At 42.5% G+C, this 576,716-nt stretch overlaps 3 protein-coding genes across 3 annotated transcripts; 2 read left to right on the top strand and 1 right to left on the bottom strand.

The window, feature by feature from the left end:
* Nucleotides 1–78,467: 78,467 nt before the first annotated feature.
* col27a1a (collagen, type XXVII, alpha 1a) lies at nt 78,468–360,921 on the bottom strand. The gene is made up of 61 exons (XM_036977752.1): nt 360,371–360,921; nt 354,884–354,954; nt 343,293–344,761; nt 337,623–337,676; nt 310,551–310,604; nt 294,150–294,203; nt 293,996–294,049; nt 274,175–274,219; nt 258,285–258,338; nt 257,508–257,552; nt 252,174–252,227; nt 251,332–251,376; nt 245,523–245,576; nt 238,744–238,788; nt 236,600–236,653; nt 236,185–236,229; nt 232,893–232,946; nt 232,609–232,662; nt 227,946–227,999; nt 227,797–227,850; nt 225,467–225,520; nt 225,055–225,099; nt 213,033–213,086; nt 212,677–212,721; nt 212,509–212,562; nt 207,841–207,894; nt 200,662–200,715; nt 199,896–199,949; nt 188,137–188,190; nt 181,672–181,716; nt 181,192–181,236; nt 180,760–180,813; nt 168,907–168,960; nt 152,297–152,350; nt 151,883–151,936; nt 151,717–151,770; nt 151,188–151,295; nt 148,911–148,964; nt 148,616–148,723; nt 147,199–147,252; nt 142,262–142,315; nt 140,008–140,064; nt 139,856–139,909; nt 127,630–127,683; nt 115,778–115,831; nt 115,446–115,499; nt 108,462–108,569; nt 103,942–104,049; nt 103,540–103,647; nt 103,302–103,355; nt 102,800–102,862; nt 101,406–101,459; nt 101,282–101,317; nt 99,934–99,951; nt 99,782–99,808; nt 96,837–96,863; nt 96,581–96,637; nt 96,314–96,482; nt 96,093–96,202; nt 85,389–85,607; nt 78,468–79,127 (listed from the first exon to the last, which is right to left on the bottom strand). Exons 1-61 carry the CDS (start codon nt 360,421–360,423, stop codon nt 78,981–78,983), a joined length of 5,250 nt encoding a protein of 1,749 aa, XP_036833647.1. The 5' UTR covers nt 360,424–360,921; the 3' UTR covers nt 78,468–78,980.
* A 131,172-nt stretch (nt 360,922–492,093) lies between these two features.
* On the top strand, nt 492,094–504,378 carry psmd5 (proteasome 26S subunit, non-ATPase 5). Its single transcript, XM_021603238.2, has 10 exons — nt 492,094–492,591; nt 493,673–493,817; nt 499,321–499,434; nt 499,521–499,649; nt 500,020–500,129; nt 500,267–500,409; nt 500,594–500,785; nt 500,915–501,024; nt 502,166–502,306; nt 502,600–504,378. Exons 1-10 carry the CDS (start codon nt 492,419–492,421, stop codon nt 502,855–502,857), a joined length of 1,515 nt encoding a protein of 504 aa, XP_021458913.2. The 5' UTR covers nt 492,094–492,418; the 3' UTR covers nt 502,858–504,378.
* A 7,407-nt stretch (nt 504,379–511,785) lies between these two features.
* Nucleotides 511,786–513,386, top strand: LOC110522957 (putative UDP-GlcNAc:betaGal beta-1,3-N-acetylglucosaminyltransferase LOC100288842). Its single transcript, XM_021601390.1, has 3 exons — nt 511,786–511,791; nt 511,978–512,684; nt 513,002–513,386. The coding sequence occupies exons 1-3, from the start codon at nt 511,786–511,788 to the stop codon at nt 513,384–513,386; spliced, it is 1,098 nt and encodes a 365-aa protein (XP_021457065.1).
* The last annotated feature ends 63,330 nt before the right edge of the window (nt 513,387–576,716 follow it).

Below are 576,716 nucleotides of genomic sequence, written 5' to 3' on the forward strand. Positions count from 1 at the left end.
GCTATAGACCACCCTCTGCCCCCAGCTGTGCTCTGTACACCATATGTGAACTGATTGCCCCCCATCTATCTTCAGAGCTCGTGCTGCTAGGCGACCTAAACTGGAACATGCTTAACACCCCAGCCATCCTACAATCTAAGCTTGATGCCCTCAATCTCACACAAATGATCAATGAACCTACCAGGTACCTCCCCAAAGCCTTAAACACAGGCACCCTCATAGATATCATCCTAACCAACTTGCCCTCTAAATACACCTCTGCTGTCTTCAACCAAGATCTCAGCGATCACTGCCTCATTGCCTGCATCCGTAATGGGTCAGCGGTCAAACGACCTCCACTCATCACTGTCAAACGCTCCCTGAAACACTTCAGCGAGAAGGCCTTTCTAATCGACCTGGCCGGGGTATCCTGGAAGGATATTGATCTCATCCCGTCAGTAGAGGATGCCTGGATATTTTTTTTAAATGCCTTCCTAACCATCTTAAATAAACATGCCCCATTCAAGAAATTTAGAACCAGGAACAGATATAGCCCTTGGTTCTCCCCAGACCTGACTGCCCTTAACCAACACAAAAACATCCTATGGCGTTCTGCATTAGCATCGAACAGCCCCCGTGATATGCAGCTGTTCAGGGAAGCTAGAAACCATTATACACAGGCAGTTAGAAAAGCCAAGGCTAGCTTTTTCAAGCAGACATTTTCTTCCTGCAACACTAACTCAAAAAAGTTCTGGGACACTGTAAAGTCATGGAGAATAAGAACACCTCCTCCCAGCTGCCCACTGCACTGAAGATAGGAAACACTGTCACCACTGATAAATCCACCATAATTGAGAATTTCATTAAGCATTTTTCTACAGCTGGCCATGCTTTCCACCTGGCTACTCCTACCCCGGTCAACAGCACTGCACCCCCCACAGCAACTCGCCCAAGCCTTCCCCATTTCTCCTTCTCCCAAATCCGTTCAGCTGATGTTCTGAAAGAGCTGCAAAATCTGGACCCCTACATATCAGCCGGGCTGGACCCTTTCTTTCTAAAATTATCTGCCGAAATTGTTGCCACCCCTATTACTAGCCTGTTCAACCTCTCTTTCATGTCGTCTGAGATTCCCAAAGATTGGAAAGCAGCTGCGGTCATCCCCGTCTTCAAAGGGGGTGACACTCTTGACCCAAACTGCTACAGACCTATATCTATCCTACCATGGCTTTCTAAGGTCTTCGAAAGCCAAGTCAACAAACAGATTACTGACCATTTCGAATCTCACCATACCTTCTCTGCTATGCAATCTGGTTTCAGAGCTGGTCATGGGTGCACCTCAGCCACGCTCAAGGTCCTAAACGATATCTTAACCGCCATCGATAAGAAACATTACTGTGCAGCCGTATTCATTGATCTGGCCAAGGCTTTCGACTCAGTCAATCACCACATCCTCATCGGCTGACTCGACAGCCTTGGTTTCTCAAATGATTGCCTCGCCTGGTTCACCAACTACTTCTCTGATAGAGTTCAGTGTGTCAAATCGGAGGGTCTGCTGTCCGGACCTCTAGCAGTCTCTATGGGGGTGCCACAGCGTTCAATTCTTGGACCGACTCTCTTCTCTGTATACATCAATGAGGTCGCTCTTTCTGCTGGTGAGTCTCTGATCCAGCTCTACGCAGACATCACCATTCTGTATACTTCTGGCCCTTCTTTGGACACTGTGTTAACAACCCTCCAGGCAAGCTTCAATGCCATACAACTCTCCTTCCGTGGCCTCCAATTGCTCTTAAATACAAGTAAAACTAAATGCATGCTCTTCAACCGATCGCTACCTGCACCTGCCCGCCTGTCCAACATCACTACTCTGGACGGCTCTGACTTAGAATACGTGGACAACTACAAATACTTAGGTGTCTGGTTAGACTGTAAACTCTCATTCCAGACCCATATCAAACATCTCCAATCCAAAGTTAAATCTAGAATTGGCTTCCTATTTCGCAACAAAGCATCCTTCACTCATGCTGCCAAACATACCCTTGTAAAACTGACCATCCTACCAATCCTCGATTTCGGCGATGTCATTTACAAAATAGCCTCCAATACCCTACTCAACAAATTGGATGCAGTCTATCACAGTGCAATCCGTTTTGTCATCAAAGCCCGATATACTACCCACCATTGTGACCTGTACGCTCTCGTTGGCTGGACTTCGCTTCATACTCGTCGCCAAACCCACTGGCTCCATGTCATCTACAAGACCCTGCTAGGTAAAGTCCCCCCTTATCTCAGCTCGCTGGTCACCATAGCATCTCCCACCTGTAGCACACGCTCCAGCAGGTATATCTCTCTAGTCACCCCCAAAACCAGTTCTTTCTTTGGCTGCCTCTCCTTCCAGTTCTCTGCTGCCAATGACTGGAACGAACTACAAAAATCTCTGAAACTGGAAACACTTATCTCCCTCACTAGCTTTAAGCACCAACTGTCAGAGCAGCTCACAGATTACTGCACCTGTACATAGCCCACCTATAATTTAGCCCAAACTACTACCTCTTTCCCTACTGTATTTAATTAATTTATTTATTTTGCTCCTTTGCACCCCATTATTTTAATTTCTATTTAGCACATTCTTCCACTGCAAATCTACCATTCCAGTGTTTTACTTGCTATATTGTATTTACTTTGCCACCATGGCCTTTTTTTGCCTTTACCTCCCTTATCTCACCTCATTTGCTCACATCGTATATATACTTGTTTATACTGTATTATTGACTGTATGTTTGTTTTACTCCATGTGTAACTCTGTGTCGTTGTATGTGTCGAACTGCTTTGCTTTATCTTGGCCAGATCGCAATTGTAAGTGAGAACTTGTTCTCAACTTGCCTACGTGGTTAATTAAAGGTGAACTAAAAAAGTAAATACAAAAAAATAAAAAAGTATTTAATAAGAATTATTAATTCATTCAGATCTAGGATGTGTTATTTTAGTGTTCCCTTTATTTTTTTGAGCAGTGTATATATATATATATATATATATATATATATATACTTTTTTATTATTATTCGGAGAGCCTGTTTCTGTCCTGCCCTTTACTGTGGTGGAGGGCATGTGATGTCCACAGCCTCTTCATCGCAAAACTCTCTGATCTTCTCAAAAATATAAGTTTGTCTAGCTGTGTCCAGTTGGTGCTTGTACAGGCAGACAATCTCTGGGAGGAAGGATGTCAGCATTGCGCAGCAGCTGAAACCTGGTCCCGACTGAGTCCGAATGCTCCTTGGAAACAACAACACCAGGCTCCAGAGCATTGAAGCTGTAAAACAGGAATTAACAGCATTTCTTTTGACATTACATCCTTGTACAACGTCAACTCAACTCCCAGGTTTAGATACGAAGAATAACCTCATACAATACAATGAAAATTATATTCACCTGAAGTGCTGGTACTAATTGATCTGTTGCAGTGGCCTGACGTACGGAGTCAGGTGTTGTTGCCAGCCATAGCTCTCCACCAGCATCGTACCATGCTTGATGAGGCCGAAGCACCAGTCGGGGGCAAACTCATTATTAAGGAGGAAATGTTGATTACGTGTTGAGCAAAATCCCAGCTGTAATGCATCCTGATGTCTTTGCTTGCTGGTTCAGTAGGGCCCCCCAGAGGCAACTGCAGGTCTTGACAGGTGGTCTTGCAGTCAGCAACCATCTTCTGGTAGACAGACCGCTCACTCTGAACAAGCAGGAGATGCTGCTCTTGTTTCTTCAGCTTGGCTGACTTAACAGCTTCTGGCAGATTGGCAGATCTGAAGACCTGATAGTTGTTCCTCTGTCACTGCCAGCACAGGTCTGTCCTTGGCATGGTGCTTGAGATGGGGGGCAGCAATTTTCTCCACAGATTCCTGAAGGAAGACAGCCTGACTACACATATCTCTGGAAAATACAGAAACTATGTGAGAACAATAAAAGTAGTGCCCATCATATTGGAATAATAAATGTGTTTATGCTTTAAATACCAAGTGTTGTCCTCAATTCCTTGTAGAGACGCCACACTGCTGCTTTTGTCACATGGGATGGCAGCAGCTTTCCACCAAAGTGTTTGGGTCCTGGGTGGCATCCTGGTAATACTATTGCATTATCCTCTGCATAGTTGTTGAAGTTCACCACTTGCTGCACATCCTCATGCTTCAGGTGTAACCTGTGTTAGCTTGGGCCAGCTCTCTTTTTGATGGGAGGCATTATACCATTCTCCTTGTATGACTGGTGAAGGAAAGTTAAGTGTGTTCTACTGATGCTGAAAGATAAATTCCAGATATTAACGTTACACACACTTCATACATATAAGTTAATGTTAGCTAGCAAGCCAGCCACTTATCCTCCGCTAACAGCAAGCTTTAACTTGGGGTCTTTTGTTTAGACATGAAACGTTAATGTTAGCTAGCTAGCTAAAAAATGAAATAAAATCCCAATCCATAGAGTAACGTTAGCAAGTCAGCCATCGAACTCCATTTGGCTAGCTAACAGCAAGCATTAACTAGCAAATACACACCGATGGTCATAGCTAGCTAAAGTTAACCAAAATAGGTTCAATATTAGATTCTTACCCGTATACATGGATGAAAGCTTCATAGCAAACCGCAACCCCTTTTATTAAATAAGATGTGATTTCCGTTTAGTTTGAACAGCTTGTTTGACCCGTTGTGTCAAGTCACTCTGGTTCACACTGACCGTGTGCAATGCCATGAGAATCATCAGATCTTTCTTCCTCTGTCACCGATGCCATGGTTTCCCTTAGTTTGAAGATGCAATCCGGAGACGTGTTTTATACAACAGTCTTCTGTGTTCTCTTTTTGACTCCCTATGCATTTGCAATCAAATGGCAGAATTATATTAATCTCCTTATCATACTCTGCTTCTACCAGACATTCTACAGATTTCAAAACTCGGTCAACTTCTTCTGTGACAACAACACTGTTGATTTTCTCCATCACTGTCAACAGAAGACTCTTCAATGTCTTCTTCAATTAAAATTATTTTTTTAACCTAAATATGAGGTATTTCCTCATCATCTGATTCATTTTCAGAGTCAGAGAGTCAGCATGGTACGATCGTCCTCCAGAAAGTAGTCCATCACAACGTTTCCCACTGACCTTTGTTGATAGAGCCTGATAAATTCAGGGCAGCAATGTTATTGAGAGCATTAGCAACATATTTGCAGTTCTCCATGGCTAAGGTTATATATTTCGAAAACAACTGCAGTAGAGAGGACTATCTACGCATTACGAGCAGCTGATTTTATAGACTATAAAAGATGCTACACCGCAGACCAAATCAAATCAAAATGTATTTGTCACGGGCGCTGAATACAACAGTGAAATGCTTACTTACAGGCTCTAATCAATAGTGCAAAAAAGGTATTAGGTGAACAATAGGTAAGTAAAGAAATAAAACAACAGTAAAAAGACAGGCTATATACAGTAGCGAGGCTATAAAAGTAGCGAGGCTACATACAGACACTGGTCAGTCAGGCTGATTGAGGTAGTATGTACATGTAGATATGGTTAAAGTGACTATGCATATATGATGAACAGAGAGTAGCAGTAACGTAAAAGAGGGGTTGGGGGGTGGTGGGTGTTGGGACACAATGCAGAAAAATATCCCGGTTAGCCAAAGTGCGGGAGCACTGGTTGGTTGGCCCAGTGTACAGTAAAAGTGACTATGCATACATGATAAACAGAGAGTTGCAGCAGCGTAAAAAGAGGGGTTGGGGGGGCACACAATGTAGCCGCTTGCCATGCGGTAGTAGAGAGAACAGTCTATGACTGGGGTGGCTGGGTTCTTTGACAATTCTTTGGACCTGAGTCCTGAGGTCCTGGATGGCAGGCAGCTTAGCCCCAGTGATGTACTGGGCCGTACGCATTACCCTCTGTAGTGCATTGTGGTCGGAGGCCGAGCAGTTGCCGTACCCTGCAATGATGCAACCAATGTTCTCAATGTTGCAGATCGTAGAACGTTTAAAAAAAATATATATATATTTACCCCCTTTTCTCCCCAATTTCATGGTATCCAATTGCTAGTAGTTATTATCTTGTCTCATCGCTACAACTCCCATATGGGCTCGGGAGAGACAAAGGTCGAAAGCCATGCGTCCTCCGAAACCCAACCCAACCAAGCTGCACTGCTTCTTAACACAGCGCGCATCCAACCCGGAAGCCAGCCACACCAATGTGTCGGAGGAAACACTGTGCACCTGGCGACCTGGTTTGCACGCACTGCGCCCGGCCCACCACAGGAGTCGCCGGTGCGCAATGAGACAAGCTGGCACAGCTAGCTCTGCATTGCAGTGCCCTAGACCACACCGCCACCCGGGAGGCCCAGCTGTAGAACCTTTTGAGGATCTGAAGACCCATGCCAAATCTTTTTAGTTTCCTGAGGGGGAATAGGCTTTGTTGTGCCCTCCTCACGACTGTCTTGGTGTGTTTGGACCATTCTAGATTGTTGGTGATGTGGACACCAAGGAACTTGAAGCTGTCAACCTGCTCCACTACAGCCCCGTCGATGAGAATGGGGGCGTGCTCGGTCCTCCTTTTCCCGTAGTCCACAATCATCTCCTTTGGCTTGATTATGTTGAGGGATAGGTTGTTATTCTGGCACCACCCGGCCAGGTCTCTGGCCTCCTCCCTATAGGCTATAGGCTATAGTCTCGTTGTTGTCGGAGATCAGGCCTACCACTGTTGTGTTGTCTGCAAACTTAATGATGGTGTTGGAGTCATGCAGTCGTGGGTGAACAGGAAGTACAGGAGGCAGGTTTCCTTAGTTTTCTTGGGCACAGGGACTATGGTGGTCTGCTTCAGGGACATGTTGAAATGTCAGTGAAGACACCTGCCAGTTGGTCAGCACATGCCCCAGAGCACACGTCCTGGTCATCCGTCTGGCCCCGTGCCCTTATGAATGTTGACCTGTTTAAAGGTCTGACTCACGTCGGCTACAGAGAGCATGATCACACAGTCGTCAGGCACAGCTGATGCTCTCATGAATGCCTCAATGTTGCTTGCCTTGAAGCTAGCGTAGAAGTGATTTAGCTCGTCTAGTAGGCACTGGGCAGCTCGCAGCTGTGCTTCTGTAATAGTTTTCAAGCCCTACCACATAAGATGAACTTTGGGGCTGGTGTAGAATGATTCAATCTTAGCCCTGTCTTGGCACTTTGCCTGCTTGATGGTTCATTGGAGGGCCTAGCAGAATTTCTTATAAGCTTCCGGGTTAGAGTCCCACACCTTGAAAATGACATCTCTACCCTTTAGCTCAGTGCGAATGTTGCCTGTTATCCATGGCTTCTGGTTGGGGTATGTACGTACATTCACTGTAGGGAAGACGTCCTCGATCCACTTATTGATAAAGCCAGTGACTGATTTGGTGTACTCCTCAATGTCATCGGAAGAATCCCGGACCATGTTCGTCTGTGCTAGCAAAACAGTCCTGTAGTTTAGCATCTGCTTCATCTGACCACTTTTTTTATTGACCGAGTCACTGGTGCTTCCTGCTTTAATTTTTGTTTGTAAAACAGGAATCAGAGGGACAGAATTGTGGTCAGATTTACCAAATGGAGAGTGAGGTAGAGCTTTGTATGCATCTCTGTGTGTGGAGTAGAGGTGATCTATAATTTTTTTCCCTCCGGTTGCACATTTTTCCCTCCGGTTGCACATTTAACATGTTGATAGAAATGAGGTAAAAATCCCCAGCCACTACGAGTGCCGCCTCTGGGTGACTGACTTTACGGAATTCAGAAGTACAATTCTAGTCTTTCAGAATTTGGTCAGATATACAGTATGTTTGCCAATCAGTTGGGCTGCCAGACTTATTTCACATACCTTTAGCCTCTCAACCATATTCTTCAAATCCTCATCAAGGGGATTTAACCGTTTTTACAGTCATTTTCTAAATGGGTGTGTGCTTATTAGTAAGCACATACCCATTTAATGTTTCATTTATCATAAGTGCAGCGTCTGGTTGCTCCTCATTACACACCACAGACCAGCAAATATTCTTTACATCATGAACATATGAATCACTACAAAACTTATTGCACAACCTCCTATACACTATATTAGGCCCAGCCTTTGGAACTTTGATTTTCCTAGATATGGCTACTATATTGTGAACACTACATCCTATGGTTTTGGTTACTGCATTAAAGCAGCATTGGTAAGGATGTGATCAATGCATGTTAATGATTTCATTTCTGTGTTGTTTGTAAATATCCTGGTAGGTTGACGGAATGAATCATTCATTACAAAACCCACTGATATTGCCAACTACTTTAATGATTTTTTTCATTGGCAAAATGAGCAAACTTAGGCATGACATGCCAGCAACAAACGCTGACACTACACATCCAAGTATATCTGACCAAATTATGAAAGACATGCATTGTAATTTTGAAGTCCGTTCAGTAAGTCTGGAAGAGGTGAAAAGCCGGAGATGAGATGAGAAGCAGGGACAGTTTGTCAACATTTAATAAGGAACAGACATGAAACAAGACAGGTACAGCATTAGCACACGGTCAAAACAACAACATTCGACAGTCAATGCAGCAGCGGGGAACAGAGATGGTGAACTGACAAATATAGGGGAGCTAATAAACAGGTGATTGAGTCCAGGTGAGTCCAATAATACGCTGATGCGCGTGATGGGGAAAGGCAGGTGTGCGTACTGATGGTGCAGGAATGCATAATGCTGGGGAGCCTGGTGCCTTCGAGTGCCAGCGAGGGGGAGCGGGAGCAGGCGTGACAATTGTCTTTCAATAATGATTAGCCACTGGGGTCTTGCAACTTAGATGGAAATTACCTAAGATAATAGTGGATGATATTACCACTCCTATTTGCCATATCTTCAATTAAAGCCTACTAGAGAGTGTGTTCACTCAGGAAGCAAAAGTTATTACCCTACCTAAGAATAGTAAAGCCCCCTTTACTGGCTCAAATAGCCGATCAATCAGCCAGATACCAACCCTTAGTAAACTTTTGGAAAGAATTGTGTTTGACCAGATACAATGCTATTTTACAGTAAACAAATTGGTAACTGACTTTCAGCATGCTTATAGGGAAGGACATTCAACAAGCACGCAAATTATTGATGGTTGGCTGATGATGATAAAATGATTGTGGGAGCTGTTTTGTTAGACTTCAGTGCGGCTTTTGACATTATCGATCATAGTCTGCTGATGGAAAAATGTGTTAATGCTTTACACCCAGTGCTATATTTGTATTTGTGTTCATTAGGGATCCCCATTAGCTGCTGCTTGCAAAGGCAGCAGCTACTCTTCCTGGGGACCCAACATATTAAGGCACTTACCTTACATATAAAACAAAAGATAAAACTGTGCATCATAAAACAATATTACACCACTACATAGCTACAATACAAAATGTATAATACCACCATACAACAATATTACGTGTGTGTAATGCAAGTTTTATTTTACCTTTCTTTAACCTGTAGTGACACCTCATCCCGTGAACGGGACCGTTGTCATCATCTGACACTAATTAGCATAACGCAACGGACGTAAATCTTCCTAGAAAATATTCCTATTCATGAAAATCACAAGTGAAATATATTGGAACACAGCTTAGCCTTTTGTTAATCACCCTGTCATCTCAGATGTTCAAAATATGCTTTACAGCCAACGCTAGACAAGCATCTGTGTAAGTTTATCATAGCCTAGCACAGCATTATGCCTTTCTAGCAGCAGGCAACGTTGTCACGCAAATCAGAAAAGCAATCAAATTAAATCGTTTACCTTTTGATGAACTTCGGATGTTTTCACTCACGAGACTCCCAGGTAGACAGCCAAAGTTCATTTTTTCCCAAAAGATTATTTTTGTAGGCGAAATATCTGCATTTGTTCTTCACGTTTGGCTGAGAAATCGCCCAGAAATTGCAGTCACGAAAACGGCGAAAAATATTCCAAATTAGCTCCATAATATCGATAGAAACATGGCAAACGTTGTTTAGAATCCATCCTCAAGGTCTTTTTCTAATATCTATTCGATAATATATCCGTCGGGACAATTCGTTTTTCACTAGGACCGATTGGAGTAATGGCTACCTTTGTATTTTACGCGAGAATCTCTCTCGGAGCCACCATGTGACCACTTACGCAATGTGGCTGCCTACGGCTATTCTTCAACAGAAATGCGTAAAACTTTGTCACAATGCTGTAGACAACTTGGGGAATACGTAGAAAGCGTAAGCTCGTTGATGGTACATTCACAGCTGAATAGGGAGTCATTGGAACGCAGTGCTTTCAAAACCTCGGGCACTTCCGGATTGGATTTTTCTCAGGCTTTCGCCTACATCAGTTCTGTTATACTCACAGACAATATCTTTACAGTTTTGGAAACGTTAGAGTGTTTTCTATCCAAAGCTGTCAATTATATGCATATTCTAGCATCTTTTCCTGACAAAATATCCTGTTTAAAACGGGAACGATTTAAAAAAAAAAATGAAAATACTGCCCCCTAACACCAAGAGGTTAACTAGGCAAGTCAGTTAAGAACCAATTATTATTTTCAATGACGGCCTAGGAACCGTGGGTTAACTGCCTTGTTCAGGGGCAGACAGACGATCTTGCGGTTACTAGTTCAACGCTCTAACCACTAGGCCACACTGCCGTCTGTGTGTTTGTGTGTGTCTCTTCACAGTCCCACTGTTCCATAAGGTATATTTTTATCTGTTTTTTAAATCTGATTATACTGCTTGCATCAGTTACCTGATGTGAAATAGAGTTCCATGTAGTTATGGCTATATGTAATTCTATGCTCCTCCCATAGTCTATTCTGGATTTGGGGATTGTGACGAGACCTCTGGTGCCATGTCTTGTGGGGTATGCATGGGTGTCTGAGCTATGTGCTAGTAGTTTGAACAGACTGCTCCAGGGTTACTCCAAGCACTTTAGTCACATCAACTTGCTTAATTTCCACATACATCTTGTGTCTGAGCCACTGAATTGCCACTCCTCTTTGTTTCTGTATTGACGTTTTGCCTGTTTGATTGCCTTACGGAAGGCATGACTGCATTGTTTGTATTCAACCATATTCCCAGTCACCTTGTTATGGTTAAATGCGGAGGTTTGTGCTTTTGAGCGAAAGCTGCCATCTATCCACAGTTTTCGGTTTTGGCAGGTTTAGTCACAGTGGGAACAACATCCCCTATACGCTTCCTGATGAACTCAGTCAGTGTATACTACAATGTTATTCTCAGAAGCAAACCGGAGCTTATCCCAGTTGGTGTGATGAAAACAATCTTAAAGCATGGATTCCAATTGGCCAGACTTGTTACATGGCACCACACAGGTGATCCCAAGTGCAGACTCAGACGAGTAGACAGGGATAAGGTAACAAAGGTACTGGGTGTCCCTCAGCCACGCTCAAGGTACTAAACGATATCATAACCGCCATCGATAAAAGACAGTACTGTGCAGCCGTCTTCATAGACCTTGCCAAGGCTTTCGACTCTGTCAATCACCGTATTCTTATCGGCAGACTCAGTAGCCTCGGTTTTTCGGATGACTGCCTTGCCTGGTTCACCAATTACTTTGCAGACAGAGTTCAGTGTGTCAAATCGGAGGGCATGCTGTCCGGTCCTCTGGCAGTCTCTATGGGGGAGCCACAGGGTTCAATTCTCGGGCCGACTCTTTTCTCTGTATATATCAATGATGTTTCTCATGCTGCGGGCGATTCCCTGATCCACCTCTACGCAGACGACACCATTCTATATACTTCCGGCCCGTCCTCTGACACTGTGCTATCTAACCTCCAAACGAGCTTCAATGCCATACAGCACTCCTTCCGTGGCCTCCAACTGCTCTTAAACGCTAGTAAAACCAAATGCATGCTGTTCAACCGTTCGCTGCCTGCACCCGCACGCCTGACCAGCATCACCACCCTGGATGGTTCCGACCTTGAATATGTGGACACCTATAAGTACCTAGGTGTCTGGCTAGACTCTAAACTCTCCTTCCAGACCCATATCAAACATCTCCAATCGAAAATCAAATCAAGAGTCGGCTTTCTATTCCGCAACAAAGCCTCCTTCACTCACGCCGCCAAACTTACCCTAGTAAAACTGACTATCCTACCGATCCTCGACTTCGGCGATGTCATCTACAAAATTGCTTCCAACACTCTACTCAGCAAACTGGATGCAGTTTATCACAGTGCCATCCGTTTTGTCACTAAAGCACCTTATACCACCCACCACTGCGACTTGTATGCTCTAGTCGGCTGGCCCTCGCTACATATTCGTCGCCAGACCCACTGGCTCCAGGTCATCTACAAGTCCATGCTAGGTAAAGCTCCGCCTTATCTCAGTTCACTGGTTACGATGGCAACACCCATCCGTAGCACGCGCTCCAGCAGGTGTATCTCACTGATCATCCCTAAAGCCAACACCTCATTTGGCCGCCTTTCGTTCCAGTTCTCTGCTGCCTGTGACTGGAACGAATTGCAAAAATCGCTGAAGTTGGAGACTTTTATCTCCCTCACCAACTTCAAACATCTGCTATCTGAGCAGCTAACCGATCGCTGCAGCTGTACATAGTCTATTGGTAAATAGCCCACCCATTTTCACCTACCTCATCCCCATACTGTTTTTATTTATTTATTTTTTCTGCTCTTTTGCACACCAATATCTCTACCTGTACATAACCATCTGATCATTTATCACTCCAGTGTTAATCCGCATAATTGTAATTATTTGCCTACCTTCTCATGCCTTTTTGCACACAATGTATATATAGACTCCCCTTTTTTCTACTGTGTTATTGACTTGTTAATTGTTTACTCCATGTGTAACTCTGTGTTGTCTGTTCACACTGCTATGCCTTATCTTGGCCAGGTCGCAGTTGTAAATGAGAACTTGTTCTCAACTAGCCTACCTGGTTAAATAGAGGTGAAATAAAAATAAAAATAAAAAATGTATTGGAAAGTGGGGGGGGGGGGGGTGGATAGGATTCAGGCCAAGGGAAGCTTGGGCAGGTAGCAGGGGGCCAGGAACTGAGGCTGGGACAAGGGGAGTAGGGGCAGGGTAAGCAGGTCCGTAGCAGAATCCAAGGAAGCAGTAGAGCGGGGGTCCAGGGCAGGGAAGTAGGACTGGCGAGACGAAGGACTGGCGACAGGAACCAGTCAAAGCAAATGGAACTGTAGTGGAGAGAAAAGCAGCATCAGGCTAGGAAAAACAGGATAACAAGATCTAAGCAGGAACAAATGGCTTGAAAAGCAGACTGACTGAGCAGAGGCTATGATCTGGCAGCGTCGAAGTGGCAGGGCTTGATTATGGAACAGGTTGCAGCTTGTAGGGATCATCTTTGCCTCCAGCACACCTGTCTCCACTCACACAGAGAGGGAGAGAGCACTGGGGGAGTGGTGGCAGGTTAGGAAGACACAGGATGAGAAGTAGAGGGTGTGGCAGGAGCAGATGTAACAAGACCAGCGTGGAATAGACCTTAGCATGGGTACATACTGTCTGAGTTTCTGCCTATAGGAAGGGAGGAGCAGAATGGAGTCGTGATCTGATTTGACCGAAGGGAGGGTGAGGGAGGGCCTAGTAGCCATCCTGGAAGGGAGAGTTACAGTGGTCGAGAGTTTTTGAAATGCGAGCACTACAGGCAATGTGTTGATAGAACTTTGGTAGCGTCTCCCTCAAATTTCCTTTGTTAAAGTCCCCAGCTACAATAAACGGCTGTGACTATAACCGAAGAGAATTCTCTTGGGAGGTAATAAGGTCGGCTTTTGATTTTGAGGTATTCTAGGTCGGGTGAACAAAAGGACTTGAGTTATTGTATGTTATCACAATCACACCATGAGTAGTTTATCATGAAACATACACTTCCTCCTTTCTTCTTCCCGGAGAGTTCTTTATTCCTGTCTACGTGATGTATTGAGAAACCAGCTGGCTGTATGGATGGGAACAGTATATCTGGAGAGAACCATGATTCAGTGAAACAGAGTATGTTACAGTTCTTGATGTCTCTCTGGAAGGAGATCCTCACCCTGAACTCATCTACTTTATTGTCCAGGGACTGAACATTAGTGATTAATATACTCGGAAGAGGTGGATGGTGTGCGCACTTCCTGAGTCAGACTAGAAGTTCACTTCGAATACCTCTTCTCCACCGACAGCATTTTGGAGGAGCCTCTGCGATGAGTTCAATTGCATTTGGAGGTATAAACAAAGGAACCAATTCGAGAAAGTCCTAATTCTGGTCAGAATGCTGGTGAGTTACCGTCGCTCTGATATCCCAAAGTTATTTCTGGCTGCATGTAATAACACAAAAAATGTTCTGTGCTAATAATAGAAATAACTGATAACAAAAAAATACTGCAAAGTTGCTTGGTGTAACGAATGCGCTGAGAGTCAGGATGCAAGTTCAGGGAGTGAGTGTTTTAATAAATAAATGCAACTAAATTACAGAACAAGAAACACAAACAACGCACAGACATGACACAGAAACAATGAATCCTGGGGAAGGAAACAAAGGGAGTGACAAATATGGGGAAGGTAATCAGGAAAGTGATGGAGTTCAGGTGAGTCTGACGACACGCAGGTGTGTGTATTGATGGTGACATGTGTGCACCATAATGAGCAGCCTGGTGACCTAGAGGCCGAAGAGGGAGCACATGTTACACTTAGGAGCTAGAAGCAGAACTGCCATGTCTGTTGGTGCCATCTTACTTCAAATCAAATTTTATTTGTCACATACACATGGTTAGCAGATGTTAATGCGTGGGTAGTGAAATGCTTGTGCTTCTAGTTCCGACAGTGCAGTAATATCTAACAAGTAATCGAACAATTCCCCAACAACTACCTAATACACACAAATCTTAAGCGGTGAATGAGAATATGTACATGTCGGTATATGGATGAGCGATGGCCGAGAGTCGAGGTGCAATAGATGGAATAAAATACAGTATATACTTGTGACATGAGTAATGTAAGATATGTAAACATTATTCAAGTGGAACTACTTAGAGTGCATTGTATAAAGTGACTAGTGATCCATTTATTAAATTGGCCAGTGATTGGGTCTCAATGTAGGCAGCAGCCTCTCTGAGTTAGTGATTGCTGTTTAGTAGTCTGATGGCCTTGAGATAGAAGCTGTTTTTCAGTCTCTCGGTCACTGCTTTGATGCACCTGTACTGACCTCGCCTTCTGGATGGTAGTGGTGTGAACAAGGCAGTGGCTCGGGTGGTTGATGTCCTTGATGATCATTTTGGCCTTCCTGTGACATGGGGTGCTGTAGGTGTCATGGAGGGCAGACTGCACCAAACTTGGAGAGCCTTGTGGTTGTGGGCGGTGCAGTTGCCGTACCAGGCTGTGATTCAGCTTGACAGAATGCTCTCGATTGTGCATCTAAATATTTGTCAGGGTTTTGGGTGACAAGTCAAATTTCTTCAGCCTCCTGAGGTTGAAGAGGTGCTGTTGCACCTTCTTCACCACACTATCTGTGTGGGTGGACCATTTCAGTTTGTCTGTGACTTGTATGCCGAGGAACTCAAAACTTTCCACCTTCTCCACTGTTGCTCCCTCTGCTGTTTCCTGAAATCCACGAGAATCTCCTTTGTTTTGTTGACACCACACTCCGAGTGCCCTCACCTCCTCCCTGTAGGCTGTTTTGTCGTTGTTGTTAATCAAGCCTATTACTGTTGTGCTATCTGCAAACTTGATGATTGAGTTGGAGGCGTGCATGGCCACACAGTCGTGGGTGAACAGGGAGTACTGGAGGGAGCTGAGCACGCACCCTTTTGGGGTGTTGAGGGTCAGCGAAGTGGAGATGTTGTTTCCTACCTTCACCACCTGGGGGCGGCCCGTCAGAAAGTCCAGAACCCAATTGCACAGGGTGGGGTTAAGACCCAGGGCCTCCAGCTTGATGATGAGCTTGGAGGGTATTATGGTGTTCAATGCTGAGCGGTAGTCAATGAACAGCATTCTTAAATAGGTATTCCTTTTGTCCAGATAGGATAGAGCAGTGTGCAGTGTGATGGTGATTGCATCGTCTGTGGACCTGTTGGGGCGGTATGCATACTGAAGTGTGTCTAGGGTGGCTGGTAAGGTGGAGGTGATATGATCCTTGACTAGTCTCTCAAAGCACTTCATGATGACAGAAGTGAGTGCTACGGGGCGGTAGTCATTTAGTTCAGTTATCTTTGCCTTCTTGGGTACGGGAACAATAATAGGCATTTTGAGGCATGTGGGGAACACAGACTGGGATAGGGAGCAATTCAATATGTCTGTAAACACACCAGCCTGCGCATGCTCTGAGGATGCGACTAGGGATGCAGTCTGGGCCAGCAGCCTTGCGAGGGTTATCATGTTTAAATGTTTTACTCACATAAGCCACAGAGAAGGAGAGGGGGGAGGGCGCAGTCCTTGTTAGAGGGCAGTGACGGTGGCACTGTATTATCCTCAAAGCGGGCAAAGAAGGTGTTTAGTTTGTCTGGAAGCGTGACGTTGGTGTCCGTGACGTGGCTGGATTTCTTTTGGTAGTCCGTGATTTCCTGTGGACCCTGCCACATACATTTCGTGTCTGAGCCTTTGAATTGAGACTCCACCTTGTCCATGTACTGGCATTTGGCTTGTTTGATTGCCTTGTGGAGGGAATAACTACACTGTTTATATTCTGTCATATTCCCAGACCTCTTTCCATGTTTAAATGTGTTGGGTCGCGCTTTCAGTTTTGCCGCCATCCGTCCACGGTTTCTGGTTAGGGTAGGTTTTAATAGTCACAGTGGGTACAACATCTCCAATGCACTTCTTTATAAATGCACTCACCGAGTCAGCACTATAGTTCGATGTTGTTCTCTGAGGCTGACCAGAACATATTCCAGTCTGCATGATAAAAACAATTTTGAAGCGTGGCTTCCAAATGGTCGGAGCAGCATTGAATGGTTCTCTTCACTGGTACATCCTGTTTGAGTTTCTGATTATAAGACGGAAGGAGCAAGATCGTGTCATTGTCGAATTTGCCGAAGGGAGGGTGGGGGAGGGCTTTCTATCCATTACGGAAGTTAGAATAGCAGTGGTCAAGCGTATTGCCCATGCGCGTAGCGCAATCAATATACTGGAAGAATTTAGGTAGCCTTGTTCTCAATTTTGCTTTGTTAAAATCCCCAGCTACAATAAATACAGCCTCAGGACATATGGTTTCCAGTTTGCATATAGTCCAGTGAAGTTCCTTAATGGATATTTGGATTGACGATAAACTCTCTTTTAAAACGCACGTTGAAAAAATGACAAAGCTGAGAATTTAGATTGCTTTCTTTAACTTGTTATGGCTGCAATCCCGATATCGGGATAAGTGTCATCAACAACTGCTGAATAGCATAGCGCTACATACAATAAATATTACTATACATATTTATATTCATGAAATCACAAGTGCAATATAGGAAAACACAGCTTACGCTGTCATGTCAGAATTTGAAATTATGCTTTACAGCGAAAGCAATCCAAGCGTTTGTGTAAGTTTATCGATCGCATGATAAAACATTAAGTACACTTAGCATCAGGTAGCTCGGTCACAAAAATCAGAAAAGCAATCAAATTAATCGTTTACCTTTGATGATCTTCGGATGTTTTCACTCATGAGACTCCCAGTTACACAACAAATGTTCCTTTTGTTCCATAAAGATTATTTTAATATCCAGAATACCTCCGTTTGTTTGTCGCGTTATGTTCAGAAATTCACAGGAAAGAGCGGTCATAACAACGCAGACAAATTCCAAATAGTTTCCATAATGTCCACAGAAACATGTCAAACGTTTTTTATAATCAATCCTCAGGTTGTTTTTAAAATATTTAATTGATAACATATCAACCGCAAATGTCTTTCACAGTAGGAGAGGGAAAAGCAATACCTATCCAAACTCTGTTGCGTAAGCAAAATTCATGTGACCACTTGACGCGATGTTATTGTTCTGGCTCATTTTTCAAAATAAAAGCCTGAAACTATGTCTGAAGACTGTTGATACTTTGAGGAAGCGATAGGAAAATGAATCTGGTTCATATCCCTTTAAATGGAGCAAAGGGAGGCTATGGAACATGGAGTTTTCAAAATAGAAGCCACTTCCTGCTTTGATTTTCCTCAGGGAAATTTCGCCTGCAAAGCAGTTCTGTTATACTCACAGACAATATTTTGACAGTTTTGGAAACTTTAGAGTGTTTTCTATCCAGTACTAATAATAATATGCATATATTAGCAACTGAGACTGAGGAGCTGGCCGTTTACAATGGGCACCTTTTATCAAAGCTACTCAATACTGCCCCTGCAGCCATAAAAAGTTAATGGAAATTAATCCTGACTCACTTTGGAAAGTAGAAGAAAGATTGTTCAAGCAACGCTTCTCCCAGTAATTGAGTATGGTTATATAATCTACACTACAGTATAGTACACCTACTCATTCAAGTTTATTTTATTTTTACTACTTTCTACATGATAGAATAATAGTGAAGACATCAACACTATGAAATAACACAATGGGTCACGTAGTAACCAAAAAAGTGTTAAACAAATCAAAATATATTTGATATTTTAGATTCTTCAAATAGCCACCCTTTGCCTTGATGACAGCGTTGCACATTCTTGGCATTCCCTCAACCAGCTTCACCTGGAATGCTTTTCCAATAGTCTTGAAGGAGTTCCCACATATGCTGAGCACTTGTTGGCTGCTTTTCCTTCACTCTGCCGTCTGACTCTACCCAGAAATTCCACAAGTTAACATTTAACAAGGCACAGCTGTTAATTGAAATGCATATTCCAGGTGACTCCCTCAAGAAGCTGGTTGAGCGAATGCCAAGAGTGTGCAAAGCTGTCATCAAGGCAAAGGGTCGCTATTTGAAGAATCTCAAATATAAAATATATTTTCATTTGTTTAACATGTTTTTGGTTACTACATGATTCCATATGTGTTCTTTCATAGTTTTGATGTCTTCACTATTATTCTACAATGTAGAAAATAGTACAATAAAGAAAAACCCTTGAATGAGTAGGTGTTCTAAAAATCTTGACCAGTAGTGTACATGAATGTGTCAGCCTCTGTTTTAAAACCTTTACATTCAGTCTATCATTCAGCACTGCGTTTTATCACTGGGGACAATTTTCCTAAACATCACTGCCTTTTGTATCGTTTTGTTGGCTGGGACTCTCTGACTACCATAAGGGACCAGCATTGGTTACTTTTTGTATATATAGCAATTCTTCAGAGACTCCCCCGCTACCTAAGCTCATGTATTAATAGTCAACCCATCCATTTTCAGACCTGCTCTCTGGACTGGCTGGTTCTGGAGGTTCTGCGGGTCTCCACTGATCTGGGAAAATGTAATTACATTGATAATTCCCCCAGCTCGTTCAATGACCTTCAGGCCACCTTGAAGCTGAACTCACTGGTCTCCGTTGGACATTTTAGATCAATTTTGAGGGAGATCAAATATTACAGTTGTGCTTGTTTAGATTAATCTTGTTGTATTTATTGTATTGTGTCAATGTGGCTATTTTGCTTAATGTTGTATTGAATTGTGTGTTCATGTTCGCAGGACTCCAAGTCGGCTCCTCTCCTTGTTCGGGCGTCGTTTGGCGGTGGCCGTCACTGCTCCATTTTTCATGTATCCATTTGTTTTGTCTTGTTCCCTACACACCTGGTTTTCATTCCCCAATCAATCTACATGTATTTATTCCTCTGTTCCCCATCATGTCTTTGTGTAAGATTGTTTGTGTTACGTGTGTATTGTTGACGCGCCAGACTGGCTTGTTTTTTCCGTGTTATTTTTCACAAAGATGTTTATTGTTAAACATAATTCTTGTGACTGTTTGGCGCATTTTGCACTTTTGCCTAAATAAAGTGTACGCCTGACAAATCTCTGCTCTCCTGCACCTGACTTCGCTACCAGTACGCACACATCTGACAGAATCTTATACCTACAATGGAGTCAGCAGGAGCAGGTACCCCGGTCAGAGGAGTCGAGGAGCGCATCCAGGAACACGCGGCAATGCTACGTCATCTCGGTGCCCTGATGTATCGCATTGTCCAGACCATGGACCGCTGGGAGAGACAGGAAGTCTCTCCAGCGCCTCGCCTCAACCTGTCCTGTTCGGAACCAGCTCCAGTGGGACTGAAGGGGAGCGGGCTCTGTACGCAACGCTCGCTCAATGTCCGCATTCAGCTCCCACACGACCGGCGCTACCAGGCAGGAGGCCGGGAGTTTGGGAGTCTGATCCATGGGCCGCTCCTCTGTTTCATACAGCCGGGAAAGTGCATCTGCCTTCGTATTCTGTAGGATAGGGTAAACACAAAACGGGTAAAGAACATGGCCCACCTTGCCTGACGAGGATTCAGTCTCCTTGCTGCCTGAATGTACTCCAGGTTGCGGTGGTCAGTCCGGATGAGGGAAGGGTGTTTAGCCCCCTCAAGCCAATGTCTCCACGCCTTCAACGCTTTAACCACAGCCAATAGCTCCCGGTCCCCCACATCATAGTTCCGCTCTGCTGGGCTGAGCTTCTTCGAGAAGAAAGCACAGGGGCGGAGTTTTGGTGGCGTACCCGAGCGCTGTGAGAGCACGGCTCCGATCCCAGCCTCGGAAGCGTCCACCTCCACTATGAATGCCAAAGAAGGATCCAGAGCTCTTAGTTGCCCAAAAGCACTGTCTGCCTCAGCCGACCACTGCAACAGTACAGGACCACCCTTTAGCAGTGAGGTAATGGAAGCAGCAACCTGGCCAAAACGCCAGCTAAATCTCCGGTAGTAATTGGCAAACCCTAAAAAGCGCTGCACCTCCTTTAGCGTAGTGGGATTATGCATGGCTGCAATGTGGTCACTCTCCATCTCCACCCCTGATGTGGAAATACGATACCCTAGGAAGGAGACGGACTGGTGAAAGAACAGGCATTTCTCAGCCTTGACATACAGGTCATGCTCCAACAATCGTCCAAGTACCTTGCGCACCAAGGACACATGCTCGGCGCGTGTAGCGGAGTATATCAGAATGTCCTCGATATACACCACTACACCCTGCCCGTGCAGGTCCCTGAAAATCTCTTCTACGAAGGATTGGAAAACTGATGGAGCATTCATCAACCCGTACGGCATGACGAGGTACTCATAATGCCCTGTGGTGGTAGTAAACGCTGTCTTCCACTCGTCTCCCTCCCGGATACGCACCAGGTTATACACACTCCTGAGATCCAGTTTTGTGAAGAAGTGCGCCCCATGCATTGACTCAATCGCACTGGCGATAAGAGGTAGCCGGTAACTGTACCTCACCGTGATTTGATTGAGACCTCTATAGTCAATGCACGGGCGTAAACCTCCATCCTTCTTCTTCACAAAAAAAAATAACTAGAGGAGGCGGGTGAAATAGAGGGCCAAATGTACCCCTGACGCAAGGATTCAGAGACATATGTATCCATAGCCACCGTCTCATCTTGCGACAGGGGATACACATGACTCCTGGGAAGCGCAGCGTATACCAGAAGATTTATCACACAATCCCCCCGTCGATGAGGTGGTAATTGAGTCGTCTTCTTTTTACAGAAGGCGAGAGCCAAATCGGCATGTTCTGGGGGGATGCGTACGGTGGAGACCTGGTCTGGACTTTCCACCGTGGTAGCACCAATGGCAAACCCTACACACCTCCTCGAGCACTCTCGCAACAACCCCGGGAGAGCCCTCTGTTGCCAGCAAATGGTAGGGTGATGAGCCAACCAGGGAAGGCCAAGTACCACAGGAAATGCAACAGAGTCAATGAGGAAGAGACTGATTCTCTCCTCGTGACCCCCCTGCGTCACCATGGCCAAGGAGATGGTGGCCTCCCTGATTAGCCCGGACCTTAATGGTCAACTATCCAGAATTTGTACCGGGAAGGGTCTAACTACAGGGAAAATGGGAATCCCTAAACTAATGGCTAACACTCTGTCAATAAAATTTCCAGCTGCACCTGAATCGACGAGCACCTAATGCTGGGAATGTGGGGAAAACTCAGGGAAACAAACAGGTACAAACATTTGGTCACCTGAGGACTCTGGATGAGTGTGGTGCAAACTCACCTAAGGTGACGCCAGAGTGCCCTGCCTGTTACCTCGACTTCCAGAGGAACCGACACGGTACCGACCAGCAGTGTGTTCTCTGCGGCCACAGATGGTGCACGAGACCACCTCCAGTCTCCCTACGTAGCCCCTCGGGGGTGCTGGAGGATGGCACCGACAGAGCCCCCTCTGGACATCTGCGGGTGACCAGCAGGTTATCCAACCGGATTGACAAATCCGTCAGTTGGTCGAAAGAGATGGTAGCATCCCTGCAGGCCAGCTCTCGTCGGACGTCCTCTCGCACGCTGCACCGATATTGATCGATGAGGGCCTGTCGCTCCATCCTGCTCTGCCGGCCAAGGTCCGGAATTCCAGGACATATTCCTGGACGCTCCTCGTCCCCTGCCTCAAATGGAAGAGCCGTTCTCCCGCCGCTCTCCCTTCGGGCGGATGGTCGAAAACAGCCAGGTAGTGATGGATGAACTCCTTGAAGTGGTCCAATGCCGTGTAATCTTCTCTCCATACGGCGTTTGCACACTCCAGAGCTCTGCCTGGGAGGCATGAGACGAAGGCTGACACTCTCTCCCTTTCCGAGGGAGCTGGGTGCACAGTGGCCAGGTAAAGGTCCAGTTTTAATGAGAATGCCTGACACTGTGTGGCTGTCCCAATATACTTGCTGGAAGGGAGAGACGTATCCCACTAGGACTGGCTCCAGATGGGACGGGTACAGGCAACCCTGGTTGCGCTGGTCGAGGCACTGGAGACTGCCTGTCTCTCCCAGCGGTCCATATTTAACGCGATCCGTCATGGTACCAAGATGACGTATCATAGCCGAATGTTCCTGGATGCGCACCTCGACTCCTTTAACTTCTCTGGGACATGTGGGACGGTAGCGTCCCACCTCACCAACAGCCAGTGAAATTGCAGGGCGCAAATTAAAAACAACAGAAATCTCATAATCTTATAATTAAAATTCCTCAAGCATACAAGTATTTTACACCATTTTAAGGATAGACTTCTTGTAAATCCAGCCACAGTGTCCGATTTCAAATAGGCTTTACGGCAAAAGCACGCCAAACGATTATGTTAGGTCAACACCTAGTCACAGAAAACCATACAATCATTTTCCAGCCAAGGAGAGGGCTCACAAAAATCAGAAATAGCAATTAAATTAATCACTAACCTTTGATGATCTTCATCAGATGGCACTCACAGGACTTCATGTTACACAATAAATGTGTGTTTTGTTCAATAAATTCCGTCATTTATGTCCAAGTACCTCCATTTTGTTCACGCGTTTAGCCCAGTAATCCAAATGCATAATGAGCGATCACTTGTTCAGACAAAATGTCAAAAAAGGTATATTACAGTTTGTAGAAACACTTCAAACGATGTATAGAATCAATCTTTAGGATGTTTTTTAACATAAATCTTCAATAATGTTCCAACTGGAGAATTGCAATGGAACGCAGTTACCTCTCACAGGAGCGCGCGTGATCAGCTCATGGCACTCTGCCAAACACCTGGTTGAAACAGCTCTCTTTCTCTCCCCCTTCACAGTAGAAGCCTCAAGGTTCTAAATACTGTTGACATCTAATGGAAGCCTTAGAAAGTGCAATATGACCCCATAGACACTGTATAGGCAATGATAGGTAATGACTTTAAAAACGACAAACCTCAGATTACCCACTTCCTGGTTGGATTTTTTCTCAGGTTTTTGCCTGCATATGAGTTCCATTTTACTCACAGACAACATTAAAACAGTTTTAGAAACTTCAGAGTGTTTTCTATCCAAATCTACTAATTATATGCATATTCTAGCTTTTGGGCCTGAGTAGCAGGCAGTTTACTCTGGGCACCTTTTTATCCAAGCTACTCAATACTGCCCCCCAGTCCCAAAGAAGTTAACTTGTTATGGCTGCAATCCCCCTATCGGGATAAGTGTCATCAACAACCGCTGAATTGTATAGCGCTATATTCAATAAATATTACTACAAATATTTATATTCATGAAAGTGAAGTGCAATATAGGAAAACCACCTGTCGTGTCAGAATTTGAAATTATGCTTTACAGCGAAAGCAATCCAAGCGTTTGTGTAAGTTTATCGATTGCACAACAAAACATTAAATACACTTAGCATCAGGAAGCTTGGTCACAAAAATCTGAAAAATAATCTAATTAATCGTTTACCTTTGATGATCTTCGGATGTTTTCACTGACGAGACTCCCAGTTAGACAACAAATGTTCCTTTTGTTACGTAAAGATTATTTTTATATCCAAAATACCTCTGTTTGTTTGTCGCGTTATGTTCAGAAATCCACAGGAAAGAGCGGTCACGACAACGCAGACAAATTCCAAATAGTTTCCATAATGTCCACAGATAATCAATCCTCAGGTTGTTTTTAAAATATATAATCGATAATATATCAACCGCAAATGTCTTTCACAGTAGGAGAGGGAAAAGCAATACCTATCCAAACTTTGTTGTGCAAGCAAAACTCATGTCTGAAGACTGTTGACACCTTGAAGAAGCGATAGGAAAAAGAATCTGGTTCATATCCCTTTAACCTTTCTGATCTCCCCATCCCGGATCCGGGATCGTGAATACAGACTCAAGCTCATTACCATAACGCAACGTTAACTATTCATGAAAATCGCAAATGAAATGAAATAAATATGCTAGCTCTCAAGCTTAGCCTTTTGTTAACAACACTGTCATCTCAGATTTTCAAAATATGCTTCTCAACCATTGCAAAACAAGCATTTGTGTAACAGTATTGATGGCTAACGTAGCATTTAGCATTAGCATTCAGCTGGCAACATTTACACAAAAAAACAGAAAAGCATTCAAATAAAATCATTTACCTTTGAAGAACTTCAGATGTTTTCAATGAGGAGACTCTCAGATAGCAAATGTTCAGTTTTTCCTGAAAGATTATTTGTTTAGGACAAATCGCTCCGTTTTCTGCGTCACGTTTAGCTATGAAAAAACCCCTGTATCCAGGATTGTGTAAATCTATCAGCAAGCTCATTAGCATAACACAACGTTAACTATTTATGAAAATCGCAAATGAAATGAAATAAATATGCCATCTCTCAAGCTTAGCCTTTTGTAAACAACACTGTCATCTCAGATTTTCAAAATATGCTTCTCAACCATAGGAAAACAATCATTTGTGTAAAAGTAGCTAGCTAGCGTTAGCATTTCGCGTTAGCATTTCGCGTTAGCATTTCGCGTTAGCATTAGCGTTAGCATCCAGCAAGCAACATTAACAAAAACATAAAAGCCTTCAAATAAAATCATTTACCTTTGAAGAACTTCTGATGTTTTCAATGAGGATACTCTCAGTTAGATAGCAGATGCTCAGTTTTTCCAAAAAGATTCCTTGTGTATTAGAAATAGCTCCGTCACATTTGGCTACCAAAAAAAATCTGAAAATTCAGTCCTCAAAACGCGAACTTTTTTCCAAATTAACTCCATAATATCGACTGAAAACATGGCAAACGTTGTTTAGAATCAATCATCAAGGTGTTTTTCACATATCTCTTCATTGATACATCGTTCTTGGACACATGCTTTCTCCCATGAATCAAATGGTGAAGTAGAAGCAGCTGGCAATTGCGCACCGAATTCGACGCAGGACACCAGGCGGACACTTGGAAAATGTAGTCTCTTATGGTCAATCTTCCAATGATATGCCTACAAATACGTCACAATGCTGCTAAGACCTTGGGCGAACGACAGAAAGTGTAGGCTCATTCGTTGCGCAATCACAGCCATATAAGGAGAGAATGGAAAACAGAGCTTCAGAAATTCTGCTAATTCCTGGGTGATGCATCATCTTGGTTTCGCCTGTAGAATGAGTTCTGGGGCACTTACAGACAAAATCTTTGCAGATTCTGAAACTTCAGAGTGTTTTCTTTCCAAAACTGTCAAGAATATGCATAGTCGAGCATCTTTTCGTGACAAAATATCGCGCTTAAAACGGGAACGTTTTTTATCCAAAAATGAAATAGCGCCCCTAGAGCTCTAACAGGTTAAATCCAGCAAAGGAACATGGAGATTTCAAAATAAAAGCCACTTTCTGTTTTGATTTTCCTCAGGGTTTCGCCTGCAATATCCGTTCTGTTATACTCACAAACAATATTTTGACAGTTTTGGAAACTTTAGAGTGTTTTCTATCCAATACTAATAATAATATGCATATATTAGCAACTGAGACTGAGGAGCTGGCCGTTTACAATGGGCACCTTTTCATCCAAGCTACTCAATACTGCCCCTGCAGCCATATGAAGTTAACCGGGGTACCTGCTCCTGCTGACTCCATAGTAGGTGTGTAATTCTGTCAAGGGGTGTACTAGAGGCGACGTCAGGTGCAGGAGAGCAGAGTAATGTTAACAGGCGCCCTTTTATTTTTGTTCCAAAAATGAGAGCATTACATAAATCAAACGCGCTCAAAAACACGGAACATAACAAAAATCAAGCGCGTAATAAAACACCACATATCATGAAACAATTACACAAAAAGACATGATGGGAAATAGAGGGTTAAATACATGTAGATTGATTAGAGAATGAAAACCAGGTGTGTATGGAACAAGACAAAACAAATGGATATACGAAAAATGGAGCGGTGATGGCTAGAAAGCCGGTGACTTCGATCACCGAACGCCGCCCGAACAAGGAGAGGCGCCAACTTTGGCAGAAGTCGTGACAATATTTGAAATAGTATTTGGACCAAGGTCTGGTTGCAGTCAGTCAAATATATTCACCTAACCAATATGATAAATAGGCATTGGAAGATGACCATTCCGCAAGCTTCACCCCACCTCTCGTTATCCCAGCACAGTGACGAAGGGCCCTGGTGAGAAAAGAGATCCCCTCAGGGTAGGGGAATGGAGAGGGGCAACACTAACTTATCTGAAAAGGAAACGGGACAGGGAGGGGATAGTCTGGGGTTCTTATCATTGAACCCAGTGAAAGAGATGTAACATGGCCAAAGATAATGGTTATGCTGTGGAGAGCTGACTAGAGCAGCCCACTTCAGTGAAACTGAGCACCTTCTTTTGTCTGCCAAGCTTTATTAGCATTTATATTGGTGATGGCAGGAACAATCTGAATAATCATGGCTGTTTTTCTGGAGTGTGTGTCTGTGTGTGTGTTTGTGTGTGTGTGTTGTCTTCTGTCCCACTGAGTTGTGAATTAGGGTGCGTTTCCTGGGGTGAGTAAAGCCAAGATGACACTCTTCTCACCATGGCCTATTTAGAAAACAACAGTGTCAACTCCTTGGGGGAAGGAAACACAATGAAAGTGCTGTTTGTGTGTGCCTTTGCTGTAGTCCCCATGGTCTGACTGGAGCCAGGTCCTTCCTGAGTTTCATTGTCCTGCATCAGAACATTGTTAGTCAGCTGATAAAAGACACACACAGACACCCCCCCCCCATCCCCCCACACACAGTCTTGTTTTACTAACTTTGTGGGGACACACAATTGATTCCCCTATTTTCCCTAAAACCTAACCCCAAAACCTAACCTTAACCCTAATTCGAACCCTAACACAAATTCTAACTCTAACCCTAAACCCCCTGAAATAGCCCTTTTCCTTGTGGGTATCAGCAAAATGTCCCCAATTGGTCGAATTTTGGTTTGTTTACTACCCTTGTGGGGACTTCTGGTCTCCACGAGTATAGTTAAACATGTCCACACACACACACACACACGCACGCACACACGCACGCATGCACGCACACACACACACACACACACACACACTTCACCACGCAAAGACACTGCACAAACTGTAAAGAGCCTAGGGATGAACACTGCACATTGCTCTAATCAGAGTGGCGGGTGCAGGCAGTCAGTCAGTTTGAAGATGTAGCCTGCGCGCGGGCAGGCAGTTGGGCTTTAGTGGTTCAGTGAGCCATGCGTTAATGGCCGCCTGGCCGGGTCGGGGTCACACAGTTAGAGGTCTGTCCTCTCCCTCTGAGGACCGCCGGTGAGGCACGTCCTCCCCTCCCTCCCCGGCCTTTTGTGTGCATCTCTCCGTCCCATGGGTCCTTCAAGTGGCACGGCGGTGTGCGGCTACCCTGCCAGCCAAACGCCACGGCCACACTGGACCCCCACTCATTGGGCCAAGGAACAAAGCTGCTCTCTGTCCTGCTGTAGAGACCAACCCCACCTCCTACCCACTCCTCTCCAACCCCCCCCCCCCCCCCCCCCCCCTGAATCCACACTGAAAACACTCAACACACTACACTCAGCCATTACACCAAGCCCTGCTCTCTGAGCAGCTCTCTGAACAAAGCCTAGGAGTTTGACCTGTGTACTTTAATTAGAAGGACATTGAGAGTGAGGGAGAGGAAATAAAAGAGAGAGAGAGAGAGAGAGAGAGAGAGAGAGAGGAGAAGAGAGCAAGGGAAAGATACTTTTTTACCACCAGCACAAATTACTAGCTGGAGACCTGCCAATCCACAGCAGAGAGAAGAACTGAACCAAGACCTCTATCTTTCTAAGTAATCAAAGCCCATGTCTCACAAGCAGGGACAATTGATGTCCTGTTGATGGCTTATAGTGTTGTGTGTTTGCGCGCGTGTGTGTGTGTGTGTGTGTGTGTGTGAGGGGTGAGAATTTTCACTTAAGAGAGAGGATATATTTGTTCAGCCGAAGACTGATGAGATTAGGCGCTGTAGTTCTGGTGGGTGGCGGAATGTAAACAAGAGACAAGCTGGGAGAAAGAAAGAGGACTTCAGTTTAAAGTAGGTTCAGCTGCTCTCACTCTATATCTCTCACACACACACACACACACACACACACACACACACACACACGGGTTGAACCCGGGTCTACTTGGAGCTAACACAAGCCTTCAGATGTCAGGCAAAGTTACTCATCACGTAAGTGTGGTTCACTGAACCACCTTTGTTACATTAGCTCCACAATAGCAGAGCCAGAGCCATAACACAGTCCTTTCCCTTTAGTGCTACATGCATATACCTTCAAACTATGTTTTGACCTGGTAGGACTCTGCTATTTTGATTAAAAAAGTTTTAAATTGCAATTAATGTGGTTGCTTTTACCTACAATAGTTGAATGCACTGACTAAAAGTCGCTCTGGATAAGAGTGTCTGTTGAATGACTAAAATCTACTGGCACTTCCCAGTATGTGTGTGTGTGTGTATATATATGTAGGTATATATATATGTAGGTATATATATATATATATGTATATGTAGGTATGTATTAAAAATAAAACTCTGAAATTTACATTTACAGAAGTATTCAGACCCTTTACTCAGTACTTTTTTGAAGCACCTTTGGCAGCGATTACAGCCTTGAATCTTGTTGGGTATCACGCTACCAGCTTGGCACATCTGGACTTGGGGAGTATCTCCCATTCTTCTCTGCAGATCCTCTCAAGCTCTGCTAGGTTGCTTATAACCTGGCCAATATAATCCCAAAGGTGAAGCATGGTGGTGGCAGCATCATGCTGTGGGGATGTTTTTCATCGGCAGGGACTGGGAAACGGGTAAGAATTGAAGGAATGTTTCTGTCTTCCAGAGATTTGAGACTGGGATGGAGGTTCACCTTCCAGCAGGACAATGACCCTAAGCATACTGCTAAAGCAACACTTGAGTGGTTTAAGGGGAAACATTTAAATGTCTTAGAATGGCCTAGTCAAAGCCCAGACCGGAACCCACCCAACTTGAAGGTGCTGGAGCAGTTTGCCTTGAAGAATGGGCAAAAATCCCAGTGGCTAGACGTGCCAAGCTTATGGAGACATACCACAAGGGACTTGCAGCTGTAATTCTGCAAAAGGTGGCTCTACAAAGTATTGACTTTGGGGGGGGTGAATAGTTGTTTTTTATTTGTTTCACAATAAAACATATTTTGCATCTTTAAAGTGGTAGGCATGTTGTGTAAATCAAATTATACAACACCCCCAAAATCCATTTCAATTCCAGGTTGTAAGGCAACAAAATAGGAAAAATGCCAAGGGTGTCCAAACTGTGTCCCATCTGGAGGATGGATCTGATTTTGAGGGTGTCTGGTCCAGTTTCCCTGCTGTTTATTTTAGGGTGCACCCTTGATATGATGCCTGACCACTGAGGAGCTGCAAAGCATGCAACCAGGTCTGAAGATTTTACTTATCACCCCATAACCCGTAGGGAGTTTGTGTGAGCGTGTGTGTGGCTGGATGCAACAAGCTCGCAATAAACATGATTGGAAGAGTTATGGTGATGGGACGGTTGGGTCAGTAATGAGAGAACCACCTGAACGCTGTCCCCTGTCGTGTCTGGTATTTGGATATTCACTGAATTTATTTTCATGACCATTATAGATATGCAAGAAGGGTTATTTGCATAATGTACTTCTTACGGATTGCACTGTTCAGTTTTTTCAATGCGGAAGGTGAAATTCACAGTCACAGTTTATAAGACTGTAGGAATATTATCAAAAAAAGTACATTGCCCCTACTAATTATCTCAGGTCAGTTTTTTTTGTTATCCCCTAACTTCCCAAACTTTTCTCTTCTGGGGACCTGTCAGAAATATGTGTATAGGTGGCAGGGAAGTCAGGCGCAGGAGAGTCAAACGGAGTGTAAAATGGAGTCTTTTAATAAATGTCCAAGTAACATGCTCCATAACACTAAATAGAAAAATTAATATAAACAAATATGGGTACGAAGACCCGTCGCGCACCTATACAAAAAAACACTACACTGACAATAAACAATCTCTGACAAAGACATGAGGGGAAACAGAGGGTTATATACACAACAGGTAATGAATGGGATTGAAAACAGGTGTGTGGGAAGACTAGACAAAACCAATGGAAAATGAAAAATGGATCAATGATGGCTAGAAGACCGGTGAAGTCAAACACCGAGCACCGCCCGAACAAGGAGAGGCAACGCGTGACAGGACCACAATCTCACTGTCAAAAGCTCTTTAGGACCTCCATAAGAGGAATCGTTCATTTTCTTTACATAACAATCTTAGTGGTAGTCAAGATAGTTAGCTTAGTATAGGCCCATAGCACATGGTCTGGTGTATTTTCTCGTATTCATTTCTATGTATTCTGTGTCTGTTATGTCCTGTTTTTATCCTACACTGAGAACCACGTTGTTTTTTTTGTGTCATCCTCTGAGATAATTTTACATAGCTTTTTACTGTGCAAAATGTTTTACCTAAAACTCAACCAATGTGAATGTGACAGATTAAAGGCCTATTATGTGCATTGTGAAAAATCCAACTATCTTTTGGAAAAAAATATAATTGTGTACCACCTGCTGTATGCTCCCTCGTAGACCGGATTGCAGGTTGGGAACTGCTGGCACATGGCTCTCCCCCACAGTGCGTTTTTCTCCACTTTGTTTTTAGTTAATTTGATGTTAGCTAGTTAGTTTAGCAGCTAAATATTTCAAATAAATTTGGTAATATATATATTTTTTATATATCTGATTGTTCAAATCACATTTTATTGGTCACTTAAATAAACGTGTTTAGCAGATGTTATTGCGGGTGTAGGAAATGCTTGTGCTTCTAGCTCCGACGGTGCAGCAATATCTAACAATTTCACAACAAATACCTAATACACACAAATATAAGTAAAGGAATGGAATTAAGAATATATAAATATATGGATCAGCAATGTCAGAGTGGCATAGACTAAGATACAGTAGATAGTAAAGAATACAGTAGATACATATGAGATGAGTAATGCAAAATATTTAAACATTATGAAAGTGACAAGTGTTCCAGTTATTAAAGTGGCCAGTGATTTCAAGTCTGTGTATGTAGGCAGCAGCCTCTCTGTGCTAGTGATGGCTATTTAACAGTCTGATGGCCTTGAGATAGAAGCTATTTTTCAGTCTCTCGGTCCCAGCTTTGATGCACTGACCTCGCCTTCTGGATGATAACGGGGAACAGGCTGTGGCTTGGGTGGTTGTTGTCCTTGATGATCTTTTTAGCCTTCCTGTGACATTGGGTGCTGTAAGTGTCCTGGAGGGCAGGTAGTTTTCCACCGGTGATGCATTGTACAGACCGCACCACCCTTTGGAAAGCCCTGTGGTTGTGGGCTGTGCAGTTGCCGTATCAGGTGGTGATACAGCTCGACAGCATCTGTAAAAGTTTGTGAGGGTTTTAGGTGACAAGCCAAATTTCTTCAGCCTCCTGAGGTTGAAGAGGCGCTGTTGTGTGGGTGGACCATTTCAGTTTGTCAGTGATATGTACGTCGAGGAACTTAAAACTTTCCACCTTCTCCAATGCTGTCCCATCTATATGGATATGGTAGTGCTCCCTCTGCTGTTTCCTGAAGTCCACAATCATCTCCTTTGTTTTGTTGACATTGAGTGAGAGGTTCAACCACACCTCCAGGTGTGAACTAGATTCACTTTTTGCCTTTTAGGGGTTTGAAAAATAATGGAAAGATGGCTGTGACGGCCCCAAGGGGAAACATCTGGGGTGCTCTATCTTCTCAGGGTCCATAAACCTACCTCTGTTCCAAATGTAGTGCCTTTATCCCAAACAGGCCAAAATCTCAGGTGGCTCTATATCTAAAACTCCATTTCCAATAGAGTAAATTTGAATTCAGATATAAACAAAGTGCTTATTTATTAAATCATTTATGGGTTCTAGTAGGCCTACAATGTAGTTAATAAAATCTGATTTTGATTTATTTGGCTGTTTTCATAAAATAGTGTGAAATATACAGCCTAAATTGCCTAAATGTAGGCTAATGTTTTTGTGCTGTAGAAAGACGAACCAATTGCTTCAGGGGAGATTAACCAATTGCTTACTAGGGGGATTCCACAAAACAATCTTGTGAAATCTCCCACAGAAAATTCAGACCGTTTAGTCTTTTGGCTAGGAAGAATTGATGTTGTCCGTAGCTTGCAAATGCATTAAATCGGATGTTGTTGATCCTACCACACTGTTCAACTTATGAGCTTCTGTTTTTCATGAACGATCTAACGTCCTAGATCTGTGCTTTAGTGCAACTTCTGCTCTGAGTGTTAGTATGCAAAAGAGAGGACTAGGGAGTAGAGAGAGAAGGCGAGAGATAAAGATGGAAACTCACATACTCTCATATACCACCAGCCACATTCATTGCCAGAGAGAGTATGTAAAAACAGTCCAAATTAACCCTCAGAGCAACTCAGGGAGTGTCAGCTGTCTGCTGTGGTATCACTTTCCTTCCAAGTGGCATAGGGGGGATCTGACAACTGCCACCATGACCTTGTCCCCCCCACCCCCCCTGTGGTGGGACTGGACAAGGTTACCTGCGTTCACAATCATCTCACTTTCCGAAAACACTGGCCCCCTGCCGTCTGTCAATCAAGTGATGATGAAAAGTGATGATGTTGGTATGACAGGGCCTGAACAGATGGCCAATGGTAAGGCAGAGGCTAGCATGTTAGCATCTTAAAGACAGTGTTTCTGTGTGTTTGTAATAGGCGGAATGCAGACAGAGAGCATCTCTTTAGAAAAATACTAGACTGGTGCCTGAGTTTGCCTGAGTGAGTAAACCCAACCAACTATAGTCCATATCTTATCCCCGCACCGGAGACTGGGGTTCACTTTCTGGTCCAGGTTGACCATTTCTGGCCTGCCTCTCTTCCGTCATCTGTCTCCTGCTCTGTAAAAAAATGTATTTAAGACTTGATTTGCTAGATAAGAATTTCGAAAACATGATGCAGTTTCAACCACAACGACCCTCATCTGACCAAACTTATTTGGTGTCAATCTGAATTATGGTGGAGAATAACACACACCAATCCAGGAATAAGTCTGATAACTAAGTGACCGATCCCTGAAGCCAAACCCACTACAGCACAGGGCATGGAATGGAATCCAAATGTGAGACCAAAATGGCACCATGTTCCCTACATAGTGCACTCATTTTGACCAGAGCCTTATGGGTCCTAGTCAAAAGTAGTGCACTACATAGGGAATAGGGTGCCATTTGGAATGGATTCTAAATGTCTAAATGTCACAGATAATTTCTCACATACCTCCATCACATACCCCGCCCCGCCTCCTCTTCCTCATCTCCATGTCTCTCATCCACTCTCTCTCCTTCTCTCTCTCTCCCTCCCTCCCTCTCTTTCCTTCTCTCTCTCTCTCCTTGTCAGGTGGTTAATGGAAGTATGCCCGGCCTGTGGCAGGAGTCCTTTAATTCTGAGGGCTGTTTTAGATTCTGTGAAGAGGTGACCTTAGTGTCACTGAGGTCGAGAACGTGAAAACTACTAATGACAGACAAGCCACTTCTGTGCCGGCATACATTATCAGCTGTACCATGGACATTAGAAAATGTAAGAGTGAGGTCTGCGTGTGTGTGCCTGCACGTCTGTGTGCAATCACACATCATGGACAATAAGTTGAAGAGCAAGAAATGCCTGGCTAGGGGGCCCATAATGGAAACAGAACTCCCCGATGATAGCTCCTGCTGTGTCTTCACATTAGGACTGATATGTGATCCTAAATGTACTGCTGTGCCTGACCTGGAGAAGGTCCTTGGGGATCCTTGGAGGGTGTGTAGAGCAGCGGCCTGCATGCCGTCGGCTAAGCGCCAGTGGGGAGGGCACATGGTGCCAACAGCTGCCACGCTATAACGCTAACTCCAATAAACGCTCATCCAAGGAAACACCGCTGGGCCGAAGCACATTCCAGTGGGTGCCAGGGGATAGAGAGACACATACACACACGCACACACTAACTATAGTGTATCATACCAATGGGGGGCAGGGGGGTGGACCAGCTGACGCCGTGGAGAAAGGAAAATCGACCCTTGTGAAATGGCCTATTAGAGTGCGGTCGGTATCCACGGGGTGAAAGGATAAGCGTGTAAAGGGAAACTCATCACCTACTTCAACATAAACAGAGCAGGCATAAAGATCCAAGGATATTTTCAGAGGACTTTTATTTCCACTGATGAAACTCCTTATGGGATTTAGGGAGGGAAGGGACTTTATGTTATGTGTCCTGAATGTGTAATATGTGGGGAACATTTTTGACATGTTTCTGAATCCTGAACAGAAAAGCAAGGGATTTTTACCTTTGCAGACCCTGCCCACTGGCCAGATACACCAATTCAACATCTGGTTTTGATATCTGATTGAGTTAACTATTGTGAAATCGATGTAAAAAAAAAAACTGTCATTGCAGCAAAACAAAGAGATGGGAAACTATGTCAGCTCAACCGGAGGATTCGACTGTGAAGATCTTCACAAGTAAAACTTGTCTCAACCTTTCTCTCCTGCATTTAATTTTAGAGAATGGTTTAAGATACTGTATGACTGGCTCTATGTCAAGTCCACTGAGTGGATCTTCCCTCCCTGGTTATGCTGTTGAAGATCTAGAGGATCTGAAGGCCATACGTATCTCGCCTGTGGCCTGTAGTCCAGATTCCAGAGTTACCATTTTAGGTTGTTCGGAAATCAGTAGCACGAGTGCCACAGTCTGTTAACTCAATTGTGTTTTCAGATGTTTGCACAAAGGTCAATTATTTTGAACCTGTGTGTAGTTTCAGGGGGTGAGATTGGTTTAAGGTGCTTGATATGCTCCAACAAGTGCAGAATCTATTTCACCACAGACAAAATGGGCACCGCTGGTCCCTTCTGAACACAAGACAAAACTTTCCCTGTCCTTCTAGAAGGTTGAGCAACGGCAGAGGCCTTTTGAAGCTCCCATGCAACAGGCAATATATGAAGATTTTGAGCTGGACAGAAGTCTAGAGACTGATGGAGCTGGTGGAGGGCTTGAGGCGAACAGTGGTGTCACGTTACAAGCAGCCACTGGAGACTTTTTCTAAGAAAGGAAAACAAATTTACATGTAGTAAATAGTAATAATCTGTATGCTCTATATAAAGGTTTAGTAATAAATATTAGTGCCATAGTTTCATATTGTTTAATATAATATGTATGCAAAAATTGTTGGACACAAGGTTTTCAAGAGAATATAAAAAAACATGATCATGTTGAAACTCTTCAGGTTTTGATGTATCTTCGGGTGCTCGGCGGTTGTCATCGCAGACCTACTAGCTGCCACTGATTCTTTCCTCCCCCATCTTGTTTGTTTATTGGTTACACCTCTTATGTATTGTGTTGATTAGTTGGGCTTTATTAGCCAGCCGGCCCGCCTGTTCTTTGTGCGGGATTGTTTGTGTGACATTTGTGCATGTTTGAGACTAACAAGTTTTTTCCTGTTCGTGGGTTTTGCTGGACTGTTTTAGTCCCTGTGTTTGGGGCATTTGTTTTTGTGAGCGCCCAGTGTTTCGTGGGGTGGCCTAGGTTCCATCACCTCACTGCTGAAGGGGGGCCCGGTGCGTTTGCGGTGGTCAGCAGTGGCGGACAGAGCTTTCAACAGGTTGAAGGCGCTGTTCATCGATGCGCCCGTGTTGGCGCACCCGGACCCCTGCTCGGGTACTCCACCAAAACTCCGCCAATGCGCTTTCTTTTCGAGGAAGCTCAGTCCAGCTGAGCGTAACTATAATGTGGGGGACCGGGAGTTGTTAGCGATGGTCAGGGCTCTGAAGGTGTGGAGACACTGGCTTGAGGGGGCTAAGCACCCCTTTCTCATCTGGACCGACCACCAGAATCTGGAGTATGTTCGGGCAGCTAGGAGACTGAACCCACGTCAGGCAAGGTGGGCCATGTTCTTCACCCGATTCCGTTTTACGTTGTCATATAGACCAGGCTCCCAGAACGTAAAGGCTGACGCACTGTCCCGTCTTTACGACACAGAGGTTCGGTCCACTGAGCCTACTCCCATTCTTCCCCCCTCGAGGCTGATGGCACCAGTGGAATGGGAGGTGGACTCGGACACCGAGCGGGTATTACGTTCGGAGCCCGCGCTTCCTTAGTGTCCGGCTGGGCGGAAGTACCTGCCGCTTGGTGTCCGGGACCAACTGATTTGGCGGTCGTCGTCGCCGGCCTACTTGCTGCCACTGATTCTTTCCTCCCCCTCGTCTGTTTATTGGTTACACCTCTTATGTATTGTGGTGATTAGTTGGGTTTTATTAGTCAGCCAGCCCGCCTGTTCTTTGTGCAGGATTGTTTGTGTGACATTTGTGCATGTTTGAGACAAACAAGTTTTTTCCTGTTCGTGGGTTTTGCTGGACTGTTTTAGTCCCCGTGTTTGGGGCATTTGTTTTTGCGAGTGCCCAGTGTTTCGTGGGGTGGGCCTAGGTTCGCCGTGTGTGAATTAAAGAGCATTACCTTGAACTCTCTGTTTCCTGCGCCTGACTTCACACCCACTACACCCAGATCGTTACAGTCCATGAGCAAATTTATCTAAGAGGATGTCTGCTTGGGGTTAAAGGAAAGGATAGGTCCACAACGTTATTAATGACTTGGCCCCCCAAAATACGCAAACATCAAACGTATCATCTATACTGAACAAAAATATAAATGCAACAATTTCAATTTTTTGTACAGTTACAGTTCATAAGGAAATCAGTCAACTGAAATAAATTCATTGGGCCCTAATCTATAGATATCACATGACTAGGCAGGGGCACAGCCATGGGTGGGCCTGGTAGGGCATAGGCCCACCCTCTTCGGAGCCAGGCCTACGCACTGGGGAGCCAGGCCCAGCCAATCAGAAGTAGTTTTTCCCGACAAGAGCTTTATTACAGACATAAATACTCAGTTTAGTTATCTCTCCGGGTGGCAGGTCTCAGATGATCCTGCAGGTGAAAAAGGCGGATGTGGAGGTCCTGGGCTTTTGTGGTTAAACCTGTTCTGCGGTTGTAACGCCTGTCGTCGGAATGAGTGGACCAAAGCGCAGCGTGGAAAGCGTTCATGATTTTATTGATCAAAAAACACTCGAACAAAGTAACAAAATGATAGCGAACAGTTCTGTCAGGTAAACAGAAACTAAACAGAAAATAACTACCCACAAAACACAGGTGGGGAAAAGGATGCCTAAGTATGATTCCCAATCTGAGACAACGATAGACAGCTGCCTCTGATTGGGAACCACACTCGGTCAAAAACAAAGAAATAGAAAACATAGAATGCCCGCCCAAAATCACACCCTGACCTAACCAAATAGAGAAATAAAACGTCTCTCTAAGGTCAGGGCGTGACAGCGGTTGTGAGGCCGGTTGGATGTAATGCCAAATTCTCTAAAACAATGTTGGAGGCTGCTTAACATGAAATTATCTGGCAACAACTCTGGTGGACATTCTTGCAGTCAGCATGCCAATTGCACACTCCCTCAAAACTTCCCTCTGTGGCATTGTGTTGTGTGACAAAACGGCACATTTTACAGTGGCCTTTTATTGTCCCCAGCACAAGGTGCACCTGTGTAATTATCATGCTGTTTAATCAGCTTCTTGATGTCCTACACCTGTCTGGTGGATGGATTATCTTGGCAAATGATAAATGCTCTCTAACAGTGATGTAACAAATTTGTGCCCAAAATTTGAGAGAAATAAACTTTTGTGAGTATGGAACATTTCTGGGATCTTTTATTTCAGCTCATGAAACATTTTATGCTGCTTTTATATTTTTGCTCAGTGTACAATGAGGCATTTGGGGCATTTTCTCTATGAAGCACAGGTTCTGTCTATGAAGCAATTAATGATTGAAACGATAATGAGCGCCTCAAAGCCTCAATCTAATTTGACCCTCTAAAAAAAGCAGCCTCTTAACCCCTTTCAACCAACAAATCTAGAAGACCTAGAGAAAAGCTAACTTATCAGCTAAAGAGAAGCTTTGAATCTTTTATTTCTAATGGATTAATTTGAATGTAAGTTTAATATACATTTGATTTAATAATGATCCCTGACATGCATGTTGTATCCCCAGTGTGTGACAATAAAACATTTTCTTCTTATAGTTTAAGTTTTTAATATTGAAATATATTGTGTGTTTGTGTGTGTGCTTAAATGAATGCTATTTATACAAATGTTATCAGGCATGTTATAGTATATAATATGTTGATTTGTTGAACTGAAATGTTTTAATTGTTAAATTGCTCTCAGTACAGGCCCTTGTACTGAGAGACTGTGGAGACAAAGGAAAAGCATATGTCATGTCTGTGCATTACAACCGCAGCAAGGGTCTACTCAAGAGTAGACCAAAAATGCCCTCTAGTGGAATTTTAGTTGAAAAACATAACTGACAGTCAATGCAATTTTCAATAGAATTGTGTATGCTTGTGTGTGTGTGTGTATGTATGTATGTGTGTGTGCCAGTGGAGGCTGCTTAGGGGAGGTTGACTTACACTCCATTTCAGCCATTTATGAGCAATCTTCCTCTCAGCAGCCACCACTGGTGTGTGAGTGTGTGTGTTTTAAATGAAAGTTCTTTAAGATTTTGGTGGAAAGGAATAAACAACCTGTACACCAGGTCTAAATCAGTCACTAATTAGAGGGGAACAATGAAAAAGCAGGGGAACTGGCTTCGAATCCAGACTTAAATTTGAGCGTTGTAGACCTCCCAAAAAGTCCACTTTTGGAGCTTGAGTTATACCATTTGAACAATGTGAGTATTGTCTATCAATTTCTAAATTCTGTTGCTAAGAAGGATACCATGTGGCAAAGTGTAGAAGGGGGCATATTTCGGTTTTACCATTGTAGTCTGTGGATGATAGAAACATCTTACACATTCCCAATTTTTTCAGTTGGTCCCCAGTTGAGCTTGTGTCACAAGGATGATGCTGGAGAGGTGAAGCAGGTACAGGGAGTCAAACATTTAATCTGGAACGAGACAGGAACAGCATCAGCACACGGGTAACACAGACAAACAACAATCAATGCAGCTGCGGGGAACAGAGCTGGAGAACTGACAAAAATAAGGGAGGTAATAAACAGATGAGTGAGTCCAGGTGAGTCCAATATCGCTGATGCGCGTGACGAGGGAAGACAGGTGTGCCTAATTGATGGCATGAGTGCGTAATGCAGGGCAGCCTGGCACCCTCGAGCGCCAGGGGGGAAGAGCGGGGGCAGGCGTGAGTTATAGCAAAGGGAAATCATTGGATAACAAAATGTATGAGCTCAGATCAAGGATATCCTACCAACGGGACATCAATTATTTTATATCTTCTGTTTCACAGAGTCATGGCTGAATGACGACATGGATAACATACAGCTGGCAGGGTTTTCGGTTCATCGACAAGATAGAACAACTGCCTCTAGTAAGACAAGAGGTGGCGGTCTGTGTCTATTGGTAAATAACAGCTGTCTTATATTAACCTCTTGAAACTCTAGGGGCAGTATTTCATTTTTGGATGAAAAACGTTCCCGTTTTAAACAAGATATTTTGTCACGAAAAGATGCTCGACTATGCATATAATTGACAGTTTTGGAAAGAAAACACTCTGACGTTTCCAAATCTGCAAAGATATTATCTGTGAGTGCCACAGAACTGATGCTACAGGCGAAACCAAGATGAAATTTCAAACAGGAAGTGCCCCAGATTTTGGAGGCGCTGTGTTCCAATGTCTCCTTATATGGCTGTGAATGCGCAATGAATGAGCCTACACTTTCTGTCGTTTCCCCAAGGTGTTTGCAGCATTGTGACGTATTTGTAGGCATATCATTGTTACAAACTAAAGCAGGAAGTACCAGTGACTCGCTCAATAAAGAAGTGGTCAGAGGATGCAGATGCTAAGCTACAGGACTGTTTTGCTAGCACAGACTGGAATATGTTCCGGGATTCTTCCGATGGCATTGAGGAGTACACCACATCAGTCACTGGCTTTATCAACAAGTGCATTGATGATGTTGTCCCAAAAAATTGACAAGCACTCCAGCCACACTAGCCATAGAATGTTCTCTTGTCTACCACACGGCAAGTGGTACCGGAGCACCAAGTCTAGGTCAAAAAGGCTTCTAAACAGCTTCTACCCCCAAGCCTTCTTGAACAGTTAATCAAATGTCTACCCAGACTATTTGCAATGTCCTCAGCCCACCCCCCATTTTTACGCTGCTACTACTTTCTATTTATTATCCATGCATAGTCACTTTACCTCAACCTAGTATATATTACTTCAATTACTTTGACTAACCGGAAGTCAAGCCAGACAGAGTAGTTATTTGTTCTGATTCACGTGCAGTGTTGATGAGTCTCCAGTCCTTTAGCTCACATAACAGACAAGACCTGCTTTATGAGGTGCCACAAACGCATTTCAGGATTAGTCAAATGAGTATACAGATAAGATTTACTTGGGTCCAAGCCCATGTGGTGGTGGAGGGGAACGGGGTAGTTGATGTACTGGCTAAACAAGCACTTACTAAGCAGGATTTTGAGGTTGTAGATTCAGTTAGCAAGGGAGAGGCAAAAGGCCTGATATGGACAGTGATGGTGCAGAGATGGCAGGAGCAGTGGAATAGAGATACCAAGGGCAGGCATTTATTTCAAGTACAGAGGAAAGTCAGGGAGGGGAGGATGGTAGGAAGAGAGAAGGCTATTTTTAAAAGATGAATTAAGGGTGGGACACAGCCAGTTGAATAAGTCCTAAAATGTGATTATTGTCAGGAAACACAGAACGTGGAGCATGTATTGCTACAGTGTGGGCAGTATTAGAGGGAAAGAGAGAGACTGAGATCTAGTATGAGGGAGAATGGGATACAGGACATTTATTTTTAAAATATGACATGTTGCATTTGCGGTGGGAGTCATGAAGTCACGTCTTCCTAATGCCGCACAAGGGTGAAAGAGAATGAGGTGGCCAAAGTCAGGGTTGTACAGAGCATTTTATATGCAGCAGCTGTGAAAAGGGTAGAGGGGTTGAATGGTGCATCAGAAGTCGATGGTGGTGGATAGGCCTACACTGCAGGTTGCAGGGGTTGACTTTCACCAGCAGGATCCTGACATTTTAAAGGTTAAGAAGGTGGACTTTGTGGCATTTATAGCTATGGTAATTAATAGCACTGCCAAGGTGGAGAGAAGGTCCAGGAAGATAGATTGCGATTGCGACAGAGCGGTTCCTGAGGCTGAAAGATTTCTCAGCGAAGGAGTAACATGCAATATTGGCAAAAGCCATAGCAGGGAGGTATGGAAAACTAATTGGGAGTTACATTTGACAATGTACTATTTTTATTCGGGTGTATTAAGTTAATTTCACTATTAAGTATGGATTTCTAAAAAAAAAGTTATTTTTTTGTGTCAAACTGTACAGTTGGTTGCGGCAATGCACTTTTGGTTGTAGTCCGCCATAAAACCTACAACAACAAAAAGAATGAGTGAAATAAGTAAATGAGGTGAGTGAAATAAGTAAACAGCAGACAGCAGATATGAAAGCACCTGATAGCAATCTATTCAATACCTGTTTGGCACACATAATATGCACACAGTGCTTGCTCCTTACTGTCACGCCCTGACCTTAGTTATCTTTGTTTTCTTTATTATTTTGGTTAGGTCAGGGTGTGACAAGGGTGGTACAGTGCCTTGCGAAAGTATTCGGCCCCCTTGCGACCTTTTGCCACATTTCAGGCTTCAAACATAAAGATATAAAACTGTATTTTTTTGTGAAGAATCAACAACAAGTGGGACACAATCATGAAGTGGAACGACATTTATTGGATATTTCAAACTTTTTTAACAAATCAAAAACTGAAAAATTGGGCGTGCAAAATTATTCAGCCTCCTTAAGTTAATACTTTGTAGCGCCACCTTTTGCTGCGATTACAGCTGTAAGTCGCTTGGGGTATGTCTCTATCAGTTTTGCACATCGAGAGACTGACATTTTTTCCCATTCCTCCTTGCAAAACAGCTCGAGCTCAGTGAGGTTGGATGGAGAGCATTTGTGAACAGCAGTTTTCAGTTCTTTCCACAGATTCTCGATTGGATTCAGGTCTGGACTTTGACTTGGCCATTCTAACACCTGGATATGTTTATTTTTTAACCATTCCATTGTAGATTTTGCTTTATGTTTTGGATCATTGTCTTGTTGGAAGACAAATGTCCCTCCCAGTCTCAGGTCTTTTGCAGACTCCATCAGGTTTTCTTCCAGAATGGTCCTGTATTTGGCTCCATCCATCTCCCCATCAATTTTAACCATCTTCCCTGTCCCTGCTGAAGAAAAGCAGGCCCAAACCATGATGCTGCCACCACCATGTTTGACAGTGGGGATGGTGTGTTCTGTGTTGCTTTTATGCCAAACATAACGTTTTGCATTGTTGCCAAAAAGTTCAATTTTGGTTTCATCTGACCAGAGCACCTTCTTCCACATGTTTGGTGTGTCTCCCAGGTGGCTTGTGGCAAACTTTAAACAACACTTTTATGGATATCTTTAAGAAATGGCTTTCTTCTTGCCACTCTTCCATAAAGGCCAGATTTGTGCAATATACGACTGATTGTTGTCCTATGGACAGAGTCTCCCACCTCAGCTGTAGATCTCTGCAGTTCATCCAGAGTGATCATGGGCCTCTTGGCTGCATCTCTGATCAGTCTTCTCCTTGTATGAGCTGAAAGTTTAGAGGGACGGCCAGGTCTTGGTAGATTTGCAGTGGTCTGATACTCCTTCCATTTCAATATTATCGCTTGCACAGTGCTCCTTGGGATGTTTAAAGCTTGGGAAATCTTTTTGTATCCAAATCCGGCTTTAAACTTCTTCACAACATTATCTCGGACTTGCCTGGTGTGTTCCTTGTTCTTCATGATGCTCTCTGCGCTTTTGACGGACCTCTGAGACTATCACAGTGCGGGTGCATTTATACGGAGACTTGATTACACACAGGTGGATTGTATTTATCATCATTAGTAATTTAGGTCAACATTGGATCATTCAGAGATCCTCACTGAACTTCTGGAGAGAGTTTGCTGCACTGAAAGTAAAGGGGCTGAATAATGAAGAATGTATTCATCTCAAGCTGCGCCTTGGACTCATCGTTATGACGAACGTGACACTTACCTTATTTTCCTTGATCTCCAGTATTTTCCACAACTAGTCACAACTATTTCACTCCACGTCCCGGGCAACCCGTTTCAAGTTTATTTGTCATGTACTCTGCATCCATTTTGCAGTCACGTGTTACAGTGTTCAGTTTGTTATAACAAATTTATTGATGTGATATGATATACTATAGTCATGGCCTGCCCGCTCATGGCAGCAGATTGACAAGGGTGGCATTTTCTGAGCTAAATTGACCAAGACGCACCTCCAACAACAATACATAACCTACATTTCTCTCAACCAGTGGCATGTGGGCTTTTTAGGTGAGCGTTGATACCGCCCTTTGATAAACAATTCCCACTTTGTCAAAGACAGGGGTGCAAAATATCTTGCTTGTCCATTCCCAGCGTGCCTCTCCAGAGTGCTGTTGGAGAGACACATCTCTGCAGCGCTCCACCAACATTCAGTAATAGAAAAAAAAATCTAACATAGCTTAAATCATGTAGCAGATATAGGATATGGTAGAAAGAGTATGTTGCCTTTTTTAAAGCCTAGAGATAAAATGTATGACAATGTAATGAGACGAACACTTTTAACATCATGCAGGTTTCTCCGATCAAATAGCCTAACCTAAATGGCACTCAATCAAATAAAAAAAATTGCTGTCATGTTAACAAAGCAACATATCCTAAAAACAGGACAGATCAAGGTAAAATGGACATTATGGAACGGACAATCACAACTGTAGTCCAGGAGTTTCACCCAATTGTCATGATCAGTGGTTTAAGTTTGTATACTTCAATTTTGTGACAAGCTGATCATAGCAAAAAAGAAAATACCAGCCTTGATTTGGTCCAAGCGTAGACGTCTATAAATTACTTATTTTCTACTTCCATTCAGAACCTAACATTTGCCTGATATCAACATCTGGAAAATCTGTATTTTTTAACGTCTGGAATGTATGCCTTTTCAGCATCCAGGAAAATATATATTTTAAACATACAGAACATGCCTTTTCACCTTACATTCAGAACCTAAATTGAACCAAATGCATCAGTAAAAAATATTGAGCCTATTTAATGGCACCATTCCTGTTAACTTGTTGAATCTAGGGGTCTTTTTTTTTTTTTTGAAAAATAACGTTCCCAAAGTAAACAGGCAATTTTTCAGGACCAGAAAATAGAATATGCATATAAAAATGACAGCTTAGGATAGAAAACACTCTGAAGTTTCCAAAACTGTAAATATATTGTCTGAGAGTATAACAGAACTGATATTGCGGGCAAAATAATGAGAAAAATCCAATCAGGAACAAAGCGGTTTCTAAATACGAGTCCCTTCCTATGCTTCACTATTGAGCAGTTAATGGGATATCAACGAGATTCCTTTTTCTATGGCCTCCTCAATGTGTCTAGTATCACAAGACATAGTTTCAGGCTTTTATTTTGAAAAATGAGCCTGAGCGACAACATTGTGTCAGTGTCCACCTGATGGCTCTTTGTGTATTTCTCGCGCAAAAGACAGAGGTAGCCATTTTTCCACCCGGTCTTACTGAAAAAAGCTCTGTTCCGGATGATATATTATTGAATAGATATTTGAAAAACACCTCGAGGCTTGATTATAAACTATGTTTGCCATGTTTCTGTCGATATTATGGAGCTAATTTTGAATATTTTTCGCCGTTGTCGTGACCCCAATTTCTGGTCGTTTTCTCAGCCAAAAGTGAAGAACTAACGGCTACAAAAATAATTTTTCTGGAAAAAAGGGAGTCTCGTGAGTGAAAACATCCGAAGCTCATCAAAGGTAAACGATACAATTTGATTGCTTTTCTGATTTTCGTGACCAGATTGCCTGCTGCTAGCTAGGCATAATGCTATGCTAGGCTATCGATAAACTTACACAAATGCTTGTCTTGCTTTGGCTGTAAAGCATATTTTCGAAATCTGAGATGACAGGGTGATTAACAAAAGGCTAAGCTGTGTTTTAATATATTTCACTCTTGATTTCATGAATATGAATATTTTCTAGTAAGATTTTTTGTCCGTTGCGTTATGCTACTTAGTGTCTGTTGATGACAATTCTCCTGGATCCGGGATGTGTAGATACAATATTAATAGATCGCAAAGCAGCAGCATACAACTGACCTTAACGTTTGGAAATTAGAGGTTAGCTTTCTCATCCATAGCCTTAAAATCCATCTCAAGTGCAATTGCACTGTTTAGCTACACCGCAGCAAGTCTGAGCCCGTTTTAAAAATGTCGACCAGTCGATTTAGTCGGAGACAGCCATACTCCTCTCACTCTGTTCATTTAGGTCAGTGAAAGTGAGGGAAGTGATGTGGAGAATCAGGGCTCAGCAGCAAAAGGTAGGGAGGAAGAGGAATTAGAGATGATTGGATGGATAGAGATGTGGAGCAAGGAGGGAGGTTGAGCGTGAGGAGAGTGTAGAGGAGAGTGGAGGGACAGGAGGACAAAGCAGAGGGAGGGGAGGAGGACACCCGAGTGTATCTGCCCCATGTCCCACCATTCACCCTTATACCACACAGCCTGGGCCTAAAGTGACAGTGGCAGGGGTTTTGGAGTTGTTTTTAAAAGTGGTAGAAACTTGGATCTGTTCCAGAGCTTGTAATGGATTACAACAAGAAAATGGGCAGGGTTGACCATCTTGAAAAACCGAGGTGCTATTACAATGTTGGACATACAGGCAGAACATGGTGGAAGTATGTGGTTTGGGGGATGCTCAACATTGCTATAGTAAATAAGTACATTGTGTTGGGGACCCTGAAAAGGCCCCTTCACAGAAACCACATGCACTGGTCCCTGAAGGAATTCGAAATGTAGCTTGTGCATTCACTTTGTTACAAGGCTACAGTGGCAGGAAGACGGGAGCCAAGAGTATGCACCAGGGTGTGTGGACTGAGTTGTAACTCATTTGAAAGCATGTGAAGAGAGGACCTGAGTGGAGGATGTTTAGAATCCTCCTTTGGGTGCTGTATGTGTTCTGTGCCACTTTGCAGGATGGAGCAGTGCTTCCAGAAGTTCCATGACATGTTGGCTAAAAGCAAACACTAAAGTGACAGTGTGAATTAAGAATATGTCCTACAAATATTTTATTGGCTTTGAACAGCTGTTTAAAAAAAAATCTTATCTCTTAATCTGTCTCTATCTAATACTTGTTGCATTCACTGAATTGTTGTCAAAGTAGGCTACTGTTTCTACATTTTGTCAGGCCTGGTATGTACTAAATCTTATTGAGAGAGGTTACCTACATTTTGAAATAGTCTCTGAATAGTTGTTTGCATTTTTATATTGTCACAAGTAAGAATTGCTGTCAATCGAATAGCTTACTTTAAATGGATTAGCCTCTGTAGTGCCTTGCGGTCGGAGGCCGAGCAGTTGCCATACCAGGCGGTGATGCAACCAATGCTCTCGATGGTGCAGCTGTAGATCCTTTTGAGGATCTGAGGACCCATGTCAAATCTTTTCAGTCTCCTGAGGGGTATCGGTTTTGTCGTGCCCTCTTCACGATTGCCTTGGCGGGCTTGGACCATGTTAGTTTGTTGGTAATGTTGTCATGAGGTGACCCTTTCTGGGTATAGATCGTGGCATCCCTCTCTCACTCTCTCCTACACCCAGGTTCTGTTATCTCAGATTGTAAATTCCTGGAGGAGAATCTCTCCTCCTGGCCATGCACTATAGAGAGAGAGAGAGAGAGTTTTACAGTAGAACAAGGGAACTTTTACATCACAGAACAGGAGAACTGAACAATATCCACGTTTTGGAGAATTTGTAAACGGTCGGTGGAGAAGCCAGGTACGACCCGGTCCGTTTTGTTTCATGTTTGTGACCTCATGAAAGACAATACAGCTACATTACCATAACTCTGTTCATACAGGTGCCTCCGTTAAGAGGTTTGCATCTAATTATTGTATAAAAGGAATGAGTAAAGATTAAACTATTTGTGAAATGACGTAATGTTAGGTTTAACCGTTAATGTGAGAGAATAATATTCCCTTTAAAGTTTAACTAAGTCATTGGCCAGCCCCCATGAGCACAGACATGATCTGGCTCATAGGACAGCCCTTTTCTACTGTTACGAATAAAAACCCCTCCTGAAGAAATCTTCTTCAGACCACGCATACCTAGATGGACACAGAGGGGGCAAAGGTTTGAGTAGAGACCACAAAAACCTCAGTATAAGTTAGGTTGTAATGGTTGTTGAATTCCTAACCATACCACATGGAGCATTGGCTACACGGCGGGTAATGGTTAAACTCTGAGACTATTGATCCCAACAGAATAAGAGCAAATCTTCAATACTAATTACTAGTCTGCAGCTAGAAATTATGTCAACCTGGGATGTGAAGACCGACAACTGTCGAAACATCTATTCAATGAGAACATTTCTGAATGGTACTCTGATGTATCCATTCGAACCATGACAGACTTCAGGGAAGCAGAGAGAGAGATGCTCGGACGAACTCTCCAACAGAAAGACGGACGATTCCAACAGATCACGATGACACACTGAGCGTAAATATATATTGATTGCAATTACTCCCGAATGAGTGAGCGTTCATGTGCAAAGGATTAGCATTTAAATTAATATAATGATCAACTGTGTAGTGACTCCTTTGTGTCTTTCCCGCCCTTCTCAGTCCACACCCACTTCCCTTTGTCCACCAAGCCGTCATATCGGCTTAGCCCACTATGGAACCTCCCCTATCATTTCCTTATAACCATATCTACTGTTTGTTTGTTTATGCATTTCTGTGATTATTTAGTTTGTAAATAAATGATTAAGACAATTGGTATATGGATGATTTCTGGTTTCGTGCAGATAACCAACATTTTACGACATTTGGAATGAGACTAACGTGAGAAAAAATAATTCATTAATTAGAATTAGAAGACTAACTGATCAGATAGAAATATCTGAGTTTATATTAGCAAAATTATAACTTTGTAATCTGAAGACTTTCCTTGGTGCACCGACTTCCTAGTTAATTACATTTACATAATTAGTTTAATCACGTAATATTAATTACAGAGAATTGATTTGATAAAATAACAGTCTTCACTTTAATGATGCCAAAGACATAACAATGTGGATCCCAAGGAACTTGAAGCTCTCAACCTGCTTCACTACAACCTAGTCGATGAGAATGGGGGCATGCTTGGTCCTCCCTTCCCTGTAGTCCACAATCATCTCCTTTGTCTTGATCATGTTGAGGGAGAGGTTGTTGTCCTTGCACCTCCTCCCTATAGGCTGTCTCATCGTTGTTGGTGATCAGGCCTACCGCTGTTGGGTCATCGGCAAACTTAATGACTGTGTTGGAGACGTGCTTGGTCGTGCAGTCTTGAGTGAACAGGGAGTACAGGAGGGGACTGAGCACACACCACTGAGTGGCCCCGTGTTGAGGATCAGCGTGGCGGATGTGTTGTAACCTACCCATACCTGGGGGCCCGTCAGGAAGTCCAGGATCCAGTTGCTGAGGGAGGTGTTTAGTCCCAGGGTCCTTAGCTTAGTGATGAGCTTTGAGGGCACTATGGTGTTGAATGCTGAGCTGTGGTCAATGAATAGCATTCTCACGTAGGTTTTCCTCTTGTCCAGGTGTGAAAGGGCTGTGTGGAGTGCAATAGAGATTGCATCATCTGTGGATCTGTTGGGGCGGTATGCAAATTGGAGTGGGTCTAGGGTTTCTGGGATAATGGTGTTGATGTGAGCCATGACCAGCCTTTCAAAGTACTTCATGGCTACAGACGTGAGTGCTACAGGTCAGTAGTCGTTTAAGCAGGTTACCTTAGTGTTCTTGGGCACAGGGACTATGGTGGTCTGCTTGAAACATGCTGATATTAAGGACTCTAAATTATCAAAATAAAGTCGCACAATCCATGTTTAATCTCCCAGCAATTTAATGGGGATTTATCAACGTTTCGGCATCACTGTGCCTTCTTCAGGATAATGTCATGAATACTTGAACTAGGTTATGTATGACACACAGTACAATTAGTGTAACCAATGACACTAGTGAGGGGTGTGTCATAATGATTAAGTTAATTAAAATTCATTAGTGTAACTGTTAAAAAAGAATATATGGCATATTAAATATATGATGTTACTGTTATCATATAGAAAAATAATGGAATATTGTATATAATATTAGCATCAACAGATCAAAGTCAATATTCAGACCACTAGGGGTCAATGTTTTTAGATAGAATATCCAGTAAGCTTCCCTTTTGAAGTAGTAGGATCTCGATGTTACCTCCTCTCCTTGGTAGAGCAGCATGCTCAATGCCTGTGTATTTGAGGGAGGAGATGGGATGGTTAGCTTCAACAAAGTGAGCTGCTACTGGATAGTCAATGTTCTCATACCGGATTGAGCTGCGGTGTTCAGCTATGCATTGTTTTAATTGTTTTTTCGTTTGTCCTACATAGCCTTTTCCACATGAACAGGTGCTGAGATAGATTACTCCCTTGGTCTTGCATGAGATGATACCCCTAACAGGGACCTTTCGACCTGGATGTGGGTGTCTGAAAAAATTTGTTTTTACAGTGCTATTGCACTGTGCGCATGAGCCACATTTGTAGTTCCCATTTGGGATAGGTGTCAAGAGTGTCTGAGTGGGCTCAGGGGTCATGTCAGATCTCACCAAAATATCTCCAATATTGCGACCATGCTTATAGTCCACCACTGGGGGTTCCTTGAAGAGGTGTGCAATTTTTGTTGTTGTTGTTGTCTGATTGCAGAATATGTCAGTACTTTTTCAGGATTGCTTTCATTTTTTCCGAACCCTTGGTGTACTTAGTGCAAAAGGAGGTTGCGTTGTTTTTCTGTGGTTAAGTTTTTAGCAATTCCGCTCTTGGTTTTTGATATATTTTCATCATTGCAGCTTCAAGAGTTTTGTCCTTGTAGCCTCTCATTTTGAATGTATCTGTCATTTTTTTAGCATTGCTTTCAAAATCTGACTGGTGGCCACATATTCGTTTAACCCTGCATAACTGGCTATATGGTAGACCATTCTTGAGGGGAGGGTCTAACTATGCAAACCTGTATGTGGGACAATTTGAAGAAGCATTCCTTTTTAAAACAGAGACACACCACTTACTTTCTAAAATTCTTCTATGGAAGAGATACATAGATGATGTCTTTGTGCTCTGGGAAGGAAGTCAGCAGGAACTAAGTGAATTCCAAACTCTACTAAACGAGAGCTCTGAATATCTCAAATTCACCATGCAAAATGATGAGAAAAAAATAAACTATCTGGACTTATGGATTATCAAAGATAATGATGCATTACACACAGACTTATACACAAAGCCAACAGATCGCAATACCTTGCTATGTGCAGATAGTATGCATCCCCTTCCCCTTAAGAATGGTCTACCATATAGTCAGTTATGCAGAGTTAAACAAATATGTGGCCACATGTCAGATTTTGACAGCAATTCTAAAAAATGACAGAAATTCAAAATGAGAGGCTACAAGGACAAAACTCTTGATGCTGCAATGATGAAAATATATAGCTAAAGAGATGGAGGAAACACCTGTCTCTGGATTACGTCTTCAAACTAAGGACAACCGTGGCATGACATTCCTGACAAGGAGACACATCAATGCCCGATGATGTAAACAGGTAAGATAGTCTTGCTAGCTACATTTTTCAGATATTACATGATTTCTAATTTTGACAGAAAGTGCTTTCATTTCAAGCTAAAGTGTACTGTTAGATAGCTAGCAAGCATTAGCTGGCTGGCTCCCTAGCTGATGTTTATTTGTTTTCCAGAGCCATTTGCTGTTCTAGTTAGAGCCTAATGTTAGCTAGCTAACATTGAACATGGTTGGTTAGCTCCCAGCACTGTGGCATTGTTGGCACTGTTTATTGTTTATCTAGCTAACGTTGGCTGGCTGGCTCGTTAGGTAACTTTACGTGATGTGTGTAAACACCAGTTGAATATGGCCGGTATCAGTAAACTGCAAAAAAGCGTAATGAAGTTGTTGCCAGCAGAGCTGGTTTGACTGCTTTCTTGTTAGAGGTAAACAAATCATTGGCGTGTCAAGTGTGAACTCCGAGAGAGAAACGAGATGGGTGGGGCTAAAGCTTAAGAAGGTGAGAACGATGATGAATGGGTGTAGACAAAGAAGACCTCTTCACTAGATACCAAAGCATTCACGTTTGCAATTGCAACAAATAATCTGCTCAGACCCCAACCAAGGAACATCAAAAGTATTGCTGTAAATTCACAGACAACACAAAGATTCCTTGATGTCCTTCCAGACTCCCTCTGTCTACCCAAGGACGCCAGAGGACAAAAATCAGTTAACCACCTAACTGAGGAACTCAATTTAACCTTGCGCAATACCCTAGATGCAGTTGCACCCCTAAAAACTAAAAACATTTCTCATAAGAAACTAGCTCCCTGGTATACAGAAAATACCCAAGCTCTGAAGCAAGCTTCCAGAAAATTGGAACGGAAATGGCGCCACACCAAACTGGAAGCCTTCCGACTAGCTTGGAAAGACAGTACCGAAGAGCCCTTACTGCTGCTCGATCATCCTATTTTTCCAACTTAATTGAGGAAAATAAGAACAATCCGAAATTCCTTTTTGAGACTGTCGCAAAGCTAACTAAAAAGCAGCATTCCCCAAGAGATAATTGCTTTCACTGCAGCAGTAATAAATTAATGAACTTCTTTGAGGAAAAGATCATGATTATTAGAAAGCAAATTACGGACTCTTCTTTAAATCTGCGTATTCCTTCAAAGCTCAGTTATCCTGAGTCTGCACAACTCTGCCAGGACCTAGGATCAAGAGAGACGCTCAAGTGTTTTAGTACTATATCTCTTGACACAACAATGAAAATAATCATGGCCTCTAACCCTTCAAGCTGCATACTGGACCCTATTCCAACTAAACTACTGAAAGAGCTGCTTCCTGTGCTTGGCCCTCCTATGTTGAACATAATAAACGTCTCTCTATCCACCGGATGTGTACCAAACTCACTAAAAGTGGCAGTAATAGCCTCTTTTCAAAAGGCCAAACCTTGACCCAGAAAAATATAAAAAACTATTGGCCTATATCGAATCTTCCATTCCTCTCAATTTTCTTTGAAAAGACTGTTGCACAGCAACTCACTGCCTTTCTGAAGACAAACAATGTATATGAAATGCTTCAATCTGGTTTTAGACCGCATCATAGCACTGAGACTGCACTTGTGAAGGTGGTAAATTACCTTTTAATGGCATCAGACCGAGGCTCTGCATCTGTCCTCGTGCTCCTAGACCTTAGTGCTGCTTTTGATACCATCGATCACCACATACTTTTGGAGAGATTGGAAACCCAAATTGGTCTACACGGACAATTTCTGGCCTGGTTTAGATCTTATCTGCCGGAAAGATATGTTTGTCTCTGTGAATGGTTTGTCCTCTGACAAATCAACTATAAATTTCGGCGTTCCTCAAGGTTCCGTTTTAGGACCATTTATTGTTTTCACTATATATTTTACCTCTTGGGGATATCATTCGAAAACATAATGTTAACTTTCACTGCTATGCGGATGACACACAGCTGTACATTTCAATGAAACATGGTGAAGCCCCAAAATTGCCCTCGCTAGAAGCATGTGTTTCAGACATAAGGAAGTGAATGGCTGCAAACGTTCTACGTTTAAACTCGGACAAAACAGAGATGCTTGTTCTACCTCCCAAGAAACAAAGAGATCTTCTTTTGAATCTGACAATTAGTCTTAATGGTTGTACAGTCGTCTCAAATAAAACTGTGAAGGACCTCGGTGTTACTCTTGACCCTGATCTCTCTTTTGAAGAACATATCAAGACCATTTCAAGGACAGCTTTTTTCCATCTACGTAACATTGCAAAAATCAGAAACTTTCTGTCCAAAAATGATACAGAAAAATGTATCCATGCTTTTGTTCCTTCTAGGTTGGACTACTGCAATGCTCTACTTTCCGGCTACCTGGATAAAGCACCAAATAAACTTCAATTAGTGCTAAGTACGGCTGCTAGAATCCTGACTAGAACCAAAACATTTTATCATATTTCTCCAGTGCTAGCCGCCCTACACTGGCTTCCTGTCAAGGCAAGGGCTGATTTCAAGGTTTTACTGCTAACCTACAAAGCATTACATGGCCTTGCTCCTACCTATCGCTCTGATTTGGTCCTGCCATACATACCTACAACGACGCTATGGTCACAAGAAGCAGGCCTCCTAATTGTCCCTAGAATTTCTAAGCAAACAGCTGGAGGCAGGGCTTTCTCCTATTTAGCTCAATTTTTATGGAACGGTCTGCCTACCCATATCAGAGACGCAAACTCGGTCTCAACCTTTAAGTCTTTACTGAAGACTCAGTGGGTCATATGATTGAGTGTAGGTGAACGGAAAGGCTCTGGAGCAACGAACCGCCCTTGCTGTCTCTGCCTGGCCAGTTCCCCTCTTTCCACTGGGATTCTCTGCCTCTAACCCTATTACAGGGGCTGAGTCACTGGCTTACTGGGGCTCTCTCATACCGTCCCTGGAAGGGGTGCGTCACCTGAGTTGGTTGATTCACTGATGTGGTCATCCTGTCTGGGTTGGCGCCCCCCCTTGGGTTGTGCCGTGGCGGAGATCTTTGTGGGCTATACTCAGCATTGTCTCTGGATGGTAAGTTGGTGGTTGAAGATATCCCTCTAGTGGTGTGGGGGCTGTGCTTTGGCAAAGTGGGTGGGGTTATATCCTTCCTGTTTGGCCCTGTCCGGGGGTGTCCTCGGATGGGGCCACAGTGTTTCCTGACCCCTCCTTTCTCAGCCTCCAGTATTTATGCTGCAGTAGTTTATGTGTCGGGGGGCTAGGGTCAGTTTGTTATATCTGGAGTACTTCTCCTGTCCTATTCGGTGTCCTGTGTGAATTTAAGTGTTCTCTCTCTAATTCTCTCTTTCTTTCTCTCTCTCGGAGGACCTGAGCCCTAGGACCATGCCACAGGACTACCTGACATGATGACTCCTTGCTGTCCCCAGTCCACCTGGCCGTGCTGCTGCTCCAGTTTCAACTGTTCTGCCTCATTATTATTCGACCATGCTGGTCATGTATGAACATTTGAACATCTTGGCCATGTTCTGTTATAATCTCCACCCGGCACAGCCAGAAGAGGACTGGCCACCCCACATAGCCTGGTTCCTCTCTAGGTTTCTTCCTAGGTTTTGGCCTTTCTAGGGAGTTTTTCCTAGCCACTGTGCTTCTACACCTGCATTGCTTGCTGTTTGGGGTTTTAGGCTGGGTTTCTGTACAGCACTTTGAGATATCAGCTGATGTACGAAGGGCTATATAAATAAATTTGATTTGATTTGATGATTCGATCCAGCAACCTTTCGGTTACTGGCCCAACGCTCTAACCACTAGGCTACTTGCTGCTCCAAATGAGCTAATTTCAACAATACGGGTGCTGAAGTCACTGTATTACCCATATCTTGCCCGTTTACTGTGTCCTCAGTACACGGGCAAGAAGATGAGAGCAACAGGAGTGGGAGGGAGACAGATATGAAACCGACCAAACCATTATCAATTTCTATTGATCCAATGAAGATTGATGCAGGGGTGTGGATAGGCTCATTTGAACAACCTATTTTAGGCCTTGATGTTATTATGCAACTTGACTCTACATTAAACATTTCTGAAGGCAAGGTAATGTGACAAATCAGACAACTGCAGGGATCTACAGTTCAGAACCATCCTATTTGGACTACGAAGAAAAATTTGTGTGGAACTTTGGATATGGAACCAGTGTGCTTGACAGGTGTTGCCCCACCTTGCACAAAACAATATCCCATTAGCAAGGAAGCTATGGTCGCTACTAAAGTAGTGATTAAAGATCTATGGGACATCGGTATAGTTGAAAAGACACATTCAGCCTCTAATAGCCCAGTATGACCGTAGTGACAGGGACTACATGAATGCAAATGAAGCCATCTCCAAGCTCACTCCACTCCACTCCATTTTTCCCTCATTGTCACCTGTTCACTCTGTGTTCTCAGTCATTGATATGGCTAATGAGTTCTGGTCAGTACACTTACATCCAGAGGTCCATCCATGGCTTCCCTTTTCTGTGGATGGTCAACAGTATCAGTGGACTAAGACTCCTATGGTACTTCATAATAGTCCTTCAATTTACCATCAGGCATTGCGGAGACCTCTCCAAGTTCTCCCTCAGATGTTATCTGTTGTCATACAATATGTTGATGATATTTTGTTGGCATCAGAAGTTGAGGAAAGACATGCTAAGGATCTAAAATCACTGTTAGACCATTTGCATGCCAAAGGCCATAATGCTAGCCCTAAGAAGGCCCAACTCATGCAATCACAGGTTATCTATCTTGGTCAACTGGTCTCACAGGGAAAAAGAGAGATGACACAAAGTCGTACGGTTGCCATACAAGCTGCCAAGGAGCTCACTACTATTAAAGAACTTCACTCCTTCATGGGCTTGTGCAATTACAACAGATACTGGATACTGGGTGGACTCTTCGCCGAAATTGCACAAGCCCTTAATAACCTAAAAGGAGATCCTGATTCAAAAGACTGTAGTCTTCACAGAAGAACAAACTAGCTTTGTCATCAGTACCGGCTTTGGGCATTCCAGGCCAACCATTCACCCTCATTGTAGCTGAAAAAGATGGATACATGATCTCAGTGCTGGCGATTGTCAGAAATCTGTAGGCTACTATTTGAAGAAACTGGATGATGTGGCGTTGGGATGGGGTCCCTGTCTCAGACCTATGCAGGCTACTGATGTCGTTGTGTCGATGGTGGCATTGCTTGTTCTCGACCAACATCTTACCATCAAGTGTCCCACATGCTGTTCATACTCTTTTGACAATGAATCGAGCTGCACAGGTCACAGATGCTCGTTGGAACTGATGGGGTCAAATTGGGGTCATGATAGGGGCTGCACCAAATGTTTGATGTATTATAATAATTAATTATGCTTATGTTGTATTAATATCAGGGGAAGGGCTAAAATACCCCTTCCCCACTACATTTATTGGGTCATAGACTACACATTAACAATATATATACATTATAAGGTTTAAAATTGTTTCACAGTTCTTTTCTAGCCTCTGCCTCTTATAAAGAAACGGTCTGAGAAAAACACGTCAAAGATAAACACAGAACCCTGCAGGGGAAATAGATAAGTGACTACTCAGACATACCACTATAAATCAACTTGGGGAGTGGACATTTACTGCTGAGCCTTTAAATAACACTGAAACTATGTTTGTATAGCTGTGAATGCATGGGCTTGGTGTCATGAGTAGAAGGTAATGACATAGGCAGTTACATCACAGGGGGTTGACTAGAAGCATGATAAGCATCTTAGGACTTTCCCTATTTTGCAGAACTCAGGAGAGACATCAGTTGTATGTGTGATGTTTGACCTTTGGCTTCTGTCTACAGCTGTATTTTGATTCAAATTGTTATGATTTATAAGTGCACATTTTGAGTGTTCCTTATTTGTTAAGTAAGTAAAACGGAGCACAGAAAAACGGAACCAACAGAATAAATGGTCAACTGTGTTAGAGGCTCCTAACATCATCATACAACGTTGCACACCATGTAATGCAGATACTCTGATGCTTCCTTCAGATACCACATTACTTGAACACGACTGTTGTGAGTTGGTTTTGGATCAGCTCTTGATGGGTTTATTAAAACTTCTTGGTGACGGGGCAGTATTTTCATGTCCGGATGAAATGCATGCCCAAATTCAACTGCCTGCTACTCATCCCCAGAAGATAAGATATGCATAGTATTAGTGGATTTGAATAGAAAAAACTCAAGTTTCTAAAACTGTTTGAAACTGTGAGTATAACAAAAGTTATTTAGCAGGCGAAACCCAGAGGACAAACCATTCAGATTTTTTGTTGTTGTTGAGGTCACTTTTCAATGGGTTTTCATTGGGAATCCAGATGTCTTGCAGTACCTATCGCTTCCACTGGATGTCAAGTCTTTAGACATTGGTTGAGTTAATTCCTTTGTGTAATGAAGAAGTAAGGCCATCTTGAACGAGGGTCACTTGAAGTGTACTGTTAGATAGAAGCGCGTGACCAGAAAGCATGCTTCAGTTTGTTTTCTTCCTGTATTGAACACAGATCATCCCGTCTTCAATTTTATTGATTATTCTACGTTAATAAATACCTATTACAAAAGTAGTTTGAAATGTTTTGGCAAAGTTTACAGGTAACTTTTGAGATATTTTGTAGTCATGTTGAGCAAGTTGGAACCTGTGTTTTTCTGGATTAAACGCGCCAAATAAATGGACATTTTGGATCGACAGAATTAATTGAACAAAATGACCATTTGTGATGTTTATGGGACATATTGGAGTGCCAACAAAAGAAGCTCGTCAAAGGTAAGGCATGAATTACATTTTTATTTCTGTGTTTTGTGTCACGCCTGCAGGGTTGAATATGCTTCTCTCTCTTTGTTTCCTATGGTGCTATCCTCAGATAATAGCATTGTTTGCTTTTGCCGAAAAGCCTTTTTGAAATCTGACATGTTGGCTGGATTCACAAGTGAAGCTTTAATTTGCTATCTTGCATGTGTCATTTAATGAAAGTTTGATTTTTATAGTCATTTATTTGAATTTGGCACTCTGCATTTTCCCTGGCTTTTGGCCAGGTGGGATGCTAGCGTCCCACATATCCCAGAGAGGTTAAGAGTCATCAATTGGGAAAACTCTGAGTTTATCTTATACACAGACGGTTGAAGCAGTGTGGAGGGGGCTGTGAGGAAGGCAGGATGGGCAGTTACTGCAATGGACAATCAGATTGTGACAGGCACGCTACCTGCAGGAACATCAGCACAGGTGGTAGAATTGGTGGCTTTGACAGAAGCATGTAAACAGGCTGAAGAAAAAACAGCTAATATCTACACAGATTTGAAGTATACTTTTGGTGTTACTCATGGAAAAATATGGATAAACAGAGGATTCATGCGTCAATGCGAGCTCCTGTGAAGAATGGACCAGAGAAGTGATGGCTCTACTGAATGCTCCCCAGTTACCTGGACAAGTTACCATTTTTTTTATGAAAGCACATGGAAAAATCTTTACAGACGAGAGTAAAGGTAAGGATTTGGCTGACAGAGCTGCCAAGAGAACACCTCTGTCACCTAAACTGATTAGGAGATACAACTTTGAGATATGCAAAGCAGTGCTCCAAAAGATGAAGTGTGGGAATGGATGGCTGCAGGGTGCAAACTCAATCAAGAAGGTGTGTGTACCTGAGATGAGATGTGTAGCGCCGAATGCACTCTTACCCTTCTTGGTGACACAGATCCACTCTTTGTGACACATTGGTGTGGACAAGATAGTTTATCGTTTTGTCGACAAATGGTGGAATCCTGGTGTTCGGAAAGAGGCTCAGGCTGTTGTGGCGAATTGCAACATTTGTATGGATATCAAGGTGAAATGTCCAATGTTTTCCTGAAAATCGGAACATGCTTACTTAGGGAAATCGATGTGAAATATCAATTTCTCTTGAAATCAGGACATTTTACTTTAACTTTTTTGTTTCCTTATTACAGGTTATGAGAATCTACAGTCTGAAGCTGAAGCAATATCCCTTGATCCAAGGACTGTACTTGAAATGATACAAGATTCATTAGAGAAGTCCTTGTCAATCAATGGAAAGGCATCGCGCCGACAGAAACAAGCATCTTTCTGGTAAGAAGAAGGGCGGGGGGGTATGCCTCATGATTAACGAGCCGTGGTGTGATCATAACAACATACAGGAACTCAAGTCCTTCTGTTCACCTGACTTGGAATTCCTCACAATCAAATGTCGACCACATTATCTACCAAGATAATTCTCTTCGATTATAGTCACATCCGCATATATTCCCCCCCAAGCAGACACATCGATGGCCCTGAACAAACTTAATTTGACTCTATGTAAACTGGAAACCACATATCCTGAGGCTGCATTCATTGTAGCTGGGGATTTTAACAAGGCTAATCTGAAAACAAGACTCTCTAAATTCTATCAGCATATCGATTGTGCAACCAGGGCTGGTAAAACCCTGGATCATTGTTATTCTAACTTCTGCGACGCATATAATAAGACCCTCCCCCGCCCGCCACAACTCAATTTAGTTGCTTCCAGCCTATAAATTGCATCCAACAACAACATTGACAAATACGCAGTTTCGGTGAGCGAGTTTATTAGTAAGTGCATCGGCGATGTCGTACCCACAGCAACTATTAAACCAGAAACAGTGGATTGATGGCAGCATTCGCGCGAAACTGAAAGTGCGAACCACTGCTTTTAATCATGGCAAGGTGACCGGAAACATGACCGAATTCAAACAGTGTAGCTATTCCTCCGAGCATGCTCAGACCAGCTGGCTGGTGTGTTTACGGACATATTCAATCAATCCTTATCCCAGTCTGCTGTTCCCACATGCTTCAAGAGGGCCACCATTGTTCCTGTTCCCAAGAAAGCTAAGGTAACTGTGCAAAATGACTACTGCCCCGTAGCACTCACTCCGTCATCATGAAGTGGTTTGAGAGACTAGTCAAGGACCATATCACCTCCACCCTACCTGACACCCTAGACCCACTCCAATTTGCTTACCGCCCCAATAGGTCCACAGACGACGCAATCACACTGCACACTGCCCTAACCCATCTGGACAAGAGGAATACCTATGTGAGAATGCTGTTCATCGACTACAGCTCAGCATTTAACACCATAGTACCCTCAACTCGTCATCAAGCTCGAGACCCTGGGTCTCGATCCCGCCCTTCGCAACTCGGTACTGGACTTCCTGACAGGCAGCCCCCAGTTGGTGAGGGTAGGTAACAACATCTCCATCCCGCTGATCCTCAACACTGGGGCCCCACAAGGGTGCATTCTGAGCCCTCTCCTGTACTCCCTGTTCACCCACGACTGCGTGGCCATGCACGCCTCCAACTCAATCATCAAGTTTGCAGACGACATTACAGTGGTAGGCTTGATTACCAACAATGACAAGACGGCCTACAGAGAGGAGGTGAGGTCCCTTGGAGTGTGGTGTCAGGAAAATAACCTCACACCCAACATCAACAAAACAAATGATTGTGGACTTCAGGAAACAGCAGAGGGAGCACCCCCTGATCCACATCGACGGGACAGTAGTGGAGAGGGTAGTAAGTTTTAAGTTCCTCGGCGTACACATCACGGACAAACTGAATTGGTCCACCCACAAAGACAGCGTGGTGAAGAAGGCGCAGCAGCGCGTCTTCAACCTCAGGAGGCTGAAGAAATTTGGCTTGTCACCAAAAGCACTCACAAACTTTTCCAGATGCACGATCGAGAGCATCCTGTCGGGCTGTATCACCGCCTGGTATGGCAACTGCTCCGCCCATAAACGTAAGGCTCTCCAGAGGGTAGTGAGGTCTGCACAACGCATCACCGGGGGCAAACTACCTGCCCTCCACCACCCTATGTCACAGGACGGCCATAAAGATCATCAAGGACAGCAACCACCTGAGCCACTGCCTGTTCACCCCGCTATCATCCAGAAGGCGAGGTCAGTACAAGTGTATCAAAGCAGGGACCGAGAGACTGGAAACAGCTTCTATCTCAAGGCCATCAGACTTTTAAACAGCCACCACTAACATTGAGTGGCTGCTGCCAACATACTAACTCAACTCCAGCCACTTTAATAATGTAAAAATGTATGAAAAATGTTTCACGAGTGTTAAGGGAATTTTTTATCAATGATGACTAATTATGTATACATTTCAATCAGGACTGACTAATCAGCATACTATTATGTTACTGTATATGTATGAATTTTCTTTTAATTCTTAGTACTGAATATAATGTGTGCAAATATAATGAAGAATTAGAACAATGACTGACTGTACCATGGTAGAAATGAATGAACTTATAGTCAGACTGGCTTCTACACCAGCTGTCCTAAGCTTAGTCATATATCAACTTAATAAGGAGAGACGATGTGAGAACCATACAGTCTTTGTACTAGAACGGAGATGGCACGGGTTGGTACTGAAACTAATGACGTCATTTTAAGTTTATAACCTGTGGTAAAATGTGTAAGGAGCAGTACTCTCGTGAATAGAGGCTGCTTTAATACTGGGCTCTGTCCATTTTTATACTAATAAGTGTCATACATATCCTTATGAATTGACAGAGTGTTTGATTTTAATTGGGTATTAAAACAGAGGAATTTAATTCCTGCAACTACGAGCCACTTTAAACAATGCCACTTCATAAAATACATACCCTAACATACCCTATATTACTCATCTCATATGCATATACTGTACTCTATACCATCTACTGCTTCTTGCCATCTTGATGTAATTCATGTATCACTAGCCACTTTAAACAATGCCACTTTTATATGTTTCCATACCCTACATTACTCATCTCATATGTATATACTGTACCCGATACCATCTACTGCATCCAGTCTATGCCGTTCTGTACCATCACTCGTTCATATATTTTTATGTACATATTCTTGATTCCTTTACACTACATAAGGTAGTTCTTGTGAAATTGTTAGGTCAGATTACTCGTTGGTTTTTACTGCATTGTCGGCACTAGAAGCACAAGCATTTCGCTACATTCACATTAACATCTGCTAACCATGTGTATGTGACAAATACAATTTGATTTGACGGGCGGTACACTGTAACACGTTACATTATACCTAAGTTACCCCTTTATGGGTGGTAGACTGTAACACAGAAAATGTTTGGTTTTATTCATTTCTATGCACTACACCTGGGCGAAGAATAAGAGAGAACCCCTTCTGATGATAATAATGACTCTGTTCAATTTGTTGACTGTTCACTCTGTTCAAATTATTGAATGGAATGGAGTGATGGATCTCTAAGTAGTCCACATGTAGCACAAGTGTATGATTAAATTGAAACTTTAGCTGGAAGAAACTCCAACACGGGTTATGAGGTAAAGGATTAAATTGAAGCTTCAGCATGGAGAAAACTCAATCTGTAGCTCATTTATGAGTTGGATGGTGCGGTTGCTGAGGTGAAAACTGTGTTTGAGGAATTGTTGCATTTCTATTGTCGTTTTTGTTGCACTTGCATTCAGTAGCATTTATGAATCATATATAGACTGAATTCAACAGCAAGGCCCAGTTCTGTCTTATATTCCTTGCACGGGGCTCTAATATGCTGTGACTTTACTTCCATTCATCTGATGATTGTTATTTATTTAATCCACTAACTATGGTTTCATTGTTACCTGATTAAATTAATCATGTAACAATTAACTCATTAGGATCTGGGGCACCTCGGAAGAAGTTATTTAGAGAGTTACCATCTCCCGAATTAAACTCTATAATGTCTTTACCCATCACATCTATAAACAGTCATCTTATTAATCATTAGCTCTTATCAAAAACTTATTCTGAACAATCTTAATCTTCTTGGATTTGCAAAAACCCCAGCCTTGCACATTATTCAGTACTACACAAATTGGTTTAATCATTTATTTACTAGCTAACTAAATAATAACACAGAATACACACACACGCTTACATGAGACAAAGGTCCCTCGTGGGCTAACAAGATATGACAGCTTGTTACAACATAGATAGGGAAGAGGGGGAGAAAGAGAGAGGAAAAAGGGACACATTCTATAACTATTATCCCATTACTCATATACCTCGCACACAAACCACTGCCTGTTTGGAATAAGAAATCATTAATGTATTTATGTGTGAAATGCCTTTGTTCGTCGTTTAGAACTAGGCCTTGCTATTGAATTCAGTCTATATGAATTGTGCAGCAGATTACGTTATACATCATTAGAGCAGTAGGCAGGATTTGTTGTTGAGTGGTGTGTGTGTTTCCATTTGAAAAAGATAGTCGAGAGATTGACTCAGGTGTTGTATATCTGACAAAGAGTCAGAGTGTGTAGGGTGAATTAATTAATTCCTAGAGCTAGGGCCTGTTGATTTAGGAGAATTGAGAAGATATATTTGTTGGCCAAAGCAAAGCATTATCTCTCTGTCTATCACACTTAAAAATGTGAAAAGTGACAGCGAATATTTCATTATGTTATTGCGTGTTCTGTGAGGTTCTGTGTTATACACTATAGCCCTTACCATATCATATGTGATGGAATATTATTTGCTGTTGGCTTGTGTGGGTATATGTGTTATGCAACATGGCTGACTTGAGACATTGTTAACAGTTTCAGGGCCATGGGCCTTTCTCATGATGGAAAAATACAGAATAACATGAAGACAGGACCTGTGCAATGAGTTGGGGGGCACATTCAGAACGTAGTGTTGTGAGAACAAACAGTCTTTTGTTAGTTAAAAACTTCTTGATACTACCCATCCCGCATGCGGCAGCGTAATCATAGCCTCAAACTAATTAGCATAACGCAGCGGACATAAATATCCCTAGAAAATTGTCCTATTCATGCAAATCACAAATGAAATATATTGAGAAACAGCTTAGCCTTTTGTTAATCACACTGTCATCTCAGATTTTCTAAATATGCTTAACAGCCAACGCTAGACAAGCATTTGTGTAAGTTTATCATGGCATAATGCTATGCTAGGCTCTGCTACCAGCAGGCAACATTTTCACGAAAATAAGAAAAGCAATCAAATTAAATCATTTACCTTTGAAGAACTTCGGATGTTTTCACTCAGGAGACTCCCAGTTAGATAGCAAATGTTCCTTTTTTCCCCAAAATGTTATTTTTGTAGGCGAAATAGTTTGTTCTTCGCGTTTGGCTGAGAAATCGGCCAGAAAATGCAGTCACTACAACTGCAAACTTTTTTCCAAATTAGCTCCATAATATCGACAGAAACATGGCAAACGTTGTTTAGAATCAATCCTCAAGGTGTTTTTCACGTATCTATTCGATAAAATATCCACCGGGACAATTGGTTTCTCATAAGAAGCGATTGGAAAAATGGCTACTTATGTACTTTACGCAAGATTTTCTGCGGGAGCCATCATGTGACCACTTGCTCAATGTGGTCCCTTACGGCTATTCTTCAACATAAATGCGTAGAAAGACGTCACAATGCTGTAGACACCTTGGGGAATACGTAGAAAGTGTAAGCTCATTCGTAGCCCATTCACAGCCATTTAAGGAGTCATTGGCATGCAGGGCTTTCAAAATATGGGGCACTTCCTGGTTGGATTTTTATCTGGGTTTCGCCTGTAACATCCGTTCTGTTGCACTCACAGACAATATCTTTGCAGTTTTGGAAACGTCAGAGTGTCTTCTTTCCAAAGCTGTCAATTATATGGATAGTCGAGCATCTTGTCGTGACAAAATATCCCGTTTAAAACGGTAACGTTTTTTATCCAAAAATGAAAATACTGCCCCCTAGTTACAAAAGGATAACAGGAGCCAGGTGCCTGATAACTGTATATTCTACACAACTACAACGACTGACAGCTGGAGCGCCCGGGGGATGGGACCAGCTCTGCGCCAACAATCAACGATAGGCTGGGTGAGTCTAAACCACGCCCAGTCTCTACTCTGACAGGCCGCCTCGGAAGCAGGAACTATTTCTGCCAAGAGTATATTATAATATCTTTGTCAGGAACAAGTCAGTTCTCTGTTTGCCCTGAGAGGTGGGACAGAGAGTCTGTATATACGAAAATTGCATTTACCACTTATTGCTTAGCTAATAAAAAATACATAGTATACAGTCGGAGACTCAGTGTCATACTTATCCTGATACCAGATTCGAAATGACGCAACCCTAACAGTTCCCATAATGTCGCTAGAAAAAACACCTATTGGATTGAACACGAATCGTTGTTAGTAAACCCCTGGTCCCGTATTGAAGGGGACCCTGTCTGTGCTTGGAAGTGAACATTCTTGTAAGAAAACGGCTAGCTTTGCATTCGATGTTAAGCTAACAAAGAAAGAGCAGCAATTTTCATTTGTCACAGAAAAATCCTGCGCTTTGCGGGATTCCCGTGTGATTTCAGCTTTCAGGGCAAAACCCTGTGTATTGGGCAAGGGAAGTCCCGCCTCTGCTGGAATCCCTTGTGAGTTAATAACAGTCATCAGATTAATGCAAGTAAAGTCATGACACTAGTATTTACAGAACAACTGGTTCCGAGAGATAGGATCAGGACCTGCAACTGTAACAAAAAGGATAACTGCAGTTTAGCCATTATTAAATTAATGCTATGTATTGTCCTTTTTTATGTATTTATTTATGTAATTCTGTACCTGTCTATTAATGTTATGTATTATGTCATTTTATCTTGTTCTGTCCTTCAGCTGTAATTGTTGTTTTATTTTTTATTTTTTTTATTGACAGCCTAGGAACTGCCTTGTTCAGAGGGCAGAATGGCAGATTTGTACCTTTTCAACTCGGGGATTTGATCTTGCAACCTTTCGATTACTAGGTCAACACTCTAACCACTAGGCTACCTGCCGCAATTAGGTAGCCTAGTAAAGGCAACATACTCCTATATTTTCATGTTTCCCTTTTTAAAGTTCATCATTCATCAAGGACGATTGTGTCTGACTTCTACCCGCTCAAGGCCCCTGTGGTTCTTTGGATTTTGTTTGAGTGACCACTTGGACTTGAGACAATGTTTAGAACTTGGCTAACTGGAGGGTCAGTTTTGTCTTGTGTTATGATTTGGCTAGTAGCTAAGGCCCTTTTATACTAGGTGAGCTCTGAATAGTAGCTTTAGCCCTGTTGGACAAGATGTGCTCTGGCTTGTAGTTGTAGCCCTGTTGGACTAGGTGAGCCCTGGTAAGTACCTGTAGCACCTGTTGGACTAGGAGAGCTCTGGCTTGTAGCTGTAGCCCTTGTAGGACTAGGTGAAATCTGGCTTGTAGCTGTAGCCCTTGTAGGAAGGAATAGGTGAAATCTGGCTAGTAGCTGTAGCCCTGTTGGACTAAGAGAACTCTGGCTTGTAGCTGTAGCCCTTGTTGGACAAGACGTGCTCTGGCTAGTAGCTAAAGCCCTGTTGGACTAGGTGAGCTCTGGCTAGTAGCTAAAGCCCTGTTGGACTAGGGGAGCTATGAATAGTAGTTATAGCCCCTGTTGGACTAATTGAGCTCTATCTAGTAGCGGTTGCCACTGTTGGACTAGATGAGCTCTGGCTAGTAGCGGTTGCACTTGTTGGACTAGGTGTGCTCTGGCAAGTAGCTGTTGCCCCTGATGGACTAGATGAGCTCTGGCAAGTAGCTGTAGCACCTGTTGGACTAGGAGAGTTCTGGCTTGTAGCTGTTGCCCCTGTTGGAATAGGTGAGCTCTGGCTAGGACCTGTAGTCCTGTTGGGGAATAGGTGAGCTCTGGCTAGTAGCTGGGGTCCTCTTTGGAGTATGTTAGCTCTGTTTAGTAGCTGTAGCCCCTGTTGGAATAGGTGAGTTCTGGCTAGAAAATGTAGCAGTGTTGGAGTAGGTGTGCTCTGGCTAGTAGCTTTTGCCCATGTTGAACGAGGTGAGCTCTCTAGTAGCTGTAGCCCCTGTTGGACTAGGTGAGATTTCTCTGGTAGCTGTAGCCCTGTTGGAGAGGTGAGCTCTGACTAGGAGCTGCAGCCCTGTTGGACGAGGTGAGCTCTGGCTAGTGGCTGTAGCCCCTGTTGGACTAGGTGAGCTCTGGCTAGTGGCTGTAGCCCCTGGTGGACAAGGTGAGCTCTGGCTAGAAAATGTAGTCCCTGTTGGACTAGGTGAGCTATGGCTAGTGGCTGTAGCCTCTCTTGGACTAGGTTAGTTCTGGCTAGTAGCTGTTGCCCCTGTTGGAATAGGTGAGCTTTGGCTAGTAGCTGTAGTCCTGTTGGACGAGGTGAGCTCTGGCTAGTGGCTGTATTCCCTGTTGGACTAGGTGAGCTGTCTGTAGTAGCTGTTGCCCCTGTTGGAATAGGTGAGCTCTGGGTAGTGGCTGTATTCCCTGTTGGACTAGGTGTGCTCTGGCTAGTGGCTGTTTTCCTTGTTGGACTAGGTGAGCTCTGGCTAGGAGCTGCAGCCCTTTTTGAATTAGGAGGTGCTCTGGCTAGTAGCTAATGCCCCTGTTTGACGAGGTGAGATCTGGCTAGTGGCTGTAGCCCCTGTTGGACTAGGTGAGCTCTGGCTATTGGCTGTAGCCCCTATTGGACAAGGTGAGCTCTGGCTAGTAGCAGGAGTCCTGTTGGACTAGGAGAGCTCTGGCTAGTAGCTTTAGCCCTGGTGGACAAGGTGAGCTCTGGCTAGAAAATGTAGCCCCTGTTGGACTAGGTGAGCTCTGGCTGGTGGCTGTAGTCCTGTTGGACTAGGTGAGTTCTGGCTTGTAGCTGGAGCCCTTGTAGGACTAGGTGAAATCTGCCTAGCAGCTGTAGACCTGTTGGACAAGGGGTGCTCTGTCTAGCAGCTGTAGCCCCTGTTGGACTAGGTGAGCTCTGGCTAGAAGCTGTAGCCCTGTTGGACTAGGTGAGCTCTGGCAAGTAGCTGTAGCCATGTTGGACTAAGAGAGCTCTGGCTTGTAGCTGTAGCCCTTGTTGGACAAGCTGTGCTCTGGCTCGTAGCTAAAGCCCTGTTGGACTAGGTGAGCTCTGGCTAGACGCTAAAGCCCTGTTGGACTAGGTGAGCTCTGGCTAGCAGCTAAAGCCATGGTTGGAATAGTTGAGCTATGACTAATAGTTGTAGCCCAGTTGGACTAATTGAGCTCTAGCTAGTAGCGGTTGCCCTTGTTGGACTAGGTGTGCTCTGGCAAGTAGCTGTTGCCCCTGATGGACTAGGTGAGCTCTAGCTGGTGGCTGTAGCCTCTATTGGACTAGGTGAGCTCTGGCTCGTAGCTGTTGCCCCTGTTGGAATAGGTGAGCTCTGGCTAGGACCTGTAGTCCTGTTGGGGAATAGGTGAGCTCTGGCTAGTAGCTGGGGTCCTCTTTGGAGTATGTTAGCTCTGTTTAGTAGCTGTAGCCCCTGTTGGAATAGGTGAGTTCTGGCTAGAAAATGTAGCAGTGTTGGAGTAGGTGTGCTCTGGCTAGTAGCTTTTGCCGATGTTGAACGAGGTGAGCTCTCTAGTAGCTGTTGCCCCTGTTGGACTAGGTGAGCTCTGGCTAGTGGCTGTAGCCCCTGGTGGACAAGGTGAGCTCTGGCTAGAAAATGTAGTCCCTGTTGGACTAGGTGAGCTATGGCTAGTGGCTGTAGCCTCTCTTGGACTAGGTTAGCTCTGGCTAGTAGCTGTTGCCTCTGTTGGTATAGGTGAGCTTTGGCTAGTAGCTGTAGCCCCTGTTGGACGAGGTGAGCTCTGGCTAGTGGCTGTAGTCCTGTTGAACGAGGTGAGCTCTCTCTAGTAGCTGTAGCCCCTGTTGGACTAGGTGAGCTTTCCCTGGTAGCTGTAGCCCTGTTGGATGAGGTGAGCTCTGGCTAGGAGCTTTAGTCCTGTTGGACTAGGTGAGCTCTGGCTGGTGGCTTTATTCCCTGTTGGACTAGGTGAGCTCTCTGTAGTTGTTGTTGCCCCTATTGGAATAGGTGAGCTCTGGCTAGTAGCTTTTGCCCCTGTTGGACGAGGTGAGCTCTGGCTAGGAGCTGTAGTCCTGTTGGACTAGGTGAGCTCTCTCTAGTAGCTGTTGCCCCTGTTGGACTAGGTGTGCTCTGGCTAGGAGCTGCAGCCCTTTTTGAAGTAGGAGGTGCTCTGGCTAGTAGCTAATGCCCCTGTTGGACGAGGTGAGCTCTGGCTAGTGGCTGTAGGCCCTGTTCGACTAGGTGAGCTCTGGCTAGTGGCTGTAGCCCCTGTTGGACTACGTGAGCTCTGGCTAGTAGCTGTAGCCCCTGTTGGACTAGGTGAGCTCTGGCTAGTAGCTGTAGCCCTGTCGGAATAGGTGAGCTCTGGCAAGTAGCTGTAGCCCTGTTGGACTAGGAGAGCTCTGGCTAGTAGTTGTAGCCCCTGTTGAACTAGGTGAGCTTTCTCTGGTAGCTGTAGCCCCTTTTGGACTAGGTGAGCTCTGGCTAGGAGCTATAGACCCTGTTGGATTAGGGGTGCTCTGTCTAGCAGCTGTATCCCCTGTTGGACTAGTTGTGCTCTGGCTAGTAGCTGTAGCCCTGTTGGACTAGGTGAGCTCTGGCAAGTAGCTGTAGCCATGTTGGACTAAGAGAGCTCTGGCTTGTAGCTGTAGCCCTTGATTGACTAGGTGAAATCTGGCTAGCAGCTGTAATCCCCGTTGGACTAGCTGTGCTCTGGCTAGTAGCTGTAGCCCTGTTGGACTAGGTGAGCTCTGGCAAGTAGCTGTAGCCATGTTGGACTAAGAGAGCTCTGGCTTGTAGCTGTAGCCCTTGATTGACTAGGTGAAATCTGGCTAGCAGCTGTAGCCTCTCTTGGACTAGGTGAGCTCTCTATAGTAGCTGTTGCCCCTGTTGGATGAGGTGAGCTCTCTCTAGTAGCTGTTGCCCCTGTTGGATGAGGTAAGCTCTGGCTAGTGGCTGTAGCCCCTGTTGGACTACGTGAGCTCTGGCTAGTAGCTGTAGCCCCCGTTGGACTAGCTGTGCTCTGGCTAGTAGCTGTAACCCCTGTTGGACTAGGTGAGCTCTGGCTAGTAGCTGTAGCCCTGTCGGAATAGATGAGCTCTGGCAAGTAGCTGTAGCCCTTTGGACTAGGAGAGCTCTGGCTAGTAGTTGTAGCCCTGTTGGACTAGGAGAGCTCTGACTAGTAGCTGTAGCCCTGGTGGACTAGGTGAGCTATGGCTTGAAAATGTAGCCCCTGTTGGACTAGGTAAATGGTGGCTAGTGGCTGTAGCCCTTGTTCGACTAGTTGAGCTCTGGCTGGTGGCTGTAGCCTCTCCTGGACTAGGTGAGCTCTCTGTAGTTGCCGTTGCCCCTGTTGGAATAGGTGAGTTCTGGCTAGAAAATGTAGCCCTGTTGGAGTAGGTGTGCTCTGGCTAGTAGCTTTTGCCCATGTTGAACGAGGTGAGCTCTGGCTAGGAGCTGTAGTCCTGTTGGACTAGGTGAGCTCTCTAGTAGCTGTTGCCCCTTTTGGACTAGGTGAGATTTCTCTGGTATCTCTAGCCCTGTTGGAGAGGTGAGCTCTGGCTAGGAGCTGTAGCCCTGTTGGACGAGGTGAGCTCTGGCTAGTGGCTGTAGCCATGGTGGACACCGTGAGCTCTGGTTAGAAAATGTAGCCCCTGTTGGACTAGGTAAACTATGGCTAGTGGCTGTAGCCCTTGTTCGACTAGGTGAGCTCTGGCTAGTAGCAGGAGTCCTGTTGGACTAGGAGAGCTCTGGCTAGTAGTTTTAGCCCTGGTGTACACTGAGCTCTGGCTAGAAAATGTAGCCCCTGTTGGACTTGGTAAACTATGGGTAGTGGCTGTAGCCCTTATTTGAGTAGGTGAGCTCTGGCTGGTGGCTGTAGCCTCTCTTGGACTAGACTAGCGGCTGTAGCCTCTCTTGGACTAGGTTAGCTCTGGCAATTAGCTGTCGCCCCTGTTGGAAGAGGTGACCTCTCTAGTAGCTGTAGCCCCTGTTGGACTAGGTGAGCTTTCCCTGGTAGCTGTAGCCCTGTTGGATGAGTTGAGCTCTAGCTAGTGGCTGTATTCCCTGTTGGACTCGGTGAGCTCTGGCTAGTAGTTGTAGCCCTGTTGGACTAGGAGAGCTCTGACTAGTAGCTGTAGCCCTGGTGGACTAGGTGAGCTCTGGCTTGAAAATGTAGCCCCTGTTGGACTAGGTAAATGGTGGCTAGTGGCTGTAGCCCTTGTTCGACTTGTTGAGCTCTGGCTGGTGGCTGTAGCCTCTCCTGGACTAGGTGAGCTCTCTGTAGTTGCTGTTGCCCCTGTTGGAATAGGTGAGTTCTGGCTAGAAAATGTAGCCCTGTTGGAGTAGGTGTGCTCTGGCTAGTAGCTTTTGCCCATGTTGAACGAGGTGAGCTCTGGCTAGGAGCTGTAGTCCTGTTGGACTAGGTGAGCTCTCTAGTAGCTGTTGCCCCTTTTGGACTAGGTGAGATTTCTCTGGTATCTGTAGCCCTGTTGGAGAGGTGAGCTCTGGCTAGGAGCTGTAGCCCTGTTGGATGAGGTGAGCTCTGGCTAGTGGCTGTAGCCATGGTGGACACCGTGAGCTCTGGTTAGAAAATGTAGCCCCTGTTGGACTTGGTAAACTATGGCTAGTGGCTGTAGCCCTTATTTGAGTAGGTGAGCTCTGGCTGGTGGCTGTAGCCTCTCTTGGACTAGACTAGCGGCTGTAGCCTCTCTTGGACTAGGTTAGCTCTGGCTAGTAGCTGTTGCCCCTGTTGGAAGAGGTGACCTCTCTAGTAGCTGTAGCCCCTGTTGGACTAGGTGAGCTTTCCCTGGTAGCTGTAGCCCTGTTGGATGAGTTGAGCTCTAGCTAGTGGCTGTATTCCCTGTTGGACTCGGTGAGCTCTGACTAGTGGCTTTATTCCCTGTTGGACTAGGTGTGCTCTGGCTAGTGGCTGTATTCCCTGTTGGACTTGGTGTGCTCTGGTTAGTGGCTGTATTCTCTGTTGGAGTAGGTGAGCTTTCTCTGGTAGCTGTAGCCCTGTTGGACTGGATGAGCTCTGGCTAGGAGCTGGACCCCTTTTTGAAGTAGGAAGTGCTCTGGCTAGTAGCTGTATCCCCTTTAGGACAAGGTGAGCTGTAGCTAGGAGCTGTAGCCTGTTTTGGAGTAGGTAGTACTCTGGCAAGTAGTTTATGCCCCTGTTGGACTAGGTGAGCTCTGGGTCGTGGCAGTAGCCCCTGTTGGTCGAGGTGTGCTCTGGATAGTAGCTGTGGCCCTTTTTGGAGTAGATTAGAGCTCTCTAGCAGCTGTAGCCCCTGTTGGACTAGGTAAGCTTTCCCTGGTAGCTGTAGCCCTGTTGGATGAGTTGAGCTCTGGCTAGTGGCTGTATTCCCTGTTGGACTCGGTGAGCTCTGACTAGTGGCTGTATTCCCTGTTGGACTAGGTGTGCTCTGGCTAGTGGCTGTATTCCCTGTTGGACTTGGTGTGCTCTGGCTAGTGGCTGTATTCTCTGTTGGAGTAGGTGAGCTTTCTCTGGTAGCTGTAGCCCTGTTGGACTGGGTGAGCTCTGGCTAGGAGCTGGAGCCCTTTTTGAAGTAGGAAGTGCTCTGGCTAGTAGCTGTATCCCCTTTAGGACAAGGTGAGCTGTAGCTAGGAGCTGTAGCCTGTTTTGGAGTAGGTAGTACTCTGGACTCGTAGTTTATGCCCCTGTTGGACTAGGTGAGCTCTGGGTCGTGGCAGTAGCCCCTGTTGGTCGAGGTGTGCTCTGGATAGTAGCTCTGGCCCTTTTTGGAGTAGATTAGCTCTGTCTAGTAGCTGTAACCCCTGTTGGACTAGGTGAGCTCTGGCTTGAAAATGTAGCCGTGTTGGAGTAGGTGTGCTATGGCTAGTAGCTTTTGCCCCTGTTGGACTAGGTGAGCTCTGGTTAGTAGCTTTTGCCCCTGCTGGACTAGGTGTGCTCTGGCTAGTGGCTGTATTTCCTGTTGGACTAGGTGAGCTCTCTCTATTAGCTGTTGCCCCTGTTGGACTAGGTGAACTCTCTCTAGTAGCTGTTGCCCCTGTTGGGATAGGTGAGCTCTGGGTAGTAGCTGTAGCCCCTGTTGGACTAGGTGTGCTCTGGCTAGTGGCTGTATTCCCTGTTGGACTAGGTGAGCTCTCTCTAGTGGCTGTAATCCCCGTTGGACTAGGTGAGCTCTCTATAGTAGCTAATGCCCATGTCGGACTAGGTGAGCTCTGGGTAGGAAATGTAGCCCTGTTGTACTAGGTGAGTTCTGGGTAGTAACTGTAGACCATGTGGGACGAGGTGTGCTCTGGCTAGTATCTGTTGCCCCTGTTGGACTAGGTGAGCTCTGGCTAGTAGCTTTGCCCCTGTTGGATGAGGTGTGCTCCGGCTAGTGGCTGAAGCCCCTGTTGGACTAGGTGAACTCTCTCTGGTAGCTGTTGCCCCTGGTGGAATAGGTGAGCTCTGGGTAGTAGCTTTTGCCCCTGTTGGACGAGGTGTGCTCCGGCTAGTGGCTGTAGCCCCTGTTGGACTAGGTGAGCTCTCTCTGGTAGCTGTTGCCCCTGCTGGACTAGGTGAGCTCTGGCTAGTAGCTGTAGCCCCTTTTGGACTATTGGAGCGCAGATGCTATCAGCTAGCTGCTGTCCTATCTTTTTGAACAGTTATTGGCAACTAGCCTATGGACCAATGTCAGGAACCAATTTTAGGAACTCAGTCGGTGTCTCAACTTACTGCTGAGAGTTATTATAATAGACTGCACAAGGTGCAATTTCAAAATTTTGTTGTGCATCAGCAGTCACTCAATTAGCCCATGTCAGCAATTTTTTTTAGATTGGCCAGCTGTCTAAACTCGTAATAATCATGGTTGAATTACCGACCAGGATCGACCCGTTGATCATCAGTTATCATACTAAAATATTTTCCTCCACAGTCTGGGAAAATCTGTGGAAATGCAGGAAATTAGCTGTAAATCTGCACATTTTTCTCTCCGCCCTATGGCAAAATGAGTAGAATTGCAAGAAATGAGTTATACAATTGTAAAATCTTCTCTTCGCCCCGTGGCAAAAACTGTGGATTTGCATTACACAGCCATCCTAAAAACCCAAATCTGATCATTATTCATATTCAATATTTTTTTCTGACTGTCCACACTCAGTTTTACATATCAGATTTGTGCATTCACACTGATGTAGCCTCTGAAGTAGCACACAGATGTAATGCTCATTTCGTGTCACTGTTCCTCTAAATTTGGGGGTGGTTGTCGTGGTAATGGCAGGCCATGTGCAAAAGAAATACGTAAGATAAAAAAAATGGATGTGAGTGTCCAGACTAAGGTCTAGATGCTTGAAATTCAAAATATGAAACACCGAAATTGTATCAGGTTTGAGTGCCACGTATGAATTTGGAATTAAAAACATCAGATTCAATGTGGTTGTTGCTTAGCACCTCTGCTTAGCACCTCAACTGAGTGCCAGCCATAATTTGCAAACCGATTCTACATGTAGAAACAGGCGAAAATGACATTTGTCAGTCGCCACCCTAAAAAACACAGCACCTTCAGCAATCGAATGAATGGCAAATGAACGGCAAATAAACGGCAGACGTCAATCGGTGCGATTCCACTAGGTTGAATTAACGTTATTTCCATGTCATTTCAACCCATGAAATCTATGTGATGACGTTGAATCAACGTGGAGAACTGATTGGATTTGCAAAACGTAATCAATGTAAAAAAAACTCTAAATCTAATGACACGTTGTTGTTTTTTTTATTTCACATTGAGTTCACATTTGTTTACAACTCAATCAAATCAAAACTAGACGTTGACCTGACATCTGTGCTCATTGGAATGTGTTTTCTCCTTAAAATGACAATTAGTTATGTCAAACGAAGGTATGCTGAACAAAAATATATATGTAAGTGTTGGTCGCATGAGCTGAAATAAAAGATCCCAGAAATGTTCCATAAGCACAAAAAACGTATTTCTCTCTAATGTTCTGCTCAAATTTGTTTACATGCTTGTCAGTGAGCATTTCTCCTTTGCCTCGATAATCCATCCACCTGACAGGTGTGGCATATCAAGAAGCTGATTAAATAGCATGATCACTACACAGATGCACCTTGTGCTGGGGACAATAAAAGGCCACTAAAATGTACAGTTTTGTCACACAACACAGATGATTCAAGTTTTGAGGGAGCATGTAATTGGCATGCTGATTGCAACAATGTCCACCAGAGCTGTTACCAGATAATGGAATGTTAATTTCTCTACTATAAGTCACCCCTAACATTGTTTTAGAGAATTTAGCATTACGTCCTACCTGCCTCACAACTGCAGACTACGTATATGGCATCGTGTGGGCAAGTGGTTTGTAGTGATGTCAACGTTGTAAACAGAGTGCCGCATGGTGGCGGTGGGGGTATGGTATGTGCCGGCATAAGCTACAGACAATGAACACAATTGCATTTTATCGATGGCTCTTTTGGAAATTACCTTTAATGAATGGGGCACTGCCAAATGCGCTCCACAGATTGAACGCTGCCCTTTTTGCGCAAATTCCAAACATATCGCTGAGCGTGCTAGGATAGAACTGGTTTCCATGGGTTTGATGCCATTCCACTCACTCCATTCCAGACATTATTATAAGCTGCCCTGCCCTCAGCAGCCTGCACTGATGCCTACGGTGGAGGCGCATGTGAACGCACAAATCTAGGGCAGAGTAGTGAGAGGAAGGGACTGGTTCCATTATCGTGACCCCTGGCGGATATACTGCAGAATCTAGAAAATATATTATTGGGTATGCAAGTGTTCAAACCCAGATCCTAAATATTTATTGAAGAACTGAACATTAAACATGGGGAACTGCAAGGCAAACAGACAGGTGAAGGCAAAAGCATAGATCTTGTTTGGAAATGCATGAGTCATTGGGCTGATATTTTGTATGTAAATATATATATTTACAGTTGCAGTCGGAAGTTTACATACACCTTAGCCAAATACATTTAAACTCCGTTTTTCACAATTCCTGACATTTAATCCTAGTAAAAAATCCCTGTCTTAGGTCAGTTAGGATCACCACTTTATTTTAAGAATGTGAAATGTCAGAATAATAGTAGAGAGAATGATTTCTTTCAGCTTTTATTTATTTCATCACATTCCCAGTGGATCAGAAGTTTACATACACTCAATTAGTATTTGGTAGCATTGCCTTTAAATTGTTTAACTTCGGTCAAAATTTTGGGTAGCCTTCCACAAGCTTCCCACAATAAGTTGGGTGAATTTTAGCCCATTCCTCTTGATACAGCTGGTGTAACTGAGTCAGTTTTGTAGGCCTCCTTGCTCGCACATGCTTTTTCAGTTCTGCCCACAAATTTTCTATGGGATTGAGGTCAGGGCTTTGTGATGGCCACTCCAATGCCTTGACTTTGTTGTCCTTAAGCCATTTTGCCACAACTTTGGAAGTATGCTTGGGGTCATTGTCCATTTGGAAGACCCCATTTGCGACCAAGCTTTATCTTCCTGACAGATGTCTTGAGATGTTGCATCAATATTATTAACATAATTTTCCTCCCTCATGATGTAATCTATTATGTGAAGTGCACCAGTCCCTCTTACAGCAAAGCACCCCCAACAACATGATGCTGCCACCCCCGTGCTTCACGGTTGGGATGGTGTTCTTCGGCTTACAAGCATCCCCCTTTTTTCTCCAAAGATAACGATGGTCATATATGGCCAAACATTTCTATTTTTGTTTCATCAGACTAGAGGAAAATTCTCCAAAAAGTACAATCTTTGTCCCCATGTGCAGTTGCAAACCGTAGTCTGGCTTTTTTTTATGGCGGTTTTGGAGCAGTGGCTTCCTGCTTGCTGAGCGGCCTTTCAGGTTATGTCGATATAGGACTCGTTTTACTGTGGATATAGATACTTTTGTACCGGTTTCCTCCAGCATCTTCACAAGGCCCGTTGCTGTTGTTCTGGGATTGATTTGCAGTTTTTGCACCAAAGTACATTTATCTCTAGGAGACAGAACACGTCTCATTCCTGAGCGGGTGACGGCTGCTTCGTCCCATGGTGTTTATACTTGCATACTATTGTTTGTACAGATGAACGTGGTACCTTCAGGCGTTTGGAAATTGCTCCCAAGGATGAACCAGACTTGTGGAGGTCTATAATTTTTTTCTGAGGTCTTGGTTGATTTCTTTTGATTTTCCCCTTGATGTCAAGCAAAGAGGCACTGAGTTTGAAGGTAGGCCTTGAAATACAGCTACAGGTACACCTCCAATTGACTCAGGCTAATTGACATCATTTATCATAAGCTTCTAAATCCATGACATAAATTTCTGGAATTTTCTAAGCCGTTTAAAGGCACAGTCAACTTTGTGTGTAAACTTCTGACCCACTTCAAAAGTGAAATAATGTCTGTAAAAAATTGTTGGGTAAATTAGTGGTGTTATGCACAAAGTAGATGTCCTAACCGACTTGCCAAAACTATAGTTTGTTAACAAGAAATTTGTGGAGTGGTTGAAAAACACATTTTAATGACTCCAACCTAAGTGTATGTATACTTTCGACTTCAACTGTATGAACACCTCTAAAACACCTTGCTCACTCTTTTAGGTGAGGAGTATCAGCCGAAGGTAGTGACCAGGGCCCAGTTTCCCAAAAACATCTAAATAGTTCTTACGATTAACTTAGCCATAAAATGGTTTTGGGAAACTGGGCCCTGATCCCTTATCTGACTGACATTCAATACAGAGTATGCAGGCAAGCATGGTCTTGAAGTGTGTCCTAAAATGACCACCACCCGACAGTATATCAAGTCTAATTGGTGTGATATACGCATTAATAATTATTATAGGCAGAAGGTCTGAGACAATATACACTGACTGGTTGCCACTGATATCCTTTATGGCACAGAGACTGAGAGACGTGTCGGTCTCATGTTTGGGACTATGAGTAAGTGCTTTAAAAAGAAAATCAAGTCAAGCACCAAAGCACACAAAAAAAGCCTTCAGCATTATCGAAGTCTAAAATATGAAATGATCATCTAATTTTCTATTGCACTTGAAGATTATTTCTTTACATAAAATATACATGTATAAAAGTGACGGAATACGCATATATATGTACAGTATGTTTAATATTGTTCCCCATTACTTTAATTAATCTCTTGGACAGACTGTTGTTCCTTGGTATTTATTAAGTACACACTGTAATTCCAAAAGAAGGGGAATTGGCAGTATCGACTTAGTCTGGATGTCCCTTAACTTAATTGTTCATGAGAGACTGTTTGGCAAAGCCTTTTCTCCAAGAAGATATCCACAGCTTGTTTTTAGTTTAAATCATTCCTGAAGAGCAAAAAATAACAAATTGTCTTCTTTAGGAGCTATTAGTGTGAGAACTCCCCCATTCCTCCTTTGCTCTTCTCCTCATTCTCCCCCAGCATCAAAATATCTTCCCTTTATTTCTGCAGTCTGATGAGAGGGGTGATAAGGGGGTGTTGAGGGAGGGGTGCAGAGGTCCTTCTTGGACGGTGCTTGAGGAAGGGAGTGGACTGTTCCATTCACCCCAACTGCATGGAGGTTCAGAAGTGAGGGTCCCTGCACACACAGCACCACACAGACATACACAACCTTACAGGAAACACACAGGGCCAACCTCCAGGTGGTAGTGTGATCCGAGAGTGGTCTTGGGTAAGTTATAGATGTTAACCACAGGGAGCAGGTTAGGATCCTGGGTGTGGAACACAAAATGGGTGTGGTGCCAGCGTCCATCCTTCATCTGTAATAGAGAAACAAAGAAGTCAAAGTAAAAGAGTTTCAGATTTTATGATTGATATGTCATTATTCTATTACTGTTCATAGTGCAGAAAATGGAAGTTGAGAGACTGGAGTAAGAAGAAGTAGCACCTTTCTGATAGCCTCACAGATACAGACCAGGTAATGGTCAAACACACTCCCCTCCATATGCATTTGGACAGTGAAGCTAAAACATGTGCCTCTATACTCCAGTATTTTTAATTTGAATTCAAATGTTTTATATTAGGCGACAGTACAGATTGTCACCTTTTATTTGAGAGTATTTTCATACATATCTATAAGCACATTATGCATCTAGTCCTCACATGAAGAATTCACAAGAATTTGGACAAATTCAATTAACCCAGGATTCCTGAAATGTGACACCTGTGTTATGTTGACTGTAGTGATAGAGGAAGAATTTACTGACTTACTGTATGCACTTGTGAAAAGTGTAAACAACTAGTTTCCTAAAAAGACCAGATCATTGAACACCTAGTGAGAGGAAAAGGATCCTAAAAGAACATCACGCTCTGGCTAAGAAGACTTCAAGATCGCATGCTGTTTTTGATGTGACAATTTTAAATGACCGAGAGGGTAATACAGGGTTCTCTATGAGATTGGAATCCTCTGCAGTTGCTTCTGAGGATTATACCTTGGACCACTTTCCTGTATTAACACATCCCACCGACGAGAAACAGAGGACTACTGCGTCTTGCTCTACACCATCAGAGGCAAAGTGGAATCGAGTTAGAGCAAAGAGAGGAGGAACATTCCAACGTATTCTCCTTCTGCCCTTTCATCCAGACGTGCGGCTCTAACAGTTTTACGGCTCTGGGCCCTCCGACACACTCCTCTGGACCTGGTCCTGGGTTACTGAGCCGGCCATCCCCTGGATCAGCCCCCATAGCTGCTGAGCCTTCTTCACCATGCTGTGTGGATGGACCGTTTCAGGTTGTCAGTGATGAGCACGCAGAGGAACCCTCTCCACTGTGGCCCGTTGATGTGGAGGGGGCTTGCTCTCTCTGCTGTCTCCTGAAGTCCACAATCAGCTTGTTTTTGCTGTTGTTGAGGGAATGGTTATTTTCCTGGCACCACTCCGCCAGGGCCCTCACCTCCTCCCTGTAGGCTGTCTTGTCATAGATGTTAATCAGGCCTACCCTTGTTGTGTCGTCAGCAAACTTGATGATTGAGTTGGAGACGTGCGTCCTGGGTGAACAGGGTGTACAGGAGCCCTTGTGGGGCCCCCATGTTGAGGATCTGCGTGGAGGAAGTTTTTTTGCCTACCTTCCCCACCTGGGGTCGGCCAGTAAGGAAGTCCAGGACCCAGTTGCACAGGGTGGGATTCAGACCCAGGGGCTGGGCTTAGTGAAGAGCACTATGGCGATGAAGGCTGAGCTGTTGTCAATGAACAGTATTCTTACATAGGTATTTATCTTGTCCAGATTGGATAGGCAGTGTGCAGTGCGACGGTGATCGTATAATCCGTTTATCTGTTGGAGCAGAATGGAAATTGTAGTGGGTCTAGGGTGTCGGGTAAGGTGGAGGAGATATGATCCTTAACTAGCCTCTCAAAGCACTTAATGATGACAGAAGTGAGTGCTACGGAGTGATTGTAATTTAGTTCAGTTACCTTTGCTTTCTTGGGTACAGGAATAAGAAGGGACTTGAAGCATGAGGGGACAGCAGACTGGCTAGGGAGAGATTGAATATGTCCATAAACATTCCTGCCAGCTGGTCTGCGCATGCTCTGAGGACGCGGCTAGGGATGCCATCTGGGCTGGAGAATGAGAGCTCACTGTCCTCGTGAGCGCCAGTGGCCGGCATCGGTGGCTCTGTGTTTTTTTATTATTTATTTTTTATTTCACCTTTATTTAACCAGGTAGGCAAGTTGAGAACAAGTTCTCATTTACAATTGTGACCTGGCCAAGCAAAGCAGTTCGACACATACAACGACACAGAGTTACACGTGGAGTAAAACAAACATACAGTCAATAATACAGTATAAACAAGTCTAAATACGATGTGAGCAAATGAGGTGAGATAAGGGAGGTAAAGGCAAAAAAGGCCATGGTGGCAAAGTAAATACAATATAGCAAGTAAAACACTGGAATGGTAGATTTGCAATGGAAGAATGTGCAAAGTGCAAAGTAGAAATAAAAATAATGGGGTGCAAAAGAGCAAAATAAATAAATAAATAAAATACAGTAGGGAAAGAGGTAGTTGTTTGGGCTAAATTATAGGTGGGCTATGTACAGGTGCAGTAATCTGTGAGCTGCTCTGCCAGTTGGTGCTTAAAGCTAGTGAGGGAGATAAGTGTTTCCAGTTTCAGAGATTTTTGTAGTTCGTTCCAGTCATTGGCAGCAGAGGACTGGAAGGAGAGGCGGCCAAAGAAAGAATTGGTTTTGGGGGTGACTAGAGAGATATACCTGCTGGAGCGTGTGCTACAGGTGGGAGATGCTATGGTGACCAGCGAGCTGAGATAAGGGGGGACTTTACCTAGCAGGGTCTTGTAGATGACATGGAGCCAATGGGTTTGGCGACGAGTATGAAGCGAGGGCCAGCCAACGAGAGCGTACAGGTCGCAATGGTGGGTAGTATATGGGGCTTTGGTGACAAAACGGATTGCACAGTGATAGACTGCATCCAATTTGTTGAGTAGGGTATTGGAGGCTATTTTGTAAATGACATCGCCAAAGTCGAGGATTGGTAGGATGGTCAGTTTTACAAGGGTATGTTTGGCAGCATGAGTGAAGGATGCTTTGTTGCGAAATAGGAAGCCAATTCTAGATTTAACTTTGGATTGGAGATGTTTGATATGGGTCTGGAAGGAGAGTTTACAGTCTAACCAGACACCTAAGTATTTGTAGTTGTCCACATATTCTAAGTCAGAGCCGTCCAGAGTAGTGATGTTGGACAGGCGGGTAGGTGCAGGTAGCGATCGGTTGAAGAGCATGCATTTAGTTTTACTTGTATTTAAGGGCAATTGGAGGCCACGGAAGGAGAGTTGTATGGCATTTAAGAGTCGATGGCAGTTAAGATATCATTTAGGACCTTGAGCGTGGCTGAGGTGCACCCATGACCAGCTCTGAAACCAGATTGCATAGCAGAGAAGGTATGGTGAGATTCTAAATGGTCGGTAATCTGTTTGTTGACTTGGCTTTCGAAAACCTTAGAAAGGCATGGTAGGATAGATATAGGTCTGTAGCAGTTTGGGTCAAGAGTGTCACCCCCTTTGAAGAGGGGGATGACCGCAGCTGCTTTCCAATCTTTGGGAATCTCAGACGACACGAAAGAGAGGTTGAACAGGCTAGTAATAGGGGTGGCAACAATTTCGGCAGATAATTTTAGAAAGAAAGGGTCCAGATTGTCTAGCCCGGCTGATTTGTAGGGGTCCAGATTTTGCAGCTCATTCAGAACATCAGCTGAACGGATTTGGGAGAAGGAGAAATGGGGAAGGCTTGGGCGAGTTGCTGTGGGGGGTGTAGTGCTGTTGACCGGGTTTGGAGTAGCTAGGTGGAAAGCATGGCCAGCTGTAGAAAAATGCTTATTGAAATTCTCAATTATGGTGGATTTATCAGTGGTGACAGTGTTTCCTATCTTCAGTGCAGTGGGCAGCTGGGAGGAGGTGTTCTTATTCTCCATGGACTTTACAGTGTCCCAGAATCTTTTTGAGTTAGTGTTACAGGAAGCAAATTTCAGCTTGAAAAAGCTAGCCTTGGCTTTTTACACTGCCTGTGTATAATGGTTTCTAGCTTCCCTAAACAGCTGCATATCACGGGGGCTGTTCGATGCTAATGCAGAACGCCATAGGATGTTTTTGTGTTGGTTAAGGGCAGTCAGGTCTGGGGAGAACCAAGGGCTATATCTGTTCCTGGTTCTAAATTTCTTGAATGGGGCATGTTTATTTAAGATGGTTAGGAAGGCATTTAAAAAAAATATCCAGGCATCCTCTACTGACGGGATGAGATCAATATCCTTCCAGGATACCCCGGCCAGGTCGATTAGAAAGGCCTGCTCGCTGAAGTGTTTCAGGTAGCGTTTTACAGTGATGAGTGGAGGTCGTTTGACCGCTGACCCATTACGGATGCAGGCAATGAGGCAGTGATCGCTGAGATCTTGGTTGAAAACAGCAGAGGTGTATTTAGAGGGCAAGTTGGTTAGGATGATATCTATGAGGGTGCCTGTGTTTAAGGCTTTGGGGAGGTACCTGGTAGGTTCATTGATAATTTGTGTGAGGTTGAGGGCATCAAGTTTAGATTGTAGGATGGCTGGGGTGTTAAGCATGTTCCAGTTTAGGTCGCCTAGCAGCACAAGCTCTGAAGATAGATGGGGGGCAGTCAGTTCACATATGGTGTCCAGAGCACAGCTGGGGGCAGAGGGTGGTCTATAGCAGGCGGCAACGGTGAGAGACTTGTTTTTAGAGAGGTGGATTTTTAAAAGTAGAAGTTCAAATTGTTTGGGTACAGACCTGGATAGTAGGACAGAACTCTGTAGGCTATATTTGCAGTAGATTGCAACACCGCCCCCTTTGGCAGTTCTATCTTGTCTATCTTTTTGCTTGAAGCGGGCGAATAAGTTTTTTTTAGCTTGTCCGGGAGTGAGGCGTTGGTGTCCGCAACGTGGCTGGCTTTCCCTTTATAATCTGTGATTGTCTGGAGTCCCTGACACATACGTCTTGTGTCTGAGCCGTTGAATTGCGACTCCACTTTGTCCCTGTACTGTCGTTTTGTCTCTTTGATTGCCCATAGCTGGTCTGTTTGTTCACCTTGCCGTGGTTAAATGCGGTGGTTCGTGCATGCTGCCATCTATCCACGGTTTGTGGTTTGGTTAAGTTCTAATCGTCACAGTGGGAACAACATCCTCAATGCACTTCCTGATGAACTCTGTCACAGAGTCAGTGACAGTCATCAATACTTTATTGTCCAGGGACTGAACTTTAATGAATAATATACTCGGAAGAGGTGGATGATATGCACACCTCCTGAGTCTGATTAGCAGCCCAGACCTTATTCCTGTTCTCTGTCGACGTTGCAGCCCCAGGATGAATGGAATTGCCTCTGGGAATTCAAACAAAGGATCCAATTCAGGAAAGTCGAATTTCTGATCGAAATTGTGACGAGTGACCGCCGATCTAATATCCAAAAGTTATTTTCAGCTGTAGGTAATAATGCCGGAAATATTCTGAGCAAATAATGTAAGAAATAACAAAAAATAAAATACAGCAAAGTTGGCTAGGAGCTAGAAATATGGCGACATAACTAGCCAACTTTGACTCATCTGAAAATAATGTTAGCTAGCTATTAACTTAGTAACAGTAGCTAGCTTGCTTTTGGTGGAAGAATTCAACATTTTGTGTGCTGAACTGGTTAGCAGCATCACTTTGATGTCATATGGCTGGCTGGACAAATCATCCTATGCTTTCATGACATTGTCAAACTTCAGAAATACTGCTCATTGGTTCACAAAACACCATGTAAAATGGTATGACTAAGACTTCCTCATCAAATGTCTACATTATTTACAGATGTATTGTTTTAACTTTGATTAATTCGGTCTGTTTTAGACAGCAGAAGATGGAGTCCTAAAGATGGCACTGCAATGCTTTGTTATGTCACTTGATTATGAATCTATAAATTTTTTTGCTGGAATGGAATGTTCGTATACTGTATATTCATTTTCTCACCAAGTTTTTTTATTTAGTACAATTTTTACTAGCTATGCACTAACTGCAAGTTTCTCTAGATAAGAGCATCTGCTAAATGACTAAAATGTCAATGTTTTACATGCAGATCTCATATTACTATATTGATTAATTTCTTAATGTTTTTTATTTTAATATTGATGTCAAAGTATCATTCCTACAGTTATTTACTAAAAATGTAGTTACTTGTAGATGTGACTGTAAAACCTAGCAGTACTACTTATTTATAGTGTTTTGCAAAAAAAAAAAAACATTTGTCCCTCTGAAAGGAAGCGAGTGATAGATTTCAAGCAATCATTGAACAACCCCTCTTTAATTTTTTTTAACAATAAAAGCTAATTGACCATATCTGAAAATGGATATAGTGTATATAGCGTTTTGGAAAGAAACTTTTCATATGGAGGGGAGTATATTTTCCATACCCCTAATGGTTAGAATCAGGGGTAGGGTAGTGTAAATCGATCCTAGATCTGTGGTGAGAGACAACTTCTACCTCAAGCTCAGAGAGTGCACTCCACTGAGAGAAAATGGCAGCCGTACCCAACAGGAGTCCTCGATGACGTGAGGCTCCATCTCTCCTCCTGCCTCAATGATCTCCCCACTCCACGCCCTGAAATGCACAGACCCCTTTGAAGGAGGCTGGTCCTCAGAGGTCCTCCAGATAGGTACGTTCAGGCAGTGGATGGTCACATGTTGCACCGCCTTTGAGCTCAAGAGATGCAGGAAGTTCATCTGGACACGCCCAACACTAATCTCCAGCTGCATTGTCAATAAAGAGGATGAAAGTTGTTCAAAACAAATATAATATATCATAATATATAAATATACAGTTGAAGCCGGAAGTTTATATACACCTTTACCAAATACATTTCAACTCTGTTTTTCACAATTCCTGACATTTAATCCTAGTAAAAATTCCCCGTCTTAGGTCAGTTAGGATCACCACTTTATTTTAAGAATGTGAAATGGCAGAATAATAGTAGAGAGAATGATTTCTTTCAGCTTTTATTTCTTTCATCACATTCCCAGTGGGTCAGAGGTTTACATACACTCAATTAGTATTTGGTAGCATTGCCTTTAAATTGTTTAACTTCGGTCAAAGTTTTGGGTAGCCTTCCACAAGCTTCCCACAATAAGTTGGGTGAATTTTGGACCATTCCTCCTGACAGAGCTGGTGTGACTGAGTCAGGTTTGTAAAGCCTCCTTGCTCGCACACACTTTTTCAGTTTTGCCCACACATTTTCTATTTCTATTTTCTATGGGGTCAGGGCTTTGTGATGGCCACTCCAATACCTTGACTTTGACATCCTTAAGCCATTTTGCCACAACTTTGGAAGTATGCTTGGGGTCATTGTCCATTTGGAAGACCCATTTGTGACCAAGCTTTAAGACTGATGTCTTGAGATGTTGCTTCAATATTTCCACATAATTTTACTTCCTCATGATGCCATCTATTTTGTGAAGTGCACCAGTCCCTCCTGCAGCAAAGCACCCCACAACATGATACTGACACCCTCGTGCTTCACGGTTGGGATGGTGTTCTTCGGCTTGCAAGCCTCCCCCTTTTTCCTCCAAACAAAACGATGGTCATTATGTCCAAACAGTTCCATTTTTTGTTTCCACAGACCAGAGGATATTTCTCCAAAAAGTATGATCTTTGTTCCCATGTGCAGTTGCGTAGTCTGGCTTGATGGCGGTTTTGGAGCTGTGCCTTCTTCCTTGCTGAGCTGCCTTTCAGGTTATGTCGATATAGGACTCGTTTAGCTGTGGATATAGATACTTTTCTACCTGTTTCCTCCAGCACCGTCACAAGGTCCGTTGCTGTTGTTCTGGGATTGATTTGCACTTTTCGCACCAAAGTATGCTCATCTCTAGGAGACAGAACACGTCTCCTTCCTGAGCGGTATGACGGCTGTGTGGTCCCATGGTGTTTATACTTGTGTACGATTGTTTGTACAGATGCATGTGGTACCTTCAGGCATTTGGAAATTGCTCCCAAGGATGAACCAGACTTGGAGGTTACAATTTATTTTCTAAGGTCTTGGCTGATTTCTTTTGATTTTCCCATGATGTCAGGCAAAGAGGCACTAAGTTTGAAGGTAGGCCTTTAAATACATACACAGGTACAACTCCAATTGACTCAAATATCAATTAGCCTATCAGAAGCTTCTAAAGCCATGACATCTTTTCTGGAATTTTCCAAGCTGTTTAAAGGCACGGCCTTTGTGCATTTGTGTCATGCACAAAGTAGATGTCCTAACCGACTAGCCAAAACTATAGTTTGTTAACAAGACATTTGTGGAGTGGTTAAAAAACGAGTTTTAATGACTCCAACCTAAGTGTATGTACATTTCTGATTTCAACTTTATATGCCATTTGCCAGACACTTTTATCCAAAGCGACTTACATTTTACGCAAGGGTGTTTCTTATTATTATAATGTACCCTACCGTTCAAAAGTTTGGGGTCACTTAGAAATGTCCTTGTTTTTGAAAGAAATTGATCAGAAATACATTGTAGACATGGTTAATGTTGTAAATGACTATTGTAGCTGGCAACGGAAGATTTTTAATGGAATATCTACATGGGCGTACAGAGACCCATTTTCAGCAACCATCACTGATCATTGATCATTAGAAAACCGTTTGGCAATTATGTTAGCACAGCTGAAAACTGTTCTGATTAATGAAGCGATAAAACTGGCCTTCTTTAGAGTAGTTGAGTATCTGGAGCATCAGCATTTGTGGGTTCGATTACAGGCTCAAAATGGCCAGAAACAAAGAACTTTCTTCTGAAACTCATCAGTCTATTCTTGTTCTGAGAAATTAAGACTATACCATGTGAGAAATTGCTAAGAAACTGAAGATCTCGTACAATGCTGTGTACTCCTCCCTTCACAGAACAGTGCAAACTGGCTCTAACCAGAATAGAAAGAGGAGTGGGAGGCCCCGGTGCACAACTGAACAAGAGGACAAGTACATTAGAGTGTCTAGTTTGAGAAACAGACGCCTCACAAATCCTCAACTGGCAGCTTCATTAAATAGTACCCGCAAAACACCCGTCTCAACGCTAACAGTGAAGAGACGACTCTGGGATGCTGGCCTTCTAGGCAGAGTTGCAAAGAAAAAGCCATATCTCAGATTGGCCAAGAAAAAGGAAAGATTAAGATGGGCAAAAGAACACAGACACTGGACAGAGGAACTCTGCCTTGAAGGCCAGCATCCCGGAGTCGCCTCTTACCTCTTAACTAACACAACGTGCCATTGGAACACAGGATGGCGCCGACAGAGATGATGGCCTCGCTTCAGGTCCTTAGTAAACTATGCAGTTATTTGTTTTTTATGTATTATTTTATGTATTATTTATTGACTTATGTAAGAATGCTGTTCATTGACTACAGCTCAGCATTTAATACCATAGTACCCTGAGTCTCGACCCCGCCTTGTACAACTGGGTTCTGGACTTGTCGGGCCGCCCCCAGGTGGTGAAGGTAGGAGACAACACCTCCACCCTGCTGATCCTCAACACTGGGGCCCCACAATGTTGCGTTCTCAGCCCCCTCCTGTACTCCCTGTTCACCCATGACTGCGTGGCTATGCACACTTCCAACTCAATCATCAAGTTTGCAGACGACACTATAGTGGTAGGCTTGATTACCAATAGCGACGAGACGGCCTACAGGGAGGAGGTGAGGGTCCTCGGAGTGTGTGTCAGGAAAATAACCTCTCCCTCAACATCAACAAAACAAAGGAGATAATTGTGGACTTCAGGAAACAGCAGAGGGAGCATCCCCTCCCCCCATCCACACCGAAGGTACAGCAGTGGAGAGGGTGGAAAGTTTTACGTTCCTCGGCGTACACATCAAACTAAAATGGTCCACCCACACAGACTGCGTGGTGAAGAAGGCGCAACAGCGCCTCTTCAACCTCAGGAGGCTCAAGAAATTTGGCTTATCACCTAAAACACTCAAAAGCTTTTACAGATGCACAATCGAGAGCATCACTAACATAGAGAGGCTGCTATCAACATACAGACTCAAATCTCTGGCCACTTTAATAAAAACTAGTCACCTTAAATAACGCCACTTTAATAATGTTTACATATCCTACATTACTCATCGCATATATATATATATATATATATATATATATATATATATATATATATATATATATACAGTGCCTTGCGAAAGTATTCGGCCCCCTTGAACTTTGCGACCTTTTGCCACATTTCAGGCTTCAAACATAAAGATATAAAACTGTATTTTTTTGTGAAGAATCAACAACAAGTGGGACACAATCATGAAGTTGAACGACATTTATTGGATATTTCAAACTTTTTTAACAAATCAAAAACTGAAAAATTGGGCGTGCAAAATTATTCAGCCTCCTTAAGTTAATACTTTGTAGCGCCACCTTTTGCTGCGATTACAGCTGTAAGTCGCTTGGGGTATGTCTCTATCAGTTTTGCACATCGAGAGACTGACATTTTTTCCCATTCCTCCTTGCAAAACAGCTCGAGCTCAGTGAGGTTGGATGGAGAGCATTTGTGAACAGCAGTTTTCAGTTCTTTCCACAGATTCTCGATTGGATTCAGGTCTGGACTTTGACTTGGCCATTCTAACACCTGGATATGTTTATTTTTTAACCATTCCATTGTAGATTTTGCTTTATGTTTTGGATCATTGTCTTGTTGGAAGACAAATCTCCGTCCCAGTCTCAGGTCTTTTGCAGACTCCATCAGGTTTTCTTCCAGAATGGTCCTGTATTTGGCTCCATCCATCTTCCCATCAATTTTAACCATCTTCCCTGTCCCTGCTGAGGAAAAGCAGGCCCAAACCATGATGCTGCCACCACCATGTTTGACAGTGGGGATGGTGTGTTCAGCTGTGCTGCTTTTACGCCAAACATAATGTTTTGCATTGTTGCCAAAAAGTTCAATTTTGGTTTCATCTGACCAGAGCACCTTCGTCCACATGTTTGGTGTGTCTCCCAGGTGGCTTGTGGCAAACTTTAAACGACACTTTTTATTGATATCTTTAAGAAAAGGCTTTCTTCTTGCCACTCTTCCATAAAGGCCAGATTTGTGCAATATACGACTGATTGTTGTCCTATGGACAGAGTCTCCCACCTCAACTGTAGATCTCTGCAGTTCATCCAGAGTGATCATGGGCCTCTTGGCTGCATCTCTGATCAGTCTTCTCCTTGTATGAGCTGAAAGTTTAGAGGGACGGCCAGGTCTTGGTAGATTTGCAGTGGTCTGATACTCCTTCCATTTCAATATTATCGCTTGCACAGTGCTCCTTGGGATGTTTAAAGCTTGGGAAATCTTTTTGTATCCAAATCCGGCTTTAAACTTCTTCACAACATTATCTCGGACTTGCCTGGTGTGTTCCTTGTTCTTCATGATGCTCTCTGCGCTTTTGACGGACCTCTGAGACTATCACAGTGCAGGTGCATTTATACGGAGACTTGATTACACACAGGTGGATTGTTTTTATCATCATTAGTCATTTAGGTCAACATTGGATCATTCAGAGATCCTCACTGAACTTCTGGAGAGAGTTTGCTGCACTGAAAGTAAAGGGGCTGAATAATTTTGCACGCCCAATTTTTCAGTTTTTGATTTGTTAAAAAAGTTTGAAATATCCAATAAATGTCGTTCAACTTCATGATTGTGTCCCACTTGTTGTTGATTCTTCACAAAAAAATACAGTTTTATATCTTTATGTTTGAAGCCTGAAATGTGGCAAAAGGTCGCAATGTTCAAGGGGGCCGAATACTTTCGCAAGGCACTGTATATACACTGTATTCTACACTGTCTATTGCATCTTGCCTATGCCGCACGGCCACCGCTCACCCATATATTTATATGTACATATTCTTATTCATCCCTTACATTTGTGTGTATAAGGTAGTTGTTGTGAATTTGTTAAATTACATGATAGATATTACTGCATTGTCAGAAGTAGAGGCACAAGGATTTTGCTACACTCGCATTATCCTCTGCTAACCATGTGTATGTGACAAATAAAATTTGATTTGAGTGATGGTTGCTGATAATGGGCCTCTGTGCACCATTTAAAATCATCCAGCTACAATAGACATTTACAACATTAACAAAGTCTATACTGTATTTCTGATAAATTTTATGTTATTTTCATCGACAAAAAAAATAGCTTTTCTTTCAAAAACAAGGACATTTCTAAGTGACCCCAAACTTTTGAACGGTAGTGTAGGTTTAGATTTTTTTGTACATTTGATAATGTTACATTTCTGTTCAAATGTTTGCATGAACTTGCCCCACACCCCCAATATAAACAAGTGACTAAACTACAGTCTATAAGCTCACATTCACGGGGAGCAGCAATTGGTAACTATAGTGTTTCAATATGAAAAACAGCACTTGCACAATCAATCTTTTCTGTGAAAGCAGTCCATCTCTTGTGACCAACTTTCAGGAGACGTATAAAAAAGTCTTAATGAATTCACAAAGAAAGTGAAAAGCTGGTTTAAAAACATCAAGAACGCCACCATGTGTGATTATTTTGTAATACGTTTTGTTTATTTATTTTGTCATGTTTTCTTTTTCACTTATTTTAAAGCACAAATTTGGTGATTCATTATTCAAATTAGCACAAGCTAAAGCATAATGGTGTAATGCATATGTTGATACTTCAATGTTTTATTTGTACCTGTCCATAACAAATAAAGCATTATTATTATTAAATAGGTGAGAATGGGATAATGCTTATCAGTGAAGAAATATTGCAATTGTACTGGCTAAGTTAGTTGAGCATGCAATATGGTAAAACATTTGTCCCACTAACCAGGTTTCCATCCAAACTTTTTATGCGACTATATGTCATGTCGGATAAAAAAATGTAATGGCAGGCCTGATGGAAACAATTTCTCGGTAAACTTTCCCTTTTTGTTTACAAGGAGCTACTTCATAAACTTCTGTCGTATCTAACTTTGATGTTGAAGTAAAGACACCCGAGTTGCCTAACCCGTTCAGAGGATTGGTTAACTTGAGGTTTCTAGGGTCTCCACTGAGCTAGGTAAATCTGCTTTTAGTTTTAATGCACCATATTGCTGGAACAAAATTCAAAATACATTCATCTTGATGTTCTGCTGATGTTGAGGCAATTTCAAGTATTGATTGGGGACTTATTTGTGGAGGAAAGTAACTTTTTCTGGCTGATTTGTGATGTTTTATTTGTGCTTCCCATGACTGTGTTTTTGTATTTTAATGTGTATATGTTTGGGTATAATGTGTATATTTATGTTGTGTGTATATACAGGACATGTTTGTAAAAGACACCTAGATCTCAATTGATTTTCCCTGTAAAAAAACAATGTTGACCAAACAAAATACACTAGATGGGATATTTTTGTGCCTGTAAAGTTAATGATGCTTGAAATATCAGTGGACTCGCTTTAATAAACATCTTCTCGAAGTAAACTTCTAGTCCCACGATAACATGTTGTGTGGTCTTCCCACTACGACTAGTCGGGAAGGCATGCAGTTTATTAGGCTACAGATTAAATAAATTATGAACTTCACAGGGTGGTGAAAGTGCAAGGTGTTGAGCTTGATGCTCCTTTCCAATTAATATTAAGGGTCTTATTTTGGTGGAATGATCATCGATGCTGTGGGCACACCTGCTATACATTACCAGTCAAAAGTTTGGACACAGCTACTCATTCAAGGGGTTCTCTTTACTTTATTCTACATGGCAGAATAATAGTGAAGACAAACATTATGAAATAACACATGGAATCATGTTGTCCCAAATTGTTAAACAAATCAAAATATATTTTATATTTGAGATTCTTCAAAGTAGCCTTGATGACAGCTTTGCACACTCTTGGCATTCTCTCAGCCAGCTTCATGAGGTAGTCACCTGGAATGCATTTCAATTAACAGGTGTGCCTTGTTAAAAGTTAATTTGTGGAATTTCTTTCCTATATAATGCATTTGAGCCAAACAGTTGTGTTGTACGGATGGTTTACAGAAGATAGCCCTATTTGGTAAAAGACCAAGTCCATATTATGGCAAGAACAGCTCAAAAAAGCAAAGAGAAATGACAGTCCATCATTACTTCAAGACATGAAGGTCAGTCAATCTTGAAAATCTCAAGAACTTTGAAAGTGCAGTCGCAAAAACCATCTAGCGCTATGGTGAAACTAGCTCTCATGAGGACCGCCACAGGAAAGGAAGATCCAGAGTTACCTCTGGGTGTGATGTGTGGGATTGCTTTTCTGGTGACACTGTCTGATCTATTTAGAATTCAAGGCACACTTAACCAGCATGGCTACCACAGCATTCTGCAGCGTTATGCCATCCAATCTGGTTTGCACTTAGTGGGACTATCATTTGTTTTTCAACCGGACAATGACCCAACACACCTCCAGGCTGTGTAAGGGCTATTTGACCAAGAAGAAGATGCCGCATCAGTTTACCTATATTTTGATTTGTTTAATACTTTTTTGGTTACGACATGATTCCATATGTGTTTTTTCATAGTTTAAGTCTTCAATATTATTTTACAATGTAGAAAACAGTAAAAATAAAGAAAACCCTTTGAATGAGTAGGTGTCCAAACATTTGACTGGTACTGTATGACTCAACATATATTTTTTATTAAAACCATCAGTAGAGTTGAAAATGCGACGGAAACCCATTTAGCTAAGCACAACTTTAAAAAAAATCTGCAACAAGTACATTTGATGGAAACATATCTTTGTTGGGAAAATGTGCATATTTTTTTCATGCAGATTTTAGAATATTCCCTTTCCCATCTGGACAATAGGAACACCTACAGTTGAAGTCAGAAGTTTACATACACTTAGGTTGGAGTCATTAAAACAATTTTTGCAATCCCTCCACACATTTAGGACATCTACTTTGTGCATGACACAAGTCATTTTTCCAACAATTGTTCACAGACAGATTATTTCACTGTATCACAATTCCAGTGGGTCAGAAGTTTACATACACTAAGTTGGCCGTGCCTTTAAACAGCTTGGAAAATTCCAGAAAATTATGTCTTGGCTTTAGAAGCTTCTGATAGGCTAATTGACATCATTTGAGTCAATTGGAGGTGTACCTGTGGATGTATTTCAAGGCCTACCTTCAAACTCAGGTGCCTCTTTGCTTGACATCATGAGAAAATCAAAAGAAATCAGCCAAGACCTCAGAAAAAAAATTGTAGACCTCCACAAGTCTGGTTCATCCATGGGAGCAATTTCCAAATGCCTGAAAGTGCCAAGTTCATCTGTAAAAACAATAGTTCGCAAGTATAAAGACCATGGGACCACGCAGCCGTCATACCGCTCAGGAAGGAGACGTGTTCTGTCTCCTAGAGATGAGCATACTTTGGTGCGAAAAGTGCAAATCAATCCCAGAACAACAGCAAAGGACCTTATGAAGTTGCTGGAGGAAACTGGTACAAACGCTTCTATATCCACAGCTAAACGAGTCCTATATCGACATAACCTGAAAGGCCACTCAGCAAGGAAGAAGCAACTGCTACAAAACCACCTTAAAAAAAGCCAGGCTATGGTTTGCAACTGCACATGGGGACAAGGATCGTATTTTTGGGAGAAATATCCTCTGGTCTGATGAAACAAAAATATAAATGTTTGGCCATAATGACCATCGTTATGCTTGGAGGAAAAAGGGGGAGGCTTGCAAGCCGAAGAACACCATCACAACCGTGAAGCGTGGGGGTGGCAGCATCATATTGTGGGTGTGCTTTGCTGCAGGAGGGATCGGTGCACATCAAAATAGATGACATCATGAAGCTGGAAAATATGTGGCTATTTAGAAGCAACATCTCAAGACATCAGTTAAAGCTTGGGTCTTCCAAATGGACAATGACCTCAAGCATACTTCCAAAGTTGTGGCAAATTGGCTGAAGGACAACAAAGTCAAGGCATTGGAGTGGCCATCACAAAGCCCAGACCTCAATCCCATATAGAATTTGTGGGCAAAACTGAAAAAGCGTGTGCGAGCAAGGAGGCCTGCAAACCTGACTCAGTTACACCAGCTCTGTCAGGAGGAATGGGCCAAAATTCACCCAACTTATTGTGGGAAGCTTGTGGAAGGCTACCCAAAACTTTGACCGAAATTAAACAATTTAAAGGCAATGCTACCAAATACTAATTGAGTGTATGTAAACTTCTGACCCACTGGGAATGTGATGAAATAAATAATACCTGAAATAAATCACTCTACTATTATTCTGACATTTCACATTATTTAAATAAAGTGGTTATCCTAAATGACCTAAGACAGGGAATTTTTACTGGAATTAAATGTCAGGAATTGTGAAAAACTGAATTTAAATGTAGTTGGCTAAGGTGTATGTAAACTTCCGACTGTACGTGACAATGCTGTTCGTTGATCAGCGTATAACACTATTGTGTACTCAAAGCTCATCACTAAGCTAAGGACACTGGGACTAAACACCTCCCTCTGCAACTGGATGTTGGACTTTGAGGCTTCCCCCAGGTGATAACGGTAGGCAACAACACATCAGCCACGCTTATCCTCCACATGGGGGCCCCTCAGCAGGGGTGTGTGATTAGTCCCCTTCTGTACTCCCTGTTCACCCACGACTGCGTGGCCAAACATGACTCCAACATCATCATCAAGTTTGCTGATGACACAACAGTGGCCTGATCACCAACAACGATGAGACAGCCGAATGGGAGGAAGTCAGAGACCTGGCAGTGTGGTGCCAGGACAACAACCTCTCCCTCAACGTGAGAAAGACAAAGGAGCTTATCGTGGACTACAGGAAAAGGAGGACCGAGCATGCTCACATTCACATCGACACCTGTCGTGGAGCGGGTCGAGAGCTTCAAGTTCCTTGGTGTCCACATCTCTAACACACGATCATGGTCCAAACACACCAAGACAGTCATGAAGAGAGCACGACAACGCCTATTCCCCCTCAGGAGACTTTGGCATGGGTCCTCAGATCCTCAAACATTTCTACAGCTGCACCATCGAGAGCATGGTTGCATCACCGCTTGGTATGGCAACTGCTCGGCATCTGACCGCATTTCATGGTAAGGTTGTATTCGGGGCATTTGACAAATAACATTTGATTTGAAACTCTTTTGCCAATTGAATGGAAACCTAGCTACTATTCATGAAATACTGTGGTATCATATATTCAGTGTGACTGGTTGTAGTATGACTGGTGATGTATGACCGGTGATGTCTGCAGTACCTTGGACACCGTTACGGGTTTTAGGCAGGTCTGCCCTCCACCTGTGAAGTTACAGGTGACCTCTATTGTATCTGAGGAGTAGCCCAGGTTTGGGTCAATCCAATAAGTGCCTAGGGAGAGAAAATAGTCAGTTACTAAACACACTCTTTCCCATTCTTCTTCTCCCTCTTGTGTGCACATACAGTACATGCATGCAAGCACACACACATCTGTCCTCTCACCATCGCTCATTTTCTGTTCACAGCTGTGGAGGTCCCTGCAAATGCGGGCGGGGTTATCGCTGGTGCCCAGTGGATTTTTCAGGCTCTGGATCAGGTTACTAAGGTAGTGGAGGGTCTTAATGATCTCTGTAACATGGTCTAGCATAGGCAGGTCCATAAGTAGCCAATTCTGCACAGAGATAGATAGAGAAATTCATTTGTAGACATGAATGGATGACTATACATGAGAATAAATGGATATGTTCACAGTTTATTGAGGGTACTGACCTCAGTCCTAAGTGGGGTGTTTATAGACTCAAACATCTGAAGGGAACCGTCCTGTTTCTGAATAAGAAAACGGCACAGACAACATAATGTAACATTACACTTTCATAGGACGTACTGTATAGGAACACAACGTGTTTGGTACTGTAGTGATGGCCATAGTCAATAGTCACATAGTTGATGATGGCCATAGTCACAGTAGCTAATGTTTTGGTGAAAGGTCTAGTGTACTTAGTGTATTGAAGAGACAATAACTTACAAATGACAGAGGGACACCAGGAGGACCCTAGAGAAAATGGAACAACCAGTCAGGAGAAATAACGCTACAGATCACCTAAAGTAACACAGATGAAGTATGCTCCATCATAGTTCGATTGCAGGAACTATCAAGAAATTTGCCCTTATAAAGGACTAATCTTGCAATGTAGTCCTTGATGAGGCCCATCTGAATTATTCGGTTGGAAGTTGGGTTCGCGATGCTACTTTCCAACATGCTAAAAGCAGTGAGTTTTGACAATGCACTGTGAACTAAGCTGTTTTTATGAAAAACTGGAGCCCTTCAAAATTGAATTTGAGAGAAAATTAGGGTAACACGTTACATAACCATCAACAGTCAAAATATTGTTAGACTCCAGGTGAGAGTAATTGGATGCGTGGTGGGACCAGAAAAAAAGATGAAGAATCATTCCCGGTGCACCTGCCTTGATCGCCTCAAATAGCCGACCACTCAGCCTGTCACCAACCCTTAGTAAAATTTGGAAAAAATGGTGTTTGACCAGATACCATGCTATTTTACAGTAAACACATTGACAACAGACTTTACACTTGTAGGGAAGGACATTACACAAGTGAAAAATGATTGGCTGAGAGAAATTGAGGATAAAAAGATTGTAGGGGCTGTTTTGTTAGACTTCAGTGCGGCTTTTGACATCTCCAAAGTCATCATAGTCTGTTGCTGGAAAAACATATGTGTTATGGCTTTATAACCCCTGCTATATTGTGGATAAAGAGTTACCTGTCTAACAGAACACAGAAGGTGTTCTTTAATGGAAACCTCTCAAACAAAATCCAGGTAGAATCAGGAATTCCCCAGGGCAGCTGTCTATGCCACTTTTTTCAAATTGTATTAATGACATGCCACTGGCTTTAAATAATGACTAAACTGCTTGGAGTAATCATGGATTGTAAACTGTCACGGTCAAAACATATTGATGCAACAGAAGCTAGGATGGGGAGAAGTCTGTCTATAATAAAGTGCTGCTCTGCATTCTTAACAGCACTATCAGCAAGGCAGGTACTACAGGCCCTAGTTTCGTCGCACCTGGACAACTGTTCAGTCATTTGGTCACGTGTCACAATGAGTGACTTAGGAAAATTGCAATTGGCTCAGAACAGGCTCAAAGTAGAGGAGAGCTTGACTTCATCACTACTTGTATTTGTGAGAAGTATTGACATGTTGAATGCACCGAGCTGTCTGTTTGAACTACTGGCACACAGCTTGGAAACCCATGTATACCCCACAAGACATGCCACCAGAGGTCTCTTCACAGCCCCTAAGTACTTAACAAACTATGGGAGGCGCACAGTACTACATAGAGCCATGACTACATGGAACTCTATTCCACATATTGTAACTCATGCAAGCAGTAAAATTAGATTTAAAAAACATAAAAATATACCTTATGGAACAGCGGGAACTATGAAGCAACAGACACATGCATACAAACACATGATAACATACGCGCTATACACACGTACATATGGATTTTGTTTTGTATACATGTGGTAGTAGAGTAGGGGCCTGAGGGCACACACTTAATGTGTTGTGAAATATGTTATGAATGTATTGTAATATTTAAAAATGTATAACTGCCTTAATTTTGCTGAACCCCAAGAAGAGTGGGGATTCATAATTAATACACATACAAAGTTACAACAGCTGACATAACATATCATAAGCTGTCATAATATAGCCATAACATTGTCATGACCCATTTATAGTGCTCCCGAGTGGCGCAGCTGTCTAAGGCACTGCATCTCAGTGATAGAGCTGTCACTAAAGACCCTGGTTTGATTCCAGGCTGTATCACAACCTGCTGTGATTAGGAGTGCCATAGTGCGGCGCACAATTGGCACAGCATCGTCTGGGTTAGGATTTGGCCTGGGTAGGCATTCTTTGTAAATAAGAATTTGTGACATATATTGCATTATTTTATGACTGGTTATGACAGCTACATAAGTGTCAAAACCCACATTTATTCAAATTCTTTATTTCCCTGCCAATAACTTTCCTTTTGTTTGAAACTTTGTTGTTGTAATTCTTCGACGTCATTTTTTTCAGCATATTTTAAATAACTTGTAGAAAATAAGCTTTCTGACAATGTCATGAAGCATTATGGCCATCTTGTTTACTTGAACTAAGAAAATACACTTTATGGCACTGTCTAGAAACATGATGACCACCATAATCATATAAGCCAGACAGGCCTATCTTGTACATGCCCTTATATCAGTCATCAGTCACAAAGAGGGTGTCCTGCTCCTGAAATCTGATCCTGCATTCATCCCAGTCATCAGCAACAGAGCATTGGGGTAGGTGCATGTCTGACATCAATGTGTGTGCAATTACAATGATAGTTTAATATGGTCAATTTCCCAAAAATGTATTCAACATAAACACACTGTTGACACATAGGCTACGGTGTAATTGACTGTTTTACCTTGTGTGCAGGTTGTGGGTATTGACGCTAATGTTGTTATAATAACTAGCCATAAAAGAAACTACGTGGTAGGTTGTGGGTTTTTACACTCATATGTAGGTGTCATAACCAGCCATAAAATAACTACCATGGTAGGTTTTTACACTGTTATGTAGGTGTCATAACCAGCCATAAAATAACTATGTGGTAGGTTTTTACACTCTTATGTAGGTGTCATAACCAGCCATAAAATAACTATGTGGTAGGTTTCGTGGGTTGTTACACTCTTATGTAGGTGTCATAACCAGCCATAAAATAACACAATGTCACAACAGGTGTAAACATATGTGTCATGACAGTGTTATGACCATATTATAACAGGTTATGACACGTTATGACATGGTTATAACGTGCTATGACGCTGGGTGTCAAGTAAAGTGTTAACCTAAGTTGGCTAACACACTAACAAAGTATGTTAGATTGAGTTAGGAAGGTGAAGACTTACTGGAGGTCCCGGGGGTCCTGGAAGCCCCTGTGAAACAACAAAATCACAAAACATCTCAATCCGGTAGTTATAAATGCATTTTTTAAGCCTAACATTGGAAGGTTTTTAAATCAGCTTCATTATTTAAAACATCCTGCACTGCAAACACATACCTTTGGTCCTTGTAATCCCTGTTGATGAGCAAGAGGGAAAGAGAAAAAATACGTAAATTCTGGGTACACTCTGGAAAAAAAGGAACCTACAGTAGTTGTCACTGGGGTACCCTACTTGTCACTGAGGTGGTACCCTGTAAGGTATGTAAATATTATACCTTTAGTCAGCGGCATATCATATTACCCTTATAGGTTGTATTTGCAAAGAGGCAATTGTGTACCTCATGGGTGACGAAATAGCACCTTTCTCACAGGTATAAATGTGCACCTACAGAAATGGTACATTTTAGCTTTTTTTAGGGTGCCACTACAGCCTTTTTGATACACTTCTCTTTAAACACATTTAAACACATTGAGATGAATTAAAGAGCAAATATTATATACACAATCAAACAAAACAAACACATTTATAAATATAAAAATCCCTAGCCTTTCTCCTAAACTGACCCAGAGACACATCCAAATGAAACATTACTTGAAGATTATTCCACATTATAGGGGTCTAGTAGGAAAATGTTATTTTTTAAGTGACAAGAATGCTGTATAATGCCTGTCTTTTTCCTTTCTTTGTTTTCCAACATGCTGAGAAAAACAATTAGATATTGTAAGGAAAATGTTGACTCAACAACATTTGATATTTTTTACTGTCTCATGCGCTTATATATATATTATATATATAAGCCTTTAAAAAGACTACAGAGCTGCAAGTGGACAATACCTAGAAAACATGATCACATTGGCCCTGTTGGATATTCTGTGGGCATGGACTAGCTCCACCAGCCTAACATGGGCTGGCCAACACCAGTCCAGCACAGGCTAGCCCACACCAGCTTAACATGTGCTAGCACATGCTGGGCCAATTATTAGGTGGCTAACATAGCATGGGCCAAATGGGGAAGCCCACACTGGTCCCTAATGTGTTAGATGGGGTGAGTGTTTTATTCTGTTCTACTTGAAAATGTACCGGCGGGGGCTCATTAGAATATTTTGGGGCGTGGTTTGCATTCAGTTATTTTGTACAGCTGTTAAGAGTGTCATTCCAGATTGTACACGGCCATTTCAGTAGTCTTAATAAAGGCTTGAGTAAGTGCATGTGACATTATAAAAGTATCTTACACAGTAACTACTATGTTGATTTTTGAATACAATGCTAATCTGTTAAAACGGATCAATTTTCATAAGGTTGGGCCTATACCATGAGCTCATATTAGGACCCAAATGGCCCTCACCAGAGGAGAGCTGCCCTCAGAAAAGGACCAAATGTGTCGTTATTGGAGCAGACAATCAGTGAAATGAAATAATACTAAAATTGACCTTGGATTCCAGAGTAGGTATAGTAGTTACTTACCATCTCTCCACGGCTCCCCTTGTCTCCTTTAGGGCCCTGAGGAGATACGTGTATAGTCAGAATGATGAAGGCTAGCAATCAGCCATACCTAAATAAATATTGTTTAATTGATATGGGCACTTACTGGACTTCCATCGGGCCCAATAATCCCCATCGGACCCATTATTCCACCTCTGCCCTGGAAATGGAAGGAAAGAGGAAGAGAGTGATGAGTTCACGTCAATCTATAGCCCTGTTTATATCTGGTGCTAACATGCGTCCTTTGTTCCTGATTTTGTCCACATTCTGATTGTGCCCACATTTTTAGACTGGTGTAGACGATTAAGACTCCAGAGGCAGTCGGGAATGCATTGTGTCTGGATATCTTACAATGGACCTAGACAGTAAAATGGACCTAGACAGTAAAACCATTTAAATCATAATTGAGCCCTACAGACGAAGAACTGCATGTGCTAATTGCATTTTCATTTAAAAAAAACAATCGCACCAAATACAAACACGAACAACAACTTTCAGACGCACACAAACGACAACATCTCAACATCTCATCTGCCCAGACCCCATCCCTAGTGCCTGCATTATTATCTGCCATGTGGCCTTAAATTGTACCAATTCGTTTCTCGGTCACCCAGAGAATTTAAATATTTAACTAATAAATCATATTGTTTTTCCATTGTGTTAATGATGGTGGATTGATTTCCACAATTTTCATACATTTTTTTCAAGATCAGTGAGATGAAGAGAATTGTCCAGCCCATTAGGTATCTCACTATACCACCATATGCCATATCTTGAAATATGCACTTGCTAAACATCTCCTGAGTAGTTTTGAAAAAATTGTGTGTTACTACTGTAGTCAAAAAATAGTTTTTAATATTCCGGGCAACTTTATGAATTGTATCTGAATTTACATTTCTTGGTAAAAATGTGTAGCACTATTTTAGAGTATTGTTAAGAATATAAGATATTTTATGGATACTGTCCCTGACCTCAGTTCAAATGGCTTATTTTTCTTTCAAAAGAGACCAAGATACAATTGCGCTAACTGACATTGGTTTGAAAACAATCTGTGTTCGTACATGGTGTAACTAATAAAGTGTTCAAGAGGGTATGTTCGCACACAATGTAGACATAGTACAATATCTTCTTTGTGCTATTTTAATGTATTTTCTCTAGCAGCAGCGAGGGAAATACTTTTTCACACAGAGGTTTCAGACAAAGCCTTCTCCTGTGTGTGCAATCAATAAACCCATCACAGAATAGTCCCAAAAGTGCAAACCCAGCCCCTCTGACACTTAAGGCAGGCTAAATCAAACAGATTAATTAAGCCTAGTCCTAGACTAAAAAGCAAACTCAAAAACTCTTCCTCCAGGGTTCTTTTTCAGCTAGGACTAGGCTTGAGGTGTGTCCGGGAAACCAAACCTCAAAGTATTTGAAAGAAAACAAATACTACTTGAACCCAGGTTTGGTAGAGCTAGCATGCCGGAAATTACTGGTCTACAAAAGGCCCCTACTTACCATTGTGCCCTGTGGCCCTTTTGGTCCCTGTATGCCTTTTGGTCCCAAGTCACCTGGAGGCCCCTGGAAACATCAATGACAAACATTTAGACAATCAGTATAACTTCATGTGCAACACATGTATTCCACCCAGCTCACTTTATGTGGTTGTCCCACCTAGCCATCTTAAGATCTGAACTGGGCTGTGTGGTACGAGGTCGCCATCTACTGGCGGTGGAAGGACACTGTTTTTTGCTAACTTGATTGTTTTCATGAACATTATTAAGGACTTTTTTTTGTGCATTTCTTGTATTATATATATATATATATATATATATATATATATATATATATATATATATATATTTATATTTATTTATATATATTTACAAGAAATGCACAAAAAAAAGTATATATATATATATATATATATATATATATATACATGCAGTAGGTGGTGTAGTTCGGCTACATTACATATACCCCTTGGCTGCCTGACGTGTGCATGTGTTTATGAACTCACTGTTGGTCCAAACACTCCCAGTATCCCTGGAAAACCTGGTTCTCCTGTATCACCCTGGAACAGATCAGACACAGCAGTTAGGATGTGGCCCCAACAATAGGGGGAAACAACGTCCATCAATAGACCTTCATCAGAAAACAGAAGTAAGCTAATACAGGAACCATGCTATGTGAGCATTACCAGTATCATCAATGTCAATATTGATCTATATACATGTGGTTAGTTGGCTAAAACTTACAGGTTGTCCTTTGGGCCCTTGGTCCCCCTGTGGCCCTGGCAGTCCCATCCCACCCTTAAAGCCTCTCTTCCCTGAGGGTCCTGTCTGTCCTGGGAGGCCCCTTTCACCCTGGGAGAAGAAATCACATAGAGCCAACTGACATGAATAATAGTAGTATGGAGTAGGTGCCTATTACTCTACAATAACGTTCCATAAATGTTTCTAGAATCGAGACATTCTTTAAGTTGAGCTTAATTACATTTTAATTCAGTCAATTCAGGGGATGACTCGAAAAGGATTTAATGACGATTTTACAATTATTGAATTGGAATTGTCATTCAATTATCCTTGGCCTATGTTTACACCCTGATGAAAACCCTTCCTCCATACTCAACTACACAATTTCCATCTCTCTTACAGTACCTTTGGTCCGACGGTTCCCATATCGCCCGGCAGTCCCAGCCCGCCGACTTTTCCACGGTAACCAGCTTTGCCAGGGAGACCGAACTCACCATCGTCACCATGCTCGCCCTACAGAGAGAGAGAGAGAGAGAGAGTCTATTTTTTTGTACTGTATTGTCCTGTTTATCATTATTATTCATTGGGTATTCTTATTGTGAAGAATGAGAAGCATGAGCCCCAGCTTTTTTATATTTAACTTTTATTTAAGTTGGCAAGTCGGTTAAGAACAAAATCTTATTTACAATAACGGCCTTGCCATGCGGTAGCAGAGAAAACTGTCTATAACTTGGGTGACTGGAGTCTCTGACAATTTTACGGACTTTCCTCTGACACCGCCTACTGTATCGGTCCTGGATGGCAGGAAGCTTGGCCCCAGCGATGTACTGGGCCGTGTGCACTACCCTCTGTAGCGCCTTACGGTGGGATGCCGAGCAGTTACCATACCAGGCGGTGAAGCTAACAGTCAGGATGCTGTCGATGGTGCAGCTGTAGAACTATTTGACGATCTGGGGACCCATGCCAAATCTTTTCAGTCTCCTTTGGGGGGAAAAGTGCTGTTGTGCCCTCTTCATGACTGTCTTGGTGTGTTTGGACCATGATAGTTTGTTGGTGATGTGGACACTAAGGAACACTCTCGACCCGCTCCACTACAGCCCCGTCGATGTTAATGGGGGCCTGTTTGACTCCTTTTCCAGTAGTCCATGATCATCTCCTTTGTCTTGCTCACATTGAGGGAGAGGTTGTTGTCCTGGCACTACACTGCCAGGTCTCTGACCTCCTCCCTATAGGCTGGCTCAACTGTTGTGTCGTCAGCAAACCTAATGATGGTGTTGGAGTCGTTCTTGGCCATGCAGTCTAAGACTAAGCACGCACCCCTGAGGGGCCCCTGTGTTGAGGATCAGCTATACAGATGTGGTGTTGCCTACCCTTACCACCTGTGGGTGGCCCCTCAGGAAGTCCAGAATCGAGTTGCAGAGGGAGGTGTTTAGTCCCAGGGTCCTTAGCTTAGTGATGAGCTTTGTGGGCACTATGGTGTTGAAAGCTGATTTTCCTTTTGTCCAGATGTGAAAGGGCATTTTGGAGTGCAATAGAGATTGTGTCATCTGTGGATCTGTGGGGCGGTATGCAAATTTGAGTGGGTCCAGGTTGTCTGGGATGGTGGTGTTGATGTGAGCCATGACCAGCCTTTAAAAGCGTTTCATGGCTACAGATGTGAGTGCTACAGGGCAATAGTAATTTAGACAGGTTATGTTAGCATTCTTGGGCACAGGTACTACGGTGGTCTGCTTGAAACGTGGGGATTACAGATTGAGTCAGGAGGAGGTTGAAAATGTCAGTGAAGATACTTGCCAACTGGTCAGCACATGCTCTGAGTATGCATCTTGGTAATCTGTCTGTCCCCAAGGCCTTATCATTGTTAACCTGTTTAAAGTTCTTACATCGGCTAGGGAGAGCGTGATCATACAGTTGTCCGGAACAGCTGGTGCTCTAATGCATGGTTCAGTGTAATGCGTGCCTTGAAGCGAGCATAAAAGGCATTTAGCTCGTCCGACAAAACACTGAAGTCTGACAACAACTGAGGATAATAGCAGACGATATTGCCATTCATATTTGCCATATTTTCAATCTAAGCCTACTAGAAAGTGTGTGCCCTCAGACCTGGAGTGTAGCAAAATTACACTGAACAAAAAATATAAACGCAACATGTAAAGTGCTGATCCCATGTTTCATGAGCTGAAATAAAAGATTGCAGAAATGTTCCATATGCGCAAAAAGGGGGGTGCAGAGGGTTTTTTCTCTGTAATAAAGCCCTTTTGGGGGGAAAAACTCATTCCGATTGGCTGGGCCTGGCTTCCCAGTGGGTCAGCCTGGCTCCCAAGAAGGTGGGCCTATGCCCTCCCAGGCCCACCACTGGCTTCGCCCTTGCCCAGTCATGGGAAATCCATAAATTAGGGCCTAATGTATTTATTTCAATTGACTGATTTCCTTATATGAACTGTAACTCAGCAAAATCTGAGAAATTGTTGCATGATGCATTAATTTTTTTGTGTTGGATAATTCCACTGTCCAAGAATAGTAAAGCCCTATCTACTGGCTGACTGAAATAGCTGACCAATCTGCCTGTAACCAACCCTTTGGATAACTTCTGAAAGAAAATGGTGTTTGACCAGATACAATGCTATTTTACAGTAAACAAATTGACAACAGACTTTCAGCACGCTTATAGGGAAGGACATTCGACAAGCACAGCACTTACACAAATGGCTGATGATTGGCTGAGAGACAACTACGATAAAAAGATTATGGGAGCTGTTTTGTTAGACAATGCGGCTTTTGACATTATCCATCATAGTCTGCTGATGGAAAAACGTATGTGTTTTGGCTTTACACCCCCTGCTATATTATGGAACACAGAGGGTGATCTTTAATGGAAGTCTCTCAAACATATTCCAGGTAGAACTGTTTTCAATCTTTACTAATGATATGCTCAACTTGCCCTCTAAATACACCTCTGATCAAGATCTCAGTGATCACTGCCTCATTGCCTGCATCCGTAATGGGTCAGCGGTCAAACGAACCCCACTCATCACTGTCAAACGCTCCCTGAAACACTTCAGTGAGCAGGCCTTTCTAATCGACCTGGCCGGGGTATCCTGGAAGGATATTGATCTCATCCCGTCAGTAGAGGATGCCTGGTTATTTTTTTTAAATGGCTTCTTCACCATCTTAAATAAGCATGCCCCATTCAAGAAATTTAGAACCAGGAGCAGATATAGCCCTTGGTTCTCCCCAGACCTGACTGCCCTTAACCAACACAAAAACATCCTATGGAGTTCTGCATTAGCATCGAACAGCCCCCGTGATATGCAACTTTTCAGGGAAGCTAGAAACCAATATACACAGGCAGTTAGTATACACATACGACTGCACAGGCTGAAGAAATGTGTCTTGTCACCTAAAACCCTGACAAACTTTTACAGATGCACAATTGAGAGCATCCTGTTGTGCTGTATCACTGCCTGGTATGGCAACTGCACCGCCCTCATCCACAAGGCTCTCCAGAGGGTGGTGCGGTCTGCACAACTCATCACTGGGGGCAAACTATCTGCCCTCCAAGACACCTACAGCACCCAATGTCACAGGAAGGCCAAAAAGATCATCAAGGACAACAACCACCCGAGCCACTGCCTGTTCATCCCGCTACCATCCAGGAGGCGAGGTCAAAACAGGTGCATCAAAGCTGGGACCGAGAGACTGAAAAACAGCTACTATCTCAAGGACATCAGACTGTTGAACAGCCATCACTAACACAGAGATACTGCCTACATACAGACTCAAATCATTGGCCACTTTAAAACATTGATCACCAGTCACTTTAAATAATGCGACTTTAATAATGTTTACATATCTTACATTACTCATCTCATATGTATATACTGTATCTTATAACATCTATTGCATCTTGCCTATGCCGCTCAGCCATCGGTATTCCATATATTTGAAAGTACATATTCTTATTCCATCCCTTTAGATTTGTGTCTATTAGGTAGTTGTTGTGGAAATGTTAGATTATTGTTTAGATATTACTGCACTGCACATGCATTTTGCTACACTGGCATTAACATCACATAACCATGTGTATGTGACCAATAAAATTTGATTTGATTTTGATAACCACACAACTACTGACTAAACCTACTAACACAAAACTATTGAACCACACACCTACTGACCACAACATACCTACTGACCACAAAACTACTGACAACAACCACACAACTACTGAGAAAGACAACTAACCTCCACAACCACAAAACTAACCACACAACTACTGACTAAACCTAATTACCACAAAACTACTAAACCATACAACTACTGACCACAACACCTGACCACAGCTACTGACCACAACACACCTACTGACCACAGCTACTGAGCACACAACTACTGACAACAACCACACACCAACTGATCACACAACTACTGACCACACAACTATTGAGAAAGACAACTACTCACCACAACCACACAACTGACCACACAACTACTGACTAAACCTACTTACCACAAAACTACTGAACCATACAACTACTGAACACAACACAACACCTAACCACAACTACTGACCTTAACCACACAACTATTGACCACAATAACACAACTACTGACCACACAACTACTGAGAAAGACAATTACTGACAACAACCACACACCAACTGATCACACAACACAATTATTGACCACATGACTACTGAGAAAGACATCTACTTGCCACAACCGCACAGCAACTGACCACACAACTACTGACAACAACTCCTGACCACAACTTCTAACCACACAACTACTGACCACAACCACACAAATAGTGACCACAAAACTACTAAACCTCACAACTACTGACCACAACCACACAACTATTGAGCACACAACTACTGACCACAATTACTGTCCGAAACTCTCTCTCCACACGCTCTACTCACTGGCATGCCTTTGGACCCATCCTTCCCTGAGACTCCGTCTACGCCTGGCACGCCCTCCAGCCCCTCTCGCCCCACCATGCCTCTCGGGCCATGGAGACCAACCACACCCTGAGGAAGAAGAAAAACAAAATAAGCAAGAAGGATAGAGAAAAAGGAGAAAGAGCCATCAGCACCAAATGTGTGAAAGTATGGCCAACTATTAATGTAACCAGGTTAAGTACAGCACTGCAAGGTTTTGTACAGTCAAATGTGATTTTTTTTTATTTTTAATAAAGAACTGTACAAATTAAACATGTGTGAAGTCCATATTAAAAATAATATAAAAAAAATGTAAAATATGCATGATACGAACGGATATATCGGTTGTGTGGCTGTGCTATATACAGTTGAAGTCAGAAGTTTACATACACCTTAGCCAAAATCACTTTCTCAGTTTTTCACAATTCCTGACATTTAATCCTAGTAAAAATGTCCTGTTTTAGGTCAGTTAGGATCATCACTTTATTTTAAGAATGTGAAATGTCTGAATAATATTAGAGAGAATTATTTATTTCAGCTTTATTTCTTTCATCATTTTCCCAGTGGGTCAGAAGTTTACATACACTCAATTAGTATTTGGTAGCATTGCCTTTAAATTGTTTAACTTGGGTCAAACATTTCAGGTAGCCTTCCACAAGCTTCCCACAATAAGTTGAGTGAATTTTGGCCCATTCCTCCTGACAGAGCTGGTGTAACGGAGTCAGGTTTCTAGGCCTCCTTGCACACACACACTTTTTCAGTTCTGCCCACACATTTTCTATAGGATTGAGATCTGGGCTTTGTGATGGCCACTCCAATACCTTGACTTTGTTGTTCTTAAGCCATTTTTCCACAACTTTGGAAGTATGCTTGGGGTCATTGTCCATGTGGAAGACCCATTTGCGATTAAGCTTTAACTTTCTGGCTGATGTCTTGAGATGTTGCTTCAGTATATCCACATTTTTTTCCTGTCTCATGATGCCATCTAATTCTGTGATGTGCACCAGTCCCTCCTGCAGCAAAGCACCCCCACAACATGATGATGCCACCCCTTGTGCTTCACGGTTGGGATGCTGTTCTTCGGCTTGCAATCCTCCCCGTTTTTCCTCTAAACATAACGATGGTCATTATGGCCAAACAGTTATATTTTTGTTTCATCAGACTAGTGGACATTTCTCCAAAAAGTACCATCTTTATCTCCATGTACAGTTGTAAACTGTAGTCTGACATATTTATGGTGGTTTTGGAGCAGTGGCTTCTTCGTTGCTGAGCGGCCTTTCAGGTCATGTCGATATAGGACTCGTTTTACTGTGGATATAGGTACTTTTGTACCGGTTTGGTCATTCACATGGTCATTTGCTGTTGTTCTGGGATTGATTTGCACTTTTCGCACCAAAGTACGTTCATCTCCTTCCTGAGTGGTCTGATGGCTGCGTGGTCCCATGGTGTTTATACTTGCGTACTATTGTTTGTACAGATGAACGTGGTACCTTAACCCAACTAGGGTAGGGGGCAGCATTTGAAATTTTGGATGAAAAGCGTGTCCAAAGTAAACTGCCTGCTACTCAGGTACAGAAGCTAGGATATGCATTTAATTGGTAGATTTGGATAGAAAACACTCTAACGTTTCCGAAACTGTTAAAATAATGTCTGTGAGTATATTTAATATCCGATACGGCAGGCGAAAACCTGAGGAAAATCCATCCAAGAAGCACCTTTATTTTGAAATGCCTGTTTTTCCATTGAATCCTATACACCATACAAATACTTATGACGCAGTTAACAATCTCTATGCCTTCTACAACATGTGGCCAGTCTTATGGCATTGTTTCAGGCTTTAACTCTGAAAAAGTATGGAGAAACATAACATTCAAGTAGTGGACAGTGGAAATTTCCAGACATGAAGCCAGCGCACGACGGGGAGTGCACCATTCTTGTTTTTCCTTATCTATTGACAAAGCTTTTGTCCGGTTGTCCGGTTGAAATATTAGGGTAGAAAAATCTTCGTCTGTCTTTTGTGACCGCGCTTTGTTCCAATGGAATATTGAACAAAACGCACCAACAACACTGAGGTTTTTGGACATAAAGAGGGACATTATCGAACAAAACAAACATTTATTGGGTAACTGGGAGTCTTGTGAGTGTAACCATATGAAGATCATCAAATGTAAGTGATTAATTTTATCGCTATTTCTGACTTTTGCTACTCGTCTACTTGGCTGGTTACTGTTTGTAATGATTTGTCTGCTGGGCGCTGTTCTCAGATCACATGGTTTGCTTTCGCCGTGAAGTATTTTTGAAATCTGACACAGTGGTTGGATTAACAAGAAGTTTATTTTTAAGCCCATGTATAACACTAGTATGTTTCATGAATTTTTATAATGAGTATTTCTGTTTTTGAATTTGGCGGCAGCAATTTCACTGGATGTTGGCCAGGTGGGACAGTAGCGTCCCACAGACCCTAGAGAAGTTAAAGGCACAGTCAACTTAGTGTATGTAAACTTCTGACCCACTGTAATTGTGATACAATGAATTATAAGTGAAATAATCTGTCTGTAAACAATTGTTGGAAAAATGACTTGTGTCATGCACAAAGTAGATGTCCTAACAGACTTGCCAAAACTATAGTTTGTTAATTAACAAGAAATTTGTGGAGTGGTTGAAAAATGAGTTTTAATGACTCTAACCTAAGTGTATGTAAACTTCCGACTTCAACTGTATATCTAAAATCTATGAATGAAAAATCTGAGAACAGTAAAAATAAACATAACAACATAAAAGGTATTCATTTCTGATGAAAAAACACAAATTGTGGACATAGTGTTTAGGAATGAAATCCCTCAATTATGGGCAAATGGGAAAATGCGGCGTGAAGGTGGACAGGTAAGCTACCGTATTTAGCTGACTTTGCTTTATTTAGAGTTGATTATCAAGAAAATCTGTAACCAAAATGGAATGTTATGGCACAGCCGAATATAAGACTAAGGGCTAGATTCAATCAGATTCGCGCTAGCTAACACGCGCTAGCCGGAACTGCATTATAGCTGTCAAAACAACATCTCGGCATTACACCTAAAGCGGAGATTGCCATTTGCTAGTCACATTAGTAGAAATACCGTGCAGCCTTGTCTGCAAGTTTGAACACTGGAATGTGAGATGTACAGTGGCTTGCTAAAGTATTCACCCCCCTTGGCATTTTTCTTATTTTGTTGCCTTTTGGGGGATTTGTATCATTTAATTTACACAACATGCCTACCACTTTGAAGATGCAAAATATTTTTATTATGAAACAAACAAGAAATAAGACAAAAAAACTGAAAACTTGAGCGTGCATGACTACAAAACTATGCACCCCCCAAAGTCAATACTTTGTAGCGCCACCTTTTGCAGCAATTACAGCTGCAAGTCTCTAGGGGTATGTCTCTATAAGCTTGGCACATCTAGCCACTGGGATTTTTGCCCATTCTTCAAGGCTAAACTGCTCCAGCTCCTTCAAGTTGGATGGGTTCCGCTGGTGTACAGCAATCTTTAAGTCAAACCACAGATTCTCAATTGGATTGAGGGCTTTGACTAGGCCATTCCAAGACATTTAAATGTTCCCCTTAAACCACTGGAGTGTTGCTTTAGCAGTAAGTCACTGTCCTGCTGGAAGGTGAACCTCCGTCCCAGTCTCAAATCTCTGAAAGACTGAAACAGGTTTCCTTCAAGAATTTCCTTGTATTTAGCCCCATCCATCATTCCTTCAATTCTGACCAGTTTCTAAGTCCCTGCCGATGAAAAACATCCCAACAGCATAATGCTGCCACCACCATGCTTCACTGTGGGGAGGGGGTTCTCGGGGTGATGAGAGGTGTTGAGTTTGCGCCAGACATAGTGTTTTCCTTGATGGCCAAAAAGCTACATTTTAGTCTCTTCTGACCAGAGTACCTTCTTCCATATGTTTGGGGAGTCTCCCACATCCCTTTTAGCGAACACCAAACGTGTTGCTTATTTTTTTCTTTAAGCAATGGCTTTTTTTCTGGCCACTCTTCCGTAAAGCCCAGCTCTGTGGAGTGTACAGCTTAAAGTGGTCCTATGGACAGATACTCCAATCTCCGCTGTGGAGCCTTGCAGCTCCTTCAGGGTTATCTTTGGCCTCTTTTTTGCCTCTGATTAATGCACTCCTTGCATGGTCCGTGAGGTTTGGTGGGCGAACCTCTCTTGGCAGGTTTGTGGTGGTGCCATATTCTTCTTTTTTAATAATGGATTTTTTATAACACAACCCTGATCTGTACTTCTCCACAACTTTGTCCCTGACCTGCTTGGAGACCTCTTTGGTCTTCATAGTGCCGCTTGCTTAGTGGTGCCCCTTGCTTAGTAGTGTTGCAGACTCTGGGGCCTTTCAGAACCGGTGTAACCGGGGGGTACGGTCAAGTTCTGACCTTAGTTCTTTTGTTATGTCTTTGTTTTATGGTCAGGGCGTGAGTTGGGTGGGTAGTCTATGTTTGTTTTTCTATGTTGTGGTTTTGTTTTTGGCCTGGTATGGTTCTCAATCAGAGGCAGGTGTCGTTTGTTGTCTCTGATTGAGAATCATACTTAGGTAGCCTTTTCCCACCTGTGTGGTGTGGGTGATTGTTTTCTGTTTTGTGTCTTCACCAGTTTTGTTTCGTGTCATTCTCTTTATTATTTTTGTTTTAGTGTTCTGCGCATTGGTCCTCCGATCCTTCATCCTCCTCAGATGAAGAGGACGGCGAACGTTACAATACTTTTGCAAGGCACTGTAATCTACAACTCAATAGGGGCTGATAGAAATCAAAATGTTTTTGTTTAATGATTTTATATTTGATTATCATTATTTCTATATACAGTGAGGGAAAAAAGTATTTGATCCCCTGCTGATTTTGTACATTTGTCCACTGACAAAGAAATGATCAGTCTATAATTTTAATGGTAGGTTTATTTGAACAGTGAGAGACAGAATAACAACAAAAAAATCCAGAAAAACGCATGTCAAAAATGCTATAAATTCATTTGCATTTTACTGAGGGAAATAAGTATTTGACCCCCTCTCAATCAGAAAGATTTCTGGCTCCCAGGTGTCTTTTATACAGGTAACGAGCTGAAATTAGGAGCACACTCTTAAAGGGAGTTTGTTACCTGTATTGTTACCTGTATAAAAGACACCTGTCCACAGAAGCAATCAATCAATCAGAAATGGAAGAACCACAAAAGAACTGTCAACCTCCCTCGGCCTGGGGTTCCATGCAAGATCTCACCTCGTGGAGTTGCAATGATTATAAGAACGGTGAGGAATCAGCCCAGAACTACACGGGAGGATCTTGTCAATGATCTCAAGGCAGCTGGAACCATAGTCACCAAGAAAACAATTGGTAACACACTACGCCGTGAAGGACTGAAATCCTGCAGCGCCCGCAAGGTCCCCCTGCTCAAGAAAGCACATATACATGCCCGTCTGAAGTTTGCCAATGAACATCTGAATGATTCAGAGGACAACTGGGTGAAAGTGCTGTGGTCAGATGAGACCAAAATGGAGCTCTTCGGCATCAACTCAACTCGTCGTGTTTTGAGGTGGAGGAATGCTGCCTATGACCCCAAGAACACCATCCCCACCGTCAAACATGGAGGTGGAAACATTATGCTTTAGGGGTGTTTTTCTGCTAAGGGGACAGGACAACTTCACCGCATCAAAGGGACGATGGACGGGGCCATGTACCGTCAAATCTTGGGTGAGAACCTCCTTCCCTCAGCTAGGGCATTGAAAATGGGTCGTGGATTTGTATTCCAGGATGACAATGACCCAAAACACACGGCCAAGGCAACAAAGGAGTGGCTCAAGAAGAAGCACATTAAGGTCCTGGAGTGGCCTAGCCAGTCTCCAGACCTTAATCCCAGAGAAAATATGTGGAGGGAGCTGAAGATTCGAGTTGCCTAACGTCAGCCTCGAAACCTTAATGACTTGGAGAAGATCTGTAAAGAGGAGTGGGACAGAATTCCTCCTGAGATGTGCGCAAACCTGGTGGCCAACTTCAAGAAATGTCTGACCTCTGTGATTGCCAAAAAGGGTTTTGCCACCAAGTACTAAGTCATGTTTTGCAGAGGGGTCAAATACTTATTTCCCTCATTTTTGACATGGGTTTTTCTGGATTTTTTTGTTGTTATTCTGTCTCTCACTGTTTAAATAAATCTACCATTAAAATTATAGACTGATAATTTCTTTGTCAATGGGCAAACGTACAAAATCAGCAGGGGATCAAATACTTTTTTCCCTCACTGTACCTTACACTTTCTTGTTCTGAACTTCTAATTTGAGTGGGATCGGTGTGGCTTAATGGAAATGGCCACAAGTGCTGCCACTCACCAATTTCACAGCTCCAACGCAGTTACACCTCTGACATATCGCCTAAATTAAAATCTGCTATGTAGGTGTCAGTTATCACGGGTTAACGCTGAACTGATTGAATCTACAGTAAGCCTTTGTAGGTTCCAAGTCTTTCAAAATGTATTTTATATTAGGCCTATGTCAAAGTAGGCTAAATAGTGACGGTATGGTGAATTAATGTTTTATAATAATATGCTTATGTGTAAAGATTGTGGCTTATATTGCTTGATCCATTATGATTTATATCTTCTGAAACCTGCTCATGAGTTGGTTTAGGTTTTTAAAAAGCTGATGCTGCATTAAGTGACATCTGACAAAGAGTGCAATTTAAATCAAGATGAGATGCACATCCAAATCTGATTTGAACGTTAGCAAACTATGGCAGTTCTATCTATGCTGTTTTTGTACCACTCAAGTTTTGAAGATCAGCCATGAAAACCTTTAGAAAATATGAGGTCATGTCCAAGCATTTCCCCAAAATCCAGCATGCTGTGATATATGAAGACTGAAATGTAGACTAAACAAAACGCTGATAACATAATCAGTCGTGGACTAGAGACAGGACCAGAGAGAAATCTACTCCTTACCAGCGATCCTCTGCTTCCAGATTCTCCTCTCTGACCTAGTTTGCCTTTCTGACCCTAAACAGACAATGAAATAGAGCGAAAGAGAGAGTGAGAGAGAAAAACAGAAAAAAACACTAAATTCACATAGAAATGGCAAAAGGCCCTGTCAAAATGGCATGAGAATGGCTAATGCTCATGTATGAGTTGTGTATAGTTAGGCATCAGGGTCATAAGTGGATAAATGTGCACTATCTGTACAGTTCAGTAACATGTTCACAGACACGCCCAAACACCAAGACTATGCAATGTTTAGGTGGTGCAACAAATATGATGATAATGTTTAACATCCTTACTTGATCTCCTTTGGATCCTTTGGGTCCGTGTTGTGCATGAGGTCCTGGATGTCCCTAGATGTCAGATCAGTGAACATCAGATAAAGGATAGGCAGACTTGATGAACAGCAACAAGTATACCATTATTAAGAGGACCAATGAATATAGTATATTTATAGTTCTAACGCTAACACAAGTAAATGACCTCGACTAAACCTGTACTCCTAAACATTGCCTCGCTACCGGTACCCATTCATTATTATTATTCTATTGTGTTACTTTTTATACTTTAGTGTATTTTGTCAATATTTTCTAAACCGCGTTGTTGGTTATGTCACGAACCTCGCCGAGGATGGTGCCTCTTCCTGTTCGGGCGGTGCTCGGCGGTCGTCGTCGCCGGCCTATTAGCTGCCATCGATTCCCTTTCCGTTTGTTTTGGGTTATTGGTTAATTGGGTACACCTGTTTTGTATTAGGATTTGTTTGTAGGGTATTTAGGGGCACTAGGCCCGCTGGGTATTTGTGCGGGCTTGTTTTTGTTACTCTGTGTTTTGATGGTGTGATTTTTTCCTGTATTTATTCTCCGGACTGTTTAGTCCTGTTGTTTTTGACTGGCAACTTATTTTACGCCGTGTGTATTGGCGTGACTGTTTTTATTGCGCTGGGGAATAAATGTGAAGATACGACTGAACCCTGCTCTCTGCGCCTGATTCCAACCACCACACCTAGTAGATCGTAACAGAAGCCCGCACCTTCGAAATGGAGTCAGCAGGAGCAGCGACCACTCCTCTCCCCACTATGGAGGAGCGCGTTCATCACCACACAGCTGTCCTCCATCGGATTGGTACCGCGATGGACCAGATGATGGAGAGGATGGAACGATGGGAGAGGAGTGGTCTCCCGACGTCTACCCCAGCTCCCCCACTGCCGACACCACCTACGTCGTCCTCTGGGTCCGGCGCACTACGTCTCTCCCCCCCCGAGGGAGTACGATGGAGCGGCTGCTGGGTGCCGGGGATTTTTGCTCCAGCTGGAGCTCTACCTGGCTACTGTGCGTCCGGCTCCCTCGGGTGAGGAGAGTGTGAGCCTCCTCGTCTCCTGTTTAACGGGCAGGGCCCTGGATTGGGCTAACGCAGTCTGGAACAGTCCAGACTCGGCTCGGGACAACTACCTGGAGTTCACCCGCCGTTTCCGAGCAGTGTTCGATCATCCACCAGAGGGTAAAGCGGCGGGTGAGCGACTGTTCCACCTCAGACAGGAGACGAGGAGCGCGCAGGACTTCGCGTTGGAGTTTAGGACCCTAGCTGCTGGTGCTGGGTGGAATGACAGGGCCCTGATGGACCATTACCGGTGTAGTCTCCGGGAGGACGTCCGCCGGGAGCTGGCTTGCAGGGACACAACTCTCTCCCTGGATGAACTAATAGACATGTCTATTCGATTGGACAACCTGCTAGCTGCCCGCGGGCGTTCAGAAGGGGTCCTGTTAATTCCACCTTCCAGCTCTCCCACTCCCACTCCGATGGAGTTGGGAGGAGCTGCATCTAGGGGGATCAGAGGGGGCTCCTCCTGCTCCTATTGTGGACGGAGAGGACACACTTCGGACCGGTGTTGGAGGAGTCCTTCTGGGAGTCGAGATGGTCGGCAGAACGCTCCTCGGCCACCCCAGGTGAGTAAGCACCAAACTCACCCAGAGCTCCCTGTTGGTCACATGTTTTTGTTAATTTTTTTCCCTGCATTTTTCCCCTCTCTTCAGCATAAGGCGCTAGTCGATTCAGGCGCAGCTGTGAGTTTTATGGATCGTGGACTCGCCCGTAAATTGGGTATTCCGTTAGTGCAGATAGACCCACCTGTCCCCGTGCACTCCTTAGATAGCCGACCGCTAGGGTCAGGGCTGGTCAGGGAGGCCACGATTCCGCTGGACATGGTAACGCAGGGGAATCATAGGGAGAGGATCAGTTTCTACCTTATTGATTCACCTGGGTTTCCGGTGGTGTTGGGGGTTCCCTGGCTGGCTATTCACAATCCCCTTATTTCCTGGAAACAGGGGGCTCTTAAGGGGTGGTCAGACGAGTGTTCAGAGAGGTGTATAGGAGTTTCCATCGGTGCCACGACGGTGGAGAGTCCAGACCAGGTTTCCACCGTGCGCATTCCCCCAGAATATGCCGATTTGGCTATCGCTTTTAGTAAGAAGAAGGCGACCAAATTACCACCCCATCGACGGTGGGATTGCGTGATAAACCTCCTGGAGAACGCTGCACTTCCCCGGAGTCATGTGTACCCACTGTCACAGGAGGAGACGCTGGCTATGGAAACATATGTCACGGAAGCTCTGAGACAGAGGTACATTCGGCCCTCCATGTCACCCGTCTCCTCGAGTTTTTTTTTTGTGAGGAAAAAGGAGGGAGGTCTGCGTCCGTGCATTGATTATCGAGGTCTCAATTCGATCACAGTGGGTTTTAGTTATCCGCTACCTCTCATCGCTACGGCGGTGGAATCATTCCACGGAGCGCGTTTCTTCAGAAAACTGGACCTCAGGAGCGCGTATAATCTGGTGCGTATTCGGGGAGGAGACGAGTGGAAAACAGCGTTTAGTACCACATCAGGCCACTATGAGTACCTCGTCATGCCGTATGGGTTGAAAAATGCTCCAGCCGTCTTTCAATCCTTTGTAGATGAGATTCTCAGGGACTTGCACGGGCAGGGTGTGGTAGTCTATATTGATGACATCTTGATTTATTCTGCCACACGCGCCGCGCATGTTTCCCTGGTGCGCAAGGTTCTTGGGCGACTGCTGGAGCATGACCTATACGTCAAGGCTGAGAAATGTGTGTTCTCCAAACCAGCCGTTTCCTTCTTGGGTTATCGCATTTCCAGCTCGGGGATGATGATGGAGTGTGACCGCGTTAACGCCGTGCGTAATTGGCCGACTTCGACCACGGTAAAGGAGGTGCAGCGGTTTTTAGGGTTTGCCAATTACTACCGGAGGTTTATCCGGGGTTTTGGCCAAGTAGCGGCGCCCATTACCTCACTGCTGAAGGGGGGGCCGGTGCGTTTGCGGTGGTCAGCAGAGGCTGATGGAGCCTTCAACCAGTTGAAGGCACTGTTCACTGGGGCTCCCGTGTTGGCGCATCCGGACCCTTCGTTAGCATTCATAGTGGAGGTGGATGCGTCCGAGGCTGGGGTTGGAGCCGTGCTGTCTCAGCGCTCGGGCACGCCACCGAAGCTCCGTCCCTGCGCTTTCTTTTCGAAGAAGCTGGGTCCGGCAGAGCGGAACTATGATGTGGGTGGACCGGGAGTTACTAGCTATGGTAAAGGCCCTGAAGGTGTGGAGACACTGGCTAGAGGGGGCTAAACACCCTTTTCTCATCTGGACTGATCACCGTAATCTGGAGTATATTCGAGCAGCGAGGAGACTGAATCCGCGTCAGGCTAGGTGGGCCATGTTCTTTACACGTTTTAGATTTACGATCTCTTACAGACCAGGTTCCCTCAACACTAAGGCCGACGCGCTGTCCCGTCTCTATGACACCGAGGACCGGTCTATCGAACCCACTCCCATCCTCCCAGCTTCTCGGCTGGTGGCCCCAGTGGTATGGGAGGTGGACGCGGACATCGAGCGGGCGTTGAGGGTTGAACCTGCGCCTGCACAGTGTCCGACTGGTAGAAGTTACGTACCGCTTGGTGTCCGTGATAAGTTGATTCGGTGGGCTCACACACTACCGTCTGCGGGTCATCCGGGGATCGATAGGACAGTGCGGGGTCTTAGAGGGAAATACTGGTGGCCCACTTTAGCTAGGGATGTGAGGCTCTATGTATCTTCCTGTTCGGTATGCGCCCAGAGTAAGGCTCCTAGGCACCTTCCTAGAGGGAAGTTACAGCCCCTCCCGGTTCCACAACGGCCATGGTCCCATCTCTCGGTAGATTTCCTTACTGATCTTCCCCCATCTCAGGGGAACACTACCGTTTTGGTCGTTGTGGATCGGTTCTCTAAGTCCTGCCGTCTCCTCCCATTGCCTGGTCTCCCTACGGCCCTACAGACTGCAGAGGCTCTTTTTACCCACGTCTTCCGGCACTATGGGGTCCCAGAGGATATCGTCTCCGATCGGGGTCCCCAGTTCACATCTCGGGTTTGGAAGGCGTTTATGGAGCGTCTGGGGATCTCGGTCAGCCTTACCTCTGGTTATCACCCCGAAAGTAATGGGCAGGTGGAGAGAGTAAACCAGGAAGTGGGCAGGTTTCTGAGGTCGTATTGCCAGGACCGGCCAGGAGAATGGGCGAGGTACGTCCCGTGGGCAGAGTTAGCCCAGAATTCTCTTCGGCATTCGTCCACAAAGATGTCGCCATTCGAATGTGTACTGGGCTACCAGCCGGTCCTGGCTCCATGGCATCAGAGTCAGACCGAGGCTCCTGCGGTGGAGGAGTGGGTACAGCGCTCTAGAGAGACCTGGCGGGCAGTCCAGGATTCTCTCAGGCAGGCCAGTGAACGGCAGAAGAGAGACGCTGACCGCCACCGCAGTGAGGCCCCGGTGTTCGCACCAGGGGACAGGGTCTGGCTCTCGACCCGAAACCTGCCCCTCCGCCTGCCCTGCCGGAAGCTGGGGCCGCAGTGTGTTGGGCCATTTAAAGTCCTGAGGAGGATAAACGAGGTGTGTTATAGATTGCAACTTCCCTCTTATTATCGTATTAACCCCTCGTTTCATGTGTCTCTCCTCAGGCCGGTGGTAGCTGGTCCCCTACAAGACTGTGAGGTACCGGAGGTCCCTCCACCCCCTCTGGACATCGAGGGGTCCCCGGCGTACACAGTACGAGCTATTCTGGACTCGAGACGCCGGGTGAGGGGCCTGCAGTACCTCGTGGACTGGGAGGGGTACGGTCCGGAGGAGAGGTGCTGGGTACCGGGGAGGGACATTTTAGATCCTTCCCTCTTGAGGGATTTCCATCGCCTCCACCCGGATCGCCCTGCGCCTCGTCCTCCGGGTCGTCCTCGAGGCCGGGGTCGGCGCGCTGCAGGGGCCGCGCGTCAGGGGGGGGGGGGTACTGTCACGAACCTCGCCGAGGATGGTGCCTCTTCCTGTTCGGGCGGTGCTCGGCGGTCGTCGTCGCCGGCCTATTAGCTGCCATCGATTCCCTTTCCGTTTGTTTTGGGTTATTGGTTAATTGGGTACACCTGTTTTGTATTAGGATTTGTTTGTAGGGTATTTAGGGGCACTAGGCCCGCTGGGTATTTGTGCGGGCTTGTTTTTGTTACTCTGTGTTTTGATGGTATGATTTTTTCCTGTATTTATTCTCCGGACTGTTTAGTCCTGTTGTTTTTGACTGGCAACTTATTTTACGCCCTGTGTGTTGGCGTGACTGTTTTTGTTGCGCTGGGGAATAAATGTGAAGATACGACTGAACCCTGCTCTCTGCGCCTGATTCCAACCACCACACCTAGTAGATCGTAACAGGTTAAGGTGCATGTGACAAATAAAATTGTATTTCATTTTATTTGAATCAATAACAGTTTCAAAGACCTTTTATTTATATAGAATCTATTTTGACCTTCCTGGTTTGGAAATTTGACCATTTGGAAATAGGAACAGAGTGAACAATAAATTGAAGGTGTCTAGCAAGACATTTGGAGAACAACAGTCAAATCAAATCAAATTTTATTTGTCACATACTGTACACATATTTATCCAATGTTATTGCGGGTGTAGCGAAATACTCGTGTTCCTAGCTCCAACAATGCAGTAGTATCTAACAGTTCAGAACAATACACACAATTCTCAAAGTAGAATAATGGAATTAAAAAATATATAAATATTAGGATGAGCAACTTTGGAATGGCATTAACTAAAATACAGTAGAATACAGTATATACATATGAAATGAGTAAAGCAGTATGTTTAAAGTGACTAGTGTTCCATTATTCATGTGACCAGTGATTCCATGTCTATGTACATAGGGCAGCACTCTCTAACATGCAGGTTTGAGGAACCGGGTGGTAGCCAGCTGGCTAGTGATGGCTATTTAAGTCTGATGATCTTGAGATAGAAGCTGTTTTTCTGTCTCTCGGTCCCAGCTTTGATGCACCTGTACTGATCTCGCTTTCTGTTTTGGATGATAGCAGGATGAACAGGTCGTGGCTTGGGTCCTTGATGATCTTTTTGGCCTTCCCTTGACATCGGGTGCTGTAAGTGTCCTGGAGGGCAGGCAGTGTGCCCCCGGTGATGCGTTGGGCAGATCGGACCACCCTCTGAGGAGCCCTGCGGTTGAGGGCGTACCAGGCTGTGAAATAGCCAGACAGAATGCTTTCAATTGTGCATCTGTAAAAGACGGTCTTAGGGGCCAAGCCAAGTTTCTTCGGCCTCCTGAGTTTGAAGAGGTGCTGTTGCGCGTTCTTCACAACACTGTCTGTAAGGGTGGACCATTTCAGATTTTCCATTTTCACCTTCTCCACTGCGGTCCCATTGATGTGGATAGGGGGGTGCTCCCCCTGCTGTCTCCTGAAGTCCACGATCAGCTCATTAGTTTTGTTGACATTGAGGGAGAGGTTGTTTTCCTGGCACAACTCCGCCAGGGCTCTTACCTCCTACCTGTAAGCTGCGTCATCAGTGCTGGTAATCAGGCCTACTACTGTTGTGCTGTCTGTAACCTTGATGACTGAGTTGGAGATGTGCATGGCCACACAGTTATGGGTGAACAGGGCGTACAAGAGGGGGCTGAGCATGCAGCCTTGGGGGGCCCCCGTGTAGGATGCGGCTAGGAATGCCGTCTGGGCTGGCAGCCTTGCGAGGGCTAACGCGTTTAAATGTCTTACTCACGTCGGCCACGGAGAATGAGAGCCCACAGTCCTTGGGAGCGGGCTGCATCGGTGGCACTATGTTATCCTCAAAGCGGGCGAAGGTGTTTAGCTTGTCTGGGAGTAAGATGCCGGTGTCCGCGACGTGGCTGATATTTCCGTGATTGTCTGTAGCCCCTGCCACATACATCTCGTGTCTGAGCTGTTGAATTGCGAGTCCACTTTGTCTCTGTACTGACGTTTTGCCTGTTTGTTTGCCTGATGGAGGGAATAACTACAATGTTTGTATTCAACCATTTTCCCAGGCACTTTGATTGGTTAAATACGGTGGTTCATGCTTTCAGTTTTGTGCGAATGCTGCCATCTATCCATGTTTTATGGTTTGGGTAGGTTTTAATAGTCACAGTAGGAACAACCTCACCTATACACTTCCTGATGTACTCAGTCACTGTGTCCATCGTCATTGTTATTCTCACAGGTAACCCAGAACAGATCCCAGTCCACATGATCAAATCAAACTTGAAGCATGGATTCCGATTGGTCAGACCAGCGTTGAACATACCTTAGCACGGGTAATTCCTGTTTGAGTTTCTGCCTATATGAAGGGAGGAGCAGGATGGAGTCGTGATCTGATTTGCCAACGGGAGGGCGGGGAGGGCGGGGAGGGCCTTGTAGCCATCCCAGAAGGGGGAGTGACAATGGTCGAGAGTTTTTGATGCGCGAGTAGTACAGGCAATGTGTTGATAGAACTTTGATAGTGTTTTCCTCAAATCTGCTTTGTTAAAATCCCCAACTACAATAAATGCGGCCTCAGGATACGTGGTTTCCAGTTTGCATAAAGTCCAGTGTAGTTCCTAGAGGGCCATAGTGGTATCGGCTTGAGTGGAAATGTACATAGCTGTGACAATAACCGAAGAGAATTATCTTGGGCTGTAATACGGTCTACATTTGGTTGTGAGGTATTCTAAGTCGGGTGAGCAAAAGGACTTGAGTTCCTGTACGTTATCACATCACACCATGAGTAGTTAATCATGAAACATACAATACCCCTTTCTTCTTCCCGGAAAGTTCTTTATTCCTTTCTGCGCGATGTTCTGAGAACTCAACTGGCTGTATGGACGGAGAGAGCCATGATTTTGTGAAACAGAGTATGTAACAGTCCCTGATGTCGATCTAGAAGTAGATCCTCGCCCTGAGCTCATCTACTTTAATGTCCAGGGACAGAACATTAGCAAGTAATATAGTCGGAAGTGGTGGATGGTGTGCATTCCTCCTGAGTCGGACTAGAAGTCCACTCCGATTATGTCTTCTCCGCTGGCTGCGAGGAGCAGCCTCTGGGATGAGTTAAATTGCCCTGGGGGCCTCTTGGCTGCAGTGATCATGGGCCTCTTGGCTGCATCTCTGATCAGTCTTCTCCTTGTATGAGCTGAAAGTTTAGAGGGACGGCCAGGTCTTGGTAGATTTGCAGTGGTCTGATACTCCTTCCATTTCAATATTATCGCTTGCACAGTGCTCCTTGGGATGTTTAAAGCTTGGGAAATATTTTTGTATCCAAATCCGGCTTTAAACTTCTTCACAGCAGTATCTCGGACCTGCCTGGTGTGTTCCTTGTTCTTCATGATGCTCTCTGCGCTTTTAACGGACCTCTGAGACTATCACAGTGCAGGTGCATTTATACGGAGACTTGATTACACACAGGTGGATTGTATTTATCATCATTAGTTATTTAGGTCAACATTGGATCATTCAGAGATCCTCACTGAACTTCTGGAGAGAGTTTGCTGCACTGAAAGTAAAGGGGCTGAATAATTTTGCACGCCCAATTTTTCAGTTTTTGATTTGTTAAAAAAGTTTGAAATATCCAATAAATGTCGTTCCACTTCATGATTGTGTCCCACTTGTTGTTGATTCTTCACAAAAAAAATACAGTTTTATATCTTTATGTTTGAAGCCTGAAATGTGGCAAAAGGTCGCAAAGTTCAAGGGGGCCGAATACTTTCGCAAGGCACTGTAAACTAAATGACAAAAGAATATAATAATACATCTTAGCATTAGGAAATTACAGGAATGCACAATTTATAGTCCAATATTTACAAGTGTATTGGGGAAGAGTCTGGTAGCAGCGGTTAAGCATGAATGTATACAGTTGAATTTGGAAGTTTACATACACCTCAGTTTAGAGAATGATTTACTTCAACTTTTATTTCTTTCATCACATTCCCAGTGGGTCAGAAGTTTACATACACCCAATTAGTATTTGGTAGCATTGCCTTTAAATTGTTTAACTTGGATCAAATTTTCAGGTAGCCTTCCACAAGCTTCCGACAATAAGTTGGGTGAGTTTTGGCTAGGTCCTCCAGACAGAGCTGGTGTAACGAAGGCAGGTTTGTAAGCCTCCTTGCTCGCACACACTTTTTCAGTTTTGCCCACAAATTTTCTATGGGATTGAGAACAAGGCTTTGTGATGGCCACTCCAATACCTTGACTTTGTTGTCCTTCAGCCATTTTGCCACAACTTTGGAAGTATGCTTGGGGTCATTGTCCATTTGGAAGACCCATGTCAATTTAGAAGACCCAAGACTGATGTCTTGAGATGTTGCTTCAATATATCTACATCATTTTCCTCCCTCATGATGCCATCTATTTTGTGAAGTGCACCAGACCCTCCTGCAGCAAAGCATCCCGACAACATGATGCTGCCACCCCCGTGCTTCACGGTTGGGATGGTGTTCTTCGGCTTGCATGCCACCACCTTTTTCCTCCAAACATAACGATGGTCATTATGGCAAAACAGTTCTATTTTTGTTTCTTCAGACAAGAGGACATTTCTCGAAAAAGTATGATCTTGTCGCCATGTGCAGTTGCAAACCGTAGTCTGGCTTTTTTTATGGCGGTTTTGGAGCAGTGGCTTCTTCCTTGCTGAGCGGCCTTTCAGGTTATGTCGATATAGGACTCGCTTTACTGTGGATATAGATACCTTTGTACCTGTTTCCTCCAGCATCTTCACAAGGTCCTATGTTGTTGTTCTATGATTGATTTGCACTTTTCACAGCAAAGTCCATTAATCTCCAGGAAACAGAACGCATCTCCTTCCTGAGAGGTATGATGGCTGGTGGTCTCATGGTGTTTATACTTGCATGCAATTGTTTGTACAGGTGAACATGGTGCCTTCAGGGGTTTGGAAATTGCTCCCAAGGATGAACCAGACTTGTGGAGGTCTACAATTTTTTTTGCTGAGGTCTTGGGTGATTTCTTTAGATTTTCCTGTGATGTCAAGCATAGAGGCACTGCGTTTGAAGGTAGGCCTTATAATACATCCACAGGTACACCTCCAATTGACTCAAATTATATCATTTAGCCTATCATAAGCTTATAAAGCCATGACATCATTTTCTGGAATTTTCCAAGCTGTATAAAAGGCACAGTCAACTTAGTGTATGTGAACTTCTGACCCACTGGAATTGTGATACAGTGAATTCTAAGTGAAATAATCTGTCAGTAAACAATTATTGGAAAAATTACTTTTGTCCTAACCGACTTGCCAAAACTATAGTTTGTTAACAAGAAATGTGTGGAGTGGTCGAAAAAGTGTTTGTAAACTTCGCACTTCAACTGTATGTGTGTGTGTATGCTTGTGTGAGTGTGTGCTAAGGTGCGGAGAATCAGAGCAGGTGGTCAGTCCAGTTCAAGTGTTCAGCAGTTGGAAGTCTTGGAAATAGAAATAGTCTCTGAACCTGTTGGTATCAGACCTCATGCTCCGACTCCGTCTGCCTGATGGTAAAGGAGAGAACAGCTTGTTGATGGGGTGTTTGGGGTCCTTGATGATGCTGCCTGCCTTCCTCAGGACCTGTTTCAAGTATATGCACTGGATGGGTGGGAGCACGGTCCCGGTGACGTTCACCACCCGCTGGAGGACTTTGCAGTCATGAACGGAGCAATTCCCGGACGGATGCAACCATTCAGGACGCTCTCGATGGTGTAGTGGTAGTATTTGGAGAGGACCTGGGGCGGCATGGGAAATTTCTTCAGCCACCTTATGAAGTAGAGACGCTGTTGTGCCCTCTTGACAAGAGTGGTGGTGATGTTGGTCTCCTTAAAGCAGGTGGGGACTACAGCCTGGGAAATGGACAGGTTGAGAGATGTCAGAGAAGACTTCACTCTGGGGACGCGGCCAGGGATGCCATCTGGGCCGGCGGTTTTGTAAGTATTCACTCTTTTGAGAGTTTTCCTCACATATGACTCGTAGAGCGAAAGCACCCGGTCATCCGGAGCAGCGAGACTGCCTTGAAGCAATCATAGAATGTGTTAAGCTTGTCTGGGAGGGAAGCGTCAGTGGGCACTGCACAGCTGGATTTGCCTTTTTAGTCTGTAATAGTCTGTAGTCAGTTGTCGAACATCAATTCAAGTTTGAATCTCTATAGTCTTTTTGCGTCCCCAATGGATTATGCGTTGTGCCCCACCAAGTCATCAGGGTTCGTTCTGCTGCAGTACGAGCTCTCAGCATTGTACGGTTATCTCCGTTCATTCAGGGGTTTTGTTTGGGGTATGTCCGGATTGTTCTTGTGGGTCATCATCAACACATTTCCTAATGAAGCCTGTGACTGACGATGTACAGTATATTTGTCAATGTTGATTAATGAGTCCTGGGTGGATGAATCTATTGAATATTCCAATCAATCTTCTCAAAGCAATCGCGCAGCATAGAGTCTGCCTCGTAAATCCAGCGCCTCACTATTCTCTGTGTTGGTGGCTCTATGGTGTGTTGGTCCAAGCACATTTGGGCTCGGGGGTAGGTTGATTTTTTTTTTTTTGTACAACTGAGAAATATTTTTTTGGTGCCTGCGCAGTCACAATGTAAAAATCTATAAAACCGTTTGTTTTTAAGAATATAGGTTTTTATGGTGTATTCATGCTGTATATTCTATACTCCTTGTTGCACAATGCATTTCTGTACAGTACAGTTATGACTGATTTGGCTCATTAATGCCAATGATTTGCAGGCATGCTTGGGTGCACAATCCCTTGTTTGCAATGTAAAATGTAAATACATATTGATGTGTAAATCATAGCTTCAACAGATCCACACTCACAGGTTGTCCAGGGGCTCCAGGTTTGCCTCTCCCTCCGTCCACACCTTGTTGCCCCTTAGGAACAGTAAAACATTGTCAGCTATATTAAAACATATGCAACAGGACAGTAATACAAAAAGACATGCATGAGGAGAGTACTGTATAGTTGGTATGCCTGTAATGTGGTGCAACCGGTTGCACTATAGTATTACTTCACCATACTGTTCTAAAAACTGCTGGGAGACCACAGAGCCTCTAGCAGCACCCAACCAGTAAGGCACATGACAAGCAAAGGCAGAACAAACTAGCCGAGTGCTAAATAGCTCAGACAGATACAATTATTTGCTATCATCAATGTTAATGCCATGTTTAGTAAATAAAGCTGGGATAGACATTCAGAATCACTTCATTTTAACACAGCATAAAATCACAAGATAAAACTGTAGATAAAAACAACACCCCCACTTCTTAGATTTAAAAAATATTTTAACCAGCTAGTTTTAAACTATACCTGATCTGATATCAATAACTGAAGACGTATTATTTGGGGGCGGATTGCAACTCAGTCAAACTTCAAAGGTAGCATTAAGCACACTTCATCAGAGGTGTCATACCAGGGGAGCGTGGCCATTGGGGCATTAATGTGCTCATGGGTCGGACATGGGTCGGACATGATTGTGTTCAAGTGCTTTTTAAGTGTGACCTTTTCTTCAAACAATAACATGTAAGTTGATTTCCCTTTGTTAGACTAAGTAAGAGAGTAGCAGATGGGTTCTGTAAACCTTTTTTATTTCACCTTTATTTAACCCGGTAGGCCAGTTGAGAACAAGTTCTCATGTACAACTGCGACCCGGCCAAGATAAAGCAAAGCAGTGCGACACAAACAACACAGAGTTAGGAAAAAAATCTATATAGAGTGTGTGCAAATGAGGTAAAATTAGAGAGGTAAGCAAATAGGCCATATAGGCGAAATAATTACAATTTAGCAATTAAACACTGGAGTGATAGATGTGCAGAAGATCAATGTGCAAGTAGAGATACTGGGGTGAAAAGGAGCAAAACAAATGTTAAATAACAATATGGGGATGAGGTAGTTGGATGGGCTATTTACAGATGGGCTATGTACAGATGCAGTGATCTGTGACCTGCACTGAAAGCTGATGCTTAAAGTTAGTGAGGGAGATATGAGTCTCCAGCTTCAGTGATTTTGGCAGCAGAGAACTGGAAGGAAAGGCGGACAAAGGAGGAATAGGCTTTGGGGGTAACCATTGAAATATACCTGCTTGAGCGTGTGCTACGGGTGGGTGCTGCTATGGTGGCCAGTGAGCTAAGGTGGGGCTTTACCTAGCAAAGACTTATAGATGACCTGGAGCCAGTGGGTTTGGCGATGAATATGAAGTGAGGGCCAGCCAACGAGAGCATACAGGTCACAGTGGTGGGTAATATATGGGGCGTTGGTGACAAAACAGATGGCACTGGGATAGACTGCATCCAATTTGCTGAGTAGAGTGTTGGAGGCTAAACGAACTTCCGGCGCCGACAGAGATGGTCGCCTCGCTTTGCGTTCCTAGGAAACTATGCAGTTTTTTGTTTTTTTACGTGTTATTTCTTACATTAGTACCCCAGGTCATCTTAGGTTTCATTACATACAGTCGAGAAGAACTACTGAATATAAGATCAGCGTCAACTCACCATCAGTACGACCAAGAATATGTTTTTCGCAACGCGGATCCTGTGTTCTGCCATACAAACAGGACAACGGAGCGGATCCCATGCAGCGACCCAAAAAAACGACTCCGAAAAAGAGGGAAACGAGGCGGTCTTCTGGTCAGACTCCGGAGACGGGCACACCGGGTACCACTCCCTAGCATTCTTCTTGCCAATGTCCAGTCTCTTGACAACAAGGTTGATGAAATCCGAGCAAGGGTAGCATTCCAGAGGGACATCAGAGACTGTAACGTTCTTTGCTTCACGGAAACGTGGCTCACTGCAGAGACGCTATCCGAGGCGGTGCAGCCAACGGGTTTCTCCACGCATCGCGCAGACAGAAACAAACATCTTTCTGGTAAGAAGAGGGGCGGGGGCGTATGCCTTATGGCTAACGTGACATGGTGTGATGAAAGAAACATACAGGAACTCAAATCCTTCTGTTCACCTGATTTAGAATTCCTCACAATCAAATGTAGACCGCATTATCTACCAAGATAATTCTCTTCGATTATAATCACAGCCGTATATATCCCCCCCAAGCAGACACATCGATGGCTCTGAATGAACTTTATTTGACTCTTTGCAAACTGGAAACCATTTATCCGGAGGCTGCATTCATTGTAGCTGGGGATTTTAACAAAGCTAATCTGAAAACAAGACTCCCTAAATTTTATCAGCATATCGATTGCGCAACCAGGGGTGGAAAGACCTTGGATCATTGTTACTCTAACTTCCGCGACGCATATAAGGCCCTGCCCCGCCCCCCTTTCGGAAAAGCTGACCACGACTCCATTTTGTTGATCCCTGCCTACAGACAGAAACTAAAACAAGAGGCTCCCACGCTGAGGTCTGTCCAACGCTGGTCCGACCAAGCTGACTCCACACTCCAAGACTGCTTCCATCACGTGGACTGGGACATGTTTCGTATTGCGTCAGACAACAACATTGACGAATACGCTGATTCGGTGTGCGAGTTCATTAGAACATGCGTTGAAGATGTCGTTCCCATAGCAACGATTAAAACATTCCCTAACCAGAAACCGTGGATTGATGACAGCATTCGCGTGAAACTGAAAGCGCGAACCACTGCTTTTAATCAGGGCAAGGTGTCTGGTAACATGACCGAATACAAACAGTGCAGCTATTCCCTCCGCAAGGCTATCAAACAAGCTAAGCGTCAGTACAGAGACAAAGTAGAATCTCAATTCAACGGCTCAGACACAAGAGGCATGTGGCAGGGTCTACAGTCAATCACGGACTACAGGAAGAAATCCAGCCCAGTCACGGACCAGGATGTCCTGCTCCCAGGCAGACTAAATAACTTTTTTGCCCGCTTTGAGGACAATACAGTGCCACTAACACGGCCTGCAACGAAAACATGCGGTCTCTCCTTCACTGCAGCCGAGGTGAGTAAGACATTTAAACGTGTTAACCCTCGCAAGGCTGCAGGCCCAGAAGGCATCCCCAGCATGCGCAGACCAGCTGGCCGGTGTGTTTACGGACATATTCAATCAATCCCTATACCAGTCTGCTGTTCCCACATGCTTCAAGAGGGCCACCATTGTTCCTGTTCCCAAGAAAGCTAAGGTAACTGAGCTAAACGACTACCGCCCCGTAGCACTCACTTCCGTCATCATGAAGTGCTTTGAGAGACTAGTCAAGGACCATATCACCTCCACCCTACCTGACACCCTACCACTCCAATTTGCTTACCGCCCAAATAGGTCCACAGACGATGCAATCTCAACCACACTGCACACTGCCCTAACCCATCTGGACAAGAGGAATACCTATGTGAGAATGCTGTTCATCGACTACAGCTCGGCATTCAACACCAGAGTACCCTCCAAGCTCGTCATCAAGCTCGAGACCCTGGGTCTCGACCCCGCCCTGTGCAACTGGGTACTGGACTTCCTGACGGGCCGCCCCCAGGTGGTGAGGGTAGGCAACAACACCTCCTCCCCGCTGATCCTCAACACTGGGGCCCCACAAGGGTGCGTTCTGAGCCCTCTCCTGTACTCCCTGTTCACCCACGACTGCGTGGCCACGCACGCCTCCAACTCAATCATCAAGTTTGCGGACGACACAACAGTGGTAGGCTTGATTACCAACAACGACGAGACGGCCTACAGGGAGGAGGTGAGGGCCCTCGGAGTGTGGTGTCAGGAAAATAACCTCACACTCAACGTCAACAAAACTAAGGAGATGATTGTGGACTTCAGGAAACAGCAGAGGGAACACCCCCCTATCCACATCGATGGAACAGTAGTGGAGAGGGTAGCAAGTTTTAAGTTCCTCGGCATACACATCACAGACAAACTGAATTGGTCCACTCACACAGACAGCATTGTGAAGAAGGCGCAGCAGCGCCTCTTCAACCTCAGGAGGCTGAAGAAATTCGGCTTGTCACCAAAAGCACTCACAAACTTCTACAGATGCACAATCGAGAGCATCCTGTTGGGCTGTATCACCGCCTGGTACGGCAACTGCTCCGCCCTCAACCGTAAGGCTCTCCAGAGGGTAGTGAGATCTGCACAACGCATCACCGGGGGCAAACTACCTGCCCTCCAGGACACCTACACCACCCGATGTCACAGGAAGGCCATAAAGATCATCAAGGACATCAACCACCCGAGCCACTGCCTGTTCACCCCGCTATCATCCAGAAGGCGAGGTCAGTACAGGTGCATCAAAGCTGGGACCGAGAGACTGAAAAACAGCTTCTATCTCAAGGCCATCAGACTGTTAAACAGCCACCACTAACATTGAGTGGCTGCTGCCAACACACTGACACTGACTCAACTCCAGCCACTTTAATAATGGGAATTGTGAAATGGGATATGTAAATATATCACTAGCCACTTTAAACAATGCTACCTTATATAATGTTACTTACCCTACATTATTCATCTCATATGCATACGTATATACTGTACTCTATATCAGCGACTGTATTCTTATGTAATACATGTATCACTAGCCACTTTAACTATGCCACTTTGTTTACATACTCATCTCATATGTATATACTGTACTCGATACCATCTACTGTATCTTGCCTATGCTGCTCTGTACCATCACTCATTCATATATCCTTATGTACATATTCTTTATCCCCTTACACTGTGTACGAGACAGTAGTTTTGGAATTGTTAGTTAGATTACTTGTTATTACTGCATTGTCGGAACTAGAAGCACAAGCATTTCGCTACACTCGCATTAACATCTGCTAACCATGTGTATGTGACAAATAAAATTTGATTTGATTTGATTTGATTTCATAAATGACATCGCCGAAGTCGACGATCGGTAGGATAGTCAGTTTTACGAGGGTATATTTGGTAGCATGAGTAAAGGATGCTTTGTTGTGAAATAGGATGCCGATTCTATATTTAATTTTGGATTGGAGATAGTTAATGTGAGTCTGGAAGGAGAGTTACAGTCTAACCAGACACCTAGGTATTTGTAATTGTCCACATATTCTAAGTCAGAACCGTCCAGAGTGGTAATGCTGGATGGGCGGGCAGGTGCGGGCAGCGATCGGTTGAAGAGCATGCATTTAGTTTTACAGGCATTTAAGAGCAGTTGGAGGTCACGGAAGGAGAGTTGTATGGCATTGAAGCTCGTCTGGAGGTTAGTTAACAGTGTCCAAAGAAGTGCCAGAAGTAGACAGAATGGTGTCATCTGCGTAGAGGTGGATCAGAGAAACACCAGCAGCAAGAGCGACATCATTCATGTATACAGAGAAAAGAGTCGGCCCGAGAAAAGAACCCTGTGCCATCACCATAGAGACTGCCAGAGGTCCGGACAACAGGCCCTCCGATTTGACACACTGAACTCTGTCTGAAAAGTAGTTGATGAACCAGGCGAGGCAGTAATTTGAGAAACCAAGGCTGTTGAGTCTGCCGATAAGAATGTGGTGATTGACATAGTCGAAAGCCTTGGTGAATACGGCTGCACTGTACTGTCTTTTATTGATGGCGGTTATGATATCGTTTAGAACCTTGAGGTACACCCATGACCAGCTAGGAAACCAGATTGCATAGTGGAGAAGGTACGGTGGGATTCGAAATGGTCTGTGATCTGTTTGTTAACCTGACTTTCGAAGACCTTAGAAAGGCAGGGTAGGATAGATATATGTCTGTAACCGTTTGTGTCAGAGTGTCTCCCCCTTTGAAGAGGGGGATGACCGCGGCAGCTTTCCAATCTTTTTTTGGATCTCAGACGATACTTAAGAGGTTGAACAGGCTAGTAATTGGGGTTGCAACAATTGCGGTGGATCATTTTAGAAAGAGAGGGTCCAGATTGTCTAGCCCAGCTGATTTGTAAGGGTCCAGATTTTGCAGCTCTTTCAGAACATCAGCTATCTGGATTTGGGTGAAGGAGAAATGGGGGAGGTTTGGGCAAGTTGCTGTGGGGGGTGCAAGGCTGTTGACCGGGGTAGGAGTAGCCAGGTGGAAAGCATGGCCAGCTGTAGAAAAATATTTACTGAAATTCTCGTGGTGACGAGAATTATCGGTGGTGACAGTGTTTTCTAGCCTCAGTGCAGTGGGCAGCTGGGAGGAGGTGCTCTTATTCTCCATGGACTTTACGTTGTCCCAGAACTTTTTGGAGTTTGTGCTACAGGATGCAAATTTCTGTTAAGAAAGCAAAGGCTAGCTTTTTCAAACTGCCTGTGTATATTGTAAACTTTGATTTACAGCCAGTCTCAAAAAATCCCACACTCCTGAATTGTGCTAATTACAAAAGGTTTAAGAACAAATTCACACATCTACTTCGGGTTTCCAAAATGTTTTCCAAATTCCAAGAATCCTCAAACAATATAAAGTCAACTTGGAAAATCATCAATCAACTACTGAATAATTTAAGGTTGGAAATAAGTTCTATAGTTATCCTGATGTTATCTCATGTGAATGTAATAACTTTTTTGTGAATGCGGGTTCCACTCTGTCAAAGAAAATCTGAATCCTCTGACGCTCATCGGATGTGGCAGGGCTTGCACACTATCACATGGATTACAAAGGGAAACCCACCTGCGAGCTGCCCAGGCACAAGAACATATCAGATGAGCTAAATACCTTCTATGCTCGCTTTGAGGCAAGCACTACAGTGAACCATGCATGAGAGCACTTGCTGTTCCGGACGACTGTGTGATCATGCTCTCCGTAGCCGATGTAAGAACTTTAAACAGGTTAATATTGATAAGGCCGTAGGGCCAGACGGATTACCAAGACGTGTACTCAGAGCATGCTCTGACCAGTTGGTAAGTATATTCACTGATATTTTCAACCTCTTCCTGACTCAATCTGTAATCCCCACGTTTCAAGCAGACCTCCATAGTCCCTATGCCCAAGTACGCTAAGGTAACCTGTCGAAATTACTGTAGCACTCACATCTGTAGCCATGAAATTCTTTGAAAGGCTGGTCATGGCTCACATCAACACCATACCAGACAACCTTGACCGACTGCAATTCACGTACCGCCCCAAAAGATCCACAGATGACACAATCTCTATTGCAGTCTATGTTTTCGAAAATCTAATCAAACACTTCATGTGAGCTCATGTTGCGCAACATTTCAGTAGTCTATGCAATTGCGGGAGATAACAGATAAAAAGAGGAGGGTCCCATCAGCTTTCTATAGGCTAGGCCTACTGTATTTATTTCTCAAATTTCCTAATATTAAGCACATTGCTTATATTTACAAACAGGAGTATAGCCAACCTGGCTGGCATGAAAATAAACCATGGGGAAAAGCGTCCTCCATTCGCTATTTAAGTGCATAGTATTTTTTCCCGCTGCCCCTGTTTCGATGCAGGTGCATGATAATCATCCATTCTAAATCATAACAAATGTCACACACATATATTATTTAGTATATATATATATATATGTGTGTATCTTGATTTAACTAGGCAAGTCAGTAAGAACACATTCTTATTTTCAATGACGGCTTAGGAAAAGTGGGTTAACTTCCTTGTTCAGGGGCAGAACGACATATTTTTTTTTACCTTGACAGCTCGGGGATTTGATCTTGCAACCTTTCGGTTACAAATCCAAAACTCTTACCACTAGGCTACCTTCCACCCCAATTTAGTATATGTAGAGACAAGATCAAATCAAGTATAGTCTGATGGGTGACAATATTAGCCTTTATCTTGTGAATGATATATATTATAATTTGAGAATGATGCCTAGCATAAGAAACATGCCTTTTTTTTGCCACTTGTTCGAATCATAGTTGCGCACCTTTAGCCTAGCCCATAGGCCTATATGTTTGTATCACAACTAAAATAGACAAATAACTTCTTAAAATGAAGCACATTAATCTGCTTTACAAGGGGTGTAGAGCCTAACTGGCATATATAAGCAGTGAGTGAGTTTCAAGTTTGGGGAAGATAATTTACCATAAAAATGTTGAATGCACCAAGCTGTCTGTTTGAACTACTGTCACACAGCTGAGATACCCATGCATACCCCACAAGACATGCCACCAGTGGTCTCTTCACAGTCCCCAAGTCCAGAACAGACTATGGGAGGCGCACCATACTACATAGAGCCATGCCTACAAGGAACTCTATTCCACATCAAGTAACTTATGCAAGCAGTAAAATTATATTTAAAAAACAGATAAAAATAAACCTTATGGAACAGCGGGGACTGTGAAGCAACACACACATAGGCACAGACACATGCACACATGATAACATACGCACTATACACACATGTTCACATGGATTGTGTTGTAGATATGTGGTAGTGGTGTAGGTGCCTGAGGGAACACAGTGTGTTGTGAATGTATTGTAATGTTTTTAAAATGGTATAACTTGTGGCAAGAAGCAGTGCGGCTTGGCTGGGTTGTGTTTCGGAGGATGCATGGCTCTCGGCCTTCGACCTCTCCCTAGTCTGTACGGGAGTTGCAGCGATGAGACAAGACTAACTTCCAATTGGGGAGAAGGAGGGGGATAAAATAAAAGATTGCTCTTCAACTGACTGTGCTCCTGCATGTAAATATTTGGATTGATATGGATTTGACATTTAAAAAATATATACTGTAGATCTGGTTAAGAAGCTAAGTTTTAAAGTTGGCTTTTTCTACAGAAACAGATTGTGCAGATTATTCAGTCAACCTTTTTATATTTCTTGATTATGGTGATATTATTTATCAAAGTGCAGCTGCTACTTCTCCTAAGCCTTTGGATGCCATCTACCATTGTGCCCTTCATTTCGTTACAGGTGAAAGCTTTTATTAACATGATTTAAAAAAAAAAATGTAACTTATCCTTTTTCTCCCCAATTTTGTGATGACCAAATGGCAGTTAGTCTTGTCCCATTGCTGCAACTCCCGTATGGATACGGGAGAGTAGAAGATCGAAAGCCATGCGTCCTCCGAAACACGCCCCTGCCAAGCAGCACTGCTCGCTTAACCTAGAAGCCAGCCGCACCAATGTGTTGGAGGAAACACCGTACAACTGGTGTCAGTGTGCATGCGCCCAGCCTGCCACAAGGAGTCGCTAGAGCGCAATGGGACAAGGACAACTGGACAACTGTTGCGGCCACATGGGATCGAACCCAGGTCTGTAGAAACGCCACTCGGGAGGCCCTATAGGTGACAGTTTTGATACTTATCATAAACAGAAGTTTATGAAGTAGAGCCTTGTGAACAAAAAGGAAGTAATGTAGAGGTCTATGGGTCTTTAGGGAAGTCCAGACACCAACATAGACCTCTACATTACTCTCTTTTTGTTTACAAGGCCCTGCTTAATAAACTTCTGTCTAATCTAACTTTGCTGTTGAAGTATAGGCATCTGAGTTGCTTAACTGGTTCAGAGGATTGGGTAACTCTTGGTTGCTGTGTTTTAATTAATGCACTGTATTGTTGGAATAATATACATTTCATCTTGATGTTCTGGTGCCATTTGGGCAATTTAAAGTATTGTTCTTGTTCTGGGTGATGGGATTTTTTACTTCTTCCCATTAATGTATTTTTGTAAATCTGGGGATCCAAGATCTTTTACATATTATCGCCCAATAACTGTACTATGATGTTTTTTTAAACCAACACTATTCTATATGAGCACCAATATGGTTTTCATAAGCACTACCACACAGATGTCTCTTTTACAACTTGTGGATAAAATCTTTACAGCCCTGAACAACAATGAATACCCTCTTGGCATCTTTTTAGATTTATCAAAAGCATCCGACATGGTTGAATATTACTATATTGCATTATTACAGTTTTCATGATTTTACATATAAATGGCTATATAATTATGTTTATGATAGAGAACAATTTGTATATGCAAATCGTTGTGCACCTACCAGGGCCAAGATATTCTGTTGCATTCCACAGGGTTCAATCCAAAGACCTTGCTACTTTGTCTTCTACCGTAATTCCCATTCTTTTTGCTAATGATTTTATCACTCTAGAATTTTGATTCGCTAATCAATGAAGCAAACTCAGGCATGGCCAACTTTTCTGAATGGTTCCAGATAAATTAATAATCTTTAAATGTTAAAAAATCTATCTTCAATGTATTCACTCGTAAGAATAAGAAACAGCAAACAATAGAATTGAAAAATCTCAATTTGGGGGAATAAAATGGACCAGGTTTCATCCACTCGATTCCTAGGTGTTTCAATTGATGAAAAGTTATAAATCAATCATTTTGTTTAGATCAAAGTATCATCAGAACTATTAGTGGTTTGGTTCATCAGGCTTGCTTCCTAATACTACACTACAGATTAATTTACCCATATCTCATTTACTGCAATATTGTCTAGGACAGTACATATACTGTATGCTTTCTACCTACACAAATTATTCTTCACACCAAATACATTTACAAGACTAGCCACCCCCTTTAACTACTTGGCTCCATTGGTCTCTCTGTTTTAAGAAACTGAATACACTGTATATCTACAACATTTAAAATACCAAAATTATGCACCTTCATGTACAAATACCACCCAAACAGCCTACCTAAACCCTTCAATGGATTCTTCCATGTTAATTCCCAAACCCATGCATACAACACAAGACACTGCGATAACCTGCATCCTCCCACTGCCGCACCTCACAGTCCATTCTCTATCAGATACAGGTTCCATACTCTGGAATTCCTGCATAGACTAGGGGTTAACCAAACTACCCAGTATTATCTCCTGACCCCTCCTGTCTCAGCCTCCAGTATTTATGCTGCAGTAGTTTGTGTCGGGGGGCTAGGGTCAGTTTGTTATATCTGGAGTACTTCTCCTGTCCTATCTGGTGTCCTGTGTGAATTTAAGTATGCTCTCTCTAATTCTTTCTCTCTCTCAGAGGACCTGAGCCCTAGGACCATGCCTCAGGACTACCTGACATGATGACTCCTTGCTGTCCCCAGTCCACCTGGCCGTGCTGCTGCTCCAGTTTCAACTGTTCTGCCTGTGATTATTATTATTTGACCATGCTGGTAATTTATGAACATTTGAACATCTTGGCCATGTTCTGTTATAATCTCCACCCGGCACAGCCAGAAGAGGACTGGCCACCCCACATAGCCTGGTTCCTCTCAAGGTTTCTTCCTAGGTTTAGCCTTTCTAGGGAGTTTTTCCTAGCCACCGTGCTTCTACACCTGCATTGCTTGCTGTTTGGGGTTTTAGGCTGGGTTTCTGTGCAGCACTTTGAGATATCAGCTGATGTACGAAGGGCTATATAAATAAATTTGATTTGATTTAGTCTCCTCCATGCAGTTTTTTTTATCTGTAGTGTTATGTATTTCACTTGTTTTCTTTGGTGCAAATAAATAAAACCTAAAAACCCAAATAAGGTAGTTAATTTTGCTAATAATAAAGTTAGCTAGCTTGCTTAAAGCTTGAATCCTTCATTGGTGAAACTAACACCTACGTTGGGGATATTACAATAACAAGACATGCTACTGCAAACACAGTTTTTTTTGTAATTATAAAAAAACAGATTTTTTTGTCATGTTTAGGTTGAAAAGGTGAATGGTCAGTGGTGAATGAACAACTCTGCAACTTGGATAACAAAATGTTCTCAGAGTTTCACACTTGTAATTATGACTTCAGAGTCAAAACTCTGAACTTCAGATAATTCCGACAGCTTGTAAAGGCCCCATATGACATCAGTTGCAAAGCGCATATAAAACACATCAAGTGTGCACATGTTGTGTAGGGTGCACAAATTGAATTTGAGAGCGTGCAAGTGTCATTGGGAACAGAAAATCATTGCAGCATCCAATAAATTAGTCTGAGAGTGAAGATATTTCCCCCCTGAAGAAATAAAGATTCAGTTGTTGCAAATATACCATGCCCGGATGTCTCTTCTCACACACATTTTAATTTTACTCTTCAAAATCCATCTCGCTCTAGCCGAGTGGATCTCTTGCTATAATATTTTACAGGTAGGTGTCAGTGTCAAAATTCTACCCAATGAGAGAGTTTATTCCAGGCTACTGAAATGCAATTGGTCAGGAATGTCTGTACCAATCAGCTGGTTGACTGGTTTGTTTAAATGCAGATTCATAACACTTACTAGGTATCCTGGATCCCCTAACTCCCCTCTCTCTCCTCTGTCTCCTGGAGGACCCTGATCAAAAACAGAAGAATACGTTGATATTAAAGACCCTCAGAACCATATTGGGATTAGTAATGAAAGATGAGAGAAGATAATAGTGAGTAACTCACTCTGTCGCCTGGAGGACCAGTAGGACCCTCAACCTTCCCATCATCCCCCTGCTCGCCCTAATATAAAGAAACAATGTTAGTGGAGCCATTCAATGGAAGACAATACAATTTACCTCTCACAGATTGCTCACTGAAAGTGTACTGTTTCTTCAAAGATTGTTGGTTAGTGTCCTGAGTGATCCTACTGTAACTGTGTACACATGTCAGATGTGTGTACACATGTCAAAAACTCAAAAACATATCACATCAGTGCATGAAGCAGATATTGTTTTCTCTCTCACTCTGCAAAATAAAAGCTTTGCAGTGTTTACGCCATGCTTAAATGACTAGCTTTAGCCAGGGTTGATTTGTTGTTTGTTAGGCAATACATTTAAAGCAGACTTGGGGAATATAAAGGATAACTGCAGAGTTGTGTTAAAGGATCTTTGTTTCGTGGTTCAAATGGGAAACATTGAGTTCAAATGTAGATCCAAACAGCTGGTTGATGTTAATACACACTATTACATAACAGACTGAGATAGAGAGACATGTTGATAGAGAAATAGGGTAGCATTATGTTCAAACAAGACAACAAGTGTCCATTTTTCTTTTGCCCGTCAGGCACAGTTGAATCTAACCCACTGTAATATATTAGATGCACTACAGTGGGTGCAGAAGAATCACATCAGTGAGGCAGCAAGCGCGATTTGCTAAACACTTTTTTTTTTTTTTTTTTTTTTACAAATGTCTGATATACCATCCCGTCAGAAAGTAGTCATACGCCTTGACTTATTCCACATTTTGTTGTGTTACAGTCTCAATTTAAAATGGATTACATAGATTACCCCATAATGACAAAGTGAAAACATATTTTCAGAAATGTTTGCAAATGTGTTGAAGATGAAATACAGAAATATCTTATTTAAGTATTTACACCCTTGAGTCAATATGTTAGAATAACCTTTGGCAGCGATTACAGCTGTAAATAATAATATTTGCACATTATTATTAAAACAATTCTTCAAGCTCTATCAAGTTTATTTGTTTATCATGGCTAGACAGCCATTTTCAAGTCTTGCCATAGATTTTCAAGCCGATTTAAGTCACAACTGTAACTAGGCCACTCATTCAATGTCATCTTGGTAAGCAACTACAGTGTAGATTTGGCCTTGTGTTTTAGGTTATTCTCCTGCTGAAAGGGGTATTTGTCTCCCAGTGTCGGTTGGAAATCAGACTGAACACGGTTTTTATCCTAAAAGCAGACCGAACACAATTTATCCTAAAAGCATACCCATAACATGATGCAGCCAACACCATGCTTGAAAATATGAAGAGTGGTATTCAGTGATGTGTTGTGTTGGATTTGCTCCAAGCTTTTTGTATTCAGGACATGAAGGTAATTTCTTTGCCACATTTTTTTGCAGTTTAACTTTAGTGTTGTAGATCCATCCTCAGTTTTCTCCTATCACAGCCAATAAACACTGTAACTGTTTTAAAGTCACCATTGGCATCATGGTGAAATCCCTGAGCAGTTTCCTTTCTCTACAGCAACTGAATTTGGAAGGACGCCTGTACCTTTGTAGTGACTGGGTGTATTGATACACCATCCAAAAGAGAAATAACTTCACAATGCTCAAAGGGATATTGAATGTATGCTTTCTTTTTTTAAATCTACCTGTAGGTGCAATTCATTGTGAGGCATTGGAAAACCTCCCTGGTCTTTGTGGTTGAATCTGTGTTTGAAATTCATTGCTCAAATGAGGGACCTTACAGATAATTGTATAGTGTTAAGTACAGAGGTAAGATAGTCATTCAAAAATCATGTTAGTTATGTTACTATTATTGCACACAGAGTGAGTCCATGCAACTTATTAAGCAACTTATTATTGGACTTATTTAGGCTTGCCATAACAAAGGGGTTTCAATACTTATTTTTAATTCATTAGTAAACATTTCCAAAAACATAATTCCACTTTGATATTGTGGGGTATTGTGTGTTGGCCTGTGACACAATGTGTATGCCAGTATTCCATTTTAAAGTCAGGCTGTAACACAACAAGGAGTGGAAAATGTTAAGGGGTGTGAATATTGTCTGATGGCACTGTATGACTGTAATATGCTTCTGCTGTAGCACCCCCAAAATTAAGTTGACAAAGCAACATTAGCCTTATGTGATGCTTGTAGTGTAGTTTCTGAGTTAGACATACAGTAGTTAGGCATTGTAAACATAGATGCTAGTTTCTGAGTTAGACATAATGTGTTGGGAATGGTGTACCTTTTCACCATTTGTTCCTTGATGCCCAATAGGGCCTTGGGGTCCCTGATGACCCTATATAGACAGACAGGGATGGAGGAAAGGCTTTTTTATTCAATTTTTATTTCACCTTTATTTAACCAGGTAGGCTAGTTGTGAACAAGCAGTATGACACAGACAACAACACAGAGTTACACATGGAATAACATAGAATAAACAATAAACAAGCCAATAACACAATAAACAAGTCAATGACACAGTAGAACAAAAGAAAGTCTATATACAGTGTGCGCAAAAAGCATGAGGAGGTAGGCAATAAATAGGCCATAGTAGCAAGGAATTACAATTTGTCAGATTAACACTAGAGTGATAAATGAGCAGATGATGATGTGCAAGTAGAGATAATGTGTGCAAAAGAGCAGAAATGTAAATAAAAACAGTATGGGGATGAGGTAGGTAGATTGGATGGGCTATTTACAGATGAACTATGTACAGCTGCAGCGATCGGTTAGCTGCTCAGATAGCTGATATTTAAAGTTGGTGAGGGAAATATAAGTCTCCAGCTTCAGCGATTTTTGCAATTCGTTCCAGTCACAAGCAGCTGAAAACTGGAAGGCGGCCAAATGAGGTGTTGGCTTTGGGGATGATCAGTGAGATATACCTGCTGGAATGTGTGGTATGGGTGGGTGTTGTTATCGTGACCAGTGAGCTGAGATAAGGTGGAGTTTTATCTAGCATAGACTTATAGATGAGCCAGTGGGTCTGGCAACGAATATGTAGCGAGGGCCAACCGACTAGAGCATACAGGTCGCAGTGGTGGGTGATATAAGTTGATTTGGTAACAAAACGGATGGCACTGTGATAGACTGCATCCAGTTTGCTAAGTAGAGTATTGGAAGCTATTTTGTAGATGACATCGCCGAAGTCGAGGATCGGTAGGATAGTCAGTTTTACTAGGGTAAGTTTGGTGGCATGAGTGGAGGAGGCTTTGTTGCGAAATAGAAAGACAATTCTAGATTTGATTTTGGATTGGAGATGTGTAATATGAGTCTGGAATGAGAGTTTACAGTCTAGCCATACACATAGGTATTTATAGTTGTCCACATATTCTAGGTCAGAACCGTCCAGGGTGGTGATGCTAGTCGGGCGGGCGGGTGTAAGGCAGTGAACGGTTGAAAAGCATGCATTTGGTTTTACTAGCATTTAAGAGCAGTTGGAGTCCATGGACGGGTTAATTCTGTGATATACAGATTTAATCAATGATATACTTTTAAAGGCAATTTCACTGATGTTTGCGGAGATCACTTTTCACTGACATAACCTTTATAATGAAATATTTCCCTGATGGCAAAGCTCCCATCCACTTTGAAGCAAAACATGTTTTATTGTTTCTTAACTTGTTTCCTTGTCACACATCATAGGTTTGTTCACTAAAATTGCCAATTTTCTAGTTCAGGGGTCTCTACATACCCAGTAGCTCTGTCTGGAGAGCTACTGGGTATGTAGGCTTTTATTCCAGCATCACACCTGATTCAGCTATTTATTGTTCATATGGATAATCATGATGCATTGAATTAGATACCTTAGTGATGGTCTGGATTAAAAATGAGAGTTGGAGTACTGTGCTCTAAATGTTATTAAGCCAGTTATAGGTATTAGATGAGGTTAAGTCAGAATTTCTTGAAGTAGTTCCGCAGGTGGCGATACTGTTCTTTTCACTATTTATATAAATGCTGTTGGTTAATCTGTTGAAAATTGTACATTTCATCTATATGCAGATGATAATATTATGTACACAATTCCCCTGACTGCTGAACTGATGTGACAAGACTACTGTCCGATTTTGCAGTTGTGCGGGAAGCCTTTACTGGTTTAAAATGCATGCTTAATACGGGCAAAACAAAATACAGTACATGTTGTTTTCAAGTTCTCGTAAAATTGTCTCAGATGGATTACATCTTCACTCATCGGATGGCTCTATACTGAACAAAAATATAAATGTAACATGTAAAGGACCCATGTTTCTGAAATAAAAGATCCCAGAAATGTTATGTGCACAAATGTGTTTACATCCCTCCTTTGCCAAGATAATTCAGCCACCTGACAGGTGTGGCATATCAAGATGCTGACCAGCACACATGTGCATCTTGTGCTAGGGACAATAAAATGCCATTCTAAAATGTGGAGTTTTGTCACACAACACAATGCCACAGATGTCCAAAATTTTGAGGGAGCGTGCAATTGCCAGATAATTGAATGTTAATTTCCTACCATAAGACGCCTCTAACGTAGTTTTAAAAAATGTGGCAGTACGTCTAACATGCCTCACAACCCCAGAGCAAGTGTATGGCGTTGTGTGGGTGAGCAGTTTGCTGATGTCAACGTGGTGAGCAGAGTGTCCCAGTGGTGGGGTTATGGTATGGGCAGACATAAGCTATGTACAATGAATACAGTTGCAGTTTATTGATAGCAATTTGAATGCACAGCGATACCATTGTCGTGCCATTATTCCGCCGCCATCACCACGTTTCAGCATGATAATACACGGCCCAATGTTTCAAGGAACTGTACACAATTCCTGGAAGCTGAAAATGTCCCAGATCTTCCATGGCCTGCAGAGTCACCAGACATGTCACCCATTGAGCATCTATGGGATGCTCTGGATCGATGTGTACGACAGCGTGTTCCAGTTCCCGCCAATATACAGCAACTTCACACAGCCATTTAAGAAGTGGGACAACATTCCACAATCAACAGCCTGATCAACTCTAAGTGAAGGAGATGTGTCACGCTGCATAAGGTAAAAAGTTGTCAGACCAGATACTGATTGGTTTTCTGATCCACGCCCCTACCTTACAGATGAATATCTGTATTCCCAGTCATATGAAATCCATAGATTAGGGCCTAATGAATTTATTGAAATTGACTGATTTCCTTATATGAACTGTAACTCAGTAAAATATTTGGAATTGTTGCATGATTCGTTGATATTTTTGTTCAGTGTAGTTAGCCTATTCCCGATCTGGACAAACGATCCACCTACCACTATTGTCACTATGAATGGTGGATAGAGGGCAGGATAGACAGACTGGTAGACTATATTGACCTGAAGTATAGTTAGCACACGGAAAAGCATAGTGCATAAGGGCAATATCAAAACACTTTAATATAGGGGAGGCCCATGCAAGCAGATAAGGAAATTTGTCGAGGATGGAATTCTATAGTAAAACCTGCAAAAGGGTGAATGTAAACCAGGGAAAAAACACACAACCCTCCACAAAGCAAAGAAAAATTGTTAGACCACTCTCCCCTAAATTTCAAACTGTCCCTAAGTAGTGTGATCAAAAGCATTAGGAGTGAAGCGCTTTGCGGGAACAGTTTTACTCACTACATTACTGTAACCCAGTTTTAACAAACTAGTATGGTGTGACTAAAGCGTTACTGGAGAGATTTGAAACTCAAGGAACAGGTCAAAATCTGTATTTTGTTTTATATTTTAAAAAATGTCTGTGTTTTATGAAATTGTACAGTAGTCGTGGCAAAGTTTTGAGAATGACAAATATTAATTTTTTACAAAGTTTTGCGGCTCCAGTGTCATTAGATATTTTTGTCATATGTTACTATGGAATACTGAAGTTTAATTACAAGCATTTCATAAGTGTCAAAGGCTTTTATTGACAATGGGGGGTTTCCTGGCCATGGACACAAAATACCGATGTTTTGTTCCCCGAGCCACTTAGTTATCACTTTTTCCTTATGGCAAGGTGCTCCATGCTGGAAAGGGCATTGTTCGTCACCAAACTGTTCCTGGATGGTTGGAGAAGTTGCTCTCGGAGGATGTGTTGGTACCATTCTTTATTCATGGCTGTGTTCTTAGGCAAAATTGTAAGTGAGCCCACTCCCTTGGCTGAGCAGCAACTTCAGACATGAATGGTCTCAGAATGCTTTACTGTTGGCATGACACAGGACTGATGATAGTGCTCACCTTGTCTTCTCCGGACAAGCTTTTTTCCGGATGCCCCAAACAATCGGAAAGGGGATTCATCAGAGAAAATTACTTTACCCCAGTCCTCAGCAGTCCAATCCCTGTACCTCTTGCAGAATATCAGTCTGTCCCTGATGCTTTTCCTGGAGCGAAGTGGCTTATTTGCTGCCCTTCTTGACACCAGGCCATCCTCCAAAAGTATTCGCCTCACTGTGCGTGCAGATGCACTCACACCTGCCTGCTGCCATTCCTGAGCAAGCTCTGTACTGGTGGTGCCCCGATCCCGCAGCTGAATCAACTTTAGGAGACGGTCCTGGCACTTGCTTGACTTTCTTGGGCACCCTGAAGCCTTGTTCACAACAATTGAACCGCTCTCCTTGAAGTTCTTGATGATCCGATAAATGGTTGATTTATGTGCAATCTTACTGGCAGAAATATATATCCTTGCCTGTGAAACCCTTTTGTGCAAAGCAATGATGACGCCACGTGTTTCCTTGCAGGTAACCATGATTGACAGAGGAAGAACAATGATTCCAAGCACCACCCTCCTTTTGAAGCTTCCAGTCTGTTATTCGAACTCAATCAGCATGACAGAGTGATCTCCAGCCTTGCCCTCATCTACCCTCACACCTGTGTTAACGAGAGAATCACTGACATGATGTCAGGTGGTCCTTTTGTGGCAGGGCTGAAATGCAGTGGAAATGTTTTTTTTTTTGCGGATTCAGTTAATTTGCATGGCAAAGAGGGACTTTGCAATTAATTGCAATTCATCTGATCACTCTTCAAAACATTCTGGAGTATATGCAAATTGCCATCATACAAACTGAGGCAGCAGACTTTTTGAAAATTCATATTTGTGTCATTCTCAAAACTTTTGGCTACGACTGTATATGAAGGCCTCCCTCGTAAAAGAGACACTGGTCTCAATGGTGAGTCCCTGATTAAATGAAGGTAAATAAATATGCAGACTTACCTCATAACCTGCTAGACCCATTTCCCCCTGTTTACCCATTCTGCCTGGGGGACCCTGTGAGAGGAAGGGAGGGAGGGTTTGGTCACACTAACTAAAACTGCAAATAACCACATTACCCATCTAAAGTGACAGCCTTCAGATGTCAATGAAGGTCAAACCTAAATACAGATTTTGCTCTGACTGCTTGACTTTTTACTGGGTTTTACCTTCTAGTTCTAACATCAGGACCCATATGCATAAAGCATCACAGAGCAGGAGTGCTGATCTAGACAAAAAAAAAGACTTCCGAAAGGGTAGTGCCGTGTATTCATGGACTCCCAGGGAACATAGGGAACACAAAGACACATAAAATAATGTATTACTCTGTGTTTCATAATTTTCCTTCAATACTGGCCTATGATGATAACAGCAATTCTGATTCAACCATTAATTCATACATTGTTGTGTCCCTGTCCTGAGAGGGTGGAAGTTCAATATGTAGCTAGATGTAGAAGACTACTGTTAACTAGTTAACGTTTCCCATGAATGGAAGTTAGGCTAGCAGGCAAGCATTTTAGCCAAGTAGCCTAGGACAACAAAAACTAAAAGTATGTACTGTATGACAGAGTGATAGACCGTTTTGTCAACATGAAAGAGAGGATGCCATTGGCGTTTCTCGACAAGTAGGGTGAGTCAACATGTTTTACTACTTGCACGAACGCGCACGCAACATGGTGCTGGAATAGTGGAGGCAGCTCCTGTTTTTTTTATGCGACTTGCAGTAACTCTGTGGTTCTAAATCAATAGTTGTTTAGTGGTCCGAAAATGTTGGGAAACATTAACTTGCTTAACCATGCTGTAGGTCATGTAACTAACTATCTGTTACATGCAGTATGCATTGTGGACTTCACTGGACAGAGGTTTCTATCCGGTGTGAAAAAACAATGGTGTGGTTGAATAACTTCTGCCACTGGCTTCTCATTGCCTCGGCCTTTAGGCCTATATATCATGGTCGGCATATGAATTAACAGCAAACAATGCAATTTACAGAACACATATAGTGTAGGTTGTAATATGGCTGGCCTGAGTGGGGCTTGGCTTGATTTTGCCCACGCATCCCTACTGCCGAAGGGATTCTTCATTTGTCCCCATAGAAGAACCCTTTTAGGTTCCATGTATAACCTTCTGTGGAAAAGGTCCTGCATGGAACCCAAAATGGTTCCTCAAAGGGTTCTCCTATGGGGACAGCTGAAGAACCCTTTTAGGTTCCAGATAGCACCTTTCTTTCTAAAGGTGATGGATCAGGTGCCCCCTGCCCATGTAATTTTATACATTATGATCTAAAAGGAAAAACTGATCCTAGATCAGCACTCCTCCTCTGAAACAGTTTATGAATACAGGCCCAGAAAATGTCTGCAATACTACAGGTCCACATTACCACAGGTCCAATGGTTCCTCTCGAGCCCTTCGGTCCCACAAACCCTTTTGGCCCAGTCTTTCCAATTCGTCCCGTCTCCCCAAGATGACCCATATGGCCTTTGGCTCCCTACAACATACACATATAATTGGTATGATATTATGAAACATTATACAGTAAAATTACTTGATATACAAGTACTGTAAACAAAGATACATTTATAAAGGTATAATAGGTATCACAGGGTTCTGGACCATGGTTTGATCTAGCAATGGAAAATAATAAGTGAAATCAAATCTGTGGTTGATAAGAATACCTTTCTTCCTGGTTTGCCTCTTTCACCAATCTTGCCGGATTTACCCTCTTGTCCCTGGAGTGGAGATATGAGACAGACTGAGAAATATACATTTCAGCTGAATAGCTAGATATGACAAAATTTAACAGAGATAGACAATGGTGTTGTGAAATATTTCTAGGTGAGGGAGCGCAAAATAATGTAACCCGTGAATGATAATGTCACCTCTACTCCCGCTCCTCCCCTCCTGCGCTTGATGTAGCCGGTTTACTAACCACCGGTCCTGGGAACCATCATTACGCACACCTGGCATTCATCAATACGCGCAGCTCTTTCATTACCTCCCCTTTATTTGGCACTCCCTTAGGTTTTTTCTCCATGATACTTGTTATATTAAACACTTACCACCTTCACCTGCTTCTCGATTCCCAGCATTACAACGTTCTACCAGTAAAACGTCCAAACTGTATCTGCATGCCAATGATTTGATTGATCTCAATCAGTTTCATGATAATATGCATTTAGATCTTCTTGAATTACTGTTTCATAAACGAATTAGAGCAAATGGGGTTAACAAACTATCAGCCTTGTATTTTGTTTTAATTAAAGCACATATCCTGCCCACTCTTTTTTTACTATTCAACTTTTACTATTTACTCCACTCGGGGCCTCCCGATGGAGTTCAATAAAGTGCTTTTTTTAATGCACACACGGTGAACTACGGTCACCCCACTTACGGATGCTCAAACCAAATGCCCCAGACGCAGGGAAACAAAAACAGTCTAGCACTAAATACACAAACATGTACATCTAATGCAAACACCAGGGTTACAATAATCAATCCCGCACAAAGAACCAGGCGGGCCGGCTGACTAATAAAGCCTCACTAATTATAACCAACTCAAAACAGGTGTACTCAATAAACACATAAGGAGGGGGAGAAAAAAAATCAGTGGCAGCTAGTAGGCCGGCGACGACGAACGCAGAGCGCCACCCGAACGGGAAGGGGAGCCACCTTCATTCGGAGTCGTGACAAGAGCTTTAGTTGCGAGTAGCTATTTCATTGTATTGTGTAGCTTACACTACGCTGTATCTTAAATAAACTATGATTTGATTAGCTTGAACATATGGTTACAATATGCTATTATAAAATAAAACAGAGGGGTGAACTATCAATTCATATAATTTATTTGCATAGATTAAACAAACATCAAATCAATTGACCAAGTAGTGAACATAAATCATTACTACTTAGAATTGCAGGAAATTTGTTTTAAAACAGCCATCAAATCTAACTTTTGGTGTGGTGTATTCATGCATCTTAATAAACTATAACCTTAATGTATTATTAAGCTACAACGGTTCCTGCGTCTCAGCCAATATAGGCTAAATACTCCCAGAGAGGGTTTGGGTTTCCTTAACAGAATAGTTTCACCGTAACTTAGTGGTCACATTGTTCTGGGTTCCACTGTGGAAGAGGGGGTTTGTGGAGTTTAATGAACATCAATGCAGACGCACGGTGAATTTCGATCTTAGATCTTGTTGGTGTGATAAGGTTCATGTGGCTAAACCCCCTCTCACATGCTGCCGAGATACAGTGAACAGTGCTTGACCTGAAATAGGTTCCGGTACTCATTTTGGGTGCCGGTACAGTTTATTTTTAGCTGCAGGGGCACCACAATACTTTTGAGCTAGTAAGAGTCAAGTCAAGAACTGGAGATGTGTACAGTTAAGCAGTGGTCTCAGCTTGCTTGTCCCCCACTGTGAACAAAGTCCCTAAAGCCATTGATAGTGGAGGCGCACGGGAGAGAGAAGCGTTGGCACCGGATGTGAATGTCTTTTTCTCTTGAATCTCCGAATGAGAGGCTCTGACCAGCTCTCTAATCGGACTGCGCTGCAGTCTGGTCCACTGCGGACATGCCTTTAAAGCTTGTGAACAAGCTCGTGTTGTTTATCAACGTTCTCATTGGCCAAAGCGGTCAAGTCTCTGACGGCCTCCGCAGTGCACACACACAGCTTATTCATCATTCTCACCACCGCCAGAGGCTGCTATACAGGCTTCTAGGCTGCTATCCTTAGGCTATTTATTTGGGTTATCGTTCTATCGTTTTTCATGGAATTTGTGGTAATTAAATCTAATTTATTTATTACAACTACAACCCAGTCACAGTTGGCGTAGTGTGTCAGGTCAACATATTGTAGCCATATAACGCTTTTATTTACCAAGGTAAGCAATTGAGAACAATAATCAACCTGGTTGAGTGTGTGTGGGGGTGTTTGGTTACGTTTATCACTCACTGTGATGCCTATGAGTCCAGGATTCCCAGGTGGGCCCTCCTTTCCCTTCATTCCGGTTTCACCCTTCTCTCCTTTGTCGCCCTCGTGCCCCATGTCACCCTTTTCACCCTAATAAAACAGAACAGCATGGGCTCAACTGGGGAGCTCAATACAACTTACCACCAACAAAAAACGGAATGACCTGAAAAGAGAGCTGGTGAAACCAGCAGGCATAATGTGGCATGGAATGTCATAATGATGTCATATTTCTGGGTGTAAACAGTTTTTCTGGTTGTAGAGTCATCAGATAAAGAGGTATTTCTGCTTGATAATATACTGCATATATTTTTTTATCTGTTCAGATATGTTTTTGCCTGGTTGTTTCAAAACACCATAAACAACCTGACCATTACCTCACAAAAGACATCAGAATTATGACAGCAACAAAGTTAATCAAAATAAATTGTTCACTACTTTTGTCCAGGTCTCATAGCGAATAGGGTGCCATTTGGACGCACACAATGACTCAGAGATTTGTCTCAGTCCATACCTTTGTTCCATCAGGACCAGCAGCACCGGCCTCTCCCTCAAGCCCTGGCTCTCCCTACACACAGAGCACAAGCAGTGAATGAGATTGACATTTGATTTGATGGTTAACAAAACACAAAACGATCAGGAGAAATTCATTTTAAGAAGAGAATGACAGAAAAACTGACCCGTTGTCCCATTAGTCCCTGCTCTCCGATGTTACCAATGGCTCCGAGTGCTCCCTGATACACACACACAATCTTGAGGGCAGGGTTTCCTTAATGTTACAGATATGTTTCTGCCTGTGTGTGTGTGTGTGTGTGTGTGTGTGCGCGTGTTTATGCGTGTGTGCGTACATGTGTGTGCAAGGGTGTGTGAATGTGCTGTAACAATAACTGCCTACATACAGTAACTGTGCTGTTATTCACTAATTTGTCATTTACACAGACTCATCACAGAAACATCATTGCATTCACTAGGTATGTAAGTGTGTGTAGGAAGTGAGAGACTGACTTATTATAATGGACAGACAACCATGTTACAGTGTTAGAATGAGGACAGAGGGTGATAAGAGTAGAATGTGGTGAGTACTCGTGACTGACCTTCTCCCCTGGCTCGCCAGGCAGTCCTGGACCACTCACTTTGCCTAGAGAACCCTAAGAGAGACAAAAAGAGTAAAGGAGAAGTAACCGAAAGCTCGCTGGTTCAAATACCCAAGGCGACAAGCTGAAAAATCAGTTTACGTACCCTTGAGCAAGGCACTTATCCCTAATTGGCTCCAAGGACGCCATACTACTATTTCTGACCCTGCAAAGTAACAAATTTCACTGCACCTATCTCTTTGCTACCGCCAAGTCTGGAACCAAAAAGCTGCTGAACAGATTCTACCCCCAAGCCATAACACTGCTGAACAGATAATCAAATGAGTATCTGGACTATTTGCATTGACCCTCTTTTTTTCGTAGCACTGACTCTCCTGCACATCCTTGGAGAGCTCTTTGGTCTTGGCCATGGTGGAGAGTTTGGAATCTGATTGATTGCTTCTGTGGACTGGTGTCTTTTATACAGGTAACAAACTGAGATTAGGAGCACTCCCTTTAAGAGTGTGCTCCTAATCTCAGCTCGTTACCTGTATAAAAGACACCTGGGAGCCAGAAATCTTTCTGGTTGAGAGGGGGTCAAATACTTATTTCCCTCATTAAAATGCAAATCAGGGGGAATTGGAGGGATGCCATGTGCGACTGACGTGTTTTCTGTTTACTCCCGTGGTATTCTTAAAGTTTATGTGAATTTTGCAGCAGAACCGTATTTATTTTCAAATATTAGTTTGGTGATCCCTTTCCATAAAAACCAAGACTACTTTGCTTCCGAAAGTCAGCATGTCGACGAAACATAAGGCCAAAAGCATGACTTTGAGAAAACCCGGCCTACAAGACCCACTCTCATCACCGCCCTCTCCTGAGTCTGAGGACCCGGGGACTCACACTTTACCCGGGGGTGCGGCCTGGCCTGGCGGCGCTGAAATTAACATTCGAGGCCATCAAACTACTATGCTCTTAGATAATTGAAATGAAAACGGAGGTGGTTGCCACGATTGAGGCCCGAATACAGAAGGTTTCTGATACTTTAAAGGCAGATTTAACCATCCTGTGGAACGAGACGGTGCCAGCAATCACATCACTCAAAACAACATCGGCGTCGCACACTACAACGATCGCAGCACTGGAGACCTCCGCTACCAATGTCTCCGACTTAACTACATCCCTGGAGGCTAAAGTGAAACGCCTAGCTGCGGATTTGAAAAAGGTGAAGGAGAGTTGTGTGAGTTTAGAGGGATTCTCTCGCCGCAATAACCTGAGACTTGTATCGGTCCCAGAGTCAGCGGAAATGCCTAGCGCCACGGATTTCGTTTCAGGGCTGCTGAAGGATGTTCGTGATGCCCCTGATTGATCGTGCCCACCGGTCGCTGCGCCCAAAGCCCCGGGATGGGGAGAGGCCCCGTGACATAATTCTTCAAGTACATTTTTTTCATGAGAAGATGGAGATTCTCCGACGAGCCCGCAATACCACTCTGAGCTTTCAAGGACAGAGCTTCTCAATCTACCAGGACTACTCCCCCACTGTTTCCAGGCAGCGCGCAGCTTTCGGACAGGCCAAACGACTACTACGAGACCATCTACTACGGGACCATGAAGTATGGACTGCGATTCCCGGCCCGTTCATGGCTATCTCATGACGGTAAAGACTACACATTTGAGTCTCCGGATGAGGCTATGGCTCACATTCAACGTCACATCAAGAAGTCTTGAACTTGCTTATAGTTCAGCAACTGTTGCGTGCGAACTGTGGATAGTAAGTAACCCACCTGTGGTACAATTATGTTTAGTTATAACAGGCTAGTCTTGTATAGTTGGCGAACCCATTCAGGCTTATTTGATGTGATCTAATGTTTTGATCATCTAGTGTGCTTGCCTTACAAGCATTCAGTCATTTTAATTTCATTGTATTAAGGTTTTACTTAACTCCTGTGTTTCTAGGTTGTCTCGCTCACCTATTCAGTTTGTTTACATAGTGTCTCAGTGACTCAAAATATTTTTGGTTATTTGTTTACTGCATCCGTTTGCATTGACCCAGTAAACAGTAAATGCTTCCCGAGACTACACGTTTTTTGGGGTCTCACTTCAATTTTAAAAGTTTTGAGCGTAATTTATGCCCAGCAAACGTTCAACGTTGCGCACACGTAGTTTTTTGGTATTGGTTGTAAGCTGTCTCAGTGTCAACTAGACAACTATTATTATTATTATTATTATTATTGATTGTCTAATTACGAATTCCTTACTTCAAATTAGGTTTTTGGCCGAGAGCCTTTATACATTTTATTTATTTTCTCTTTCAATGCCTGTTATAAGACTGGGAATATAATTATACACATCTACAAGTGGTGCTTTTGTAATTTCGTTTACACAAGGGATTCACTTTTTATTAAAAAAATGTAATCTCTCTTTTTGCTGTTTGATCCACTAACAAAACGCGACATTAAAGAGCGGGACTATGGGTTTAGGTTTAAGGCCGCACTCTCACAGACATACTGTGCGAAGAGAACATGTTCTATTTAGGCTTGTACCTCGTTTGGGGAGGTATTGTCTGGGATGGAGGGGAGGGGGTTGAATTGTTCAGTTCTGATGTTGTCATTCTGTCTTTTTAGTTTATGTTTCTGTACTTTTCCCAAACATCTACCACCGTACATTATTACTCTGAGACAAGCTATTCTGGGGGTTTTGGGCGCTCATTGCTTTTCCATTCTATGCTCTAATGACAGGGTTGAATAACGGGAATGCCCAGAGGGGCCGAAATAATGTAATCAAGTACATTTCATGGAACATCAGAGGGGCTAATAACCCGGTGAAGCGTAAAAGGGTATTGACACAATTAAAGGTTTTGAAAGCAAATGTTGCATTTCTACAAGAGACTCAATTGAGGACTGGTGAGCATTTTAGGATGCGTAAGGACTGTGTTGGTCAAGTGTTCCACTCTAACTTTCATAGTAAATCACGAGGTGCTGCCATTTTGGTTGATAAAGCTACTCCCTTTTAGCTTCTGAGGTTATTGCTGATCCTAAGGGACGATACGTCATAGTAACCGGTAAACTGTTTTCTACCCCTCTTGTTTTGGCTAGTGTTTATGCTCCCAATTAGGATGACACAAGTTTAATTTCTTCATTTGTTGATTTTAGGGGGATTTCAACTGTAACATCCCCAGTTCTTGACAAGTCTTCACGAACAACTACAGGCCCATCTAAATGTGCCCTACTTATTCAATCCTTTCTTCAGAAATATGCTATGTTTAAGGCCTGGCGTTTCCTACATCCTACAGATAGACAGCATTCCTTTTATTCTCATCTTCATCAAACATACTCCCGGATTGATTACTTCTTTTTGGACAAAAAAACTTCTGCCTAACCTTCGACAGTGTACTTGCGAGAGTATTGTTATTTCTGACCATTCAGCATTCAATACCGCCCTGTAGCACTCACTCCGTCATCATGAAGTGCTTTGAGAGACTAGTCAAGGACCATATCACCTCCACCCTACCTGACACCCTAGACCCACTCCAATTTACTTACCGCCAAAATAGGTCCACAGACGATGCAATCTCAACCACACTGCACACTGCCCTAAACCATCTGGACAAGAGGAATACCTATGTGAGAATGCTGTTCATCGACTATAGCTCAGCATTTAACACCATAGTGCCCTCCAAACTCGTCATCATGCTCGAGACCCTGGACTTCCTGACGGGCCGCCCCCAGGTGGTGAGGGTAGGTAACAACATCTTCACCCCGCTGATCCTCAACACTGGGGCCCCACAAGGGTGAGTTCTGAGCCCTCTCCTGTACTCCCTGTTCACCCCTACGACTGCGTGGCCACGCACGCCTCCAACTCAATCATCAAGTTTGCGGATGACACTACAGTGGTAGGCTTGATTACCAACATCGAGGAGACGGCCTACAGGGAGGAAGTGAGGTGTCAAGAAAATAGCCTCACACTCAATGTCAACAAAACTAAGGAGATGATTGTGGACATCAGGAAACAGCAGAGGGAACACCCCCCTATCCACATCGATGGGACAGTAGTGGAGAAGGTAGTAAGTTTTAAGTTCCTCGGCGTACACATCGCAGACAAACTGAATTGGTCCACCCACACAGACAGCATCGTGAAGAAGGCGCAAATTTGGCTTGTCACCAAAAGCACTCACAAACTTCTACAGATGCACAATCGAGAGCATCCTGTCGGGCTGTATCACCGCCTGGTACGGCAACTGCTCCACCCACAACCGTAAGGCTCTCCAGAGGGTAGTGAAGTCTGCACAACGCATCACCGGGGGCAAACTACCTGCCCTCCAGGACACCTACACAACCCGATGTCACAGGAAGGCCATAAAGATCATCAAGGACAACAACCACCCGAGCCACTGCCTGTTCACCCCTCTATCATCCAGAAGGCGAGGTCAGTACAGGTGCATCAAAGCTGGGACCGAGAGACTGAAAAACAGCTTCCATCTCAAGGCCATCAGACTGTTAAACAGCCACCACTAAAATTGAGTGGCTGCTGCCAACACACTGACTCAACTCCAGCCACTTTAATGATGGGAATTGATGTCAAATATATCACTAGCCACTTTAAACTATGCCACTTTGTTTACATACCCTACATTACTCATCTCATATGTATATACTGTACTCGATACCATCTACTGCATCTTGCCTATGCCGCTCTGTACCATCACTCATTCATATACATGTATCTTTATGTACATGTTCTTTATCCCTTTACACTTGTGTGTATAAGGTAGTAGTTTTGGAATTGTTAGTTAGATTACTCGTTGGTTATTACTGTATTGCCGGAACTAGAAGCACAAGCATTTCGCTACATGTATGTCACAAACAAATTTGATTTGATTTTGATTTGATTTAATTTAGTGCTTGAACTAGAGTTTCCACAGAGACCTCCTATGTGTTATCAATGGCGCCTCAACCTCATTTTACTCTCAGATAAGGAGTTTGTCAATTTCATTTCTTCTGAAATCACCTTATTGCTAGAAACTAATTCAACACCAGGTATGTCCTGCTCTACCATATGGGAGTCTCTCAAAGCATACCTACGTGGCCAAATAATTTCTTATACAGCCAACCAAAACAGAGTTCGCTCTCAGCGACTTCAGGACCTGAGCGAGTCCATAGCCACATTGGATGAGAAGTATGCTTCGGATCCTTCCTCTGATCTGCATAAAGAGTGCCAACTACTCCAATCTGAATTTGATGAGCTTTCTACCAGGCAAGCTGAACAGTTACTCTTGCGAGCTCGATACAAAGTGTATGAACAAGGTGACAAGGCCAGTAAACTCCTTGCACATCAGATCCGTAAATCTCGTTTAAAATCGTTTAATCCCACAGATAAGGACCCCCGTCTGGTGCCACCACAGTTATACATAAAGAGATCAATGATCAATGATCAATGATCAATGATCAATTCAAACAATTTTACTCTGCGCTATACACCTCTGAAACCCCTCAAGACCCTTTGCTGATTGATTCCTTCTTTAATGGCTTGACTATGCCTTCAATTGATACAGACTCCCATGACTGTCTAGAAGAAGAATTTACACCTGAGGAGATTGCAACAGCAGTGTCCACAATGAAAAGTGGTAAATCACCACTACATATTCTTATTCATCTCTTTACATTTGTGTGAATTTGTGAGTATGAGGTAGTTGTGAATTTGTTAGATTACTTGTTAGATTGTACTGCATAGTCAGAACTAGAAGCACAAGCATTTCACTACACTCACATTAACATCTGATAACCATGTGTATGTGACCAATAAAGTTTGATTTGACCTCAATACCTCAACTACCTCGTACCCCTGCACATTGACTCAGTACCGGAACTCCTTGTATATAGCCTCGTTATTGTTATTTTATTGTGTTACTTTTTAGATTTTATTTGTCACATGCAATAGTTGTAAACTTTACCGTGAAATGCTTACTAAAACGTTTTAACTCTGCATTGTTGGGAAGGGGCTGGTAAGTAAGCATTTCATGGTAAATTCTACAACTGTTGTATTCGGCGCATGTGACATATAAAATGTGATTTGATCCAGTGTAGGTAACAAAAAATATTATATATAGCCCCCAGAATTATCACAGACTTAGTCTCCAGGTACCTATCCAATTATGTTTACTTTCTTTCTCTGCACACCTTAATATTGAGTTGCATCCCCACTCCCCTTTGCCCTCAGAACAGCTTCAATTCATCGGGACGAACTCTACAAGGTGTTGAAAGTGTTCCGCAGGAATGCTGACCCATGTTGACTCCAATGCTTCCCACAATTGTGTCAAGTTGGCTGGATGTCCTTTGAGTGGTGAACCACTCATGATACACATGGGAAACTGTTGAGCATGAAAAACCCAATGGCATTGCAGTTCTTGACACATCCGGCACCTACTACCATGCCCCGTTCAAAGGCACTTCAATCTTTTGTCTTGCCCATTCACCCTCTGAATGGCACACATACACAATCCATGTCTCAATTGTCTTAAGGCTTATAAATCCTTCCTAAACCTGGCTCCTCCCGTTCATCTACACTGATTAAAGTGAATTTAACAAGTGACATGAATAAGGGTACTGGTGTTCCCTGTATATAGCCATGTGATTTTTAATTGTTATTGTTTGTTATTCACTGTGTATTTATTCCTCGTGTCACAATTTATGTCACTAACTCTGCATTGTTGGAAAAGGACCCATAAGTAAGCATTTCACTGTTAGTCTACACCTGTTGCCTATGAAGCATGTGACAAATCAAATTTGACTTGATTTGTTTTAAAAATAATGTCAAGGCTTCGCTAGTGGGGCCTTGGATCAACGGCCGTGACCGGGAGTCCCATAGGGCGGTGCTCAGTTGTCGTCCAGGTTAGGTGAGTGTTTGGCCGGGGGGCTTTACTTGGCTAATCACGCTCTAGTGACTCCCTGTGGCAGGCCGTGCCCCTGCAGGCTCACTCGGTCATCAGTTGAACAGTGTTTCCTCCGACACATTGGTGCAGCTGGCTTCTGGGTTAAGCGAATGTGTGTAAAGACGCACAGTTTGGTGGGTCATGTTTTGGAGGATGCGTTATTGGACCTTCGCCATTCCGAGCCCATTGGGGAGTTGCAGCGATGAGACAAGATTGTAATCACAAAATCACAAGATTTTAATTACCCAAAAAATGATGTCAAAAGCTGGCTAATGAGTGAACAGTAGAACCATTTTTTATTTCTGTATCTCTGTAATGTGTCATACCACAATGGAAATAAGTCTCTGACTTTATTATCAAATCCAGGTCACGTGTTTTTATGTACAGTGCCTTCGGTAAGTATTCAGACCCCTTCACATTTTGTTACATTACCTTATTCTAAAACGTTTTAAATAAAACAATTTCCTCAAATCTACACACAATACAGCATAATGACAAAGTGAAAACAAGTTTAGATATTTTTGTAAATGTATTATAACCAAAAAAACAGAATAACTTATTTACAAGTATTCAGACCCTTTGCTATGAGACTCGAAGTTGAGCTCAGGAGCATCCTGTTTCCATTGACCATCCTTGAAATGTTTCTACAACTTGATTTGAGTCCACCTGTGGTAAATGCAATTAATTGGACAGTATTTGTAAAGGCTCATACCTGTCGATATAAGGTCCCAGAGTTGACAGTGCACATCAGAGCAAAAAACAAGCGATGAGGTCGAATGAATTGTCCGTAGAGCTCCGAGACAGGATTGTGTCGTGACACAGATCTGGGGAAGGGTACCAAAACATTTCTGCAGCATTGAAGGTCCCCAAGAACACAGTGGCCTCCATCATTCCTAAATTGAAGAAATTTGGAACCACCAAGATTCTGACTAGAGCTGGCCACCCGGCCAAACTGAGCAATCGGTGGAGAAGGACCTTTGTCAGGGAGGTGACCAAGAACCTGATGGTCACTCTGACAGAGCTCTAGAGTTCCTCTGTGGAGATGGAAGAACCTTCAATAAGGACAACCATCTCTGCAGCACTCCACCAATTAGGCCTTTAAGGTACAGTGGCCAGACTGAAGCCACTCCTCAGTAAAAGGCACACGACAGCCTGCCTGGAGTTTGCCAAAAGGAACCTAAAAGACTCTCAGACCATGAGAAAAAAGATATCGTGGTCTGATGAAACCAATATTGAACTCTTTGGCCCGAATACCAAGCGCCACGTCTGGAGGAAACATGGCACCATCCCTTCGGTGAAGCATGGTGGCAACATCATGCTGTGGGGATGTTTTTCAGCGGCAGGGACTGGGAAACTATTCAGACTCGAGGCAAAGATGAACAGAGCAAGGAACAGATGAAAACCTGCTATACAGTGCTCAGGACTTCAGACTGGGGAGAAGATTTACCTTCCAACAGGACAACGACCCTAAGCACACAGCCAAGACAAGGCAGGAGTGGCTTCGGGACAAGTCTCTAAATGTCATTGAATGGCCTAGCCTGAGCGCGGGTGATGTCATTCGGAAACATAATGTTAACTTTCACTGCTATGCGGACGACACACAGCTATACATTTTGATGAAACATGGTGAAGACCCAACATTGACCTACCTGGAAGCCTGTGTTTCAGACATAAGGAAGTGGATGGCGGCAAATGTTCTACTTTTAAACTCGGACAAAAACAGAGATGCTAGTTCTAGGTCCCAAGAAACAAAGATATCTTCTGTTGAATATGACAATTAATCTTGATGGTTGTACAGTTGTTTCAAATAAAACTGTGAAGGACCTCGGCGTTACTCTGGACCCTGATCTCTCTTTTGACCAACATATCAAGACTGTTACAAGGACAGCTTTTTTCCATCTACGTAACAGTGCAAAAATCTAAAACTTTCCGTCCAAAAATGATGCAGAAAAATTAATCCATGCTTTTGTTACTTCTAGGTTAGACTACTGCAATGCTCTACTTTCCGGCTACCCGGATAAAGAATTACATAAACTTCAGTTAGTGGTAAACACAGCTGCTAGAATCTTTACTGAAACCAAAAAAAGTGATCATATTACTCCAGTGCTAGCCTCTCTACACTGGCTTCCTGTTAAGGCAAGGGCTGATTTCAAGGTTTTACTTTTAACCTACAAAGCATTACATGGGCTTGCTCCTACCTATCTTTCCGATTTGATCCTGCCGTACATACCTACACATACGCTACGGTCACAAGATGCAGGCCTCCTTATTGTCCCTAGAATTTCTAAGCAAACAGCAGGAGGAAGGGCTTTCTCCTATAGAGCTCATTTTTTATGCAATGGTCTGCCTATCTTTATTGAAGATTCATCTCTTCAGTAGGTCTTATGATTGAGTGTAGTCTGGCCCAGGAGTGTGAAGGTGACTGGAAAGGCACTGTAGCAACGGACCACAATTGCTGTCTCTGTCTGGCCAGTTCCCCTCTCTCCACAGGGATTCTCTGCCTCTAACCCTATTACAGGGGCTGAGAGTCACTGGCTTACTGGTGCTCTTCCATGCCGTCCCTAGGAGGGGTGCGTCACTTGAGTGGGTTGAGTCACTGACGTGATCTTCCTGTCCGGGTTGGCGCCCCACCCCTGGGTTGTGCCGTGGCGGAGATCTTTGTGGGCTATACTCGGCCTTGACTCACGATGTTAAGTTGGTGGTTGGAGATATCCCTCTAGTGGTGTGGGGGCTGTGCTTTGGCAAAGTGGGTGGGGTTATATCCTGCCTGTTTGGCCCTGTATCGTCGGACGGGATCACAGTGTCTCCCAACCCCTCCTGTCTCAGGCTCCAGTATTTATGCTGCAGTAGTTTGTGTCGGGGTGAGTCTGTTATATCTGGAGTATTTCTCCTGTCTTATTCGGTGTCCTGTGTGAATATATGTGTGCTTTCTCTAATTCTCTCTTTTTCTCTATTTCTTTCTCTCGGAGGAAGACCATGCCTCAGGACAAGCTGGCCTGATGACTCCTTGCATTTCCCAGTCCACTGGTCATGCTGCTGCTCCAGTTTCAACTGTTCTGCCTGCGGCTATGGAACCCTGACCTGTTCACCGGACGTGCTACCTGTTCCAGACCTGCTGTTTTCAACTCTCTAGAGACAGCAGGAGTGGTAGAGATACTCTGAATGATCGGCTATGAAAAGCCAACTGACATTTACTCCTGACGTGCTGACCTGTTGCACCCTCTACAACCACTGTGATTATTATTTGACCCTGCTGGTCATCAATGAACATTTGAACATCTTGGCCATGTTCTGTTAGAATCTCCACCTGGAACACCCAGAAGAGGACTGGTTCCTTTCTAGGTTTCTTCCTAGGTTGAGGAGTTTTCGGGAGTTTTTCCTAGCCACCGTGCTTCTACACCTGCATTGCTTGCTGTTTGGGGTTTTAGGCTGGGTTTCTGTACAGTACTTTGTAACATCAGCTGATGTAAGAAGGGCTTTATAAATGCATTTGATTTATTGACTTGAATCCGATCGAACATCTCTGGAAAGACCTGAAAATAGCTGTGCAGCAACGCTCCCCATCCAACCTGACAGAGCTTGAGAGGATCTGCAGAGAATAATGGGAGAAACTCGCCAAATACAGGTGTGCCAAGCTTGTAGCGTCATACCTAAGAAGACTCGTGCCTGTAATCGCATCCAAAGGTGCAACAAAAAAGTATTGAGTAAAGCGTCTCATTAAATCAAATAAAATTGTAGAAATCACATGCTCTGAATATAAAAGGTGTAGACATTTACAAGCTCTTAACCAACAATGCAGTAAAGAAAATACTTTAAATTAGTAAGAAATACAACAAATTACTACAGAGCAGCAGTAAGATAACAATAGCGAGGCTACAGTGGCTTGCGACAGTATTCACCCCCCTTGCCATTTCTCTCATTATGTTGGCTTACAACCTAGAATTAAAAATAGATTTTTGGGGAGTTTGTATCATTTGATTTACACAACATGCCTTCCACTTTGAAGATGCAAAATATTTTCTCTTGTGAAACAAACAAGAAATAAGACCAAAAAAACAGAAAACTTGAGCGTGCATAACCATTCACCCCCCCCCCCCTCAAAGTTAATACTTTGTAGCGCCCCCTTTTGCAGCAATTACAGCTGCAAGTCTCTTGGGGTATGTCTCCATAAGCTTGGCACATCTAGCCACTGGGATGTTTGCCCATTCTTCAAGGAAAAACTGCTCTTTCAAGTTGGATGGGTTCCGCTGGTGTACAGCAATCTTTACATCATACCACATAATCTCAATTGGATTGAGGTCTGGGCTTTGACTAGGCCATTCCAAGACATGTAAATGTTTCCCCTTAAACCACTCAAGCATTGCTTTAGCAGTATGCTTAGGGTCATTGTCCTGCTGAAAGGTGAACCTCCGCCCCAGTCTCAAATCTCTGGAAGACTGAAACAGGTTTCCCTCAAGAATTTAGTCTCATCTGACCAGGGTACCTTCTTCCATATGTTTGGGGAGTCTTGGCGAACACCAAACGTGTTTGCTTATTTTTTTCTTCAAGCAATGTCTTTTTTCTGGCCACTCTTCCATAAAGCCCAGGTCTGTGGAGTGTATGGCTTAAAGTGATCCTATGGACAGATACTCAAATCTCCACTGTGGAGCTTTGCAGCTACTTCAGGGTTATCTTTGGTCTCTTGCCTGGTCCATGAGTTTTGGTGGGCGGCCGACTGTTGGCAGGTTTGTTGTGGTGCCATATTCTTTCCATTTCTAATAATGGATTTAAGGGTGCTCCGTGGGATGTTCAAAGTTTCAAATTTTTTTTTGGTGCACCCTGCTTAGTGGTGTTGCAGACTCTGGGGCCTTTCAGAACAGGTGTATACTGAGATCATGTGACATATCATGTCAAACTTAAATAAAGTCCACCTGTGTGCAATCAAACTAATTATGTGACATCTGAAGGCAATTGGTTGCACCAGATCGTATTTAGCGGCTTCATAGCAAATGGGGTGAATACACCACTTTTCCATTTTTTTGCATTTTTTTGAAACAAGCTATTTTTTCCATTTCACTTCACCAATTTTGACTATTTTGTGTATGTCCATTACATGAAATCCAAATAAAAATCAATTTAAATTATAGGTTGAATAATTTTGCAAGGCACTGTATATACAGGGGGTACCGGTACAGAGAAATATCAGTGTGTATGTAGGTAGAGTTATTAAAGTGACTATGCATAGATGACAACAGAGAGTAGCAGCAGTGTAGAAGAGGGGGGGTGGGGGCAATGCAAATAGTCTTGGTAGCCATTTAATTAGTGTTCAGGAGTCATATGGCTTGGGGGTAGAAGCCATAATTAATGTTCAGGAGTCTTATGGCTTGGGGGTAGAAGCTGTTTAGAAGCCTCTTGGACCTAGACTTGGCGCTCCGGTACTGCTTGCTGTGCGGTAACAGAGAGAACAGTCTATGACTAGGGTGGCTGGAGTCTTTGACAATTTTTAGGGCATTCCTCTGACACCTCCTGGTATAGAGGTCCTGCATGGCAGGAAGCTTGGCCCCGGTGATGTACTGGGCCGTACGCACTACTCTCTGTTGTGCCTTGCGGTCGGAGGCCGAGCAGATGCCATAACAGGCAGTGATGCTCTCAATGATGCAGCTGTAGAGGATCTGAGGACCCATGACAAATCTTTTCAGTCTCCTGAGGGGGAATAGGTTTTTTCGTGCCCTCTTCATGACTGTCTTGGTGTGCTTGGACCATGTTAGTTTGCTGGTGATGTGGACGCCAAGAAAATTGAAGCTCTGAACCTGCTACAGCCCCATCGATGAGAATGGGAGTGTGCTCGGTCCTTCTTTTCCTATATTCCACAATCATCTCCTTTGTCTTGATCACGTTGAGGGAGAGGTTGTTGTCCTTGCACCACACGGTCAGGTCTCTGACCTCCTTCGTATAGGTTGTGGCGACGTTGTCGGTGATCAGGCTCACCACTGTTGTGTCATTGGCAAACTTAATGATGGTGTTGGAGTCGCGCCTGGCCATGCAGTCATGAGTGAAAAGGGAGTCCCGGAGGGGACTGAGCATGCACTCCTGAGGGGCCCCCATGTTGAAGATCAGTGTGGAGGATGTATTGTTTACCTACCCTTACCACCTGGGGGGTGGCCCGTCAGGAAGTCCAGGATCCAGTTGCAGAAGGAGGTGTTTAGTCCCAGGGTGCTTAGCTTAGTGATGAGCTTTGAGGGCACTATGATGTTGAACGCTGAGCTGTAGTCAATGAATAACAGTCTCACATATGTCTTAATTTTGTCCAGGTGTGAAAGGGCAGTGTGGAGTGCAATAGAGATTGTATCATCTGTAGCTCTGTTTGGGGCGGTATGCAAATTGAAGTGGGTCTAGGGTTTCTGGGATAATAGTGTTAATGTGGGCCATTACCAGCTTTTCAAAGCATTTCATGGCTACATACGTGAGTGCTACAGGTCGGTAGTCATTTAGGCAGGTTATCTTAGTGTTCTTGGGTAGAGAAACTATGGTGTTCTGCTTGAAACATGGGACTATGGTGGTCTTACAGACTCAGACAGGGAGAGGTTGAAATTGTCAGTGACGACACTTGCCAGTTTTTCAGTGCATGCTCCGAGTACACATCCTGGTAATCTGTCTGGCCCTGCGACCTTGTGAATGTTGACCTGTTTAAAAGGTCTACTCATACCGGCTGTGGAGAGCGTGATTACACAGTCGTCCTTAACAGCTGATGCTCTCATGCATGTTTCAGTTTTCCTTTCCTCGAAGCGAGCACAGAAGTTATTTAGCTTGTCACTAGGCAGCTCTCAGCTGTGCTTCCCTTTGTAGTCTGTAATAGTTTGCAAGCCATGCCACATCCATCAAGCGTCAGAGCTGATTACTTATGCACAGTGCCTTGCGAAAGTATTCGGCCCCCTTGAACTTTGCGACCTTTTGCCACATTTCAGGCTTCAAACATGAAGATATAAAACTGTATTTTTTTGTGAAGAATCAACAACAGGTGGGACACAATCATGAAGTGGAACGACATTTATTGCATATTTCAAACTTTTTTAACAAATCAAAAACTGAAAAATTGGGCGTGCAAAATTACTCAGCCCCTTTACTTTCAGTGCAGCAAACTCTCTCCAGAAGTTCAGTGAGGATCTCTGAATGATCCAATGTTGACCTAAATGACTAATGATGATAAATACAATCCACCTGTGTGTAATCAAGTCTCCGTATAAATGCACCTGCACTGTGATAGTCTCAGAAGTCCGTTAAAAGCTCAGAGAGCATCATGTAGAACAAGGAACACACCAGGCAGGTCCGAGATACTGTTGTGAAGAAGTTTAAAGCCGGATTTGGACACAAAAAGATTTCCCAAGCTTTAAACATCCCAAGGAGCACTGTGCAAGCGATAATATTGAAATGGAAGGAGTATCAGACCACTGCAAATCTACCAAGACCTGGCCGTCCCTCTAAACTTTCAGCTCATACAAGGAGAAGACTGATCAGAGATGCAGCCAAGAGGCCCATGATCACTCTGGATGAACTGCAGAGATCTACAGCTGAGGTGGGAGACTCTGTCCATAGGACAACAATCAGTCGTATATTGCACAAATCTGGCCTTTATGGAAGAGTGGCAGAAGAAAGCCATTTCTTAAAGATATCCATAAAAAGTGTTGTTTAAAGTTTGCCACAAGCCACCTGGGAGACACACCAAACATGTGGAAGAAGGTGCTCTGGTCAGATGAAACCAAAATTGAACTTTTTGGCAACAATGCAAAACGTTATGTTTGGCGTAAAAGCAACACAGCTGAACACACCATCCCCACTGTCAAACATGGTGGTGGCAGCATCATGGTTTGGGCCTGATTTTCTTCAGCAGGGACAGGGAAGATGGTTAAAATTGATGGGAAGATGGATGGAGCCAAATACAGGACCATTCTGGAAGAAAACCTGATGGAGTCTGCAAAAGACCTGAGACTGGGACGGAGATTTGTCTTCCAACAAGACAATGATCCAAAACATAAAGCAAAATCTACAATGGAATGGTTCAAAAATAAACATATCCAGGTGTTAGAATGGCCAAGTCAAAGTCCAGACCTAAATCCAATCGAGAATCTGTGGAAAGAACTGAAAACTGCTGTTCACAAATGCTCTCCATCCAACCTCACTGAGCTCGAGCTGTTTTGCAAGGAGGAATGGGAAAAGATTTCAGTCTCTCGATGTGCAAAACTGATAGAGATACCCCAAGCGACTTACAGCTGTAATCGCAGCAAAAGGTGGCGCTACAAAGTATTAACTTAAGGGGGCTGAATCATTTTGCACGTCCAATTTTTCTGTTTTTGATTTGTTAAAAAAGTTTGAAATATCCAATAAATGTCGTTCCACTTCATGATTGTGTCCCACTTGTTGTTGATTCTTCACAAAAAAATACAGTTTTATATCTTTATGTTTGAAGCCTGAAATGTGGCAAAAGGTCGCAAAGTTCAAGGGGGCCGAATACTTTCGCAAGGCACTGTAAATGTGATATTTCAGTTACTTTATATAAATGAGCAAACATTTCTAAAAAAACAGTTTTTGCTTTGTCATTATGGGGTATTGTGTGTAGATTGACGAGGAAAAATAAAAGAATAATACTGTAGCTAACAAAATGTGGAAAATGTCAAGGGGTCTGAAAATTTTCCGAATGCACTTTATATACACTGTGTATATACACTACCGTTCAGAAGTTCGGTATCACTTAGAAATGCCCTTGTTTTCCATGAAAACATACATGAAATTAGTAGCAAAATGAATAGGAAATATGAAGATGTTGACAAGGTTATAAATAATGATTTTTAATTGAAATAATAATTGTCCTTCAAACTTTGCTTTCGTCAAAGAATCCTCCATTTGCAGCAATTACAGCCTTGCAGACCTTTGGCATTGTAGTTGTCAATTTGTTGAGGTAATCTGAAGAGATTTCACCCCATGATTCCTGAAGCACCTCCCACAAGGTCGATTGGCTTGATGGGCACTTCTTATGTACCATAGGGACAAGCTGCTCCAGCAACAGCTCAATAGGGTTGAGATCCGATGACTGTGCTGGACACTCCACTATAGACAGAATACCAGCTGATACTCCAGATACTCAACTAGTGTAAAGAAGGCCAGTTTTATTGCTCTTTAATCAGGACAACAGTTTTCAGCTGTGCTAACATAACTGTAAAAGGGTTTTCTAATGATAAATTTACCTTTTAAAATTATAAACTTGAATTAGCTAACACAACATGCCATTGGAACACAGGAGTGATGGTTTCTGATAATGGGCCTATGTAGATAGCCCATAAGAAATCTTCCATTTTCCAGCTACAATAGTCAATTAGACATTAACAATGTCTACACTGTATTTATGATCAATTTGATGTCATTATAATGGACAAAAAAGGTGGTTTTCTTTAAAAAACAAGGACATTTCTAAGTGACCCCAAACTTTTGAACAGTAGTGTGTTTTTATATGACAAATAAAATCAGTCAATCAATTATTCATTATAGAACAAACAGGTACATCCTGATTCAACTAGTGAGACCAGACGATGTGAATGTGTATGTGTCTGTGTGTGTGTGAGAGAGAGTGATACAGTGTGTGTACATGTGCATGTGTGTGTGTGTGTGCGTGCGCGCATGAGTGTACGTGTGAGCATGCATGTGTGTGTGTACTGTATGTGTGAATTCTCACCTGTAGACCAGTTTCTCCTAGTGGCCCCACTGTCCCCACTGGCCCAGGGAGTCCCTAGAAAACACAGCAGAGACACAATGTTGATGAGAGATGGTCATATAAGAGAAACCAATGCAGCTTTGTGCTCAAACAACATGAGAACTATCCTTGTTCAACCATCCTCATCTTATGAGCCTACGTTCTGTTTCACTACATGGATTCACGAGGGCTACAGTCAGGTCAAGGTTGGTGGATCAAGTTACAAGAGAACAGGTGCTGCCCAAAAATGAGTAGGGGACAATGGGGTAAGTTGAGGGAATTTTTACATTTAAATCAAACTTTATTTGTCACATGCACCGAATACAAAAACCTTACCGTGAAATTCTTATTTACAAGCACTTAACCAACAGTGCAGCACAAGATAGAGTTAAGAACATATTTGCCAAATAAACTAAAGTAAAAAATAATAAAAAGTAACACAGTAAAATAACAATAACGAGGATATATACAGGGGGTACAGGTACTGAGTCAATATGCGGGGGTACAGGTTAGTCGAGGTAATTTGTACATGTCGGTAGGGATGAAGTGACTATGTACAGATACTAGACAGCGGGGGGGGGGGGGGGGGGGGGGTCAATGTAGATAGTCCGGGTTGCCACTTGATTCATTGTTCAGCAGTCTTATGGCTTGGGGGTAGAAGCTGTTAAGGAGCCTTTTGGTCCTAGACTCGGCTCTCCGGTACCGCTTGCCGTACGGTAGCAGAGAAAACAGTCCATGACTTGGGTGATTGGAGTCTTTGAAAAAATGTTGGGCTTTCCTCTGACACCAGATGCCGAGCACTTGCCATACCAGACGGTGTCTGCACCATGCTCTCAATGGTGCAGCTGTAGAACTTTTTGAGGATCTTCGGACTCATGCCAAATATTTTCAGTCTCCTGAGGGGGCAAAGGAGTTGTCGTGCCCTCTTCACGATTGTCTTGGTATGTTTGGACAATGATAGTTCGTTGGTAATGTGGAAACCAAGGAACTTGAAACTCTCGACCCTCTCCACTACAGTCCCATCAATGTTAATAATGGGGGCCTGTTTGTCCCGCCTTTTCCTGTAGTCCACGATCAGCTTCTTTGTCTTGCTCACATTGAGTGAGAGGTTGTTGTCCTGGCACCACACTGCCAGGTCTCTGACGTCCTCCCTATAGGCTGTCTCATCGTTATTGGTGATCAGGCCTACCACTGTTGTGTCATCTGCAAACTTAATGATGGTGTTGGAGTTGTGTTGGCCATGCAGTTGTGGGTGAACAGGGAGTACAGGAAGAGACTAAGCACACACCCCGAGGGGCCCCAGTGTTGAAGATCGGCGTGGCAGACGTGTTGTTGCCTACCCTTACCACCTGCGAGCGGCCCGTCAGGAAGTCCAAGATCAAGTTGCAGAGGGAGGTGTTTAGTCCCAGGGTCCTTAGCTTAGTGATGAGCTTTGAGGCCACTATGGTGTTGAACGCTGAGCTGTAGTCAATGAACAGCATTTTCACATAGGTGTTCCTTTTGTCCAGGTTCGAAAGGGCAGTGTGGAGTGCAATTGAGATTGCATCATCTGTGGATCTGTTGGGGTGGTATTTGAATTGGAGTGGGTCTAGGGTATCCGGGATGATGATGTTGAAGTCAAGACAAGAACAGCCTTTCAAAGCACATCAGCATCACTCCGTCAAGGGAAATGTAGTATTATTTTCAAACAAAGATTGCTACATATATTGCAGGATGCTGTAAATCCTGTGTATTGAGCCGCAGGACAGGCTCAACTTGCATTACATTACACCTGGGAAGAAAACACTTCAATTTGATCAATCTGCCAGTGGCTCAGCTTATCCCATGGCCATTGGCTAAACTTAACCCAAACATTTTGACTATATAGCCCACACACCTACAAGGATGCACTTTCATGCTAAGTTTAGGACCTCACATTGAAGCTTATAGAGACCAACTGATTAATAGAATCTCTCATGCATGTCTCGCAGTGAGCATAGAAGTAGTTCAGCTCATCTGGTAGGCTTGTGTTACTGGGCAGCTCTCGCCTGTGCTTCCCTTTGTAGTCTGTAATGGTTTGCAAACCCTGCCACATCCGTTGAGCGTCAAAGCCAGTGTAGTACGATTCGATTTTCGTCCTGTATTGCCGCTTTGCTTGTTTGATGGATCGTCGGAGGGCAAAGCGGGATTTCTTATAGCTTCTGGGTTAAAGTCCAGCTCCTTGAAAATGACAGCTGTAGCTCAGTGCGGATGCTGCCTGTAATCCATGGCTTCTGGTTGGGGTACGTACTTACGGTCACTGTGGGGACGACGTCATCGATGCACTTATTGATGAAGCCAATGACAGATGTCAATGACACTTCAGCGAGCAGGCCTTTCTAATCGACCTGGCCGGGTATCCTGGAATGATATTGACCTCATTCCATCAGTAGAGGATGCCTGGTTATTCTTTAAAAGTGCTTTCCTCAACATCTTAAATAAGCATGCCCCATTGTAATTTTTTTTTAACCAGGAACAGCTATAGTCCTTGGTTCACTCAAGACCTGACTGCCCTTGACCAGCACAAAAACATCCTGTAGCATACTGCATTAGCATCGAACAGGGAAGTTTTCAGGGAAGTTAGGAACCAATGTACACAGGAGGTTAGGAAAGCAAATACTAGCTTTTTCAAACAGAAACTTGCATCCTGTTGCACAAACTCTTATTCTCCATGGAGAATAAGTGCACCTCCTCCCAGCTGCCCACTGCACTGAGGCTAGGAAACACTGTCACCACCAATAAATCCATGATAATTGAGAATTCCAATAAGCCTTTTTCCTATGGCTGGCCATGCTTTCCACCTGGCTACACCTACCCCGGTAAAAAGCCCTGCAGCCCCCACAGCAACTTGCCCAAGCCCCATTTCTCCTTCACCCAAATCCAGATAGCTGATGTTCTGAAAGAGCTACAGAATCTGGACACCTTCAAATCAGCCGGGCTAGACAATCTGGACCCTCTCTTTCTAAAATTATCCGGCAAAAATGTTGCAACCCCTATTACTAGCCTGTTCAACCTTTCTTTCGTATCGGCTGAGATCCGCAAAGAATGGAAAGCTTCCGCGGTACACCTCAGCCATGCTCAAGGTCCTAAACGATATCATAACCGCCACCGAGATTATCTTTTGCTACTGTGCAGCTGTATTCATCGATCTGGCCAAAGCTTTCGACTCTGTCAATCACCACATTATCGGCAGAATCAACAGCCTTGGTTTCTAAAATGACTGCCTCGCCTGGTTCATCAACTACTTCTCAGACAGAGTTCAGTGTGTCAAATCAGATGGCCTATTGTCCGGACCTCTGGCAATCTCTATGGGGGTGCCACAGGGTTCAATTCTTGGGCCGACTCTTTTCTCTGTACACATCAATGATGTCGCTCTTGCTGCTGGTTATTCTCTGATCCACCTCTACACAGACAACACCATTCTGTATACTTCTGGTCCTTCTTTGGACACTGTGTTAACTAACCTCCAGACGAGCTTCAATGCCATACAACACTCCTTCCGTGGCCTCCAACTACTCTTAAATGCAAGTAAAACTAAATGCATGCTCTTCAACCGATCGCTGCCCGCACCTGCCAGTCCGTCCAGAGTAGTGATGACTACTCTGGACGGTTCTGACTTAGAATATGTGGACAACAAATACCTAGGGGTCTGGTTAGACTGTAAACTCTCCTTCCAGACTCACATTAAAAGCATCTCCAATCCAAAATTAAATCTAGAATTGGCTTCCTCTTCCACAACAAAGCATCCTTCACTCATGCTGCCGAACATACCCTCGTAAAATTGACTATCCTACCGATCCTTAACTTTGGCGATGTCATTTATAAAATAGCTTCCAACACTCTACTCAGCAAATTGGATGCAGTCTATCACAGTGCCAAAGTCACCAAAGCCCCATATATTACCCACCAAAGCGACCTGTACGATCTCGTTGGTTGGCCCTCGCTACATATTCGTCGCCAAACCCACTGGCTCCAGGTCATCTATAAGTCTTTGCTAGGTAAACCCCGTCTTATCTCAGCTCACTGGTCACCATAGCAGCACCCACCCGTAGCACGCACTGCAGCAGGTATATTTCACTGGTCAGCCCCAAAGCCTATTCTTCCTTTGGCCGCCTTTCCTTCCAGTTCTCTGCTGCCAATGACTAGAACGAATTACAAAAATCACTGAAGCTAGAGACTCATATCTCCCTCTCTACCTTTAAGCATCAGCTATCTGAGCAATTTACCGATCGCTGTACATAGCCCATCTGTTAATAGCCAACCCAAATACCTACCGCATCCCCAATACTTATTTTCCACCATAATTTGCAAGTAAATTCATAAAAAATCCTACAATGTGATTTTCAGTTTTTTTTTCTCATTTTGTCTGTCATAGTTGAAGTGTATCTATGATGAAAATTACAGGCCTCTCTCATCTTTTTAAGTGGGAGAACATGCACAATTGGTGACTGACTAAATACTTTTTTGCCCCACAGTATATATTTAAAAAAATGCAATGTTCATGTTTACATTTTTCAATCTTCATTAATTAATTAAATATATTTTACAATTAAAATCATAATACTACTCATACTACAGAGCAAGTGCTACACATACAATGTTGAATGCGTCCAACAAAAACTAGCTAGCAAGCTACTGTAGTAACGTTAGTTGTAAGCTACTGTAGTAACTTTACTGCTAGTGCTAAAATTACACACTTGTAACTGCAATATTTTCTGTTTTTCTGAAACATGGCTTTAGGACAAGATACCCCCCATGACTATCCAACTCGATGGATTCTCCATTCACAGAGCGGACAGGACATCAAATTCAGAAAAATCTGTACATTACAGACTACAAAATTAGCCCTAGCTGTGATCTGCCCAACGATGTCTCTCTACCAGACAAACTCAATGCCTTTTAATGAAAACTTCGACAAAAACAACACAGAGCCCTGCATGAGGGCCCCCGCTGATCCGGAGGACTGGGTGATCTCTCTCTCCGAGGCTTATGTAAGTAAGGTTTTTAAGTGGGTCCAAACTCATATGACCGCAGTGCCAGACGGTATTCAAGGACGTGTCTTCAGGACATGTGCAGACCAACTGACAAGTGTCTTCACAGTCACACACAACTCCTTGTCCCAGTCTGTAATCCACACATATTTCAAACTGACTACCATCATTCTTGTTCCCAAAAACTCTAAGGCATCCTGCCACAATGACTCCCGCCCTGTATCACTCACATCTGTGATAATGAAGTGCTTTGAAAGGCTGGTCAAGGCACACATCCACTCATCATCCCAGACACCGTGAATCCACTCCAATTTGCATACCGCTTCAACAGATCCACAGACAACGCAAACTCAATTGTACTCCACAATGCCCTCTCCCATCTAGAAAAGAGGAATACCTATGTGAGGATTCTGTTCATCGACTACAGCTCAGTGTTGAAAACCTTAACGCCCTCCAAGCTCATAACTGCAACTGGATCTTGGACTTCCGGAGCTTACCCAAGGTGCTAAGAGTGGGCAACACCCCCACTCCCTCATCAGAGGTGTGTGCTTAGCCCCCTGCTATACTCCCTGTTCACCTACAACTGTGTAGCCACCCACGACTCCAACTCTATCATAACGTTTGTTGATGACACGATGGTGGTAGGCCTGATTAACAACGCCAATGACACAGATGTCAGCAAGACCTAGGAGCTGATCGTGAAATGCATGGCTCCTCAGATCCTGAGGAACTTTTACAGCTGCACGATCGAGAGCATCCTAACTGATTTCATCACCGTCTGGTATGGAAATTGCACCACCTTCGAACAGAAGGCCCTACAGAGGGTAGTGTGGGCGGCCCAGCGCATCACTGGGAGTGAGCTCCCAGCCACGCTACATTAGTTACTGGCTTTATCAATAAGTGCATCGATGACGTCATCCCCACAGTGACCGTACGTACATACCCCAACCAGAAGCCATGGATTACAGGCAAAATCTGCACTGAGCTAAAGGGTAGAGCTGCCGCTTTCAAGGAGCGGTACTCTAACCCGGAAGCTTATAAGAAATCTCGCTAAACCCTCCAATGGACCATAAAACAGTCAAAGCTTCAATACAGGACTAAGATTAAATCGTACTACACCGGCTCCGATGCTCGTCGGATGAGGCAGGGCTTACGGGTTAGACTACAAAGGGAAGCACATCCACTAGCTGCCCAGTGACACAAACCTACCAGACAAGCTAAGTTACGTCTATGCCTCGAGGCAAGTAACACTGAAGAATGCATGAAAGCATCAGATGTTCCAAATTATTGTGTGATCACACTCTACGTAGCCAATGTGAGTAAGACCTTTAAGCAGGTCAACATTTACAAGGCCGCAGGGCCAGACGGATTACCAGGAAGTGTATTCGGAGCATGCGCTAACCAAATGGCAAGTGTCTTCACTGACATTTTCAACCAGTCCCTGACGGAGTCTGTAATACCAACATGTTTCAAGCAGACCACCCTGGTCCCTGTGCTCAATAACACTAAGGTAACCTGCCTAAATGACTACCGACCCCTAGCACATCACATCTGTAGCCATGTACTTTGAAAGGCTGGTCATGGCTCACATTAACACCATTATCCCAGAAACCCTAGACCCATCCAATTTGCATACCGCCCCAACATTGTCCTTTCCCACCTGGACAAAAGGAACACTATGCTATTGACTACAGCTCAGTGTTCACACCATAGTGCCCTCAAAGCTCATCACTAAGCTAAGGACCCTGGGACTGAACACCTTCCTCTGCAATTGGATCCTGAACTTCCTGACGGGCCACCCCCCACGTGGTTAGGGTAGAGAACAACACATCCGCTGTGCTTATCCTCAACACGCGGGCCCCTCAGGGGTTCATGCTCAGTCCCCTCCTGTACTCCCTGTTCACTCATGACTGCATGGCCAGGAACGACTCCAACACCATCATTAAGTTTGCCGATGACACAATAGTGTTAGGCCTGATCACCGACAATGATGAGACAGCCTATAGGGAGGAGATCAGAGACCTGGCCTTGTGGTGCCAGGACCACAACCTCTCCCTCAACGTGATCAAGACAAAGATGATTGTGGACTACATGAAAAGGAGGACCGATCAGGCCCCCATTCTCATGTTATTCACAGAATTGAAGATAGACTTCTCCTTAATGCAACCACTGTGTCAGATTTCAAAAAAACTTTACGGAAAAAGCATAATCTGAGAAGGGCGCTCAGAGCCCAAAACAGCCAAAGGAATATCCACAATTTTGGAATCAACAAAGTTAGAAACAACACCATAAATATTTACTTACCTTTGATGATCTTCATCAGAAGGCACTCCCAGGAATCCCAGTTCGACAATAAATGACTGATTTGTTCCATAAAGATCCATCATTTATGTCCAAATAGCCACTTGTTAGCGTGTTCAGCCCAGTAATCCATCTTCATGAGGCGTGAGCATTTTGTCCAGGCAAAAACTTGAAAGGTTCCATTACAGTCCTTTAGAAACATGTCAAACGATGTATGGAATCAATCGTTAGGATGTTTTTAACATAAAACATCAATAATGTTCCAACCGGAGAATTCCTTTGTCTTCAGAAAAGCATTGGAACGAGAGGTAAGTCTGTCGGGAGCGCAAGTCATGAGACCGAGGCTCTCTGCCTGACCACTGACTCAAAGAGGTCTTATGAGCCCCTCCTTTATAGTAGAATCCTCAAACCAGTTTCTAAAAACGGTTGACATCTAGTGTAAGCCCTAGGAAGTGCAACCTCATCCATATCTCAATGTGTATTCAGTAGGCCAAGCTTTGAAAAACTACAAACCTCAGATGCCCCACTTCCTGGTTGGATTTTTCTCAGGTTTTCACCTGACATATGAGTTCTGTTAAACTCACAGACATCATTCAATCAGCTTTAGAAATTTCAGAGTGTTTTCTATCCAATACTAATAATAATATGCATATATTAGCATCTGGGACAGAGTAGGAGGCAGTTCACTCTGGGCACACTATTCATCCAAAAGTGAAAATGCTGCCCCATATCCCAAAAAGGTTAAGGAGAGAGGCCAGCGGAGCACAGGTGCGTGCATATTGCGCAAGAGACAGATTCTATAGGTTAGAAGATTATTTTGCATAACCCATCATTATTTAGCTACAGTGTCTTGCGAAAATATTCACCCGCTTTTCAGTTTTTGATTTGTTAAAAAAGTTTGAAATATCCAATAAATGTAGTTCCACTTCATGATTGTGTCCCACTTGTTGTTGATTCTTCACAAAAAAATACAGTTTTATATCTTTATGTTTGAAGCCTGAAATGTGGCAAAAGGTCGCAAAGTTCAAGGGGGCCGAATACTTTCGCAAGGCACTGTATGCCACCCACCACTGCGACCTGTATGCTCTAGTCGGCTGGCCCTCGCTACATATTCGTCGCCAGACCAACTGGCTCCAGGTCATCTACAAGTCCATGCTAGGTAAAGCTCCGCCTTATCTCAGTTCACTGGTCACGATGGCAACACCCACCCGTAACACGCGCTCCAGTAGGTGTATCTCACTGATCATCCCTAAAGCCAACACCTCATTTGGCCGCCTTTCGTTCCAGTTCTCTGCTGCCTGTGACTGGAACGAATTGCAAAAATCGCTGAAGTTGGAGACTTTTATCTCCCTCACCAACTTCAAACATCTGCTATCTGAGCAGCTAACCGATCGCTGCAGCTGTACATAGTCTATCGGTAAATAGCCCACCCATTTTTTACCTACCTCATCCCCATACTGTTTTTGTTTATTTCCTTTTCTGTTCTTTTGCACACCAATATCTCTACCTGTACATGACCATCTGATCATTTATCACTCCAGTGTTAATCTGCAAAATTGTAATTATTCGCCTACCTCCTCATGCCGTTTGCACACAATGTATATAGACTCTCCTTTTTTTCTACTGTGTTATTGACTTGTTAATTGTTTACTCCATGTGTAACTCTGTGTTGTCTGTTCACACTGCTATGCTTTATCTTGGCCAGGTCGCAGTTGCAAATGAGAACTTGTTCTCAACTAGCCTACCTGGTTAAATAAAGGTGAAATAAATAAAAAAAATAAAAAAAAACAGTGAGGAAGTTCTATTAACCGGAGCCGTGTCTATGGCCCGTGACGTGAACAGGCAAAAGCGGTGCAGGAGGAACGTCCTCCTCAAATCGAACAGTAATCTGCGTAGCTCGGTCATGTTATCAACAAAATCAATATGGTGCATCGTTCAGAAACATTCCGCAAAGTCCAATTTCTCTTTTCATAAATATATATTCACATTTTCAAACTAGTTTTCATTGGGAAGATAGATAAAGCCTTTTTATCAAAAGCAATCACTTTTACATGTGAAAATACAGGATCCTACTCATTACTCCATGTGCTTAACCTACAGTACCAGTCAAACGTTTGGACACAGATAATGATTCAAGGGTTTTCTTTATTTTTTCTATTTTCTACATTGTAGAATAATAGTGAAGACATCAAAACTGTGAAATAGTACATAAGGAATCATGTAGTAACCAAGAAAGTGTTGAAAGAAAGTATATTTTACATTTGAGATTCTTCAAAGTAGCTACCCGTTGCCTTGATGACAGCTGTGCTCACGCTTGGCATTCTTTCAACCAGCTTCACCTGGAATGTTTTTACAACAACTTTGAAGGAGTTCCCACATATGCTGAACACTTGTTGGCTGCTTGTACTTCACTCTGTGTTCCAACTCCAATCCCAAACCATCTCAATTGAGTTGAGGTCGGGTGATTGGATGTAGCACTACATCACTCTCCTTCTTGGTCAAATAGTCCTTACACAGCCTGGATGTGTGTTGGGTCATTGTCCTGCTGAAAAACAAATGATAGTACCACTAAGCACAAACCAGATGGGATGGCGTATCGCTGTAGAATGCTGTGGTAGCCATGTTGGTTAAGTGTGCCTTGAATTCTAAATAGATCACAGACAGTGTCACCAGCAAAGGACCCCCACAGCATCACACATCCTCCTCCATGCTCCACGGTGGGAACCACACATGCAGAGATCATCCGTTCACCTAATCTGAGTCTCACAAAGACAAGGTTGGGACCAAAAATGTCATATTTGGACAGACCAAAATACAGACCAAAATACGTATTTCCACCACTAATGTCCATTGTTCGTGTTTCTTGGCCCAAGCAAGTCTCTTCTTCTTATTGGTGTCCTTCAGTAGTGTTTTTTTGCAGCAATTCAACTATGAAGGCCTGATTCACACAGACTCCTCTGAACAGTTGATGTTGAGTTGTGTCTGTTACTTGAACTCTGTGAAGCATTTATTCGGGGTGCAATCTGAGGTACAGTTAACTCTATTGAACTTATCCTCTACAGCAGAGGTAACTCTGGGTCTTCCTTTCCTGTGGCGGTCCTCATGAGAGCCAGTTTCATCATAGGGCTTGATGGTTTTTGCGACTGCAATTAAAGAAACTTTAATAGTTCTTGACATTTTCCAGATTGACTGACCTTCATGTCATAAAGTAATTATGGACTTTCGTTTCTCTTTGCTTATTTGAGCTGTTCTTGTCATATTAAGTTATTGGTCTTCTACCAAATAGGGATGTCTTCTGAATACCACCCCTACCTTGTCTTAACACAACTGATTGGCTCAAACGCATTAAGAAGAAAATAAATTCCACAAATTAACTTTTAACAAGGCACACGTATTAATTGAAATGCATTCCAGGTGACTACCTCATGAAGCTGGTTTAGAGAATGCCTAGAGTGTGCAAAGCTGTCATCAAGGCAAAGGGAGGCTACTTTGAAGAATCTCAAATATAAATATATATTTTGATTTTTTTTACACTTTTTTTTGGTTACTACATGATTCCATATGTGTTATTTCATTGTTTTGATGTCTTCACTATTATTGTACAATTTAGAAAATTGTCCAAGTAAAGAAAAACCCTTAAATGAGTAGGTGTTGTAAAACATTTAACCGGAAGTGTACATCTTTAATAGACATTCATATATCTCTTATAAACTAGCTGCCACTCTCCCTGAGTGAACTGGCTTGTTTAGGGATACAGAGAGAGAACTCTGTTAAGTATGATGGATTTAGTGCTTATTAACCCAGTAAGAGCAAAAGACAGAGAGAGGGCAGTGTTGGCAAGACAATGATGTGCAGACAGATGAATGTGAAAGACAAGTGGAGGCAATTTATTCAGGATGGAGAGGGAGAGAGGAGAGGCATATGAAGAGAAGGAGGTGGAGATGGGGTTGAGGAGATCAATAGGGAGAATATATAATGGAGAGAGAAAAGGGAGAAGATGGAGAGAGAGGAAATGGTGAAAGAAAAGAGAGGAGTGATGAAGAGAGGAGAAATAGTAAGACTTTAAATAGAGAGAGAGGAGATGGAGAGAAATGTGATGGTGAAAGTAGGAGAGAGAGACAGTAGAGGAGAGGGGGAGGTGGATAGAGAAAGGATAGGAGTGATGAGGAGAAATAGAAAGAGTATAAATAGAGAGAGAGATGGAGAGAAAGGTGATGGAGAAAGTAGAGAGAAAGACAGGAAAAGGAGAGGGGGAGGTGGATCTAGAAAGGAGAGGAGTGATGAGAGAGGAGAAATAGAAAGAGTATAAATAGAGAGAGAGAGATGGAGAGAAAGGTTACAGAGAAAGTAGAAGAGTAAGAGAGTAGAAGGAGAGGGGGAGGTGGAGAGAGAAAGGAGAGGAGTGATGAGAGAGTAGAAATGGATAGAGTATAAATAGAGAGAGAGGAGATGGAGAGAAAGGTGACAGAGAAAGTAGAATAGTAAGAGAGTATAAGGAGTAGGGGAGATGGAGAGAGGGACTTACTGGCTCGCCTGCTATTCCTTGGTCTCCTAGAGGTCCAGAGGGTCCTTGAATACCCTATTGATATAACAGCTAATGAGTGTAGAGAACAGATACACACACACACACACACGCACCGAGGGGGAAGCAGAACAACACTCAACATGTGGCCAGTTAATGATGGGTTAAATCCCCACTTTCAGACAGTCATAAGATAAGATATAAAGCTCTGACCAAAAGCAGTACTATTAAAAACAAAAAACGACATTCTAAGTGAAAAGTAGGCATTAGTCTGAAGCTGAAAAAAAAAAGAAATAGCACAAAAATGCTTACTCCACCCATGCTTTACAAAAGGTTTTCCAGCACACAGTTTTGACCTACTACAGTAGCTGTGTTGGTATTGTACTTCAAACTATGTGTAGGCAGGTTGCTTAAGATTCAAACCTTAGAACTTACGGGAAACCCTTGAGGTCCAGCTTCTCCCAGCTCTCCAATTTTCCCCTGGGGAGAGAGCACAAAAAAGCAGGAAAAATAAGACCACAACTATACAAGATAGCTGACCTAACGTACACCAAATGTGCTACCAAACACAGGCGAAGAAAAGACTGACCATCATATGATAAACGCACAGCTACAACTGAAATACAAATTAGCATATTTGTTGCAGCACTGCTCTGTGAGTGCACCATATTGACAGTGGATAAGGTGAGTCCTCTCCTTACAAGGTAAAGCAGTATACGCTTGAAGAAATTGCTACACACAGTAAATCAATAAATGACTGTGTACCTACAAGCTCCTAAGAACAAGAAACTGTAAAAAAGCTGCCTGTCTCAAGTGGCGTGCCTGTCAGTAAATCAGTTAGGACTAAGTGGCTGGGCTATCCAGTGTAACATAACCAGGGTTGAAATATGACAGTGATAGGAAACTTAATTTTACCTCATCTCCCGAAAAACCAATTTTTCCTGGAAGACCATCAGGGCCCTGTGGAGAGAAAGGGATGATGAGGAGGGATAAGGAGAGAAAGTATTAATATGTGAATAGTGTGACAGAAGTGTGTGTGTGTGTGCGTGTTTGAGTGAGAGGAAAAAGACAGACCAAGAGACAAACCTCAGGAAAGCAGACAGCAGATACAGTGCCTTGCGAAAGTATTCGGCCCCTTTGAACTTTGCGACCTTTTGCCACATTTCAGGCTTCAAACATAAAGCTATAAAACTGTATTTTTTTGTGAAGAATCAACAACAAGTGGGACACAATCATGAAGTGGAACGACATTTATTGGATATTTCAAACTTTTTTAACAAATCAAAAACTGAAAAATTGAGCGTGCAAAATTATTCAGCCCCTTTACTTTCAGTGCAGCAAACTCTCCAGAAGTTCAGTGAGGATCTCTGAATGATCCAATGTTGACCTAAATGACTAATGATGATAAATACAATCCACCTGTGTGTAATCAAGTCTCCGTATAAATGCACCTGCACTGTGATAGTCTCAGAGGTCCGTTAAAAGCTCAGAGAGCATCATGAAGAACAAGGAACACACCAGGCAGGTCCGAGATACTGTTGTGAAGAAGTTTGAAGCCGGATTTGGACACAAAAAGATTTCCCAAGCTTTAAACATCCCAAGGAGCACTGTGCAAGCGATAATATTGAAATGGAAGGAGTATCAGACCACTGCAAATCTACCAAGACCTGGCCGTCCCTCTAAACTTTCAGCTTCTCAATCAGAGGCAGGTGTTTATCGTTGTCTCTGATTGGGAACCGTATTTAGGCAGCCATATTCTTTGGGTATTTTGTGGGTGGTTGTCTCCTGTGTCAGTGTTTGTGCCACACGGGACTGTTTTCGGATATTCACGTTTCTTGTTTTGTATTCTGTTCATGTATAGTTTCTCTGATTTAAAGAACCATGAACTTTAACCACGCTGCATATTGGTCCTCCGATCCTTCTCGCCTCTCCTCTTCGGAAGAAGAGGTTGGAAGAGGAGGAAATCCCTTACAGGTCCAGCCGAACCTCAAAAAGTTTAAAAAGTTTAAAAACCACAAAAAGTTTAAAAAGTTCCGTTACAGCCGTAGAAACTTGTCAAACTAAGTATAGAATCAATCTTTAGGATGTTTTTATCATAAATCTTCAATAATGATCCAACCGCAGAATTCCTATGTCTGTAGAAAAGCAATGCAACGAGAGCTAACTCTCTCGTGACCGCGCCTCAGAGCCTGTGGCACTCTGCCAGACACCTGACTCATTCCTCTCTCATTCGGTCCCACCTCACAGTAGAAGCCTCAAACAAGGTTCTAAAGAGTGTGGACATCTAGTGGGAGCCTTAGGAAGTGCAACATAACCAATATCCCACTGTATCTACAATAGGGGCTGAGTTAAAAAACTACAAGCCTCAGATTTCCCACTTGTTGGTTGGATTTTTCTCAGGTTTTCGCCTGCCAAATCTATCCAATACTACTAATAATATGCATATATTATAATCTGGGACAGAGTAGCAGGCAGTTTACTCTGGGTACCTTATTCATCCAAGCTACTCAATAATGCCCCCATGTCACCAAGAAGTTAAAAGCAGTGGTTCGCGCTTTCAGTTTTGCCCGAATGCTGCCATCAATCCACGGTTTTTGGTTTGGGAATGTTTTAATAGACGCTGTGGGTACGACATCGCCGATGTACTTGCTAATAAACCCACTCACCGAATCAGCGTATTCATCAATGTTGTTGTTCGACGCAGTGCGGAACATATCCCTGTCCACGTGATTGAAGCAATCTTGAAGCGTGGAATCCAATTGGTTGGACCAGCGTTGGACAGACCTGAGCATGGGAGCTTCCTGTTTTAGTTTCTGTCTATAGGCTGGGAAAAACTAAATGGAGTCATGTTCAGCTTTTCCGAAAGGAGGGCATTATTTGCAGAAGTTAGAATAACAATGATCTCGGGTTTTGCCAGACCTGGTTGCGCAATCGATATGCTTACGGTGCCTTGCGAAAGTATTCGGCCCCCTTGAACTTTGCGACCTTTTGCCACATTTCAGGCTTCAAACATAAAGATATAAAACTGTATTTTTTTGTGAAGAATCAACAACAAGTGGGACACAATCATGAAGTGGAACGACATTTATTGGATATTTCAAACTTTTTTAACAAATCAAAAACTGAAAAATTGAGCGTGCAAAATTATTCAGCCCCTTTACTTTCAGTGCAGCAAACTCTCCAGAAGTTCAGTGAGGATCTCTGAATGATCCAATGTTGACCTAAATGACTAATGATGATAAATACAATCCACCTGTGTGTAATCAAGTCTCCGTATAAATGCACCTGCACTGTGATAGTCTCAGAGGTCCGTTAAAAGCTCAGAGAGCATCATGAAGAACAAGGAACACACCAGGCAGGTCCGAGATACTGTTGTGAAGAAGTTTGAAGCCGGATTTGGACACAAAAAGATTTCCCAAGCTTTAAACATCCCAAGGAGCACTGTGCAAGCGATAATATTGAAATGGAAGGAGTATCAGACCACTGCAAATCTACCAAGACCTGGCCGTCCCTCTAAACTTTCAGCTTCTCAATCAGAGGCAGGTGTTTATCGTTGTCTCTGATTGGGAACCGTATTTAGGCAGCCATATTCTTTGGGTATTTTGTGGGTGGTTGTCTCCTGTGTCAGTGTTTGTGCCACACGGGACTGTTTTCGGATATTCACGTTTCTTGTTTTGTATTCTGTTCATGTATAGTTTCTCTGATTTAAAGAACCATGAACTTTAACCACGCTGCATATTGGTCCTCCGATCCTTCTCGCCTCTCCTCTTCGGAAGAAGAGGTTGGAAGAGGAGGAAATCCCTTACAGGTCCAGCCGAACCTCAAAAAGTTTAAAAAGTTTAAAAACCACAAAAAGTTTAAAAAGTTCCGTTACAGCCGTAGAAACTTGTCAAACTAAGTATAGAATCAATCTTTAGGATGTTTTTATCATAAATCTTCAATAATGATCCAACCGCAGAATTCCTATGTCTGTAGAAAAGCAATGCAACGAGAGCTAACTCTCTCGTGACCGCGCCTCAGAGCCTGTGGCACTCTGCCAGACACCTGACTCATTCCTCTCTCAAGCCTGAAATGTGGCAAAAGGTCGCAAAGTTCAAGGGGGCCGAATACTTTCGCAAGGCACCGTAAGCATATCGATTGCGCAACCAGGGCTGGCAAAACCCGAGATCATTGTTATTCTAACTTCTGCAAATAATGCCCTCCTTTCGGAAAAGCTGAACATGACTCCATTTAGTTTTTCCCAGCCTATAGACAGAAACTAAAACAGGAAGCTCCCATGCTCAGGTCTGTCCAACGCTGGTCCAACCAATTGGATTCCACGCTTCAAGATTGCTTCAATCACGTGGACAGGGATATGTTCCGCACTGCGTCGAACAACAACATTGATGAATACGCTGATTCGGTGAGTGGGTTTATTAGCAAGTACATCGGCGATGTCGTACCCACAGCGTCTATTAAAACATTCCCAAACCAAAAACCGTGGATTGATGGCAGCATTCGGGCAAAACTGAAAGCGCGAACCACTGCTTTTAACTTCTTGGTGACATGGGGGCAGTATTGAGTAGCTTGGATGAATAAGGTGCCCAGAGTAAACTGCCTGCTACTCTGTCCCAGATGATAATATATGCATATTATTAGTAGTATTGGATAGATATGGCAGGCGAAAACCTGAGAAAAATCCAACCAACAAGTGGGAAATCTGAGGCTTGTAGTTTTTTAACTCAGCCCCTATTGTAGATACAGTGGGATATTGGTTATGTTGCACTTCCTAAGGCTCCCACTAGATGTCAACAGTCTTTAGAACCTTGTTTGAGGCTTCTACTGTGAGGTGGGACCGAATGAGAGAGGAATGAGTCAGGTGTCTGGCAGAGTGCCACAGGCTCTGAGGCGCGGTCACGAGAGAGTTAGCTCTCGTTGCATTGCTTTTCTACAGACATAGGAATTCTGCGGTTGGATCATTATTGAAGATTTATGATAAAAACATCCTAAAGATTGATTCTATACTTAGTTTGACAAGTTTCTACGGCTGTAACGGAACTTTTTAAACTTTTTGTGGTTTTTAAACTTTTTAAACTTTTTGAGGTTCGGCTGGACCTGTAAGGGATTTCCTCCTCTTCCAACCTCTTCTTCCGAAGAGGAGAGGCGAGAAGGATCGGAGGACCAATATGCAGCGTGGTTAAAGTTCATGGTTCTTTAAATCAGAGAAACTATACATGAACAGAATACAAAACAAGAAACGTGAATATCCGAAAACAGTCCCGTGTGGCACAAACACTGACACAGGAGACAACCACCCACAAAATACCCAAAGAATATGGCTGCCTAAATACGGTTCCCAATCAGAGACAACGATAAACACCTGCCTCTGATTGAGAACCACTCTAGGCAAACATAGACTTACCTAGACAACTACACTGAGCACAATCCCATTATATCTAATGAACCCTTAGACAAGACGAAACAAATAAATCACACCCTGGCCGAACCAAAATAATAAAGAAAACACAGATAACTAAGGCCAGGGCGTGACAGTTACCCCCCCCCCCCTCCAAAGGTGCGGACTCCCGGCCGCACACCTAAACCCATAAACCCACCGAGGGACTGAAAAACAGCTTCTATCTCAAGGCCATCACTAACATTGAGTGGCTGCTGCCAACATACTGACTCAACTCCAGCCACTTTAATAATGGAAAAATGGATGTAATAAATGTATCACTAGCCACTTTAAACAATGCCACTTCATATAATGTTTACATACCCTACATTAATCATCTCATATGTATATACTGTACTCTATACCATCTACTGCATCTTGCCTATGCCGTTCTATACCATCACTCATTCATATATTTTTTTATGTACATATTCTTAGTAATTCCTTTACACTTGTGTGTATAAGGTAGTTGTTGTGGAATTGTCAGGTTAGATGTGTGTCACATGTGTATGTGACAAATACAATTTGATTTGATATGACCACCATACTGTAGTATTCACTGTAGTGTTTTTGCGGACATGACTAGTATACTATAGTATTCATTGTAGTGTTTTTGCGGACATGTATTTACTGTAGTGTTTTTGCAGACATGACTAGTATAGTGTAGTATTCACTGTAGTGTTTTTGCAGACTTTACTCAAGTATTCACTGTAGTGTTTTTGTGGACATGACTCGTATACTGTAGTATTTACTGTAGTGTTTTCTGGTCCGTTGCATTGCTCAGAACTGTTGACCCATCTCAATAGGTGGCCTGTCACGAACCTGTGTTTTATGTTCTGTTTGAGATGTTCCCCACATTAAACAGTAACTGGCAAAGTCTGGCAGTTGTTCCTTGTTAGCTAACCCTAGTCGGAAGGTGTTACTACCGTCATGTCCGCAATAATATTATATATAGTATACGACAGTCTTGTCTGCAAAAACACTACAGTAAATACCCGCAGAAATACCCCATAATAAAAAAATCTCCATAAGAATCTGTCAGTTTTGAGATTTTTTTTTGCATTGGATGCGTCTCAATTCACCACAATTGCCTGTGTCGCACTTCCGCATATGCGGTGAAAGGTGACAGAGCTAGGGAGGTGTTTGTCTGACCATGAGACATCCCAAAAATCGGTCTTCTCACAAAATCATCTGTAGCCTACTATTATGACCCCTCTATGGAAAGATGACTCTCACGAACGCGATGTTTTTCTCAGATTTGCTCTACGACCCCCACAAGCGTAATGGGACTTGGCAGATCGGCTGTACCGACTTCTGTCTGTAGCGTTTTTTTTGCTGTAGGATGCCCACAGGCCTCACAAGACTCGTGTGATGGTCCCCCGTTACCAGTTGAAAAAAGGAATGAAAGTATAAAGTATCTGAACACTGTTTAGTGCCAAAAATATGTAAAAAAAAACATATTTAAAAAAATAAATATGTTTCCTGATCTTTCTGACAACATTCAGATATACTGTAGGACAGATACTTCAGAATAAACTTCCTTTTGACAGGGCATAGACAAAGGGTCTCCTCCTCTTGTCTCATCTACACTGATTGAAGTGGATTTAAGTGACAGTCTATGGTCAGTCTATGTCAAGGAAAGAGCAGGTGTTAATGTTTTGTATACTCAGTGTAGTATTCTATAGTATACTACACAATTCTTAAGTAAGCACGACACAATCGAGGAAATCTCCAGGGGAATATAGGATTCTACAGTATACTATAGTTTACAACAGTTTACTATATAATTCTATAGTAAATACTATAGTAATCTACAGTAAAATGTAGTATTTTTTATGTGGGCCCCATGTGTATCTGCAGCTTAGTCTTTTCTGGGGGTGTATGTTACAGCTGAAGTCCCTTATACCCTGCAGGACTGTGACCTTGGACACAAGCAGGAGTCTTACCTTCATGCCCACTAACCCCAGCTTCCCCGTTGGACCGTCGGGCCCTCTCTCACCCTGAAAAATAAAGGAGTATAATTTAGATCAGTAGAGGTCGCTGTAAAACAGCCAGCCAGATACACAGCCACAACATAGCACAGCACAACAGACTCTTACTTTACATAAGCCATCATTGCCTTAAAAACATCTGTGTACCCCCATGTATATAAATAAGTGAATGTGAGGGTGTATTTTGTCAGCAAGGAATAAAAACGTTCCTCTGTGGTTGTTGTTTGCATTTGTAATTTTAACGGGCAGAAAGGTTTCCATGTACTAAATCGCAGACATACACTACCGTTCAAAAGTTTGGGGTCACTTAGAAATGTCCTTGTTTTTGAAAGAAAAGCACATTTTTTGTCTAGTCAAATAACATAAAATTGATCAGAAATACAGTGCTAATGTTGTAAATTAATATTGTAGCTGGAAATGGCTGATTTTTAATAGAATATCTACATAGGCGTACAGAGGCCAATTATCAGCAAACATCACTTCTGTGTTCTATTGGCACGTTGTGTTAGCTAATCCAAGTTTAACTTTTTTAAAGGCTAATTGATCATTAGAAAATCCTTATGCAATTATGTTAGCACAGCTGAAAACTGTTCTGATTCAAGAAAAAATAAAACTGTCCTTCTTTAGACTAGTTGAGTATCTGTAGCATTAGCATTTGTGGGTTCGATTACAGGCTCAAAATGGCCAGAAACAAATAACTTTCTTCTGAAACTCGTCAGTCTATTCTTGTTCTGAGAAATGAAGGCGAGAAATTGCCAAGAAACTGAAGATCTCGTACAACTCTGTGTACTACTCCCTTCACAAAACAGCGCAAACTGGCCCTAACCAATATAGAAAGAGGAGTGGGAGGCCCCGGTGCACAACTGAGCAAGAGGACAAGTACAATAGAGTGTCTAGTTTGAGAAACAGACACCTCACAAGTCTTCAACTGGCAGCTTCATTAAATAGTACCCTTAAAAACACCAGTCTCAACGTCAACAGTGAAGAGGTGACTCCGGGATGCTGGCCTTCTAAGCAGAATTGCAGAGAAAAAGCAGTTTCTCAGACTGGCCAATAAAAATTAAATATTAAGATGGGCAAAATAACAGACACTGAACAGAGGAACTCTGCCTAGAAGGCTAATATCCCAGAGTCGCATCTTCCGCCGCCGCAACTTCGGCAGCTGCACCTGGCCCGTCCGCCACCGCCACAACTTCGGCAGCTGCAACTGGCCCGTGCGACGCCGCCGCAACTGGCCTGTCCGACGATGCCGCAACTGGTCCGTCCGACACCACCACAACTGGTCCGTCAGATGCTGCAACTTCAACAGCTGCAACTGGTCCGTCCGACGCCACCACAACTGGTCCGTCTGACGCCGCAACATCAGCAGCTGCAACTGGCCTGTCCGATGCCGCTGCAACTGGTCTGTCCGATGCTGCCGCATCTTCGGCAGCTGCAACTGGCCCGTCTGACGACAACGCAACTTTGACAGCTGCAACTGGCCCTGACCAACCCGCACCCTGTCCCTGTGGTCTTCCTCGAGGACGGTGTAGTCTCGCTGCTAGTGCAGCGCGGCAGGGGTACTGTCACAGATTACCCCAGTACTCCTTCTCATTCCGTGGACCAGCTCCAGAGGTCTACGTCACCGGCCTCTAGGCGTCACTGAACTGTTTCATTACACAGACCTGGTTCCCATTCCTCTGATTAGTAATTGTATAAATGTACCCTCTATTCACCATTATCTGGTCGGTTATTGTTCCCATGTCCGTTGGTCTTGTGAGCTCCTGTGCTTTGTTGCTTCGGCTTTTGTGCTGCGTGTATTGTGTAATTGTGATTATGGGTCTCGTCCCGTGTATTTTGAGTTTTTCCTCGCTCTTATGTTTGTGTTTTTGTATGTGTTTTTTTGGGGCTTCGTCCCTGTGCCTTTCAAGGCATGTTGTATGTATTTTTGGGTGGAGTATTAAAACCCCCTGTATTCCTGCGCCTGTCTCCAATCCTTTATACATCGTGACAGTATGTATAAGCTGGAAGTAGAAGCCTAAGTATTGTTGTCCATTAGTTTACTCCAATTAGGGGAGGGGAGGTAGGGTTAGGGGAAAATAACAAAGGAAGAAATATTTTTTTTAAAATAAGCAAATATATATTGTGCATTTGGAAAGTATTGAGACCTTTACTTTTCCCATATTTTGTTACGTTACAAACTTTTGTAAAATTGATTAATTTAGATTGAGTAAAAAAAAATAATCTAATTTTAATCTAATCTACACACAATAACCCACAATGACAAAGCAAAAACAGGTTTTTAGGAATGTTTGCAAATGTATTAAACATAAACACCATATTTACATAAGCATTCAGACCCACTGCTATGAGACTCGAAATTCAGCTCAGGTGCATCCTGTTTCCATTGATCATCCTTGAGATGTTTCTACAACTTTATTGGAGTCCACCTGTGGTAAATTAAATTGATTGGACATGATTTGGAAAGACACACGCCTGTCTATATAAGGTCCCACAGTTGACAGTGCATGTCAGATCAAACACCAAGCAATAAGGTCGCTCAAACTGAGCAATCGGGGGAGAGGGCCTTGGTCAGGGAGGTGACCAAGCACCCAATGGTCACTCTGACAGAGCTCCAGCATTCCTCTGTGGAGAAGGGATAAACTTCCAGAAGGACAACCATCTCTGCAACATTCCACTAATCAGGCCTTTATGGTAGAGTGGCCAGATGGAAGCCGCTCCTCAGTAAAAGGTACATGACAGCCCGCTTGGAGTTTGCCAAAAGGCACCTAAAGGACTCAGAAACAAGATTCTCTGGTCTGATGAAACCAAGATTGAACACTTTGGCCTGAATGGCAAGCGTCATGTCCGGAGGAAACTTGGCACCATCCCTACGGTGAAGCATGGTGGTGGCAGCAACATGCTGTGGGGATGTTATTCAGTGACAGGGACTGGGAGACTAGTATGGATCGAAGGAAAGATGAACGGAGCAACGCACAGAGAGATCCTTGATGAAAAACCTGCTCCAGAGAGCTCGGGACCTCAGACTGGTGTGAAGGACAACGACCCTAAGCACACAACCAAGACAACGCAGGAGTGGCTTCGGGACAAGTCTCAATGTCCTTCAGTGGCTCAGCCAGAGCCTTAACTTGAGCCCTATCGAACATCTCTGGAGAGACCTAAATATAGTCGTGCGTGTAAATGTGATATTTCAGTTGTTGTTTTTTTATAAATGTGAAAACATGTATAAAAACCTGCTTTGTCATTATGGGGTATTGTTTGTAGATTGATGAGGGAACAAACAATTTAATCCATTTAGAATAAGGCTGTAATGTAACAAAATGTGCAAAAAGTCAATGCACTGTATATATCAGGGATTATAAATTATGCATTGATGGAACCCACAATCTAACGGCAATATTAAAGCTGATTTACCCCTAAAGGGTAAAAAAGTACAAATGCAAGCCGAGATCTACTGCTCAGATTGTAAAAAAAGTAAAAAATATATTTTATTTAACTAGGCAAGTCAGTTAAGAACAAATTATTATTTACAATGACGGCCTACCCCGGCCAAACCCGGACAACGATGGGCCAATTGTGCCCCACCCTATGGGACTCCCAATCATGGCCGGATGTGATACAGCCTGGAATCAAACCAAGGTCTGTAATGACACCCTTGCACACTGAGATACAGTGCCTTAGACCACTGCACCACTCAGGAGCCTGACTTAATTAAAAAAACATGACTTAATAACCGTAGGCCTATGCTACATTGAGTACCGTTACATTCACACAATAATGTGATTAATGTGGATAATCAGATTAATATAATAGTTTGATTAAAACGTTTACTTGCTTTGCAAGAAGAACGATTTCCCTAATAATCGTGTTTTCATGGACACATCTGAAATCAGGCTACCTGATGGCAATGCAGAAAATCACCAATCAAAATAAACGTTCCAACACAGCGACCATGTTATTTTTGGTAAGCATATTTGATTCGGAGTTCGGACATAAAAAGTTTGTATGTGAAAATGACCTCTAAAATGCATACATTCAGTTGTTCTGAACTCACTTCACTTCACTTCACTTCATTGTTCTGAACTGCACATGCACAGATCAAATACACCGCTGGAATGCCGATTAAGGTGTTTATATGTCCTAATGATTAGAAAGATTGCTCACAAACACAGGTGTTTTAATCAGTTGAATGTATTGTTTAATTAATTACACCTTACTAAGTATTGTTGACATACGTAGTATGTAGACCGCAGCAATGCCTTAGATGCCTGAACGTTTTACCAACTGGAGAGGCAGGCATATATATATATATATATATATATTATTTTTATTCACCTTTATTTAACCAGGTAGGCTAGTTGAGAACAAGTTGTCATTTGCAACTGCGACCTGGCCAAGATAAAGCGTAGCAATTCGACACATACAAAAACACAGAGTTACACGTGGAATAAACAAAACATACAGTCAACAATACAGTAGAACAAAAGAAAACAAAAAGTCTATATATAGTGAGTGCAAATGAGGTAAGTTAAGGAAATAAATAGGCCATGGTGGCGAAGTAATTACAATATAGCAATTAAACACTGGAATGGTAGATCGGCAGAAGATGAATGTGCAGGTAGAGATACTGGGGTGCAAAGGAGCAAAATAAATAAATAGATACCAGTATGGGGATGAGGTAGGTAGATGGGCTGTTTACAGATGGGTTATGTACAGGTGCAGTGATCTGTAAGCTGCTCTGACAGCTGGTGCTTAAAGCTAGTGAGGGAGATGTGAGTTTCCAGCTTCAGAGATTTTTGCAATTCGTTCCAGTCATTGGCAGCAGAGAACTGGAAGGAAAGACAACCAAAGGAGGAATTGGCATTGGGGGTGACCAGTGAGATGTACCTGCTGGAGCGCGTGCTACGAGTGGGTGCTGCTATGGTGACCAGTGAGTTGAGATAAGGCGGGGCTTTACCTAGCAGGGACTTAGATAACCTGAAGCCAGTAGGTTTGGCGACGAGTATGAAGCGAGGGCCAGCCAACGAGAGCGTACAGGTCGCAATGGTGGGTAGTGTATGGGGCTTTGGTGACAAAACGGATGGCACTGTGATAGACTGCATCCAGTTTGTTGAGTAGAGTGTTGTAGGCTACTTTCGTAGGCAGTGATCGCATGCATTTAGTTTTACTTGCTTTTAAGAGCAGTTGGAGGCCACGGAAGGAGAGTTGTATGGCATTGAAGCTCGTCTGGAGGTTAGTTAACACAGTGTCCAAGGAGGGGCCAGAAGTATATAGAATGGTGTCAACTGCGTAGAGGTGGATCAGAAAATCACCAGCAGCAAGAGCAACATCATTGATGTATACAGAAAAGAGAGTCGGCCCGAGAATTGAACCCTGTGGCACTCCCACAGAGACTGTCAGAGGTCTGGACAACAGGCCCTCCGATTTGACACACTGAACTCTATCAGAGAAGTAGTTGGTAAACCAGGCGAGGCAATCATTTGAGAAATCAAGGCTGTCGAGTCTGCCAATAAGAATGTTGTGATTGACTGAGTCGAAAGCCTTGGCCAGGTCGATGAATGCGGCTGCACAGTAATGTCTCTTATCGATGGCGGTTATGATGTCATTTAGAACCTTGAGCGTGGCTGAGGTGCACCCATGACCAGCTCTGAAACCAGATTGCATAGCGGAGAAGGTATGGTGGGATTCTAAATGGTCAGTAATCTGTTTGGTAACTTGGCTTTCGAAGACCTTAGAAAGACAGGGTAGGATAGATATAGGTCTGTAGCAGTTTGGGTCTAGAGTATCACCCCCTTTGAAGAGGGGGATGACCGCAGCAGCTTTCCAATCTTTGGGAACCTCAGACGATACGAAAGAGAGGTTGAACAGGCTAGTAATAGCGACTGCAACAATTTCGGCAGATACTTTAGAAAGAGAGGGTCCAGATTGTCTAGCCCGGCTGATTTGTAAGGGTCCAGATTTTGCAGCTCTTTCAGAACATCAGCTATCTGGATTTGGGTAAAGGAGAAATGGTGGGGGCTTTGGCGGGTTGCTGTGGAGGGTGCTGGGCAGTTGACCGGGGTAGGGGTAGCCATGTGGAAAGTATGGCCAGCCGTAGAGAAATGCTTATTGAAATTTAATAAGGGGATTTATCGGTGGTGACAGTGTTTCCTAGCCTCAGAGCAGTGGGCAGCTGGGAGGATGTGCACTTATTCTCCATGGATTTTACAGTGTCCCATAAACTTTTTGAGTTAGAACTACAGGATGCAAATTTCTCTTTGAAAAAGCTTGCCTTAGCTTTTCTAACTGCCTGTGTATATTTGTTCCTAACTTCCCTGAAAAGTTGCATATCACGGGGGCTATTCGATGCTAATGCAGAACGCCACAGGATGTTTTTGTGCTGGTCAAGAGCAGACAGGTCTGGAGTGAACCAAGGACTATATATATTCCTAGTTCTACATTTTATGAGAGGGGCATGCTTATTTAAGATGGTGAGGAAGGCACTTTTAAAGAATAGCATTCTCTGCTCCTGCCACAGTTTGGTTGCCTTGGTCAGCAGAATATGCAAAGCAACGTTTTCTAAGAAATATACATTTTTCACCCATGTCCATCACACTTATACCTGCATTGACTACTTCTTCTTAGACAACAGACTTCTTTCCTTTGTACACTCATGCTCATACAATTCGATTGTCATATCTGATCACGCCCCTCTGACTTTAGTGCTATCAGTTGGTGGTGGGACTGAGCCTCGCGTACCTTGGCTTTTTAATATGCGCTTGCTGTCTGATGAAAGTTTTGTTAACTTTCTGACTGCTCAGATTGACGTTTTTATAGCTACTAACGACACCCCCGATGTTTCAGCATCTGTTCTGTGGGAGACTTTTAAGGCCTACATTAGAGGTCAAATAATTTCATACACTAGTTTTGAATGGAAAAATATAACTGACAACTCGTTTTTTACAGTTAGACAGTACTTATGATACCTCACCATCCCCAAATGTGTACAGGGACCGACTCTCTTCACAAGCTGAATTCAATACCTTGTCAACAGGACAAATTGAGGAACTGCTGCTTAAGTCGAGACATACTCACTATGAGTATGGTGACGCGGCAAGTAAATTGCTTTCTCATCAACTTTGCCAGTCTTCCTCTGCTCAACAAAGTTGTCAAATTCAAACACCTACAGGTGCAACAATAGATCCCCCGCTAATAAATAACCAGTTTAAGAACTTCTATGCATCTTTATACACCTCTGCTGACCGCTCTGCTCTTCATACATTTTGTTATACTTTAACTGTCCCAACAATTGATTCAGTCTCCAAGCTTCAATTGGAGGAACCTATCACCATGGAAGAGATTTCAGAGGCGGCATGTGCAATGCAAGGTGGTAAAAGTCCTGGACCAGATGGGTACCCAATATAATTTTATAAGTAGTTTCTGGATAGTCTCTTGATTAATATGTTTATTAAATCAGTCTCTCTCCCTTTATCCTAAACACAGGGATCCATTTCATTGATATTGAAAAGGAATAAAAGACCCTCTCTTCTGTAGGTCCTATCGCCCAATCTCACTGCTCAATGTGGATGTTAAGGTCTTGGCTAAACTATTAGCTATGCGTTTGGAGTCGGTCTTACCACCTGTTATTTCCTCTGACCAGACAGGTTCTATAAAAAAATATACATTATTTTTCAAATATCAGACAACTCTTTAATGTTATGTATAATTCCTCTCTCTCAAAGCTCCCAGAGATTCTAATCTCCTAGATGCTGAGAAGGCTTTTGATAGAGTGGAGTGGGGCTACCTTTTTCATACCTTAGAAGAATGTAGCCTTGGCAAAAATTCCATTGCTTGAATCAAGTTAATTTCTCCACTTGCATCTGTCAGACCGAACAAACACCCACTTTGCCTATTTCCCTCTCTTCAGAGGCACTAGACAGGGGTGTCAAATGTCTCCCTTACTTTTTGCCATCACCAACGAGCCCTTTGCAATTGCATTTCAATCCTACCTACATATAACGGGAGTGTTCAGAGGCGACATCAAACAGAGGTTCTCACTTTATGCTGATGACCTGCTTCTCTATATCTCAAACCCTGATGTATCCTTACCCATTGTGTTCTTAATGCATTTGGCCTAGTCTCTGGTTACAAGTTAAATCTGAATAAGAGCAAGCTTTTCCCTCTAAATGTGGCAGCTCGTAAATACCGACTACACACATTGACTTTCAGAGTAGTTCTCAACAAATGTACATACTTGGGGGTACATGTCACAGATGAATTTGATAATCTTTTTAAGGTACATTTTTCTCCTCTCCTTACTATGTTGGAGAAAGAATTTGAACGGTGGTCACTACTCCCACTATCATTAGCTGCTCAAAATAATTAGGTTAAAATGCATACCCTTCCTAAATTGTCCTACCCTTTTCAATGTATACCTATTTTTATTCCTAAATCGTTTTTTTATGCAAACTCGATGGGATTATCTCACACTTCATCTGGAATAAAACAAATCCAAGGATCCGCAAGGTGTTCCTACAAAGGCCTAAACCCTTAGGGGGCATGGCCCTACCTAATTTCCAGTTCTATTATTGGGCTGCCAACTTCTGCAAAAATCCTACACCGCACTCACTGGACTAAACTCAGGCTTTCTAAAGGTCTATCCTGATTTCGATTCTGTTTGCGACAGGTGTCGGCAAGCCCCTGCTTCATTAATACATATGTTTTGGTCCGGATCTTCTCTACATAACTATTAGTCTGCCATCTTTGATACCATATCTAAAGTACTACAAGTGTCCTTTCCGCCTACTGCCATAACATTATTATTTATAACATTACCAAAATACACATCTGACTTTATAGCCTTTGAGTTTGTTGGCAAGAAGGTTGATTTTACTTCTGTGGAAGTCACCCACCCCTCCTTCTCATTTTGTGTGGATTAAAGATGTCTTACACAAGTTAATTGGAGAAGATAAAATATTATTCTGACAAATTCTACCGAATGTGACAACCTTTCTTTACCTATGTAGAGATGCCTACCTAACCTTTTGTATTTAATTGATCTACCTTTGAGTGTTTAATAGTAGCCCGTCTTACTATTATAATTGTTCTATTCGTTTTGAAGACTTGCCATGTTTCATTTGCCATGTTTCATTTGTCTTTTTTTCTAATGTATGCTTTGAAAGTATTACTTAAGTATTTTATATTTTTGAAAGGGCTAACACATTCCTACCTCATTTAAAAATCATGTTCCCATGTTATATCGAATGTACAAAAATACATGTACTGTATTTCAAACATTGTTTATTTTAACTGTGAAAGAAAATGCAAAAAAAAGAGTATATTCTCACAGACTCCAGTCACTCAAGTCATAGACTGTTCTCTCTGCTACCACACGGCAAGCGGTACCGGAGCGCCAAGTCTAGGTTCAAAAGACTCCTTTACAGCTTCACCCCCAAGCCATAAGGCTGCTGAACAATTAATCAAATGGCAACCCGGACTATCTACATTGACCCCCCCCCTTTGTTTTTACACTGCTGCTACTCATTGTCTATTATCTATGCATAGTCACTTTTACAAATTACCTCGACTAACATGTACCCTGGCACATTGACTCGGTACCGGTAGCCCTGTATATAGCCTCATTATTGTTATGTTATTCTGTTACTTTTTTACATGTATTTAATGCACTTACTTTAGTTTATTTAGTAAATATTTTCTTAACTATTTTCTTAAAAATGCATTGTTGGTTACGGGCTTGTAAGTAAGTATTTCACGGTAAGGGCTACACTTGTTGTACTCGGCGCATGTGACAAATAAACTACTACTTCAAGGATGGATCCTTTTTGAGGGTACATGCAGGTCTGAGAGACATCCCGCCAGCCAGGTCAGTCCCAGAGCAGCAGGCAGATTGATGGGCAGGGGAAGCAGCTCACATTAGCATTTAAATCTAGTATAGGATTAACTGAATGGACAACAGAGACTGAATGCAATATGATATTTCATTAAATACAGTAGTTTGGAGGAAGGTCTCATCCCTGAGGGAAGATCCTCAGAGCCAGATGATGTGATGGCTCCAGAGGATGTACTTTTTTTATAAATGTTTTATTTAACCTTTATTTAACTATGCAAGTCAGTTAAGAACAAATTCTACAATGACGTCCATTGGTTGAGATAGAGAAAGGCGATAATTGCTTGGGTGAGCCCATAGGTTAAACAGCAACCATGAGGAATGTGCATTATTGTGCCTATAAGATAAATAGGTGGCTCCAGCGGGCACACGATTACCAACACTGGACAATTAAGTGTAAAAATATTGCCTGGTCCGACGAATCCCGGTTCCTGTTACATCATGTTGATGGCAGATTCAGGATTTGGCATAAGTATCATGAGTCCATGGACACATCCTGCCTGGTGTTAACGGTACAGGCTGGTGGTGGTTGTGTAATGGTGTGGAAAAAGGTTTCGCAAACCCCTTGAGGACGGAAGGGCGGTAGGGCCTGATGGACCCGAGCCAGTTGTAGTGTCCATCGTGGATGATGAACGGGAGTCTCAGACAGCCTCACGGTCTGATGAGGGTGGGAGCTCTGAGGATTTGAACCCGAGGTCGAAGTCAATGGAGAGGGAGACAGAACAGAGGACGATTGCAAAGGTACCTTCGGATCAGTGGAGGCTGCTGAGGGGAGAATGGCTCATAATAATGGCTACAATGGAGAGAATGGACTCAAACATCTGGATCCAGCATCCTAGCTCTATTCTCCAGGGAAGGGGGAGAACCCATCGGGAGGGATCACTGCAGACTGCCTGCCAGTAGGCTGTGGAGAGCCGACACGGCAGCGACACTTCCACCAGAACAGAGCGGCGTCTGGCTACTTGGGTAGAAGAGAGTGTATGTCTCTGTCATCATTTTACAGATGAACCTACTTGTTCACCGTTTTCTCCATCATCACGATAAACATCTTCCTCTTCATGACCTCCATAATCATTGTCATTCATGATCTCTTCTTCTTTATGATCCCTTTTGACCCCATGAGGCAGCTGATTGACAGATCAACCCATTTACCTCTTATTATTGGTGTAAACAGTGGAAAGGTACATCTTGTTGTTCTCTTCGTGGACCCCTAGTTACCACTCCCTGGGGGGTTAAAGTTAGAACATGGCCTGTCCCTCTAATTCACAAAATGTGTCCATCATCTTCCAGGACCACTACTTGTGACTATAACCAGGAACAGCCAAGTCCATTTTTCAGAAATGCAATTTAGCTGCACTGAACCCCATTTTAACTGTTCATTGTTATATTTTTATTGGCAACAAATAATAGCTGCTGGTGAGCTTTGACTTCCAACGAAGATGACAAATGCTAGGGTCTCTCTTTCTCACCTGCCGTCTCGACATCTGAATGAGTGGCTATCTGACCTTAAATACATTTGATTTGATTGGTTCTCAGTCCCTCTGACCCTGAGAATGTGTAGAAGCAGTTCCATATCATTTTATTACACAGCTAAATGTTTTCCTCCACCTCAACATTAAGGGAAATCAAGTCTGAAATGTCAAAATTCAGAAGAAGCTTTTTTAAACCTCAAATATACTACAAGTTTAACATGTCCTTCATTGCAGGATAATTCTCCTTCAACAGGGTGATCAAATTCAGATACTAGCTAGTAGCTACTTCTCTACACAGTCACAAAAGGGCAAGAGTGTGAAACATACAGTAAGTGAGGAAATATTCCATCTCATACCCATCTGCCTTTGGGTCCTCTGGTACCAATTGGCCCACAAGATCCAGGGGGGCCCTGTACAACAAAAGGAAGGTGAGGGAGAGAAAGAGAGAGGTAGATATAAAACAAAGGTTTAGAATAACCGCAAAGCCCCTTTTTGCCCACCCTGGGGGTGCAGTCTGACCTCAGGAACACACTCTGGGGTTTGTTGTTAGATGTCACTCATCCCAATTAAAGAGCTTGGTCAGGAATCTTGCTCCTCTGTGGCCCTGTGTTTATGTTTGTTTTGGTGCCTCTGCGGCCCCCCGCCTCCTCTAGAGCTCTCTCCTGGACCCCTGCACTGTGTGAGCCAGGCGAGGCGGCACAGGGCCAGGGCAAAATACATCACAGGGTCAGGGGGTACGTCTAATTGGTTGGAGGTGTTGGAGTTTTGACTGACAGGAGGGTAATCAGGCAGCGGGAAGCCAGGTCCTATAAGCCTCAAAACCCTTCAACAACACAGGCTGTAGACTTACTGTAGAGTTGCTGCAGCATGTTACAGTTCTTGTAATATAGTAGCTACTGTAGCAAACAGGGTCAAATGTCATTAAAGACATACGGTAAAGTCATATTCTATTCATTTATATTTGTGATCATAATGGATCAAACAAATGTTTAACATTAGATCTCGTGACACAGCTCATCCCTGCAAATATTAGCCTAGAGCTAATATTATGTGAAGTAAGCTATGCTAAGACCATAGCTAATTCAATATATCATGTGAGTGAATGAATGGATGGTGACGTACCGGTCTTCCAGGTTCCCCAGATGGCCCACTTTCACCTAGTGTCCCTTGGTGACCCTGTTTAGAGAGCAACGACACACTGAGTGATTAATAAACTACTCAACGACATGATGACAACACGGGACACTGCTGTTTAAGAACAATAGCAGATTGTATCACAGTAGTTACAGTTTAACATATCACCCATTCTTAATACGAGTTGTAACAGCGGAACAAGCTATCAGAATAAGAGCAGAAAGATAGTTAAACTTCCAATTGGAAGGACACAGGATTTACTGTGTACCTTATGATGTGCGTGTGTTAATTGTAATGTAAGCATTCATAAACACAATTTACTGTGATTATTGCTGACGGCTCTGAAACTGAGGAAGCTTATGTTCTAATGTATTGTGAAGTACGGGCTTGTAAGTAAGCATTTCGCGGTAAGGTGACATTCGGCCAGTGGTGTAAAGTACTTCATTAAAAATACTTTGAAGTACTACTTAAGTCGTTTTTGGGGTTGTCCGTACTTGACTATTTATATATTTGACAACTTTTACTTTACTACATCCCTAAATAAATACATTTTCCCTTACACCCAAAAGTACAAATTACATTTTGAAAGCTTAGCAGGACTGAAAGTCCAATTCACGCACTTATTATTAAGCTCCTGGCTATCCGTCAATATATAAAAAAGAAAAGAAAATGGTGTCGTCTGGTTTGCTTAATATAAGGACTTTGACATTATTTACACTTTTACTTTCGATACTTAAGTGTATTTAAAAAATTACATTTAGGGTACTGAAGTATATTTAAAACCAAATACTTTTAGACTTTTACTCAAGTAGTATTTCAGTGGATGACTCACTTTCTTGATTCATTTTCTATTAAGGTATCTTTACTTTTACTCAAGTATGACATTTGGGTACTTTTTCAACCACTGTATTTGGCACATGTGACAAATAAACATGTATTTGATTTGGATTTAGTACCAACTTTACAACGTGACATTCCAGTGACTGATTGATTGATTTTTTATTTTACCCCTTTTTTCTCCCCAATTTCGTGGTATCCAATTGTTTTAGTAGCTATTATCTTGTCTCATCGCTACAACTCCCGTACGGGCTCGGGAGAGACGAAGGTTGAAAGTCATGCGTCCTCCAATACACAACCCAACCAAGCCGCACTTCTTCTTAACACAGCCCGGAAGCCAGCCACACCAATGTGTCGGAGGAAACACCGTGCACCTGGCAACCTTGGTTAGCGCGCACTGCGCCCGGCCCGCCACAGGAGTCGCTGGTGCGCGATGAGACAAGGACATCCCTACCGGCCAAGCCCTCCCTAACCCGGACGACGCTAGGCCAATTGCCCCACGGACCTCTCGGTCGCGGCCGGTTACGACAGAGCCTGGGCGCAAACCCAGAGTCTCTGATGGCACAGCTGGCGGTGCAGTACAGTGCCCTTAACCACTGCGCCACCCAGGAGGACCTACTAATTGAGTTTTTACAAACAGTGGGAATAAAAAGTACAGTGCCTTGCGAAAGTATTTGGCCCCCTTGAACTTTGCGACCTTTTGCCACATTTCAGGCTTCAAACATAAAGATATAAAACTGTAAAACTATTTTTTTGTGAAGAATCAACAACAAGTGGGACACAATCATGAAGTGGAACGACATTTATTGGATATTTCAAACGTTTTTAACAAATCAAAAACTGAAAAATTGGGCGTGCAAAATTATTCAGCCCCTTTACTTTCAGTGCAGCAAACTCTCTCCAGAAGTTCAGTGAGGATCTCTGAATGATCCAATGTTGACCTAAATGACTAATGATGATAAATACAATCCACATGTGTGTAATCAAGTCTCCGTATGAATGCACCTGCACTGTGAGTGTCTCAGAGGTCCGTTAAAAGCGCAGAGAGCATCATGAAGAACAAGGAACACACCAGGCAGGTCCGAGATACTGTTGTGAAGTTTAAAGCCGGATTTGGATACAAAAAGATTTCCCAAGCTTTAAACATCCCAAGGAGCACTGTGCAAGCGATAATATTGAAATGGAAGGAGTATCAGACCACTGCAAATCTACCAAGACCTGGCCGTCCTTCTAAACTTTCAGCTCATACAAGGAGAAGACTGATCAGAGATGCAGCCAATAGGCCCATGATCACTCTGGATGAACTGCAGAGATCTACAGCTGAGGTGGGAGACTCTGTCCATAGGACAACAATCAGTCGTATATTGAACAAATCTGGCCTTTATGGAAGAGTGGCAAGAAGAAAGCCATTTCTTAAAGATATCCATAAAAAGTGTTGTTTAAAGTTTGCCACAAGCCACCTAGGAGACACACCAAACATGTGGAAGAAGGTGCTCTGGTCAGATGAAACCAAAATTGAACTTTTTGGCAACAATGCAAAACGTTATGTTTGGCGTAAAAGCAACACATCACCCTAAACACACCATCCCCACTGTCAAACATGGTGGTTGCAGCATCATGGTTTGGGCCTGCTTTTCTTCAGCAGGGACAGGGAAGATGGTTAAAATTGATGGGAAGATGGATGGAGCCAAATACAGGACCATTCTGGAAGAAAACCTGATGGAGTCTGCAAAAGACCTGAGACTGGGACGGAGATGTCTTCCAACAAGACAATGATCCAAAACATAAAGCAAAATCTACAATGGAATGGTTCAAAAATAAACATATCCAGGTGTTAGAATGGCCAAGTCAAAGTCCAGACCTAAATCCAATCGAGAATCTGTGGAAAGAACTGAAAACTGCTGTTCACAAATGCTCTCCATCCAACCTCACTGAGCTCGAGCTGTTTTGCAAGGAGGAATGGGAAAAAAAATTCAGTCTCTCGATGTGCAAAACTGATAGAGACATACCCCAAGCGACTTACAGCTGTAATCGCAGCAAAATGTGGCGCTACAAAGTATTAACTTAAGGGGGCTGAATAATTTTGCACGGCCAATTTTTCAGTTTTTGATTTGTTAAAAAAGTTTGAAATATCCAATAAATGTCGTTCCACTTCATGATTGTGTCCCACTTGTTGTTGATTCTTCACAAAAAAATACAGTTTTATATATTTATGTTTGAAGCCTGAAATGTGGCAAAAGGTCGCAAAGTTCAAGGGGGCCGAATACTTTCGCAAGGAACTGTATAGGGTTGTGTTCAGTGTAGTTGTCTAGGTAAGTCTATGTTTGCCTAGAGTGGTTTTCAATCAGAGGCAGGTGTTTATCGTTGTCTCTGATTGGGAACCATATTTAGGCAGCCATATTGTTTGGGTATTTTGTGGGTGGTTGTCTCCTGTGTCAGTGTTTGTGCCACACGGGACTGTTCGGGTTTTCACATTTCTTGTTTTGTATTCTGTTCATGTATACTTTCTCTGATTAAGGAACCATTAACCATTCTTGTTTTGTATTCTGTTCATGTATACTTTCTCTGATTAAAGAACCATGAACTTTAACCACGCTGCATATTGGAAGAGGAGGAAATCCCTCTGGCCTTTATGGAAGAGTGGCAAGAAGAAAGCCATTTCTTAAAGATATCCATAAAAAGTGTCGTTTAAAGTTTGCCACAAGCCACCTGTGAGACACACCAAACATGTGGAAGAAGGTGCTCTGGTCAGATGAAACCAAAATTGAACTTTTTGGCAACAATGCAAAACGTTATGTTTGGCGTAAAAGCAACACAGCTCATCACCCTGAACACACCATCCCCACTGTCAAACATGGTGGTGGCAGCATCATGGTTTGGGCCTGCTTTTCTTCAGCAGGGACAGGGAAGATGGTTAAAATTGATGGGAAGATGGATGGAGCCAAATACAGGACCATTCTGGAAGAAAACCTGATGGAGTCTGCAAAAGACCTGAGACTGGGACGGAGATTTGTCTTCCAACAAGACAATGATCCAAAACATAAGGCAAAATCTACAATGGAATGGTTCAAAAATAAACATATCCAGGTGTTAGAATGGCCAAGTCAAAGTCCAGACCTAAATCCAATCGAGAATCTGTGGAAAGAACTGAAAACTGCTGTTCACAAATGCTCTCCATCCAACCTCACTGAGCTCGAGCTGTTTTGCAAAAATTTCAGTCTCTCGATGTGCAAAACTGATAGAGACATACCCCAAGCGACTTCCAGCTGTAATCGCAGCAAAAGGTGGCGCTACAAAGTATTAACTTAAGGGGGCTGAATAATTTTGCACGCCCAATTTTTCAGTTTTTGATTTGTTAAAAAAGTTTGAAATATCCAATAAATGTCGTTCCACTTCATGATTGTGTCCCACTTGTTGTTGATTCTTCACAAAAAAATACAGTTTTATATCTTTATGTTTCAAGCCTGAAATGTGGCAAAAGGTCGCAAAGTTCAAGGGGGCCGAATACTTTCGCAAGGCACTGTATGTCAACCCTTTAGAAATACCTGGATTTCTGCATAAATTGGTCATCAAATTTGATCTGATCTTCATCTAAGTCACAACAATAGACAAACACTTAAACTAATAACACACAAACAATTATAATTTGTCATTTATTTATTGAACACCCCGAGTAAACATTCACAGTGCAGGTTGGAAAAAGTATGTGAACCCTTGGATTTAATAACAGGTTGACCTTCCGTCGGCAGCAATAACCTCATCCAAAATGTCTTGATAAACTTGGGAATCCATTTTTCAGTTGATGATAGCAAGATGTCCAGGCCTCAAACCATGATGCTCCCTTCACCATAGTTTACAGTTGGGATGAGGTTTTGATGTTGGTCTGCTGTGCCTTTTTTCTCCACACATAGTGTTGTGTGTTCCTTCCAAAAAACCTCAATTTTAGTTTCATCTGTCCACAGAATATTTTGCCAGTAGCGCAGCGGAACATCCAGGTGCTCTTTTGCAAACTTCAGATGTTCAGCAATGTTTTTTCTGGACAGCAGTGGCTTCTTCCATGGTGTCTTCCCATGACCACCATTCTTGTTTAGTGTTTTGTGTATTGTAGACTCATCAACAGAGATGTTAGCATGTTTCAGAGATTTCTATAATTCTTTAGCTGACATTCTAGGATTCTTGTTAACCTCAATGAGCGTTCTGCACTGTGCTGTTGCTGTCATCTTTGCAGGACGGCCACTCCTAGGAAGAGTAGCAACAGTGCTATAATTTCTCCATTTATAAACAATTTGTCTTACCATGGACTGACTTTTAGAGATACTTTTGTCACACTTTCCAGCTTTATGCAAGGCAACAATTCTTAATTTGAGGTCTTCTGAGATCTCTTTTGTTCGAGGCATGGTTAACATCAGGCAATGCTTCTCGTGAATAGCAAACTCAAATTTTGTGAGTGTTTTTTATGGGGCAGGGCAGCTCTAACCAAATTTTCCAATCTCGTCTCATTGATTCGACTCCAGGTTAGTTGACTCCAAACTCCAATTAGCTTTTGGAGAAGTCAATGTCCTAGGGATTCACATACTTTTTACAACCTACACTGTGAATGTTTAAATTATGTATTCAATATAGACAAGACATTTACAATAATTTGTGTGTTATTAATTTAAGCACACTGAGTTTTTCTATTGTTGTGACTTAGATGAAGATTAGATAAAATGTTATGCCAAATTTATGCAGGAATCCAGGTAACTCCAAACTCCAAAGGGTTCACGTACTTTTTCTTGCCACTGTACTTTAAAACTCATGGCAAACTATTCCTCCCAGTTATGCTAGGAAGGGTGTTAAGGTTTATTGAATGTGTCCCAGATGGGAACCTATATCATATGACCTTGCTCTGGTCAACAGTAGTGCATGTAGAGACTATGGTGCCAATTGGCAAGCAGTCATTGAGGGTATGAAATGGATGGGGATTCACACAGTGAGAGTGAATATGAAAAGTAATGGTGGTGGCTGGCTACACACATCGTCACATTAATGTGATTAACGCACTGTGGTGAACATGTCTGTTGCATCACGGGGAGAGAGAGAGACAGAGAGAGAGAGAGACAGAGACAACGTGCTGGTCAGGTTTTTCCTTTTATACTGCTATTTTTTTTCAATTTTTGTTTTCAGAGGCTCTAGTGCAGCTGACAGTCTCCTCATATTCATGCACGAGTCAAGCCCCAAAGGATTCCCTTTGCAATCAGCAGGTAACCCGGAAACTGTTTCAATATGATTGATGGCTGACTTCCATTCATATTATCCACTCAGACTGGTCATCCTATATAAAGTCAGGCACCATTTAATTTCCCATAAACGATCATAACCTTGCAAGGGCTCTCTCTTTAAGGACTGACAGGGATAAGAGTATGTAGGAAATGACTTTAAAATCGTCTGCTGTCTATCCTGTCTTAACTTGTCATGCATGTCTGAAACAGGTATGGGAATTAAATAAAGTTGTAAAACGTGAAAGAAGACCAAACAAAAGGTTAAGTGTCTGAAGTTGTATTCACATTTTAGTCATTTAGCAGTCGCTCTTACACTACATGACCAAAAGTATATGGACAACTGCTCTTCAAACATCTCATTCCAAAATCATGGGCATGGAGTTGGTGCCCCCTTTACTGCTATAACAGCCTTCACTCTTCTTAGAATGCTTTCCACATTGCTGCCAGGACTTGCTTCCATTCAGCTACACGAGCATTAGTGAGGTTGGGCACAGATGTTGGGTGATTAGGCCTGAATCGCAGTCGGCGTTCCAATTAATCATTGGAAATACAGCAATTTATTTCCCCACCCACAACATTTTCCCACAGTGCACCATAATTTACACTATGCCACTGTAAAACGTTTCAGAGTATTCTACTGTTTATAATACCCAAAATATCCCTAGAAATTACAGTTTTCTGTTACAGTTTTCTGTTACAGTGTGTGTGTGTGTGTGTGTGTAACATAGCTGTTGGCTGCGGTTCAGACAGACGTGCACACTCAACAGTATTCAGCTGCCTCAGAGACTCATGTGAGATCATCAATAAAGGCAGTTCTGAACTGGCCAGGTTACTTTGTCAGCTAGACATTTACACACATCTTGTGTGTGTATGTGTGAGAGAGTGCGTGCGTGTGCGTACGTACATGTATGTTCTCAATAGGACCATCTATTCCCATGGGAATTACATAAACAATCTTAGAGGACTGACTTTCAACTTCACTTTTATGAGGGCCCCACCCCTCGTACCCCCTCACTTGGACTCTCAAAAATCTCTGGCTCCTCACAAGCTCCTCACATCTCTATCTTACCATTGATCCCTTTTCTCCAGGAGGTCCCGGCAGGCCCATCTCCCCTCGATCCCCCTAGAAAACACACACAATCATACACTGTAAACACGCCAACTTAACCATTGCTTAATCAGCTTTATTCTTTGAGTTGTGTGGACTTCAGAAGGACAAGAAGTTGAGTAAAATTACAAATACATGTTTTCTCAAAACCACTCAAAACCACACCCATCATCATCATATTTCCCAGCATGTTCTATTGTAGGTTTCAATACCTGTGTTTTTGCATGTACTGTATTGGTTGATTAATCATATGCTACACAACATCCACTGAACAAAAATATAAACGCAACATGTAAAGCGTTGGTCCCATGTTTCATGAGCTGAAATAAAAGATCCAAGAAATGTTCTATATGCACAAAAAGTGTATGTAACAATTCTCGTCTTCTTCTTCTGATGAGAAGTAGCAAGAATCGGACCAATATGCAGCGTGGTATGTATCCATAATGATTTAATGAAAACAAAATACAAAAGAACAAGAGAATCAAAATGAAAACCGAAACAGTCCCGAATGGTGCAAACACTGAAACAGAAAAATAAACACCCACAACTCAAAAGTGAAACCAGGCTACCTAAGTATGATTCTCAATCAGCGACAACGATTGACAGCTGCCTCCGATTGAGAACCATACCAGGCCGAACACAGAAAATCCCAAATTATAGAAAAAAGAACATAGGCAACCCACCCAACTCATGCCCTGACCATACTAAAACAAAGACATAACAAAGGAACTAAGGTCAGAAAGTGACAGCATATTTCTCTCTAGTTTTTATTTACATCCTTGTTAGTGACCATTTCTCCTTTGCCACGATAATCCAAGATGATGGCATGTAAAGAAGCTGATTAAAAAGCATGATCATTACACAGGTGCACATTGTGCTGGGGACAATACAAGGCAACTCTAAAATGTGCAGTTTTGTCACACAACACAATGACACAAATGTCTCAACTTTTGAGGGAATGTGCAATTGGCATGCGGACTGCAGGAATGTTCACCAGAGCTGTTGTCAGATAATTTGATCAATTTATTTCTCTACCTTAAGCCGCCTCCAGCGTCATTTTAGAGAATGTGTTGTGACCAGAGTTTCCCATGGTGGCGGTGGGGTTATGGTATGGGCATGTATAAGCTACGGACAATGAATAAAATAGCATTTTAATCGATGGCAAGTTGAGCTCCTTAGGCACATTGCTGTGACATTCATGCGCTGCCATCAACTCATGTTTCAGCATGCACTGTCAAATGTCACAAAGATCTGTACACAATTCTTGAAATCTGAATATGTCCCAGTTCTTCCATGGCTTGCATACTCACCAGACATGACACCCAATTAGCATGTTTGGGATGCTCTGGATTGATGAGTAGGACAGCGTATTCCAGTTCCCGCTAATATCCAGCAACTATGCACAGCCATTGAAGAGGAGTGGGACAACATTCCACAGGCCACAATCAACAGCCTGATCAATTCTCTGTGAAGGACATGTGTCGCACTGCATGAGGCAAATGTTGGTCACAACAGATATTGACTGGTTTTCTGATCCATGCCCCTACCTTTTAAGGTACTGTATCTGTGACCAAAATATGCATATCTGTATTCCTAGTCATGTGAAATCCATAGATTAGGTCCTAATGAATTGATTTCAATTGACTGATTTCCTTATATGAACTGTAACTCAGTAAAATCTTTGAAAATGCTTGCATGTTGAGTTTATATTTTTGTGCAGTATAAATAAAAAATCTAAACTAATCCAACCTGTTAGTAGTTTGACTTTTTGCACCCGTTACTGAGATGAATGTTCCAGCTTATTTGATTTCGGTAGTCTCAAATAGGAATTTCACATAACTTTGCAAACTAGCATTGAGGTTTGAATCAACATACAATTGTAAGGCATAGTGATGGGGCAACGAAGCTTGAACATGTCGAGCCAATTGTGTCAAATAGGTTCATTACTCAAGGCTTTGATCAACACACTAAATGGCACCTGTTAGTCAAAATAATTTAGAACAGCAAAATTATTATAGATGACGTCACACACACAGGATAGCCTTTTTGTCTTCTACCCGAAACCAAAGCAATCTGGTGATTGTTCTACAAAACTAAGCTTCGGGAATCGATCACGTGCTTCTGATAAAATGATACAAGCGTCAGCACACTGCTTCGAAGTAAAATTCTTATCAGTTCCGATGCATAACTTGGAGCTCCTGTATCAAATGTAACATCACTAGTAGGGCAACCAGCTGCAATAGGATTGTGTGTTTGTTTAATACAATGGCATTGAGGTTGATTCAACATACAGTTGTAGGGCAACCAGCTGCAATAGACCGGTTGGTTGTTTAACAACAAAACTGACGCATGCACAACTATGGAACAAAACAGAAGGGTTGGCTTAGATACAGTGCCTTGCGAAAGTATTCGGCCCCCTTGAACTTTGCGACCTTTTGCCACATTTCAGGCTTCAAACATAAAGATATAAAACTGTATTTTTTTGTGAAGAATCAACAACAAGTGGGACACAATCATGAAGTGGAACGACATTTATTGGATATTTCAAACTTTTTTAACAAATCAAAAACTGAAAAATTGGGCGTGCAAAATTATTCAGCCCCTTTACTTTCAGTGCAGCAAACTCTCTCCAGAAGTTCAGTGAGGATCTCTGAATGATCCAATGTTGACCTAAATGACTAATGATGATAAATACAATCCACCTGTGTGTAATCAAGTCTCCGTATAAATGCACCTGCACTGTGATAGACTCAGAGGTCCGTTAAAAGCGCAGAGAGCATCATGAAGAACAAGGAACACACCAGGCAGGTTCGAGATACTGTTGTGAAGAAGTTTAAAGCCGGATTTGGATACAAAAAGATTTCCCAAGCTTTAAACATCCCAAGGAGCACTGTGCAAGCGATAATATTGAAATGGAAGGAGTATCAGACCACTGCAAATCTACCAAGACCTGGCCGTCCCTCTAAACTTTCAGCTCATACAAGGAGAAGACTGATCAGAGATGCAGCCAAGAGGCCCATGATCACTCTGGATGAACTGCAGAGATCTACAGCTGAGGTGGGAGACTCTGTCCATAGAACAACAATCAGTCGTATATTGCACAAATCTGGCCTTTATGGAAGAGTGGCAAGAAGAAAGCCATTTCTTAAAGATATCCATAAAAAGTGTAGTTTAAAGTTTGCCACAAGCCACCTGTGAGACACACCAAACATGTGGAAGAAGGTGCTCTGGTCAGATGAAACCAAAATTGAACTTTTTGGCAACAATGCAAAACGTTATGTTTGGCGTAAAAGCAACACAGCTCATCACCCTGAACACACCATCCCCACTGTCAAACATGGTGGTGGCAGCATCATGGTTTGGGCCTGCTTTTCTTCAGCAGGGACAGGGAAGATGGTTAAAATTGATGGGAAGATGGATGGAGCCAAATACAGGACCATTCTGGAAGAAAACCTGATGGAGTCTGCAAAAGACCTGAGACTGGGACGGAGATTTGTCTTCCAACAAGACAATGATCCAAAACATAAAGCAAAATCTACAATGGAATGGTTCAAAAATAAACATATCCAGGTGTTAGAATGGCCAAGTCAAAGTCCAGACCTAAATCCAATCGAGAATCTGTGGAAAGAACTGAAAACTGCTGTTCACAAATGCTCTCCATCCAACCTCACTGCGCTCGTGCTGTTTTGCAAGGAGGAATGGGAAAAAATGTCAGTCTCTCGATGTGCAAAACTGATAGAGACATACCCCAAGCGACTTACAGCTGTAATCGCAGCAAAAGGTGGCGCTACAAAGTATTAACTTACGGGGGCTGAATCATTTTGCACGCCCAATTTTTCAGTTTTTGATTTGTTAAAAAAGTTTGAAATATCCAATAAATGTCGTTCCACTTCATGATTGTGTCCCACTTGTTGTTGATTCTTCACAAAAAAATACAGTTTTATATCTTTATGTTTGAAGCCTGAAATGTGGCAAAAGGTCGCAAAGTTCAAGGTGGCCGAATACTTTCGCAAGGCACTGTAGTTGGCAAAATGTTAACTATATTTTGTCTCCAAAAGGTTTATTGAAAACATAAATACATTTGCACAATGAGCACAGTTGTTGGTTTGCTAGTTAGCACATTTTTGCCATATTAGCATAGACATGACATCAGTCAAAACACCTCAAAACAAGAGATGGTATCAATAACAATATAAAACTAGCAGAAACGAGCCCCTTACAATTCCCCACTTGACAGCTTCTTGTCATTGTTGCTAGCTATAAGACCGTTCAGAATCATTACAAAACATTCCTTCTGGCCATGTCGATAACCACTCATCCTTTTCATGTTGTCAGTCAAGCCTTCTATAGGATTGTGAGTTTGCGCAACATTTGATAAACAAAGTACAGCAAACTCACAATCCTATTGAAGCCGGTTCCCTTACAATTGTACGTTGAATCCACATCTTTTTTTGATTTTCTGTTTATAGGGCACCAACATCCAGGACAATCAGATAACGGTCAGATATTGGAACTCAGACACTCAAATACACCATGGTGATCACAGACATACACCCCTATGCAGGTAGGCACACACATGTACACCCAAAATAAACACCCAATAACAGTTGAGAGATGGGGGTGTCTTACCTTCTCCCCTGCCAATCCAGTCTCTCCAACAGGCCCAATAAAGCCAACCAGGCCCTGTGAAACAACACAAACAGAGCCAGAAAGGGAGTTCATATTAACATTAGTATTATTGTGTTAATAATAAAACAACCAGTGGCCATAACACTAGGTATTTGCGAAAACTCTTACCCTTTCACCCATGCCTCCAACCTTCCCGGTGATACCAAGCTCTCCCTAGGAGAACAAATAGCATAGTTACTTATTTTTTACTGTACCTACAAGGAAGAATACCCAAAATCGATAGCCAATATGCTGAACAGTCTAATGTATTTTATATTCCATACAGCATATTGAATGTAATAATTACTGGAGGAAGATATAAAAGGCAACATTTTACTCTTCTAAATTTGTATCAGCATAAATAAATCGCCAACTTCTCATAGACATAGTTTCTGTTCACTGCGTGTGTGCGATTAGAAGAGTAAAATGTTAGCATCAATGTATGAAAAGGTCAAGTATGTGAGGTAATCCACAGCTGTCCTCACCTTCACTCCATCCGTTCCAATCTTCCCAGGGAAGCCCTTCATGCCGACTCTACCCTGAACAAAACACATAGCCCACCGTTGACCACTCAATGTGCAGAGCCTGTGGTCTAGTGGTAACACTCCCAGCAGGTCACATACAGTGCATTTGGAAAGTATTCAGACCCCTAGACTTTTTCCACATTTTGTTATGTTACAGTCTTATTCAAAAATTGATTAAATAATTTTTTCCTCATCAATCTACAAACAATATCCCATAATGGCAAAGTGAAAACAGGTTTTTAGAAATGTTTGCAAATGTATTACAAATAAAAAACAGAAATAACTTATTGACATAAGTATTCAGACCCTTTGCTATGAGACTTGAAATTGAGCTCAGGTGCATCCTGTTTCCATTGATCATCCTTGAGATGTTTCTAAAACTTGATTGGAGTCCACCTGTAGTACATTCAATTGATTTGACATGATTTGGTAAAAGGCATACGTGGTTGCTCCACTAAAAGTTTTGCGAACATGCTGCAGAACTTAGAGGCAATTTGTGGTTTAGTACGGCACCCTGTGTCACCACTTCATGGCTTCAGCCCAGCGCAAGGGGGAGTTAGAGCACTGATTATGCTTATGGGTCCTACTGTGTCTAACTGACAATGAATGGGCGACAATAAACCTAAATAGAAACTGATACTTGTGCACGACTTCAGTGTTACTTACTAAAACTGTTGTTACGCTAAAGGTTTTATTATTTTGCTCTTACTGTAGTTGTGTGGCCCACTCCCGACAAGCCATGCTGTACAGTGCCTGAGTGGTGCAACGGTCTAAGACACTGCATAGCAGTGCAAGCTGTGTTTCTACAGATGCTGGTGCAATACCTGTGCTGGCCTCTACTGGGAGACCCATGAGATGACTGTAGGTTTTTGGTTTCTCTCCCTCTAAAAACAGAAATAAATTATTCTAAATAGCAAACTAGCTTTATTTATAAATTAGTAACAATGTCTCACCCCATGTTCAAAAATTGCCTTTTTCTCGCTCATTTTACGTTATTTGAAAAATAAATAATCTCCAAAATATAATTTTTTTAACAAAGTGATTATTATTATTATTAATTTAGAATTATATAAAAGCCCCTTAGATATTCTCACATATATATTATTAACCCTGTTATTAGCAGGACAATATTGATTTGTCATATTGATCATGGCACCCGAGTGGCGCACAATGGGATTGCCTTGCAGTTCTCCAGTTTATCCACTGAAAGCGTGCGAGGTTCATGGCACGAGGGCAGGGGACATGGGATGGGCTGCAAAGCCGTGCACAGACGGACCTAGCCCATGGGGAAGACGGACCTAGCCCATGGGGAAGACGGACCTAGCCCATGGGGAAGACGGACCTAGCCCATGGGGAAGACGGACCTAGCCCATGGGGAAGACAGACCTAGCCCATGGGGGAGGGGGGTTGGAGCCCTACCCCACCACACTGAGTAGCACAGAGCAACACTAAGGGGCATTGTATTAATAATGGCGCTGACTAGGGAAATGTTCTAAGTGCCAGTCTGCACGTTCAAACTAATACAATGTATCTAATAATAATGGCATCTTTATGCTTTCGTTAATACAATAATGATACAAATACTCTTTCAAAATGCCGATGTTTATTTAGTTATGGATCCATAACGAATTACTAGTTGCTTACTGGAAAATACTCTTTCAAAACACACGTTCTACAGCACCATTATGGCTACCAGCAGGTAGCTGGACAATAGACTTGCCTAGAAGGAGGTTAGGGAGAATTATATCGTCAAATGTATTTCTTAGTTAGGTTGGCTGTATCACAACCGGCCGTGATTGGTTGCGATTTAAGTTTAATCCACCAGAAAAGACAAACAAATAATACAACAAAAATTATTATTATTATGTATCACATCCGACTGTGATTGGGAGTCCCATAGGGCGGCGCACAATTGGCCCAGCGTTTCTCTCCCCCTAAAAACAGAAATAAATGTTTTGGCCTTTACAAATATTATTTTGGCTTTTATTCAGATTACAATCGCTCACTTTTGTTTTCTGTAAAAATGAATTAACCTCCAAAATATCGTTATATATTAACAAGTTGATGGCACAGTCATATAGCCCGGCACCAACATAAAGCTGAGTGACTCGCACAAACATTATAAAATAAATGTTTTGGTTATCCTGACCTGGACACCATGTACAGTTTTATAATAGCCCATTATGGACTATTAGCAGGACAATTTACCTTTACCAAAACCTCTCTGTATTTTGATACTTTGTGGATGGGGCCTACCCAGTGGTGCAGCTGTCTATGTCACTGCATCGCAATGCAAAATGCGCTGCTACAGATACCTGTGCCGGCTGCCACCGGAAGACCCATGAGGCGTCTTTTAGTTTGAATTTAGAATCCTCCAATCCTCTATATGTAATTATTGGTGGAGAGTCATGTCATATTTTTCGATATACTGTAGTCCTACCATAGGCGACATGAGTCTCACTAGTGTTGAGTAATGTGCTGTTAAAAGTGGTGTAGGTCTTAAGAGCTTATTGAAGTTAGAAGCAATATGATTTGAAGCAATAGCCTACAACTATTTCAGCACCTGAGACAAGAATGGGGACTGGTCTTGATAAATCATTTTTATTTTCACTGAATCCCTGTTTGGTTATTGGTTACACTACAATTATACTATTAGGGTGAAGAAATTAAGCAAATGAATTAAGTGACATTTCTTAAAATCAGTCCCATATGCTATGTTCACAAAAAAAGGTGTTAAAATATCTAATACAGCCACTATTGAAGCATATCAAATGCTTCTCATTTGGTACCAGTGGTTCACACTTAAATAACGTGCCATAGAATTCTGCAGTACCACGCAAGCTGTGCTGCAGTACACTGCAACCTTTAAAGGATGAACCACTGTACACTGCTCTATATAAGGTCCCACAGTTGACAGTGCTAGTCAGAGCAAAAAACAAGCCATGAGGTCGAAGAAATTGTCTGTAGAGCTCCAAGGCCTACTATAGAAATATATTAGCACAAAGGATCTATGTAGGAACTGATTCAAGACATGATCCGTCTATGTGCTTCCATAGCAGCAGTCAGTCTGCTGGTCTTGCTCTCATTGTGGGACTAGCTGCACTGGTTGAAATGTTCAAGACAGATTCTACAAGTGTTCAGTGAGTAAGTGATGTTCAACAATTTGTGTAATTTGGGAGAGTAATTCACAGGGCTTCGGAACAGTGTAAGTGTTTTACAGCAGTAACTCAGGGTCAGAAAAGTTAGTGTCCAAGTACTCTAAGAGACCCTCAATGGCATTAAATCACTTAACAATCCTACAGTGTAATAATAATGTAATGCCATTGAGGGTCTTTAGACACCTTTCATGAGTCTTTCGCAAGTCAAACTGTGATTCACTTGCTGAGTGTAAAAGGAGATTCTCATTGTAACATGAGAATTTGTATGGCTTGGTAAAATATTTATATAAACATTGTCATGACTGTCCTGTGAGGATCGCAATAGGTCAGATCAGCATAGCAATGGTTGACAACAACCAGACCTTCTCTCACCCACAGAAGAGGGGAGGAGGGAACTGGGCCTGATTGACAGTTCACACACTGTTGTAAATTACATGAGACAGGGGGTTCTTTCTCCACCTCCAGTAAAATCCCTTTCCCCGCCTAAACTCAAACACATTTAAAAGTGAATACTGGGGGAATGGTCTGAGATTATCTATAGAAAACTAATTTCACATTGGTTTTTATTTTGTGTTGTCACTAAAAAGATTATGGAGGAAATACTGTAACTTGAAAAGTATTTACACTACAGGTATGAAAGTCTCCATACTTTACGTTGAAAGGAATGTGATTTTAGGAGGTAAAATAATAATCTCCTATAAACTGTGCATACAATGGTTATTCCTTTAAAAGTTTTGAGCTTATGCCGCGACCGTTTGTGTTAGATAGTGGCAGATTGTGATAAATTGCGTCTTTCTGGCAACAATGGCTGATACTTAAATAACGTGCCATAGAATTTTGCGGCACCAAGCAAGCTTTGCTGCAGTACGCCAAAACTTTTAAAGGAAGAACCACTGTAGTTAGTAGCCACGAGTGAGGTCAGAGAGCGAGTCAGACTGACGGAACCGGCCCCTTTTGACCAGAGTGCAATAAAGGCTTGGGAGAGAAATCAACCTCCAGACCACGAAATGTGAGGCGGGAGCTACACGTTTAAAATGGTTGGAACCTCAACACGTGGTGAAGAAATAAACTCACCTTCCTTTATACCAGAAAGAAGGCGAGGTGCAGCAAATGTCCAAAGTGGTCCGAATCCTGAATACCGACACGAAGGGGAAAACAAACTCCTCTAAGACAATCACTGGTACAGCTAATCTAAGTGAACTATCCTACTATGCTCATCACCAATAGGAACCGTCGACACAGCTGGATGGCTTTCTTCCAGAATGAACAACAGTAGACAATCAGAGCCATACAAGTTTGCCTCTGAAAGGCCAACACACTTCCTCAGGAGGGCTGGTTCCTAAAGAGATAAACGGCAAACCAATGCATTCATGATTTCTTTTTTCAAACGGGTGGCGGTTCGTGTGCAAACTATATTATTACTGTGAGAATAGTTCTGAAATTTATCGACGATAAGTGTCCCTTTTTCTCTCTCCCTCTCTTCCCCACCCTCTTCATTTGCTGAGTAACAAGCTGCCATATTTTAAGCAGTCCGCTAGGGACTGTTTTCTCATGTATTAAGTGTGTGTTATCCTGTTTTCCCATTTAGTTAGCTAATAAATAAATTATTGAACCAATTTGTGTAGTACTGAATCATAAGTACGGTTGGATTTTTTGCAGATGCATGAGGTTACGATTGTTTAGAATGATATGATAAGAGGTAATGATTAATAAGACCACTGTTTTTTAATGTAATAGATAGTTGAAATCGGAAGTTTACATACACTTACGTTGGAGTCATTAAAACCCGTTTTTAAACCACTCCACAAATGTATTGATAAACTATGGTTTTGGCAAGTCGGAGGACATCTACTTTGTGCATGACACAATTTTTCCAACAATTGTTTACAGACAGATTATTTCACTGTATCACAATTCAAGTGGGTCAGAAGTCAACATACACTAAGTTGACAGTGCCTTTAAACAGCTTGGAAAATTCCAGAAAATGATGTAATGGCTTTAGAAGCTCCTGATAGGCTAATTGACATCATTTGAGTCAATTAGATGTATTTTAAGGCCTACCTTCAAACTCGGTGCCTCTTTGCTTGACATCATGGGAACATCAAAAGAAATCAGACAAGACCTCAGAAAAATTATTGTAGACCTCCACAAGTCTGGTTCATCATTGGGAGCAATTTCCGAACACCTGAAGGTACCATGTTCATTTGTACAAACAATAGTACCCAATATAAACACCATGGGACCACGCAGCCGTCATACCGCTCAGAAAGGAGACGCGTTCTGTCTCCTAGAGATGGAAGTACTTTGGTGCGAAAAGTGCAAATCAATTCCAGAACTACAGCAAAGGACCTTGTGAAGATGCTGGAGGAAACAGGTACAAAACTATCTACATCCACAGTAAAACGAGTCCTATATCGACATAACATGAAAGGCCGCTCTGCAAGGAAGAAACCACTGCTCCAAAACTGCCATAAAAAAAAGCCAGACTACGGTTTGCAACTGCACATGGGGACAAAGATGGTACTTTTTGGAGAAATGTCCTCTGGTCTGATGAAACAAAAATAGAAATGGTTTGGACATAATGACCATCATTATGTTTGGAGGAAAAAGGGGGAGGGAGGCTTGCAAGCCAAAGAACACCATCCCAACCGTGAAGCAGGGGGGTGGCAGCATCATGTTGTGGGGGTGCTTTGCTGTAGGAGGACTGGTGCACTTCACAAAATAGATGGCATCATGAGGCAGGGAAATTATGTGGCTATATTGAAGCAACATCTCAAGACATCAGTCATAAAGTTAAAGCTTGGTCGCAAATTGGTCTTTCAAATGTTCAATGACCCCAAGCATACTTCCAAAGTTGAGGCAAAATGGCTTAAGGACAAAAGGACAAAGTCAAGCTATTTTACTAGGATTAAATGTCAGGAATTGTGAAAAACTGAGTTTAAATGTATTTGGCTAAGGTGTATGTAAACTTCCAACTTCAACTGTATATACCTTCTAGGGTTTCATTCGAAAGATGGTAACTCTTAAAACAACCTCTGTGTTAAGCCAAGTCTTAATCAGTTAATTGTTACATTATTAATTTAATCGGGTAACAATTAAACATAGTTAGTTGATTAAATAAATAACAGTCATCAGATGAATGAAAGTAAAGTCACAACACGTTCCTCTTGGGTTGACCACAGTTGCTCGAGAGAGAAAGTGAACCAGAGAGTACTGAGGAAAGCAGACAGATGGTTGAGTGAAGCACATGAGCAAAGCACTGTGGCACCTGGCCAGAGATCACTCATAGGGAGAGGACGAGACAAACACCACTTCCCCTGAGATTTAGAGAGAGACAGGATGGGAAAGAGAGACAGACAGACAAAAGGGGCCTAATAGACAAGAAGAGAGAGAACAAAGATGGAAAGAAAGGGAAAGGAATAAGATACCATGCACTGTAAAAACAATGGTTGAGAGGAAAACATGGCAACATGTCATGTCTACAATTAGACCACATTACAACGTCAAATTCATTGTTTACTTGTGTTTCAGAAAGAAGTACAATTTGTATCACAGGTACCTGAAGTTACTTTTTATTAGTACTATTTATTTAAGCTGTTATACCAAGTCACTTCTCACTTTACTACTTCCACACATTTTATCATGCTGTATATTCTACTTCATATTTGGCATTTGATTATTGATATTGAAATTCACTGTACCGTTTATACCTGTGCACATTAATAATAAAGAACATTTGATTAATTTGAGTTTCTTAAAACAGGGCAATGGACATAGCAATTATCACCACCTTATACTTAAGTGCCTTGCTTGAGGGCACATCGATAGATTTTTTCACCTAGCCGGCTCGGTGATTCCAAACAGCAGCCCTTCGGTTACTTGCCCAATGCTCTTACCTGTTAGGCTACGTTGAGGATGAGAAACCTGTAACCTGGTCAGTCAACCTAAACTGCGGTGTTCATAGCCTTTAAGAGCTACAGGTGTGCAGTCTTATGGTTCAGTCGAGCACTAACACACTTGACTCAGCTAATCACCTCATCATATTGTCTGATCTCAGTTCCACTGGAGTCCAAAGTCAGCTGCACACGGTTTCAACTCAGTCTATACAGCTCAGACCTGGTTCTATGTGCCAGCTCTTCTGTGATACATAACTGGGCAGATGCTGCAGAGCTGCTGACATGAAGCCAGTGTTCCGTTGTTCTCAGAACTACAGGCTTTTCAGCTGAATGTGAATTAGCCTGTAGGACTGAGTATGTGAGTGGGTATAGATTACCTTTACTCTACTTCTGCAGAGCAAATTCAGTGTAACACAAGGTTAAACACCCAGAATGAAGACGGTCTGGACAACATCAGAGCTCAGAGACTCAGCATAAAACACAAGTAGAATAACATCAAGATGCACTTAGAGTGCTTACTTTATCAATAACACAAATCTGTACATTTACAAATGCACACTAGAGTTGGGGTCAATTCCATTTCAAGTCAGAAAGTAGACCCAATTCCAAATGTTCCTAATTGGAAAGCATTGAAGAGAATTGGAATTTCAGTACTTCCTGAATTGACTGGAATTGAAATGTAATTGACCCCAAACCCTGATGCACAGACATACAGTGCATTCGAAAAGTATTCAGACCCCTTGACTTTTTCCACATTTTGTCCACATTTAAATAAATGTTTTATTCTCAAATTGTATAAAAAATAAAAAACTGAAATATCACATTTATATAAGTATTCATATCCTTTACTAAGTACCTTGTTGAAGCACCTTTGGCAGCGATTACAGCCTTGCGTCTTCTTGGATATGTTGCTACAAGCTTGGCACATCTTTATTTGGTAATTTTGTCATTTTTAGTTCATTAAAGTGAGTGTGGAAGAGCTGAAAAAAGTATTGTTGTCTATCAACAATGACAAGCCACCGGGGTCTGACAACTTGGATGGGAAATTACTGAGGATAATAGCGGACGATTTTGCCATTCCTATTTGCCATATCTTCAATTTAAGTCTATTAGAAAGTGTGTGCCCTCAGGCCTGGAGGGAACCAAACGTCATTCCGCTACCTAAGAATAGTGAAGCCCCCTTTTCTGGCTCAAACAGCTGACCAATCAGCCTGTTACCAACCCTTAGTAAACTTTTGGAAAAAATTGTGTTTGACCAGATACAATGCTATTTCACAGTAAACTAATTGACAACGGACTTTCAGCACGCTAACAGGGAAGGACATTCAACAAGCATAGCATTTACACAAATGACTGATGATTGGCTGAGAAAAATATATGACAAAAAGATTGTGGGGGCTGTTTTGTTAGACTTCATTGTAGATTTTGACATTATCGATCAGTCTGCTGCTGGAAAAACGTATGTGTTACGTCTATACACCCCCTGCTATATTGTGGATAAAGAGTTACCTGTTGAACAGAGGGTGTTCTTTAATGAAAGACTTGCCAACATAATCGAAGTAGAATAAGGAATTCCCCAGGGCAACTGTCTAGGCCCCTTACTTTTTTCAATCTGTACTAATGACATGCCACTGGCTTTGAGTAAAGCCCGTGTGTATATGTATGCAGATGACTGAACACTATACACGTCAGCTACTACAGCAACTGAAATGACTGCAACACTTAACAAAGAGATGATATACCATTTATTTTGTCATTGCCCTCATGTAGCCTGTTTTTGGTCTCAGGTTCAGGAATAGCTGAAAATGCATAACATTGATCTAAAATTTACCCTAGAAATAGTACTGTTGGGAGATCTGGGGGGACCAGGTCAGTCAATTACTAATATACTAACACTCTTAGTAAAAGTATTTATCTTCAACTCACAAACATCACAGCATAGTTGAAAGATATACAGTGGGGCAAAAAAGTATTTAGTCAGCCACCAATTGTGCAAGTTCTCCCACTTATAAAGATGAGAGGCCTGTAATTTTCATCATAGGTACACTTCAACTATGATAGACAAAATGAGAAAAAAAATCCAGAAAAAAAAAATAAAAAATAATGAATTTATTTGCAAATTATGGTGGAAAATAAGTATTTGATCACCTACAAACAAGCAAGATTTCTGGCTCTCACAGACATGTAACTTCTTCTTTAAGAGGCTCCTCTGTCCTCCACTCGTTACCTGTATTAATGGCACCTGTTTGAACTTGTTATCAGTATAAAAGACACCTGTCCACAACCTCAAACAGTCCCACTCCACTATGGCCAACACCAAAGAGCTGTCAAAGGACACCATAAACAAAATTGTAGACCTGCACCAGGCTGGGAAGACTGAATCTGCAATAGGTAAGCAGCTTGGTTCGAAGAAATCAACTGTGGGAGAAATTATTAGGAAATGGAAGCCATACAAGACCACTGATAATCTCCCTCGATCTGGGGCTCCACGCAAGATCTCACCCCGTGGGGTCAAAATGATGACAAGAACGGTGAGCAAAAATCCCAGAACCACACGGGGGGACCTAGTGAATGACCTGCAGAGAGCTGGGACCAAAGTAACAAAGCCTACCATCAGTAACACACTATGTCGCCAGGGACTCAAATCCTGCAGTGCCAGACGTGTCCCCCTGCTTAAGCCAGTACATGTCCAGGCCTGTCTGAAGTTTGCTAGAGAGCATTTGGATGATCCAGAAGAAGATTGGGAGTATGTCATATGGTCAGATGAAACCAAAATATAACTTTTTGGTAAAAACTCAACTCGTCGTGTTTGGAGGACAAAGAATGCTGAGTTCCATCCAAAGAACACCATACCTACTGTGAAGCATGGGGGTGGAAACATCATGCATTGGGGATGTTTTTCTGCAAAGGGACCAGGACGACTGATCCGTGTAAAGGAAATAATTAATGGGGCCATGTATCGTGAGATTTTGAGTGAAAACCTCCTTCCATCAGCAAGGGCATTGAAGATGAAACGTGGGTGGGTCTTTCAGTATGACAATGATCCCAAACACACCGCCCGGGCAACGATGGAGTGGTTTCGTAAGAAGCATTTCAAGGTCCTGGAGTGGCCTAGCAACTGGCTCAAATCGGTCTTATGTAGCAAAATTGAAATGGTGCTTTTTACATTGGATAAAAGTAGAGACTCAGAGCTACAAAAATATGATATCATACACCACAGTTGATGAACAATGGAGAAGTAATTCTGCTTTGAAAGATGAACTTGTAAACTCCCTTTTGAGAAAATGGCCTTTGAACATTTTGGTACTACTACTGGAGCGCACTTCTTTGTCTACACCCAATTCAGCATTTTTCACACCCTCTTAAGCTTTAGCCCCACCCATCTCTTTAAGGGTTGATCTGAGCATTCTGTCCTAACAGCAGCAGTCAAGCACCCAAACTACCTTGCTAGCTACTTCCAGACACAAATGAGAGAACAGCTCACTGGACATTACTCGCCCTAGCAGAGCTGGTTAGGCTGTTATGTTATGCAGAGTGTTGGTGACTGCAACTATGCAGTCAGATTGTACATTTGTAAACTCTTAGCGTTTCGCTCTTGGAGCGTTCAGAGCGCAAGCTGGACGATCTGGGCGATGAGTGCAGTCAAGCACCAAAGCTAACTGGCGAACATTGGCTAGCTTGCTACCTACTTCCAGACACAAATGAGAAAACACCCCACTCTGAGCATTTCACTTGCCCTAGCAGAGCTGGTTAGGCTGTTTTCATGTTACCGAGAGTGTTGGTGACTAACTGTGCTGCTGGCAACAATTTAATTCTGCCTTTTGCAAGAGTGCTCAGAAATGAGAGTAGATGGCAAGACTGTATTTATGAAGAACCCGAAATGGTTACTTGCATAGTGGAGTCTTTTGTTAAGACATGTAGCTAGCTAGTTAAACAATGTACCATAATCCCACGATGTTCATACCCTGCATGAATCTGCAGGTAGCTAATCAACCAGGTTCAATGTTAGCTAGCTAACATTAGGCTATAGCTAGCCAAGCAAATGGCTCTGAGATACGAATAATAAGATCATACACGTAACGTTAGCTAGCTAGCTAACAGTACACTAACTTGAAATTAAACAACTTTCTGTTGAAATTAGAAATGTGTAATATCTGACAATGTAGCAAGCTAGACTATCATGGATGTATGCGTCTCCTGTCAAATGCCATGGTTGCCTTTAGTTTGAAGATGTTATCTGGAAACAGGTGTTTTCTCCATCTCCTTAGCTATCATACTCAAAATTCCACTGATTTCAAAACTCGGACTTCCGGGAAGTGGAGAGGAACACTTATACAGTTTTACTACGTGATACATTTTTTAGAAAGCCGCACTAGACAGGATTACCTAGACATACTGACCAGCTCAAATAGACAGACGGGTGCTATATGGCAGACAAATCCAAACTCATCTCTCAGCATGTTCAGCCAAATTATTTTCTCAGCCAATTATGGCTAGTGGGAAGGTTGCTGACTTTTTCTGTGGCTAAACCAACTAGGCTCGTAATTTAACAATTTTATTCATACTTACAGATGGCATACAATTTTGTTAAGGCACATGAAAGTTCAAATGTTCGAGAAGGCATTTCTGCCAAAAACCGCATTTAGATATAAATAAAAGTTCAAACGGCTTTCCTGTCAAGTAGTGACCAGAGACATGTCTAGTTTCCTGAAACGGGTCACAAATGTGGAAAAAGTCAAGGGGTCTGAATACTTTCCGAAGGCACGTGCACATATTTATTCCATAGCGTAGTGAGAAGTGAGTGTGAGTTACAGAAGCCAGAGGGGCTATGCTGAGATAAAAAAGCTCAGTTAAAAGTAAAACAGGCAGCCACAATGATCCCTGCTATCTTCACTTCCCCTTTCCCATCTTCATCCAATCACCACTCACCTCCACTCCTGTCAGACCCAGTGGTCCAAGTGGGCCCTCATCTCCCTGAAAACAGTGATAATGGCATTAGCATTTATCTTTTATTAAAATGAAACACTGTGGCTGCAACCCAAATGGGACAATATTCTCTACATAGTGCACTACTTGTGACATACGTCCTTGGTGAAAAGAAGTGCATTATAAATTGGACACAACATGTATATGGAGCTGGTTTTCCTCACGGTTGTTTCAGGAGCAGTTGTGCACAACTCCAGTCCTTGCAGCGTTTTGTGACTACTGACCATGACCCAAGCCAATCAGCCACAGGGTCAGAGAGCACCACAGAGAGCAATAAAAACCACTGGAACAGCAGAACTCATGGACTGGGGTTGTCCACCCCTGACATAAAACAAGCTGCTGTATCATATCATACCTCTAGCCCGGGCACCCCTCTAGGACCAGGCAACCCCCTCACTCCTGGCTTTCCCTGCAGGACATTACAAAACATTTTACAAAGGCAGAATGTGCAGCATCACAACCAAAAGCAGGCACTTTCTTCATGCTCATCACCCACTGTGTCTCCCCCCCATGAAAGAATACTATAGAATACTACAGTACTTACTCGAGAATTCTATAGATTTCTGTAGCATACTGTAGATACTATACTCCACACTGTAGTATCCCTCGATCATGTCTACTACTACTTAGTATTGCATTTTGTAGTATACTATAGAATACTTACTACACACTGTAGTATCCAATCGTGTTGTTCTTACTATACGTTGATCGTGTAGTTCTTACTATGAACAGGGGTGTCAAACTAATTTCCCCCTGGGGGACGCATTTGGTCTTCGACAAGGTCCGTCGGGCTGCACTGAAAATGTGTTATATTTCCTCTGCATAAACATTTGCGTAATATAATCCTCTATCCTGGGGCGGCAGGTAGCCTAGTGGTTAGAGCGTTGGACTTGTTACCGAAAGGTTGCAAGATTGAATCCCCGAGCTTACAAGGTAAAAATCTGCCCCTGAACAAGGCAGTCCTCACTGTTCCTAGGCCATCATTGAAAATAATAATTTGTTCTTAACTGACTTGCCTAGTTAAATAAAAAGTAAAATATCCAACATTATTGGAATTTTCCATACTTCCTGACTATCTAGCTTTACTTTCGGTGATTATTAGCGAGCTGGACACATTCAGTAAATTGTATAAATGTAGGTCCATTACAATTTCTAGACCGTTTCAATTTGGTTTTAGTCAGTTAAAAGTACATCTAAAAAATGCAATTCTGTAATAAACTGTAGATAACTGTATTGCTCTACCAAGCAAAAAGGCAGTTACTGCTATTTAGGTCGAAAATGAGTTACATTAAATACATACTTAATCACATGGACAAGTATCCTGCCTCTATTGTATTGTGTTTTGGAGAAAAACGGGGTCATGTTAGCAGTAACTGCATAAAGTTACTGTGAAACCAAAGTAAATAAAAGTCATTTTTCTCAGTTCCACGCTATGAGCAGTTAGGAATATGTCTTCCAATGGTGCGACTGCTGTCGGCATCCAAAGAGTATCAAACATCTATGGCGATAAGGAAATGACTTATTATTGATATCTACATAGCGCATTGATGTGAATCACACTGCTGCTCTCTCATTTAGCTATTTGTGCCTTATGGATTGTGGTTGTTATGGATGGCTGTTCACAAGTCTAAATGTGTATTTGAACCCAATAAGGGTTGAATTCAAGAAGTTTAAGCTGCATATCAATCATTCTTTTGAAACCAGTGGACAGCCAGTGAAAATGCACTCTTGCAACAGCTGCATAGAGCAGATCCTAGCATACCTATGGAATAAAAGTGGGTCTTTTATTGCTCAATCTAATTCATGCTGATAAAAAATATATCCATAGGCCTAATGGACACATGCTCCAACTTGCAGACTTTTGATATCCAGGAGTAATCTGGAGTTTCTACATCCATTTTTGGATTTATAAATTACATATATTAATGTAAAGATATAATTTAAACATATTATTATATGAAGTAGAAAGCAATGGGTTAGAAGAAGCATACATAAACAACCCATAAAGTAAAATGTAACATCCGTAAATGGCCAGCTATGTAAACTTTAACAATGATTTAATCTGCAATAGATGTTGTTCAATTGGTAACACAAATTGTTGTCTTCTAATGCCTCTTAATGGGAAAGTAATCTAAAAGTTTTTGAATGTAATCAGATTATGTTATTGAGTTTGGGTAATCTAAAAGTTACCTTACTGATTACAATTGTGGACAGGTAATGAATTACATTTAGAAAGTAACCTACCCAACCTTGAGTATAGAACATATATTGTGTTCCATACAGGTTACAGAAAAGAGCAGAAGCGCTGAACAAGCTGTTCAGACTGCAGTCCTACCTACTAACAGGTTATGGAAAGTTTGCTCTTTTAGTATTTGTGGAAGCCCCCACTTCTATGTCAAATATAATAAAACACAATAGTAAATACTACAGTTATGACTGAAATACTATTACTGTTTTTTAACTATGGTAATACTGCAGTATTTATACTTTAGTAAACTGTCTGCAAAATGTTTGCAAAAACAATACTAGGCTTCAGTAAAGTCTGCAAAAACACTAAAGTAAATATTATAGTATATAAATACAGTAATACTACAGTTTTTATACCATAGTATGCATTAGTATTTTTTCATGTGGGTCATACCAACATTCAACAGATCCCAAAAAGAACAAAAGTTATTTACTCACATTTGGGCCTTCTAAGCCATTCTCTCCAGGAGGCCCCATGTCTCCAGGGAAACCCTGTGATTTAGAGAGAAAAGGGAACATATTTATGTTGTTGTTGTGTGTACTTGTGTGTGTACATGCATTTGTGCATGTGTACTGTAAGTGGTTACCTCTGCTCCTGGAAGGCCAGGTACTCCATCAGACCCTCTCTCTCCTGGCCTGCCCTGGGAGTAGGAGGGAAATGCAAGGAAAATGAAAGCTGCAAGCAGTGGGCCCACTGTGCCACCATCAGCACACATTTGACATATTTCCCAAGGATGCACTACTTCTGTACTCCTTACCATGCTTGCCAAATATCACAACTAAAAATTAAACAGATCATACAATATTTTAGACAATTATTTATGATATAGACTACTTTAAATGTCTTCTTCTCCAGAACCGCTCGACTGATCAGTGCCACATTTGGTACATGGCGTCTACGGATGCACATATTCAAAAAATATTTTCCAAGCCTCTTGCTCAAACAATATGCCCACAATAAGCCAATGTGCTTGCATTAATGATTGTTCCTGTCCAACAGCCTCCAACAGCCCCCCCATACGGCTAAACTTAACCATACTTTACAGATTAGCTAGACTCATAGCCCTTAGCATGTGTGCCAAATATCATCATTCGAAGTCAAACAGATCAAGGGATATAAACATATATTTTTTTTATTTCACCTTTATTTAACCAGGTAAGCTAGTTGAGAACAAGTTCTCATTTGCAACTGCGACCTGGCCAAGATAAAGCATAGCAGTATGAGCAGACAACACAGAGTTACACATGGAGTAAACAATTAACAAGTCAATAACACAGTAGAAAACAAAGGGGGAGTCTATATACAATGTGTGCAAAAGGCATGAGGTAGGCGAATAATTACAATTTTGCAGATTAACACTGGAGTGATAAATGATCAGATGGTCTTGTACAGGTAGAGATATTGGTGTGCAAAAGAGCAGAAAGGTAAATAAATAAAAACAGTATGGGGATGAGGTAGGTGAAAATGGGTGGGCTATTTACCAATAGACTATGTACAGCTGCAGCGATCGGTTAGCTGCTCAGATAGCTGATGTTTGAAGTTGGTGAGGGAGATAAAAGTCTCCAACTTCAGCGATTTTTGCAATTCGTTCCAGTCACAGGCAGCAGAGTACTGGAACGAAAGGCGGCCAAATGAGGTGTTGGCTTTAGGGATGATCAGTGAGATACACCTGCTGGAGCGCGTGCTACGGATGGGTGTTGCCATCGTGACCAGTGAGCTGAGATAAGGCGGAGCTTTACCTAGCATGGACTTGTAGATGACCTGGAGCCAGTGGGTCTGGCGACGAATATGTAGCGAGGGCCAGCCGACTAGAGCATACAAGTCGCAGTGGTGGGTGGTATAAGGTGCTTTAGTGACAAAACGGATGGCACTGTGATAGACTGCATCCAGTTTGCTGAGTAGAGTGTTGGAAGCCATTTTGTAGATGACATCGCCGAAGTCGAGGATCGGTAGGATAGTCAGTTTTACTAGGGTAAGCTTGGCGGCGTGAGTGAAGGAGGCTTTGTTGCGGAATAGAAAGCCGACTCTTGATTTGATTTTCGATTGGAGATGTTTGATATGAGTCTGGAAGGAGAGTTTGCAGTCTAGCCAGACACCTAGGTACTTTTAGATGTCCACATATTCTAGGTCGGAACCATCCAGGGTGGTGATGCTAGGCGGGCATGCGGGTGCAGGCAGCGATCGGTTGAAAAGCATGCATTTGGTTTTACTAGCGTTTAAGAGCAGTCGGAGGCCATGGAAGGATGGCATTGAAGCTTGTTTGGAGGTTAGATAGCACAGTGTCCAATGACGGGCCGAAAGTATATAGAATGGTGTCGTCTGCGTAGAGGTGGATCAGGGAATCGCAAATTTTTTGCATATAGAGATATCAACATGTGCTTGTTATAGCGTTATCGTGTCATGGCATGTGTCTGTTACATTTATTGTTATAGCACCACCATGTGGCCAATTTGCATGGCATTACGTGTGAGGGTGTGGCCAATGGCCTTTTACCATCATACAAGGTTCCACCCTCCTAGGCCTCACCAGGAATTTGCCTTGTAATGTTGCCTTACGGAACAAAAGGAATAATTATAATAATTAAACCTGCAAGCAGTGTTGACGGTGTTCAAGCTAGGTACAGTTATTCATTGTTGGTAACTGTTGAAGTGATTTGAGTAGTTGCTATAAGATGGCAAAAGTGTTAGTAGTACATGAAGAGGTGCATCAGGCATATTGATAGTGTTTGACAATGAAATGTTTCACACTCAGAAAGTATTCAGACCATTTAACTTTTTCCCACATTTTGTTACATTATAGCCTTATTTTAAAACGGATAAAAAAATAAAAAAATCTCAATCTACACACAATACCCCAGAATGACAATGCAAAAACAGGTATTTCGAATTTTTTGCAAATTCATTACAAATAAAAACCGGAAATATCACATTTACATGAGCATTCGGAACCCTTTACTCAGCACTTTGTTGACAGCAATTACAGCCTCGAGCCTTCATGGTATGATGCTACAAGCTTGGCACACCTGTATTTGGGGAGTTTCAACCATTTATTCTCTGCAGATCCTCTCAAGTTCTGTCAGGTTGGATGGGGAGCGTCACTGCACAGCTATTTTCAGGTCTCTCCAGAGATGTTTGAACGGGTTCAAGTCCGGGCTCTGGCTGGGCCACTCAAAGATATTCAAAGGCTTGTCCCTAAGCCAATCATGTGTTGTCTTGGCTGTGTGATTAGGGTCATTGTCCTGTAGGAAGGTGAACCTTCGCCCCAGTCTGAAGTCCTGAGCACTCTGGAGCAGGTTTTCATCAAGGATCTCTCTATTTTGCTTTGTTCACCTTTCCCTTGATCCTGACTGGTCTCCCACTCCCTGCCGCTGAAGAACACACCCACAACATGATGCTGCGAACACAATGCTTCACCGTAGGGATGTTTTTGGCCAGGTGATGAGCGGTGCCTGGTTTCCTCCAGATGTGACGCTTGGCATTCAAAGAGTTAAATCTTGGTTTCATCAGATCTTAGAATCTTGTTCTCATGGTCTGAGAGTCCTTTATGTGCCTTTTACAAACTCCAAGCAGGCTGTCATGTGCCTTTTACTGAGGAGTGGCTTCTGTCTGGCCACTCTACGAAAAATTACTGATTGGTGGAGTGCTGCAGAGATGGTTGTCCTTCTGCACGGTTCACCCATCTCCACAGAGGAACTCTGAAGCTTTGTCAGAGTGACCATTGGGTTCTCGGTTTTTCTTCGAAGGCCCTTCTCCCCCGATTTCTCAGTTTGGCCGGGCGGCCAGCTCTAGTCAGAGTCTTGGTGGTTCCAAATTTCTTCCATTTAAGAATGATGGAGGCCACTGCGTTTTTGGGGACCTTCAATGCTGCAGAAAGTTTTTGGTACCCTTCCCCAGACCTGTGCCTCGATACAATCATGTCTTGGAGCACTAAGGGGAAAGGGGGATACCTAGTCAGTTGTAAAACTGAATGCCTTCAACTGAAATGTTTCTTCAGCATTTAACCCAACCCCTCTGCGGACAATTCCTTCGACCTCATGGCTTTTTCCTTGTTCTGACATGCACTGTCAACTGTTGGACCTTATATAGACAGGTGTGTGCCTTTACAAATCATGTCCAAAAAAATTGAATTGACCAAGGGTGGACTCCAATGAAGTTGTAGAAACAGCTCAAGGATGATCAATGGAAACAGGATGCACCTGAGCTGAATTTCGATACTCATAGCAATGGGTCTGAATACTTATGTAAATAAGGTGTCTGTTTTTTTATTTTTAATACATTTGCAAAGATTTTTTTTTAAATAGCTTTTGCTTTGTCATTATGGAGTATCGTGTGTAGATTGTTGAGGATTTTTTTTTTTTTTATCCATTTTAGAGTAAGGCTGTACCGTAACAAAATGTGGAAAAAGTGAAGGGGTCTGAATACTTTCCGAATGCACTGTACATTCATATTTATGTATGTGAAATGTTTTAATCGTGAAACACTATCAATACCCCTGATGCACATCTTCAGGTACTACTCATAAACACTACTCATTACCCTGATGAAGACAGCTTGCCTGTCGAAACGTTGGACATTACATTTTTGCATCTGAGCTCATAGTGTGAGACTCTCCTTTATTTTAAGTTTTCCACTCCGCTAGACAGCAACCTCGCCTAAATAAGTGTGCATTTCTTTTTCCTCTAGATTACTCATAAACACACACACACTGGCCCCACAGCGCGACCATCAGGACAAATTGAACACATCGCTCTAGGATGAGCTGCTTCTGTACTCCTTACCACGCTTGCCAAATATATGAACGCAACATCAAACAGATCATACAATATGCCTTAGAGGAATTTTGGACCAACAACTAAAAGCCACGTTACAATTCACATTTACTGTTGCTGCATGATTATTTTCCTGCCACATGTGGTCCCATGTTGCTCAGTTGGTGGATCATGGTTGTGGGTTGGACTCCCACGGGGGACCAGTACGAGAAAGCATGAAAATGTATGCTCTCACTACTCTAAGTCCAACTGGACAAGAGTGTCTACTAAAACGTCATGTGAAACTGGCTTAAATGAAGATATGGCATCTCTATTTTGTTAATTAGCCCACTGTTAATAACATCTTCAAAGAATTGTGCATATCACCAGTAAAGTTTTCAAGCTCGAGCACTTTCAGTATAGAGCAAAAATGGTGATGATGCATTTTGCATGGCCAAACTAAAATCCTTATCCCAATTCAATTCATAGCGGGAGAACTCACCTGAAGTCCTGGTTTTCCTCTGGTACCTGGCAACCCTCGAGTACCCTGAACACCCTGTTAGATACACAGACCCCAATGATCTTAGTAATCTCAGCAGCAACAGAACAACACTGAAAGCATTATATCCAATGAGATTGATGGGAACTTCACCAGCCGTTAGACATGCATGACTTTGGTTAACATCTCCAAGGCCAAGGCTCTGTGTGAGTGTGTACATTTGCTTGGGCAGTTGGAGGTCAGCAGAGAGGAAATTAAAGGGTTAACCTGGGGGGTTGGGGTTCTACCTTGTCTCCTTGGAACCCGATCATTCCCTGCTGTCCATGAAGCCCAATTTCACCCTAATGTGGTTGGAGGAAGTGAAAGAATGGAGTGGGAAAGAGAGAACACCATTAGCAAAAGGTGAAATGTCTGCGCTCTATTGCACACATCCAACAATTTACTACAAGACAATACTCATTATAACTTTGCAAAGATTAGCATTCATTTACTATACCCAATCACTAGGGTTGGGTAGGTTACTTTCTAAATGTAATCAGTAACGTAACTTTTGGATAAACCACACTCAGTAATGAATTCTGATTACATTCAGTTACTTTTAGATTACTTTCCCCTTAAGAGGCATTAGAAGAAGACAAAAATGTTACCAATTGAACGACATCTATTGCAAGATAGATAAATGTTAAAGTTTACTTAGCTGGCCATATATGGATGTTACATTTTAATTTATGGTTGTTCAAGTAGGCTTCTTCTAACCCATCGCTTTCTACTACATATAATAATAATATGATTAAATTATATATTTACATTAAAAACTAAAGTCTATCAGAATTCCAGTCATTTCAATAAATGTTATATCCCCCTGAGTGGCGCAGTGGTCTAAGGCACTGCGTCGCTACAGACCCTGGTTTGTTCCCAGACTGTCACAACGGACTGTGATTGGGAGTCCCATAGGGCGGCGCACAATTGGCTCAGTGTTGTCCGGGTTAGGGGAGAATTTGGCCGGGGGGATAGGCCATCATTGTAAATAAGAATTTGCTCTTAACTTACTTGCCTACTTAAATAAAAGGTAAACAAATGCATCTTCAAGAATAGGACTTTTCAGTGTTTGTTTACATATACAATGTTTGTGATTGTTTACATATACAATGTTTACAAACATTGGAGAAAAACAAGCTTATATTTTGGGTTCTCTTGGAGTGTGATAGTTGAACTAAGCTCATAAGTTATATACTTAAAGAATCAATGGATATACAGTACAGTACCAGTCAAAAGTTTGGACACACCTAGTCATTCAAAGTTTTTTCTTTATTTGTACTATTTTCTACATTGTAGAATAATAGTGAAGACATCAAAACTATGAAATAATACATATGGAATCATGTAGTAACCAAAAAAGTGTTAAACAAATCAAAATATATTTTAGATTTTAGATCCTTCAAAGTAGCTACCATTTGCCTTGATGACAGCTTTGCACACACTTGGCATTCTCTCAAACAGCTTCACCTGGAATGCTTTTTCAATAGTCTTGAAGGAGTACCCATATTTGCTGAGCATTTGTTGGCTGCTTTTTCTTCACTCTGTGTTCCAACTCATAACAAACCATCTCAATTGGGTTGAGGCAGGGTGATTGTGGAGGCCAAGCCATCTGATGCAGCACTCCATCACTCTGCTTCTTGGTCAAATAGCCCTTACACAGCCTGGAGGTGTGTTGGTTGAACAAATTATAGTCCCACTAAGTGCAAACCAGATGAGATGGCGTATTGCTGCAGAATGTTGTGTGATTTCATAGTTTTATTTAATAGTTTTGATGTCTTCACTATTATTCTACAATGTAGAAAATAGTACAAATAAAGAAAAACCGTTGAATGAGTTGGTGTCCAAACGTTTGACTGGTACTGTAGATACACAGTATATCATTTTTAAATCCAAAAAATGGATGTAGAATCTACAGATTTCTCCTTTAAGTCGATCCAAAGTGTGCGAGTTTGAGCATGTGTCCATTAGGCCTATGGATATATGTTTTTATTAGCCTGAATTAGATTGAGCAATAAAAGACCCACTTTTATTCCTAGGCTGGGATCTGCACTATGCCGCTGTTGCAAAAGCACATTTTTCATTGGCTGTTTCAAAAACAATGACTGAAAGGTAGCTTAAACTTCTTGAATTCAACCCTTATTGGGTTCAAATACACATTTAGATTTGTGAACAGCCATCCACAACAACCCCATTCCTTAAGGCGCAAATAGCTAAATGAGAGAGCAGCAGTGTGATTCACATCAATGCCCTATGTAGATATCAATAATAAGTGATATCCGTATCACCGTAGACTACACCACTGTAGACTCGCTCAAGTGGAACAAACTTAAATTTGCGCCTTCTTTTTTATTTTTTTGAATGTCATTGAGAAAACAGAGCCGTGTCAAAGATTTTGAATTTAAAAGTAATAATCTAGTTTTTCAAAAGTATCTGTAAAAGGATTACAATAATTTTGCTGGCAACGTAACGGATTACAGTTACCGTTTTTTTGTAATCCCTTACATGTAATCCGTTACTCCCCAATCCTGCCCATCACATCATATTCCAGCACAAATATATACAAAATACACCTGTTCCACGTGGTGCTGATGCGAATGAGTAAATGTATGGATGTAGTAACATCAATCTATCCATACATCCACACATATGTCTCTGACACTCAATTCAATAGATGAGTTCACCGGGGCATGTTTAAGCAATACGGCACGAGAGGGTGTGGTTTATGGCCAATATACCACAGATAAGGGCTGTTCTTAGGCACGACGCAATGCGGATTGTCTGGACACAGCCCTTAGCAGTGGTATATTGTCCATATATCACAAACCTGAGGTGCCTTAACATACTTAGAGCAGTAAAAATACATGTTTTGTCATACCTGTGGTATATTGGCTGTCAGCCAATCACCATTCAGGGATCGAACCACCCAAATTAAGAACAAGAGAGAACAGGGAGGAGAGGAGTGTTGGCTCCCTTGACTTACTGTATTATGGCCTACATTTACTTTACTTTATTAAGTTTATTTTTACAAGGACAATGTAGATTAATCAACATTTCTGTAAAAATGCCGGTTAACAATTTTGCATGTGTGACTACCAAAATATCAGTTTATCACCTTACATGCTAAGCTAAGGCAGCAAGTCTCACTTGTACTTACACTAGGCCAGGGTTGTGTTCATTAGGCACTAAACAGAAGACAACTTAATGTAACATGGAGGGATTACCTGGACTCATAATTTTAGTTTTCCGTGGAAAAAAAGGATTCTATTGCGTGACCTAATGAACATGACCCAAGGGTTTCTTCCTGACCATGTGTCCTGACCAGGAAAGACAGAGTGATGTGAATTGACCAGATAAAAAAAAAACTGGAGTGGCCTTGAGGTTTTTCGTGGTCAGATTACAGTCAGGAAAAACTCCTTGCCCAGCTTATACAGTAACTGCTTCGGAGCACGCTATGTACAAGCTGGCCAGAGGGGGGGGGGGGGTACATTATCCATCACATGCTGCTCAATCACAGGCCAATAACGGGAATATTCAGATCACCTTATCACCTTTCAGTCCTGGTTCTCCAGGGTTGCCGGACACCCCCTGCAAGAAACACACACATGTAGAGATTAGTACCAATCAAACTGTCCCCTTTCCTGTCTGGCCTGTCCCATCCCAATAAATCAGAAACTTAGTATTATTCACTATATTATTGTGGAGCGGCACTGGTCAACAATTGCACTGACCGCTATAAACTGTTTGTTAAAGTTCCACACGGAGACATCTAATTAATTGGCAGTATTATTCCATATAGTATAGATAGGACAACAGTAACTCACTACTTTAACAGGAGCAGAAGCTCATATTTTCCCAGATGTACAGTATACTACTACACTAGTGGGGTTATAAAGGAGTAAGGTAGGTGCAAAGGCCCTCTGTGTGTGTGTGCGTGTGTGTGTGTGTGTGTGATCACCTTCAGCCCATTGGGTCCTGGAAGGCCCATCTTCCCATTCTGTCCCATGTCACCCTGAGGCCAGAAAGAGAGAGACACAAAGCCATATTAATCTCCTGATAATCTGGTCTGTAAAAAGCCAATTTAACCAATGTTATTATGCAAGTTAAGTGGACAAGACTTTGAAGTGTTAAAGTGTGTTGACTCAACAAACTCTGCTTGAAGTGAGCTGAATTTGAAAAAGCTTGTTGAGTAAAATTACAAATTCATGTTTGCCTTTGGAAGGCAACACTGTATGTTTGTTCTGCTACAGTACATGTCCAAATGTTGAGAAAAGTCACAATCCCATTGCAGCTGGTTGCCTTACAATTGTTAATTTAATCAACAAACTCTACTCGAATTGAGCTTAATTTCAACAAGCTTGTTGTGTAAAATTACAAATGTAAATTACCCTGGCAGTTATTCTCAATGTAGGTTAGAGATAATAAAAATGTCAAATTGTTGGATATCCTCACTCTGACTGGATTCCAATAGAAATTACAAATTACTTTGCAAGCCAGCATAATGCAACTTTTAGACCACTGCTTTAGGGTGTACAGTAACTAGGCCCTCAAAGGCCTTATGATATATGTTATATATTGTCATAAATACTTTAATTTTACACTGGGAAATATGCAAATCATGTTGAAAAAAATCTGAAGATGAATTGAATGTTCACTCAACCTAAAATTCAAAGTTGAGTGAACATACAACTCAACTTGAGAATGTATGTTAGTTCAGCTATATGCTATAAAACTCACAATCCTATCACAGCTGGTTGCCTTACAATTGTACATTGAATCACCCCCCCCCCCCCCAAAAAAAAATGTACAATGTAGGTGACCTGGAATGCACCCCTTGAGGAAGGAAATCAGGAAGTGTTTCACAATTCAAAACACTGTCAAGTTTTACTCTTATGATAGTGAATATCTTCCAGCTAGTTCCTCCGTTCCTAGGTATAGGCACCAAAGACATAGATCGGGGTGTATTGGGTTGGAGATGAATTTAATTACATTTTCATGCCTTTGAGAGCATGGCGTTAGCTGGATCTGTATGTGTGTGTGTGGCTGCGTGTGAATGCATGCTTTTTGAGTTTCATTCAGTTAGGATTCAGAACTGGGTGTCCCAGAAGAGAAGAATATTACTTTCCTTCTCTCCAGTGTGTGTTCAAGTTTGTTCAAATTGGAGACATAATCCAAGTCTTTGATGGTCATTATAAAGGAAACAAATGAGTCTTATTAGAAAGAATCCTGTGCTAGATTGAAGGCCTGCAGATAATGTTGACCTATGAGCATTCAAACACTAGCAAATGGGCCACAGCAACTGTCACAGACTGGATCCCAAATGGTGGGGTGGGGTGTCGGATCAAAAATGGCAGTTGTATATTTACAAGCAAACAGAGATGTGGCTTGGTGGCAGAGGAAAGGGCTGCTGTGTTTACCACCAGGATCAGGTGAATGCCTAGTCAGACTGAGACTAAGGGCAGGACCACAGCATTTCCAATTATAGGCCTGCTGGTGGCTGAGGATAGAGTAGGGGGGCTGGAAGGAACAAAGCGGGCGGGAGAAAACTAGGGAAACGTTATAGTCAGAGGCAATTTCGCCCGTGACAGAGGAACTGGTTCACACTTGGGGAGAAAGGCACACCTGGGGAGAAAGGCAATATAATTGGGATGCACCCAGCAGCTCCCTTGTTAGTCTCTGGGGGATTGGTGTAGATTGAGGGCTGTGTGCTGTTTGGAGTGTCATTTTTAGATCCCAGGCAGGATAAAGGAAGGGAAGGCCATTCTGTCACAGGGCTTCTGAGATGCCTTTGGGTCGTGTCGTGTGGCCAGCACAAAGCCACCCCACGGGGCACAGATGTCAATTCAAAGTGGAAACAACGTTGATTCAACCAGTGTGTGCCCAGTGGTAAAATATGGGCCAGGCAGTAAGTTATTCTGAACATATCCAACAAATTAAAAGACTTACAGTACATTAAACAGCTCTCCATGCCTTTGAAGATATGGTCTTCAAAGCCAGTGTTGGGTGGAAATGGATGTTGACACCCGTGCACACAAACCAATAAAACAAACATAGAAATGGTGTACACAGAAGCAAACAGAGGCACATACAGTTTATACTTACAATAAGTCCAAGAACTCCATTAGGACCACGGGCTCCAAGCAAACCCTTGGAGAGGAAAGAGGAAGAGAGGAAGTGTGATTGTGAGAGCGCTAGAGAGAGAACAGGTTTCTGGGGTTATATGCTGGATCCATCTGTAAATAGCCCACCCGATCTACCTACCTCATCCCCATATTGTTTTTATTTACTTTTCTGCTCTTTTGCACACCCGTAGCTCTACTTGCACATCATTTGCTCATTTATCGCTCCAGGGTTAATCTGCTAAATTGTAATTACTTCGCCATTATGGCCTATTTATTGCCGACCTCACGGCATTTGCACACTGTATATAGACTTTCTTTTTTTCTATTGTGTTATTGACTGTATGCTTGTTAATTCCAAGTGTAACTCTGTGTTGTTGTTTGTGTCGCACTGCTTTGCTTTCTCTTGGCCAGGTCGCAGTTGTAAATGAGAACTTGTTCTCAACTAGCTTACCTGGTTAAATAAAGGTGAAAAAAAATGTAAAATGTTTTTAGTGAGTGTTTAGTGAAGACTAAGGAAGGGGGTGGTGGGGGACATTTGTGTGTGTGCGAGTGTATGTAATCTCCAGGTTCCATCTTCCCTGGCAATGCAAGAAGAGAACAGTTGCAGCGGGACACAGAGATAAGTTTGTTGACCACCTGCCTCGCCCCCTCTGCTACGTGCCATGCCCATTTCCTCCTGCCTTGCAGCCCATGATGAAAGGATCACTTTATTCTCCTCTTCTTTTTCTGAAGAGAGGAGAGATGGAGGCTAGCCTCGCAGGAAGTCAAGAAACTCAAACTAGCTAAATTCCTTTTTCCAGAGGAAAAGTGAAAATAAAGTCAAGTTAAAAGATAGAGGGACATGATCTGTGGAGATCCGCCCACTGGCCATTATTTCAGCCTTCATCGGCCAATCTGAGGTTGTTGTTGCATTCACCTTCCAATAGCAATAGCCTGACAGTTATTGTCACCCTTAATAAAGATGAGCAAAAAAGACTGTATAAAATAAATAATGCAAATATTGAGCTATACTGAACAAAAGAATAAACGCAACATGCAACAATTTCTAAGATTTTACTGCGTTACAGTTCATAAGGAAATCTGTCAGTTGAAATAAATCAATTATGCCCTAATCTATGGATTTCATGAGTGGGTATACAGATACTTTGTGTGACCACCATGTGCCTCAAGTAGCGCAACATCTCCTTCTATTAGAGTTGATCAGGCTGTGGCCTGGGGAATGTTGTCCCACTACTCTTCAATAGCTGTGTGAAGTTGCTGGATATTGTTGGGAATTGGAACATGCTGTCGTGCATGTCGATCCAGAGCATCACACATATGCTCAATGGGTGACATGTACAGTATGGTGAGCATGGGGGTGTGCATCATGCTGAAACATGAGGTGATGGTGGCGGATAAATGGCATGAAAAATGGGCCACAGGATCTCGTCAAGGTATGTCATGCCCTGACCTTAGAGAGCCTTTTTATTTCTCTATTTGGTTCGGTTGGGGTGTGATTTGGGTGGGCATTCTAGTTTTTCTATTTCTTTGTTGGCCGGGCAGGGTTCCCAATCAGAGGCAGCTGTCTAACGTTGTCTCCGATTGGGGATCATACTTTGGCAGCCTTTTTTCCACCTTTAGATTGTGGAATCTTGTTTGTGTGTAGTTGCTTTCTGCACTGCATGTAGCGTTACGTTCGTTTTTGTATTGTTTTTTTCAGTGTAATTTAAATAAAATAAAAATGTACGCCTACCACGCTACACTTTAGTCCAATCCATCTCTAAACGATCGTGACAATCTCTGTGCATTCAAATTGCCATTGATAACAGATAATTGTGTTTGTTGTCCGTAGCTCATGGGAGGGCGGTTGGACGCACTGCCAAATTCTCTAAAACAACATTGGAGGCGGTTTATGGAAGATAAATTAGCAATACATTCTCTAGCAACAGCTCTGGTGAACATTCCTGCAGTCAGAATGCCAAACGCACACTCCCTCAACTTGAGAGGTCTGACATTTTGTTGTGTGTCAAAACTTCAAATTTTAGAGTGGCCTTTTATTGTCCCCAGCACAAGGTGGGGACAACACAGCACCTGTGTAATTGTCATACTGTTTAATCAGCTTCTTTATATGCCACACCTGTCAGTTTGGATTATCTTGGGATGTAAACACATTTGTGCACAAATTGAGATAAATAATTTGTGATCTTTTATTTCAGCTCATGAGACCAAAACTTTAAATGTTGTGTTTATATTTAAGTTAATTGTATATTGTATTAATTTTTTGGGGGGGAGGATATTATTTTATACTAATACAAATTGTTCCTTGAAAGAGATTTGGTTGAAAATGATTGGCACCTCTAAAGATTCTTATAAAAACTAATAAAATGTAATCTGCATAAACATTTACTTTTTTAAAGTAACTGCCCAGTCTTTTCAAATTTTTATGAAATAGGACCTATAATTACTTACAATATGAGTGAAATGGTTTTCCTTCCAAAAAACTGCTTTTTAACTGTATGTTAAAAATCAGCTTTTCTGTGTTGGAATGGTGTGGGTGTAACCCAACAACTGAATGTTGTGAGCATTAGTGATGTGCGGGCCAGAAAAGTCATGTTTGGAAAATATTTGATAAAGTGGTAAAAGAGGATGATAGCAGTGCCGGCTGTTACTGTGATGACTGAGGCACTATACATATTCCACATTCACAAAACGGGACTTCAAATTAGGTCTACGGCATGTCAAGGGAAATGTAGCCTACTGTTTAGATGTGTTAAATGGAAACTGAAGTTTTTTGGCAAACTACAAAGTCCTCTGATAATAGTCCCATGAGAATCGACATCCCTGTGATTTGAGAGAAATGTCTGAGTTTGACAGGTGTTGCTCGCAGTTTGAGCAAGAAAACAATAACTGATTGAACTAAGTGCTGCTCATAGCCTATATATGAAGGCCCTACATGTATCAACTTTCACAGTGAATGCTTTTGTGCGAATGAATTGAACGTCGCAAAAGCATCATAAACATCTCCGTTCCTGATGTAAGCAAACAACAAGTAAACATTCACAAAGCCGCGGGGCCAGACGGATTACCAGGACGTGTACTCAGAGCATGTGCGGAACAACTGGCAAGTGTCTTCACTGACATTTTCAACCTCTCCCTTACAGAGTCTGTAATACCAACATGTTTCAAGCAGACCACCATAGTACCTGTGCCCAAGAAAGTGAACGTAATCTGCCTAAATGGCTACCACCCCGTAGCACTCACATTGGTAGCCATGAAGTGCTTTGAAAGGCTGGTCATGACTCACATAAACACCATCATCCCGGAAACCCTCAACCCACTCCAATGCGCATACTACCTCAACAGATTCATAGATGGCGCAATCTCAATCACACTCCACACTGCCCTTTCCCACCTGTACAAAAGGAATACCTACATGAGAATGCTGTTCATTGACTACAGCTCAGTGTTCAACACTATAGTGCCCTCAAAGCTCATCACTAAGCTAAGGACCCTGAGACTAAATACCTCCCTCTGCAACTGGATCCTGGACTTCCTGACGGGCCGCCACCAGGTAGTGAGGGTAGGCAACAACACATCTGCCACGCAGATCCTCAACATGGGGGCCCCTCAGGGGTGTGTGCCAATTCCCCTCCTGTATTCTCTGTTCACCCACGACTGGGTGGCCAAACACGACTCCAACACCATCATCAAGTTTGCTGACGACACAGTGGTAGGCCTGATCCCCGACAACGTTGAGCCAGCCTATAGGGAGGAGGTCAGAGACCTGGCAGTGTAGTGCCAGGACAACAACCTCTCCCTCAATGTGAGCAAGACAAAGAAGCTGATTGTGGACTACAGGAAAAGGAGGGTCGAACAGGCCCCCATTAACATTGACGGGCCTGTAGTGGAGAGGGTCAAGAGTTTCAAGTTCCTTGGTGTCCGCATCACCAACAAAGTATCATGGTCCAAACACACCAAGACAGTCATGAAGAGGGCACAACAACTGAAAAGATTTGGCATGGGTCCCCAGATCTTAAAACAGTTCTACAGCTGCACCATCGAGAGCATGGTTGCATCGCCGCCTGGCATGGCAACTGCTCGCCATTAGACATGCACCTGTCTGGGGAGTGGGCATGTCTGTTTATTTTTGGGCAATGGCAAATTAGAAATCATTTCTGTAGAGGTGTGGAAAGAATGTTTTAATCTTTCAGAGTTAGTTTAAAAAAGTAAGAATGCATGTCACCTATATGAGTTACAAACTCTGGCTGCAAATTCTGCAAGATTGTCTATTGAACAATTTAAAAGTAAATACTGCCTACAGCCCACACTTCTATGCAAAATAATTGTTGTTGAATATTTTGTTTATTAATACATGATTGTGATCTCTTGCCTTGGTATAGGTTCTGAGATTAAATGGGCTAAGACGTTACACTCCTACGGCCCAGCAATACTATAGTACAGCCTACCCATACTGTCAAATATTTTAAATAGGCTACCACTTACCGGTCTATTTACCTTCGAGCATGGTTGGCTATTGAATGACTGATGGATAAATGCCTAATAGGCCTATTTGTTGTGTAGTGGGAAAACCAGTCACGTCAGAATAGTAGAGACATTCCCTGCAATACGATTATGATTTAGGCCTAATGCAAAAGCTAATAAATATATGCAATCTTCTTACCAATGGCAAATGTATCTGTTTTATCATTAGGCTTACGTTTTAAACTCCCACACGAGTAGCACTTTTCCGAACTGAAAGACGATGCCCAGAGCTTACCCATGATGTTTGCACACAGATTTGAGTCAATAAGTCATTGTTTTAGTCAAAGTATTATATATATTTGGGCTTGTAGTGACAAACCCAAACCTCCCACTTCATGGAAATCAATGTGAATGCAGTGTTTTTTCCTATGACAAACAAATTATTTTTCAGCCTACGTTTCGTTTCTGGGTTTTATTTGATTATTAATCAGAAACAGATGCAAAGTTATTAATCTTTGCGAAGGAGATGAGCCAAACAGCCTTGTGGAGCAGGCAAGGTTAAGAGTATTTTTTGTGCTCATGCACCTGTGATAAATGAGCTGTCCGGGGCCCTTGTTATGTTCAGCAGCTTCATGAACTTCAAGTACCAGGACATTTTTGCTAAAAACCTGGTTGCCTCTGCCAGGATACTGAAACTTGGCTGCAAGTGGAAATTCCAGCAAGACAATAACCCCAAGCACACATCAAAATCCAAAAAAAACGGGTTCATTTACTACAAAATCAACATTTTGCAATGGTCATTTCAGTGTCTGGACTTGAACACCATTGAAAACCTGTGGTTTGAATTGAGGAGGGCAGTCCATAAGCGCAGACTAAAGATATCAAGGATCTGGAAAGATTCTGAATGGATGAATGGTATAAGATCCCTCACAATGTCTTCTCCAATCTCATAAAACATTTTAGAAAAAGGCTCAGTGCCATTATCCTCGGAAGGGGAAGGTGGCAGAAAAAAAGGGTGGCAATCATTTTCACCCTTATTTTTATAAATGACTTGTGGAATTTTTTTTATCTGAATTAGCATAAAGTATAATTTCCAGATTTCTGGGGCATACAATATACATACACAAAAGGATGCGGACACCCCTTCAAATTAGTGAATGTAGCTATTTCAGCTTGAAATGTTGCAAACAGATGTATAAAATAAAGCACACAGCAATGCAATCTCCATCGACAAACACTGGCAGTGCAGTAGAATGGCCTTACTGAAGAGCTCCGTGACTTTCAACAAGCCAGTTTGTCAGATTTCTGCCCTTCTAGAGCTGCAGAATTGATCGTCGAGAGTTTCATGAAATGGATTTCCATGGCCAGACAGCTGCACAAAAGCCTAAAATCAGCATGCACAATGCCAAGCATTGGCTGCAGTGGTGAAAAGCTCTCCGCCATTGGACTCTGGAGTATGGGAAACGTGTTCAATGGATGAATCACTCTTCACCATCTGGTAGTCCAAAAGATTAATCTGGGTTTGGCGGATGCCAATAATGGTCTGGGGCTGTAATAATGGTCTGGGGCTGTTTTTCATGGTTTGGTCTAGGCCCCTTAGAAATCTTAACGCTACAGCATACAATCACATTCTAGACAATTCTGTGCTTCCAACTGCAAATAGTCTGGGTAGCCATTTAAATACCTGTTCAGGAGTGTTATAGCTTGGGAGTAGAAGCTATTTAGGAACCTCTTGGCGCTCCAGTACCGCTTGCCGTGCGGTAGCAGAGAGAACAGTCTATGACTAGGGTGGCTGGAGTCTGACACTTTTTAGGGCCTTGATGCCAATGAAAATAAAATCTATAATACAAAGAACACAGTGAAATAAAAAATGCGATATCATAAACCTTGTCTGTCCATCTGTATGTCCAAAAAGTACTTACAAACAAAACAGTCAATCTCTTGGATCCTTTGTGGTCAAATAGGATTTTCTTATCATTGTTGAAAAGTATCACAGTCCACATTCCCACTGAGTGAAAAGCCAGGAGAAGAGTGTGTATGGGAGTGTGTGTGTGGATGGTGTGGTGAGTTAAGTGCTCTTAAAGACTTCACTCCATTACACAGGTGAGAATGAGATAAATAGAAAAGTATTTCACTAGGAAAGAGGGGATGTGGTTGTGTGCTATGTAGGACAGTGCCTGTGGAGGTTTTGCATCTTCCTACATAGTGATGTGGAGTAAAGTAATATAGTATGCCTAGATAGAAACTGTATGGACCAATGCTGTGTGTGTGCATGTTTGGTCACGAAAGGTCACTTACTGGGTCCCCGTCTGGTCCTGGTGGTCCTCTTTCACCAAAGTCTCCAGGAAACCCCTGGAGAGAGAGCAGCTTTAAAGCGACAATCTGCAATTGGTACATCCATTTGTACTAATGCACAGTAGTTCTACTAATCACAGTAGTTACATTTTTACTACTGCACAGTATCACCAGGTCTGATTTAAAGAAAGTAAGAATGCTACTGCTAGTCTGGTCCCAGACCTACAAGTGCTCCAATGGTCAGAGCAGATGGCAGAGAAGTTGGCTAAAGCACATACAGATCTGGGACCAGGCTAACTTTGACCCTGATGCCAATGCTGTTCAGAAATAAAAAAAAAAAGCTTAAGTGTCTGTTTTACATGAAGACATCATCCCAATCTTTGTTTGCGATTTTATTTTTGATTCACTCTAGAAAAAAACTTGTGCTAGTACAATGCGTGCTAAATCATGTTTTATATCTACAATGGGCATTGTAAATAACTTCGGTATCCAAATCTACCAAACTAACATCTAAACATGACAAAATGCGCAAAATGTGCATGTGCGAGTGAGAGATTAGGTGAATTTTGTTTCTATTTGGATATAATTTATCATTGTCACAGGACAACATCAGAAATCTCTGCAGGCACAGATCTTTCCACTCAGTCTGAAAAACTAAACAACCTCTGTCATCAAGTATTAAATGTCAGCAAACAATTTTAAGATTGTGAGAACAGAGTTTAAGTTAACAGACAATCTGCTGAACCTGAAAAGTGAATCTGCATACAGAGAATGGCTTTACCACTTGACATACTGTGTACTGTAAGTGAAGCAGTCAAAGATCCCTAGGGAATAGCTGACCTCTAGATGCATCAGAGGGGAAGAGAGCATGTACACACACAAAAACACAACACAACCTGTACATGCCAAAACAACAAAAATGCCTGCACATACAAATGCTCCCTCATGAATGCATATGCACACATCCCCACTTAAAAGCTACCACATAAATAACAACCTCATTGGATATTTTTTTTTTTCTAAGCAGCTAGCGCTTCAACAACAGTGGCTTGGGTGTGTTGAGTTTCTTTGTAAGTATTATTTACTGAAAGCCAATAGGCAGCAGCTGCATTGGCTTTCAGTAGTTCAGATGTGCAGAAGAGGTATGGAACAATGCCCACGTGAGACTTCAGCGCACAACCTGCCATCAGAAAGAGCAGGCGGATCACCACCTCAGTGAGGCTCCCATGTTCCATCCTGGTAATCGCATCTGGCTCTCCACCAGGAACCTCTATAAATAAAAACTTTTCCTTGACAAAAAAATGTTTCTCTTCTTTGACAGTGCATTTGTCAGTACTTCCCTTTGTCACTAGAGGGCAATTAGTCAATTTTTAGGGGCCTGTACTCCTGAAGTTGTTTGTGTACTTGCCAGCTAGCAGTTCTCAGCTGTTAGCAGCCAATGGCTAGCAGTTTCTTAGTCATTACAAATAAGTAAAGTACTGAATTATTGAATGTACCAAATCAAACATTAAACCTCGTAAACAGTTCATTTAGACCTTGCGTTTGAAACCGGTGCTTATTTAATTAAATGTGTGCAGATGTCCAGCTATTAAAAGGGACAGTCAGCTATTTGAGTCTGCGTTTAGTTTAAGTTTTGCAGTCTCGGCATTGACCCTCTTGACTCTAGACATATGCTGCTGTTACTGCTTATCTATCTATCCTGTTGCCTAGTCACTTTACCCCTACCTACAGTATATGTACATATCTACCTTAATTACCTCATACTCTTGCACATCGCCTCGGTACTGGTACCCTGTGTATATAGTATCTTTACTGTGTATACTAGTTATCTTTACACATTGTGTATTTATTCCTCGTTGTTATTTTTCCATTTCTTTCTTTGAATTGTTGGGATGAGTAACTATTTCACTGTTAGTCTACACCTGTTGTTTACAAAACGTGACAAATAAAATGTTATTTGAAAGACACTCGCACAAAAAAAACCTACAGGTGGTCCAAGATGGCGTAGCAGTCGGACGTGTGTTTTTGTCTTGTCCCGTCCTATATTTTGCATATATTTTTTCACTCACTTTCCATCTACGGACTGAATATACTGCAATCCGCCTCACCCAATGTGGTACGGATCTGCTAATTTTATACTTTAGAACCAGAATCCCCTTCAGGAGCTAGCCAGCTAACTAGCTAGTAGTCAGTTTGCCACTGCTAGCGGTCCTCGCCGTTAACTCGGACATCAGCCAGCCTCAACCTGGTCAATTCCTGCCAATCTGAACAGCGCAATATCAACCAAGAGCATATCAGACTGCTTTTTCTCTACCACATCTCCAGATTTATACCGCAAGCTCTGAACCTTTACGCCGGATCATCGCAGCTAGCTGCTATGCAAGTGTCTACTCCTGGCTAATGTCTCTGTCCTGAAGCAAGCACCAGTAAGCCTGAAGCTAGACTCGAGCGAGGCCCATCTCCTGGCTAGCCAAAGAAGTCCACCAGCCAATTCTTGGGCCACAATACCTCTTTTGCCAACAGGCTCTTCCATTGTGATGTCGTCGGATGCCCATCTGCTAGCCCCGGCCCGCTAGTTGTTTGAATCGCCATGTCTCCAGCTCGCCTAGCGTAGCAGCGACTTCGGAATGGCTCCCTGAGTCATCTAGTGCTACTCATTGAACCCTATGATCACTCGGTTACACATGCCTCTCCCTAATGTCAAGATGCCTTGTCTATTGCTGTTTTGGTTAGTGATTGTCTTATTTCACTGTAGAGCCCCTAGCCCTGCCCAAAATGCCTTAGATAGCCCATTTGTTCCATCCCCCTAACATGTGGTGACCTCACCTGGCTTAACTGGTGCCTCTAGAGACAAAACCTATCTCATCGTCACTCAATGTCTAGGTTTACCTCCACTGTACTCACATCCAACCATACCTTTGTCTGTACATTATCCATGAATATATTCTTCCGCGCCCAGAAATCTGCTCCTCTTACTCTCTGTTCCGAATGCACTAGACGACCCTTATCCTACGCCTCCTCTGTTGATGTAGGGGTTAAACCAGGCCCGGCAGCCCCCAGCACCACTCCCATTACCCAGGCGCTCTCATTTGTTGACTTCTGTAACCGTAAAAGCCTAAGTTTGTTTTATTCACTGCTTTAGCACACTCCGCCAACCCTGATGTCCAAGCCGTGTCTGAATCATGGCTTAGGAAGGACACCAGAACTCCTGAAATGTCCATCCCTAACTATAACATCTTCAGACAAGATAGAACTGCCAAAGGGGGCAGAGTTGCAAAGTACTGCAGAGATAGCCTGCAGAGTTCTGTCATACTATTCAGGTCTGTGCCCAAACAATTCAAGCTTCTACTTTTAAAAATCCACCTTTCCAGAAACAAGTCTCGCACCGTTGCAGCTTCTCCTTCACCCAAAACCACACAGCTGATGTTCTGAAAGAGCTGCAAAGCCTGGATCCCTACAAATCAGCTGGGCTAAACAATTTGGACCCTGTCTTTCTAAAATTATCCACTGAAATTGTTGCAACCATTATTACAAGCCTGTTCAACCTCTCTTTCGTATCGTCTGAGATCCCAAAGATTGGAAAGCTGCCGCGGTCATCCAACTCTTCAAAGGGGGAGACACTCTAGACCCAAACTGTTATAGACCTATATCCATCCTGCCCTGCCTTTCTAAAATCTTTGAAAGATAACAAACAGATCACCAACCATTTCCAAGCTGGTCATGGGTGCACCTCAGCCACACTCAAGGTCCTAAACGATATCATAACCACCATCAATAAAAGACAGTACTGTGCAGCCGTCTTCATCGACCCGACCAAGGATTTCGACTCTGTCAGTCACCTCATTCCTATTGGCAGACTCAATAGCCTTGGTTTCTCAAATGACTGCCTCGCCTGGTTCACCAACTACTTCTCAGACAGAGTTCAGTGTGTCAAATCGGAGGGCCTGTTGTCCGGACCTCTGGCAGTCTACGGAGGTGACACAGGGTTCAATTCTCGAGCAGACTCTTTCCTCTGCATATATCAATGAAGTCGCTCTTGCTGCTGTTGATTCTCTGATCCACCTCTACACAGACACCATTCTGTATACATCTGGCCCTTCTTTGGACACTGTTAACATGCTTCAATGCCATACAACACTCCTTCCATGACCTCCAACTGCTTATAATTGCTAGTACAACTAAAGGCATGCTTCAACCGATTGTTCCCGCACCCACCTGCCCGACTAGTATCACTACTCTGGACAGTTCTGACTTAGAATATGTGGACAACTACAAATACCTAGGTGTCTAGTTAGACTGTAAACTCTCCAGCCAGACTTAAGCATCCTTCACTCATGCTGCCAAACATACCCTCGTAAAACTGACTATCCTACTGATCCTTGAAAATCGGAGATGTCATTTACAAAATAGCCTCCTGCACTCTACTCAGCAAACTGGATGTAGTCCACACAGTGCCATCTGTTTTGTCACCAAAGCCCCATATACTACCCACCATTGGCGCCAGGTCATCTATAAGTCTTTGCTAGGTAAATCCCCGCCTTCGAAGCACACTGGTCACCATAGCAACACTCACCTGTAGCACACGCTCCAGCAGGTATATTTCACTGTTCATTCCCAAAGCCAACACTTCCTTTGGCCGTCTTTCCTTACAGTTATCTGCAGCCAATGACTGGAATGAATTGCAAAAATCACTGAAGCCTTATCTATCTCTCTCTAACTTTAAGCATCAGCTGTCAGAGCAGCTTACCGATCACTGTACCTGTACACAGCACATCTGTAAATAGCCCATCCAACTCCCTCTTCCCCATACTGTCATTTAATTAGTATTTTTTTGCTCCTTTGCACTCCAGTATCTCTACTTGCACATCATCATCTGCACATCTATCACTCCAGTGTTAATGTTAAATTGTAATTATTTCCCCTCTATGGCCTACCTCCCTACATTTGCACACACTGTACATATATGTTTCTATTGTGTTATTGACTGTACGTTTGTTTATGTGTAACTCCGTGTTGTTGTTTTTGTTGCACTGCTTTGCTTTATCTTGGCCAGGTCGCAGTTGTAAATGAGAACTTGTTCTCAACTGGCCTACCTGGTTGAATAAATGTGATTTTTTTAAGTATCCAAACTACATGATCCCATTGAGAGAAAGGTGACCAAATAAGCTCATTTCAATATGAGCCTTTTCTTATTATGTCCAAAAAACCCACATGTAGCACATCTCTGACGTGTTCAACCTAGAGTAACCCTTCTATTAGCAAAGGAAATAAAGAGAGAAGCTTATAATGATGTAGACAAATGTGTGACTGCGGGCCTTTGCACCAAACCTCTCAAAGGAGTTCTCAGCTAGAGAGCAGGTCTGGCTACAATATTGTAGAACCCTGCTGGAACTAGAACACTGACTCACTGAAACAAGTCATGTTCAGTGGTCACGAAACCTTGAAATTCTGAACTGGGAGATGCTGAATGTGAATTTGTCCAACAAGAATGCTCACTTCTGTTTCCCACTGCAAAACGCTACTGAATACAAATAAGAATTTGAGGACCGAATGACAGAGAAAGAGGTCTGAGTGTTCAATAAGCTAACATTAGCTAAACACAGCTCTGAGCTATGTCTATCATTGCCAGCAGCCTCCATGACACTATATACTGTACGTCCTGTTAGTGTTGTCGGTATCAGTCTCTGGAGACCATAGATATCTTAAGCCTGTGGGTTAGGTTTTAACACAGCGTCTGCTGTGGCTGACATCAACGCATTTCATAACAGTTCATATAAATAATTATCTATAAAGTATGTTGAGACAACTTTACCGGCCTACCCATCTTGCCCCTCTTCCCTGGTTCCCCAAGAATGCCCTGAAAATAGAACGAGAGAGAGAGAGAGAGAGAGAGAGACAATAATAAGTTCAGAGCAACATTGTACTCTCTGGGAATAATTCTACTAACTACACTGATGTAATAATGTCAAACCATCACAGACTGTAAGCTACTTGTTGTTGGTATTTTGTTTAGCTACTCTGTAAATACTGCTCGATGTATATGCATACTTTTATTGCTTCTACATTGCTCTGCACAAACCTACAGCTGTGCCAGCTAATTGGAGCTATTTTATCGTGCTCTGTCCCATATAGGTGTCTTCCTTGAAGATTAGGAGGAAGTTAGAGAGGACAGACAGACACAGTGACCAACAGACAAAGATTAGCCTGCTACAGTATGGTGGAGCTGCATAGTGGAAAGTCCATTACAGGCTCACCCATGACGTAACCCCTGGTGCATGCGATAAGTAGGGCAATGGTCTGGTGTTTTTGGAGGCTGAGCTTTAGGAAGGCCTTGATTAGTTTAGCCAGTTCAAAGGCTCAATAAGGGGGGTCACAATGAGTCATCACCAACACTCCCACACTGTCTTACTCAATGCAGCCTGATAGCATGCTGGAGGCAGTTCCCACATTTAAATCAAAACAATAAACTGGTTGTCTCTTATGGAAACCGAGGGAGGGAAGATCAGAGTCACCATTGGGACAGGTAGTCAGAGTTGCCTCCATTCTTGTACACAATGTGTGGTGAGGTCAGGAATAAGTCCTGGCCCTAATCATTACAGACGTAGTGAGTATTTTGATGTGTGTAGCGGTAAGGTAAAAAAAAGACAAACATACTCTTTTGCCATCAGCACCAGGTAGGCCAAAAAGGCCCGCGATTCCAATGAAGCCCTAGAGAGAGAGAGAGGTAGAGGAATTCCATTTTCAATGACTGCGAAGTAGATCTATTATAGCTTGAGAGTTGAGGAGTCCAGTGCTGGGGGTCTGAAGGTTCCAGGGTTGATGGATCAGGTCTCCATGAAGAACTAAGCCATGAGGCAAGTGTATATGCCCATGGACTGCATGGTGCTGGCTTCCACGATGTAGTCCAAGGGCACATACCCTCACGCCAGGGATCTCTGAAGATGACACCAATCTGGCCTGTTGATAGCGGTTTAACGCAGCGCAACAAAACAGAACAAGACCAGGAACAACAGCAGCAATTCCAGTAGCAATGTTTTCTATAAGACAGTGGGGTGCTGATACTGGTTAAGCTGATGGGTTAAGGTTGAAGGTTCATAGGGCATAGGGAATAGACTACGTAGATCAGGAGTTGATTGAGATGTAGCATTTTTAGATGTGCTCTATTTTAACAAACCTAATGGAATGGTATGTCTTAGTGCTAGCGTTATAGATTCAGTGGGGTGTCAGTAATATTTGAGCTATTTTCACCACTGGTATTGGGGGGGACGCAGTAGCTGGCGCAAATTATTTTGATAAATAAACAAGTTATGGGTATGTTGAGGCTTGCCCCTCACTGTCCAACCAGAACATGCTCCATGTCTAAATATGTTGTTACTTCAAGTTGTGTATTGCAATTTAAATTTTAGTCTATTATAGCATAGTTTGTTAAATAGCCTGCCCCATATCTGATAAACATGTTTGCAGTCTACATTGTTCTAATGGCATTGCTTCAATATGGAAATATATTGTTAAACATAGGCCATAGCATTCACACTGATATAGGGGCTAGGCCGACTGTAAATTGCAGTCTGGACATGGACATGCCAAACATAGTCAATAAGCAAGATTCAATTCACTAGGCTATTGATAAGACAGTGTATAATTCTAATACAAATTTAACAACCACTTGTTTTATATAGACTATGTCTAAATACAGTTACCAGAATTTCTCCCCATGGGTGTATAATACAGACAAGGCAACTTAACTTTGGAATGTGTGTCAAATCCTCCATAGACTTTCACAGGAGCTGGATAAAGATTGAATATAAAGAGAAAGGGGGAATGTCCACTCACCGTTATACTGTCCGCAAATGTAATGTTTTCTAAACATCATGGAACCAACCATATTTGTACTTCTCCAGAAATAGATGAAATTGCATTTCATTTGGGCCATGTACATTCTCACCATAAATAGATAGAAGGATACAGTATAAACTGTACATATGAGATGAGTAATGCGAGATAGGTAAACATTCGTAAAGTGGCATTATTTAAGTGACTAGTGTTCCATTTATTAAAGTGGCCAATGATATCAAGTTTGTAGGTAGGCAGTCACCTCTCTGTGCTAGTGGTGGCTGTTTAACAATCTGATGGCCTTGAGATAGAAGCTGTTTTGCAATCTCTGTCCCACATTTGATGCACCTGTACTGACCTCGCCTTCTGAATGGAAGCAGGGTGAACAGGTAGTGGCTCAGGTGGTTATTGTCCTTGATCTTTTTGCCTTCCTGTGACATTGGGTGCTGTAGATGTCCTGGAGGGCAGGTAGTTTGCCCCGGTGATGCGTTGTGCAGACCGCACCACCCTCTGGTGAGTCCTCCGGTTGAGGGCAGTACAGTGCTGTACCAGCGGTGATACAGCCCAGCTGGATGCTCTCAATTCAGCACCTGTAAAGGTTAGTGAGGGTTTTCGGTGACAAGCCACATTTGTTTAGCCTCCTGAGGTTGACGAGGCGCTGTTGCGCCTTCTTCACCACACTGTGTGTGTGTGTGGACCATTTCAGTTTGTCAGTAATATGTACACCAAGGAACTTAACTTTACACCTTCTCCACTGCTGTCCCATTGATGTGGATAGGGGGTGCTCCCTTTGCTGTTTCCTGAAGTCCATGATCATTGCTTTTGTTTTGCTGATGTTGAGTGAGAGGTTATTTTCCTAACACCACACTCCGAGTGCCCTCACCTCCTCCCTGGAGGCGGTCTCGTAGTTGTTGGTAATCAAACCTACCACTGTAGTGTAATCTGCAAACTTGATGATTGAGTTGGAGGCGTGCATGGCCACTCGTGGGTGAACTGAGAGTACAGGAGAGGGCTGAGAATGCACCCTTGTTGGACCCCAGTGTTGAGGATGAGCGGAGTGGAGCTGTTGTTTCCTACCTTCACCACCTGGAAGTCAGGAAGTCCAGGGTCTCAAGCTTAATGATGAGTCGAGGGTACTGTGGTGTTGAATGCTGAGCTGTAGTCAATGAACAGCATTGTTACATAGGAATTCCTCTTGTCCAGATGGGACAGGGCAGTGTGATGGCGACTGCATCATCTGTGGACCTATTGGGGCAATAAGCTAATTGGAGTGTGTTTAGGGTAACAGGTAGGGTGGAGGTGATATGATCCTTGACTAGTCTCTCAAAGCACTTTGTGATGAAAGTAGTGAGTGCGACGGGGTGAGTGTCATTTAGTTCAGTTATCTTAGCACGTCGGCCACAGAGAATGAGATCCCACAGTCTTTGGTAGTGGGCCATGTGGGTGGCACTGTATTCTCCTCAAAGCACGCAAAGAAGTTGTTTAATTTGTCTGGGAGCAAGACGCCGATGTTCGCGACGGTGCTGGTTTCCTTTTTGCAATCCGTGATTGACTCTATACCCTGCCATGTATGTCTCGTGTCTGAGCTGTTGAATTGCGACTCCACTTTGTTTCTATACTGACGCTTGGCTTGTTCGATTGCCTTACGGAGGGAAGAATAACTACACTATTTTCGGTCATGTTTCCAGTCACCTTGCCATGATTAAATGCAGTAGTACGTGCTTTCAGTTTTGCGCGAATGCTGCCATCAATCCACAGTTTCTGGTTATTGGAAGGTTTTAATAGTCAGTGGGTACAGCATCTCCTATACACTTCCTTATAAACTTGCTCACCGAGTCAGCATATTCGTCAATGTTATTGTCTGAGGCTATCTGGAACATATCCCAGTCCACGTGATCAAAGCAATCTTAAAGCGTGGATCTGATATTCAGACCAGCATTGGATAGACCTAAGCACGGGTGCTTCCTGTTTTAGTTTCTGCCTATAGGAGGGAAGAAATAAGATGGAGTCATGGTCAGATTAGCCAAAAGGAGGGCTAAGGAGGTCCTTGTATGCATTGCGGACGTTAGAGTAGCAGTGGTCGAGTGTGTTACTTGATATGCTCGATATGCTGATATAATTTAGGTAGCCTTGTTCTTAGATTAGCTTTGTTAAAATCCCCCAGTAAATGCAGCCTCCAGTTTGCATAAAGGCCAGTGAAGTTCCTTGATGGCCGTCTTGGTATCCGCTTGCGGGGGATATACACGGCTGTGACTGTAACTGAGGAGAGTTCTTTTGGGAGATAATACGGTCGGCATTTGGTTGTGAGGAAAAATTCTAGGTCATGTGAACAAAAGGACTTGTGTTATTGTGTGTTGTTACAATTACACCACGAGTGGTTAATCATGAAACATACACCCCCGCCCTTCTATTTACAAGAGAGATGTTTTTTCCTTTCGGCGTGATGCACTGAACATCTCGTTGGATGTACGGACTCTGACAGCATGTCCCCTGCTAGCCATGTCTCCGTGTAACAGAGTATGTTACAATCCCAGATATCTCTTTGGAAAGCAACTCTTGCCCTAATTGTTCACTTCGTTAACTAGGGATTGGACATTAGAGTAAAATACTCGGAAGTGGTGGGTGGTGTGCGCACATCCAAAGTCTCACTAGAAGACCGCGCCGGCACCTTCTCCGATGGCGTTGTTTCTGGTTGGCCTCTGGAATCAGTTCAAATGCCCTGGGAGATGCAGGCAAAGGATACGCTTTGGGAATGTCGTATTTCTGGTCGTAGTGCTGGTAAGTTGACGTCTCTCTGAAATCCAATAGTTCTTCCCGGCTGTATGTAATAACACTAACAATGCAAGAAAAAAATACTGCACAGTTTCCTAAGGACTTGAAGCGAAGCTGCCATCTCTATCAGCACCATCTTGTCTCTGATTAAGCTACTGTGTGCCTCCGCTGGCAAAATTGATGCCATAACCAATTGAGTTACAGCTAAGGACAGCTTTCGGTGAGTCTTAAATATCACCAGTTACGCTGCTTGAAATTGGCACACAGGATTTACAGGACACACCACAAATACATCACCATTCCCACCTCAGCCCAAGCAAGCTGATATAAAAGAGGAGCGCTGGCTTTTACAAGTCAAATTTCCCAAAGAGGGTGCATTAACGCTAGTTAAAAATAGAGTCCTAGGTAGTTTGTAGATTATGGTTATAGCTGAGTGATAGTGGTGGTTAGTCGTAGTGAGTTGGTTAGTTGTAGCTAGGGGATCAGGGGCTGGTTGTGAGGCACATTAGCAGACAGGGTAGATGTAGATCAGAGATACAGGGTGGTTAGATGTAATTGACAGGGTAGCTGTAGTATACTATAGGTAGGTAAGTACTTGAAGGTAAATATGGGATAAGGGGTAGATGTGTGAACCAAGGGTTGGGAGGGAGTTGGTTGATGCATAGCTTATGGTTGTAGGTAGGGGATAGATACGATGGTAGTTATAGGTAGGTAGGGAATGGATGTAGATAGGACAGGGGGGTGGTTGTGTGGTAGATCAGGGGATGGGGGTTGCTGATGGAGAGAAGGAGAGGATGGAAAGCCTCTTTACTACTGTAAACAGGAAATTCCAGCCGGTGGGGTCAGGGCCAGTTATGGAACAGCCAAGGGAGCTGATAAAGGGTCTTTAATGAAGCACAACATAACATCACATCACTGAGTGTGTGTGTGTGAGTGTGGTGGTTGTATACAGTTAGACAACTGTTTATGTGGAAAAGGCAGAAGTACAGTACGTGTGTGTTTGGGGTTATAGCAGACAAAACCAATAACTTTGATTAAACAACTCTTGGCAAGCGAGTGTGTTTTGCTGGAGACTGGAGACACGATCCACTGTAAACAGAGAGTAGTAAAATCTGTGTCAAGCTGGATGCATAGAGGTCAAGGTCAGATCAGCCGAAACATAGAAGACAGAGACGGATTGCCCTTGAAAACCAAAAACATACAGTAAACATAAGAACATCAGCCTCTTTCCAGAATTGATCAAATCACGACCCGTAGGCATGACAACAGCGTTCAGTGTGGTGTTTATGGGTATGACTCAAATGTCCAGGCTATAGCACTGCTAAAGAAAGTCAGGCTCCACTGGAAAATAATTGGGATAGAGGGAATTAAGGGTACACCTACCCGAGTGCCTTTTGGCCCAATGGCTCCTATGGGACCTGGCAAACCCTAAGACAAAGACAGAGAAAAAGTAGTTGAACGGTTAAACACAATTAGTGGTAAGATAAAAACCAACCAATTATCACAGTGACACTATGTGTGTGTGTGTGTGTGTGTGTGTGTGTGTGTGTGTGTGTGTGTGTGTGTGTGTTCGTGCTTCTTTGTGCAATTTTTTTAGTCTGTTAATTGGGAATTTATGAGTCGGTGTGTGATTAACAGCAGGGAGAGACAGGACTTCCTCTAGTGTAGCAGTTTCTAGAAACACAGTAACCCAGAGTAGATGCCAGGAAAGCAGCTGTGACTGAAGCAGACTTGGGTTTGAAGTATGTAGTTAAAAGAGTCTCTTAATTTATTGTCAGAACATTTATTCTTAGGAAGATTTACTATAGCTCTTCAACTGACTCTTTGTGGCATGATTTACATGACAACAACTCTTGTCCTGCACTTGTGTAGATGTGCAGAATTGTGATACGCATAATTATGCTTCATAGCTCTAGTACATTCACTCTCCCCTACACAGGTACAACCTGTTAACACTTAATCCTCCTTAATCAACCAGTTAAGAGCTGGTCTGAACCCTCTAACCCTACTCTAGATGAGCATAACCTCCTGACCCCTGACCCTCCTTTACTAGTCAAATCTGAACCCTAGCCCTACTGTACCAGACAAGCCTGACCCCACTGTACCAGTCAAGCCTGACCCCACTATAACAGTCCCAGCACACCAGAGGATTTACTGCACCTGCCTGCCAGGATAACCTTTGGCACCTGGGCTTCCATCTGGACCTCGCTCCCCCTGTGGGAAAGGAGGAAGGTGGGGTTAAAGGCAGATAGAAAAGATTGATAAAAATTACAGTAAGCCAGTGACAGACAGCGCCTTGTGCAGAGTAATAGGTAGTATAACGGTCAAACTAAACCAAAGCTGCCATGTCACCGTAACGGCTCAATAACGTGAGTCACATAATCTATGAGACATGCTATACCGAAAGTAAAAGCAATAGGTCTGCGAAGCGAGAATTTTTTTGGGTATGGCGCTACAAGCTTGGCACACCTGCATTTGGGGAGTTTCTCCCATTCTTCTCCGCAGATCCTCTCAAGCTCTGTGGTCAATTCCTTCAACCTCAAGGCTTGGTTTTTGCTGTGGCATGCATTGTCAACTGACCTTATATAGACATGCGTTTGCCTTTCCAAATCAACTCCAATCAAGTTGTAGAAACATCTCAAGGATGATCAATGGAAACGGGATGCACCTGAGCTCGATTTTGACTCTCATAAGTCTGGCTGCACAACCGATTGGCAAACGTATTGCAAATTGGGAAATCAAGACTAAACTGCATACAAATAAGAATGAACTATTAAACAAAGATAAATGATATCAACAATGATAGTAAAACGTTTTGGAGCACTTTAAATTCAATTTTGGGAAAAAAGGCAAACTTAGTTCCATCATTCATTGAATCAGATGGCTTATGCATCACAAAACCAACTGATATTGCTAACTACTAATGATTTTCTAATTTGTAAGATTAGCTCATTTAAGCATGACATGCCAGCAACAATTGCTGATACTACACATCCAACTATATCTGACCAAATTATGAAAGAAAAGCATTGTAATTTTAAATTCTGTAAAAGGATTGCGGAAGATATACTGATTATTTTTTCTCTGTCAACAATGACATGCCACTGGGGTCTGACATCTTGGATGGAACAGCGATTATGCCACTCATATTTTCCATACTTTCCCAGTTTAAGCCTAATTGAAAGTGTATTCGGGGGAAGCAAAAGTAATTCCTCTACCTAAGAATAGTAAAGCCCCCTTCAATGGCTCAAATAGCCAACCAATCAGCCTGTTACCAATCATTAGTAAACTGTAAGAAAAAAATGGGTTTGACCAGATACAATGCTATTTTACATTAAACAAACCGACAACAAACTTTCAGCATGCTTATATGGAAGGACATTCAACAAGCACAGCACTTAAATAAATGATGATTGGCTGAGAGAAATTGATTATAAAAATATTGTGGGGGCTGTTTTGTTAGACTTCAGTGTGGCTTTTGACATTATTGATCATAGTCTGCTGCTGGAAAACAAGGCAGGATCTACAGGCCCAAGTTTTGTCACACCTGGACTAATGTTCAGTCATGGGGTCAGGTGCCACAAAAAGGAAAATTGTGACTCACCACCTGGATTCGGTCTTATGTAGCAACATATTAATTTCTGTTTTTTACATTCGATAAAAGTAGAGACAGTGCTACAAAATGGTATATCATACACTGCATTTGAAGAAACAATGGGAAAGTAATTCTGCTTTGAAAGTTGATCAAATTGTAAACTAACTTTTGAGAAAACCGTATTTCAATGTTTTGTTACTACTATTGGAGAGCCCTCTTTGTCTACACCCTCTTAAGCCTTAGCCCCACCCATCTATTTAATGGTTGATCCAACCGTTCTGTTCAAACTTTCCAGCTATTTCCAGACATCTAAGAGAGAGAGAGAGAGAGAACAGCTCACTGAACATTACTCGCTCTGACGATTTATCTGTGGTTTCGCATTCAGAGTGCACACTGGACGCTCCAGACAATAAGTAAGGTTGTTCCAAAAGCTCTGACCTTACAACTACAGTCAAGCACCCAAGCTAACTGGCAAACATTGGCTAGCTACATCCATAATGAGAGAACACCTCACTCTGACCATTTTACTCGCCTTAATAGAGCTGGTTAGGCTTTTTATCACAAGAGCGTTGGTGACTGTAACTCGGCTGCTGACAAAAACTGAATTATGTTTTTTTTTTGCCGATGTTTAATGACACCGGACATATTCAAAGGGTGTTGAGCGTTCAAAAATGCATCAGTTATTCTGAGCTCTGGCACACTAAGATGAGAGTATTTTTTTAAGGAATGTAGCTAGATAGCTAACTAGGTAAACAATGAATCCCAATGCATGACGTTAGTTAGCGAGTCAGCCAGCAAACGTTAGTGAGCTAACAGTACACTTTACCTTGAAATGAAAAGTCTTTATGTCAAAATTAGAAATGTGTAATATCTGAAAATGTAGCTAGCTAGACTATCTTACACATATACATCATGGATGGACACTTCTCCCTGTCACGGATGCCATGGTTGCCCTTAGTTTGAAGATGTAATCCCTAGACAGGTGTTTTCTCCATCTCCTTGGCTATCAAACTCTAATTCCACTGATATCAAAACTTGGTCCTCCAGAAAGTGGAGAGCAACACTTATGCAGTTCTAATATGCAATATATTTATTTTAAAGCCTGTCACGACTTCCGCCGAAGTTGGTGCCTCTCCTTGTTTGGGCTGTGTTCGGCGGTCGTCGTCACCGGCTTTCTAGCTGACACCGATCCACGTTTCTTTTTCCATTTGTTATTTCTTGATTGTACACACCTGGTTCCCATTTCATTATTATTATTTCCCTATTTAACCCTCTGGTCCTCATTTATTTTGTGCATGATTATTCCTGGTCTTGTGTTAGTCTTTTGTGTTAGGGTTTGTTTTCCCTGCGTGGATTTATTTGGCAGATTTATTTTTCAGAATAAAGTACGTTATTTTACTCAGTTACTCCGTCCTCACCTCTGCACAACTGACACTTGAGAAATCCGCGTTAGACAGGATTACGTACACATACTAACCAGCTCAAATAGACAGAAGCATGCTATATGGCAGACCAATCCAAACTCATTTCTCAGCATGTCCAGCCCACACATTATCTCAGCCAATCATGGCTAGCAGGGAGGTTGCTGGCTTTTTCCATGGCCAAACCAACTAGGCTCGTAAAAAAATAATATTCGTATTTACAGGTGGTATAGAGGTTTGTTATTAAGGCACATGAAAGTGCACGTTCCAGAAGGCATTTTTGGCCAAAAACTAATTTTGATTTTAAAAAAGTTTCTGTTCAAACGGTTCTCTTGTGAAGTGGTGACCCGGGACATACGCCTAGTTTCCTGAAATGAGTCATCTATGTCAATGTATGGCCTTTCTTTTGCATTTCTTGGATGATGCAACAAAAATAAAATAGAAAACATGACTTTTCATTTTAGATTTCCACAAACTTTAAAGTGTTTCCTTTCAAATAGTATCAAGAACATGCATATCCCTGCTTCAGGCCCTGAGCTATTAGCAGTTAGATTTGGGTATGTCTTTTTAGGTGGAATTTAAATGAAGGGTTCGATTGGGTCTCTACTTGACACCAACAAACAGCCCCATAATATCTGGCCCTCTGCCCTCCCTAAATAGCGGCATTGAGCAGTTCAGCAGCCTTTTAGCTCTCGATAACTGGTTACAAGACTATTGCAGCTCTGTGGGTGTAATATTTATTAACAATTGTGATACCTTCTGGAAACAAAACATGTATTATAAGAGGATGGGATCCACCCAAATCATTTGGGTTCCTGGATCCTTTTACAGCATTAAAGGGCTGAGTTGAGACAATGACTTATCAATGACCCAAGTCAAGCTCATTTAATCTCTACCATTGTGTCACTGAGTTGTCATAATGCTTCAGCAAATGTACAATATTCTAGTGGCGTTGGACGATACAATGTAAATAACCTTGTTTTACGTCCCTCTTACTGTCCGTAATGCATCTGCTGATCCTACAGCCATTGTATGTAGTAATCATGTGCCTATGAACATGAGTTATACTGTTAGTGCTGAGGGAGTGTACCCAAATAGGAAGTCCACTATGTGCAGTTCACCCTGCACTAATTTTTTATTTGTTTTATTTCACCTTTATTTAACCAGGTAGGCCAGTTGAGAACAAGTTCTCATTTACTACTGCGAGTTACACATGGAATAAACAAACATACAGTCAATAATACAATAGAAAAAGTCTATATACAGTGTGTGCAAATGAAGTAGGATAAGGGAGGAAAGGCAATAGATAGGCCATAGTGGCAAAATAATATAGCAATTAAACACTGGAGTGATAGATGTGCAGAAGATGTGTGTGCAAGTAGAGATACTTGGGTGGAAAGGAGCAAAATACATAAAATAAATAACAGTATGGGGATGAGGTAGTTGGATGAGCTATTTACAGACGGGCTATGATGGTGCAGTTCGTGATCTGTGAGCTGCTCTGACAGCTGGTGCTTAAAGTTAGTGTGGGAGATATGAGTCTCCAGCTTCAGTGATTTTTGCAGTTTGTTCCAGTAATTGGCAGCAGAGAACTGGAAGGAAAGGCGGCCAAAAAAGGTATTGGTTTTGGGGGTGACCAGTGAAATATACCTGCTACGGGTGGATCCTTCTATGGTGACCAGTGAGCTGAGGTGGGGTTTTACCCAGTAAAGTCTTATAGATGACCTGGAGCCAGTGGGTTTGGTGATGAATATGAAGCAATGGCCAGCCAACGAGAGCCTGGCAACCTTGGTTAGCGCGCACAGGAGTCGCTGGTGCACGATGAGACAAGGACATCACTACCGACCAAGCCCTCCCTAACCCGGACGACGCTAGGCCAATTGTGCGTCGCCCCACGGACCTCCCGGTCGCGGCCGGTTACGACAGAGCCTAAGCGCAAACCCAGGGACTCTGATGGCACAGCTGGCGCTGCAGTACAGCGCCCTTAACCACTGCGCCACCCGGGAGGCCCAGATAGTCAGTTTTACGAGGGCATGAGTGAAGGATGCTTTGTTGCGAAATAGGAAGCCGATTCTAGATTTAATTTTGGAGTGGAGATGCTTAATGTGAGTCTGGAAGGAGAGTTTAAAGTCTAACCAGACACCTAGGTATTTGTAGTTGTCCACATATTCTAATTCAGAACTGTCCAGAGTAGTGATGGTGGGCAGGTGCGGGCAGCGATTGGTTAAAGAATATGCATAAATTTTACTTGCAGTTGGAGGCCATGGCTAGTTGTATGGTATTGAATCTCGTCTGGAGGTTAGTTAATATATAGAAGAGCCAGAGGTATACAGAATGGTGTTGTAGAGGTGGATCAGAGAAACACCAGCAGCAAGAGCGACATCATTGATGTATACAGAGAAAAGAGTCGGCCCGAGAGACTGCCAGAGGTCCGGACAACAGACACTCCGATTTGACACACTGAACTTCTTAGGAGAAGCAGTTGGTGAACCAGGCGATGCAGTCCTTTGAGAAACCAAGGCTTTTGATTCTGCCGATAAGAATGTGGTGATTGACAGAGTCGAAAGCCTTGGCCAGGTCGATGAATACAGCTGCACAGTATTGTCTCTTATCGATGGTGGTTATGATATCGTTTAGAACCTTGAGAGTGGCTGAGGTGCACCCATGACCAGCTCGGAAACCAGATTGCACAGCGGAGAAGTTACGGTGGATTTCGAAATGGTCAGTGATCTGTTTGTTAACTTGGCTTTCGAAGACCTCAGGAAGGCAGGGTAGGATAGATATAGGTCTGTAGCAGTTTGGGTCTACAGTGTCTCCCCCTTTGAAGAGGGGGATGGCCGCGGCAGCTTTCCAATATTTGGAGATTTCAGATGATACGAAAGAGAGTTTGAACAGGTTAGTAATGAGAGTTGCAAGAATTTTGGCGGATCATTTTAGAAAGAGAGGGTCCAGATTGTCTAGCCCTGCTGATTTGTAGGGGTCCAGATTTTGCAGCTCTTCCAGAACATCAGCTATCTGGATTTGGGTGAAGGAGAAATGGGGGAGGCTTGGGCAAGTTGCTGTGGGGGGTGCAGGACTGTTGACCAGGGTAGGGGTAGCCAGGTGGAAAGCATGGCCAGCCGTAAAAAATACTTAAAGAAATGCTCAATTATCCCGGATTTATTGGTGGTGACAGTGTTTTCTAGCCTCAGTGCAGTGGGCAGCTGGGAGGAGGTGCTCTTATTATCCATGGACTTTACAGTGTCCAAGAACCTTTTTGAGTTTGTGCTGCAGGATGCAAATTTCTGTTTGAAAAAGCTAGCCTTTGCTTTCCTAACAGCCTTCCTAACTTCTCTGAAATGTTGCATATCGTGAGTGCGCTGGTCAAGGGCAGTCAGGTCTGGAGTGAACCAAGGGCTATATCTATTCCTGGTTCTAAACTTTTTGAATGGGGCATGCTATTTAAGATGGTGACGAAATAATAACCAGGAATTCTCTACTAATGGAATGAGGTCAGTATCCTTCCAGGATACCCGGGCCAGGTCGATTACAAAGGCCTGCTCACTGAAGTGTTTCAGGGAGCGTTTGACAGTGATGAGGGGTGGTCGTTTGACCGCAGACCCATTACGGACGCAGGCAATGAGGCAGTGATCACTGAGATCCTGGTTGAAAACAGCAGAGATGTATTTGGAGGGTAGGTTGGTTAGGATGATATCTATGAGAGTGCCCGTGTTAAAGGATTTGGGGTTGTACCTGGTAGGTTCATTGATAATTTGTGTGAGATTGAGGGCATCAAACTTAGATTGTAGGATTGCTGAGGTGTTAAGCACGTCCCAGTTTAGGTCACCTAACAGCACAAGCTCTGAAGATAGAATGGGGGGTAATCAATTCACATATGGTGTCCAGGGCAAAGCTGAGGGCAGAAGGTGGTCTATAGCAAGCGGCAACTGTGAGAGACTTGTTTTTTAAAAGTAAAAGCTCAAATGGTTTGGGCACAGACCTGGATAGTTAGACAGAACTCTGCAGGCTAACTCCGCCCCCTTTGGCAGTTCTATCTTGTCGGAAGATAGTTATAGTTAGGAATGGACATTTCAGGGTTTTGGGGTGTCTTCCTAAGCCAGGATTTAGACACGGCTAGGACATCAGGGTTGGCAGGCTTTTACTGTTACAGAAGTCAACAAATGAGAGTGTCTGGGGAATGGAAGTGGAGCTAAGCACTGCAGGACCTGGATTAACCTCTACATCACCAGAGGAACAGAGGGGTAGGATAAGGGTACGGCTAAAGGCTATAAGAACTGGTTGTCTAGTACGTTCGGAACAGAGAGTAAAAGGAGCAGGTTTCTGGGTATGGTAGAATAGATTCAGGGCATAATGGACAGACAGGGGGTATGGTAGGATGTGAATACAGTGGAGGTAAACCTATTCATTGAGTGACGATGAGAGAGATGTTGTCTCTAGAAACATCATTTAAACCAGGTGAGGTCAGCGCATGTGTGGGAGATGGGACTAAAGGGTTAACTGAGGCGTATTGAGCAGGGCTAGAGGCTCTAAAGTGAAATAAGGCAATAATTACTAACCAAAACAGCAATGGACAAGGCATATTGATATTAGGGAGAGGCATGCCCACGTTAACATAATTTGCTAGTAAAAGATGACATTAATATTCTGACAATCTTCGAAACTCACTTAGATAATCCCCTTGATGATACAGTGGTAGCAATACATGGTTATAAGATCTACAGACAAGACAGAAATGCCAAATGTGGACGTGTGGTTGTTTATATTAAGAACCACATTCCTGTAAAGCTTAGAGAGGATCCCATGTTAAATACTGTTGAAGTAATATGGCTACAGGTTCATCTGCCTCACCTAAAGCCCATTCTGGTGAGAAGCTGCTATAGACCACCAAGTGCTAACAGTAAGTATCTGGATAACATGTGTGAAATGCTTGATAATAAATGTGATATCAATGGAGAGGTATACTTGCTGGGTGATTTAATTATTGACTGGCTTTCATCAGGCTGCCCACTCAAGAAAAAGCTTCAAACTGTAACTAGTGCCTGCAACCTGGTTCAGGTTATCAATCAACGTAGCAGGGTAGTTACAAACAGTACAGGAAAAAACATCAACAACATGTATTGATCATATCTTTACTAATGCTGCAGAAATTATCTGGAAAGCAGTATTAAAATCCATAGGATTTAGTGATCACAATATAGTAGCCATATCTAGGAAAACCAGTTCCAAATGCTGAGCCTTATATGTGTGTAAGAGGTCATACAATATGTTTTTAAGTTATTCCTATGTTGTTGATGTAAATAATATGTGTTGGTATGTGGTGTGTCATTTTTAAAATGTATTTAACCTTTATTTAACTAGTTAAGAACAAATTCTTATTTGCAATGATGGCCTACCAAAAGGCAAAAGGCCTCCTGCGGTGATGGGGGCTGGGAATAAAAATAAAAATATATTAAATAAAAATATAGGACAAAACGCACATCACGACAAGAGAGACAACACAACACGGCATAAAAAGAAACCTAAGATGACAACATAGCATGGCAGCAACACATATTCTCTCCCCACTTCTATTATTTAACACCCTTCTTTTGCCTCAGCCTTTCGCCTTGTAATAGAACCGTGTATATTTACTTTGTATGTATGGTCTGACTGTGTATGGTCCTACACAGCATGGAAGCAACACAACATGACAACAACATGGTAGCAACACAACATGGTAGCAGCACAAAACAGGGTACAAACATTGTTGTGCACTAACAACAGCACAAAGGGCAAGAAGGTAGAGACAACAATGCAAAGAAGCCACAACTGTCAGTAAAGAGTGTCCATGATTGAGTCTGAATGAAGAGATTGAGATAAAACTGTCCAGTTTGAGTGTTTGTTGCAGCTTGTTCCAGTCGCTAGCTGGAGCAAACTGAAAAGATGAGCGACCCAGGGATGTGTGTGCTTTGGGGACCTTTAACAGAATGTGACTGGCAGAACGAGTGTTGTATGTGGAGGAAGAGGGCTGCAGTAGATATATCAGATAAGGGGGAGAGTGAGGCCTAAGAGGGTTTTATAAATAGGCAACAACCAGTGGGTCTTGAGAGAGAGATGACCAGTTTACAGAAGAGTATAGAGTGCAGTGATGTGTCCTATAAGGAGCATTGGTGGCAAATCTGATGGCCGAATTGTAAAGAACATATAGCCGCTCGAGAGCATCCCTACCTGCCGATCTATAAATTATGTCTCCGTAATCTAGCATGGTTAATATGGTCCTCGGAATCAGGGTTAGTTTGCAGCTGGGGTGAAAAAGGAGTGATTACGATAGAGGAAACCAAGTCTAGATTTAACTTGAGCCTGCAGCTTTGATATGTGCTGAGAGAAGGACAGTGCACCGTCTAGCCATACTCCCAAGTACTTGTATAAGGTGACTATCTCAAGCTTTAAACCGTCAGAGGTAGTAATCACACCTGTGGGGAGAGGGGCATTCTTCTTATCAGCCCACGTTACCTTTGTTTTGGGGGTATTCAGAAAAATGTTAAAGGCTGAAAAAGCTTGTTGGACACTAAGAAATATTTGCTGTTGGGCGTTTAACACAAAATCCAGGGATGGGCCAGTTGAGTATAAGACTGTAGCATCTGCATATAAATGGAAGAGAGAGCTCCCTACTGCCTGAGCTATGTTGTTGATGTAAATTGAGAAGCGCATGGGGCCTAGGATCGAGCCTTGGTGTACACCCTTCGTGACAGGCAGTGGCTGAGACAGCAGATGTTCTGACTTTAGAGACTGAATTCTTTGAGATAGGTAGTTAGCAAACCAGGCCAAAGACCCCTCAGAGACACCAATACTCATTAGCCAGCCCAAAATAATGGAATGGTCTACCGTATCAAAAGCTTTGGCCAAATCAATAAAAATTGCAGGACAACATTGCTTAGAATCAAGGGCAATTGTGACATCATTGAGGATGTTTAAGATTGCAGTGACACATCCATAACCTGAGCGGAAACCAGATTGCATACTAGAGAGAATACTATAAACATCAAGAAAGCCAGTCAGTTGATTATTGACAAGTTTTTCCAACACTTTAGATAAACAGGGCACAAAATAAATAGGCCTATAACAGCTAGGATCAGCTTGATCTCCCCCTTTAAATAAATACCTAACTGCTTTCCAAGCAATGGGAACCTCCCCAGAGAGGAGAGAGGTTAAAAAGATCAGAAATAGGGTTGGGGATTTGTCACGTTTGTTTGTAGTAACGGACCAAGGCGCAGCGAATGTTGAGTTCCACATAATTTATTAATAGTGAAACTTAACAATAAAACAATAAACGAACCGTGACTACAGAGGTGCTACATACACTTACTCAAAATACAATATACCACAAACACAGGTGGGAACAAACACAACTTAAATATGATCCCCAATTAGAGACAACGATTACCAGCTGCCTCTAATTGGGAATCATACAAAATAACTACAATAATAAGCTAGACTAACCCCCCAGTCACTCCCTGACCTACTCCACCTTGTAAAATAAGGACTCTCTATGGTCAGTAAGTGACAGGATTCTAGGAGCAGCAACCTTAAAGAAGAAAGGGTATAAACCATCTGACCCAGAGGTTTTTTGGGGGTCCTTTAGCACCTCAGACTCAGCGACCGCCTGCAGGGGGAAACTTTGTAGTGGGGCAGGGAAAAAAAGAGGGAGGAGCGTCGGGGCTCGTCGCATTAGAAGGGGTGGGAGATGATGAAATGTTGAGTGAGCAAATAGGATTCCTGACTTAATGAATTGGTTCTTAAAGAGCTCAGCCATGTGCTTCTTGTCAGTAACAACCACATCATCAACTTTAAGGGACATGGGCAGCTGTGAGGAGGAGGGTTTATTCTTCAGGTCTTTAATCGTTTTCCAGAACTTCTTGGGGTTAGACCCACCGAGAGAGAACTGCTCCTTAAAGTAACTAACTTTGGCCTTCCGGAGAGCCTGAGTGCACTTATTTCTCATTTGCCTGAACGAGAGCCATTCAACCATGAGTATGCATGTGCTGAGCCTTTCACCAAGTGTAATTCTGAGGTGGAGTAACTCTGTAAAATCATGGTTGAACAAAGGCCTGAACCTTTTTTTAATTATAATTATCTTCATGGGGGCGTGTTTGTTAACAATATCACTGAAGACATAAAAAAAAAAGGTCCAAGCGTCTTCGCCAGAGGGGATCAAGCTGATTCTATACCATTTTACAGAGGCCAGGTCATAAATGAAGGCTTACTCATTTAAGTTTTTTAGCAAGTGTCTATGACAAATCAGGACAGGACGTTTCACTGAGTAACCATTACAAACACAGGCTGTAAAAGAGTGATCACTAAGGTCATTACAGAAAACACCAGACTGGTACCTATCAGGATTATTTGTGAGAATTATATCAAGGAGAGTGGCCTCTTCAGGGTATTTGGAGTCATACCTTGTGGGATTGGTAATAATCTGAGAAAGATTTTGGGAGTCCTATTGCTTTAGGACTTGGTCAGGTGGTTTAAGCATGTCCCAGTTTAGGTCTCGTATCAGGACAAATTCAGACTAGAGGTCGACCGATTAATCGGAATGGCCGTTTAATTATGGCCAATTTCAAGTTTTCATAACAATCGGAAATCGGTATTTTTGGACACCGATTTGGCAGTTTTTTTTTTTTTTGACCTAAATGACTAATGATGATAAATACAATCCACCTGTGTGTAATCAAGTCTCCGTATAAATGCACCTGCACTGTGATAGTCTCATAGGTCCGTTAAAAGCGCAGAGAGCATCATGAAGAACAAGGAACACACCAGGCAGGTCCGAGATACTGTTGTGAAGAAGTTTAAAGCCGGATTTGGATACAAAAAGATTTCCCAAGCTTTAAACATCCCAAGGAGCACTGTGCAAGCGATAATATTGAAATGGAAGGAGTATCAGACCACTGCAAATCTACCAAGACCTGGCCGTCCCTCTAAACTTTCAGCTCATACAAGGAGAAGACTGATCAGAGATGCAGCCAAGAGGCCCATGATCACTCTGGATGAACTGCAGATATCTACAGCTGAGGTGGGAGACTCTGTCCATAGGACAACAATCAGTCGTATATTGCACAAATCTGGCCTTCATGGAAGAGTGGCAAGAAGAAAGCCATTTCTTAAAGATGTCCATAAAAAGTGTCGTTTAAAGTTTGCCACAAGCCACCTGGGAGACACACCAAACACGTGGATGAAGGTGCTCTGGTCAGATGAAACCGAAATTGAACCTTTTGGCAACAATGCAAAACGTCATGTTTGGCGTAAAAGCAACACAGCCCATCACCCTGAACACACCATCCCCACTGTCAAACATGGTGTTGGCAGCATCATGGTTTGGGCCTGCTTTTCTTCAGCAGGGACAGGGAAGATGGTTAAAATTGATGGGAAGATGGCTGGAGCCAAATACAGGACCATTCTGGAAGAAAACCTGATGGAGTCTGCAAAAGACCTGAGACTGGGACGGAGATTTGTCTTCCAACAAGACAATGATCCAAAACATAAAGCAAAATCTACAATGGAATGGTTCAAAAATAAACATATCCAGGTGTTAGAATGGCCAAGTCAAAGTCCAGACCTGAATCCAATCGAGAATCTGTGGAAAGAACTGAAAACTGCTGTTCACAAATGCTCTCCATCCAACCTCACTGAGCTCGAGCTGTTTTGCAAGGAGGAATGGGAAAAAATGTCAGTCTCTCGATGTGCAAAACTGATAGAGACATACCCCAAGCGACTTACAGCTGTAATCGCAGCAAAAGGTGACGCTACAAAGTATTAACTTAAGGGGGCTGAATAATTTTGCACGCCCAATTTTTCAGTTTTTGATTTGTTAAAAAAGTTTGAAATATCCAATAAATGTCGTTCCACTTCATGATTGTGTCCCACTTGTTGTTGATTCTTCACAAAAAAATACAGTTTTATATCTTTATGTTTGATGCCTGAAATGTGGCAAAAGGTCGCAAAGTTCAAGGGGGCCGAATACTTTCGCAAGGCACTGTAGATAGCATTCCCATGTGTGAAGAGATTAGTTTTTTTCCACTCTATGGTCCCACTTCATGATACCTTATATCAAACCCAATTGATAGTATCCATGTAAATGCAGTGTAATTACAGTATAGGTACACACTGCGGTACTGCATAACGTTTATCTATGTATGGTAAAATAGGACCAAATAACCAAGTATCACGAATTGGTCCTCTTTCTCTGTGTTTTTCTCAGGGGAGGAAAGGAGACGCTGGTCTCTCATCTGGAACAGCCGCTAAAGGAGAGAAGGTAAGCCCCCCCCCCTTCTATTCAAGTTTAGTCTAAGTTGAATCTAGGTTGTGTATTGACATGATATGTATTTATATGTATTTGTTTGACTGTCTTTCAGGGAGACCCAGGTATTCTTGGCCAAGTTGGACTAATCGGCCAGGCTGGTCGAAAGGTAAGAGAGACAGACACTCACCTATTGTTTGCTTCATACCTCATTGCCTCTCATCCTCTACTACTTTCTCATCAGAAAGCCCATATAACTGGAGTCTCATTTTGTGAGCTGGAATGGGTCTCGCTCTATGTCAAGATGTGAGCTGCAATGTGGCCCAGACACGCAGACACGCACATAAATGCGCGCACACACACACACACGTCTAGTACTCCAAATGCATACAAACACACATTTGGACTAAGAAAGAATAATCTCTGCACAATGTGTGTGTGAGGTCAACAGGTGGCGCTACAAAGTATTAACTTAAGGGGGCTGAATAATTTTGCACGCCCAATTTTTCAGTTTTTGATTTGTTAAAAAAGTTTGAAATATCCAATAAATGTCGTTCCACTTCATGATTGTGTCCCACTTGTTGTTGATTCTTCACAAAAAAAATACAGTTTTATATCTTTATGTTTGAAGCCTGAAATGTGGCAAAAGGTCGCAAAGTTCAAGGGGGCCGAATACTTTCGCAAGGCACTGTAAACTAAATGACAAAAGAATATAATAATACATCTTAGCATTCGCAAGGCACTTTTTCGCAAGGCACTGTATAGTGCTGCTATACAGTGATATGGTGTGAGTGGCTGTGTCTGTGTTGGATGGTGTGAGTGGCTCTGCTCTTGGAGCTGGAACAGCCCAGCCAGCCAGATCTCTCCTCACTCCAGATCTGGCTGCCTCCAGGCATGTTTGGCTCAGCCATTTACCAACTGCTGAAAAGGGGCTGGGGCTGGAACTCCCAAGAGTCGATAATGGACCAGGAATCAATCTGATTGATAGATGATTTAGCATGCCAAATCATCATCCATTACCATGGTCGCCATAGCACTTTTGCGATCCCATAATACAGTCCATAATTTGGGCTGTTGGACATTGACGGAGAGTGGCAGACTGAGGCGAGACATAATGGGTTGGAGTTGCTCTGGTCTTGGAGATATTTTTTGCATCATGGGTCATTGATACGAGCTTTCCTATGGGACTGTAGCAGGGACATTTTGACAGAGCGACAATGCGAAGATGTTTCCAAAACAAACTGCATCATTCCAAATATCCAGCACGACATTTGATTGCCAATAGCAATTGCTTTGCAAATACACAATGTTAACTTTACACCAGTCGTGTAAAGTACTTAAGTAAAACTACATTAAAACCTCTTAAGGATCGAACCCTTTTTTAAATTTTCGTCTAAAATGACATACCCAAATCTAACTGCCTGTAGCTCAGGAACTGAAGCAAGGATATATACATTCTTGATACCATTTGAAAGGAAACATTAATTAATTAACGCAGGAGAATATAACACATTAGATCTGGTTAACGATAATACAAAGAAAAAATCATATTTTTTAGCATCTTTGAAATGCAAGAGAAAGGTAACAATATATTATTCCAGGTTAGGTGCAATTTTGATATTTTTTGCATTGTATGTGCAACAGTTTTGACTGATCCAATGAACCATTGCATTTATGTTCAAAATGTTGTATCAAGTCTGCCCAAATGTGCCTAGTTGGTTTATTAATACATTTTCAATTTCAAAACTGTGCACTCTCCTCAAACAATAACATGGTGCTTCTAAACCTGTATTGCTTGCTGTTTGGGGTTTTAGGCTGGGTTTCTGTACAGCACTTTGTAACATCAGCTGATGTAAGAAGGGCTTTATAAATACATTTGATTTGATTTGACATAGTATTCTTTCACTGTAATAGCTACTGTAAATTGGACAGTGCAGTTAGATTAACAAGAATTTAAGCTTTCTGCCCATATCAGATATGTCTATGTCCAGGGAAATGTTCTTGTTACTTACAACTTCATGCTAATCACATTAGCCTTCATTAGCTCAACCATCCCACGGGGGGGGGGAACACTGATCCTGTGGTTAAAGTAATACTTAAGTAATACTATTTCTATTTTTGACAACGTTTACATTTGCTTTACTACATTCATAAAGAAAATAATGTACTTTCTACTCCATACATTTTCGCTGACACCCAAAAGTACTACTACATTTGGATTGTTTAGCAGGACAGGAAAAATGTCCAATTAACAATCTTAAAGAGAAAATCCCTGGTCATCCCTACTGCATCTGATCTGGCAGACTCACTAAACACAAATGTGTAAATTATGTTGGAGTGTGCCCCTGGCTATCAGTACATTTAAAAACAAGAAAATTGTGCTGGCTGGTTTGCTTAATATAAGGAATTTGATATTATTTATACTTTTACTTTTCCTACTTAAGTATTTTGAAAACCAAATACCTGTAGACTTTTACTCAAGTAGTATTTTACTGGGTGACTTTCCCTTCTCTCAAGTATGACAGTTTTACTCAAGTACCACTGCTTTATACCCACATAAGTAAGCGTTGGCCTTATGCACATCATAAAAGGAGTATTGTGACCGGCTAAAGGAAAATGAGGGATTAGGGATATTTTTGTTATTTCCGCATTTATGTACTATCAAAACAGTGCCTTCTGTGTATGTAGAGGTGTAACATGGCATGTGGTAACCAGTTATAACTGAGTTTTTACTGGATATGAACTACTTAATACTCACAGGCTCTCCTGTGTGACCAGGTGGACCAGGATGCCCTCTCTGTCCCTGAGGAGAGAAACACAAAGGAATGAGTACCAAGCATAGAGACAAATTGAGAGAGAGCAAGTGAGAAATTATAGATTGAAAAAGTTCAAGAAATTAGGTAAAATCTGAGAGAACACTGAAGAATTATGAAAGGGCACACGCAGCGAGTCACGGAACAGCTAACAGCTAGCTAACACTGTACTCCCTGTTCTTCTTGTTCACCCACATATCTACACACGACCCTAACTCAATCACCAAGTTTGCTGACGACATGATAATGGTAGGCCTGATTACCAACAATGGCACGACTGTCTACAGGGAGGGCTAGAGCCTTGGTGGAGTTGTGTCAGGAAAATAACCTCCCTCTCAAAATAAAAAACAAAGGAGCTGATAGTGGACTACAGGAGACAGAAGAGGAAATATGCCCCCATCCACATCGATGGGGCACAGTGGAGAGGGTCAAGAGCTTCAAGTTCCTTGATGTGCACATCACTGAGGACCTGCAATGGTCCCACCACACCGACACCATGGTAAAGAAGGCACAACATCAGGTAGCTGTAGAAATGTGGCATGGCCTATAAGACCCTTACAAACTTCTATAGATGCACCATTGAGAGCATTCTGTCAGGCAGCATCATCGCATGGTACAGCAACTGCACGGCCCTCAACCTAATAGTTTTCCAGTGGGTTGTGGGGTCAGCTCAATGCATCACCGGAGGCACACTGCCTGCCCTGCACTCTGTGTCAAAGGACGGCCAAGAAGTTCATCAAGGACCTCAGCCATCCGAGTCATCTGTTCACTCTGCTACCATTTAACAGAAAGAGACAGTACAGGTGCATCAAAGCCGAGACCGAAAGACTGAAAAACAGCTTCTATCTCCAGGCCATCAAACTGTTGAACAGTCATCATGCCATCTCCTGTAGTAAGTATTACTCCTGTAGTAAGTAAGAGACACATATAGACTCACTCAGTAACACAAAACACATACACACAAGCTCACACACCTCATACTCAAATATACTTCCTAATTAATAATGGCGCCGGAGGGAATGGCTGTTGTTTTCTTAGCATTGTTTGTAACTCATTTTGTACATAATGTTGCTGCTATTGTCTCTTATGACCCAAAAGAGCTTCTGGATGTCAGAATAGCAATTACTCACATTGAACTGGACAAAGATTTTCTTTAATGAGTCTGACGCGAAGGAAATACTATTTTGTCCAAACAGGGCCCAAATCCCCATCATCAGTGTGAAGAAAAGACGAAGGAAAAGGGGGAGGAGGTGGGGTCCCTTGGTAGAATTTGCAGACGAGTAGGTAGACCACCACTACTCTCCGTATTATTGGCTCACGTGCAATCATTGGAAAACAAACTGGACGATCTACGATTAAGACTATCCTAACAATGGGACATTAAAAACTGTCATATCTTATGTTTCACCGAGACGTGGCTGAACGACAACGCGGATAATAAAGAGCTGGCTGGCTTCGCCATGCATCGGCAGGACAGAGAAGCTATGTCTGGTAAGACAAGGTGCGGGGGTGTGTGCCTATTTGTCAATAACTGCTGGTGCACAATGTCTAATATTAAAGAAGTCTGGTGGTATTGCTCACCTGAGGTAGAATATCTTAACCTGTAGACCACAATATTTACCAAGAGAGTTCCCATCTATATTATTCGCAGACGTTTATTTCATGCCAGAAACCGATTCTGGCACTAAGACTGCACTCAATAAGCTGTGAAACGCCATAAGCAAACAAGAAAATGCTCATCCAGAAGCGGCGCTCCTACTGGCCGGTGACTTTAAAGCAGGCAAACTTAAATCCGTTTCACCTAATTTCTACCCTCATGTCACGAGTAACCAGAAGAAAAAAAACTCTAGACCACCTTTACTTCCACACACGGAGACAAAGCTCTCCCTCGCACTTAGATAAAAAGCTCTCCCTCGCACTCCATTTGGCAAATCTGACCATAATTAATCCTCCTGATTCCTGCTTACAAAACCTAAAGCAGGAAGTACCAGTGACTCGCACAATACGGAAATGGTCAGATGACACGGATGCTATGCTACAGGACTGTTTTGCTAGCACAGACTGAAATATGTTCCGGGACTCATCCAATGGCATTGAGGAGAATACCACCTCAGTCACCAGATTTATCAATAAGTGCATCGACGACGTTGTCCCCACAGAGACCGTACGTACATTTCCCAACCAGAAGCCATGGATTTCAGGCAGCATCCGCACCGAGCTAAAAGCTAGAGCTTCTGCTTTCAAGGAGCGGGACAATAATCCGGACGCTTATAAGAAATCCTCTATGTTTTCAGACAAACCATCAAACAGACAAAGCGTCAATACAGGACTACGATTGAATCCTGCTACACTGGTTCTGATGCTCGTCGGATGTGGCAGGGCTTGAAAAATATTACGGACTACAAGGGGAAACTCAGCCACGAGCTTCCCAGTGACACAAGCCTACCAGACAAGCTAAATGCTTTTTGTGCTTGCATCGATGCAAGCAACACTGAAGCATGCATGAGAGCACCAGCTGTTCCGGACGACAGTGTGATCACGCTCTCCTTAGCCAATTTGAGAAAGACCTTTATACCGGTCAATATTCACAAAGCCGTGCATGATATAATAATAATAATCTAGACGGATTACCAGGTAGGGTACTCATATCATGCGCGGATCAACTGGCAATGTTCTTCAATCTCTCCCTGACCAAGTCTGTAATACCTACATGTTTTAAACAGGCCACCATAGTCCCTGTGACAAAGAAAGCGAAGGTAACCTCGCTAAATGGGCTCCTGAGTGGCGCAGCAGTCTAAGGCACTGCATTGAACATTCCCAAGATGGCATAGCAGTTCAGTCGTATTTTTGTCCTCGTCCTGTCGTGTATAGAAATATATAGATATATTTACAACTTTTTTTTCACATACATTTTTAATTTTCCAAAAACTCATCTTCAGAACACTCTCCTGCAATCCGCTTCACCAATTTATATTTATATAAAAAAGTATTATTTACCTCAGATCTGTAATCCTCCGAGAGGCTAGCCAGAAATTAGCCAGAAGCTAGCCGGGAGCTAGCCAGAAGCTGGTCCAGAAGCTACTCTGAAGCTGGTTCAGAAGCTAGTTAGCTTATTTACTGGCTAATCGTTAGTACTCAGCTAACCACGGTTTGTGGTCATCGGCTGTCCTTTGGCTCGAGAATCTATCGCCAGTTTTGTATGGCGCGGTGCAGCGCAGCGCGGCTCGGAACGGAACATACCGGATTTCGGCCGCTGGCTCTGGACATCCATACCTGGATCTCACAGCTAGCTAGCTGCTATCCGTGTGACTATCGGCTTTCGTCGATTCCGGAGCTAACATCAATTGTTCCGGAGCTAGCCAGCTGAAGAGTTCCATCAATCACTCCTGGGCTGCAGTCACCTATCCGGACCCGTTTTGCTGCCTACGCGGAGCCCCACCGGGCCTTCACAGTTGGACTGCCGACGTTGTCTACCCGAGGGAATTGTCCGGCTGGCTCCTCCGGCGCAACGTTGCCTGGGCGCCCATCTGTGGCCTGCTAGCCGTTGGCTATCTTATCGGCTGCTATCTGAATAGACAATCGGACAATTTTTATTTTATTTTTATTTATTTATTTATTTTTCTTCTTGGGCCTCTATAACTATATCTATTGTTTTTATTTTTGTTGTTGTTGTGTGATTTGGATTAATCCCCTCTACCACACGGAAACCCACTAATCTACTGACGGAACGCAAGAGTTGGCTAATAACAGACCTCCATTCTATGCTAGCTTGCTCCTATGCTAGCTTGCTACAGATTTAGCTGTCTAAATCGCCGTGACCCCCAAACAACCTCTCCACTCACTGGACCCTTTTGATCACTCGACTGAGCATGCCTCTCCTTAATGTCAATATGCCTTGTCCATTGCTGTTCTGGTTAGTGTTTATTGGCTTAGTTCACTGTAGAGCCTCTAGTCCTGCTCATTATACCTTATCCAACCTATTAGTTCCAACACCCACACATGCAATGACATCTCCTGGTTTCAATGATGTTTCTAGAGACAATATCTCTCTCTTCATCACTCAATACCTAGGTTTACCTCCACTGTATTCACATCCTACCTTACCTTTGTCTGTACATTATACCTTGATGCTATTTTATCGCCCCCAGAAACCTCCTTTTACTCTCTGTTCCAGACGTTCTAAACGACCAATTCTTATTGCTTTTAGCCGCACCCTTATTCTACTCCTACTCTGTTCCTCTGGCGATGTAGAGGTGAATCCAGGCCCTGCAGTGCCTAGCTCCACTCCTATTCCCCAGGCACTCTCTTTTGACGACTTCTGTAACCGTAATAGCCTTGGTTTCATGCATGTTAAAATTAGAAGCCTCCTCCCTAAGTTTGTTCTATTCACTGCTTTAGCACACTCTGCCAACCCGGATGTTCTAGCTGTGTCTGAATCCTGGCTTAGGAAGACCACCAAAAATTCAGACATTTTAATTCCAAACTACAACATTGCAACGTTGCAATCTACTGCAAAGATAGCCTGCAGAGTTCTGTCCTACTATCCAGGTCTGTACCCAAACAATTTGAACTTCTACTTTTAAAAATCCACCTCTCTAAAAAATAGTCTCTCACCGTTGCCGCCTGCTATAGACCACCCTCTGCCCCCAGTTGTGCTCTGGACACCATATGTGAACTGATTGCCCCCCATCTATCTTCAGAGCTTGTGCTGCTAGGCGACCTAAACTGGAACATGCTTAACACCCCAGCCATCCTACAATCTAAACTTGATGCCCTCAACCTCACACAAATTATCAATGAACCTACCAGGTACCTCCCCAAAGCCTTAAACACGGGCACCCTCATAGATATCATCCTAACCAACTTGCCCTCTAAATACACCTCTGTTGTTTTCAAACAAGATCTCAGCGATCACTGCCTCATTGCCTGCATCCGTAATGGGTCAGCGGTCAAACGACCTCCACTCATCACTGTAAAACGCTCCCTGAAACACTTCAGCGAGCAGGCCTTTCTAATCGACCTGGCCGGGGTATCCTGGAAGGATATTGATCTCATCCCGTCAGTAGAGGATGCCTGGATATTTTTTTTAAATGCCTTCCTAACCATCTTAAATAAACATGCCCCATTCAAGAAATTTAGAACCAGGAACAGATATAGCCCTTGGTTCTCCCCAGACCTGACTGCCCTTAACCAACACAAAAACATCCTATGGCGTTCTGCATTAGCATCGAACAGCCCCTGTGATATGCAGCTGTTCAGGGAAGCTAGAAACCATTATACACAGGCAGTTAGAAAAGCCAAGGCTAGCTTTTTCAAGCAGAAATGTGCTTCCTGCAACACTAACTCAAAAAAGTTCTGGGACACTGTAAAGTCCATGGAGAATAAGAACACCTCCTCCCAGCTGCCCACTGCACTGAAGATAGGAAACACTGTCACCACTGATAAATCCACCATAATTGAGAATTTCAATAAGCATTTTTCTACGGCTGGCCATGCTTTCCACCTGGCTACTCCTACCCCGGTCAACAGCACTGCACCCCCCCACAACAATTCGCCCAAGCCTTCCCCATTTCTCCTTCTCCCAAATCTGCTCAGCTGATGTTCTGAATGAGCTGCAAAATCTGGACCCCTACAAATCAGCCGGGCTAGACAATCTGGACCCTTTCTTTCTAAAATTATCTGCCAAAATTGTTGCCACCCCTATTACTAGCCTGTTCAACCTCTCTTTCGTGTCGTCTGAGATTCCCAAAGATTGGAAAGCAGCTGCGGTCATCCCCCTCTTCAAAGGGGGTGACACTCTTGACCCAAACTGCTACAGACCTATATCTATCCTACCATGCCTTTCTAAGGTCTTCGAAAGCCAAGACAACAAACAGATTACCGACCATTTCGAATCTCACCATACCTTCTCTGCTATGCAATCTGGTTTCAGAGCTGGTCATGGGTGCACCTCAGCCACGCTCAAGGTCCTAAATGATATCTTAACCGCCATCGATAACAAACATTACTGTGCAGCCGTATTCATTGATCTGGCCAAGGCTTTCGACTCTGTCAATCACCACATCCTCATCGGCAGACTCGACAGCCTTGGTTTCTCAAATGATTGCCTCGCCTGGTTCACCAACTACTTATCTGATAGAGTTCAGTGTGTCAAATCGGAGGGTCTGCTGTCCGGACCTCTGCCAGTCTCTATGGGGGTGCCACAGGGTTCAATTCTTGGACCGACTCTCTTCTCTGTATACATCAATGAGGTCGCTCTTGCTGCTGGTGAGTCTCTGATCCACCTCTACGCAGACGACACCATTCTGTATACTTCTGGCCCTTCTTTGGACACTGTGTTAACAACCCTCCAGGCAAGCTTCAATGCCATACAACTCTTCTTCCGTGGCCTCCAATTGCTCTTAAATACAAGTAAAACTAAATGCATGCTCTTCAACCGATCGCTACCTGTACCTACCCGCCTGTCCAACATTACTACTCTGGACGGCTCTGACTTAGAATACGTGGACAACTACAAATACTTAGGTGTCTGGTTAGACTGTAAACTCTCCTTCCAGACCCATATCAAACATCTCCAATCCAAAGTTAAATCTAGAATTGGCTTCCTATTTCGCAACAAAGCATCCTTCACTCATGCTGCCAAAAATACCCTTGTAAAACTGACCATCCTACCAATCCTCGACTTTGGCGATGTCATTTACAAAATAGCCTCCAATACCCTACTCAACAAATTGGATGCAGTCTATGACAGTGCAATCCGTTTTGTCACCAAAGCCCCATATACTACCCACCATTGCGACCTATACGCTCTCGTTGGCTGGCCCTCGCTTCATACTCGTCGCCAAACCCACTGGCTCCATGTCATCTACAAGACCCTGCTAGGTAAAGTCCCCCCTTATCTCAGCTCGCTGGTCACCATTGCATCTCCCACCTGTAGCACACGCTCCAGCAGGTATATCTCTCTAGTCACCCCCAAAACCAATTCTTTCTTTGGCCGCCTCTCCTTCCAGTTCTCTGCTGCCAATGACTGGAACGAACTACAAAAATCTCTGAAACTGGAAACACTTATCTCCCTCACTAGCTTTAAGCACCAACTGTCAGAGCAGCTCACAGATTACTGCACCTGTACATAGCCCACCTATAATTTAGCCCAAACAACTACCTCTTTCCCTACTGTATTTTATTTATTTATTTATTTTGCTCCTTTGCACCCCATTATTTTTATTTCTACTTTGCACATTCTCCCATTGCAAATCTACCATTCCAGTGTTTTACTTGCTATATTGTATTTACTTTGCCACCATGGCCTTTTTGCCTTTACCTTCCTTATCTCACCTCATTTGCTCACATCGTATATAGACTTGTTTATACTGTATTATTGACTGTATGTTTGTTTTACTCCATGTGTAACTCTGTGTCATTGTATGTGTCGAACTGCTTTGCTTTATCTTGGCCAGGTCGCAATTGTAAATGAGAACTTGTTCTCAACTTGCCTACCTGGTTAAATAAAGGTGAAATAAAAAAAATAAAAAAATAAATCTCAGTGCTAGAGACGTCACTACAGACCCTGGTTCGATCCCAGGCTGTATTACAACCGGGAGTGCTATAGGGTGGCTCATAATTGGCACAGTGTCATCCGGGTTAGGGGAGGGTTTGGCCGGGGTAGGCCGTCATTGTAAAATAAGAATGTGTTCTTAACTGACTTGCCTAGTTAAATAAAGGTTAAATAAAATAACAAATAAAAAAAAGTATTACCGTACCATAGCACTCACGTCGGTAGCCATGAAGTGCTTTGAAAGGCTGGTCATGGTTGACATCAACACTATCATGCCGGAAACCCTAGACCCACTCCAATTCGCATACTGCCCCATCCACAGATGACGCAATCTCAATTGCACTCCTCACTGCCCTTTCCCAACTGGACAAAAGGAACACCTATGTGAGAATGCTGTTCATTGACTGCAGGTCTGCATTCAACACCATAGTGCCCATGAAGCTCATCACTATGCTAAGGACCCTGGGACTAAACACCTCCCTCTGCAAATGGAGCCTGGACTTCCTGATGGGACGCCCCCAGGTGGTAAGGGTAGGCAACAACACATCTGCCACGCTGATCCTTAAAATTGGGGCACCTCAGGGGTGGGTGCATAGTCCCCACCTGTACTCCCTGTTCACCCACGACTGCGTGGCCAAGCACGACTTCACCATCATTAAGTTTGTAAACTACACAAAAGTGATCACCAACAACAATGAGACAGCCTATAGGGAGAATGTCAGAAACCTGGCAATGTGGTGCCAGGACAACAACCTCTCCCGGTACCTGTTGTATTCGGGCGCATTTGACAAATAACATTTGATTTCATATATACACTCACACACACACACTCCCATAATCACAAACACATACAGTGCTGTGTCCCATATAGAGAGAGACATTAAACACTGGATTGTTCGTACTGTGTATTCATATACTGTTTTCTTATATACACTACTTTACATTGTATTTTTTTTAAATAACATATGCCATTTAGCACTCTTTTTTTAGAGTCATGTGTGCATACATTTTACGTATGGGTAAATCGAACCCACTACCTGGAGTTACAAGCGCAATACTCTACCAACTGAGCTCAATAAAAGAAGCACACTGCTCCATCCATACTCCACATATTTATATACTGGATTCTTGTTCACATACTGGATTATATACTAAGGGGCCGATGCAGACTTAGGAAATGTATGCCTTTCCTACACACTTCTCAGTAGTTGGTATCAGGGGTTGGAACCCACATGATTTTCCAATGATTTCATTCTGAACAGAACCATTCTTTTTTTTGTTCTGATCCACTGTTCTGACCAGCAAAATAAAGTTCTTAACCCGGTTCGAACAAAAACAATTCTGGTTTATATTGCTCGATAAAAGATTCTTTAAAGATCCTTCAAAGTTAACTCTCATTGATCTTAATTTAACAAAAATGTCACCCCAAGACATTAGTGACCATTGCACAACTGTTTGTGTTAGAGATCTAAATCTAAGGTCCGTGTCATCACAAAGAGGAATTTTAAAAATGTCAGTGAACAGGCTTTTTGACATTATTTTTTATTTTAGTGACCTTGATTGTATTTCAGTTATACCTGAACCTGATTTAGCTTTGAGCCTTTTTGCAGATGTATTCAATACTATTGTGGATAATCAGGGTTAATGGTAGATTGAATGCCTGGTACACTGGGGTCATTCATAAAATATATGATGCTTGGGTCAAGGCCAGGAGCACAGGCTTAGGCCCAGACTGGCAAGCTTATAATTAAGCAACTGAGGAATCATTGTGTAAGACAAATCTTTCCGATTGTAATGGAACCTGGTTAAATTCTGTAAAACTGTCAAAAACCTGAAAGGTTCTACTTCCTCCTCTCTGCCACAACAAATGAATTCAGACACTGGCCTCATTACAATTGAGCCCAGTGGCCTCCATAATCGATGCATTAATCACCATTTTATTTCAGCGGGTTATCTCTTTGAAAGCAGCGTTTAGAAATGCTGATCTGCTGTCAAGAACACAGAGTTCATTTCAGCCTATGCTGCCCTTCAGTCCCTTGACTTTTTGGCCCTGATGGAGACATTGATAACCCCAGAGAACACTGCTACTCCAGCTGCACTTTCTTCATCTGACTACGTTTTCTCTCATAGTCCAGGAGCATCTGGTCATCGCGGTGGTGGCACAGGTCTTCTCATTTCTCGTAAATTGAGATTTTCTATTTTCTTCCTCTCTCACCTGTACATCTCCTCATTTGAATTCCATGCTGTCACTGTCAATTGTCAACTCAAGCTTAACATTATTATTATTGTCATCTATCGCCCACCATGTGCCCTTAGAGAGTTCCTCAATGAGCATGACACCTTGATAAGCTCATTTCCTGCCGATGGCTCACCACTCTTTGTACTTGGCAACTTCAACCTCCCCATGTCTGCCTTCGATTCATTTCTTTCGAACTCTCTCTTTCCCCTACTTGCCTCTTTTGACTTCACACTTTCCCAATCCCTTCCAACTCACAAGACAGGCAATACGCTTGACCTCATCTTTACTAGAGGCTGTTCGCCTACTAAATCTCACTGCAACCCCACTCCAGGTCTCTGATCACTGGTCTCCCTTTCCTCCAACCCTAACCACTCAGCCCCTACCCAGCTGGTCACACAATATTTCTCCAACTGCTCCTCTTCTGTCATATCTCCCTTCTGTTAAATCCTTCTCCCTCCTGTCTCCTGATTCAGCCTCTTCGACCCTACACTTTTCCCTTTCCGCATCCTATTACTCGCATTGTCTCCTTTCCTCCCGCCCTCCCCTCCTGCTCCGTGGCGGAGTGACTCATTGTGAGCTGACAGAACAGGGCTGCAGGCAGTTGAGGAAAACTAAACTTCCGGAGGACCAATCATCTCCTCCCTCTACGGGCGACTTTGTCAACCACTTTCAAAAGAAGGTTGACGACATCCGCTACTCATTCCCTTAGCCTATTGAGTCCACTGGTCTCACTTGCACTTGCATACCTTATGCCTTGACCTCTTTCTCCCCTCTCTCTCCAGATTAAATCCTGTGACTTCTGAAGTCGGGCTGCCCGACAATCTTCCTACTCGACCCCATCCCCTCCCCTCCTCACTTCTCTGTATCACAGAGGCCTTTACACTGCCAAAGCTGACTCTTCTCCTCTATTCTCATCCTCCTAGATCTATCTGCTGCCTTCGACACCTTGAACCATCAGATCCCCCTCCTTACACTCTTAGGGGTGGGCGTCTCTGCACACTTTTGGATTTGCATCCGACTGGCGGGCCACTCCTACCAGGTGAAGTAGAGAGGATCTAAGTCTGCACCACATACTCTCACTACTGGTGTCCCTCAGGCCTCAGTTCTAGACACTCTCCACTTCTCTCCAAATCACTCGGCGCCGACATATCCTCACATGGTCTCTCCTATCATTGCTATTCAGATGACACTCAACTACTTTTCTCCTTCCCCCCCTTCTGACACTCAGGTAGCGACATGCATCTCAGAGTGCCTGGCAGATATCTCAACTTGGATGTCGGCCCATCATCTCAACCTTGACAAGACAGGGGTGCTCTTCCTCCCGGGGATGGCCTGCCCACTCAAAGACCACTACATCACGGTTGACAACTCCACAGTGTTGCACTCCCAGGGTGCAAAGCACCTTGGCATAACTCTGGACAACACCCTTTCGTTCTCTGAAACCATCAAAGCAATGACTCGCTCCTGCAGGTTCATGCTCTACAACATCTGTAGAGTACGACCCTACCTCACACAAAAAGCAGTCCAGGTCCTAATCCAGACACTTGTCCTCTCCTGGCTGGACTACTGCAACTTACTGTTGGCTGGGCTCACCAATTGTGAAATAAAACCCCTGCAGCGTATCCAGAACGCTGCAGCCTGCCTGGTTTTCAACCTTCCCAAGTTCTCTCATGAAATAATAATGACAATAACTCTCATGAAATAAATAAATTAGGCCTTAATCTATGGATATCACATGACTAGGCAGGGACACAGCCATGGGTTGGCCTGGGACGGCATAGGCCCACCCACTTGGGAGCCAGGCTCAGCAAATCAGAATGAGTTTTCCCCACAAATGGGTATTATTACAGACATAAATAATCAGCACCCCCTCCCCTCAGACAATCCCGCAGGTGAAGAATCCGGATGTGGAGGTTCTGGGCTGGCATGGTTACACGTGGTCTGTGGTTGTGAGGCCGTTTGTATTAGAGGTCGACCAATTAATCGGAATGGCCGATTAATTAGGGCCAATTTCAGGTTTTCATAACAATCGAAAATCGGTATTTTTAGACGCCGATTTTGCCTGGGTTTTTTTTCTATATTTTTTTAGAACTTTACTTAACTAGGCAAGTCAGTAAAGAACACATTCTTATTTTCAATGACGGCCTAGGAACGGTGGGTTAACTGCCTTGTCAGCTCAGGTATTCAATCTTGCAACCTTACGGTTAACTAGTCCAACGCTAGTTAACCATAAGAAGTTAAGGTAAGTTGCTAGCTAGCATTAAACTTATCTTATAAAAAACAATCAATCAATAAATCATAATCACTACACATGGTTGATGATATTACTAGTTTATCTAGCGTGTCCTGCGTTGCATATAATCGATGTGGTGTGCATTCCTCGAAAAAGGACTGTCGTTGCTCCAACGTGTACCTAACCATAAACATCAATGCCTTTCTTAAAATCAATACACAGAAGTATATATTTTTAAACCTGCATATTTAGCTAAAATAAATCCAGGTTAGCAGGCAATATTAACCAGGTGAAATTGTGTCACTTCTCTTGCGTTCATTGCACGAAATCAGGGTATATGTAACAGTTTGGGCCGCCTGGCTCATTGCGAACTAATTTGCCAGAATTTTACGTAATTATGACTTAACATGAAGGTTGTGCAATCTAACAGCAATATTTAGACTTAGGGAGGCCATCCGTTAGATAAAATACGGAACGGTTCCGTATTTCACTGAAAGAATAAACATTTTGTTTTCGAAATGATAGTTTCCGGATTCGACCATATTAATGACCTAAGGCTCGTATTTCTGTGTGTTATTATGTTATAATTAAGTCTATGATTTGATAGAGCGGTCTCGCTGAGCTATGGTAGGCACCAGCAGGCTCGGATTTCTGTGTTATTATGTTATAACTAAGTCTATGATTTGATAGAGCGGTCTCACTGAGCGATGGTAGGCACCAGCAGGCTCGTAAGCATTCATTCAAACAGCACTTTTGTGCGTTTTTCCAGCAGCTCTTCAAGCGTTGCGATGTTTATGACTTCAAGCCTATCAACTCCCGTGATTAGGCTGGTGTAACCGATGTGAAATGGCTAGCTAGTTAGTGGGGTGAGCGCTAATAGCGTTTCAAACGTCACTCGCTCTGAGACTTGGAGTAGTTGTCGATGTGTTTCTGGTTCGAGCCCAGGTAGCGGCGAGGAGAGGGGTGGAAGCTATACTGTTAAACTGGCCATACTAAAGTGCCTATAAGAACATTGAATAGTCAAAGGTATATGAAATACAAATCGTATAGAGAGAAATAGTCCTATAGTTGTTAATAATCTGGTCAATGCTTTAGACACTAAAATCAAATGTGCTGCTTTGTTTGTGGACCTGTCAAAAGCTTTTGATACTGTTGATCATGTTATTTTATTGATGGTTATTCATGATGATCTAAGAGACAGAACTCAGGCTATCATTAATGATGGGGTTAAGTCTGAATTTCTTGAAGTACATAATGGTGTACCACAGGTGTCCATTTTGGGACCTGTTCTCTTTACTATTTATATAAACACCACAGGTCAATCTGTTACAAATGTTAAAATTTATCTAAATGTGCATGATACTATTAAATATTCTACTCCCCTGACTGTTGATCTGGCTGTGTCAAAACCACAGTCAGATTTTATAGCTATTGAATGAAGGAATCTCTTGCTGATTTAGAACTTGCGCTGAACACAGACAAAACTAAATACATGCTGTTCTTAAACTCTCATAAGAATGTTACAGATTAACTACATGTTCACTCATTAGATGGTTCAAACGTGTTCCCGCATATACAGATGAAGTCGGAGGTTTACATATACTTAGGTCATACATACACAAGTCATAAAAACTCGTTTTTCAAACACTGCACACATTTTTTGTTAACAAACTATAGTTTTGGCCAGTCGGTTAGGACATCTACTTTATGCATGATAAGTTTTTCAAACAATTGTTTACAGACAGATTATTTCAATTATCATTCACTGTATCACAATTCCAGTGGGTCAGAAGTTTACATACACTAAGTTGACTGTGCCTTTAAACAGCTTGTAAAATTCCAGAAAATGATGTCATGGTTTTAGAAGCTTCTGATAGGCTAATTGACATAATTTGACTGAATTGGAGGTGTACCTGTGCCTCTTTGCTTAACATCATGGGGAAATCAAAAGAAATCAGCCAAGTCCTCAGAAACAAAATTGGAGACCTCCACAAGTCTGGTTCATCCTTGGGAGCAATTTCCAAACACCTGAAAGGTACCACATTCATCTGTACAAACAAGTGTAAACACCATGGGACCATGCAGCCATCATACCGCTCAGGAAGGAGATGCGTTCTGTCTCCTAGAGATGACCCTACTCTGGTGCGAAAAGTGCAAATTAATCCCAGAACCACAGCAAAGGACCTTGTGAAGATGCTGGAGAAAACAGGTACAAAAGTATCTATATCCACAGTAAAACAAGTCCTATATCGACATAACATGAAAGGCCGCTCAGTAAGGGAGAAGCCACTGCTCCAAAACCGCCATAAAAAAGCCAGACTATGGTTTTCAATTGCACATGGGGACAAAGATCGTACTTTTTGGAGAAATGTTCTCTGGTCTGATGAAACATAAATAGAAATGGTTTGGCAATAATGACCATCGTTATGTTTGGAGGAAAAAGGGGGATGCTTGCAAGCCGAAGAACACCATCCCAACCATGAAGCACGGGGGTAGCAGCATCATGTTGTGGGGGTGCTTTGCTGCAGGAGGGACTGGTGCACTTCACAAAATAGATGGCATCATGAGGCAGTAAAATGATGTGGATATATTGAAGTAATATCTCAAGACATCAGTCAGGAAGTTAAAGCTTGGTTGCAAAAGCATCCTACCGGCGCCGACAGAGATGGCCGCCTCGTTTCGCATTCCTAGGAAACTATGCAGTTTTTTGTTTTTTTACGTGTTATTTCTTACATTGGTACCCCAGGTCATCTTAGGTTTCATTACATACAGTCGAGAAAAACTACTGAACATAAGAGCAGCGTCAACTCACCATCAGTACGACCAAGAATATGACTTTCGCGAAGCGGATCCTGTGTTCTGCCTTTCACCCAGGACAACGGAATGGATCCCAGCTTGCGACCCAAAACAAAGACGTCGTAAAAGAGGGAAACGAAGCGGTCTTCTGGTCAGACTCCGGAGACGGGCACATCGTGCACCACTCCCTAGCATTCTTCTCGCCAATGTCCAGTCTCTTGACAACAAGTTTGATGAAATCCGAGCAAGGGTAGCATTCCAGAGGGACATCAGAGACTGTAACGTTCTTTGCTTCACGGAAACATGGCTCACTGGAGAGACGCTATCGGAGTCAGTGCAGCCAACTGGTTTCTCCACGCATCGCGCAGACAGAAACAAACATCTTTCTGGTAAGAAGAGGGGCGGGGGCGTATGCTTCATGGTTAACGTGACGTGGTGTGATCATAACAACATACAGGTACTCAAATCCTTCTGTTCACCTGATTTAGAATTCCTCACAATCAAATGTCGACCGCATTATCTACCAAGGGAATTCTCTTCGATTATAATCACAGCCGTATATTTTCCCCCCAAGCAGACACATCGATGGCTCTGAACGAACGTTATTTGACTCTTTGCAAACTGGAATCCATTTATCCGGAGGCTGCATTCATTGTAGCTGGGGATTTTAACAAGGCTAATCTGAAAACAAGACTCCCTAAATTTTATCAGCATATCGATTGCGCAACCAGGGCTGGAAAAACCTTGGATCACTGCTATTCTAACTTCCGCGACGCATATAAGGCCCTGCCCCGCCCTCCTTTCGGAAAAGCTGACCACGACTCCATTTTGTTGATCCCAGCCTACAGACAGAAACTAAAACAAGAAGCTCCCGCGCTGAGGTCTGTCCAACGCTGGTCCAACCAATCTGATTCCACACTCCAAGACTGCTTCCATCACGTGGACTGGGATATGTTTCGTATTGCATCAGACAACAACATTGACGAATACGCTGATTCAGTGAGCGAGTTCATTAAAACATGCGTTGAAGATGTTGTTCCCATAGCAACGATTAAAACATTCCCAAACCAGAAACCGTGGATTGATGGCAGCATTCGCGTGAAACTGAAAGCCCGAACCACTGCTTTTAATCAGGGCAAGTTGACCGGAAACATAACCGAATACAAACAGTGTAACTATTCCCTCCGCAAGGCAATCAAACAAGCTAAGCGTCAGTATAGAGACAAAGTAGAATCTCAATTCAACGGCTCAGACACAAGAGGTATGTGGCAGGGTCTACAGTCAATCACGGATTACAAAAAGAAAACCAGCCCAGTCACAGACCAGGATGTCTTGCTCCCAGGCAGACTAAATAACTTTTTTGCCCGCTTTGAGGACAATACAGTGCCATTGACACGGCCCGCAACTAAAACATGCGGAATCTCCTTCACTGCAGCCGACGTGAGGAAAACATTTGAACGTGTCAACCCTCGCAAGGCTGCAGGCCCAGACGGCATCCCCAGCCGCGCCCTCAGAGCATGCGCAGACCAGCTGGCTGGTGTGTTTACGGACATATTGAATCAATCCCTATCCCAGTCTGTTGTTCCCACATGCTTCAAGAGGGCCACCATTGTTCCTGTTCCCAAGAAAGCTAAGGTAACTGAGCTAAACGACTACCGCCCCGTAGCACTCACTTCCATCATCATGAAGTGCTTTGAGAGACTAGTCAAGGACCATATCACCTCCACCCTACCTGACACCCTAGACCCACTCCAATTTGCTTACCGCCCAAATAGGTCCACAGACGATGCAATCTCAACCACACTGCACACTGCCCTAACCCATCTGGACAAGAGGAATACCTATGTGAGAATGCTGTTCATCGACTACACCTCGGCATTTAACACCATAGTGCCCTCCAAGCTCGTCATCAAGCTCGAGACCCTGGGTCTCGACCCCGCCCTGTGCAACTGGGTACTGGACTTCCTGACGGGCCGCCCCCAGGTAGTGAGGATAGGCAACAACATTTCCACCCCGCTGATCCTCAACACTGGGGCCCCACAAGGGTGCGTTCTGAGCCCTCTCCTGTACACCCTGTTCACCCACGACTGCGTGGCCACGCACGCCTCCAACTCAATCATCAAGTTTGCGGACGACACAACAGTGGTAGGCTTGATTACCAACAACGACGAAACGGCCTACAGGGAGGAGGTGAGGGCCCTCGGAGTGTGGAGGGAAAACCCCCTATCCACATCGATGGAACAGTAGTAGAGAGGGTAGTAAGTTCCTCGGCGTACACATCACAGACAAACTGAATTGGTCCACCCACACAGACAGCATCGTGAAGAAGGCGCAGCAGCGCCTCTTCAACCTCAGGAGGCTGAAGAAATTTGGCTTGTCACCAAAAGCACTCACAAACTTCTACAGATGCACAATCGAGAGCATCCTGTCGGGCTGTATCACCGCCTGGTATGGCAACTGCTCCGCCACAACCGTAAGGCTCTCCAGAGGGTAGTGAGGTCTGCACAACGCATCACCGGGGGCAAACTACCTGCCCTCCAGGACACCTACACCACCCGATGTCACAGGAAGGCCATAAAGATCATCAAGGACAACAACCACCCGAGCCACCGCCTGTTCACCCCGCTATCATCCAGAAGGCGAGGTCAGTACAGGTGCATCAAAGCTGGGACCGAGAGACTGAAAAACAGCTTCTATCTCAAGGCCATCAGACTGTTAAACAGCCACCACTAACATTGAGTGGCTGCTGCCAACACACTGACTCAACTCCAGCCACTTTAATAATGGAAATTGATGGGAAATGATGTAAAATATATCACTAGCCACTTTAAACAATGCTACCTAATATAATGTTTACATACCCTACATTATTCATCTCATATGTATATGTATATACTGCACTCTATATCATCTACTGCATCTTTATGTAATACATGTATCATTAGCCACTTTAACTATGCCACTTTGTTTACATACTCATCTCATATGTATATACTGCACTCAATACCATCTACTGTATCTTGCCTATGCCGCTCTGTACCATCACTCATTCATATATCTTGAAGTACATATTCTTTATGCCCTTACACTTGTGTCTATAAGGTAGTAGTTTTGGAATTGTTAGCTAGATTACTTGTTGGTTATTACTGCATTGTTGGAACTAGAAGCACAAGCATTTCGCTACACTCGCATTAACATCTGCTAACCATGTGTATGTGACAAATAAAATTTGATTTGATTTGATTTGAAATGGGTCTTTCAAATGCGCAATGACCACAAGCATTCTTCCAAAGTTGTGGCAAAATGACTTAAGGACAAAAAAGTCAAGGTATTGGAGTGGCCAACACAAAGCCCTGACCTCAATCCTATAGAAACCTTTGTGGGCAGAACTGAAAAAGCGTGTGCGAGCAACGAGGGCTACAAACCTGACTCAGTTACACCAGCTCTGTCAGGAGGAATGGGCCAAAATTCAGTCAACTTATTGTAGGAAGCTTGTGGAAGGCTACCTGAAACGTTTGACCCAAGTTAAACAATTTAAAGGCAATGCTACCAAATACTAATTCCAGCCAAAACCATTATCTCAGCCAATCATGGTTAGTCTTTTTCCGTGGCTAAACCAACTTAACTCGTCATTTAACAATTGTATTCGTATTTATAGATGGCACACAGTACAAGCTTGTTATTAAGGCACATGAAAGTTCACATGTTCCAGAATTCATTTCTGCCAAAAAACACGTTTTGATAGAAAATAAATGTTGATGTTCAAATGCTTCTCCTGTGAAGTAGTGACGTGTGACATTCGCCTAGTTTCCTGAAACAAGTCGCATTATCCCTTGACAACATGTGCCTGTGTCATAACAAATTGATTAATTCTACTAAACTCATAATGTGTCCTCTCTATGAGGACAAGGGTAGTAGTTTACATTGTCATCAGAGAAGAGTCTTCCACACACACAGAGAAAATCCAATCCAACAGAACCTCTGTCCAAGTTCCGAGATCAATTTCCTAGAAGTATGAATCACCCCAGTCAAGCCTTTCCTGCTCATTATGACACCAGTGACTTACAACAGTATGTCCCCCCCCCACCCTGAGCCCCCCTCCTCCTGCTGACAGTATGAACCTCCTCCCTCCCTCTCCTTCATTCCGAACAAAACTGTAGCCGACCCAGCTGACACAGATTGTAGAAGTGGTGAGCACAGCAGAACTGCTGGCATGGGTCAGTACCTCATGGGTCTCCCATTCACTGCCAGTTGTGACACATCCTGGGATTGAACCCGGGTCTGTTGTTACACCTCAAGCACTGCGATGCAGTGCCTTAGACTGCTCACTCTCTCGGGAGGCCCCCGCAAATGGATTTTAACAAACAATTGGTCCCCCAAAAAATGCGGCCCTCCGTTGAATTTCAAAATCCCGATGTGGCCCTCAAGTCAAAACGTTTGACCACCGGTGTTATAGAGAAACAAAGCATGAGGAGAGAGAGAATATAATCTCCTGCAGGTCAAAAAGGGACTCACACACACACAGAGAGAGCGAGAGCGAGAGCGAGAGAGAAAAACAGAGGAGAGAGAAGATATATAATAGTGACTCTGACTCATACCGAACTGTCTTTTCTTACTCGTTTTTTTAATGGTCATGTTCTAGCATATTTCTGCTGACTGATGTTATGACCTCACACACACATTGTGCAGAGATGATTCTTTCTTAGTCCAAATGTGTGTTTGTATGCATTTGGAGTACTAGACGTGTGTGTGTGTGTGCGCGCATTTATGTGCGTGTCTGCGTGTCTGGGCCACATTGCAGCTCACATCTTGACATAGAGCGAGACCCATTCCAGCTCACAAAATGAGACTCCAGTTATATGGGCTTTCTGATGAGAAAGTAGTAGAGGATGAGAGGCAATGAGGTATGAAGCAAACAATAGGTGAGTGTCTGTCTCTCTTACCTTTCGACCAGCCTGGCCGATTAGTCCAACTTGGCCAAGAATACCTGGGTCTCCCTGAAAGACAGTCAAACAAATACATATAAATACATATCATGTCAATACACAACCTAGATTCAACTTAGACTAAACTTGAATAGAAGGGGGGGGGGCTTACCTTCTCTCCTTTAGCGGCTGTTCCAGATGAGAGACCAGCGTCTCCTTTCCTCCCCTGAGAAAAACACAGAGAAAGAGGACCAATTCGTGATACTTGGTTATTTGGTCCTATTTTACCATACATAGATAAACGTTATGCAGTACCGCAGTGTGTACCTATACTGTAATTACACTGCATTTACATGGATACTATCAATTGGGTTTGATATAAGGTATCATGAAGTGGGACCATAGAGTGGAAAAAAACTAATCTCTTCACACATGGGAATGCTATCTACAGTGCCTTGCGAAAGTATTCGGCCCCCTTGAACTTTGCGACCTTTTGCCACATTTCAGGCATCAAACATAAAGATATAAAACTGTATTTTTTTGTGAAGAATCAACAACAAGTGGGACACAATCATGAAGTGGAACGACATTTATTGGATATTTCAAACTTTTTTAACAAATCAAAAACTGAAAAATTGGGCGTGCAAAATTATTCAGCCCCCTTAAGTTAATACTTTGTAGCATCACCTTTTGCTGCGATTACAGCTGTAAGTCGCTTGGGGTATGTCTCTATCAGTTTTGCACATCGAGAGACTGACATTTTTTCCCATTCCTCCTTGCAAAACAGCTCGAGCTCAGTGAGGTTGGATGGAGAGCATTTGTGAACAGCAGTTTTCAGTTCTTTCCACAGATTCTCGATTGGATTCAGGTCTGGACTTTGACTTGGCAATTCTAACACCTGGATATGTTTATTTTTGAACCATTCCATTGTAGATTTTGCTTTATCTTTTGGATCATTGTCTTGTTGGAAGACAAATCTCCGTCCCAGTCTCAGGTCTTTTGCAGACTCCATCAGGTTTTCTTCCAGAATGGTCCTGTATTTGGCTCCATCCATCTTCCCATCAATTTTAACCATCTTCCCTGTCCCTGCTGAAGAAAAGCAGGCCCAAACCATGATGCTGCCACCACCATGTTTGACAGTGGGGATGGTGTGTTCAGCTGTGTTGCTTTTTTTTTGTGAAGAATCAACAACAAGTGGGACACAATCATGAAGTGGAACGACATTTATTGGATATTTCAAACTTTTTTAACAAATCAAAAACTGAAAAATTGGGCGTGCAAAATTATTCAGCCCCTTTACTTTCAGTGCAGCAAACTCTCTCCAGAAGTTCAGTGAGGATCTCTGAATGATCCAATGTTGACCTAAATGACTAATGATGATAAATACAATCCACCTGTGTGTAATCAAGTCTCCTTGATTATGGAAGAGCCTTCCTTTATGGAAGAGTATCAAGAAGAAAGCCATTTCTTAAAGATATCCATAAAAAGTGTTGTTTAAAGTTTGCCACAAGCCACCTGGGAGACACACCAAACATGTGGAAGAAGGTGCTCTGGTCAGATGAAACCAAAATTGAACTTTTTGGCAACAATGCAAAACGTTATGTTTGGCGTAAAAGCAACACAGCTGAACACACCATCCCCACTGTCAAACATGGTGGTGGCAGCATCATGGTTTGGGCCTGCTTTTCTTCAGCAGGGACAGGGAAGATGGTTAAAATTGATGGGAAGATGGTTGGAGCCAAATACAGGACCGTTCTGGAAGAAAACCTGATGGAGTCTGCAAAAGACCTGAGACTGGGACGGAGATTTGTCTTCCAACAAGACAATGATCCAAAACATAAAGCAAAATCTACAATGGAATGGTTCAAAAATAAACATATCCAGGTGTTAGAATGGCCAAGTCAAAGTCCAGACCTGAATCCAATCGAGAATCTGTGGAAAGAACTGAAAACTGCTGTTCAAAAATGCTCTCCATCCAACCTCACTGAGCTCGAGCTGTTTTGCAAGGAGGAATGGGAAAAAATGTCAGTCTCTCAATGTGCAAAACTGATATAGACATACCCCAAGCGACTTACAGCTGTAATCGCAGCAAAAGGTGGCGCTACAAAGTATTAACTTAAGGGGGCTGAATAATTTTTGCACGCCCAATTTTTCAGTTTTTGATTTGTTAAAAAAGTTTGAAATATCCAATAAATGTTGTTCCACTTCGGAAAAGCTGACCACGACTCCATTTTGTTGATCCCTGCCTACAGACAGAAACTAAAACAAGAGGCTCCCACGCTGAGGTCTGTCCAACGCTGGTCCGACCAAGCTGACTCCACACTCCAAGACTGCTTCCATCACGTGGACTGGGAGATGTTTCGTACTGCGTCAGATAACATTGACGAATACGCTGATTCGGTGTGCGAGTTCATTAGAACGTGCGTTGAAGATGTCGTTCCCATAGCAACGATTAAAACATTCCCTAACCAGAAACCGTGGATTGATGGCAGCATTCGTGTGAAACTGAAAGCGCGAACCACTGCTTTTAATCAGGGCAAGGTGTCTGGTAACATGACCGAATACAAACAGTGCAGCTATTCCCTCCGCAAGGCTATCAAACAAGCTAAGCGCCAGTACAGAGACAAAGTAGAATCTCAATTCAACGGCTCAGACACAAGAGGCATGTGGCAGGGTCTACAGTCAATCACGGACTACAGGAAGAAATCCAGCCCAGTCACGGACCAGGATGTCTTGCTCCCAGGCAGACTAAATGACTTTTTTGCCCGCTTTGAGGACAATACAGTGCCACTGACACGGCCTGCAACGAAAACATGCGGTCTCTCCTTCACTGCAGCCGAGGTGAGTAAGACATTTAAACGTGTTAACCCTCGCAAGGCTGCAGGCCCAGATGGCATCCCCAGCCGCGCCCTCAGAGCATGCGCAGACCAGCTGGCCGGTGTGTTTACAGACATATTCAATCAATCCCTATACCAGTCTGCTGTTCCCACATGCTTCAAGAGGGCCACCATTGTTCCTGTTCCCAAGAAAGCTAAGGTAACTGAGCTAAACGACTACCACCCCGTAGCACTCACATCCGTCATCATGAAGTGCTTTGAGAGACTAGTCAAGGACCATATCACCTCCACCCTACCTGACACCCTAGACCCACTCCAATTTGCTTAGCGCCCAAATAGGTCCACAGACGATGCAATCTCAACCACACTGCACACTGCCCTAACCCATCTGAACAAGAGGAATACCTATGTGAGAATGCTGTTCATCGACTACAGCTCGGCATTCAACACCATAGTACCCTCCAAGGTCGTCATCAAGCTCGAGACCCTGGGTCTCGACCCCGCCCTGTGCAACTGGGTACTGGACTTCCTGACGGGCCGCCCCCAGGTGGTGAGGGTAGGCAACAACATCTCCTCCCCGCTGATCCTCAACACTGGGGCCCCACAAGGGTGCGTTCTGAGCCCTCTCCTGTACTCCCTGTTCACCCACGACTGCGTGGCCACGCACGCCTCCAACTCAATCATCAAGTTTGCGGACGACACAACAGTGGTAATCTTGATTACCAACAACGACGAGACGGCCTACAGGGAGGAGGTGAGGGCCCTCGGAGTGTGGTGTCAGGAAAATAACCTCACACTCAACGTCAACAAAACTAAGGAGATGATTGTGGACTTCAGGAAACAGCAGAGGGAACACCCCCCTATCCACATCGATGGAACAGTAGTGGAGAGGGTAGCAAGTTTTAAGTTCCTCGGCATACACATCACAGACAAACTGAATTGGTCCACTCACACAGACAGCATCGTGAAGAAGGCGCAGCAGCGCCTCTTCAACCTCAGGAGGCTGAAGAAATTCGGCTTGTCACCAAAAGCACTCACAAACTTCTACAGATGCACAATCGAGAGCATCCTGGCGGGCTGTATCACCGCCTGGTATGGCAACTGCACCGCCCTCAACCGTAAGGCTCTCCAGAGGGTAGTGAGGTCTGCACAACGCATCACCGGGGGCAAACTACATGCCCTCCAGGACACCTACACCACCCGATGTCACAGGAAGGCCATAAAGATCATCAAGGACATCAACCACCCGAGCCACTGCCTGTTCACCCCGCTATCATCCAGAAGGCGAGGTCAGTACAGGTGCATCAAAGCTGGGACCGAGAGACTGAAAAACAGCTTCTATCTCAAGGCCATCAGACTGTTAAACAGCCACCACTAACACTGAGTGGCTGCTGCCAACACACTGACACTGACTCAACTCCAGCCACTTTAATAATGGGAATTGATGGGAAATGATGTAAATATATCACTAGCCACTTTAAACAATGCTACCTTATATAATGTTACTTACCCTACATTTATTCATCTCATATGCATACGTATATACTGTACTCTATATCATCGACTGTATCCTTATGTAATACATGTATCACTAGCCACTTTAAACTATGCCACTTTGTTTACATACTCATCTCATTTGTACATACTGTACTCGATACCATCTACTGTATCTTGCCTATGCTGCTCTGTACCATCACTCATTCATATATCCTTATGTACATATTCTTTATCCCCTTACACTGTGTACAAGACAGTAGTTTTGGAATTGTTAGTTAGATTACTTGTTATTACTGCATTGTCGGAACTAGAAGCACAAGCATTTCGCTACACTCGCATTAACATCTGCTAACCATGTGTATGTGACAAATAAAATTTGATTTGATTTGATTTGATTTGATTTGTGTCCCACTTGTTGTTGATTCTTCACAAAAAAATACAGTTTTATATCTTAATGTTTGAAGCCTGAAATGTGGCAAAAGGTCGCAAAGTTCAAGGGGGCCAAATACTTTCGCAAGGCACTGTATGTTCATTACCTCATTTTTGACAGCTTTTGAGGCCTAATCAATTAATTAATCATCATCTATCAATATGATTGTCACAGGATATTAGCAACAACCTGCTCAAACAGCTAGTGACCAGAGTGGAAGGAGTGAAAGCAACCCTGCCTGGACACATGGGAAACCTTATGATTCTAGCAGTCTTTTCACATGGGAAACCTCATCTACAGACTCAGGATGAATCTGTGGTGAGATTTCTCCCCAGCGGTCTTCCTGCCAGACAAAACAAGTGTTCATTGTTGGAGTAAAGAGAATCGTTATGGATCTCTACACTTCAGATGGAAATTTAACTCATCGTATGGACTTCTTTTTCCCAAAGAGCTCCTGTGATTTACAACTTTTCTGTATTAAAGGGTGATGAAAGAGCACAATCGGGGAGAGCTACTGCAACATCAAACACTTTGAAAACGTTCCCTCAACACACCTGCTTAACGAAGCGAGCGGCTCTGACTCTACACTCCAACCCCCAAGCAAGGGTAATTTATGTTGGTCAACTGGAGACATTGTTACTTTGACGTACTACGTAAGCTAGTAGGCAGCAGCTACTCTTCCTGGGGTCCAGCAAAATGAAGGCAGTAATATAATACATTCACAACAGACAGCAGTTGTACAGGTCGAACATAAGTACAGGTATGCGTTTTCAGAATTGACATTACGTGTGTGCCCTCTGGCCCCGACTCTACTACCACATATCTACAGTGCAACACAAAATCCATGTGTACCTGTGTGTATGTTATCCTGTGTGTGTAAGCATGTGTCTAGGTCTATGTTTGTGTTGCTTCACAGTCGCCGCTGTTCCATAAGGTGTATTTTTATCTCTTTTTTTAAATCACATTTTACTGCTTGCATCAGTTACTTTATGTGGAATAGAGTTCCATGTAGGCATTGCTCTAAATCAAATCAAATGTATTTGGCCCTTCGTACATCAGCCGATATCTCAAAGTGCCTTACAGAAACCTAGCCTAAAACCCCAAACAGCAAGCAATGCAGGTGTAGAAGCACGGTGGCTAGGAAAAACTCCCTAGAAAGGCCAAAACCTAGGAAGAAACCAGGCTATGAGGGGTGGCCAGTCCTCTTCTGGCTGTGCCTGGTGGAGATTATAACAGATGTAGTACTGTGCACCTCCCATAGTCTGTTCTGGACTTGGGGACTTTGAAGAGACCTCTGATGGCATGTCTTGTGGGCTATGCATGGGTGTCCGAGCTGTGTGCCAGTAGTTCAAACAGAGAGACGGTGCATTCAACATGGCACAAGCGCATTCGCACTGAGTTGAGCAACACAAATGAGGAAAGTGATGGTGGATGTATTCTAGAGATGTTTTTATTAAATATATGAGTTTCATAAAATCGCGGAAGGACCGCAGTTGTATAGGTATACTTTTTCCAGAATTGACATTTTTACAAGTATTGGCTGATGTTGACTCAATGTTGCATAGCCACAGTAAGTATGGGTGTTGAAGGTGCAGCAGCACCCCCTGGTTGTTAAATGGTAAAACTGTAAATTGCGTTGCAGTAAAATCAAACATACAATTATTGACATAAATGATAATAGGATTGGGGTAGGGAATGGGAAAAAAACATGGGATATTTATAAATGGGGCCCATTCTGCATGGAGAGGTCTCAGCTCTGTTTTGTAAAAGGTGCGCTCATGATATGCTCTTATCTATTCAGTTGTGGGGATTTGAGTCAGACACATGCTCTGCTGTACAATAGACAGTTTAGTTTGTGTTGAGTCAAGTCTCTCTCTACTTCTCTGTCCCTCTCCCCTCTCTCTCTCCCTTTTCTAATCTCTCCAACTTGTGGTGGATATCAAGTGATCTGGGGGGCAGGTAGCCTAGTGGTTGGAGAGTTGGGCCAGTAACTGAAAGGTTGCTGGATTGAATCCTTGAGCTGACAAGGTAAAAAATATTTTGTTCTGCCCCTGAACAAGGCAGTTAACCCACTGGTCCCCAGTCGGCTGTCATTGTAAATAAGAATTTGTTTTTAACTGACTTGCCAAGTTAAATAAAACTGGAGCAGTGCTCGCAATTAGTTCTTCACTTCTGTTTTCTACTAGTTTACAATTCTAAACTTGTCGAAAAGGGAATGAAAACAATATGTAATAAGTAGCATGGCATTCTCTTACCCTCAGCTCGCAGGCCTGCTCCTGCCCATGTCAAAGGCCTGCTCCTGCCCATAGCAAACAACACAGTGCTGGGATCAGCCCAGTGAGTGGTGCTTTCCTCCCGCTGGTGCTGGATAGAGGTGAATGCTTTTCTCCACTTTTTGTCCATTTGTGCTCAGTTTTAATAGTCTTAGTTGCAACATCCCTCACTTTATCTCTCTCCATTGTAATTATGAAATACAATGATATTTGCACTCTGTTCACAACGGTCTTTTCCGAGGCACATAAGTTTAAAATTTGAGTTTCATGTTTGGGGAAGCTTACAATTTATCCTAACATTTCTACCGATCTGCGTGCCAGATATGATTTTCATATGCGCATTTTCGGGGAACAGTTTCATATAAATAATAACAGTTTTGTTATTCAAAATCATTGTCACATGGTTGAGAATACAAATCGTAATAAAAATGATGAAAATCTAAAGGTTAAAATGCCACAAATGGAGAGCACCAGCCTCTACCAAATCAAATCAAATCAAATGTTATTTGTCACATACACATGGTTAGCAGATGTTAATGCGAGTGTAGCGAAATGCTTGTGCTTCTATTTCTGACAATGCAGTAATAACAAGTAATCTAACTAACAATTCCAAAACTACTGTCTTGTACACAGTGTAAGGGGATAAAGAATATGTACATAAGGATATATGAATGAGTGATGGTACAGAGCAGCATAGGCAAGATACAGTAGATGGTATCGAGTACAGTATGTACAAATGAGATGAGTATGTAAACAAAGTGGCATAGTTTAAAGTGGCTAGTGATACATGTATTACATAAGGATACAGTCGATGATATAGAGTACAGTATATACGTATGCATATGAGATGAATAATGTAGGGTAAGTAACATTATATAAGGTAGCATTGTTTAAAGTGGCTAGTGATATATTTACATCATTTCCCATCAATTCCCATTATTAAAGTGGCTGGAGTTGAGTCAGTGTCAGTGTGTTGGCAGCAGCCACTCAGTGTTAGTGGTGGCTGTTTAACAGTCTGATGGCCTTGAGATAGAAGCTGTTTTTCAGTCTCTCGGTCCCAGCTTTGATGCACCTGTACTGACCTCGCCTTCTGGATGATAGCGGGGTGAACAGGCAGTGGCTCGGGTGGTTGATGTCCTTGATGATCTTTATGGCCTTCCTGTGACATCGGGTGGTGTAGGTGTCCTGGAGGGCAGGTAGTTTGCCCCCGGTGATGCGTTGTGCAGACCTCACTACCCTCTGGAGAGCCTTACGGTTGAGGGCGGTGCAGTTGCCATACCAGGCGGTGATACAGCCCGCCAGGATGCTCTCGATTGTGCATCTGTAGAAGTTTGTGAGTGCTTTTGGTGACAAGCCGAATTTCTTCAGCCTCCTGAGGTTGAAGAGGCGCTGCTGCGCCTTCTTCACGATGCTGTCTGTGTGAGTGGACCAATTCAGTTTGTCTGTGATGTGTATGCCGAGGAACTTAAAACTTGCTACCCTCTCCACTACTGTTCCATCGATGTGGATAGGGGGGTGTTCCCTCTGCTGTTTCCTGAAGTCCACAATCATCTCCTTAGTTTTGTTGACGTTGAGTGTGAGGTTATTTTCCTGACACCACACTCCGAGGGCCCTCACCTCCTCCCTGTAGGCCGTCTCGTCGTTGTTGGTAATCAAGCCTACCACTGTTGTGTCGTCCGCAAACTTGATGATTGAGTTGGAGGCGTGCGTGGCCACGCAGTCGTGGGTGAACAGGGAGTACAGGAGAGGGCTCAGAACGCACCCTTGTGGGGCCCCAGTGTTGAGGATCAGCGGGGAGGAGATGTTGTTGCCTACCCTCACCACCTGGGGGCGGCCCGTCAGGAAGTCCAGTACCCAGTTGCACAGGGCGGGGTCGAGACCCAGGGTCTCGAGCTTGATGACGAGCTTGGAGGGTACTATGGTGTTGAATGCCGAGCTGTAGTCGATGAACAGCATTCTCACATAGGTATTCCTCTTGTCCAGATGGGTTAGGGCAGTGTGCAGTGTGGTTGAGATTGCATCGTCTGTGGACCTATTTGGGCACTAAGCAAATTGGAGTGGGTCTAGGGTGTCAGGTAGGGTGGAGGTGATATGGTCCTTGACTAGTCTCTCAAAGCACTTCATGATGACGGATGTGAGTGCTACGGGGCGGTAGTCGTTTAGCTCAGTTACCTTAGCTTTCTTGGGAACAGGAACAATGGTGGCCCTCTTGAAGCATGTGGGAACAGCAGACTGGTATAGGGATTGATTGAATATGTCCGTAAACACACCGGCCAGCTGGTCTGCGCATGCTCTGAGGGCGCGGCTGGGGATGCCATCTGGGCCTGCAGCCTTGCGAGGGTTAACACGTTTAAATGTCTTACTCACCTCGGCTGCAGTGAAGGAGAGACCGCATGTTTTCGTTGCAGGCCGTGTCAGTGGCACTGTATTGTCCTCAAAGCGGGCAAAAAAGTTATTTAGTCTGCCTGGGAGCAAGACATCCTGGTCCGTGACTGGGCTGGATTTCTTCTTGTAGTCCGTGATTGACTGTAGACCCTGCCACATGCCTCTTGTGTCTGAGCCGTTGAATTGAGATTCTACTTTGTCTCTGTACTGGCTCTTAGCTTGTTTGATAGCCTTGCGGAGGGAATAGCTGCACTGTTTGTATTCGGTCATGTTACCAGACACCTTGCCCTGATTAAAAGCAGTGGTTCGCGCTTTCAGTTTCACACGAATGCTGCCATCAATCCACGGTTTCTGGTTAGGGAATGTTTTAATCATTGCTATGGGAACGACATCTTCAACGCACGTTCTAATGAACTCGCACACCGAATCAGCGTATTCGTCAATGTTGTTATCTGACGCAATACGAAACATCTCCCAGTCCACGTGATGGAAGCAGTCTTGGAGTGTGGAGTCAGCTTGGTCGGACCAGCGTTGGACAGACCTCAGCGTGGGAGCCTCTTGTTTTAGTTTCTGTCTGTAGGCAGGGATCAACAAAATGGAGTCGTGGTCAGCTTTTCCGAAAGGGGGGCGGGGCAGGGCCTTATATGCGTCGCGGAAGTTAGAGTAACAATGATCCAAGGTCTTTCCACCCCTGGTTGCGCAATCGATATGCTGATCAAATTTAGGGAGTCTTGTTTTCAGATTAGCCTTGTTAAAATCCCCAGCCTCCGGATAAATCGTTTCCAGTTTGCAGAGAGTTAAATAAAGTTTGTTCAGAGCCATCGATGTGTCTGCTTGGGGGGGGATATATACGGCTGTGATTATAATCGAAGAGAATTCTCTTGGTAGATAATGCGGTCTACATTTGATTGTGAGGAATTCTAAATCAGGTGAACAGAAGGATTTGAGTTCCTGTATGTTACTTTCATCACACCATGTCACGTTGGCCATGAGGCATACGCCCCCGCCCCTCTTCTTACCAGAAAGATGTTTGTTTCTGTCAGCGCAATGCGTGGAGAAACCCGTTGGCTGCACCGCTTCGGATAGAGTCTCTCCAGTGAGCCATGTTTCAGTGAAGCAAAGGACGTTACAGTCTCTGATGTCCCTCTGGAATGCTACCCTTGCTCGGATTTCATCAACCTTGTTGTCAAGAGACTGGACATTGGCAAGAAGAATGCTAGGGAGTGAGTGGTGCACGGTGTGCCCGTCTCTGGAGTCTGACCAGAAGACCGGCTCGTTTCCCTCTCTTTCGGAGTCGTTTTTTTGGGTCGCTGCATAGGATCCACTCCGTTGTCCTGTTTGTAAGGCAGAACACAGGATCCGCGTCGCGAAAAACATATTCTTGGTCGTACTGATGGTGAGTTGACGCTGATCTTATATTCAGTAGTTCTTCTCGACTGTATGTAATGAAACCTAAGATGACCTGGGGTACTAATGTAAGAAATAACACGTAAAAAAACAAAAAACTGCATAGTTTCCTAGGAACGCGAAGCGAGGCGGCCATCTCTGTCGGCGCCTGTGGCTTTTGGACACATTGATACACTGTGAGCCATTGACGGCTAAATAAATAAGAGATAGCCTAGGCCAATGTAGCAGTAGGCTTTTAAAACTTCCATTGTCAACTAAGTAAAACTACATAAAGACAAATAAACACAAATAAACACAAAAAATATCCTGATAAATGCAGGTTCTTTCATCTCTCTATACAGTGGGGAGAACAAGTATTTGATACACTGCCGATTTTGCAGGTTTCCCTACTTACAAAGCATGTAGAGGTCTGCAATTATTTATCATAGGTACACTTCAACTGTGAGAGACGGAATCTAAAACAAAAATCCAGAAAATCCCATTGTATGATTTTTAAGTAATTAATGTGCATTTTATTGCATGGCATAAACCTAGAGAGGAACCAGGCTATGGTTGATCACCTACCAACCAGTAAGAATTCTGGCTCTCACAGACCTGTTAGTTTTTCTTTAAGAAGCCATCCTGTTCTCCACTCATTATCTGTTTTAACTGCACCTGTTTGAACTCGTTACCTGTATAAAAGACACCTGTCCACACACTCAATCAAACAGACTCCAACCTCTCCACAATGGCCAAGACCAGACAGCTGTGTATGGACATCAGGGATAAAATTGTAGACCTGCACAAGGCTGGTCATTTGTGCAATGAAGAAGTAGGCCATCTAGGAACTGGGTAACACTGTTGAGAGTGCGCAAGACGTGAAAAGTAGCATGGTTTGTTGTCTTCCTGTATTGAATACAGATAGACCCGTCTACAATTTGATCGATTATTAATGTTTAAACATACCAAAAGTTGTATTACAAAAGTAGTTTGAAATATTTTGGCAAAGTTTATAGGCAACTTTTGAAATATTTTGTAGTGACGTTGCGTTTTTTGCAAGCTGTTTTTTTCTGGATCAACCGCGTCAAATAAATGGACATTTGGATATATATGGACGGAATTAATCGAACAAAAGGACCAATTGTGATGTTTATGGGACATATTGGAGTGCCAAACAAAAGAAGCTCGTCAAAGGTAATGCATGTTTTATATTTTATTTCTGCGTTTTGTGTAGCGCCTGCAGGGTTGAAATATGCTACCCTCTTTGTTTACTATTGGGCTATCATCAGATAATAGCTTCTTATGCTTTTGCCGAAAATACTTTTTAAAATCTGACATGTTGGCTGGATTCACAACGAGTGTAGCTTTAATTTAGTATCTTACATTTAAATTTACATTTAATGAAAGTTTGATTTTTATATCATTTCTTTTAATTTTCCGCACTGCATTTTCCCTGTTTTTTTGCCCAAGTGGGACGCAACCGTCCCCTATACCATAAGAAGTTAATGGATTCATCTGAACACGCCGCAACTGGACCTATAACTTTGGGAGATTTTTTTTTTCTTTAACCATCACCAAACAGACATTTAATTATTTCTCGTAAAGTACAATAGATAAACGGCTGGTTCTTTTTTTCCTTACACTGTAGTTTTATGTACTTAGCCTTCAAATTTCCAAGATACTTTATTTTGATGACTTCCCAGAAGATCTGGCCCTGGGGCATGACCTAAGGCCGTCGGCCTATTTTAATTACACTCACAGACGTCTAGTAAGGGACAATACATTTGCAATATGGAGATCCTCATCAACCATACGGGTAATGCCACCAGCGTCACTCATGTAGGAAAATGTTGTAGTTGGGGATGGACATTTCTGAATTTTTGGTGGCCTTCCTAAGCAAGGATTCAGACGACAGGAAGTTAAAGTTTGGTCGCAAATGTGTCTTCTAAATGGACAATGACCCCAAGCATACTTACAAAGTGCCTTAAGGACATCAAAGTCAAGGCATTGGAGTGGCCATCACAAAGCCCTGACCTCAATCCTATAGAAAACTTTGTGGGCAGAACTGAAAAAGCGTGTGCGAGCAAGGAGGCCTACAAACCTGACTCAGTTACACCAGCTCTGCCAGGAGGAATGGGCCAAAATTCACCCAACTTATTGTGGGAGGCTTGAGGAAGGCTACCCGAAATGTTGACACAAGTTACACAATTTAAAGGCAATGCTACCAAATACGAATTGAATGTATGTAAACTTCTAACCCACTGGATGAAAGAAATCAAATCTGAAATAAATCATTATCTCTACTATTATTCTGACATTTCACATTCTTAAAATAAAGTGGTGATCTTAACTGACCTAAGACGGGGAATTCTTACTCAGATTAAATGTCAGGAATTGTGAAACTGAGTTTAAATGTATTTGGCTAAGGTGTATGTAAACTTCAGACTTCAACTGGAGCTCTTTTCAGTAGCTATTTATCAAGTTGTAAATTACAGTGCATGAAGAATGGTGCTATTTCAACCATATAAAATGATTCAATGAAGCGGATGCTAAGCTACGGGACTGTTTCGCTAGCACAGACTGGAATATGTTCCCGGGTTTCATCCGATGAGGTTTCATTGAGGAGTTTACCACATCAGTCACTGGCTTTCTTATTAAGTGCATCGACGACGTAGTCCCCACAATGATCATACATGCATATCCCAACCAGAAGCCATGGATTACAGGCGCCATCCACTCTGAGCTAAAGGCTAGAGCTGCCGCTTTCAAGGAGCTGGACGCTGAAAAGAAATCTCACTACACCCTCCGACGAACCATCAAAAATGTAAAGCGTCAATAGAGGACCAAGATGGAATCCTACTACAACAGTTCTGGCGCTCGTCGGATGTGGCAGGGCTTGCAAACTATCATGGATTACAAAGGGAAACCTGCAGTGACGCAGGCCAACCAGACAAGCTAAATGCCTTCTATGCTCGCTTCGAGGCAAGCAACACTGAACCATGCATGAGAGCACCAGCTGTTCCAGATGACTGTGATCACGCTCTTCGTAACTGATGTGAGTAAGACCTTTAAACAGGTCCAGACAGATTACCAGGACGTGTATTCAGAGCATGCAATGACCAGCTGGGAAGTGTCTTCACTGACATTTTCAACCACCCTCTGTAATACCTAAATGTTTCAAGCAGACCACCATAGTCCCTGTGCCCAAGAATGCCAAGGTAACCTGTCTAAATGACTATTCCCCTGTAGCACTCACATCTGTAGCCATGAAATGCCTTGAAAGGCTGTTCATGGCTCATATCATCACAATCATCCCAGACACCCTGGGACCCACTCTAATTTGCATACATACCCAACAGATCTACAGATGATTACATCTCTATTGCACTCCACAGTGCTCTTTTCCACCTGGAGAAGAGGAACACCTATGTAATGCTGTTAATTGACTACAGCTCAGGTAGACCTGATCACCGACGACGAGACAGCCTACAGAGAGGAGGTCAGAGAACTGGCAGTGTGGTGCTAGGACCACAACCTCTCACTGGAATAGAGTGAAACACATTTTGTTGATACCAGTTTCAATCTGTCAGCTTCACTGACTGACTGGCTAGCACTTAGCAGCTAACGTTAGATATCATATTCTTTCCACAATTCATGTGATAGGTAGCTAGCTAACTAATAACTTGCCTAAACACTTATATTTTTAGGTGAATACGTTGCTGTCTTTTAATACCAATATGTATGTCGATATGCTAGTACTGAACTGGGAAACTGTTAGCTAGCCCAACAGCTAAAGTAGTACTGGGAGGAGGATGCATCAACACCCTGGAAATATGTTTGTGGTGCACTCACTCATAGCACTTTTTGAGTGATAAATGAGGGCATCGTCTTCAAGAGTAATAAGGTAAACAAATGCATGTATCATTCTCAAACATAGCCCATACATTCATTAGTTGCAACCATTAGATATTTCATTGCTTTAAACTAGTAGCTAGCTCATCTTGATCATGTTGTTCCTTCTCTCTTTCTAGAAGCAATCAGTTACAAGGCAAAAATACAGATTGAGGCCTTCAATCAATCTGAGGACAGAGAAATATATATATGCACCAGACAGGTCAAGGCTTCTTGCATGAATGGCTTTGAGATGTAAATTACACTATAAAAAAATGCTAGGTTGACCGAATTGCTGGGTTGCAGGCATTGGGTCAATAGTTGGGTTGTTTTCTGTAAGTACAGCAAGGTTGGAATGTTGGTGGAGGGTTATTAAGGTTGGGCTATGAATATTTGACCCAGCCAATGGGTTAATTCTCCCGCCACCAGCGCATGAAGTCCACCGGAACATGAGAAAGTCTTCCAGTTCTAGTGCTACTGAGTGACTGACTGAGTGGAAATTGGCTAATGTTATTTTTGACAGACTAAAGGTGTTTTGGCTGACTGAAAACGGCAAGTAACAAACTACAAATTATGAATTTCAAGGTCATTCAGGTTAAATAGGGTGTCCTATCATAAAAGCTAATGTTAGATTGAGCATTAGCTAACGACTGTTAGACAGCGAGCCATTTTCTGTGCTAATATCTCTGTCTGTGGTAATGTTAGTTAGCTAACGTTAGTATCGTTACCATGCTCGCTATGCTAGCTCACTGAAGTGTTGTCGCAGAATATAACTAAATGTAAAAAAAAATAATAATTGATGTTTTGGTTACCTAGCTACCTTAACTAGCTAAGTCTGACACTTCTTTTGGAATGTCTCGGACACTGTTTCACCCGTAAGCTAACAGTAGCTAAAATGTTGCAATGCACAAAAAATGTCATCTTACTAATCAAATCAAAGTTTATTTGTCACTTATAACAGGTGTCGACATTACAGTGAAATGCTTACTTACAGGCTCTAACCAATGGTGCGGAGAAAGAAAAGAAAAAGAAAGGTGTGTGTAGGTAAGTAAAGAAATATAACAACAGTAGAAAGACATTTGAAAAAAGAGTAGCAAGGCTATATACAGACACCTGTTAGTCAGGCTTATTGAGGTAGTATGTACATGTAGGTGTCATTAAAGTGCATATATGATGAACAGAGAATAGCAGAAGCGTAAAAAGAGGGGTTGGCGGGTGGTGGGACACAATGCAGATAGCCCGGTTAGCAAGTGTGCGGGAGCACTGGTTGGTCGGGCCAATTTAGGTAGTATGTACATTAATGTATAGTTAAAGTGACTATGCATATAAGATAAACAGAGAGTAGCAGCAGTGTAAAAGAGGGGTTGGGGGGGAGGCACACAATGCAAATAGTCCGGGTAACCATTTGGTTACCTGTTCAGGAGTCTTAGGGCTTGGGGATAAACTTTTGAGAAACCTTTTTGTCCACTCTGGTACCGCTTGCCCTGCGGTAGTAGAGAGAACAGTCTATGACTGGGGTGGCTGGGGTCTTTGACCATTTTTAGGGCCTTCCCCTGACACCGCCTGGTGTAGAGGTCCTGGGTGGCAGGCAGCTTTGCCCCAGTGATGTACTGGGTCGTACGCACTACCCTCTGAAGTGCCTTGCGGTCGGAGGCCGAGCAATTGCCGTACCAGGCAGTGATTAAACTCGATGTTACTAGCTCGGATTATGCTGATAGCTCATTAATTGAGGAAAAATGCAATTACTATGACTGTGATATGTAGTTGTCCCAACTAGCTTGAATGCACTAACTGTAAGTTGCTCTGAATAAGAGTTTCTGCTAAAAGACTCAAATGGACAAATAAAAAAAATGGTGTGTGTGTGTGGGACATACCTTAAGCCCAGGTGGACCTGGACGGCCAGGTTTTCCATGGGGACCGGGTCCACCCTATCAGAGACGAAACACAATCAAACGTTGATCAGAATGACAATCTTAATGTTGGCATAAGCAGAGGCCGTGGGTAGTCCCCCATCTCCTACAGCTGAAGTCGGAAGATAGCATACACCTTAGCCAAATACATTTAAACTCAGTATTTCACAATTCCTGATATTTAATCACACACTTTTTCAGTTCTGCCCACAAATTTCTGTAGGATTGAGGTCAGGGCTTTGTGATGGCCACTCCAATACCTTGACCTAGATGTCCTTAAGCCATTTTGCCTCAACTTTGGAAGTATGCTTGTGGCCATTGTCCATTTGGAAGACCCATTTGTGACCAAGCTTTAACTTTCTGACTGATGTCTTGAGATGTTGCTTCAATATATCCACATTGTTCTTCTTCATGATGCCATCTATTTTGTGAAGTGCACCAGTCCTTCCTGCAGCAAAGCACCCCCACAACACGATGCTGCCACCCCTGTACTTCACGGTTTGGATGGTGTTCTTCGGATTGCAAGCCTCCCCCTTTTTCCTCCAAACAAAACGATGGTCATTATGGCCAAACAGTTCTATTTTTGTTTCATCAGACCAGAGGACATTTCTCCAAAAAGTACAATCTTTGTCCCCATGTGCAGTTGCAAACCATAGTCTGGATTTTTTTATGGAGGTTTTGGAGCAGTTGCTTCTTCCTTGCTGAATGGCCTTTCAGGTTATGTCGATATAGGGCTCGTTTTACTGTGGCTATAGATACTTTGTACCTGTTTCCTCCAGCATCTTCACAAAGTCATTTGCTGTTGTTCTGGGGTTGATTTGCACTTTTCGCACCAAAGTATGTTCATCTCTAGGAGACAGAACGCGTCTCCTTCCTGAGCGGTATGACGGCTGCGTGGTCCAATGGTGTTTATACTTGTGTACTATTGTTTGTACAGATGACCGTACCTACAGGCATTTGGACATTTCTCCCAAGGATGAATCAGACTTGTGGAAGTCTACAATTTTGTTTCTGAGGTCTTGATTGATTTCTTTTGATTTTCCCACGATGTCAAGCAAATTAGACACTGAGTTTGAAGGTAGGCCTCCACAGGTACACCTCCAATTGACTCAAATGATGTCAAATAGGGTAACAGAAGCTTCTAAAGCCATGACATAATTTTCTGGAATTTTCCAACCTGTTTCAAGGCACAGTCAACTTAGTGTATGTAAACTTCTGACCCATTGGACTTTTGATACAGTGAATTATAAGTGTAATCTGTCTGTAAACAATTGTTGGAAAAATGACTTGTCATGCACAAAGTAGATGTCCTAACCGAGTTGCCAAAACTATAGTTTGTTAACAAGACATTTGTAGTGGTTGAAAAACAAATTTGAATGACTTTAATGAAGTGTATGTGAACTTCTGACTTAACTGTATATGGATTTAGCATGTGTGTACATTGGGGGATTAGGTAAAGGGGGAAGATTATGGAAAATGGATGTAAAATCAAGGGGTTCTAGCACATGGATGTGGTTTTCCAACACCCCATTCTCCTCAAACCCCCACCCATCTGTGGTCTCCCGGGGCAAAAAAAATGGTAGCTTGTGTGCATACAGACACAAACACAAGCAGAAACATGCATAAAAACAAAGAAACACACACACCACGCATACACAGATGGATTGGTGTACATTTCATTTTGTCCATTGGTTCATATTTATTCGACAGCAGTGGTTCCCAAACTTTTCATAGTCCTGTACTCCTTCAAACATCCAAACTCCAAACTCACTCAAAAGTTTTTTCCATCATTGTAAGCCTATCACACACTATAAGATACATTTATTAAACATAAGAATGAGTGTGTTTTTACACAACCCAGCTCGTGGGAAGCGACAGAGAGCTCTTATAGGACCAGGGCACAAGTAATAATAAACTCTTCAAGACCATGTCTTTCAAAGATAATTTGTAAAAATCCAAATAACTTCACAGATCTTCATACTAAAGGGTTTAAACACTATTGCCCATGCTTGTTCAATGGCCCATAAACAATTAATGAACATGCACCCGGTCGTTAAGACACTAACAGCTTACAGACAGTAGGCAATTAAGTTCACAATTATGAAAACGTAGGACACCAAAAGAAAGATGCCCAGGGTCCCTGCTCATCTCCGTGAATGTGCCTTAGGCATGCTGCAAGAAGGAATGAAGCCTGCAGATGTGGCCAGGGCAATAAATTGCAATGTCCATACTGTGAGATGCCTAAGACAGCGCTACAGGGAGACAGGACGGACAATTGATCGTCCTCGCAGTGGCAGACCACGTGTAACAACACCTGCACAGGATCGGTACATCCGAACAGCACACCTGCGGAACAGGTACAGGATGGCAACAACAATTGCCCGAGTCACACCAGGAATGCACAATCCCTCCATCAGTGCTCAGACTGTCTGCAATAGACTGAGAGAGGCTGGAATGAGGGCTTGTAGGCCTGCTGTAAGGTAGGTCCTCACCAGGCAACAACGTCGCCTATGGGCATAATCTCACCATCGCTGGACCAGACAGGACTGGTAAAAAGTGTTTATCATCGAATGAATGAGCGTTACACTGAGGCCTGTACTCTGGAGCAGGATCGATTTGGAGGTGGAGGCTCCGTCATGGTCTGGGGCAGTGTCACAACTGAGCTTGTTGTCATTACAGGCAATCTCAATGTTGTCCATTACAGGGAAGACATCCTCCTCCCTAATGTGGTACCCTTCCTGCAGGCTCATCCTGACATGACCCTCCAGCATGACAATGCCACCAGCCATACTGCTCGTTCTGTGCGTGATTTCCTGCAAGAAGGGAATGTCAGTGTTCTGCCATGGCCAGCGAAGAGTCCGGATCTCAAGTCAAGTCACGTCTGGGACCTGTTGGATCGGAGGGTGAAGGCTAGGGCCATTCCCTCCAGAAATGACTGAGAACTCTCAGGTGCCTTGGTGGATGAGTGGGTTAACATCAAGAACTGGCAAGACTGGTGCAGTCCATGTGGAGGAGATGCACTGCAGTGCTTAATACAGCTGCTGGCCACACCAGATACTGACTGCTACTTTTGATTTTGACACCCCTTTGTTCAGGGACACATTATTCCATTTCTGTTAGCCACATGTCTGTGGAACTTGTTCAGCTTACGTCTCAGTTGTTGAATCTTGTTGTGTTCATACAAATACTTGCACGTTAAGTTTGCTGAAAATAAACGCAGTTGACAGTGAGGACGAATCTTTTCTTGCTGAGTTTATAATAATTATCAATCATTTTGCTCTTTATTTAGCCATCTTATATATAAAACCTAATTTGTTCATCAACATTTGTGAATATCTCACCACAGGTTAATGAGAAGGGTGTGCTTGAAAGGAAGTACATACCTCTACAATATTGGCTTGTGTTGGAGAGTCTCAGTCTTAAATCATTTTCCACACACAGTCTGTGCCTGTATTTAGTTTTCATGCTAGTGAGGGCCGAGAATCCACTCTCACATAGGTACGTGATTGTAAAGGGCATCAGTGTCTTAACAGCGTGATTTGCCAAGGCAGGATACTCTGAGCGCAGCCCAATCCAGAAATCTGGCAGTGGCTTCTGATTAAATTCAATTTTAATTAACAGACCCGCTTGTTGCAATTTCGATAAGGCTCTCTTGTTCAGATATCGGTAAGTAGACTGGAGGCAGGGCATGAAAGGGATAACGAATCCAGTTGTTTGTGTCATCCATTTCTGGAAAGTACCTCAGTAAATCACTCAAGTGCTTCGCTATATCACATTTGACATTGTCCGTAAGCTTGAGTTCATTTGCACACAAAAAACTCTGATGGAAAGACCTGTGTGTTGTCCTTGTTAATGCAGACAGAGAAGAGCTCCGACTTCATAATTGTAGCCTCAATTTTGTCCCGCACACTGAATATAGTTGCAGAGAGTCCCTGTAATCCTAGATTCAGATCATTCAGGCGAGAAAAAACATCTCCCAGATAGGCCAGTCGTATGAGAAACTAGTCATCATGCAAGCGGTCAGACAAGTGAAAATTATGATCAGTAAAGAAAACTTCAAGCTCATCTCTCAATTAAAAAAAACATGTCAATACTTTTCCCCTTGATAACCAGTGCACTTCTGTATGTTGTAAAAGTGTTACATGCCAATATCTTTGCATAGTGAAGAAAATACACGAGAGTTCAGGGGCCTTGCTTTAACAAAGTTAACCACTTTCACTGTAGTGTCCAAAATGTATTTCAAGCTGTCAGGCATTCTCTTGGCAGCAACAGTCCCTCGGTGGATTCTGCAGTGTACCCAAGTGGCGTCGGGAGAAACTGCTTGCACTATGTTTCCCTGTCATGGATTTTGCGCCATCAGTACAGATACCAACACATCTTGACCAAGTCCATTTGATGTCACAAAGCTGTCCAGTACTTTAAAAATATCCTCTCCTGTCGTCCTGGTTCCCAGTGGTTTGCAGAAGAGGATGTCTTCCTTAATTGACCCCCCATCTCCTGTCATGTCACTGATGCATCGTGAAACAGTGCTGTTTGATGAAGGCATTGTCTGTATAGTTTTTGGGGCATTTTCCCACAACATTGTGGGGAAATGAGCCATATCTGCGGCAGCAGGAAGAATTAAGTTCTCACAACAGTATGGGGCTTGGCTGTCCTAGCCACTCGGTAGCTCACCATATAAGACGCTTCTAGCCTCTCTAACTAATGGTATCTGTTGCTTTTATACATGTATTACTACCATACTACCATACTACCATTACGACCATGGCTTATTTTTCAAATTGTCATGTTTTGTTTCTAAATGTCTGCTCAAGAGTGAAGCTTTCATTGAATTGTGAGAAAGTATTTTTGCACATATAACACACTGTGGCTGAGGAAAGGCACTACTCCCAATATACACTACTGTTCAAAAGTTTGGGGCTATTTAGAAATGTCCTTGTTTTTGAAAGAAAAGCTAATTTTGTGTACATTAAAATATCCGATTTTTCAGAAATCTGTGTAGACATTGCTAATGTTGTAAATGACTATTGCAGCTGGAAACGGCAGATTTTTTATGGAATATCTATATAGGCGTACAGAGGCCCATTATCAGCAACCATCACTCCTGTGTTCCAATGGCACATTGCGTTAGCTAATCCAAGTTAATCATTTTAAAAGGCTAATTGATCATTAGAAAATCATTTTACAATTATGTTAGCACAGCTGAAAAATGGTGTCCTGATTAAAGAAGCAATACAACTGGCCTTGTTTAGACTAGTTGTGTATCTGGATCATCAGCATTTGTGTGTCCAATTACATGCTAAAAATGGCCAGAAACAAAACTTTCTTCTGAAACTCGTCAGTCTATTCCTCTTCTGAGAAATTAAGGCTATTCCAATACGAGAAATTGCCAAGAAATTGAAGATCTCGTACAATGTGGTGTACTATTCCCTTCACAGAACACCGCAAACTGGCACTAACCAGAATATAAAGAGGAGTGAGAGGCCCCGGTGCACAACTGAGCAAGAGGACAATACAGGTCTCAATGTCAACAGTGAAGAGGCGACTCCGGGATGCTGGCATAGGCAGAGTTGCAAAGAAAAAGTCATATCTTAAAATTAAAAGATTAAGATGGTCAAAAGAACACAGACACTGGACAGAGGAAGTGTCATGCCCTGGCCGTAGATTGCTTTGTATGTTTCTATTTTTTGTTTGGTCAGGTTGTGATGTGGGTGGGCATTCTATGTTTGTATGTCTAGGTTGTGTATTTCTATGTTTTGGCCGGGTATGGTTCTCAATCAGGGACAGCTGCCTTTCGTTGTGTCTGATTGAGAACCACACTTAGGTAGCCTGTTTTCCCACTGTTAGTTGTGGGTGGTTATTTTCTGTTCAGTGTTTGTTGCACCTGTCAGAACTGTTTTGGCTATTCTTTTGTTATTTTGTATTCAGTGTTCAGTCAGAATAAATTATATGAACACGTACCACGCTGTACCTTGGTCTTCACCTTCTTCTAATGAATGCCGTTACAGGAAGATTGAAAAAGGTGTTATGGACAGACAAGTATAAGTTTGAGGTGTTCGGATCACGAAGAAGAACATTTGTGAGACACAGAAAAGATGCTGGAGGAGTGCCTGACGCCACCTGGCAAGCATGGTCTGGGGGTGCTTTGGTGGTAAAGTGGGAGATTTCTACAGGGTAAAATGGATCTTGAAGAAGGAAGGCTTTTACTCCATTTTGCAACGCCATGCCAGACCCTGTGGATGGAGGTTAAATGGAGCCAATTTCCTTCTACAACAGGACAATGACCCAAAGAACAGGACAATGACCCAAAGCACAGCTCTAAACAATGCAATAACTATCTAGGGAAGAAGCAGTCAGCTGGTATTCTGTCTATAATGGAGTGGCCAGCACAGTCACCGGATCTCAACCCTATTGAGCTGTTGTTGGAGCAGCTTGACCGTATGGTACATAGGATGTACCCATCAAGCCAATCCAACTTGTGAGAGGTGCTTCAGGAAGCATGGGGTGAAATCTCTTCAGATTGCCTCAACATATTGACAACTACAATGCCAAAGGCCACAAGGCTGTAATTGCTGCAAATGGAGGATTCTATGACGAAAGCTAAGTTTGAAGGACACAATTATTATTTCAATTAAAATAATTATTCATAACCTTGTCAACGTCGTGACTATATTTCCTATTAATTTTGCAACTCATTTAATTTATTTTTTTCAAGGAAAACAATGACATTTCTGAGTGACCCCAACCTTTTGAACGGTAGTGTAAGTGAACCCCAAATCAATGTAGTTCTCATATTTGCGCCTCTTCAATGGTCCAACGTCCTGTTCGGTGTTTTCTCGGTTAAGGGGGCAGTAGCTCTTTGGCTGCATCTGATTCACAACTGTCAGTGTCCATGCTAGCTGGGCCAACAACAAGAATTACTGATGCTAGCAATGGATGTGCTCGTGGAAGAAGAACAACTTGTGACATCGACAGGTGCAGGTGGAGTACTGCTGGTAATAGCAGTATGTGTCTTTTTAACCATTTCTCAATTTTCGAGCAAACGGAATGAGCAGCTGCTACATTTGGCTACATACAGATCGTTAGTGGAATTCCCGCGAGATTAGTGATTAATGTGATTGAATGTTAATTATTTGACTTTGCTACCTGTATGACATTGTGTTGTTATTTCGCTGAACAATAGATGCTTTAATTTTATTTTTGGCAGTAAAATGAGGCTAATCAGGCGAGGGGAAAAAAAACTCACCCAAATGTATAGCCCCGTTGGAAAATATAAATGGACTGTTGTGTGTACCCGTACCCCAGTTTGGGAATACCTGGTCTACAGGCTATTATTGGAATCATATTTTTTTTATCTATACAGTAGCAAATTGATAATAATGGGAACCAGTTTCTACCTATCTTATGGGAAACAGACATTAGCTTTTTAAATTCTGAATTCCGGCAGTAAAAGGGACATAATCCACCCCTGGGGGACTGACTCCATTTGATAACTCTCAAGTCACTAAGGGTGTGTGGCCTAGCTAGGCCTGCCCCCTGATATAATTCAGAGCCCACTCATTTTTTACACACACACACACACACAATGCAGAGTCATAGTCTAGCTGCTGTCGGTAGGCCCTTTCTTTAGCTAGAGGCTTGTTATAGGAAGGGTGGTGTAGCCTTCAAATGTTGAATTAGGTGCCTCAAATAGGCCAGCAGTTCAACTCAGTTTTGGTAGTATTAGTTGGCACCATTGGTTCTAGCCATTGGCACATGAGTCTTGCAGTTGGTATGCCATCTTATTGTCTCTCATGGCACATGGCAGGTGTCGAATTAGGACAATTCCAGGGCATGGCAAGCAGCTAGCTAGAGGCTACTGGGATACGAGACTGGAAAACTGCAACCTCTGAACTGGGAGCCAGGGCGTCAACGGTGGTAACAATGAAACATACTCTCTAAGATTAGCACTTGCTCTAAAAGTGGACAAACTTAGTGTTCAAATAGGTCCAAATGTTTCAAGTTCTGGCAGTGTCTACCTACCGTTCAGATATAAAAGTATTACTAGTGCCCTCTACTTCAGCTGTAGACCTTTAACAATACCACACGGTATATATTTTCAACCTCAATGTAAAATACATTTAGTTGGTTTTTAAATGGGAAAGACTAACGTCCTTTCTGTTTCTGATACCCAAACAATGAATAGAATATAGCACATATTTCAGGCTGCCATATTTTACCATTTTTTATAATCACTTTGGCACTAATTTCAGGAACCTTGATGTCATTTTTCAAAACTCTAGACAAAACTCACAACCAATGATCAAAATGCAAATTTGTCAAAACTCTAAAACTTTTTCCAATTGCTTGGATTCAATACACACAAAGCTAAGATCATTTGTTCATTGAACTAAAATCACCTGTTCAAAATGACACAACTTAACATCAAAGTATTACCATTTCAAAATGCAATTCACACATTACATCTGAGTTGACTGTCTTAATTTCATTACAATGATCTAACTAGCAATTTATACTACTGCTCAAAATGATAAGTAACTGTTAAGGTACTCTTAATGTATAGTTTTATGGAAACTGACAAACAATATTTCATGTTTAGATCATGATCGTTTCAGGATAACGAGATCCATTGACACCAATTACCGTGGAACATGAACCAATTGGACTACATTATCTATGGATGTAATATTTTATCATCATTCTTTATCAGACACGGTTTCTATGGTCCCATGTATCAATTTTCCAGACCATGTTTTCAGATTTGATATTACTGTACACTCACATTACTGTACACTCCCTACACTTTATTAGGTACACCTATCTAGTACTGGGTAGAACCCTCTTTTGCCTCCACAACAGCCTGAATTATTCACGGTGTTGTACGTTAAGAGATGCCCTTCTGCACACCACTGTTTTAAACTGCGTTATTTGAGCATTTGTGGACTTTCTGTTAGCTTGAATGAGTCTGGACATTCTCTTCTGACCTCTCTCATTAACTTAATGTGTTTTGTTTATCGCACCATTCTCTGTAAACTCTAGAGACTGTAGTGCGTAAAAATCCCAGGAAGGCAGCTGTTTCTGAGATGCTGGAATCACCATGTGTGGCATCAACAATCATACCACGGTCAAAGTTGCTTAGATTACGCATCTTAACCATTGTAATATTTGGTCGAACAACATCTAAAGCTCTCTACTCTATATACTCTATATATTGAGTTGCAGGCAGCCTCATGATTTGCTGTTCGAATGTAACTGTCCTTGATGAGCTAAATCAGGCCTGTAGAGCTGATGGCATGGTTTCAGGCCCATCCACAATTTACCACCCTGTGCTTACCCCCATACTCTCCTTTCCTTAACCCGATTGAGGAATTTTTCTCCACATGGAGGTGGAAGGTATATGATAGGCGCCCTCACGAACAAGCCGCCCTTCTCCAGGCCATGGATGACGCATGCAATGACATGACGGCAGACCAGTGTCAGTTCTGGATTCGCCATGCCCGAAGATTCTTCCCAAGATGTTTGGCTAATGAAAACATCCATTGTGATGTGGATGAGAACCTGTGGCCAAATCCACAAGACAGGGTTGATGGAATAATAGAAGTACAGTAATCCATCTTTTGTTTTGCTTTTTACAGTAAGCCAGGTGAGGAACACTACAGTGATGTTTTACAGTAAGCCAGGAGAGGAACACTGCAGTGATGTTTTACAGTAAGCCAGGTGAGGAACACTGCAGTGATGTTTTACAGTAAGCCAGGTGAGGAACACTGCAGTGATGTTTTACAGTAAACCAGGTGAGGAACACTGCAGTGATGTTTTACAGTAAGCCAGGTGAGGAACACTGCAGTGATGTTTTACAGTAAGCCAGGAGAGGAACACTGCAGTGATGTTTTACAGTAAGCCAGGTGAGGAACACTGCAGTGATGTTTTACAGTAAGCCAGGTGAGGAACACTGCAGTGATGTTTTACAGTAAGCCAGGTGAGAAACTGCAGTTGACCAACTGTTTTTTCTTTTTTTGTAGCTAATTATTTTTGCTTTGATTCAAAGAAACCTATGTTGTGATTTTATTGTATTTCATCAATAAATGTCATATATTGTTCAATGATTCCACTGTGTCTGTAGTATTCCCTCTACTAGTCCTTTTACAGTGATGTATTTACGTGTAGTAGCATAATGAAACATGTATCACATATTTTGTACTACAATATTTAATGATTGTACGAACAACTACACAGTGAAACTAACTGTATCTCATGTGTGGGTGATCTAAATGAATGTTCCTATGGTATTTCATGATAAATGAGTTATTTAAACCAATGATTCTGCAAGTTAAGGTTTCTTTAACGATATGAATGCACAATGCAATGTTTTCAACATTGGACAGCCTGTGTTACAAGTGATGACCGTTTTGAGTTTTGTGTCTAGAGTTTTGAAAAAGGACCACAAGGTTCTGAAATTAGTGCAAAAGTGATTGTTAACTGTAATAGGGCATGTAGTAAAGATGGTTTAAATTGATACAACATGTTGTAAAGACAGTTTTAAGGTACTGTATATGGTCAATATAAAAGTACTTCTGTTTGAACTGGTGCCAAAAAAGCACTCCCCGCTACAAGGGGAAGCGTCATTACTGACACCAGACTTGTGTGTGTCTGTGTCTGTGTGTGTGTCTGTGTGTGCAGGATCCAAGGCACCTTTTAATTACAGAGCCCACTGTCGTCAGACCAGAGGTGTAATTTACCCTTTGGAGGCTCAGGAATAGTTTTCACTGCATTTGCCCCCTCTGCCCTCTCACGCCACCGTAATACACAAACAAACACACACACACACACACACACACACACATAGAGGCAAACACACACACAGAGAGAGAGACAAGGGTCCACAATGCTTAAAGCCATGCTTCATAAAGTCATTCTCTAAAGCCAAAATCCACCAGTTTGTAGAGCTAAATACAGTGCCTTGCGAAAGTATTCGGCCCCCTTGAACTTTGCGACCTTTTGCCACATTTCAGGCTTCAAACATAAAGATATAAAACTTTATTTTTTTGTGAAGAATCAACAACAAGTGGGACACAATCATGAAGTGGAACGACATTTATTGGATATTTCAAACTTTTTTAACAAATCAAAAACTGAAACATTGGGCGTGCAAAATTATTCAGCCCCCTTAAGTTAATACTTTGTAGCGCCACCTTTTGCTGCGATTACAGCTGTAAGTCGCTTGGGGTATGTCTCTATCAGTTTTGCACATCGAGAGACTGAATTTTTTTCCCATTCCTCCTTGCAAAACAGCTCGAGCTCAGTGAGGTTGGATGGAGAGCATTTGTGAACAGCAGTTTTCAGTTCTTTCCACAGATTCTCGATTTGATTCAGGTCTGGACTTTGACTTGGCCATTCTAACACCTGGATATGTTTATTTTTGAACCATTCCATTGTAGATTTTGCTTTATGTTTTGGATCATTGTCTTGTTGGAAGACAAATCTCCGTCCCAGTCTCAGGTCTTTTGCAGACTCCATCAGGTTTTCTTCCAGAATGGTCCTGTATTTGGCTCCATCCATCTTCCCATCAATTTTAACCATCTTCCCTGTCCCTGCTGAAGAAAAGCAGGCCCAAACCATGATGCTGCCACCACCATGTTTGACAGTGGGGATGGTGTGTTCAGCCGTGTTGCTTTTACGCCAAACATAACGTTTTGCATTGTTGCCAAAAAGTTCAATTTTGGTTTCATCTGACCAGAGCACCTTCTTCCACATGTTTGGTGTGTCTCCCAGGTGGCTTGTGGCAAACTTTAAACGACACTTTTTATGGATATCTTTAAGAAATGGCTTTCTTCTTGCCACTCTTCCATAAAGGCCAGATTTGTGCAATATACGACTGATTGTTGTCCTATGGACAAAGTCACCCACCTCAGCTGTAGATCTCTGCAGTTCATCCAGAGTGATCATGGGCCTCTTGGCTGCATCTCTGATCAGTCTTCTCCTTGTATGAGCTGAAAGTTTAGAGGGACGGCCAGGTCTTGGTAGATTTGCAGTGGTCTGATACTCCTTCCATTTCAATATTATCGCTTGCACAGTGCTCCTTGGGATGTTTAAAGCTTGGGAAATCTTTTTGTATCCAAATCCGGCTTTAAACTTCTTCACAACAGTATCTCGGACCTGCCTGGTGTGTTCCTTGTTCTTCATGATGCTCTCTGAGCTTTTGACGGACCTCTGAGACTATCACAGTGCAGGTGCATTTATACGGAGACTTGATTACACACAGGTGGATTGTATTTATCATCATTAGTCATTTAGGTCAACATTGGCTCATTCAGAGATCCTCACTGAACTTCTGGAGAGAGTTTGCTGCACTGAAAGTAAAGGGGCTGAATAATTTTGCACGCCCAATTTTTCAGATTTTGATTTGTTAAAAAAGTTTGAAATATCCAATAAATGTCGTTCCACTTCATGATTGTGTCCCACTTGTTGTTGACTCTTCACAAAAAAATACAGTGTTATATCTTTATGTTTGAAGCCAGAAATGTGGCAAAAGGTCGCAAAGTTCAAGGGGGCCGAATACTTTCGCAAGGCACTGTAAGTCAAAAAGAGGGAAAATATAAGAAAGCCACCAGACAATATTATAATAACAACAACAATACCTCAAATATACTGATCATGTAAAGTGTTGGTCCCAGGTCTCATGAGCTGAAATAAAAATATCTCTGAAATTTTCCAGATGCACAAAAAGCGTATTTCTCTCCAATGTTGTGCACTAATTCGTTTATATACCTGCTAGTCATAATTTCTCCCTTGACAAGATACTCCATCCACCTGACAGGTGTGGCATCTAAAGAAGCTGATTAAACAGTATGATCCTTAGACAGATGCACCTTCTGCTGGGGACAATAAAAGGCCACTTTTGACACACAACACAATGCCACAGATGTCTCAAGTTTTAAGGTTGAGTGTTGCAATTGGCATTCTGACAGCAGGAATGTCTACCAGAGATGTTGCCGGAGAATTTAATGTTAAAGTGCTGTTAGGGAATTTGACAGTAAGTTCAACCGGCCTCACAATCACAGACCACATGTAACCCCTCCAGCTCAGAACCTCCACATTTGGCTTCTTCACCTGCGGGATCGTCTATGACCAGCCACCCGAACGAACAGCTGATGAAATTGAGGAGTCTGTGACTGAGTTTTTCCTCACAAAAGGGCTCTTTCCGATTGTCTGGGCCTGGCTCCCCAGTGGGTGGGCTTAAGCCCTCCCAGGTCCATCCATTGTTGCACCCCTATCCAATCATGTGAAATCCATAGATTGGGGCCTAATGAATTTAATTCAATTGACTGACTGTAACTCAGTAAAATCCTTGAAATTGTTGCATGTTGCATTTACATTTTTATTCAGTATAGAGTAACAACAATTAACAAAAATAACAAAAAAAAATGATGGCTCTGACCAAACGTTTCTATTTTGTGATACTTCCTGTGGCGTTCCACACGAGAGCCAGTTTAATTATACTGCTTGATGAATTTTGCAACTGCACTTGAAGAAACTTTCAAAGTTCTTCAAATAATCCAGATTGACTGACATTCATGTCTAAAGTAATGATGGTCTGTCATTTCTCTTTGCTTATTTGAGCTTTTCTTGCCATAATATGGTCTTTTACCAAATAGGGCTATCTTCCGTATACCATCCCTACCTTGTCACAACACAACTGATTGGCTCAATTGCAATAAGAAGAAAATAAATTCCACCAATTAACTTTTAACAAGGCACACCTGTTAATTGAAAAGCATTCCAGGTGACTACCTCATGAAGCTGGTTGAGAGAATGCCAAGAGTGTGCAAAGCTGTCATCAAGGCAAAGGCTGGCTACTTTGAAGAATCTCAAATATAAAATATATTTTGATTTAACACTGTTTTGGTTACTACATGATTCCATAAGTGTTATTTCATAGTTTTGATGTCTTCACTATTATTCTACAACGTAGAAAATAGTAAAAATAAAGAAAAGCCCTTGAATGAGTAGATGTGTCCAAACTTTTGACTGCTACTGTATGTATCACAACTAAAATAAGCATATTTGAGGACCTTTCTTTGTTAACTGCTGAACAGAGAATAAACACATCGTTTGGAGAAAGTATTATTTAGATTTTATTCAGTTATGTTCAATTGTGTTCTTCATACTATAAAATTATATAAAATAATGCCACGGAATTCTAAGCAAATCTTGTCTCCTAAATGAACTACAACCATATGTCATAGCCAGATCAGGGCCTAACATAAGGACTCCGAGTTTATTATTCTGTTCTTCTGAAATTTTCTTCATATCATGTTTCTTTAGACCTTTCTAAAATAAATAATGGATTTATTGTGATGTGTAGGCTAAATTACATGGATTAATTAGACTTCTTAAAATGTAGATGTTCCAAAGGTCTGCATCAGTGGTTTGTTGGCTATGCGTGAAAACTAGGAGGTGCTAAATGTGTTAATGTTAAGTAACAGTCAATTACCATGAGACCAGCAGGTATTTGCTTGACAGTCACCATGTGACACATTTTCATGACATTTTGTCAGCCAGTTATTTTCATGAGAAAATAAAGTGAAAAATGTAGTTCATATACACCGTCACAATAAATCTATGATTTTTTTTAGTCAGTGTTGGGGAATAATCAGAATTGGTTGGTAACATAGGTAAGATGTTTTATATTCATCATATATTCGTAAATTACTTCTCATCAGAATGTTATTTTTGTAGTATCTGTTCTATGTCAAGACTAAGTTGTTTGGGCCGGAGAGAGGGGAGAGGTCAAGCGTGTATCTCTTGGCTCCAAAATGTCTGTGTGCCAGTCAGTGTGTCCCTGTGATCTTGTCAAGATAGGATGGATTTGATATATGCCTGTTGATATGGAGGATTTGAGAAAGGAGACAAAGCTGAACGATGAATTATGCCGATGCTGTCTTATCCTGTGTGTGTCTTTGCTATAAAGGATCTCAGTTGAAATGTGGAAGGGACTCTCAGAGAATTCATGGATAGACACTGAATTGATCTGAGAGTCACAGGGTTGTGATAGAGCTCATATAATTAAATATGGACTTTGTGATAACTAACTCTGACTTGTGTGTGGTTTGCTCTCATGATTTGGTAAATAGAGTAAATTTCCACGACATTTGGCGACGAGGAGGGGATGTGAATCTTCACTCGGTGACCGTTCCTACGATCTAGGTAAATAAATCGTGCACGAGGGATCCCCTAAACTTGGGATCTCAGAGAAACCACACTTCGGGAACGAAGCAGATGGACCAACCTTTGATCTAAGAGGAAGCGAGCCGAGTGGATACCACATCTCGAACTGAGTTTTTTTTAAAGAAAAAGGTGAGCGAACCACACAGATTTGAAGTCGAGTTTTTTAATTATGCCTGTTCCGTATACTCTGAGCGTGAATTCCTTTGTAAGGAAGGCACCTTGGCGGCGTAAGCAGGGCCGAGTCAGAGGAGAGTAATCTGGGGGTTTTGTGGACTCAAAAGATACTCTGCACTGTCCGGTTGTCAGTGACCAAGAGCCCTCCTGACACTGAATTGATCAGTGGGGATTTGGTGAGGTCTGTCGGGGTGAGGGGCCAGGGGACTGTGTTCTAGGTGAAACACGGCACTTGGTGAAGCCCTATTGGAAGAAGGACCTCATTCTGTGCGTCTGTGTGATTTGTCTAAGTGACCCTCAGATTTGGTGAATTCCAATTATTTTAAATGTGCTAGCCAGGTATGCCCTGGGTTACTCTATGTGAGTATTTTGTTATGGGATCACTAGGTAATAGTTGTCGGACCGTTCTGTGTGAGCGGGGTAGGGTTGACTCTGTGTGGGCAAACCTTTTTATGTTCTGATGTTATTTGTGGACGTCTGACCAGTTCTGTGTGAACATCTGACCAATCCTGTGTGAACATCTGACCAATCCTGTGTGGGTGATCCTGAAAGTTCTGTGTGAGTACCTAAGATTTCTAAAGTTTTATATAAAAAAAGTTTTATATAAATTGTATGTGTGTATAATCAATTACTAGAGATTTGATAAAGTAATGCTGAGAATGATTAGATACAATTTAAACCACCCATTCGTAGACGTACGTAGGTTTTGAGTTGGTATCTTAAATGGATAATTTGATAAAGATTAAGTTTTTAAGCACTATTAATATTATCTATAAAATCTGGGAAATTGAGCTCTAGAAACTGATTAGAGTGTGTCCACTTTTGGTTATCTTACCCTAACGATGTAACTATAAAACGCATATTGGATTATCTCCGTCTGGGTGAAACATTTGAAATTTAACTGCCCTTAAGGTCTGAACATGTTATATTTTTTCTTCCCAGTATGAGAGAAGTTGTGAGATTTATTGAATAAACTGAATAAAGTTAGAGAGAATTAAGGGGGAATCTCAATGTAATTTAAAATGTCATACAAAGCCTAAGGTTTTCCATCAAACTAATTATCATTGCGTGATTAATGTGATGTAGTAAAGTAACTGAAATACGTTGCATAAGTAAACATAATCTACTTTTATTAAAAGGCGCAATATCTGTTTCCTAGTCATTAACTGTCAATTTTATTCTTTGATTGCTAATATATTTGTTTGGAATTTGAGAATCATAGCTGGAGTAGCGTTTGTACTATTAAAATTGGGCTATTATTCTTCTGGGAATTGCCGATAGTGACGTATTTTGATTTTACTTGTAAATGGGGTTTATTTGCGGTGAATCTTAGTTTTTCACATAGCATTTAGTGGTTCAGTGGTAGAATTCTCGCCTGCAACGTGGGAGGCTGGGGTTCCATTCCCAGTCATTGCGCTGACTGAATTCTGAGTTTTTGATTGTAAAATAATCTATTTTGCCTGGAAAGTTATGGTCGCTAGTGTTTGTATAAGATATAAACTGAACGTTTTAATAGCTTGTCTGGTTCAAATTGATAGAAGGGATAAATTGAACGTTTTCAATAGATTGTTTAGGTTAAATTGATAGACTAATTCAACTTAAAATAATAACGAAGCGAATTCTGATGCAAGACGATGTCTGTTCACTAAATTATCTGCTGAAATAATGTATTGAGAATTGAGTCGTATTTAAATGACTGTATCAATAGAGAAGACAGTTACCTAAGTTAAAGAAATTCTGAATAATAGCGGAGAGAGAATGGCAATAAAAAGTGATTATCGAAATTATTTTCATTCTTATAGATTGACTGACGCATGTTATAATTTTGGCGCTGCGCGTGTTATTTTTAAAGAAATAGGATACATTTCATAAGTGGGGAGAGCAAAGAGAAGAGGAAGTTATAAAGTTGGGTTTTAATCTTACGATAGAGGTAAGGAAAAAACGTTGAAATGAGAGGGGTTATATTTTTGCCCACTGGGGGAAAAATAAATAGGAGAGTTAAACTGAAAGTTGTGAGTGAGTAGGACATTGTGAGAATAGATTCTGATGGTTATTGATTCTTGGTTTGATTGTTTAAGTAACACCAGTTAATTTGAGCAGGAAAGTTCATGTAGTCTAACATTATAGTATGTTTCCATTATGTGGAACAATGTCAGGTCATTAAAGGTGATTGCTGGATTGAGTAGTATGAGAGCCTGTTGGCAGAATACTAAACTAATATGTTAAGTGGGGGAGTATCATATATTTTAATTATAGTGTTGTTACCGCAATAGTCAAAATAATTTCATATGTTTTGGGGAATGAAAGCTTTGTGGATATGAGTGGGAAAAAATAACAAGTTTGTTTTGATTTTTACGCTGATGAGACAGCACCAACTTTTGAAAGATTTTAGATTTGTTTAAAAAAAATCAGGATTGGTTTTTACTAAATTTATATCAACAGGTTGAAATTATTAGATTGCTGATGAAAGTTTTTTTTAGGAGTTGATTTAACTTAATTAAACATTGTATCATACATATACATTGATGGTGATTAAAACGTATGATTAATGATTTGAGGTACAGTGGAATTATCATTAGGTTTGGTTTATAGTTCACGTTTGAGTTTCTGAATCGATGTAGTGTAAATGAATACTAACTAAGTGCTTTGTGTTTTCTCCGGGAAAATTTATATTTCACTGTCTCTCTCTGGAATGTTTCCAGGGACTATACTCTTGGGGAGAGTGAGTGAAATTGAGGCCATAAACTACCACATTGGAGGGGGCCTGGAAGTTTTTTGTTTTACACACGCAAATTATTTTGATAAAGGAATGTTCTGGGAACATGGAAATACAAAAATGTTGGAACTAGTTGATTATTGTTTGCAAATTGTTTTATATAGTGAAAAACACTGCTTTGGAGGGACCTATGACCTTCTGATGACTTTCCGTTGTGGCTTGATCACCCGCATTGGAAAGCCATTTGGATAATGAGTTTATGGTCATTTGTAATACTGCTTTCAAAATAATTTGTGTAATTGGTAAATATGTTTCTTAGCCATATTTGTAATTTGGACCACTGTGAAGGGCATTGCTTTTAACTAAGGGTATGCTGCTTTAAGTCTATTTTCCTATGACCATAGGGGTTAAATCATTTTTCTTTGTGGAGTTTTTTTTTCAGTTTAGTGATTTTAATTTGATTAGGTTAGTTGAAATTTTGTTTTACAATTTTTTTTAGTTTTGTTTTAAATTACTCTCATATGGAGAGATGTGTGTAAAACATGGGGGAGGATTCAGTTTTTTGAGGGTTTGAATTGAAGTTATACAACTTAAGTGATATGTGAAGGAGTGCATTGTATTGTTGAGTGTATTGTATTTGTTGTGTTTGTTTTGTTTTATTCCCAAGGTATAGGTCTAACTTCTTGATCCTTGGCTCTATGATGGAGTTGACAGTGAGATGGGGAGTATAAACCAATTTGAAAGAATAGTTTCAATAGAATGTTTTGATATTCTCTGTGAAATATGTTTAGATATGTGTATTAAGAATAATTGGTAAAAGTAATAATTTATCATGTAGTTAATGAACTGAACTAAACTGTTCTGATCTGTTCTTTCGAGGTTATCATGAAAAGTGACATCAGACGGTATCTTAATGCATGGAAGAGATAATTGGACCGAATAGTGTGTGTACCTCAAAACCCCCTCTAACTGGCTGAAGAAGAGTGACAAAGGTGTTGAAGAAGACCTTCCGAACCACTTCTACCAAGAGAAAAGAACCAAGCCAGAAATTGGTGTACAGTATCAGATCTAAGCTATCAACTGCTTTTCTCTCATACTGTGAGAGTCCACTTGGAGTGATCATGGAGAAAGATCTGTTCTAACATTTTATTATGATGCTGGTATATTGGTTGACGAATGGACAAGACATGAGTGGTAAAGATGAGACATTGAAATTGGGACATTATCATGGGCCGTCCACTTTGAACTGTAAAGCTATCTGAAGAAAAACGAAAGAGACGCCAGAAGAAGCAGTGCCTGAGAGGGGGGGGGGGGGTTGGTCAATTGTGCCATTAAAATTGTTTATACTTTTGTGGTATCAGGTTGATTGAAGAGGTCTACACCATGTAAATTGTAGTAATTTAGATTAAGAATGCATTGAGATACTGATCTGTATTATAATCATTATTTTAAAAGTTAGTAGTAGAATTATGGGATAATTATACTGAATGTAAGTAAATCTGCTAATATTGATGTGTGTTAGAGGGATGTCTGTCCTATATGTTGTGAGGAGGCCTGTGTTTAGACACTGGTTCTCATGTAACTTAAAGAGCATTTATATGTTATGTTTTTATTTTGTGTTATTAAACATGTGCAAGTTTGTCTTGTAGAATAAAGGTTGTAAACTTAGTTTCAGAAGGGAGAAAGCTTACATATAAGCTAAGGTATTTGACATTGAGGGGATTTGAATTTTTATATTGAGTATGTAATTAATATTCTGATTCTTTAGAAGGGACAATGTCCCTTGAGAGGGGAATGTTGGGGAATAATCAGAATTGGTTAGTAACATAGGTAAGATGTTTTATATTCATCATATGTTTGTAAGTTACTTCTCATCAGAATGTTATTTTTGTATAATACTGTGGCGGGGTTGCAGTATCTGTTCTATGTCAAGACTAAGTTGTTTGGGCCGGAGAGAGGGGAGAGGTCAAGCGTGTATCTCTTGGCTCCAAAATGTCTGTGTGCCAGTCAGTGTGTCTCTGTGATCTTGTCAAGATAGGATGGATTTGATATATGCCTGTTGATATGGAGGATTGGTTTATGGTTCTGAGTTTGAGAAAGGAGACAAAGCTGAACGATGAATTATGCCGATGCTGTCTTATCCTGTGTGTGTCTTTGCTATAAAGGATCTCAGTTGAAATGTGGAAGGGACTCTCAGAGAATTCATGGATAGACACTGAATTGATCTGAGAGTCACAGGGTTGTGATAGAGCTCATAATTAAAGATGGACTTTGTGATAACTTACTCTGACTTGTGTGTGGTTTGCTCTCATGATTTGGTAAATAGAGGAAATTTCCACGACACCAGGTCGAAAGAAACATGATGATTTGGAGAAAATGTATTTCCTAAGAACAGAATATAAATTGGTCTACTGTATGTTACCAGGCTATGCTCCACACCGTAAACTGTAGGCTTGTTATTCATTTGGCTGACAAGATATGCTTATAAGTCCCGTGGCATTATTTTATATTATATGATTTTATAGTAACAAGAATATAATTGAACTTACCTGAATAAAATAGAGAGGGTATATTTCCCATTCTGGAGCGAGTGCACATATGGAGTGGCTATGTTGAGCGTAAAAGTGATCATTTGAAACAAGTCCTATTCGCTAGATTTATAGTTATTTGGCAACTTTAGTTGTAACTGATACAAACCTTAGAATGTCTTACAAATCAAAACATATATGGGCTGCATGATGTAACTATTGGCTGTTGATGATTTGAGAAAGTAGCGAAAAGAGCTTGCGCTCTGCTCCTTGCCTTAGGCTGCCAAGCTGTTCCCTTGCCAAGTTAGATCTTCACCCATCAAACTATTCTCTATTTAATCTTGTATTTACTAATATGTTCAATTATTTTAGATTCAGAATGATTGTTTTATTCAGGTTGCTTTTCAGGCTTGGGCTCATAAGCCTATGCGTATGCATAAGCTCTAGGAAGACTCTTGGTGGTTCCAAACTTCTTCCATTTAAGAATGATGGAGGCCACTGTTCTCGGGGACCTTCAATGCTGCAGAAATGTTTTGGTACCCTTCCCCAGATCTGTGTATCGACACAACCCTGTGTCGGAGCTCTACGACCTCATGGCTTGGTTTTTGCTCTGACATGCCCAGTCAACTATGGGACCTTATATAGGCAGGTGTGTCCTTTTCCAAATCATGTCCAATCAATTGAATTTACCACAGGTGGACTCCAAACAAGTTGTAGAAACCTCTCAAGAATGGTCAATGGAAACAGGATGCAGAGCCCAAATTCCAGTCTCATGGCAAAGGGTCTGAATACCTATGTAGGTTTTTCTGTTTTTTATTTGTAATACATTTGCAAAAATGTCTAAAAACCTGTTTTCGCTTTGTCATTATGGGGCATTGTGTGTAGATTGATGTGGGAAAACATATTTCATCCATTTTAGAATAAGGCTGTAACGCAACAAAATGTGTAAAAAGGGAAGGGGTCAATATACTTTCGGAATGCACTGTACATTCTCTCCGAGACTTGTGGATATACATTCTGGAGCATAGCATATGCAAATGAATACATTACACACTCAAAGGCAATTACTCAAATTTGTTTAATTGTGGAGTAGAGTCTAGACCAATTTTATACCAAAGACATCTTAAATCAGTTTTGTTTCATGTTTTTCTGCCATGCGTAATATGTCATATGTATTGTATAATGGCACAAGCCTATGCATATGCCTATGTATGTTTTTGAATTAATCCTCACCTTAGAAAGCGCTGTCCATTTTGTTGTGTTTGAAACAACATCCACAATGACCATGTTTTGCACTCAGTTTCAACCTGCTGTTGAACTTCTTCCTTCAAATTGATCATCACAGTGAGGTGAGCTTTAAAAGTAGCATACTGTTTTGATGATGTGTTTGTGATTTAAGATTGCATTTTCATTGATGTCAGAGTGGTTAGAGGAACAATAGAGCCCTGAGTACCAGGCCATTCGGGCCTGAATGTCATTAGCAAATTGGGTACTAACAAAGCATGTCCAGAGTGGATAAGAGAAGATTACTGTGATCATGGCACATGACTGCCGGAATGATGGTAATATGGTCACTGCAACAGCCCTAGTAGTATTCTACTATGGTATTTCAGAGTGTCGTTGACTAACCTAGAAATGAACAACAACTATCTAAAGTGAGGAATGCTAAACCTGCAGTGTAAAATTGGGTTACCGATTGATTATTTTAGCAATCAACAACAAGCGCTTATCTTTCAAATGGAAACCATTCCTCCATCTGGCCTGAGGGTGGTGTTGAGTGTGTTCTGCAGTATGCACGTGTGGCGAGCGGCAAGAGACTGAAAAGGCATTTGTTTTAGGGGGGAGTTAAGAGGCAGCTTTTATATATGCAGGTGTTAAATGTAAGCCCACAGAGGCAGCCTCACCGTTCTGCAGAGCCCTGTATAACTCTTTATATTTCTCCCTGTGAGGGTCATGTCTTCTGCACACTATTCAATGCCATACAACTCTCCTTTCGTGGCCTCCAATTGCTCTTAAATACAAGTTAAACTAAATGCATGCTCTTCAACCGATCGCTGCCTGCATCTGCCCGCCTGTCCAACATCACTACTCTGGACGGCTCTGACTTAGAATACGTGGACAACTACAAATACCTAGGTGTCTGGTTAGACTGTAAACTCTCCTTCCAGACCCACATCAAACATCTCCAATCCAAAGTTAAATCTAGAATTGGCTTCCTATTTCGCAACAAAGCATCCTTCGCTCATCCTGCCAAACATACCCTTGTAAAACTGACCATCCTACCAATCCTCGACTTCGGCGATGTCATTTACAAAATAGCCTCCAATACCCTACTCAACAAATTTGATGCAGTCTATCACAGTGCAATCCGTTTTGTCACCAAAGCCCCATATACTACCCACCATTGCGACCTATACGCTCTCGTTGGCTGGCCCTCGCTTCATACTCGTCGCCAAACCCACTGGCTCCCTGTCATCTACAAGACCCTGCTAGGTAAAGTCCCCCCTTATCTCAGCTTGCTGGTCACCATAGCATCACCCACCTGTAGCACACGCTCCAGCAGGTATAATATCTCTCTGGTCACCCCCAAAACCAATTCTTTCTTTGGCCGCCTCTCCATCCAGTTCTCTGCTGCCAATGACTGGAACGAACTACAAAAATCTCTGAAACTGGAAACACTTATCTCCCTCACTAGCTTTAAGCACCAACTGTCAGAGCAGATCACAGATTACTGCACCTGTACATAGCCCACCTATAATTTAGCCCAAACAACTACCTCTTTCCCTACTGTATTTTTTTATTTTGCTCCTTTGCACCCCATTATTTTTATTTCTACTTTGCACATTCTTCCACTGCAAATCTACCATTCCAGTGTTTTACTTGCTATATTGTATTTACTTTGCCACCATGGCCTTTTTTTGCCTTTACCTCCCTTATCTCACCTCATTTGCTCACATCGTATATAGACTTGTTTATACTGTATTATTGACTGTATGTTTGTTTTACTCCATGTGTAACTCTGTGTCATTGTATGTGTCGAACTGCTTTGCTTTATCTTGGCCAGGTCGCAATTGTAAATGAGAACTTCTTCTCAACTTGCCTACGTGGTTAAATAAAGGTTAAATAAATAAATAAATAAAAAACTATTAACAGAGCTGTATGTGTGGTGTGAACATGTCTGCATTCATAGATGTGAGCATGTGAGCGTGCACGAGCGTGAGCAATGTGGTGAGGAATTCACTGTATAGGATTTCTGTGGACGCCTGTTTTGTTTGAAGCTCAGTGTCAACTCCAGACAGCAGTGTTTGAGGGGAACCTGTAAATTAGCTTAAGCCTGCCCGCTCCCTTCCTCTCTCCTCTGTGGTGCCTGGTGTAGATCAGTGTTGGCTGTCTGAGGGGGCGAGGGATGTCTGTGTATATACCCGTTTCTATCTCTGAACCACACTTCAGACACCCTTAGCCTCAATAAGGTGCACCTTCTATATGAGATGGATTACAGGTGGCAGTTTTGCTACATGCTGAATGTATCTGGCTGAAACTGACGTGCCCTACTACCACAGACAAGGTGAGAGGGCTGTTGGGGTTAAAATGCCCTTAATTAGATGCAGACAAAGAGGTCTTTCTACTATGGAAGTAAGAGGGGCTTCCCTCAGGTCTCACTCTCACACACACACACACACACACACAGAGTTACATAACACACAGTTGCATACACACACACACTGTACAGTATGGCTGTCTGTGTCTTGATCACAACAGTAAAATGCATGATACTGTAAGCTGGATCAGAAAGAATTTTGCCACTGTCCTTTGCATTTGCTAGCTCACAGAGTCAGATGCGCTGAGGAAGTTTGACTGACTTTAGAAAATCAAATTGTCCAACCTTTCCGCTTGTCGTTGTGGTGACTCGTTGACAGCAAAATTCTAGCTACGTGACTACGTCACACATCACGTTTCTAAATAAAGGGTCTCGCAAAATATAGGCAGAAAAAGCGCCGCCAGCTAGCTATCAACTCGTCGTGTTTGGAGGACAAAGAATGCTGAGTTGCATCCAAAGAACACCATACCTACTGTGAAGCATGGGGGTGGAAACATCATACATTGGGGATGTTTTTCTGCAAAGGGACCAGGATGACTGATCCGTGTAAAGGAAAGAATGAATGGGGCCATGTATCGTGAGATTTTGAGTGAAAACCTCCTTCCATCAGCAAGGGCATTGAAGATGAAACTGGGTCTTTCAGCATGACAATGATCCCAAACACACCGCCCGGGCAATGAAGGAGTGGCTTCGTAAGAAGCATTTCAAGGTCCTGGAGTGGCCTAACCAGTCTCCAGATCTCAACCCCATATAAAATCTTTGGAGGGAGTTGAAAGTCCGTGTTGCCCAGTAACAGCCCCAAAACATCACTGCTCTAGAGGAGATCTGCATGGAGGAATGGGCCAAAATACCAGCAACAGTGTGTGAAAACCTTGTGAAGACTTACAGAAAACATTTGACCTCTGTCATTGCCAACAAAGGGTATATAACAAAGTATTGAGATAAACTTTTGTTATTGACCAAATACTTATTTTCCACCATATTTTGCAAATAAATTCATAAAAAATCCTACAATGTGATTTTCTGGATTTTTTTCTTCTCATTTTGTCTGTCATAGTTGAAGTGTACCTATGATGAATATTACAGGCCTCTCTCACCTTTTTAAGTGGGAGAACTTGCACATTTGGTGGCTGACTAAATACTTTTTTGCCCCACTCTATACTTGGACAAGATGGAAATTACGGTGAGTGTTAACGTTTGATAACAACCTACCTTAGCTAGCTAGCTAGAATACACATGCTTAGCACATAACATGTTTCCACTGCACAAGCGCCAAAGTTCATATAGCTAGCTAGCTAGCTAGCTACCATTAAGAAATTATACATTATCTTGTCATTTAGAGTTAGTTTAAGTCAAGTTAAATCGCTGGCGAGCTGATTTGAAAATGTAGCTAGAAACTGTCACCCAGTTAGCCCAGAACACTGAACAGATTGCCGATTGTGGCTTTCTCTGGGACGGACATGCTCACAATCCTAATATGCCAAATGCATTTTTTCTGTAGGATAATTTGTCAGAACCTTGACAGACCTCAATGTAGAAAAGAAAGAAACACTGTGCCACTTCACTGTATCACAAAATGTGAGTATTCATCTTCTGATAGGACTGACACAGTTGTTATAGTGATGTGCAAAGTTGATTTGATGTTCATAAACATATTACATTTTTATTATGTGTATTTTACACATGGTCATTTATGGGACTTGCAAGAGACGCAAAATGAATCAGAGGAGAGACAAGCATCTGTCTCCACAGTGGCTGAGGTGAGTGTGACCTATATACCTGTATACAGCTAGTTCTGGATGCCCCAATTAAGTGATTGTGTTTTTGTTAATGTCTCTGATGTGGCCCACTGGTAGACTGGCATTATGCATCATTATATGTTATCCAAAACAGTTAAATGTGTTGTTTTTACCAGAGTCAATTAGTATTTCTCCCGGTCTATCTCTGTCTCTATTTCAATCTCTCTCTCTTTGTCTTTATTCATCTTTCTTTTTATACCCCCACCCTTTCTCTCTTTCTGCACCCCCATCTCATCTCACTCTCATGTTTTTCACATGAGCGAGAGCAGAGTGTATCCTTGATATGAGAACAGAAGGTCTCTGATGTGTCCCGTTGGTAGATTGGCATTATACATCCTTGTATGTTATCCAAAACAGTTAAATATGTTGTTATTACCACAGGATTAGCTAATCTCTCTATTTCTCACAAATTAAGATTCCTCTGTGTTTAGAGGTTTTTTTAGACATCCTGTCAGATAGGTAGTCTTTTCAAAGGTCTCTTTATGTGAGTTGCCCTGTTTATGCCTGGAGGTCAACGCTCTCAGCCCTACACTTATTAGGGTCAATCTGACTGCAATGCATACAAAGGGTGTGGTGGTGTGTCTGAGTAGCAGAGCCCCTTTACCTCCCTGGGGGGGGGGTGATTAGTGTGTGTTTGTTTGGACCTCTGATGCAGTGGCAGCAACCGTCATAACAGACCACGTTAAACAGCCTTCAGCCGAGCAGATACTAATGCACACAGTAAGCCAAGGAATATTGATTTGATTTGACTAGTCAACATATCTTATTTGACCAGTTCCATCGCTACACCCACAGAACTCTATTTCAGAGCAGAGATCTGAGATCTGGTATTTCTATGTTAGGTTAGCAGGCCTGGGGATGGAGGGGGGAGAGGGGAAGAGAGGTAGAGGGGATGTATAAGGAGAGAGGTGAAACAGCTTGGCTAACAGAGGGGAGGAGACAGACAATCAAACAAACAAACAACACTGGGAACAGGGAGATGAAATAGAGGCTTACCTGAGGACCCCTCTTCCCTGGTGTGCCTGACTTCCCTGGTGGTCCTGGACGGCCCTGTAAGGTGGGAGAAAAAGCACACACATTCAGTTTTCTTTTTAAACGCACCTACTCATTCAAAGGTTTTTCTTTATTTTTACATTGTAGAATAATAGTGAAGACGTCAAAACTATGAAATAACACATATGGAATCATGTAGCAACCAAAAAAGTTAGTCAAAGTAGCCACCCAAAGTAGCCAGCTTTGCACACTCTTGGCATTCTCTCAACCAGCTTCATGAGGAATGAATTTCCAACTGTCTTGAAGGAGTTAACACATATGCTGAGCACTTGTTGGCCCCCACACTTTCACACCTCCTACTCCATGCTTCACGGTGGAAACCACACATACGAAAATCTGTTCACCTACTCTGCGTCTCACAAAGACACGGCAGTTGGAATCAAGTCTCAAATTTGAGTTCATCAGACCAAAGGAAAGATTTCCACCGGTCTAATGTCCTTTGCTTGTGTTTCTTGGCCCAAGCAAGCCTCTTCTTCTTATTGGTGTCCTTTTAGTAGTGGTTTCTTTGCAGCAAATTGACCACGAAGGCCTGATTCATGCAGTCTCCTCGGAACAGTTATGTTGAGATGTGTCTGTTACTTGAACTCTGTGAAGGAGTTATTTGCGATCTGAGGTGCAGTTAACTCTAATGAATTTATCCTCCTCATCAGAGGTAACTCTGCGTCTTCCTTTCCTGTGGCGGTCCTCATGAGAGCCAGTTTCTTCATAGTGCTTTATTGTTTTTGCGACTTGAAATTTCTCGGAATTTTCCAGATTGACTGACATTCATGTCTTAAAGTAATGATGGACTGTTGTTTCTCTTTTATTATTTGAGCTGTTCTAACCATAATATGGACTTGGTCTTTTACCAAATAGGGCTATCTTCTGTGTACCACCCCTACCTTGTCACAACTGATTGGCTCAAATGCATTAAGGAAAGAAATTCCAAAAATTAACTTTTAACAAGGCACACTTGTTAATTGAAATGCATTCCAGTTGACTACCTCATGAAGCTGATTGAGAGAATGCCTAGAGTGTGCAAAGCTGTCAGCAAGGCAAAGGCTGGCTACTTTGAAGAATCTCAAATATATAATATATTATACCTTTTTGGATATTACATGATTCCATATGTGTTATTTCATAGTTTTGATATCTTCACTATTATTATACAATGTAGAAAATAGTACAAACAAAGAAAAACCTTGAATGACTAGGTGTGTCCAAACTTTTGACTGGTACTGTATACTTTTACCCTATTCTATATACCCGTATGCTTCTTTAAGAGGGTTTTAAACTATATCAACAGCGAATAACTATCTTTAACGTCTGGATTACACACACACACACACACACACTACTAACACGGTACTCAACAAGTTCAATCTGAATCTGGGTTGAATGGAGATGAATTAAAAAACACCACCTTTCCTGTAATGTAACTAAATCCCAAACTGGTACAGCTCATAAGAGGACGGTGGGTCACGTGTGTTTGTGTGTGTGCGTGCATCTGTGTATGTACAGGGGGCAGGAAACACTAAAAGCACCAGAACATTTCCTGCTTCACTCCCAACGTGTTCAATTTATCAAACTAGGCCCATGGTCATTTATTTTACTTTCAACATAAAAGAGGAAAAAGAGAAGTGAAAAATAAGAGGGTGACCACTACACTGCCTGATGACTGGCCAAAAACAGCATAAACCTCCAGCCATGTGTACCATGTGTTTCTCCTGTTTGGTTTCCACTGAACATGACCCATGTATCCTACAGCTTAACTTTAATTAGGCTATAGACCATCCTGGCTCTAACCAGGCTCCCAAAAAGCGGTAGGTGCTATGAACTCTTAGAAAAGTGTTCTCTGGCTGTCCCAATAGGATAACCCTATGAAGAACCCTTATGGTTCCAGGTAGAAACCCCTTACATATTAGTCATTTAGCAGATGCTCATATCTAGAGTGTCTTACAGTTAGTGTGTTCTTAAGACAGCAAAGTGGGACAATCACATATCAAAATCAAATCAAATGTTATTTGCCAAATACAACAACAAAACAACAACAACAAAACAAAGTAATCAAACTAGTTAGTTGACTTACAATTAATGGAGGACAATCCAGTTCTAGGAGAAACAGTGATATATTTTACAGAAACAAATGGGAGTTCTCTCTGACATTTGTACACCAGTGAAATGCTTACTAACAAGCTCTTAACCAACAATGCAGTGTTAAGAAAAATACCAACAAAAAAACGTCAGTGATGCAAACCGTTAGGATGCTCTCGACGGTGCAGCTGTAGAGAACCTTTTGAGGATCTGAGGACCGAAGCCAAATCTTTTCAGTCTCCTGAGGGGTAATAGGTTTTGTTCTGCCCTCTTCACGACTGTCTTGGTGTGCTTGGACCATGTTAGTTTGTTGGGGATGTGAACACAACTCTCGACCTGCTCCACTACAGCCCCATCGATGTGAATGGGGGCGTGCTCAGCCCTCCTTTTCCTTTAATCCACAATAATCTCCAGAGTCTTGATCACGTTGAGGGAGAGGTTGTTGTCGCAAAACACCAGTCTCAACATCAACAGCGAAGAGGCGACTCCGGGATGCTAGCCTTCTCGGCAGAGTTCCTCTGTCCCGTGTTTGTGTTCTTTTGCCCATCATAATCCTTTATTTTTATTGGCCAATCTGAGATATGGCTTTTTCTTTGCGAATGTGCCTAGGTGGCAAGCATCCCGGAATCGCCTCTTCGCTTTGACTGGTGTTTTGTGGGTACAATTTATTGAAGCTGCCGCCACTCCTCTTTCTATTCTGGTTAGGGCCAGTTTGCACTGTTCTGTGAAGGGAGTAGTACACAGCGTTGTACGAGATCTTCAGTGTCTTGGTAATTTCTCACTTGAAATAGACTTAATTTCTCTGAACAAGAATAGACTGACGAGTTTCAGAAGAAAGTTTTTTTTTTCCTGGCCATTTTCAGCCTGTACTCGAACCCACAAATGATGATGCTCCAGATACTCAACTAGTCTGAAGAAGTCCAGTTTTATTGCTTCTTTAATCAGAACAAACACTTTTCAGCTGTGCTAACATAATTACAAAAGGGTTTTCTAATGATAAAATAGCCTTACACACTGTGGTGTGTATGTGCTACTTAGATTGAGATGTTTATTAAATCAATTCTATTGAGTGAACATTAAACTCAAAAGGAGCCCATGGAGATGTTTTAAGATTGCTTGCAAGGTATTCAAAATAATTCGCCATCTGCTTGTAGGTGTTGGAAAGGCATGGTGTTGGGGAAAGCACAGAGACAGAGCTGAGCCCTGACAGATGGTTCATCACCCCTTGGTACATCTTCTTCCTGGCCTGGCTCATACTGTCCCCTGCCCTTCTCACCAACATCCAACGCTTCAAGGCGCACCTTCACTCTCTGCCCTGACACTCCATCTACCTCTGCCTCATCTCTTGACCCTGTGTTGTGTGCTAAACACATTTGTGCAGATGTTGGTTCAGATGATTTCTTAATTGCACTATTTTCCTCCTGTGGTATTTCCTTTTGTGATCGTCACCTGGTGAAAAATATCTAGCAAAAGGTCTGCAAATGTCTTTGTCTGATTATTTATACTTGTGGCATAAAATATGACTGTTCTGTATCAGTCACTCAGTAAACTTGTACTGCTTTGTAAATTAGCTATTTAAATTAGGTTAATGTCTTGGGAGTCATTTCTTATTGCCTACAGCTGGACAGTCATTCTCACCAATGTACCATGGTAGGAAGGTTCCCACTACACATTACACAAGGCTTTACATGGTAATGTAGATTAGGTTACTGTCTTGAGGATCTAGTCTTAATATACTGTATATGACAAACTAAAACAACATGAGGATGAAGTGACTGTCATTACGGTAATCTTTATTGTGATTTGTAATGTGTGAATAAGAAAAACAGTAGCTCACAACATGACATACTGTATAAACAGTAATCTCCCAGAGAAAGAGAACATATTTACTGTAGGGTGTCACGTGTGATGGCAGCATCCTGGAAAGACACTCTACCAGCTGGTGTGAGGAAGTACTCCTTGAGGTTGTTGGACACGTCTTTAGCAACTCTGGTTGCCGTCTGCCAACATGTTCCTTGGGTCCAGGAAGCTGGTGTCCTTTTGTACCACCTGCCTTCACTCTCCTGGGCACAGGTCCCCAATGGGTGTGGAGTGGTCAACAAACGTGGGGTGGGTGTACCGTGTTGATGACTCTGTTGTCAGTGTCTGTGATGCAAAGGTAGTTGTAGAGGGCCACGCAGGCCTTCACAATGGTCTCAGCTTGCCCTGGACCAACCTCATTGACTCGTCCCAGGATCCTCCATCTTGCAGCAAGGAATCCAAAGGAGTTCTCTAAAACTGGCTAAAACTCTACTCTGGCTCCCACTAGTGGATATCCACTACACAAGGCTCCTCTTGCTTGGTAAGCTACTCTTGTTCCTCATAGTGGATATAGACTACACAAGGCTCCTCTTGCTTGGTAAGCTACTCTAGCTCCCCCTAGTGGATATACACTCCACAAGGCCCATCTTGCTTGGTAAGCTACTCTGGTTCCCCCTAGTGGATATACACTACACAAGGCTCCTCTTGCTTGGTAAGCTACTCTGGCTCCCATTAGTGGATATACACTACACATGGCTCATCTTGCTTGGTAAGCTACTCTGGCTCCCCTTAGTGGATAAACACTACACAAGGCTAATTTTGCTTGGTAAGATACTCTGGCTCCCCCTGGTGGATAGACACTACTCAAATCAGACTTGCTCCACTCTGGGTGGAGCGCAACAACGATGTGGACAAAGGTGCAGTCTGCCCCCAAAAATCCAGCTCCATCCATGCACATGCAAGCATGTCGATCGATGGAGTGAACCTTGCAGTGACCTTTAGCCTGCAGTGGCAATATGACTCCAGCTAGCTTGCCCCACTACCCAAAGCTAAACCCTAGCAGCCTTTCACTTCAAACAAGGACACTGACATGCTTTGTACTCTGTATGTACCAACAGATATACATTTGATGTTGTTGTGTTTTGAAAATCAGAAGAGGACAGTAAAGACAAACAAACTGAGAAAAAGGAGAGACATTTGAACAAAGAAACTTTGTGAACCATGTACAATGTTCTCTCTCCATCACCATCTCTGTCTCTCTTTCTCTCTTTTGTCATCCTCCTTTCTCCCCCCACCCCCACTTTCCACTGTAGACATCTGGTGATATATATACTGAAGGGTTCTCTGATCACAGACCCAGCCCTCCTGTCCTCCTCCCCACTTTCTATACCTGGGCTGGCAGAGCTTTGAAGAGGCTGTGTTCCCCCCATATTCCCTCAGCGGAACGTCACTGAGCCTCGATTGTTCACAGTGAGGAGGGATAGAGGTCTGTAATCAGACTGGAATAGAGTCTGGGAGAGAGAGTAAGAGGGGACGGGAGTAGGATGAGGAAGACAGGACTCACATATGCTCTACTTTCACCACTCCAGTGAATTTAATAACTCAACCTGCCACACACTTCCACCTCGCACATACTCACTCATGCACACATGAAAACACATATGTACACAGCCTTTGTGCGCTAAATACAATCTCTTATGCATTCCCAGTTGGCAGGAAAGAGTATTAAGAGGCTCTTACCGCAAGGCCTGGTTCACCCTTTAGCCCTTGGGGTCCTGGCAAAAGTAGAGAAAAATGGGTCGGCTCCACATCGTACGTCTGCCACCAGCCCGTGGCGGGGAAATTAAAGGGTGCATAGGTGGGTTTGGTGGTCCGTTGGGTGACAAGTGCATTGGTGGCTTTCGATAGCTTTGGATTGGCAGGTGCATTGGTGGCTTTGGATTGGCGAGTGACTGTGAGTGTAGGCTGGGCTATTGTCATTTTGGGTGCTGTAGGCTGTGGTTTCTGTAGTAGTTTCTTTGGCCCAGGGCTGACTGCCCCCTGGGCTAGAAGGGCAGAGTCTGGCTTCTTCTTGGTAGGCTTAGCCGCAGCAGTGAAAGAGGGTTTCTGCTTTGCCTCGAGCCCCAAGGTGGTCTTCTTGGGGCTGCTGCTGCAGCGAGAGGTGGGCTTGGCTAGGATGGGCTTGGCTAGGATGGGCTTGGCAGGGGTGGGCTTGGGAGGGGTGGGCTTGACAGGGGTGGGCTTGACATTGGCGGGCTTGATATGGGTGGGCTTGGGGGATTTCTGAGTGATGGGGGAGGTTTTGGGGGAGGAGGGAGGGGCGACTCCATTCCAGAGTGGTGCTGTAATGGTCTTGCTCTGGGCCTTGGTCGGGAAGGCTAGCCTAGGCCCTGTCATGAGTAACATCACAGTACCAGGCAGGGGAGAAGGAGTGGTCCTAGGGGTGGGCTTTAGCAGGATGGCCGGCACCACATGCCTAACAGCAGAGGCAGCTGCAGTGGCGCTCCTTGCTAGGTTCATGACCATGGGCTTCCTGTTCAGCTCGGAGGGAGCTAGCAGGGCCAGGCTGGCCGTGATGTTGGGGTCTCGGGTTAAGAGGGGCGCTATGTTTGGCCTGTAGGTGTCACCCTCCATGCACTGTTTCTTAATGTACCTGCAGTAGTTGTGAGCTGCCTGGGAGGAGGGGATCAGGTCAAACTGGCAAATGGCACCCTCGAACTGCACCGAGCCCTGGCCCATCTTCCCGAGCAGGAAGGAGCTCTCAGGGTCCAGGTCTTCTCTGTCTACCGAAGTCAAGTCTGCGTGAACGCTCTGCTTCCCACAGGCAGAGTATAGAGTCACCCTTTGGTCACGGATGTCCAGAGCCAGATGGTGCCACTGGCCATCGCGGAGGTCGTAGTGGAGTGGGACGGCGCTCTTGGGCCCTGTGTGGAGGACAAGCTGCCCCGGGGTCAGCTGCAGGCCTAGCAGGAGCCGGCGATGGCCGGTGAGCACGGTGAAGAGGAAGGCGTTGTTGACACGGTGGGAACGCACACTCAGAAGCAGCGCCAGGTTGGGCCAGTAGGACGGTGGTATGACTGAGCGGGCAGGGGCCTCCACACGTGCCTGTTGGGTGAGGATGACTCCCGATCGGAACGGAATGATCCCTGGACAGATGGAGCATGATGGCTTCTCTCCCGTGAGCCCCAGCCTCTGGAGGATGTCCACATCTGCAAGAAAACAGGACAGGTGTATGATCAGAGTGGCCACGCACACGCGCACACACACACACACACAGAGAGACACACATACTGTGAAGGAAGAATGGCACTGGGAGTAACCGTTTTACGGGCTGCTGACCAGTTATACTATTTTGTGGGTTTTTTGCACTGATTTTAACTGTTTTTATACATAATGATTCCGTCATCGTTTCCTATGACCGAAAAGATCTTCTGGACATCAGAACAGTGATCACTAACCTTGATTTGGAGGAAGAAGTCTACTTCAATAACTCAGCTCACGCAGAACATACTGCTGACCTGAGACCAGGTCCTAATCTAAGGCACCCGGAAGAGGAAAAGCAATATATAGAGGCCAACTTGGGGGCACCCTGATGAAACTACGGCGACGAGTAAATAAAATGCCTCTACCCTCTGTTCTATTGGTGAATGTACAAACACTGGAAAACAAACTACATGGGCTCTGTTTGAGACGATCTTATAAATGGGAACCGTAATATCCTATGCTTGACTGAGTAGTGGCTGTACGAGGACATGGTTAATATAAATCTAGCTGTTTTTCTATGCATCGACAGAACAGAATGGCAGCGTCTCATCAACTGAAGGGCGGGAGTGTGAGTCTCTTTGTGATCAACAGCTGGTGCGCAATCTCTAATATTAAGGAAGTCTCGAGGTTCTGCTTGCCTGAGTTCGAATGCCTCCTGCTAAGCTATAGACCATACTATTTACCAAGAGGTTTCATCTATATTTTTTTCGTAGCTGTCTGCTTACCACCACAAACCGATGCTGGCACTAAGACTGCACTCAACAAACTAAACTCAGCAAAAAATAAACATCCTCTCACTGTCAACTGCGTTTAGTTTCATCAAACTTAACATGTGTAAATATTTGTATGAACATAATAAGATTCATCAACTGAGACATAAACTGAACAAGTTCCACAGACATGTGACTAACAGAAATTGAATAATGTGTCTCTGAACAAAGGAGGTGGGGGATCAAAATCTAAAGTAACAGCCAGTATCTGGTGTAGCCACCAGCTGCATTAAGTGCTGCAGTGCATCTCCTCCGCACCAGATTTGCCAGTTCTTGCTGTGAGATATGTTACCCCACTCTCCCACCAAGGCACCTGCAATTACTTGGGGGGAATGGCCCTAGCCCTCACCCTCCGATCCAACAGGTCCCAGGAGTGCTCAATGGGATTGAGATCCGGGCTCTTCGCTGGCCATTACAGAACACTGACATTCCCTTCAGGAAATCACGCACAGAACGAGCAGTATGGCTGGTGGCATTGTCATGCTGGAGGGTCCGGATGAGCCTGCAGGAAGGGTACCACATGAGGGAGGAGGATGTCTACCCTGTAACGCACAGCGTTGAGATCGCCTGCAATGACAACAAGCTCAGTCCGATGATGCTGTGACACACCGCCCCAGACCATGATGGACCCTCCACCTCCAAATTGATCCCGCTCTATACCACAGGCCTCGGTGTAACACTCATTCTTCTATGATAAATACGAATCTGACCATCACCCCTGGTGAGACAAAACCGCGACTCGTCAGTTTAGAGCACCTTTTGCCAGTCCTATCTGGTCCAGCGACGGTGGGTTTGTGCCCATATGCGACATTGTTGCATATGGTGTCTGGTGAGGACCTGCCTTACAACAGGCCTTTACAAGCCCTCATTCCAGCCTCTCTCAGCCTATTGCGGGCAGTCTGAGCCCCGATGGAGGGATTGTGCGTTCCTGGTGTAACAGGTGTAATGTTCGGATGTACCAATCCTGTGCAGGTGTTGTTATACGTGGTCTGCCACTGCGAGGACAATCAGCTGTCTGTCCTGTCTCCCTGTAGCGCTGTCTCACAGTACAGACATTGCAATTTATTTCCCTGGCCACATCTGCAGTCGTCATGCCTCCTTGCAGCATGCCCAAGGCACGTTCACGCAGATGAGGCAGGGACCCTGGGCATCTTTCTTTTGTTGTTTTTCAGTCAGTAGAAAGGCCTCTTTAGTGTCCTAACTTTTCATAACTGTGACCTTAATTGCCTATCGTCTGTAAGCTGTTAGTGTCTTAACGACCGTTCCACAGGTGCATGTTCATTAAATGTTTATGGGCCATTGAACAAGCATGGGAAACAGTGTTTAAACCCTTTATAATGAAGATCTGTGAATTATCTTTGGAAGACAGGGCCCTGAAAAAGGGATTTTCTTTTTGGAGTGGGTCTGCTAGTACAGTATTTATACAGTGCCAGCAGGATACAAGATAGAGCTCATGAGACGGGAGGTAGAATTTTGACTAGTTGACTATCTGGAGAATCATCATTTGTGGCTCAATATTTACAGGCTAAAAATGTCCAGAAACAAAAGCCCGCCAGCTCTATTTTATGCGTGTCGCCTCACAAATCCTTAACGGGCAGCTTAGTTAAATAGTACCCGCAAAACACCAGTCTCAACATCAACAGTGAAGAGGCGACTCATACTGGCCTTCTAGGCAGAGTTCCTCTGTCCAGTGTCTGTGTCATTTTGCACATCTTAATATTTTTATTAGCCAGTCTGAGATATGGCTTTTTCTTTGCAACTCTGCCTAGAAGGCCAGCATCCCGGAGTCGCCTCTTCACTGTTGATGTTGAGACTGGTGTTTTGCGGGTACTATTTAATGAAGCTGCCAGTTGAGGACTTGTGAGGCGACACGGATAAAATAGAGCTGGTGGATTTTTCCATGAAAAGCAGAACAGAGATGCTACGTCTGGTAAGACGAGGGGTGAGGGGGTGTGTCTATTTGTCAATAACAGCTGGTGCGTGATGTCTAATATTAAAGAAGTCTCAAGGTATTGTTCGCCTGAGGTAGAGTACCTTATGGTAAGCTGTAGACCACACTTTCAACCAAGAGTTCTCATCTATATTATTTATAGCCGTCTATTTACCACCACAGACCAATGCTGGTACAAAGACCGTACTCAACCAACTCTATAAGGCCATAAGCAAACAAGAAATGCTCATCCAGAAGCAGCGGTCCTAGTGGCCGGGGACATTAATCCAGGCAACCTTATATCAGTTTTACCAAATTTTTGTCAGGATGTCACATGTGCAACCAGAGGAAAAAAAACTCTACACCACCTTTACACCACACACAGAGATACAGAAGTGGTCAGATGACGCGGATGCTACGCTACAGGACTGTTTTGCTAGCACAGACTGGAATATCTTCTGGGATTCATTGAATGGCATTGAGGAGTATACCACCTCAGTCATCGGCTTCATCAATAAGTGCATCGATGACGTTGTCCCCACAGTGACCATATGTACATATCCAAACCAGAAGCCATGGATTACAGGAAACATCCACATCGAGCTAAAGGCTAGAGCTGCCGCTTTTAAGGAGCGGGTCACTAATCCAGACCCTTATAAGAAATCCCAGGTCAACATTCACAAAGCCGTGGGGTCAGACGGATTACCAGGACAAGTACTCAAAGCATGCGCGGACCAACTGGCAAGTGTCTTCACTGACATTTTCAACCTCTTCCTGAACGAGTTTGTAATACCTACATGTTTCAAGCAGAACACCATAGTCCCTGTGCCCAAGGAAGCGAAGGTAACATGACTAAATTATTACCACCCCGTAGCACTCATGTCGGTAGTCATAAAGGGCTTTGAAAGGCTGGTCATGAATCACATCAACAGCATCCTCCCGATTACCCAATTTGCATACCGTCCCAAAAGATCCACATATGACGCAATCTCAATCACACTCCACACTGCCCTTTCCCACCTGGACAAAAGGAACACCTATGTGAGAAAGCTGTAGTCAATGAACAGCACAGCGTTCAACAACATATTGCCCTGGGACTAAACACCTCCCTCTGCAACTGGATCCTGGACTTACTGACGGGCCGCCACCAGGTTAGGTTAGGTTAGGCAACAACACGTCTGCCACGTTGATCCTCAACACTGGGGCCCCTCAGGGGTGTGTACTTAGTCCCCTCCTGTACTCCCTGTTCACCTACGGCTGTGTGGCCAAACACGACTCCAACACCATCATCAACGATGAGACAGTCTATAGGGAGGAGTTCAGAGAACTGGCAGTGTGGTGCCAGGACAACAACTTATCCCTCAATGTGAGCAAGACGAAGGAGTTGATCGTGGACGACAGGAAACGGCAGGCCGAACAGGCCCCCATTAACATCAACGGGGCTTTAGTGGAGCTGGTCGAGAGTTTCAAGTTCCTTACTGTCCACATCACTAACAAACTATCATGGTCCAAACACAAAAAGACAGTCGTGAAGAGGTTACGACAAAACCTTTTCCCCCTCAGGAGACTGAAAAGATTTGGCATGGGTTCCCAGATCCTCAAAAAGTTCTACAGCTGCACCATCGAGAGCATCCTGACCGGTTGCATCACCGGCTGGTATGGCAACTGCTCAGCATCTGACCGCAAGGCGCTATAATAGGCGCTGTCAGAGGAAAGCCCATTAAATTGTTAGAGACTCCAGTCACCCAAGTCATAGACTGTTTTCTCTGCTACCGCACGGCAAGCAGTACCGGAGCGCCAACTCTAGCTTCTACCCCCAAGCCATAAGGCTGTTGAACAATTAATCAAATGGCCACCGGACTATTTACGTTGACACCCCCCCCCCCCCCCCCCCCCCTCTGCATTTGTTTTGTACACTGCTGCTACTCGCTTTAATATCTATGCATAGTCTCTTCACCCCAACCTACATGTACAAATGACCTCAACTAACCTGTACCTCCGCACACTGACTCGGTTTCGGCACCCTGTATATAGCCTTGTTATTGTTATTTTATTGTGTTACTTTTTATTATTTTTTACTTTAGTTTAATTTTGTAAGTAAGAATTTCATGGTAAGGTCTAAACTTGTATTTGGCGCATGTGACAAATAAAGTTTGATTTGATTTTATTGATTTTATTTGAAATTGTGATTTCCAAAGCACCGGAACTAATGTGGCTCATTTTCATGACAGATCTAAGGTACCATTTATGTTTACGCAGTCTGTCCACGAGAGATAATGGTTTTGATCATTTTTTAAAATTAAAACACAAAATGTATTTTAACATCACCAATAAAATAGTGAACAAAAATATAAATGCAACATTCAACAATGTCAATGATTTTACTGAGTTAGAGTTCATATAAGGAAATCAGTCAATAGAATAAATTCCTTAGGCCATAATCTATGGATTTCACACGACAGGGCAGGGTCGCAACCATGGGTGGGCCTGAGAGGGCACAGTTGGGAGCCAGCTCATTAAACATGGGACCAACACTTTGCATGTTGCATTTATATTTTTGTTCACTATACATTTGATAAATTTTTCCATTAACCAATGTATCTTCCCTAAGGGATGGAAGTCTGTTCTTACCCTCATATTCAAGTCTGGAGATTATTTTATGGTCAATAATTATAGACCAATACGTATTTTCCCAAGACTGCGAAGAGGGTAGTTGCTGAGCGATTGACTGATCACTTGAATACTAGTTATTTCTCATTACACCCCATGCAATTTGGCTTCAGAGCTAACCGTTTTACTGAGTCAGTGAACAGCTATTTTTTGGAGAAGGTTCAATTGAAAGGGGGAGTGATAGGATGTTTTTAGATTTGCAAAAAGCAGTTGATACTGTAAAATCACAGAATTCTACTCTCTAAACTAGCAATGCTTTAAAATTGATGCATTCATATTTATATGACAGAATCCAGTGTGTTAGCATCAATCAGAAAGTGTCATTGTCTGGCAACTGTACAATGGGGGTTCCACAAAGGTCCGTCTAAGGGCCTTTACGCTTAAGCTTATCTTTAAACACTGTATTGATGCAATTGGACACATGTTATCATAGCGCAATACGCTTTACTAAGGGCGATAGGTTCAGTACACAACACTGCATTCTGTATCAAAAAGTAGGCTGGCCCTCTTCTGAGTTTCGTAGACTGATCAATTGCACTCTTTTTGTTTATAAAACCCTCATAAACTTTCATTAATATAAAAATGTTAATAATATTGTTTGAATGTGACGCTATGCAATTCAGCGGTTGTTGATGACAATTATCCCTTTAACGGGATGGCAGCCATAAGAAGATAAGCCACCTCCAACGTCTTTTTAGAGAATTTGTCAGTATGTCCAACTGGCCTCACAACCGCAGACCATGTGTAACCACACCAGCCCAGGACCCCCACATCCTTCTTCTTCACCTGCGGGATGGTCTGAGACCAGCCACCCAGACAGCTGATGAAACTGAGTTGTATGGTTATTTAAAAAATGTAAGCCTGGGATCAAACCCGGGTCTGTAGTGATGCCACTGCGATGCAGTGCTTTTGAACGCAGAGCCACTTGGGAGGCCAAACTGAAAAGTATTTCTGTCTATAATAAAGCCCTTTTTGGGGGGATAAAACTCACTCTCATTGGCTGGGCCTGGCTCCCAAGTGGGTAGGCCTATGCCCTCCCTCCCAGGCCCACCCAAGGTTGCGCCCCTACCCAGTCATGTGAAATCCATAGATTAGGGCCTATTGATTGTATTTCAATTGACAAGATTTCCTTATATGAACTATAACTCAGTAAAATTGGTGAAATTGTTGCATGTTGTGTTTAATATTTTTGTTCAGTATAAGTACATGGGTGTGGTATTAGACTCTAAACTGACTAAGTTGGTCAATACTGTGACATTTAGATAATAAACTGTCTTAACACTAATGCTGCTAAGGTTTATATATATGCTATGATATTTTTCTCACATGTCTTATTGCATTACAAGAAAAACACAAGAAACCATTGCAATCTCTGTACAAGCGTGCATTGAATTTTTTAAAAATCAAAAAACTAATACTTATTACCACTGTTTAATTCTAAAGAAACACAATTTGTTACGTTTTGGATGTTTTTGTATACTTTCAAATGTAAAACTGCTTTTTAAACATGTACATGGACTTGCTCCACAACAAGTCAAGTGACTACAACTACTTTACTATCTATATGGTCGCACACTAGGGGAGCAATTAATGCAAACTGTAGAGTTCCAGTGTGTAGAACAGCTGTTGCCCAATCTGCATTTTTACAACTGGAGCCAACTTCCTGAAAACTTCAAATGTGTGGCTAATGTCAGTGCTTTTACACAGTGGTGGAAAAAGTACCCAATTGTCATACTTGAGTAAAATTATAGATACCTTAATAGAAAGTTATTCAAGTAAAAGTACAATTCCCCCAGTAAAATACTACTTGAATAAAAGTCTAGAATTATTTGGTTCTAAATATACTTAAGTATCTAAGGTAAATGTAATTGCTAAAATATAATTAAGTATCAAAAGTAAAAGTATAAATCATTTCATATTCCTTCTATTAAGCAAAGCCAGCGGCACCATTTTTATTTAAAAAAAATGTAATTTATGGGCAGGCTCCAACACTCAGACATAATTTACAAACTAGGCATGTGTTTAGTGAGTCCGCCAGATCAGAGGCAGTAGGGATGTCCAGGGATGTTCTCTTTATAAGTGTGTGAATTAGACCATTTCCTGTCCTGCTAAGCATTCAAAATGTAACTAGCACTTTTGGGTGTCAGGTAAAATGTATGGAGTAAAAAGTATATTATTTTCTTTAGGAACATAGTGAAGTATAAATAGTAAAGTAATGTACAGACACCCCCAAAAATAACTTAAGTATTACTTTACAATATTTTTACTTAAGTACTTTACACCACTGCTTTTACACCAAAAGTTAAACATTGGTTAAAAGAACAGCAGGTTTGTAGCCACTTATGAATTTGTTTTGTTGCTGTTTGTTTTTGTTAATGTTTTTTACTATGTGTTTTTACAACTCATAGGTCCAATAACAATTTGTCCGATAATTATTATGTGCAATGTCTTGACTTCTGTGTGGAAACATATCTGTATGTCCTGACCTCTGTTTTTTGTACTATTCTTTTCTTATTTTATTTTAAATATGTTTGATATCTGTATGTTGTCTGCTCGTAAATGTTTTTTTTTGTTTATATGTTCACCTGCCTGGGGACTGCAGATGGAAATTAGCTGTTGGCTAAATCTAGTCCAAGGCATTTTTATCAATTGTACTGAGACTTATGTTTTGTTGTATATTGCGTCTGTTCAAATAAAGATAATGATAATAATAATAATAATAATATGTTCAATGTAAAAAATTGGCCCCCGCTCGCAACCACCCGGCAGGTGGTCCCTGGAATACACCATGGGGACTGCAGGCGATGGGACTAACACTGACTGGTTTGGGTTGATTGGTGTGTCTCTGCTCTAAGACAGAAACCAAACATGCAGTCAGTAGTAGTGCACTCCATAGGGAATTGGGAGCCAGAGACGCAGCCATACAGTTTGTGTTTAGCACCTGGTTGGAGTTCACAGCCTTTCTGGTATCCCTGCCCGACTCCGATTTAGGAAATGATGACCTTTCCTACGCACGCCTTTCCTGCGCACTTCTCATAAGTTAATATTTAGACTTACTTTCTGCAGGTGCGTAACGGACATTGAAAACCCTCCCACTTACTGGCCAACAGATTTTCTCGTGGAGTTTCAATTCAGGGTTTTCAGTAAATGTATCTTAAGCCATCCCTTTAAAAACGGTGTACCTTTAACTCCAATTTTGTCGACAGACTAGAATACATAAAAAAACAGGTTCATAATATAGGGATCAACAAAAGAAAGCCAACTAAATATGTGCATATTCGTCTCCGATTGAACTCTAACTGGTAGATAAAAAAAATACTCTGATTTTGTAGATTACTTAGGCAAATTTTGGGGTAAGGAAAGTATGTATTTTTCATTTAAAAAACAGGTTTGGAGAGCCTGTATGATTTATCCTGAAAGTTGCCATAATCAAGTTCAATCCATTAAATATTAGAAGGTGTAAAAAAGTGTACAATAAAGGGTTGAACAATAGCCCTATAAATCTACCTTAATCCTCACTAATCATGGAACTGTCCAGTCGTCGTGAACCGTGCACTAAGGTCCATGTTAAACCTGCTACGTGTGGTTCCATAATGATTCAAATAGGCTACATGTCCCAATTTTTTGCACACTAAAGTGAGAGTTATAAATGTATGTGGGTATTACTGACGGTGGCTCCCAATAGTGGCTAATATTTAACATGACACAAAATGTAAAATATAACGGAGAAAAGAGCATAAACAGGTTCAGCCCGACAGAATCCTATAGCTTGCGTCTCCAAATGTCATCCACGCAAATGATGAGGGCACACAATTAATAATGGTACAGTTATTTATATACTACTTAACTGTAGAAAGGGGGCCTCAATACATGTCATGTTGATTTGATTTTCAGTTTGCTTCCATATGACTGGTTTCACATTCATCTCTAGGGATCCTTCTCAATCCCCTTCTCCAAATGAGTTACTCATTTACCTAGCTCTTATCAATTTATAAATTACAGTGCATGGAGAATGCTGTTTTTTTCTATCAGAAAAAATAAAGTAGATGCTTTTTCCACTTTTCCCGCATGTTCACACAACCTTATTCGTGGTCTCCTCGCATGTAAAGGTAGTGGAATTAAGTCATGGTCTGAATACGACATATCTGTAGACACACCTCCGCCACACCTTAATTTCTTAGATTTCCACCCAGAACAAATAGCGGGTAAATAGCAGGCAATTCTCATGCATAAGTTCAAGGTCATAATACGCATAGAGAAAAGTACAGAAGAAGGGAATTATGTTCCATTTGTGCGCCTTTAACTCGGGTCGGAATTGCCCCCTATGGCCTATGCCTCTTCTCTTCTAATTCAATTCCACATAATGAATTAATTCAGGGCCTCATTACTCCAAAATAGTACAAAATAATGTTAATTTGAACCAGAGCAGTTATTGGAATTGTGTCAATTGTGTTCATTTGTGTCTTTGGAAAGCCGCAAACCTCACAAGAGCCATCACACCTTAATGAGCCGTTTGAGCTCTACACACATTGCCATGGAAATGTCCAAATCCCATACAGCATGTTTACAGGCTTGTGCTATGAGCACAATATAACTCCAATCCAATCTGTTTTACTGCTTTTCCGCTATTAAATAGGGACTGTGAAACCAGGGTGGAAAATAAAATAAATTAATGCCAGAAGGAAGTAATGTCTTACCTTCAGAGTGTACTTGTGCAAGTCCCAGGTAGCAAGTACAATATAAAACTGTACAGAGCAATAGGACTCTCCTGTGAGGAAGAAAGGAGAGGCTGGTTAGAAACACTCTACAGCAATTCATGTTACAGCTAGGTTGGCTCAGTAAACAACTTATAAATCTTAAGGCCCAAAATGCATTTTTATTATATTGAAAAATGGACCTTTCATGAGACACTATACTTCCCTTTATATCATTGTAGTTGATATCAATGGTAAGTTGAATTTTCAGATGGGATGTATGAGCATGACATGAGAAAGACTTATGAGTGTTACTGCATTATGGGGACGTCAGGTGAAATCAAAAGCTTAAATCTTGGTCAGAACATACCCCAAAACAACAACAACCCAATCACAGTCTGTCATTTAATTACTCTCTCCATCATAATCATAATTATCATCATCATAAAGAATTGCAATAAAGTTCTCTGCAGAACTATTTCACGTTAAAGGTAGCTTAGTCTCTAACACCCAGCAGCAGCCTCCAGTGAACATGTTCCTCTCACCACACTACAGGGGCTGACCAGGATCGAGTTCACTAGGCCACGCAATGGAAAACCTTCAAATAATTTAGCAATTGAAAGCTACAATAAACGTTTCATAATGGTCCAGGTAGTCCCTCCCTGTTTCAGTCTGTTTTCTATTTCAGTTTGGTGTCCCAAGAGGGGTGAGGTGAGTGAATGACAGTTGGACTGGTAGCTCCAGAAGGTGAGGTCAGTCAGTATAGGTGCATCAAAGCTGGGACCGAGAGACTGAAAAACAGCTTCTATCTCAAGGTCATCAGACTGTTAAACAGCCATCAATAACACAGAGAGGCTGCTGCCTACATACAAACTCGAAATCATTGGCCACCTTAATAAATGGATCACTAGTCACTTTAATAATGGCACTTTAATAAGGTTCACATATTTTATATTACTCATCACATATGTATATACTGTATTTTATACCATCTATTGTATCTTGCCTATGCCGCTCGGTCATCGCTCATCCATATATTTATATGTACATATTCTTATTCCACCCCTTAGACTTGTGTGTACAAGGTAGTTGTTGTGGAATTGTTAGATTATTTGTTAGATATTACTGCATGGTTGGAATTAGAAGCACAAACATTTCGCTACACTCACATTAACATCTGATAACCACGTGTATCAGATCAATAAAATGTGATTTGATTTGGGTGAATAGGGGATCCTGTAACAGGAGGAAAGGAGCTGTCACTTTGGTTATTACCATCGGAAGACATTGAGAGACACTGGAGGAAATGTCTAAAGCAGCTGTGGTTGTGGTTAACCCCTCCCCTTCCCCAGTCTGAACAAAGTCATTCTGCTTTAGCAAATAACAACCTGGAGAACCAGAGAATGCTCTGAAACCACGGTCTGATGTCACAGTAAGTAATGCAGCGGAGTGCGATCATCACCAACCCGACACCACTCTTAACAGCTGGTTGTGTGTGTCTGTGTGTGTGTGTGTGTGTGTGTGTGTGTGTGTGTGTGTGTGTGTGTGTGTGTGTATGTGTGTGTGTGTGTGTGTGTGTGTGTGTGTATGTGTGTGTGTGTGTGTGTGTGTGTGTGTGTGTGTGTGTGTGTGTGTGTGTGTGTGTGTGTGTGTGTGTGTGTGTGTGTGTGTAACCTGTATCCTAAAGGTGGTTTGGTTAGGGGAGATACTGATGCTTGTATGACGGGCTCTGTGGCAGGTCTGGGTTATGTGGGTTTGCTGGACAATTGGATTCTATTCGTTTGGAAACAACACTGCTTTTTAATAGGCAAAAGTTGCAGCCTTGATGGTTTAGTTCAGACGGGGCTGTGTGACAGGTTGTTGGAGCTCCGTGGTCTCCTGTAATGTGAAGATGAACCTACAGGAGACAGTTTCGGCATACAGTGTAAATACGTCTTACGTCTGCATATATCCTGTCTTTGGCGGTTTCACACTGCAACACCAGGGCTGACTTTACAGCTGAGAGATTTGCAAGCAAGTTGAGTCTTCAAAATACAGGGCCAAAAGAACAAGAAAGCATAAAATACTAGTCAGCACAACCCTCAGTCAGAACTCACTTCATGGATCTACTGTTTCTGTTAGACCTGCACTGCAAGAACCATTGGTTGTCTCCCAGTGAGCAAAAGTATACAGTTGAGTAGGAATGCCTGCCCTCTCAAAGACCTCTCCATCCTGGTTGACAACTCCTCAGTGTTGCCCTCCCAGAGTGAAAAGAACCTTAGCGTGACCCTGGACAACACCCTGTCGTTTTCTGAAAACATCAAAGCAGTGACCCCCTCCTGCAGGTTCATTCTCTACAACATCGGTAGAGTACGACCCTACCTCACACAGGAAGCGGCACAGGTTCTAATCCAGGCACTTGTCCTCTCCAGTCTGGACTACTGCAAATCGCTGTTGGTTGGGCTCCCCACTTGTTTAATCAAACCACTGCGACTTATCCAGAACACAGCAGCCCGCAAGGTTTTCAACCTTCCCAAGTTCTCTCAAGACACTCCACTGGCTTCCAGTCGAAGCTCGCATCCACTACAAGACCATGGTGCTTACCTACGGAACAGCAAGAGACACTGTCCCTCCCTACCTTCAGGCTATACTCAAACCCTACACCCCAACCTGAGCACTCCATTCTACCACCTCAGGTCTCATGGCCCTCTCACCCTGTCCCAATGGTGGATCCAGCTTCCGAAAACATCAGAAAATCTACCTCTTCAAACAGTATCTTAAATAATCCTCGTCGTCACCCTCCCCGCAGCTCTGACTCTACTTATGGCTACGATATTGAAGAAAACTTTTCTCTACTGTATATGCCTGTGAAATGTGGTTGTCCTACCTAGCTATCTTAAGATGAATGTACTAACTTAAGATGAATGTAGTTGCTCTGGATAAGTGTGGCTGCTAAATTACTAAAATGTCAAATGTAAATTCTTTGGCATACTTGTTTTGATTTGGCCTTTTTTTAAATCAGGTAAGTAATTGAGAACAAGTTCTCTTTTACAATAACAACATGACAAACTCTCGACATCTTCCCTTATGTAAGAGATGCACAATCGGAAATGGTCTATTATTTATTGCCCCCTTTGACATCCTAAAGTCATGCCAAAGCCCCCAACTGTTCAGATGTTGAAACCTCAATGATGCCTGGAGCTTCTGAGTGACCATTACAATCAATTTACCAGGCAGCTTGTCTGATTTAAAAATGCCATTATACTAAAGCTCTGTTTCTCATTTTGTAGTCTGTGTGTAGGGCTCATCTTCCTCTACTTTTCTGCATGCCTTCGACCTTTGTGGTTCCACTGACCTCTGTCCTATCCTCACACTCTCTGTCCTTTATTACCTTCACCATCTATCTCTGTCCTCTCTTTTTTTCCCAATTTGTATTTCTCTCTTTCTATATGTATTTCTCTCTCTCTCCCCTCTCTCTGTGAGAGTTCTATCCATCTGGTCTCAACACATATACACATTTGATTGAACTTTGATAATATCCAGATATTTTTTTTTTTTGCCAATATTGTTAACTAAATAGGTTATGCTGTTTATTGTCATCAGTTGAACACCAGTGAAATTATGATGTATCACTTTGAAAACCTAGCTGTTTATTTTGAAGAGTAGATAGCCTAACATTGACTGGCTGTGGACATCAATTTTGTCAGGACATGAATTGAGGCACTGGACATTCCTTGATCTACTTCCTTGCTCTTCCCTTCCTTCCCTCCTCCTTTTATTGATTAACAGACTTGTTCATTCATTGGGGGTAATAAGATTTTGGGATATTCCTTTCATATACGAAATGGTAAAATGGTAGGCTATTTGATAGTGAAAGTCATCTGATAAAATATGAATAGTATGACCTATGAAAAAATGAAAGCGTATTTAGCCTCCTTTATGAAAATGAAAAGTTGACAAACAAACAACATGAAAGAGACAGATATAACAACAAGTTGCTTGTTTGGAGACGGATAATGGACTGACGATAACCAAAAACAGATGGAACTCAAAAGTTGACAAATCACTTCACAGAATCTCCCTCTTCGATAAGACTGAGAGATAGCTGTTCACACAACTCACCCGCGGACTCCAAGCTGGTTTAAGTGTGGAGTGCGGTCATTATCCGGGTCCATCGTTAGTACTTCATTATGCAGTGTGATTTCTTACAACAGTTCATCCTTCACCAAAACGACCCGGTTTAATACCTTATCACTTGAACTCTTTACAGTGTTGCAAAACAAAACGACGAAAAGTCCCTGGAATGGTCAACACTTCAGAGGCTTCGGCTAGGTGAAAACGAATGTCACATGGCCTTCTAAATACTGCCACTTTTAGACAAAAGACGTTCGTTTTCAGTCGCCGGGGGAATTTAATATGCTTAATTGTACGCGCACTTTGCGCTGAGAAAGTTACAGCTTTTGATGAGAGCGCCGTGCATTCCAAAGATAACACAGCAAATGTATTTGAGTTCATTTCTCAAACGAATAAAAAACATTTCTCAAACGAATAAAAAAACCTACAGTAGGCATATAGTAGCATATGCATCTTCTCACTTTTTGCCCTCAACGGTATTCTCCTAAAACCATTGCTTGACTGCATATTCGACCTAAATTAGCCTATTGTTAAATCACATTCGAAAAGGTTACAAAGTAGATCCTGTTCCAACTGAATCAGTAACTTTCTCTGGAGCTTAATACAAACAGCTTCGGGATATTTCAGACTCTAGGCAACTGTAAACCTGCCACAAATGAACATCGGTTGTGACAGGATGCTGGACCATTGTCAGCCGGCAGGTAGAACACATACCAAGAAGGTTAGGGCAGTAAACGGAAAAGTCGCTAGTTCGAACCTCCGAGCTGAGTAGGTGACAAATCAGTCGATCTGCCCAAGGCACTTAATCCTAAATGCTCTGGATAAGAGCGTCTGCCAAATGACCAGGTGAAGGTGAAGGTGGAGGAGACGGGTTAAATAAGTATTTTTAATCCTTGAGACATGGATTGTGTATGTGTGCCATTCTTAGTGTGAATAGGCAAGACCAAATATTGAAGTGCCTTTGTACGGGGTATGGTAGTAGGTGGGTTTAAGTGTGTCAAGAACTGCAATGTTCCTGGGGTTTTCACAGTCAATAGTTTCCTGTGTGTATCAAGAATGGTCCACAACCCAAAGGACATTCAGCCAATTTGAGCCAGCATCCCTATGGAACGCTTTCGACACCTTGTAGAGTCCATACCCCGAAATAATTTAGGCTGTTCTGAGGGCAAACGGGGGTGCAACTCAATATTAGGAAGGTGTTCTTAATGTTCTGTACACTCAGTGTATATAGGCTAGGATAACTGAACATCTGCATTCAAAATCACATCGTAACTATCAGTCAGGTCTACTTCAATTAGGCTGCATATGCAAGTGTGTGAGTGACTCCATCAACCTCTGATCCCATCGCAAAAAAACATCCAGTATAGAAATACTTACTTTGTGTCGAGATGAGAGGTTCTGCAATCTCTCCTTCGGATCCCTAGATTCATTTGTATTCATTTGTCCTGGCAGTCAAAAACCTGATCTGTTAATCACAGCGTGACTCCTTTGCAAGGGAATAGAACGCACCGGTTGTCCTCTAACACATTTGAGAAGCTTGCAATAAAGTTCCAATGGAAAGCTCTTCTATTGATTTGCCTATCAAGACCAACATAAATGACTGTAGTCAGCCAGAGAGCAGTTTGACAGGAAACTTTCCAGGGTGACTTTCTTCCGATATTCCCCGTGGTTCATTCATTTATGCCGATCCGTAATGAGGGACGTTGAATCAGAAAGGAAATGTTTAGTTCTTGAGGGGGTTACCGAGTCAGGAGCGGAGAACTCATCCTTTTCCTTTTTAAACAGCCTCTCTGTGGGTGACCGCAGCACAGGGTGTCGGGTTACAAACCTAGTCGGGGTTACAAACCCAGCGGTTGCGCTAGGCAACTACACGAAGCCTCCAGGGGGTGGCCACACGAACCCGCTTAATCGGGAAACTGTCCTGTTAAAATGACCATTGAAATAATCGACGGCCGTATTTGAGAAGGTGCGTATATTTATTATCTACAATGTTATGAAAATAGGCTCAACGGGATCTTTATGCACTAGAACGTTTATTTAACTGGTTTATTTGAATTAATGTAGCATGTCTAACAGATGATCATTGCTTATGATGAAGGCCTAGAGCATAGGTATTTCCTGCATTAGCATGTGACTCTTAATTAACTTGTTTCACAAAACCTCCCCGCATTCTAGTTTTCACAGATGTTACAGCAAACTTGGCAGGTGTGTCTTACAAGCCACCCTTGTATAAACACGAGCAAGAACCTTTGAGATAGACCTGATAACTTAAAGCTGCAATTTGTACGTTTTTGAGTGACCCCACTAAATCCAAATATAAAACTGTCATTCTCATTGAAAGCAAGTCTAAGAAGCAGAATATCTGTTATATGTGTGCTATTGATATGCTTCCTGGTCTTAAGTTAAATTTTTGTATCTTTTACTTTCAGTGATGTACATGAGCTTCAAACAGCTGAAAATACAACATTTTTGGTTATGGAAAATATATTTCACAGCGGTTTAGATGGTACAATATTTATCTACACTACACCTGCTTGTTTTGTTACATACATTTAAATGATGTGAACTATTAGCATTTTAGCAACCGGGAAATGACGGAGAGATTTTTGCATAGTGCATCTTTAATGGTCAGTATCTTGGATAATGGGAATGCCATTAGGCCTACTTAACAAAGCAACAAAAAAAAGGTGAATCAATGGTGTTTAAACAAGCATGATTGAGCCATATTGTAGTATATGAAAAGCCATACAGCAGCTGCAATATTTCCCAGCTAGCAATGAGGAATCGGCCGGAACTGATTGGATCGGCCCTCTTCCGGGGTGCCGGAACTGATTGAATCGGCCCGGAATCATGTGTCGGACTCGGCCCGGAATCAAAATGAATGATTGCCCAGAATCGGCCCAGGTACATCGGGGCATTTCCGTCTACCGGCATTCAGCCGACTTTGCCGGCGTCTAACCAGAATCCCGCCAGAAGGAGGAGTCGCTAATGGGACAAGGACATCCCGGACCGGGCAAACCCTCCCCTAAATTGGACGACGCTGGGCCAATTGTGCATCGCCTCATGGGTCTCCCAGTCGCAGCCGACACGAGTCTCAAACCAGCGTCTGGAGCAACGCAGTTTGCACTGCTATGCAGTGTCTTAGACCACTGCGCCACTCGGGAGGCTCCTGCCACAAAGTTTTTAATGCTTATCAATTGCCTTGCATAATCTATCAAAATACTAAAATAATACACAGGACTCTTAAAGAATTTAAGTTAAATGTTAATTGTATTTTTTGATCACAGAAACAATGAGAAAATATGAAAAATAAATAATGAAAGGTTAATTATATAAAGTGTAATCATCTGCTAGAGAGAAGTCCCAATCGGCCCGAGCCCCAAGTAATACATTTGGGCCAGATAACTCACACCGGAATCGGCCAGAGCTCAATCCCCGCATCCTAGCCATAAGTAATACTGCCAAAAGCAGCACAGACTTGGGCCACATGACGTCGGCCGAGTCTGACTCTTAGCCGAGTGCCCCTACTTTCAGCCGGAATCGGTCCAGATCCACTGTGCTAGCTGGGTTGAGATATTTGAGGAAAAAAGGTACACACTCATATCCAAATAACCCTTCTATAACATTGAAACACTGACGTGTCTGCTCTGAGAACTTTTCACCCTTTGGCTTTGTTCACACATATGAATCAGGTAACCATCCTCTTACATAGGTGTTCCTGTTGAACAATGTAAAAAGAAGTTACACGGTTTCACCTCAACTTTCATTTCGCCAAGATTTATATTTCTCACTATCTCATAAGTAATTTTAATTACTCAGGAATATTGTGTAACCATCCTCTCACGTGTGGTGTCAAAGTCAACATTTATTTAACTGTTTACCTTCAACATGTTTGTATTTGTATTTATGAGAGATCCCCGTTGGCTGATGCCAAGGCAGCATTAAGGGACTTACATCACACGTAAAAAAAGATAAAACAGTACATCATATAACATTATTACACCACTACATATCTACTATACAAAATGTATAATACAACAATATTACAATGTGCACTACCGTTCAAAAAGTTTAGGGTCACTTAGAAATATCTTGTTTTTGAAAGAAAAGCACATTTTCTTGTCCATTAAAATAACATCAAATTGATCAGAAATCCAGTGTAGACATTGTTAATGTTGTAAATTACTATTGTAGCTGGAAACGGCAGATTTTTAATGGAATATCTGCATAAGCGTACAAAGCTCATTATCATAAGCATCACTCCTGTGTTCCAATGGCACGTTGTGTTAGCTAATCCAAGTTTATAATTTTAAAAGGCTAATTGATCCTAAAAAAAACTTTTGCAGTTATGTTAGCACAGCTGAAAACTGCTGTTCTGATTAGAGAAGCAATAAAACTGGCCTTCTTTAGACTAGTTGAGTATCTGGAGCATCAGCATTTGTGGGTTTGATTAAAGGCTCAAAATGGCCGGAAACAAAGACCTTTCTTCTGAAACTAGTCAGTATATTCTTGTTCTGAGAAATGAAGGCTATTCAATGCAGAAAATGACAAGAAACTGAAGATCACTTCAACACTGTGTACTACTCCTGTCACAGAACAGCGCAAACTGGCTCTAACCAGAATAGAAAGAGGAGTGGGAGGCCCCGGTGCACAACTAAGCAAGAGGACAAGTACATTAGAGTGTCTAGTTTGAGAAACAGACAAGTCCTCAACTGGCAGCTTCATGTAATAGTACCCGCAAAACACCAGTCTCAACGCCAACAGTGAAGAGGCGACTCTGGGGTGCTGGCCTTCTAGGTAGAGTTGCAGAGAAAAAGCCACATCTTAGACTGGCCAATAAAAATAAAATATTAAGATGGGCAAAAGAACACAGACACAGGACAGAGGAAGATTGGAAAGAGGTGTTATGGACAGACAAATATAAGTTTGAGGTGTTCTGATCACAAAGAAGAACATTCGTGAGATGCAGAAAAGATGCTAGAGGAGTGCTTTTGATGCCACCTGTAAAGCATGGTGGAGGCAATGTGATGGTCTGGGGGTGCTTTGGTGGTGGTAAAGTGGGAGATTTCTAAAGGGTAAAAGGAATCTTGAAGGAAGGCTATCACTCCATTTTGCAACGCCATGCCAGACCCTGTGGACAGCCCTTAATTGGAGCCAATTTCTTCCTACAACAGGACAATGACCAAAAGCACAGCTCCAAACTATGCAACAACTATTTGGCGAAGAAGCAGTCAGCTGGTATTCTGTCTATAATGGAGTGGCCAGCACAGTCACCGGATCTCAACCCTATTGAGCTGTTATGGGAGCAGCTTGACCGTATGGTACATAAGATGTACCCATCAAGCCAATCCAACTTGTGGGATGTGCTTCAGTAAGCATGGGGTGAAATCTCTTCAGATTACCTCAACAAATTGAATAGAATGCCAAAGTTCTGCAAGGCTGTAATTGCTGCACATGGAGGATTCTTTGACGAAAGCTAAGTTTGAAGGACACAATTATTATTTCAATTGAAAATCATTATTAATAACCTTGGCAATGCCTTTACTATATTTCCTATTCATTTTGCAACTAATTTCATGTATGTTTTCATGGAAAACAAGGACATTTCTAAGTGACCCCAAACTTTCGAACGGTAGTATACGTGTGTGTGCCAGCATGTGTGTGCATATGCGTGTGGCTGTACTTGTGTGTGTGTCTCTTCCTAGTCCCCACTTTTCCATAAGGTCTATTTTTCTGTTTACTGCTTGCATCAGTTACCTGATGTGAAATAGAGTTCTATGTAGTCGTGGCTCTTTGTATTACTGTGCACCTCCCATGGTCTGTTCTGCACTTGTGAAGAGACCTCTAGTGGCATATCTTGTGGGGTATGCATGGGTGTCCGAGCTGTGTGCTAGTAGTTTAAACAGACAGCTCGGTGCATTTAGCTTGTCAACACTTCGGACAAAAACAAGTAGTGATGAAGTCAATCTCTCCTCCACTTTGAGCAAGGAGAAATGTACATGCATATTATTAATGTTAGCTCTCCATGTACATTTAAGGGCTAGCCATGTTTCCCTGTTCTGAGCCTATTGTAAGTTTGCTCTCTGTAAAATTCCCTCTTTGTGGCACCTGACCACACTACTCATTACAAGTTTTAGTTGAGGTTTAGGGTTTAGTGAATGATTTTTCCCAAATTCAATGCTTTTATTTGTTTTATTTTTTTTATTTAGGACTAACTTATTCCTTGCCACTCATTCTGAAACTAACTGCAGCTCTTTGTTAAGTGTTGCAGTCATTTCAGTTGTGGTGGTAGCTGACGTGTGTAGTGTTAAGTCAAAGCCTGTGGCATGTCATTCGTAAAGATTGATAAAATTAATGGGCCTAGACAGCTGCACTGGGAATTCCTGATTCTACCTGGACTTTGTTGGAGAGGCTTCCATTAAAGAACACCCTCTGTGTTCTGTTAGACAGGTAAGTCTTTATCCACAATATAGCAGGGGGTGTAAAGCCATAACACATACGTTTTTCCAGCAACAGACTATGATCAATAATGTCAAAAGCTGCACTGAAGTCTAACAAAACAGACCCCACAATCTTTTTATGATCAATTTCTCTCAGCCAATCATCAGTCATTTGTGTAAGTGCCGTGCTTGTTGAATGTCCTACCCCATAAGCATGCTGAAAGTCCGTTGTCAATTTGTTTACTGTAAAATAGCATTGTATCTGGTCAAACACCATTTTTTCCAAAAGTTTACTAAGGGTTGGTAACAGGCTGATTGGTTGGTTATTTGAGTCAGTAAAGGGAGCTTTACTATTTTTAGGTAGCGGAATGACTTTCGCTTCCCTCCAGGCCTGATGACACACACTTTGTAGTAGGCCTAGATTGTAGATATGGCAAATAGGAATTTCAATATCGTCCTCTATTATCCTCTGTAATTTACATACACATTTTCAGACCTCAGTGGCCTGTCATTGTTGATAGACAATAATAATGTTTTATGATAATATCATCAAAGTTATTATCTAAGTGAGTTTCAGAGATAGTCAGATTATGAATGTCATCTATTACTTGCAAGTAATTGATTTCTACATATGTTAATGTTGTCTATTTTTTAGCACTACACTAACTTACCATGCTAAAAATTGTTAGTATGGCTAATTGAGTGACTGTAGGTGACTGACATAACAAGCAGAAAATTGCTTACAGTTTGTACAACAAGATTTCAAACTATTCTACTATTCTAACTCTTAACAGTAAGTTGAGACCCAGACTGAGTTCCCAAAATTAAGTTGTTTTTGCAATTTTAAAGCAAGATTTCTGCAGTTCCACACATTTTGCCATTGGGCAGAGATACATGTTTTTAGTTTCAAAGATAATCTCCTGCAACTCTACAAATTTTCCATGATTTATGCCATGTTAAGGATATCTGAGTGAGATTGTGTATTCTACTATTCTAACTCTCAACAGAAAGTTAAGACATCGACTGAAGGTTTGGGTCCCGCTAGCGCCCTGGGGCCCGAAGCGATCGCTTATGCCTGGAGCCAGACCCTGGTCTGAAACCTGACACTTCAAGTCAGCTCCACTGAGACAGCAGAAGTGGAGAGCAGACAGATCGGGCTTTCTGGCATTATAAGGTGAAGCAATCTATCATGTTCACAGAGTGCTTTGAACACACCATTTCAGTCGGAACCGGTCCAGAACCGCTCAAAGTCCCCAACATCTGAGCTTAAGGGATCTCAAATTAAATCATATTTTATTTTTAACCCGTCTAAAAAAATGGGCCATTTTACTCAAAAACATGTATTCATCATTAGTCCACTTCTGACTTTTGCCCCACAACATTGCTCATGTAAACATCCAAGTTGATGCATTTAGTACTTTCCGGAGTGTTCTACATAGTTGTGCGCTAGTGAGTGAGGGGCTTTGGACTAGTGAAAATGTAGTTTGGCTAATTCAGATTCAGCCACTTCCAACCACAGAGATAAATCAAGTTTCAACACAAAGCACCCTCCATTTTTTTCTGTTCTGAGCACTGTGATAACCTACCACTGAGTTCCATCCCTGATCTCCCCTACTTCAGCTGGTTCAGACTAACAGGTAGTTCAGATGTTCCAACAGTGTGTCAGTCACCATCTCCCCGAGGACACAGTCACTCTACAGGTACCCTAAGGGTGGGTGCTAATGGACGCCCCACTCATTACCACCCTCTTTACGCTCCTCTTTAAACACTTTGTCCCCTGTGTTTCAGTGCTGGGTGCCACCAACCCCTCCCATACATTTCCAATCAGATATGTTCTACCTTCCTTTCCAAATTACAACCCGGCTTGCGCTCGCTGCCACCCTAAAGCTGCTTAATTACGGTCATTGGCACTTGTCTGAAGGCCTCCTTCATCCCTCATGCTCCAGAAATAGCCCCTGTCGCAGCACAGAGGCAGCCCAGATCAAACGCTTCCCAATGGGAAGGGGTCATTACTGCAGCGCAGGGCGGACACACCCCTCTGGGTGCCGCACCACGCCCTGGCCCAAATTGCAGACCTGGCCCGCGCCAAGACACAAGGCTGTTCTTTGAAGCACCGAAACACAATGCAGTCTGTTTAGATGTCAGGGTTTACAGTGTGGTATACTGTACATGCAATAAATGTACATAACAGCACAGTATTGGCAGACATTTGTGATACGTTATAATGTGCATGTGACCAATACACTGGATTAAAATGGACATTATAGTTTGTGATTTGATAGAATGGTGTATTGGTTCATGTGTTTATTTCATCTTGTAGGATACACAATCACAGCTAAAAGCTAAATTGCATTATAGGCCTACAAAATAAAAATGAAGATATAAATATATATGCAAGCCTGCAAGCAATAGAAATAGTCCTAGCAATAGAAACAGGGTAACCTGTTGAACACCATGGCAATGAAATGGGAAAAAGCCATACCTTTCATGTTTTTTAGACATCAACACCAAACTTGGTACTGTACATATCTTCAGGAACATGTTATCAATCATTAGCATGAGTTTCAAGCTGATCCAACAAAGTGGCATGTATGTATAGGCATTTACAGCCCAAAGTCTGTCCTAAACACCACAAAGAGTCTGTATTCGACTCTGAGGAGGGATACAACTTCATGAACAAGATAGCACTCAACATCCGAGCAAAGCTGATGGCTGAGCTGAACAAAAAACCTGGGGCCTGATTTATCAATCATGCATGGGATCATTTCCACGCAAAGTGTGAGATTTAGCAAAACCCACAGTTACATCCAATTTCCATACACAAGAAGAGATTCTGTACCATCAAGGGGTTCGGAAATACAATCGGAGAAATAGATTACCCCCACATCGCCATAAAAGCACAATCCCAAAACGAGTTCAACTATGTGAACAGAAAATACTTCCACTCACTTTAATGTACAGGTGAAATGTTATAGCAAAAATGCTGAGGAATGTGGTGGTAAGGTGGCCAGGTGAAACGCACGACTCATTCCTTCTGCAGAACAGCAATGTTGTTCATTGCCTACAGGAGGGAGCTGTTGATGATTGATGGCTTACTGGTGAGTGTTGCCAAATCATTTGATGTATATTTGCCTTTGCTAAAGCAACTTGACAGTATGTCAGTACTGTATTTGGATATGTGTTAACTTATGTGCCTAATGTAGGAAACACAATTGAATACAATATTGTGGTGATTTTCCTACAAGACATGGTATGACATATATGAGACAAAAGAAATATGAATTATTATGTGTCTTCTATGAGTATTATAAGAAAAGTGCATGTTCTGACAATGTAACAACTACAAGATAAATGTTTTCCTAATAGGTTTGATATTGTTTTTATAAGTCATTATATAAAACCCCATGACAATTACTGTAAGAAACATATAATAATGTTTATATATATATATATATATATATATAATGTTTATACAGTAATAATAATAATATATCTATATAGTTGAAGTCGGAAGTTTACATACACTTAGGTTGGCGTCTTTAAAAAAACAAATTTCTTGTTAACCAACTATAGTTTTGGCAAGTCGGTTAGGACATCTACTTTGTGAGTGACACAAGTAATTTTTTCAACAATTGTTTACAGACAGACTATTTCACTGTATCACAATTCCAGTGGGTCAGAAGTTTACATACACTAAGTTGACTGTGCCTTTAAACAGCTTGGAAAATTCCTAAAAATGGTGTCATGACTTTAGAAGATTCTGAAAGGCTAATTGACATTATCTGAGTCAATTGAAGGTGTACCTGTGGATGTATTTCTAGGCCTACCTTCAAACTCAGCGCCTCTTTGCTCGACATGATGGGAAAATCAAAAGAAAATCAGCCAAGACCTCAGAAACAGGTACAAAAGTATCTATATTCACAGTAAAACAAGTCCTATATCAACATAACCTGAAAATTCGCTAAGCAAGGAAGAAGCCACTGCTCCAAAACCACCATAAAAAAGCCAGACTATGGTTTGGGGACAAAGATCGTACTTTTTGGAGAAATGTCCTCTGGTCTGATGAAACAAATATAGAACTGTTTGGCCATAATGCCCATCGTTATGTTTGGAGGAAAAAGGGGGAGGCTTACAAGGTGAAGAACACCATCCCAACCGTGAAGCACGGTGGTGGCAGCATCATGTTTTAGGGGTGATTTGTTGCAGGAAGGACTGGTGCACTTCACAAAATAGATGGCTGCATGAGAAAGGAAAATTATGTGGATATATTGAAGTAACATCTCAAGATATAAAGACATCAGTCAGGAAGTTAAAGCTTGGTTGCAAATGGTTCTTACAAATGGACAATGACCCCAAGCATACTTCCAAAGTTGTGGCAAATGGCTTGAGGACAACAAAGTAAAGAAAGGTATTGGAGTGGCCATCACAAAGCCCTGACCTCAATCCTATAGAACATTTCTGGGCAGAACTGAAAAAGCATGTGCGAGCAAGGAGGCCTACAAACCTGACTCAGTTACACCAGCTCTGTCAGGAGGACTGGACCAAAATTCACCCAACTTACTGTGGGAACCAACCATCTTGCGGAACTAACCACAGTTCTTCTGTGGATTTAGGCAGCCTCAGGTGCTTCTCTCTCTTCACATAATCCCAGACAGACTCGATGATGTTGAGATCTGGGCTCTGTGGGGGCCATACCATCACTTCCAGGACTCTTTGTCATTATTTACACGGAAGGTACTTCTTAATGACTTTCACTGTATGTTTGGGGTCGTTGTCATGCTACAGAATACATTTGAGGTCAATCAGATGCCTCCCTGATGGTATTGCATGATGGATAATATCTGTCTGTACTTCTTAGCATTGAGGAGACCATTAATTCTGACCAAATTCCCAACTCCATTTGCAGAAATACAGCCCCAAACTTGCAAGGAACCTCCACCCTGCTTCACTGTTGCCTGCAGACAGTCATTTGTTTTCCACTCTCCAGCCCTTCGGCGAATAAACTGCCTTCTGATACAGCTAAATATTTCAAATTTTTGACTCATCAGTCCAGAGCACCTGCTGCAATTTTTCTGCACCCCAGTTCCTGTGTTTTCGTGCATATTTGAGTCGCTTGGCCTTGTTTCCACGTTGGAGGTATGGCTTTTTGGCCGAAAGTCTTCCATGAAGGCCACTTCTGACCAGACTTCTCCAAACAGGAGATGTTTTTTGCCAATTCTGAGCTGATGGACACCGTTGGACATCTTCCGATTGCAAAGGGAAGTAAGCATGATGTGTCTTTCATCTGCTGCAGTAAGTTTCTTTGGCCGACCACTGTTTCTACAGTCCTCAACATTGCCCGTTAATTTGTGCTTCTTCAAAAGAGCTTGGACAGCACATCTGGAACCCCCTGTCTGTCTTGAAATTTCTGCCTGGGAGAGACCTTGCTGATGCAGTATAACTACCTTGTGTCTTGTTGCTGTGCTCAGTCTTGCCATGGTGTATGAATTTTGCAACTTCACCTTGTTGAGTTTGGCTGTTCCTCACCCAGTTTTATTCCTCCGACACAGCTGATTCTGTTTCAGTTAATGATTGTGTTTCAACCTACATATTGAATTGATGATCATTAGAACCGGTTTGATATAATTGTTTAATGATACACCTGACTATATGCCAACAAAATCTCTGACTTTGTGCAAGTGCACTGTTTGGAAGGCAAAGGGTGGTCACACCAAATATGGATTTGATTTAGATTTTCCTTCTGTTCACTCACTTTGCATTTAGTTAATTGATAAACATATCTATTTTTGAAGCATTCTTACTTTACAGCATTTTTTCACACCTCCCAAAAACGTTTGCACAGTACTGTATATTTTAGATTTTAGATTCTTCAAAGTAGCCACCCTTTGACTCGAGGACAGCTTTGCAAACTCTTGGAATTCTCTCAACCAGCTTCATGGGGAATGTTTTTCCAACAGTGTTGAAGGAGTTCCCACATATGCTGAACACTTGTTGGCTGCTTTTTCTTCAATCTGCAGTCCAACTCATCCCAAACCATATCATTTGGGTGATTGTGGAGGCCAGGTCATCTGATGCAGCACTCCATCACTCTACTTCTTAGTCACATAGCCCTTACAGCCTGGAGGTGTGTTTTGGGTTAATGTCCTGTTGAAAAGCAAATGATAGTACCACTAAGCACAAACCAGATGTTATTGCCGTATTGCTGCAGAATGCTGTGGTAGCCATGCTGGCAAAGTGTGCCTTGAATCCTAAATAAATCACTGATATTGTCACTAGGAAGGCACCCCCACACCATCACACCTCCTCCTCCATGCTTCACGGTGGGAACCACACATGCGGAAATCATCCGTTCACCTACTCTGCATCTCACAAAGACACGGCAGTTGGAACTAAAAATCGCAAATTTGGACCAAAGGACAGATTTCCATCAGTCTAATGTCCATTGCTCGTGTTTCTTGGCCAACCAAGTCTCTTCTTTTTATTGGTGTCCTTTAGTAGCAGTTTCTTTGTATCAATTCAACCATGAATGCCTGATTCGCACAGTCTCCTCTGAACAGTTGATGTTGAGATGTGTCTGTGAAGCATTTATTTGATGTGCAATTTCTGAGGCTGGTAACTCTTATCCTCTACAGCAGTGTGTCTTCCTATTCTGTGGTGGTCCTCATGAGAAACCGTTTCGTCATAGCGCTTGGTGGTTTTTGCGACTGCACTTAAAACCTCTTGGATCTATAGGGGCGCTATTTCATTATTGGATAAAAAACGTTCCCGTTTTAAGCGCAATATTTTGTCACGAAATGTGATGTACAAAACGGAGCTATTTCTAATACACAAATAATCTTTTTGGAAAAACTGAGCATTTGCTATCTAACTGAGAGTCTCCTCATTGAAAACATCTGAAGTTCTTCAAAGGTAAATTATTTTATTTGAAGGCTTTTATGTTTTTGTTGAAATGTTGCCTGCTGGATGCTAACGCTAATGCTAACGCTAAATGCTACGCTAGCTAGCTACTGTTACACAAATGATTGTTTTCCTATGGTTGAGAAGCATATTTTGAAAATCTGAGATGACAGTGTTGTTTACAAAAGGCTAAGCTTGAGAGATGGCATATTTATTTCATTTCATTTGCGATTTTCATGAATAGTTAAAAAGAAACTTTAAAAGTTCTTGAAATTTTCCAGATTGACGGAACTTCATGTCTTAGAGTAATGATGGACTGCTGTTACTCTTTGTTTATTTGACCTGTTCTTGCCATAATATGGACTTGGTCTTTTACCAAACAGGGCTATCTTCTGTACCCTACCTTGTCACAACTGATTGGCTCAAACACAATAAGAAGGAAAGGAATTCCACAAATTAACTTTCAACAAGGCACACTTGTTAATTGAAATGCATTCCAGGTGACTACCTCATGAAGCTGGCTGAGAAAATGGCAAGAGTGTGCAAAGCTATCATCAAGGCAAAGTATGGCTACTTTGAAGAATCTCAAATATAAAATATATTTTGATTTGTTTAACACTTTTTTGGTTACATCATGATTCCATATGCGTCATTTTAGTTACACATAGTTTTGATGTCTTCACTATTATTCTACAATGTAGAAAATAAGAAAAATATAGAAAAACCGTGGAATGAGTATGTGTGTCCAAACTTTTGACTGGTGTATATACACTGCTCAAAAAAATAAAGGGAACACTAAAATAACACATCTTAGATCTGAATGAATGAAATGTTCTTATTAAATACTTTTTTCTTTACATAGTTGAATGTGCTGACAACAAAATCACACAGAAATTATCAATGGAAATCAAATTTATCAACCCATGGAGGTCTGGATTTGGAGTCACACTCAAAATTAAAGTGGAAAACCACACTACAGGCAGATCCAACTTTGAAGTAATGTCCTTAAAACAAGTCAAAATGAGGCTCAGTAGTGTGTGTGGCCTCCACGTGCCTGTATGACCTCCCTACAACGCCTGGGCATGCTCCTGATGAGGTCGCGGATGGTCTCCTGGAGGATCTCCTCCCAGACCTGGACTAAAGCATCCTCCAACTCCTGGACAGTCTGTGGCGTTGGTGGATGGAGCGAGACATGATGTCCCAGATGTGCTCAATTGGATTCAGGTCTGGGGAACGGGCGGGCCAGTCCATAGCATCAATGCCTTCCACTTGCAGGAACTGCTGACACACTCCAGCCACATGAGGTCTAGCATTGTCTTGCATTAGGAGGAACCCAGGGCCAACCGCACCAGCATATGGTCTCACAAGGGGTCTGAGGATCTCATCTCGGTACCTAATGGCAGTCAGGCTACCTCTGGCGAGCACATGGAGGGCTGTGCGGCCCCCCCAAAGAAATGCCACCCCACACCATGACTGACCCACCACCAAACCGGTCATGCTGGAGGATGTTGCAGGCAGCAGAACGTTCTCCACGGCGTCTCCAGACGGTCACGTCTGTCACATGTGCTCAGTGTGAACCTGCTTTCATCTGTGAAGAGCACAGGGCGCCAGTGGCGAATTTGCCAATCTTGGTGTTCTCTGGCAAATGCCAAACGTCCTGCACGGTGTTGGGCTGTAAGCACAACCCCCACCTGTGGACGTCGGGCCCTCATACCACCCTCATGGAGTCTGTTTCTGACCGTTTGAGCAGATACATGCACATTTGTGGCCTGCGGGAGGTTATTTTGCAGGGCTCTGGCAGTGCTCCTCCTGCTCCTCCTTGCACAAAGGCGGAGGTAGCGGTCCTGCTGCTGGGTTGTTGCCCTCCTACGGCCTCCTCCACGTCTCCTGATGTATTGGCCTGTCTCCTGGTAGCGCCTCCATGCTCTGGACACTACACTGACAGACACAGCAAACCTTCTTGCCACAGCTCGCATTGATGTGCCATCCTGGATGAGCTGCACTACCTGAACCATTTGTGTGGGTTGTAGACTCCGTCTCATGCTACCACTAGAGTGAAAGAACCGCCAGCATTCAAAAGTGATCAAATACAAGAATAGTCAACAACATGGGTATGTGTGAACAGAATATGAACTTTTAAAAGTGAGACTTTCACTGACCGTTATTTTAATTACATTTTTAGTTTTTTTTATCAACACCCAATTTCGTGGTATCCAATTGGTAATTAACAGTCTTGTCCCATCGCTGCAACTCCCGTACGGACTCGAGAGAGAGGAGAAGGTCGAAAGCCGTGCGTCCTCCGAAACACAACCCAGCCAAGCCACACTGCTTCTTGACACAATGCCCGCTTAACCCAGAAGCCAGCCACACCAATGTGTCGGAGGAAACGCTGTACACCTGGTGACAGTGTCAGCATGCCCTGCATGCCACAGGAGACGCTAGTGCACAATGGGACAAGAACATCCCTGCCGGCCAAACCATCCCCTAACCCGGATGAAGTTGGGCCAAATGTGCGCCGCATCATGGGTCTCCCGGTCGCGGCCAGCTGCGACAGAGCCTGGACTCAAACCAGGATCTCTAGGGGTACAGCTAGCACTGCGATGCAGTGCCTTAGACCATTGCCACTCGGGAGACCCAACAGTTATTTTAACATTCTAAGTTCTATAGAGGCAAACAGCAGACGGCATACTTTTGGGTGTCCTGGGTTGCTTAACTTAGCTTAACTTTCTGTGGTGTATTGGAACAGAACAGTAGTTTTGAATTATGATTCATAGAATATGAGAAGTATATAAAACAATTTAAGTTGAACGATTTACATGATCTTTCCATAATGTTCATTCTGTTGTCTATTCAAAAAGGTCCATTCAGCTTACATTGTACTTGGAATACAGCTCAGAGATTTTTGCATAGATAGCTGAGCCGATGTTAACTGGAAGGTTGTTCGGCCACTTCTGGAGAGCAGCCCCTATGATATAAAAGGAGAAAAGGAAATTAAGTAAACACTTACAATAAAGGATGAAAGTAAGTAAAGGCTGTGTTCCTGTTTGCATTTTGCTTACTGTAAATGGCGTCCAGTTTTGTTTTCTCTAGCGGCTGACGGTGAGGTCTATTCCCCTTTGACATCTCCCGGTGGTTGCTCACCAGCAAGACCTCCACGGGATGGACTGCCATGATCAATGTCCTTACAAAGGATGAGGCAGAGTTGGCATTTACAGCATAGGCCCAAGAAAGCTTCTCAACAAACACCCTGGATAGATTTCAATGTATTTAAACATGGAAACAGGGATCATTTTTTGGCGGGTATATTCCATCAAACAAAATATGCAAATAGAATTAACATTAATTGTTTGAATATCTGAAAATAGATGAATGCAAATTAAAATAGATTAATTAAAGCCCATTACCTGATCTGTATCAGTCACAGGAACTGGAGAGGGGGGAAACATCAGTTTCCTCACGTCTATAAGAACATTGATTAGATTGAAGATAAGTAATGAAATAACTTAATTCAGAGGTACTGTATGCTACAGCAGATGTGAAAACCTTATAGTTTCTGTAAAAATAAGACGAAACAGCCAATCTGGGTCAGCTCATTTACCGACACTGACAAACATGCCTCACACAAGCATTACTAAAATAATGAAATATGGGTGGAAATTGATGTTCAAAATTAAACGACTGACTGGTTTGTCGCATCACTCAGACATCAAGCGGGTCCACACAAAAAACAAATGTGAGGAATAAGGTTTTCGAGGTGGCGTTACCTAGGAGTTAAACATTATCAGTAGCCATGGTATCAGTTAGCTTTCAATACTGAATAAGTGCGACTGCTTATGGCAAAAATCCTAGATAAGTGGCATAGACACACATTTTTGCCTCGGTTTATCCCAGCGGATAAGAGTCAAGACTATTGCTCAGCATGACCTTGAAAGAACCATATCCTTCCATCTGTCATTCTGCTATTTCAGTTCAAAAGTTATCCTGTTTAAGTTTGGAGATCTCCTTCTCCAATTCAACCCTTCTGTTCATGAGCTTAACGCTGTCTGATGACCGATACTGTTTTAGGAGCTCTTCAACTGATGTCTTCTTCGTCACCTTTGACTTCTGGGTATCATATGAATGACAATATGAGTGAAAGAGAAATGCTGATAATCACTGTTACACAAGAGGGACAATTTTGTACCATTAATAAAACCTAAATCAGTAAATGAGCCTTACCTTTGACTGCAAGGGGGTTGGGTTATCTATGTCAGATGAGTCAGTCTGATTCCTACATTTTTGGGTGGAACAGATGCCGTCTTTCTCTGCTTGGGAGCCTGAGGATGGACATAGTTATCACTGACGAGTGATTTAATCTGGCTTGTTGTGTGGGATCAGTTGTCTGAAACAAATATAAGGTAGAAGAAGATATTTATCAGAGTTAGGGTCATTGGTTAAGCCAGGCATAACTGTAACGTGGAGGATTGACTATGAGGGAAAGGGGGATACCTAGTCAGTTGTACAACTCAATGCATTCAACTGAAATCTGTCTTCCACATTTAACTCAACCCCTCTGAATCAAAGAGGTTTCATGGGGTTTCCTAAATCAACACCCAGGGAGCAGTTATTGCTGGGGGTTAACTGCATTGCTCAGGAGCAAAATTACATATTTTTACCTTGCTGGCTCAGGGATTTGAACCAGCATCCTTTTGGCTACTGGCCCAATGCTACTACCCACCAGGCTACCTGCCACCCGCTCCGTGGACAACAGTTGCAAAATAATAAATAAATAAAAAATGATTAAAAAAATAATAAAATGTGGGTAATGGTGGTGGGTCACATCATGTTATTGCCTAACCTGTTACCATTTGAATATTATATAATTGCTAACTTTAAGTTAAAAAGTTAAATCTTCTACCTGACACTCTTTTCTCCTGATGTTCATGTGTGGACTTTTTCTTTTGTCTCATTAATTTAGCCTACTATAAGTGAAGATGGTATGCACAAAGCATTATGGGCCAACCCAAATTTGCCCCGGGGGCTGATGTAGGGCAATTGTTTTTTTATTTTAAAGTAAGGATTTTGGGAGGGGAGGCTGATCCTAGATCAGTGTCTAATGCAGGGATGGACAACTCCAGTCCTCAGGGGCCTGATTGGTGACACACATTTTCCCCAGCCCCTGCTAAGACACCTGACTCCAATGATCAACTAATCATCACTTGTGTTGTCCATTACTTACTCCAATTAGGAGATGGGTGGTAGGTTTAGGGGAAATAATAAAGAGGGAAAATATGTTTCATTAGTTTACTCCAATTAGGGGAGGGGTGGAAGGGTTAGGGTAAAATAATAAATAAGGAAACTATATTTCTTTCATTTAGTCCAATTAGGGGAGGTGTGGTAGAGTTAGGGGAAAATAATAAAGAAGGAAACATCTTTTTATTAAATAAATTACATATACAGTAGTGCATCTCAGTGCTAGAGGCGTCACTACAGAACCCGGTTCGAATCCAGGCTGAATCACAACCGGACGTGTTTGGGAGTCCCATAGGGCGGTGAACAATTTCCCAGCATTGTCCGGGTTTGGCTGGGGTAGGTTGTCATTTAAAATTACCAATTTGTTCTTAACTGACATGCCCAGTCAAATACAGGTAAAAAATATATATCTACACAAGATGCCCCATAATGACAAAGCGAAAACAAGTTTTATACATTTTTGAAAATGTATAAGAAATTTAAACAGAAATACCGTTTTACATAAGTATTCAGACCCTTTGCTATGAGACTCGAAAATTGAGCTCAGGTGCATCCTGTTTCCATTGATCATCCTTGAGATGTTTTTCAATTAATTGTACATGATTTGGAAAGGCACACACCTGTTTATATAAGGTCTCACAGTTGGCAGTGCATGTCAGAGCAAAAACCAAGCCATGAGGTTGAAGGAATTGTCTGTAGAGGTCCTAGACAGGATTGTGTCGAGGCACAGATCCAGGGAAGAGTACCAAATAATGTGTGCAGCATTGAAGGTCCCGAAGAACAGAGTGGCCTTCATCATCCCTAAATGGAAAAAAAATTGAACCACCAAGACTCTTCCTAGAACTGTCTGCCCGGCGAAACTGAGCACTCGGGGAAGAAGGGCCTTGGTCAGAGAGGTGACCAAGAACCCAACGGTCACTCTGACAGAGCTCCAGAGTTCCTCTGTGGACATGGGAGAGCCTTCCAGAAGGACAACCATCTCTGCAGCACTCCACCAATCAGGCCTTTATGGTAGAGTTGCCAGACAGAAGGCACTCCTCATTAAAAGGCACATGACAGCCCACTTGGAGTTTGCCAAAAGACTCCTAAAGGACTCTCAGACCATGAGAAACAAGATTCTCTGGTCTGATGAAACCAAGATTGAACTCCTTGGCCTGAACGCCAAGCATCACGACTGGAAGAAACCTGGCACCATCCCTACGGTGAAGCATGGTGGTGGCAGCATCATGCTGTGTTGATGTTTTTCAGTGGCAGTGACTGGGAGACTAGTCAGTAACGTGGGGAAGATTAACAGAGATCTTTGATGACAATCTGCTCCAGAGCACTCAGGACCTCAGACTGGGGTGAAAGTTCCCCTTCCAACAGGACAGGTCATTTCCGGTCACAACTTGCAGACTTGTTTACGTGTTGCTGTGTGTTTTGCGTTTTGTTGCCAACCTATTTTGCTACCTGACAACTTTACGGTTTTTACTTTACCATTTATATTTTTGTTTTTTCCCTCAATTTTTTCACTCCGGACGCTTTATCTGGACATGGTTCGTCAGGACCTCCAACAGCCGAAGCTAAGTAGTAACATTAACATGATGCCTTCTAATTGCAGTCGCTGTACTCATAATATACAGGAGAACGATCGCCTTACGGCAAGGATAGCTGTGCTACAAGCCCAGCTTCAGACGCAATCGTTAGGCAAGGGTAATTTCAGTGTAGGAAAGGATGAAACAGAGTCTGTGCCACCAGTAAGTACAGATAGTAGTATAAATCCCCTGGCAAAGTCCCCGCAGCCAGAGCCTTCTCTTGTCTCTACTCCTCCCTTTACGGGGTCTGAGACGCCGAAGCTTCCCACCATTAGCTCTGACAAATTGAAAACTCTAGTCATTGGCGACTCCATTACCCGCAGTATTAGACTTAAAACGAATCATCCAGTGATCATATACTGTTTACCAGGGGGCAGGGCTACCGACGTTAAGGCTAATCTGAAGATGGTGCTGGCTAAAGCTAAAACTGAGTGTAGAGAGTATAGAGATATTGTTATCCACATCGGCACCAACGATGTTAGGATGAAACAGTCAGAGATCACCAAGCGCAACATAGCTTCTGCGTGTAAATCAGCTAGAAAGATGTGTCAGCATCGAGTAATTGTCTCTGGCCCCCTCCCAGTTAGGGGCAGTGATGAGCTCTACAGCAGAGTCTCACAACTCAATCACTGGTTGAAAACTGTTTTCTGCCCCTCACAAAATATATAATTTGTAGATAATTGGCCCTCTTTCTGAGACTCACCCTCAAACAGGACCAAGCCTGACCTGCTGAGGAGTGACGGACTCCATCCTAGCTGGAGGGGTGCTCTCATCTTATCTACCAACATAGACAGGGCTCAAACTCCTCTAGCTCCACAATGAAATAGGGTGCAGGCCAGGCAGCAGGCTGTTAGCCAGCCTGCCAGCATAGTGGAGTCTGCCACCAGCACAGTCAGTGTAGTCAGCTCAGCTATCACCATTGAGACCGTGTCTGTGCCTCGACCTAGGTTGGGCAAAACTAAACATGGCGGTGTTCGCTTTAGCAATCTCACTAGGATAAAGACCTCCTCCATTCCTGTCATTATTGAAAGAGATCATGATACCTCACATCTCAAAATAGGGCTACTTAATGTTCGATCCCTTACTTCAAAGGCAATTATAGTCAATGAACTAATCACTGATCATAATCTTGATGTGATTGGCCTGACTGAAACATGACTTACGCCTGATGAATTTACTGTGTTAAATGAGGCCTCACCTCCTGGCTACACTAGTGACCATATCCCCCGTGCATCCCCCAAAGGCGGAGGTGTCGGACCACCATTTTATTACGTTTGCAATTGCAACAAATAATCTGCTCAGACCCCAACCAAGGAACATCAAAAGTCGTTCTATAAATTCACAGACAACACAAAGATTCCTTGATGTCCTTCCAGATTCCCTCTGTCTACCCAAGGACGCCAGAGGACAAAAATCAGTTAACCACCTAACTGAGGAACTCAATTTAACCTTGCGCAATACCCTAGATGCAGTTGCACCCCTAAAAACTAAAAACATTTCTCATAAGAAACTAGCTCCCTGGTACACAGAAAATACCCGAGCTCTGAAGCAAGCTTCCAGATAATTGGAACGGAAATGGCGCCACACCAAACTGGAAGTCTTCCGACTAGCTTGGAAAGACAGTACCGTGCAGTACCGAAGAGCCCTTACTGCTGCTCGATCATCCTATTTTTCTAACTAAATTGAGGAAAATAAGAACAATCCAAAATTCCTTTTTGATACTGTCGCAAAGCTAACTAAAAAGCAGCATTCCCCAAGAGAAGATGGCTTTCACTTTAGCAGTGATAAATTCATGAACTTCTTTGAGGAAAAGATCATGATTATTAGAAAGCAAATTACGGACTCCTCTTTAAATCTGCGTATTCCTTCAAAGCTGAGATGTCCTGATTCTGCACAACTCTGCCAGGACCTAGGATCAAGAGAGATGCTCAAGTGTTTTAGTACTATATCTCTTGACACAACAATGAAAATAATCATGGCCTCTAAACCTTCAAGCTGCATACTGGACCCTATTCCAACTAAACTACTGAAAGAGCTGCTTCCTGTGCTTGGCCCTCCCATGTTGAACATAATAAACGGCTCTCCATCCACCGGATGTGTACCAAACTCACTAAAAGTGGCAGTAATAAAGCCTCTCTTAAAAAAGCCAAACCTTGACCCAGAAAATATAAAAAACTATCGGCCTATATCGAATCTTCCATTCCTCTCAAAACATTTTGAAAAGGCTGTTGCGCAGCAACTCACTGCCTTTCTGAAGACAAACAATGTATACGAAATGCTTCAGTCTGGTTTTAGACCCCATCATAGCACTGAGACTGCACTTGTGAAGGTGGTAAATGACCTTTTAATGGCATCAGACCGAGGCTCTGCATCTGTCCTCGTGTTCCTAGACCTTAGTGCAACTTTTGATACCATCGATCACCACATTCTTTTGGAGAGATTGGAAACCCAAATTGGTCTACACGGACAAGTTCTGGCTTGGTTTAGATCTTATCTGTCGGAAAAATATCAGTTTGTCTCTGTGAATGGTTTGTCCTCTGACAAATCAACTGTACATTTCGGTGTTCCTCAAGGGTCCGTTTTAGGACCACTATTGTTTTCACTATATATTTTACCTCTTGGGGATGTCATTCGAAAGCATAATGTTAACTTTCACTACTATGCAGATGACACACAGCTGTACATTTCAATGAAACATGGTGAAGCCCCAAAATTGCCCTTGCTAGAAGCATTGCCCTTGCTAGAAGCAGACATAAGGAAGTGGATGGCTGCAAACTTTCTACTTTTAAACTCGGACAAAACAGAGATGCTTGTTCTAGGTCCCAAGAAACAAAGAAATCTTCTGTTGAATCTGACAATTAATCTTAATGGTTGCACAGTCGTCTCAAATAAAACTGTGAAGGACCTCGGCGTTATTCTGGACCCAGATCTCTCTTTTGAAGAACATATCAAGACCATTTCAAGGACAGCTTTTTTCCATCTACGTAACATTGCAAAAATCAGAAACTTTCTTTCCAAAAATGATGCAGAAAAATTCATCCATGCTTTTGTCACTTCTAGGTTAGACTACTGCAATGCTATACTTTCCGGCTACCCGGATAAAGCACTAAATAAACTTCACTTAGTGCTAAATACGGCTGCTGACTAGAACCAAAAAATTTGATCATATTACTCCAGTGCTAGCCTCCCTACACTGGCTTCCTGTCAAGGCAAGGGCTGATTTCAAGGTTTTACTGCTAACCTACAAAGCATTACATGGGCTTGCTCCTACCTATCTCTCTGATTTGGTCCTGCCGTACATACCTACACGTACGCTACGGTCACAAGACGCAGGCCTCCTAATTGTCCCTAGAATTTCTAAGCAAACAGCTGGAGGCAGGGCTTTCTCCTATAGAGCTCCATTTTTATGGAACGGCCTGCCTACCCATGTCAGAGACGTAAACTCGGTCTCAACCTTTAAGTTGATTGAGTGTAGTCTGGCCCAGTAGTGGGAAGGGTGAACGGAAAGGCTCTGGAGCAACGAACCGCCCTTGCTGTCTCTGCCTGGCCGGTTCCCCTCTTTCCACTGAGATTCTCTGCCTCTAACCCTATTACAGGGGCTGAGTCACTGGCTTAATGGGGCTCTCTCATACTGTCCCTGGGGAGGGTTTGCGTCACCTGAGTGGGTTGAGTCACTGATGTGATCATCCTGTCTGGGTTGGCGCCCCCCCCTTGGGTTGTGCCATGGCTGAGATATTTGTGGGCTATACTCAGCCTTGTCTCAGGATGGAAAGTTGGTGGGTGAATATATCCCTCTAGTGGTGTGGGGGCTGTGCTTTGGCAAAGTGGGTGTCCGGGGGTCCGGGGGTCCGGGGGTGCCCTGTCCGGGGGTGTCCTCGGATGGGGCCACAGTGTCTCCTGACCCCTCCTGTCTCATCCTCCAGTATTTATGCTGCAGTAGTTTATGTGTCGGGGGGGCTAGGGTCAGTTTGTTATATCTGGAGTACTTCTCCTGTCCTATTCGGTGTCCTGTGTGAATTTAAGTGTGCTCTCTCTAATTCTCTCTTTCTCTCTTTCTTTCTCTCTCTCGGAGGACCTGAGCCCTAGGACCATGCCTCAGGACTACCTGACATGATGACTCCTTGCTGTCCCCAGTCCACCTGGCCATGCTGCTGCTCCAGTTTCAACTGTTCTGCCTTATTATTATTGGACCATGCTGGTCATTTATGAACATTTGAACATCTTGGCCATGTTCTGTTATAATTTCCACCCGGCACAGCCAGAATAGGACTGGCCTCCCAACATAGCCTGGTTCCTTTCTAGGTTTCTTCCTAGGTTTTGGCCTTTCTAGGGAGTTTTTCCTAGCCACCGTGCTTCTACACCTGCATTGCTTGCTGTTTGGGGTTTTAGGCTGGGTTTCTGTACAGCACTTTGAGATATCAGCTGATGTACGAAGGGCTATATAAATAAATTTGATTTGATTTGATTTGACAGCGACCCTAAGCACACAGCCAAGCAACGCAGGAGTAACTTCGGGACAAGTCTCTGAATGTCCTTGTGTGGCTTAGCCAGAGCCCGGACTTGAACCCGATCGAACATCTCTGGAGTGACCTGAAAATAACTGTGAAGCGACGCTCCCCATCCAACCTGACAGAGGTTGAGATGATCTGTAGAGAAGAAAGGGAGAAACTCCCCAAATACAGGTGTGCCAAGCTTGTAGCTTCATACCCAAGAAGACTCTCGGCTTTAACTTCACTAGGGTAGGGGGCAGCATTCGGAATTTTGGATGAAAATCAAATTCCTTATACTAAGCAAACCAGACGGCATGACTTTCTTGTTTTTTTAAATTATTTACGGAGAGCAAACGCCACCAGAGGACTCTTCACAGTCCTCAAGTCCAAAACAGGCTATGGGAGGCACACTATGAACAGGCTATGGGAGGCACACAGTACTTTCTTATATTAAGCAAACCAGACAGCACAACTTTCTTGTTTTTTATTTATTTATGGACAGCAAACGCCACCAGAGGTCTCTTCACAATCCTCAAGTCCAGAACTGGCTATGGGCGCACATGTACTTCCGGCGCCGACAGAGATGGCAGCCTCGCTTCGCGTTCCTAGGAAACTATGCAGTATTTTATTTTTTTACGTGTTATTTCTTACATTCATTACATACGGTCGGGAGGAACTACTGAATATAAGAGCAATGTCAACTCACCATCATTACGACCAGGAAGCGGATCCTCTTTCCCGAAGCGGATCCTCTGTTCTGCCTTCCACCCAGGACAATGGATCGGATCCCAGCCGGCGACCCAAAACAACGACGCTGTAGAAGGGACAAACAAAGCGGTCTTCTGGTCAGGCTCCGGAGATGGGCACATCGCGCACCACTCTCTAGCATACTACTCGCCAATGTCCAGTCTCTTGGTAACAAGGTTGATGAAATCCGAGCAAGGGTAGCATTCCAGAGAGACATCAGAGACTGTAACGTTCTTTGCTTCACGGAAACATGGCTCATTCGAGAGACTCTATCGGAGTCGGTGCAGCCTTCACTCATCGCACCGACAGAAACAAGCATCTTTCTGGTAAGAAGAGGGACGGGGGGGTATGCCTTATGATTAATGAGACGTGGTGTGATCATAACAACATACAGGAACTCAAGTCCTTCTGTTCACCTGACTTGGAATTCCTCACAATCAAATGTTGACCGCATTATCTACCAAGGGAATTCTCTTTGATTATAATCACAGCCGTATATATTCCCCCACAAGCAGACACATCGATGGCCCTGAACCAACTTTATTTGACTCTATGTAAACTGGAAACCACATATCCTGAGGCTGAATTCATTGTAGCTGGGGATTTTAACAAGGCTAATCTGAAAACAAGATTCCCTAAATTCTATCTGCATATCGATTGAGCAACCAGGGCTGGTAAAACCCTGGATCATTGTTATTCTAACTCCCGCAACGCATATAAGGCCCTCCCTCGCCCTCCTTTCGGAAAAACTGACCACGACTCAATTTTTTTGCTTCCAGCCTACAGACAGAGACTAAAACAAGAAGCTTCCGTACTCAGTTCTGTTCAACGCTGGTCCGACAAATCTGATTCCACGCTTCAAGACTGCTTCGATCACGTGGATTGGGATATGTTCCGCATTGCGTCCAACAACAACATTGACAAATACGCTGATTCGGTGAACGAGTTCATTAGAAAGTGCATCGACGACGTTATACCCACAGCAACGGTTAAAACATTCCCAAACCAGAAACTGTGGATTGATGGTAATCAAACAAGCTAAGCGTCAGTACAGAGACAAAGTAGAGTCGCAATTCAACGGCTCAGACACAAGAGGTATGTGGCAGGGTCTAAAGTCAATCATGGATTACAAAAATAAAACCAGCCCCGTCGCGGTCCAGGATGTCTTGCTCCCAGACAGACTAAATAACTTTTTTGCTCGCATTGAGGACAATACTGCTGACACGGCCAGCTACCAAAACCTGTGGACTCTCCTTCACTGCAGCCGACGTGAGTAAAACATTTAAATGTGTTAACCCTCGCAAGGCTGAAGGCCCAGACGGCATCCCCAGCCGCGTCCTCAGAGCATGCGCAGACCAGCTGGCATGCTAAATGTTTTTCAAAATATAAATGGTAAAGTAAAGTACAGATACCCCCAAAAACTACTTGGTAGTACTTGAACGTATTTTTTACTTAAGTACTTTACACCACTGTGGAAAACTGAGCACATTCAGTGCATCTAAATCAGTGTACGATACAGAGCCTTCATCAGCCTCTCTCAGCTATGTCGTACTATCCTGAAACCCCCAAAAGCCATTGATCCTGCAATTGGAGATCTCTGTAAGTTGTCATTACTTTTTTAGCTCACCCAGCAATTCTGCTTCAGCTCTGACGATGAAGGCCTTTGACCTTAAAGATCAGAATATGCATTATCCTTTCTACTAGTTCAGAGACTCTTCCCACCGCACATTCCTTTTCCACAAAAAACGACCACAAAAAATTATAATTTCTTCCTTACAACTTCTTAAAACAAAAGGAGTTAAAGGCGGGGAGTGGTACCTGTTAAAACTATATTGCAACAAATGACATGAATTATAAGCCCTCTGCACTTTCTGAAGAGCAGCATAGCACTTAAAATAAAGTACTGTAGGGCCATTTTGAGAATCCCAAGTCTGCAATCATGGCAGGAGCGTGAATAGGGGAGGATTACACCGGGAACAATAAACCACAATGGGTTCGACACAGGCCTCATACCAGAGAGAGAGGAATAAGGGTGCTTATTTGTCTAAGAGAAAATAAGCATGCAGTTTGACGAACACATCGCATTCCCCTAATCCTCCTCTGTCTCCACATGGAATGTTTTTTAGAAACAGCAGACCCATCATACATAATAAATACTATAGTCATAAACAGGAAGCCTGCATGTTATTATGGTATTTTATTTTGGCTTAAAGAAATTATGAGTGTGTGTGTTGTGTGGGAAGGCCTGTTATAGTAAGCCAGCACTGGCGCCTAAGGAAAACATGGATGGAGCTGTGCCAAGGTGCTGGTCCTTGTGCCAACCCAGCCACTGAGCATGGGGGACAGAGGAAGAACGGTATACGACTAGCACACTCAGTCCAGTCCAGGCAGTATTTCCTTAAGTCATTGATTTAACACCTACATGTAACATTTTATGTTGCAACCCAATTTTCCAACCCTTTTCTTTCTGAATAATTTATTGACAAATTATGGGCTTTTTGGTACCATTTATGTGTACAAGACAATGTAGCCTATCTGGGGCAAGTGGAAATGAGGGTTGACTTAAGTGAAGATGATCAGGAGGTATAATGTTACACTTGAAGACGACATACAGTATCTGAGGTAGCTATATATTTGTGTAGTTAATTCTGGGAAGTGCATGTCAATTTACATTTGACAATTTGAACACTGAAGACAGATTTTTGTGGCAGCTCTGGTTTCGCTTATCCCCTGGCTAAAAACTCCTGGCCCTACAATTGATAGCAGGATTACGGTTAGGATTATTTCCTGGTCTGACCAGGAAAAATACTGTCCCTACCCAGCTGGTTCTGTTTAAGTGCTCCATCCCCCATGATTGACTGGCGGAAGAGGGAAAAAAAACATATCAACATAAAAAAAGAATTGTGCGGGTGCCCCATGCTGCCCCCGGTGCCCCATGCTGCCCCCGGCATGATGCCGCCCTGGGCGATACCTAAATCTGCGCCTGCCTATAGGACTACCACAAGGCACTTCGTGTGGATCCAAAAGTATTGGATATAGTGTATATGGTAATGTTATGGGTAGTTTTAGAATTTCGGTGCATCCTGTTTCCATTAATCATCCTTGCTTGAGATGTTTATACAACTTGATTGGAGTCCACCTGTGGTAGATTCAATTGATTGGACATGATCTGGAAAGGCACACACACACCTGTATATATAAGGTCCCACAGTTGACAGTGCACATCAGAGTAAAAACCAAGCAATGAGGTTGAATGAATTGTCCGTAGAGCTCTGAGACAGGATTGTGTCGTGGCACATATCTTCTTCTACACCGGCATTGCTTGCTGTTTGGGGTTTTAGGCTGGGTTTCTGTACAGCACTTTGAGATATCAGCTGATGTACGAAGGGCTATATAAATACATTTGATTTGATTTGATTTGATATCTGGGGAAGAGTACCGAAAAATGCCTGCAGCATTGAAGGTCCCGAAGAACACAGTGGCCGCCATCATTCCTGAATGGATGGAGTTTGGAACCACCAAGACTCTTCCTAGAGCAGGCCGTCTGGACAAACAGAGCAATCGGGGAGAAGGGCCTTAGTCAGGGAGGTGACCAAGAACCCGATGGTCACTCTGACAAAGCTCCAGAGTTCCTCTGGAGATGGGATAACCTTACAGAAGGACAATCATCTCTGCAGCACTCCAGCAATCAGGCCTTTATGGTAGAGTGGCCAAACGGAAGCCACTCCTCAGTAAAAGGCAACTGACAACCTGCTTGGAGTTTGCCAAAAGGCACCTAAAGGACTCTCAGAACAGAAAAAGATGATCTGGTCTGATGAAACCAATATTGAACTATTTAGCCTCAATGCCAAGCATCACGTCTGGCACTGCTCATCACCTGGCCAATATAATCCCTACTGTGAAGCATGGTGGTGGCAGCATCATGCTGTGGGGATGTTTTTCAGCCAGTGACTGGGAGACTATTCAGGATCGAGGGAGAGATGAACGGTGCAAAGTACAGAGAGATCCTTGATGAAAACCAGTTCCAGAGCACTCAGACAACACAGGAGTGACTTAGGGACAAGTCTCTGAATATCCTTTTGTGGCCCACCAGAGGCCAGACTTAAACCCGATCGAACATCTCTGGAGAACACTGAAAATGGCTGTGCAGTGACGCTCCCCATCCAACCTGACAGAGCTTGAGAGGAATGGGATTAAATCCCCAAATACAGATCTGCCAAGCTTGTAGCGTCCCACCTAAGAAGACTCCAGGCTGTAATCACTGCCAAAGGTATTTCAACAAAGTTCAGGAGTAATGGGTCTGAATAATATGTAATATTTCAGTTTTTTATTTTCAAAACATTTTCAAAAATGTCAAAACATTATGGGGTAGTGTGTGTAGATTGATGAAGAAAATACATTATTTAATCAATTTTAGAATAAGGTCATAACGTACCAAAATATGAGAAAAGTCAAGGGGTCTGAATACTTTCCAAATGCACTGTATATACAATTTCAATTATTACATGACTGTCACGCCCTGACCTTAGTTATCTTTGTTTTCTTTATTATTTTGGTTAGGTCAGTGTGTGACAAGGGGTGGTTTGTTGTGTTTTAGTCCTGTCTAGGGTTTTTGTATGTTTATGGGGTTGTTAACTAGTCTAAGTGTTTTGTATGTCTATGGCTGCCTAGATTGGTTCTCAATTAGAGGCAGCTGTTTATCGTTGTCTCTGATTGGGAACCATATTTAGGCAGCCATATTCCTTGGGTAAATTGTGGGTGATAGTCTATGTATTAGTTGCCTGTGTCTGCACTTATTCTATATAGCTTCACGGTCGTTTTGTAAGTTTGTTGAAGTGTTCTTTGTTTCATTAAAATAGAAGATGTATTCACATCATGCTGCGCCTTGGTATCATCCATACAACAAACGTGACAGAATCACACACCAAACAAGGACCAAGCAGCGTGATAAGGAGGAACAGCGATATCTGGACTCATGGACATGGGAGGAGATTATTTTTTCCCCTCATTTTGTCTGTCATAGTTGAAGTGTACCTATGATGAAAATTACAGGCCTCTCTCATCTTTTTAAGTGGGAGAACTTGCACAATTGGTGGCTGACTAAATACTTTTTTGCCCCACTGTATCAGAGCAATGCGATATATATATTTTATCATAGTAGAATAAATTATATTATTTCAGTGTAGAGGGAAGGGAAGGGCAGGTTAAAATAAAAACATACCCTCCGTGCACAACCCATGTGGAGTTCTTGGTCTCCGGCAACATTTGGAACTGTTGATCTGAAGTCAAGAACCCTGAGTTAATCTTAGCTTGTGCTGCCCTTCAGTCCCAAGACTTTTGGTCCCTGATGGAGACATGGATCACTTCAGAGAACACATCTACTGCAGCTGCTCTCTCTTCATTTCACTACGTGTTCTCTCATAGTCCGAGAGCATCTGGTCATCGCGGTGGTGGCACAGAGATACTAATTTCTCCTAAGTGGAGATGTTCTTTTTTCTACCTCACTCACCTGTCCATCTCCTTATTTGAATTCCATACTGACACCTGTCGACTTTGCACACCCTGCCACATCCGACGAGCGTCTGAGCTGGTGTGGTACGATTTGATCTTTAGTCCTGTGTTGACGCTTGCCTGTTTGATGGTTCGTCGGAGGGCATAGCGGGATTTCTTATAAGCTTCTGGGTTAAGTTCTGTTGCTTGAAAGCAGCTGCTCTAGCATTTAGCTCAGTGCAGATGCTGCCTGTAATCCATGGCTTCTGGTTGGGGTATGTACGTACGGTCACTGTGGGGATGACGTCATCGATGCACTTATTGATGAAGCCAATGACTGATGTGGTGTACTCCTCAATACCATTGGAAGAATCCCGGTACATATTACAGTCTTTGCTAGCAAAACAGCTTAGCATCTGCTTCATCTGACCACCTTTTTATTGACTGAGTCACTGGTGCTTCCTGCTTGCTTGTGTTTGCTTGTAAGCAGGAATCAGGAGGATAGAATTATGGTCAGATTTGCCAAATGGAGGGCGAGAGGGCAGAAATTTATTCTCTGACATTTGAACTCTCATGTGCCATGATAACAAACTTGTGTGCCATCTGTAAATACAAATAATGTTGTTAACCTCTTGAGTGTAGGGGGCAGTATTTTGATGTTTGGATGAAAAACGTACCCAAATGAAATTGCCTATTTCTCAGGCCCAGAATCTAGAATATGCATAGAATTGACGGATTAGAATAGAAACACTCTAAAGTTTCTAAAACTGTTAAAATATTATCTGTGAGTATAACATAACTATTATTGCAGGCAAAAACCTGAGGAAAATCAAACCAGTAAGTGCTGTTTTTCATGAAACCTCTCTGTTCCATTGCATGCCTTCCCTCCATTTAAATGGATATCAACCAGATGTCTTTCTCTATGGCTTCCACATGGTGTGAACAGTCTTTAGACATAGTTTCAGCCTTTTATTTTGAAAAATGAGCGAGAACGATCACATCGCGTCAGTGGATGGCTGGGTGCCAGCAGAGTTTTGCATGCGCAACAGCTTAGAGCATACATTTTCTCTCTCTCTCCTATTGAAAAAGCTACGGTCCGGTTGAAATATTATCGATTATTTATTGTAAAAACAACCTGAGGATTGAATATGAAAAACGTTTGACATGTTTCTATGAACTTTACGGATACAATTTGGAATTTTCGTCTGCCCCGTCGTGACCGCTCGAGCCTGTGGCGGAGGTATTTTGAAAATAAAAATTATCTTTATTGAACAAAAATAACATTTATTGTGTAACTGGGAGTCTCGTGACTGCAAACATCCGAAGATCATCAAAGGTAAGCAATTCATTTTATTGCTTTTCTGACTTTCGTGACCAATCTACTTTGCTGCTCGCTGTTTGTAATGCTGAGAGAGATGTCCTAACATAAACACTTGGATAGCTTTTGCTGTAAAGCTTTTTTGAAATCTGACACACCAGGGTGGATTAACAACAAGTTAGCTGTGTTTTGCTATATTGTACTTGTGATTTAATGAAAATGAAATATTTTTTGTAATTTAATTTGAATTTGGAGCTCTGCCATTTAGTGGATGTTGACGAAAATGATCCCGAAAATTATCCCGCCAAGAAGTTAAATTACGAGTCTACTTGCTTAAGTCACAGAAAAAGGCAGAAACCTTCCCGCTAGGCATGATTGGCTGAAATAATGAGTGTGATGTATATGCCGAGAGATGAGTTTGGATTGGTCTGCCATATAGCACGCTTCTTTCTATTTGAGCTGGTCAGTTTGTGTAGGTAATCCTGTCTAACGCAGCTTTTGTTTTTAAATGTATTGTGTAGTAAAACTTAACAAAGACTCAACTTTGCAAGTATCCATTTCAATAGAACGTCACTACAACAACTGTTTCAGAGCACTCTCTTCTGAATGTGCCAGAGAGCAGAATAGTTGGTTAATTTACAAACGCTCAACAACGGTTGAATATGGCCGGTGTCAGTAAACGTTGCAAAATTGTTGCCAAGAACACAATTACAGTCAACCATTGCTCTTTTAAAAAATATCTAATTTATTTGTATATAGTTTTTATTTGTTTTATATTAATAAAGTAAACAAATTCAACATAGCGACAACAGAGATGGTTGCTTCACTTCGAGTTCCTAGGAAACTTTTCATTATTTCGTTTTTATATGTATTATTTCTTACATTGTTACCCCAGGCAATCTAAAGTCTTATTAGATACAGCCGGGAGAACTGTTGGCTATAAGAGCAAAGTCAACTTACCAACATTACGACCAGGAATACGACTTTCCCGAAGTGGATCTTCTGTTCAGACCATGACCCAGGACAATGGAGCTAATTCCAGTAGATGATACAAAACGACGCTGTAGAAAGAGCAGACGATGCGGCCACCTGTTCAGTCTTCGTAGATGTGTACATTGCACACTGCTCCCGAGTATCCTTACTAGCCAATGTCCAGTCTCTTGATAACAAGGTAGATGAAATTCGAGCAAGGGTTGCCTTACAGAGAGACATCAGAGATTGTAACATTCTCTGTTTCACGGAAACATGTCTCTCTTGGGATATGTTGTCGGAATCGTTTCAACCCCCGGGCTTCTCCATGCATCGCGCAGACAGGGATAAACACCTCTCTGGGAAAAGTAAGGTTGGGGGGTATGCTTTATGATTAAGAACTCTGGGGGCGGTATTTCATTTTTGGATAAAAAAACGTTCCCGTTTTAAACAAGATATTTTGTCACGGCAAGATGCTCGACTATGCATATAATTGACAGCTTTGGATAGAAAACACTCTGACTTTTCCAAAACTGCAAAGATATTGTCTGTGAGTGCAACAGAACTGATGTTACAGGCGAAACCCAGATAAAAATCCAATCAGGAAGTGCCCCATATTTTGAAAGCGCTGCATGCCAATGACTCCTTAATGGGCTACGAATAAGCTTACATTTTCTACGTATTCCCCAAGGTGTCTACAGCATTGTGACGTCTTTTTACGCATTTATGTTGAAGAATAGCCGTAAGGGACCGCATTGAGCAAGTGGTCACATGATGGCTCCAGCAGAAAATCTTGCGTAAAGTACTGAGGTAGCCATTATTCCAATCGCTTCTAATGAAAAACCAAATGTCCCGACGGATATATTATCGAATAGATATGTGAAAAACACCTTGAGGATTGATTCTAAACAACGTTTGCCATGTTTCTGTCGATATTATGGAGCTAATTTGGAAAAAAGTTTCGCGTTGTAGTGACTGCATTTTCCGGTCGATTTCTCAGTCAAACGTGAAGAACAAACGGGAGCTATTTCGCCTACAAAAATTATATTTTTGGAAAAAAGGAACATTTGCTATCTAACTGGGAGTCTCCTGAGTGAAAACATCCGAAGTTCTTCAAAGGTAAATTATTTACGTTGATTGCTTTTCTTATTTTCGTGAAAATGTTGCCTGCTGCTAGCAGGGCATAATGCTATGCTAGCCTATGATAAACTTACACAAATGCTTGTGTAGCGTTGGCTGTAAAGCATATTTTGAAAATCTGAGATGACAGTGTGATTAAACTTTTGCGACGAGCAAACCCGTATCCGGGAGCGTAATCATAGCCTCAAATGCATTAGCATAACGCAACGGACATAAATACCCCTATAAACTTTTCCTATTCATGAAAATCGCAAATGAAATTAAATAAATATATTCAAACACAAGCTTAGCCTTTTGTTAACAACACTGTCATCTCAGATTTTCAAAATATGCGTTACAGCCAACGCTAGACAAGCATTTGTGTAAGTTTATCATGTCATAATGCTATGCTAGGCTCTGCTGGCAGCAGGCAACATTTTCACAAAAACAAGAAAAGCAACCAAATTAAATCATTTACTTTTGAAGAACTTTGGATGCTTTCAATCAGGAGACTCACAGTTAGAGAGCAAATGTACCTTTTTTCCAAAAATATTATTTTTATAGGCGAAAAAGCTCCCGTTTCTTCACCATGCTTGGCTGAGAAATCACCCGAAAAATGCTACAACCATAACGCCAAACTTTTTTCAAAATTAGCTACATAATATCGACAGAAACACGGCAAACGTTGTTTAGGATCCATCCTCAAGGTGTTTTTAACAAATATATTTGATAATATATCCGTCGAGGCAGTTGGTTTCTCATAAGAAGCGATTGGAGAAATGGCTACCTCAGTATTTTACGCAAGGTTTTCTGCGGGAGACCCATGTGACCACATGCCATATATGGTCCCTTACAGCCATTCTTCAAGGGAAATGCCTAAAATGACGTCACAATGCTGTAGACACTTTGGGGAAAACGTAAGCTCATTCGTAGCTCATACACAGCCATATAAGGAGTCATTGGCATGAGGCGGTTTCAAAAAATGCGGCACTTCCTGGTTGGATTTTTATCTGGGTTTCGCCTGTAACATCAGTTCTGTGGCACTCACAGACAATATCTTTGCAGTTTTGGAAACGTCAGGGTGTCTTCTTTCCAAAGCTGTCAATTATATTCATAGTCGAGCATCTTTTCGTGACAAAATATCTTGTTTAAAACGGGAACGTTTTTTCATCCAAAAATTAAAATAGCGCCCTCTAAATCCAACTGGTTAACAAAAGGATAAGCTGTGTCTCAATATATTTCATTTGTGATTTTCATGAATAGGAAGATTGTCTAGGGATATTTATGTCCTCTGCGTTATGCTAATTAGTTTGAGGCGATGATTACGCTCCCGGATCCGGGTTTGAGAGTCGCAAGAAGTTAACGACTCATGGTGTAATCATTACAACATACAGGAACTCAAGTCCTTCTGTTCACCTGATCTAGAATTCCTTACAATCAAGTGCCGGCCATTTTACCTACCAAGAGAATTATCTTCAATTATAGTCACAGCTGTGTACATTCCCCCTCAAGAAGACACCAAGACGGCCATCAAGGAACTTCACTTGACTATGTGCAAACCATAGATCCCGAGGCTGAATTTATTGTAGCTGGGGATTTTAACAAAGCAAATTTGAAAAGAAGTCTACCTAAATTCTTCCAGCCTATTCAAATCAAATGTATTTATTCAGCCCTTCTTAAATTAGCTGATATATCAAAGTGCTGTACAGAAACCCAGCCTAAAACCCCAAACAGCAAGCAATGCAGGTGTAGAAGCACGGTGGCTAGGAAAAACTCCCTAGAAAGGCCAAAACCTAGGAAGAAACCTAGAGAGGAACCAGGCTATGAGGGGTGGCAAGTCCTCTTCTGGCTGTGCCGGGTGGAAATTATAACAAAAAATGGCCAAGATGTTCAAATGTTCATAAATGACCAGCATGGTCAAATAATAGTAGTCACAGTGAACAGGTCAGGGTTCCATAGCCACAGGCCGAACAGTTGAAACTGGAGCAGCAGCACGGCCAGGTGGACTGGGGACAACAAAGATGCATACAAAGCCCTCCCCTGGCCTCACTTCGGCAAATCTGACCACGGCGCTATCTTGCTCCTTCCGTCTTGTAGGCAAAAACTCAAGCACAAACTCAAGCAGTCTGGAACTTCACTTCCTGATCACAGACCACACCAAGTTTGCCCCCGACTAATGCTTCGGCCTCATCAAGCAGCGCTTCAGAAAGACCAGAGTGAACACTTTGTCTGAGATTGCTGGTGTTGTTGGACTGGTACGGTGCTGGTGGAAAGCTATGACTGGCAACAACACCTGACTCCATTCTTCAGGCTGCTGCCACATTTCAAGCAGTACCAGCACTTCAGGTGAATATCATTTTCATTCCATTGTATGAGGTTTTTCTTCTTATCTAAACTTGGGAGATGAATTGATGTTGTGCAAGGTTGTAATGTCTAAACATGTTTTTTTGTAATTTCCTATTTTACTGCTTCGATACTCTGGAGCCTGGTGTTGTTGTCGCCAAGGAGCGTTTGGACTCAGTCGGGACCAGGTTTCAGCTGCCACGTAAAACTGACATCCTTCCTCCCTTAGATGGTCTGCCTGTACAAGAACCACCTGGACACAGCTAGACAAACACATATTTTTGAGAAGATCTGGGAGTTTTGTGACAAAGAGGCTATGGACATCACATGTCAAGGGCAGGATAGAAACAGGCTCTCCGAATAGAGATTAGAGTATATGCATATACCTCATCTATCACTGATATTGTTATTGTACATACTGTATGTTGTTTTATTTTTTTTACATTATCTATTTCTGATATTGCTACTATGCAAGTAAACATTTGGCTGTACTGTTTACACCTTCTGTAGAGACCCATCCACTTAGCAAGATGTGGCTGGGGAGTTATAGCATTTATTTCACATGACCCATCAATTTAGACAAGTGTGTCTGGGTAAGCGTCATCTAAAATTCATAAAATATTTTTATCTAGACACTTTCTGTTTACCTGGAATTTCTCCCTATTGTAGGCTACTACTTTTACCACTTTTAGTCTTAATCTTTACTACACTAGTCAATGTTTAGCACATGACCTCACATGTGAATCTTTAAAGAGATGGATGGAGCTGGCTTAAGAGGGTGTGAACAATGCTGAATGGGTGTAGACAAAGGAGAGCTCTCCAGTAGGTACCAAAACATTCAAAGGCCATTTTCTCAAAAGGGAGTTTACAAGTTTATCAACTTTCAAAGCAGAATTACTTTCCCATTGTTCCTCAAACATGTGTGTATGATATACCATTGTGTAGCTCCGAGTCTCTACTTTTATCCAATGTAAAAAACACAATTAAACATTTTTACATAAGACCGATTTGAGCCGGGCGGTCACACGTATTCTATTTTACTGTATTTTAGTCAATGCCCCTCCGACATTGCTCAATCTAATATTTAAAATGTTCTTAATTCCATTATTTTACTTTTACATTTGTGTGTATTGCTGTAAATTGTTTTTAGATACTACAGCACTGTTAGATACTACGGAGCTAGGAACACAAGCATTTCGCTACACCTGCAATAACTTCTGCTAAATATGTGTGTGTGACCAATACAATTTGATTTGATGACATGTCATCCTCCTGGCAGCTAGCTAGTGTCATGACTCTCCTGTGAGGATCCAAGGATCAGGTTACGGTGGATCAGCGTTCAATAGAGCCCTATCACCCGCAGAGGGGGGAAGGATGGATGTGGGGGTTTTATGACAACTTGCGTCAATCGTAAATTGTATGCAGCAGATGATTCGTTTTGGGTCTAATTTGAGCGAATGGAATGTCTTTTTGCACAGAAGAGGTTGCCACCCAATTGTTATTATTTTTTTTAAATTTTACCCCTTTTTCTCCCCAATTTCGTGGTATCCAATTGTTTTAGTAGCTACTATCTTGTCTCATCGCTACAACTCCCCTACGGGCTCGGGAGAGACGAAGGTTGAAAGTCATGCGTCCTCCGATACACAACCCAACCAAGCCGCACTGCTTCTTAACACAGCGCCATCCAACCCCGAAGCCAGCCACACCAATGTGTCGGAGGAATCACTGTGCACCTGGCAACCTTGGTTAGCGCGCACTGCGCCCGGCCCGCCACAGGAGTCGCTGGTGCGCGATGAGACAAGGATTTCCCTACCGGCCAAACCCTCCCTAACCCGGACGACGCTAGGCCAATTGTGCGTCGCCCCACGGACCTCCCGGTCGCGGCCGGTTACGACAGAGGCCACTCAAAACTTTAACATCAAACAATGGACACTGGAACAATATAATTCAACATCTGAATGTTGGGAATGATTAGATATAGAATATTGAAAATGAATGTCTATTTTGAAATGTCATTAAAATTGTTATAAAGACATTAACTTGAAGAGCTTTTACACTGTGTATATCAGGTTTACATTCTTTACGTTGTGTAGAAAATATCAAGGATGAAGAGAGTGTTTCTGTGACGATAGGATTGTGATTTTAGTATGCTAACGAGATCATAGTAATTCTGATACTTTGCCTCGTAACTAGCCACGCCACAGGGAGCCCAGAGACAATACTTTTTACCCGAGGGTATAAAAGTATTGAGTTATCAATTAACATAGGAGACTAGGACCACAAGCTGTAGCTGAGGTCTATGATAGTCCCGACCCCAAAATACGACAGAGGTTGAAGAAGACAAAATAACCTCTAGCAATCCAATGCAAGTAAACAGACAACTAATAAGGTTGTCATGCTGTGTGTGACTGTTGTCTCTCCATCGGCCCTATGCAGTGGTGTAGTGGTGATTTTACATCATGCTGTGTGTGACTGCTGTCTTTCCATCAGCCCTATGCAGTGGTGTAGTGGTGCTTTAACATCATGCTGTGTGTGACTGCTGTCTTTCCATCGGCCCTATGCAGTGGTGTAGTGGTGCTTTAACATCATGCTGTGTGTGACTGCTGTCTTTCCATCGGCCCTATGCAGTGGTGTAGTGGTGCTTTAACATCATGCTGTGTGTGACTGCTGTCTTTCCATCAGCCCTATGCAGTGGTGTAGTGGTGCTTTAACATCATGCTGTGTGTGACTGCTGTCTTTCTATTTGTCCTATGTAGTGGTGTAGTGGTGCCTGGAGAAGTGGGTATACTCTAATGTTGCCCAAAACTTCCAAAACGGCCAGCCCAGTGAAGGACAGGCACCCTTTGTGAAATCCTATGTTTTCCTATTGTTTTTCTGGAGTTTCCCTATACATTTTTCAGATTTCCACTCTCAAAATCACACTTTAATGGTCCCAGTCGATAACAATGTTTAAACCACATCAATCTGATTGGGTGGGCCTGTCAGGGCATGGCTCCCCAGTAGTTGGGCCTCTGTCCACCCAGGCCCATCCATGTCTACTCCTCTGATGCAAACAGAGCATGATGACAATTGCACATCACAAATAGCCTACTAACCAACACTTTGGACTAAACGTTTTCAATACCTGGTTTGCATACCCACTCTTGCCTTAGGTAGCATTTACTGGTAGATATCAAAAGTTGAAATGCCTATCCTACCCTATCAGCTACCGATGTCAAAACCAGTTGAGTTGCACACTCTTGTCGCCTGCAGATGATATTCCATTGAAACAATATTCTGCTGAAAATGTATGCGGCGCGCATGTGAATATATTTCATGTGCTTTGTGATTGTATAGGCTACTTTGTGTATGATTTCTCTATTGTACTACATAATTGATAAGTCTTATACCTCCACTACACTACTTTGATACGCATCAGTAAGATTTAAGAAGTGAGTTTAAACAATGCCCACTGAAAATAAGTGGGTATAAGGCCTATTCCTGTGTACACCCTCCACTACACCACTGGCCCTTTGTGTTTTACAAAAAGTGCACTCTCCTATATGAGTGCACCGCTAGTACGATTGCTGTCCTTTCAGAATCACAAACCTGTCACACACTGAAGGCTTATATGTTCGCCACGGTGCAATGAGTTAAGATATTGTTTAAAGAAAAGAGTGTTTATATTTGGCCTGGCGAAGCGGTTTTATGCTCAAGTCCAGACTATCCGAAACCTGAATGCTCAAGTCCAGACTGTCCAAAACCGAGTAGGAAACATTTGTACTCAGTCTTAAGACAAGACTATTCCACAGCGGAGACCGGTCCTACAACACTGAAAAGCGCTAACCACTACACACAGCCTACATCGTTGTCACCATATTAGCTAACATCATAGTCAACATAGCTACTAGAACTAACACATTAGTAAACCCACTGCAATCATGCAGTAGCTCAAGCAGTTTAGCAGTTACACCAGCAGGCTCAGGTGGGAATAAATTAATAAAAAACAAAGTTTACCTTGACTTGGAAGAGTTCCAGTGTTGGATAGCCAGCTAGCTAACATAGTACTCTTCTCTTTGTGAGCCAGGTGTTTGAATACGCTAAAGTAGGTAGCTAAGTAAAATAATAAATAATAATAACTATAATACAATTAAATATAGCTCTAATTAATTTGTCAAAACTGTAAGTCAATGGAAGAGGATGAGAACCATGAGCCTCCTAGGTTTTGTATTGAAGTCAATGTACCGGAGGAGGACGGAGACTAGCTGTCCTCCGGCTACACCATAGTGCTACCCTACAGAGTACTGTTGAGGCTACTGTAGACCTTCATTGCAAAACAGTGTGTTTTAATCAATTGTTTGTTGACTTGAATATAATTTTATCTACAAAAAATCTATTTTTATTTTTATGAAATTCACTGATGGTCCCCTTCCTCCTCTGAGGAGCCTCCACTGGTGTGTGTGTTTATCTCCTATACAGGGTGACACCACCTGTCCTCCTGTGCAGGTTTGGTTGGTGATGCAGGACATTTAAGGCTCTGAAACAGAGGTGGATGCTTGGTCTCTCTCACTCAATTATTCTACCTGCTCGCCCTCTCACGCTCACTCACTCACTCACTCACTCACTCACTCACTCACGCCACAGGCATTTCCACCAGGCAAACCATACCGTCATGCCATCGGGTAACCATAATTACCACCCTGTCCTCTCATAATAACACCAGAATAACCCAGTGGAAGGGAGGCTGACTGTTTAAGCCAACCAGCTAAGATTCAACATCCCTCGATACAGATCTCCAACACAGCACAGCTTGTTAGTTAGAGTTACTGTATGTAGCACTAGGTACTTTACACTTGACAAAGCTATCATTCTTTTATGTGTGTATGTGGTCCTACTCTGATATTTTAATCTCTGTGTACCCATTCCCTGAGTTTCAAAGTGTAAAGTATTGGTATAGGAATATGCTGAGCCCCTATGATTAGGACCAGGGGCCTCATTTATCAACCATGCATATATTCTTTACAAAATTCGGGCGTATGTGGATATTCTAGGATTTGCGTGTGCAACAAATAATTGGGATTCATCAAACTGTCGCACACAACATATACACATGCTTTCATTGATAAATCAGAGCCATACTATATTTGTGCGCTTGTGAAGGAGTGTTGCAACCTAACCTGAAAAATGCCCTCTATTTACTCCTCTTTTCTTTCAGTAGTCGTTTTTTCTCACCCTGTACAATATGATTTCCAGGAAATATTGTGTGGAAATGGGCAGGGTAGCCATTTTATGGCCAGCTGGATTAGCTAGCCTGCAGAGGGTAAATATCACGCCATAGCTACAATCTGCGTAAGGTGTGGGTGAGGGGGTGGGAAGGTAGCAGATGGGTGCGTAAAAGTGTGAACTGGTATCTTTTCTCCTCTTGACTTATCCAGTTCCCGACAGTGAGAATGATCATAGATGTATGCTGATCTTGGCATGGCAAGCACGGTCTTATAGGCTGTGAAATACTCACATATACTCTCGTAGATGTGTGTGTTCTTGCACATGGGGTAGGCAGGCTAACTCGGACGTGTGTGTGTGTGTGCTGTAGGTTTGTGTGTGCCTGTGTGATTGTGTGTGTGTCCAAATGTGTGTGAGGGGAAGGGTGCATGCGTTCGCTAGTAAGTGTACTGTATATGTGTACTGTATGCATGTATGTACAGTATATAGGTATGTGAGCATTGGCTGGGTCGTGTGCTGTGAAATTCCACCTTCGTTGCTCCGTCCTCAATAAACAAGAGGGAGTTGGCAGTCATAGTAATTTAGCCAAACGGAGCCCCGAGGGTACTGGTACTCACCTCTATGAGCTACATCAGCTAAACAGAGCCATGCTTAGGCTACAAGCCCAGCTCTTAATTTAGCTCCTGATTGAACTCCCAATATTTTTCTCTACATTACATCTGATTAACATAGCCGTGATTCTTTACCATGTCTAGCTTCATATTTGGTTTCCAATTCAGTTCCCAATTCAACTCCCAATTCAGCTCTTGAATCACTCCTCTACATTAGTTTAACAGAGCCATGATACATTCCAAGATATTGAGCTTGAGCCCGCCTCCAGAGTGAGCAGGGACATAAAGACAAACTTTCTGACAGCAGCCCAGGTTGTTTGAACTGTAACTGGAACCAGCAGGACCAATTAAAACCCCCACTCTCTGGCGTGAAGTCACTGTCCAGATTCCAATGATGCGATAACTAAAATGACTTCATTATACTCTTGGAATATGGTCCCCATGATCAGCTATTACACCAGGCCCAGTGTTCTGACTGCCTAGTTCCTACCCCCATCAACCCCCTTCTGTTTCATCACACAGTGGCGATGGTGAAACAGATTTGAAAGTCAGAAATCATGAAATCAACAAAAAAGACTCATGGGGCGGTTCCAGCTATGATTATCCTCTGTTTTCCTTATTGGTTGCCCCATATTTCCTCTACTGGCGTCATTGTGTAATAATTCAACAGCAAGTCAGGATCCAAATCTCCAAAAGTCACTCCAACAGCTCCTTTTGAACAGATGCTCATTCACTCATATCACTCCGTTACCCCCTTCTCTATTCCCCACCCTAGCCTAGCCAGAGAGCTCTTTATTTAAAAAATAAAATAAAAAATGCATTTTTTAACATAAATGTTTGGGGGTTTGGCTGCTCTAGGGTTTGATCACTATATCCTGTGGTCTTGACTTTCAGAGTTGCAGGATTGTGATGAAAAGTCTGTCTTTTGGCTTGATAGCTAGCTGTTTGGATTCAAATAATGCGGCTTTTTGTTTAATCTGTATGGAAGTATTACACTAAGGACTGCATGTTGTGTCCAGAGGTAGCAGAGGAAGTTCTGGGAATGTTCAGGGAATGCGCCTAACCACTGCCAAGATGTGGTTGGTGGCTTTTGTGCACTTTTCAGCACCCATGGCATCACCCAGGTGGGTGCTACATTCCTGGCAATGGATGACCCGTACCAGAGAAGCAGCTCCAATAGAGTGTCTGACCATTCAGAGCAGCAGGTGTGGTGCGCTGCTGAAGAGCTACGGGGCTGTTTTTTCAGACTATCTTTGTTTCTCCTTGGCCGTCCCATCGATGGCCCCTCCACTGAACCTCCATTGCCTTTCCAGCCCAAACTGCCTCAACTTGATCCCAAGCCGACTGAGACTCCATCATTACATTTTTTTGTTTGTTATTTTACTTTTTATGCGCTATCTACCTCGCTCTTCACTTCCTCTGTGTGTGGAGCTTCTGTGTGTGTTTGATGTTGAGTGAGAGTGACACAAGTGTTTGATATGTATGTCAGTGTATGTGTGCGCGCACGTATTTGTGTGTGTAGTTAAGTAAATATGGGAAGAGTTAGTGTTTGAGTGTGCACACCCAAATTGGTGTGTATATTATGTGTGGTAGTAAATAAAGAAACGTGTGTGTGTGTGTGTGTGTGTTCGTGCGTGTGAGGGGAAACAATCTGAAAACCAAAGTCAGTCCAGACCAGTGCATGTGGGAATGGGCCTCAGCTGGTCCTGATAGTGACATTTTATCCTCATTGTGACTGCAGGAAATTGTAATATTTTCCTACAGACAGGAGCCATGGAGCCATGTGATCTTGCAGTCCCCTCAATACAAATCAGATGGCTTCCATCACCTGATAGAGCCATCGGAGAGCCGCCATAAGTGCCCGGATAGAGCAGTGGTGTAAAGTACTTAAGTAATTTTTGGGGGTATGTGAACTTTTACAGTTACTTCATTGCTAAAGAAAATATGTACATTTTACTCCCATACATTTTCCTTGACACCAAAAAGTACTTGATACATTTACAATGCTCAGGTAGGACAGAATTATTGTCCAATTCATGTACCTATTAATATAACGCATTGTCATTCGTACTTCCTCTGATCTGCGGACTCACTAAACATAAATACTGCATTTCTAAATGACGTATAAGTGTTGGAGTGTGCCCCTTTCTGTCCGTTAAATAAATAAATAAATACAACATTTTTGCTTAATAATAAGGAATTTGATGTATAGCATTATTCTATTATTCTAGCCACAGTTTGGTTCAAGACTTAAAATATCAACTTCAGATGTGTAGAAAACTCTGATTTGAAGTCTTGAACCAAATCGTGGCTAGAATAATGGGTACTGAGTAATCCTTTATTTGCGCTCTGATGAGTAGCCTGTATAGTGTGGAATGATGTGTCTATCCCAGTGGTTGAAAAGTATTACATTGTTATACTTGAGTAAAATAAAATATACCTCAATAGAAAATGACTCAAGTAAAAAAGTCACCCATTAAAATACCACTTGAGTAAAAGTCTAAAACTATCTGGTTTTAAATGTACTTAAGTACAGTGGTGGAAAAAGTATTCAATGGTCATACTTAAGTAAAAGTAAAAAGAAATGCTATACATTAAATTCCTTATTACTAAGCAAACCGGACAGCACGATTTTTCCTATTTTTTAAATGTATTTACTGATAGAAAGGGGCACACTCCAACACTCATATTTTATGTAGGTGGAGGGCCTTGGATGCCCTATGCTCCCCAAATGTAAATAACTCCTTGTTTATTTTACTCATCTACTTACACACCTCTTCTATTGTTTTTCTTGTTTTTTATTATAATTTTCTTTATTTTATTTCACTTAGCTCTGAGCCTAAGATTTTCTCTGAACCCTGCAATCACACCGGCAACACTGTATACTGTATGTGACTATTAAACAGTGAATCTGAATCTTCCCCTAAATTCAAACTCTTTCATCTAAGGATTTATGATTAAATAGAGCAGACAGATTAAATTCATTGATTTCTTCCATCTCTCCATCCATCCAGTACATCAACCTGAAATTAAGAGAAACGATGGAGTATGAAGAGGATTTAATTGTAATTGGGTGATCAGGTAATCATGACTTGAGCTCCGTGAAGGGGCCGATAGCCCTTCATTCACAATGTGGAACTCACTGACACTGCTCCCTAACCTCTCGACTCCCATTCCTGTTGCCTGTTTCTTTAATAGCTGATGTAACCATACCTCCACCTCCTGCTTCTCATATGCCACAAGAGGAATCCAAACCAAAAGACTTACCCATTCTTTAAGTCCACCAAAAACTCTCTGCAAAATCCCTCAGGGCTATAGAATAAATATTTCATTTCCCCTAGCAAGCAACAGGAAGGCTTACAGTATATCATGTAAAGGAGCAGAAATAGGGACTGAAAAATGCTTGTCATTCTGCATATCTTGGGCCTGGTTCATTCCATGCTGTTCAGCTGAAGAGGCGTTTTATATTCAAGGACATTAAGCTGTCTTATTTTAGGAGGATAAAGCTGTCTTATGTTAAATGGTGCAGATACGTTACAATTATTACAAGCATGGGTTGATTTTTTTAATGTATTTTTTATTTCACCTTTATTTAACCAGGTAGGCCAGTTGAGAACAAGTTCTCATTTGCAACTGCGACCTGGCCAAGATAAAGCATAGCAATTTGACACATACAACAACACAGAGTTACACATGGAATAAACAAAACATAGTCAATAATACAGTAGAACAAAAGAAAACAAATAGTCTATTTACAGTGAGTGCAAATGAGATAAGTTAAGGAAATAAATAGGCCATGGTGGCGAAGTAATTACAATATAGCAATTGAAGATGAATGTGCAGGTAGAGATACTGGGGTGCAAAGGAGCAAAATAAATAAATAAACAAATACCAGTATGGGGATGAGGTAGGTAGATAGATGGGCTGTTTACAGATGGGCTATGTACAGGTGCAGTGATCTGTAAGCTGCTCTGACAGCTGGTGCTTAAAGCTAGTGAGGGAGATGTGAGTCTCCAGCTTCAGAGATGTTTGCAGTTCGTTCCAGTCATGGGCAGCAGAGAACTGGAAGGAAAGATGACCAAAGGAGGAATTGGCTTTGGGGGTGACCAGTGAGATATACCTGCTGGAGCGCGTGCTACGAGTGGGTGCTGCTATGGTGACCAGTGATTTGAGATAAGGCGGGGCTTTACCTAGCAGAGACTTGTAGATAACCTGTAGCCAGTGGGTTTGGCGACGGGTATGAAGCGAGGGCCAACCAACGAGAGCATACAGGTCGCAATGGTGGGTAGTGTATGGGGCTTTGGTGACAAAACGGATGGCACTGTGATAGACTGCATCCAGTTTGTTGAGTAGAGTGTTGGAGGCTATTTTATAGATGACATCACCGAAGTTGAGGATCGGTAGGATGGTCAGTTTTACGAGGGTATGTTTGGCAGCATGAGTGAAGGATGCTTTGTTGCGATATAGGAAGCCGATTCTAGATTTAATTAAATTTTTTAATTTTAATTTAATGTTAAAAGTTAGTACGGGATAGACTATGTTCATGGGGGGAGGGGGTTGTGAAAACAGCTCTTAATTGGTCAATCGGATGCTTTGAACATCAAATGAACATTCAAAACATCACAACTATGTTTGAAATACTAAAAGTACAAAACAAGATACTTGCCTTTTCTCATTTCTATGACTTACAACACTGTACAGGACATAGCTTAAAAAAAACGTAGTTGCACCGGCAAAACTGTGAAGAAGTGGAATACTGTAAACGCAGTCTCAAATATCTGCCTGGCCCTTTTAATTGGCATCGGCAATTAAAATTTCATATTTTATGGTTATGGAAAATTGTCTAGACTATTTTGACAAATGTTATTTCACAAAAAAAAATGTTATAAGATTTTAAATTTATACTATCAAGTATCAATTTAGTTTTGTATTTTATTACAGATCCCCATTAGCCAAGGCAGCAGCTACTCTTCCTTGGGTCCAAACAAGATTAAGGTAGTTATGTACAAAATAAAACCGTACATCACACTGTAACGCACTCTATGTAACGCAACTGTAACACACTCAAAGCACTCTAGCCCAACTAAAACCTAAACAGGAAACAGCTGAAACCAATAAGACAAAACCAACAGAAAAGGGAAAAGGAATCGGTGGCAGCTAGTAGACCGGTGACGACGACCGCCTAGCGCCGCCCGAACAGGAAGAGGAGGGAGTCGACCCGGAGGGCGAGGCACAGGGCGATCCGGATGGAGGCAATGGAAATCCCTCAACAGTGACGGATCCAAGATGTCCCCCACCGGTACCCAGCACCTCTCCTCCGGACCGTACCCCTCCCAGTCCACGAGGTACTGCAAGCCCCTCACACGTACTGTGTATGCCGGGGACCCCTCGATGTCGAGAGGGGGCGGAGGGACCTCCGGCACCTCACCTTCCTGCAGGGGACCAGCTACCACCGGCCTGAGGAGAGACACATGAAATGAGGGGTTAATACAATAGTAAGAAGGGAGTTGTAATCTATAACACTCCTTGATCTTCCTCAGGACTTTAAATTGCCCCACACACTGCGGCCCCAGCTTCCGGCAGGGCAGGCGGAGGGGCAGGTTTCGGGTTGAGAGCCAGACCCTGTCCCCCGGTGCGAACTCGGGGGCATCACTGTGGTGGCAGTCAGCACTCCTCTTCTGCCGTCCACCAGCTTGCTTGAGGGATTCCTGGATGGCCCTTCAGGTCTCCTTAGAACGCTGCACCCACTCCTCCACCGCAGAAGCCTCGGTCTGACTCCGATGCTACGGTGCCAGGACCGGCTGGTAGCCCAACACGCATTGAAATGGTGACATGTTTGTGGAGGAGTGGCGGAGTGAGTTCTGAACAACCTCCGCCCATGGGATGTACCTCGCCCATTCTCCTTGCCGGTCCTGGCAATACAACCGCAGAAACCTACCCACCTCCTGGTTCACTCTCTCCACCTGCCCATTACTCAGGCTGACCGAGACCCCCAGACCCCCAGACGCTCCATAAACACCCTCCACACTTGGGATGTGAACTGGGGACCCCGAACAGAAACAATCTCTTCAGGCACCCCATAGTGCCGGAAGACGTGGGTAAATAGGGCCTCCGCAGTCTGTAGGGCCGTAGGGAGACCGGGCAACGGGAGTAGACGGCAGGACTTACAAAACTGATCCACAACGACCAGGATCGCGATGTTCCCCTGAGACGGGGGAAGATCGGTAATTAAGTACACCGACAGATGAGACCACAGCCGTTGTGGAACGGGGAGGGAATCAATTGATCACGGACACCAAGTGGCACGTACTTAATTAAGACCTGTAGGACATTGTGGAGGCGCAGGTTCCAACCGTAACGCCCGCTCAATGTCCGAGTCCACCTCCCATACCACCGGTGCCACCAGCCTTGAAGCTGGAAGGATGGGAGTAGGATCGATGGGCCGATCCTCTGTGTCATAGAGATGGGACAGCGCGTTGGCCTTCGTGTTGAGGGAATCTGGTCTATACGAGATAGTAAACCTAATCTGGTGAAAAACATGGCCTACCTTGCCTGACGAGGATTCAGTCTCCTCGCTTCCCGGATATACTCCAGATTACGGTGGTCAGTCCAGATGAGGAAAGGGTGCTTGCCCCCCTCAAGCCAGTGTCTCCACACCTTCAGGTCCTTTACCACAGCGAACAACTCCCGGCTTCAGGGCCTTTACCACAGCTAACAACTCCCGGTCCCCCACATCATAGTTTTGCTCCGCCGGACTGAGCTTCTTCGAAAAGAAAGAGCAGGGACGGAGCTTCGGTGGCGTGCCCGAGCACTGTGATAGCACGGCTCCAACCCCAGCCTCGGACATGTCCACCTCCACTGTGAACGACAAAGAGGGGTCCGGATGTGCCAACATGGGAGCATCAGTAAACAGCCCTTTAAACAACTGAAATATCTGGCCGCCACTGCCGACCACCGTAAACGCGCCGGCCCCCCCTTCAGCAGTGAGGTAATGGGAGCCGCCACCTGGCCAAATCCCCGGATAAACCTCCAGTAGTAATTGGCAAACACATTTCTCAGCCTTAACGTATACACACATTTCTCCGCCTTAACGTATAGGTCATGCTCCAGCAGTCGCCCAAGCACCTTGCGCACCAGAGACACATGCGCGGCGCGCGTGGAGGAATAGATCAGGATATCATCAATATACACCACCACACCCTGCCCGTGCAGGTCCCTGAGAATCTCGTCTACAAATGATTGAAAGTCGGATGGAGCATTCTTTAACCCATACGGCATGACGAGGTACTCATAATGGCCAGATGTGGTACTAAACGCGGTTTTCCACTCGTCTCCCTCCCGAATACACAGCAGATTATACGCGCTCCTGGGGTTCATGAAAAAATGTGCTCTGTGAAATGATTCTACCGCCATAGCGATGAAAGGTAGTGGGTAACTAAACCCCACTGTGATGGAATTGAGACCTCGATAATCAATGCATGGATTTTTCACAAAAAATAACCTTGAGGAGACGGGTGACGTGGAGGGCCGAATGTACCCCTGTCCCAGAGATTCGTGACATATGTCTCCATAGCCAACGTCTCCTCCTGTGACAATGGGCACACTTGACTCCTGGGAAGTGCAGAGTTTACCTGGAGGTTTATCGCACAATCCCCCTGTCGATGAGGTGGTAATTTAGTTGCCCTCTTCATACAGAAGGCGATAGCCAAATCGGCCTACTCAGAGGGAATGCGCACAGTGGAAACCTGGTCTGGACTCTCCACCGACGTGGCACCGATGGAAACTCCCATACACCAACCCAACCACTCCTCTGACCACCCCCGGAGAGCCCCGTTTCCATGAAATCCTGGGATTGTGACTGGCCCACCAGGGAAGCCCCAGCACCACTGGAAACGCAGGTGAATCGATAAAGAAGAGACTAATCCGCTCTGAAACCCCTGCGTTACCATGTCCAGTGGAACCGTGGCCTCCCTGACCAGCCCTGACCCTAACGGTTGGCTATCTAAGGAGTGCACGGGGAAGGGTGGATTTATCGGCACCAGCGGAATCCCCAGCTTACTGGCAAGTCCGCGATCCATAAAGTTCCCAGCTGTGCCTGAATCGACTAGCGCCTTATGCTGGAAAGAGAGAGAAAACTCAACAAAAAAAATTATACAAACATGTGACCAACAGGGAGCTCTGTGTGAGTTTGGTGCTGACTCACCTGGGGTGACCGAGAAGTGTTCTGCCTGCCCTCTCGACTCCCAGACGGGCTCCTCCAGCACCGGTCGGAAGTGTGTCCTCTCCGACCACAGCTGGTGCAGGAGGAGCCTCCTCCTCCGGTACCCCTCGATGCGGCCCCCCCTAACTCCATAGGTATGGGAGCGGGAGAGCCAGGAGGTGGAACTGACAGGACCCTTTCCGAACGCCCGCAGGCAGCTAGCAGATTGTCCAGCCGGATCGACATGTTTATGAGTTCATCGAGGGAGAGAGTGGCGTCCCGACAAGCTAGCTCCCTGTGGACCTCCTCCCGGAGGCTGCACCGGTAGTGGTCCATCAGGGCCCTGTCATTCTAGCCGTCCCCAGCCGCCAAGGTCCGGAACTCCAGCGTGAAGTCCTCCTCGTCTCCTGCCTAAGGTGGAACAGCCATTCACCCGCCGCTCGGCCTCCGGAGGGTGGTCAAACACGGGCCCAGAAACGGCAGGTGAACTCTGGATAGTGGTACCTAGCTGAGTCTGGGCCATTCCAAACTGCGTTGGCCCACTCCACGGCTCGTCCCGTCAGGCAGGAGACGAGGACGCTCACACTCTCTTTGCCCAAGGGAGTCGGCCTCACGGTAGCCAGGTACAGCTCGAGCTGGAGCAAAAATACCTGGAACCCAGCCGCCGCTCCATCGTACTCCCTCGAGGGCGCAAGACGAAGTGCGCTGGAGCCGGACACCGCCGGAGGAGTGGGTTGAGTCGTCAGAAGAGCTGGAGGCGAGGTGGGGAGACCACTCCTCTCCCATCGGTCCATTCTCTCCATCATCTTGTCCATCGCTGACGCAATCTGATGGAGGATGGTTGTATAATGGAGGACGCGCTCCTCCATCGATGGAAGGGGGGTGGCCGCTGCTCCTGCTGACTCCATGGTGGTGCGGGCTTCTGTAACGCACTTCTATGAGTAGTGGGTGCGGAGTCAGGCGCAGGAAGCAGAGGGTAAAGAACAATATTTTATTCCGCCGCAGGGAAAATTGTCACGCCAAAACACCAGGTGCAATAACAAGACCGGCCCAAAACCAGGACCCAACCAGTCAGGAGAAAAACAAAGGAGATCGCACAACCACAAACATGAACAGAGGAAAAATAAGCCTGCACAAAGAGCAGGCGGGCATTACCAGCTTAAATAGCCCAACTAAAACCTAAACAGGAAACAGGTGTAACCAATGAGACAAAACCAACAGAAAAGGGAAAAGGGATCGGTGGCAGCTAGTAGATCGGTGACGACGACCTCCGAGCGCAGCCCGAACAGGAAGAGGAGGGAGTCGTGACAACAACACATTATTACACACTACTCTACTCTAATTAAATACAAAATAAACCAGTACATTACACAACACATTATTACACACCAATCTACTCTAATTATATAAATATTTTTACAAAAAACTGTTTTAAAGTGAAATATTAGCTTATGTCTAAAACTGAAAAAGACAGGAAATTCAAAAGCTAAATTTAACCTATACACTAACAAGGCATTTCAGCATAAGCAGCTTGACTACTGCTAGAGTACTATAGCTTTACTGATTTACTGTACATCAACAACAGATGTACTCACATTGGATGGGTTGATTAGGATTCAAACCTCTCAAACAGCCTAACACACACTCTTAGAGTAGGTTACCCCATGAATGTACTTGGTAATGTAAACATGTTTTTTCATGTAAACATAACCCCGTTACACTCAGTAAAACATTATGGGGAGGTTTTCCCAGACAAGCCTAGTCCTGGATCAATGGAAAATCTCCAGACAAAATTATTTTTAGTCCAGGACTAGGTGTAATCTGTGTCTGCGAAACTGTTCCTTAACCCTACATTTGACCAAGCCTAATGCATATGCCTACTCAGACAAGTTAGTTGACAGCTTTAGTACACATTTTAAAGCTACAGTGACAAGAAAAAGTATGTGAACCCTTTTGGAATTACCTGGATGTATGCATAAAATGGTCATGAAATTTGATCTGTTCTTCATCTAAGTCACAACAATAGACAAACACAGTCTACTTAAAACTAATAACACACAAACAATTGTACCTTTTCACGTCTTTATTGAACACACCGTGTAAACATTCACAGTGCAGGGTGGGAAAAGTATGTGAACCCTTGGTTTTAATAACCGGTTGACCCTACTTTGGCAGCAATAACCTAACCAAATGTTTTCTGTAGTTGCGGATCAGACCTGCACAAAGGTCAGGAGGAATTTTGGCCCATTCCTCTTGTTTCAGTTCAGCAATATTCTTGGGGTGTCTGATGTGAACTGCTCTCGAGGTCATGCCAGAGCATCTCAATCGGGCTGAGGTCAGGACACTGACTGGACCACTCCAGAAGGTGTATTTTCTTCTGTTGAAGCCATTCTGTTGTTGATCTACTTCTTTGTTTTGGGTCGTTGTCCTGTTGCATCACCCAACTTCGATTTAGCTTCAATTGGCGGACAGATAACCTTACATTCTTTTGCAAAATGTCTGTGATAAACTTCATTTTTTTTCGATGATAGCAAGCTGTCCAGGCCCTGAGACAGCAAAGCAGCTCCAAACCATGATACTCCCTTTACCATAGTTTACAGTTGGGATAAGGTTTTGATGTTGGTGTGCTGTGTCTTTTTTCTCCACACATAGTGTTGTGTGTTCCTTCCAAAAAAACTCTAGTTTCATCTGTCCACAGAATATTTTTTCAGTAGCACTGTGAAACATCCAGATGCTCTTTTGCAAACTTTTTTTGGGGGGACAACAGTAGCTTCTTCCGTGGTATCCTCCCATGAACACCATTCTCGTTTAGTGTTTAACGTATCGTAGACTCGTCAACAGAGATGTAAGCATGTTCCAGAGACTTCTTTAAGTCTTAAGATGTAAGCATGTTCCAGATACTTCTTTAAGTCTTAAGATTCTTCTTAACCTCATTAAGCATTCTGCTCTGTGCTCTTGCAGTCATCTTTGCATTTCTCCAAAAAGTACAATCTTTGTCCCCATGTGCAGTTGCAAACTGTAGTCTGGCATTTTTATGGCAGTTTTGGAGCAGTGGCTTCTTCCTTGCTGAACGGCCTTTCTGCTTATGTCGATATAGGACTCGTTTTACTGTGGATATAGATACTTTTGTACCGGTTTCCTCCAGCATCTTCACAAGGTCCTTTGCTGTTGTTCTGGGATTGTTTTGCACTTTTCGCACCAAAGCATGTTCATCTCTAGGAGACAGAATGCGTCTCCTTCCTGAACGGTCATGACGGCTGCGTGGTCCCATGGTGTTTATACTAGCGTACTATTGTTTGTACAGATGAATGTGGTACCTTCAGGCATTTGGAAAGGATTAACCAGACATGTGGAAGTCCACATGTTTTTTCTGAGGTCTTGGCTGATTTCTTTTAATTTTCCCATGATGTCAAAAATGCTTGTGTCATGCACAAAGTAGATGTCCTAACCGACTTGCCAAAACTATAGTTTGTTAACAAGAAATTTGTGGAGTGGTTGAAAAACTAGTTTTAATGACTCCAACCTAAGTGTATGTAAACTTCCCACTTCAACTGTATAAGGTCCCACAGTTGGCAGTGCATATCTGAGCAAAAACTAAGCAAAAACCAAGACATGATGTCTGTAGAGCTCCGAGACAGGATTGTATTGAGGTACAGATCTGGGGAAGGGTACCAAACAATTTCTGCAGCATTGAAGGTTCCCAAGAACACAGTGGCCTCCATCATCCTTAAATAGAAGAAGTTTGGAACCACCAAGACTGGTTACCAGAGCTGTTGGGGGAGGAGGGCCTTGGTCAGGGTGACCAAGAACCATATGGTCACTTCTGACATAGCTCCAGAGTTCCTCTGTTGAGATGAGAGAACCTTCCAAAAAGACAACCATCTCTGCAGCACTTCACCAATCAGGTTTTTATGGTAGAGTGGCCAAATGGAAGCAACTCGTCAGTAAAAAGGCACATGACAGCCCGCTTGGAGTTTGCCAAAAGTCGCCTAAAGACTCTCAGAGCATGAGCAACAAGATTCTCTGGTCTGACGAAACCAAGATTGAATTCTTTAGCCTGAATATCAAGCGTCACGTCTGGAGGAAACATGGCACCATCCCTACAGTTAAGGGTTGTAGTGGCAGCATCATGCTCTGAGGTTGTTTTTCAGAGGCAGGGACTGGGAGACTAGTCAGGAGCGAGGGAAAGATGGACAGAGCAGAGTACAGAGAGATCATTGATGAAAACCTGCAACAGAGGGCTCAGGTTCTCAGACTGGGGTGAAGGTTCACCTTCCAACAGGACAATGACCCTAAGCACACAGTCAAGACAACGCAGGAGTGGCTCGGAATGGCTCTTCCAAATGGACAATGACCCCAAGCATACTTCCAAAATTGTGACAAAATGGCGCAAAGGCAACAAAGTCAAGGTATTGGAGTGGCCATCACAAAGCCCTGAGCTCAATCCTATAGCAACATTTTGGGCAGAACTGAAAAAGCGTGTGCAAGTAAGGCCTATAAACCTGACTCAGTTACACCAGCTCTGTCAGGAGGAATGGGCCAACATTCACCCAACTTATTGTGGGAAGCTTGTGGAAGGCTACCCAAAACATTTGACCCAAGTTAAACAATTAGAGGCAATGCTACCAAATACTAATTGAGTGTATGTAAACTTCTGACCCACTGGGAATGTGGATCTACTATTATTCTGTAATTTCACATTCTTAAAATGATGTGGTGATCCTAACTTACCTAAGACAGGGACTTTTAACCAGGATTAAAAGTAAGGAATTGTGAAACACCGAGTTTAAATATATTTGGCTGAGGTGTATGTAAACTTCCGACTTCAACTGTCTGTGGCAGGGTCTACAGAAAATGAAGGAACACAAAAGGAAAACCAGCCACATCACGTACACTGACGTCTTGCTTCCAGACAAACTAAACACCTTCTTTGCCCACTTTGAGGATAATAACGTGCCACCGACGTGGCCCAAAGACCAAAGACCAAAGACTGTGGGGTCTCCTTCTCCGTGGCTGACATGAGTAAGATATTTAAACATGTTAACCCTAGCAAGACTGCCGGCCCAGAAGGCATCCCTAGCCGTATCTTCAGCGCATGCCAGCTGGCTGGTGTGTTTACGGACGTATTCAATCTCTCCCTATCCCAATCTTGTGTCCCCACTTGCTTCAAGATGGCCACCATTGTTCCTGTACCCAAGAAGGCAAAAGTAACTGAACTAAATGACTATCGCACCCGTAGCACTCACTTCTGTCATCATGAAGTGCTTTGCGAGACTATTCAAGGATCATATCACCTCTACCTTACCTGTCACCCTCGACTCACTTCAATTTGCTTACCGCCCCAATAGGTTCACACTGCACACTGCCCTATCGCATCCAGACAAGAGGAATATCTATGTAAGAATGCTGTTCATTGACTATAGCTCAGCATTCAACACCATAGTACCCTCCAAGCTCATATTTAGCTTGAGAACCTGGGTCTCAACCCCGCTCTGTGCAATTGGGTCCTGGACTTCCAGACGGGCCGCCCCCAGGTTGTGAAGGTAGGAAACAACATCTCTACTTCGCTGATCCTCAACACTGGGGCCCCACAAGGGTGTATACTCAGCCCACTCCTGTACTTCTAGTTCACCCATGACTCACCCTGCAGACGACACAACAGTAGTAGGCTTGATTACCAACCACGGCAAGACAGCCTACACGGAGGAGGTGAGGGCACTCAGAGTGTGGTGTCAGGAAAACATCCTCTCACTAAACTGCCCTGGCTTTTCCCCCTAAAAATATTTTTTTTTACATTGCTCATTTAGAGTGTTTTTAGTTTTTTTTTCTTCTCACGCCTATTCACAACTTAACCTGCCAAGACAATGTACTGTAAGACGTTGATACCCAGACAGGGGCTAATGCTTCTCTCTCTCCTCACTGAATGAATGACAAATGGGTGAATGGGCAATAATTGTGCACCTTACTTCATAATTTAATTTAAATTAGGGCTAACTGAATGATAAGGAGGATGGAGAGATTGATTTAATTTAGAAAGACAATAGTGTATTGATGAGTTTGTGTTACACCTATTTATCAGGAGCAAATCATTTGACTGGGCTTATTTATCAAAATGTCTGTTATTGGACTATTTTATTTACTATGACTCTATTTCTAATCGAATGTATTGTAAGGGAAAGGAAAACATGCTATGTGTTGCAGTAGGCCTTTAGAATAATGCAAAAAACAAATATTTGACTCTATCCAAGTTAATGAGCGGAAACAAACGATGCCAGTAAACCTGCACAGCCGGCCCATCAATAAAGCTAGCCTATAGACATTATTACATTTACAAAAATTTCATGAGTGACAGTATTAGGCCTATCAGTTGTCAAATTGTACATAGAGAGATTTTATTTTATTTTTTATTTTATTTTACCTTTATTTAACCAGGTAGGCAAGTTGAGAACAAGTTCTCATTTACAATTGCGACCTGGCCAAGATAAAGCAAAGCAGTTCGACAGATACAACAACACAGAGTTACACATGGAGTAAAACAAACATACAGTCAATAATAAAGTATAAACAAGTCTATATACAATGTGAGCAAATGAGGTGAGAAGGGAGGTAAAGGCAAAAAAAGGCCTTGGTGGCAAGGTAAATACAATATAGCAAGTAAAACACTGGAATGGTAGTTTTGCAATGGAAGAATGTGCAAAGTAGAAATAAAAATAATGGGGTGCAAAGGAGCAAAATAAATAAATAAATTAAATACAGTTGGGAAAGAGGTAGTTGATAGTTAAATTATATGTGGGCTATGTACAGGTGCAGTAATCTGTGAGCTGCTCTGACAGTTGGTGCTTAAAGCTAGTGAGGGAGATAAGTGTTTCCAGTTTCAGAGATTTTTGTAGTTCGTTCCAGTCATTGGCAGCAGAGAACTGGAAAGAGAGACGGCCAAAGAAAGAATTGGTTTTGGGGGTGACTAGAGAGATATACCTGCTGGAGCGTGTGCTACAGGTGGGAGATGCTATGGTGACCAGCGAGCTGAGATAAGGGGGGACTTTACCTAGCAGGGTCTTGTAGATGACATGGAGCCAGTGGGTTTGGCGACGAGTATGAAGCGAGGGCCAGCCAACGAGAGCGTACAGGTCGCAATGGTGGGTAGTATATGGGGCTTTGGTGACAAAACGGATTGCACTGTGATAGACTGCATCCAGTTTGTTGACTAGGGTATTGGAGGCTATTTTGTAAATTACATCGCCAAAGTCGAGGATTGGTAGGATGGTCAGTTTTACAAGGGTATGTTTGGCAGCATGAGTGAAGGATGCTTTGTTGCGAAATAGGAAGCCAATTCTAGATTTAACTTTGGATTGGAGATGTTTGATATGGGTCTGGAAGGAGAGTTTACAGTCTAACCAGACACCTAAGTATTTGTAGTTGTCCACGTATTCTAAGTCAGAGCCGTCCAGAGTAGTGATGTTGGACAGGCGGGTAGGTGCAGGTAGTGATCGGTTGAAGAGCATGCATTTAGTTTTACTTGTATTTAAGAGCAGTTGGAGGCCACGGAAGGAGAGTTGTATGGCATTGAAGCTTGCCTGGAGGGTTGTTAACACAGTGTCCAAAGAAGGGCCGGAAGTATACAGAATGGTGTCGTCTGCGTAGAGGTGGATCAGAGACACACCAGCAGCAAGAGCGACCTCATTGATGTATACAGAGAAGAGAGTCGGTCCAAGAATTGAACCCTGTGGCACCCCCATAGAGACTGCCAGAGGTCCGGACAACAGACCCTCAGATTTGACACACTGAACTCTATCAGAGAAGTAGTTGGTGAACCAGGCGAGGCAATCATTTGAGAAACCAAGGCTGTTGAGTCTGCCTATGAGGATGTGGTGATTGACAGAGTCGAAAGCCTTGGCCAGATCAATGAATACGGCTGCACAGTAATGTTTCTTATCGATGGCGGTTAAGATATCGTTTAGGACCTTGAGCGTGGCTGAGGTGCACCCATGACCAGCTCTGAAACCAGATTGCATAGCAGAGAAGGTATGGTGAGATTCAAAATGGTCGGTAATCTGTTTGTTGACTTGGCTTTCGAAGACCTTAGAAAGGCATGGTAGGATAGATATAGGTCTGTAGCAGTTTGGGTCAAGAGTGTCCCCCCCTTTGAAGAGGGGGATGACCGCAGCTGCTTTCCAATCTTTGGGAATCTCAGACGACACGAAAGAGAGGTTGAACAGGCTAGTAATAGGGGTGGCAACAATTTCGGCAGATAATTTTAGAAAGAAAGGGTCCAGATTGTCTAGCCCGGCTGATTTGTAGGGGTCCAGATTTTGCAGCTCTTTCAGAACATCAGCTGAATGGATTTGGGAGAAGGAGAAATGGGGAAGGCTTGGGCGAGTTGCTGTTGGGGGTGCAGTGCTGTTGACAGGGGTAGGAGTAGCCAGGTGGAAAGCATGGCCAGCAGTAGAAAAATGCTTATTGAAATTTTCAATTATGGTGGATTTATCAGTGGTGACAGTGTTTCCTATCTTCAGTGCAGTGGGCAGCTGGGAGGAGGTGTTCTTATTCTCCATGGACTTTACAGTGTCCCAGAACTTTTTTGAGTTAGTGTTGCAAGAAGCAAATTTCTGCTTGAAAAAGCTAGCCTTGGCTTTTCTAACTGCCTGTGTATAATGGTTTCTAGCTTCCCTGAACAGCTGCATATCACGGGGGCTGTTCGATGCTAATGCAGAACGCCATAGGACGTTTTTGTGTTGATTAAGGGCAGTCAGGTCTGGGGAGAACCAAGGGCTATATCTGTTCCTGGTTCTAAATTTCTTGAATGGGGCATGTTTATTTAAGATGGTTAGGAAGGCATTTTTAAAAAATATCCAGGCATCCTCTACTGACGGGATGAGGTCAATATCCTTCCAGGATACCCCGGCCAGGTCGATTAGAAAGGCCTGCTCGCTGAAGTGTTTCAGGGAGCGTTTTACAGTGATGAGAGGAGGTCGTTTGACCGCTGACCCATTACGGATGCAGGCAATGAGGCAGTGATCGCTGAGATCTTGGTTGAAGACAGCAGAGGTGTATTTAGAGGGGAAGTTGGTTAGGATGATATCTATGAGGGTGCCCGTGTTTAAGGCTTTGGGGAGGTACCTGGTAGGTTCATTGATAATTTGTGTGAGATTGAGGGCATCAAGTTTAGATTGTAGGATGGCTGGGGTGTTAAGCATGTTCCAGTTTAGGTCGCCTAGCAGCACGAGCTCTGAAGATAGATGGGGGGCAATCAGTTCACATATGGTGTCCAGAGCACAGCTGGGGGCAGAGGGTGGTCTATAGCAGGCGGCAACGGTGAGAGACTTGTTTTTAGAAAGGTGGATTTTTAAAAGTAGAAGTTCAAATTGTTTGGGTACAGACCTGGATAGTAGGACAGAACTCTGCAGGCTATCTTTGCAGTAGATTGCAACACCGCCCCCTTTGGCAGTTCTATCTTGTCTGAAAATGTTGTAGTTTGGAATTAAAATGTCTGAATTTTTGGTGGTCTTCCTAAGCCAGGATTCAGACACAGCTAGAACATCCGGGTTGGCAGAGTGTGCTAAAGCAGTGAATAGAACAAACTTAGGGAGGAGGCTTCTAATGTTAACATGCATGAAACCAAGGCTATTACGGTTACAGAAGTCGTCAAAAGAGAGCGCCTGGGGAATAGGAGTGGAGCTAGGCACTGCAGGGCCTGGATTCACCTCTACATCGCCAGAGGAACATAGGAGGAGTAGAATAAGGGTGCGACTAAAAGCAATAAGAATTGGTCGTCTAGAACGTCTGGAACAGAGAGTAAAAGGAGGTTTCTGGGGGCGATAAAATAGCATCAAGGTATAATGTACAGACAAAGGTAAGGTAGGATGTGAATACAGTGGAGGTAAACCTAGGTATTGAGTGATGAAGAGAGATATATTGTCTCTAGAAACATCATTGAAACCAGGAGATGTCATTGCATGTGTGGGTGGTGGAACTAATAGGTTGGATAAGGTATAGTGAGCAGGACTAGAGGCTCTACAGTGAAATAAGCCAATAAACACTAACCAGAACAGCAATGGACAAGACATATTGACATTAAGGAGAGGCATGCTTAGTCGAGTGATCAAAAGGGTCCAGTGAGTGGAGAGGTTGGTTTAGGGTCACGGCGATTTAGACAGCTAGCCAAGCCAACCGGTAGCAAGCTAGCATAGGATGGAGTCTGTTGTTAGCCACCTCTTGCGTTCGGTCAGTAGATTAGTGGGGTTCCGTGTGGTAGAGGGGATTAATCCAAATCACACAACAACAAAAATAAGAACAATAGATATAGTTATAGAGGCCCGAGAAGAAAACATAATAATTCAAATAAATAAATTGTCCGATTGTCTATTCAGATAGCAGCCGGAAAGACAGCTAACGGTTAGCGGGCCGCAGATGGGCGTTCCGGTAACGTCGCGACAGAGGAGCCAGCCGGATCTCCTTCAGGTAGATAACGTCGGCAGTCCGGTTGTGAAGGCCCGGTGGGGCTCCGCGTAGGCAGTGAAACGGGTCCGGATAGGTGACTGCAGCCCAGGAGTGAATGATGGAACTCAGGCGTGATTGACGGAGCTGGCTAGCACCGGAACAATCGATGTTTGCTCCGGAATCGACGAAAGCCGACTGTCACACGGATAGCAGCTAGCTAGCTGTGAGATCCGGGTATGAATGTCCAGAGAGCAGTTGAAATCCAGGGACATGGAGAGAAAAATTGGTCCGGTATGTTCCGTTCCGAGCCGCGCTGCGGAGAGCTAAAGGAGAGCCGATGACCACAAACCGTGGTTAGCTTCTGATTAGCTTCTGGGCTAGCTCCTGGCTAGCTTCTGGCTAGTTTCTGGCCAGCCTCCTGGAGTTTCTGGCTAGCTTCCTGAAGGATTGCAGATCTGAGGTAAATAATACTTTTTTATAAATATAAATTGGTGAGGCTGGTTGTAGGAGAGTGTTTAGAAGATGAGTTGTTGGAAAATAAAAATAAAATGTATGTGAAAAAAGTTGTAAATATATATATATACAGGACACGACAAGACGAGGTCAAAAGACGTCTGAACTGCTATGCGATCTTGGATCGAAGATGATGGGGGCATGATTTCTATATAGTATCAGAAAGAGCATATTCTGCAGATTTTATGACACTTACCTTTGTCAAATAACTCTCCAAATTCAAGAGGTGCAGTTCTATTTCCAAATTTCACTTTTTTGAACCAAGAATATCAGTGCTGTCTATGCATTCACCACATGACCACTTGCGTGACAGCGTTGCTCTGGCTACTAAGCATAAACTCGTAACATATAAACATTTAAATATGCTATTCTGTCGTCAATGGATGAATGGGCGATCGAAACCATATAGAAACTGATAATGGTGCATGTGACTTCAATTAGCTGAATGATGAAGAGGGTGAAGGTTGATTTAATTTGATTGATCTGAATGTTAAGGGTGAAGAGGATGATTGGATATAGAACAATAGTATTATGATGAAGAATTGTTGGCGGTCTAATAATTTTTTTATGAATGGTATGTAATTTCCCATCGGAGAGTCAAATCAGACAATGAGTACAATATACAATGTGTGTAGTTCACAATGGCAAGCCGAACCAAACGAATGGATGCACTGGCAGCATTGTATGTACTGCAGAATTTAGATGAGTGGAGTCGGATGGAGGATAGGATATTAAGCTTGAAATTGACGTTGCTGATAAAGAGTCTTCATCTGATTCTGATGTTGACATTGACATTGAGCCTCCGTCTACGATGCCTGAGCCCTGCCGCATAAAACCAGAACAGAGTCAACTGAGATGGTGATCCCAACTTCAATGTTGAGACAGGAGTCTGGGAGGGATGGCACGGTTTGGGTGGAAAAGAGTGACGAGTTTATGTGATATGCAGATGTTGCAGCACATCAGAGATTGTACTGTCACTCATGAACTCAAAGCATTTATTGCACTCTTGTATGTCCACGGGGCATACTGCTGAAAGAGCACGGATGTGGTGGCATTATTCATCTGATAGGTATGGGTTGGACTTTCCCAAGAGACCATGCCACCCAACCGCTTCAGAGAGATTATGTGATACCTGCCACCTGCCTGTGGCAGGTGCACACGAAACAAGGCCCATGAAAACGTTGAGCAGAGCAAGCGATATGTTTGTGGGGCTTGCTCACACAAAGCCCCGAAGCTGTGTGCTGACTTTGGACCCGAAGCATAAAGAGGCGACGAGATTGATTCATGGGTAAAGGCATAATACAGTGCACGATACAATCAACAAATTACAGTTTTTATATCTTGTCGTGAATATATTTCCACATATGTCTTTATGCAATTCATCCTTTACAATTGTTCATGCACTTGTGCTTTTGTTTAGGAATACAAAAATAATTTCACCTGCGCACCTGGCTGGTTATATTATTGTTTTCCTTCCTACATTGTGAAAATAAGCTGTAACTGGACTTTAGTAATTGCTATAACTCTATTACTAATCAAATATACAAAAAAAGTTGATCAAATGGATTACACAGTAATGCTTTTATTGTAAGAAAAACGAAAATAGGCTTACGTTTTTCTTTGTAGAAATATACAAAGCATATATTTTACTCTAGCTAAACAAATAATTATTTTTTGATATATTTCCACTAATATTTCTCCACTCAATTAACGTAAACTCACTCACTTTTGTACATCTCCTTGGTCCGTACAATTGACCTTATTTTAGCGCCCCAAAAACGTAATACTTCCAGATCAACTGTAATGTCAATACCATTGCAAAGCACAATTTCTTCCCTTTCCAACAAAATCAATTACATGACCTAAACACTGCCCGTTTCTGCATAATTCAAGAAGACAATGAGCTCCTCGGGTCTTTTTAAAAATGGCGGGTGGGAATTGAAACTAATGCGTGGTAGTGAGGAGAGATGTCGTGTGGGAAAACGGCTTTTTTTCACTCGAACTTATCACCTTCTCGCCTCTAAAATGTAAATAAAACGCTATAAAGAGTTTATATAATGTGTCATTACATACCTATTTCAAGGTTTGTGTCGATTTGAATCTGGTTTTTGGGCGGTGCTAAAGTGATTTAGAAGTAAACAGCGGCTTTGAGAATGAGGATCGCATTGATGATGCAAAAAATGACTAGGTATCCCCCCTTTACCCCAGTCACTGTCCATTTCTTGTTTTTAAAGGATGAGAGAAGTTTATTTTTTTATTTATTTCACCTTTATTTAACCAGGTAGGCTAGTTGAGAACAAGTTCTCATTTGCAACTGCGACCTGGCCAAGATAAAGCATAGCAGTGTGAACAGACAGAGTTACACATGGAGTAAACAATTAACAAGTCAATAATACAGTAGAAAAAAGGAGAGTCTATATACATTGTGTGAAAAAGGCATGAGGAGGTAGGCGAATAATTACAATTTTGCAGATTAACACTGGAGTGATAAATGATCAGATGGTCATGTAAAGGTAGAGATATTGGTGTGCAAAAGAGCAGAAAATAAAATAAATAAAAACAGTATGGGGATGAGGTAGGTAAAAATGGGTGGGCTATTTACCGATTGACTATGTACAGCTGCAGCGATCGGTTAGCTGCTCAGATAGCAGATGTTTGAAGTTGGTGAGGGAGATAAGTCTCCAACTTCAGAGATTTTTGCAATTCGTTCCAGTCACAGGCAGCAGAGAACTGGAACGAAAGGTGGCCAAATGAGGTGTTAGCTTTAGGGATGATCAGTGAGATACACCTGCTGGAGCGCGTGTTACGGGTGGGTGTTGCCATCGTGACCAGTGAACTGAGATAAGTCGGAGCTTTACCTAGCATGGACTTGTAGATGACCTGGAGCCAGTGGGTCTGGTGACGAATATGTAGCGAGGGCCAGCCGACTAGAGCATACAGGTCGCAGTGGTGGGTGGGATAAGGTGCTTTAGTGACAAAACGGATGGCACTGTGATAAACTGCATCCAGTTTGCTGAGTAGAGTGTTGGAAGCAATTTTGTAGATGACATCGCCGAAGTCGAGGATCGGTAGGAGTCAGTTTTACTAGGGTAAGTTTGGCGGCGTGAGTGAAGGAGGCTTTGTTGCGGAATAGAAAGCCGACTCTAGATTTGATTTGATTGGAGATGTTTGATATGAGTCTGGAAGGAGAGTTTACAGTCTAGCCAGACACCTAGGTACTTAGATGTCCACATATTCAAGGTCGGAACCATCCAGGGTGGTGATGCTAGTCAGGCGTGCGGGTGCAGGCAGCGAACGGTTGAAAAGCATGCATTTGGTTTTACTAGCGTTTAAGAGCAGTTGTAGGCCACGGAAGGAGTGTTGTATGGCATTGAAGCTCGTTTGGAGGTTAGATAGCACACGGGCCGGAAGTATATAGAATGGTGTCGTCTGCGTAGAGGTGGATCAGCGAATCGCCTGATTCCATTCTATATACTTCCGGCCCGTCCTTGGACACTGTGCTATCTAACCTCCAAACGAGTTTCAATGCCATACAACACTCCTTCCGTGGCCTCCAACTGCTCTTAAACGCTAGTAAAACCAAATGAATGCTTTTTTTTTTTTTTTGCAAGAGCAACATCATTGATATATACAGAGAAAAAGAGTCGGCCCGAGAATTGAACCCTGTGGCACCCCCATAGAGACTGCCAGAGGACCGGACAGCATGCCCTCCGATTTGACACACTGAACTCTGTCTACAAAGTAGTTGGTCAAACAGGCAAGGCAGTAATCAGAAAAACCGAGGCTACTGAGTCTGCCGATAAGAATATGGTGATTGACAGAGTCGAAAGCCTTGGCAAGGTCGATGAAGACGGCTGCACAGTACTGTCTTTTATCGATGGCGGTTATGATATCGTTTAGTACCTTGAGCGTGGCTGAGGTGCACCCGTGACCGGCTCGGAAACCAGATTGCACAGTGGAGAAGGTACGGTAGGATTCGAGATGGTCAGTGATCCGTTTGTTGACTTGGCTTTCGAAGACCTTAGATAGGCAGGGCAGGATGGATATAGGTCTGTAACAGTTTGGGTCCAGGGTGTCTCCCCCTTTGAAGAGGGGGATGACTGCGGCAGCTTTCCAATCCTTGGGGATCTCAGACGATATGAAAGAGAGGTTGAACAGGCTGGTAATAGGGGTTGCGACAATGGCAGCGGATAGTTTCAGAAATAGAGGGTCCAGATTGTCATGCCCAGCTGATTTGTACGGGTCCAGGTTTTGCAGCTCTTTCAGAACATCTGCTATCTGGATTTGGGTAAAGGAGAACCTGGAGAGGGTTGGGCGAGTAGCTGCGGGGGGGGGGGGGGGGGGGGGGGGGGGGGGTGTTGGCTGAGGTTGGAGTAGCCAGGCGGAAGGCATGGCCAGCCGTTGAGAAATGCTTGTTGAAGTTTTCGATAATCATGGATTTATCGGTGTTGACCGTGTTACCTAGCCTCAGTGCAGTGGGCAGCTGGGAGGAGGTGCTCTTGTTCTCCATGGACTTCAGTGTCCCAGAACTTTTTGGAGTTGGAGCTACAAGATGCAAATTTCTGCCTGAAGAAGCTGGCCTTAGCTTTCCTGACTGACTGCGTATATTGGTTCCTGTCTTCCCTGAACAGTTGCATATCGCGGGGACTATTCGATGCTATTGCAGTCCGTCACAGGATGTTTTTGTGCTGGTCGAGGGCAGTCAGGTCTGGAGTGAACCAAGGGCTATATCTGTTCTTAGTTCTGCATTTTTTGAACGGAGCATGCTTATCTAAAATGGTGAGGAAGTTACTTTTAAAGAATGACCAGGCATCCTCTACTGACGGGATGAGGTCAATGTCCTTCCAGGATACCCGGGCCAGGTCGATTAGAAAGGCCTGCTCACAGAAGTGTTTTAGGGAGCGTTTGACAGTGATGAGGGGTGGTCGTTTGACTGCGGCTCCGTAGCGGATACAGGCAATGAGGCAGTGATCGCTGAGATCCTGGTTGAAGACAGCAGAAGTGTATTTGGAGGGCCAGTTGGTCAGGATGACATCTATGAGGGTGCCCTTGTTTACAGATTTAGGGTTGTACCTGGTGGGTTCCTTGATGATTTGTGTGAGATTGAGGGCATCTAGCTTAGATTGTAGGACTGCCGGGGTGTTAAGCATATCCCAGTTTAGGTCACCTAACAGAACAAACTCTGAAGCTGGATGGGGGGCGATCAATTCACAAATGGTGTCCAGGGCACAGCTGGGAGCTTAGGGGGTCGGTAGCAGCCGGCAACAGTGAGAGACATTTCTGGAGAGAGTCATTTTTAAAATTAGTAGTTCGAACTGTTTGGGTATGGACCTGGAAAGTATGACATTACTTTGCAGGCTAACTCCTCCCCCTTTGGCGGTTCTATCTTGACGGAAAATGTTATAGTTGGGTATGGAAATCTCAGAATTTTTGGTGGCCTTCCTGAGCCAGGATTCAGACATGGCAAGGACATCAGGGTTAGCAGAGTGTGCTAAAGCAGTCAGTAAAACAAACTTAGGGAGGAGGCTTCTGATGTTGACATGCATGAAACCAAGGCTTTTTCGATCACAGAAGTCAACAAATGAGGGTGCCTGGGGACATGCAGGGCCTGGGTTTACCTCCACATCACCCGCGGAACAGAGGAGGAGTAGTATGAGGGTGCGGCTAAAGGCTATCAAAACTGGTCGCCTAGAGCGTTGGGGACAGAGAGTAAAAGGAGCAGAATTCTGGGCATGGTAGAATATATTCAGGGCATAATGCGCAGACAGGGGTATGGGGTGCGGGTACAGCGAAGGTAAGCCCAGGCACTGGGTGATGATGAGAGAGGTTGTATCTCTGGACATGCTGGTTGTAATGGGTGAGGTCACCGCATGTGTGGGAGGTGGGACAAAGGAGGTATCAGGGGTATGAAGAGTGGAACTAGGGGCTCCATTGTAAACTAAAACAATGATAACTAACCTGAACAACAGTCTACAAGGCATATTGACATTTGAGAGAGACATACAGCGAGGCAAACAGTAATCACAGGTGTTGAATTGGGAGAGCTAGCTAAACAGTAGGTGAGACAACAGCAGCTAATCAGCTAGCACAACAACAGCAGGTAAAATGGCATTGACTAGGCAGGGAGGGTCGGATTAACTACACACAGAGCCTGAGTGCGGCTGGGGCCGACGGATAAAACATAAACAAGCAGAATGGAGTACCGTGATTAATGGACAGTCCAGCATGCATCAGCTATGTAGCCAAGTGATCAGTGTCCAGGGGGCAGCGGTGGATGGGGCAGGGAAGCTAGACTGGCGAGTATTATCCAGGTAAAAAAAAAACTGTCTGGCTGTGCAGAAGGTAAAGCCGCTGGCAGTGGCTAACAATGACTAAATAGCTTGTAGCTAGTTAGCTTCTGGAGGTTCTTGAATGTGTTCTAAAAATAAAAAATAATAGCGATTCCGTATCACATTGGGTGAGGCAGTTTACCGGAAGTTATAATCGAATTAAAAATCGAAAAGAGATTGAAAGTAAATATGGGTCCAGTGAGTGGTTGGGCTGGCTGGGGACGCTAACAGTTAGTAGGCCGGGGCTGAGCAAGGTAGCAGTTAGCGGACTGGAGCTAAACAAGCTAGCAGTTAGCGGGCCGAATTAGCAAGCAAGCAGATAGCAAGGGCTAGAAAGTTAGTCTTTGGGGGACGTCGCGATGGGGTGAGTCTGTTTATGCCTCTTTATGCGGTGACATCGATAGACCGGTCGTGGGTCCGAATATTGTAGCCCAGGAGTATGCTTCGGTGGTAGCAAGGAGCTCTGGCCGGGCTAGCTTCAAGCTAAGTGGATGGAAATGCTAGCCAGGAGTAATCATCCGGGGTTGCGGTTAGCTAGTTAGCTAGTTGTGAAGATCCAAATGAAAGTGTTCCGTTTGCGGTGGGAATCCGGGGATTAATTTTTTTTTTTTTTAAATAAAAAAAATAAAAAATAAAAAATAATAATAATAATAATAATAATAATAATAGGTCCGTTATGCTCTGATTAGAGTCGTTGTTCAAACTGGCGAGAGCTTTCCGAGCTAAAGGTTAGCTGATGACCAGTTAGCTGATGACCGCTAGCAATGGTTTGCTGGTAGTTAGCTGGCTAGCTTCAGTTGAGGGGTTCCGGATCCGAAGTAAATATAAGTACTTTAGAAATAAAAGCAGATCCGCGCTACATTGGGTGAGGCGGGTTGCAGGAGAGTATTTCGAAGTTGAGATTTAGCTAAATGTTTTAAAAGATATGCGAAGAAAAATATGTAAAAAAACGGTATATACAAGGGACACGACACGACAAGACGTCCGACTGCTACGCCATCTTGGACAGTGCTACACCTGGTGGAGAGAGATTGTAAGACAGAAATAGTTGCTTTATGCGTGCTCTACGTTACGACATGACACATCACGATGTAACGGAGGGTCAGTTTTTTTCAACTTTTCTCCAATACTATAGAGCTATTACCATGTCGATCAACGCTTGAATCGAAACCTTGTTCACACCCCCGATTTTGAAGTCAACAAAGTCGCTACAGTCCCATTAGTTTTCTTTGTAGCCTCATTTGAATGTTGCTTTTGCGCACATTTGTATGGAATGGGGTGAGTTAGTCCTTGACAATAGTTGATGCACTATTTATGGGTGCGGTGCGCACCTTGCGGATTGATATGGGGCGGCAGGGTAGCCTAGTGGTTAGAGCGTTGGACTAGTAACCAAGGTCAAAGGTTGCAAGGTCAAATCCCCGAGCTGACACGGTACAAATCTGTCGTTCTGCCCCTGAACAGTTCCACTGTTCCTAGGCCGTCATTGAAAATAAGAATTTGTTCTTAACTGACTAGTTAAACTAGTAAAACTAGTTAAAAAGGTAAAAAAATAAATAATAATATAGCCAACATCTGATGCATATGCTAAAGGTTATGCCCGACAATGTTCTGAAAATTCGCGGGTGAAAGGCTGAAAGGCCAGACAGTGCCCCCAGCCCGGTGTCTGACTCTAGGCCATCGCAAGTTCAGGTTGAAGGTGCAACATATCAATTTCATGCAATTAATATTTATCTATGATGATATTGAAAATAAAAAGTTTTTTGTTGTCCTCTTTGTTTAAAACAAAACATTGTAAGCAAATTGTTCTGAACAAGTAATGAATCAAGCAAATAAAATCACATAGACCGAATGCAAAGTGGTGCAGACTATCATGAATGCTTGCTTATGAGCCCTTCCCAACAATGAAAAGTTTAAAAATAATCATAAAAATGAAATAGTAACATGAGGAATAAAATTACATAGACAACAAAGGCAGTACCAGAACATTGTGCAGAGGCACAAGGTATTTGAGAAAGACATGTACATGAAGGCAGGGTAAAGTGACTAGGCATCAGGATAGATATTAATAAGGTAATTGAGTTAGACATGTACATGAAGGCAATGTAAAGTGACTCGGCATCAGGATAATTAATAATAAGGTATTTGATTTCGACATGTACTCGAAGGCAGGGTAAATTGGCCACGCATCAGGATAGATAATGATTAGGTATTTGAGGTAGACATGTACATGAAGGCAGGGCAAATTGACTAGGCATCAGGATAGATAATGATTAGGTATTTGAGGTAGACATGTACATGAAGGCAGGGTAAAGTGACTAGGCATCAGGATAGATAATATTAATGAAATTTTAGTTAGACATGTACATGAAGGCAGGGTAAAGTGACTCGGCATCAGGATAGATAATAATAAGGTATTTGAGGTAGATATGTACATGAAGTCAAGGTTAAGTGAATAGGCATCAGGATAGATAATAATAAGGTATTTGAGATAGATATGTACATGAAGTCAAGGTTAAGTGAATAGGCATCAGGATAGATAATAATAAGGTATTTGAGGTAGATATGTACATGAAGTCAAGGTTAAGTGAATAGGCATCAGGATAGATAATAATAAGGTACTTGAGTTAGACATGTTCATGAAGCCAGGGTAAAGTGACTCGGCATCAGGATAGATAATAATTAGGTATTTGAGTTAAACTGTCACGCCCTGGCCATAGAGAAGCTTTGATTCTCTATTTTGGTTAGGCCAGGGTGTGACTAGGGTGGTCATTCAATGTTCTTTTTTCTATGTTTTTGTATTTCTTTGGTTTGGCCGGGTATGGTACTCAAACAGGGACAGCTGTCTATCATTGTCTCTGATTGGGAACCATACTTAGGTAGCTCTTTCCCACATGGGTTTTGTGGGTAGTTGTTTTCTGTATTGTTAGTTGCCTTACAGAACTGTTCGTTTTCCTCTTTGTTATTTTTTGTTCTAGTGTTCTGATTTTAATAAAATATCAATAATACGTCTCACGCTGCGCCTTGGTCCAGTCATTCACAGGAAGAGGATCGTTACAGAACTACCTACCACCAAAGGACCAAGCAGCGTGGCCAGGAGAGGCAGTCCCAATAATATTTTTGGGGTGGGGCACATGTGACGTTCGGCGGAGCCTAGGATGGAACCAGAGCCAGTCAGGGTGGAATTGGAGGTGAGCGAAGGAAGCTAAGCAGAGACAGTGAAGGAGTTGATGGGGAGATTGGAGGAGAGAGTAATGAGAGATTTGCTGTGTTGGTGCATGAGGCACGACATCCGCCTGACGGATTTGATGTCACCTGAGTCAGCTCTCCATACTCGTCCTGAGGTGCGTGCTAGCCATCTGGTGAAGACTGTGCCAGCCCCACGCACCAAGCCTCCTGTGCGCCTCCCCAGCCCTGCACGTCTTTTGCCAGCTTGGCGCTACAGATCTCCAGTACGCATTCTTAGCCCGGTGCGCTACATTCCAGCTCCCCGCATCTGCCGGGCTAGGGTGAGGATCCAGCAAGGACGGATGGTGCCAGCCCTGCTCTCCAGACCTCCAGTGCGTCTCCTCAGGCCAGGATATCCCGCGCCGGCTCTAGGCAGTTCACCAGGAGATCCCAGTGTGGCCTGTTCCATCTCCCCGCACCTGCCGGGCTAGAGTAGGCATTCAGCGTGGAAGAGTGGTGTCAAGGCTACGCACCAGATCTCCAGTGCTCCCCCACAGCCCGGTCTATCCTATGCCTCTTCCACAGACCAGGCCTCCAGTAGGTCTCCCCAGCCTGGTGAGTCCTGTGCCTGTGTCCTGTCCGGAGCTGCCAGAGTCTCCCTCCTGTCCGGAGCTGCCAGAGTCTCCCTCCTGTCCGGAGCTGCCAGAGTCTCCCTTTATTCTCTATTTTGGTTAGGCCAAGGTGTGACTAGGGTGGGCATTCAATGATCTTTTGTCTATGTTCTTGTATTTCTTTGTTTTTGGTAGCTTAGGTAGCTCTTGCCCACATGGGTGTTGTGCCTAGTTGTTTTCTGTATTGTTAGTTGCCTTACAGAACTGGTCATTTTCCTCTTTGTTATTTTTTGTTCTAGTGTTCTGATTTCAATAAAATATCATGAACACGTCTCAAGCTGCGCCTTGGTCCAGTCATTCACAGGAAGAGGATTGTTACATAGACATATCCATGAAGGCAGGATAAAGTAACAAGGCATCAGTCCAGATAATGATATGATATTTGAGTTAGACATGTACATGAAGGCAGGGTAAAGTGACTAGACATCAGGATATAGAAGAGTAAAACAAAGAACAACGTAGCAGCAGCAAAGTATGAGTGTAAAAGTGTGTACGTGTGTGTGTGTGTGTGTGTATACAGTATGTGTGTTTGTGTGTGCGTATGTAGTGTATATGAATGTGTGTGGGTTTTCTGTAGGAGTGTCAATGTCGTGTGTGTGTGTGTGAGTGTTTGAGTGTGTATGCGGTGTCTAGTGAGTGTGGGTAGTGTCAGTGCAAGATTGTTTGGGTACCATTAATGACTATTTGGCAGTATGGCTATTTAGCTGTCTTATGGCTTGGGGGTATAAGTTGTCTCGGAGCCTGTTGATCCAAGGGCTGATGCTCCGGAACCGTTTGCCAGACGGTATCAGAGTGAACAGTCTATAGCTTGGGTGGCTGGAGTCCTTCACAATGTTTGTCACCTTCCTCTGACTCCACCTGATGTGTTGGCCCCAGTGATGTACTGGGCTGTCTACACCACCCTCTGTAGCGCTTTGCGGTCAAGGGCAGTGAATTTGACATACCAAACAGTGATGCAGCCAGTCAAGATGGTGCAGCTGTAAAACTTTTTCATGATCTAAGGGCCCATGCCTTGGGCTGTTGAGGTGACCATATTAACGCAACACCAGAAGTCATGGGTCATGACTACAGTAAAATTCCACATTACCGTTGAGTCACTGTAATCGTCTTTAATGCACTCTGGACATGCTTTGGTAGCACCCGACTTGCTAATGGCCATCAGGTAGTCAGGGTTCTATTTTCCCTCTAACCACTGTGACATCAATGTAAATGCAATCGAGAATCATGTCAAACACATACACTATATATACAAAATTATGTGGACACCCCTTCAAATTAGCCACACCCATTGCAGACATGGGTATAAAATTGAACACACAGCCATGCAATCTCCATAGACAAACATTGGCAGTAGAATGGCCTTACTAAAGATCAGTAACTTTCCAACAAATCAGTTTGTCAAATTTCTGTCCTGCTAGAGCTTCCCCGGTCAACTATAATTGCTGTTATTGTGAAGTGGAAACGTCTAGCAGCAACAATGGCTCAGCCGCGAAGTGGTAGGCCTCACAAGCTCACAGAACGGGATTGCTGAGTGCCGAAGTGCGTAGCGTGTAAACATCGCATGTCCTCGGTTTCAACACTCCCTACCGAGTTCCAAACTGCCTCTGGAAGCAACGTCAGCACAAGATATTTTGGTAGGAAGATTCATGAAATGGGTTTCCATGGCCGAGCAGCCGCACATAAGCCTATGATCACCATGCACAATGCTAAGCGTCGGCTGGTGTGGTTAAAAGCTTGCTGCCATTGGACTCTGGAGCAGTGGAAACATGTTCTCTGGAGTGATGAAACACGCTTCACCATCTGGCAATCTGACAGATGAAAATGGGTTTGGCGGATCCCAGGAGAACGCCAACTGTACAGTTTGGTGAAGGAGGAATAATGGTCTGGGGCTGTTTTTCATGGTTCGGTCTAGGGGAATCATAAAGATACAGCATACAATGACATTATAAACGATTCTGTGCTTCCAACTTTGTGGCAACAGTTTGGGAATGGTCCTTTCCTGTTTCAGCATGACAATAACCCCATGCACAAAGCAAGGACCATACATAAATGGTTTGTCAAGATCGGTGTGGAAGAACTTGACTGGCCTGCACAGAGCCATGACCTCTCACATTTGGGATGAATTGGAACGCCGACTGCGAGCCAGGCAATATCACCAAACATCATTGCCCGACCTCACTAACGGTCTTGTGGCTGAATGGAAGCATGTCCCCGTAGCAATGTTCCAACATCTAGGGGAAAGCCTTCCCAAAAGAGTGGAGGCTGTTAAAGCAGCAAAGGGGGGATCAACTCCATGTTAATGTTGCTGTGCTGTTTGTTGCGACTTGGCTATCTACCAAACTTTTTTACTTTTAATAACTATTTAAATCAAAACTCTGCATTTAACAACATCTTATTTTTTTCCTGTCAACTTTTTTCATTAAACTTTTTCACCCTGGACGCTTTAGTACTGAGCTAGGCTACCAAGAGCTCAACTCATACAACACTCTCTATAGAACTACTAAAGGAATGTCCTTATTTCCAGCTTGTGAGTGTGACTCCAATTGTTGGTCAGTACATGTTGTAACTGTATGTTTTGCATACCCCAAAGACACTAGGTACATGCCCGAGACAGCTCTGATAGGCTACACCAAACACTAACACGCAGACAGGCCAGTGCATACGACCTGCAACTGACAACCGACCCAGTCGTCACCTGTCCCCCCTGCACTTCTCTCTCGCTCTCCACAGTCAACAAGAGACAGACAACAACACAGTTGTGCGGGGCAATGGTGGGGGCGTCCGCGGCCATGGAGGGATTATGTAATTCTCCTGCGGCGCTGGGAAATGTTTGTTCCCTTGGGCTGTCAGCGTTCAGCAGTGAAATCTCCTCTGGGGACTTGAGTACTATTAACTGTATAATTTTCAACATGTTCGTAGTTGTCACTGGGAAAGGTCTGATGGATACTTCCATTTGTAAAAAAAATATTGAACAGTAGAGACGGCTCATGGACCTCATCAAGCTAGTTTTATCAGTGACGGCACCAATAGAGACGGAACATGGACGTCATCAAGCTAGTTTTATCAGTGACGGCACCAGTAGAGACGGAACATGGACGTCATCAAGCTAGTTTTATCAGTGACGGCACCAGTAGAGACAACATAGACCTTATCAAGCTGGTTTCATCAGTTACGGCACCAGTAGAGACAGAACATGGACCTCATCAAGCTGTTTTTATCAGTGATGGCACCACTAGACGGATCATGGACCTCATCAAGCTGTTTTTATCAGTGATGGCACCAGTAGAGACGAAACAAAGACATTATCTATCTGGTTTCATCAGTGACGGCACCAGTAGAGACAGAAAATGGACCTCATCAAGCTGTTTTTATCAGTGATGGCACCACTAGAGACGGAACATGGACCTCATCAAGCTGGTTTTATCAGTGACGGCACCAGTAGAGACAGAAAATGGACCTCATCAATCTGGTTTTATCAGTGACTGCACCAATAGAGATGGAACATGGACCTCATCAAGCTGGTTTAATCAGTGACGGCACCAGTAGAAATGAAACAAGGGACATCAATCTAGTTTTATCAGTGAGGGCACCTGTAGAGACGGATCATGGACATCATCAAGCTAGTTTTATCAGTGACGGCACCAGTAATGACGGAACATGGACCGCATCAAGCTAATTTTATCAGTGACGGCACCAGTAGAAATGAAACAAGGGACCTCATCAAGCTGGTTTTATCAGTGAAGGTACCAGTAGAGACAGAACATGGACCTCATCAATCTGGTTTTATCAGTGACGGTACCAGTCGAGACGGAACATGGACCTCATCAAGCTAGTTTTATCCATGACAGCACCAGTAGAGACGGAACATGGCCCTCATCAATCTAGTTTTATCATTGACGGCACCAGTAGATACCAAACACGGACCTCATCAAGCTAGTTTTATCAGTGACGGCACCAGTAGAGACAGAACACGGACCTCATCAAGCTAGTTTTATCAGTGACGGCACCAGTAGAGAAAGAACATGGACCTCATCAAGCTAGTTTTATCAGTGACGGCACCAGTAGAGAAAGAACATGGACCTCATCAAGCTAGTTTTATCAGTGACAACGCCAGTAGAGACAGAAAATGTAATGGAGGAGTTTGCTGATGTTTTTACAGGAATAGGATTATTCCCAGGAGAACGTACCATTCAACTTGACCCAGACGCAAAACCTGTGGTCTACCCACCGAGAAACATTCCCCTTGCTCCCAGTGCCTGTCTGAAGAAAGAGTTGGAGACTATGGAGCCTGACATAGAACCGACAGATTGGGTAAACGCGTTAGTGGTGGTGGATAAACCACACACAAGCAAGCTCAGCGAATGTCTTCAACCCAAGGAATTAGAACAAGGCTATCAAACTCCCCAATTACCCTTTACCGACGCTAGATGGAATCACACACAAGCTAGCGGGAGCACGCTATTTCTGTGTCATGGATGCCAGCTCAGGCTACTGGGCTATCAAGCTCACAGAAGAGTCATCTAAGAAAACAACATTCAACACCCTGTTTGGATGCTACAGATTCAGTCACCTGCCTTTTGGTATTTTCTCAACCAGAGATGAGTTTCGGTATAAGATTGACGAAGTGTACGAAGGCCTCGACGGAGTTGTGGCAATTGTGGACGACATCCTTGTCTATGGTCAAATCAGAGGCACACAACAGAAACCTCTGTGCGATACTGAAAAGGTTCCACGAGACAGGAGTCCAGCTCAACCCCGAGAAGAGTACAGTCGGCGCTACAGAGGTCAGCTACTTCGGACATCTTCTCAAAGCGAAAGGAATCAAGCCAGATCCACAGAAGATCTCAGCCGTAAAAGAAATGGAGACACCAAAGAACCGTGCGGAGTTGGAAAAAGTGCTTGGCATGGTCAACTACTTAGCCAAGCAAGAAGGAAAGCCCATCGGCTACGCTTCCAAATCTCTCAGACTGAAATCAACTACGCTCAAATCGAAAAGGAGCTCTACGCCATTCTGTTCGGATGTAAACGTTTCCATCAGTACATATATGGATGACAAGTCATTGTGGAATCCCCTCAAGACAAAGCCCCTCGAGACAAATTTTAGGAAACCACTAGCCGCAGCATCTACAGAGAATGATCCTTCAACTACAAAAATGCGACTTCACAATCACTCACCGTCCAGGCAAAGACATCCCTGTCGCAGACACACTCTCCAGGAAGTTTCTTACCTACAAGGACAGCAGCCTCAGTGAAGGCACGGACATGCAAGTGCACAGTGTGTACAGAAATTTACCAGTTAGTGACACAAAACTGAAGGAGATCCGAGCAGAAACAAAAAAGGACTCACAATTCACACAGCTGAGGAAAGTCATACAGGATGGATGGCCTGAGGAGAGGAGTGCCCTCAGAGCTTCTCAGAGTTCTGGAACCATCGTGATAAACTATCACAAATCAACAGAATATTTTCGATGGAGAGAAAAATCATCATTTCTACCAGTCTCAGAGAAGACATGAGATTTTGACAAAGATCCATGCTGGACACATGAGCATGGAAAAGTGCAAAAGGAGAGCACAACATTTTGTTTTGGCCCGGAATGTGCAAACAAATAGAGGACATTGTTGCTAAATGCGCCACTTGTCTTGAACAACGCCCCTCAAACACAAAAGAGCCAATGTTACCTCACTGTATCCAAGACCGACCCTGGCAGGTCGTGGCAGCCGATCTGTTCATCTGGAACAACGAGGACTACATCGTAACAGTGGAATACTACAGCAGATACTTCGAACTCGACAAGCTTCACAGCACCACATTTGCAGCTGTGATACACAAACTGAAAGCAATCTTTGCCAGGGATGGCATTGTAGAGACTTGAATATCTGACAATGGCCCCTGTTACAAATCAAATGAGTTTGAATCCTAAACAAAAGCATGGGAGTTCACACATGTCATGAAAAGCCCACATTACCCTCAAAGTAATGGCCTTGCTGAAAAATCTGTGCAGATTGCTAAATCACTCATGGACAAAGCAAAAGCAGACGAGAGACCTACCTCATTCTCATTGAATACCGTAACATTCCAGTTGACAACTTCAAAACACCAGCCCAGCTGTTGATGAGCCATAGACTTCGCTCAATCCTTCCCAGCACCTACAAGCAGCTGCAACCTGAGGTCATCAGCTACAAGGAAATGCATGAAAAACGCACACAGAGACAACAACAACAAAAGCGATACTACAACAGGTCAGCTAGTCATTGCCAACACGGATTGACAGTTAGTTAGAATCCAGGAGCATGGCCACTGGAAGCTAGCAGTCGTCGTCCAGCCGGCTGACACTCAATGTCCACACAGCGGTGTAACACTGCAATCGTCGTCACCAACTGATCACAAAAGAACAATACACTGACGAGACACACATACACCATACTTACCTGCAACATGACAAGAACTGTTGCCTGACACAGAGCCATGCTCAGCATCATATCACACAAGGTCAGAAAGAGATGTCAAGCCCAGAGCTGTCCTAGACATGTGAAATGTCAAATGGTGTAGGCGGATTGCTGCCCTAAAAAAAGCTCCAGACTGTAAACTTGTTATTGAAAAGTTGACTTGAAATGCTTTGGTATTGTATTTGTTTGAAATGTTAAGATTTCATTGCTACAGTGAAAGCGGAGTTGCTGCGAATCCTTTGTTCTAAAAGTAACAGTATGTTAAATCATTGTTTCAGAGTCTGTAATGTTGATTCAGTTGGTGCAGTATGCAGTATAAATGGCTACTTACCTTGAGTTCAAACTACAGAGCATGTATTCAAAAGAAACGCTATGAATATGTAAAACATTTCTCTTTTTGTTTTAAAAGAAGGGGGACGTAATAATCTTACAGTTGAAGTCGGAAGTTTACATACACTTAGATTGGAGTCGTTTTTCAGCCACTCCACATATTTCTTGTTAATCCTACCACACCTCCCCTAATTGGAGTAAACTAATTACCTATATTTCCCTTCATTATTATTTTCCCCTAACCCTGCCACCCCTCTAATTGGAGCAAACTAATGAAATATATTATCCTTCTTTATTATTTTTCCCTAACTTTACCACCCCTCTTCGAATTGGAGAAAAATAATGAAATATATCCTTCATTATTATTATTATTATTATTATTATATTACCCTAACCCTTCCACCCCTCCCCTAAAGGGATTCAATTAATGAAATTGTAACGGCTTTCGTCTGCGGACGAGTGGTTAGTGATTAGTGTTCAACATGGTTAATAAAGACAATATACGTGAACACTACAAAATACCAAAACCCCCCAAATAAATAAATAAATAAATAAATAAATAAATAAATAAATAAATAAATAAATAAATAAATAAATAAATAAATAAATAAATAAAAAAAAAAAAAAAAAAAATGTGATTAAAGTCCTATCTGGTGCATAGACAGAAGACAACCACCCACAAAGTACCCACAGAATATGGCTGCCTAAATATGGTTCCCAATCAGAGACAACGATAGACAGCTGCCTCGAATTGAGAACCAATCAAGGCAACCAGAGACATACAAACTACCTAGAAAGGAAACAGCCCCATAAACATATAAAACCCTTAGACAGGAAAACACATATATCACCCATGTCACACCCTGACCTAACCAAAATAACAAGGAAAACAAAGAACACTAAGGTCAGGGTGCGACATAAATACAGTTTCCTTCTTTATTATTTTACCCTAACCCTACCACCTTTCCTTAATATTAGTAAACTATTGAAATATATTTTCCTTCTTTTATATTTTCCCCCAACCCTACCACATCTCCTCTAATTGGAGTAAATAAAGAAATATATTTTCCTTCTTTATTATTTTCCCCTAACACTTCCACCCCTCCCCTAAATTGGAGTAAACTAATGAAATATATTTTCCTTCTTTATTATTTTCCCCTAAACCTACCACCCCCTCCTGTAGTTAGAGTAAACTAATGAAATATATTTTCCTTCTGCATTATTATCCCCGAACTCTAACACCCCTATTCTAATTGTAGTGAACTAATTAAATATATTTTACTTATTTTATATTTTCCCCCAACCCAACCACACCTCCTCTAATTGTAGAAAACTAATGAAATATGTTTTCCATCTTTATTATTTTCCCCTAAACCTGCCACCCCTCCTCTAATTGGAGTAAACTAATTACATATATTTTCCTTTATTATTATTTTCCCCTAACCCTGCCACCCCTCCTCTAATTGGAGTAAACTAATTACATATCTTTTCCTTTATTATTATTTTCCCCTAACCCTGCCACCCCTCCTCTAATTGGAGCAAACTAATGAAATATATTTTCCTTCTTTATTATGTGCCCCTAACTCTACCACACCTCCTCTAAATGGAGTAAATAATTAAATATATTTTCCTTCTTTATTTATTTTCCACTAACCCTGCCACACCTCCCCTAATTGGAGTAAACTAATGAAATATATTTATCTTCTTTGTTATTTTCCCCTAACCCTACCCTACATCCTCTAATTAGAGTAAACTAATTAAATATATTTTCCTTCTTTATTATTTTTCCCTAACCCTTCCGCCCCTCCCCTAAGTGGATTAAACTAATGAAATATATTTTCTGTCTTTATTGATTTCCCCTAACCCTACCACCCCTCCACTAATTGAAGTAAACTAATGAATTTTTATCTGCCTTCTTTATTATTTTCCCCTAAACCTAACACACCTCCCCCAATTGGAGTAAACAAATTCAATATATTTTCCTTATTTTTTCCCCCCCAAACCCTACAACCCCTCCTCTAATTAGAGTAAAATAATGACATATTTTCCTTCTTTATTATTTTCCCCTAACCCTGCCACCCCTCCTCTAATTGGAGCAAACTAATGAAATATATTTTCCTTCTTTATCATTTTCCCCTAACCCTACAACCCCTCCTCTAACTGTAGTAAACTAATGAAATATATTTTCATTATTCCTTTTTTCCCCCTAACTCTACCACACCTACCCTGATTGGAGTAAACTAATGAAATAAATGTTCCTGTATCATTGTTTTCCCCTAAACCTACCACACCTCCCCTAATTGGAATAAACTAATGAAATAAATGTTCCTGTATCATTGTTTTCCCCTAAACCTACCACACCTACCCTAATTGGAGTAAACTAGTGAAATATATTTTCCTTATATATTATTTTCCCCTAACCCTGCCACCCCTCCTCTAATTGAAGTAAACAAATTAAATATATGTTCCTTCTTTATTGTATTCCCCTAACCCTACCACACCTCCTCTAATTGGAGTAAGCTAGTGAAGCATATTTTCGATATTCATTATTTTCCCCTAACCCTGCCACCCCTCCTCTAATTGGAGTAAGCTAGTGAAGCATATTTTCCTTATTCATTATTTTCCCCTAACCCTGCACCCCTCCTCTAATTGAAGTAAACTAATTACATATATTTTCCTTTATTATTATTTTCCCCTAACCTGACCACACCTCCTTTAATTCGAGTAAACTAATTACATATATTTTCCTTTATTATTATTTTCCCCTAACCTGACCACACCTCCTTTAATTCGAGTAAACTAATTACATATATTTTCCTTTATTATTATTTTCCCCTAACCTGACCACACCTCCTTTAATTCGAGTAAACTAATTACATATATTTTCCTTTATTATCATTTTCCCCTAACCCTGCCACACCTCCTCTAATTGGAGCAAACTAATGAAATATATTTTCCTTCTTTATTATTTCCCCTAACTCTACCACACCTCCTCTAATTGGAGTAAGCTAGTGAAATATATTTTCCTTATTTATTATTTTCCCCTAACCCTGCCACCCCTCCTCTAATTGGAGCAAACTAATGAAATATATATTCCTTCTTTATTATGTGCCCCTAACTCTACCACACCTCCTCTAATTGGAGTAAATAATTAAATATATTTATCTTCTTTATTATTTTCCCCTAACCCTACCCTACCTCCTCTAATTAGAGTAAACTAATTAAATATATTTCCCTTCTTTATTATTTTCCCCTAAACCTACCACCCCCTCCTCTAGTTAGAGTAAACTAATGAAATATATTTTCCTTCTGCATTATTATCCCCGAACTCTATCAACCCTATTCTAATTGTAGTGAACTAATTAAATATATTTTACTTCTTTTTTATTTTCACCTAACCCTGCCACCCCTCCCCTAATTGGAGTAAACTAATTACATATATTTTCCTTCATTATTGTTTTCCCCTAACCCTGCCACCCTTCCCATAATTGGAGTAAACTAATTACATATATTTTCCTTCATTATTGTTTTCCCCTAACCCTGCCACCCTTCCCATAATTGGAGTAAACTAATTACATATATTTTCCTTCATTATTGTTTTCACCTAACCCTGCCACCCCTCCCCTAATTGGAGTAAACTGTGTGGTGTGGTCATCCTGTCTGGGTTGGCGCCCCCCCTCCCCCCTTAAGTTGTGCCGTGGCGGAGGTCTTTGTGGGCTATACTCAGCCTTGTCTCAGGATGGTATGTTGGTGGTTGAAGATATCCCTCTAGTGGTGTGGGGGCTGTGCTTTGGCAAAGTGGGTGGGGTTATATCCTTCCTGTTTGGCCCTGTCCGGGGGTGTCCTCGGAGTGGGCCACAGTGTCTCCTGACCCCTCCTGTCTCAGCCTCCAGTATTTATGCTGCAGTAGTTTATGTGTCGGGGGGCTAGGGTCAGTTTGTTATATCTGGAGTACTTCTCCTGTCCTATTCGGTGTCCTGTGTGAATCTAAGTGTGCGTTCTCTAATTCTCTCCTTCTCTCTTTCCCTCTCTCGGAGGACCTGAGCCCTAGGACCATGCCCCAGGACTACCTGACATGATGAATCCTTGCTGTCCCCAGTCCACCTGGCTGTGCTGCTGCTCCAGTTTCAACTGACCTGAGCCCTAGGACCATGCCACAGGAATACCTGACATGATGACTCCTTGCTGTCCCCAGTCCACCTGACTGTGCTGCTGCTCCAGTTTCAACTATTCTGCCTTATTATTATTCGACCATGCTGGTCATTTATGAACATTTGAACATCTTGACCATGTTTTGTTATAATCTCCACCCGGCACAGCCAGAAGAGGACTGGCCACCCCACATAGCCTGGTTCCTCTCTAGGTTTCTTCCTAGGTTCTGGCCTTTCTAGGGAGTTTTTCCTAGCCACCGTGCTTCTTCACCTGCATTGCTTGCTGTTTGGGGTTTTAGGCTGGGTTTCTGTACAGCACTTTGAGATATCAGCTGATGTACGAAGGGCTATATAAAATAAATTTGATTGATTGATTGATTGATTGATTGAACTAATTACATATATTTTCCTTCATTATTGTTTTCCCCTAACCCTGCCACCCCTCCCCTAATTGGAGTAAAATAATTACATATATTTTCCTTTATTATTATTTTCCCCTAAACCTACCACCCCCTCCTGTAGTTAGAGTAAACTAATGAAATATATTTTCCTTCTGCATTATTATCCCCGAACTCTAACACCCCTATTCTAATTGTAGTGAACTAATTAAATATATTTTACTTATTTTATATTTTCCCCCAACCCAACCACACCTCCTCTAATTGTAGAAAACTAATGAAATATGTTTTCCATCTTTATTATTTTCCCCTAAACCTGCCACCCCTCCTCTAATTGGAGTAAACTAATTACATATATTTTCCTTTATTATTATTTTCCCCTAACCCTGCCACCCCTCCTCTAATTGGAGTAAACTAATTACATATCTTTTCCTTTATTATTATTTTCCCCTAACCCTGCCACCCCTCCTCTAATTGGAGCAAACTAATGAAATATATTTTCCTTCTTTATTATGTGCCCCTAACTCTACCACACCTCCTCTAAATGGAGTAAATAATTAAATATATTTTCCTTCTTTATTTATTTTCCACTAACCCTGCCACACCTCCCCTAATTGGAGTAAACTAATGAAATATATTTATCTTCTTTGTTATTTTCCCCTAACCCTACCCTACATCCTCTAATTAGAGTAAACTAATTAAATATATTTTCCTTCTTTATTATTTTTCCCTAACCCTTCCGCCCCTCCCCTAAGTGGATTAAACTAATGAAATATATTTTCTGTCTTTATTGATTTCCCCTAACCCTACCACCCCTCCACTAATTGAAGTAAACTAATGAATTTTTATCTGCCTTCTTTATTATTTTCCCCTAAACCTAACACACCTCCCCCAATTGGAGTAAACAAATTCAATATATTTTCCTTATTTTTTCCCCCCCAAACCCTACAACCCCTCCTCTAATTAGAGTAAAATAATGACATATATTTTCCTTCTTTATTATTTTCCCCTAACCCTGCCACCCCTCCTCTAATTGGAGCAAACTAATGAAATATATTTTCCTTCTTTATCATTTTCCCCTAACCCTACAACCCCTCCTCTAACTGTAGTAAACTAATGAAATATATTTTCATTATTCCTTTTTTCCCCCTAACTCTACCACACCTACCCTGATTGGAGTAAACTAATGAAATAAATGTTCCTGTATCATTGTTTTCCCCTAAACCTACCACACCTCCCCTAATTGGAATAAACTAATGAAATAAATGTTCCTGTATCATTGTTTTCCCCTAAACCTACCACACCTACCCTAATTGGAGTAAACTAGTGAAATATATTTTCCTTATATATTATTTTCCCCTAACCCTGCCACCCCTCCTCTAATTGAAGTAAACAAATTAAATATATGTTCCTTCTTTATTGTATTCCCCTAACCCTACCACACCTCCTCTAATTGGAGTAAGCTAGTGAAGCATATTTTCGATATTCATTATTTTCCCCTAACCCTGCCACCCCTCCTCTAATTGGAGTAAGCTAGTGAAGCATATTTTCCTTATTCATTATTTTCCCCTAACCCTGCACCCCTCCTCTAATTGAAGTAAACTAATTACATATATTTTCCTTTATTATTATTTTCCCCTAACCTGACCACACCTCCTTTAATTCGAGTAAACTAATTACATATATTTTCCTTTATTATTATTTTCCCCTAACCTGACCACACCTCCTTTAATTCGAGTAAACTAATTACATATATTTTCCTTTATTATTATTTTCCCCTAACCTGACCACACCTCCTTTAATTCGAGTAAACTAATTACATATATTTTCCTTTATTATCATTTTCCCCTAACCCTGCCACACCTCCTCTAATTGGAGCAAACTAATGAAATATATTTTCCTTCTTTATTATTTCCCCTAACTCTACCACACCTCCTCTAATTGGAGTAAGCTAGTGAAATATATTTTCCTTATTTATTATTTTCCCCTAACCCTGCCACCCCTCCTCTAATTGGAGCAAACTAATGAAATATATATTCCTTCTTTATTATGTGCCCCTAACTCTACCACACCTCCTCTAATTGGAGTAAATAATTAAATATATTTATCTTCTTTATTATTTTCCCCTAACCCTACCCTACCTCCTCTAATTAGAGTAAACTAATTAAATATATTTCCCTTCTTTATTATTTTCCCCTAAACCTACCACCCCCTCCTCTAGTTAGAGTAAACTAATGAAATATATTTTCCTTCTGCATTATTATCCCCGAACTCTATCAACCCTATTCTAATTGTAGTGAACTAATTAAATATATTTTACTTCTTTTTTATTTTCACCTAACCCTGCCACCCCTCCCCTAATTGGAGTAAACTAATTACATATATTTTCCTTCATTATTGTTTTCCCCTAACCCTGCCACCCTTCCCATAATTGGAGTAAACTAATTACATATATTTTCCTTCATTATTGTTTTCCCCTAACCCTGCCACCCTTCCCATAATTGGAGTAAACTAATTACATATATTTTCCTTCATTATTGTTTTCACCTAACCCTGCCACCCCTCCCCTAATTGGAGTAAACTGTGTGGTGTGGTCATCCTGTCTGGGTTGGCGCCCCCCCTCCCCCCTTAAGTTGTGCCGTGGCGGAGGTCTTTGTGGGCTATACTCAGCCTTGTCTCAGGATGGTATGTTGGTGGTTGAAGATATCCCTCTAGTGGTGTGGGGGCTGTGCTTTGGCAAAGTGGGTGGGGTTATATCCTTCCTGTTTGGCCCTGTCCGGGGGTGTCCTCGGAGTGGGCCACAGTGTCTCCTGACCCCTCCTGTCTCAGCCTCCAGTATTTATGCTGCAGTAGTTTATGTGTCGGGGGGCTAGGGTCAGTTTGTTATATCTGGAGTACTTCTCCTGTCCTATTCGGTGTCCTGTGTGAATCTAAGTGTGCGTTCTCTAATTCTCTCCTTCTCTCTTTCCCTCTCTCGGAGGACCTGAGCCCTAGGACCATGCCCCAGGACTACCTGACATGATGAATCCTTGCTGTCCCCAGTCCACCTGGCTGTGCTGCTGCTCCAGTTTCAACTGACCTGAGCCCTAGGACCATGCCACAGGAATACCTGACATGATGACTCCTTGCTGTCCCCAGTCCACCTGACTGTGCTGCTGCTCCAGTTTCAACTATTCTGCCTTATTATTATTCGACCATGCTGGTCATTTATGAACATTTGAACATCTTGACCATGTTTTGTTATAATCTCCACCCGGCACAGCCAGAAGAGGACTGGCCACCCCACATAGCCTGGTTCCTCTCTAGGTTTCTTCCTAGGTTCTGGCCTTTCTAGGGAGTTTTTCCTAGCCACCGTGCTTCTTCACCTGCATTGCTTGCTGTTTGGGGTTTTAGGCTGGGTTTCTGTACAGCACTTTGAGATATCAGCTGATGTACGAAGGGCTATATAAAATAAATTTGATTGATTGATTGATTGATTGATTGAACTAATTACATATATTTTCCTTCATTATTGTTTTCCCCTAACCCTGCCACCCCTCCCCTAATTGGAGTAAAATAATTACATATATTTTCCTTTATTATTATTTTCCCCTAAACCTACCACCCCCTCCTGTAGTTAGAGTAAACTAATGAAATATATTTTCCTTCTGCATTATTATCCCCGAACTCTAACACCCCTATTCTAATTGTAGTGAACTAATTAAATATATTTTACTTATTTTATATTTTCCCCCAACCCAACCACACCTCCTCTAATTGTAGAAAACTAATGAAATATGTTTTCCATCTTTATTATTTTCCCCTAAACCTGCCACCCCTCCTCTAATTGGAGTAAACTAATTACATATATTTTCCTTTATTATTATTTTCCCCTAACCCTGCCACCCCTCCTCTAATTGGAGTAAACTAATTACATATCTTTTCCTTTATTATTATTTTCCCCTAACCCTGCCACCCCTCCTCTAATTGGAGCAAACTAATGAAATATATTTTCCTTCTTTATTATGTGCCCCTAACTCTACCACACCTCCTCTAAATGGAGTAAATAATTAAATATATTTTCCTTCTTTATTTATTTTCCACTAACCCTGCCACACCTCCCCTAATTGGAGTAAACTAATGAAATATATTTATCTTCTTTGTTATTTTCCCCTAACCCTACCCTACATCCTCTAATTAGAGTAAACTAATTAAATATATTTTCCTTCTTTATTATTTTTCCCTAACCCTTCCGCCCCTCCCCTAAGTGGATTAAACTAATGAAATATATTTTCTGTCTTTATTGATTTCCCCTAACCCTACCACCCCTCCACTAATTGAAGTAAACTAATGAATTTTTATCTGCCTTCTTTATTATTTTCCCCTAAACCTAACACACCTCCCCCAATTGGAGTAAACAAATTCAATATATTTTCCTTATTTTTTCCCCCCCAAACCCTACAACCCCTCCTCTAATTAGAGTAAAATAATGACATATATTTTCCTTCTTTATTATTTTCCCCTAACCCTGCCACCCCTCCTCTAATTGGAGCAAACTAATGAAATATATTTTCCTTCTTTATCATTTTCCCCTAACCCTACAACCCCTCCTCTAACTGTAGTAAACTAATGAAATATATTTTCATTATTCCTTTTTTCCCCCTAACTCTACCACACCTACCCTGATTGGAGTAAACTAATGAAATAAATGTTCCTGTATCATTGTTTTCCCCTAAACCTACCACACCTCCCCTAATTGGAATAAACTAATGAAATAAATGTTCCTGTATCATTGTTTTCCCCTAAACCTACCACACCTACCCTAATTGGAGTAAACTAGTGAAATATATTTTCCTTATATATTATTTTCCCCTAACCCTGCCACCCCTCCTCTAATTGAAGTAAACAAATTAAATATATGTTCCTTCTTTATTGTATTCCCCTAACCCTACCACACCTCCTCTAATTGGAGTAAGCTAGTGAAGCATATTTTCGATATTCATTATTTTCCCCTAACCCTGCCACCCCTCCTCTAATTGGAGTAAGCTAGTGAAGCATATTTTCCTTATTCATTATTTTCCCCTAACCCTGCACCCCTCCTCTAATTGAAGTAAACTAATTACATATATTTTCCTTTATTATTATTTTCCCCTAACCTGACCACACCTCCTTTAATTCGAGTAAACTAATTACATATATTTTCCTTTATTATTATTTTCCCCTAACCTGACCACACCTCCTTTAATTCGAGTAAACTAATTACATATATTTTCCTTTATTATTATTTTCCCCTAACCTGACCACACCTCCTTTAATTCGAGTAAACTAATTACATATATTTTCCTTTATTATCATTTTCCCCTAACCCTGCCACACCTCCTCTAATTGGAGCAAACTAATGAAATATATTTTCCTTCTTTATTATTTCCCCTAACTCTACCACACCTCCTCTAATTGGAGTAAGCTAGTGAAATATATTTTCCTTATTTATTATTTTCCCCTAACCCTGCCACCCCTCCTCTAATTGGAGCAAACTAATGAAATATATATTCCTTCTTTATTATGTGCCCCTAACTCTACCACACCTCCTCTAATTGGAGTAAATAATTAAATATATTTATCTTCTTTATTATTTTCCCCTAACCCTACCCTACCTCCTCTAATTAGAGTAAACTAATTAAATATATTTCCCTTCTTTATTATTTTCCCCTAAACCTACCACCCCCTCCTCTAGTTAGAGTAAACTAATGAAATATATTTTCCTTCTGCATTATTATCCCCGAACTCTATCAACCCTATTCTAATTGTAGTGAACTAATTAAATATATTTTACTTCTTTTTTATTTTCACCTAACCCTGCCACCCCTCCCCTAATTGGAGTAAACTAATTACATATATTTTCCTTCATTATTGTTTTCCCCTAACCCTGCCACCCTTCCCATAATTGGAGTAAACTAATTACATATATTTTCCTTCATTATTGTTTTCCCCTAACCCTGCCACCCTTCCCATAATTGGAGTAAACTAATTACATATATTTTCCTTCATTATTGTTTTCACCTAACCCTGCCACCCCTCCCCTAATTGGAGTAAACTGTGTGGTGTGGTCATCCTGTCTGGGTTGGCGCCCCCCCTCCCCCCTTAAGTTGTGCCGTGGCGGAGGTCTTTGTGGGCTATACTCAGCCTTGTCTCAGGATGGTATGTTGGTGGTTGAAGATATCCCTCTAGTGGTGTGGGGGCTGTGCTTTGGCAAAGTGGGTGGGGTTATATCCTTCCTGTTTGGCCCTGTCCGGGGGTGTCCTCGGAGTGGGCCACAGTGTCTCCTGACCCCTCCTGTCTCAGCCTCCAGTATTTATGCTGCAGTAGTTTATGTGTCGGGGGGCTAGGGTCAGTTTGTTATATCTGGAGTACTTCTCCTGTCCTATTCGGTGTCCTGTGTGAATCTAAGTGTGCGTTCTCTAATTCTCTCCTTCTCTCTTTCTCTCTCTCGGAGGACCTGAGCCCTAGGACCATGCCCCAGGACTACCTGACATGATGAATCCTTGCTGTCCCCAGTCCACCTGGCTGTGCTGCTGCTCCAGTTTCAACTGACCTGAGCCCTAGGACCATGCCCCAGGAATACCTGACATGATGACTCCTTGCTGTCCCCAGTCCACCTGACTGTGCTGCTGCTCCAGTTTCAACTATTCTGCCTTATTATTATTCGACCATGCTGGTCATTTATGAACATTTGAACATCTTGACCATGTTTTGTTATAATCTCCACCCGGCACAGCCAGAAGAGGACTGGCCACCCCACATAGCCTGGTTCCTCTCTAGGTTTCTTCCTAGGTTCTGGCCTTTCTAGGGAGTTTTTCCTAGCCACCGTGCTTCTTCACCTGCATTGCTTGCTGTTTGGGGTTTTAGGCTGGGTTTCTGTACAGCACTTTGAGATATCAGCTGATGTACGAAGGGCTATATAAAATAAATTTGATTGATTGATTGATTGATTGATTGATTGAACTAATTACATATATTTTCCTTCATTATTGTTTTCCCCTAACCCTGCCACCCCTCCCCTAATTGGAGTAAAATAATTACATATATTTTCCTTTATTATTATTTTCCCCTAACCCTGCCACCCCTCCCCTAATTGGAGAAAACTAATTACATATATTTTCCTTTATTATCATTTTCCCCTAACTCTACCACACCTCCTCTAATTGGAGTAAGCTAGTGAAATATATTTTCCTTATTTATTATTTTCCCCTAACCCTGCCACCCCTCCTCTAATTGAAGTAAACTAATTACATATATTTTCCTTTATTATTATTTTCCCCTAACCTGACCACACCTCCTTTAATTCGAGTAAACTAATTACATATATTTTCCTTTATTATTATATTCCCCTAACCCTGCCACCCCTCCTCTAATTGGAGCAAACTAATGAAATATATATTCCTTCTTTATTATGTGCCCCTAACTCTACCACACCTCCTCTAATTGGAGTAAATAATTAAATATATTTTCCTTCTTTATTTATTTTCCCCTAACCCTGCCACACCTCCCCTAATTGGAATAAACTAATGAAATATATTTCTCTTCTTTATTATTTTCCCCTAACCCTACCCTACGTCCTCTAATTAGAGTAAACTAATTAAATATATTTCCCTTCTTTATTATTTTCCCCTAAACCTACCACCCCCTCCTCTAGTTAGAGTAAACTAATGAAATATATTTTCCTTCTGCATTATCATCCCCGAACTCTATCAACCCTATTCTAATTGTAGTGAACTAATTAAATATATTTTACTTCTTTTTTATTTTCACCTAACCCTGCCACACCTCCCCTAATTGGAGTAAACTAATTACATATATTTTCCTTCATTATTGTTTTCCCCTAACCCTGCCACCCTTCCCATAATTGGAGTAAACTAATTACATATATTTTCCTTCATTATTGTTTTCACCTAACCCTGCCACCCCTCCCCTAATTGGAGTAAACTAATTACATATCTTTTCCTTCATTATTGTTTTCCCCTAACCCTGCCACCCCTCCCCTAATTGGAGTAAACTAATTAAATATATTTTCCTTTATTATCATTTTCCCCTAACCCTGCCACCCCTCCTCTAATTGGAGCAAACTAATGAAATATATTTTCCTTCTTTATTATTTCCCCTAACTCTACCACACCTCCCCTAATTGGAGTAAACTAATGAAATATATTTTCCAGCTTTATTATTTTCCCCTAACCCTACCCCACCTCCTCTAATTAGAGTAAACTAATGAAATATATTTTCCTTCTTTATCATTTTCCCCTAACCCTACCACACCTCCCCCAATTGGAGTAAACAAATTCAATATATTTTTCTTCTTTATTTTTTACCCTAACCCTACAACCCCTCCTCTAACTGTAGTAAACTAATGAAATATATTTTCCTCATTCCTTTTTTTCCCCTAACTCTACCACACCTACCCTGATTGGAGTAAAATAATTAAATATATTTTCCTTCTTTATTATTTCCCCCTAAACCTACCACACCTCCCCTAATTGGAGTAAACTAATGAAATAAATGTTCCTGTATCATTATTTCCCCCTAAACCTACCACACCTCCCCTAATTGGAGTAAACTAATGAAAGAAATGTTCCTGTATCATTTTTTTCCCCTAAACCTACCACACCTACCCTAATTGGAGTAAACTATTGAAATATATTTTCCTTATTTATTATTTTCCCCTAACCCTGCCACCCCTCCTCTAATTGAAGTAAACAAATTAAATATATGTTCCTTCTTTATTGTATTCCCCTAACCCTACCACACCTCCTCTAATTGGAGTAAGCTAGTGAAATATATTTTCCTTATTTATTATTTTCCCCTAACCCTGCCACCCCTCCTCTAATTGAAGTAAACTAATTAAACATATTTTCCTTCTTTATTGTATTCCCCTAACCTGACCACACCTCCTCTAATTGGAGTAAGCTAATGCAATATATTTTCCTTATGCAACAAGACAATGCAACAAGACAATGACTCAAAGCACACAAGTAAATCAACCAAAGAATGTCTGAAAAGGAACAAGATTTGTGTTTTGATATGGCAAAGTCAGAGTCCTGACCTTAACCAAATTGAGATGCTGTGGCATGATCTATAGAGGGCTGTGCAATCAAGACAACCCAGAAATATTGATGAGCTGAAACAGATTTGTAGGGAGAAATGGTTCAAAATTCCTCCTCAACGTTGTGCAAGTCCTCGAAGCAGCTACAGGAAACGTTTGGTGGAGCTTGTTGCTGCTAAAGTAGGATCTACAAGTTACTAAATTCAAGGGTTCACTCACTTTTTCCAGCCTGCACTGTGAATGATTAGTCAATATCTTCAATTAAAATTTGAGAAGTACAACTGTTTGTCTGTTATTAGTTTAGTCAGATTGTGTTTGTCTATTATTGTGACTTAGATGAAGATCAGACCACATTTTACGAGTAATCAATCCAGAAATCCAGGTAATTCCAAAGGGTTCACAAACTTTTTCTTGCAACTGTATGTGATCATAGAGAGTACTGTGCTGAATACAGGCTCTATTTGCTGTTGTTATTTCTGAGGGAGGAGGGAGGCGTGAGTAGTCGGAATTATTTCCAGTGGCCCTGAACATTGGCCCTCTCACAGCACAAGAGCCTGTGAAACGCTCAGAGCTCCTTGCGTTTTCAGGTAAACACCCTCGCCTCCTCTAAGGGTCAATACCAGTTACATCACAAAAGCTGGATTCATGGTCACCTCGTAAGGTGAGGAGGGAAGGAAAGGGGACAGACTCTTGTGCACTTTCTCTCCTGGGTGCTGTCCTTCCAACTCTTTGTCTCATCCACTGCTTCTCTCTGTCTTTTATTTACTCTCACTTGCTATGAATGTCCTTTCTCTTCTCTCACTCACTTTTGCTGCCTCTATCAGTGGTGTAAAATACTTAAGTAAATCATTTAAAGTACTAGTTAAGTCATTTTGGGGGGTATTTGTACTTTACTATTTATATTTTTGACTACATTTACTTTTACTCCACTACATTCCTAAAGAAAATAATGTACTTTTTACCTCATACATTTTCCCTGACACCCAAAAGTACTTGTTACATTTCGAATGCGAAGCAGGACAGGAAAATGGTCCAATTCACGTACTTATCAAGAGAACATCCCTGCTCATCCCTACTGCCTCTGATCTGGCGGACTCACTAAACACAAATGCTTTTTTTGTAAATGATGTTCGAGTGTTGGTGTGTGCCCCTGGCTTTCCACCTGGTTTGCTTAATATAAGGAATGTGAAATCATTTCTACTTTTTTATGATACTTAAGTATATTTTAGCAATCACATTTACTTTTGATACTTAAGTGTATTTAAAACCACATATTTTTACTCAAGTAGTATTTTGTTGGGTGGTATCTTTACTTTTATACAAGTATGACAATTAGGTACTTTTTCTTACTCCGCTCTCTATTACTGTCACACCCTGACCTTAGTTATCTATGTTTTCTTTATTATTTTGGTTAGGTCAGGGTGTGGCGAGGGTGGGTATGCTTGTTTTGTATTGTCTAGGGTTTTGTATGTCTAGGGGTGTTTGTAAGTCTAGGCATATGTCGGTCTATAGTGGCCTGAATTGGTTCCCAATCAGAGGCAGCTGTTTATCATTGTCTCTGATTGGGGATCATATTTTAGTTGCCATTTTTCCTTGGGTATCTGTGGGTTCTTGTCTATGTGTAGTTGCCTGTTCAGCACTCTTTTATTATAGCGTCACGGTTCGGTTTGTTATTTTGTTTAGTGTTCATTTGTTTAAATAAATAGAATGTATGCATACCACGCTGCGCCTTGGTCTCCTTACGACGGCCGTGACAATTACCCTTCCATTCCCTATACCTCTAATTCTCTCCTTATATTCCTGGCAGCTCACTATGCCTCTCTCCTGGTAGTTCCACTACCTACTGTATCTCTCTATTACTCCCCCTTCACATAACACACTCTGTCTCCTCCTCTTGCCTCCCTTTTTCCTGGACACAGGTAAATGGAATCTCTGAGAGACTTGGGCAGCTGAGGCTGCTAGCTTACCGACATTATTACCCAAAACACCTGGGAGGAGGTGTTAGCCCAAGGAGGGCCAGGTTGGCTTGCCTGTCCTTAACCAACAAACCAACAATCCCACGACAGAATTCCCAAACCCAGCAACCCACCAATGAAACCTCCATCGTGAAAACCCCCAAACTACCACTGAATCTTCTATTTGCAACCTATTTGTGACACTTGAGTTAAATACACTACCAAACATTTGTGAAAGAAAATATAGGGATACATGCTGTGGAGCAGGTTTCTCATGGTAACACATTCCTTTGGCTATCACAAGCACTTGTTACTGTAAGCTTAAAATGCAGTGATCCAGTTTGTTACAGTCAAAGCACAACACAACCTCTAGTGGTACTATGCGGAAAGTTCATGTTATTTAGAGCTAAAAGGTTATTAAGTCCACAGTCTATATCAGGGACGGGAAATTTGATGGGGGTGGGGGCCGCAGTTGCAACCCTCCACCCCAACCCCAATGTTATTACACATTTTGTGCAATTCAACACATTTTAACATAGGGTGGAGAGAAATGTTTGCAGTTTTTAACATGAGTGAGACTGACTAACATAATCGATTATGGGGCCATGGGCGATAATTCAACCATCATTACTACAAGTTTCGATAGATGGCTGCTATACTAACTTACCAATCTAAAACCTTTTAGCCTACATGGGCTAATTGAGTAGCAAGAGAAAAAACTGGTGATGCACAACCAAATTAAAAAATTCCACCTTGTGTATTCTACTATTCTAACTCACAACAGTAATTTGAGACCCCTTCTCCCCAGTTGAACATGATTTACAGAATCCACTACAATGGTGGCTGGTGGGAGGAGCTATAGGAATATGAGCTCATTGTAATGGCTGGGATTGAATAATTGGAACAGAGTTAAACATGTGGGTTCCATATGTTTGATGTGTTTGACACGTTCCATTTATTCCATTTCAACCATTACAATGTGCCAGTCCTCCTATAGCTCCTCCCAACAACCTCCTCTGGTCCACTGAGCTATCATTCAAAATAACTGCATAATGTTTCCTCAACAAGAATCAATAAAATGCAGAGCCAGTTTGGCCTACTGAAAGTCTAATACTTTAGAGAGAAAGATGGATAATGACAGGCTTTCTATTTTGTTCTTTAAGTATATACAATAATTAAGTTTATATATATATATATATGTTCCCAAACCCAATGCTTAACTATCCTAAGCTGTATTTTTGGTGCCAGAAAACAAACGCAGACCACTGTCATTTCCCAACATCGATTCAGCCCTCCTCTTTCTTCAGTTTCGTGTATCCTCCCTGTTGGAACCCAACCACCACACTTGTCCCTGTAAACCATCCAGTAATAACAGGCTTGTCTAAAGCCAGACCCTGTTAAACGCCTCTGGCCGCTCAGTTTAGAGTCTATCCTTCTGATGAGATGTATTTTTCTCTATATACGGTATATTCATAGTTTTGTTTCCGGTCACAGCAGAACTTGCTGCATCAAAAAAACTGACACAGTTCTTTGTCCCGTTCTGCTGCAGCTGAAATGGAAAGATAAGAAAGTCATTTATCAAGTCTGATTCCAGTCCTTATTTCAGAGGGCTGGGCAGGATGCTAGTCCAAATAAAATCCCAGAGGAGCTGTAGGTTTTTTCTCTTCGGGGACCATTTTGAATGGGGCCTTTCTACAAAACTCAATAATATCATAGTACAGTCACACCTATATTCACTTGCTGAACTTCCTGCACAAATCCAAACAGGTCCAAGAGACAGACTGACTTCTGAGAATTACCCGTGTTTGCCTCCCCCATAGAACAGCACTCCTGTGTAGGGTAAGAACTCAGGCTTGTAAAGGGCACTCACTAAGGTACAACTGAGACTCGTTTCACAGAAAACATCCATCAAAAGGCTTAATTTAACTGAGGTGAGCCTTTTAAGTCCTTTCTCTACCTGAGCTAGGGCTGTCTATTTTCTCGTATGTTTGTGTTGCAATTCACAAACATCTAAGCACCTTATGCATAATGAGGCTCATTCCCTCACTTGTGGATGGCATAAGGTCCAAATATTTCTACCTGATGTTCATTTGCTAGATCAAGATCATGAATTTTATAGTAAATCCATGGGGCACCTCACTTTGTGAGAATGGTAGTAAAGTTCTGGATTTGCATTATAGTTGTACACAAGAACATCCTACATAGACCATTCAAGTTCCTGCAACAGCACATATCAAATATAGCTATAGAAAGGTATCACTGAACACTCTAGCTCCCGCAATGAGAGAGAAAGAGTGTGTGCATGTGTGTATATACTGTGTATGCCATTTAACAGACACTTTTATCCAAAGCAACTTACTGTCAAACCCTCTATCCTGGCATTGCAAGCACCGTGCTTTACTAACTGAGCTACAGAGGACAACAGACTTAAAAATACTGTCAGAGTAAACTCCAGACAGAATACACATGGAATTAAACTAGTATTGGAATTGAAAATGTCAATGTTAAGTATGTGTAATCAGTTTGCGTGTGTGTGTGTGTGTGTGTGTGTGTGTGTGTGTGTGTGTGTGTGTGTGTGTGTGTGTGTGTGTGTGTGTGTGTGTGTGTGTGTGTGTGTGTGTGTGTGTGTGTGTGTGTGTGTGTGTGTGTGTGTGTACAAATGTGCGTGGGGGGGAGAGCGCATACGTTCATTAGTAAGTGTACTATATGTGCATGTATGTACTGTATATACTGTAGGTATGTGAATACTGACTGGGTTGTGTTCTGTGAAATTCCACCTTCATTGCTCGGCCCTAAAATAAACTGAGGGTGTGTGTGTGTGTACGTGCGTGTGAAGTACTGAATTTAATTCAAATGCTACTACTGTCATATTTCTCAACATGAAAAGCATCCACTTCTGGCACACCGATGACCTAGGGCTACTGTATACTCAATGTGCTGAAATCTAACACAAGGACTGTACATGTACTGTACAACGTCACTGAGTAGGTAGCATGGCAGTAACTTGTCTGTCGTTGTACAGTGTCTATATAATGTGACACAGAGATCCGACATGGTCTGCTCACCTCCTAAGCTTTGTGCACCCTTAGGGCGGTGCAAAATTGGGTCTGGCCGGGGTAGGCCATCGTTGTAAATAAGAATTTGTTCTTAAGTGACTTGCCTATTTAAATAAAGGTAAAAAAAAATAAAAATTTAAAATAAGAGAAGTGAGCTTTATCCAGAGTCATAACAAGCACAAATTATTTTAGAGATTTTACTCTGCTTGAAACATTTGATATTTGTGGAGATCACTGTTGATTTCTGATTTCACTTATTCAGTCTGCTAAAGGATTTGCTGCTCAGCTCAAGACAGCAGTTATCATTTTAACAATTAACACATTTCACAAAATTACATGTATTTTCTGAAGAGAAAAGTATGACGGGGAAGTTAATGACAAAGACCCACAACTGGGACATAGAACAAAAGCATAATGTCATAACATCGCAACAACCTTACTTTACTGTATCTCTCCATTTATTTCATCACTGTCCTAACAGTGACATATTGTGGACACAAATAAGGTGTCATTGGATAAGTTAATGTAACGATCTGGGTGTAGTGGGTGTGAAGTCAGGCGCAGGAAGCAGAGAGTTCAGGGTAGTGCTATTTAATGCACAAACGGAAAACATAAGCCACCCCACGAAACACAGGGCCACCCCACGAAACGTGCACACTAGTCACACAAAACAATCCCGCACAAAGAGCAGGCAGGCCTACTGGTTAACATAGCCCAACTAATCAGCCTAAACACAAAACAGGTGAAACCAATAAACAGAAAGGGGGAAAAGGATCAGTGGCAGCTAGTAGGCCGGTGACGACGACCGCCCAGCGCCACCCGAACAGGAAGGGGAGCCACCTTCGGTAGGAGTCGTGACAGTTAAAGCTTCTTGGAGTAAAGATTTGGCATGATGCAAAAGCAGTATAGGAACTAACAGCATGGCTTTTGGCTTGTGGACCTCAGCTCTGTGCAACAGACAAAGAGTTACATAACATTATGCTGCAACCATTAGGTTCGACTAGCACCACAAAGACAGTTTTTCTTTCATCACAACCCTTCTCCAGAAATGAAATGAAGGCTCTATATTTCTTTGTGCTAAATTAGTATGTAGGCTACATATTCATAAAAATCTGGAACTTTCTACTTAAGATGTGAAGGTGGAGCTCTTCCTTCCATGTTAAAGACTATTCAGGCTGCTGTTGGGTAGAATGAATGTTTGTGTGGTTGTGCTCAGTGTGTCTATACTGTATGTACACACATAAACGGCAAACATACATCACCATCAAAGCCAGCAGCACCCTAAACATTTTACTGTACCTCCTACAGTAGAGGGAAAATGAAGGACACAGAAATGCTCACACACAATCTTAACAGTGTATCTTGCTCTTCACACTCCAATCCTGTCAAGACCTGCCATAGCCATACTATTTGAAATTATTTCAAGTGCTTTAGTTGTGCTTGATTGAGCTTGCCTCTTGCAATGAAACAAATATGAAAGTCCCAAAAGTTTAAGTTTAAATCCCGCCCACCTGGCGCTCCAGGCTGGCTAAAGCAATTTTTTTAAAATAAGATTTAAAATAGTATTTGAACCAAGTTCTGGGCCTTACCTAAATAAGTTGGGAACTACTGGACCCGTGCACTCATACTCTGAGACACTTTAAGAATACAGGCCCTGGTCTATACAGAAGATTTGACGAGCACTGGAAATTTGAATAAGCTATGGTGTGATGGTGCAGTGCATCAGACTTTTGTATTAATGTGACATTGACTGCGTTTACATCCACAGGATAAATCCAATATTAAATTGATTACGGCAGTAAACAGATTATGCAATAGTCATGTAAACACCTTAATCTAATTATCTTAATATGCATCTAAGTAAGCATACAACGATTAAAACACCTGGTTTTCTGAGCAATCTTTAGAATTATTAGGACATGTAAACACCTTAAAAGGCATTCCAGCAGTGTATTTGATCTGCACTTGCCAGCACCTGTTGCGCAAGCCTCCTTCTTTAGCGCGAAGTGAGTTCAAATGTAGAAATACTCTAAATCAAATATACTTCCCGAAAATAACATGGTAGAATGTTTATTTTGATTGGCAATTTCCTGCATTTATCAGACTGCCATCAGGTAGCCTGAATTCAGATGCGTCCATGTAAACAGGATTATTAAGGAAATAGTTTTTCTTACAAAGCATGTAAACATTTTAATAAAATTATTATATTAATCTGACTATCCACAATAATCGCATTATTGTGTGCATGAAACAGTACTCAATTATTAAATAAGATGGCTGCTGTCTTGCGAGCTCTGACCCAACTTTCCTATTTTGTGATTCTTTTAGCGTTTCTCTTTACTTTTTTTGAACAAAATGTATCTGAGGCTTCCGTTTTTTGTTGTGGATGTAGAACGAGCTCATGGATGAGGCTCCTATGCATTAGTTAACTTTGCCAAATTTTTACTTTGCATTCCACTTTCTTACATATCACATTTGATTGATGAGTTCGTAAGTTACCTTTTTGATTCAAATGTCACACGATCTGAGGAGCTGAAGACCTGAGGAGCAGAAGACCTGCCATAGTTTGTGATGGCAAAGGTGAATGGTAAAGGAGCCGACTCCAGTCCAACTGTTATGGAGTCTCGTGGTAATTCTCTCCACAGCTCTTCAGAACCTCCGTATGGTTCTGGTCTCGGAAATTACAGCTACCAATGCTACTCAGCTCAAAACTGCCATCGATGCTGCTCTGGCCTCCTTCTCCTCTATCCTGGATGGTGTCCGAGCCTCTGCGGATGACCAAGGTCACGGACTTGGCGGCTTTGAACATGACCTGTGTGACTACAGTGACCTCATAGTAGCCCTTTAGGAAATGGTCGCCCGTCTGACCAATGACCTGGAATTCTGATCTCTCCGTTGCAATCTTCGGGTTGTTGGTATACCAGAGAAACTTGAAGGAGGGGACTCAGTTAAAAATTCATGTCAGACTTCTTTGCGGAGGTGCTGGGTCCAGCCATCATTCTATCACACCCGAAGCTGGACAGAGCCCACCACATTGTCCCCTCCCCAGTGGGCGGAGACAATAACTCTAAGCCTAAAGTGTCTACCGTGATAAGGAGCACATCCTCTAGAAGCGGGGCAGAGACCAGCTACACTTCTGCGGACGCAAGGTGTTCATCTTTCCTGACCTCAGCTCGAGTGTCGTCAAGAAAAGAGCTACATTCCTTGATGTGAAACGCAACCTTCATGTGAAAAAAGTTAAATTCTCACTCCGCTTCCCTGCACGTCTCCACGTTGAACATGCTGAGGGTAAGCTACAGTTCAACTGTCACGAGGACACCCAGAGTTGGTTCGACAGTCACTTCTGAGCTGTATCTTGGCTCTATGACCTACTCTTTTGCCAGGTAGCATGCATAGCCTAGCCTACCCTCCAAGTCGAAGGTATGTTTTGATTTTTACAGCAGGGCTTTTTTCCCCCTGTTGCCATTCATTTTCTACTGTTGCCATTCATTTCTACTTGAGCTCTGATAAAAATGATTGATAATGTCTTGTGTGATTGTTATTTAAGCTACACATTTGGGAGTGTCAGGTATGCGTAAATGGCTGTAAGGGAGTCAGGTGCAGGAGAGCAGATATTGGGTAGCCAACGGGGCTTTTTATTTAGATGAACCAAAAGCACACGGCAAAATAAACACGAAATAACAATTCGGGTAAACATAACCCAGCTCAACAGACTAACGGGCGCATAACATGAAACAGAATAAACAATACCACACAAAGACATGGGAGAAACAGAGGGTTAAATACACAACACATAATGAGGGAAATTAGAACCAGGTGTGTGGAAAAACAATACAAGACAAATAGAAAATGAAAAATGGATCGGCGATGGCTAGAAGACCGGCGACATCGACCGCTGAGCACCTCCCGAACAAGGAGAGGCATCGACTTCGGCAGAAGTCGTGACAAGGAGGTCCTTTTAATTTGGCTAGATGGCTAGTGTCCTTTTTTTGTTTTTTCATCTAAATACTCACTTTAGGACTTTTCAACACTTTATTATGCCCCACTGATCATTCGTACATGTACAGACACAAGCCCCAGTGATGTACTGGGCCGTACACACTACTCTCTGTTGTTGTCACGCCCTGGTCTTAGTATTTTGTGTTTTCTTTATTAATTTGGTCAGGCCAGGGTGTGACATGTGTTTTGTATGTGGTGTGTTTTGTCTTGGGGTTTTGTTAGGTATTGGGTTTGTATTATAGTAGGGGTATCTAGTATAGTCTATGGCTGTCTGGAGTGGTTCTCAATCAGAGGCAGGTGTTTATCGTTGTCTCTGATTGGGAACCATATTTAGGCAGCCATATTCTTTGAGTGTTTTGTGGGTGATTGTTCCTGTCTTTGTGTTTGTTGTCACAAGATAGGCTGTTTAGGTTTTCTCACGTTTATTGTTTTGTTAGTTTATTCATGTATAGTTTTCTTTATTAAAGAACCATGAATAACCACCACGCTGCGTTTTGGTCCGCCTCTCCTTCACCTAAAGAAAACCGTTACAGTTGTGCCTTGCGGTCAGAGGCAGAGCAGTTGCCATACCAGGCAGTGATGCAACAAGTATGCCCAGTATGCCCTTGATGGTGCAGCTGTAGAACCTTTAGGACTACCTGGCCTGATCAAATCAAATCAAATGTATTTATATAGCCCTTCGTACATCAGCTGATATCTCAAAGTGCTGTACAGAAACCCAGCCTTAAACCCCAAACAGCAAGCAATGCAGGTGTAGAAGCACGGTGGCTAGGAAAAACTCCCTAGAAAGGCCAAAACCTAGGAAGAAACCTAGAGAGGAACCAGCTATGTGGGGTGGCCAGTCCTCTTCTGGCTGTGCCGGGTGGAGATTATAACAGAACATGGCCAAGATGTTCAAATGTTCATAAATGACCAGCATGGTCGAATAATAATAAGGCAGAACAGTTGGAACTGGAGCAGCAGCACGGTAAGGTGGACTGGGGACAGCAAGGAGTCATCATGTCAGGTAGTCCTGGGGCACGGTCCTAGGGCTCAAGTCCTCCGAGAGAGAGAAAGAAAGAGAGAAGGAGAGAATTAGAGAATGCACACTTAGATTCACACAGGACACCGAATAGGACAGGAGAAGTACTCCAGATATAACAAACTGACCCTAGCCCCCGACACATAAACTACTGCAGCATAAATTCTGGAGGCTGAGACAGGAGGGGTCAGGAGACACTGTGGCCCCATCCAAGGACACCCCCAGACAGGGCCAAACAGGAAGGATATAACCCCACCCACTTTGCCAAAGCACAGCCCCCACACCACTACAGTGATGACTCTTTGATGACTCTTTGCTGTCCCCAGTCCACCTGGTCGTACTGCTGCTCCAGTTTCAACTGTTCTGCCTGTGGCTATGGAATCCTGACGTGTTCACCGGATGTGCTACCTGTCCCAGACCTGCTGTTTTCAACTCTCTAGAGACAGCAGGAGTGGTAGACACTCTGAATGATCGGATATGAAAAACAAAAGGATATTTAATCCTGAGGTGCTGACCTCTACAATTGAGCTTATTTTAGCGCCCCAAAAACGTAATACTTCCAGATCAACTGTAATGTCAATACCATTGTAGAGCACAATTTCTCCCCTTTCCAAAATAATCAATTACATGACCTAAACGCTGCCCGTTTCTGCATGATTCAACAAGGCAATGAGCCCTGTCGGGTCTTTTTTAAAATGGCGGGTGGGGAAGCAAAACTAAGGCGTTATAGTGAGAAGGAGAGATGTCGTGTGGGAAAATTGCTTTTTTTCACTACATCTGTCCAACTTATCACCTTATCGCCTCTAAAATGTAAATAAAACACTATAAAGAGTTCATATAATGTGTCATTACATACCTATTTGAAGGTTTGTGTCGAATTTGAATCGGGTTTTTAGGGCGGTGCTAAAGTGATCGTAGAAGTCAACAGCGGCTTTGAGAATGATGATCGCATGCAATGATGATGCAAAAAATGACTAGGTATCCCCCCTTGCCCCCATCACTGTCCATTTCTTGTTTTTAAACGATGAGAGAAGTGCTACACCTGGTGGAGAGAGATTGTAACAGAGAAATAGTTGCTTTACGCGTGCTGTACATTACGACATGACACGTCACGATGTAACGGAGGGTCCGTTTTTTCAACTTACTTACATGGATGGACACTTCTTCCTCTCTGTCACGCTAGACCCACTGTCACCCTAGACCCACTCCAATTTGCTTACCGCCCCAATAGGTCCACAGACGATGCAATCTCAACCACACTGCACACTGCCCTAACCCATCTGGACAAGAGGAATACCTATGTAAGAATGCTGTTCATCGACTACAGCTCAGCATTTAACACCATAGTACCCTCCAAACTCGTCATCAAGCTCGAGACCCTGGGTCTCGACCCCGCCATGTGTAACTGGGTACTGGACTTCCTGACGGGCCGCCCCCAGGTGGTGAGGGTAGGTAACAACATCTCCACCCCGCTGATCCTCAACACTGGGGCGCCACAAGGGTGCGTTCTGAGCCCTCTCCTGTACTCCCTGTTCACCCATGACTGCGTAGCCATGCACGCCTCCAACTCAATCATCAAGTTTGCGGACGACACTACAGTAGTAGGCTTGATTACCAGCAATGACGAGACGGCCTACAGGGAGAAGGTGAGAGCCCTTGGAGTGTGGTGTCAGGAAAATAACCTCACACTCAACGTCAGCAAAACAAAGGAGATGATTGTGGACTTCAGGAAACAGCAGAAGGAGCCCCCTCTATCCACATCGATGGGACAGTAGTGGACAGGGTAGCAAGTTTTAAGTTCCTCGGCATACACATCACAGACAAACTGAATTGGTCCACCCACACAGACAGCATCGTGAAGAAGGCGCAGCAGCGCCTCTTCAACCTCAGGAGGCTGAAGAAATTTGGCTTGTCACCAAAAGCACTCACAAACTTTTACAGATGCACAATCGAGAGCATCCTGTCGGGCTGTATCACCGCCTGGTACGGCAACTGCTCCGCCCACAAGCGTAAGGCTCTCCAGAGGGTAGTGAGGTCTGCACAACGCATCACCGGGGGCAAACTACCTGCCCTCCAGGACACCTACACCCCCCGATGTCACAGGAATGCCATAAAGATCATCAAGGACAACAACCACCCCAGCCACTGCCTGTTCACCCCGCTATCATCCAGAAGGCGAGGTCAGTACAGGTGCATCAAAGCAGGGACCGAGAGACTGAAAAACAGCTTCTATCTCAAGGCCATCAGACTGTTAAACAGCCACCACTAACATTGAGTGGCTGCTGCCAACACTCTGACTCAACTCCAGCCACTTTAATAATGGGAATTGATGGAAATTGATGTAAAATATATTACTCGCCTCTTTAAACAATGCTACTTAATATAATGTTTACATACCCTACATTACTCATCTCATCTCATATGTATATACTGTACTCGATACCATCTACTGCATCTTGCCTATGCCGTTCTGTACCATCACTCATTCATATATCTTTATGTACATATTCTTTATCCCTTTACACTTGTGTGTATAAGGTAGTAGTTTTGGAATTGTTAGGTTGGATTACTCTTTGGTTATTACTGCATTGTCGGAACTAGAAGCACAAGCATTTCGCTACACTCGCATTCACATCTGCTAACCATGTGTATGTGACAAATACATTTGATTTGATTTGATTTGATTTGGCTAGCGGGCAGATTGCTTTCTTTTTCTGTGGCTAAACCAACTAGGCTCGTAATTTAATAATTTATTCGTATATACAGATTGCATACAAGTTTGTAATTAAGGCACATGAAAGTTCACATGTTCCAGAAGGCATTACTGCCAAAAAACGCATTTGATGAAAAATAATAGTTTACGTTCAAATGGCTCTCCTGTGAAACAGTGATGTGCGACATATGCCTAGTCTCATGAAATGAGTCACAAATAACAATAACAAGTAAAATAACATGGCTATATACAGGGAGTACCAGTACCGAGTTTATGTGCAGGGGTACGAGATAATTGAGGTAGCTATGTATATATAGGTAGGGGGAAAGTGACTAGGCAACAGGATAGATAATAGACTGAGCTGTAGCCGCAGCGTATGATGAACATTTTAGTTGAGTTTATTTGGATCCCCTTTAGCTACTGCAAATGCAGCAACTACTCTTCCTGGGGTCCACACAAAACATACAAATACATGACAAAGTACAGAACAGTTACAGACAAGAACAACATTAGATATTACATTAAATTATATGTAGGAAAGACACCAAAAATACGATTTGTCTCTATACATACAGTGCCTTGCGAAAGTATTCGGCCCCCTTGAACTTTGCGACCTTTTGCCACATTTCAGGCTTCAAACATAAAGATAAAAAACTGTATTTTTTTGTGAAGAATCAACAACAAGTGGGACACAATCATGAAGTGAAACGACATTTATAGGATATTTCAAACTTTTTTAACAAATCAAAAACTGAAAAATTGGGCGTGCAAAATTATTCAGCCCCTTTACTTTCAGTGCAGCAAACTCTCTCCAGAAGTTCAGTGAGGATCTCTGAATGATCCAATGTTGACCTAAATGACTAATGATGATAAATACAATCCACCTGTGTGTAATCAAGTCTCCGAATAAATGCACCTGCACTGTGATAGTCTCAGAGATCCGTTAAAAGCGCAGAGAGCATCATGAAGAACAAGAAAAACACCAGGCAGGTCCGAGATACTGTTGTGAAGAAGTTTAAAGCCGGATTTGGATACAAAAATATTTCCCAAGCTTTAAACATCCCAAGGAGCACTGTGCAAGCGATAATATTGAAATGGAAGGAGTATCAGACCACTGCAAATATACCAAGACCTGGCCATCCCTCTAAACTTTCAGCTCATACAAGGAGAAGACTGATCAGAGATGCAGCCAAGAGGCCCATGATCACTCTGGATGAACTGCAGAGATCTACAGCTGAGGTGGGAGACTCTGTCCATAGGACAACAATCAGTCGTATATTGCACAAATCTGGCCTTTATGGAAGAGTGGCAAGAAGAAAGCCATTTCTTAAAGATATCCATAAATATTGTTGTTTAAAATTTGCCACAAGCCACCTGGGAGACACACCAAACATGTGGAAGAAGGTGCTCTGGTCAGATGAAACCAAAATTTAACTTTTTGGCAACAATGCAAAACGTTATGTTTGGCGTATAAGCAACACAGCTCATCACCCTGAACACACCATCCCCACTGTCAAACATGGTGGTGGCAGCATCATGGTTTGGGCCTGCTTTTCTTCAGCAGGGACAGGGAAGATGGTTAAAATTGATGGGAAGATGGATGGAGCCAAATACAGGACCATTCTGGAAGAAAACCTGATGGAGTCTGCAAAAGACCTGAGACTGGGACGGAGATTTGTCTTCCAACAAGACAATGATCCAAAACATAAAGCAAAATCTACAATGGAATGGTTCAAAAATAAACATATCCAGGTGTTAGAATGGCCAAGTCAAAGTCCAGACCTGAATCCAATCGAGAATCTGTGGAAAGAACTGAAAACTGTTGTTCACAAATGCTCTCCATCCAACCTCACTGAGCTCGAGCTGTTTTGCAAGTAGGAATGGGAAAAAATGTCAGTCTCTCGATGTGCAAAACTGATAGAGACATACCCCAAGCGACTTACAGCTGTAATCGCAGCAAAAGGTGGCGTTACAAAGTATTAACTTAAGGGGGCTGAATAATTTTGCACGCCCAATTTTTCCGTTTTTGATTTGTTAAAAAAGTTTGAAATATCCAATAAATGTTGTTCCACTTCATGATTGTGTCCCACTTGTTGTTGATTCTTCACAAAAAATACAGTTTTATATCTTTATGTTTGAAGCCTGAAATGTGGCAAAAGGTCGCAAAGTTCAAGGGGGCCGAATACTTTCGCAAGGCACTGTATTTAAGGCCAGTTTATTGTTAATGACCCATTCCAACACTGACTGTAACTCCATGATAAGAGTCTCAGTGAGCTTATGTGTAGAGTGAGTAACCGTCAGCATACAAAGTCATTTTACATTTGCGTAAGACAAGTGGCAAATAATTTGTAAAAAATAGAGTAACAGCCTAAGGGAACTGCCCTGAGGGATACCGCACTGTACATATCTGATGTTAGAGAAGATTCCATTGAATAACACTCTCTGAGTTCTATTGCATAAGTAATTCTTCAACCATGTGATGGCAGGTGATGTAAAGCCATAGCAATAACATCAAAGGCTGCACTGAAATCTGACAATGCAGCTCCAACTATCATCTTATTATCCATTTATTTCAGCCAATCATCAGTCATCTGAGTCAGTGCAGTACAAGTAAAGTGCCCTTCCGTATATGCATGCTGAAAGTCAGTTAACTTGTTCTTTAAAAAATTCTCTATCAGTTTACTTAGAAAAGTAAGATTAACAGCAGCAGTAGCAGCTGCGTATGTGGTGAGTGTGAAAGTATGTGTGTGAGTGTCATCAGTTTGCATGCGCGTGCATATTGTGTGTGTGTGTGTGTGTGTGTGTGTGTGTGTGTGTGTGTGTGTGTGTGTGTGTGTGTGTGTGTGTGTGTGTGTGAGAGAGAGAGAGAGAGTTAGTTCAAAAAAGGGTCAATGGAGGTAGTTCGGGTGGCCATTTGATTAGCTATTTAGCTGCCTAGTTTAGCAGTCATATGGCTTTGGGGTAGGAGCTGTTCAGGGTCCTGTTGGATCCATACTTGGTGCACTGGTACCAATTGCCATGTGGTAGCAGAGAGAACAGTCTATGGATCTTAATTTGATCACTCTTTTTTGTGAGGAAATGCACATTTGTAGTGTATTTGAGTTTTGAAAAGGATCTCAAGTTTGTCATTTCCACTTTGAAATGTCAGACTTTATTTGCCTAATGAAAAATGCATCAAACCTTACAAAAATATCCATGAACTATAATCTACATAATAATGGCCATTTCCTGATTATGATGATGATGATGCATGATTATTTTCCTGCTGTAGCAATCTGGCTACAGTATAACTCGAAAGAATGGCAATGTAGACATGCATTCACTCTAGCCTTTTGGGGGATCCTAGCAACCCTTACGACACCTAACCCCACCTCATGACACTTGCTTATAAATATTTGTATATATATTCAGTGGGGAGAACAAGTATTTGATACACTGCCGATTTTGCATGTTTTCCCTACTTACAAAGCATGTAGAGGTCTGTAATTTTTTATCATAGGTACACTTCAACTGTGAGAGACGGAATCTAAAACAAAAATCCAGAAAATCACATTGTATGATTTTGAAGTAATTCGTTTTCATTTTATTGCATGACATAAGTATTTGATCACCTACCAACCAGTAAGAATTCTGGCTCTCACAGACCTGTTAGTTTTTCTTTAAGAAGCCCTCCTGTTCTCCACTCATTACCTGTATTAACTGAACCGGTTTGAACTCGTTACCTGTATAAAAGACACCTGTCCACACACTCAATCAAACAGACTCCAACCTCTCCACAATGGCCAAGACCAGAGAGCTGTGTAAGGACATCAGGGATAAAATTGTAGACCTGCACAAGGCTGGGATGGGCTACAGGACAATAGGCAAGCAGCTTGGTGAGAAGGCAACAACTGTTGGCGCAATTATTAGAAAATGGAAGAAGTTCAAGATGACGGTCAATCACCCTCGGTCTGGGGCTCCATGCAAGATCTCACCTCGTGGGGCATCAATGATCATGAGGAAGGTGAGGGATCAGCCCAGAACTACAAGGCAGGACCTGGTCAATGACCTGAATAGAGCTGGGACCACAGTCTCAAAGAAAACCATTAGTAACACATAACGCCGTCATGGATTAAAATCCTGCAGTGCACGCAAGGTCCCTCTGCTCAAACCGGCGCATGTCCAGGCCCATCTGAAGTTTGCCAATGACCATCTGGATGATCCAGAGGAGGAATGGGAGAAGTTCATGTGGTCTGATGAGACAAAAAATAGAGCTTTTTGGTCTACACTCCACTCGCCGTGTTTGGAGGAAGAAGAAGGATCAGTACAACCCCAAGAACACCATCCCAACCGTGAAGCATGGAGGTGGAAACATCATTCTTTGGGGATGCTTTTCTGCAAAGGGGACAGGACGACTGCACCGTATTGAGGGGAGGATGGATGGGGCCATGTATTGCGAGATCTTGGCCAACAACCTCCTTCCCTCAGTAAGAGTATTGGAGATGGGTCATGGCTGGGTCTTCCAGCATGACAACGACCCGAAACACACAGCCAGGGCAACTAAGGAGTGGCTCCGTAAGAAGCATTTCAAGGTCCTGGAGTGGCCTAGCCAGTCTCCAGACCTCAACCCAATAGAACATTTTTGGAGGGAGCTGAAAGTCCGTATTGCCCAGCGACAGCCCCGAAACCTGAAGGATCTGGAGAAGGTCTGTATGGAGGAGTCGGCCAAAATCCCTGCTGCAGTGTGTGCAAACCTGGTCAAGAACTTCAGGAAAAGTATGATCTCTGTAATTGCAAACAAAGGTTTCTGTATCAGCTTTTCTGATGTATCAAATACTTATGTAATGTAATAAAATGCAAATTAATTACTTAAAAATCATACAATGTGATTTTCTGCATTTTTGTTTTAGATTCCGTCTCTCACAGTTGAAGTGTACCTATGATAAAAATTACAGACATCTACATGCTTGGTAAGTAGGAAAACCTGCAAAATCGGCAGTGTATCAAATACTTGTTCTCCACACTGTATATGGACACCATTTGGAGGTGGACATCAGTGGACACCATTTGGAAGTTCTGGTTTCTCACTTTGGCTCTGAGTCCTGTACTGATGTTTTTGTGAACAGGCCCACTGAGATTCTGAACCCTAGCCTACATCAGAGATTAATTGCTGAAATTCTGACTAAGATTCTGGTGTAGTTATTTAGGCACTAAACCTGCCATCACTGACCACTGGTCAGTGATGTTTTATTGTTTTCTCATTTATCAGACTGGGTGTGGCAAACTAACAAAGAGGGAAAGTTATTTGGTTCAATGCTATTCAGTAATGTAATGTAAACAAATTGGACAAATGGTAGCTGCTGATGTCAGTCTTTCTCACACATATGCGCGTATGCACCTCTGAAGATAATCTGCACGTTGCTGTTTTCACATGACATCTCCCGGAGGTGAGATGGCAGTTTGTGTATGAAACCACCTGGACATCACCTTGATGGTCTTTATTTTAAGTCTCAAGATTTGGTCAGGAAATTGAAACAGTCAGACACACACAAACACACAAGGTGTGACCCCACCTACTGCATTCCACTGATACACACCACCCGTCCCTCTCCCTCCAGTACAGCTGCTCATCAAAATAATGTTCTCTTCTCCCTATTCTCCCAAATTTGAGACTGTTTTTGTGTTAATTTCTCTCTCTGTCCCTCCCTCCCTCTCTCAGTCTCTCTCACCATGTGGCTTGATTATATAGGTTGCAGTTGTAAATGAGAACTTGTTCTCAACGAGCCTACCTGGTTAAATAAATGTGAAATAAAAAAATAAAAAATCACTGGTCAGTTCTCTGGATAGTGTGATTGAGCCTAGACTGAATGACTGTATTGAAGTTGAGATGGCTCTTTCCAGTGCTCATGAACTCTGGTGTGAAAGAATTTCCCTGCTGAATATAGCTGCTTGCTTAAGGACCACTGATGATGCCAGCTGGACAATCTCTCTCTCCTGTGCAGTCACAGAAGGCAGGTCTTTTAGTATAGAACCCCAATGGAAATGTATTACTATTAATAAAAACAAATGTCTCTGGTTCTCTGGAATGACAACAATAGTGAATTCCCAGACACTGTTGTCACTGGATACGAGTGGCTCTTAAGTGGTTTCTTACGAAACAAAATCATAGGGCAAGCTGTCACAACCTGATCTGTTTCACCTGTCTTGTGCTTGTCTTCACCCCCCACCAGGTGTCTCCCATTTTCCCCCATTATCTCCTGTGGACTTATACAGTGCCTTGCGAAAGTATTCGGCCCCCTTGAACTTTGCAAACTTTTGCCACATTTCAGGCTTCAAACATAAAGATATAAAAATGTATTTTTTTGTGAAGAATCAACAACAAGTGGGACACAATCATGAAGTGGAACGACATTTATTGGATATTTCAAACTTTTTTAACAAATCAAAAACTGAAAAATTGGGTGTGCAAAATTATTCAGCCCCTTTAAGTTAATACTTTGTAGCGCCACCTTTTGCTGCGATTACAGCTGTAAGTCGCTTGGGGTATGTCTCTATCCGTTTTGCACATCGAGAGACTGACATTTTTTCCCATTCCTCCTTGCAAAACAGCTCGAGCTCAGTGAGGTTGGATGGAGAGCATTTGTGAACAGCAGTTTTCAGTTCTTTCCACAGATTCTCGATTGGATTCAGGTCTGGACTTTGACTTGGCCATTCTAACACCTGGATATGTTTATTTTTGAACCATTCCATTGTAGATTTTGCTTTATGTTTTAGATCATTGTCTTGTTGGAAGACAAATCTCCGTCCCAGTCTCAGGTCTTTTGCAGACTCCATCAGGTTTTCTTCCAGAATGGTCCTGTATTTGGCTCCATCCATCTTCCCATCAATTTTAACCATCTTCCCTGTCCCTGCTGAAGAAAAGCAGGCCCAAACCATGATGCTGCCACCACCATGTTTGACAGTGGGGATGGTGTGTTCAGGGTGATGAGCTGTGTTGCTTTTACGCCAAACATAACGTTTTGCATTGTTGCCAAAAAGTTCAATTTTGGTTTCATCTGACCAGAGCACCTTCTTCCACATGTTTGGTGTGTCTCCCAGGTGGCTTGTGGCAAACTTTAAACAACACTTTTTATGGATATCTTTAAGAAATGGTTTTCTTCTTGCCACTCTTCCATAAAGGCCAGATTTGTGCAATAAACGACTGATTGTTGTCCTATGGACAGAGTCTCCCACCTCAGCTGTAGATCTCTGCAGTTCATCCAGAGTGATCATGGGCCTCTTGGCTGCATCTCTGATCAGTCTTCTCCTTGTATGAGCTGAAAGTTTAGAGGGACGGCCAGGTCTTGGTAGATTTGCAGTCGTCTGATACTCCTTCCATTTCAATATTATCGCTTGCACAGTGCTCCTTGGGATGTTTAAAGCTTGGGAAATCTTTTTGTATCCAAATCCGGCTTTAAACTTCTTCACAACAGTATCTTGGACCTGCCTGGTGTGTTCCTTGTTCTTCATGATGCTCTCTGCGCTTTTAACGGACCTCTGAGACTATCACAGTGCAGGTGCATTTATACGGAGACTTGATTACACACAGGTGGATTGTATTTATCATCATTAGTCATTTAGGTTAACATTGGATCATTCAGAGATCTTCACTGAACTTCTGGAGAGAGTTTGCTGCACTGAAAGTAAAGGGGCTGAATAATTTTGCACGCCCAATTTTTCAGTTTTTGATTTGTTAAAAAGGTTTAAAATATCCATAAATGTCGTTCCACTTCATGATTGTGTCCCACTTGTTGTTGATTCTTCACAAAAAAATACAGTTTTATATCTTTATGTTTCAAATCAAATCAAATCAAATCAAATTTTATTTGTCACATACACATGTTTAGCAGATGTTAATGCGAGTGTAGCGAAATGCTTGTGCTTCTAGTTCCGACAATGCAGTAATAACCAACAAGTAATCTAACTAACAATTCCAAAACTACTGTCTTGTACACAGTGTAAGGGGATAAAGAATATGTACATAAGGATATATGAATGAGTGATGGTACAGAGCAGCATAGGCAAGATACAGTAGATGGTATCGAGTACAGTATGTACAAATGAGATGAGTATGTAAACAAAGTGGCATAGTTTAAAGTGGCTAGTGATACATGTATTACATAAGGATACAGTCGATGATATAGAGTACAGTATATACGTATGCATATGAGATGAATAATGTAGGGTAAGTAACATTATATAAGGTAGCATTGTTTAAAGTGGCTAGTGATATATTTACATCATTTCCCATCAATTCCCATTATTAAAGTGGCTGGAGTTGAGTCAGTGTCAGTGTGTTGGCAGCAGCCACTCAATGTTAGTGGTGGCTGTTTAACAGTCTGATGGCCTTGAGATAGAAGCTGTTTTTCAGTCTCTCGGTCCCAGCTTTGATGCACCTGTACTGACCTCGCCTTCTGGATGATAGCGGGGTGAACAGGCAGTGGCTCGGGTGGTTGATGTCCTTGATGATCTTTATGGCCTTCCTGTGACATCGGGTGGTGTAGGTGTCCTGGAGGGCAGGTAGTTTGCCCCCGGTGATGCGTTGTGCAGACCTCACCACCCTCTGGAGAGCCTTACGGTTGAGGGCGGAGCAGTTGCCGTACCAGGCGGTGATACAGCCCACCAGGATGCTCTCGATTGTGCATCTGTAGAAGTTTGTGAGTGCTTTTGGTGACAAGCCAAATTTCTTCAGCCTCCTGAGGTTGAAGAGGCGCTGCTGCGCCTTCTTCACAATGCTGTCTGTGTGAGTGGACCAATTCAGTTTGTCTGTGATGTGTATGCCGAGGAACTTAAAACTTGCTACCCTGTCCACTACTGTTCCATCGATGTGGATAGGGGGGTGTTCCCTCTGCTGTTTCCTGAAGTCCACAATCATCTCCTTAGTTTTGTTGACGTTGAGTGTGAGGTTATTTTCCTGACACCACACTCCGAGGGCCCTCACCTCCTCCCTGTAGGCCGTCTCGTCGTTGTTGGTAATCAAGCCTACCACTGTTGTGTCGTCCGCAAACTTGATGATTGAGTTGGAGGCGTGCGTGGCCACGCAGTCGTGGGTGAACAGGGAGTACAGGAGAGGGCTCAGAACGCACCCTTGTGGGGCCCCAGTGTTGAGGATCAGCGGGGAGCCTGAAATGTGGCAAAAGGTCGCAAAGTTCAAGGGGGCCGAATACTTTCGCAAGGCACTGTACCTGCGTTTTCTGTTAGTATGTTTCCAGTTCGTCTTGTCAAGTTTCCCGTATTGCTAGTTTCTGTTTCTAGTCCCCACGGTTCTGACCATTCTGCCTGCCGTTCTGTCCCTGATTGATGCTGCCTTGGATTACTGACCTCTACCTGCCCTTGACCTGCCATTTGACTGCCCCCTGTTTTGTAATAAACATCTGAGATTTTTTATGATAGAAGTAATTACAACAGATGTGCAATTGAGAGCATTTAGGGTAAATATGAGCACATTAAAGGCATTCACTCCAATGCAGTATGGTCTGCAGATTTGTTTGGGTTATACAAACCATTGACAGTTGAGTTTACTAAGTATTAAAATTGCTTCTTTCTACTAGGTGGAATTAGACTGGAGTGGCACTACAATAAACAGTGCAGTCCTTTGGCTGCTAAGCCTGCACCATCCACCCCTAAACAAACAACCCGGCCCACCTCAGTAATAGCTGAAGTGTGCCATGAGCTTAGTAAGCAGCTTCAGTAGACTCAGTAGGCCTTTTTACCCCACAGAAACAGACAGGAAGTGACAGTAGGGGTGACGCAGGTGGAAAAATAGAACATGGTCAAATCCTAGACCCATCCCTTGCTGCTATCCCTTGGTGCTATCCCTTGGCAGGCTGTTCTTATATTGCTGACCTACCCCGTCCAAAATATAACTTTTTTGAGATAAGGCATTAAAGGAAGCCAAATAATATTAATCATGAGGTAGTTCTGACTAATTAAACAAACACCACCTTCAATCTCCCAAATCCTACCGCAATGGCATTCCTGGCCCATAACTGTCCCTCTCCTAGCCGGATTTTAACTCCCTATCCTTGAACCATCTACTGCTTACTATCTCTAACTTACCATCTCTAGCAACCCCCATAAACAATACATCTCTGTCTCTATCCCACTTCCTTCAGTCCAGACACTCTAAAGGACAGGTCACTATGGAGAGGGGCCAAATTAGATGAATCAGGGCACTGGACCAGACAATATGGATCCACACCCAGCATTCCTCACATATTGGCTGACCCTCCAGGAGTGAGGCTGGCCACAGCCTTTTCCAGCTTTCTCAGAGGCATTCCACCTGGAGCCATGTGAGCGAGTGATTGAGAGCAAGTGAATAATAGTGACTGACGACACTGTTCTACCTAACATTATAAAAGTGACCAAAAAAGGACAAAACATAATGGTCGTCATGCCAGTCTGCTGGTAGTTCATCCAACAAACAGTAAACTGTGTTACTAGGGCTTGTATAATTCAGTCCAGCGTGTAATGAGAGCAGTCATTACAGAGTAGCTGCTTCTTCTCTTCAGACAATCAGCCATGACCATTGTAGTCTAATTTAGTCTCAATTATAGCTTTAGGTCTGAGGTCTCAAAAAAAAAATATCTTCAGTTTGGAATCTCATGTTGCCTTTCAAGAGAAAGTAACCGCCATTAAATAATTTAGGTAAATGGAATATCATATTCACTTGTGTCACTGAAGATCCAGGTAGAAACGTTTTCACAAGACTTTCAACTGTATAGGTTGAAACAACTGTTTCAGGTTCAGGCTGCTCCTGTGAACTCCTACAGAAGGGAAAGCAGCATATTGCTGCTTGTCTCGCTCCTAGCTGCTTGAAAGGGCCCTGAAACAACTTAATTCAGGTCTGATGAAGATCACATTCTGAAGGACAATGAGAGCACTAATCTTGGTCCAGCTGAAAAGAGAAGATTGTTTCTCTGACCCACAGACTGCGAAACACTTCAACTTAATTTAATAATTGTAGGCAAAACGGAAGACATGACACTTTCTATAGCCTAATCTTATCCAGGACACACATACTAACCCCATCTGACATACACACAGTCTAGAATAGGCTACCTCAAACATTCTTCTTATTCTCGATCACCCTTTTTCTTAACATATAAGAGATATTTTATGGGACGAGACCTTAATATCACTTATGAAATGATTATCACTGTAAACCATGCCATTATTGCTCTCCGCTCACTGAGATGAGTCAAACAGCTGCTTGTTATTTGTTGTTTATGCTGTAAGGGGCTCCCAGCAGCAAGAGACACATATCTGGTCTCCACAGGTCTAAGCTACGGCCTACTGGACAATTGAACTCCCGTAGTCTAAATTGTAAACACATTTAAATATGGCTCTGTATTTAGGGGCCAGTCGCTGACCTGTCTGCCTGTGCTCCATGTGTCGCACAGCCTCAGTGATGGGAGAGTGCATCTCTGCTTGATTTTCTGGAGGTGTCGACGCAGCCAGGCCTTTCCTGGAGGTGCTGAGTGAAGGCTCTTAATAAGCCATCACAAAACTCCAGTGGTGGTAAAAGTTGCGCTTAGGCACAGACCTAATATCAGTTTACGATCCCCAATTCCTAACTTTAATGTTGAGGGGGATGCAAAACTGACCTTAGATCAGTGTCTTGTGGAAGCTCCTTTCTTGAGGGAAACTGGAAGTACTTATGTAGGGCTCCTGAAACGAAACATTTTAATGAGATCAGTTAATGGACAACCTTGCTTTGTAATTACTGGCAGATTTTTTTCTCTCCAGCAGTTTTCTATTTGTATCTCTGCTGGACTCCCCACCTTCCCTAGCCAACTGAATTGATTAAAGGACAGTGGTTACAGTCACTCCCTCTGTACTGGGATAGCTACACATCAAATAAATGCAAATCGTTTGGGTGGTCATTTTGATTAATTGTTCAGCCATCTCATGACTTGGGGGTAGAAGCTGTTAAGGAGCATTTTGGACCTAGGCTTGGTGCTCCGGTACACTTGCTGTGGTAGAGAGCAGTCTATTGACTTGGGTGACAGTCTATTGACTTGGCTATTTTTTTGCCTTCCTCTGACACCGCTTGGTGTAGAGGTCCTGGATGGCAGGAAGCTTGGCCCCAGTGATGTACTGGGCTGTACTCACTACCATCTGTAGTGCCTTAAGGTTGGATGCCGGAGCAGTTGCCACACCAGGCAGTGATGCCTGTACAGGGAGTACAGGAGGGGACTGAGCACACACCCCTAAGAGAACCCCATGTTGAGGATAAGTGTGGCAGATGTGTTGTTGCCTACCCTTGCAACCTAGGAGCGGTCTGTTAGGCAGAACAGGATCCAGTTGCAGAGGGAGGTATTTAGTCTCAGGGTCTTTAGCTTAGTGATGAGCTTTGTGGGCACTATGGTGTTGAGCACAGAGCTGTAGTCAATGAACAGCATTCACACATAGGTGTTCCTTTTGTCCAAGTGGGAAAGGGCAGAGTAGAGTGCAATGTGAGATTGCGTCATCTGTGGATCTGTTGGGGAAGTATGTGAATTGGAGTGGGTCAAGGGTTTCCAGAATGATGGTGTTGATGTGAGCCATGACCAGCCTTTCAAAGCACTTCATGGCTACCGAGGTGAATGCTGTGGGGTGGTAGTCATTTAGGCAGGTTACCTTTGCGTTCTTGGGCACAGGGACTATGGTGGTCTGCTTGAAACGTAGGTATTACAGACTCGGTCAGGGATAGGTTGAAAATGTCAGTGAAGGCAATTAACAGTTGGTACACATACTGGTAATCCGTCTGAACCCGCGGCCTTGTGAATGTTGACCTGTTTAAAGGTCTTGCTGGCTACGGAGAGCATATGATGACACAGTTGTCTGGAACAGCTGGTGGTCTTGTGCATGCTTCAGTGTTGCTTGCCACGAAGCAAGCATAAATTATATTTAGCCCGTCTGGTAGAATTGTGTCACTGGGCAGCTTGCAGCTAGGTTTCCCTTTGTAGTCTGTAATAGTTTGCAAGCCCTGCCACATCCTACAAGCTTCAGGGCCTGTGTTGTAGGATTAAATCTGTCCTGTATTGATGCTTTGCCTGTTTGATGGTTAATCTGAGGCCATAGCTGCATTTCTTATAAACGTCCGGATTAGTGTCTCACTCCTTGAAAGCGGCGGCTCTAGCCTTTATCTCGGTGCAGATGTAGTCTGTAATCCATGGCTTCTGGTTTGGATATGTACGTATGGTCACTGTGGGGATGATGTCATCGATGCACTTATTGATAAAGCCGGTGACTGAGGTGGTATAGTCCTCAATGCCATCGGATGAGTATCGGGAACATATTCCAGTCGGTGCTAACAAAACTGTCCTGTAGCATAGCATCCGTGTCATCTGACCACTTCCGTATTGAGTGAGTCACTGATACTTTCTGCTTTAGTTTTTGCTTGTAAGCAGGAATCAGGAGGATAATATTATGGTCAGATTTGCCAAATGCAGGGTGAGCTTGTACAGGTCTCTGTGTTAAGTAAAGGTAGTCTAGAGTTTTTTTCCCTCTGGTTGGACATGTGACATGCTGGTAGAAATGAGGTAAAACGGATTTAAGTTTGCCTGCATTTTCGTCAACATCCGCTGAATTGCAGAGCGCCAAATTCAAATTAAATTACTACAAATATTTAATTTTCATGAAATCACAAGTGCAATATAGCAAAACACAGCTTAGCTTGTTGTTAATCCACCTGGCATGTCAGATTTCAAAAAAGCTTTAAAGAAAAAGATATCCAAGCGTTTATGTTAGGACATCTCTGTCAGCAGACAAAACATTACAAACAGCTAGCAGCAAAGTAGATTGGTCACAAAAGTCAGAAAAGCAATAAAATGAATCGCATAAATTTGATGATCTTCGGATGTTTGCACTCACGAGACTCCCAGTTACACAATAAATGTTCCTTTTGTTCCATAAAGATTATTTTTATATCCAAAATACCTCCATTTGGTTGGCGTGTTTTGTTCAGAAATCCACAGGCTCGAGCGGTCACGACAGGGCAGACGAAATTTCCAAATAGTATCCGTAAAGTTTGTAGAAACATGTCAAACGTTTTTTTATAATCAATCCTCAGGTTGTTTTTACAATAAATAATCGATAATATTTCAACCGGACCGTAGCTTTTTCAATAGGAGAGATAGAGAAATGTCTGCTCCAAGCTCATTTTTCAGAATAAAAGGCTGAAACTATGTCTAAAGACTGTTCACACCATGTGGAAGCCATCTGGTTGATATCCCTTTAAATGGAGGGAAGGCATGCAATGGAACAGGGAGCTTTCAAAATAAGAGGCTTTTCGCCTGCAATATCAGTTCTGTTATACTCACAGACAATATTATGACAGTTTTGGAAACTTTAGAGTGTTTTCTACTGCTTATCATGAGGTACTCTACCTCAGTCGAGCAATACCTCGAGACTTACTTAATATTAGACATCGCTCATCAGCTGTTGACAAATAGACACACACCACCGCCCCTCGTCTAACCGGAGGAAGCTGTTCTGTCTTGTCGATGCACGGGAAAACCCTGTCTATTATCCACGTTGTTTTTCAGCCACGACTCGGTGAAACATAAGATATTTTTTAAAAATCCCCCCGTTGGTACAATAGTCTCAAACGGAGCTCATACAGTTTATTCTCTAGTGATTGCACATTGGTCAATATAACAGATGGTAGAGGCGGGTTACCCACTCGCCGACCAATAATCACAAGGCATCCCATGCATCTCCATCTTTTCTTCATGCGAATGGCAGGGATTTGGGCCTGGTCCGGGAGCAACATGATATATTCTTCACATCTGAATCATTAAATAAAACATCTTTGTCCAGTTCGAGTTGAGTAATCGCTGTTATGATATCCAGCAGCTATTTTCGCTCATGAGAGAGGGTAGCAGAAGCATTATGTACAAAATAAGTTACAAACAATGCGAGAACACACAAAATAACACAATTGTTTAAGAGCACATAAAATGGCAGCCATCTTCTCCTGGCGCCATTCTCAGGTGTTCATTAACCTGGTGACTAATATGGACACCGTTTGTATTTCTAGCATATAAAACACTTCCACCTGACAGTGACAGAGATGACGCATCAAACATAAAATGACTCTGCTAGTGTTATTTAGAGCATTATTGAACCCTCCCTCTTAGAATTAGAATGCAACTGTTCTCATAGCATCAGACATGTTAAAGACAGTCACTTTAGTCAGAGCCCTGTAACTGTACTGATTGATGAGCACAGTGAGCCAGACCTCAGTGATACAATAATAGTGGGAACCCAATACATAGTGAGTAAGTGTTCAACGGCCAAAGTCATGATGTGATAAATGGGTTTTCTAATGTTCAAACCTTGGTACAACTCAAAAAATAAGCAGCCACATGTTAACTGGGCAGAGCCGAGAGAGGTGCACAACCAGCTGTCGCATCATCTTCCGTCTTAGTTGTGGAATCATGGAACCAAACAGAAACAGATTACCATTTAAAATGTGTGATATAAAGGTTATAACTAAAACAGAAGTCAATGGCCCCAAAGCCATGCTACTGGGGAACAAGATATAAATCCTCTTAGACGTTAAGTTCCCTAGATAGAGTAATCGCTGTTATGACAGCAGACAAGTAATTCTCTTCCTCACCACTCTAATAATGGAGGATTATTCTTCTTGGATACTCTTCTCTGCTTCTTAATGGTTACAGACCTTTTTCTCTTTTTTTAGTATTAGTACAAGTTACATTTAGAATAGCAGAGAACTGGATCGACTGACGTTTTGGTGTATAAAGTGCTCCGTGAATGCCGCAGGCTCCTGTGCCTTATTAAAACCCAATCTGTCTGCTCTCCCTTTTCACTCTCTTAACTGAACTGAAGTGTCGGGTTTCACACCCCACATTTGCAAAGGGAGTGATGTGTCACATTTCCTGGACTATCTAGACAAGTTAATCAGTTTGCTTTTCCTCTGAGTGAGTCCAGCCTGTGAGATGGCATACAGTATGAACGGTGTCAGTCTAGCGAGTCCAGCCATTGTGGTTTCATCTTGCTGTGATATTCTCAGCCGTATTTAGAGCTCTCAACATGAAAAAGTACGAAATTATTTCATATAATTGAACCCATACGACTTTCTCTTGGTCACAGACTGACCAAATCCCTTCGTGCTTAAAGCTGAAGTTGTAACGAGTCTGCACATATTTGAATACTGTCTCTAAATTATTTGTCAGCAGTTATATGAAATAGTGCCAATTTGTACTGTCACTAAGTATGATACTATTTTACAGTTATAAGAAATGTGAAATCTTAAGTAATTTACAATTGGATTATACATGTAGAAAGCATTTCAGTCATTTCAAGCCCTATTGCCCCACTTTTGAATAATTGGAAAACATTCATATGGTTTTTCATATTTTCATAATGTTTGTACTATGTATTTGAGCTTGTGTCCTCAAAAGTGAGTACACCTCAGCATTTCTTTATTACCAGAAAGGTGAGTTCCACACCTTTCTAAAACAATGCAACATTACCAATTATTGTTTATGGCTATCTCATGAAAAATAATTACGTTTGGGAATGTCTATTTAGGCGGAGATCAAAATGTTACCCTATGATTCATTTGAATGGAAACCAAGCAAAGATATTTGTAAGTTAGAAAACAAATACATTTAATAACACTTTTACACTGTTCAAACACTTTAACTCACAGATACTTAGCTTGGGTTCATTTGAGGGTAAGAGGTCCTATAAGAGGCAGTGCTGATTTAAAATGATAAACAAATGGTTTTGTTTTTCGAGAAGAGAACCTGCAGCAATCATTTTTGTTTTTTGCGGTCAGATAAACGTCTGATGGTCATTTAACATTCTGAAATAATGGAGAACAGGCGTCTCATTCAGGTAGCCTAGTGGTTAGAGCGTTGGACCAGTAACCGTAAAGGTTGCAAGATCAAATCCTCAAGCTGACAAGGTAAAAAGCTGTTGTTCTGCCCCTGAACAACGCAGTTAACCCACTGTTCGTAGGCCGTCATTGAAAATAAGAATTTGTTTTTAACTGACTTGCCTAGTTAAATAAAGGTAATACATAAATAAAAAATCAGGTCAAATACTCACATGGTGGTGTTTATGGGGGCAGCAGTACCTTAATCTGCAGCAAAACACAAGTTTCAAAATGTGTAGAATTGCAGGAAATTGGCTTTAATGTGTAGAAAAGCATTATAAAACTGCTGGGGGATACAGTAGGGTGCAATGGTATAAAGTACTATTTCAGTAGTTTTTGGGGTATCTGCACTTTATTATTTATATATTTGTCAACTTTTACTTTTACTCCACTACATTCCTTAAGAAAATAATGTACTTTTTACTCCATGCATTTCCCCTGACTCCCAAATGTACAAGTTACATTTAGAATGTTTAGCCGGACAGAACATTTTTCCAATTCACCCACTTATCAAGAGAACATCCCTCGTCATCCCTACTGCCTCTGATCTCGCGGACTCACTAAACACAAGTGATTCATTTGTAAACTGTGTCTGAGTGTTGGAGTGTGGCCCTAGCTATCCGTAAAATAATAAAACAAGAAATTGTGCTGTTCGGTTTGCTTAATATAAGGAATGTGAAATGAGTCATACTTTTTAAGCATATTGTTTTGGATTTTATATATATATATATATATATATATATATAATGTATGTATATAATATATAATATATAATAATATACAGTGCCTTGCGAAAGTATTCGGCCCCCTTGAACTTTGCGATCTTTTGCCACATTTCAGGCTTCAAACATAAAGATATAAAACTGTATTTTTTTGTGAAGAATCAACAACAAGTGGGACACAATCATGAAGTGGAACGACATTTATTGGATATTTCAAACTTTTTTAACAAATCAAAAACGGAAAAATTGGGCGTGCAAAATTATTCAGCCCCCTTAAGTTAATACTTTGTAGCGCCACCTTTTGCTGCGATTACAGCTGTAAGTCGATTGGGGTATGTCTCTATCAGTTTTGCACATCGAGAGACTGAATTTTTTTCCCATTCCTCCTTGCAAAACAGCTCGAGCTCATTAAGGTTGGATGGAGAGCATTTGTGAACAGCAGTTTTCAGTTCTTTCCACAGATTCTCGATTGGATTCAGGTCTGGACTTTGACTTGGCCATTCTAACACCTGGATATGTTTATTTTTGAACCATTCCATTGTAGATTTTGCTTTATGTTTTGGATCATTGTCTTGTTGGAAGACAAATCTCCGTCCCAGTCTCAGGTCTTTTGCAGACTCCATCAGGTTTTCTTCCAGAATGGTCCTGTATTTGGCTCCATCCATCTTCCCATCAATTTTAACCCTGCTGAAGAAAAGCAGGCCCAAACCATGATGCTGCCACCACCATGTTTGACAGTGGGGATGGTGTGTTCAGCTGTGTTGCTTTTATGCCAAACATAACGTTTTGCATTGTTGCCAAAAAGTTCAATTTTGGTTTCATCTGACCAGAACACCCTCTTCCACATGTTTGGTGTGTCTCCCAGGTGGCTTGTGGCAAACTTTAAACAACACTTTTTATGGACATCTTTAAGAAATGGCTTTCTTCTTGCCACTCTTCCATAAAGGCCAGATTTGTGCAATATACGACTGATTGTTGTCCTATGGACAGAGTCTCCCACGTCAGCTGTAGATCTCTACAGTTCATCCAGAGTGATCATGGGCCTCTTGGCTGCATCTCTGATCAGTCTTCTCCTTGTATGAGCTGAAAGTTTAGAGGGACGGCCAGGTCTTGGTAGATTTGCAGTGGTCTGATACTCCTTCCATTTCAATATTATCGCTTGCACAGTGCTCCTTGGGATGTTTAAAGCTTGGGAAATCTTTTTGTATCCAAATCCGGCTTTAAACTTCTTCACAACAGTATCTCGGACCTGCCTGGTGTGTTCCTTGTTCTTCATGATGCTCTCTGCGCTTTTAACGGACCTCTGAGACTATCACAGTGCAGGTGCATTTATACGGAGACTTGATTACACACAGGTGGATTGTATTTATCATCATTAGTCATTTAGGTCAACATTGTATCATTCAGAGATCCTCACTGAACTTCTGGAGAGAGTTTGCTGCACTGAAAGTAAAGGGGCTGAATAATTTTGCACGCCCAATTTTTCAGTTTTTGATTTGTTAAAAAAGTTTTAAATATCTAATAAATGTCGTTCCACTTCGTGATTGTGTCCCACTTGTTGTTGATTCTTCACAAAAAAATACAGTTTTATATCTTTATGTTTGAAGCCTGAAACGTGGCAAAAGGTCGCAAAGTTCAAGGGGGCCGAATACTTTCGCAAGGCACTGTATATAATGTATATATATAATGTATATATTGTTTACTTTTGATACTTAAGTATATTTAAAACCAAATACTTTTAGACATTTACTCAAGCAGTATTTTACTGGGTGACTTTCACTTTTATTTTGACAACTGGGTACTTTTTCCATCACTGGCAGTGTGTAATTGATATTCAGACTAGTTGGCCAAATGTTTACTTTTACACAGTAGACATGCATTTACATTTCATGGAAACTTCCAAACCTAATAGATTTTAAAAGCTTCTGTGCACACACAGTAAAGACAGCCAAAAGCTATAGAATAAACCATCAACATAGAAATAATCTGCAGGTACTGTTTGAGCTGGATTGCTTAAAATAAATGTTTAACATGGTAACCAAATTACAAATGAAAGACTAATGAGTTTGTAAAAAAGGAAAAATGAAAACCACAGTTGTCATCAAGAAGAGATGGGTTTACTTCTGAGGTTACTTCCCATACTTAAGGGGGCAGGAGGGCCAAATGAATACTGAGCTTCAGCTCCACCTCCACCTCCCTGGGAACTTATAGAGAACACTCACGCACACACACACAGCCCACAATGAACCCCTCAACAAGATGAAAACCACAGAAAAGAACAGCTCTAATCAGTCCAGTCATTGATTGCCACTGGCGCTGCCCCAAATCACAGGCTATTCAGCCCCATCGTCCCTGTCGGCAGAGCAAACAGAGCCTAAATAAAACGGTGTTTGTCTTGTTTTGATGTGTCGTCCCTCTCTCTCTGCACACATGCAGCTCTCTGAGTGGAGTCATTCAGTTTACTGACCCCTAGACCTAGACCTCACATTAACAAGCCCAGCAGGCGGTGAGGGTCTTGGGGCCTACAGGTTTTCCTCTAATCCCTTCTCTCTCTCTGCTTTCTCTTGGAAAATCCAACCATCTTTTTAAAAAAAAATGTATTTCACCTTTATTTAACCAGGTAAGCTAGTTGAGAACAAGTTCTCATTTGCAACTGCGACCTGACCAAGATAAAACATAACAGTTTGACACATACAACAACACAGAGTTACACATGGAATGAACCAAACATACAGTCAATAATACAGTAGAAAAAAAGAAAACAAAGTCTATATACAGTGAGTGCAAATAAAGTCAAATAAGGGAGTTAAGGCAATAAATAGGCCATGGTGGCGAAGTAATTACAATATGGCAATTAAACACTAGAATGGTAGATGTGCAAAAGATGGATGTGCATGTAGAGATACTGTGGTGCAAAAGGAGCTAAATAAATAAATACAGTATGGGAATGAGGTAGATAGATAGGCTGTATACAGATGGGCTATGAACAGGTGCAGTGATCTGTGAGCTGCTCTGACAGCTGGTTCTTAAAGCTAGTGAGGGAGATGGGAATCTCCAGCTTCAGTGATTTTTGCAGTTCGTTCCAGTCGGTGGCAGCAGAGAACTGGAAGGAAAGGCGACCAAAGGAGTAATTGGCTTTGGGGGTGACCAGTGAGATGTACCTGCTGGAGCGTGTGCTACGAGTGGGTGCTGCTATGGTGACCAGCGAGCTGAGATAGGGCGGGGCTTTACCTAGCAGAGACTTGTAGATAACCTGTAGCCAGTGGGTTTGACGACGAGTATAAAGCGAGGGCCATCCAACGAGAGCGTACAGGTCGCAGTGGTGGGTAGTATATGGGGCTTTGGTGACAAAACGGATGGCACTGTGATAGACTACATCCAGTTTGCTGAGTAGAGTGTTGGAGGCTATTTTATAGATGACATTGCCGAAGTCAAGGATCGGTAGGATAGTCAGTTTTACGAGGGTATGTTTGGCAACATGAGTGAAGGAAGCTTGACAGGCGCATGCACAGTGAACGGTTTCTTAACTGACCCCTCTACACACATTGCTCCGACTGGGAGGAAGGTGGGGACATCGGTGTGTGTGTGTGTGTGTGTGTGTGTGTGTGTGTGTGTGTGTGTGTGTGTGTGTGTGTGTGTGTGTGTGTGTGTGTGTGTGTGTGTGTGTGTGTGTGTGTTGTATGGGGTGCACAGGAGGAATGGGATGTTGGCTCAGGGGGGATGCTGCTCCAAATCAGAGGGATGTTCCGGACTGCCTGAAATTAGAGTCCTCTGCTCCAGAACAGGGCCGAATACATTTTTGCTAACTTCCACAGCTCTCTCTAAATGTGTTCAAAGAGCCTGACATGTCCTGAAAGTCATTCCATATTCCATACCCCTTTAGGTTTAAACAAACAAATATACAATAACTTTGTAATATTTGAAAAAGCTATTTTGGTATAAATCTGCTATAATTTGACCAGACAGACCCATTTACCTATAGGATCTGCTGGAAACTCTGCTACTTTGCTGAGCCATGGGAATAAAACAGATCTTTCAAAGCTTTCACTGAAGTGATCAATGTTCTAAGACTCCTACACCATACAGTAAGGCAGTGAAATTCAGGTTATTCTAGTCACGTAATCATTCTTCGCTCTGGCATCAACTCCATGGTTTGGTTGGTATCCATAGCAAAACATTGCTAGACCACGGGATGAGAACCAAGCCTGCTTCGCACCCTGTTTGCTGAGTTGTTGACAGACTTCCTAGGTGGCTTCTCCTTAGTGGAAAATATGTGAGCCCAACAGCAAATAGAGTCTGCAAATGTAAACTGCTGTTCATGGAGAGGGATTCTCAGTACCTCTGCTGCAACGGTAGGTGTTCAGCGCTTGTTTCTCCCTGCAATTCATGTCATATATCGGCTAGTGAGGGCACACATACACCTGGTTAGAAAGCAAGGACAATAACTGGCAGACACTTCTCCCCTTGAGGATCAAAAGTTGTGCACCCCTGATGATTATCTACTCTATCTGCACTTGACGACTGTGGGGGCCAGTTTGAGCCTGAAACTTTATATCTCATCACATTGAGTGAGAAAACTGTTATAACATGACATTGACCTAATGCTGAAGTTCCAGTCGAGTTGGTCTGGACTGCTGCTGACGAGGGGCTGAAGAGCGCGCGGTGTCAAGGCCACGAATGAGGGGTGTTAATCCAAATTAGGCCAAATTAATCCTAGGGAATGATCCGAGTGCACACTGATAGCATGCCAGCCACATTTTTGGGATAATTGGTCAGGGGCCAGGATGTATAGGCACGCACAACCCTTGTATTCTGCGTAACCAGTATTGATTTGGAGAGACAGGCAAAAGGGGTAGGCTTTACCCACGTGCTGGGCTGGGGTCAAGAGGGAATGCCCCATATAAAAATGCCCCATATACCATCCACAACTGCGACCTGTATGCTCTCGACAGCCGGCCCCTCGCTACATATTCGTCGCCAAACCCACTGGCTCCAGGTCATCTATAAGTCTTTGCTAGGTAAAGCTCCGCCTTATCTCAGCTCACTGGTCACTATAGCAACACCCACCCGTAGCACGCGCTCCAGCAGTTATATCTCACTGGTCATCCCCAAAGCCAACACTTCCTTTGGCCACCATTCCTTCCAGTTCTCTGCTGCCAATGACTGGAACGAATTGCAAAAATCGCAGAAGTTGGAGACATATTTCCCTCACTAACTTTAAAAGCATCAGCTATCTGAGCAGCTTACCGATCGCTGCAGCTCTACACAGCCCATTGTAAATAGCCCATCCCACTACCTACCTCGTCCCCATATTGTTTTTATTTACTCTTTTTTTTGCTCTTTTCCACACCAGTATTTCTACTTGCACATCATCATCTGCTGTAACGGTTGTCGTCTGTTGAAAGAGAGAAGGACCAATACGCAATGTGGTAAGTGTCCATTATTTTAATAAGACAACTGAACACTGAACAAAACAACAAAAACGACAAACGAACAGTCCTCTAAGGTGACGAAAAACACTAAACAGAAAATAATCAACCACAAAACACAGGTGGGAAAAGGCTACCTAAGTTTGATTCTCAATCAGAGACAACGATCGACAGCTGCCTCTGATTGAGAACCATACCAGGCCAAACAGAAATACAACAAAGAAAAACGAACATAGACTACCCACCCCGACTCACGCCCTGACCAAACTAACACAAAGACATAATACAGGAACTAAGGTCAGAACGTGACATCTGCACATCTATCACTCCAGTGTTCATTTGCTAAATTGTAATTACTTCGCTACTATGGCCTATTTATTTCCTTACCTCCTTACTCCATTTGCACACACTCTATATAGCTTTTTCTATTGTGTTATTGACTGTACTTTGTTTTATCCAAAGTGTAACTCTGTCTTGTTGTTTTTTGTAGCACTGCTTGCTTTATCTTGGCCAGGTCGCAGTTGTAAATGAGAACTTGTTCTCAACTGGCCTACCTGGTTAAATAAAGGAGAAAAAAATATTTTAAAAAAATCATCACATTTGCGATGGCTTTTGATAATAGTGTTTTCCTGCTAATGGAACATTTGCCGCAAAAGGCATGGATTTCTTTAGGGTGCATTACGGCCACTCAAGGGGATGCCATCGGGAAATTGTGAATGAGTACACTGATGTAGTGTGTACAGCCTGCGCAAAAAAACAAAGCAGAGCTCATGCCTTTCAAGCAACTTTTTTCAAATCATCATTAGATTTTCTATTGGGTTCAGGTCTGGAGACTGGCTAGGCCACTCCAGGACCTTGAGATGCTTCTTACGGAGCTGTTGCCCTGGCTGTGTGTTTCGGGTCGTTGTCATGCTGGAAGACCCAGCCACGACCCATCTTCAATGCTCTTACTGAGGGAAGGAGGTTGTTGGCCAAGATCTCGCGATACATGGCCCCATCCATCCTCCCCTCAATACGGTGCAGTCGTCCTGTCCCCTTTGCAGAAAAGCATCCCCAAAGAATGATGTTTCCACCTCCACGGTTGGGATGGTGTTCTTGGGGTTGTACTCATCCTTGGGGTTGTACTCATCCTTCTTCTTCCTCCAAATACGGCGAGTGGAGTTTAGACCAAAAAGCTCTATTTTTGTCTCATCAGACCACATGACCTTCTCCCATTCCTCCTCTGGATCCGATTCCTCACCTTCCTCATGATCATTGATGCCCCACGAGGTGAGATCTTGCATGGATACCCAGACTGGGGGTGATTGACCGTCATCTTGAACTTCTTCCATTTTCTAATAATTGCGCCAACAGTTGTTGCCTTCTCACCAAGCTGCTTGCCTATTGTCCTGTAGCCCATCTCAGCCTTGTGCAGGTCTACAATTTATCCCTGAGGTCCTTATACAGCTGTCTGGTCTTGGCCATTGTGGAGAGGTTGGAGTCTGTTTGATTGAGTGTGTGGACAGGTGTCTTTTATACAGGTAACGAGTTCAAACAGGTGCAGTTAATACAGGTAATGAGTGGAGAACAGGAGGGCTTCTTAAAGAAAAACTAACAGGTCTGTGAGAGCTGGAATTCTTACTGGTTGGTAGGTGATCACATACTTATGCAATAAAATGCAAATTAATTACTTAAAATTCATACAATGTGATTTTCAGGATTTTTGTTTCAGATTCCGTCTCTCACAGTTGAAGTGTACCTATGATAAAAATGACAGACCTCGACATGCTTTGTAAGTAGGAAAACCTGCAAAATCGCCAGTGTTTCAAATACTTGTTCTCCCCACCGTAGATGATCCAAAGGTCTGCATCAGTGGCTTGTAGGCTATGTGTGTGTCACGAACCGGCTCAAAGCCCATAACAAAAGGGAGACAACGTGGAGATAAGGAGTAACAAAACATATATTTATTAAATAAAGAAAACTAAGTACAATATACAATGGTATGTGTAATCAGTAATAAGTAGTGTAAGTGAGTGTTTTGCATGAATTAATGTGATAATGCAGGGTGTTGAAAGGTGCCAAAGCAAACAACCAAAAACCACCAAGATATACAACAAATTCTCTAAAGGTGTCTGCATGGAGAGAGTCTCCTCCATGAATGGGGAAGTGGTGTATTTGTCCTGGGACATACCGGGCCCAGGTGTTTCCCATGTAGCTGATGACCCTCCCAGCTCCGCCCACCGGCATCCTAATAAGGAAACAAGAACATAGAGAGAATACGGCAGACAGAGTGGGAGGGTCGTCACATGTGGAAGCTAGAAGATGCTAAATGTGTTTATGTTAATTAACAGTCAATTACTGTGAGACCGACAGTTACAGTGCCTTGCGAAAGTATTCAAACCCCTTGAACTTTGCGACCTTTTGCCACATTTCAGGCTTCAAACATAAAGATATAAAACTGTATTTTTTTGTGAAGAATCAACAACAAGTGGGACACAATCATGAAGTGGAACGACATTTATTGGATATTTCAAACTTTTTTAACAAATCAAAAACTGGAAAATTGGGCGTGCAAAATTATTCAGCCCCTTTACTTTCAGAGCAGCAAACTCTCTCCAGAAGTTCAGTGAGGATCTCTGAATGATCCAATGTTGACCTAAATGACTAATGATGATAAATACAATCCACCTGTGTGTAATCAAGTCTCCGTATAAATGCACCTGCACTGTGATAGTCTCAGAGGTCCGTTAAAAGCGCAGAGAGCATCATGAAGAACAAGGAACACACCAGGCAGGTCCGAGATATTGCTGTGAAGAAGTTTAAAGCCGGATTTGGATACAAAAAGATTTCCCAAGCTTTAAACATCCCAAGGAGCACTGTGCAAGTGATAATATTGAAATGGAAGGAGTATCAGACCACTGCAAATCTACCAAGACCTGGCCGTCCCTCTAAACTTTCAGCTCATACAAGGAGAAGACTGATCAGAGATGCAGCCAAGAGGCCCATGATCACTCTGGATGAACTGCAGAGATCTACAGCTGAGGTGGGAGACTCTGTCCATAGGACAACAATCAGTCGTATATTGCACAAATCTGGCCTTTATGGAAGAGTGGCAAGAAGAAAGCCATTTCTTAAAGATATCCATAAAAAGTGTTGTTTAAAGTTTGCCACAAGCCACCTGGGAGACACACCAAACATGTGGAAGAAGGTGCTCTGGTCAAATGAAACCAAAATTGAACTTTTTGGCAACAATGCAAAACGTTATGTTTGGCGTAAAAGCAACACAGCCCATCACCCTGAACACACCATCCCCACTGTCAAACATGGTGGTGGCAGCATCATGGTTTGGGCCTGCTTTTCTTCAGCAGGGACAGGGAAGATGGTTAAATTTGATGGGAAGATGGATGGAGCCAAATACAGGACTATTCTGGAAGAAAACCTGATGGAGTCTGCAAAAGACCTGAGACTGGGACGGAGATTTGTCTTCCAACAAGACAATGATCCAAAACATAAAGCAAAATCTACAATGGAATGGTTCAAAAATAGCCATATCCAGGTGTTAGAATGGCCAAGTCAAAGTCCAGACCTGAATCCAATCGAGAATCTGTGGAAAGAACTGAAAACTGCTGTGCACAAATGCTCTCCATCCAACCTCACTGAGCTCGAGCTGTTTTGCAAGGAGGAATGGGAAAAAATTCAGTCTCTCGATGTGCAAAACTGATAGAGACATACCCCAAGCGACTTACAGCTGTAATCGCAGCAAAAAGGTGGCGCTACAAAGTATTAACTTAAGGGGGCTGAATAATTTTGCACGCCCAATTTTTCCATTTTTGATTTGTTAAAAAAGTTTGAAATATCCAATAAATGTCGTTCCACTTCATGATTGTGTCCCACTTGTTATTGATTCTTCACAAAAAAATACAGTTTTATATCTTTATGTTTGAAGCCTGAAATGTGGCAAAAGGTCGCAAAGTTCAAGGGGGCCGAATACTTTCGCAAGGCACTGTATTTGCTTCACAATCACCGACTGATAAAATTGTGTGACCGCCACATCCCTATGTGGTGTTTTGAGAAGTGTTTTGAGAAGTTGAGATGGAGGAAGCAGAAGTGTTGTTTGAAGCTGAAAGCGCGGCGAATACAGTTAGATATTACTGCATGGTCGGAACTAGAAGCACAAGCATTTCGCTACACTCGCATTAACACCTGCTAACCATGTTTATGTGACAAATACAATTTGATTTAGTAAGAAAGATGAGTGGACAACAAGAATGGAACAAAAGGGGATAAAATTGTTGTGGAAAATGAGTCTGATGAATCGTTTCTTGTTGGAGTACGTTTTTGGATAAGGATGTTAATTTGGGAAAACCTTTTGAAGTCACAAGGATGACGAAGAAAGCGTTGGGAAAAGTGGGCGCAGTCAAAGTAACCTGGAGTGGTATGTTGATGATATGTGTATCCAAAAAGTAAAATGAGCATGAATTGTGGCTCACGAAATGATGGACGCATGAAATAGACAGCTTTGATTTTCAGAGCAGAGCACTGGTAAAATGTGTTAAGTATGGCATCCCGTTGGACATTGATAATCAATATCTTAGGAAAAAAATATACAGGAGTAGTTAATGCACGTGGCTTGACCCGTACGGAGAATTGGAGAGTTTATTTGTATTATTGATGTTTGATGAAGAGTATACACCACCCTATGTAAAGCTGGGATATATAAGATATGCCATAAGAGCGTTCGTGCAAAACCCAATGTAATGAAAGAAGTGTAAAAAGTTTGGCCACGTGTCAAGTGTTTGCAGACAGAAGGAATATGTTATGAAGGAGTCTGTGAATGTAAAATGTTGTAACTGTGGTAGGGAATTTATTCCTGAATTCCCTGAGTGCCTTGTTAGGGTGAAAGAGGTTGTACTGTCAAGGATCAGGTGCAGCAAATCTCCTATCTGGTTGTGGTGAAGAGAGTTGAAGAGGCAAGAGGCCACAGTTCTGAAGAAGATATGGCGCTGGATGCACAACAACCAGTTGCAGTGTTATACATCAATCAAGTGATCTGGATACACTTATTGTGAAGAAAGTGGATTTTGTAGCATTTATAGCCACAGTTATTAATTGTACAGCACAAGTGTCCAAGAAGCCCACGTAGCTGGACATCATTATATCTGCAGCCGATAAGTTTTTTGGGCTTCCAGGCCTTAACGGCAGTAGCACTGCACGGACTACTGTCATCAGAAAATGTCCCGACCTCATAGGATCTTTCTGAAGGTGTTTAGGGACCTGATTAGAACAGAAAAGCAGGCTAATTTAGTAAAATGTAAACTTCGTTATTGATAGTTTGTATGATTTATTTTTTATAAACTGTATATATGTATAATTTTTACTGCATTTTTTCAATTTGGTTATTTGTATTATTCACCAGTACAGTAGGTGGCGGAATGCACACATAATTGTTGCGAACGCCATTATAACAAAGAGGAAGAAGGTTGCAAGAGCAAAATGGCAGCCTCAATTGAGAGTTTGTTCGTTGAAATAGCAAGCCTTGAAGAGCCTATTGAAGAGCTGCAAACTTTAAAAACGGCCATTTTATCAATACCTGTAAGCGCCCTTAGGGATACAGTGAGTGGACTCCGGCTTGAAGTGATTTTCTCTCTTTTGAACACAAATGACAGGTCTGTAACCGCTGCACTGCTGAGTCAAGCCTTAATACTAACATTAGCTAGCTATTTAGCATGGCAACAAACTCAAACTGTTAGTTAGCGAACGTTAGCTTGGACAGCTTCCTTGTAAAATAGACAGCACGTTCATGCAATTTAACTTAGCTAGATAAGTATAGCTACATACCTAAACCACTGTCTCCCGACTCGCTCGCTGACTTGGGTATGAATGCTAACGTTACTCTTGACTAGCTGGCCTTTTCTTAGCTAGCGCCTTGCAAAGATACACAGCGCCTTCATTAATGCAATGTAACTAGCTAGATAAGCTAACGTTACTGGCCCTTTCCTATGTAGCTAGCTGTGTTGTCAATGGTTTAAAGCTGCAATCCTAGTTGCTACATCCATTTTATGACTTATATATGAATATTTATTTATATATATATATATATTATTGAAGAATATATTGTAACGACACTGAAGCTTGAGCATGCTTTTGCAGCACAGTCGATAGCACGCTGGACTTCGGGCTAGAAGGTCGAGGGTTCGAGACTTGCTCTCTGCTTGTTTCATTACAATATCTTTTAAATGCTTCATGAGCTTAGTTCAATTGTCGTAGTTACCCCATCAGATCCTAGAAAATACAAGCTTGTTTTACTCCAATGTTTGTAAAAGTAAACAAACACTGTATAGCCTCCAAATATAGTGTGCATTCAGGAGGATGCAACGTTTAGGTAGAAATATGCTTTGTAGAACAAATATGCCCCAGTCTCCGACATGTAGAATAATTAATCATGTCGGCTCTATTCTCTGCATTTCTATCTGGAACCTTAAGAACATTTTGCAACTGAATGTGGCCCAGGTTAAAACTATAATTTTGATGTCATGGATGGTAAGTTCTTGCATCCATAGCTCTCTGTGAATGTGAGTGGTTACATTTCTTCAAGCCCTTATCTCAGCTTTTTACCAAAACACTGGCTTTGTTTCAATTAAGGATTCTAGCTTCAATGCAAAGTGTGTTCATGTAGCTGACAGGTGAGATGTGAGTATGAGTCGTGCATGAAAGATTTTCAATGACGAAGTCTCATTAATTTCACAGAGAGAAAATTGAGCTATGCGTGGACATCCTTGGTCGAATCCTGCTCGCCCTCAGCCCTGTCCACCTTGCCCAAAACTGCAGAGTGGAACTTCAGGCTGGACTGAAACATCCTGATGACACAGTCAAAATACTGGCATTGACACAAGTATGTTACAGCTGTCATGAATTATTTTTATTTATTTCACCTTTATTTAACCAGGTAGGCTAGTTGAGAACAAGTTCTCATTTACAACTGCGACCTGGCCAAGATAAAGCATAGCAGTGTGAACAGACAACAACACAGAGTTACACATGGAGTAAACAATAAACAAGACAATAACACAGTAGAAAAGAGTCTATATTCCCTGTGTGCAAAAGGAATGAGGAGGTAGGCAAATAATTACAATTTAGCAGATTAACACTGGAGTGATAAATTAACAGATGGTCATGTGCAGGTAGAGATACTGGTGTGCAAAAGAGCAGAAAAGTAAATAAATAATAACAGTATGGGGATGAGGTAGGTAAATTGGGTGGGCTATTTACCGATTTACAGCTGCAGCGATCGGTTAGCTGATATATATTTGATGGCGCACCATAGGAAACGGTTGATTCAAACACTGCAGCTTAAAGCTGAGTTCCGTTTTGTTATTAAATAGGTGTGTCTCTGCTACCCTGGGTCAAAATAATAAACTACAACTTCCATATAAAGGTCGTTCCACCAATTCGGAGCCCTTTGAGAAGTGTAATTTGGTAATAAAAAAAACATGCTTTCCCACAAAGAGGTTAAATAAAAAAACAATGCCTATAATTGTCTTAGTGCCAAATATAGTAACAGGGTTGACTTAAGTCAGCCATAAATTTCCTCCAGGGGGAATGTAAGCTTGTTTTTTGCAACAGGGAGTGGCAATTGAATGCAAGCTTCACCCAAAAAATGAAATTGTTAAACAAATTATGGGTAACGGGGTTGATGTGTTATGATCGAGCCGCTCAGTGTCCCACCACAAAACCCCAGAACATTGCCAATAACAGTAGAACCAGCCCAGTTGAAACTACTAGCACTATGCATACCCCACAAGACATTCCACCAAAGATCTCTTCACAATCCCCAAGTCAAGATAAGACTGGGAGGCGCACAGTACTACAGAGCCATGACTACATGGAACTCTATTCCACATCAGGTAACTGATGCAGCAGTAGAATCAGATAAATGTTTTTAAAGATAAAAAATACACCTCAGAACAGTCGGGACTGTGAAGTAACATAAATGTAGGCACAGACTAGAGGTCGACTGATTAATCTGAATGGCCGATTAATTAGGGCCGATTTCAAGTTTATATAACAATCAGAAATCTGTATTTTTGGGTGCCGATTTGCCTTTAAAAATATATATATTGTCTTTTATTATTATAAAAAAAATTTAAATACCTTTTAACTAGGCAAGTCAGTTTAGAACACATTCTTATTTTCAATGGCGGCCTAGGAACGATGGGGTAACTGCCTCGTTCAGGGGCAGATAAAACAAACATTCAGATAGGATGATGGGGACAATTTCAGTGAAAAATATAACAGGGCAACAGTACTTGTGCAAAGTTTCAGAATGATAACTTCCAAAATGAGTGTGCATTTATCATGAAGTCACCCAGGTGTCCCACACAAGTAGCCCAAATGTACCCAAGTGGCCAAATTGGTGAAGGTATACATTTTGAAACAAATAACTATATACAAAATACCAAAATGGTATTCTAAAAAATATGAAGAAAAATATATACATTTACAATATACATTTACAAAATAACATGGGTACCTATTTACACACTTTCAATATTTGGAAGACCCTCAGTCCACTATCAAATCAAATGTATTTATATAGCCCTTCGTACATCAGCTGATATCTCAAAGTGCTGTACAGAAACCCAGCCTAAAACCCCAAACGGCAAGCAATACAGGTGTAGAAGCACGGTGGCTAGGAAAAACTCCCTAGAAAGGCCAAAACCTAGGAAGAAACCTAGAGAGGAACCAGGCTATGAGGGGTGGCCAGTCCTCTTCTGGCTGTGTCGGGTGGAGATTTATAACAGAACATGGCCGAGATTTTCAAACGTTCATAGATGACCAGCAGGGTCAAATAATAATAATCACAGTAGTTGTAGAGGATGCAACAGGACAGCACCTCAAGAGTAAATATGAACAGTTTAGGGTTCCATAGCCGCAGGCAGAACAGTTGAAACTGGAACAGCAGCAAGGACAGCAAGGAGTCATCATGCCAGGTAGTCCTGACGCATGGTCCTAGGGCTCAGGTCCTCCGAGAGAGAGAGAGAAAGAGAGAATTAGAGAGCATACTTAAATTCACACAGGACACCGGGTAAGACAGAAGAAGTTCTCCAGATATAACAAACTGACTCTAGCCCCCCGACACAAACTACTGCAGCATTAATACTGGAGGCTGAGACAGGAGGGGTCAGGAGACACTGGCCCCATCCGATGAGACCCCCAGACATGGCCAAACAGGAAGGATATAACATCACCCACTTAACCAAAGCTCTACACAATATTGTGCTGCTGAAGTATAATAAACAGATATACAGTGCCTTGCGAAAGTATTCGGCCCCCTTGAACTTTGCGACCTTTTGCCACATTTCAGGCTTCAAACATAAAGATATAAAACTGTATTTTTTTGTGAAGAATCAACAACAAGTGGGACACAATCATGAAGTGGAACGACATTTATTGGATATTTCAAACTTTTTTAACAAATCAAAAACTGAAAAATTGGGCGTGCAAAATTATTCAGCCCCTTTACTTTCAGTGCAGCAAACTCTCTCCAGAAGTTCAGTGAGGATCTCTGAATGATCCAATGTTGACCTAAATGACTAATGATGATAAATACAATCCACCTGTGTGTAATCAAGTCTCCGTATAAATGCACCTGCACTGTGATAGTCTCAGAGGTCCGTTAAAAGCGCAGAGAGCATCATGAAGAACAAGGAACACACCAGGCAGGTCCGAGATACTGTTGTAAAGAAGTGTAAAGCCGGATTTGGATACAAAAAGATTTCCCAAGCTTTAAACATCCCAAGGAGCACTGTGCAAGCAATAATATTGAAATGGAAGGAGTATCAGACCACTGCAAATCTACCAAGACCTGGCCGTCCCTCTAAACTTTCAGCTCATACAAGGAGAAGACTGATCAGAGATGCAGCCAAGAGGCCCATGATCACTCTGGATGAACTGCAGAGATCTACAGCTGAGGTGGGAGACTCTGTCCATAGGACAACAATCAGTCGTATATTGCACAAATCTGGCCTTTATGGAAGAGTGGCAAGAAGAAAGACATTTCTTAAAGATATCCATGAAAAGTGTCGTTTAAAGTTTGCCACAAGCCACCTGGGAGACACACCAAACATGTGGAAGAAGGTGCTCTGGTCAGATGAAACCAAAATTGAACTTTTTGGCAACAATGCAAAACGTTATGTTTGGCGTAAAAGCAACACAGCTGAACACACCATCCCCACTGTCAAACATGGTGGTGGCAGCATCATGGTTTGGGCCTGCTTTTCTTCAGCAGGGACAGGGAAGATGGTTAAAATTGATGGGAAGATGGATGGAGCCAAATACAGGACCATTCTGGAAGAAAACCTGATGGAGTCTGCAAAAGACCTGAGACTGGGACGGAGATTTGACTTCCAACAAGACAATGATCCAAAACATAAAGCAAAATCTACAATGGAATGGTTCAAAAATAAACATATCCAGGTGTTAGAATGGCCAAGTCAAAGTCCAGATCTGAATCCAATCGAGAATCTGTGGAAAGAACTGAAAACTGCTGTTCACAAATGCTCTCCATCCAACCTCACTGAGCTCGAGCTGTTTTGCAAGGAGGAATGGGAAAAAATGTCAGTCTCTCGATGTGCAAAACTGATAGAGACATACCCCAAGCGACTTACAGCTGTAATCGCAGCAAAAGGTGGCGCTACAAAGTATTAACTTAAGGGGGCTGAATAATTTTGCATGCCGAATTTTTCCGTTTTTGATTTGTTAAAAAGTTTGAAATATCCAATAAATGTCGTTCCACTTCATGATTGTGTCCCACTTGTTGTTGATTCTTCACAAAAAAATACAGTTTTATATCTTTATGTTTGAAGCCTGAAATGTGGCAAAAGGTCGCAAAGTTCAAGGGGGCCGAATACTTTCGCAAGGCACTGTATATGTAATATATATATATATATATGAGTACAGGGAACATAAGGTTGAATATATTATTATAGACCTGCTAGATCTACTGTCTCTATTATATTATGACAGACCAGCTGTATCTATTGTCTCCATTTCACTTTGGCCATTGTTGTGGGCCTGCCCTCCCCTCAACAGCCTCAAATAGGCTATTTCATGTGGGTTGGGGTGGGGCGGCAGACACATTTCATCACTTTTCATTACATTTCATCACATTACATTTTTATATGTTGCTTCTAAAATTTAAAAAAAATCACAAATAATATTTTATATGATTAATTTCAAACAAGGGCATTAGCATGAGAAGAACTTACCAGTCCAAAACGGTGACATTGTTCCTCTTCTGCAGGCACCGTTACAGATTATACACAGTGGCTACAACGGTGTCCTCTCTGTTCAAAAATATTCCTCCACTTGGGAATCGCTAAATGAATCGTCCTACAACAATCTGTCTCACTTTTCCGATCAATTTCTTCTAAAATTGTGTGTACATCTGTATATCTAGACTTAGATTTAGCTTTCCCTGACTTAGTCGCCATACTGATGTATAAACAGCTGAATCTGCGCGTTTACCAAAACAACGCTGTGCGTAAAATGCGTAGCTCCTTCCGGAATAAAACTTCAATAGCGAATGACTCTCTTTACGCCGGAGTTTACGACATGGGTTGGTCTTCCAACACACAACCATTGCATATTGCCGTTTACCCCAGCTCATTGGCTATCTACCCAGCTAGATTTCAAGACTATCAGTGGTCGTTGGGTTAAAATACAGTCAATCAACGAAACAGTGGTCATATCATTGGTGCACAGTGATGTCATTACTTGTCTTAAAATCGGTTTCCTTCAGTCAATACGTCTCACGAAATGGCCCATCAGGTTTGGTTGTGTTACAAACAAACCAGTTGATTGCAATGAAACCAAACATGACTGGAAAAGTCACGTTTTGTGTGGGTTATTTACCTGGAATGTGTCGTCGAAAATGGAATGAGACGGAATTCACGACACAAGCGGTTCACAAAATGTTTTGTTAGGCTATAAAAAATTGATTTAATCAAACAAAAGATCATTCGTTGTGTAACAATGAGCATTGGGATTGCAAAACAGACGAAGATGTATGTGATTTTGTTACGCCTGTGCTGGTTGAAATGTTTTATTTTTTATGGGGCTCTATGCTCAGATAATCGCATCGTATTCTTTCGCAGTAAATCCTTTTTTAAATCTGACAACGCAGTTGGATTAGCATTAGCAAGATTCTAGGCTTTCGATACATGTGAGACACTTGTATTTTCATGAATGTTTCAAAATGTTTTGCTATTTTCTGCTATTAATGAATACATTCCTGGTCTGTCTGAGCCTAGAGCTGTTCACTCTAGCTGTCATGGTGGCATAACTTATTACGAAGATCAGGCAGCCATAATCAATAACATTTTCATTTTCTGCAGATTGGTAGAATGGTATTGAACCATGAGGCAGTAACAGAAATTCAGAACAACCAAGACATACTTCGGGAAGTGATCCACTGCATCAAAGGAGAGAAGATGACAGTGGCCAAAGAGGTTGGCATAAAGATGATACATTTTTGTAACCACATGTTACATTTCAAAACCACTTGTTGCTCAAGACCAGTTAATCAATTTCACAGGCAATACGAGCTCTTGCCAAACTTAGCCACTCCAAAGCTGGGTTAGATGCTCTATTCAGGAGCGACTTGCTGAAAGACCTCAAGGATGTGATGGCTACAAGTGACATTGTCAGATACAGAGTATATGAGGTACGCCCATTGCCACACATGTTTGTCTGTTTCCTAATATGTCTAATCTCTTGGAAATATGCTTACCCATATGAGTGTTTGAAAATAGAATTGCATGGTGGAGCATAGTGATAAGCATCAGTTAAACATATGGTAACCTTATCATGAAGTTGCTCATACATCTGAATATTGCAGTAACTACTCTAGTAACAATATTTTAACATGTTTTTACGAAGTGCAAATTCCAATAAGCACAGTAATGGAAATAAGTGTTTTTCTTAGTATAAATATGGTACAAATAGCACACCAAATATGGCTGCTGGTACCTATGCCTTGAATGGGAATGTCAATTCTTCTGTTGTTCAGTATTGACTTGTCTCTCCTGTTGCAGCTGATAGTGGACATATCGTCTGTCTCTCCTGTCTCCCTGGGTTACTGTGCCAACAGCAGCTTTATTTCCCAGCTACTGGGAGAGCTGACAGGAGATGATGTACTGGTCAGGTAAAACATGGATAACCCACACCAAACAGACAGACAATCTCTTGCTCCTACTCTCCGTCACTGGCCACACAGACGAACACACCAACTCCCCCTCCCATTTCCCTTTTATGATATGTAGTGACCTCTGTCTGTTTCAGGGCTACAGCCATTGAGATGGTGACCACACTTTCCCACAGTCAGCATGGGCGCCAGTACCTGGCACAGCAAGGCATCATGGATAAGATATCCAACATGATCACTGGAGCAAAATCAGACCCCTTCTCTAGTTTCTACCTGCCAGGTGAGGAAGTTGTGAGTTCATCTCACATTTGCATTTTAGTAATTTAGCGGACGCTCTTATCCAGAGTATAGACAGTATACATGTTCATACTGGGCCCCAATGGGAATCAAACCCACAACCCTGGCATTGCAATCACCACGCTCTATCAACTGAGCCAGATGGGACCATGATGTCTCCCACACAGGGCTGGTGAAGTTCTTTGGGAACCTGGCCATCATGGACAGTCCCCAGCACGTGTGTGAGACCTACCCAGCTTTCCAGAACAAGGTGTTTGAGATGGCCATCGACCCAGACCCTGTTATGACTGGAGTGGCTCTGGACACACTGGGGGTCCTGGGCTCCACTGTGGAGGGGAAACAAGTCCTGCAGAAAACAGGTTTTTATTTTGTATGTTGGTTTGTTTGTGTTTTGTGTCACTGCATTAATTCCTTATTACATAAACAATTTAGTAACTGCAGTAGATAACAATTACTCACTTTCTGTTTTGGTTTGTGTGTGTGTTCAGGTGAGAAGTTCAATGCTGTGCTGAAAAGAATGAGCAAGCTGGCCAGCGGTGGAGCCACCGAGCTGCGAGTGCGCTGTCTGGAGGCCATCTCACTCCTAATCACTCTGCAGGTCTGTCTGTATCTCAGTGGTGTGTGTGTGTTACCAGAAAAAAAATGGGGGACACGTTCCATTTTTATAAAAATTTTTTTTTTTTTTTTTTACAATTTTCTACATTGTAGAATACTAGTGAAGACATCAAAACTATGTAATAACCATAAAATATTAAACAAATCTATAGTACCTGCAAAATAAGAGGTGACTCCGGGATGCTGGCCTTCTAGGCAGAGTTGCAAAGAAAAAGCCATATCTCAGACTGGCCAGATAAGCAAAAGAACACAGACACTGGACAGAGGAACTCGGCCTAGAAGGCCAGCATCCCGGAGTCACCTCTTCACTGCTAACATTGAGATTGGTGTTTTGCCGGTACTATTTAATGAAGCTGCCAGTTGAGGACATGTGAGGTGTCGTTTTCTCAAACTAGACACTAATGTACTTTTCCTCTTGCTTAGTTGTGCACCGGGGCCTCCCACTCCTCTTTCTATTCTGGTTAGAGCCAGTTTGCGCTGTTTTGTGAAGGGAGTAGTACACAGCATTGTAGAAGCTCTTCAGTTTCTTGCATGGGATAGCCTTCATTTCTCATAACAAGAATAGACGGATGAGTTTCAGAATAAAGGTCTGTTTCTGGCCATTTTGAGCCTGTAATCGAACCCACAAATGCTGATGCTCCAGATGCTCAACTAGTCTAAAGAAGGCCAGTTTTATTGCTTCTTTAATGAGCACACGTTTTCAGCTGTGCTAACATAATTGCAAAAGGGTTTTCTAATGATCAATGACTTTTAAAATTATAAACTTGGATTAGCTAACACCACGTGCATTGGAACACAGGAGTGATGGTTGCTGATAATGACCATCTGTATGCCTATGTAGATATTCCATTAAATTAGCTGTTACCAGCTACAATAGTCATTTACAACATTAACCATGTCTACACTGTATTTCTGATCAATTTGATGTTATTTTAATGGACAGAATGTGCTTTTCTTTAAACATTTCTAAGTGACCCCAAACTTTTGAACATTAGTGTTTATGACTTGTTTTCAATGAGAATGACAGATCTACAAGTTGCATTTGTATCTGAAATGAGTCAGGTCATACATAAAATTACATAATGGACCTTGTGTAAAGAATGCTGTGTCTGTGTGCGTACCAGGCTGAACAGCAGACAGAGGACCTGCTGGTTCTAACAGAGTCCTGGTTCCATCTGCTGTCTAACCAGCCTATGGAGATGATCCGGAACATCAGCACCCAGCCCTTCCCTGAGCTCCACTGTAGTGCTCTACGCATATTCACTGTGAGTGGATGGTCAGGAATTAGTGTACACATTACTGAACTTTTTTTTCCCTTAAAAACGAAACAAAGTAACTGCGGATATGTTTCAGCACCATACTACATATTTTTTGTATAGAATCTGATGTAAGAATTCATGTAAGAACCCTTTGTGATTTTGGCCCACTGTTGTAAAAGACCAAGTGTCATTGAGTCGGAGGTGATTTCATGAAAACATAGGAATTATTTGTTCATCAATTATTGCCTCACTGGCTAAAACTCAGTAATTTTGTCTATGGTGTCTTTGTTGTGTTGCAGGCCATTGCTCCCCAGCCATGGGGTCAAAGGTTAATGATTGGCACGCCAGGGTTCATGGAGTTCATTGTCGACCGTTCGACTGGCCCGACCAAGGAAGCGAAGGATGCTAAGTTTGAGCTTGTGGGTGCGCTGGTGAGCTCTTCCACAGCAGCGGACATCTTGGGTAGCCAGCACTACTTACGCCTGCGGTCCTACCTCCGAGAGGGAGCGTACTATGTGACCGCTGTAGCAACAGTGACCACTGAGGGAGCAGACTGAGAGAAATGGGGAAATTTCAAATTACACGCTATTCCCAATATAGTACACTACCTTAGGCCCTACTCAAAAGTAGTGAGCTGTATGGATAGTAGGTTTAACTTGAGACTGCTACCAGACCAGGACCAACGAGACTCAATTCTTGTTATTTTATTAGATCGCCTGAGATGCATTTACTGTTACTTTTTCTAAGTGGAATATTTGCCCTTATTAAAGAGGAAGCATATTGAAAATGACAATCCAATAGTTTTATGATTTTTATCACACACTTGCATAAGACAGACTTTCCAAAACATTAGGAACACCTTTTGGACTCAGACCAAACTCAATTCGTTGGCATGGACTCCACAAAGTGTCAAGTGTTCCACAGGGATGTTGACTCCAGTGCTTTCCAGAGTCGTCAAGTTGGTTGGATCTCCTTTGGGTGGTGGGCCATTCTTGATACGCACGGGAAACTTGAGTGTGAAAAACCCAGCAGCATTGCAGTTCTTGACACTCAAACTGGTGTGCCTGACACCTACTACCATACACCATTCAAAGGCACATATTTTTCCTTGCCCATTTACTCTCTGAATGGCACAGAAACACAATCCATGTCTCTGGCTCCAGACTTAAATCCTTTAACCGCCTGTGTACTCTTTCATCTACACTGATTTGAAGTGCATTTAACAATAAGGGTTCATAGCTTTCACCTGGTCAGTCTGTTGTTGAAAGAGCAGGTGTTCCTAATGTTTTGTATACTCAGTGTACCTACAGGCCTTTTCTCAGCTCCTCTTCTGTATCCCAGAAACCGATGTGGTCACCATATGTATGTGTGAATTAATAGGTGAACGGAGGCATTTCCTCTCCTCGATTGCCGCCTCCAGCGGAGGATGCTCAGGTGTATCCTAACGCGGAAGAATTTTCAAAATCTGCCTGTGACGTGTATTTGTATTTCTTAGAGATCCCCATTAGCTGCTGCCATGGACAGACCAGACTTCTCCCTATCTTAGCTACTATTGATTCGACATGTTTTGACCATAAGTTTACAGTCCAGCGTTACTCCAAGCAGTTTAGTCACCTCATATTACTCAATTTCCACAGTCTTACAATATTTGGTTGAGGTTTAGTGAATGTTTTTCCAATATGTAGGACTAACTTATTCCTTGCCATGGATTCTGAAACTATCTGCAGCTCATATATATATATAACTGGCTTTGAGAAAATGTATGTGGATGAATCAACACTATACACATCAGCTATATATATATATTTTAAAAAAGGGGGCCTAGACAGCTGCTCTGGGGAATTTCTGATTCTACCTGGATTATGTTGGAGAGGCTTCCATTCAATAACCCCCTCTGTGTTCTGTTACAAGTAATTATTTTATCCACAATAAAGCTATAACACATTTTTTTTCAATGGCAGACTATGATCGATAATGTCAAAAGCTGCAATGATACCCCTTTTAAATAGCTGTTGGAAATTGCATTGGAGAAAAAGTAACTATACGCTACTTATCATTTTCTCTCTACAAATGCACAGCACAACTATACTGAACAGAAATATAAATGCAACATGTAAAGTGTTTGCTTCATGAGCTGAAATAAAAGATCCCAGAAATATTCCATACTCACAATTTCTCAATTTGGTGAACGCATTTGTTTCCATCCCTGTTAGTGAGCATTTCTCCTTGCCAATAATCTTTCCATCTGACAGGTGTGGCATATCAAGAAGCTGTTTAAACAGCATGGTCATTATACAGGTGAACCTTGTGCTGGGGACAATAAAAGGCCACTCTAAATTGTGCAGTTTTGTTGCCACAGATTTCTCAAGTTTTGAGGGAGTGTGTAATTGGCACGCTGAATGCAGGAATGCCCACCAGAGAATTAGTTATTTAATTTATCCTCTAAACTGCCTCCAACATCGTTTTAGAGAATTTGGCAGTACGTCCAACCAGCCTCAACTGCAGACCACACGTAACCACGGCAACCCAGGATGTCCACGTCTGGCTTCTTCAGCTGCGGGATTGTCTGAGACCAGCCACCTGGACAGCTGATGAAACGGGAGTATTTCTGTATGTAGTAAAGCCCTTTTGTGGGGAAAAACTCATTCTTATTGGCTGGGCCTGGCTCCCCTGTTGTGAAATCCATACATTAGGGCCAAGTATTTTTTTCAATTGACTTATTTCCTTATATGAACTGTAATGCCGTAAAATTGTTGCATACATATTTTTGTTCGTGAGGTATTGATTGGAGTCCACCTGTGGTAAATTCGAATGATTGGACATGATTTAGAAAGGGGCACACCTGTCTATATAAGGTCCCACAGTTGACCGAGCAAAAACCAAGCCATGAGGTCGAAGGAATTGTCTAAAGCTCAGAAACAAGATTGTGTTGAGGCACAGATCTGGGGAAGGGTCCCAAAAAATGTCTGCAGCATTTAAGTTCCCCAAGAACGCAGTGGCCTCCAATTTTAAATGGAAGAAGTTTGGAACCACCAAGACTTCCTAGAGCTGGCCGCCCGGCCAAACTGAGCAATTGGGGTGAGAAGGGCCTTGGTCAGGGAGGTGACCAAGAACCCGATGGTCGCTCTGACAGAGCTCCAGAGTTCCTCTGGAGATGGGAGAGAGAACCTTCCAGTAGGACAACCATCTCTGCAGCAATCAGGCTTCGATGGTAGTGTGGCCAGACGGAAACCACTCCTCAGTATAAAAATCATGTCCAATCAATTGAATTTACCACAGGTGGACTCCAACCAAGTTCTACAAACATCTCAAGGATGATCAATGGAAACAGGATGCACCCGAGCTCAATTTTGTCTCAGAGCAAAGGGTCTGAATACTTAAGTAAATAAGAAATCTGTTTAAAAAAAATTGTTTTATATAATATATTTACAAAAATGTCCAAAAACCAGTTTTTGCTTTGTCATTATGGGGTATTGTGTGTATATTGTGAAGGATGATTTTTTTTATTCAATTTTAGAATAAGGCTGTAACGTAACAATATTTTCTGAAATAACTTTTTTTTTTTTAAATGGGAAAAGTGAGGAGACTATCAAAATGTGTTGTTTCTTTTATACCTGAAAAAAAACGAAACTGTTCATGTTCGATATTATTATTAGGTTTGTTTTGTTAGTGAATTGACAGCTCCTGTCAAGATGTTATGGGTGTAAGATGGGACGTTGCTGCCATCTGTTGGGAAATGTTAATTGCTGCATCAGTGTTTTTGCATGCTTGATATACCCGGATGCATTGCAATTTGCTGAACAAGCATCAATGACTCTCTGCTTGGGTCCAAACACTTAAATGACACACCCTCGTCCACTTATGCCCTTGGGGGAATTCCCCGTCACCATTTTGGCGGGTGGTCCAAATGATTAGCCAAGCAAGGGAAGTTTGCAACGTAAACCCTTCAGCCATCATTTATAGTCAGCTTTGCGAGTGTACAATTATGTTCACTCAAGGGCCTGAAACTCCCCCATAATTCAATTCGCTACGATATTTACTTTTTACGTAGTAGAAAAATGTATAACTTATTTGCATTTGTTTTTACTTACACTTGTATGTTGACTACTCCATTGATGTTGTCTTTAAGTTTTCGTGGACTTTTCTTAGTGATGTACAGTTTTTGTTTTGGAAATTGTAGAAATAAAACATTTTCCTTCAGAAGTCCCAGCTAGGCAGGCTAACATTAGTTAGCTAATTAATTCACTAGCTATCATACAGTAGGTGTATGTATATATTAATAATTATATATTTAATATAAGTAGACATGCACTGATAATTGAATGAGGCGCATATAAAGCACCCACAATCCACCCGTGGCTGAAAACAATCATCGCGGGATTAACGAGTGATGAATTTCCAGCCAATCGTGGTTCCTTTAAAAATCATTCCTTCCTCACATCCCTTTTTTTTGTTTTTGTTAACAACAAATCAATACATAAAGCACATAGGGAACACAAGCATACATAGATTACAAACAATGGACAATCGAGCTAGGGGGTACAATATCACATTACAATTACACAAGGACGTTAAGGGTCATCCCTTGCCCTTGCCCTGCAAGTGTATACTCGTCAAACGTCATGAAACGTCGTCAGAAGTGTCCACTTAATTTGAGGGCTGAGGGGATAGGGTGTGTCTTTTAAGTGTTTGGACTGTATTTGTGTCTTGTCATTTAACATCCAAACAGGAACTGCACCCGCTGCTTTGGGCTAGTATTTTGGCTTGCTCATCAATAAATGCTGGTGGTGTGTATCTGGTGTGGTGGTTGTGTTGTGTTGTTTTTTTTGTTTGTGTTTATAAATAAAATGGGGGAAAAAAGAAATATAAATTCTGGCGGCCATGACAGAAGCCAAATGTGAGTTGGCTTGGGGGTGTGGTTTGATGTGGGTGTTTCTTGGGTGTGTCCTTGCCACCACCAAGACACACTCGTCCGTCAGAACTTTCATAGTTTTGATGTCTTGCTATTATTATGCAATATAGAAAATAGTAAAAATAAAGAAAAACCTTGGAATGTTTAGGTGTGTCCAAATGTTTGACTGGTACTGTATGTATCAATTCTTGAAGAATATGACTTAGAAATGGCTCATGATGCCTCCAAAATATAAGCGTGTTTTTCTCCAATGTTTGTAAACATTGTAAATGTAAACAAACACGGTATAGCCTCATAACATGGTTAAAACAATAATTCTGATATAATGGAAGGTCAGTCCTTTTATCCATAGCTCTGTCTAATAATCTGAGTGGTTTCATTTCAGAGGCTGGGCAAAGATTTTGTTATTGTTTCATTAAAGGATTTTCCCTTTAAACAGCTGCATATTATCAAGATATCAAAGTGTCATCAACAAAAAGGTAAACAATAGATCTATAGCAAATTAAGCATATGGCATTCATTTTTCACATGAAAGTAGCACTTTTCAGTAGTGCTCAAAGCATGCAAGAGCGCAGCATTTATTTTTCAACTTGAATCAATGAGCCAAATCAGTCCTCCATATGACAACAAAATCATAAACAACAGAGTAGGGCTGGCTTATAAGTAATTTGTTTTGTGGTTATGCTCAGGTAAAACAATTTGGCTAATCTACACTTCCATATTTCCAAGTCCTATTCTTGAAGATCAAGGGGCATAACATTATTTGAAATGACTGGAATTCTGATAGACTTTTAGTGTAAATATATAATCATATTATTTATTATATGTAGTAGAAAGTGATGGGTTAGAAGAAGCCTATATAACCAACCCATAAAGCAAAATTTTACATCCATATATGGCCAGCTATGTAAACTTTAACATTTATTTATCCTGCAATAGGTGTTGTTCAATTGGTAACATACATTTTTGTCTTCTTCTAATGCCTCTTAAGGGGAAAGTAATCTAAAAGTAACAATGTAACCAGATTACGTTACTAATTGCAATTTTGGTAACTAGTAACTAATGGATTACATTTGGTAACCCGGTCAGTAGTTGTGTGGTTCAGCAGTTGTGTGGTTGTGGTCAGCTAGTGGACATTAGAAATCTTCTCTGTATTGTTCCAGAGGTGTGTTCATCTAGACTTCCATTTACGAACGCTCCCCGTTTGTTTTCAACAGAGTTTGTTGAATTTTTTTCAACACGAACATTCCATTCCCTTCCATTAGTTTTAGCTACTCTTTCTGGTAAAACGATCGATAGACCACCTAAAATGTAATAATCTATGACTTTTTAGAACCTGGTACTGATTTTAGTGTGTGTATTGACAAGAAAAAGTGAACAGCCGATTGGAAGACTCAAGGGTTCTGTGGAGGAAGTCATGCCTCGGTACAACGACTTTGACTTTTAGAATGAGCCGAGAAACTTTTCAGGTAATTTGCATTTTTTATGGTCTCAGTGTTTTGATTAAGGAGCATTTTGCTCTGAGAATGTCTTTGGTCTGCAGTTGGGGCATCCTGGAGGGTTGTGCGTGTCGGCGAACTGGTTTTCAGGATGTGGTGTTGTCAACAGGGAGCCAGTGGTCTCAAGATGTCGCAGAATGCTGATGCATCGTGGGGCTTATGGATTTTTGGTTTGGGACTGGGTTGCTGGTTGAATTCTGGCGTTGTACCGGCAGTGGATTCGGTGGGGAGGGTGCCATTTGAGGATGGTTTTCAAGTAAAATGCCTTAGCTATTCACCGCTATGAAACCTGTTCTTTTTAAGTTCTCTGATTTTTGTTATATGTTGTGTCGTATGTATGAATAACCTGTATCCTACACCTTATATTTCTGAACTTGTGAGTGGGATAACAATGACCACACCCACATGAAAAAATATGAGTGTACTATCATATAAATACTGTAGTGCTTTTGTAGACTTTACTGTAGTGTATTTGGGGACTAAAGTCCACAGACTACAGCATTTAGAGTTAACTATTTATGTTATACTGTAGTAAAATAACTATTATATATAGTAATTAATGTAGTATTTCTGCGTTCATTACTGTAGTATTTACAGTAGTGGTTTAGTTTTATCTTTGACATAGAAGTGGAGACTTTCCTTCAGGAAACATACTGGAGAAATACTAAAATAGCAAATTTTCTATAACCTGTACATGGGTAGGACTGGGGTCAAAAAAAGAGAGAGTTCAGAACTTCTGCTTAGTTCTATAACTTACACACAATATGGTCTATACTTGACATGTAGGTTTTTCACTTGTGTGGCACAAAATGCAATATGGGGAGGGGAATGGGCAGGGTATATGTAAATTGTATACTGTAGTAAAAAAAAAAAAAAGAAAGAGTAGTGTTTTTGCAGTTAACTGAAGCATTCTACAGTATACTAGAACATTCTATATTAAGTTCTACATGTGATCAAGGGTGTAACGGTTTTCTTCCTGTGAAGGAGAGGACCAAAATGCAGCGTGGTTATGGTTGAACATCTTTAATAAAGATGATAACGTGAACAATATACATACATAAGAAAACGTGGAAAAACCGAAACAGTCCTAACTGGTGCAAAACACAGAGACATGAAACACCCAAAGAATATGGCTGCCTAAATATGGTTCCCAATCAGAGACAACGATAAACACCTGCCTCTGATTGAGAACCACTCTAGGCAACCATAGACTTACCTAGAATACTACACTGAACACAACCCCATCAATCTACAAAACCCCTAGACAAGACAAACACATAATCACCCATGTCACACCCTGGCCTAACCAAAATAATAAAGAAAATACAGAATACTAAGGCCAGGGCATGACAGAGGGATACTACAGTGTGTAGTATAGTATTCTACAGTATACTATAGTAAACTGTAGTATTTCTTCATGTGGGCAAGATTATCTGCTCACCGATTTGACAGCGACAACGCAGTTACACATCTGACATCTCCTTATCAAAAGCAATGATATGCTATGGGTTTGACGGTTATTGCGAGTTAACACTGATCTGATTGAAACCTGGCCTAAATGGGACCCTTTACACTCATACCCGTATACCATTTAAAATGGCAGATTTGGGCACTGATAAATGGCTAAATTGGAATACAGTAGCTCTACAGTAACATGCTACAGTATACATGATGTCAGAGCTCTGGCGCAGCGATTCACAGTACTGTAATGGGGTTTTGACTAATAGCTGTTCTGAACTTGAGCACCTTGCGTGACAAGAATTTAGTCCCAACCCTCCTGCTAATTGGGCAACTTTTGCAAAAAGGTTGTTGTCTGAGTGAGGGAAATGCTGTAAATTAAGAGGACTCTATGTATTTTGAAAGATGAGACGTTGAGGATTATAATAAATACCTCTTTGATGTCATATAAGCAAGCCAAACACCCTTGAGACCAAAAGTGCACTTCACATTTCCATATTATGTCATATACATTTTCAACATTTATTATACCTATGTTTTATGTACAGCTACAAGATGACTTGGTATCATACCCAGTGTTATTCTGAACAGAATGAGCCTGTTTGTCTATTGTGAAGAAAATTAGCATTGTGAAAGCCTAACCTTGTAATATCATATTTTATAACTTAGCTGGTCATGTTGGCAATAGAACAAGCTTTCAAATGATGCCCACTTGACCCAGATTGCGATTTATAATGGACCGTTTTGAGATTGTGTAAAGAATAACAGTAATTGTGTGATTGCGGAGATACAGGTTCGTGTTCTAAACAAAACAACTACAAGTGTGCTTGTGCGAGTTCCTCAATGACACAGCTAAGACAGCTCAAAAAGCAACTTGTATTTGAAGACTTCTTTGAGTCATAAAAGTGTGTGCACACTTTGGAGAGGTGTGTAGCCTCTAGGAAACACCAGTCAGTCCTCTCTTCAAACCCTGTCTTATGTTGCACCTACCCCACATTTTCAAGAATATACTTATCATGTTACTGAATGTATCCAGACTACATTTTCAAGGAATATTCTTATCATGTTACTGAATGTATCCAGAGTATTTTAAAATCTTGTGGCAAATGTGGCAAAAAGTACAGTAAATGTAAAATGCACATAAAATCAACAGTGTAATGTTGGATTCAGTCTTGTGTCAGGTGAGCTCACCCCAAAATCTCCAAACTGTTCCCTTTCAATTACCACCATGGCTATGCATATGCTTTTCATATTTCTTCTGTAAGAAACATTTCAATTTAGCCCTATCCATATAGGCCAATTACCACAAGTGTAAAGGGTTAAAGTACAGTAAACAATTGGTTTACTTGGTTTGTTTACCTGGGTTGTTGTTTCTCATACAGTGCATTAATCCAGTCTCTCTGCAGGCCATTACTATATGTATGATGGAGGATACTTTCCTTGTGAATAGCCAGCCATCTGACCCTGTGGAAGAGTGTAGTGTTACTGTTACCCGGTGGTAGAGTTACCAGGTGGTGGAAAGACCTCTACAAACTAGATTCATACTAGTCTATTCAGTGACCAAGTTACTCAGGGCTTTACTGTTTCAGAGGAGCAGTTCCTTATGAGCAGACACCATGCAGGTAAGCATATTTAGTTCCCTCAAAGACATTAGCATGAAACTGACCTTTTTTATTTCTAACTGGAAACTCCCAAACATGTCTGTGGATTTTCTAAATGAAGATTAGGAACAGCTGAGCATTGTGATCAGGGTTGTTTTGTGTGTTGATGTGTTACATCAGTAAGTTTGAATCTCTCTCTCTCTGCAGTTCTCTCTGTGCAGGTTGCGTACCCACCAGTGGTGTTTCCTGCTCTTCAATGTGCTTCTGTTCCATGCCCTGTTGTTTGGGGCTGACTTTGTAGAGGAGTACATTCTCCAGCCAACCCCAGGGGTATACACAGATGGAACAGTCCTGGACGTGAGGGAGAGGGCCCGTAAACTAGACCTGAGTGGGACCAGGGGAAATGAGTCCCAGTATTACCCCATTACAAATCCAAATGCCTGCCTGAACAGTGACCTCTTCCTCCTCACCATCGTCTTCAGTTCCCCAAGCAATCACACCCAGAGGAACGCGGTAAGGGCCACTTGGGCCAACCAAACAAGGGTCCAGAGTTTCGCCGTGAGAACACTCTTCTTCCTGGGATTGTCTCCCTCCACCGCCACCCAGGAGACTGTTATGACGGAGTCCGGTCGCCATGGCGACATGGTCCAAGGATACGTGAATGACTCCCCTCATGGTCAGGCCGAGAGGGAGGTGTTGGCGTTACGGTGGGTGGTGGCTTTCTGCCCAGTAGCCAGGTTCGTCCTGATCACAGAGGACTCTGTGTTTGTCAACCTCCCTGCATTAGGGGGTTACCTACTGGGGCTAAGAAGGCACCCTGAGGACCTCTACTTGGGGAGGGTGATGCACAAAGACACCCCCGACCGAGACCCCTCCAGTCCCAGCTACTTATCTCCAGCCCTCTATCCAGACAGGTACTTTACCTGGATATACATAGGAGAGTTATTCATCCAATCTTGGAGGGCATTGTAAACCGTAGGAACATGCTTATGGAAACAGTAGGAAACTACACATGGAAACAGTAGGACAATACTTTATATTATTAAGAAACAATGTGTTAATTGTACTGAATTTAAAACGTTTAGTTTTAGTTTAGAAATAAATAATAATCAGCTTCCATTGTCCTTCAAAAGGCTGAATAACTCCCATGTATCTCCTGTTTGCTCCTTAATATGCACCCAGGTAGGACCCAAGGAATACTGACAGTGTACATTTTACTGTGCCCTAACAGGTATCTCCCAGACTACTGTGCCAGAACTGCCTCTGTCCTCTCTCAGGATGTGGTCAGGAAGGTGTATGTGGCGTCAGCTGGGGTCCGTGCCGCCCTTCCCGCTGATGTGTTTGTGGGCCTGTGTGCCTGGAAGGCCGGGGTGGTACCCACCCACAGTGCACGCTTCTCCGGGGAGAAACACATTCATTATAATGACTGCTGTTATCGCTACCTGTTCAACACCCCAGGGATGGGGAGTGAGGAGCTTGGGACAGTGTGGGCAGATCTGGGCCAGGAGGATGGAGGATGTTCCCTTCTAGAGACCTACTATGGCCTGGTGGCTTGCAAGGCTCTCACTTACCTGGACAAACTGTCCTTCTTCAACTCAAAGGGACAGGAAGACTGAATCCAAATCCACATACACATGATTATCAGATGTTATTATGAGTGTAGTGAAATGCTTATGCTTCTAGATCTGACAGTGCAGCAGTATCTAACGGGTAATATCTAACAATTCCACAACTAAACCGAATATCTAACTAATTCCACAACAAAACTTAATACACACAATCTAGTAAAGGAATGGGATAAGTACAGTGCCTTGCGAAAGTATTCGGCCCCCTTGAACTTTGCGACCTTTTGCCACATTTCAGGCTTCAAACATAAAGATATAAAACTGTATTTTTTTGTGAAGAATCAACAACAAGTGGGACACAATCATGAAGTGGAACGACATTTATTGGATATTTCAAACTTTTTTAACAAATCAAAAACTGAAAAATTGGGCGTGCAAAATTATTCAGCCCCTTTACTTTCAGTGCAGCAAACTCTCTCCAGAAGTTCAGTGAGGATCTCTGAATGATCCAATGTTGACCTAAATGACTAATGATGATAAATACAATCCACCTGTATGTAATCAAGTTTCCGTATAAATGCACCTGCACTGTGATAGTCTCAGAGGTCCGTTAAAAGCGCAGAGAGCATCATGAAGAACAAGGAACACACCAGGCAGGTCCGAGATACTGTTGTGAAGAAGTTTAAAGCCGGATTTGGATACAAAAAGATTTCCCAAGCTTTAAACATCCCAAGGAGCACTGTGCAAGCGATAATATTGAAATGGAAGGAGTATCAGACCACTGCAAATCTACCAAGACCTGGCCGTCCCTCTAAACTTTCAGCTCATACAAGGAGAAGACTGATCAGAGATGCAGCCAAGAGGCCCATGATCACTCTGGATGAACTGCAGAGATCTACAGCTGAGGTGGGAGACTCTGTCCATAGGACAACAATCAGTCGTTTATTGCACAAATCTGGCCTTTATGGAAGAGTGGCAAGAAGAAAGCCATTTCTTAAAGATATCCATAAAAAGTGTTGTTTAAAGTTTGCCACAAGCCACCTGGGAGACACACCAAACATGTGGAAGAAGGTGCTCTGGTCAGATGAAACCAACAATGTAAAACGTTATGTTTGGCGTAAAAGCAACACAGCTCATCACCCTGAACACCATCCCCACTGTCAAACATGGTGGTGGCAGCATCATGGTTTGGGCCTGCTTTTCTTCAGCAGGGACAGGGAAGATGGTTAAAATGGATGGGAAGATGGATGGAGCCAAATACAGGACCATTCTGGAAGAAAACCTGATGGAGTCTGCAAAAGACCTGAGACTGGGACGGAGATTTGTCTTCCAACAAGACAATGATCCAAAACATAAAGCAAAATCTACAATGGAATGGTTCAAAAATAAACATATCCAGGTGTTAGAATGGCCAAGTCAAAGTCCAGACCTGAATCCAATCGAGAATCTGTGGAAAGAACTGAAAACTGCTGTTCACAAATGCTCTCCATCCAACCTCACTGAGCTCGAGCTGTTTTGCAAGGAGGAATGGGAAAAAAATTCAGTCTCTCGATGTGCAAAACTGATAGACATACCCCAAGCGACTTACAGCTGTAATCGCAGCAAAAGGTGGCGCTACAAAGTATTAACTTAAGGGGGCTGAATAATTTTGCACGCCCAATTTTTCAGTTTTTGATTCGTTAAAGTTAGAAATATCCAATAAATGTCGTTCCACTTCATGATTGTGTCCCACTTGTTGTTGATTCTTCACAAAAAAATACATTTTTATATCTTTATGTTTGAAGCCTGAAATGTGGCAAAAGGTCGCAAAGTTCAAGGGGGCCGAATACTTTCGCAAGGCACTGTATATATAAATATTAAATGAGGAACGCTTATCTCTACCTAAAGCCTGCCTTGGTTAAGAGACAATGGATGAGCAGTGAGAGCGGCTAAGATGCAATAGATACTGTATCCTACACTATATACATATAAGTGTGTCCGTACCTGTGTGTGTATAAGTTTGAATATGAGTCTCAGTATTGCATTTGTTTTTATTTCAGGAAACAATTCTCTAGTTTATTTGATCATGTAAGTAAGAAGCGGATTAAATATTCATTGAAGTGTTGCAGTTAAAGGGATTTGATTGCAAAAAGACAGATTGTTTTGCAGAAGAATATAGATATTGCTGCCAGATATTGTTGCTGTGGGGGGAGGTGCTGATCTTGGAATGTAACCATACTTTATAAATTATATATCATCAATGATACTATTTAGGCCTGTATAGCATTTGTGAAGTCATCATCAGCTGTTGTTTCAATCCAACCCAGGGCTCACATATTGTGAATGGATCAGCTTGCCCGAAGCGCCCTAACACAGGCGGGAGGCATAAAATGAACAGATCAGAGGCAGTGGCTGTGGTTCCTTTTACTGTGGCTGTGGTTCCGTTTACTAAACGGGTATTCCTTCACCCAACAAAATAACTCCAGTACAGGGAACGGCCAATGCTGAAACACCAGCGTAGCAAAACAAATAAGCATAATCTAAGCCGTTGTTGGCCAAAAAGGGAAAGCAAAACAACAAACAGCTACTCCTGTCTTAGACTATCATCTACACTTAAGTAACAGGAGGAACGTTTCTCTCTACCTAAAGCTTGCCTTGATTAAGCGACAAGGTGCCCAGTCACAGACGCTTTCTCTGAGGTAGGAAAACCCGACATCCTCACAGGTCCCCATCTCTACTCCCAATCTTTCGCTAGCTCCTCTCCTGGCACACCTATATAGAGGAAGACACAAAGCAATTAGTGGCCCCAGCTGTGTACTAATTGGCTTTGCAGTGAGTACCTATCCCCTGAGGAGGGTGTTGTTGTGCCGTCTACCTCCGGCTGGTCACTGAACTCTCACAATATGGTTTCAAGCTTTGGTTGATTATAATTTTAATCTTCAATTTTGTTATTCATATGTCAGATTATCCATCTCAGGCCAAATTGTATCTTGAGCGGATGGACAAGTTTAGTACTTTAATTGTTGAATACATTTAATGAGAATTGCAACTGCTTGGATTTATGGTGTTTGAAGATGTAGTGTTAATTCTGTAACTGTAGTTTATTTAAAAAAAAGTTTGGTCAGTACCTCAGGGTACCATTGTAAATGAGTCCCTGGTCTCAATGGTTTCCCTTGAATAAATACAAGTTAAATAAAAAAGAACATTGACTAAAATATAATAATTTCAAACTTTGTGTCACGAGATACTAGGAGTGGTGGGTGGAATCAGGCGCAGAGAGCAGGGTTCAGTTGAGTGTCAGTTTATTCTCCGGCGCACAAAACGGTCACGCCAACACACAGGGCGCATACAATTAACCAGCCCAAAACACAGGACCAAAATAGTCCGGAGAATACATACACGACAAACCACCATACAACAGAGTAACAAAAACAATCCCGCACAAAAACAAGGGCGGGACAACCTACTATATATAAGGAAGCTAATTAAACTAAAATACACACAGGTGAAACTAATAAGACAGAACCAACAGACAAACGAAAAAGGGATCGGGTGTGGCTAGTAGGACGGTGACGACGACCGCCGAGCTCCGCCCGAACAGGCAGGGAGCCAACTTCGGCGGAAGTCGTGACACTTTGCTTACATTTGTATACGATTACATACAGTACCAGTCAAACATTTAGACACACTGACTTATTCAAGGTTTCTTCTTTATTTTTAATATTTTCTACAATGTAGAATAATAGTGAAGACATCACAACTATGAAATAACACATATGGAATCATGCAGTAACCAAAAAAGTGTTAAACAAATCAAAATATATTAGCTATTTTAGATTCTTCAAAGTAGCCACCCAAAGTAGCTGTCATTTGCATTGATGAAGCTTTGCACACTCTTGGCATTCTCTCAACCAGCTTCACCTGGAATGCTTTTAAAACAGTCTTGAAGGAGTTCCCACATGATTTTTTATTTTTTATTTTTTTATTTCACCTTTATTTAACCAGGTAGGCTAGTTGAGAACAAGTTCTCATTTGCAACTCCGACCTGGCCAAGATAAAGCAAAGCAGTGTGACACAGACAACACAGAGTTACAGATCAAATCAAATCAAATTTATTTCTATAGCCCTTCGTACATCAGCTGATATCTCAAAGTGCTGCACAGAAACCCAGCCTAAAACCCCAAACAGCAAGCAATGCAGGTGTAGAAGCACGGTGGCTAGGAAAAACTCCCTAGAAAGGCCAAAACCTAGGAAGAAACCTAGAGAGGAACCAGGCTATGTGGGGCGGCCAGTCCTCTTCTGGCTGTGCCGGGTGGAGATTATAACAGAACATGGCCAAGATGTTCAAATGTTCATAAATGACCAGCATGGTCCAATAATAATAAGGCAGAACAGTTGAAACTGGAGCAGCAGCAAGGCCAGGTGGACTGGGGACAGCAAGGAGTCATCATGTCAGGTAGTCCTGAGGCATGGTCCTAGGGCTCAGGTCCTCCGAGAGAGAGAAAGAAAGGGAGAATTAGAGAGAATGCACACTTAAATTCACACAGGACACCGAATAGGACAGGAGAAGTACTCCAGACATAACAAACTGACCCTAGCCCCCCGACACATAAACTACTGCAGCATAAATACTGGAGGCTGAGACAGGAGGGGTCAGGAGACACTGTGGCCCCATCCGAGGACACCCCCGGACCGGGCCAAACAGGAAGGATATAACGCCACCCACTTTGCCAAAGCACAGCCCCCACACCACTAGAGGGATATCTTCAACCACCAACAAGGCTGGGTATAGCCCACAAAGATCTCCGCCACGGCACAACCCAAGGGGGGGGGGGGCGCCAACCCAGGCAGGATGATCACATCAGTGACTCAACCCACTCAGGTGACGCACCCCTCCCAGGGACGGTATGAGAGAGCCCCAGTAAGCCAGTGACTCAGCCCCTGTAATAGAGTTAGAGGCAGAGAATACCAGTGGAAAGAGGGGAACCGGCCAGGCAGAGACAGCAAGGGCGGTTCGTTGCTCCAGAGCCTTTCCGTTCACCTTCCCACTCCTGGGCCAGACTACACTCAATCAGATGACCCACTGAAGAGATGAGTCTTCAGTAAAGACTTAAAGGTTGAGACCGAGTTTGTGTCTCTGACATGGGTAGGCAGACGTTCCATAAAAATGGAGCTCTACAGGAGAAAGCCCTGCCTCCAGCTGTTTGCTTAGAAATTCTAGGGAGAATTAGGAGGCCTGCGTCTTGTGACCGTAGCGTACGTGTAGGTATGTACGGCAGGACCAAATCAGAGAGATAGGTAGGAGCATGGTCCATGTAATGCTTTGTAGGTTAGCAGTAAAACCTTGAAATCAGCCCTTGCCTTGACAGGAAGCCAGTGTAGGGAGGCTAGCATTGGAGTAATATGATCAAATTTTTTGGTTCTAGTCAGGATTCTAGCAGACGTATTTAGCACTAACTGAAGTTAATTTAGTGCTTTATCCGGGTAGCCGGAAAGTAGAGCATTGCAGTAGTCTAACCTAGAAGTGACAAAAGCATGGATTAATTTTTCTGCATCATTTTTGGACAGAAAGTTTCTGATTTTTGCAATGTTACGTAGATGGAAAAAAGCTGTCCTTGAAATGGTCTTGATATGTTCTTCAAAAGAGAGATCAGGTTCCAGAGTAACGCCGAGGTCCTTCACAGATTTATTTGAGACGACTGTACAACCATTAAGATTAATTGTCAGATTCAACAGAAGATCTCTTTGTTTCTTGGGACCTAGAACAAGCATCTCTGTTTTGTCCGAGTTTAAAAGTAGAAAGTTTGCAGCCATCCACTTCCTTATGTCTGAAACACATGCTTCTAGCGAGGGCAATTTTGGGGCTTCACCATGTTTCATTGAAATGTACAGATGTGTGTCATCCGTATAGCAGTGAAAGTTAACATTATGTTTTCGAATGACATCCCCAAGAGGTAAAATATATAGTGAAAACAATAGTGGTCCTAAAACGGAACCTTGAGGAACACCTACATGTACAGTTGATTTGTCAGAGGACAAACCATTCACAGAGACAAACTGATGTCTTTCCGACAGATAAGATCTAAACCAGGCCAGAACTTGTCCGTGTAGACCAATTTGGGTTTCCAATCTCTCCAAAAGAATGTGGTGATCGATGGTATCAAAAGCAGCACTAAGGTCTAGGAGCACGAGGACAGATGCAGAGCCTCGGTCTGATGCCATTAAAAGGTAATCTAAAACCAGACTGAAGCATTTCGTATACATTGTTTGTCTTCAGAAAGGCAGTGAGTTGCTGCGCAACAGCCTTTTCTAAAAATGTTGAGAGGAATGGAAGATTCGATATAGGCCGATAGTTTTTTTATATTTTCTGGGTCAAGGTTTGGCTTTTTTAAGAGAGGCTTTATTACTGCCACTTTTAGTGTGTTTGGTACACATCCGGTAGATAGAGATCCGTTTATTATGTTCAACATAGGAGGGCCAAGCACAGGAAGCAGCTCTTTCAGTAGTTTAGTTGGAATAGGGTCCAGTATGCAGCTTGAAGGTTTAGAGGCCATGATTATTTTCATTGTTGTGTCAAGAGATATAGTACTAAAACACTTGAGCATCTCCCTTGATCCTAGGTTCTGGCAGAGTTGTGCAGACTCAGGACAACTGAGCTTTGAAGGAATATGCAGATTTAAAGAGGAGTCCGTAATTCGCTTTCTAATAATCATGATCTTTTCCTCAAAGAAGTTCATGAATTTATCACTGCTAAAGTGAAAGCCATCCTCTCTTGGGGAATGCTGCTTTTTAGTTAGATTTGCGACAGTATCAAAAAGGAATTTCGGATTGTTCTTGTTTTCCTCAATTAAGTTATAAAAATAGGATGATCGAGCAGCAGTAAGGGCTCTTCGGTACTGCACGGTACTGTCTTTCCAAGCTAGTCGGAAGACTTCCATTTTGGTGTGGCGCCATTTCCATTCCAATTTTCTGGAAGCTTGCTTCAGAGCTCGGGTATTTTCTGTGTACCAGGGAGCTAGTTTCTTATGAGAAATGTTTTTAGTTTTTAGGGGTGCAACTGCATCTAGGGTATTGCTCAAGGTTAAATTGAGTTCCTCAGTTAGGTGATTAACTGATTTTTGTCCTCTGACGTCCTTGGGTAGACAGAGGGAATCTGGAAGGACATCAAGGAATCTTTGTGTTGTCTGTGAATTTATAGCACAACTTTTGATGTTCCTTGGTTGGGGTCTGAGCAGATTATTTGTTGCAATTGCAAACATAATAAAATGGTGGTCCGATAGTCCAGGATTATGAGGAAAAACATTAAGATCCACAACATTTATTCCATGGGACAAAACTAGGTCCAGAGTATGACTGTGACAGTGAGTAGGTCCAGAGACATGTTGGTTTCTAATCTTTGATGACGGCTCCGAAAGCCTTTTGGAGTGGGTCTGTGGACTTTTCCATGTGAATATTAAAGTCACCAAAGATTAGAATATTATCTGCTATGACTACAAGGTCCGATAGGAATTCAGGGAACTCAATGAGGAACGCTGTATATGGCCCAGGAGGCCTGTAAACAGTAGCTATAAAAAGTGATTGAGATTTCATGACTAGAAGCTCAAAAGACGAAAACGTCATTTTTTTTTGTAAATTGAAATTTGCTATCGTAAATGTTAGCAATACCTCCGCCTTTGCGGGATGCACGGGGGATATGGTCACTAGTGTAGCCAGGAGGTGAGGCCTCATTTAACACAGTAAATTCATCAGGTTTAAGCCATGTTTCAGTCAGGCCAATCACATCAGATGGAATAAACAATACACAAGCCAGTAACACAATAAACAAGTCAATGACACAGTAGAAAAAATAAAGTATTTAAATGTTTCAGTCAGGCCAATCACATCAGATGGAATAAACAATACACAAGCCAGTAACACAATAAACAAGTCAATGACACAGTAGAAAAAATAAAGTCTTTAAAATGTTTCAGTCAGGCCAATCACATCAGATGGAATAAACAATACACAAGCCAGTAACACAATAAACAAGTCAATGACACAGTAGAAAAAATAAAGTCTATATACAGTGTGTGAAAAAGGTCTGAGGAGGTAGGCAGTAAATAGGCCATAGGAGCGAATAATTACAATTTAGCAGATTAACACTGGAGTGATAAATGAGCAGATGATGATGTGCAAGTAGAGACACTGGTGTGCAGAAGAGCAGAAAAGTAAACAAAATAACAACAGTATGGGGATGAGGTAGGTAGATTGGGTGGGCTATTTACAGATGGACTATGAACAGCTGCAGAGAAATTCCTTGTGCAGGCAAATCAGCCGTTTCCAAAAACCCTACAGCTCTTTCTTTTAATCATTCCAGCATGAATGTAGCAGATGCACACAGCAAGAAGTTCTTGTTTAGATTGATCTTTATATTCATCTGCTAGTATGGCAAAATACGTGGAAGGTGCAGAATGAACTTCATCTTTTATCCTCCACAGTAGCAATGATGCTGCACACTCCAGCAGCCCGTTCTGAATTCCGGGGCTCACAAGCATGGCATTGCGAGGTAGCTCATGAAGCCTGTTTTGCATTTCTGAGTCACACTTTGAGATGAAATTGAAGATTTCTAAAAAGTTACCTTTGTTGATTTCCTCTTCAGTTTCTCTATGCCTTCTGAGTGGAATATCCTGCTTTGCACACATTAGAACAATATCTATGACCACTTTAACATATGCATGGTTTCTTTCTATAAAATCCATGAATTTGGTTCAACACAGTCCCACGACTTCGAATTGGAGGATTCAAATTTAGCAAGGGCACTATCATGTAATTTGCTATTCTCGTGTTTGCAGCATTTCTTGTAATTTTCCAGTTTTTAAATCCATCTCTTATAAATCTGAATTCGACATTTGCCCTATTGCCTACAAAACTTACCATAAATTGCATCTTTTGCTTTACTATACTGTTCATACCACCTTGAAGAGAAGCAGTGTGATTTGCTATTTATCATACTTGAAGGGAACTTTGCTAGCTTTGATTGAAAGGCTGGTTCATCAACGGCAGACAACTCTGTTGGTGGACCTACTGCAGGTTCACCCCCACCCGAAGCATCAAGGATGAGAGGAGACGGTGGGGTAGGCAAGCATGCCTGACTCAACGTGGCATTGGCAGTTCTGATGGCAATTGTGGTTGTTTCTATCCTGGCGCCACCTGTTAACGTCTCATTATTGAAGCTATCGGTAGCTTGATCAAAATTATTTTCTGGTCCACACTCCTTTTCCTCCAGATATATTTTTTTCAAAAACCTAGCGATCAACATTTGGTTTGCCATTGCTAGAACTACTAAATTACCTTAGCTGGTGAGTCAATTTGAGTAAACTAGCGTGGTAGAGCTTGCTAGCTTATGCGCTACAAAGTTTAGTCATGTGACGTTGCCAGGTTGTTGAGGTAAACCACGGTATGATTTTTTTATTTAAATTAACCAGTAGTCGGAAGCCAGCTTGATTGTCGCAGACTATTTCTTTGTTACATTATAATAAAATGACCCATAGAAAACAAATCTCACATCTTTTAAAAATGTAATAAAATAAAACACCAATTTTATATTTCATAATTTTTGGGAAATGTTTTAGGTAGGTACCCATGGCTACACCGCTGCTGTATGCCAATGAGAACTGGGTGTGTGAGGTGAAATACATGTGTCAAATACTCTCAAATATTTGAGGTGCACTTGATTTAGGCTAGCTTAATAAACAGTGTGTAGTGTGGGCAGGTTTTTCACCTTTATGACTTTAATTTATTTTATTGTACCAGTCAAGCTAAGCCAATTCATTTGTTTGACCCAGGTCTGATGTCAATGTGTTTATGTGATGGACAGAGTAGCAATTTTCTTTATGTTTTTGTAGGTTTTCATTGAATTCCTTCACCATATGGACAACAATAGAGCAAATTTTGCGTGCTCTATGGAGTCTCGGCCAGGTTACTGTAAAGCACTTTATGATAACTGCTGATATAAAAAAGCTATACATCAATAAATCAAATGTATTTATATGTCAAATGTTGCAGAAGGACGACCCTACGATGGAGAGGCCATACACATTTAAAGATTTCCTCCTACGGCCACGAAGGTCAGTTCCAGTCTACCAACGAAGGTGACATGGACACACAGACACACAGACACGGTAGGGAACAATGTCCACCTGTCCTTTCTCAGGAGCATGTTAATCCATGTGAGACTCAGTTAGGTGTCATGGAAACTACAGGCTTAGGTCAATATGGTATTTGGTTCAAAGGAACTTCAATGTAATCCGTTGTTAGCTAAAAATGGTGTCATTCCCCTAAAACTAACTGCCATTTTGGTATCTACTCTTCTGTCTCCAGCCACAAGTATCTATGGCTGAAGATGGCATTCCTGCCAAAGAATGGTGGTCCGGAGAAGGAGACAATAGGGGGGATGACCAGGGAAGAAGACAGGGACACACACAAACACTCATGCAGACACACACGCACGCAGGCTTGAACACACATGCTTGCACATACACATACACCCATGCGAGCACACACACACACACACACACACACACACACACACACGAGGAGGTGGATAAACAGAATTCTGTTCCTGCCAATAGGGAGTCTGGTTTGGCCTTGTTCTCTGCAAACACCATTCACTCACTCACTTCCCTTCATTTTCACAAATCTGATTGGTGTGTGAGTGTGCATGTGTGTGTATGACTCTACACTGAGTGTACAAAACATTATGAACACCTCTTTCCCATGACATAAACTGACCTGGTGAATCCAGGTGAAAGCTATGATCCCTTATTGATGTCACTTATTAAATCCACTTCAATCCGTGTAGATGAAGGGGAGGAGACAGGTTAAATAATTATTTTTTTAAGCCTTGAGATAATTGAGACATGGATGTGTGCCATTCAGAGGGTAAATGGTCAAGACAAAAAAGATTCAAGTGCCTTTGAACGGGGTATGGTGATAGTTGCCAGACGCACCGTTTTGTGTCAATAACTGCAATGCTGCTGGGTTTTTCACACCCAACAGTTTCGTGTGTAATCAAGAAGGGTCCACCACCCAAGGGACATCCAGCACAACTGTGGGAAGCTTTGGAGTCAACATAGGCCAGCATCCCGGGGTGGTTGCAATTCAATATTAGGAAGGTATTCTTCATGTTTTGTGCACTCCGTGTATGTGTGTCTGTGTCAATCTGAGTAAGAGAGATAGAGAGAGAGAGAGCAAGATGTGTAACGATCGGACCCATGTGCAGCGTGGTAAGTGTTCGTCATTTTTAACCTTTCTGATCTCCCCATCCCGGATCCGGGTTCGTGAATACAGACTCAAGCTCATTACCATAACGCAACGTTAACTATTCATGAAAATCGCAAATGAAATGAAATAAATATGCTAGCTCTCAAGCTTAGCCTTTTGTTAACAACACTGTCATCTCAGATTTTCAAAATATGCTTCTCAACCATTGCAAAACAAGCATTTGTGTAACAGTATTGATGGCTAACGTAGCATTTAGCATTAGCATTCAGCTGGCAACATTTACACAAAAAAACAGAAAAGCATTCAAAAAAATCATTTACCTTTGAAGAACTTCAGATGTTTTCAATGAGGAGACTCTCAGATAGCAAATGTTCAGTTTTTCCTGAAAGATTATTTGTTTAGGACAAATCGCTCCGTTTTCTGCGTCACGTTTAGCTATGAAAAAACCCCTGTATCCAGGATTGTGTAAATCTATCAGCAAGCTCATTAGCATAACACAACGTTAACTATTTATGAAAATCGCAAATGAAATGAAATAAATATGCCATCTCTCAAGCTTAGCCTTTTGTAAACAACACTGTCATCTCAGATTTTCAAAATATGCTTCTCAACCATAGGAAAACAATAATTTGTGTAAAAGTAGCTAGCTAGAGTTAGCATTTCGCGTTAGCATTTAGCGTTAGCATTAGCGTTAGCATCCAGCACGCAACATTAACAAAAACATAAAAGCCTTCAAATAAAATCATTTACCTTTGAAGAACTTCTGATGTTTTCAATGAGGATACTCTCAGTTAGATAGCAGATGCTCAGTTTTTCCAAAAAGATTCCTTGTGTATTAGAAATAGCTCCGTCTTATACATCACATTTGGCTACCAAAAAAATCCATCAATTCAGTCCTCAAAACGCAAACTTTTTTCCAAATTAACTCCATAATATCGACTGAAAACATGGCAAACGTTGTTTAGAATCAATCATCAAGGTGTTTTTCACATATCTCTTCATTGATACATCGTTCTTGGACACATGCTTTCTCCCCTGAATCAAATGGTAAAGTTGAAGCAGCTGGCAATTGCGCACCGAATTCGACGCAGGACACCAGGCGGACACTTGGAAAATGTAGTCTCTTATGGTCAATCTTCCAATGATATGCCTACAAATACGTCACAATGCTGCTAAGACCTTGGGCGAACGACAGAAAGTGTAGGCTCATTCGTTGCGCAATCACAGCCATATAAGGAGAGAATGGAAAACAGAGCTTCAGAAATTCTGCTAATTCCTGGGTGATGCATCATCTTGGTTTCGCCTGTAGAATGAGTTCTGGGGCACTTACAGACAAAATCTTTGCAGATTCTGAAACTTCAGAGTGTTTTCTTTCCAAAACCGTCAAGAATATGCATAGTCGAGCATCTTTTCGTGACAAAATATCGCGCTTAAAACGGGAACGTTTTTTATCCAAAAATGAAATAGCGCCCCTAGAGCTCTAACTGGTTAATGAAAAGACACTGAACACGAAAATACAAAATAACAAAGTGAAAGAACGAAACGAAAACGAAACAGTTCTGTATGGTGAAGACATAGAAAACTATCACCCACAACTCAAGAAGGAAAAACAGGCTGCCTAAGTATGGTTATCAATCAGAGACAACGAACGACACCTGCCTCTGATTGAGAACCATATCAGGCCAAATACATAAATACTACATAGAAAAAGGAACATAGACTACCCACCTCAACTCACGCCCTGACCAAACTAACACAAAGACATAATAAAGGAACTAAGGTCAGAACGTGACAAGATGGCTCGTAGTTTTTCACAAAATACAATAATGCCTAGGTAAGGTGATATTTAGCAGGACAAAGGTTTTTCTCCTGACTGTCCAGTGTCTCTCTCTGTGACTGTATCTTTGAGCGCTCTTTCCTCCTGTGCCTGTGTGTTTCTCAGGGATGGGAGGTGAACGACTCGGCCGACCCTAGCGTCCAGAGGTCCCAGGCGGTCCAGCCCCCGTTACCAGGGTGGGAGGAGAAGGTGGACAACCTAGGCAGAACCTACTACATCAACCACAACAATAGATCTACACAGTGGAAATGACCCAGCAATGTATACGTACATAATGCTATCAGAGCTGCTCTAGGGTCAGGGTTAAGGTTATGGTTAAGGTCAGGGTTGGGGTGAAAGTCAGGGTCAGGGTTAAGATCGGGTTAAGATTGTGGTTAGGGTTAGAATGGGAGGATAAGGTAGATAACCTTTGCAGAACTTACTAGCCAACCACATAAACGTTATCTCCTGCTTTCATACACCGTTATCTTTGACACTGTGAACCACCAGATCCTCTCTACCCTCTCAGGGCTGGGTGTTTCAGGCTCTGCATTGTTCACGATTGCATCCTACCTGACAAGTCGCTCCTACCAGGTGACGTGGAGAGGATCTGTGTCTACACCATGTGGTCTCACAACTGATGCTACCCAGGGCTCTATTCTAGGTCCTCTAGTGTCCCCCATGGCTCAGTACCATGTCCTCTGGCGTCCCTCAGGGCTCAGTAGTAGGTCTTCTGGTGTCCCCCATGGCTCGGTACTAGGTCGTCTCTTGTTTTCTCTAACATGTGTGTAAATGTAATTTATTCTACTCCAGGGATGTTGTTTCAGAGGTGGAGAATTACAATCAACAGCATGCGAACAACATCCAGGCCCACAGAGGGTTCTGCTCCAGACGACACATCTCTGAGGACCTCGAGAACGAACACGTCGAACCCAGGGACATGGATGACATGAGTGTTACCTTTGATTTCCGGATGCAGGGTCTGTCTGGACTCAGGGAAGACTGTAGAACACCCTGGAATACTATATAATTAAATCCTTATGTGAAAAGTTAGCGCTTCTTGGAAGCTGCAAAATACAGGAAATTAAAATGAGCTAGATAGCCAGCTATCTATAGTGTCCAAATTTGCCAGTGTTGACCATGTCATTAGCCTGACCATTACCAGAGGTCCCAGTACTTTGAGAATCTTGCCTCTCTGTCTACAGTCATGGGATCCAATCACATATTGCGTTCCTCCAGTATGACAGATGGGGCCAGTATTCCTCCTCTCCTCTACCTGACTCCTAATCTTTTCTTCCTCTCCTCTTCCTGTCTCTTTTTTTCTTCCGCCTCCTTACTTCCTTTTTCAAATCAAATCACATTTTATTTGTCACATGCTTCGTGAACAACTGGCGTAGACTAACAGTGAAATGCTTACAGGTCCTTCTCAAACAATGCAGAGCTAAAGATAAAGATAAAAAATATGAAATAATGACCTGAGGAATAAATACACAGTGAATAACAATAATGAGGAAAAATAACATGGCTATATAAAGGGAGTACCAGTACCGAGTCAATGTGCAGGAGTACGAGGTAATTGAGGTAGCTATGTACATACACGTAGGTATATATATATCAAGTGGTTAGGAAACAGGAGAGATAAGACTGAGCTCTAGCAGCAGAGTATGTGGAGCAGTAGCAGCAGTGTATGTGATGAGTATGAAAGGGTGTTTGTGTGAGTGTGTGTGGCATCAGTGTACATGTGTGCATATATTATGTGTGTGTGTGTTGGGGTGTCAGTGTGAGGGGATGGGAAGAGTCCAATGTGTGTGCATAGTCAGTGCAAGAGAGTTAGTAAAAAAGGTCACTGCAGGGAGTCCAGGTAGCCATTTAATGAGATATTTAGAAGCCTTGTTTGCATCTTATGGCTTGGGGGTAGAAGCTGTTCAGGATCCTTGGTGCACTGGTACAACTTGCTGTGCAATAGCAGAGAACAGTCTATGACTTGGCTGGGTGGCTGGAGTCTTTGACCATTTTTTGGGCCTTCCTCTGACACCACCTGGTATGGAGTTCCTGGAGGGCAGGGAGCTCGGCCCCAGTGTGGTACACTGGGGCCCTCTGTAGCGTCTTGCAGTCGGGTGCCTTGCAGTTGCTATGCCAAGCGGTGATGCAGCCAGTCAATATGCTCTCAATGGTGCAGCTGTGGAATCTGAGGGCCCATGACAAATGTTTTCATCCTTGTGAATGGGAAGAGGCGCTGTCATGCACTCTTCACATCTCTGTGGGTTTGTGTGGACCATGTTCATTCCTTAGTGATGTGGATACTGAGGAACTTGACGCTCTCGACCAGCTCCAGTACAGCCCCATCGATGTGGATGGGGGCGTACTAGCCTCTCCATTTCTTGTAGTACACAATCAGCTCCTTTGTCTTGCTGATGTTGATGGAGAGGTTGTTGTACTGGCACCACACTGCCAGGTCTATGACCTCCTCCCTATAGGCTGCCTCATCGTCAGTGATCAGTCCTACCATCGTCGTGTGGTCAGCAAACCTGATGATCGTGTTGGAGTCGTGCGAGGCAACGCAGTCATGGGTGAACAAGGAGTACAGGACGGAACTAAGCACACACCCCTGTGGGACCCCTGTATTGATGGTCAGCATGGTGGATGTGTTGTTGCCTACCCTTACCGCCTGGGGGCAGTCAGTCAGAAAGTCCAGGATCCAGTTGCAAAGGGAGGTCCTTAGATTGATGATGAGCTTGGGGGGGATTATGGTGTTGAATGCTGAGCTGTAGTCAATGAACAGCATTCTTACATAGGTATTCCTTTTGTCCAGGTGGGTGAGGGCAGTGTGGAGTGCAATAGAGATTGCGTAATCTGTGGATCTGTTGGGGCAGTACGCAAATTGGAGTGGATCCAGGGTGTATGGGATGATGATGTTGATGTGCGCCATGGCCAGCCTTTCAAAGCATTTCATAGCTATAGATGTAGGTGCTACGGGTATGGGAACTATGGTGGTCTGCTTGAAACAAGTTGGTATTACAGGGATAGGTTGAAAATATCAGTGAAGTAATTTGCCAGCTGGTCAGTGCATGCTCCGAGTAGACGTCCTGGTATTCCGTCTGGCCTGCGGCATCATTAATAAATGCATCGACGACATTGTCCCCACAGTGACAGTAAGTACATACTCAAACCAGAACCCATGGATTATAGGCAACATCTCTTCGCATTATGTTTTCTTACAGAAAGCTGTACCAACCTATCCCAAACGTGTTCTGCTTTTTGTATAGTTCGTTATCGGGGAATTTATGAAACAAACATCTAAAATGGAAATTTATATAAGGTAAATATCGTCTCCGCTGTCATTTAAATGACTTTGGAAGAATATATTTTTGCAAAGTAATTTAAATGATGGCCGATTCATAATGTACAAAAATTGTGCTTAAAAAAAAAAAGGCACGCAAGATGGCTGCTATCCACTGCAGCACAAACCATCTACCTTCTATCGATCCTCCTCAGGCTTCTTTTACTGCACACGCATTTATGAAGCTAGTGACGGATGTGGTAAACTTCAATGTTATCGGATAAATCTCGGAACATATTCCAATCTGTGCTAGCGAAACAATCCTGTAGCTTAGCATCAGCTTCGTCGGACCACTTCCGTATTGAGCACGGCACTGGTAAGCAGGAAGCAGGAGAATATAGTTGTGGCCTGATTTTCCAATGGAAGGACGAGGGAGGGCCTTGAATGCATTTCTGTGAGAGGAATAAAGGTGTTCTAGAGTTTTGTCAGCGTTTTGTCTAGTTGCATGGGTGACATGCTGGTAAAAAATGATGTAAAACGGATTTCAGTTTCCCTGCGTTAAAATCACCGGCTATGAGAAACGGCACCTCTGAATGTGCATAGTGCCAGCACTAGGTTTGTGGTGGTAAATAGACAGCTAAGTAAACAAATAGATGAAAGACGGCTGCTATCCACTGCATATACTTTCCTTCCCTCCTTCCTTCCTCCTCAGTCCTCTTATCTCACACGCAGGCAGTACCTCGTCTCCTCCTCTCCTCTCACTTTTTCCTCCTCGTGCTGCCTTTACTGCACTGCCTTTAGTGCCTTCTTACCACTTCTCCTCCTCCTCTCCTCTATATGCTCACTGATTCTTGCCTTGTGGTGATTCCTTCTGCAGTGTCAGCCCTTTGCTCTGTCCACTGTGTTTCTCTAACAGTGGCAGTAACTCCTAATCAAACATCCCAGACCTTAGTCACAGTAGCCCAGTAGAGCAGGGAGCCAGGGCTTCTAAAGAGAAAAGTATAGGTGCTGATGTCAGCCTTTTCTCTGCTGACTTGAATGAGTGGATAAGTTAAATGTGTGGGTTGCAGGGGTAACAGTAGCATAATTAGACATTTACTGAACTGGAAGTGTTCCATCCAGAAGAGAAATCCAATAACCACGTTGCTGCTTTAGCTGCAGTTTGAAACACTTTACTGGGAAGCTGTAGGTTGCAGATCAGGGTTCATATTGTATTTTTACTTTGAGTGTTCGTTCTTTTCTGCCTGGAGTGCCAGATGTTCAGGGTTTGCCCTTTTGGCATAACTCCATTGTTTACATTGGGCCAGGCAAGCTCAGATACTGTAAGTGCAATTTAAGTTCTTGGATTAAATACTATTTCAACCCAGGTCTGGTGTAAGATGAAAGATTCAGTCCCCACATTGTGCATATAATGGTTTTGGTTTGACACATTTTCTTTCTCAGTATGTGTAGGTTGATCGTGGTTAGTTATGCAATTATCCCCCTGACTGTGCCCTCTCTCGCTGTGGAGTGCACTTTACCTCAGACGACTATCAATCTACACATATCTTACAATAAGGCTCTTGTCCTTTGGATGGTCCTCCACATGGACAGTGTTTGAGACTTCCTAAGTTATTGCAGAGGGAGAGAAGCCAAATGTTATAAGTCATCATGAACGGCTGGCTCAGCTACAGGCCTAATGTTGTACTATTCTCTGTTTTGCCTGGGTGTAAACCTAGTTGTCGGTGGATTACGTGGCAGCAAAATCTTCAATTTTACCGTAAAGTGGGTGCTGTACAATAGCTCCATAGAAAATAATGCTTAAGGATCAAATATAGACTGCTGTTTGTGTTGATGTTAGTAATGACAAAGGAGTGAAAGTCAGTCAGTCAGTCAGTCCCATTGTCCCAAAGTTATGTGGTGGGACTGTGCCTTTACCAAGTGGTCCTGGGAACAACACAGCTAGATTTGTCACAGTCACACGATTTCTCCTGGATATTTAGCTGTACTAATGTTCTCACACTGAAAATGTGACATGGTAAGGTTGGACCCAGGTGCAGAGAAGAGACCAGATGAGGAATCAGTGGTTAAGGATGAACATAATATTTACTGAGAAACGGTAGCCACAGAATCACAGTACACTTGAAAAAACAACAAACACGACATTAAGCGCACGTGCGTGCGCGCGCGTATACACACACACACACACACACACACACACACACACACACACACACACACACACACACACACACACACACACACACACACACACACACACACACACACACACACACACACACACACACACACACACACACACACACACACACACACACACACACACACACACACACACACACACACACACACACACTAAATAATTCAAGCTTCTGCAAAAGACCACAGAAAAACCACCTATTTTAACAGGGACACAATCATGAAATAATAAGACACACCTGAGTCCAATTAAAGTCTCTACGGCAGGCTCTGCTGCCCACTGGTGCCAGGAGGAACCATGACAGAAAATGTGCTGTCACTGAAATAAAGCAAAACTGATTCAGGGATTCAATCCAGCAATCTTTCAGGTACTGGCCCAACGATCTAACCACTAGGCTACCTGCCACCCCAAATTATTACTGATATTATTATTATTGAAAATATTTGTATTTTTCAATATTTTTTTATTTTTGTTAAGTAGCTAACTGAAACTAAAGAAAATAGTTGAGATTGTAATCAGGGGTTGTGATAATTGTTTTTGTTTACAATGTTTTTGCAGGATTTTTACATAAACACTCTGGGTACTTTGCCCATGTCAATTGTCCATATCTCAGTTTAATGTGAGTTACACTTGGTAACTTTTCTGAATGAAGTTGAGTTTATCATGCCTTATTTTTCTTTGCAGCCTTTTGCTGGAACACCTGGGGCCTGTTGCACAAAAGTAGAATTAAGACATCCGGGATAAATGACTCAGCTGAGCTCAATGAAGCCAAAACATGTGCGTCCAGGCTTAATTGGTTGCACAAAGACCAAGCCAGGATGAGCAGACACGGATTCATTAAGCCAGGTGAAACCAATCCTGGATAGGTGCGCGCTCACGGCTCACTCAAATAGACCCCGCCACAGATCACAGATTAACTGATTTACCATGGCAACTAGAGCCGCGTACTTTTCCCCGTCGGAAGCACAAATCCTCATGGAGGCATACGAGGAGGTAAAAGATATAATTAAGAAGAAAGGCAACACCGCCACAGTGATAAAGCAAAGAGAAAAAGCGTGGCAAAGTATTGCAGACCGCCTGAATGCGTAAGTAGTGCACAATTACACACTCACCGCTCCGCTGAAACATCACAATTACAATTCAAATATTTAATTCACATCTCCAAAAATGCAGTTGTACTGTAATTATGAAACGGTTAATTTTTTTTATTGAAATGCACTGCAGATATGAGTGAAATTGTGTAAAGTAACTCCATCACACTGTATAAAGCTATGATAACATTTTTGATATTTTTACTGAAAACAAGACAAAAATACCAAGTAATTTTTTGCAGTGTGACTCCATTAAGTGTGTGTGTGTGTGTGTGTGTGTGTGTGTGTGTGTAGATTAAACATGAACGGGCCAAAACGGACATGGCAGCAGGTCAAAATCAAATACAAGAACATTCTGCAGAATGGTATGGTCCCTGACTAATATTTAACAAAGCACAAGCATATATTGTACCCAGAAGGTGCCTGCTCACACATTGTCTGTACTGTTTTAGCAGTGAAAAAGAATACCCACAGACAAGGCACGGGTGGTGGGTCACCAAAGGCTGACCTTACCCCAGCAGAGGACATGGCCTTGGAGCTAAATAAAGGCAGGCCCGTCTTAGAGGGGATCCCTGGGGGGAAAGAGACGAGCATAGGTTCCTCCCAAGATGCCACCCGCTTCATTCAAGGTATGTCCTTCCATCTCTACATGGGATACAACCACATTCATATTGAATCAATTTGGACTGTCTGACTTTGGTTTACCTATTGCCTTGCAGTGTCTGGCAGCACTGTGTTCCTGTTAGAGCCACCAGCACAAGCACCAGACGATGCTGATCCAGTGAGTACTCCATCAAAGGCATACTGTAGGCCTGGCATGTCTTGTCTACTAGCTTCAATATGAATCCGATTAAATGTGATAGGGTGAAGGCCCCAGTGCAGCAGCAACAGCACATGATGGAGACGATGATGAGGAGGAGACCATCTCTCTGGATTCCAGAAGGCATGAGGTATCATGTTAAGACTGTGAAAGTACTATTTACTCTACAATGGTGAGGAGTCCTCATCAAAATCAAAAAATCTAATTTCTTTTACAGGACCCAGATGCTATACAGTGGGAAAACCAGCCTGGCAACATAGTGCGTATTAATAAAAGGACACCACATCCTGCCAAATTCCAGCTGCGCTAATTGTATTGTGTTCACAGAGCTCACAAGCTATCAGAAAGTTGTATGGCAACCACCTCCGGTGCCAAATAGAACTGGCAGACATAGACATTCAGTACAAGAAGAAAAAGATGGAAAATCTTGCACTGGAGTTCGAAATAAAAAAGAGGACAATTAGGAAACTGGACCTTGAAATAAAAAAACTTGAGAGGGAGGTGAGATATGCCTTCAATGTACACTGTATGCTAACTGTAACACAAATGTATTAATCATTATTTTTCTTTCCTCCCCCAGCTCCAAGAAGATGACACAGCTCAAAATAAAAATTTGGTATATTCTCGTAAAGTCAAGTGAGCCATGACATATGAGCTCTTATTGTGAGCACACAGGACTGTGGCATCTTTCTAAGGTTTTTTTTATTTTCCCAGCAATCAGTACAACCAAGTCATCGTTATAAGGCATCGCCCTCTTTTGCCCACCCCCCCCCCAGCACCAGGTGTGGCCACTAGCCTATATGAAGGCCCAAAATTGTGTGTTCCTTTCTGCTCTGACAATGGCATGCCCATTCGTGCGAGATGTGGTGGATGAAGAAGCACTTGTGCTGAGGAGAGCCTTCAGGTGAGAAAGGGTCTTCAGGGACCGGTTGGACCCACTGGCCTTCCCTGATGACCATCTATATGAAAGATACAGGTTTTCTGCAGATGGCATCAGGTATCTATGCAGACTACTGGGTCCCAGGATTAAGCACCGCACTGCACGGAGCCATGCACTGAGTGTGGAGCAAATGGTTTGTGTGGCCTTGCGCTTTTTTGCTAGTGGAGCCTTCCTGTACTCAGTGGGGGATGCAGAACAGCTGAACAAGGCCACAATTTGCCGCACAATAAGGAGTGTGTGTCTGGCTATCAAAGCATTAGCAGATGTCTTCATCTCCTTCCCTGGCCACAGAAGACTCTGTGACATCAAAGAGGAGTTCTATAGGATTGCAGGTAAGAGGATCTACAAATTACAGGACAACTGTTAACACATAGTAGGATACTCATTACTTTGTGTGACAGGTTTCCCCAATGTCATTGGTGCAGTGGACTGCACACACATAAGGATAAAAGCCCCCTCAGGTGCCCATGAGGCCGATTTTGTGAATAGGAAATCCTTTCACAGCATTAATGTTCAGGTGAACATAACTTTTTGATATTGTCCATTGACGAACACTCTGCATTGCCAGTGATGTGCATTGATTGGTGTAATATTCCTCATCTTATGATTTCAGATGGTCTGCAATGCTGACTGTGTGATCAGCAATGTTGTGGCAAAATGGCCTGGCTCAGTCCATGACTCCAGAATCTTTCGGGCCTCTGAAATCTATCAGTGCCTATCACAAGGTAAGCCACACAACCCCTATTTATAACCATCATGGCTGTGTCAAGAATATCACTGTGTTTATGAGGTAGTAATGATGAGATTTTGTGTTGACAGGTGAATTCTCTGGTGTGTTGCTGGGAGACAGGGGGTATGGCTGCCAGCCTTTTCTCCTGACACCTTTCACAGACCCCCAGGAAGCACAGCAGGCCTACAACCATGCCCATGCCAGGACCAGGGCCAGAGTTGAAATGACCTTTGGCCTCCTGAAGGCACGCTTTCACTGCCTTCACAAATTAAGGGTCAGCCCTGTTAGGGCATGTGATATTACTGTGGCTTGTGCTGTCCTCCACAATGTGGCCTGCCTGAGGAAGGAGAGGGCCCCCAGAGTGCCACCAGCCATGGACTGGGACAATCCGGCAATCTTCCCTGATGACGACAGTGGTCGGCTGCTGAGGGACCAATATGTGTTGAATTATTTTAGTTAGTATGTGTGCTTTCAATTTTGGTTAAATATGTCCTGCGGTGGCAGAGGAATTTGGGTTTTTTTGGGTTCGTTTTTTGACGAATTTGGCCTCTTATGATGTTTGTGCGGTATACTGTGTGTAATACAAGGCTGCAGGGAGGCTACTGCAGCCATTCATTTGTCTGTTCAGTTGATGTGTATGGATTTGTCCTGCATTTATTTTAGTGTGCAGACATGCAGGGTGTGTTATACACATTCAAAGGTCTGTATATGTATCATTTTGTATAATATGCTTAGATTCTGTGCTTTCCATCTTGTAGAGTCACTGTGACTTCAGTTTTGAAAGGAGCTGATGGTTTACCTGCTTTGTTTTGTCCTTATTCAATAAAGGAACATAATGTTACACATTGTGTTTTTATATTCATATGGAATGTGTATTTGTTTATATGACAGAGTACTAGGGCCACACTGAAGAAAAAGGATAAAGTCATAAATTTATGAGGCTGGTTCTTTCTGCAGAAAAGCTACATATTGTTTTTACAGTTTTGATACTTATGACAATGTGATACTTAATATTCTGGCACATCAGCATGTCTTTGTTTATGAAACCATACTGAAGTACAATTTCACGAAATGCCCCACATCTGTCATTTTAACAACTGTCCTCCTTTAAAACAACTGGTTACAATATTATGACTTGTGTTTTTTTCCCCTCTGTGGCCCTAATATTCTAGCATTTTATATATAGCCTTATAGTCTATGGGAAACTGTAAATTATCTAATGATAGCAACATCTAAAAATCATTTTTTATCCAAAATCATTGAAATTAATGATCACAAACGTTTAAATAACAGTGGGTCTAGTTATATGTGATAACAATGTATAGTGAGCAGTGAAATAACTATTGGTTTCCATTTGTGGTGACTGCTGACTGACATTAGGGATGAGATTAAATAGATCCTGGAATTTAGCCTGGTCTGGAGCAGGCTAGCTCCACAGAATAAATCTCCATGGTAATTTATACCATAACATATCCTCCTGCCCCCTATCCATCTTTAGTGCAACCGGATTACGGATCAATTGAGCCAGGATCACCAAGATATCCTGGCTTAATCCCTTATCCTAGTTTTGTGCAACAGGCCCCTGGTAACCAAATAACTTATATACACCATATTATAGCAATGTCTTTGACATGGTGTAAAACATGCTCTATTGGAGAGGAACTGTCAGTATCGCAAAATATATGCACATTTATTTGTCACACCCTGATCTGTTTCACCTGTCTTGTGCTTGTCTCCCCCCCCCCCCCCACCCTGTCAACCAGGTATGTGCCCGGGCTGGACACCAGGGGTCATCCATAGAGGGGGGTACTGTCACACCCTGATCTGTTTCACCTGTCTTGTGCTTGTCTCCACTCCCCACCAGGTGTCTCCTATTTGTCCCCATTATCGCCTGTGTATTTATACCTGTATTTTCTGTTTGTCTGTTGCCAGTTTGTCTTGTCCCAAGTTTTACCAGCTCGTTTTTCCCCATTTTCATGTTTCTATAATTGTTTGTTTCTATTCCTCCCGGTTGTGACCATTCTGCCTGCCCTGACCCTGCCTTTTTTTTCTGTACCTTACGGACACTGCCCTGGATTACTGACCTCTGCCTGCCCCCTGTTTTGTAATAAATATCTGTGATTCGAACTGTCTGCATCTGGGTCTAATCCGGAGTCCTGATATTATCGTGATAATATCGTGCCCGCCATGTCTCATACACCGACGCCTCTCACCTGTACAAGCTATACACCTTCGCCCGCTTCAAGGAAAACAACATTGAGCCGCCGACGTGGGCCTCCACTGCTCACGAGGACTGTGTGCTCTTGTACTCTTGTGGCCGACGTGATTAAGTCATTGAAGCATGTTAACCCTCGACTGTCGGCCCATACGGGCATTCCCAAGCCATCTCCTCAGAGCATGTTTACCGACATCAATCTCTCTATATCCCAGTCTGTTGTCTCCGCTTACTTCAAAATGCCCACCATTGTTTCTGTACCCAAGAAAGTGGCACTCTCTTCTGTCTTTCAGAGGCACATATCACCTCCACCTTACCCAACACCCAAGACCCACTACAATTCACACACCACACCAACAGATCCACGGACAACGCAATCACTATTGCACTGCTCTATCCACCTGGACAGGAAAAATACCTGTAAGAATGCTCCAGGACATCTATAGCACCCGGTGTCACAGGAAGGTCAAGAAGATGATCAAGAATCCCAGCCACTCGAGCCATGGCCTGTTCACCCTGCTACCATCTAGAATGCTAAGACAGTACAGGTGCATCAAAGCTGGGACTGAAAGACTGTTAAACAGCTTCTATCTCCAGGCCATCAGACTGTTAAACAGTCATCACTAGCCGGCCTCCACCCGGTACGATGCACCAACCTTAGTCACTGTTACCAGCTGGCTACCACCTGGTACTCTACACTGCACCTTAGAGACTGCTGCCCTATGTAAAGAGTCATTGAACACTGGTCTCTTAAATAATGTTTAAATACTGTTTACTAACTTGATAGTGCCTTCAGAATTCAACATTTATTATTGAAAAAAAGAATCGAACCCATTAACCCACAATACCCCATAATGACAAATTGAAAACATGTTTATAGAATTTTTGAATGAATTTGAAAATGAAATATCTAATTTACATAATTATTCACACCCCTAATTCAATACTTTGTAGAAGCACATTTGGCAGCGATTACATCTGTGACACTTTCTGGGTAAGGCTCTACGAGCTTTCCACACCTGGATTGTGCAAGCTCTGTTTAATTGGTTGTTGATCATTGGTAGACAACCTTTTGCTATAGATTTTCTAGTAGATTTAAGTCAAAACTGTAACTCGGCCACTCACATTCTTCGTGGTAAAAAACTCCAGTGTAGATTTGGCCTTGTGTTTTAGGTTATTTTTCTGCTTAAAGGTGAATTTATCTCCCAGTGTCTGGTGGAAAGCAGACTTAACCAGGTTTTGCCTGTGCTTTTCTCCATTCCGTTTATTTTCTATCCTGAAAAACTCCCCAGTCCTTAATGATTACAAGCTTACCTGTAACATGATACAGCCACCACCATGCTTGAACGTATGAGGAGTAGTACTCACTGATGTGTTGGATTTGCCCCAAACATAACACTTTGAATTTAGGACAAAAAGTTTATTACTTTGCCACATGTTCTGCAGTGTTACTTTAGTGCCTTGTTGCAATCAGGATCAATGTGTTGGAATATTTGTATTCTGTACAGGCTTCCTTCTTTTCACTCTGTCAATTAGGATAGTATTGTAGAATAACTCCAATGTTGTAGATCCATCCTCAGTTTTCTCCTGTCACAGCCATTTAACTCTATAACTATTTTAAAGTTACCATTGGCCTCATGGTGAAATCCCTGAGCTGTTTCCTTCCTCTCCCAAAATGGAGTTATGCCTCTTTCTTTTAGTGAATGGTGTATTGACACACCATCCAAAGTGTAATTAATAACTTCACCATTCTAAAAGGGTGCTTTTTTCTGCTCTTTTTTATTTTGACCCATCTACCAATAGCTGCCCTTCGTTGCAAGGCATGGAAAACCTCCCTGGTCTTTGTGGTTGAATCTGTGTTTGAAATGAGCTGCTCGACTGAAGGAGCTTACAGATACAGTTGAAGTCGGAGGTGTACATACACTTAGGTTGGAGTCATTAAAACTCAAATTTTACAGCTGTTTAAAGGCACAGTCAACTTAGTGTATGTAAACATCTGACCCACTGGAATTGTGATACAGTGAATTAGAAGTGAAATAATCTGTCTGTAAACAATTGTTGGAAAAATTACTTGTGTCATGCACAAAGTGGATGTCCTAACCCGAATTGCCAAAACTACAGTTTGTTAACAAGAAATTTGTGGAGTGGTTGAAAATCATTGGAGTTTTAATGACTCCAGTGACCCCCCCCCCCCACACAGGTCAGTTGAGGTATCATGAGGTTGTAAGTAACAAAAAAAATTATCGGGGCATAGACATATTATATTTGATTACATTCTTAGTGGAACACAACAGAAGATGATCTGTGTGAGCATTTGTTAAGGGACAATGCATACATTTACAGGGTTATGCAGTACCAGTCAAAAGTTTGGACACACCTACTCATTGCAGGGTTTTTCTTTATTTTTTACTATTTTCTACATTGTAAAAAAAAAGTGAAGACATCAAAACGATGAAATAACAGATATGGACTCATGTTGTAACCAAAAAAGTGTTAAATAAATCAACATATATTTGAGATTCTTCAAATAGTCACCCGTTGCGTTGATGACCGCTTTGCTATTTATTTATTTTGCGCAACTTGTTTTAAAATCCTTCACTATTTCAGCAGGGCTCTCTACTCGATAGGTTTTGTGTTCCCCACTACAAGCACATAATGTGTGGATATTTTTGCGTGGGGATTAGCGGTTACCTAGTTCTATTAAGTGACTAGGGTGGGGGGTTTTCATACCAGAGTTAAGAGTAATTGTTGGTTTATGTTCTTTATTCTTCAAATAGTTTTTAAAATTTATTTGCCATTTCTGTAAAAACGTTTTATTGATCCGTTGTTATTGTAATCTGGCTTCTATATTTTTCCCACCTGACTTCACATGGCAAGGCCTAATATCATGAGAGGGGCAGCTGATTGCTCGTTCACTTTTGCTAGCTGGAAGTGCCTCATGTTTTGAAAGCGCTGCGTTCCAATGCGTCCCTATTGAGCAGTGAATGGGCTATCAACCAGATTACTTGTTCTCCTTATTCCCCAAATGGTCTACAGCATTGTGACGTAGTTTCACGCCTTTATGTTGAAGAATAAGCGTAAGCGGCTACATGCGCAAGTGGTCACCTGATGGCTCTCAGAGAGATTCTCGCGTAAAATACAGAGGTAGCCATTATTCCAATCGGTCCTACTGAAAAACTAATTTGTCCCGATGGATATATTATCGAATAGATATTTGAAAAACACCTTGAGGATTGATTATAAACAACGTTTGCCATGTTTCTGTCGATATTATGGAGCTAATTTGGAATCTTTTTCTGCGTTTTCGTGACTGCAATTTCCGGGCGATTTCTCAGCCAAACGTGAAGAATAAACGGAGCTATTTCGCCTACAAAAATAATATTTTTGGAAAAAAGGAACATTGGCTATCTCGTGAGTGAAAACATCCGAAGCTCATCAAAGGCAAATGATTTAATTTGATTGCTTTTCTGATTTCCGTGACCAAGTTACCTGCTGCTAGCTGGACAAAATGCTATGCTAGGCTATCTATAAACTTACACAAATGCTAGTCTTGCTTTGGCTGTGAAGCATATTTTCAAAATCTGAGATGACAGGGTGATTAACAAAAGGCTAAGCTGTGTTTCAATATATTTCACTTGTGATTTAATGAATATGAATATTTTCTAGTAATATTTATGTCCGTTGCGTTATGCTAATTAGTGTCAGTTGATGACAACGCTCCCGGATCCGGTATGGGTAGTTACAAGAGGTTTTAACCGATAAGACACTTGTATGTATCTAAATGTTTAATATCCATAATTTTTATGATTATTTATTTGAATTGTGCTCCCTCCAGTTTCACCGGAAGTTGTCCCGCTAGCAGGACCCCTAGCCTTAAAATAAGTATTAAATGTGACGCCCTATAATTTAGTTACATCCCTTGGGGTATTGCAATAATCTGGTTCAAGACTCAATATTCTAGTGTATTTGTAATTTGTTGGTATAACAAATACATGCTTTTGAATTCTTTGTAGATAATGGCTATGTTATGATATGATAATACTCCATTGGTACAGTATGTCAACTATTATATAGGTTTGCACTAATTAAATGTTCTGCTTCCTAACAGCCTTGTCATCCAGTGGCGGTTTGTGAACCGGGTTCAGAAACAGTTGAACGCCTTCTTGGAGGTCATTGTGTGGTATCATAGAGATGGGCTCCCTAGTGACATCGCAGTGCTAGAGGCGTCACTACAGACCCTGGTTCCCGGGTTGTATCGCAACCGGCCGTGATCGGAAGTCCCATAGGGCGGCGTACAATTGGCCCAGCGTCGTCTGGGTTAGGGGAGGGTTTGGCCGGGGTAGGCCGTAATTGTAAATAATAATTTGATCTTAACTGACTTGCCTAGTTAAATAAAGGTTAAAAAAATCAATTTAAAAAAGATACATCGTATTTGTTTTATTTTATGGCAGTAACAACCATGGCCATTTGGGGGCAGTAAAGCACAAGTGTTCAGCCCATCTTAGAAAGACTTTCATTTGTTTTTGGGGTTTATATACCCATCTTACTGTAGATAACTTCTAGACACCATTTTTTTGTTCAACAGAAATTTAGCAGCTGAGAAGTTGAGAAAATCTTGCCTATAATGACTCAAATAGTTGATCAACATTGGGTAGTACAGGTAACTGCCAAAATAATAGAAACACTTGAGTAAATGAGAGCTACAACATATATTGAAAGCAGGTGATTTCATACAGGTGTGGTTCCTGAGTTAATTAAGCACTTAACATCCCGTCATGCTTAGGGTCATGTACAAAACTGATGGCAGGACATTATTTTGTCTACCATGGTTATGCCTCTATAGGATGACAATGACCCAATCCACAGGGCATGAGTGGTCACTGAATGGTTGCGCATGAAAATTATATAAACCACATGACATGGCCTACTCAGTCACAGGATCTCAACCCCAATTGAACACTTATGGGAGATTCTGGAGTGACGCCTGAGACAGCTTTTTCCAACACCCTTTCTTGTAGAGTTCCAGACACTTGTAGAAATGATCACAAGGTGCATTCAAGCTGTTCTGGCTCATAGTGGCCCAACGCCCTAGACACTTCATGTTAGTGTTTCCTTTATTTTGGCAGTTACCTGCATGTGATTACTGATTTTATTTCCCCCTCTTTTGTTCAACAGGGATTCACTGAACTCATTCTCATCGACCTCATCAAGATATTTGATTAAAACAAGCTAGAGGTACAGTATTGTTCATAAAAATGTTCACTGTTAAAGCACATGTTCTAATATTTTCACACCAATGAATAGATTGGGAGTGACTGTAGGAAATATAGTATTGCTGTAACAAAAAAAATGTAGATGGCAATACTACATGGTTGAGTTTAACCTACACATTGCTGCTCTAATCTGTGTCTATGGCATATAAAGCACACACTTGTTTCAGTGTGTCTGTAGGCAACGTTTCTGTCTGTCTGTGTCTAAGGCTAAGGGAGCCATGGATTTCGTTTTCTCTGTCTGTTGTCTAAGGGTATTGTTTTTGGATGTTAAGGATGTTGATTATTAATACTTAACCAACACTACCTGTCAATAGTTTTACAATATTATTATTTTCTATATTGTAGAATAATAGTGAAGACATCAAAACTATGAAGTAACACATGGAATTATGTAGTAACCAAAAAAGTGTTAAATAAATCAAAATATATTTTTATTCGAGATTCTTCAGCCAGCCTTTGCCTTGATGACAACTTTGCACACTCTTGGCATTCTCTCAACCAGCTTAACCTGCAATGCTTTTCCAACAGTCTTGAAGGAGTTTCCACATATGCTGAGCACTTGTTGGCTGCTTTTCCTTCACTCTGCGGTCCGACTCATCCCAAACCATCTCATTTGGTTGAGGTCGGGGGATTGTGGAGACCAGGTCATCTGATGCAGTACTCCATCACTCTCCTTCTTGATAAAATAGCCCTTACACTGCCTGGAGGTGTGTTAGTCATTGTCCTATTGAAAAACAAATGATAGTCCCACTAAGCCCAAACCTGATCGAATGGCGTAATGTTGCAGAATGCTGTGGTAGCCAGGCTGGTTAAGTGAATTCTAAATAAATCCCAGACTGTGTCACCAGTAAAGCACCCCCACACCATAACACATCCCCCTCCATGTTTACAATGGGAAATACACATGCAGACATCAGTTGTTCACCCACACCGCATCTCACAAAGACACGGCGATTGGAACCAAAAATCTCCAATTTGGACTCCAGACCAAAGGACATATTTCCACCGGTCTAAGGTCCATTGCTCGTGTTTCTTGGCCCAAGCAAGTCTCTTCTTTTTGGTGTCCATTAGTAGTAGTTTCTTTGCAGCAATTCGACCATGAAGGCCTGATTCACGCAGTCTCCTCTAAACAGTTGATGTTGAGATGTGTCTGTTACTTGAACTCTGTAAAGCCTTTGAGACAACCTGGATTCGGTCTTATGTAGTAACATTTGAAATTGTGTTTCTTTACATTTGATAAAAGTAGAGACCCGGAGCTAAAAATTGGTATATCAAACACTTTCATTTCAGGAACAATGGGAAAGTAATTCTGCTTTGAAAGTTGATCAACTTGTAAACTCACCTTTGAGTAAATCGCATTTGAATGTTTTGCTATCTAGTGAAGAGCTCTTCTTTGTCTAAACCCATTCAGCATAGTTTACCCCCTAAGCCTTAGAACCACCCATCTCGTTTCGCTCTCGAAGCACACACTTGATGCTCTGGCCGATGATTTGTTTACCTCTTGATAACATGAAAACAGCCTAACCAGCTCTTCTGGCAAAAATTTTATCAAACTTTTTTGCAGATGTTTACTGACCCTGGCCATATTCAATTGGTGTTGTACACACGTCATGTAACGTTAGCTAACAAGACAGCCAGCCAACATTAGCTAGTTAAACAACAATGAACAGTGCCAGCAACGCCACAGTGCTGGGAGCTAACCAACCATGTTCAATGTTAGCTAACATTAGGCTCTAACTAGAACAGCACACGGCTCTGGGAAACAAATAATGTCAGCTAGGCAGCCAGCCAGCTAACGTTAGCTAGCTAGCTATCAGTACACTTTAGCTTGAAATGAAACCACTTTCTGTCAAAATTTGAAAACGTGTAATGAACCACAGGAAACTAAGGCTAGTCCCCTCTTCACTGCTGACGTTGAGCCTGGTGTTTTGCGGGTACTATTTAATGAAGCTGCCAGTTGAGGACTTGTCTGTTTCTCAAACACTCTAATGTACTTGCTAAGTTGTGCACCGGGACCTCCCACTCCTCTTTCTATTCTGGTTAGAGACAGTTTGCTCTGTTCTGTGAAGGGAGTAGAACACAGCTTTGTATGAGATCTTCAGTTGTTTGGCAATTTCTCGCATGGAATAGTCTTAATTTCTCAGAACAAGAATAGACTGACGACTTTAAGAAGAAATGTCTTTGTTTCTGGCCATTTTGAGCCTGTAATCGAACCCACAAATGCTGGTGCTCCAGATACTCAACTAGTCTAAAGGCCAGTTTTATTGCTTCTTTAACCAGCACAACTGTTTTCAGCTGTGCTAACATAATTGCAAAAGGGTTTTCTAATGACCAGTTAGCCTTTTTAAAATAATAAACTTGGATTAGCTAACACAACGTGCCATTGGAACACAGGAGTGATGGTTGCTGATAACAGGCTTCTATACGCCTATGTAGATATTCCAAGTAAAATCAGCCGATTCCAGCTACAATGGTCATTTACAACATTATTTAATGTTATTTTTTAAATTTTTTATTTTTTTTTGTGAATTTTACCACTTTTTCTCCCCAATTTCGTGGTATCCAATTGTTGTAGTAGCTACTATCTTGTCTCATCGCTACAACTCCGGTACGGGCTCGGGAGAGACGAAGGTTGAAAGTCATGCATCCTCCGATACACAACCCAACCAAGCCGCACTGCTTCTTAACACAGCGCACATCCAACCCGGAAGCCAGTCGCACCAATGCGCCGGAGGAATCACCGTGCACCTGGCCACCTTGGTTAGCGTACACTGCGCCCAGCCCGCCACAGGAGTCGCTGGTGCGCGATGAGACAAGCACACCCCTACCGACCAAGCCCTCCCTAACCCGGGCGACGCTAGGCCAATTGTGCGTCGCCCCACGGACCTCCCGGTCGCGGCCGGTTACGACAGAGCCTGGGCGCGAACCCAGGGACTCTGATGGCACAGCTGGCGCTGCACTACAGCGCCCTTAACCACTGTATTTGATGTTATTTTAATGGACAAACATTTGATTTTCTTTCAAAAACAAGGACATTTCTAACTATCTCTGCAGATCCTCTCAAGCTCTGTCAGGTTGGATGGGGAGCATTGCTGCACAGCTATTTTTCAGGTCTCTCCAGAGATGTTCGATCGGGTTCAAGTCCAGGCTCTGGCTGGGCCACTCAAGAACATTCAAAGACTCGTCCCGAAGACATTCATTCCTGTGTTGTCTTGGCTGTGTACTTCAAATCAAATCAAATTGTATTTGTCATCAGCGCTGAATACAACTGTAAAATGCGTACTTACAAGCCCTTAACCAACAATGCAGTTAAAGAAATATTGTTAATAAAATATTTACTAAATAAACTAAAGTAAAAAACATGTAATAATACATTTAAAAGGTAACAAAAAAAAGTTTACATAACAAGACTAAATAGAGGGGGTACCGGTGCCGAGTCAATGTGCTGGGGTACTAGATAGTCGAGGTAATTTGTAAAGTGACTATGCATAGATAATAAACAGTGAGTAGCAGCAGTGTAAAAACAAAGGAGAGGGGGTGGTTTCAATGTAAATAGTCCGGGTGGCCAATTAATTAGTTGTTCAGCCAGTCTTGGCTTGGGGGTAGAAGCTGTTGAGGAGCCTTTTGGTTCTAGACTTGGTGCACTCGTACCGCTTGCCGTGTGGTAGCAGAGAAAACAGCCTACTACTGGTGACTGGAGTCTTTTTGACAATTTTTTGGACCTTCCTCTGACACCCTCTATTATATAGGTCCTGAGTGGCAGGAAGCTTGGCCCCAGTTATGTACTGGGCTGTACACACTACCCTCTGTAGTGCCTTACTGTCAAATGCCAAGCAGTTCACGGCTGGGTTTCTCTTTGTAGTCCGTAATAGTTTTCAAGCATCAGCACCGATGTAGTAGGATTCAATCTTAGTTCTGTATTTACACTTTGCCTGTTTGATGGTTAATCTGAGGTTATAGTGGGCTATTTTATAAGCATACGGATTAGTGTCCCACTCCTTGAAAGTGGCAGCTCTTGCATTTAGCTTGGTGCGGATGTTGCCTGTAATCCATGGCTTCTGGTTGGGAAATCTTGTTTCTCACGGTTTGAGAGTCTTTAGGTGCCTTTTGGCAAACTCCAAGCGGGCTGTCATTTGCCTTTTACTGAGGAGTGGCTTCTGTCTGGCCACTCTACCATAAAGGCCTGATTGGTGTTGTAGAGATAGTTTTCCTTCTGGAAGGTTCTCCCATCTCCCCAGAGGAACTCTTGAACTCTGTCAGAATGACCATCGGGTTCTTGGTCACCTCCCTTACTAAGGCCCTTCTCCCCCGATTGCTCAGTTTGAGTCTTGGTGGTTCCAAACTTCTTTCATTTAAGACTGATGGATGCCACTGTATTTTTGGGGCCCTTCAATGCTGCAGACATTTTTTGGTACACTCCCCTCAGATCTGTGCCACGACACAATCCTGTCTTGGAGCTCTACGGACAATTCCTTTGACCTCATGGCTTGGTTTTTGCTCTGACATGCACTGTCAACTGTGGGACCTTATATAGACAGGTGTGTGCCTTTCCCAATCATGTCCAATCAATTGAATTTACCTCAGGTGAACTCAAATCAAGTTGCAGAAACATATCAAGGATGATCAATGGAAACAGGATGCACCAGAGCTCAATTTCGTGTCTCATAGCAAAGGGTCTGAATACTTACAGTATGTAAGTAAGGTATTTGTTTTTATTTTTAAGAAATTTGCTATAAATTCTAAAAACCTTTTTTTGCTTTTTTGTTATGGTGTATTGTGTGTAGATTGATGAGGGAAAACAAGGCTGTGTTTTAACAAAATGTGGAAAAAATCATGGGGTCTGAATACTTTCTGAATGCATCGCATATATTATCACTTGTAAATGATGCACAGCATGAGAAACTGACTTTTTTTGCTGACTTTTTCTAATCAGTCGCACATGTTATGTACTGTATCCTAGTCCATAGGCCTATATGTTTGCAATCACAACTAAAGTGGCCAAATAAAAATTAAGCACATTAATCCACTTGTGGATTAGTGAGTGAGTTTGGAGAAGATCATTTTCACCATAAAAATGCACCTTTATAATAAAAACATTACATGCATGATCGCATTTGCTGCCACTTTTGATAATGGTGCTTTCCCGCTAATGGAACATTTGCGCTTATAGCCCAATGCCATGTGCGCATTGCTGCACATATAATGGGAAGAAATGGCCTAATAGTTTATAAGCATTTTAAGCTGAACTTCCTGATCTGTTCTGTCAGCCACATTCTGTCCGCCACATTTTTTTTATGCTAGTGGCTGTAATAATTTGGGATCTATTGCACCTCACATCTGTCCCAGTCTATGATTGGAATATTTATTTCTCGCATAGAATAGGTCGGCTTTGTACGATGGGGGATAGTAGATTGACATAAGCTAGTGCTTTTGCTGTTCTTTAGTTCATCTTGTTGGCTGACAAAGTAAATGTGGACAGTTTTCCAATATCTTCAATATGCCCCTCGGAATTGAAAGGACGAGTTATCACGTTTCAGGTTAGACCCAGATGCAGACAACGTCGAAGTATCAATAGTTTATTAATCAAACAGGGGCAGGCAAAAAGCAGGTCAAGGGCAGGCCAAGATCGGTGATCCAGATAGGTGGGGCAAAGGTACAGGATGGCAGGCAGGCTCAGGGTCAGGGCAGGCAGAATGGTCAACACCAAGAAAACTAGAAAACAGGAACAATCGAGAGACAGGAGCAGAGGGGAAAATGCTGGTAGGCTTGACGAAACAAAACAAACTGCCAACAGACAAACAGAGAACACAAGAATAAATGCACAGGGGATAATGGGGAAGATGAGTGACAACTGGAAGGGGGTGGAGACCATCACAAAGACAGATGAAACAGATCAGGGAGTGACACGCGCGCTGTTGCATCTCCGATGTGTCTTTCTTCACTTGTAGCCTGTGATGGAGAGCCATGTGAGTGAGAGGCGCTTCGGATTGAGTAGCACTCAGCGAGAAGTGCACAAGCCAGCACTCTGTGCCTCAAAATGCATGGATTTCTTTAGCGTGCATTACGACCACAAAGGGGATGCCGCCGTTAAATTCAATGGATTATCAACTGCTTGTCAAATTGGAGTGTGTACAGCCTGCTCAAACAACTAAGCAGTGCTCATGGCTTTCAAATGTCTTTCTTCAAATCATTTTTAGAGTCTCATCATGCAGCCTTACACGGAATCCAAACCGGCTGCGTGCATGCGCTATCGGGCATAAAATTATTTTGTCCCTCCACAACAAACGCGATCATGACATGCAGGTTAAAATATCAAAAAAACAAATTACATTAATTTGGAGACACGTCGAAAAGCATTAAACATTTATGGAAATTTAGCTAGCTAATTTGTCCTATTTAGCTAGCTTGCTGTTGCTAGCTAATTTGTCCTGTGATTTAAACATTGAGTTGTTATTTTACCTGAAATCAAATCAAATCAAATTTTATTTGTCACATACACATGGTTAGCAGATGTTAATGCGAGTGTAGCGAAATGCTTGTGCTTCTAGTTCCGACAATGCAGTAATAATCAACAAGTAATCTAGCTAACAATTCCAAAACTACTACCTTATAGACACAAGTGTAAGGGGATAAAGAATATGTACATAAAGATATATTAATGAGTGATGGTACAGAGCGGCATAGGCAAGATACAGTAGATGGTATTGAGTGCAGTATATACATATGAGATGAGTATGTAAACAAAGTGGCATAGTTAAAGTGGCTAGTGATACATGTATTACATAAAGATGCAGTAGATGATATAGAGTACAGTATATACATATACATATGAGATGAATAATGTAGGGTATGTAAACATTATATTAGGTAGCATTGTTTAAAGTGGCTAGTGATATATTTTACATAATTTCCCATCCCAATGCACAAGGTCCTTTACTCTGACAATTAATCCACACATAAAATGGTCAACCGAATTGCTTCTAGTCATCTGTCCTCCTTCCAGGCTTTTTTTTCTTTGAACTTATATGGCGATTGGCATCTAAACTTTCATAGTATTACCACGATGACCGACAGCTCAGTTTGTCTCTCAATCACCCACGTGGGTATAAACAATGAGGAGATGGAACGTGTGTATCTACTTCTATAAACCAATGAGGAGATGTGAGAGGCAGGACTTGCAGCGCGATCGATCTGCATCACAAATAGATTTTAGCTCTTGACAACGCAGAAGCTTGTTAACACGTGCGAGCAGTGTGGATACAATAATTTAGTAATGTAGATTTCCACATTTATTTTGCAACGCTTGCACACGCAACACGAGCGGTGTAGTCAGGGTATTACAATGTATTAAAAATCAAAACATATAGCCCAACGTTTGTAGAAGAACTAAAGTTACATTAATATCTCTAAATTAAGCATATAGGAGTACCTATTTCTTTGTTAACCGCTCAACACAGAATAGCCACATGTGCGCACTCCATGACATCTTTTGGAGAAAATATTTATTTTATTTAACTTTGTTCAATGGTATTCTTCAAACTATAAAATAGAAAATAATGTGACGCAAATATTGTATTCTTAATGAACTAATGTAGCCCACAGCCATTTGACATAACCACATCAGGACCTAACTGTTAAGGTTTTCTTCCGTCAAAGGAGAGGAGGACCAAAATGCAGCGTGGTTATTTCGATACATCTTTAATAAAAGATAAACACAAACAATACAAAACGTAACATGAAAAACCAAAACAGCCCTATCTGGTGCAAACAAACACAGAGACAGGAACAATCACCCAAAAAACAGGCTACCTAAATATGGCTCCCAATCAGAGAAAATGACTAACACCTGCCTCTGATTGAGAACAATATCAGGCCCAAACACAGAAACAGACAAACAAGACATCCAACATAGAATGCCCACTCAGATCACACCCTGACCAAACAAAACATAGAACATACAAAGCAAACTATGGTCAGGGTGTGACACTAACATAAGGACAACTCATAGTATGCTATTATTTTCTTCTGAAATTGACTATTTTCTTCATATCATGCTTCTTTAGACGTGTCTAGAATAGATAATGCATTTATTGTGAAGGTGTAGGCTATATTACATGGATTTATTATACTTTTTTTTTATATAGACGATCCAAAGTTCTGCATCAGTGGCTTGTAGGCTATGTGTGGTAGTCAGAAGATGCTAAATGTGTTTGTTAATTAAAGTAAATTACCATGAGACTGACAGTAATTTGCTTGACAATCACCGGCTGACGAAATTTCGTGACCGTCACAACCCTAATTATACCACCCATAAAATCATTCAAAGCTGCACTGTCTGTTGTGGATCATCATTCTCCCAAGTCGTCCTATAATAACGTGGCCACATATGCTCCCAGCAGGCCAAATCATTCCGGAAAGCCTTAACTAAATATTTGGAATTTCACTTTTAAAACGTAATACTATTTATGTGTGGCATAAAAACAACCAATCTGATTAGGCTACTTCTAAAGTCTACTGCAGGCAACCCTGTTTGCTTTCATCACAAATATAATTCCAGCATCCAAACTGCAGCGGCCCCGGGTCGGCCCTAGCCTTTTGGGGCCCTAGGCATGATTTGGTTGGGTTCCCCGCCCCACCTCACGGGCAAAACATTTTGGTGCCCCCGCATATATACAGAAATACCTGTTGTTGTAAAGTTAGCATCAAAATGATGAAAATCTGATTTCCACTTAGCTGATGACTGTCTGCAGCCGACTCTAAGCAGCCGTCTCTCTCGTAGTGTAATGAAACCTTCTGGCCCGTTGCCCTGCTTAGCAACGACTGTGCCACAAAAGCATGAAGAAGTGTCTATGTCCATTTTTTATAAACACCAGGTCGCTAGAGTTATTGTTATTTGTGGGTAGTTAAAATTGTTTTGAGATAACACCCTGCCGGAAAAATATTGAACTACTCAGACCACCAGTCGTTGTTGTTCTCGATCATTAATGAGATAAATCATAAAGGAAAATAATGTTCTGTAAATTACATGATTCCACAAACTACATGCAACATAATTTATTGTTCAGTTGGAAGTAAATGATTTTTGGGCCATAACCTGTGCAGCGTTTGAAGATCAAAGTTTGCTTGGCTTAAAACAGAAATGTTTGCTCTGATGAAAGAGTAGGCCAGAGTAGCACTGGCCCTGGTTATCAGCCCTGTCGCTCTCTGTCTGGGGCAAAGAAGCACTTTCACCATACACAGACTCACACACTGCACGCGGGTACGCAGGCACAGACACATGCAGAGGCGTGCATGTGCTCACACATACATAAGAATACACATGGGGTCAGATGAGATGATTCAGAAAAAGAGACTGGATTAAACAGCTTCTGTCTGTCCCTTCTTGGCATGCCCCCCCCCCCCACCCCCCAGGTCCTTCTGAGCTATTGGCATATTAGATTCATTGTCTTTAGAACCATATTTGTCTCATTCGCTGTTGTAATTCTACCGTCATACAGTGCCTTCAGAAAGTATTCATACCTCTTTATTCCACATTGTGTTGTGTTACAGCCTGAAGTCAAATAGGGTTAAACAGAGTCTTTGTCTCACCCATCTACACCAATCCCCCCTAATGACAAAGTGAAAACATGATTTTGTCTCACCCATCTACACCAATCACACCTAATGACAAAGTGAAAAAATCCTAGTGGTTAGAGCGTTGGGCCAGTAACCGAGAGGTTGCTGGATCGAATCCCTGAGCTGACAAGGTAAAAATCTGTTGTTCTGCCCCTGAACAAGGCAGTTAACACACTGTGTTAGTGTAGGCAGTCATTGTAAATAAGAATTTGTTCTTTACTGACTTGCCTAGTTAAATAAAATTAAAAACTAAACTCCTCCTCTCCAGGTTACTACTAAAGTACTACCACCACCAGATAACCCTAACCAATCACAGATTCACTGATGATGATATTAGCTTAGCCATGTCTGAATGCTCTCTTTTCTCTCACTGTTTGCCTGCCCGGTCCCACCAACCTGTCTGTAGAATAAGGTCTATCCACTGGAAGGGAAGGAAGAAAGAGGTGGGGATTCTTCTGAACTACAAGTACTATCTTTTATCTTCTTTTGCAAGCCAAGAAGTAATGGGATCATTTGTATTATATCATTAGCATTCTTACACACTTCTGACATATTTGTACCGATGAGAAACGTTGTTTACTATTTTGACAATGTGTGGGGGAAAATGTGTGTAAATCTGGCCTTTGGAAACAATGATAATACATATTACTTAAATCATGACGTGGTTATTGTAGTGCTATGAAAGCAAACAGCATGAAAATATATCTTGTGTTTGTTTAATTACACAGTAATTACTAGTGTATTCTCCATATTGGTTTGCCTAAATATCCTTCTTGGGGAATAAAAAGGTAGAATTGTGTGATCTAGTCTGATATGAGAGGTTTGCGTCACAATTATGATATTAATATTGTTATGCTTATCCCTCCCCGTTCATAATAATGTAAATTCATTTTCTTTTTACATTGAGAAATGTATTACGTCTAATAATGAACAACACATAAAAATGAAGCTCAGCTGTGAGAGAAACTGTGATTGCCACTAATAGAAGAGCAGCAAGTTCTTACAAAACAAAACGTTGTATTTCTGTCCCAAATCCCATCATATTCCCTATACAGGACACTACTTTGACCAGAGCCCTATGAGCCATGAGTCAAATGTATTCAAATCAAATGGTATTTGTCACATGTGCCGAATACAACCTCACAGTGAAATGCTTACTTACAAGCCCTAACCAACAATGCAGTAAAAAAAAAAAAATCACGCAAAAAATACCTATATTTTTTTTCAAATAAGAATAAGAAATAAAAGTAACAAATAATTAAAGAGCAGCAGCAAAATAACAATAGCAATGCTATATACAGGGGGTACCTGTCACGTTCGTCATAGTGAGGAGACCAAGGCGCAGCGTGATAAGCATACATCTTCTTTTAATGGAAGAACGAACACTGAACAAAACGAACGTGAAGCTATATAACACGAGTGGTGCCATGCAACTACACATAGACAATAACCCACAAAACCAAAATGGAAAGTGCCAACCTAAATAGGATCCCCAATCAGAGACAGCGATAAACAGCTGTCTCTGATTGGGAACCAATTCAGGCCACCATAGACCTACATATACCTAGACATATCAAAAACCATAGAATAACAAAAAACCCTAGACAATACATAAACACACATACCACCCTAGTCACACCCTGACCTAACCAAAATAATAAAGAAAACAAAGATAACTAAGGTCATGGCGTGACAGTACCGGTACAGAGTCAATGTGTGGGGGCACCGGTTAGTTGAGGTAATTGAGGTAATATGTACGTGTGGGTAGAGTTATTAAAGTGACTATGCATAGATAAAAACAGAGTAGCAGCAGTGTAAAAGAGAGGGGGAGGGCAATGCAAATAGTCTGGGTAGCCATTTGATGAGATGTTCAGGAGTCTTGTGGCTTGATTAGAAGCTGTTTAGAAGCCTCTTGGACCTATATTTGGTGATCCGGTACCGCTTGCCGTGCGGTAGTAGAGAGAACAGGCTATGACTAGGATGGCTGGAGTCATTGACCATTTTTAGGGCCTTCCTCTGACACCGCCTGGTGTAGAGGTCCTGGATGGCAGGAAGCTTGGCCCCAGTGATGTACTGGGCCGTACACACTACCCTGTGTAGTGCCTTGCAGTTGTTGGCCGAGCAGTTGCCATACCAGGCAGTGATGCAACCATGCTCTCGATGGTGCAGCTGTAGAACCTTTTGAGGATCTGAGGACCCATACCTAATATTTTCAGTCTCCTGATGGGGAATAGGTTTTGTCGTGCCACCACTCTACAACAAGAGATTCATATAACTTGGGTCAAATTAAAACTGAAACATGGAAACACATTGGACTTTGAGTTTGTGTCATTGTGTGAAATGGTCAAAAGTTGTGGGCTGAATAGGGAATATGGTGCCATTTGTGATGTAGAGCTGTAGACTAAATCTGCCTGCATCTAATGTAAAAGTGACAGTCGTCAAGAATAGATTTTCACACTCGTCCTCACTCTCTCTTCTCCTTTATCTGTTCATCCCTCTATCCCTCTTTTCCTGCTCCACAGACTGTGGTTCAATAGATTCCTCCCTCTCTCCTTATATACTTGTTTTTTAGTGGGTGTTATTTTTTTTATGGGGAAAATACAATAAACTTAACTTGCCTTCTGGTCTACTAGTTCTACCATAACTGGAGGAACTCAGGCAAGTACTCTACAAGACCTTTAGACCGTATGGCTGGGTTAAACATTAACCCAAGTCAAAAACTTGTCAATAGCTAGACATAAAGTGGCTTCACACTATTCACCATAGTGTGCTTATATTGTTTAATAGAGAGGGGAAACAACTTATGAAACTTTATAGGAAGACCATTCAGTGAGCTGGATCTAGTAAATGAAGGGGTATTAAAATGTAGACTTTTCTATATTGCCATTTCTTTGGATATATCCATTATAATGAGCCTGATAAATTATTTTGCCTGGATCAGAGAAGCTGTCAGTTCATCACGTTCATATGCATGGGCACAGTGGAGATTGCAAAACAAGCACACAGATAGGCACACAGCAAGTCTTATATTAACAACCAGCTGTACAAAAGCCAATGCTAGGCTAGTAGTATGGGGAAATATTGTCTTGACACTTTTCCCGAGGGAGATTACGTTTTTAAATTGACTGGGCTGTCGGACAGTGGATCCACTTTGATAAATGAGCAATGAAAGAGTTAACAGCCCTTACCTGTGGACTGAGGGGATTTTGGTGCTATAACTCCCTGCTATCAACCAATCAGCATCCAGGATCCAAACACCCCATTTTATAATGGGTGTTTTGAGGGTACGTAATGAAATCTATAGATTGGACCTCCCCATTCAAGTCAACAATGTCATAATGTGTGGCCTGGAAGCCATTGCGAGTGTCCCATGAGTTTACCAGTTAAATTGACAGAATTAGAGGTTCAAAGCCTTTTCTATAGATTAAATGTATATGATTCTATTACTATACAATGAGGTCTGTGTGTTAATGTTGCCCAACTAATTCATAGCTAGAATATACACTGAGTGTACTAAACATTAGGAACAGCTTTCTAATATTGAGTTGCACCCCCTTTTGCCCTCAGAACAGCCTCAATTAGTCGGGGCATGGACTCTACAAGGTGTCGAAAGCATTCCACCGGGATGCTGGCCCATGTTGATTCCAAAGCTTCCCACAGTTGTGTCAAGTTGGCTGGATGTCCTTTGGGTGATGGACCATTCTTTATACACACAGGAAACTGTTTCAGTGTGAAAAACCCAGCAGCATTGCAGTTCTTGACACATTCAAACTGGTGCGCCTGGCACCTACTACCATACCTTATTCAAAGGCACTTCAATCTTTTGTCTTTCCCATTCACCCTCTGAATGGCCCACATACACAATCCATGTCTCAGTTGTCTCAAGGCTTAAAAATCCTTATTTAACCTGTCACCTCCCCTTCATCTACACTGACTGAAGTGGATTTAACAAGTGACATCAATAAGGGATCATAGCTTTCACCTGGATTCTGTCTCATTGAAAGAGTGTTCATAATGTTTTGGACACTCGTATACTCAACCATGTTGTCAACCATGTTGTTTATCTGTTCAATTAATTTAGGCAAAAGTAAAGTTTCCACAACTTTCCACTGTGTAAGCAGGTTTTACATTCAACCAAACTTGCCTTGACCATAATAAAGTGGAAAGGTGTCCTTAATGACTTTTCTAAGAAGAAGAGAGCAGCTATTGTGACATTTCATTGAGTACTGGGCAGAAGTCTAGAGATAGTGACATTTCATTGAGTCTATCGTTCTATCATTCAGTAAAGAGGAATAAGCCTAGGCCTACTTTACACAAAGCTTGTTGTGATGGTACGAGGGAGGCTCTTTGTGTGTGTGCATGTGTTTGTTCGGTGAAGGGAACCCAGTTCATTCACACAGGCAATCTCTGACTTATCTGCTCCAAGGGCGAGCAAATAAAAGCGTCCTGCTTGTCCTGGTACATTTTATCAAGCCCCCTCTCTCTCTTTCTCGCTTTCCCTCTGCTCTTTTTCTGGTCTTTCTCTCTCTGTCTCTCGCAAACAAACCAGGAGCCAAATCCTTTTTCTGGCTCCCTCAGGATCTGGGCTGTCTAATAAAACTTTACTGAGGTCATCTGGATCGTGTTCAGTATCAAGAAAACATTTTAAAACCACGAGGTACAACCTGAACACAACCCTGATAGGAAAGGATCTAATCTGCTACACAATTGTAATTTCACCAACTGATAGGCCTACAACTTTAGTTTTCCACAAAATATGAGTTTATTAAAGAGAAATATATCCATGGTGCTGTGACCTATCAATGACCGACAGAGCTCTGGATTTCCTGGATTTCCTTGACATCAGTTGACCTCCGTTGGGACTTAACACTGTAACTCAGAGTAGCAATTACATTTTGTCATATCATGTACACCAGGGCAAATTTTTGATACTCCCTGACTGTCTAGCTTTAATGTAGGTGATTATTGGCAAGCTGGACACAGTCAAAAAATGCTATAAATGTAGGTCCATTATAATTTCTACACAGTTTCTATTTGGTTTTAGTCATTTTGAAGTATATTGAGTTTTTTCTACTCCATGGGCCGGATTGGACTACCCCTGACGTACATGATGTAGAACATCAAATGCATATCTGAATCTATCTAACCAAGAACATTTGCATTTTTTCCAAATTCCAGGCTTTTCTTTGGGGCAAGCTTGATATTGGAGATGAGATATGTTAAATGGCATTGTTATTGTTCATAGTATATAGTAACAACATACTGTATGTCCAGACATTTTTGTGGGAATGTGAATATTGATTATTGACAGATCTTTTATGACAGTTCGTAAATACCAGCTCAAGGTAAGCTTTAGACATTCTTATCTCATCCAGCCCCTGTCCAACTCTTCAAAGTCAAACAGTTGACAATGATGATGACAGCCAAGGGGACTTTTTTCAGACTTTAATGTGTTCTCTATAACTAAGTATGTGCCGGTCTACTCCATTAAACAGAGTACATCTGCCATTTAATATTGGGTGTCATGCTGTTGGCACGAGGAACAGAGTAGCTCTTCAGGACCCCGTCACAGTCTTATTAGACCCTGGGAAAAAAACAAAAGACGGTGGGCATAACATGCAATGAAGGGGAAGTAACGTTGCTATCTTACAGTTCTATCTTCATGAATAACTATAGCTACTGTACGGTAGCAAACAAGAGATTGTGTGTGTATGGCACAGCAAAGACTGAATAATAGCTGAAGAAACAAAGGCGGATGCATGCCTCTTTGCCAAACCAAGGTAGTACGTTAGTGCCCCCTCCTCTAAGTCAGGGTCAATCGATACTACCCTGCAGCTTATCACTGAGGGGAATTAACTGTTTGTCCAAACAACCCCCCTCTGGCTACATAAAGGGAGGGAAAGGGACAGGACCATCCCAAAGGCTGACTGTCTCTCTGTCCACACACCTGCGTCCCTCCACATACCCCAGACCTACGTCAACACACCATGGACTGCTGCAAACCGGACTGCAGGGCTACCTGGTCTTTACTGAAGAGCGTGGAGCTGTGACACGGGACAGGGGAGAAGGAGTCAAGGGATGTGTCTGAAATGGCACCCTATGTGCATATAAGGAATAGGGTGCCAATTTGGACACAGGGAGAGCGAGCAGCCCTGTCCTGGGGCCTACATAGTGGGAGTAGAATGGGGAGAGAGATGTCAAGGCGGTCAACCGACAAGTAGTCTCATGGTGAGTTACCGTAGGATCAAAATGAGCACATGTAATTTAACGGTAGTAAGAAACTAACACAAGTCTACATAATCAAGGAGAGGGAATAGGTGTTCCCTCTCCAGAAGAAGCATAGTGAATGGACTGGTCAGAGTTTTACGCATGTCCATTGTGATCAGTGTGTCTGTCTGCTCCATCTGGTTAGCAGCAGGTTTATTAATATAGCTGACGTGAGCCTTAGTGCAGTTTGGTGAGTGGTCATAGCAGATCAGTGTGAGTTGAAGTATTTATTACATTTTTACATATGCTCTTATCCAGAGCGATTATGGTTAAGTGCCTTGCTCAAGGTCACATCAACAGATTTATCACTTAGACGGCTCAGGGATTCGAACCAGCAACCAGCCCAATGCTCTTAACCGCTAGGCTACCTGCCGCCATACTACAGTATAAAGCAAATGGTGATCATAACTACAAGGGTCATACTATATCCATGTCTGGTAGCATGCTTGTATTTATTGTGTTGTTCAGATTTTATTTTAGTCAATTTAGCAGATACTCTTATCCAGTGTGGTTTAAGTACTTAAGTAGGTGTGAAAAGGTAAGCAAAAGGTGTTTGTTTACATGCAGCATTATTATTGGGCCAACATTGAGACAGATCTACCATAAGACCAAACTGCATGTTGTGTGAAATGTTATGTGGCGGTCTCATCAGTCATCAGTCTAAGTTTTCGTAGGTGGTAATTTCTACATTGAAGCACCAGGGACAAATCTATAATAGATGACTAATCTCCCTCTCTCTCTATCTCTCCCTACAACTTTCTATCTGACTTCACACTCGATCTCTACCCCAGTTATCCTCCACCCACCCTCCCTCCCTCCCACCCACCCACCTCTCTCTCTCTCTCTCTCTCTCTCTCTATCTATCCCTACAACTTTCTATCTGACTTCACCCTCTCTTTACCCCAGATATCCTCCCACCACCCTCTCTCTCCACATCACAGATATTCCCTCCCTCCATCCTTATCCTCTGAAGCTGTGGAGTGTGACAATGGTGTTTGTGTCCTCTGCAATCAAACGCCATTATCACACTAAATAGCTACGGTTAGAAGAGAACAGCGTCACCGTGACCCCATAGTCTGTGGTCACTCAAACAGAGATACTGATGGTGAAGTTTGGGCCATGGTTTTGCCTTATTCTCTCTTCACAGGCCTCACATGTTGTTGTAGCTGGTTTGGACTCTACATGGATCACATGCTGACTGAAATGTAAGTTATTCAAATAGAAGTGTGATACCTTGACAAAACATGAAGCTTCAGATGATTGCTGACCCATTTCCCTCTCTGCCAACATGTGAGGTGATAATGTGTTACTAAGGTAAAGACGTGATATTTTAGAAACCGAAATACATGAACAATTATGGGAGGTTATAGTGTAAATATGGCCAATCAGAAGAGGGGAGAATAAAAGCCACAAGTTGCAGCTCACTCATTTTGTGGAAAGCTCCAGCCAGTGCATGTGTGCACACACACACACACACACACACAGTATTTACTCCCTCTCTGCCACTTGAGCCAGGGTACACACACCCTCACCTTGAACTAGCAGGTTTATAACATAGAGGTCAATAATAGGGCCTGTATTCATTACATAACGCACATTCACTTGAAAGAACCGTGCCCCCAAAAATCACAAGATAATATCTAACTAATCTCAAACATCAATCCCGGCTCCAAAGAAGTATTACTCTCTATTAGGAATAGGCAGTATCCGATTACATATAACCAATATCCCAAAGGTGATTTAAATCATTTGTTTGAAATTGTGTGAATGAATACCTCAGAGAGGATAACTCAGACATTTTATTTGTATTTATTATGGATCCCCATTAGCTGCTGCCATGCAAAATTAAGGCAGTTTATACCATTTTAAAAACATTACAATACATTCACAGACTGTGTGCCCTCAGGCCGCTCCTCCACCACTACCACATACAGTGGGGCAAAAAAGTATTTAGTCAGCCATCAATTGTGCAAGTTCTCCAACTTAAAAAGATGAGAGAGGCCTGTAGGTACATAGGTACACTTCAACTATGACAGACAAAATGAGAGAAAAAAATCCAGAAAATCACATTGTAGGATTTTTAATGAATTTATTTGCAAATTATGGTGTAAAATAAGTATTTGGTCAATAACAAAAGTGTAACTCAATACTTTGTTATATACCCTGTGTTGGCAATGACAGAGGTCAAACGTTTTCTGTAAGTCTTCACAGGGTTTTCACTCACTGTTGCTGGTATTTTGGCCCATTCCTCCATGCAGATCTCCTCTAGAGCAGTGATGTTTTGGGGCTGTTGCTGGGCAACACGGACTTTCAACTCCCTCCAAAGATTTTCTATGGGGTTGAGATCTGGAGACTGGTTAGGCCACTCCAAGACATTGAAATGCTTCTTACGAAGCCACTCCTTCATTGCCCGGGCGGTGTGTTTGGGATCATTGTCATGCTGAAAGACCCAGCCACGTTTCATCTTCAATGCCCTTGCTAAGGTTTTTACTCAAAATCCCACGATACATGGGCCCATTCATTCTTTCCTTTACACGGATCAGTCGTCCTGGTCCCTTTGCAGAAAAACAGCACCAAAGCATGATGTTTCCACCCCCATGCTTCACAGTAGGTATGGTGTTCTTTGGATGCAACTCAGCATTCTTTGTCCTCCAAACACGACGAGTTTACCAAAAAGTTATATTTTGGTTTCATCTGACCATATGACATTCTCCCAATCTTCTTCTGGATCATCCAAATGCTCTCTAGCAAACTTCAGCCGGGCCTGGACATGTACTGGATTAAGCAGGGGGACACGTCTGGCACTGCAGGATTTGAGTCCCTGGCGGTGTAGTATGTTACTGATGGTAGGCTTTACTTTGGTCCCAGCTCTCTGCAGGTCATCCACTAGGTCCCCCCGTGTGGTTCTGGGATTTTTGCTCACCGTTCTTGTGATCATTTTGACCCCACAGGGTGAGATCTTGCATGGAGCCCCAGATCGAGGGAGATTATCAGTGGTCTTGTATGTCTTCCATTTCCTAATAATTGCACCCACAGTTGACTTCTTCAAACCAAGCTGCTTACATATTGCAGATTCAGTCTTCCCAGCCTGGTGCAGGTCTACAATTTTGTTTCTGGTGTCCTTTGACAGCTCTTTGGTCTTGGCCATAGTGGAGTTTGGGGTGTGACTGTTTGAGGTTGTGGACAAGTGTCTTTTATACTGATAACAAGTTCAAACAGGTGCCATTAATACAGGTAACGAGTGGAGGACAGAAGAGCCTCTTAAAGAAGAAGTTACAGGTCTGTGAGAGCCAGAAATCTTGCTTGTTTGTAGGTGACCAAATGCTTATTTTCCACCATAATTTGCTAATAAATTCATAAAAAATCATACAATGTGATTTTCTGGATTTCTTTTTCCTCATTTTGTCTGTCATAGTTGAAGTGTACCTATGATGAAAATTACAGGCCTCTCTCATCTTTTTAAGTGGGAGAACTTGCACAATTGGTGGCTGACTAAATACTTTTTTGCCCCACTGTATCTACTGTACAAGATCCATGTGTATGTGTGTGGATAGTGCATATATTATTGTCTGTGTGTATGCATGTGTCTGTTCCTATGTTTGTGTTGCCCCGCTGTTCCATAAAATGTGTTTTTTATATGTTTTTTAAATCTAATTTTACTGCTTGCATGAGTTACTTGATGTGGAATAGAGTTCATGTAGTCATGGCTCTATGTAGTACTGTATGCCTCCCATAGTCTGTTCTTGACTTGGGGACTGTGAAGAGACCTGTTGTTGTGCCATGTTTTGTGGGGTATGCATGGGTGTCCGAGCTGTGCAACAATAGTTCAAACAGACAGCTTGGTGCATTCAACATGTCAATACCTCTCATAAATACAAGCAGTGATAAAGTCAATCTCTCCTACACTTTGAGCAGGGAGAGATTGACATGCACATTATTAATATTAGCTCTCTGTGTACATCCAAGGGCCCGCCGTGCTGCCCTTGGATGTACACAGAGAACCAACTGCAATTTTCCTAAGTCATTTTTCAAGAGGCAGAGCAGTGCCATAATGGACAGACTTCTCCCCATCTTAGCTACTGTTGTATCAATATGTTTTGACCTTGACAGTTTACAATCCAGGGAAACTCCAAGCAGTTTAGTCACCTCAGCTTGCTCAATTTCCACATTATGTAGTTGAAGTTTAGTGAATGATTTGTTCCAAATATAATGCTTTTAGTTTTTGAAATATTTAGGACTAACTTATTCCTTGCCACCCACTCTGAAACTAGCTGCAACTCTTTGTTAAGTGTTGCAGTCATTTCAGTCACTGACATGTATAGTGTTGAGTCATCCACATACATAGATGTTTTTTTATTTAACTAGGGATGTCAGTTAAGAACACATTCTTATTTACAATGACAGTCTAGGAACAGTGGGTTAAGGGGCAGAACAACAGATGTTTACCTTGTCAGCTCAGGGATTCGATCTGGCAACCTTTCGGTTATTGGCCCAACACTCTAACCACTAGGATACCTGCCGCCCCAGGTAGATACTCTGGCTTTCCTCAAAGCCCGTGGCAATTCATTAGTAAAGCTTGAAAAAAGTAATGGGTCTAGACAGCTACCTTGTGGAATTCCTGATTATACCTGGACTTTGTCGGAGAGGCTTCCATTAAAGAACACCCTCTGTGTTCTGTTAGACAGGTAACTCTTTATCCACAATTTAGCAGGGGGTGTAAAGCCATAACACATATGTTTTGCCAGCAGCAGACTATGATTGATAATGTCAACAACTGTACTAAAGTATAACAAAACAGCCCCCACAATCTTTTTATTATCAATTTCTCTCAGCCAATCGTCAGTCATTTGTGTAAGTGCAGTGCTTGTTGAATGTCCGTCTTTATAAGCGTTGTCCTTCTTTGTTGTCAATTTGTTTACTGTAAAATAGTATTGTGGTCTGGTCAACACAATTTTTTCCTAACGTTTACTAAGGGTTGGTAACAGGCTGATTGGTTGGCTGTTTGAACCAGTAAAGGTGGCTTTACTATTCTTAGGATGACGTTTGCTTCCCTCCAGGCCTGGGGGCACACACATTCTAGTAGGCTTTAATTGAAAATATGGCAAATAGTAGTGGCAATATTGTCTGCTATTTATCCTCAGTAATTTTCCATCCAAGTTGTCAGACACCATTGTTGATAGACAATATTTTAAAAGGCATGTACAGCTCAGAGAGAGACGATTGTATGGCATGTATACTGAAGTCTAGCTCTGAGGCAGAGAGCAGTGTTAGCATAGCAGACATTCTAGCCAGGCCAAACTGATCAGGCTGGTTTGTGACGTCAAGAGAATTAGCTCTCAGGGGGCTCTCAGGGGGCACAGTGGCTCTCAGGGGGAACACTCTCACTGACTGGTCTTCTGGTACTGTACTAAAAACTTGTAGTTTTTTAGAAGAAAGTAAAATATTACCATCAAGTAACAAAACAGGTTTCAAATGGTCTCATCATCGATCCTTGCTGAACCTCAGCAGTGTTGGGAGGAGCTACAGTTGAAGTCGGAAGTTTACATACACTTAGGTTGTCGTCATTAAAACTCATTTTTCAAACACTTCACAAATTTCTTCTTAACAAACTATAGTTTTGGCAAGTCGGTTAGGGCATCTACTTTGTGCATGACACAAGTAATTTTTCCAACAATTGTTTACAGACAGATTATTTCATTTATAATTCACTGTATCACAATTCCAGTGGGTCATTTGTTCACATACACTAAGTTGACTGTGCCTTTAAACAGCTTGGAAAATTCCAGAAAATTATGTCATGACTTTAGAAGCTTCTGATAGACTAATTGACCAAATTTGAGTGAATCGGAGGTATACCTGTGCATGTATTTCAAGGCCAACCTTCAAACTCAGTGCCTTTTTGCATGATATCATGGGAAAATCAAAATAAATCAGTCAAGACCTCAGAAAAAAATTGCAGATCTCCACAAGTCTGGTTCATCCTTGGGAGCAATTTCCAAATGCCTGGAGGTACCATGTTAATCTGTACAAACAATAGTATGCAAGTATAAACACAATGGGACCACGCAGCCGGCATACTTCTCAGGAAGGAGACGCGTTCTGTCTCCTTGAGATGAACGTACGTTGGTGCAAAAAGTGCAAAAGAACAACAGCAAAGGACCTGGTGAAGATGCTGGAGGAAACAGGTACAAAGGTATCCATATCCATCATAAAACGAGTCCTATATCGACATAACCTGAAAGGCCGCTCAGAAAGGAAGAAGCCACTGCTCCAAAACCGCCATAAAAAAGCTAGACTACAGTTTGCATGGGGACAAAGATCGTACTTTTTGGAGAAAATAATGAACAATTCTGGAACAGCCTTTATGCAAACAAACTTCCAGAAGTAATCAAGGCACTCTCATGTTGTGGAAAAATGTAAAAGCCTTTATTGTTCTAAAGCTTATATAAAAAAAGTAGAAGATATTTTACCACTTGGAGGTGACCTCTCCTTGTGTAAGTCACAGGAAAAATTTTGGCAGACATAAAAGGTCAACATAAATGTGAAGAATATTCAGCAATGACTTGGAGTGACAGGAAGGTGCACATTTTTATGTAACATTCTGAAGTTGGAGACTTTTATCTCCCTCACCAACTTTAAACATCTGCTATCTGAGCAGCTAACCGATCGCTGCAGCTGTACATAGTCCATCGGTAAATAGCCCACCCAATTGACCTACCTCATCCCCATACTGTTTTTATTTATTTACTTTTCTGCTCTTTTGCACACCAGTATCTCTACCTGCACATGACCATCTGATCATTTATCACTCCAGTGTTAATCTGCAAAATTGTAATTATTTGCCTACCTCCTCATGCCTTTTGCACACAATGTATATAGATTCTTTTTTTTCTTTTTTCTACTGTGTTATTGACTTGTTTATTGTTTACTCAATGTGTAACTCTGTGTTGTTGTCTGTTCACACTGCTATGCTTTATCTTGGCCAGGTCGCCGTTGTAAATGAGAACTTGTTCTCAACTAGCCTACCTGGTTAAATAAAGGTGAAATAAAATTTAAAAAAATAAAAAAATACAATAAAACTGTGCATTAGTGCATTAGATGCTATTTTGGGGTGGCAGGGTAGCCTAGTGGTTAGAGCGTTGGACTAGTAACCAGAAGGTTGCAAGTTTAAATCCCCAAGCTGACAAGGTACAAATCTGTCTTTCTGCCCCTGAACAGGCAGTTAACCCACTGTTTCTAGGCCGTCATTAAAAATAAGAATTTGTTCTTAACTGACTTGCCTGGTAAAATAAATACAAATATTGTTGTTTTTCTTCCATAAACCTTCACTTAGTTGGCCAGTCACGATTGCCATATTACATAACTTTTTTGGAAAATAACAAATCAGTAAAAGTGAATCACAATGTACAGTGGGGTCCAGAATTGTTGGATGATTTGATAAAGATGAGCAAAAAAAGGTTGTATAAAGTAAATCATTTAAATACTGATCTATGTTGTAAGCATATTTTTTTATAATAATAGTTTATACTAATACATTTTCTCAGAGGAATATAATTTTTTGAGCTACTAATAAAAAAAATCTAAAAAAGATTGTTGCCCTGGTTTTCAATAATCCAAGCCTTTTTCTAAAATGTTTGATGAGATTAGAGAACAAATTGGGAGGCACCTTAGAGGATCTACACTAACACAGGAATAGTGTCACCAGTGTATGAAGAAAGGCAGATGGACGCTGGTTGAAGAGGGCACTATTTCAGTTTTTCTTTGTAGATTCTCTCTGGAACAAGAGATACTCCGGTGTCCAGCTGCATTTTTACTGGTTTTCCTGCTACCTTCATGCTGAGATATTTTTGTTGTTGAGCTGTGTACTGAGCTGTGTAGCTGTGTACTGTGTACAGTTCCAATACTGTTTCAGTTGTACTTTCCTCTTCTTGTGCTGCATCGAACACCTTGTGAGCTCTTGCTGTGCGTTTTGGAGCTAAATGGCCAAACTTTCCACAGTTGTGGCACTTTCATTTTGGAATCGACATTCACTGTGCTGATGATTATCTCCCCCACGTCTGTAGTGACTTGGCTTAGACCTTTGTGATGTGTGCTGTGTAGTGGAAATGTCCTGTATTCACAAAAACATGAGAGCAAACCACACACAAGTCAGAGTTATCATAAAGTCCATCTTTAATTATATGAGCTCCATCACAACCCTGTGACTCTCAGATCAATTCAGTGTCTATAAATGAATTCTCTGAGAGTGCTTACACATTGAAACTGAGATCCTTTATAGCAAAGACACATATAGCCAGACAGCATTGGCTATAAATTATCGTTCAGCTTTGTCTCCTAAACTATGTTCTTATCTCGCTCTTGGTACCACTCAGGACCAAAAACTAGCATATATCAAATACAACCCTCCTGGACAAGATCACAGAGACACAGTGACTGGCACACAAACATTGTGGAGCCAAGAGATAATTGGTTCCCCCTCAATCATCCCTTCACATGGTTTAAAAGATATGTTTACATATGAAGACAAGCTTGACCTCTCCCCTCTCTGTGGCCCAAGTAACTGAACCCTGACAGAGAACAGACAACTGCAACCGGCCAACAGTATTATCCAAAAATAGACATTCTAATGACATATCTCACATAAGCATGCAATAAAAATAAAACATCTTATCTATGTTACCCAACTATTCTGATTAATCGCCAACAGCTGCTTTTTCTTGTGTAACCTTGAGGACAGGATTGAGAAAAGTGTGACTTTTGTGAGCCCTCTCCTCCACGTGTGTCACTGACCTTGTGACCACCTTTCTGATGTTCTGCATGTCCCAATACCTCAATAGTATCCCTGTGGGCAAGCTTGAGACCAAGTGCGATATCACAGGCTTTCTTAAAAGTCAGGTCCTTCTCTGACAGGAGCCTTCTGTGATATGCTTCACCTGTGACACCAAATACAAACTTGTCTCGGAGAGCGTCATCAAGAAATTGTGCAAACTCACATGTACTTGCCAGCCTTTTCAAAGCAAGGATGTAGTCAGCCACAGGTTCTCCTTGACTCTGGTGACATTGTGAGGTCGCAGTTGCAAATGAGAACTTGTTCTCAACTAGCCTACCTGGTTAAATAAAGGTGAAATATTAAAAGAATGGTAGAATCTGAAATGTTCTGCAATGAGAATTGACTTAGGCTTGAAATGCATTGAAAGAGTTTCAGTCAGTTCTGCATAGGTCAACTCCACTGCTTTTATTGGTTCAATGAGACCTTTCAGCAATCCATAGTCAGTTGGACCCAAAACACTGAGAAATACGTCTGCTTTCTTTTCATCTTTCATTTCATTTGCAGCCAGCCAACACACAAAACATTGTAAATAGGAATCAAAATCCTCTTTTGTAGCCTCAAACTCTGGTACTTGACCAATGGTTGCCATTTTCACAGTAAATTGTTCAGTTTCCTCATTCCTTGTATTTCTTAATTTTTTTAATTGATCTAATTCTTCACTTTCTTAATTTCTTCATTCACCGCACTCAATTGTAATAATGTACACACTGTGTTCCGTTCCTTCATCCTTATTTTTTTTAAACAATAATACAGGTAACAAGTGGAGGACAGAGGACCCTCTTAAAGAAGAAGTTACAGGTCTGTGAGAGCCAGAAATCCTGCTTGTTTGTAGGTGACCAAATACTTATTTACCACCACAATTTGCAAATAAATTCATTAAAAATCCCACAATGTGATTTTCTGGATTTTTTTTCTCATTTTGTTTGTCATAGTTGAAGTGTACCTTTGATGAAAATTAATTTTTTTTTGCCCCACTGTAACTAGAATTAGATCTAATATCTAAGTTAGCCAACTCAAGATAAAAAAATATAAACAAGCTGAATAATCTTACACATACATGATCTATTTTATTGTGGATGTTTTTTTTATTGCCTTGATGCAAGATGTTTCACTTGTTAGGATTACAAAATGAATGAGAAAAGATTCAACTATTTGTGAAATTATGTAATGTGATGTTTAACCTTTAATGTGAGAGAATTGTATTCCCTTTAAAGTTTAACTAAATCATTGGCCCGCCCCTGTGAGTAGACATGATCAGGTCTCATGGAACCGCCCTCTTCTACTGTTACGAATAAAAGCCTCCCCTAAGAAAATCCTCTTCAGACTAAGCAAACTCCCAGCGTGAGCTGTGATTGCAAATAGTTAAGACCACGCATACCTCGGTGTAAGCTGAGGTGGCACAGGTTTGAGTACCAAGACTAGAAAGCCATACCACGTGGAGCTTTGGCTACATGACTGGAAAATGGTTAAGCTCTGAGACTATCGATCCCTACAGAATAAGAGCAATTCTTAGATACCAATTACTAGTATGCAGCTAGAAATTATGTAAACCTGGGATGGGAATTCCAACACCGGCCCGAAACATCTATCTATGAGAACATTTCTGAATGGTATTCTGAAGTATCTATTCTAACCACGAAATACTATGATTTTCAGGGAAACAGAAAGAGAGAGAGAGAGAGACTCGGATGAACTCTCCAGCAGACGGACCGGATTCCAACAGAGAAGACAACAATGACATACACCGTAAATATGTACTTGCAATTATTCTCGAATGAGTGGCCATTTATGTGCGAAGGATTAGCATTTCAATATATATAATTATGGACTGTGTAATGAATCCATTTAGTCTTTCCCACTCTTTCTCAGTCCACACCCCCTCCCCTTTGTCCACCAAGCCATCATATAGTTTAGCCCACTAGGGAATCTTCTTTATCATTGTTAGTAACCAATATCTACTGTTTGTTTGTTCATGCATTTCTGTGATTATTTAGTTAGTTAGTAAATAAATGATTAAGCCAATTGGTGTATGGATGGTTTATAGTAAAGGCTGGGATCGTGCAGATAACCAACAATTTCCGACGTTGAGGTGAGACTGACATGAGGTAAAGAATCATTCATTAATAGAAGACTAATTGATCAGATATTAAAATATCTGAAGAGTTATATTCGTAAAACTATAACTTTGTAATCTGAAGATTTTCCTTGGTGCCTCGACTTCCTAGTTAATTAAATGTACATGATTAGTTTAATCACGTAATAATAATTAGAGAGATATGATTTGATAAAATAACAGTCTTCACCTTAATTGATGCCAAAGACACAACACAGGACATTGTACTAGGTTGGACACAGTTCGAGCCCATAATGGTCACAGGTGAGCTGGCACCCATAAAAGGGAAGGGCATAATGACTCTGACAGTAGGGGGCAGGTCTATGTATGGGAAGCAGCTGTACAGGACCCCTGTATCCTATGGTTGGATTTTCGAAGGAGCACAGGAGCACAGGCTGCCAACTAGATCTAGAAAGGGGCACACTGTGCTTCCATGGAGGGCCTGCAGTCACCCCCCCCCCCCCCCCCCCCCCCTCCCCCTCAATGGCTGCCTCCCCTTCCCCACATCTGTGTGTGACTTTCCCCCTCTGTCACCTGCCAACTGTAGCTTCCCAGCCTCCCCACATCGGTGTGTGACGCCCCTCTGTCAGAACTATCTGTGGCAGTTGCTGTTTCGAGACAGCTTTTCTCTGAGTGAGGGGGAGGTGGTTCAGACTCATCTCGTGCAGCATGAGATTTACACAGGGACGCTCTGCCCATCAAGATGAGTACCTACCATATTTCGCTGACACGCCAGGAGGCAGCAGACAATGCTGTGTTGGACATGCACCTGGCAGACTTCATTGAGCCCCTGGGCTTGACCAGTCGTCATGGATCCTAATAACGGGGACAACATGAGGTTCGTACAGACTACAGCTGGCTGAATGTGGTCACCAGGAAGGAGTTATACCTCATACCATGCATCAATGAGTCACTGGATCTGTGGATAGGGTGATGACTGGCATCCCCCTTCCAGTCTGCCCTGGGGAGCGCTTCAGCATGTGTTAGAGATGGTGGCTGCTGCAGGTGTGAAGCTCCACCCTGAGAAATACCACTTTGTGAAAAGAGAGGTGTCCTTCTTGAGGCACAAAGTGTGGGCTGTCCAAGAATGGCCCACCCCCACTGACCAGCAGCAGCTGAAGAACTTCCTGGGCCTTGCCTTGTACTACAGGTGGTTTGCACAGGGCTTCTCCATCATCACCTCTCCCCTAAACTGACTGCTGTCAAAGGACAAGACCTTCATATGAACAGTGGAGTGACCGAGGGGCCTCCATAACCCTTCAGCATGCACTGATCAAGGCCCCTGTACTGCAGATGGGTGCCGTCACTGTGGGTGGTGAGAGGCTGTGAGAGAGACATGTGCGGAGGAGAGGGCCTGTGCCTCTGTATGCCAGGTGGGCATGCCTGTCTCATGTGAGATACAGGGTGTCGACGTGGTTCTTTTGCATCCTGACAGAGAGTTGGATACATGTTGTTCTATGAACGCTAATTGGGCTACTGCCAAACAGTAGACTGTGTGAGTTCTGTTTAATAAACCGTTCATTTCGATAACTTGATCCTCTTTTTTAATTTATCGAGGTCATTACAGGATACAGTGCCTTCAGAAAGTGTTCATACCCTTTGATTCATTCCACATTTTGTTGTGTTACAGCCAGAATTCAAAATTGATTAAATATATTTTTTCCTGACCCATCTACACACAATACCCAAAGTGAAAACAATAATGACAAAGTGCAAACATTATTTTTGAAATGTTTGCAAATGTATTGAAAATAAATGCAGAAATATTCACACCCATGAGTCAATGACTGTTAGAATAACCTGGGGCATAGATTACAGCTGTGAGTCTTTCTGTGTAAGTCTCTAAATCACCTGGATTGTACAACATTTGCCCATTATTATTTTCAAAATTCTTCAAGCTTTGTCAAATTGGTTGTTGACAACCATTTACAACACTTCCCATAGATTTTCAAGCAGATTTAAGTCAAAACTGTAACTCAGCCATTAAGCAACATTCACTGTCTTTTTGGTAAGGAATGCCAAATCAACACTGGTTATTAGGTTATTTTCCTGCTGAAAGGTGAATTATTATTCAATTGTCTGGTGGAAAGAAGACTGAACCAGGTTTTGCCTGTACTTTGCATCAATTCCATTTATTTTTCATCCTGAAAAACTCTGCAGTCCTTAATGATTACAAGCATACTCATAACATGATGCAGCCACCACTATCTTAGAAAATATGGACAGTGGTACTCAGTAATGTGTTGTATTGGATTTGCCCCACTCCATTTTGAGTGTTAATGTATCTTACCATTTCTACCAATCTGCATAATAGTTATGATTTCCATATGCACATTTTCGTGGAACAGTTTAATTTAATTTATAATAGTCTTTGTATCTCAAAATCATTGTCTGTGGTTAATCTACATTATATCTAAATTTAAATAAAAATTATACAAATCTAAAAGTAACTTTTATTGCCTTTGCCAACAACGTAATAATAACCTATATAAAGCCAACACATAAAAATATTGCAGCCTGCAGGTAGAAAAATGTCCTGATATAAAGAAATATCCTATAAATCAACGATCTTGAAACATTGTATCAACTGGGTTGCATTGAAACTTGCTCTAGGAAACTTGAAACATTGCATAAAATATTCTGGGCCCTCAGAGTTTCCGGCGTCAGCGAGCTCGATAAAGATAAAGCTGTAGGCTATTTGTGCAAGCGGTTTGTTAATTTTTTTATTTATTCTTTATTTAACTAGACAAGTCAATTAAGAACAAATTCTTACTCACCATGACGGCCGACTCCTTCCAAACCCTCCCCTAACCCAGACGCTGGGCTAATTGTATGCAGCCCTATGGGACTCCCAATCACGGCCGGTTGTGATAAAGCCCGGGATTAGGGTTGTACATTTTGGGGAATAATCAGTTGGAAACTTTTCATGAGAATTAATGGGAATATATGGGAATTAACAGGAATATATGGGAATTAATGGCAATGTATGCAAATTAATATTAATACATTTAAATGTAGATGTTTTTTTTGCATTGGCTTTATTTACCATATCATATGGAGACATAAACAAGAACCTTTTACCTTATCATAAATAGACATTATTGCAAATTATTATATCCTTCCAATAGAAAAAAAGCAAAAAAACAATTTAGTTATAAATTTAACTTTAATTAAATGAGTTGACTCTTCACATGGGATGATTTCACTGAACAACAAAAGAAAGGGAATATTGAATGATCCCCAATGATCCATTTCATCTCCCAAAAACATTTTCAACATACATCTGTAAAATCTATGTAAAAAAGAATACACTGCATGCAGAGGGTTGCAATTCCATTGAATTGGGGATAGTTTAACCAACATATGCCACAAGATCTAGAATTGCCTTATGTGTATCCCACAAAAAAAGGTTCACTCTATAAGCAAACTTTTGGATGAGTTAAAGCAAAATTCCCCAAATTCCCGGGATTAACTTCCCATGGAAACATTTCGGAACGCCTCTAGCACTGCAATGCAATGCCCCTAAAATATGGATGATATCTTCACTGGATCAGAGCAGTACATTTTTCCCTTTCGTGCCGAGTAGTTATCGAAAGGGAGAGAGCTGGAAATATTGTTCAATTACTTTGAGGAACTATTGTCGTTCTCAATTGATTCTAAAAACAGACGTTGTTTACTTGCTGTTTAAGGTCAACAAAAATTACTTTTAGAAGCCTGACTGCTCATTAGTTTTAGTTTAACCTTTATTTAAGAAGCAGTGCCTTTGACCTCTGCGCCACTCAGGAACCCATAAATTACCATAATCAAACTAACATTGCAGATTAGATTTTATGGGAATTAACAGAAAATGTAGGATACTACTGGTGATGTATGTAATGGGGCATTGATAGACACAGCAAACAATGCACACAATGTTATGAAACAATGAATACCCACGGAATGGCAGGAGAAGGCGCATTCTGGAAAGAGACATGCATTTGATCCACAATCCCCATATTCTTGGACCGTGGCATCCCTGTGTACTCCTCAGTGGATTAGTTCACAGAGACAGTGGCAAATCACACAGCTGTCTCGTGTGCCATAAAAAAATAATATATTTGTGACTGATCGACTAAAAGAATCTTGTGTTTTCAATACAGACCCCTTTTGTTATACAGTATTCCATATAATGCATCCAGACCTTATGAAAGTTACACAGTATACCCTTAATTTTGTAATAAACCAAATCTAGTGATACATAACTTGACATGTTTGCCATCCATTGTGACATTGTTGGAGGATAACCAACCTTCCAATTATTAGCAATGCATTCCTTAGCAGCTATACATGCTAAGTAACACAGTTTCTTCTGGCAACAGTCACCAGTATCAACATTTCCAAGCAAACAAAAACAGGGACATGCTGCGATAAAAGAACATACTCTTTGTCAGAATTTAGCCAGCCTTCACAAGATCCTAATATATGCAAATATGTCCCCTTTTTGTGTTTTACACCTCCAGCAGAATAATTCAATTTCTGAGTGCATGATACTGTCACGTTCTGACCTTAGTTCTTTTGTTACATCTTTGTTTTAGTATGGTCAGGGCGTGAGTTGGGGGGGTTGTCTATGTTAGTTTTTCTATGATTTGCTATTTCTGTGTTTGGCCTGGTATGGTTCTCAATCAGAGGCAGCTGTCAATCGTTGTCCCTGATTGAGAACCATATTTAGGGAGCCTGTTTTATATTTTCTTTCGTGGGTGATTGTATTCTGTTGTGTGTCTGCACCAGCCAAAACTGTTTTCGGTCATTTCTCGTTGTTATTTTTGTTATTTCCGTGTTCATTCTAATAAATATGGACATATACCACGCTGCACCTTGGTCCTCACCTTCTTCCATCAACAACGGCCGTTACAGAATCACCCACCACCAAAGGACCAAGCAGCGTGGTAACAGGCAGCAGCAGGAGCAGCGCTATAAGGAGGAATGGACATGGGAGGACATTCTGGACGGCAATTGTTGCTACACATGGGGGGAGATCCTGGCTGGAACGGATCGCCTCCCATGGGAACAGGTAGAGGCAGCCAGGAGAGTGGAGGCAGCAGGTAAAGGGAGCCAGCGCTTTGAGGGAACACGGCTGGCAAGGAAGCCGAGAGGCAGCCCCAAAAATGTATTGGGGGTGGGGCACACGGGGAGTGTGGCTAAGTCGGGTAGGAGACCTGAGCCAACTCCCCGTGCTTACCATGGAGAGAGGTGGACCGGGCAGGCACCGTGTTATGCCGTGAGGCGCACGGTGTCCCCGGTGCGCAGGCATTGCCCGGTGCGGTACATAGCAGCGCCTCGTATCGGCCGGGCTAGAATGGGCATCGAGCCAGGTGTCATGAAGCCGGCTCAGCGCATTTGGTCTCCGAACTGATCTTAGTTATTTTGTTATGTCTTTGTTTTAGTATGGTCAGGGCGTGAGTTGGGTGGGTTGTCTATGTTAGCAAATCATAGAAAAACTATTTCTGTGTTTGGCCTGGTATGGTTCTCAATCAGAGGCAGTGTCAATCGTTGTCCCTGATTGAGAACCATATTTAGCGAGCCTGTTTTCTATTCTGTTTCGTAGGTGATTGTTTTCTGTTGTGTGTCTGCAACAGCCAGAACTGTTTTTGGTCGACTTTTTCCACATTTTGTTACAGTATAGCCTTATTCTAATATCGATTAAAGCAACAAAAACCTGAGCAATTATGGTGGAATAATTGCAAGATTATGTTATAACACTTTTATTGCATCAAATGGTGGTTTTATGCAACAGGATATGCAACTATTGTGTGTGTGTTCTACTGAGGATGGGCCTCTGCGAGATAACACTGACAGGAGATTTACAATGTATTTTGGGTGATAAAACCTAAAGAGCATTCCAGAGCATGCTTTAATGTTTCTGTTCTATACCATACCAGGAAGAGATGGTTCCAGTTCGGAGTCGGCGGGACAGACACTGGTCTCTACACAATGAAAACTGTTGACACAGCAGATACTGTCTGCTATGTATTGTAGGTGGCTTTCATACAAATCTCAACCTTGTGACCCATTCTATACAGTATATCTGTTGTTCATTGTGTAGGTTAAAGGGGTGTATCTTGTCTATAAAAGACCTTTGAACTTTTGTCTCGGGGCTCTCAACGAATCATCTGAGCGTGAATCGTCGACCAGCCATGGCCAGCTATCGTAGAGCACTCAATCGATTCACTTTATGTGTGCATTGTATTGACCTGCTACCTTATTAATAAGTGATTAAAGATTTAGTTTAGTATAAGTATAACTCTGACTTGTGTCATAAGTTTGTCTCTCCTCATTTGATGGTAAAGAAATTAACCACCAAACAATCTACACATAATACCCCGTAATTAATCATATAATACCCCATAATTATTAGGTCAGAATTTTTGGGGTGTAATTACATAGAACTTTTCTATATCTTCTTGATGCACCCATCCCATTAGCGGGATAATTTTCGTCAACATCCGCTGAATTGCAGAGCGCAAATTCAAATGAAATTAATAAAAATATTTTCATGAAATCACAAGTGCTATATAGCCAAACACAGCTTAGCTTGTTGTTAATCCACCTGGCGTGTCAGATTTCAAAAAAGCTTTTCGGCGAAAGCATTCCTAGCGTTTATGTAAGGACATCTCTCTCAGCAGACAAAACATTACAAACAGCTAGCAGCCAAGTAGATTGGTCACAAAAGTCAGAAAAGCAATAAAAGGAATTGCTTTCCTATGATCTTCGGATGTTTGCACTCACGAGACTCCCAGTTACACAAATGTTACTTTTGTTCCATAAAGATAATTTTTTATATCCAAAATACCTCCATTTGGTTGCCGCATTATGTTCAGAAATCCACAGGCTCGAGCAGTCACGACCGGGCAGACAAATTCCAAATAGCATCCGTAAAGTTCGTAGAAACATGTCAAACGTTTTTTATAATC

Source organism: Oncorhynchus mykiss, chromosome 5, assembly GCF_013265735.2.
Source record: "Oncorhynchus mykiss isolate Arlee chromosome 5, USDA_OmykA_1.1, whole genome shotgun sequence".
Taxonomy (NCBI): domain Eukaryota; kingdom Metazoa; phylum Chordata; class Actinopteri; order Salmoniformes; family Salmonidae; genus Oncorhynchus; species Oncorhynchus mykiss.

Excerpts from the sequence above, each read along its gene's own strand:
- col27a1a (XM_036977752.1), bottom strand. The coding sequence starts at position 360,423 with ATGAATCTAGGGATCCGAAGGAGAGATTGCAGAACCTCTCATCTCGAC. Across the intron at positions 251,377-252,173 it reads CTGGTGCTGATGGCAAAAGA|GGCATTCTTGGGGAACCAGG; the intron begins GTATGTTTGTCT and ends TTCTATTTTCAG. Across the intron at positions 236,230-236,599 it reads CAGGACCCAATGGGCTGAAG|GGGGTGTCCGGCAACCCTGG; the intron begins GTGATCACACAC and ends TGTTTCTTGCAG.
- psmd5 (XM_021603238.2), top strand. The coding sequence starts at position 492,419 with ATGGCAGCCTCAATTGAGAGTTTGTTCGTTGAAATAGCAAGCCTTGAA. Across the intron at positions 492,592-493,672 it reads CTTTTGAACACAAATGACAG|AGAGAAAATTGAGCTATGCG; the intron begins GTCTGTAACCGC and ends TTAATTTCACAG. Across the intron at positions 500,786-500,914 it reads ACAAGTCCTGCAGAAAACAG|GTGAGAAGTTCAATGCTGTG; the intron begins GTTTTTATTTTG and ends GTGTGTGTTCAG.
- LOC110522957 (XM_021601390.1), top strand. Across the intron at positions 512,685-513,001 it reads CCAGCCCTCTATCCAGACAG|GTATCTCCCAGACTACTGTG; the intron begins GTACTTTACCTG and ends GTGCCCTAACAG.